The sequence below is a fragment of the Manis pentadactyla genome, chromosome 17 (genome assembly GCF_030020395.1).
Source record: "Manis pentadactyla isolate mManPen7 chromosome 17, mManPen7.hap1, whole genome shotgun sequence".
In the NCBI taxonomy this organism is placed as follows: Eukaryota; Metazoa; Chordata; class Mammalia; order Pholidota; family Manidae; genus Manis; species Manis pentadactyla.
The window spans coordinates 34,903,819-35,480,534 of record NC_080035.1 but is presented as its reverse complement, the minus strand read 5'-3'; the positions used below and the strand labels follow the sequence as shown (position 1 = coordinate 35,480,534).

Below are 576,716 nucleotides of genomic sequence, written 5' to 3'. Positions count from 1 at the left end.
CATATTCATTTGTTTTATATCCCCTCACTTTTATTCACTCATAATTCTAATATCCAAGGGATTTGAGTTGGCTCCCCGGTGTATGTTCACCCCTCACCACCACATTGCTACCACCTCAAAATTGGGCTTCCCACTGTGTGTTGTGTTGCAGCTTATAATATGCAGGATTCATGAAATGTAATGTGCTTAAGAATGATGGCGAGGGGAGCAGACTTATCCATAAAACTGATTCTCAACCCGCACACAGATTCCCGTACTTTTAGCCAGCATCTCAAAGGACTCCATGCAGGTAATGTAAGATGACACTTTTTAAATGTTACTCTAGATTACCATGATGTAGAAGAGATCTAACCACAAACTTTGATCTCTCATCATACTCTAAAAATAGATATCTCTCTAGATAGATAGATGATTGATAGATAATAGATACATAGATGATGATTGATTGATAGATAGACAGATCCCAGAGTTTTAAAAACATAAATAATGAGTAGAGATCATCTAGGCTAGTGATCTCCAACTCCATGGTGGAATGATCCGCCCGAGCAAGGAGATGACTCAGATGTCTAACTTAGTTATTTCTACGTTAGGAATGGAAAAAGGAAGGAAAGAAGAAAAGGAGGAAGGGAGGAGGGGAAAACAAGGGAAGGTGGGCAGGAGGGAGAATAGAGCTGGTAGTTGTAGTTAAATATTTCTGACTTCATTAAGATCATTTAAAAGGAAGAATTCACCTTATATAATCATGCTTAATTATAATAAATAATTTGATTTGGCACCACTAAAACCAATGGCTGTTGGAAATAATAATTAAATCTCATAGAGTCTCAGCAGCTTTGGTTTCATTATCCTAGAGTGCAACCTCTCCCTCTTCATCTTCCAAATGAGGAACATGGAATCTAGGTGCTGTGATCTGCTGAAGGTCGTAGAGGCAGTTGGTGGCAACGATATGGTCAGTCTTTTAGTGACTGCTGTGTCCCGGCTGAGTCTAAGAACAGCGGGGGAAGGAGATATGTCTGAAACAGAACCTGGGGTGTATGGTTAACAAGGTTTCTGTGGCAGGCCCTGCAGGAGTGAGCAATGGTCCCAGGTGAAGTCAGCTGACTGCTGGCAGCCCCACCTAAGGGGTCCTTTGGAGAGGAATCCTAGCAACAAGAATCACCCAGAGGTAAAGAAGGTTTCTGTTATGTCTATAAACCTCTGGAAAACAGCATTTCTAATTAGTAATTAATAATGCTGTTTTTAGATACAATTTATTAATACGTAAGAGGTAACAAAAGGGAAATAAACAGGGACAAAACATGGCACATGATGGTGTGGCTGGCACAGTCATTAGGGGAAGGGGTGCCTGCCCAAGGAAACCAGAACCACAGCTGTCAATTTCAGCCTCTCCCAGCCCCACCCTGACCTCCCCTAGTGATTACCTGCCATCTGTGTTCTCAGCTACACCCATCTGGGCACCAGTGACTGACTCAGCCTAGCAGAATTAGAAGCTTTGCCCCTGCCCACTTGCAAGTGGGTTCTGGAAACTATCCATAGCTGTCTTAAGTCATAGAGCCTGGAGGGCAACAGAATCCTCTGTGCCAGGAAGAATATTACATTTCGGCTTCCCTCACTAACCCTCACTGTCACAGCCCGCTGTCTAACTGACCCTTCAGTTCAAATCTGCTGTACTTAGTTTTTCTCGAGAGTGTCTTCCTCAAGGTGGCGAATCAGGAACCTGATTCTGAACACCAGCCAGCCAACTCAGGAGTTGGACCTTTCTCCCCTGGCAGGGGAGAGTAGGAAGATGGAGGAGGATAGGGGAATTTAATTCTTGAGGAGAAGGAGGCAGGAGAGGAGAAGCAGGGCACTGGGAGTTTAGCCAAGCAGGCTGTGGTTTCGGGCAGGGACCCAGTCACAGTGAAGAACTCTAAAGTAAAAACCCACACTACAAAAAGCAAAAATTAGATAATCAAAGATAACAATTGCAAGGAAGCCCTCAGTTTAGCAAGCACTTGGATACCTGGGTGGTTTATCCAGACATGTCAGATACCAGGCTCAGGTCTACAGTGAAGAAACTTTCATTAGACTTGCAGGGCAGGGTTGGACAGGAAGCAGGTATGGCTGTATCCAGGGAATGGAAGACCTGGGTACTCTTGAGAAGAACTAGGTAAGATTGGGACCAACTTCCACTTGTGGTATTAAAACAGCAAGACTTTTTGCTAGTCATTCTTTAAACGTTGACATGTTTTCTCTACCACTTTTGGCACATCTATCTTCTCATTGCTTTTTCAGTGTGGTGACTAATGCACATAATAGACGAAAGACCATAAAACTACACAATGCTGGGTCGGTTTTTATAGCAGCCTTGATATTCTTTGAAGTTCAATGTAATAATACCATCAGTCTCTGGCATGTTAGACATAATGTGCACTGTTAGACAAAATAGCACAAAACTGAGTTCCTGTCTCCAGGAAAGGGTTAAGCACCTTTATTGAGATGCTTTATCTGACCTGCTTTGACCCCACCCCTGCCTGTTGCATCCTTCTGTACTTCAGTTAGCAGTCTCTTGTGCTTCTAAGCTTATTATGTTTCCATACCCGTCTTCTTCAGGGTTCCTTTCTCCTAAGTCCTCCAGCTTTCCTTTTACACACCCCTCTCTTTTCACTTGCTGATTCTTATATGTACCCATCTGCTCATGACCATGCAGACATCTCTGGGCATGATTTCAAGATCTCTCTGGAATAATTTGACATTGCTGTCATCAAAATTTCTTACTACCTAAAGCACAAAGAAAACAGATCTACTCCTTTTTCCAAACACAGAACTCTCTTTAGAACTCCTTGTCCTTGTCTCTCTTATTTCCTGACGGGCTAATCCCACCCTGAAGCAGTCAACATTCTCTCTCAAAACATGACTTCCTCCATGCATCAATCCACTTATTTACTCCTTTAAATGAGATGTAATTGACATATAACATTATGTTAATTTCACATGTGTAATATAATGATTTGATATTTGTGTATCTGCAAGACAATCACCACAATAAGCATAGTTAACATTTGTCACCATACGGTTACTATTTTTTTCTCTTTTTGTGAGAACTCATCCCATCTACTCTTTTAGCAACTTTCAAATAGAAAGTACAGTATAATTAACTATAGTCACCATGCTGTGCATTACATCCCCAAGACTTATTAATTTTATAACTGGAAGTTTGGGGCATCCATTAATTTAATGGTTTCATATTCACCTGGGCCTGTCTTTTGCCTTGGCTTGTCATAATGAACTCTCACTCTTCTCCCAAACTTATCTCAGTAGCTCAGACACCATTAATGTCTAAATATGTCTCATCAGTGGACCCCATGTTGCATGTCTCCAACAAGGCCATTATAGTTACAAAGTTTGAGGATCACCGAGTGACGTGGTTACCAAAAAGTGAGCTTGAAATTACAGCACAAGGCAGAACAACTACCATTCACCTCTCCCTCAGCTTCAGAGAACCTCCCCATGACACCAGCAAGTAGAGAGAATTTCCAGAAAACGTCTACTCACTCTAGCTACCTAATCGGGGGAAAAAACAGAAGAAACTCATCCATCTAATATACATATACAAAAAGCTCTCCGAGAAACCCATTTCCCAATTAAGTCCTCCTCAAAGAACAGCAGGGAGCAATTTTTTTTTTTAAGTATTTCCTATATTAAGAAAAAAAAAACCTTCTCATCAGATTTTCAGGTTCCATATTTTTCCCTCTCTTGTTGAAGAATAATTGATATACAATATTGCATTACTTTCAGGTGTACAACATAGTGATTTAATATTTATATACATTATAAAATAATCACCACAATAAGTAGTTGCCATCTGTCACCAAAGTTGTTAGAGTATTTATTGACTCTATTCCCTATGCTGTACATTATATCCTTGTTGCTCTGAGAAGAAAGGGAAGGGTTCCCTACCCAGTGCTTGCTAAACTGAGGGCTTCCTGGTCTCATTGAATACTTATGAATTCAATGAGACCAGTTAAGGCTAAGGAAAGAAGCTGGGGTTTTAAAAGGATGTTTATCCTCACAGCAGTAGTTCTCAGTCTCTTCTTGCTCCTGGCTCTCTCCATCTGTGTGCTAATTCCTGACCCCTAGCCCCGGGAGGAACTCTGTGGGTGGATCTCTGATGACTGGCAGACCCCTGACCAGTTACATACCAGGAACTGAGGGGAGGAGAGAATGGGCTAGTATTCCACCCTTCTCCTGGGCCAGTACTCCTATGATCGACCAGCAGCCCTGTCACTGGTAAACATCCCATAAAAGTAGAAACAGGCCCCTATTACGTAAACAATGGACAACTATTAAGGCCAGGCGGGAATCCTCATCAGAAATTCCTATTTTTTCTACAATCCTCATGTCTTATTTATCTTATACCAGGATGACTGTACCTTTTAATTCCTTTCACCTGTTTTGTTCATCCCACCACCCAACTCCTTCGGCAACCATCAGTGTGTTCTCTGTATCTATGAGTCTGTTTCTGCTTTGTTTTGTTTATTCATTTATTTTGGTTTTTTTTTTTTTAAGATTTCACACATAAATAGAGTCATGTAATATTTTTCTTTCTCTAACTTATTTCACTTAGCATAATACCATCTAGGTCCACATGTGGTCACAAATGGCAAGATTTCATTCCTTTTTATGGCTGAGTAACATCCACTGTGTACATATACCACATCTTCTTTATTAATTCATCTATCAACAGACATTTAGGTTGCTTCCATATTTTGGCTATTGTAAATAATGCTATGATGAACATACAGATGCATATGTATTTTTGAACTAGTGTTTTCATTTTCTTTGGATAAATACCCAAAAGTGGAATTGATAGATCTTGTGGTAGTTCTATTTTTGCTTTATTGAAGAAATTCCATTCTGTTTCCCATAGGGACTGCACCAATTTGCAATCCCACCAGCAGTGTACAAGTGTTTCTTCTTCTCCACATCCTCACCAACACTTGATATTTTGTTTCTTTTTTATCATAACCAATCTGAAAGGTGTGAGGTGATATTTTATTGTGATTTTGATTTGCATTTCCCTGATGATTAGTGATATTGAGCAACTGTTCATGTGCCTGTTGGCCATCTGTTTGTCTTCTTTGGAAAAATGTCTTTCAAGTCCTCGGCCCATTTTTTAATCAGGTTGTTTGATTTTTTTGATATTGAGTGTTATGACTTCTTTTTATATTTTGGATGCTGCTGCTTTTGGATATATCATTTGTGAATATCTTTGCCCATTCAGCAAGTTGCCTTTTCAATTCTTGATGGTTTGCTTCACTGTGCAAAAGCTTTCAGTTTGATACAGACCCTTTGTTTATTTTAGCTTTTGATGTCCTTGGCTGAAGGGACAGATCCAAAAAAAAAAATTCACTAAGACTAATGTCAAAGAGATTACTGCATATGTTTTCTTCTTGGAGTTGTATGATTTCAGGCCTTATATTCAAGTATTAAATACATTTTGAGTTTATTTTTTAATTGGTGTAAGGTTGTAATCCAGTCTCATCTTTTGTATGTTTTCCCAGCACAATTTATTGAAGAGACTGTCTTTTACCCTTTGTATATTCTTGCCTCCTTTGTCATAGATTGATGTATATATGTGTGTGGGTTTATTTCTGGGCTCTTTTTTCTGTTCCATTGGTCAATAGGTCTCTTCTTGTTCAGTACCATACTGTTTTGATTACTATAGCTTTGTAGCATAGTTGAAATCTGGATGCAGGATACTTTGTTCTTCTTTCTCAAGATTGCTTTGGCTATTCAGGGTCTTTTGTGGATCCTTACAGATTTGAGGATTCTTTGTTCTAGCTCTGTGTAAAATTTGATTGGTATTTTGATGAGATTTGCATTGAATCTGTAGATTACTGTCAGTTTCTCCCTATACATCTAATGATATTTGCCTTACATATTTAGGTGCTCTTATGTTATGTGCATAAATATTTACAAGAGTTGTGTATTTTTATTAGATTTATCTCTTTATCATTATATAAAGTCCTTCTTTGTCTCTTGTTGCAACCTTTGTTTTGAAGTCTATTTTGTCTGATGAAAGTATTGCAACCTCAGTTTTCTTTTTGTTTCTGTTTACATGGAATTTTTTTTTTTATCTCTTTACTTTCAATCTCTGTGTATCTTTAGATCTGAAATGAGTTTTTTGTCAGCAGTATATAGATGGGTCTTGTTTTTTCGTCCACTCAGCCACCAATGTTGTTTGAACATTTCATTTACTTATATTTAAAGTAATTGTTGATAGATATGTATTTATGGCCATTTGTTAATTGTTTCCTATTCCTTTCTGCTTCTCTTGCTGTCTTCCCTTGTGATCTGATGACTTTCTTCAGTGTTATATTTGGATTCCTTTCTCTTTATTTTTTTGTGTTTATGTTATAGGTTTTTGATTTGTGGTTAATATGAGGTTTATATATAACAACTTTGTATATAGCAGTCTATTTTAACTTGGTGGTCATTTAAGTTCAAATGCATTCTAAAAGCACTACATTTTTACTTTTCCCTACCCTCACGTTTTATGTTTTGATAGGTTTTACATCTTTTATTTAGCATATCCCTTAACTAATTATTTTATATTTCATTGATTTTACAATTTTGTCTTTTAATCTTCATACTGGCTTTAAAAGTGGCTGATCCACTATGTTTTCTAGAGGTCAATCTTGTTTGGGAATCTTTGTGCTGCCTCACACTGGATGTCTGTTTCCTTCCAAAAACCAAATATAAAAAATAAGAGAGCTTGTCATTTTCTTAAATCTCACCTACTGGGTTCAAGCTCATCCCACACAGTCCTACCCAAATCCACCTATGGCCCCAAGCTGTTTGGAGAAATCCCTGAGAATCTTCATGATCCAGACTTACCCATCTACTCCCAATGCATCAGGGCCCAGCTCTATGTTCTTTTTCAACATACATGTATTCAATTGTGTGTGTGTGTGTGTGTGTGTGTGTGTGTGTGTGTGTGTGTCAGAGAGAGAGAGAGAGAAGGGGTGAAGGAAGAAATGATGGAGAGAGGGAGGTGCTTCTGATTTCAAAGCATTTACTGTATAGTAGAAATACAAGAGGTGACATTTATTTACTAAGGTATCAAATATTTGCTGTTCACTATGATGTTACCCACATCCATTACATCACTTCATCTTTGTAGCTTTTAAATAAAATAGATATTATTACTCCCACTTTAGAAATAAAAAACAAAAATAAAAAATGAGATGCAGAGGCTAAATAACATTCACCATCACATAGCAAGTGTCAAAGAGTGGTTTTGTTGTGTACCCATATATGTCTGGATTTCCTCAAACAGCACAATTTCCCACCACCATTTCCTGTCTTTCCAATTCATCCTCTAGTGCCTCTACTCCATCTATCTTTCAGCCTCCCTGAAAATGACAGTCCTTTGATCCTACCACTTTTTCATTCTCCCCTACCCCTTCATTTTTAAATGCACAGTCAATCATCATAAACATGCCTAAGTACACACCTCCAGTTCCTTTGCAATTTGCTTCCCTCACATGCTCACTTGGTAAAACCCCAACCCTGATTAAACCCAATACTCCACCATCTCTGTGTCTACTTCCACCCAGCTGCTCATGGACAGAGAGAAGTACACAACCAAGAGGATTGGTCTCCTGTGAGACACAAACTTCAGGTCAGCCCTTAATGATGGCCACTTTTATGATTGTTGCACCAAATGTTGAAATGACTAGCTAGAATATAAAACTAAATGAAACAAGTTCTCTAACTTCTCAAGTGCTTCCAAGATGAAGCCTCACTCATACATAGAAAATTAATCATTGGTTGAAATTGTATTAATTGACAAATGTTATTTCTTCTCCTTTCCTTAAGCTTTCTTTGTTCATTCTGGTAACATGTGAGCCGTACTTTTAGAACAAATGTCCAACTTCCACTGAATCAACATAAAGAGAAACTCACAGGCCATACAGGTGTGTGAACTGCCTTTATCTTGGCCAACGTGTCCCACACAAGTGTAATCAGAGGAAAACTGGCCAGCTGACTCCAAGGGTTCTCAGAGTGGCAGCCTTTTCACCTCAGCCTCTCAGGCTCCAACACCTAAAATTTTCAGGACACTAATTAAAATGTAAACTCACAGTATTCAAGGTGGTAAACAGATGTATAAAACCAACATCCAACTACCAATAGGCCTATCACAAAGTCTCCAAAATTGGAATTGGCATAACCACTATTGTCCCCTATGTAGGAAGCCATATCATAAGGAGAAGTTTGATTGGTAAGCTTATAATCAAAGGAAAAGAAGTTACCTTCATTGAGTATATAATGGCCTTAGCTGAAGGCAGTCTAGGGCATCCCGTGCCCCAACACTGATAGCCTTGCTAATGGGACCACAAGTCTGACCTCACATGGCACCCTCATTGGCACAGTACTTGGGTGAACACTTGTCAGTATTGGCCTCCATGATCCTATGATCCTCCCCCTTAATAATGAAAACCTCCCCCTTAATAATGAAAATATCTTTATTAGCACTAATTCATTCGATCTGGTTACTATTAAGTTTCACAGACCTAAAAACTATTCTAAGATAACTTGACATAACTCTGATTTTTTCCATTGGTTCCATAGATAAATTCTCAGAGTTCAATTGTATGTCACATGTCTACAAATTTTGGGTGAATCTCTAAAGTCTCTGCAAGATATCAGTGGGGAATTTCAGAATAATTAGGAGAAAAGTATCACCTGAGGTCCACTTTGGGAGATTAAAACCAAGTAGGATACATATAGTTATTTCATCTTTACCTACACACAGTGCTGGTACATCTTGATACATGTCTGAAAATTGATTACAGATAAAAATTTAATTAATAGTAACAAAGATCCCTCCAAGCTGCCCACATGTCTGGTATTTTTTCAGAGTTATCATTACAGTGAAATGCTACTATTTAATCCATGTCACCCCTGTGCACCAGAAAATCTGCAACAACAAGGAGACTATTTTATACTATATTGTATTCTCAATTCAAAGCAATCTAAACTATCTTCATCATCAAGAGCATTTGTGATATCCATTTTCCTGCAGTATAATAAGCAAGATATCAAAGATATTGTTTTCTCTGCTTTGTCTTTTCTGCACCCTCAATTTATTTTCTTTGAAATCTGGTCAAAAGAATGTAGCTTACTGTCTCCAAACTCATTATTAGTACAATAAGATAATTTTCGCAGAATACAATAACTGTGGATGGAATTCAAACCACTGATGTCTATATTAAGATCATATTTTTCAACCAAGAGTCTTTTTTTTAAATTAATTACAGAATACCAGTTAATTCCTCTGAGCCTTCAGTTTTTTTTTACCATGTGTAATTAACTCCTCTGACCCTCCCTCATCTCTTTAACCCTGTGAACTACTGTCATTAGCATAGCTTAGATGTGCTTTCTTACACTTGCACACACGGATGCAAATCTCAGCCGCAGCACCCTGGCTTCTAAATGTAGACATGCATTGCTCTGCCTCGAGCCGCTCTCATTGGAGGCGTCCTGCTCACAGACTCCGATTTCTGATGGAAATGCCACCAAGGTGATCTTCACCATCTGTCCAGCGTTTCTGGGGAGGCATCACGGGCACATGTTGGAGGGAGGGACAGCCGACGTTCCCCCACGTTGGTCTGTGCTATTTTTTCCACCTGCCAAGCCAGTGAGCTGCAGAAATCTCTGGCAAGCAGCCACTTTCCGTTTTCTCAGAAGCCAAGAGAGTGGTTCCCCTGTATTTTAAAAAGGCAAATGCTGCCTTATTCAACTGAATCATTACTTAGAGAAGGATAGCAAATAATCAAGTCCACTGTTTTTATGCCTAAAGAACAAGCCTGGGCAGCATTCTAAATGCTTCAACTTCTCTTTTCCAGAGGACAGAAAAGTAGTGTAGAAAATGGGCTCTCCTCCAGGGGAACCACCCACCTTCTGAGTACAAGAATGTGCTATTTCTACCCCACCCAGGAACTCCCAAGTGGAATATGACCAAGCCCCAGTACCAGGTGGACCTCCTTAAAAAGTACACAGTTGTCATCCATTTAAAGCAGGATGCATCCACTTACAACAGAAAATCTGAAATTGTTGACTATTTCTTCTGCCTTCTGTTGACTGAGTTCTGGGGCTGATGTTAAGTGTGGGTATTTGGAGAAGGCAGGCCTGGGTGTGGTGTTGAATCAGGTTTGGGGCACTGATGAGGAAGAGGATTTGGGAAAGAGAACTCTAAGAGCAAGGAAAAATGTTCCAAAGGGAGATGAACAAGTGCCTAAAATAACCCTTTCATGCAGAAAAGTTGTCTGGGAAAAAGTTACTGTATTCCCTTTGCAATGGATGTTACATGGTTAATTTACTTTGCCATTGATACTTTTATGTAACGTTGCTACAAATTTTTAAAATTACACTATTAGTCTTACATTTTAATCTGATCTGCCCTAAACAAAGTTGTCTACTCTTATTTCCAAGAGGTAATTTGTTAATTCATTTCTTTCTTTGAAAAATTGTATTAAGGGGCTGCTCTTTGTGAAACATTTTGCTGTGTGCCATAGCAGATGCAAGATTAATAAAACACTTCAAGTACTGATAAAACAAGATCATTACATTATGGTAGGAATGCTCAACCAGGAATGAGAAATCAAAAAATATTCTTAAGGCAATCATTTGCTATTTTTAAGCCACATCATCTTAATTTATCAAATAAGAAAATATGTTAGGAGGTCTCTAAATTTGTTTGCAATGTTAACATTCCTTCATAGGTCTTTCTTTCCTCTCCTTTATTAGCTCTGCTTTCTTTAGGGACCTATTTTCTTTTTCTTCTATGCTACACTTTCTCCTTTTTACCCTATAGTATTTCTCTGGGCAACTTCATCTATTTCCATGATTTAATTTTCACTTATACACTTCTGATTCTCAAATGTAAATGGATAGGTCAAACATACATATATACACAAACTTATCTCCTGATCTCCACACCTGATATCCAGCTTCCCATTGAATGTCCTAAACTGGTATGCCAGGAATTTATCTCAAAATTTCACATGCAAAACTGGAAATCTATTTTTGTATCTAGCTCGGGAAATAATAATCCTATCTACTCATAAACCAAAACCAAAACCTGGGAATTTTCGTCAAGTTTGTGACACCATCCATTTGGCACCCAGAATGGTCCATTCCTCCTCTTACATTGTCATGCCTCCAGTCCCGCTTCCAGGCCACCGTCACAGTGGCCTTTCCAAATTCCAATGATATTAAGTCATTCCTTTTCTAAGTTTAAAACATGTAACCATAAATTCGTTGCTTGTTTAAATCCACCAACGGCTCCCCATCCCCAAGCACGCTTCTCAGTCTGGAATACACAATCTCCAGGGGGAACGGAACACCCCTGGATAATGCCTTCTCGGAAATTCAGTCTTACTTAACGGCACCAGTTGAAAACACTATTTTAGTATTGAGACAAGTAGGAGAATACACAGAAAATGCAAAAATATGAAGGCAGACTTCAAATAAATTTTCCACTTGCAATGGCTCACTTGAGGCTATACACCCTCAACCTGTGGTGGGGGATGGAATATTCTTTCCTCTTTGGAATAGACAAAGTGTTGAGAAGTACTGTAAATGCAGAGTGGAACCAAGACTTCTTAGCACAGCCTTTGCAGTTCTGTCGTCCGGTCCACACCTGTTGTGTCGGCGGCCCCATCTTCCCTGGTTCCCCTCCCACAGGGGCTCCAGCCAGAGCCAGTTGCCTTTGCATCACATGCTGGGTTGTTTTGTGCTCAGAGACAAGTTAGACAAGCGTATAGAATATGGAGGAACAGTACGTAAGTTGTTGTGTGCTTAGGGGATATCATGGCAAGTAAAAAGAAATGAATTTGGAAAAAAAGTATCAGGGCCAGCTTGTGAAGAACACTGTCTTCTACAGTAAGACTTAATCTTGTAGGCAATGGGGAGCCCTTAAATGTTTCAAGTAGAGGAATGGCAGAAACCATCTGTCTTTTAGAAATACAAGCTCTAAGCTACATTACAATACCTCTGGTGGTAATGTGGTAGGTCAAAGACTGGAGAGGAGCCTCTGGGCGGTGGCCCAGGTGAAAGATGAAATCTTATTTATCACTGAAGAGTTGACCCGTGGGAATGTAAGTGACACTTTTCACTCTAGGGGTTTGAGGTTAAAAACAAAAATTTCAACCACAGCAGGAACTATGATAATGATTCATTTGGTAAATATCCTGTAGTAGATGTTTCAGATATCCATATTAGTAAAAGCACATTCAGTCTAACTCAAATACATATAACTTAAAAACAATGAGATCATAAGGTGCAGGTAAACCAGCTTCGGGACCTTTGGCATTGTATGTACATTTGGTTCCCATTGATTTGAATGCCCGGATCACCTCAAATGCTATTCTAACCATGGGACCTTTAGTTATATGTCCAAACCCAGGCCAAAAAGCACTTCCTTAAAGATTTCTTTGTCCTCACCACCTCACTGCAGGTGCATAAGTAGGCTCCATCTCCGGGTGCACATTAGTCTGTGTGCATGTGACCTTGATGGCTTCACCTGGCTCTGATATAGTTATATTTCTGCTCTTCTTCTGTAGACATAGAGCTCATTGAGAGTAAGGCTACACTTTCCTTCTCTATGTATGACCAGCATCCTGCCCATGGGCTAGCACATATTAGACAACTGAGAGTTTATTGGATGAGTACATTAAAGAATTAACACTCATAAAGGAATCAGCCTCATGTCTTTGTTACATTTCATAAACACACATATATGTCAAAGGAAATGCAGGGACACGTAAACTCATTTCAAAGTAAAGGTCTAGCTTACAAGACTAAACATACCTTCTATAAAATCTGCTTAACTAATACATATTTCCTTTAAGTCATAATGTCATTAACAAACATTTTATACTAGGGGGAAAGTTAAGTCATGCAAATGTGCAATTTTAAGTTTCTTAATTTAATTCTCCAAAAACATTCTGAGAAAAGTGCAGAAGAGTATTTAATAGTCCTTCTTTAGAGATTCAGTAGCTGAGAATCAAAGTGAATGTGTGGATATCGAAATTTTACTGCAGACCCTCTATTAAGATGCTTACATATGTGCTACTAATGAGTTTGAATTTAAAACAAAATGCCAGGAAAATAATATTTCAGGGGATGAAGATTAAGTGTGTCTGATTTTTTTCCTCTACTTTCATAGATGTGCCTTACCTGCTCCAAAGGAGAGAAATGCTTCTATTATTAATAGCTCAAGATCTTATCTCATTTTCCTCGACTACTTCACATATATAGAGAGAGGGAAAGAGATCCATTATAACAGATGTATGTATTTTAGTCAAAGATATTTTCTATTTTCATCTTTTACTTCTCTACCGTCTTCTGTAATTGAGGCAACTGAGATATTGCATCACTTCAAGTCATAAATCTAAGTTATAACCACTAAACTTTCAAAATAAACATAGGGAAAAGCAGAAAATGAACTATAACCATATTGAATACATGCTATGCAGAATAACTGAGATAATCTCTTACATCATTATCTCATTTAATATAAACAATATTTTCTGGTTTTCCTTACCAACACCTACTACAAACAGCCACATGTACTTTATAACATGAATGTAATGTCTCAGTGATTTATAGTGAACATCAAGGGAATGAAAGCCCAATTTTCACTTTCATCAACAGGGCTGAAATATCCTCTATGACCCTCAAAACTGAAGATGCATCTTCCTTCAGGAGTTTGTAAACACCCCCAGTAACAGTCTCATTAAATATTGGGGAATAAATGGTCATGGAATTCATTTTGATTTCTTGTATCTGGACTATACATTTTAAGATTTTTTTGAATCTTAATGTGTAAAAATATTTCTGTTCCTGTGGGTTCAGTTTTCAGAGATTAGAGACCCCAAATCTAGACAGGACACTCTTGTTGGAATGTAAAGCAAATTTCTCAAAAATATGTATTGTGCTTCTTTTAGATTCAGAGAATTATTTAGAGATGTGAGAGTTTGAATGAGTTTGAAGACATGATATGAACAAGACAGTTTCTTATCACAGTCTTGTTCAAGCAATAGTACAAACATACATGAAGGAATAAACTGTCAAGGTCAATTTTATGTGGCAGAAACTGAGACTGCCAAGAGTATGCATAACAGACACAGTTACAAAGAATCATGGAAGTCTACTTGACCACGATTATCAATTTAGAAAAAGAAAAGCTGTTCAAAAATGCATTTCAATATTATCTTAATCTTCTGAACACTTTGGAAAGGTAGTTTTGTTGTTGCTGTTTTCACTGTTGTTTTTTTGCTGTTTAATAATCCATTCTCTAGGAAGCACATAATAAAATCAACTCTGACTCCCTCCTCCTTCCCACACTGCCCCACAAGCTCTTCCAAGATTAGCACTGGACTGAGGGAAAATGGTTATTTACAAGGTAAATTAGTTTCCATTACTCCCAGACCTTGTTACACTACCAATTCTCCCAGTGATCACAGCTTCTAAACTTCTAACTTCAATACTTTGTATTATCAGTGCAAACAGAGCATTAAATTTCTTTTGAATATCTGATTTTAATAAGTTAGATTCTTCCTGCCAATTTTTCCCCAGAGTATGCAGACCTAATGTAGTAATGAAAACCATTAACAAAATCCGATTTCCTAGAGAGTAAACCATTTTCATTCACAGATTTGAAATCTGAGTTGAGACTACTTGCAAGCATATAGTTCTGTTTCTGAGGTTCTATATTGAACGATGTGTACTCTAAAGATGGTATGCACGAAAGAGGCTCCTAAGAGGATCCAAGCTTGCTGCCAAGCTTTCATGTCCACTTTACAGTTTCCTGCAATGTCAGTTTTGACCCTCACAGGAGACACTACCAGAGGTGACATATTGTAAAACTACCCATTGGGCAGACAAGCCTGGAGACCCCCAAACTTGTATGTGAAATATGGCATAAGAGGAAGACAATGTTGTTTGGAGGAATAAGGTTGAGCTCAAGCCCAGCTCCCAATCTCACTGCCATTATGATCTTGGGCATACCCCTTAACCTTTCTGGGTCTCAGTTTACACATCTGCCTTACCTCTTAGATAACGGATTTGTTTATCAAATAAAATGATGTGAAATTAAGAACAAAATAAGTCACTGTTACAGATATTAGAGAGGTTAAGAAAGGACTGGTAAGTGATTAGCATAGATCTTCTTCCTCTTTCTCTCTTAGATTTCCATTGCTCAGCAAATATTTATTGAGTGTCTGCTAAATTCCAAAATAAGCACCAGAGATTAACAGATAAAGTGAAGGGGTCGCTACCCTGAAATAGCAACCAAGTGACATGATCTGGCTTAAGTTTAAACGAATTACTGGGCTGCTATATTGAGAATGCATGATAGAGAGGAAAGGTAGAAGCAGGGGGACCTGGTTTATAGATCATTGTATCATTTCAGGCTAAAAATACTGTGTCTCAGACAAGGGTGTTAGCAGTGGTAGTGGGGAGCACTCAACCACGGAGATGAGACGAATACTGAGCCTTGCATTTAGCATGACAGAGAGAGTTGGTATCTTTGTGGCAGAGACAAACTTCAACCAAAGCAAGGGCACTAAGAGAGGGTTACTTAAGAACAAATGAAAATTCCGTAGAGCATATGGCTCTCTGATTTGGGAGGGAAGTTAACAGGAGAAGGAAGAGTAAGGGGGAATAATGTTAGATTATTTCTATTTCACCAATTTTAGAGAGGCTTGCTTTCCAGTATAATAGTGTATATCAACAACACTTCAAATTTTAAAAAATAAAAAAGAAGCTTGCTTTTGGAGAAATGAAAAGAGGCCTGATAAGCATAAATACATGGAATGTCCATGAGGTTAGATCAATGGGTGTATTATGCCTGAGAATGTAGGGGAGAAAAATCTGTCTTTACCATCACTCAGTTCCATGCAAAGGCAGCTGCTATCCACTCAGCTAGGAGACTGAGCTAAACACAAAGAACCGAAGAGTCCTGAACAAGAGTAAAAGACTCCTAGCCTGTGTATAGAGTTTTTGCCTGGTAGGTGAGAGGGAGGTGGAGTATATACACTTATTATTTATTAGTCCCTACTGTATTTCTGCCACGCTTAATCCTAACAACAAAACCTAAAAGATGCATGTTATCATCCCACCCTAAAGATGAGAAAAGTATAGCAGAGATATTAAATAATGCTCATCCTCTCATCTTCACATAGTAAATGACAAAACTAGGGTCCAACTCTCTCTCCCTTTCCAGTATGCTTTGAAGGGTCATGGAAGTACATCTCTTTTTAGAAGGTGGAAAGTTGGGATTACATGCAAACACAACACTGGGAACAATGGGGAGACAGGACTAAAATAGTCTATAATCAAAAGAACCCAACTGGGGTCAGCTGTGGTTTTCCGCTTTCTAAACCAATCCTTATAGCCCACTCAGGTTCAGCTATTGGTTGTCAGTGGCTCACAAGCTGTTCTCAGGAACTTATGAGAAAAATGGCAACGTAACAGTTACCTTTTAGGTTTGGCATCTAAAATAAGTTATTGTTGTAGATGATTTTCCAAGTGTTATAGGAGTGAGTAATTTTCTTTCATTAGGACTCTCATCATAGGCTCTTACCTCTCCCAAATTCTCCCCATTTCAAGCCTGACAGAAATAAAAAATGTTGTTACCACACGTAACCTTCAACAGTACTTCTTTACTTTTACAAGCAGCTGTACACACCATGAGGCTCAGGAAGACACAGAGCTGTTGCCAAGCACAGGTTGGACCTGTGAGCCCTGAATATTCAAAACCATGAATAATCCACACTCACAGGATTTTTTCTGGCCAGGGTTTCACTCTTCGAGATGTATTCTTCAGACTGTGTAGGGACATACTGCTTATTCTGTATTTTGCCCTTGCTTCAAAGCTGTTGTTCCTCATGGTTATCTACCTTACAATTTCACACAAGAATGACGCAACTTTGAGGATGAGCTCTAAGAATCAAGCAGCCCAGATTACAGCAAGTTATTTTGCTCAAAACATAGCAACTATCAACTCTAAAAGGACTTATTTATTCCCTTGTTCATTTTATTGTTTAAGATACTTTGCATTGTTACATGTTTTAGCATGTAATTCCCAGAACATAATGAGCCACTATATTTAACTGGAATGGTTTCAAGTACTGAGGATTCTTAATATTTGATGCTTGAGATTCAAATGGTTTTAAAATTATTCACTAAGTGTGGAGCACCAGGGTTTGGTTTCCTTGTTTTCCTATTGTTAGCCTTGGCTATGGATGGAGATAAAGGGGAAAAAATTTTAAACAGGAAGTTCCTTCATGCTTCTGTTTGGCCAAGTTAAAGGAGACCATGAAAATCGATAAAGCACAAAAATATAATATTTACATGAAAAAATAAACTAAGGGGGCACAAATAAACAAAGACACAAATAGACTTGTGTGTTAGGTATCAAGTGTCTGGATTTGGGGAGACAGTTTTGATTTCAAACACTCTATCCCACTGTTTCCATTTAAGTCAAATCAGACTGTCATAATATACATCCCAGTTTTGAATTCAGATAATACAGACACAACAGTATGAGTAAAAAGAGACAGGTCTGGAATCAGACAAGTTAAATTCTCACTTAAGCTCTGATACTGATTTCTGTGTAACTGTGGAAAGGGACTTAACATTTCTAAGCTTAATATTTCCTTATCCATGAAGTGATACAACTAAGCTAAATCACTTCCAAAGTCCTATCCTATTCTAAAATCTTATTTATATATAATACTTTTTGGGAAAATGAGACAAATACTATTTCAAGGATTAAAGAAATGTAACCCATTATTTTAGAACATAATGTGTCCAACTTTTACAAGTTTGCTTTTTGAAAATATATTGATTCCAGTGCAACTTGTGAATATTTTCCAAATTAAATCTTGAAGTGTTTCTGCTATATAACATCAGAATTTTCAACATATAGTGCACAAAGTATGACAAAATGCTGCAAGTATAAGAGAAAGGTAATATTCCTCAGACGTGGATAGTAGACAGGTAAAATAAACTTAGGCAGAAGAGAGCTGACATTTAAAATTGGTAGGGATACAAGTATTTTTGCAGAAATAACATCTTATACTTCCATAGCAATCTGTCTCCTTTTTTTTCTTCCAAACGCATGAAAAAGGCATTTCAAGTTACTGATTAACCTCAACATGTTGCTCTTTGATTCTGTCTAAGGTCCATGAAAATTAACCAGATTTCCTTCTACAAACAGGAAAGGTAAAAAGTTGAACACATTTTTTAAAAGATTAGATTCTCTATTATTCTGATACATAAGCCCAAATCTCATTTGGCTGGACTATATTTTTGTTTGTTCCTTTTCCCATACAAACTGGGAACTTCTCAATGACATTAGCAAGTCCAGCCAATTCTTGTCCTAAATAGGAAACTATATTCCATTATTAGAATAAACTATACATTTTCATGGGTTATCCTCTTTCTCCTAATATTTTCCACTCTCCAGTGAGAAAGCTAGGGCTGTGGGGAGTTAATTCCATAGCAATTGGAGTTCTTATGTATTGTTAGCCTTGGCTATGGATGGATATAAAGGGAAAAAAATTTTAAGCAGGGAGTCACGTTGACTAAATATGAAAAACCTGATCAGGGAATCAAAAGGAATATACCAAATGAAAAGAAACTATCATATATGACTTTATAATGCTAAAGAGACAGAAACATGAGTGGATATAGATAACATCTACCATTATTGTACAAACACTTTGCAAGAAGCAGCATAGCTCAATTTGGAGTGATAGGAAAATGAACAAAGCAGCCCTCAACTCAGACAGTTTGTGATATAAACCACACACACTAATTTAAGGCATAATGTGGTTTAGTGCTATAACAAAGGTGCAATACAGTGTAGGAGTTCAGATCGCTGATATACAAGCCATCCTTGAAATTAAGAGGATTGTGACAAGTATGGACAGATGGGAAGGGTGTTCCAGAAGAAAGGGACAGCAGAGCCATTACAGGCTGTGAAGAAAGCTGTGTTCCAGGCAAGGTAATTGATGCTGTGTAGGAGGCCTGGGAAAGGGAAGAGTACCATTGAAAAAGAAGGGCTTTATATCATATATAAATATTATATAATAAGGCTTAAAAGATTTTTGAGCGAAAGGATGAGACATGATTTGACTAGTGCTTAATTAGGTCAAATAGCTTGAGAGCAACTTGCAGACAGCCTTGGGGTGCAGACAACCGAAGTCAAGACCTGTTAGGAGGCTGTTTCACTGGGATGGTGAGAACACTGGGAAATATACAAATGCCTGTTGTTGCCTCCCAATCCTTAACCAGCCCAGTAGAAAGTGAGTCTTCTATGTGTCCAGGATGGTATCAGACACAGAATATCCAGAAGTGAAAGTTAGAATCCCTTTCTTAGCCCAGTTGGAGAGATATAGGTTGATCTTTTTCTTTTTGCACTGAAGTCCCTGGTTTTTAACATGATCAATTGCTAAGGATTCATAAAACTCTATACCTACTCTTTCTGCTCAGCAAAGACCCATATTTCACACTGCCTAACAGGCATGTCCACATGGATGTTCTACCAGCTTGATAAATGGCACTTTCCTCTGTGATAACCTACTTATCTCTGTCTTTTATGATTCATTCAGACTCCCAAGTCAAAACTTCCAAAGTTATCTACTATTAAATCTTTTTCACTAGGAACTGTATATCCAAACCATTAGCAAGTCCAGCCAATTCTTGTTCAGAGACTTGTCTTGAGACTGTCCCCTCATCCGCCCCCTAAGCTTCTGCCTTTCCTTGTTTCAGATCTCATCACCTCTCACCCGGATTGTTACACTGCTTTTTGGAGTTTATTGCAGTTTCATCTCAAGGCCATCGTGCACCCAATGCCCAAAGGTATCTTCCTTTTTACAAATCCATTCCTATCTTTCACCAGGTTAAATCTCAGATCTTTATATATGCTTGAAGTAAAAACTCAAGCCCCTGAGCATGACCTGGAAGGCCAATTTAAATGGGACTGCAACACAACTTTCCAATAGCTATTTCATGTACTCTAAGCCCCAGCCACACTGGACTTACCGCCTCTGATAGTTTTCCACAGTAGAAGAGTATCCTTCCTTGGCCATTGCACGTGTTATTTGCTCTGCCTCGAGTCCCGTTATTCTTCTTAATGCCTGCACATCTTTTCATCCTTCAAGAACAATATCAAAAATCATTTTTCTTCCCTAATAATACCTGACAAAATTAGCTTCCCTATATCCATAGAGTAAATCATTTCTTCCTTTATTTTTGCATTTATTCCCATTTTATTATAACTTTACCTGTTTATATGTCAGAGCCCTTCCAATAGACAACAAAATTCTCAAGGGTATGGGCTGGATTTCATTGCCTTTCTATCTCCCATGTCTCAAATTATCTTAGTAAATGTCACATGTTTATTAAATGTCTGTTAAATGAATGCCTGTTTTTCACTGTTGAATTCTGTACAAATAACTAGTTACCCATTAGGAATAATCACAGTGTAGACCAGGACTACACAGATTTTCATGGAGAAGAGTTAGGAAATAAGTCTCATGGAGATTTACAGAATCTTTTGCAAGAAATGTTTTGAAGAAAACATAACTATACCCTTGTTAGCAACATGGCTTTGATACCATAGAATCAACTAACATCCTTAAAGTGGTCAAGACTCAGGTTGTGAAGAAGAAATCAAGAACACTCATTTTAGTCCTGAGTGTCTTCTTTGTAGAGATGGTAATTGAAGCTTTGGAGAAGGAAAACAAGATCAAGAGATCAGGTGTAGGGAGAGAAGAGTACCTACATAATCCATGTTGATGTTCACATCCTTCCTGAGGATGCCTCAGTCAAAACATGTCTGTTTCAGAATATGGTTGTAGTGTTGTTTTAATTTCTGCTTAAATCTGTTATATCACTGATAGTCCCTAATTTGTATGCAATCAAGGAGAAACCCATTTAAGAGTAAGAAGGCTTTCAGCTGATTAAAAGCCCAATTTTTCTGGGTATTTTGTTCAAATAAAAGATAAAGTCAGAGGCAACATCAAAATGTTCTGCCTTTCCTATTTTATACACTTCTCTTCTTTTCCCATTCACTTGAGCATGTAATAATGCATATTCCAATTACCTGCCAATTCTTGAAATGGTTTTCCTGATGAAGTTAAACTGACATCTTGGCATGCTTGGTAAAATTACAACAATATTCATCTTAAATTCAACATGTTCCTTCTAATATTTATTCATTATACTATTTATAAAGAACTGGTTATAAGATAGTTTGAGAGAAAAAAATGCCAGAATCTTAAAAAGACAAAGTACTTACACTCCAGTAGAGCTTTTCATGCATTGTGTTCCCAATTACCTAATGGAGACTTTAAACAGTCAGTCATTTCCAAGCAGTTACATGCTACAAAGCATTGTGGGTGTTATGTATATAATGAAACTTAGGAAGAGCTCAAATGCTAGGGAAATGGAAGAAAAAATATTTCCTCTTTTTTTTTTTAATCTACATTATTCAGCATAGATTAATCACATCATGTGGTATGATAGGCTAGTTCGTTGGTTGAGGGCTAGTTGACTGGCTTAATAGTGTTGGTTTTTTTTCATTTAAAAAGTTAGAAGATTCTGAATTTTATAGATCTCACTAGCCTAATGTGTCAGAAATCAGGGAATCAGGGATTCTAAGGTGTAGGAAACATATTTGTATTGTTCTTTCATTTATTCCCAGTAGATTTCCCAGGGCCTGCAGTAGATTCTTTTTTGAATAAATAAGTGGTCAAACCTCTTTTATGTTTTTGCAGATGATGGTCGATGGAAATGTTGACTACATTGTCTTATTCACCAAGTCATTAGTGCAAGTATGTTCTGAATTATACGGAGTTGCATAAGATAGGTTGAGACTATTTATGGGAATACGATACCACACCTCCAAAGGATTCCCTATCTAGGGTGAAAGGGCAAAGTTACTGGGGAAGATTTTCTTTCTCGGAGAAAATATACAGTCAGAGAAGCAGATAGGAGAAGCAGCTATATTTCAGTTTCTCATTACATAAGGCCCTCTACTTATAAACAAAAGGGTTTGTATAAGAGACAAGACATGCTAAGTTTGATATTCCTTACTCCACAAATGGTAAACATGAGAAAGTTAAAAGAGAAATGTATGGGTGTACGAAGTACAGAACTGGTGACTGCGGGTCAAACACATGTGGATGTGGAGGTCCGCAAAACAGTCACATTCATCCGGACCCACTGCAGCAAGGTCCACAATATAGATTTCAAAGCTGACAGGAAAGCAGAGAAAATTGACTAAGACTGACCTATTTGACATTGTTGCAGATTAGCATTGATTGCCCAACACAAAAGTGATGGGAAATGTCTACTCTGGGCTTTTTGGACCATAGACAAGTCCATCTTCCATTTCTTTCCCATTCATGTCATATATCTGAGATCCCAGAGACAGTTCAATGGCAAGATCTTTAGCCTGTAGAATAGCAGAATGTCCCTCACCATCATTTGGAAACTCTTTTATGTTGGGAAAGATCTAAAGAGGAGCTCCCGGCAACTCTAGATTAGACTAATACAAAAGCCTATTAACTGGGCTGGGCACATACACATAGGAGCCTAAAGAATTAGGTAGAGGTTCTCAGTAGATTTTGATACTTCATCCCACAAACACCCAGATGTTATTTGCAGCATGTATGATATGATTCCATCAAATCCATACAAAATTGTGCTCTGCAATGGAAAAAGCCCATTGTGTATTGCTTAAACCACAATGTAAAAGAATTGAGCTATTTACAATACTTTCTTTCAACCAAAAAGTAAGTTACCCTTCTTACCTTTCCTACCCCATTTCCACCAAGAACATCCTAGTCAACTAAGTTAAGCCATTTTAATATTTACAAAGCACCACAGAAAAGACCCAGATGTTTACAGAAAGACAAAGGGTAAGGTTTTTTGTGCTTGTTTCCTTCTTTTCTTGGATTATTTGATTCAACATTTTTTTTGTTTAATCAACGAGGATCAGCATTTTCTTTTCTAATTCCTAAAGACCAAGAATGCTATTTCTAAAAAAGAAATGCATGTGTATTAAATTCAATTTTGATTCATTCAACTATTGTTGAGTTCCTAGTCTGTGTCAGGCACTGTGCTAGGCTCTGGGAATAATATTTTAAGGAACAAAACCAGCTTAATCACTATTCTCATGAAACAACATATTTTACTTTTTAGTTGGTTACAAACAAATTTTACCTCTTGTACAAAATGTACACATTATTTTACTTATCCAACCAATTTGAATGAATGTCAAATCTCTCCAAATTTATGTGAAAATTTAATGAACTTATAATCAAAATTCCAATATGTCTGTTTCAGAATTGTCAATTGATTGTAAAGCTCTTTGGAAAAATAAATGCTTGCAACTAAGTAAACTATTTTGAAAAGGTAGAATAATAGGAGTAGATTTGCCCTACAGATATCAAAATGCAACACGAAGTTCCAGTAATTAAGGAGTGTGGCAGTGGTATAGGGCCTGATGACTAGATAAATACATAGAAATAAAGATTCCAGAAACAGATCCATGTGCTTTTTGTAAAACATGGTAGGATTCAGATGTTTACTCTATTCCTTCCCATGAAACTTACCAAAACATCTGAAAATCAAAACCATGAACTATTAAAAAATGAAAATACAGAGAGATTTGCTCCAAACCCAAAAGAATGCCAAAAGTTAACTTTGCTGCCCTCCTGATCTTGGTTAAAGTATAAAGTTCACTGAGAAAACATTAGATTGCTACAAGAGCCTAACCAACTTTTCTCTTTATTTTAACTACACTGGGGTGTAGAAGGGGAAAGAAGAATGTGAAGGTCAAGTTCTATACTGCCAAGTGGTGGGATACTTAAGAATAACTGGATGCCTATGTAGACTACCATATTTATTAGCTTTCCTTCCACCCAACTAATTCCCACACTGGAGAAATATTCTTCAGGTGTGATAGGGCAAAGCGGAGAAGGGAACCAAAAGCAGAATTAATTGAGCAGAGATGAATCACCAAATAAATAACGTGTGAACTCTAAGGCTGCACAGAGGGTCTTACTGACCTCCTACCTGTGATCTGTTCATCCCACGATGTAAACTCCTAAAACCACACAGCATATTTAGACAGGAATTTGTTCCTAAGCAACAAACCCAGATTGGCAGTGCCAGTTTCCCAGGATCATGTCCCCTGAGTTAACAGTATCAGCAGATAAAAACGTCTCTTTTCACATCTGTTATTGACTCCATTTACATACAGAATCATGTCACACATACCGGACTTAATAACCTGTTACAAAATAGAATGCTGTTGTTACAACCATGAGAATGTAAAAATAATAGGAGAAACAAAAAAATATGAATATGAATTAGCATAATTGTGCTAATGTCTCCATTTTTATGTTAGAGAATTAATCATGCCCTCTAAAGCTTATATATCAAGGAAATTAGGTTCAAGTAAATTTTTGCATGTAATCAAAGTAACATAGCAGGACTAAATATAGTCTACAGAACTTCCAAGTGACCCAAAATTGGGGGAAAACTGAAAAGAAAGAAAAGAAACACATAGACCAAATAACAAAAAATAGGAAACAAAGAAAACATTAAAGACAAAAAGTAAAACCTTATTTTAAAAAAAAAGACTAAATATGTTGTATAGCCTTTCATGGATGGCAGGCTAGATAAAATCAGAACAATTGAAAACAGATAAAATATTTTAAAGAACTTTAATGGCATTCAGAAGATAACAGGATAGTAACTTATTTTCTAGACAAAATCTAGAATGTGAGAATCCAGAGCATAAAGGAAAGCACTCAAAGCCATTTTTCTATGCCATAATCAACATTAATACTTAAAGCATGAGTTTAGCAGCAGCTGAGACATAATTAAAGAAAGAATTGCTAGACTGAAAGTTTCATCAAAAGAAATCACCAGAACAATGCATCAAGGAACCAAAAGTTGAAAATACAGAAGAAAATGTCATAAAAGTTATAGTGAGAAGGTTCCAGAAGGGAAGAGAGAGAGGTAAGGCAGATTCAATATTGTAAGAGATAATGTCTAGGAAATTTCCAGAACTGATGAAACACATTAGATTTAAGGATCAAGTTTAAAAAGAAACAGTTCACACTTGGACACAATTGAGTGTAACTGGAGAAAACCAAAAACAATTATTTCCTAAAAGTAGCCAACAAAAATAGACAGATTACCTTCAGAGAATAACAGACTGAAAACTGACTTCTCAATTACAACAACGTTATTCAGAAAACTGCAATGATCCTATTAATGGACTAATTTGAATTGTATACACAGCAAAAATATCATTCAAGTATAAGTTTATAAAAAAGACATTTTCAGAAAGAAAGTTATAAGAAGACCTACATTAAAGAATTTTTTTTTATTTCACACAAAGTATACTCACCCATAGTTCCTATAACTCCAATCCTAGGAATATATCTCAAAGAAATAATAGAGCAAGCATGAAAAGATATATTTACAAAAAGTATATACTTGTTTTAGGTTTTTTAATTTATCAAAAAATATGGAGACAAGTGACAGAAACATTAGTAGGTATTTACTGAAATAAAATAGAAGGCACCCATAATTTGAATTAAGACTGTAGAGATCTTTGTGTACTCACATGGCGATACAGTCTCAATTACAAGTAGAAAAAATAAAAAGTATATTATGGGATGGCATGTTTTTAGTTGAAGTATAATTGATTGACATACAATGTCCTATTAGGTTCAGAAGTATATCATAATGTTCAGTATTTTACACATTATGAAACAATCCTCTTGATAAGTGTAGTTACCATCTGCCACCTTACACAGTTATTAAAATATTATTGCCTGTATTCCCTATGCTGTGCATTACATCTCCATGATTTGTTTATTTTAGAACTGGAAGTTCATACTTTCTTAATCCCCTTCACCTATTTTTCCCAGCCCCTGGTAACAAATATTTTATTTCCTCCATCCGAGTCTGTTTCTAATTTTCTTTTGTTTGTTCATTTGTTCTGTTTTTTTTATATTCCACATATAAATGAAATTATATGGTACTTGTATTTCTCTGACTCATTACACTTAGCATAATACCCTCTAGATCCATCCATGATGTTGCAAATGGTAAAATTTCATTCTTTTTTACGGCTGAGTAATATTCCATCATGTGTATATAGCTATATATCACATCACTTTTATCTATTCACCTACTTATGGACACTTACACTACTTCCATATCTTGGCTATTGTAAATAATGCTGTGATGAACATAGAGCACATATATCTCTTCAACTTGGTATTTTCATTCTCTTTGGGTAAATACCCAGAAGCAGAATTGCTAGATCATAGTTAATATATAATATTATATTGGTTTCATGTACACAGCATTCAACGTTTCTATACATTATTGAATCCTGACCCTAACCAGTGTAGTTATTACCTTTCAACATAGAAAGAAGATACAAAAATATTGACTATATTCTCTATGCTGCACCTTTATCACCATGACTAATTTATATTATGATTGAGATTTTGTGCTACTTCATCCCCTTCACCTGTTTCACCCACCCACCAGAACCCCTCTGCCATGGTAAAAACCAGTCACTTCTCATGTCTATGAGTCTACTACTATTTTGTTCATTTTGTTTGTTTTGTTTTTAGATTCCATATATAAGTGAAATCATATGGTATTTATCTTTCTCTACCTGGCCTATTTATTACTTAGCATAATGCCCTCTAAATCCATTCATGTTGTTGCCAATGGTAGGGTTTCTTTTTTTATGGCTGAATAATATCCCATTGTGTATATGCACCACATCTTCTTTATCTACTCATCTACTATGGATGTTCTGGTCCCTTCCATATCTTGGCTATCATAAATAATGCACCTATAAACATAGAGGTGCATATATCTTTCTGAATCAGAGATTTTGTTTTCCTTGGTAAATTCCTTGAAGTACAGTTACTGGGTTGGATGGTTTCCCTATTTTTAGTTTTGTGAGGAATCTCCATACTGCTTTCCACAGTGGCTACACCAATTAACATTCCCACCAACAGCATGGGGGGTTCCTTTTTCCCCACATCCTCACCAACACTTGTTATTTCTTATCTTTTAGATAATGGTCATTCTAACTGGTGTGAGGTGATATCTCATTGTGGTTTTAATTTGCATTCTCATGATGACTAGTGACATGGAGCATCTTTTCATGTGCCTCTCGACCATTTGTATTTCTTCTTTGAAGAAGTGTCTGTTCAGGTCCTCTGCCCATTTTCTAAACAGGTTATTTGTTTTTTTGGTTGTTGAGGCATATGAGTTCTTTATATATTACTGATGTCAGCCCTTTATCAGATATATCATTTGCAAACATATTCTCCCATACTATAGGTTGGTTTTTTGTTCTATTGATGGTATCCTTTGCTGTAAAGAAGCTTTTTAGTTTGATATAGTCCCATTGCTTCATTTTTGCTTTTGTTTTCCTTGTCCGGGGAGACATGTCCAGAAAAAATTTGCTCCTGCTTATGTTCAAGAGATTTTTGCCTAGTTTTCTTCTAAGAATTTTATTGTTTCATGTCTTGTATTGAGATATGTAATCCATTTCAAGTTTACTTTTGTATATGGAGTTAGACATAAATCCAGTTTCATTCCCTTTCATAAATCTGTCCAGTTTCCCAACACCATTTATTGAAGAGATTTTCTTTTCCCCATTGTATGTCCATGGCTCCTTTGTCATATATTCATTGACCATACATATGTGAGTTTATATCTGGACTTTCTATTCTGTTCCATTGATCTATGTGTCTGTTCTTATGCCAGTACCATATTGTTTTGATTACTGTAGCTTTGTAGTATAGCTTGACATCAGGGAGCAAAATACTCCCAGCTTTGTTCTTCTTTCTCAGGATTTCTTTGGTATGTGGGGTCTTTTGTGGTTCCATATGAATTTTAGGATTATTTTCTCTAGTTCATTAAAAAATATTGTTGATAGTTTGATAGGGATTACATTGAATCTGTAAATTGCTTTGGGAAGGATGCCCATTTGTACAATATTAATTCTTCCCATTCATTAGCATGGGATATATTTCCATTTATTTGTATCTTTAATTTCTTTCAACAGTGTCTTATAGTTTTTATAGTGTAAGACTTTCACCTACTTGGTTAGGTTTATTCCTAGGTATTTTATTCTTTTTGATGCAATTGTAAAAGGAATTATTTTCCTGATTTCTCTTTCTGCTTGTTCATTGTTAGCATACAGGAAGGCAACAGATTTCTGTGTATTAATTTTGTATCCTGCAACTTGGCTGAATCCAGTTATTAGTTCTAATAGTGTTTTGGTGGAGTCTTTAGTGTTTTCTATATACAGTATCCTGTCATGTGCAAATAGTGAGAATTTCACTTCTTCCTTAGCAATTTGGATGTCTTTTATATTTAGGTCTTTAATCCATTTCAAGTTAACTTTTGTGTATGGAGTTAGACAGTAATCCAGTATTATTTCGTCTCTTTTTCTTGTCTGATTGCCATGGCTAGGACCTCCAGTACTATGTTGAATAAAAGTTGTGAGAGTAGATATCCTTGTCTTGTTCCTGATCTAAGAGGAAAATCTTTCAGCTTTTCACCATTGAGTACACAGGTTTGTAATATATAGCCTTTATTATGGTGAGCTATGTTCCTCTATATACCTTTTGTTGAGAGTTTTTATCATGAATGGAAGTTGAATCTTGTCAAATGCCTTTTTAGCATCTATTGAGAGGATCATATGGTTTTTATCCTTCCTTTTGTTTGTGGTATTCACACTGATCGATTTATGAATGTTGAACCATCCTTGCATCCCTGGAATAAATCCCACTTGGTTGTGAAGGATAATCCTTTTAATATATTTTTGAATTGTTTGCTAATATTTTGTTAAGGATTTTTCAAATATGTTCATCAGCGATCCTGGTCTATAATTTTCTTTTTTTGTAGTGTCTTTGTCTTGTTTTGGTATTTGAGTGATGCTGTTCTCAAGGAATGAGTTTGGAAGTACTCCCTACTCATCCACTTTTTGGAATACTTAAAGAACGATGGGTTTTAGCTCTTCATTAAATGGTAGAATTCAGTTGTAAAGCCAACTTTTATTTGGTGGGAGCTTTCAGATTACCAATTCAATTTCATTACTGGTAATTGGTCCATTCAGATTTTCTACTTCTTCCTGTGTCAGTCTTGGAAGGTTGCACTTTTCTAGGAATTGCCCATTTCTTCTAGGTTGACCAATATCTTGGCATATAATTTTTCATAGAATTCTCTAATAATTCTTTGGATTTCTGTGGTTTCCATTGTGACTAGTCCTCTTTTTACTTCTGATTTTGTTTTTTTGTGTACTTTCTCTTTTTTTATTGGTAAGGCTGGCTAGGGTTTTGTCTATTCCATTTATTTTCCTAAAGAACTAGCTCTTAATTTCATTGATTTTTTTCTGTTGTTTACTTATATTCTATTTTCTTAATTTCTTCTCTGATCTTTATTATGTCCCTCCTAGTAACTCTGAGTTTCATTTGTTTTTCTTTTTCTAGTTTCTTTAGTTGTAAGTTTAAATTGTTTATTTGGGATTGTTCTTATTTCTTGAAGTAGACCTGCATTGCTATGTACTTCCCTCTCATAACTGCTTTTGCAGCATCCCATATATTTTGAACTGTTTTGTTTCTGTTTTCAATTGTCTCCATGTATTGTTTGATTTCCTCCTTGATTTGTTTATTGATCCATTGATTATTTAGAAGCATGTTGTTTAGCCTCCATGTTTTGTTGGGTTTTTTGTTTGTTTTCTCCATATAATTGAGCAAGTTTAATACCATTGTGAGATGAAAAGATGCTCAAGATAATTAATCTTGTTTAATTTATCAAGGCTCCTTTTGTGTCATAATATGTGATCTATTCTGAAGAACATTCCATGTGCACTTGAGAAAAATGTTTATCCTTTCTGCTTTTTGGTGGAACATTCTGTGTATATCTGTTAAGTCCATCTGGTTTAATGTGTCATTCAATTCCTCTACTTCCTTATTTATATTCTGTCTGGTTGATCTGTCCATTGATTGAAGTGGGGTGTTAAATCATCTAATATGGTTGTGTTGCTGTCATTTCTCCCCTTTAGGTCTTTAGTATTTGTTTTACATATTTAAGTATTCCTGTATCAGGTACATAGATATTTATAATTGTTATATCTTCTTGTTGGGCTGATCCCTTTATCATTATGTAATGTCCTTCTTTGTCTCTTCCTTCTTTGTCTCTTGTACTTTCTTTGTTTTGAAGTCTTCTTTGTCAGATATATGTACTGCCTCACTGCTGTTTCTGCTATATAGTTTGCATGAAATAGCTTCTTCCATGCCTTCACTTTCAGTCTATGTATGTCTTTCAGTCTGAAATTAATCTCTTGTAGGTCACATATAGATGGGTCTTGTTTCTTTATTCATTCTGCCACCCTATGTCTTTTGATTGGTGCATTTAGTCCATTTACATTTAAGATAATTATTGATAGGTATGTACTTATTGCCATTTTATTAATTGTTTTCTGGTTGTGTTTGCAGTTCCCCTGTGTACCTTTCTTCCTCTCTTATAGGCTTCTTTTGCTATTTGATGGTGCTGTTTACAGTTATGGTTGTATTTCTTTTTTTAATTTTTTGTATATCTATTACAGGCTTTAGGTTTATGGTTACCTTAAAGTTCATAGAGAGTTTCCTATATATAGCAGTCTATATTAAGTTGACTGTCTATTTTGAACACAATATAAAAGTACTACTTTTTAATTCTTCTTCCTCCTCCATACTTAATGAATGAGATGTAATAATCTACATCTTTTGTGTATCCTTTTACTGAATTTGTGTATATTGATTTTTTTAACTTCATACTCACTTAGTAAGTAATTGTTCTACTACCTTTACTGTGTGGGTTTATTTTCACTGATAAAAATTATTTCAGCTTAAGAACATTTCCATCTACAGAAGTCCCTTTAACATATCTTGTAAGACCAGTTTGGTCATGGTGAATTCTTTTAACCTTTGTTTATCTGGGAAACTTTTAATCTCTCCTTCAACTCTGAATGATAACCTTGCTGGGTAGAGAATTCTTGGTTGTAGGTTCTTTCTTTCAATGTATTAAATATTTCATGCCACTTGCATCTGGTTTGTAAAGTGTCTGCTGAGAAATCTGCTGATAGCCTATGGAACTTCCCTTAGAGTTAACTGTCTGCCTCTCTCTTGCTGCTTTTAAGTTTTTCTCTTTCTCTTTAATCTTTGCCATTTTAACTGCTATATATATTGGTGATACCTTCCTGGGGCTATTGTTAGGGGTTCCCTGTACTTCCAGGAGGTGGATATCTTTCTCCTTGCCCAGACTGGGGGAGTTTTTAGCTATTATTTCTTCAGAGACTTTCTATTCATTTGTGTCTCTCTTCTCCTTCTGGTACCCCTACAATGTGAATACTATTTCCTTTGGAGTTGTCATACAACTCTTTTAGCATCCTCTCATTTCTAGAGATTCTTTTTTCTCTCTATTTCTCAGCTTGATTGTTTTCCTGTCCTGTTTTTCATCTAACTGATTCTTGCCTCTACTTCCAGCAGTCATTCCTTCCATTGTATTTGTCATTTCAGTTATTACATTCTTCATCTCAGAGTGGTTCTTTTCAAATTTTCTATCTGTTGAAGTTCTCGTGGAAATCATCAATTCTTTCACCCAGGTCTAAGCATCTTAATGACTATTACTTTGAAAGCTTTATCAAGAAGATTGCTTATCTGTGTTTCATTTAGCCCTTTTTATGGTATCTTATCATATTCTTTTCTTTGGAAAATATTTCTCTGCCTCCTCATTTTGTCTGGGTTTCTGTGCTTCTTCCTTTGTTTAGATAGATGAGCTATGCCTCCTGGTCTAGAAAGTAATGGCCTTATGAGGAAGGCATCCAGTGGTGCCCAGAAGCTCAAGACTCTTTGCTCACCAGTTACTGGTTCTCCTTTGTGGTAGAGTCACAGTTGCTGTTTGTGTCTGTGGGTGGGGCCACCTTCCTGCCTGTCTGCTGGCAGTGGCTGATCTGTCAGCAGAAGCTGACCGCTCACCTCTGTGTGCTGTTTGTGCACCAGGAGGCACTTCTTCTGGGATTCATTGTTGGTTAGGGGCCGCCTCTCTGTCTGCTGTGGTAGCCACTGCTGGGCCAGGCAGACCAGGCAGGGTGGGTGCACAGAGGAGCACCATTGCTGGGCTGAGCTTCCACAGAAGGAGATAAAGATTTTAGAACTGGCTCCCACAAGTGCCCTACCAGTTGGGCTGAGGGAGGGTCAGGAAAGCTTGCAAAGCTTCCCTTTACCTGCCATGCAGCAAAATCTCCCTCTGCCTGCCAGGCAGTATAGTGTGACTGGTGCTGGGCTGTAGTTGCGTCCTTGGTATGAACATGGGAGGTTTCCACCTTACCTTCCTAGTCTGCCATCTTTTTTTCCCAAGTGTCTCAGTATATCTTTCTATTTGTGTCATCTTCAATTTCTTATATCAATGTCTCAGAGTTTTAAGGGTACAGGTCTTTCACCTCCTTTATTAAATTTATTCCTAGGTATTTTATTCTTTTTGTTGCAATTGTAAATGGGATTGTTTCCCTAATTTCTCTTTGTGATACCTACTTATTAGTGTATAGATTTCTGGATGTTAATTTTGCATCCAGCAACTTGAATGAATTCATTCATTACTTCTAACAGTTTTTTGGTGGAGTCTTTATGTTTTTCTGCATATAGCATCATGTCATCCACAGACAGTGAGAGTATTATTTCTTCCCTTCTATTTCCAGTGCCTTTTCTATCTTTTTCTTGCCAAATTTCTGTGGCTAGGGGGAGCAGCATGTTTTATATGATCCAATATAGGTTAAAATTATAAATCTTGAGGAGAACCAAGATGGCGACATGAGTAGAGCAGCAGAAATCTCCTCCCAAACCATATATATTTTTGAAAATACAACAAATACAACTATTCCTAAAAGAAAGACCAGAAGATAAAGGACAACAGCCAGACTACATCTACACCTGAGAGAACCCAGCACATAGCGAAGGGGGTAAGATACAAGCTGTGGCCCGGCAGGACCCGAGAGCCCCTCCCCCCAGCTCCTGGCTGGAAGAGAGGAGTCAGAGCGGGGAGGGAGAGGGAGCCCAGGACTGCTAAACACCCAGCCCTAGCCATCCACACCAGAGCGTAGACACACGGTGCATGCGTGGGTTGCTGGAAACTAGGGAACTAGGACAGTAAGACCTGTGAGTGGGTACCCACAGCTGGCACACCTGGGACAAAGAAAAGCAATTGCTTTTTGAGTCTTAAAGGGACAGGGACCCCACAGCTGGACGGAAGCATCCTGGGACACTTAGCCCAGCAGCTGGGAATCCCAGGGAACTCTGGGCAACCTAACCCCCTGGGTGGCAGCACAGCTCGGAGGCCCCTCACAGCGATAAACAGCCTCCCGCCCATTCCCCCTCTGATGCAGCTCTGCCATATTGGAGAAGCAGCCTGAGGCTGGCCACGCCCACAGCAACCACGGAGCTCCACAGCGGCCTGGCAAGAATTAGAAACCCTGCCTGCACACAGCTACCCAGCAAAAGCCACTAGGGGTTACTGTTGTCCCAGGAAAGGAAGGCCACAAACCAGCAAGAAGGGACTTTCTCTTAGCCAACACACATGTCAGTTCCCCACAAATACCTCTATAGCCATGAAACGGCAGAAGAATTTGATACAGACCAAGATCACATAGGCAAACCCTGAGAAGGAGATAGACCTAACCAATCTCCCTGAAAAAGAATTAAAAATAAATTTCATAACCATGCTGATGGAGCTGCAGAGAAATATGCAAGAGATAAGGGATGATGTCCAGGAGGAGATTACAGAAATGAAACAATCTCTGGAAGGATTTATAAGCAGAATGGATAAGATGCAGGAAGCCATTGATGGAATAGAAACCAGAGAACAGTAATGCATAGAAGCTGATGTAGAGAGAGATAAAAGGATCTCCAGGAATGAAACAATATTAAGAGAACTGTGTGACCAATCCAAAAGGAACAATATCCTCATTATAAGGGTACCAGAAGAAGAAGAGAGGAAAAGGGATAGAAAGTGTATTTGAAGAAACAATTGCTGAAAACTTCCCCAAACTGGGAAAGAAATAATCGATCAGACCACAGAAGTGCACAGAACCCCCAACAGAAGGGACCCAAGGAGGACAACACCAAGACACATAATAATTAAAATGACAAAGATCAAGGACAAGGACAGAGTTTTAAAGGTAGCAGAGAGAGGAAAAAGGTCACCTACAAAGGAAAACCCATCAGGCTATCATCAGACTTCTCAACAGAAACATTACAGGCCAGAAGAGAATGGCATGATATATTTAATGCAATGAAACAGAAGGGCCTTGAACCAAGAATACTGTATCTAGCACACTTATCATTTAAATATTAAGGAGTGATTAAACAATTCCCAGACAACCAAAAGTTGAGAGAATTTGCCTCCCACAAACCACCTCTACAGGGTATTTTAAAGGGACTGCTCTAGATGGGAGCACTCCTAAGGCTAAATAGATGTCATAAAAGAAAATAAAATCACAGCAAAGAAAGCAGACCAACTAAATACTAACTAAAGTCAAAAAATAAAATCAACTACACACAAAACCATTTAAAGGAAACACAAAAGAGCACAGAATAAAACAACCAACATATAAAGAATAGAGGAGGAGGAATAAGAAGGGATAAAAATAAAGAATGACCAGACAGTGTTTAAAATAGCTCAATAAGTGAGTTAAGTTAGACAGTAAGATACTAAAGAAGATAACTTTGAACCTTTGGTAACCACGAATCTAAAGCCTGCAAAGGCAATAAGTACATATCTTTCAATAATCACCCTAAATGCAAATGGACTGAATGCACCAATTAAAAGACACAGAGTAATAGAATGGATAAAAAAGCAAGACCCATCTCTATGCTGCTTACAAGAGACTCACCTCAAACCCAAAGACATGCACAGACTAAAAGCCAAGGGATGGAAAAAGATATTTCAGGCAAAAAACAGGGAGAAAAAAACAGGTGTTGCAGTAGTATCAGACAAAATAGACCTCGAAACAAAGAAAGTAAGAAAAGATAAAGAAGGACACTACATAATGATAAAGGGCTCAGTTGAAGAAGAGAATATAACCATTATAAATATATATGCACCCAACACAGGAACACCAACATATGTGAAACAAATACTAACAGAACTAAAGGAGGAAAGAGAATGCAATGCATTCATTTTAGGAAACTTCACCACGCCACTCACTCCAAAAGATAGATCCACTGGACAGAAAATAAATAAGGACATAGAGGCACTGAACAACACACTAGAACAGATGGACCTAATAGACATCTATAGAACTCTACACCCAAAAGCCACTATTTACAATAGCCAAGAAATGGAAGCAACCTAAGTGTCCATCAGTAGATGAACGGATAAAGAAGATGTGGTACATATACACAATGGAATATTATTCAGCCATAAGAAGAAAACAAATCCTACCATTTGCAACAACATGGATAGAGCTAGAGGGTATAAACAAGCCAGGCAGAGAAAGACACCCCCAAATGATTTCACTCATATGTGGAGTATAGGAACAAAGAAAGACTGAAGGAACAAAACAGCAGCAGAATCACAGAACCTAAGAATGGACTAACAGTTACCAAAGGGAAATGGACTGGGGAGAAAGGGAGGGAAGGGAGGGATAAGGGTGGGGAAAATGAAAGGGAATATTACGATTAGCATGTATAATGTGGGGGTGGTGCATGAGGAGGGCTGTACAACACAGAGAAGACAAGTAGTGATTCTACAGCATCATACTATGCTGATGGACAGTGACTGTAATGGGGTTTGTGGGGGAGGCTTGGTGAAGGGGGAACCCTAGTAAACATAATGTTCTTCATGTAATTGTAGATTAATGACAAAAAACAATTATAAATCCTTATTTGTTATAAGATTACATACTCTGAAAAGTCAAGAAGCATATACACATAGTTAATATTCCTGGGTTGTGGAACAGGAGGGAAATTTTTCACATTTTCTGTTTTTTTTTTTTTGAGAGGGTATCTCTCATATTTATTGATCAAATGGTTGTTAACAACAATAAAATTCTGTATAGGGGACTCAATGCACAATCATTAATCAACCCCAAGCCTAGTTCTCAACAGTCTCCAATCTTCTCAAGCATAACGAAAAGGTTCTTACATGGTGATCAAATTCTTACCTAGTGAGTAAGTTCTTACATGGTGAACAGTGCAAGGGCAGTCATTACAGAAACTTTTGGTTTTGATCACACATTATGAACTATAAACAATCAGGTCAAATATGAATATTCATATGATTTTTATACTTGATTTATATGTGAATCCCACATTTCTCCCTTATTATTATTGTTATTATTATTGTTGTTGTTTTTAATAAAATGCTAAAGTGGTAGGTAGATGCAAGATAAAGGTAGAAAACATAGTTTAGTGCTGTAAGAGGGCTAATGTAGATGATCAGGTGTGTGCCTATAGACTAAGTATTAATCCAAGCTACACAAGGGCAACAAAACATCCACGGATGCAGATTTCTCTCAAAACAGGGGGTGTGGGGTTCTAAGCCTCACCTCTGTTGATCCCCAATTTCTCACCTGATAGCCCCCCTGTGACTGTGCCTGTCTTAGGTTGTTCCTCCCTTGAGGAATCTTACCCGTCTCTGGCTAACCAGTCATCTTCCGGGGCCATACAGGGAAATGTTAAGTTGGTAAGTGAGAGAGAAGCAATATTGTTTGAAAAGGTTAGCTTTTTACTTCTTTGCAGATTTATGCCCTGTGGGTTTTATGCCCAGCATTTGTCTTGAGGTATCTTTACCACTTGGAAGAATTATGATACTCGATAAATTCGTTATGAGGCACGTATTCTACTAAAGGGTTGGAATTAGGAAGGAAGAAGAAAAGCTATAGAAGTAGCAGACAGAAGAAAACATGGGAAGATTGATTATTTCTTTGACATATCTTCTTGTAGAGTAACATAAGCATGTATAGGTTTTAAACTACTAATTAAATTGCACACACACATTAACATAATAGGAATACAGCTACATAACCAAAGCAGATCTACAATTACCAGCCATCTCCTGTGAAACCAAGAAAACCAGTTAGGCACCCAAGGCATTTGTGAAAACTTATCAATGATATGATGGATATTGTCTAACTGAATTTGAATAGCTCAAGAAAAATCAGACAAATTAAAACAACACATTCCTGGGAACTGTTCACATCCCATATGTTCTTTTAACAGTAGATAGTCTGTAGTGGCAAGATTTTGGAGCACTGCAACTTGCACTTCTCCTAATTCTTGGTTGAGTTCCGACAGTATAGATCCAGTCAAATTTGTTGTTTTACTGTATGCACAGGCCAGCTTAGATATCTCCTTCTTCATTCCAATGGCAAGTCCAGGAACTGGTGGGATGAATGCAGCTGCAACTGCAATAGCGCCAGGATCTTTGTTGAAGTTTTTTGATGTTCATCTTTTGGAATGACTCTTCCAGAGAATGTTGATTTTGGAAGTTCTTCTTCATATTGTATCTTAATTCGTTTTCTGGGTAGCCAAATTAGGCTTTGATCCTCTGTATAAACACAAACAAACCCTTTGCCCACACTTTGATATACCCTTTATATCATTGTGAAGAACTTATTGGAGATCACCACACAGGAACTGTTAGTTCATTCCTGGGTTCTGTGATTCTGCTGCTGTTTTGTTCCTTCAGTTTTTCTTTTGTTCTTATACAACACAGATGAGTGAAATCATTTGGTATTTCTCTTTCCCTGCTTGGCTTATTTCACTGAGTTTAATACCCTCTAGCTCCATCCATGTTGTTGCAAATGGTAGGATTTGTTTTCTTCTTATGGCTGAGTAATATTCCATTGTGTATATGTATCACATCTTCTTTATCCATTCATCTACTGATGGACACTTAGGTTGCTTCCAATTCTTGGCTATTGTAAATAGCGCTGTGATAAACATAGGGGTGCATTTGTCTTTTTCAAACTTGAGTGCTAGGTTCTTAGGGTAAATTCCTAGGAGTGGTATTCCTGGGTCAAATAAGTCTATTTTGAGCATTTTGAGGAACCTCCATATTGCTTTCCACAATGGTTGAAATAATTTACATTCCCACCAGCAGTGTAGGAGGGTTCCCCTTTCTCTGCAACCTCACCAGCATTTGTTGTTGTTTGTCTTTTGGATGGCAGCCATCCTTACTGGTGTGAGGTGATACCTCATTGTGGTTTTAATTTTCAATTCTCTGATAATTAGTGATGTGGAGCATCTTTTCATGTGTCTGTTGGCCATCTGTATTTCTTTTTTGGAGAACTGTCTGTTCAGTTCCTCTGCCCATTCTTTAATTGGATTATTTGTTTTTTGTTTGTTGAGGTCTGTGAGCTCTTTATATATTTTGGACGTCAAGCCTTTATCGGATCTGTCATTTATAAATATATTCTCCCACACTGTAGGGTACCTTTTTGTTCTACTGATGGTAGCTTTTCAGCTTAATATAGTGCCACTTGTTCATTTTTGCTGTTGTTTTCCTTGCCCGGGGAGATATGTTCAAGAAAAGGTCACTCATGTTTATGTCTAAGAGGTTTTTGCCTATGTTTTTTTCTAAGAGTTTTAAGGTTTCATGACTTACATTCAGGTCTTTGATCCATTTTGAATTTACTTTTGTATATGGGGTTACACTATGGTCCAGTTTCATTCTCCTACCTGTAGCTGTCCAGTTTTGCCAGCACCATCTGTTGAAGACACTGTCATTTCGCCATTGTATGTCCATGGCTCCTTTATCAAATATTAATTGACCATATATGTTTGGATTAATGTCTGGAGTCTTTAATCTGTTCCACTGGTCTGTGGCTCTGTTCTTGTGCCAGTACCAAATTGTCTTGATTACTATGGCTTTGTAGTAGAGCTTGAAGTTGGGAAGTGAGATCCCCCCTACTTTATTCTTCTTTCTCAGGATTGCTTTGGCTATTCGGGGTCTTTGGTGTTTCCATATGAATTTTTGAATTATTTGTTCCAGTTCATTGAAGAATGTTGCTGGTAATTTGATAGGGATTGCATCAAATCTGTATATTGCTTTGGCCAGGATGGCCATTTTGACGATATTAATTCTTCCTAGCCACGAGCATGGGATGAGTTTCCATCTGTTAGTGTCCCCTTTAATTTCTCTTAAGAGTGACTTGTAGTTTTCAGAGTATAGGTCATTCACTTCTTTGCTTAGATTTATTCCTTGGTAATTTATTCTTTTTGATGCAATTGTGAATGGAGTTGTTTTCCTGATTTCTCTTTCTGTTGGTTCATTGTTAGTATATAGGAAAGCCACAGATTTCTGTGTGTTGATTTTGTATCCTGCAACTTTGCTGTATTCCGATATCAGTTCTAGTAGTTTTAGAGTGGAGTCATTGGGGTTTTTTCTGTACAATATCATGTCATCTGCAAATAGTGACAGTTTAACTTCTTCTTTACCAATCTGGATTCCTTGTATTTCTTTGTTTTGTCTGATTGCCATGTCTAGGACCTCCAGTACTATGTTAAATAACAGTGGGGAGAGTGGGCATCCCTGTCTTGTTCCCAATCTCAGAGGAAAAGCTTTCAGCTTCTCTCTGTTCAGTATAATGTTGGCTGTGGGTTTATGATATATGGCCTTTATTATGTTGAGGTACTTGCCCTCTATTCCCATTTTGCTGAGAGTTTGTATCATGAATGGATGTTGAATTGTGTCAAATGATTTTTCAGCATCTATGCAGATGATCATGTGGTTTTTGTCTTTCTTTTTGTTGATGTGGTGGATGATGTTGATGGACTTTCGAATGTTGTACCATCCTTGCACCCCTGGGATGAATCCCACTTGGTCATGGTGTATGATCCTTTTGATATATTTTTGAATTTGGTTTGCTAATATTTTATTGAGTATTTTTGCATCTACATTCATCAGGAATATTGGTCTGTAGTTTTCTTTTTTGGTGGGGTCTTTGCCTGGTTTTGGTATTACGGTGATGTTGGCTTCATAGAATGAGTTTGGGAGTATTCCCTCCTCTTCTATTTTTTGGAAAACTTTAAGGAGAATGGGTATTATGTCTTCTCTGTGTGTCTGATAAAACTCCGAGGTAAATCCTTCCGGCCTGGGGGTTTTGTTCTTCAGTAGTTTTTGATTACCATTTCAATTTCTTTGCTCGTAATTGGTTTGTTTAACTTTTGTGTTTCTTCCTTGGTCAGTCTTGGAAGGTTGTATTTTCCTAGGAAGTTGTCCATTTCTTCTAGGTTTTCAAGTTTGTTGGCATATAGGTTTTCACAGTCGTGATTTTTTCCATTCTCATTTCTGATTCTGTTGATTTGTGTTGATTCTCTTTTTCTCTTAATAAGTTTGGCTAGAGGTTTATCTATTTTGTTTATTTTCTCAACGAACCAGCTCTTGGTTTCATTGATTTTTGCTATTGTTTCATTCTTCTCAATTTTGTTTATTTCTTCTCTGATCTTTATTATGTCCCTCCTTCTGCTGACTTTAGGCCTCATTTGTTCTTTTTCCAGTTTCGATAATTGTGATGTTAGACTATTCATTTGGGATTGTTCTTCCTTCTTCAAGTGTGCCTGGATTGCTATATACTTTCCTCTTAAGACTGCTTTCACTGCGTCCCACAGAAGTTGGGGTTTTGTGTTGTTGTTGTCATTTGTTTCCATATATTCCTTGATCTCTATTTTAATTGGTTTATTGATCCATTGATTATTTAGGAGCATGTTGTTAAGCCTCATGTGTTTGTGAGCCTTTTTGTTTTCTTTGTAGAATTTATTTCTAGTTTTATACCTTTGTGTTCTGAGAAATCGGTTGGTAGAATTTCAATATTTTTGAATTTACTGAGCCTCTTTTTGTGGGCTAGTATGTGGTCTATTCTGGAGAACGTTCCATGTGCACTTGAGAAGAATGTATATCCTGTTGCTTTTGGATGTAGAGTTCTATAGATGTCTAATAGGTCCATCTGTTCTAGTGTGTTGTTCGGTGCCTCCGTGTCCTTACTTATTTTCTGCCCAGTGCATCTAACCTTTGGGGTGAGTGGTGTGTTGAAGTCTCCTAAAATGAATGCATTGCAGTCTATTTCCCCCTTTGGTTCTGTTAGTATTTGTTTCACATAGGCTGGTGCTCCTGTGTTGGGTGCATATATATTTAGAATGGTTATATCTTCTTGTTGGACTGAGCCCTTTATCATTATGTAGTGTCCTTCTTTATGTCTTGTTACTTTCTTTGTTTTGAAGTCTATTTTGTCTGATATTAGTACTGTAACCCCTGCTTTCTTCTCGCTGTTGTTTGCCTGAAATATGTTTTTCCATCCTTTGACTTTTAGTCTGTGCATGTCTTTGGGTTTGAGGTGAGTTTCTTGTAAGCAGCATATAGATGGATCTTGCTTTTTTATCCATTCTATTACTCTGTGTCTTTTGATTGGTGCATTAATTCCATTTACATTTAGGGTGACTATTGAGAGATATGTACTTATTGCCATTGCAGGCTTTAAATTTGTGGTTACCAAAGGTTCAAGGTTAGCCTCTTTAGTGTCTTACTGCCTTACTTAGCTTGCTTATTGAGCAGTTATATACACTGTCTGGAGATTCTTTTCTTCTCTCCCTTCTTATTCCTCCTACTCCATTCTTCATATGTTGGGTGTTTTGTTCTGTGCTCTTTTTAGGAGTGCTCCCATCTAGAGCAGTCCCTGTAAGATGCCCTGTAAAGGTGTTTTGTGGGAGGCAAATTCCCTCAGCTTTTGCTTGTCTGGGAATTGTTTAATCCCTCCATCATATTTAAATGATAATCGTCCTGGATACAGTATCCTTGGTTCAAGGCCCTTCTGTTTCATTGCATTAAATATATCATGCCATTCTCTTCTGGCCTGTAAGGTTTCTTTCAAGAAATCTGATGACAGCCTGATGGATTTTCCTTTATAGGTGACCTTTTTCTCTCTAGCTGCCTTTAAAACTCTTTCCTTGTCCTTAAACCTTGCCATTTTAATCATTATGTGTCTTGGTGTTGTCATCCTTGGATCTTTTCTGTTGGGGGTTCGGTGTATTTCCGTGGTCTGTTTGATTATTTCCTCCCCCAGTTTGGGGAGGTTTTCAGCAATTACTTCTTCAAAGAGACTTTCTATCCCTTTTCTTCTCTCTTCTTCTTCTGGTACCCCTATAATATGGATATTGTTCCTTTTGGATTGGTCACACATTTCTCTTAATATTGTTTCATTCCTGGAGATCCTTTTGTCTCTCTCTATGTCAGCTTCTATGCATTCCTGTTCTCTGGTTTCTATTCCATCAATGGCCTCTTGCATCTTATCCATTCTGCTTATAAACCCTTCCAGAGTTTGTTTCATTTCTGTGATCTCCTTCCTGGCATCTATGATCTCCCTCCGGACTTCATCCCATTTCTCTTTCGTATTTCTCTGCATCTCTGTCAGCATGTTTATGATTCTTATTTTGAATTCTTTTTCAGGAAGACTGGTTAGGTCTTTCTCCTTCTCTGGTGTTGTCTCTGTGATCTTTTTCTGCCTGTAGTTTTGCCTTTTCATGGTGATAGGAATAGTTTGCAGAGCTGGGACGAGTGACAGCTGGAAGAACTTCCCTTCTTGTTGGTTTGTGGCCCTCCTCTCCTGTGAGAACAGCGACCTCTAGTGGCTTTTGCTGCGTAGCTACACGCAGACAGGGCTTCTGCTTCCTGCCCAGCTGCTATGGAGTTTATCTCCGCTGTTGCTGTGGGCGTGGCCTGGCTCAGGCTTCTGCTCCAAAATGGTGGAGCTGCATTGGAGGGGGAGCGGCTGGGAGGCTGTTTATCTCCGTGAGGGACCTCCGTGCTCCCTGCTGCCCAAGGTGTTACTACTGCCCAGAGATCCCCAGATTCCCTGACTCTGGACTAAGTGTCCCGCCCTGTCCCTTTAAGACTTCCAAAAAGCACTTGCCAAAACAAAACAACAACAAAAAAACAAACAACAACAAAAAATTAAATAAATAATTTAAAAAAAAAAGCCGCTCGCTTTTCTTTGTTCTTGGGCGCCGGCCTCCAGTGCCCGCTCACCGTTCTTGCTGCCCTGTTTCCCTAGTATCCAGGGCCCCGCACATGCACTGTGTCTGCACTCTGGCCCGGATGGCTGGGGCTGGGTGTTCAGCAGTCCTGGGCTCCGTCTCCCTCCCGCTCTGCCTGCTCTTCTCCCGCTGGGAGCTGGGGGGAGGGGCACTCGGGTCCCGCAGGGCCGGGGCTTGTATCTTACCCCCTTCGCCAGACGCTGGGTTCTTGCAGGTATGGATGTGGTCTGGATGTTGTCCTGTGTCCTCTGGTCTCTATTCTAGGAAGAGTTGTCTTTGTTATATTTTCATAAATATATGTGGTTTTTGGAGGAGATTTCTGCTGCTCTACTCATGCCCCCATCTTTCCTTCCCCATTTTCTCTTTTATTTGCATTCTTTACTATCATCATTTTCATTTAGCAAAAAAATGTTTTCAGGAGTTTCTCATATTCATTGAGATTTTTACTGTAAAAATTACATTTATGGAGCTAATGCCATGATGTTTCTAGAACTACACTTACTATCTCATTTGGATAAGCCATGGTGTTAATGAAGCCTACCCTTAAGTTTTGTTTCCTGTTTGGTTAATTAACTCTGCATAGAAGAAATACAAAAAAGACTCTAGGCTTTCAAGTCTTTAGTTAAGTCTCATGACAAGAGTCATTTTGTGGATGTTGGAGAACATAGAAAATTTGAGAAAACAACTCCAACTATATGAACCCGGAGGGTGGGGGCAGTTAGTATCACTTTCACCTACAAAGAATGACTCATATCTTGTTCTCTTTGAATTATATACCTTTGATATTCCCAGACCACTACATTTCCTGGGTTATAATTAGTCAAATTGAAACAAAACTGCATTAAACAATAAGCTTTCATTTCTTAGCCCAGCCTTTACGTTTGTCTTATGGCTTTCTCCCAATTTCCCTGCTTAAAATGACTTCCTCTTTTGACTTCAAGAAACAGAGGTTGACCTAACCACTATCCATTGCCTCAAAATGGAATTCTGACTTTTTCAATTTTGGTGAGGAGCACCGATAGTTTGTGATTCTAATCTGACAGTTTTCAGGTCTGCAGGTTTACCCCTTAACTTTGTAGGAAGTAAAGCCTGGTAACATGTTTTGGAGGCTTGTCTAATATGGAGCCTGCCATATAAGCTTACAGCCTCATTCCAGTCTGAATATATCACTGTCAATTTATAACCAGAATCATGAAAGGAATTTGAGAAGCATGTTGGATTATTTATATTGAATATATGAAAGAGTTGGGATTATACATTCCAGCACATCCTTGTAAATGATGTACTAGATAGAACTCTAAATAAGTCATTTCAGAATTCTGGGTATTGGTTTTATCACTGGAAAGAATGTATAGCAAATGGATACACTGTAAAGAGAAACAAGATCTTACAGCATTCTCCCCATTTATTTTGTAACATCCTGGCCTTTGTGTTAGCGACTAAGTTTTTCAGTTGTCTTTGTTTTGTGGAAAGCATTTTATATTTTGATAATACTTTCACTACAAGTTTGTGGGGCAATTCTTCCTTATCAAAAAATTCTATTTTCTGGCATTTAATATTCTGATAACCAAGAAGAAAAGAAATAAATTCCCAGAAATTTATGACTTTGGTTTTTCTTTAAGAAATCCACAGATATTTCCTGAATATTTTTCCTAGGGAATATGGAAGAAATATATGTGATGAGTAAAATAATTCTCAAGATTTTTTTCACCTACAGGAGTTTGAAATCAGAAGTGTATGCTCACTCCAGTTTTAATTAGGTTGATAACTCCTTGTCACACCTTTCTCTTCATTCTGTCTCTTGAGGTACACTTCTCTGAAAAAGTAAGGATAAATGAGGAAAGCAGATGACTCTCTTTAAGCACCCTGGTTGTTCACCCGGGGTACCTGCTAAGGCTCAGACAGAGCTACCATATTATGTAATACTCAGGGATGTCATTTGCATATTAATCAGCATGGACAGTGGCCTCTGCCCCTTTTCTTGTAACTGTCCTATTAGGGGAAGCATGTATTTACATGATTTCAGCTAAATTAAGTAATTCTTGACTCTGTATCACTTTCTTCTTTCTCTTACATGTTACTATGCCCAAACCTTCTAACTAAATCTCATATGAACAGTTTATTATCTTTTTCTAATCACATTTCCCAAACGAAAAAACCTTTTCAGTGTCATATTACTTATAGAATCTGATGTCGCATAAAAAGAGTCTGGTGTTTGCATTTGGCTTTTTATCCTTATTTTCAGTGCAACTAATGAAATACTATGTGAAAATGAGTTGTATGAAAACACGTGAATATTTTTAAAACTCAAGATGAAGTTGGGTTGCCAAAATATAGTACTGTTAAATTAAGTATTAGCAAGATAACTAAAATACTAATATTAACTTATAAAACTAATATAACTCTAAGAGGATCTGCACTCATTACCTTGCAATTTTCTTTAGTTTTTTCCTCTACTTTAAAAAATACAAACATTAAACCACACACCATGCATTATGCATGTGGTTTATGTTAGAAAAGTAATCCAAAGGAAAGGCCTTGACTTAAATCAAAAGATCAGTGAAGGGATGTATAATTTTTTGTTTTAAATTAAAATATTTAAAACATTAAAAGGTATTTTTAAATTCTCTCTTATAACCAAATGTTTATTTGGTTAATAAACCAACTCCTAGACCAAACTGCATAGATAAAAGAACTTCAAGTGAACATAAAAGTCATTGAATTGTGAATCTGCTTCCCCCAATGGAATATTAGCTCCTTGAGAGAAAATATCCTACCTTGATCTTGTTATTCTTTGTTCCCCAGCACCGATGAAATGCCTGGACCCTTAGTGATTGTTTGCCTCTTAAAAACTTTCAATGGCTCTCCCTTGGAAAAATAATATGCTGTCCAATTATTTATTTTTACATTCAAAATTTTCCATGAAATTTTTATTAAACTCCATAAATCCAAATGGAAGCCTCTAGGCAAAACTGTTTTGCTTGACTTCCTTAAAAAAATGCACAATTATTTATCTGCCTCGCATCATGTGGTTCTTCTATCTGGCATACCCTCTCACCAATTTCAATATCCTATCCAAGTATAACCCTAATAGAGACAATCATTCAGTGTGAAATGGTCATCCTCTGTCCTGACTCCCTCCAGCGGACCTGGTCATTGGCTGTTTACATATTTTGGTATTGAAGCACAAGACATAAGTTAGCTCCTGTGGAAAATTTTGGAACTGGCTGAAGACCCAAACACTGGCCTGAGGGAGCTGACTTGGCTCAGAGCTAAATGCAGAAGTTCAAAAATGCCATTGAGCGGCTGAGACACAGCACCTGGTAGCATTCTAAGTTAAATCACGTTTCAGACAAGAGCCAGCCAAAGATTTCCAAAAGCCCAGAGAACAGGAAAGACAATAATATAAACCTAAGGACCACAACCATGAATCTGGGGGCAGGGCTGCCAGCATCCTTGAGTTGTGTTGTGAGCTCACAGACCCCTACAAGAAGTCAAACACTGTGCAGGCTACAGGACCATGCAAGCTGTGATCTCTCTCCTCCCAACCTTGGCTAGGCAGGATTACCAAGCCAACTTTGGTGTGTAGAGAGCAATGAAAAGGCCAGCGAGCTGGCAGGCACACAGGACTGGGAAATAATGGAGGCACCTAGAGGAATCCCATAAGAACACTGGATCTCAGGTCTGCAGACCAACAGAGATAACAATTTATTATGAAAGCTCAAGAAACCTACTAGATCACCAGGCCCCATGTCTGGAGTAGTGACTTAATTTTAAACAAGGAAAAATGGGGAACTAGAAGGGAGGTACTGAAGCTCTAGACACCATCTGCAGTAGAAAATGCTCAGGAAATGGTTGAATCATAACTTCCAGGGGTGGTGTATGTCCAGCAAGATTTAATGACTTTGAAAGAGATATAGATGGGGCAGGACACTTTAACTTAGAAACTGAGCTGATATTGTTTTGTAGCATAGCTAACCTAGAGATTAATGGGCCAGTCTCCTAAAACAGATTTTAAAATACAGCAGGTTTTAGAGTCTTTAAACAGGTTTTGGTGGTGAGCAGTTGGGAGATGGGAAGCATAATTCTAGTGAGTTGAGCACCTCAAGATGCTTCTCCATTCTGCATAATAAAAAAAAATTTTTGTCAGTTAACAACTCAGCATAGTTTGGGACCATGCATCTGGGTTCCTAGAAAATGTCGTTTCCTATGACTTCTTTCCCTTCAATGATTACTAAATTGCCAACACTATTTAAAAACTCAAGTCATCCACTTCAGATTTGTCATCTATAATCGAGGACCTGAAGGCAGTCTTCCCAAACTTGTTGCATTGGTGTTTTCAGTTTTTTCATTCTTTATTTTAGAATACTGTCATGTTTCCCACATGATTTTATAAAGAATAAATGTTAACACAATTCTTACATATGCAACAAATATCAGTCTTCATCTTCTATAAAATACTACCTTGCTTGGGACATGTTTTTAAGAGCTACAAATCAATTTCTCCTATTTGATCAAAGAATTGGAAAAAATTAAACATCAACTCTACAGCCTGGCTCTTATCACTCTCTTTATTTGTTTTGCTTTTATTGTGTTTGTTTCTTAGTTGCCTCAAATCTTTTTAAACACAGGCAGGTAGCAAATGATATAGTAATTAATAATTACTGAGTGTTCATTATATGCAAGAACTTATGCTGAGCCCTTTATTTACATTATGAAATCTAATCTATACAAAATTTCATCATACATGTACTCTAATATTTGCTGTTTTGCAAATAAAGACACAAAGATCCATTTGGGTTAAGTAATTTGCCAAAGACCACATAGCTATTTAAAGGTGGAGCTGGGATTTTTAACCTGGGTCTCAAATTTTTCAGTTACATATTTAATCACTATGATGTGTGTGTGTGTAAGATTCTAAAATATTCTCTTTCCTTCATTTCTTTATGCAAAAATTTTCTTTTCTTTTAAAGAAGTTTATTGAACATTCCGTAGGAATCAGAAATGGTTAACAATCAATCCCAGTGCTCAGAAGCTTATGGTAGATATTAAATATTTTTTAAATTAAAATAACAGCTTTCTAAGAGGAAAAAAAATGAATTAGTTTTTCTGGATAGTTGGCTCTCCAAGTTAGCCTAGGAAATTCAGATGTTGCAGGAAGGAAATTAAGTGGCTCTCACTGCACTTCAGAGAGAAAATATGAGCATTGTAAAGAACAGAATCCAATATCTATTGAATACAAATGGAGTTTGTGTCATTATCCTTAGCTGTAGAACATATTTTTAATATGTTTGCCTATGTGATAAGATCGTAAGTTTCTTAAGTGTTGAGATCCTTCTCACACTTCTATACTGCCACAAAGCCTGGTGTACTGTTGTCACTCAAGATTGTGTTTAATTGAATTGAGATAGGATCTCTTATCACTATTTAGTGCTTTTTCATGAAACACTTGGAAAATTTCTCATCTTTCTTCCACAGCACTTAGACCACTGCAAACATAACCAAGCTAGAGCATGCCCACAATTCTTATTCCTGATGCAAAATAAAGCTCTGTCCCTTCTCTCATTCACAAGGAAGTGTTTCATACTTTTTTTTATATGACTCTTTTCTTGGAATCTAACAGGACCTCTCCATTACATTGAGAATGATTAATTCAAAAGACTTTCTGACAACCCGTTTTGATAGGAAAGTAGAAGATTGAAAGATTATTTTTTGAATTTAGAGATTCTGCCTTTCAACAAAATCTATACAATCTCTTAATATTATGATATTGCTACCAAAAATATGAATGTTAGCAAAATTCTCAGACAAAATATGCATGTGTTTTTTAAAATGTATGTTCAATTTGTTCTGTACTTGTCTTTCTTTGCTAATTACACACAATTGGTGATAGATTAGCCACCAAGAGTTCAAATCCTTGAAGTACCATGTTCAGCCTTCTGAATTGCCTATTTTTGCAAGATAGTGTTACAAGGTTTGAGAGACAGTAATCTATTGAGATTTCGGATATACTTTAGACAGATTTCCAAAGAAGAGACAATCTCTTTACTATGTTTGATTCTAATAACTGAACCTCATAGGATTGCATTATTAGTGAGGGTCTTGAATGGGAGACAGTCATAATGTCAAAAACAGAATGAACTTCTTTGAATTTAAACTGATAACTACTTTTTTTCTTTTTTTCATTCTGTAAATTTTTCATCCTGTGTTTTTGGTTCATTGGGATTAAGCTTTAAAAATGTCTAATTTAGAAGGGTGGGGAAATTGGTGGAGGGTCAAAAGGTACAAACTTCCATTTTTAAGGTAAACAGATCTTAGGGATGTGACGTACAATATGGTAACCTTAACTAACAGTAGTGTTTTGTATTTTTGAAAGTTGCTAAGAGAATAGATCTTAAAAGTTCCCATCACAAGAAAAAAATGATTAACAATGAGAGATTATGGATATTGACTAAATTTACTGTGGTAATCATTTTGCAATATACCAAGTCATTACGTTGTACGCCTGAAACTAATACAATGTTGTAAGTCAACTATATCTCAATAAAACTGGGGTGGAAGGATGTCTAATTCAATGATGAGTCAAGACCAGTGATATATTTCCTGCAAACATACTTGCAATTCACTTAGTCATTTGTAGGGCAAAAGAGTAGCACAGCAAGAATTATATTTTCTATTTTTTTACCGCAAGTCCAGGTAATATAGTCATTTGCCCTAAATTAAGAGATCCTTATAAGATAAGAAAGGAACAGTTAAACAAGCTTCTGCCCTAGTGTTTTGAAAAGTGAACAGGCTGTCACACCATTTGAGGATGGATACAGTCTTCTTTCTGTCACTTCTTGCATGACCTATCCTAAGAAATCAGACTATTGTACTTCCCTGTCCTATACTGTGTGCTGTGTATGACTTACATAAGGTTTGTAAAGTAGAAGAAAAGTTTTAACTAGTATATTATTATTGGCAAGGAGGCAGATGCCACATGTTTAGAAACTCTTGAAAACTGGCTTTAGATTCTTAACTGTTCCAAGTTCTGTTCCAATGCACAGGGTTAAATGAATTGTCATTGTGTTCTGCTATACTTCGTTTTGTCTTCCATAATCTTACACATAGTGAGCCTGCTGCCTCACGAGAAAAAACAGAGTAAAATTTAAACCACCACTTCTTCCACAGGCTCATTCATTCTCAGGCTAGAATCAACACCTCACATTTTCCTTGTTAGAAAATTAGCAATGCAGCTCATATCCCTGGGATCAGTGAAGAAAAGAAATAATGTGTATACATTACTCAGCTACCTGTGGGTAAATGGGAACACAAGGAGAAAGGATGAATAGAGAAGGAAAATACCAGAGTAGCCAGAGACAAATGGGCCACTCAAAAGTGGTTGCCTGGAATGTAGGGAATGAAAACCTGAGGTAATTGTTTGAAACTGGATGAGTCCATTGTTTAATACTATTTAAAAATATTTGAAAGGTCCACAACATCTAAGTAAAGTCAAACCAAGATAACCAGAGTAGTACAAAGCCATCACTCCTTCTAAAAACACGTGAATAGAATTACTATTGTTAGTGTTATGAAGTACGTTGTGGAAACCACCTATTGTAAGTTTTTTTAATGTATTCTAAAATTCAAAAGGGCTTATAATGGGTGATGAAAACAGACAGACATTCTTGACGATTAGTCTTAGATCCTATCATGATTGGGTACCATGTATAAACTTGAAGTTCTGGCTAATGAAATGGATCATAACCAAGAATAGAAAGCAAGAGAGAAAGTGATCTCTGTAGTATGACTATTTACTTGGCCAAAAATGTCATAAGAATAAACTTGCATCTCATATCATCTCAGTATCAAACATCACCTAAACTGTGCTCCCTTTTCTATATTCAGAAGCTGTTAATTACCAGTGACAGAGCTCATATTTGACAGTTTCCCCCCCCCCCCACTCCTATAATCTTACAGTCTCTACCATCTGAAGGAAAGATTCATCCTTTTACAACCAGCTCTGGCCCTTCACCTTTGGTGTAGGCTTCAAACTCCGCTAAAGCATGTCTTCACCTTCTCTGCCCAGTAATGAGTTTCAGGACCCAGATTTTTCTGTTGCAGTTGACTGTTCAGCTTTTTTATAAGTGACACATGGAGAGAGCCAAGTCCTTTCTCTCTATCTATGTGGGGGTCAGGAAAGTTTCATGAGCAAACCGAAAGAAGTTAATCCTTAATCATGCGTGGTTTATCAAAGCTTTATGTGTTCAAATGGATACAAGAACGTGTTTGCTGGGTCAGAGCCAGTCTACATCATTTTTTAGATAATCTTTTTCTTTTCTCTACGCACTTGGGTAGGAAGAAGGTCACACAGTTCAGTGCCTCCATGCTTGGCTGGACCGCTCACAAAACTCAGTCTGTACATAAGCTTCCCTGAAAGTAAATCTCAGAAGTAAAGAATCCAGTTGTCTTGGGACAAGGAAGTACTTTTCATTTCACCCTAGATTTGGTCACAAAGAACTTCATCTGACAACATTGTCTGATACAATAAAATGTGGCCAGTTGTTTTAACTATGAATCCATTAAGTTGACTTAATTTGACAAAATCTATCTAATGGTTTCTCTTCACTCCAGAGTGAACTTGCTGTCAGTCTATGCCCCTCAGGGATTTACTCTGTGGCTAGTGTAGATGACAACGGAGAAAACAACTTCTAGAATATTTCCACAGCAAAACATAACCCAGGACCAAAAGAATATAGGACAACTATGTGAGGGTCAAGGGAAGTTCACTTTCTAAATATAATAAGAAAGGGTAAATGGGAAGAGAATTCTATGGTCATTTTCTACCATCAGCATATACCTACTGATTTATTTCAGACTGGTTCTAGCTTTGTAAAAAGCCCAACAGTCAAAGGGCTAGGAGACCTTCTGAAGTTTGCAGTAGCGGTAATAAGCTTGAAAGAAGCTGCTAGCAAGATGCTACACTGCCCGAAGTAGCTCAAATATCCCAGACATGCAGTGATGGTGGTGCAATCACCCACCCACCACAAATTCCCGAAAGCTCTCCAGATGCCACGCAGAAACCTGGGTTTCTGACTCATCCAAGTAATAGCCAGATTCATACACAAAATAGAATCCTCAACATGTTTTTAAATCTGAAAATTGCTTAAGATTTAGAGGAAAATGAAAATTATTCAACTTATCCCTCAAAACTGCAGGGAATTCACCTCCCACATTAGGGTAAGATTCCTAAAACTCTAAATGATTTTAGTAGGAAAGACTCCATGGTTGGCAGACTTTCAAACTTAAAGGGAAATGAATTGAGAAGAATAGTTTTATAAGGGATGCTAGGGGAGTTCTTACAGGTATTTTTGTATTTACTCACCGAATGTTTTTGAAATAATAATAGCTAAATTGCCAATACTTTTCTATATGCCCACCACTTTGCATACATTTTCTTGGTTTTTACAATGCTGAGCAGCATCTCTATTCAACAGAGGAAATTTTAAAACTTGCCCAAAGTCATAATACAGTAAATGATAAAAGTAGGATTTAAAACCAGAGCTGTGTCATTTCAAAGCCCATTCTACAGCAGTCATGATGGCAGTACTGGTAGAAGGGGAGGAAGGTACTGCCAACTCTCCATTTACCCCTTATAATATGCTTTCCTGGAGTTTCCCCCTTAAGCTTTTAAGAAACAGCAATGTCCATGTAATAGTCTCTGTCTTCTCTTGAAGGTCTTTCTGCATCCCGTCACTCAAGCTTTGCTTCCTCTGAGGTTCCATTTATGCAGAGTTCAAATGGAGTCTTTGGGGATTGAATATTGATAAAGCCGTTTTCCAAATGGCCAGCTGCCTCCTATATTGGTCAGTGGGAACAGCTGGGTGGCACTGTAGGTCTCTGTCCCTGTAACCTGAGTGCTGGATCTGCTTTCCTCTTGGCAGATGTGTGTCCCTGCCAAAATGAATTCCCTGTGTCCTGTGGCTATGAGAAGGTCATTTAAACCTTCTTTGCCAACAGGAGTTACTTCCTGCTTGTACTCCACCAAGCTGAACACAGATTTTCACATTACCTAGAATCATAACGTCTCCAGTTTTTCACCCTTATACGTCTTAGCATCAGCTGCAATGTATTGGTGTTAACCTTTAGTTACTTCATCCTAATAGCCAAGTTATCTTAGGTCCTATCAGGATTCATAATGAACCATATAGTCTTAAAAAAACATTTTTAATTAGGGAGTAGATGCTTGGATGCTTGATTTTTATTATTGGTGCTGTTGACTTACAAACCTGATGAGGAGAAATGTCTCTAAAAATGAGTGTTCCCTTCAGAACTCAGGATGGCGCCGTTTTTTGCATTTGTTCTTATTCAATGGTGGAGAAAGCAGAGGCTTCTCAAGCAACAGATGGAAATCAATAAATAGTCTCTGTACAATGACTCCCAAGTCAATTACCTCCAGCCAGATCTCCACCCTCAGCTCTAGATTTGCATTAGTATTTGCAAAGAAATATCATCTCCAAGATACCCTTATTCATTCTCCAAACTAAATATACTTGGAAATTAATTCTGAAACCAACTATCTCTTTTGTATTGTTTGTCTCTTAGTAGAACCTTATCCAACCCATTCATGTAAACTAGAAATTTAAGCATTTCATAATCAATCACAAAGTTCTGTCATTTCCACCTCCTAAATATCTTTCATTCAAACCCCTTCTTACCCTCTCCTGCCACTTCTTTTGTTGGCAATAGCATTATTGAACATGCTAGTCAGTGCCGCCTGCCACACCCACCAGACCTTTCTCACCTTGCCTCTTTTATGAAAGAATCATTGGTCCATTTTTTGAACAGGGCCTGCCAATAAATGGACCAGAGAGGACACAGCTTTGCCAAGAGTATAGCCAGTGATTAATGAGGTCACTTAATGCAGAATATTCTATTCAAAAGAGGCAGCAGCATCCAGCAGATTAGTTCCTGCCATAATTTGGATATGGAATATGGGAGGGATTGACCCATCCACAGAGAGAGGAGAACAGAACAGATATGCTGAGTGAAGCCAAGAAATCGGTGTTAGAAAAATGGAGGGAGAAGTTGGTCCTTGGAGGTGTTGAATCATACATGGATAGACAATTGCAAGCCTGGTACACAAGTGCACATAAATGAAAACTCATTTTTATTAAGAAAATTAGTAAGGAGGTGGCTGACATAGATAGGGTCAGGAGTAGCCTTGCAGTCACAGTCCCTTAGAAGGGCTGCAAATCTGTTTATAATGTTGTGGAAAATTAAAGAACTCCTTCCAGGATTGAGGAGCAAGCTATCCATGTGCGGCCCAGATAAAGTGGGTACAGTCCTGGACAAAGAAAGGCTTTGGTGATTTTGCTTTGGAGGAATTCCAGGGAAATAGGAAATGCAAGTGAAACCCTCTCTCTCTGGGTATCTTTCTTCCTACACTGCCCCTTCCACAAAGACAGGCACCAAGTTGTTAAAAGTGGTTACTTTGGGATGGTAGAAATACAAAAGACTTCAAAGATCATTCAAATTGCTCATATTTTCTATTTATTCCCCCCCCCCAAAATGTGCATGCACCATTTGGGAGATAAAGAAATAAGAAAGCAAAAGTGAAAAATAAAATGTAAGGACACCAGAGCTGGACGGATGCCTCTCATCCGATTAAGCAGTTGCAGTGGGGAAGCACATGCTCTGGTCCCCAGGGGGCCTGGCTGGAAGCAGATAAGGAAACACAGGGCCACCGTATGACTTGGCTTCAGGAAACCCTTTCTGTTCGTAACCGGTATTCTGAGACCACTTAAAATCAGATCCAAAACTAATAGTTCCCACTGCTGAATTGCAGTGTCAAGCTGAATTGTCTGACTTGCCAGGTTTCTATGGTTAAAATTAATGCCCTGTTTGGCAGAGACCATGATACTAGCAACTGGAACCATCTGAAGGGAGGCAGAGCAGCCTGGACTTCCTGACTCCTGGGTCCTTTTGAATTATGTCTCTGCCTTCGTCTGCTTCCCCAAAGGGTGGAATGAGATGCAGGCTTGTCATCAGGATTCAAACACAGCATTAGATTCAGTGATGTGCAAAATCAGAGTATGGGAAAAAAGAATACCATCAAAAGAAATCATAGGAATTATCTCAGGAGTATGGGAAGAGCTTCATGAGAATACACAGATATGAATTTTACATTTGCTTAACCAAAGAGTACAAAACATAATGTGTGACTGCTTAGCCAAAGTCACTCCAAGCTTGGAATGAAAAAGGAAGAGGAAAGTGGGGAAGAAGAGGCAAAGGGGTTCACCTATGTGGGCACCTTCAGAGCCCTGTGGTGCCTGGCAACCAGAAGGATAGAACACAGAGAGAGGGCTGGAGTAGGCTTGCAGGCAACAGATCTTTAGAGGAAATGAGAATTTGGGTGTAGGGTTGTAGAAGACTGAGAAACCATAGACAATCAATAGATTGGCACCTGCAATCCAAATGCAATGGCTCTTGAGTCCACTGTCTTCAGCTAGTTATCTGTTCTGAGCAGCCTTCAGTGGTTCCAGAGGTTTACTGGGATCAGCTGTGACCCAGCTAGCAACAATAAAGAGCCAGACCACCAATGGCCATTCTGATAAAGGGTTTACAAATGCTGCAGGGGCTAAGAATGTTAGAGCACTTCTCCGTCCTTGTGTCCTACTGAACTGCTCCAAACTAGGTTCCCTATTTGGGCTGAAAGACACATCCTGCTCTTGATCATTACAAATGATATTAGAAGACATCTTGGGAATGAAAATTGCTTTCCTGACTAGGATTCACTGATAATGAAAAGGGGCAGCTATTAAAAAACAAATAGATCACACAAGTATTAAATAAAATGCACTTGGGTGCTATTAGGCACAGCATCTGTAGTGCTACAGAATAAAGCCTGAATCTCATTTATCTATGTTTTGGGCTCCAGAACTATGAAGGAAATTAAAAGGCAGTCCAGTAAAGATGGTGTTGGTAGGGAAAATATTAATATGCAGAACAACCTTTGGAATTGGAATATAGAATATGAAGGGGATGGACTATCCCATCAAGAGGAGAAGTGTATAACCATGGGAAAGAGCAGTAACTCTCCATGAGATTGAGTTCACGCCACAGCCAGTCTTGATGATTTCCATGTCCGGTTTGCATGGAAGAGATCCCCTTTCTCTTAAGGAGATCTGAGTGAGTCAGTGTTGCGCAGTCAGAAGATCCAGGCTGTCGTCTCTCACCAGGTCTTTTGCACACTGGTCTAATGTTCTTTAATCTTCAGTCTTTTCCCACTCCACTCTATCTGCCATGTGACTTCTACACTAATATTTTTAAAACAAAATGCAGTCAGGATACTGCCTTCAAACCCATCAACGACATGCAGTATGAACCTGTAGACTATTTGTTGGCACTTTTTACACACTCCCAAAGATGCTCTGGGCTCCAGTCACAAAACCAACTCAAGTCCTTCAAGCATTTTAACTGTGTTGCCTTGATAAACTTAGACACAGCTTTTCCTCCCCTCTTCGATTCCATCCCCTGGCCTGCCTGATTCTACCAACCACCCCTGGTGCACTCTGAATTACGTAAGACTCAGCCCAAGAGAACACTGCCTTTTTAGGGACCTCTGCACTGGTAAGACCTAGAAAAAGATGTTTCCCTTCCTCTAATCTCCTATTACTGATGCAGCTCTGCTCTGTCTTCATTTACACTTCTGGTTTTCCTAGTAGAATATGATCTCCTTAAGAGTGGGAAAAATCTCTTTAAATATACAAATAATCTTTCAATATCTTAAATCCTCAGAAGCTGGTATAGTTATTAGGATGCTGTAATGTTTACTAAAAGAATGATTAGTGATCATTAGCTACTAGATGTCACCAAAAGTCACAGTAAGTACCTAAATCAGGGCTTGGGATTGCTAAAATGAAGTCTATGTGAAGAGCAAGGAGCAAGTGACCCCCCTACCTGTTGTATCGCATTCTCTTGAGAAGCTCAGCAATTCTTTAAAGATTGATTAATTTTTCTTCCCTCCCCAAGGCATATGATTTGGAAAACTTCCTATATAACTGCTTACTCAGGGCTTTGTTGTCAATCAACATGGTCATGACTGTCTTATATAATTCATTTATTTCACATAAAATATTGGGCAATGAAACTGTAGTGCTTGAGCCAACCTATAAGTAGAGAATGCCTCCGTAAGTCCTATAACATCCTGATTCTGCGTAGGGGTCTGCTTTTTGAAATGCGATGTTCGTAAGAGTTCCCTTCACTATTTCACAAGCCTTTATTATGAGTGTATTATATGCCAGGCATGACTTTATTGTCCCAATTTATTGGGTGTATGGCAGGGCCAGTAATTTATGTACTATCAAATGCGAAAGAAATGTGGTTTCTTTATTTTCTACATCTAATTTAATTTTGCTCTTGGGCTATCCCACTGCTGGCTTATAGGAGAAAACATGGCTGTTGAATGATCGTATATGGTCTCTTCAGACAATCACGTTGGAGTAAATGCTCAGTCCTTCTATTCTTCTCCATCCCCATTCCCAAGATGGTTCCTGGATGGATGGGGGACTTTCAAAACTGTGAGTTGCTGGGATAGAAAGCATCTTGGAGCCATACCCAGAGAGCCCAGGAATGGAGGACCTGTGGATCCTCACTGACCTCCACAGTGATGTCCTGTGGGCCCACCCTGCTCAAGTCCAGGGCGGTAGACTCATGGGCCGCTCTCACCCTGGTGCCATGAGAACCCCTCGGCTTTCCCTGGCATTGTGGTCCTGTCTGGGTATCAGCCAAGTCCTTCCTCCAGCTCTGGTGGAGGGCATCTGCCCCACAGCCTGGGCAGTGGGGTCATTGTGCTCTTGTTCCCACGGCGGGCTCACAAATTCTCCATCCAGGTACTTTCTGTCTTCCACTGGTCAAATACACTGCCCTCCTTCTGGATTCTTTCCATGCCTCCTGTGACTCAGAGTGTGGAGAGGGCTGGGGGAGAAATGAAGGGTCTGACCTCCAGCCCTCTATTTGACCTTTTGCTCAGCCGTTTATATATCCTCTAGGACAATGCTTCTAAAACCTCCATCCATGCAAACCAATATTTTTAAATAAAATACAATAAAAATTAATTACTATAAAAATAAATGATACAAAGGTACACAATGCAAGCCTTAGTTCTTTAAAACTAATTGATTCAATGGGCATAAAATTTGTTTTCTTAGTTTGGGCTTCTATAATAAAAATACCATAGGCTGCATGACTTATATATAAACAACAGAAGTATATTTCTCACAGTCCTGGAGGCTGGTAGTCTGAGGTGAGGGTGCCAGCATGGTCAAGTTCTGGTGAGAGCCCTCTTACAGGGTGCAGACTGCCAGCTTCTCACGGGATCTTCACATGGGGGAAAGCAGGGAGGAAGCAAGTTCTCTCCTGACTCTTCCAAAGGCGCTAATCCCATTCATGGGCTCTCTGCCCTCGTGGTCTCGGCTGATCTTGATCACTTCCCAAACGCCTCGCCTCCAAATACTATTAACACTGTGTAGTAGTGTTTCAACATATGATTTTGGTGGGGGCAGGGGAAACACAAATATTCAATCTATAGTAATAGTCTGTCAAATTGCTACAAAAGTTTCAAAATGCCTACTCCCCATTTCATAACTTGTGTCGGTGTGGATTGCAAGACAAAACCTTCCCAGCCCCACACTTTGAGTAGCACAGGCCTGGAACGGGCCGTGTTGTCGGAGCATTTCCCTGAGATGGTCTTCAATCTTCCCAGGCTGTGCCCAGGGAAGAGAAAAAGACCCGTATGCTGGGATTCTGCATAATTTCTCTTTCTACCATTTTTTCTCACAGTCTTTACGCACCACACCCAACTAAACTCAGGGTCACCACACCCAGGGTCGTAGCCTCAGGGGAAGCCAAGATGCCCTTCTTTCCCTGCCTTGGTCTCTCTCGGGGGGCAGCTCCTCTGACCAGGCGCCCCTACGCTTCGTCCTCTCACATTCCCTCTACTTGGGGTTTATAAACAAACTCCCCATCTTTGCTTTTGATATGTGAAAAGAAGGATGTTTTCTTTTGGCTTTTCCTTCTTTTCTTTCTCTTTCTGGCATTAAAAAAAAAAAAAAAACGTTTTCACTCTCTCAAAGGCTCAACTCTTTTGCTAGAATTTTTTTTTAGTTGGCTTTGGAATTCAAAGCTGCTCAATGCCCTCTTTGTTCCAGAGGGTACCTGCCCTCCTTCTGGAAGGACAACTGCCACTGACAAAATGGGTGGGGAGCCTCAGAGGCCAAAAAAAGAAAAAAAAGAAAAGAAAAATGTACAGGCTGTGAAAATACTTCATAAAATGCCTATTGAACTCACATCTGGGTGATAAACATAGTAATTATGAAAGATTTTAAAACTCTTCATCACTATTACATTATACTTGCTTGATAATTGCATAAAATGATGCTTTGGATGGAAACATTTATAAATTTCTTTGCTATACATTCATCTCACAATGAGACAGGAAGAGTTTCCATGTTTTATATCTTTATAGGGAGAGAGCCAAAAATAATATTGCTAGATGAAATAAAGTTGAAATTGTAAGATTCATTCAGTGTGTGTGTGTGTGTGTGTGTGTGTGTGTGTGTGTATGTGTGTGTAAACAATTGAAAGCAAATTTATTTTTAACTGAGTGATCCTTATACACTCTTGGAATTTTAACTTCACATATCAATTAACCTCTTCATACTCTCATGAGAACTGAGTTGCACAAAGAAAATTGTATGGTTCCTTCTCAATATTCTTATATTTCAAAATTTAATTTTATAAAGATACCTATAAAAGTACTTTATTGAATTCAAAATAATCATCAAAAGAAACTAGAAATCTAGACAGTGTTTGTACATTTTCTCTTTCTGTTATCAATTATTTATTTAGACCACATGAATAATTCTAGTCATTATTTCTATTTCAATAGCTATTACATACTTGAAAGTTGCTGGGAACAAATTCTACTTTTCTAAGATCTTACCTCTTTAAGACTTACAGCTGAATGCAGATCACATTCATTTTACTATTTGAATTTTTTGTTCAGGGCCTGGAATAGTGAAGAAACCAAATAAATATTCACCAAATTAACTTATGTTGAAAATGACATCTCACCTTTGCCAAGCTTCTGTTGGGCAAACTGTCCCTCCATGTGTGCACATCTTAAATTAAACTAGCTTAATAAAAAAGACATAAGAAACACAATGTTTAAAAATTTCTCTGCAAATATTGCTATATATTACAGTATCTTTCTATCAGTCAGAGTCCAGGTAGGAAAGAGATCGCACAGTCATACTGTATATTTGGGGAGAATTTAATTACAGGATTGCTTTCAAGTTTGTGGTCTCAGCATAGAAGAACTAACTACAAGGAGGGCCTTGGGGCTGGTCACCAGGGGTATTGTTTAAAAGAGGCCAATGTTGCAGAACCCCAAGATACAGATAGTTTAGGTGGAGAAAGCTTAACTCACAATCCTCAGATGGCTCGGCCAAAAAATTAAGAAACCAAGCTAAAGAACAGAAACATGAACTTCTGTTACAAAATCAAGTAACATTTTAAATAACTTAGGGTTTGTTCTTCTTTCCCACTATGTAGTCACCTCTTGTTGACAGTATTGTAAACTTTATGTGATTTGGGGTCAAGGGATACAGGCAACCCAAAAATGATATTTGCACCCTGCAAGAAAAGAGGCTAGGGAATAAATATCCCATCTTTACTCTCTGTTCCCTCTGATCTTCTGCTAGAGTTCCCCTTCTCAGTCTCAATCCGAAGTCAGAGACTAAGGAAGCCAGCTGCTTTCGATCAAGAGTCCGGTCTCCGGAGGAGGGTGGGGGAGAGTGGAAAGTGAAGATAGAGGGAAAAACACAAGGCACCAAACACACTCAATGTGTCATCTTGCAATTTACACAAGGTGGTATGTGTGCTCTTTAAAATATTTTGCATCTGATGTGTGCTTAAATAGAATAAAGAGCTAATGAAAGGGTATATGCATGCATTTCAAGAGTAACACAATTTGCCTCATTTTCTTTTCATAATACCTTGTGGTACCAATAGTAAAAAGTCTTTAGAGTTCATGACTTCTCAGATTATCCTGGATATGTCATGCTTCATGTCTATGAGCCATAAAAAAACCTCCTTAAATGTATAGAGTTTCCCTCTTTGAACCTTACATCCGGGAATAGAAACCAGGGCTGAGTTTCCCAACCTCAGGCACATAGCCTAGGTCAGTCCAGCCAGACTCATCCAAACAAAGTTTGCAAGAGAGCAAAGGAGGGGAGGAGACCACACAAGGACTCTTTCTCTGGGCCCCCACAGCAAGGCCTGGCGCAGAGACTAGGGTGACAGGGCCCAGAGCAGGGGCTGTCCATTGCTCAGCCCTGCAGTGCCCATGCCCAGCAAAGCTGTGAATTCAATATTTTTCTTGGCTGTGAGACCACTGTGACTGATCTGTGGCCTTCTCAAAGATTTTGTAAGCCATCTGTAATAACTGTCTTTTCTACTAACACTAACTAAATTAAATTCTGCTGTTTACTATTTTTTTTTAATCTGGGAGATGCTTTAAACAACCTTTTTGTACAATTTATGAGAGGTTGTTGCCAGTAAAGAGACTGGAGCTTGGAAAAGTTTAGGTCACATAACTGATAAGTGGTCAAAGGGCCAAGCACAGAAATGCACTCCCGGTGGCCCTTGCCCCATCAGCCAGCTAGTTCACCTACAGGGGCCACAACAAAGTCTTCAAAAGAAGGGAGTCCTGAATGAGATGGTTTAAAGAGAGTTGAGACATGCAGATAATTATCAGTTGAGAATCTTTTATAGATCCACTGTGTCTATGAAAGGGAATAACATATATTTTCTATACACAGAAAAATAATAGTACCTGGGAGTGATAGCTACCTCAAACAGAATGTTAGAGTTTCTTCCTTTTGTTATTTCCTGTCTATGAGCATCTTCAAATGTGAAACTTAGATGTCACCCAGATCCCTTTTGGTTCTTGAAGCCCAGCATATATTTAGTGTCATGTCCATTAATCTTTTGAGTAGTGATGGGCCATATTTTCCATAGAATTCTGCTCTATTCAACTCACTCTATTCTGGTTCCTATATCCATGCATGCTCTGCTCTACACACAAAAATCACCTCCTTTGCCTGTTTTCACCACTCCCCTCCAAAAGAAGGCAACTTTATTGAATTTACAGGCACAAGAAGGTGTCTAGTGTGTCGTACACCTTGTCTTCTCTTTCCTTGTCCTCTCTTCTCTCATCCCTGACTTCCAGATTACTCCCAGTTCTCCGGATTATATTTCCAGTTTCCCCATCAGGAAAAGAGAGAAATGAAAGCTTTCCTTTACAGCAAAAAGTATCTCCAAACCCATTCACATGTTCAGGAAGACAAAAGATCACCATCCATGTAACGAAGCCCACTGTCCTCCCAAGGCAATCATGAAAAGTTGAAGAAACCAAGCTAAAGAACACAAACATACATTCCTGTTACAAATACAAATAGCCTTTTAAATTATGTATTAAGACTGCATTAGCAATTATCAGGATTTTCCTCCTTACAAAAGGGAATGGATGAAAAGGAGAGAGGAGCAATCCGGAACAGCAAGGGAGGAAGGAGCCGGAGCCCCTCCAGGGCTGTGCCGCCTAGAATCTCAGCGTCTTCCGCATCTCTACCAGCCCTTCAAGACGGAAAGTGCTGTAAAAGAAAAGGAGTGTTCAGTCTGATTCTGACCTGGAGGCCATCTATGTTGTGGCTGGGTCTGTAGTAACAAACAATTTGGGAGGTGACAGCAAGTGGAGGGAAAGAAAGACACACTCCATGTCAGCATAACTGGTTTTCTGTGAAAACCTATGTATTTTAAGAATTTTAACAACTGCATGGAGAAGAAGTCCACAGATTTCACTAGCAGCCCAAAGTGTCCACGGCGTGAAAATGATCTCAACCAGGCCTCCCTTTTCATGTAAGACATCCAAATGCAAATAACAGTTTAGCCATTGAATTGGCAATTTACACCCATTTTATGATGTCAGACTATAGAAATACAATGAAACTGATTTCAGGTCACATACAAAAACCCATTGGGTTACTTTGTAGTCACATCTCACACTATGTAAAGCCAGAGCCTAATAAACATTTGTAAATCATATTACAGAACCTCAACACCTTACAAATTCATAATATATTTTTAACAGATATAATGGGTATTTTTAGGTTTCTGGAAAGTGAGTTTTTTTACAAGTAAAACTAGGGTCTGCAGTAATATTTGAAAGGGTATCAGGTTTCCTAAACCAGTTTAAACTGTAGCTTCTACTCCTGGGAGTTTAACTACTGTAGCTTCTTAGATACATAAGGTAGTTTGCAAAAAGAATTGAATAGTTAGTTATAGGCAGTATTGAGGGATGGGGAGTATCCTCACTATCAGATTACTTGGCTTGCTTTTATTGCAGGTACAATATTGGTAATTTGCTACTAGTTTCCTTTTTTTTTAAAGATTTAAAGATTTTTTTTAAAGATTAAAATGTAGTCAATATTCAAAGTACTCTCTTGATTTGATCTTCTGCTCTTTGGAAAAGAATAAATTCCTCAAGTGCTCATCAGTTTGCAGCCTTTTGTTTACAAGGTTTAGTTTTATAGGTGTGAGGATATCTGTTGAGGTTTTAAAATGGACAATAAACTGAAAAGCCACGATGTCCAGTCACCAGAGGTGATTTGAGTTGAAAGGAGAAAATCCCAATCTTTAACAACTTCATTCACGAATTGTAATCATAAAAATGTGAAAGAGGGAATTTAAGGCATTCCTATTTTAAAATTGAACTGGTGAAGGTAAAATTAATTGTTGAGTTGGGGGGGAAAAGGTTAAAGTTTACAGCTTATATATACCAAAGTTCTCCCCTTGAATTGGCCAGTCCTGCACTCTTTTGTCTCAAGGATGTTAGGGAATGACCCATCTGTGTGAGTCAGGACCCTGTGCAGCCTTACCTGTCTTCTGAACAAGCCTGTACACTAGAGCTGTGTGGCTATCCAGTAAGAACAGCTTCAGGGCAATCCCAGGAAAAATTCAACACCATTTCTTCCCTTAAGAGACCTGAATCCTTGATGCCGAAGCACATGACTCTCTGTAACCTGGGAGGAATCTGGCTTTTCCTTGGACAGGCACTGGAGCAAGAGAAGAAAGGAGCCCCTCCCAGGACTGTATTGGAATGCATTGATGCTCATTTGTTAAGTGGAAAGAAACCAAAATTAACAAAATAAAAGATATTTCAGAGTTTTGGACTGTGGCCCCAAGAGTGGTCAAGAAGAAGGGAAATCCTATCTTGTGATAAAGCAACAATGAAGAAAATTTAGCTGTGCCTTCGCCAGATAGGAAATGATAAATCAGCTACCTGAATACCACAAGTGCCAAGCTCTTTGAATCCCCTTGCTAATTCAAAAACAGAATATACTGCTTGTCACATGCTGCCCATAAAATCCTTTGAAAAGGGAATTCATTAGAGAGAGTTCTTATAATGAAGCAGACATTTATTGCTAAAATGATTGCTGACCTGGCTTTTTAGTTATTTTGGTTCACATTAAGAAACTCCTGGCTTCTGGCTTCAAAAGCATATTGAGTGAAAAGTAATGTGTGTTAGTGCCCTGTGTTTCCAGAGGTCATGTATAGACTAACCCCAGACCCCAAGAACACATCTGGGAATCTAACATAAGTGGAGAAAGAGGACTTTAAACAGGGAAGAAAACAGTTGTCCCAGAGCTCAGACACTTCCTTCTGGAGAGAGGTGGGAGTTGATATGGCCATTGGAACATTGAATCCCAGCTTTCCCGTTTAAAAATTATCAGTAGCTTGAGATACTTTATCAGTAGAAGACAAATAATAATATATATAAGGTCTCTATGAAGATTTAATCAGATTCCACATATAACCATCTACCTGAAACATAAAAGACCTTAATAAATGGTAGCTATTATAACTATTATTTTGAAGACTAGGAACTTCTTTCATTCCCACTTTCAAGTGAGAAAATATTAAGGAAACAGATTAGAAGCTAAGAAGATATTTACATACACAAAAAGCAACAGTTGAAAGAAATGAAGTAGCCAGAAAACAAGGAGGCATAGTATTCAGAGCTTGGTCTCACTTCTGACAAAAAGCCTCTACTCATCATTACTCCTTAAGGATATGTCTGCATTAAGCACAGAATTGACATCCATAATGATGATGGCTACCCATCAAAGAAAGATTAACTTTAGTGTACACTGTATAAGAAGGCAAAGGAATAGGTGATATGTTCTTGAATGATTTCTATAAAAGTTTTATCAATTAAATATCTTTTCTCACCTATTAGATTTATAAAAATCAAAAGTACACTATTATTGTAGGTGAATGAAATAATTTTATATATTGTTGGTGGGAGCATATATTGGCACAACTCCTGTGGAAAGTAATTTGACATCTGTGAAATCATTAATGCACATGCATTTGACTTAAGAGTATGCTTCAGCAATGCATACTATAAATATGTCCTCAAGTATGAAATTGATGAATATGTTAAGGTCACTCTTTGCAATAATATTTGCATAGCAAAGTGTTGGAAATAATGATGTTTGTAGCATACTGGTTAAATAACATGGCACATCTATTCAATGGAATAGATTTTTTGCACACGTTAAGCCAAAGAATGTGGAAACTACTTAAGAACTAGCTGAAAATAATTTATGATACAACTTGTTAAGGGGGAAGAAAAGGTGTGACTAATATGTGTAATGTACATATGTGAGTGGAGAAATATGCATGCATATGTTGCTTGAATAAAATATCACCATAAGTATATACCAGAAATCAGCAATATCAGTTGTAGGGTAGTTGAAGAACTGAGGTAGAAGAGAGATTTTTTTTTCACTCTTTTGTACCTATTGAATTTTGAACCATGTGAATGTATTACCTATTACAAAACAAAAAAAGTCAGCATTTTATTCCCATAGTTTGTGGTGTGAACAAGACCTAGAAAAGAATGACTGATAGGGAAGCTGCATGGGAGTTCTACCAGAGTCAGAAACGTCACAGGGAGGTACAGATCTGGGGTGGCCGTCCCTAGAGAGCATGAGGCACCTCTGCTGCCTCACCCCTGTGAAGAGCAGGTACCAGATACAGACATCGTTTAGGAAGGAAAGTTATTGATCTGGGGTACATTTTTATTGTCCTGTTGTTCATCTTACAAAACAAGATGAAAAACTGGTGGTTCTTCAATTTTTCTTATGAGCCTACTAGTGTCTATAATTCCTTTATGCCCTGAAAATAAATTATAGAGTAGGCTTAGCAAATATTTCTTCTAAAATGTGTTCTGCAAAACAATTGTCCAACAAAAAAGATTCACTGGAAGGAGAGCTCTGGGCTCAAATGATTTGGGAAACCCTTAGTGTCCTTCTGCGTGCTTGGATGTTCGTGAGGTACAGAGCATTTCCAAATGTGTTTATGTAGGAAAGTCACTTTTTGCTTTTAACTTGAACACTTTTTAACAGGAAAATAATATCCAAAGTGCTGGTTTAGAAGAACTGGCACTGTTAACTTTCCCAGATTGCACCATGTCTTGCAAGGCATAATAATCAAGCCACAATAAATATATTTTTAAAAAGAAACAAGAACATGTTTCAATTGTATTCACACATTAGTAAAGATTATGAGACTTAGAGACATAGATATCTGATTATTGAATTTGATTATCAACTTGATGGTATTTTCAGAAAAGTATTATTACATTAAAATAATGTAATTCTAATATAAATATTCTGTTGTACAGCCTGGTTGACATAATTTTGACCTGTTTTGCTCATTGGCATAGCCTCAGTTCCTAGAACAGTGCCTGACATATAGTAGGTAGCTAATAATAAGTATTTGTTAAATGAATTAATGAAACCATGAATAGAATACACCAATTAATTTACTTAGTAATGCACTGCTTATCTAAGAATTTAGTACACAAAACACCAAAAGTATACTAACCCACTTTTTCTCTCCTTATTTTTGTTATTCCAAAGCTACTCCCAGAATTTACACTACTTCAAAAGGAAAACATTATAAACATCATTGTTACATAGACATTTTGTGAAAAGAATAGTAATCATTTAGGAAGGCCTGTTCATTAGAAAGTCACATGTGTTGCATTTTGTGAGGAAATATTAACCATATTTTCTTCCAGCTACTCCCCAGTCTGCAACAACTCTTAACACCTTGGGACTGACCTGGCTTGGGTTTGTCAGTATCTAAAACCATGAAATGTGTCAGAAGTTGGGATCCTGTCAAAGTCAAACAGTGCCCAAGCAGCTTAGCATATCACTGTCAAATGCCAGAATGAGGGTTTGCTGAGTCATCCTGGCGTCCTTCAGGGAACAGGAAAATATTATATGACCTCTCTGGTCCCCAGTCATCCCTGGGGCAAATCAAACTTGGGAAGATTAAGTCATAGGTCTACTCAGTCATTCATTAAATATTTATTCATTGTCTCCTATATTCAGAGTGGAATGCTGGGCATTAAATCACTCCCTATAGGTTCTCTAATGGCAACACAATTTCATGAGTAGTTACTGTTACTGAGAATTGTGCAATTACTTAACAATGTATGTCATTCAACTTCATAGCACCCTTCTGAGACAGTTATCTTGTTGTCACATTTTCAAATTAGCACATTAAGGCACCCTGAGGTTATAGACCTTGCCCATGGTCACACAGCTAGTAAGGGTTACAGGAATTTGAATTGAGGTTGACTAACTGCCAAGCTTACGATCCTAACCTCTGAGGAATCATGTAATCTGCCTCTTCTAGAAGTATGCATATACATCAACATTTTTGTATAAAAGGAGCTATAATTTGCTAAATATCTGTGCAGAGGTCCTGTGTTTTATATGTTTTTCATGGCATCTATCTCATTTAATAGAGTTACATAATGAAGCAGTAGAGAGTAGGCCTTAAAAACAGAAGGCCAGTTGGCTAAACTCTCGTGTTTTAATTCCATGTCTGCCACTTACTAGCTATGTCTTTAGGTAACTTATTTAACCTCTCTGTGCCTCAGTTTCCTCATCTGTGAAAAGAAAAAGTGTATAACCTATACAATCAGTATCATTAAATGAGTAAACATATGAACAAAACCCTTAGACCATGGATGGTATATTGTAAGCAATATATGTCCTGACCTTTTAAAAATTTAGGTAAAATATAGTTTAAATAAACAACCAAAGGCACTTTTAAAAAAAATCATGGGTAGAAATGGAAGGGTTGTAGGAAAGCAAAAATATAACTCCTCTGCCTGACACCCCACCGTGGATGTTGTGTAGCCAGCGTGCTCACTCTGCTATGATGCATGACCCTTGCCGCCTCTTCCCACTGTTATATCCAACACCCCAAATTTCTTTGGCCCTAAAAAAGGCCTGTCAGCTCACAATGCATAGTAACCAACCCGATGAAGTTGAAACTATAGTTCAAGTTGTTATTGATCAAGTCAGGAATAAATATTGTTGACTGACTGATATGTTCACTGGTGAACCAGATACTGTATATGCTTACTTCACTCTGTCCTTGGTCTCATTTGTTGTTTCTGAGGCTTCTGTGATTTCTAAAGCTTACTGCTGTCACCAACATCACCTTGATGAGGTATCACTGAACCTTAGGACACTTTTGGTCTCCAGTGTCACCCCCCAACATCACCCTTCCTTCTGAGAATTTCCAGCCACTTTGTCCCAGGCTGTCTCAGGATCCAGGGCTACTGCTGGTCTTCCGGGGAAGACTACCACTCAAGACCCACCTACCATTTGATCATGTCTGCAAACAGAGCTTTAATTAGGTCTTCATGGCCTTGTATAAACGTCTAGGAACAGAAAAGCAGCTAAGTAAGAACAATTGAGCTTCCAAGTTCTAAGAGAAAATATTACAACCATCAAAAATTAAAATGAACATATACCAGCAAAAGAAGCTGTTACCAATCTTAAGGCATTACAATTTGCTGTATGTATCCTAAGGAAAAAACTGTTTGAAAAGATAATCATTAGGATTGTGTTTCTGAGTTATTTGTTGTGTTCTTTCTTGGGAAGAGTCTGATGATTGCTGAATGATTGCACATTTAAAGGATATAATATCAACCGGTGTCTGTAGAAACGTCACTACTTTAAAGTGCTTCATTAATCATTAGTCATAGCGATGATCTTAGCTCATCACTGCTCTGATTACACAACTCCAGATGACCTATGGCAAACTTAAGAGGTCTTACAAGTCAAAGTCATTAGTCTGGCCAGTGTTAGCACTATTCAGAGCAGAAGTTCCAAGGCTGTTACTTGACCCTTTCTGCCTCTCCCCACTGTTGCATCCAACAGCCCAAACTTCTTTGGCCCTGAACTAGGCCTGTCAACTTACGATGCGTAATCACCTGCCAGTGAAGTTGAAACTACAGTCCAAGTTGTTGTTGATCAAGTCAGAAATAAATATTGTTGACTGACTGATATGTTTACTGGTGAACCAGCTACTGTATATGCCTGCCTCACTCTGTCCTTTGTCTCATTTGTTGTTTTTGAGGCTTCTGTGATTTCTAAAGTTTATTGCTATAAATTCTTAGATGAATTAAGAGCCTTTGGCAATGAGAAAGGACGACTCCAATAAGGAATTTCTTATTTTTATTGATGGAATAGGAACAAATTCTTATTGAAGGAAAAGGAACAAATATTTATTTTGTAATAGTTTGTAACAGTTTATAACAAAATACATATTTTTTAACAATTTAATATAATTTATAACAAAATATGTATGTGTTTCTCAGCATACCATAAAGGAAAAATTGGCACACATCAAACTACTGGAACTTTTACTCCATTTTGCTTGACCTAGACTAGAATAGAAAAGACAAACATCTTCGTGAGTAGGGTCATATTTTTCTACATCACTAGCACCTGATTAAAGAAGCATTTAATATGCACTCTTTATGATGGTGAGGTTTTTAACATCAATCACTGTAAATTAGTGCCAGCTTTTGCTTCAATAGTAAAATGTCCAGTCTGCAATACACTTAAGAATATAAAATTTACAATATACTTTTAGACAAATACTACAGTTTTTCTACATGAACACTGATTGCAAAGTTAAATATTGTTTGAAAACAGAATTAATAAGACATGTCCTCATTTCTGGTTAGGCCTGCTGGCCAATAGGATTCTATTGGTTATTGTGCTGTTGAGTACCATGTCTCTCAGCTCCAGTGAATTGTTGCATTCTTGTGTGACTGCAGTTCTTAGACTGCTGTGGATTGCACTTAGCTTGCACACATAATTCCAAAGTCTTCAGTAATTATGGTTTATCTCTGCATACTTTTGGACATTTTATATTGGAGAAAATATTTGCTAGAGGAAATTCTCATCAAACCATTATTTGCAGGAATGTTGCTTGCACAGTTCGTTCTCAGTGTATATTACTGTGTTCCATAAATAACTGTGTTAAATATTACAGTAGCCTTGGGAGGTAGTCAAGCAGAAATATTATATATTCTTTTAAAATAAAAGGGTTTAGTTTGGGAAAACTCAAACCTCTCCTGGTTTACCAGATTGAGTTAGCCACATGCATTTCTGGGCTTTCACAGAAGTTTGTCATCCCTACAAGTTCATGAGCTCTAAGATGACTGAGTCTATATTTTAATTATCTTTTGAAATGATATGTATTAAGACTTTTCTTGGCAGAAAGCTTAAGAAGTACAACAGAAAGAATAAAAATCAGTGATACTGCTAAAAATATTTCAGTGTTTCAAAGCTTTTTTATGCTTGTGTTTAGTGCTTTCCAAACATTATTGTACATATGACTCACCTGGGAATCAAGTTAAATGTAGATTTTGATTCAGGTCTAAGTCAGGGCCTGAGATTCTATAATTCTATCAAGCTCCCAGATATACTGAGCCTGATCCATGGATCACACCTTGAAAAGCGTGTCATATATTTATATCTGCTGCTGTAACTTTATTAGTCTGCAATACAAATGCGCTTAAAATCTTTGAGAGTCTTTCCAAATATATTTTTAGTGGAATTTTTTTCTTTCTTTATTTAAAATTATCCTGAAATGGAAAATTGGTGCATAGTTTGGTAATTATGATGGTGTTCTCATAACCAGAAAAAACTTGTTTGTGATTCAGGAAAGACTAGGGAAGTCTCTTCTGAGCAATGGTCAAAGAAAATTGGTGAGGAGTAACATGGTTGTCCAAGATGGAAGAATTTAAAAAAGAAATATGTTATACAATCTCAGCAAAGTGGCAGAGATGTGAAGGCAACATTAAAGACAAAGAGGCATAGAGAGTAGGCTGTAGAGAGTCACAAATCTATGACAAATCCAAAAGACTTGGGGGTGCAGAACAGATACAAGGTTTGCCAGAAGGCTGGGGTTTTTTTGCTCTTGTGCTTCTTTAATAAAATGTGATCTCCCAGGGCAAATCACTCAAGGCATTTCATATTCCGGCTCTCACACTGGGTGCCCTCAATATTTATCAAAGGGTCATGGTACTTTCAAAGGATCTTGTAATACCTGCTTCTCTTCTACTTTATTAACAGATTCTTTGTTCTACTACAATTCATTTCATCACAGTGAAGAAAGGGGCGTTAGTATAGATTCTCACCCAAATATAAAATAATTATTATTAAAGCACCAAACTTGGACATTAAAGCTTTTCTGATAAGATTATTCTTGAACTCATATGGTTTGTCTTTGAATGAATGAAAGAAATATACTGCTTAAGCCCATTTTACCATTTAGGTTGCTATATATGTCTGTCATATATTTGAACAAAATGAAGGAATTATTTTAATCAGTTGGAATTGTATAGATATTTTAGGTACCACTGCAAGAGCTAGAAATAAACTAATTCACTCTCTCTTGTATTTAACAAGATCTACTGAGAATCTACTATGTACCTGATAAGAAGATAGGGAAACACAGATGGAAAAAAATGGTCTCTGTCTTTATAACCTAGCAGACAAAGAGCTTCAGAGGTAAATAAAAGCAAGAATGTAATAGTTGTGATAATACTATGGGAGCACAAAAAGGGAAGACATCCCTTCTCCTTGGAAGGAATCAAGGGTGATGCCAAGATGGTGTGACAGCTGAGAAGTAAAACGTGGCTGACTGTTATGACTGTTGTATTGTGCTAAGAACTGCAGGAAATGGAGTATAATGTAAAAGTTTAATAAGTGATTATAGAATACCTTATTCCATGTAATGTAATAAGTTATATTCTGTATTTTCAAAAAGTTTGTAGCCTTATTTAGGAAACATGAATCTGTGCATGTGGGTGCGTGTCTATGCATGTGAAAACCAAAGCATTTAAATGCTAAATGAACACAGTGCAAATAAGTGGCAAGGGAGGGAGAGAACACCATGAACTCAGCTGATCCGGGAGGGATACAAGGAGATGGTAGAACCTGAGCAGGACCTAGGTCGGCAGCAGATATAAAATAGTCCAACTATTTTAGTTGGAGAGAATGACAGGTAAAAGCATGGGCCCAGGATTAGATCACTTAGGATGTTTCAAGTGTGAGAAACAGAAGACTTTAAGACAAATTGGCTTAAGCAGTAAAGGAAACTTGCTACTCAGAAAACTGAACAGTGTCAAGGTAGGGTAGGCTTTAATGCACTAGACCCAAAGGTCTTTGGCTCATTTCCTTGTGATTCTCTCAGCTCCACCCTCCTCTACCTCCCACTTTATTCCAGGTTGGTTTTTCTCAGAGAAGCAGAAATAGCTGTAGTACATCAAGAGGCAAAAATTCAGGGTTACAACATTCCAGGCATAATTTCTGATATTTGTCCTAACTGGACTGGCTCAGGCCATTCTCTGCTCCTGAAACTGTTCTGGTGCAGCGGGATGGAAGGTGCTGATTCAGTTAACACCGTAGAGTCTGCTTCCCAGGAGATTCAAGAACTTCCCAAGCAGAAATAAGGGACGTGTTGGGAGGTAGAGAATGGATATCAAACAAGTAGTCAATGAATGGCAGCCAGATCTTGTTCAGAGGATATTCCCCTGCCCTCAGGACAGACTGTCACTCTTCTTTGTGCATTCATTGCCAAGTGACATGTTCAAATGGCTTGTGAAGACTTTAACCTGATCATTTGTATTGTGTTTCATCCCTCAGGTAGAGTATGAACTTTTCGAGGGCAGAGACCTTACATTGTACTCATCTTTGCATCTCTAGGATAAAGCAAAGAGTAGGCACATAGTAGGACACTCAATAAATCAATGGTATTCAATAAATCAGTGTACAAGAGAACTTCAATATGGCTATGGTAGGCATAAAAGAAAGAGAGAACTCAAGTCAAGAGCCCATATACACTTGAGGCCTTAATTGAAACCAGTTTGTTCAAGGGTAACATTTTCCAATGTATGTTCCAAGAAATACTAGTCTCACATGATGTTCCTGGAAAAACAGTTAGTGGTTTAAACAGTTTAGGAATTACTGCCTTCAGTGTCCCCGACACATGTTCCTAAGTTTTATTATATGTATTAAGGTATTATACATATATTACTTCATCTGAAAAAAATACCTAATGTATTTAACCAAGCAGTTCTCAAACTTATCTGACATATACCTATTCCTCATGCTTCTCCACATTATGTCTATTAATTGGGGGAGAAACAATATCTTGGCTTCTAAGGAAATTTATCGCTTGTTGAAGTATGAGAATAGCAAGAACATTTCTCTCCCTGTGCATTCCTAACAATGAAAGTGAGACTGCTCCTCTTTCAAGCGTGCACTGTCCAAAGGAGCTGGAGCGGATTCGTAGGTTTAAGGGTGGCTGGTAAAGACAGGGAAGAGTTCCTGATCCCAGGCATCCCTCCCGCTAAAGGTAACAGAAAGACATTCCTTGCTATCCCCACAGAGGTAACGGAAAGTAAACTAAATCCTGGTACCTCCCTGGGATCTTTGTAGCCCAGGACAGACCCTCATACATGTGGTGTTGGTAAACTGCTTGAACTGATTTCAGCCTAGGGCAGCAACATTGCAATTGCTGTCCTCTACTTCTCTGCTCACAGTGGACAGAGAAAATAAAATCACCACGGACAAAAGTGATTCCAGCCTTCTGTGTATAGTTCTAAAAGCAATCTCCTGTTAAGAGTGCCTAAACTAACAACTAATTCAAGAAAAGGAAGTTTCCAATTGTGTATTGCTCATTTCTAAGGCAGTGAATTGAGATTATAGTTTTTATTGTGGAAATCTTTCAAACAGAAGCAGGAAGGATAGTATAAAAAAGTCTTCATACTCATCACTCAGCTTGAACAGTTATGACAGTTGTCAATTTATTGTCCTTTATACCCCACCACCCTTTTTGTTTGCTTCCTAAACTATTTTAAAGCAAACTGTAGACATTAAACACTTCTAGTATAAATTCTTCGCTATCCATCTCTGAGAAGGCATACATATACCTATATGATTATAAAATTTAACAGAATTAATGACTCCATAATGTCATCTGATACCTAGTACATACTCAAGATTCCCAGGTTCTCTCTAAGGTACATTCACACAGTGTGTGTAGTCAAATCAAACTAAGATCCAAACAAGGCCTTCATACATTTGCTTGTCATTTTGCATCTCATTCTCAGTTTTTAGTCCCCTTTTCCCTTTGCACTTTTATCATCATTTTCTACTTTTTCTTTTTTAATACTTGGGTGCATTTTAGAGATTTTTTTTTTCAGGAAGTATAGTCCTAATGTAAATCAAAGGACATTAAAAAAACAAATAGGCATATCATCTTTTAAATTTTGAGCAGAGGACATACAAAATTAAATGGACCTTCTATTCTATCCTTTATGTTGAGAATGTTACTTATTTACCCTCAGCTATTTCTTTGTAGGAAAAAAATAAGTGATAAGCTCACAAAGCCTAATTTCTGAGTAACAGTTATATTTTATAATTTTATATTTATAAGTTATAATTTATAACAAATCATTCGTATAGGTGAGGCAGGACAATGACCTAAATATATTGATTCCTAGACATAAAAATCCCCTTTCTTGATAACATGAGTCAAAAATTGAAGTGTTCTCAAAAGGTTTGCCTATATCCATCTAGACTTCTCATTTTGTTTTAAATTATTAGAGTTATATGACTCATGCATATTCCATCTTTCCCATGCCATGGGCAGTTACAAAACAAAATCTGATGGTGATTTGCAGAAACAGCATCCAGCCTTAAGAGTTTTGCCAGTTAACCATTCCTGTTTCAGAAAAGGTACATGCTAAATGAGTCACTTCATTGGCATAGGCAGTTATTTCTGAGCCTTTATTTAGAAGAGATGAGGAAAGAAAGATAAAATGCGAAGAGAATTAGTAACCCAATCTTTCACTTGCAGGTATTTGAATTGATTAACTGTCGGACCAAGCATTTCCCTAAATTCAGCAAACCAACTCAATCTGTCTTTTGACATATTCTTTCAATTTGTTAAGGCTTTTGCCCCAGTCAAGAGAATCAAACACCAACTATTAGTTTAGGTTTGATTTGTAGGTTGGAATTATTTTCCATAGAGAAATCTATACATGGCATGATAACTTCCATACCCAGTTAATCAAAACTCTTATAACAAGCAAGGAATGTGCCAAAAAGTCTTAAATAGACACACAAATGATTAGTAAAGATATCTTTATCATTTTCTTCCCAATTTGTTGCAACTATGATACTCCTTCATGCTCTGAACTTTATTAGAACAGCTCCCTCATAAGCCATTTCTTTTTTTATAAGGATAAGAAACATTCTCATCCTTTTAAGTATAAGTTAACTATGTAATCATTCATCAATACTAGATGCTGAAATAGGTAACTCTTTGGAAAAGAGATTGTATGCATTCAATCTCATTTCTTAGGACATAATAATTAAGAGTTAAAGACCCCATGTAGTCACTGAAACAAACAGGAGAGATGAAGCTGTGTATTTCCTAACCACACGGAGTATGCTATTCTCCAGTGTTGATATCAATAAAGCAACCTCTCTTTCATAAACCACGGAAAAACTACACTTTAACTGGCCTTCAAAAGAACCATGGCATCAACATGTCTTTGAATGGATATCAGGGAGGAATTAAATTCCTGACAGAATGGGTAGAAATCTTTCCCCTGACATATAGACTACTGTTTCAGTACATCGCCAGGCAAAAGTGTGTGGCTACATTTATTTAAATAACTTTATTTTTACATTTTGCTTCATAGTAAAAGGAGAAGAGGTAAGATGTGACATTGGTGCTCAAAAAGGGCAGTTACATGTAAGTCAGAGCACCTTCCTTGACACAATACTATTTTCAGAGAAGCAGCCATCTCTTCTTCAGGACAGTATAGCCCATCACACTGAATGTCTACCCAAGGCACCTCATGGTTTTGTTCATCTCTAATATGCTAATAGGTGTATCTCTCAACCACTGCAGCTGTTATTGCTTCCATCCAAATGAGCTCTCACTACATATGAGGCTTTCTTACCTCCCTCTTCTTCATAGCAAAGGTTTGTGGGTCATGGGATCTAAAGTGTTTGGCAGGAGAGACCTGAGTGTTAGACCTAATGGTCCAGGTTGCCTGCCAAGGTTCAGGCTATGCCCAAGGGAAGGAAGGCGCAAAGGACTAAAGAAGACTATGACACATGGGACAGAGTAGACCCTCAGTAAATGCTATTGACCAGCAACTGACTCTAGAGTATCTATAATCTCATTTTTTAAGGCTAAAACAGAGGTTATAATTTTAAAAGGTAAAAATAAACTAGATAACTAAAGAGTAACAGACTATAAAATGTTAGTAAAACTGGTGTTGGGGCAAAAGATCCAGTATTCCTACTAGTCAAACAAGGTATTGCAAGAAGTTTCTGGAACTGGAGAAGGTCAAATGGAAGAATACCCCCTGGCAAAGGAGAAGTCCTGGGCTGTTTCAGCCGATAGACTGGAGTGAGTATAGGTACTGGAAAACCACATCTTGAAGAATTAAGAAGGTGAACCAGCCTCTATTCACAAATGAAAGAACCACTTTTATACAGAGACCATCCTTCTTCTGTGACATCCTCATTCTATATTGGGGGATTTAATATCAAGGTGAACCCTCTGTTCTTATGAGTACCACCAAAAAGCATAAGGAAAACCTCTGGTCTTCGTAAGACAGAGATGGTCAATACAGTAGAGGTGTACTATCACATCCCTTTTTTATCTGCTATGGCAGATACCGCTAATAAGTTACCTACTCATATTATTCACCACTTTTTTGTTTTAAGAGAACACTGATTTTTTTCTGGCTTGCGGTACGTATAATGAAAAAAACTATTTTCCACTGCCATACCTGCACCAGGGACAGTGTGATGAAGGAGCAGCCCACTGGTGGAGCTTTTGGGAACACTGAAAAGGGGGCGGAATCAGCCACCAGGCATCCTTTGCTCTTTGATCTTCCCCTTTGTCCTTCAGGGAATGTGCATGCACCACTGGTTGATGGCCATGAGGTGAACACTCTCCTGTCTTAGTCCATTCATAGCCTGGGTGGCCTATAAACAGTAGAAACTTTTGCTCACAGTTCTGGAGGCTGGAAGTCCAAGATCAGAGCACCAGTATGGTCAGGTTCTGCTGAGGGCCCTCTTCCAGATTGTACACTGTCAAGTTGTTGCGTCCTCCCACAGTGGAATGGGTGGGGGACTCTCTAGGGCCTCTTTTATGAGCCTCTGCCCTCATGACTTAACCACCCCTCAAAAGGCCAACCTCCTAATACCATCACATGAGGCAAGAGGTTTCAACACATGACTTTTGAGGAGACACAAACATTCAGCCTATGGCCCTATACATTAAGAAAAATGACAGAGCTGAAAGCTAGAAGGAACTAACTCCCTGGCGGCATTGTAGAATACTACACCAGTCCTACCACCTGACTCTAACTTCTTATGTGAGAAAATAAAAGCCCTAATGTATTTAAACCTAGGCTTTAGAGGTTTCTGTTGCTTGCAGTCAAACACAATGTCCAAGTGTATTTCACTCATTCATATAAAGTATTGCATACACTAGCTCATTAACATTTGATGATGTGAAGTCCCCTGGGGTAGGAATTATTATTACAAGGTGAGAGTGAATTACCTCGCATCAAATCTTGTACTAATCTTAAATATTTCTCTCCCTCTTAAATCTCAAATCTGGTTTCCCCCAAGTCTTTCTGGCCTCTCTTCTCTACCTGCACCATCAAGGCCTTAGATCAGACTTTCTTCACCTCAAATATTTGCAAAGGCCTCCTAATCATTCTCTCGACCTTCAGCCTCAGTCATTCATTTACACAAGCAGCAACACTTTACTGAATGTCAAGCACAGTAGTAGATGCTGGAGAAAGAGTAGTGAAATAGACAGATGTGGCTCATGTCATTGAACATCTTGGATTCTTCCTACTTTCCACCATCAACGATCCTGTAAAAAATCATATATCATTTTATTATATATCATATATGTCATATATCATGTTATTCCTTATTTAAAATCTTTAAATGACTGCCCATAACCTATAGGTAAAACTAAACACTTTAAATTTCATGTCAGGTCTACAGAGCCCTACACCATGCTAACTTTCCAACCTTATCTTACCTCCTTCCATCACCTTTTTCTCACGGGTTCCCTATTTTCAAGTTCACTGAACTGCTTGCTAGGTAATGTATTTAAAGTGCCTTATGCAAGGCTGGAAAAAATAGGCACTTAGAAATTGTGGCTTCCTTCCCTCAGGCCTTCCTCAAACACACCATATACTTTCACACCTTCTGGGTTTGCATATAATTTTGCCTGAAATTTCTTGTTCATTTTCCCTCCCCAAAGACCTATTCAGAGTTCAAGATTCAGCTACAATTCTGTGAGCTCTAGGTGTCCCTGATGATGTGAAGAATCAATTTTTATGCTTTGTACCTTCCTTCTATATTCTAGAACAGAAAAGTTGCTAAAAATGATGAAAAGAACTCATAAATGCACTTAATTCACTTTAAGTAAATTAGTTTCTGGTAGCTGACCATTGGTATTAATGCACTGTGAGATATCAAGGAAGATTCTGTAGAACTTGCTATAGTTCTAAAGTTGGAAACCAATTAGAACAGATTCCCAGTAAGCCAAAGGCAGCTAAAATGTTCAGCTCTGCAATGGTCTGAGGCAATGGTAACATCCAATGCAGAAGTACAGCTAATTGTGTTAATTCAATATTTATTAAACACCTAATGTATGGACCTAGAAGGAGTTGCTGACAAAGTTAACAGATTGATATAAAGCAGGAGCTTTCCCAGAGAGTTGGGAGGGAGGAAAAGGTAGCAGCAAAATGGGCAAGAGAATGGAAAGTTAAGATAGAAAATAAGTCATCAGGCCACCAAATGTATATTAGATATGGAAGGAAAGGAGAACCCAAGGAGATTGAAAATATTGGGAGAAAAATCAACAGATTAAGCAACTGAACATCTCATTGCAGTCAAAGAATCAGTGTGTTGGATGTAATAGGTAAATATGCTAGGAAAAAAGCAAACTGTGACCAGAAAATGGGAGATCTGAGTTGAAGCTTTCAGCAGCAAAGCAGTCGCTAGGGATGAGGTCATACCCTGAGCAGTCATGGGCATGGAGCGGAATGAGTTTACAGTCACTGAGGTGAGGAGGACAAAGCATGAGGTCAGAATGCTGGCTTGTCCATGTGGACACCAAGTCATGCAGAGTAATGGCGGCCAGGGGTGCAGATGAAGACGCAAGTCAGATGAAAGATTCTATCTGTCGAAGGTCGTGTACGAAGACATACAGAGGATGCTTGGATATGCGAGCTGAATAGTTTAATGCTCACAGGACAAGGGATATTTACAATGGTGGGAGAACGACGCTCTTGAAGCTGTACTAGGGATCTCCTCCATGTCACACACACCAGCGGAACAAAGCCTAACTCTGAAAAGGAGGGACAATCAGTTTTAGTTGAAAAGGCTAAGGAAAATTACATTCTTGGGAGAAAACAAGGTTTAAATCAAATTAAGAAGGTGTAATGAATGAGTCTTTTGTGAAGATGATTAAGGCGATAGAGTTATTCTTCATCATGAAGACATAAAATATTGCAAGAGTGTTACAAAATAAAAAGAGGCTGGCCACGTTTGAGGAAACAAAAACTACAGTATAAAAAAAAATGAATAGATAGGAGTTTACTTTTTCACAAGGATGATGGGTTGTGAGGCACAATGAATTAGATAGCTTCAAGCTTTTAGGGCAACACTGGGCACAAGTGATTTGAAGGAGGGCTCAGACTGAGCATCAGTACATCCTAAGATAGGTAGGGTAAGCTTCCCATAGGCCTTTGTCCTGGGTTCGTATGTGAACGCTAGTGAGGGGTTATTACCGTGCCTCTAGACACAGTCCCCAGATACTTGCCTCCTGGTGGGAAGCCCCCAGTGAGAGGGATGGCTTAAGCTTTTGAGGGAACAGGATGTGGCCTGGACTGAGTCTCATCTGGGGACACCCCTGGCAACACCAGTCAGAGGTGAGATCTAGTAAAAACAGACTCCCCTTTCTAGACAATAAAAGGTCAGAAAATCAACTCATCATGTATCTAACACATAGAAAGCATAAAAAGTATGTGTTAAATAAATTCATATGAATCATCAAGTTTTAACTTTCTGTTAGAAGACTGAAGCTTTGATAGCACATATTCGAATTACTTAAAAGGACTATAGGAAATGCTTGTCATTCTTTCTGGCTGCCCTCTACGTGAGCCTCTTCTCTACTGGGGGAGTTGCCATTATGTAAGGTAGAGGTAGATACTAATGCCAGCTCCTCATTTTTCCAACCCCCCTTGCAGTCAGGGGCATGCATGAGACCTCAGCTCTGCCAATGAGATGCAACTTTCCAGGCTTTACACTGGAATCTGGTATGCAGAATGGCAAAGAAATATTCCTTGAGGCAGGGCTAAGGTGGCGAGACTAATTTCCCAGAGCAGGATTAGTAGGAGAGGCAATGACAGCACGCTGGTGGCGTCCACAGTGTGAGCTGCAGGACGCTGCTTTGAGGCAGCAGAAGCTCTGTTCTTCCCCAGCTAGTTCTGGATGTGTGTGTCCCTGTGTTCCTGACCACATCTCCTCTGTTCCCAGGTTTTCATCCCCACATGATTCCTACCCAATATCCTTTCAGCAAATTCAGTTTCTCTTTAATTTAGATAGATTTGGTTTCTTATTCTGGCAACTATAAACCCTACTGATACAGATATTTGACCCAGAAGTGGGAGGCTGAAAGTAACAGTGCCTCAAATAATGAATTCAGTAAATGGAGAAGGTGCTGAACTTGGTAGTGAAGAAATTGACAGGGAAGTCATTGATTTTTTTGTGTGGTTATGAGGCAATAGGTTAAACTCTCTGTTGCTCTTGCATAAAGACCATGGGCCTAGGCGAGGCTTTGGTACTACGGGAAATGGAACATCAAAAGATGCCTTCCAGTAAGGTTCCATGGGGAGAAACAAGTTAAGACTAAGGATAGACCATCTTAAAGAGAGAAGAAGGATATTTAGCAGCAGCAGGTAAATTTCAGCCAAAAGACAAGCTTAATCTTCCAGGCCTGTTCTTAGAAATTTTCATAAAGTTCTTTCTTCCTGACCATGAGAAAAGCCCAGGTGGCCAGGACTGGATTATGGGTATTGCCTTCCCACCCAGGGTTATTGTTTTAAATCGCCTCAGGGCAGAGGTCATTAGTCTGAGGTCTAGAAGGATCAGCATCATGTAGAAGCCCCTGGCATAGAGTCAGGAATTCTCAGGCTCACAGTCTATTTCTAGAAAAGATCATTGGCTGTGTTATTAGCCCATGGAGTTGACTGGAAGCACCTGAAGCCTACTGAGTTCTTACAGGAATTGTATTACCAAAGAAAGCCCAAGGTTAATAAACAATGGCCTGTGACGACTCAGTTGCTAAGGCAATTCCCTGAGTTCCAGCAAGACATAGAATACTAAAGCCGTGCAGTCCCCGGAAAGAGCATTTTCCCCAATGTTCATCTCCAACGTTGCCATAAAGGAGAATTATATTGGTCTGGGCAGTGCAACTGCCGTAACAAATAGACTCAATGTTTAAATATCTGTAACACAATAGAAATTGTATTTCTCATTCATGTGATAGGACTGAACAAGTGAAGAGGTAGGTGGCACAGCCTTTATCCATGCAGTAATTCAAGGATCCAGGCTGAAAGAGGTTCACCATATTAAATACAATCTTTTAAGTTAATCTTATCAGGTTTCTCCAGTGCAGTGAGCTGGAAGGAAGAAATAAAGAACATGCAAGCATACATGCTGGTGGTGTTACGAGCCCAGGCTGGAAGTGATGCATGGCACTTCCACTTATATTCTATGCGCTAGATCTCAGTTACATGGCTACCGCTAAGTGTGAGGAAAGCTGAAAAGGTCACCTAGCTGTGTCCCAGGAGGAAGAAGAAACAGGTATTAGAGAGCAGCTAGGCATCTCTGCTGCAACAAAGAAAAGAAAGGCCATTCCTGAGAGTAGAACTGGTGCCGTACGATCGGGTGACCATGGATTCCTCTCCATTGCCAGGATAGGAAGTCCTTGCTTCTCTGACCCAACAGAACATTGTTCCAAGGACCAGTGACTGTTGTCTCCTATTGTCTCCATTTCAGAATTGGAGTTGATTTTGGAGGGGAGCAGCTGAGAAGAGAATTTGTCATAGTTTGCATTAGATAAGCTAGTGATAAAAATTTGTTTTTAGCCCTGAGTCCACAGACCATGATAGAAAAAGTTAAAAATAAAAGCCCAGACATCCTGGGTATAGACTTGGTGTATTTATTGATGAGACTTTGGGCTATTGCCCCTTCAGGAAGTAGTGGGCATTTTTTATGTAGATGTGAGCACTTTTCACCAAGTGTGAGTATGACAAAGGGTATATATTTAGATGTTGGTTGGGTAAGAAGTGGACTTGAGAAGCCTTTTTGATTGCTAACCCAACAACAATCCCCCTGCTTCCTCCATTTTAAAAGAACTAAAATTTTGTTCAAATAACCCATTCTCTCCTTGACTTCCTTTAGTTAACTGTGGTCCTCTCATTCCCTTTGCCTGCAGGATAGGGAAAAGTATGTGATACGATTCTGGACAATGAAACATTAGGGGAAATCTGCTGGGTGGCTTCAGAAAAGGAGTTAAGACTCATGGAAAAAGGAATCTCTTTATCATTTTGACTTTGTTGGGCATGCGTACAGTATCTGGAACAATGCCAACACTGCATGACCGTGAGGAAGCCGGACTGAGGCTAGATCAACAGCAGCATGACAGAGCCAAGGACGGAAAAAAACCTTAGTTACAATCATAATGTCATTGAGCCACTAGTGTAACTGTCCTTGGAGCAACCCAGTAAGACCCTCCAGACTTCTTCTTACATGGGGTAATACATTTTTATTAGTGTTGAAGACGTTTTGAGTCAGGGTTTCTGTTACTTTTAGCTAAAAGCCTCTTTGCTGATAAAGATCCTTTGTGCCGTCCAATCCAAACAACTCATATCACTTATGGGGAACATAAGGTTTAGTGCCGAGATACAGAAAATTGCATTGTTTCTATCTGAGAAGGTACACTATTTTTTGCAGATAAAGATGGTACTGAGAGCACATGTCAGTAAATAGTGTGTGTGTGTGTGTGTTTCTTGAGGGTGATAAATGTAGACAGATCCATGTACATTGTCTCAACCAGTTTTCCTTATACCCGAGAGCATCTGTTTGATAGCCAGTTGGTTGGGGCCAATGGTGTAGTGTTTGGTTCTGAACTACATGGAAGTCATGTCAGAGAAGAACGCATTGCCTTGGCCTCATTAGACTTGATGGACTAACCAAAAGAAGTTATGTTCAGTCCAAGAATAAATTATATAATTACAAGCCCTCCAATGGAGTGAGTTGAGAATTCTTCTGCAGGTTCTATATTACACTGAGTCTATTGCTTTGGACAGATAAATAGCAGAAATAAAGCTTTGTAGATAGGGTGGCTTACATGATATTTTAAGATCCAGTGTTGTTTTTTGGGGTGTTTTTTTTAGCAGCTGAACATTTCCTGTGAATGTTTCTGAAGTTGGTACAGACCGTTTTCTTCCCATTCTATTATATTATCCTCCACTTCCACTTTTCAGTTATTGTGAATATGTAATGATGAAAACAACTACCATAAATAATGCAGTGACTTTTTATATCTCCTTTCCAATGAAGAGAAAAATTCATGCTGAGCTGCAGGAAGCACCGGGTGGCAGCTGCTGCAATATCTCAATAGACAAAGACGTACGGACCATTTGAAAAGAAGCAGTGTGTCCTCCTGTTGGGGATGAGATGGGCAGAAATATGCACAGTAGCCATACTGATGTTCCACAAACCCACTACCTCAATTTTTTAAAAAGGGGAATCTCCAAACTGAAGGTATGGGACCTCTAGGAATGCCAAGAGCAGTCTTCCTTGCCTTTTCTTTCTTTCTCAAGCATTTAGGTATTCTTAAGAAGACAGTGGAGGCAACAGTATAGATTTGAAAAACCTTGCTCAGAAAAATATAATACTTTTGCTCCTAAGTACAGTCTCAGCTTATCTTAGTCTCCAGGGATGGCACATTCTGGAAACAACATGGGATTTGGAATCAAGATTCCTGGGATGAAGCCCAGCTCTGCCGTTTATGAGCATTTGTCCAGGTAGCTTCACCTATCTTTAAAATGAAGAGAGTAACAGCCAAATGATTCATTCATACATTTCTCTATTTTCTCATATGCACTCGCTTTCAAGACATTTGAGGCAGGTTATGAGAAATTATATATGCAATAATCACCTGAGGCTGAGGAAACAGAAATAGAAAATTGGAACAAAGGAAAGAGAGAAAGCATGCTAACAATAAAGATTGATATTATAGCTGTAAATATTCATCACATTAGAATATGAGGTTCCTAGAAGCCAGGGCATGAAGGGAAAAATGAGGTTACATATATTTGGTTTTCATTAAAGAGAATGAATATCAGTTCCTCTGAGGACATACGGCATTTTCCTAGCAGTGCGCTCTCAAAGAAATTGAAACTTTATAGGGATAACCATGTCCGACTCCTAGAGTTGTTAAGTGCATTAAGTATATATAAAAGCCTTTATAAATTACAAACTATCCTTTAACACTAGTTAATATATAACTACTAATTAGACATATTTCCAGAGACTGAAGTTGAAAGCCAAGAGCAGAGTTTTAACAGCTTAATTTTTTTTCAGTGGAAAGCATTACTATAATATACTTCATGGTTTCCTGTCTTCTTGAGGAGATCACACAGGGTATAATGGCACTTTTAGAAGGGATTTGAGAGCTCATCACTATAAACATTAATGACAGGGGTTTGCAGTATCTATAGCTATAAATGTAGATGTGAAAAAAATAACATGGTGTAACAGGTGTGAATGGAAAGGGCCACGCCAATGGGTCTGACACTTGCTTTCCAGGGAAAAAAAATCACCGGGATTTGTTTGCTTTTAAAAAACTTGACTCTTGTAAAAGTGGAGTGAAAAAGGTGTTTTCACTGGGCAATGCAACACGGTTGCTTTTCTGTAAAACTACAATACTCGGTGAACCTAAAGTTGAAGCAAGCAGCAGCCTTCTCCCAAGTGATTTTCACACCCCCAGACAGCCTGCTCAGTCACTGCTGTCTCTTCCTCTTGCGTGCCATTCAAAGCATTATTCTTTGCTTCTGCCTCACACCTCGGTGGTCCAGGGGTGTCTTCTTGTCAGCTTACAGTTCCTCTTTTACCTCATTTACCCAGTTTGAGGATGTGGTGTGGAGAAGGCACACACCTTGTTACTTCAACAAGTCCAAGGAAAAAGGGCGTAAGTTTTCTCAAAGCCTGTCAACAATATTAACACCACCTAACAGTTGCATATCAGTTTAAAAGCTCATAGAATACTTCCTTATGTAATATTTCCTTACTTTCATTCAATCCTTACAATTAATCTGTGTATGTTATTTTCTCCATTTTGTAGATAGAATAGGACATACCTGGGTTTGAATCCTGCCTCTGCTTTTTATTAGCTATGAGAGCTCAGCCAAACTATTTAATATTTTTAGAGAATCAATGTTCTCACCTATGAAACAGGAAATACCTACATGATTGGGTTGTGGTAAAGACTGAATGAGATAATGTCTGTGTAGCACCTTCAGAGTGTCAGTCATAGTGACTGTTATTATTGTCACCGGTCAATGGTTATTATAATAATAATAATTATTATTATTTTTATGTTACCTGAACAAAACTCTTGCAGCCACAAAAAAAATTATAAATTTCACATCAAAATGTCACAATATCCTTGAAAGTTACATTCATGTTCCATTAAAAATCTTTTCTCAAGTAGTAATATTTTCTTAATAATACTTTGATATAATTTGAATTTCTGGATAACACTGGTTGAAAACAAAATATTCCCAGACACAAATCTATTTCTCCAGAATAAACCATAAAATCTTCTCGGACTCTTTCTATGAAGCTATCAAAAGGTGATTAAATCAGGGAAGAGCATTTCTGTCTCCAGCCATGGTTGGTCTGTGCTCTGTACTCAGTCGGTAAATGCAAGCCAGCTACAAAACTCCAGGACTATGAATTTCAATCCCTAATATGTTCATATTATAGGAACCTCGAGCACTAATGCACAAAACCTTTTCTTATTTGATTCATCCCAGAGCATCTGATTATCCTCTAGGTATCTCTGGGTTAGAATTGTGAAAATAGCCCAGCTTCTTCAGGTTGATAAATGGCTTAAAGGTGATTTACCTGAAAACAAGCCACAAATATTTTTTCAGCAGCCCCCTAATGTGCTGAGTCTTTGCCACCAGTCTATTTCCACTTGTAACAGCATTCCTCGTTTTAGATTGCAAGACACGGTTTTGAGAAAGCACACACTCTGGTCACTGTGTTTGCTGAGATAGCCCAGCCTTTCCAGCCAGCACTAGGTCAAGGTTTGGGAAGCTCTTTGATCTTCTCACTGAGAGGCACATGGTCTCTGTGTCAAATATCACCAGTGGCACTGTTTCACAAGTTGTTGTACCCAGGTTGGCACAGAGACTAGGCAGGAGTTAAAACTCAGAGTCAGGGGAAGGTGTACACGAGTAAACACTGAAAGCCAGGCACTCCTGTGCCAAAAGAAAGTTGTAATACAGGGAGAAAGATAAGATACGGAGCCAGAGTCCAGTCAGGGGTCATAGGAAAGGAACAGGCTGCACAGCAGCTAAAACTGCCATCCCCTTGCAAAAGTATTCATGTTTGACCATCTACAAGTAGAGAGTCTCATATAAAGCACAATGTCTTACAGATATCATTTACAGCAGAGATGACAGGCTGCAAATAATTTGAACAGCTATTATCTCAAAGCCTGGCTGGATTGTCAGGCAAATATACCTAAAAATTCACCAGCTTAAGGCCAGTTCATCTACAAATAAAATTACCTATGAAATGAAATATGCTTTTAGTTTGTGATGTAAGCATCCTAATTTTGGAGAATTTGGGGGTTCTAATAGATTTCCTGTAAAATTTTGCTGTTTTTGAACCACATGAAGATGCCTGGCCAATTTATCTAAGCATTTTTTTCAGTTTAATGTCATGTTTTTAAAACAGGCTCATGATAACTTTATAATTCATTAAATGCATCCTTTGCAAATGTCTTGCATTCTTTAATGAATACTATATACAACTATATAAGTTGATTAAGTAAAAAATACCTGTGTTTGCTCCCTTTTAATGGCATCACTGTTTTGATGATAATAGGAGAAAAGATCTGTTATGATTTTATTATGTAGATGTGAGGAATAATGAAGTGCAATGGAGGATTAAATTCAATGGAGGATTAAATTAAACATGAGATTAAGAATAAAATCATAGTACCTGGCATATGTTAGCAACTTGGTTAATACCAGCTCCTTTTAGTGAAATGAAAAATTCATTTTCATTACTGAACTGACTTGGTTGATAGCTCATATACCTCAGACTCACCAGATTTTTGCTAACTTTTCATTTCACATTGAATCCTACTGGTCTTGTTTTTATGATGTGGACAAATGGGAGGGTAGATAAAGAAATAATCTCCTGCAGAATCTGGGAGGTTTCCATTTATTTTATTTGTGTCCCTAACTTCAGTTAGAAACAGCCCCTGGGAAAAGGACCTATTTCCACCTGACCCTATACTGGTTCCAATGTCCTTAATACTAAACCTCTGGTCTTCTATTCTCTCCCTTCTGTCCTCTGTAAGCAAAGGAGGGAGGTACACGAGATGGTCCAGGGCTTGCCTCTCCCCACAGGAAATGCTGTGGGCAAGGAAGCCAGTTCACTTATGTTTTAATGCATTCTTTGCTTGGGCACCTCTGTGGGGTAGCTGGCCAGGTGAAGAAATGAAGAATAAAGAGAAAAAAATATGCAGGGTACAAGATCAGAGTGTGAGAATGTGGAAGAAAAGAGTGGCATTTATTAGAAAGTGTTCAAGATGAGCAAAGAGAAGGATCAATACATAGTTCTCGTTTGTTGGAAGAAAAAAATACGGTGTTGTTTGCCTATACTTGCTTTTGCTTAATTATTAAGGCACAATAACATCCTCAAGTATCTTCAAAGAGAAAGGCTGGCGAGACCAAATGGGTGTGTTGGGCCCAGAAGCCTGGGTGACGTAAGTCAGTGAGGTAGCCTGGCTGCAGTGGGAGGAAGGCCCGCTGTGTGAGCATGTACCTGGAGGAGGCTGGGAGGTGTGGAGGAATACGGAAGGACTGCTGAGGGTATCCCACGTGCAGTGCTGTGATTTCAATATAAGGACAAAGTAGGTGGGTAGTCTGAGAGGCTAAAAAATGAGACAAGACTGAAAGGTAATTAGTAGACAGAGAGAAGGGGGGAAATGAAGTGTAGAAGTAGGATTGAAGATAAAATAAATAATAGAAAGAATTGTAGAGAGGGGAAAATACACCAAAAGTGATCCAAAGAGGGCGACTGTTTTCTAACGGTAGTGAGCTACTGAAGTGAGAGTGACCATTCCACCTTCAGTATCTCTTTCTAGCGATTATTATTGCCACATCTGACACACGATTTTACTGGACGCTGTCTCCCTGTCATTCTCAGATGGCGCATTCTATGTGTGTCTGTTAGGGTGTCCTTCTGTTTTTAAGAGAAAAGGTTTAGACATTAGTTTAAAATCTACACAACTGCTGTATCCTGAACTATCAGCAATTAAACGCTTTCTCTAGGTTTTGCCCATATGGGTCTTGTAGATAGCACAAGTCTTTCTGTTAGTTGCTCACCTTTCCTCCCTGCTAAGAGAAACACACTTTTGCAGTGGATAGAGATCTTCTGATTTCAGGCAATGTAGTCCTGACTCAGCCCCAAGGAATGAGTTATGATTGGTCTTAGTCATTCACCATCTTATTTTCTTCTTTTAGTGATTTGGTCTAGAAGTGGCCTTTTCTGGTCAATGAGACATCAAGGGAAAGTTGGCATTTCTCTTCTAACCTCAAAAGGAACATATGGGAGTTTATTCCTTCCTGCTTGTGATGGTGTTGTAAAGACATAATGCCTGGAGATGTGGCAACTGTCTTGCAACCACATGAGACAAAAAATATGAAAGGGTGGTACAGTTGAAAGATAGAAAGTCAGGCTCCTGAATGATACCATTTTATAGCTGAGGCTGTTTCAGCAACTGCCAATTGCCTGATATGTTACATGTGTAAGCCACTATTTAACTGGATTTTCTGTTACTTGAACCTAAAACATTGAGTCTTTCAATCATATGTGAACAGGCAATCACCTTTAACTTTCACTGTGACTTTTAGGTCTTAAAAGAACACAATTTTTTGGCAGTTAAAGAAATTATTTAAATGAACTACCTCAAACTAACATTTAAAAAAATAATCTAGCACATTCTCTTGATCTCACAGGCCCAGACAGCTTAAGCATGATGATTTGTTCTGCCTGTTTTCATGTGCTATCACCTTCTCCTGTGGATATAGAAGAGGTAGACAAGCAAAGTAAAATATGTGGGAACTGCAGTAAAATCCTAAATGTATGAATCAATACAGATATTTTAAAATAACACCGCATGTTGACCCCAGTTAACTATTTTATAGAATACGTAAAGTCATGTCTTCTTAGAGAGCCAAGAGGCCGTAAGGACACTTTTACTCTAACCTTGTGAACAAGATAGGGGGGTTCAGTGACCTGTTAGTTATCATTCAATTAGACAATAACAAGCAAGACTAGAATATAATCCTTCTTCAGGCCAAAGCTATTCTACTCTGTCACAATGGCTTCTAAAAGGAGACATAGAAGTACTGTCAATGATTATTGAAATCTGTTCACTAAAAAGCAATGGCCAGATCACTTTTTCCTATATTATTTGTTGTTCTTTTTCTTATGCATTATACATTTGTTATTTTCTCACTATTTCATTGTTTTTCTCTATTCTGGTTATCTAAACTTTCCCTTCCCTCTTCTGATTACTCTTCCTTATTTTACTTACTTCCTTTTACCCTAATCTCCATTTCTCCACCAAATCCTGGCTTCAGGTCGCCTACCCATTGATCCATTTTCTCTTCTGAACATAAACTCATAGGATATGAGCAACTCATTTACTTTCACTGGTTCTTTTTATTGCTATTTTTGCCTGATTTTTTTTCTCTGATAAAATCTCTTTTCATTTTTAATCGCTTCTCTTACACATGCTTTGTAAAATACACACTCTTAACTCTGTGATTATTATTTTATTTAGTTATTCTGTTAGAACAGTCATAGAGAATCAAGACTATGCAAATGCTGAGGAGGAGGGTAAGGTAAGTAAGCAGAATCTAAGAAGAGAGCAATGAAGTAGAGAAATAAGAGATACGTGCAAATAAACAGCATCAATCCTACATTTCAGAGCCATATTTTTTCATACACACACTCACACATGCGTACACTCAAGAAATGGGCAAGCATTCAGGTGGTCAGGATTGACTGCTGGAGGAAGGCAGAGGAAACCCCAAAATTAAGCGTCTGCCTTAATTTAAGACCCACAGTGGAAGAGGTCAGTGCTAGGTCAGTGCTGAGTTAAAGGTTAAAGATAAAAGAGACAGTCAAGGTCTCTCCAGTGTTGGTCAATCTACCTGTTTGCCAAACAAAACAGCTTCTTTATAGTGTCGTTCACACTGGGCAAACAACAAGAAGAAGGAGAATGTTTTATTTTGGGGACTAACAACTGACTTGAACATGTAACTTACATCCTTTATGAGAAAGGTGCAATGGTCCCAACTTTGTGGGGATCACTGTGTTTTGGTTTGTGTTTCTGGTAGAAACCTATAACTTCTGCCATCTTTCCGATGTTCACCCCCATGGAACCTGTAAATCTTATTAAATGAACTCTGATAGTCAAAATATTTTCTTATAAAGAAAGTTGCTAAAATGATAAAATAAAAACATACTGGTTTAAAATAGAATAACTTAAATATCCCTCTCTAGATTAATCAGGAAATGAAAAGAACTGTTTTGAATCATTCTTATGACTCCCCCTGGCCCTTGAGTGCTTATCTGTGAGAGCTCTTTGGTGTGTGGTTTGCTTATGAATATAGAGTGCTTGAGGAGGGAGAGGGGAGGAGGTGAAGGGGAATGAAAATTAATCGCTATATAATATCTGAAAAATAAATATGCAGCCCCTGTTTCCCGGCATCACCTTTGACTGGATCTAAAATTGAGGAATATGGGTTATGTATTACTTTTTAGTTTTCTGGGGACACTGTAGCAAAGTGCTACAAGTTTGGTGGCTTAAAAAAAAAGAAATGTATTCTGAGGGAATACAACAGTCTGAAATCAAGGTGTTGGCAGGTTTGGTTCCTTCTGGAATCTCTGGGGGAAAACCTGTTCTGTGCCTCTCTTCCAGGTTCTGGTGGCCCATGGCAACTCTTGGCATTCCTCAGCTTGTAGCTGCATCTCTCCAGACTCATTGTCCATCTTCACATGGCCTTCCTCCCACTGTGTCTCTGTGTGTGTCCTAATCTCCCTCTCTTTTCTCTTACAAAGAAAGACACCAGTTAATTAGAGTCAGGGCCCTTCCTACATCTGGGATTATTTCATCCTAGAACCTTAACTAATTGCATCAGCAAAAACCCTATTTCCAGATAAGGTCACATTCCAAGGCTCTGGATGGATGTGCATGTTGAGAGGATGCAATGTAACCCCACCACAGGCTATATGACACTTTTTTAAAAATATGGCTCAGCAGAGACTAGCAAATTTGCAAAAACTCTAACTCCTGTTAGTCTAGTTTACTGAAGTCTGATACACCAGGATACACCCAAAACACTCCTACATGTCCCAAACTGACGCCCACCCTCTGTCGTACAGACACCTCCCCATACACAGTGTGATGCCACCTGCAGTCCCGTCACAGCTGCTCCTCGGCTCTAATGGACGCCTTGACGAAGAGGGTAGGAAGGAGCCACTCCCCCCTCATGCCTGTCAGAACTTTTCAAATTTCCACAAAACAGTGAGACTTGTGTACTTGCACTTCAGGTTAATTGAAGCAGACCAAAACCTGACTCGAATTCAAGCATTCTGGGTCACAAGTTCTCCTGAGGCACGTTCTCAAAATTATCCCTCCCCACTCTCCTTGTCCGGTGTGACCCCACTCTCAATCTTGGCCAGCCTCTGCAAGTTTCTTCCTTTTCTAGTCTATATGCTCCTAAGACTCTAAGGAGTGATCCTGTAGCCTTGTTTCTGAAAGTGGGGCTGCAGGAAGAGGTCAAAACCCTAATTGTCCCATCATTTTCATCTCCCTCAGGCTCATTTGACATTCACAGAAGCCCTTTTTATTTGTTCTGTGCTCTCTGCCCTCTGCAAATGCCTGGGTCCATGGAACAGGCTGAGACCTTCCATGAAAACATAAAAACCTCACTAGAGATATGTTTCCAAATTCCTTCTCTCTGCAACAAAAAATATACAAAAATATATTCCACTTGTTTATATTTAGGCAGCGTCCAGTTACAAGGTGGTGTGAATAAAATGGGTATGAAAGATGTACCAGACGGCTCTTCTGGACTGAATTCCATCAGGTATTAGTGTAGCAGTGAGGTCTCCACCGGTCTGGAGTTTTGCTTTCAGTATATGGAAGAGAAATGTTATACATATATAAAAGTGTGTGGGAATGCACACCATCATGCCATCGTCCTGAAGAAGACTGAAGAAGACATTATAGTCCTTACCTTTTTAAGTTCTGAAATTGGATTTTCCATTCTCTCTGGAGAGTTAATTCATATTAACCAAATTGCAAAGCAATGATAGACCAAAATGCCAATGTATTAATTTACACTGAAAAATATGACTTTCAAGTGGATGGTAATGCTCACTTTGATGGATGGATTAGTCTCTTCTCAATAGAAATGCCTCCTTGAGAAATAAAATCAAAATTAGAGGATATCTTGTGATTACTGAATGAGAGCAAAAGAAATTGAATGACTTGAGGGACACAGCAGTTTCTCTAACTTGCAGCCCCACGTGCCATACAGATGTCTCTGTTGTTCCGGTCTGGGCTAAAGTAATAAGAGAAGATGTGCATTATTCAGCTCTCAGTTCTCGATGTTCTTTATTATTGTACAAAAGTTCCTGTGTCTAAAATTGTGCTTAGTGTATAAATTTTCAGCGTTATTACATACCTCCCTCCTTGCTTTCCGATACATTTTTACAGTTGGGGTTTTTCCTTGATGGGAACTTGAGGAGGTATTTTTATGTACCTGTGAGAGACTCCCAGGACTCGTCTTAGTGTGCTGCTGCATTTTGGGGAAAAAATACCCTTTCCAATGGCCCTCCTTCATTTGTGTGATTTTAGTCAGACTGCAAACTTCTTGAAATCTGCAGTCCTGTGTATTTGCCACATAAGATCTCAAGGCCACAGGGGGACACAGTGCCCCCACAGAATCCCCAAAAGGATCGTGGTTGTGTGGGATACACAAAGGACTAAGATTCAGCATATATCTGAGTTCTGGTCTCAGCCTTGCCACAAGGTGCCTGAGGTGCAGGAAACTCAGGCCTGTTTCCTCATATTTAGGCATAGATAACTGGAGTAGCTTGTTTTTCCATCCCGTCTGACTAGCACATAGTAAGTACCATGCTTGTTAAATCAACAAATCATCTCGAACAGCTCTTTACCTCTAACAATTTTTACAAAATCTTGAATTAAAACCCAGATTGGTATATCAGACTTATTTCCACCATTGTCATTAGGAGGGGATTTTCAAGAGAAACATGATTTTAAATGTCATAACATTTTAAAATTCAATAAGAACAAACCAACAAAGTACAGCAGAAGCTTCAGCAGCCCACCCAGTGGTAAGCACAAGAATGAAAGGACAGGCACAAGAAGGGGCTGACCCTTTGCAGGGAGACGTGTTGTCCTGAGTCTGCATGAGTCCTGGATGAGCGCCATCCAGACAGCAGATGGCTATGGACTCAGTAAGTATCTGCCGTGGTCACCATTAACCAACACCCAAGAGAACCCGACCCGAGGTCACTAAATTCCCGTGCAGTGCTCTCTGGTCCAAACAATGGGCCTCTCCCAGGATCTTGACATGCTCCATCCACTGTTTGAGGAGCAGGATGAGGACTAATGACAGGTCATGGGTACAGTTCAGGATTTTGTTATGCATCCACAAGAAGCCTATGGGATTAGGCAAAATATGGACATAAATGGACAGGATGAGGACTAATGACAGGTCATGGGTACAGTTCAGGATTTTGTTATGCATCCACAAGAAGCCTATGGGATTAGGCAAAATATGGACATAAATGGACAACCTCCAGTTACCACTTTGAGCTCCCTTTCTTTTGCCCTGTACTAGTATTTGCATCTCTATTAAGAGCTGCTACTCTAGCTCAGGTGGGCGAACACAGTCAAGCCCCTTCCCTTCCCCCATAAAAGTTAAATCAGAGGTATAGGGAAATATGTTTTTGAAAATATAACAATTGTTTCTCTATGAATCAGTTCCTGATCAATAGAATGGTTGGATCTTGCAGATGCCTTCAGTCCTGCTCTGGGGCACCCAGCTATAGGATCAGGTAAACAAGTGTTTGACCATATGAGCTCTACAAATTCCATTTAAAAATTTGTCAAAGAAAGATACATATACAAGAGTATTTATTGCAGCATTTTGAATATTTTCAAAATTGATGAATAAACCAAATATCAATTGACTGATAAAATAAATTATTGTGCATATGTGTAAATAGGACACCAGGCAGTCATTAAAATCACATACCTTTATTCATTGATAAAGAAAGTTCCCTATGATTCATTGTTAAATGCAAAAAGAAAGGCAAGAAACAACATAAATGATAAGTTTATAATGACATATCCCACCCCAACACACACACACACAACTGCTAAACAAAAATTGAAAACTACCTGTCAAATCCCCCAAAGTAGAATTTCAGGTGAGTTCAAAATTTTTATTTCTATTTTTTCTGTATTCTTTGAATGTTCTAGTGTGAAATAAATAGTTCTTTATGACTGGGGGGTAAACCTTAATAAGCTACTTTTATTTTCAGGGTAGGAAAAGTCAATGAGTATGATGGGCTTTAGAAGTGATCAGAAGTGTGTTCCAATCCTGACTCTCACCAGTTATGTGACCATGAGCAAATCATCGAACTATGCTAAGCCTTATGCACTTCACCCATGCAGTTACTCCCTACCTACCACAAAGGTTCCTTCAGGTCAATATGAATTGTAGTGGCAAAATATTTTGAAATACTATCCAGTGCGGCTTTCTCTCTTTCCACTCCTTTTGTATGCTAGAGCCCTTCCATCACTAAAATTAGATGAGGAGAACTGAGGCTTATAGCCTCAGGAAAGGAGAGACATGGAAGAAAATAGTGAGAAAAGCATAATGGTATCAACAGTAACATTTTTGTCTTTGAATTCTAAAATAAATTTTTGAAATTTTTAGAAGAACCAACAGGCTTAAAGTGCCATTTAAAAATAATATTTCCTTTTCATGCTTTTTTAATGTTTGGTATCATGAATATTACTCTTGAAATACAATACATTTAATTTTAAAAGAGAATAGTTCACCATCAAGCTTCCAAATAAACAAAGTTCAATTACGTGTCACAGGGTATGACATTTCATTCATTCAATTAATAACTTTCCCAATACCTTCCAGGCACTGGGAATGTAGCAGTGTGAGAAAAACAAACAAAAATTCTTGTTTACTAGAATAACCAATGTATGTATTTTTATGCTTGCATCAACAAGAATTTATTGAAAACTTAGTACGTAATCACTAGTGTCAGATTGTACCAAGTTTTGGGAGGCTAGTCTTTTGCAATTGATGGGCTCTAAAATGTGATGAATGATTGGAAGCTCTTTTTTTTTTTAATGTATAACATTTCCTTTTTAGCTTTGTTGAGATATAATTGACATATAATATTATTAGTTTCGGGTGTCTTGTGACTACTTCAACACATCCATGGCAGATGCTATGTGACTTCTGAAGACTGGTCATAAAAGGCAAGATTTGATATACGTATAGATTGCAAAGTGATCACCACCATAAGGGTAGTTAATATCCATCCCCTCATATACTTAAAAATTTATTTTTTCTTATGTTGAGAGCTTTTAAGATCTACTCTTAATGTATGTATATATCATACATGCTTATGTTATATACGTTAGAGATATACAATGAAGAGGGTGTGAAATAACTGGAACTCATATATTGCTGGCGGCTAATCCTAAATTAATCCAACTGCTCTGTGAGATAATTTGGTATTATGCTGCAAAGCTGAGTATCTGGTACTCTATGACACAGCAATCTCACTCCTCAGTATATTCCCAAGAGACATAACTTACGCACACACACACACACGCACACACACACATCTGGAGACAAGAACACTTACAGCAAAATGTTCACAAGACCAAAAACTGAAAACAACCCAAAGTCCATGAACAGAAGAATGGATTAATAAATTCAAGTATTTTCAGACAGTGACAAAAACAATGTACAGCTGCAATACAATAATATGGACAAATCTTTGAAAGGTAATTGTGGCAGATGGTATTTTCCAAAAATGCCCACAATAATACTTCTAGTCCCAAATGTTTTTCCAGAAACTCAGCCCCCACCCTCACCACAGCCTCCGACGTCAAACAGTGAAGTCTGTGTTCCCTCCCCTTGAATTGGGGTGGGTCTTCTGACTGCCTCAGCTCATCCAGGACAGATGCTAGGTGACTTCTGAGGGCAACAGTTTCCTCCTGGCCCTTGGAGCCCTGAGCTGCCTTGTGAAAAGTCTGACACCCCTAAAGCCAGCAAGCTACAGAGACCCCACCCCAGAATGAGACAGAGAAAGATGCTCCCAGAAGCCCCGCTGGGCCCAGCTCCCAGCCACACTAGTTTGTCTAGTTCAGGACCCAGCAATGTGAATGCAGACAGCTGGGGGAGAAGGCCGGCTCTAGAAGCCATATGCTCCACCCTGGGCTGGAACCTCTCAACTGCACTTCTCTCAAATTCCTGATTCCAGAGACACCACGAGATGTCCATTTATGTCCATCAGCTAGAAATGATGGTAGTGGATTTACACTGAGTTTTGGAGTGATGTGTAATTCAGGGGTAGATATGCGAAACAATGATATTGGGCGAAAACAAATAACAAGTCCCAGAAAAACGTATTACTGTCTGATGTCATTTTCTTAATGCTTAAAAATGAGTAAAACAAAACAATAAAACTTTGTTTTAAAAATCATTGAAAAAACAAATATAATATTATCTGGATTTTGACATGAGTCTGATTTTATTGCAGAATTTTTTTTATTATTTTGACTTTTCAAAATTCATTAAGGGCTTCTTTGTAGCATAAAATGTGATCCATTTTTGTGAATACAACTCGAACACTTGATTCTGTATTTGCAATTTTCAAGATACAATATTTGGTATATATTACATGTGTATCTCTACCCTACTTATTATAGTATTTAAGTCTTAGAAACACTTAATTCTGATCTTTGAGAAAGGTGAATTAAGGACTTATGCTGCTAATATTTCTGCCTACTTCTTTTTGTATTTTTAAAAATTTCTGCTTTATTACCATTTTGCTCATCTTCTGGGGAACACAAATATTCATACATATTTAACTGTTAATTGGGAATTGTAAAAAAAACTCCTTTGCTTTACTTAACTAACATTTACAGACCTGAAATCCACTATATCTGATTCTAAGATCATGACCTTTGCTTTCATTAATTTGTATTTGTTTATTATAAGGTTGCCCATTTATTTACAATGTTTTTAAATCAGAATGTTTTAGGTATGTCTCCCTGGCATAGCTTTGGGTTTTCTTTGAGATCAGTCTGAGATCATTCTTTTATAGAGAATAAAACCTATTTATTTTTATTAATAAAAGAAGTGTCTAGACTGTAATGGGGTATGTGGGGGGGACTTGGTGATGGGGTAGCCTAGTAAACATAATGTTCCTCATGTAATTGTAGATAATGATACCAAAATTTTTTTTTAAACTTTAATAAATAAATTAATTAATTAAAGAGGTATCTTAGTGCTGCCATTCAGTTAGTCAGTTAATATTTATTGAGTCTCTTCTACTCCAGACATGATAGGAGTTGGAAATATAGAAGTGCTTGATAGATTAAATAGGTAGGTAGAGAGATGAATAGGTGATGATAGATGATAGATAGATAGATAGATAGATAGATAGATAGATAGATAGATATAGATAGATGATAGATAGATAATAGGTAGATGATTGATAGATTGATAGAGATATATAGATAGATAGATATAGATAGACAGATATAGATAGATAGATAGATAGATAGATAGATAGATAGATAGATAGATAGATAGATAGATATAGATAGAAAGATAGATGATAGATAGATGATAGATAGATAGATGATAGATAGATAGATAGATGACAGCTGGATAGAGGCACCATTCCAGGTACCAGAAATGTGAGTGAAGGAAATGGCTATCTGTATCATCCATCTATATATTTGTTACATCTTCCATCTATGTATGTATGTATGTATGTATGTATGTATATATGTATGAATGTATGTTTGTATCTATCTACTATATCTATCTATCATCTATCTATATCTATCTATCTATCTATCTATCTATCTATCTATCTATCTATCTATCATCTATCTATCATCAATCTATCTCTTCTGTATTTCCACTTCTGTGTCCTTGCAATTTAATGGAAGGAGAGAAATTAAACATAATACCATGTTCTCAGTTTTATATTATAGGTTTTCATTTAAGACTTTAAGTCTATGGTCCTATATTCTTTGTGTCTATTTTTTTGTGCAATTCTTCTATTATTTAGAAATTTTGTGCTACTGGAGCCTTCATAATTATAACAATATGAAATCCTTCATTTTCCATTCCTTTAGACAATATCTATTAACTTACTCTTATGAACAATGATGAAATTAGCATGTTTCCTGTATCCTTTTCCCCCCTTTTTCTCCATCTCTATTATCTTTTATAATGTTAGGTAGTATGGCTACATATGCTGATATTTGTATTACTTGATCTGTCAACTTGAAATGATAGCTCCTGACTCTCAATTATTACAGATGAAGCAATCAGGGGAAATGATTCCCATTTCAACTCCCCTCCAAAATTTCATGAGTTATATACTTTCCAAATGGTGAGTGCATATAACATATATACATCTGTTACCACATTCCCTCACATTTGGTTTAATCTTTGTCTATAGTTAAACAGATTGAGCACTCCCTGCCAGGGCGTCAGCTAAAGTTTCTGAAGTCATCTCTAGGAATTTCATCAAGAAGAGTTCACTGGGATGATACTCCCTGTATTCTTGATGCTCAAAACAGCCTGGGAAGACTTTGGCCTTTATAGTGGGAGGGTAGTTTGTCTGGATATTTAAGCTTTGGCTTATACTTCCTTCTAGAACTACTGCATACGTGTTTAAAATATTTACAGTTCAGTGCATGATCTTTATCTACTGGGAAATTTTTCTGTTCTTTTGCATACTTTTTTTCCTTTTTAGAATATCTTTCATTATGTTGTATCACTTGGGCTTTTTGCTGAAGGTCATGAAGTCTGGAAGGCTACCCTGGGGAATCCTTCCAGCAGGAAAATTTATTCTGCTGTACTGGCACAAAGTTACTTTCTGCAGTTATGGCTCATCTGTGTGGCTCCTTCTTTAGACCTACCTCTTCTGCTTATCTGGACCAAACTATGTAGAGGGCTTCTTCTACAGTCCTACTCATCCCACTTCCTGACCCATTTTTGTAAATAAATGATGTAGTGTTTGCACTTTAGGGAGCGCTCCTTAACTTCAGGAAGTGGCCCAGTTTGAGCTCTGACATTTTGCAGGCTTCTTCTTTCCACTTCCTCCTGTGACTTTTGCCCATTCTTACATGATTTGAAACCAACAGGTTATATATAAAATTTCATGAAAAATTAAGTTTGCAAGTCCATCTTTTCTTCCTTAGGCTTTTGCCTTTTGCCTAGGAGAAGGGGCAAAAAGCTGACTTACACAGTCCTTTTGATTCAAAGCACTTTTGGTTTGTAAGGACTGGACTTAATGAGAAGGAAAAAGGATTCATGAGTTCTAAAGATCCAGAGCTTTGTTCCCTCAGAGCATAGATTTTTATACAATATATAGAGCAGGTTGCCTCATCCAAATGAGATAAGGGAAGGACCAGATGGCTGAAATGAATTGATCTGGAGGGAACAGGGCTAGATCATACAGAGGCCTCTGAGAAATACCCAGAACTCTGTCTCAAAATTTGGAATGTAAATTATGAATAAGAATAGCAGCATAAACCCTCTATTTGAGGAAGATTCTTAGAGCAAAAGATATGCTTTGCAGCAAGTCTCTAACACAGCACCTGAAGTGTGGGAAAAGGGACTGAAAAGTTGTCTGTGCAAAAAGTTCACATGGGCACAGAACTGACAATACCAAGAGAAGCAAGAATGTGTAGACAATGAGACTAGAGGCCATGGAGGATGCATAGGCATCAGTAACAGATCACACACAGCGATCACTCAAGTGCACTGCATCTCACTGGAGGCCAGCAAGTTCAGAAGACATCACTCGGGCCAAACACCCCTTCCCAGTGTCAGGGCAATGCAAAAGCAACAGCACTGTCCCAGAAGAGAATGAAGGAGAATAAGGGAATTATCAACTGATAATATTTAATTGGATTTGGCAACATGTAAATTATAAATGACTGGGTCATCTTGAATTCTTTGGATTATCTTTCTTCCATCTTCAAAATGGAAGCTATAGGACTATATTAATTTCTCTTTTTTTTCCTTTATTTTATCAAATATACATCACAGTGGCTCAAAAGTCCCCCTCCCCCTCACTGCCACCCACTCCCCTCCCCCTTGGTAAACACGAGTCACTTCTCAGTGTCTAATGCTGTTTTGTTCTTTCTGTTTCACTTTGTTTTTATATTCCACAAATAAGTGAATATGGCAATTATCTTTCTCTGCCTGGCTTATTTCACTGAGCATAATACTCAGTGAAGCTATAGAACTGTGTTAATTTCATTTTCAGAGAAATAAATACTGTTCGAATTTTGCACATGTAGGTTAGTGACTATAAAATTTGAAATCTGCTACATGTGGGGGCTTGCCTGAAATTCCAAGGAATATATTCATGCAAGGTATACTTGATCCATGAACTAATTCAAACCCTAGACAAGAACTGGAGCAAGTCAGAACCATGAGGGTGGGAGAGAACTGTATGCAGAAAACCAAAGTTTTGAACCCCAAACTGTGATATTGCTTTCACTGAGCAGGTATTGATAGTCAACAGAGGAAAGAAAGGGAATAGCATAGAGAGATTATATTTAGGGCCATCAGGTTTGACTCTGAAATGCCAAGAAAATCTCTGACTCATAGAGAAACGAATTCTAGGGATACTAGCTGCGAATGTGGTGATGGCAGTCTCTTTGAAGAGTCTGTGGAAGAAGAAACAAGATCCCATGTTCAAGCTGGAAGGAGAACCCAGAGCTAGTGATATTGAAGGTAGATAAACTTGGGTGGGGGTGTTGAGACTCTGTAGAGTCAAGACAGCATAATGATGCAAGAGCCAGGTATTGGCAAGTAGCTCTCATCCCTTTAGCAAGACCTCCAGGACACAGTGATCGATCGCTGCTCCAGAAGGGGGCCAGATCCAATTTGAAGGAAGAAAATCACCATTTCATTTTAAGTTTGAAAGTTGAAATTTTTAAATCCAGATAGTCAAGCAGGAAGGTAAATTCACAAGAGTCTTGTCTAGAAATCCAGGATGGTGGGCAATATGTTTAGGGGGATGCTGGCGCAGGACTGCAATAGCTTGGCTTCCCCAGGTAAAGCCCACAGTGCAATAGATGTTCTAGATGTTTAAGTCCAACATCAAACCAAATGCTGTTAACTAACCATGGGTGAATAAGGTCTCTGAGCTCTTGGGCCTTTGAGGTCCCTCACCTGACTGTGGTGTGGAGAAAGCTACCAGGGACTTATGCTGAGAAAACAGGTAAAACAGGGAAGATGAAGAAAGTGTGCTGTGACAACTGGGGGTCATTGGAGGCCAGCAGATGGACCAGATATTCACGTGTAGGCAACAACCTACTGGACCAAATGAGCACAAAGGGTATCCAGGGTGACAGCTCTATTAGAGGACCCATCCCTAAACCAGGACAATATTTTTGCCACTTACTCTCTCAAACCCTTTCTGACCCAGGTCTTAATTCAACCCCTGACTTCAAATAGAAAATGAGGGAGAATCATGAATTGAGTGATTTGAAACCTTAAATTGACCTCACTGAATTCAGGAAATTGAGTAAAACCTGCACTGGCAACCCAAAATTTTCCACCACCAGAAAGACTGGGAATTCTTAAGTTTAAGTAGTTTCAGTTACAATTAAAAACAAACCATTATCATCTTTACACCCAGATTTTATGACTATGTGAAAATTAAACCTAATATATATTAAAAATAACAGGTATATAGCTAAAATTTTATTATAATAGCTACTAATATTATATTCTTATATGTTTCCACTTTTATGTGAACGTTATGCTTTGGTTCTAGGTTAGATTTTAAGAACCTTCCATAAAAGCAAACACTTTTATAATGTTCTGTTAGTTTATTGGGTGGTGCAAAAGTATTGACAAATACAATATTTGGTTCTTAGGGAAGTAAACCAATTATGGGAAATCGTAGAATAAAAGGCTAAATAAAGGTGAGGACTAATGTTTGAGAGAGGAACATTCTAGAAACATTTATCTAGTTTGTAATTTTGCCTGGAAAGAAAAAAAGGTCATGTGGCCCCCAAGTCACACATGAATTATTTGTACCAGGATGACATTTAAATAATTAATAATGAGAAACTTAATACTCCTGCCAACCAGCTTGTATTGAGAAACCTAATTTTTAAAAATGACTTGGTAAATCTGGGGTCAGGGTAAATGTGTTGGTTGGTGGTCTTGCCAGCTATTTTTATCACATTGCAGGAACCCAGTAGTCTGCTTTTCTCTCCATTAAGCAACTATACCAGAGCATCTATTTATATTCCAGAGTCAAGCTACCTCTTTCTTGGAAAACACTGCCAAAAATAAAACCCTCTTCCATTATGAATGTCTTCTTTTTATTCTCTAAGAGTACCACGACTCATCACTTTGTTTAGCTCATGTTTTTCTTTTCAGCATGCAATTGTAAAACGTTGCAAATTAATGACAGATAATTTTTTTCTTCCTAATGTTTTTGTTGGTTACTTTTATCACCATATGAAGAGCTATCCTTATTCTTCATGTATTATTGCAGTGATTGGAAATCACACTGGAGGTAGGTTACTTCTGTCAAGTCCACTTCCAGAATCATGTATTTATAAGCTTCAATCATTTCCTAGTCAGAATTTTTTACCATTTCCTTTGATTTTTCTCTTAGATTTGGGGATTCTTCTTACTTTAAAATCCAAGTTAGAGTGTAAATTGTGATATGAAAATGCCAAAAAAAGCACCATTTTTTTCATGCCTTCAAGATATTCTTCAGAATTATTCGTCTTCAGTCATCTCTCAGACCATAAAGCCAATTCTCTCTCAACATTTGTAATTTACATGAGTTTGTATTCAGATAACTAATTGTAAATAAACTCATCACCTACTATGAATCCTAAAATTAGTAATAAGGGATGGAGAACCATTATTTTATTATAACTGATTAATAATGATAATAGGAATTTTGTTCTAATTCATGGAAATAAACCTTCTTGTTTAAAACACTAATGCTCTATGTATGAGAGCTAGCCTTTTCATGTATTATATTTGAGTAGGAAGAATTCCTCCAACATATGTTAGAGAAGTATTCATGAATTCATTCAATAATGAATTCAGTAGATAATTATTAAGTGCCAACTTTGTTTCAGGCACTCTTCTAGGCAATGTGAATACATTAGTGAACAAAGTAGAGAAAAATATCTCTCCTTACTGAGATCACAACCTGATGTGGAGGAGATAGATAAGAAACAAAAAATTAAAAAATTATGTTTACCATTGATGTTGATATACAGATAAAGTAAAGTATGGAAGGGAGATGGGATGAGTTGGGGAAGAAGTTGCTACTTTTCAAGAGGTTGTCTGGAAAAATCTCACTGAGTTGGGGAAGAGACACCAGAAGGTGAGGATGTGCAATAGTCACAGATTTAAGGGCAGTGCTTATCAGGCAGAGGGAGCAGCAGGTGCATAGCTCTGGGGCAGGATGGTTCAGGAGCAACAGGGGGGCCAGGGTGGGTGAAAAATTGTGAGGGAAAAAAGTGGAGGATGGGATTTGGAAAAGTAGCAGATAGCCCTGCCCTAACTGCTTTGGAAGTCTTTGGAAGTACTTGGCTTACAAAGACTGAGAGGGGATACGATGGTGAAGGTGTTGCGACGAGGAGGCCTAAGATCAGATCTGACTTATGTTTCAAGAGGTTCTCTCTGGATAGTATCCTGAGAAGAGGAGGGGAGGACAGATGCAGGGAGTCAACATAAGAGGCTTTTGCAATAGTCCAGGTTAAAGATGGAGAGTAGAAACAATGGAGGTTGTGAAAGAATACCAGATTCTGGATATAATTTGAAAGTAGAGTCAATGGGACTTGCTGACTGACTATATGTGAATTATGAGAGAATGTGTCAAGAATGATACTAAAGTATTTACCCTAACAATGGAGGGGGGGGCAAGAAATAACTGCTATTTAAGAAGACTACAAGGGGTAGATTTAGGGTGACCTAAATCTTTTAGAGTAGGGCAGGTAAGATTTGGAGTTCAGTTTTAGACAAGTTAATTTTAGGTGTCCATAGTACATATGAGTGTAGCTACAGTAGAATATGTAAATCTGGAGCTGAGTGTACCTTACGATACACATTTGAGAGTTACCACTATATAAATGGCATTTAAAGCCATCAAGACTGGATGAGATCACTAAGGGAGTGGGCAGAGATAGGTAAGAGATACAACTATGGACATGGAAACATTGGGAAGAAAAAAGGATTGAGAGAATGTGGTGTTCTGGAAGGCAAGGGAAGAAAATGTTGCAAGGGGTAGAGAGTGTTAAACTAAAACTACCTCTTTAACTGTTAGTGTTAGTGTTAAACTTCATCTTCAACCACTGATCTATCTGTGCCAAGTGTTGCTGATAGCTTGAGATGATGAAAACTGAGCATTCACCATTAGAGTTAAGCAGTAGATTTAATTTTTGTTGGCCTTAGTAAACACAGTTTCAGGAGAGCGGTGGGCATAAATGGCTTCCTGAATTGGTTTCAAGAGAGGATGGGAGAGGAGAAAATGAGTACAGGAAAAAAAATGGTACTTCTTGGCAGACTTTTGTTACAGTAAAGAATAGAGAAATAGGGTAGAGCTGGAGGAGACTGGTCAGAAGGAGGGCTTTTTAATTTATTTTCTAAGACTTGGTAAATCACACGATGCTGTGTGCTAAAGGGAATGAGTCAGTGGAGAAGGAAAAACTGGTGGTTCAGAAGTGGGAAACAGTTATTGAAGCAATATACATGGGTGGGTGAGGAGATAAGGAATTTAATGCCAGGTGGAGAAGGTGGCTGTAGATAGAGCCATGATGCTTTATCGATGGCATCAGGAAGGAAGGTAGAGCTGTAAAAAGATGGGTAGCTGGGAAGTAGGGAACCAGGCTATCAGTGCAGAGTGAGGATGAAAGATAAGGTTCTGGAAGTTTGCGGTGAGACACCAAGTGGAAACAGTCAATGGCCAGGAAGTGTTGTAGGATTGTCAGGCAACACTGGTATCCCAAAGGAAGAATTCAGACTTGGGTTTCCTTGAGAAAATATCTGCAGAGTATTAAAAATGTGTTAGAAATCCAGGTGATTAAATATTTGGGGGAACTGCTATATACTATGTTGGCCCATCCCTCCAGAGTTACAATGTCAGTTAACAGGTTAACGGCAACTCCAGCATCCTCGTCAAAGATATTTACCATTGTAAACCAGTTTTTTTCCAAGTGGTTGAGAGCACAGAACTTTTTGTGTAGCGTTACATATTAGCACCCTCCAGAACAATGTCCCATGGACTTCAGTTTGGAAAATCACTGCCACAACTATTGCATCACCAAAGCTGTTCACCAGTTCCCCAAGAGAGGCTCTTGAAGTTGCCACCAATTCCATCTAAAAGGGCCAATATCTCAACTAGATGCAAAACTTGAGACTCTAGGTAAAAGTTAGGGAAGAGCTCACTAATCTTTTTTGGAAGTTCATCATTCATGAACCATAATGAGGACATAAACAGCCTTCAATGATAATTGAGTCTAATGAGAAGAACAATGTGCTGGGGTCCAGGAACCTGACATGCACAGGCTGAGCAAGCTTGGCAAGTCTTCAACATTTAAGTATCTAAATGTTTACTAACAAGCTCCCTCTACCAGTTGTGGGTACAGAAAACACAGTGACTAAGAGCACTTGTCTGAAGTCTGTCAGCCTAGGAGCCAATCTCAGCTCTATCTTCTTCTAGCTGTGTCACCTTGGAAACAAGTAAACATCTGTGGGTCTCAGTTTTCTTCTTTGTAAAATAGAGAAGAAGATATCACCTATCTCACTGGCAATTGTGAGGATTAAATAAGATAAAACACATCAAACACTTAGCACATTGATTTTTTACATCTGTATTGTAACCAGAGAACACATTGATTGATAGACAGCATTTTCTAAATTAAAAGTCCTGTGAAATTGTAAAGCAGCATTAGTTCTTTATTAACAGGGTGGCTAGGGAACTTAAATTAAGAATGTTTTTAAAAGAAAACATAACATAGATAGATTTGGTTCTCAAAAGTATGAAACTAACTCATTGGTCCTCACCACCAATATTCCTAATCTGCTTTCTTCCCAGTATTTTGACAACAGTCTACATTAGAGGTTTATCAAACTTGTGCTGCATTATTGCAGAAAGGAATGGATTTTCTGCAGGAGTTAATAATAGTAATAAAATTGTATTATTTTAGATTTGTGATCTAGCATTTCCTTTATAAGCAGGTATTGCTCCTGATGGGAAAATAAAGGTTACAGAAGGGTTAACGGACTTAGTGAAGGTCAACAATATGACACAATCATTCCACTCATAGAGCAGCAGGAAAGCCTCTTTCTGACATATTTATAACTCTATGGTTAAGATGTTCATTTAATGTTTCTTTTTATTCAAAGGTCTCTGACCACTTAAACCTTTGCCCCCTTTAACTTAGATGTGACTTGTTAGCTATTAATGTCCTTTGAGTACCTGCATTATGCTCACTTTAAGATCTGGACCTACCAATTTTCAAAGAATTCTACTTTGACAAAATTCCAAGATAATTACAGCAATTGCTTTTTAAAAAAAACATATGCTCAAGTTAAAAATAAAACCTTACATTAGATTTGAAATTTCAAAGAATTAAGTTTGCTTGCTTGTTGTAAGAAGATAGTTCCTAGACTTTGGGATGCTAAGAATAAGAAGTACACTACATTTTGCATATAGGTTTATTAATGTTTTTGAGTATGTCTCTTATTAACCTTGAAACCTGACCCAAGACCAAGCACAGAAGTAGGAGCTAAAAATCTGAAGTCTAGAGTTTATTGCCAAATCCATAAAGAATTGCATATCTCCTTTCTAACTGATATTTCTAGACCAACGGCAAAATATTTCTTTGCTGCTTGATTACCTGTTTCTAAATAAAGGTGATATTTATAACTATTGTTGGGATTAAATTATATAAATATTTTTATCAGCACATGATTATAAGAGATACAAATCCCCAATGTGGATGTGCATGAATGGACACAAGTCAATACACATGCAGAAAAAGAGATAGAATTACGTATGGTGTGCATATAGACTTTCACAGCAGACCCAACCATATGTTTCCTGTCTAGGTGGCTTCCCACTGGAACTCATGCATGTGCATAACAGTTCTAGCAGGCAAGAAGCCATATAAACAAAGAGCATAACTCCTAATGAGGCAACGAAGCTTGCTGATAGCAAATTGCATCATTATGGAACAGTACTCAACCAAACTCTTTTTAATGAGCAATTTTGACAAAGATAATAAATGATATGTTAACACAATCATCCAATTGAAAAAATAATCAAATATTTGATGATGAAGGACCACATAGCATTTTCCACTGTAAGATGTGACAGTCACATCCCTCTCCCTGACTGCACTTATCTCCATTGTCACCTCTCTGGAGACAGCCAGGATTGTACCAAGCACAATGCCCAATAAACAGTGGTTCAATGCTATAAAATATTTTGTTTACTTCGTCATTGCAGTAGGAAAGAGCTGCTTCCAGCTTCTGAGAAATAAAGAATAGAATTTAAGGTATTTTTCCTTTTATGTAATAAATAGCATGTATACCTCAGCTTAGTGTGTGTGAGGACAGGTAGTGTAATAAAGATGTAGGTTTTCATTCATATAGGAAAGTTTTTATGTGTTAAAAGTAAGCCTTATGTTTCACCTCATGTTTTCTCTTGAGAAAATACAGTCACCCTGCTTAATTCAATGAGAAATATATTTAATAATTGATGAGGATTTGTAGAGTTGAAAATTGTAAACAAGACAGTATTTCAATACAACTCTAAAATAACTAAATAGACTTCTTCTGTTGTATTTATTTACCCTTTTCTATAGCACCTATCATCTTAATACTTAGATGTAAAAGTACCAGGAATGTGAGGATGAAAATACTATGATTCCATCTAATTTTTCCTCTCTCAGTGAATTAAAATATAAGCAGTGTTCAGCCATACATCTATTTCCCTATGTTACATTGCTTAATTCCTGAGACTAAAGAATTCCATGTACTGCCAATGTGCAGTGACAGCTGTGAAGTGACACTGTATTTCAATTTAAAAAATCAGTCTGTAGTTTATTTAAATACAAATAATACACAAATATGCAGATAGAGTAGCAGTGACTAATGGTAATTTATTTGCTTCTCCTTGTCCTGGTTTCATTCACAGATGCCAAGAAACTCTCCTCTCACTGTATTGTGATAGCCAGTTGAGTTCCCGAGACCCATATTCATCTTCTGAGGCTGTTGAGTTTATCAAACTCTTTCATGCCAACCAGATACATGGAAATGATTTCTATCACCACAGTTTAATGACAAATTTTATAAAATCCTCAATTGTAGTTTTGAAGATAAAATATATCAAAGCATCAGATGCCTCAGAGTCCTTATCGATGCCATGGGAAATGTGTTCATTTTCAAATATGTATTGAGTACCTACTGCATGCCAGCCACTTTTCTACACAGTGGACTACAGCAGTGAACAGGATATAAAATCCTCTGCCCCTGGGAGCCTCCACTCCAGTGGAGGTGGACTGCACGGGTGGGATGGGGGTTCGGCGTGTGGATAGACACTAAGGAGCAACAATAAAGCAAAATATATAGTATATTAGATGGTGATAAGTTCTGTAGAGAAAGATGAAAGGGTAAGAGGATTAGGAGCTCTTGTGGGATTTGCAACTTGTAATAGTTTGGCAAGGCTCACCCTCAGGAGGTAAAAACAATAGTAGAGGCTTCTGGGATTCTTGTGAAGATTAAATGAATTATATGTAAAGTGCTTCAAACAGTGTGTGGCACATAGTAAAGGGTTAATAAATGTCAGCTTAAGGACTGAGTGGCATTTAAGGTTGTTTTGAGGAAGGCTTTTGTTTGTTCTGCAGTGCCTCTTCTTTATTAGCCCTGGCCACTTCTGTCTGGAACTGAGAATGGAATTGTTTCTGAATTTCACATAAAAGATTCAAAAAGCTACTGTGTAAACTGCATAAAAATAAAGAACTGGGTAACCTAAGTCTTCATGGATAAATTATCCATAATTTGTCCTTGTCTTAAAAAAAGAGAGAGTAAAAGAGAGGAGGAAGGGGAGGAGATGGAAGGAAGGAATTGGAAGGAAGGAAGGAAGGAAGGAAGGAAGGAAGGAAGGAAGGAAGGAAGGAAGGAAGGAAGGAAGGAAGGAAGGAAGGAAGGAAGGAAGAGAGGGAGGGAGGGAGGGAGGGAGGAAAAGTTCTTTATTAGGAGTCTGTTTTAAAAATAAAGTTGTTTTAACTCATAGATATAGATTAAATTAGTTCAACTTGATATACATTCTAACTTGGAAGATGAGTCAGTTGAAAGAGATGTATGCCAAATCTAGGAAAATACTAATCTTTACTAATAAAAGAAACTGGATCCAAACTTTTTTTGAACTAACATATAGAAATCTCATATGTCCCTATAGATTGTTTTTCTTGACAAGCAGCTCTATTATTCTAGTAGATGACCATATGTAGGTGTATTTTAATAGCACATAAACTGTAAGTTACTTGTATTAAAGAAGCTAACAGTTCTAGCTAGTAAAAAGGGAAAATAAATAATTATAGGGAGCCCACAGTGCTAGACAATTTGGAAGTCACTTCCGTTTTCCCATTCACAAGTTTTGAGGGCTTATGGGTTGGGTGCTGAGTGAGGCACTGGTGGAGTCTGTAACAAGTGGTCAGACATAATTCTCCCCAAGTCGCATGGAGCTTAGAGTTTTGTAGAGAAACTATATGTGACCTCATTACTTCATATCCTTGTTTAAAAAGGTGTCATCCCAGTTTTACAGGGAGGAAAACTGAAACCAAGACAAAGTAGACAAGCTCTTACATTGCTGACTCACTAATACTTGCACATGAAATACAAATGCACTTTATGTTTACCTTTCTAATTGTGACTTGCTTAGTCAACTTAAAAAAATTAATATTCATTTCTCAAAGACAGTAAATAGATGGAGTAGAAAAAAAATGAGCTATAACCAGACTATGTAATTGGGTGGAGCTATGCTGGGATTCATATTTTGTCTTAGGTAAATCACACATGGATTAATCTAAAATCTACTACATTATGGTTTGTGTACTTTAATGATTTTTTTTATCGCATTGTGTGGAAAAGTATATCTTAAGAATCTCTTTTTTGTGTGTGTGCTTAATGAATTGATGTTCTTACAGTTATGGTGTCAATAAATTGTAAGCCTATGGTATTTTTCTTTCCTTAACTGTCTGCCAGCAAGAATTTAATAGAGAACCTCAGTAATATAATGGTTTGTAATTTAAGACTAAACCATTATGCAAAATACATGGCAAAAAGGCAGGCACTGTCAGTTGACTGTCCTGATTCCATCTAAGCTGCCCTTCTCTGTGTCTGCTTTCCTGGGATTGGATTCTGGGAAACCATGTGGCCCAATTCTGGCCAAAGAAATACAGGCATACATCTTTTTTCTTTTGCACTTCAAGAATTGCATTTTTGATAAATTGGAGGTTGGTGGCAACCCTGCACTGAACAGGTCTATTGGCAGCATTCTTTCAACAGCATTTGCTCATTCCACATCTCTGTGTACCGTTTTGGTAATTCTCACAATATTGCAAAGTAATTTCATTATGATTATATTTGTTATGGTGATCCATGATCAGTTGTCTTTGATGTAACTATTGTAATTGTTTTGGAGTGCCATGAACAGCACCCATATAAGATGGGAAACTTAATAAATATTATGTGTTCAGACTGCACCACTGACTGGCCATTCCCCCTTCTCTCTCCCTCTCCTCAGGCCTCCCTATTCCCTGAGACACAACAGTATTGAAATTAGGCCAATTAATAACCCTATAGTGGCCTCTAAGTGTTTAAGCTAAAGGAAGAGTCATGTATCTATCATTTTAAACCAAAAGCTAGAAATGATTAAGCTTAGTGAGGAAGGCATGTTGAAAGCCAAGATAGGCTGAAAGCTACACTTATTGTGCCAAACAAGTTTAGCCTAGTTGTGAATGCAAAGAAAAGTTCTTGAAGGAAATGAAAAGTGCCACTCCAGTGAGTACCCAAATGATAAGAAACAGCCTTATTGATACGGAGAAAGCTTTAGTGGTCTGGATAGAAGATCAAACCAGCCACAACATTCCCTTAAGCCAAAGGCTAAAACCAAAGCAAGACTCTCTCTTTGATTCTATGAAGGCTGAGAGAGGAGAGGAAGATTCAGTAGAAAAGTTAGGGCCAGCAGAGGTTGATTAATGAGTTTTAAGGAAATAAGTCATCTCCATAACATGAAAGTGCAAGGTGAAGCAGCAAGTACTGATGGAGAAGCTGCACCAAGTGGGTCCAGAAGGTCTAGCTAAGACTAGTAAGGTAGATAGCAACACTAAACACAGATTTTCAGTGTAGATGAAACAGCCTTCTAGTGCAAAAAGATGCATCTAGGACTTTCATGGCTAGAGAGGAGAAGTCAATACCTTGGCTTTAAAGCTTCAAAGAACAGGCTGACTCTCTTATTAGGGGATAATGCAGCTGGTGACTTTAAGTTGAAGCCAATGTTCATGGACCATTCTAAAAATTCCAGGGCCCTTAAAAACTATGCTAAATCTACTCCACCTGTGCTCTGTAAATGGAACGACAAAGCATGGATGACAGCACATCTGTTTATAATATGGTTTACGGAGTATTGTAAGCCTACTACTGTTGAGAACAGAAAAAATGATCCCTTTCAAAATATGACTGCTCATTTAAAATGCACCTGGTCACCCTAGAGCTCTGATGGAGATGTACAACAAAATTAATATATTCATGCCTGCTACTCAATGTTCATCCTGCAGCCCATGGATCAAGGAATAATTCTGATTTTTTGAGTCTTATTTAAGAAATAAATGTCTTAAGAAATAAAAAGTTGCTATAGATAGTGATTCCTCTGATGAATCTTGGCAAAATAAATTGAAAGTCTTCTGGAAAGGATTTACTATTCACCATCAAGAACATTTGTGATTCATGGGAAGAGGGCAAAATTTCAACATTAACAGGAGTTTGAAAGAAGTTGATTCCAACCTTCATGGATGATTTTGAGGGATTCAAAACTTCAGTGGAGGAAGTAACTGCAGATGTGGTGGTAACAGCAAGAGAGCTAGAATTTGCAGAGGAGCCTGAAGATGTGCCTGAATTGCTGCCATCTCAGAATAAGACTTGAACATATAAAGAGTTGCTTCCCTTGAATATGCAAAGAAAGTGGTTTCTTGAGAGGGTATCCCCTCCTGGTGATGTGAAGATTGTTGAAATGGCAGTGAAGAAGTTAGAATATTACATAAACTTAGTACATAAAGCAGCAGCAGGAGTTGAGAGGATTGACTCCAACTTTGAAAGAAGTTCTCCAGTTGGTAAAATGCCATCAAATAGCACCTCATGCTACAGAGAAATGTTTTGTGAAAGGAAGGCAAACTTCAGAGTTGTCCTATTTTAAGAAATTGCCAAGAAACCCCAACCTTCAGCAACCACCACCCATTATGTCAGCAGCCATCAACTTGGAGGCAAGACCCCCCACCAGCAAAATGATTATGACTTGCTGAAATCTCAGGTGATGGTTAGTGTTTTTTAGGAATCAAGTATTTTTTATTAAGGTATGTATATTGTTGTAGACAGACTGCTATTGCACACTTAATAGACTAAAGCGTAAACATAACTTACATGCATTGGGAAAACAAAAAATTCATTTGACTCACTGTATTACAATATTCACTTTACTGTGATGGTCTGGAACCAAACCCCCAATATCTCCAAGGTATGCCTGATAAGCAGATGATAATGGTTGAGGCCTCTGGAATACTTTCTGGAAGGAAAAGTAAAGGTCTTTGCCATTGGTCCTTTTTCTTCTTCCAAATGTGGAGGGAAAAAAGAGTTAGACTTTAAGAAGGGGAGCAGGAAAAGAAAATGAGTTGGGGCCTTGGGGCACTAAACAGCAGCTGCTGTCTTGAACTGTGGCTGCCAACATTTGGACTTCTTTCACTGCAGGAGGGAAGTGGGTGAGAGTGGGAACAGGACAAAAAATAAATAAATCCGTATCTTAAGCAGGCATTAGTCAGGTTTTCTGTGGTTTTCAGATGAAAGTGAAGCAATACTAATCAACAGTGATAGTCCCTCCCTTCCTTTCTCCTTCCCTCCCTCTCTTCCTATTTTCCTTAGTGTTATTTTATTCCCAAGTTTCTGACTAAGTTCTAATTCTTTCTCTCTCTTCTTTTCTATCAGCTCTTATTTTATCTTAAAATCTTGTAAAACTAATTATCTACTTAGATGACTTCCAAATTCATCAAAACTGAGAGCAAGCTAGCATCTCTGAATTCCATACTTTAAAAGAACTTTTTCTTAATGCTAAAGCGTTTCCTTTGACAAAGAGTTTCCTATTTTCTTTTCCCTGTACACCTTCCCCAAAATAACACATTGTTCAATTTTAAGAGTCTGAAATTGCAATGTCTATGACAACTGTTTCAACATTTATTTCCTATTGTAGCCAGATGCTCATCCTCTCAGCCAGGCCACCGTGGCATGAGGTTTGACCCAGCCCAAGCATCCTACCCACCAAAGTCACATCTATATTCCTAGAGTAGGGTTCCATAGCTACTAACTAAAGAATTACAATTTAACTCATTCTTGTTTACCAAAGTAAAGCTTTTGTTTTTGTTTCAAAGCACCACCAAACATTAGCAAGAACACAAGAAAAATGGCACTCTCCTATATGATGGTGTCATGGTAAACAGGTAAAACTTTTTTGAAAAATAATCTGGCAATATATTTCTAGAACAGTAAAACCAAATTCATGATCTTTGACTTAGAGGAAATTGAAAGAAATATTTTTTAGAAAGAAAGAAGCTAAAACATTCACTATATTGTAAATACAATCACAAAAATTTGGAAAAAAATTCTAATATGGTGGTGATAGTAAATCACATAAATAATGGCAATTAACTGGTAGGAAAAGTAATTATTATGAAGGCTTTATGTAAAGATCAAAAATATTTTTTAAGAATTGCAATGAATTGATAAACCCCGAGTCAGAAAGTAGTTACTCCTGTAGGGACAGGAGAGGGATGGGACTAGGATGACCACAGTGGAAAACTTAAGAGAATATTGGAAATATCCTATTTCTTAAGGTTGGGAGAGGCCACAGGAGCATACCTTAACCTATACATGATAGAGATTCTTTACACATGATGTATTTCATTTATATGTATATATCTTTTTACATACGAAGATGTTACAGAATTATTGACTATATTCTCTATGCTGTACTTTGATCCCTGTGACTAATTTACATTATGATTGAGATTTGGTACCTCTTTATCCCCTTTACCTATTTCCATATCTTTGAATCTATTGCTATTTTGTTCCTTTTGTTTTGGTTTTAGATTTCACATATGAGTGAAATCATTAAGTATTTGTCTTTCTCTACCTGGCTTATTTCACTTAGCATAATACCCTCTAGATCCATCCATGTTGTTGCAATTGGCAAGATTTCTTTCTCTTTTTTTTATGGCTGAATAATATTCTAGTGTGTAATGTACCACATATTCTTTATTTCTTCACTTAATGATGTACACTTAGGTTGCTTCCAAAGCTTGGCTACTGTAAATAATGTGACAATAAACACTGGAGTGCATATATCTGTTTTAGTCAGAGATTTTGTTTTCTTCAGGTAAATTCCTTGAAGTGGAATTACTGGGTCAAATGGTATTTCTATTTTTAGTTTTTTGAGGAAACTTCATATTGCTTTCCACAGTGGCTACAACAATTTACATTCCCACCGGCAGTGTAGGAGGGACAACATTTACTCCACATCCTCACCAAGTCCTGTTACTTCTTGTCTTTTGGATACTGGCCATTTTGACTGGTGTGAGGTGACATCTCATTGTGGTTTTGATTTGCATTTCCCTGATGATGAGCAATGTGGAGCAGCTTTTCATGTGCCTGTTGGTCATCTGATGTCTTCTTTGGAAAAATGTGTTTTGATATTGAGTTGTATAAGTTCTTTATATATTTTGGATATTAACTCCTTATCAGGTATACCATTTGCAAATATAATCTCCCATACCATAGGTTGTCTTTCTGGTTTTTTTGATGTGTTTTTTTTTTCTGCTGTAAGAAGCTTTTCAATGTGATGTAATTCTACTTGTTTATTTTTGGTTTTGTTTACCTTACCTGTGTAGACGTATCCAGAAAAAAATTACTCATGTTTATGTTCAAGAGATTTTTGCCTGTTTTCTTCTAAAAGTTTTGTTTCATGTCTTACACTTATGTCTTTAACCCATTTAGAGTTTACATGCAGGTATGGTGTTAGAAGTGGTCTAGTTTCATTCTCTTGCATGTAGCTGTCCAGCCTTCCCAACACCATTTATTAAAGAGACTGTCTTTTCCCCATTCTTGCTTCCTTTGTCATATATTAATTGACCATATATGTGTGGGTTTATTTCTGGGCTATTTTATTCCACTGATCTATGGGTCTGTTCTGTGCCAGTACCTACTGTTCTGTTTACTGTAGCTCTGTAGTATAGCTCTAGTCAGGGAGCATGGTACCCCCTCCTTTATCCTTCTTTCTCAAGATTGCTTTGGCTATTTAGGGTTTTTTGTGGTTCCATATAAACTTTATCATTATTTGCTCTAGTTCATTGAAAATTGTCACTAGTTTTTTGATAAGGATTGCATTGAATCTGTAAATTGCTTTGGGCAGGACCCTTTGGACAATATTAATTCTTATCCATGAGCATAGGATAGATTCCCAATTATCTGTGTCTTCAATTTCTTTCATCAGTGGCTTATAGTTTTAGTTCTGCTAGTTCATTGTTAGTACATAGATGTCTATGCATTGATTTTGTATCCTGTGATTTTGCTGAATCCAAATAATTCTTAATAGATTTTTGGTGGGGTTTTTAGGGATTTCTATGTATAGTATCATGTCATCTGCAAATACTGAGTTACTTTTTTACCAGTTTGGATGCCTTTTATCTCTTCTTGTCTGATTGCCATGGCTAGGACTTTTCAGTACTATGTTGAATAAAATTGGTGAATGTGGGCATCCTTTACTTGTTCCTGAAGTTAGAGGAAAATCTTTCCGTTTTTTGCCATTGAGTATGATGCTAGCTGTGGGTTTCTTGTATATGGCCTTTATAATGTTGTGGTATAGTTCCTCTACACCCTTTTTGTTTAGTTCTTATTGTGAGTGGATGTTGAATCTTGGCAAATGCTTTTTCACATCTCCTGAGTTTTATCTTTCCTTTTGTTAATGTGGTGTATCCCATTGATTGATTAATGCATCCCTGGAATAAATCCCACTTGGTCATAATGGATGATCCTTTTGATGTACTTTTAATTTCAATTTGCTAACATTTTGTTGACATATTTAATATTATTACAAAATAAAAACATCTATCTTTTGAAGAATGTTTTAACTACAACCTTTGCAAAAGCTTGTTTAATGTTTCCAGATATAACTTCATCATTGTACTTCATGTTATAGTTAATCATTACTTTTATCTAAGCTTATCTTTATGTGTTTATAATCCTGAGGCTAGTGCCTTATATATAGCATGATATTCAGGTAGTGTTTTGTAAACTATATATACTTCAGCTGAATTAAATTATTTCCATGGGAGCATAACTTTCATTCATAAAATTAAAAAAAAGGCAAGGATAGCTATAGTTCAAATCTTGATTTGTTATATTTTAAAATGCAGATTATTTATTATAAGTCCAATATTTGCCATCTAAAAACTTGCAAAGTGCCATTTTAAAAAACAAATATCTATGAATTTTCCCTCTAGTATTGAAAAATTGAATTATTTAATGCAATTCTAATGAAAAAATTAAAAGTAGTGTAATTGATTGAATAAGTTTTAAATGATTAAATATAACAGAAACAATGAAATAAGATAAAAATGTTCCAAATCTAATATAGTCTTGTACATTAAAACTTCTGATTTAAAAGAAAGCTGTTCAAGGAGTGTTGCCAGAATTAATGTTAAACAGATATTTACCAACACATTGGAGTTTTGCTTATTTTCAGTATATGCACCCAAATGGAAATTCAGGTTTTCCACTGTTGTTTTAATTTTCATCATTTTAATTATATATTATTGTTTTACTGGGTTAGTACGCATTCATTAATCACCTGCTATGTGCAAATTAGTACGAGGGATAAAAAGAAGACAATACAGTTGACTCTTGAGTAACAGGGGTTTGGTTTGCAAGGGTCTACTTAGACATGGGTTTTTAAAATAAATATATTGGAAAAGTTTTTTGGAGATTTGTTACAACTGGTAAGACTTCCAGTGAATAAGTGTCTTAGTAGTTAAGTTTTGGGGAAGTCAAACTTATACACACATTTTCAGCTGTCCAGTGGTCAGAGCCTTTAATCCCCACAGTGTTCAAGGATCAAGTGCAAATGGTAAGATGCAGCTTTGTACTCAAATCGTTTCCTGTATGGAGGTGCCAACACTATTTGATGAAAGCAGAAAGGTGTAGGCACCTTAAGAATTAGTGAGGGAATTAGCATTTGCTAGATACCTACTTGGGTCAGTGTATGTCACATTGGTCCAAGTAAGCAGCCAATAAATGTGAGGGAAGTATTTTTTAAATACATGTAAAAATTGAGAATCAGACACTCTTTCCATTATATCAAAAGGAGCTCCAAGAAGGGAAATATGAATTTTGGGATGGGATGGGATCTGTATGCTCATGTGTGGGGTGTTACAGAATCATTTGCAAAGATTGCACAGGAGGAAATGGAAGAGGACCATAGAGCAAAGGCAGCCAGGCTGTTGTTGCAAGGTGTCTATGTGGGCAGGAAGGGGAGTAAGGAGATATGAACATCTAACTTAGGTCCTTAATCACGGAATTGTATTGAAACTAATTTGTGCTACTTTTGGTTTTTAAAATATAGGTAAGTTATACTTAAGACTTTGTTGTAGGAAAAGTGGAATGGATCTGAGGGAATGAGGCCAGAGGTTCAGAGCTGCTGGCTGGGGAGGGGATGTCATGGTGGCAGACACCTGGCAGGAGAAGACTTGAATAGAAGCAACTCTGCAGGAACTTACAAAAAAGACACATCTGAGGATCCATACTCAAGCTAGAAGCCCCCAAACCAACAAAAAGAGTTATGAAATGTTATTTTCCTCTAATTTCCAGACAGCTCCTCACTCAAATCAAAACATGTTGCTTACTATGTAATTACATATCACCAGCTGGTTGCACTTGTGGTAAGGCTTTTATATGTCTTTTTCATACTTAACCAGGAAAATTCTCCTTTGCTGCACATATTGCCAAATATGATACATGAAAAAAAAGGCATTGGAAACTGAACAGTACAGATTCACTTTTGGCCATAGGAAAAATCAGGACTATATTTTAAAATTTATTTGAAACTCTGGGAATCACTTTCTTTTTTTCACTTCTAGCCACCTCCAACCTTTCAACACAACAGTTTTTACTTCTGAAAATGAACTCCATTTTCCCCACCTGGAATTATAGTAGTGTTAAATCATCCAGGCAATCTCTGGCATCACTATCCAAAGACTTAAGAACTTTAAATGTACATAGTATCTTCCCTTAGAGAAATCAGGGGGTGGTACAGATAATACTTCTACTAAAGGTTTTCTATCGTTGGCCCTTACTTTTCAAAAAGAGTAGCAACACCAGTAAAGTGTAAGATCTGGCAAAAAGTTTGCAGGTAGGTAACATTTCTTTTTACAATAACAACTTAAAATCCCTGTTTGCTGTATCATTTACACTGAGCTAGATATATTATCTGATTTGGGTATGCTTCTCTTTTCCGGGACAATATTTTAGATAATAAAAGAAACACAATGTATGTACCGTGTATGAGAAACTCAGAATGCCAACCCTTATCTCTGTTAAGTCGTTTTTCTTTTGGTATTTCAATAATAAAAACTAAATGAGTGAAGTATAGAAATTTAGGAAATGCATCATCTTTGACCCAAATCATCTCGGTTTTAAACAGAATTGAAGTGTCATGTAGGATAGTATTGGAAACCAACTTTCAACACTGTCATTTTAAGACTAATTTCAGCACATTCTTTTATGTAGTCATAATTATATATTTTTGGTGAAATAATTTTGCCATCTTTACATTTTCGCATTCCTACACACGCATGAAATAGAGGAGAAAGGTCCAAATGTAAAGATGTGCATGTATTTTTGCCAGGTTATGTGTATTTTTTCCTACCTTCTCTTCTGTTTACAGTTTGTTTAAACCTAATTCTATACAGGGATAAAATTTGACTGAATTGGAAACGTATGCCTGTACAGGTACACACTCATCATTTTCTCCAGTATCCTACCTCCCAATAATTCCCACACTTCTTTATTCTTTCATTGTTTTTGCTCTTCCTCACCCATCTCCCAGCTCATACAATGAAGTGCTTCTTTTAAAATCTGTATCTTTTTCGTTTTACTTTTCCTCTTTGTATCTGGCAGTGGCTTTAACATCAATCTGCTTTGCAGATTATTAAAAATACTTGATATACTTCCTCCTTTTAAACACACAATCCAGATTCTAGTTATTAACCTTGATATACCCATTTCCTTATCCCTCTGGAATGGAATCTTGTACTTTGTCTATCTTTTGCCACTGTATTAACATGTTGAGACTTTGCGAAAGGGAGTGTGTTCTGCAGTGCTCATCCACATGCAGAAACACTTGGGACAGAACATATTTATGGTCAATCCACTATTCAGCTCTGAGAAAGCGCTGAAGTACAAGAACTGCCACGATGACATAAATTCCATACAGCATCCTTCCACTCCTTCAGTTAAACTCGCTTCCTTCACGTTCTGCCCCACCTAGAGGGAAACTTTCCAGTGTTTCCGGTAGAGGCAAGTTTTTCGTTTAAATACTGCGCATCTGTCTATATTCTAGTTATTAAACCTTGTCATCTCATATTTCTATCCAGATGTAGTGGAGTGTAAAGGGCTGTTTATCCTTATCAAACCAAGGGGTCGGGTCCGGAGCTGCTTTGCCCACAGCAGAGACCCCACCTCACCAACCTATCCCTCAACCTCCAGGTTCCACTTGACTGCTGCAGCATCCGCGTCCTCAGATGTGGGCTTCCTTCTATCATCTTCCTGTTCTAAGAATACTTCACTTAACAACGAATGGACCACAATTTTCAGACACTTTTACACTAATCCCATTTGTTTGTTTTCGAAACCCTAAGACCAAGACGGATCCCTCTTCTCAATCCTGTTTCATTTCTAAGACACAAGACCATTGCTTCCTCCGGTCAGTCCTAGGAATGGGCTGTGGCATCATCCTGCAGGCTGGACCACCTCTCCCGTCTTCCTCGCACAGAATGTGGCAGGACGCAGCCTTTGTTTTCATTAATAACGCCCACAAGGCCTTTGGAAGTCTGGAAAATGCCACACAAAATGTAGACCATAGCTTTTCCTGGCTAGAATTCCTTTGCTCTCATTTCCTGTTTCTCGGCCTCTCCCTTGCTTCTCTTCCCACCCCTCTTCATGCCACATTACTGCAAGTCTTGCTCTCCTAACATGAACTTCCCCTTCGCGGCCTGCCCACCGCCGGGGCGGTTTCCCACGCGGGGCGTGCGCCCCCAGGTTTGCAGGAAAGCGGCGCAGGCAGCCTCAGCGGAGGTCAGCCCACTCTCCCACTCGCGTGTCCGCTTCCGCCCCGGCTCCTCCCCGTGCCCGCCGACCCTCCGGCGCGGCGCTGACCCCGTGCCCTCGTAGCTGCGGCGGGAACGCTCGGGCCGTGCCGGCTGCCTCCTCTTCCTCCCGCCAGGAATCCGGCCGATCCTCCCCGGAGGGGCCGGAAGACGGGGCGGGAGGGGCTGCCGGGGACCGCACCTAACCCCTCCGGGATGCCTGCTCCTCGGGGTTCCCTCTCGGGCCAGCTCCTCCCCGGTCCCCGGAGCCTCGGCAGGGTCTGAGCTCTCCCTCCCTTTTCCTGCAAGTTTGTCTGCTTTCCTGAATAACTGGCACGGGCGGGCGCCCCTCCTTCCGGGCTTGCGGAGCGAGGCCCGCGTCTCCCCGCGCCCCCATTCATTCCTCCAAGGTGAAGCACCGGGAGGGAGGACGCCCCCGCTTCGCCCGCGACGTGAGGCTCTCCCCAGCCCAAACAATGATCCCCCGCCTTCCTCGCCCGGCCCGCCGCACCCCGCGCGCCCCCCAGCGCCGAGGGCCCCGCCCGCCCGGGCGGCCGCGGCCCGGACCCCATTGTTGGCCGGCGCCCGGTCGAGTCCCGCGAGCTGCCGCGCCGCGGGGCCCGCAGCCTCAGCCGGCCTCCGGGCCGGCTCCGCCCACACCTTTCCAAGTTAGCTGGCGGGCGAGCCGCGGCGCCGGCCCCCTCCTGCACGCCCCCACCGGGCGGAGCGGGGAGCGGGCGGGGGCCGAGCGCGCTGCGCGCTTTTTTGTCTCCGAATTCTCTCCCTAATGCTGCCTTGTGCGCTCTCACACAAAAGAGGGGACTTTCTCGCAGCTCAGCGCGAGTCCTCGCCTGGCGAGTTGCAACCCGGGGGGTCCTCCCACCGCGAGGCCCCGCGAGGCCCCGCGGGCCCCTGTCGCCAGCGGCTCCCAGAGATCTGTTGGCCATGTGTAGGCTATTTTGGGTGCCGCAGCAAGGTGGTGCAGGTGAAAGGGAAGCGGGGCCGGGCCCGCGGCCGGGGGGCGGGGCAGGGGTGGGGCGGGGTGGGGCGGGGTGGAGGCTCCGCGGACCCACCCCCGAGCCCGGCGGCCCGGGCGGCGAGGCGAGGGCCGGGCAGTGGGTGTTGCCTTCTACCTCTGCGAGCGGGGAGGGGTTAGTTTCCCACAGGGGATTTCAACTATCACACTCAGAGCCCGCCTCCTAATCCTCGGGCGGAGAGGCTCGGGGGCCCCATTTTATGGCAATAAAGCGACTTAGCGCCTGCTGAGCGAGCCCCTCCCCGCCGCCGCCCCCGCCCTCGGCCCCACCCCGGGGCTCGCCCGCAGCGGCGGGGCTTTGTTTCTGGGGAGGAGGACCCGGAGCTCTTTTGTTTGGGGGTCTGGTGTCTTCACCCCCCCCACCTCACCTCACCCCACCCCGCCCCGCCCTCCGCTCCTCTCCGGTTTCCTGAGCTGCGGGCTGCGAGGGAGGAGAAGCGGCGGCTTGCAACCCCCTCGGCGGGGCCCCGGGGTAATTCGATGCGGGCCTGGCGAGGCTCCCCACGCTAGAGCGGGGCTCGCGTCTCGGCAGCCTCCACCCACCGGCCCACCCTACATTTAGCGCATCATGTGATCCGGGTAAGTCATTTGCAAGTACAACAGTTCCCTGGGTTGCCCCCCATTCATTTCCTGAGAACTGCAGAGAGCAGCTGAGAGGCTTTGCCTGTGCGTGTGCGAGTGTGCGCGTGAGTGTGCGCGGGTGACGCCGTGTGTGTGCGAGAGTGAGTGTGTGCGCGCGCGAGTGTGAGAGAAAGGGAGAGAGGGGGACTCTGTGTGAGGGAAAGAAAACAATTTCTCCTGCTCTGCAGCTTCTGTTCAGGTCTGTGCCGATTCCGTTTCTTATCAAAATAAACAACCCCCTCCTCTTTTTTTTTGCCATCCCAAATCAAACCGTATTCTCTTAACATGTTTTATTTGCCTTCTGTCATCTGTTCAAGTTAAATCATTTTGGTTGGTCTGTGTTCTTAAAGGGGGAAAGTGTTGGGAAGCGGGAGGGGGCCGAGGGAGGGCGATGCTGTTGCAAAGCAAGTAGCGTCGGTCGGATTCGTGGAGAAGAAAGGAGGAGGTTTCTCCACCACCCCCCATTTTTTTTTAAAAGAACTTATCAAGTAATGTGAATTAAGCAAATGTTTTTCTACTCCTAGTGGAATTGTTGATTGCAGTGTTTGCCTGACAGTTGCCAAGGATGGGAAATATAACACCAGTGCTCAATTGGGGCGGGGTGGGGTGGGGTAGGGGGACTGGTGGAAGTAGTTTGCCCCCAGGGATGGAGCGAGTTCGGTGACCAGCTGCCGCCCCGGGGCTGTGGGCTGTGGGTGTGCACTGGAGAGAGTGGAGGGGAAGGGGTTAAGACGGAGATGACACTGCTGGCATGAATAGTGGTCCTGGTGCTACATTCATTATTGTCTCTGGTCGAAATGATGTGTAACTGTCACTTGCTACAGTGCCCGGCCCGTGGAAGTAGCCAGGGGCTGGCCCGTGGCTGTTACTTTGAATTACGGGGGACTGGCCGGAGTTGACAAGGGGCAACTTTGCACGTCTACCCGGGCCGGGAAGCCCGCGGAGCCAGCTTGGGAGCCGCTTCTTGCCTTAGAAGCTTGCTCGGAGGACTCGGACTTGACCTCCGCGACATTAGTTGGTGTTCATGTTGGATGCTCCCCTACTGGGAAAATCAATCCTGCTTTTGTTGGGAAGAGAACTGCCTATTAGAACTTTGAAAACTTTCATCTTTGGGGAAAAGGGTGGGGTGCACTCAACAGTTCTGTTTCGAAGTGCATTTGAGGCAAAAGTACCAATTCCTTTGTTATATGCCCTGCAGCTCCCAACCCCCTTCACCCTGCGCTTAGAGTTTTGCATACTTTAATAGTAATAGCCTTAATCCAGCTGATAAAAGATGACTGTGTTAAATTAAAGGGTATTAGTACAACGTAATGTGTAATCTGGATAAACAGTTCGTGTGGTTAATATTGTCAGCTCTCTAATTTAACTGTACAGATGGTTTAAGTATCATTCTGTGTGGATTGTTTTAAGAAATTCCAGGGGCTAATAGATTTCGGCCGAGCACTCGGGTATTTTATTTTAAATCAGCTTTAAAATATTCTATTTCCCTGCAAGAGCAGGGAGAAGAGCACCTCTATTTACATTTAGTGCATGTGCATCTGCATCTAGTGGCTTTAGAAGACATCTGCCAATCAAATACACGTCATTTTGCAAATCCATCTAGACGCCACCATGCCCTTTTCTTACTGGAGGATAGAGTTGTTTAGATAAGTAAGTGCTTTGAAATAAATTTGGTGGTTTTGAACTTGCAGCAGCATGGGATGGGACTGGGAGTGGTCATTTTCAGAGTGGGTGTATTGCATCTTTTAAGAAATGCTCTTTGGAATTGGCGTTTAATAAAACCAGTGAAACCTCCTGCCCCACCCCCCAAAAAAGCCTGGTTGTGCTATTTGTAGACCTCATTCACATGTTGTTTACATTTTTAAAAACCACGTAGAAATTGGTTGTGAGAAAGGGGTATACTTTTAGGCTATAAAATGTGTTAACTGTAGAAGCTTGGTAGAAATGGGATGTTGAAGGACAGACAATTCTGTTGCATAAGTTACGTCTTTATCACTGCAGCCTGGCCAATCTGGAGACTAGCTTGAGTATATTAACCTTCTTTAGTTGGGGAGAAAGTACAGAAGGATTGGCGGAAATGTGTAATGTATTTAGGAGAGAGGTTTATTATTCTACCATCTAATTCATAACTATTATGAAATATTCTTAAGCTGCTAAAGTTTGGAGTGTTTTCACATAAAATTTTAATAATTTATGAACTAAAACTGTAACTAATAAAGCTGTGTCAGTAAACAAAACATTTCTTGAAGGGTTTCAATTTATTTTTGAAGTGCTTCAGCTATTTATCTATTAGTAACATGTATTTAACAGAAACTTCTGTCAGCAACGTTATTTTGGGAAGCTTTGTACTACTATTTATTGAATGAAAATTGTTGTGCTAATGGGTCCTTAATATTTTTTCCTTCAGCAACTGAATGTCATTTGGGAGAAAACTGGTCCTGGTATAGCATTGGAGACCTTGACCTTAGCAACTCTTGGCTGGTGGTTGTTTACTACAGCTGCAGCCTATGTGTGTACAGAGAGGGAAGGGACTGCAAACACTGGCTCTCACTCTCCCCAGGCCAAGGAAAAACAAATCAGGATGCTTGACGGTCATTCCGAAGAGCATGCATCAGGCATATAATAGTGATAGTGTTCTGGCCATTTAAAAATATATATGTTCCTCAGGGACCACTTCCTGGCCTCCTGTGAAAGGTAAACAAGCACTTTAACAGATTCAGAGTGAGTTTTAGATTTAATATCATGAAGCAGGCTGTTATCACCTTAAGGAAATAATTTGGTCTTAAAATATAGGTATGTTTTTATCTCCTCAAAGATGAAATAAGTGCTTAGGACTCTAGGCCTGTGCTGAGGGCATTTTGAACTCAAGCCAGTGTTGGTTGATCTAGAATACTGAGTAACTTCCCCAGTGAGGTGGTATTATTAAGTAGTGGAACATATAAAGGCTCTGGTCTTTTTCACCGTTTTACAAAATTGCAAGTGTGGAATTTCATACTAATGTGAATTCATGTTACAGTAATCACATTAAATTGGGGGTGTCAAATGGTTTGTTGCCTTTATATAGAGAGATACTCTTCTTAGAGTGTCGACTTCTTAAATCTAGCTGTAGATGATTTGTGTATTGATACAAAATAGTTTTATTCTACAAAAGTAGAAATGGCACAGACTCATTTGAAAAGTTACTGGTTTTTTTGGGTAAATAAGTTTCTCCACTTGTGCTTCCATGTTGCTTAATGAACAAGAGCTAAAAATACCAAAACTATTTTGTTCAGCATTAACACCATGATCTTTCTTTTAGAAAACAACTTTCACTTTTGTAAATAATTCCTAAAATAGTCGCTTATCGTTATCATGTACATTTTGAAAATACGATAGTGGAGTGGAAGTATCTATATTGTTGCCCAGTGTTCATTTATTTTCTGCTTTAAAAATCATACTTATTTATATATTATGCAGAACTTTCAGTCTTCCGTATGTACAAAATGTAAGGGTAAAAATATTAAAATTCAATCACTGGCAACACCCTGTACCCACAGCCTTAACTCATCCACCATAATTGCATCTCCCTGACTCGAAATGCCAGTAAACAGATGGGCTTTGCCCTCAGCCCGGCAGGTCAGCAGCCTTAGGGTCTGTGAGAGAGCCTTCATTTCTGGATTTCAAGCCCGTCCAGAGGACTGTCTGACTTGAACCGGCCAGAATTCATTTTCAGGGCCTAGACCAGCCACACCCATCTGATGTCAGCGTTTGAGTTCCTGTGGTAGAGAACACATGCTGTGGATTAAATGGTTACTTTCTCTATATATTCTCAGTAATTATGTTACAAAAGGATTTTTCGGTTTGGGGTGTTTATTGTCATAAAAGTGGCTACTTGGGTAGTCTTGTTGCTCCATAAAAATTTGTTTGGAGCTGGCTGTTGATTACAGGGTAGTCTCCCAAAGACTTCTCTGGTCTGGTCTGTTTGCCTTTTTTCAATTTAACCTTATTTATTTATTTATTTTCAATGTAGGCTTTTATTTTGTAATTTCATGGTGTATGTTTAAAAATGTTAGCAAAACAACTGGGCTGGTCCATATAGTGTTGCTTTTAGGTACGGATGGAATAGCAAAAAGCCCCTGCTGCTGTATTGCTGCACGGAAGGTGAGAGGGAAATGGTTGGAGAGCCTTGGGGTTGTTTTCCCGGCCTCTTCAGAGGCAGTAGAAGCGGCCACTATTACAGCTTGTTGCTCAAGATAGGCAGGAACTGTGTTTCAAGTGCTACACTCACTATACTTACCAGTATATATGGCTTTTCACAGTAATTTCTGGCATGATGTCTATGTATATACTACATGTACATGTAGTCACTATTTTAGATATGTACATATGTATGTGTATGTTTGTACAGTGTGCACATATATAGTATTTATATTTGTGAATGTGAGTTTTTATAGTCTTCATGCTGGTAAACTCCCCTCACCCCCATGCATATGCTGTATGCATTGTGACCAGGTGTTATGGTAAGAAGTTCACCCCCCACCCCACCATTTAAAAAAAGGGAAAACACACAAAATTTTTTTTTTCAAAATCTTTGTTTAGTAATGCTATTCTCACATGATTTTGAGATTAGCATGCACATTTATAACAAAACATGAAAACAACTCTGCCCAAAAGAAAACAAGTCAACAAAAGTAAATGGTAACAAGACAAGTGACTATAAAAAAAAAATGATGTAGCTATAAAGGAAAAAAAAAAACCCTTCAATCATTTCATAATGAGGTGTCCACAAAGATTATACCTCCTGGAATCAGCTGTGATTTAAGTGGCAGAGATACTGTACGTGGAGTCGGGCTCTCTTGCTTACTAACTTTGGATGACCCTGGTCACCTTTCTTAACCTCTCTGAGTCTGTAAAATGGGAAAAATAATATGCAGTTTAGAGGGCTGTGGTGATTGTCAAAGGAGATACTGTGGGTGAAAATCACTTTGTAAAACTGTAAAGTACTAGTGTGGCAACTGATCTGACAGGAAAACCACTCCCTCCCCACTCCCCACATCCCTAAAAGGGATGGACTTTCTAGCTTCTCAAAGTGAGCATATGAATTACACTTATGGAGAAGGAATTTCCGAGTGTGGGTAGAAAACTTCTGGCAGTCAAAGGTCATGAATTCCATTCCTGTCTCACCAGAGATTTGCTCTATGACCTTGGGAAGAAAGTCACTGAAAAAGTTTCTGTGTATCTGGTATAAAAGTTACTGTTAACATTTATATAATGCAGGTGAAGTATCTGAGCTTTTCAAAAGAAAAGAAATACATGAAAATACAGTTCCCATGATCATTTGCAGAAAACTGAAAATAAAGATCAACAATGATCATTTAGAGATTATAAACCTCCAGGCTACTTCTTCAGTGAGTCAACTGGAACTTCTATCAACTGGTCATTAAAAATGCCCTTTTTTTAAAAATAGAATCATTGAATTTGTGCTGCTGTTCTATAATTTAGAACAGTCTATTGAACTGCAAATCCCTGGATAAGCCAAGATTCTGTTGATTAAGCTATGTCTGATTTATTGTTTAACGTCTCTTGGTTAGACTCAAACATTGCAACACATGCACAATAAAGAAAAGGTGTTTAATGGAGACCTTAAATAGGCATTTGAAAATTTATTGAACACATTTATACGCACATGTTTTTCTGCCCATCCATTTCTTTACACATGCAAATTTGAGAAAATTAAGAATCATATTAATTTGTATAATTTCTTCCTAACTACGTGTTCTTGAGTTAAGAAATGAAAACAATTTTTTTTTCACACTTTGCCTAAACACTCTATTCTTGAAAGAGCAAAGAAACGGACCCAGATTAGCTAATCAATATACCTCATTTGAGACTTTCTGTGGGACTCTTGTTTCTGTGGACTCTTGCTTTAAGAATATGCTGGGTTCCAGTCCGTATTCTTGGCCCCTTAGTATGTGATATTCCTTCTGTGATTGTTTGTTGATTTGCCTTGTCTCCTCCCCAAGATAAGCCCCTTGAGAGCAGGAAATGTATCTTCATGGTTACTTTACTGGCTTCTAACACAGTGCCCAACATAGTGACTGATTATATAGTGCTAAAATACTTGTTGAAAGAACAAATTGAGGAGTTCAGTCCCTAGGACTACTATCTCAGTAGCTAAATGCTAACAATATATTGTATATTTTCTGTTTTTTTCATATCGTGTATATTTCCTACATAAGTCTTTTAATCTCTAAATACATTCAGCTTTACTAGCCATTCTGCAATGTAGTACATTTTCTGAAATTTTTTCTTGCAAAATAAAGCCTTGTAGGTTGAGTCAAATAGTGCTGGAGTTGAATCATTGAACTACAAAGTTTTAGGTAACTGGGCGTGTAAGTTAATTCTCCAAGTCTCAGTTTACTTACTGGAAAATAAAAACAAAAAACAAATCATATCAACGTGGCAGAATGTTCTTGAGGATTAAATTGTGGGAGTGTTCATAATGCATCCAGTAGATAGAATCTTGTAGGTATTTCGTGCTTTGTAAGTGCGAGTCTGCCCCAGTGTACTGATGCTTCTCAAAAGCAGCCATTCAGAATGAATAGTAGCAACAAAATAAATAGCTGCCCTTCATTATGCAGCTACTGTAATACACAAGTTAGGCACACATGCTTTTCATGCATTAGGTTATGTAATATTTACTGTTTAGTAAATGGGTATATGTAGTTGACTTTCAAGTAATTGACACTTTGAATATACATGGAGTAGAGACCCCCTAACATACCTTCTATACATGGGATTTTTATTTATGAACATTAGTTCATGAATGTATATTTTTAACTATTGTGAGATGGTGCTCTCTGCTAAGTAACAGTACCAACCTATCTATCCCCTTCAGGACTTTGCCACTTTTGACAATAATTTAAGAAATTTGAAAAATTCACTTGTTTTTTACCTTTCATTATCAAAATGAATAAAAAGAGGGAAAATAAAAGTGCTTCCAGTTATGAGAAGCAGGGTTTATTATCTTGATACATATTGAGACTAATCATTTGGGGGTGCTGAAAAGTGATGAATCTGTATTGAAAGTGTTAAATGGAGTTAAGCTGTTGTGAAAAGCAAGATTACAAAACATACAAAATGCCATACATCTATTTTTAATGACAACTTTTAATAGATTGTGTGTAATTGCAATTCTTATAGTTTTTCTTCTGTGGGAATGGGTCTCCTTTAAAACAAGTCTGATGCCTTGATTCATATGTATTTGTGTTGTGTACAGTTTTAAGGAGTGCATTATATGTAACAAATGAGATTCCTTCTTTCATTTATTAAATATTCATTGAGTAAATACATATATTATACTTTCTATTTTATAGATGTGGAAACTGATTTTCACCAAAGTAATGTCACTTTGGTCAATAGCCAGGTAGCTCTAAAACAGATTTGAACACTGGAAAGTCTTTGGAATTGTCCCTGTGTTATTCTTACCTCCTTTCAGCATTAACTATGATATTTCATGGTTACTCTTATTAGAGAGTAGAACAAAATATGGGAGTACCATGCAAATCAGTATTGTGTTTAGAGGCTGTAGTATCTTGTTAGTAGAGTGTATTGACATACTACATTTACTAGAACACATTCAGTAGAATATTTACTTTGATACACAAGCCAATTCTGTGATTGCTGATATATGTACAAGTTATGAGGCCTAATCCAAAAATTTATTTTAGAAGGCACTTGCTACAGTAGACCAATAAATTCTGGCCAGTATGCATACTGCTATTTGATAAAGCTGTTAAAGTTGGAGGTGTACTAAAAGAAGGAAAAAACATCATCTATGCTAAAAAATATACCATATTTATCCATTTGACCTATACTTATTTAGCTCCTGTCATGTGTCTGGAATCATAAATGAGAATGGGTGGGACATCATCATTAATGGTCTGAAAATCGAGTAAGGGGGTTAAGACTTAATGGAGAAAATAGAGTATAAAGTAGTTGTTATAAATATACCAAGTGTTACAAGTTTCTTAAAATGCATAGAGAAAAAAATGCTATTTTCTGGGAAGTCAAGAGTTTCAGGGTTTTAGTGGATGTGTGGCAAAAATCCTTCATGGAAAAACTATTTTTTATAGAAAAGTAAAAACAAACCTACAAGTGGAAGAAAACAAATTAAAAACAGATATTTTGACAGCTCTGGTGATTTCACACCTCCTTTTCTGTTATCTTTTAGAGCTGATGCTTTATGGTGTTTTGGCAAGCTTTGATTATTTGCCTTATCAGCAAAAAAAAAATTTCTTTTCCAAAATACATCCTGTGATGTACTTGGCCAGCAGGGCATGCAATGTCATAATGAGTTTAGAGAAGGTTTATTTGGGCAAAACAGAAATAATGATGATTGGTTAATAAAATTTTAAAAATAGACTTTATGGGAAACTACCTAATGATATTTTTTTCATATTGCTGAAGAGATTTGATATAAGATATTTTATTTATAAATGATGGGGATTTTAGCTTTGACCAAAATCCTTAGAATATAGGAATACAATTTTTTTTTAACATAAGAACAGTGCAGGGAAAACCTTGAAAACTGATCAGTTTTACAGAAGGTCATACATAGTCTGTTGTAATTTATTGGAGGTGTCGATGAAGGGATAGTTAGAAAGAAAGTACACTGAGGTGGTTGCGTATTTCAAGAGTGACGTCCTGTTGGAATGCGCATTAGCTTTTCTGCTTTAGGTATAAATATAAGACATGTTAGCAAACAGAATATTTCAACTTGAGATTATATAACAAGAAAGAAATGAACTCTTAATGAGTCTGTAAAGAGCACTGAAGGAATTCCTGTTGTACACTCAGTGCTCCCTTGAGTATATTGGTACTATACCAAGGCTCTAGGCTGAAGCAGTTGTGTTTATGATATTATAAACATTACAATCATATGTTATATAATTATATGTAATTATGTATTATAATATATAGTATAATTCTAATATAATAATTATAATAATTATAAATAACTTGGCAATTAAGACAGTTTAGAATACTTGAGAAATACGGGCTAGCAAAAAACCTTGGTTAGTTCTTGGTGGTTTAGAGTGCTTGTAGTGTTTCAGCCTGGCAATCATCTAAGGGGGATTGGACACATGTTTACTATGTTACTGAGGGTATTAAAGTCAAGTGAAAGTAAAGTAATTAGCAGGTGGCCAAGTCAAAACTAAAACCCTGATTTCCAATTACCATAAAATAATTTTTTTCCATTTCATTCCACTACTGTCTTTCATTTAGTCTTAATAAGCCAACATTTTGCAAGTCCACATTGTACAGAAGAGATGCCAGTGTCTAGCGTCTGGCTCGTATGAGATGTTCAGTGAACATTGTTGGATGAATTACTATCATCTTCCAAAATGCATTCAAAGGGACAAAAAACTCCATATGTAACAGCCCAGAGGTCAACCTAATCAGTTGAGAAGAGACTGTGCAATTAGAGGCAGGCATACTCTTTGTAGAAAACTAAGGAGATGGTTTTTTATTTACCATGTACCAGGGAGTGTGCTAGGTACTGAGAATAGAAAGGTAAATAAAACATGGGCTTTGTCTTAAGGTAGAGCCAGGTCATGGGAGAGCAGCTTAGCTACTAAGCCCAAAGGAAAGGCCATGTGACTGTATTCTGGTTTAGTTTATTTTCTTCATTTCTTTAATGTGCTAAAAAATAATACCCTACATATTTTTAGGTTCATGTTATAGTTTTTTTAAGTACTTTTGATCTTATCAAAAATCTTTTTCATTTAAGCATATGATTTTCTAAGTTTCTTCCTCTTACAAGAAAAATGTGTATCAAATTTATTATACTTAGAATGTGAATAATATACCATAAACATTATTTAATGTGGACAGCCAGTTCAAATCAAAACTAGGCATATAAGGTATTTAAATGTGAATTTGTTATTAATTTTATAACAATTTTTCAAAATAACACATTTTAAGATCTAGAAGGAATCAGATAGGAAATAAGCTCTGTTTTGCAGAAACTCACTTGTTGGTCAGTGTTTCCAAAGACATCTTCTGACAGAAATAGGTACATGTGTGTAGAGAATTTAAACTGCATTTTTTAGTGACCTCCTTTCTCTTTTGCTTAGCTCCCCTTCTTCCTCTGGCAGCAATAGCATTCCATTCTCGCATAATCCATATAATCAGAACTACTGGTGTCCTTTTATTTACTTCTCCATATCATAAATGTTATAAACACATGAGCACAAGGTTCTACGGCCACTACTTATTACAGAAATGGGATTGGTTTTGGAAACTCTTGTCAGCTTTCTTTTTACATTCAGTACTACCTAAGGGAAATCCTTTTACCCAGCTGCTACAATTCTAATCCATTAAAACAAAACCGAACAAAAACCTGTTGCATTATATTCCAAGGTATGGTTATTTCATAATCTAAGTATTAATTTATTGATAGCAATACTTTGTTTCTAGTTTTTGCCACTAAGACCAATGTTGCAATAAATACCTTTACATCTACACGCTCAAAGACCTATGAGTATAGATTCCTGGTGAGATTATAAACTATCAAAATGCTACCACATTACTTTGGGGAAAAAAGACTGTAACAGTTCATGTTCTAACTAGCCACACAGGCAAAACCCTGTCCCTGAAACGCCATCAGCAATAGCTGACACTTTTCCAGTCTGATAGTTGTGTAGTGGCATCTCATTTTTAATTTCTGCTAGTGATCTTGAATGTCTTATATTCATAGGTAAATTGGAATTGTTCTTCTAAGAACTGTCCTTTCTTATTCTTTGTCCATTTTTCTCTTTGATTTTGTCCTTCTGTAGGGGTTCTTTCTATATCATAGCTATTTGTCCAGCATCTGCAGTACAAATAATTTTTTCAAAAACTGATCTTTTGTCTCTGTTTAAGAGGATTTTTTTGATATATAACATTAAAAATTTTAATATAATCGACTAGTTACCTTTTTTTAAAAATTTAACATTTTCTTCATTGATAAAATAATCTATTACACTTAGATTGGATTTTTCTTTCTACTTTAGTCTTTAGTCCATTTGGAATTTTTAGTTGTTGTAGGAGTAGGGGTCCACTTTTATTTACTTTCAGGTGGATAGCCAATCCATTGTATCAGCAACATTTTTAAAGTAATGTATCCTTTTCATAGTTTCATATAAATTTCACAATTGTCATATCATATGTTCTCATATGTCATATGATAGTACAAGAGTTTTGTTTTTTTTCAAGTAATTTTCTTAGGTATTCTTAGAAATGTAACAGAAGTACAGATCTAAGGGATATTTTTTCCATTGTGCCAACTTCCCTGGGCAGAAGAATACACAAAAATTCTGTTTTGATTCTAATTGGAATTGTTATAATCTGGGAACAATTAACATCTTAATGTTATTTTTTGTGCATTATATCATCCCATTCAAGATCGTGGATGTCTTTCTGCTCATATTTTTTTTTATATTTCAGAAAGATTTTAATACTTGTAAAAGTTTTCTCTATAATTGAATTTAGTTCTAAGTACTTTATAAGTTTTGACAATTTTATATATATTGAGATAATATGAATTTCTTTTTTAGTCTTGATATAGTGAATTAATTGCATTGCTTTATTTTTGAATGTTGTACTAGATTTCCATTTCTTGTGTAAGCTTTACTTGTTCTTGATGTATTATTTTGTGTATATGCTATATTGATTTCCTCATATTTTGTTAAGAATTTAAAAAAAAATCTGTATTCATGGGGATCAGTGACCAGTAGATTTTATTTTTTTCTCCTAATATCTTTATCTGATTTTGCTTTCAGGGTATTCCTAGTCCCCTAAAAAAAAATAGTCATCCTCTTCTGTTCTTTGGAATACTATGTGTAGAATTGGCATTATTTCTTCCTTAGATGTGTGGAAGAATTCGCCAGAGAATCCATCTGGGTTCATGCTTTTGAAGAAATTTGGTTTTCTCATCTACGTAATAGAATGTATTGGCCTAAAGTTGTTCATATTCTCCTGTTCTTTAATGTTTGTAGGATATGCACTAGTACCACTTTATTCCTGATGGTGACTTCTGACTTTTCTCTTTTTGTCTTGATTAGTTTGACTAGAGGTTTATCCATTTTATTGATGTTTTGAAAGAGCCAGCTTTTGGTTTCATTATTTTTTTTCTCTGATATTTTACTTTTTGCTAGTTCATTGATTCCTGATCTTTAATTCTTTCCTTCTGCTTGTCTCAGGTTTAATTTGTTCCTTTTCTGCTTCCCTAAGATGGAAACTTAGAATACGGATTTGAGGTCTGACTTCTTTTCTTATGTAAGGATGTAATGCTATAAATTTTAATTTGAGCACTGCTCTTCCAAATTTTCATTCAGATCAAAATATTTTCTAATTTCCATTGTGATTTCTTCTTTGACCTTAGATTATTTAGAATTATGTTGCTTAATATTCAATAACCTGGGGATTTTGTAGATCTTTCTGATAAAAGTTTCCAGTTTAATTCCTTGGTTTTCAGAGTATGTATGATTTTGATTCTTTAAAAATTTGCTGAGATTTGTTTTATGGTGCAGAATATGGTCTATATTAATAGATGAATGTTACGTGTACAGTTGAAAACAGTATAGCTGCCATTGTTCAGTGGAGCATTCTATAAATGTCAATTAGGTGTATATAAATGTAAATTAGCCAAGTTGGTTTATAATGTTCTTCAAGTTTTCTGTATTAGCTTTTTTTTATCTCTTCTGTCAGTTATTAGGAGAAGAGGGTTTAAGTATATACAATTGTGAATTAGTCTTAATCTGTTTTCAGTTCTGTCAGTTTTTGCTTTATGTATTTTGAAGCTTTGTTATTAGATGCATACACATTTAGGATTGTGATGTTTTCTTGGTGAATTGACCTCTTTATCAGCATGTAACATCCATCTTTTTCCCTTACAGACAACATGTAATCGAGTGTTTCATTTTTAACCCAATCTACCATCTCCATCTCCAACTTTTATTTGAAATGATTTGATCATTTACATTAAACTATTTTTATATGACTGGGTTTCTGTTGCTAACTGCTGCTTGTGTTCTATTTTTCTCACCTGTATTTTGCTCTTATTTTCCCATTTGTTGTCTTCTTTGGGCTTGATTATTTTTTAGTAGTCAATTTCATCTCCACTGTTGGCTTATTAATTACATATGTTGTATGTTTTACATTATACTCTAGGGTTTGCAAATATATCATTAACTTCTTACAGGTTTTCTTCAAATAATATAACACTTTTATGATGTCAGAATCTCACAACTATTCTGCCATTTCTTCTTTTCCATTGTTTATGCTATTTTCTTAATATATTTTAACTTATACATTTTGTAGAGCACACATTTACTAGTTATCGTTTTTGCTTAAAAGAGTCGGTTACTTTTAATAAGAATTGTAAATCAGAAAAAAGTCTCTTTTTACTTATAGTATTTCTAGTTCTAGGGCTATTTCTTTTTTCTAAATTTCTGTCTAGTATCATATTACTTTTACCTAAAGAAATTTCTTTAATATTTCTGTAGAGCAGGTCTGTTGACAATTACTTTTCTCAGCTCTTATATGTCTAAAAAAGTATATTTGCCTTTGTTTCTGAAATATTTTAGCTGAGTTTTGAATTAGTTGACAGTTTTCTCCCCATTCTTTAAAGATATTCCTTATTATCCTCTAGCTTACATAGTTTCTGAAGAATTGTCTTTTGTCATTCTGATTTTTGTTCCTTTGTATGTAATGTTTCTCCTCTTTTCCTGATTGCCTTCAGGATTTTTTCTATAACTTTGGTTTTCAGCAATTTGAATATGATGTGCATAGGTGTGTTATCATTTGTAATTATACTGCAGTTCTCTAAGCTTGATCTGTAGTTTTTTTTATCATCCTTACTAAATATTCATAAGCTTCATCCATTATCTTTTTGAATATTTTGTCTCCCTTTTCTTTCTCTTCTCCTTCTGTACTACTGTGATAAGTACATTAGTTAGCTTCAAATTGTCCCATAAGTTTTGTAACCCCTGTAGCCCCCTTACCTATTCTCTTCAATTTTAAGTCAGAATAATTTCTATTGATCTGTATTCAAGTTTACCAATACTTTCTGTTATGTCCATACTTATATAAACTCAGTGAAAGAATCTAGATCTTCGACATAAAGCTGTTTGTCTAGCATTTTCTTATCACTGTCATATACCAAGTGACTCTGCTCACCCACATTTGGCTTTTAAGAATTGTTAAAATTTTAGTGGTTTTTAAAAATGTTTAAAAAATTAAAAAATATATATTGCAATAAAAAACACCTGGGAAAAATGTATCATCTTAGCTATTTTTAAACCTCATGTTCAGTAACATGAACCGTATTCACACTGGTGTGCAACAGACCTAGAACTTTTAAATCTTGTAAAACTAAAACTCTGTACCCATTGAACAACAACACTCCATTTCTCTCTCCTCTGAGTCCCTGGCAACCATCATTCTGCTTTCTGATTCTTACTTGCTTTTAGGACTGACTGTTCATTCTTTCTCCATTATCATGGCCAGAGCAAGTGCCCTGTTTTTCTGTTAAAGGGGCTTATACCCACTGGAATCTTGTTCGTCTTGTTTCTCTGTGACTTCCATGTCTTAGGTCTCAGAAACAGGATTTTGTAGGGTATTCATCTTATGTAGGATGTTCAACTTAATTCTATACCTGTTCTTTGAGATTTTTCTTCTTTCTGGAATATCCACTGAATTTGTATAGGTAATTAAAAAAATTTTCTATTGATTAATCAACTTTTTCCCCCTCCTTTAGTTTACTGTTATAAAGCATTGTACTAGAGGATTTGTTAATACTGAACTATCCTTATATTAGGGAACAAACCCTGCTTTTTCATAATCTGTTATTTTTGTAAAAACTTACTTGATTCTTTTTGATAAATTGGAATGATATTTAGCATATATAAATCTGTATTCACAAGTGGGATTAGTTTGTAGCATTTTTCTTGGTGCTAAATCATGTTTTTTAATAAACATTTTGGTGGGTAAATGACTTGAGAAAATATTGATGTCTTTCCATGAGCTATAATTGGAACTGTTCCTTAAAGGCTAGTACTCAGGTGTGAGTATTATGGATCATGGTTTAATTTTTTTTTCTAGTGATTAGATATGTAACCTTTTTTCCAATTTCCTCTGTGTTTTTCTCCATTAAAGTATTCAGTTTCTTTTTGGGTCAAGTTTTGGCTGGAAAATCTCCCCATTTGTTTTTTGGTTGTTTTTTTAATTATTTATTTTGAGAGACCATTGACATTGTAGTTTTAGATGTACAACATAGTTATTTAATATATATATATTACTAAGTGATTATCACGATAATTTTAGTTATCATCTATCACCACATAGTTACATTTATTTCTTGTGATGAGAACTTTTATGATACACTCTTAGGAAGCTTTCAAATGTACATGATTGTTACATGAAGTCACCATGCTATACATTACATGACCAGGACTGATTTATCTTATAACTAGAAGTTTGTACCTTTTGACTACCTTTATCCATTTCCACCCCCACTCTGGCAACCACCAGTCTGTTATGTGTATTTATGATCTCTGTATGTACCCATTTGTTTTATAAGCTTTTAAATTTGTTGCCTCAGGATAACATGTAGTATTCCATAGTACGCATAATTACATTTCTAATCTTTACACACTTGTAACTTCTTTCTCATTCCTAATATTGCCAATTTTTAACTTTTTTTCCCCCTCTAAATGTTTTACATGTTGCTTTGCTGTTTCATTATCTTACAAAAAGCTTTTGGATTTTTTTGATTATTCTCTTTTTACAATTGTTTTCTTTTTCATGGTTTTTAGCTTGTATTTTATCAATTTTCTGTCTTCTTTTGGCTTGGTTCTTTTTTTTTTTAAATTGAAGTATTGTTGATATATAATTGGCTTGCTTCTTTTAAAACCCTTTAAAAACTGTGAAGGCATTGAAGTTAGAAATATTGTTCTGAATATATCCTTTGCTATATTCTATGTTTTTGTGAAGGAATTATTATCCTTTTCATTGTTTCTAATTTTTATCATTTTGGTTCATAATTTTATTATTGATTTCTTTAAGTCAAGGATTTCTTGGATGTGTTTTAATATTTCTGAGGGTTAACTGCTTTTAGATCTTCAATTGTGTGTTTACCTTTAAGTTTTAATTTATATTCAGAGGCTAACTTGCAAACCATTCTCATTCTTAAAATCACTGATTTTTCTTTTTTATGGAATCATACAGTATGTAACTTTTTTCTATTAAAGTATCATTGATATACAATCTTATGTTGGCTTAAAATATACAACATGGTGGTTCAACAGCTAGCAATATTACTAAATGCTCACCCCACTAGTGTGGTTACTATCTGTCAATAAGATACAGAATAATTGACTATATTCTCCATGCGGTACTACCATCCCCATGATCAACTTACATTGTGTTAAAACACTGATTTTTTAATCTAAGTATTACTTTATAAATGTTCTGTAGGGATTTGAATAAAGGTATCTTTTCTATTGAAGAATGTGATATCCATTTTTCATCTGTTAGGGTTTCATCTGTTGTGTTTTAAAGTAACCGTGTGTTCTGTTAAATTTGATTAGTTTAAAAAGTGTATTGGGTTCTAGATTATAATATTTTATATCTTTTAAGTTTTTACAATTTATTTTTCATTATTTTAAATTGTAGAATATAAGTAACATAAAACTTACCATTTTGGCCATTTTTAAATGCACATTTAAAGTAGTATTAAGTACATTTGCATCATTGTGCCACAGATCTACAAAAGCTTTTCATCTGGCAAAGCTGAAACTCTACCCATGAACCTATTCCCTATACTACTACTCTCAGTCCCAGCCAACCTACATGCTACTTTCTGTTTCAGTTAGTTTAACTATTTTAGATACCTCATAAGTAGAATCATATGTTGTCTCTTTGTGTCTAGTTTATTTCAGTTAGCATAATTGTCCTTGAACTTCACCCATGTTGTAGCATATGTCAAGATTTCTTTCCTTTTTTAGGCTGAATAATGTTACAATATATTTTTACCACATGAACATGCGTGGAGAATATCCTTTGAGTGTCTGCTTTAAATTCTTTGTGTATATAACCAGAAGTAGAATCACTGTATATTGTAGTAATTCTGTGTTTTATTTTTTGAGGAATTGCTCTAGTGTTTGCCACAGTACCTGCACCATTTTGCATTCCCCCCAGCAATGCACAAAGGTTCTGATTTTTTCTACATAATGGCTAATACATGTGCTGTTTTCTTGATTTTTTTGGTGTGTGTTTTTATTTTTGTTTTTGTTTTGATAATAGCCATTCTTGCAGTGGCATCTTATTGTGATTTTGATTTGCATTTCTCCAATAACTAGTAATGTTGAGCATTTTTTCATGTGCTTATTGGCCATTTGTATGTCTTTGGAGAACTGTCTGTTCAAGTCCTTTGCCCATTTTTCAGTTTGATTTTGTGGTTGGGTTGTCACAGTTCTTTGTGTATTGTGGATATTAACCCATTGTAAGGTATTTGAATTGCACTTATTTTTCTCACATGCCATGGGTTGCCTTTTCATTTGTTGATTGTACTCTTTAATGCACAAAACCTTTTAATTTTGCCTTCGTGCAATTTATCTATTTTTTCTTTTGATGCCTTTGCTTTTAGTGTCATAGTCAAGAAAGCATTGCCAAATCCATTGTCATGAAGCTTTTCTCCAATGTTTTGTTTGAAGAGTTTTATTCTTTTATGTATTAAGTTTTGATACCTTTTCTTACATATTTACCTGTGTGGTGTTGGTACATATATTACTCTTTTGAAAATTGCCCTGCTTCTTGTATTGAATGCATTTAAAATTGAATTCATTCTAGACTGATATTAATGTTGCCATTCCTATTTTTCTTTTTGAGGGAGAGTTTGGATGTATCTGATTTTACTATAGTAATCCTCTGTTATTACTTTTGACCAGTGACTTTATTGTTAACTTTTCCTTTTAAATCTATTTTAAGTTTGTTTTATAATATAGAATAGTATTTTTTCATACCTACATTTTTCTTTTAATTCATTATCTCTGCTTTTTAATAGTCATATTTAACCTGATAACTCATGTTTTTCTTATGATTTTTTAGTCATTTCACCTTCACACTTTTCCTTAGTTTTGTGAATTTAATCAGATTGATATTTATTTCCTTTTATTTCTTACATGAACCCCATCCATTTGGGAGACATGCTTGTTGCACTATACCATTTGATTAGTGGTCAGTATTCCTTCTCCAGCTTCACGTTTATAGCCACCATTAGCTTACATAGTGCTAATGTATGAGAAAGAAGAGGCACCATTTCCTTAAGACAACTCTATTTAACAAAAATGTGTTGTAATACACTGCCGCAATCAGAACATTTGGGCAACAGATGTACTGATTTCTGATGTCTACAGTGTGAAGGGTTCCCTCTTAGTGGTGATGACTGGCTCGATGTGGCTTGCTGTGATAAGAGTAGGGAAAATAGATTTTACATCTTACAGCAAGGTGACTACCATTTTTTTATATTTTTTCCTTTGTAAATTTTCATTATTTTAGTGCCCTTGTATCGTGGGGTACTAGGGATGTTTTACTCTAAAAATACAAGTCTACAGATACATTGTGATGCTAGCACTATTCATAATTTGCTAGAGGTTTCTCTTTTAATAATAGTTTATTGGTCTCTTTGGTTAATAATGCAAGCCTTGGGCAGGAAAATCATTTGAGCCCTAATTGCAGTTTAAGGAGTTTTGAAATTGTTATTCCAGTTTTCTAAGCCTAATTTGAAAATCATAGCAATCATGGTCTCCATGTAGTCAAAATATTTTCTGAGAAGCCTTGCTATGAAATCATAAACTGTGCTGGGAACAATCACAGTCATGGAAAACAAATAATTCTCATTATGCATTTATAATGTACATGGGATTGCCTTTAAATCTTGTCGTAGTTTGCTTGGGCTACCATAACGAAATACTGCAGACTGGGGAGCTTAAACAGTGTAAGTTTGTTTTGTCACAATTCTGGAGACAAGAAGTTCCCAGATCAGTGGCGTTCATGGTGAGAACATTTTTCCTGGCTTGGAGATGACTGCCTTCTCAGCATGTCATTTCTCACACGACAGAGAGTGCTCTGGTGTCTCCTTTTATAATTAGGTTCCTACTTTATGATATCCTTTAACCTTTATCACCTCTTTCTGGGCCGTATCTCCCAGTCACATTGGGGGACAGACCTTCAACTTACATATATCGGGCAGGCAGAAACATTTATTCTGTGACAGATTCCAAAGCCCACATTCTTGAAAAATAAAGTTTTAACTCCTGGTTAAGTTGCCTATAAGTGAGTTAATAATTTGACTTTCTACCACTAAATATAATTGCACCTTCATAGCCATATAAAAAATTTAAAGAGATCAAAACCTTACCCAGAGAACATCTTTGCAGAATTACCCTGTAAACAAGAGTGTTGGTTTATGAGGAGGGATATATAACTCTGGGTTTTTTTTTCCCTGAAGGTAAAGAAACTGCCTCCAAAGATACATTGTCAAGCGTCATGTAGAGTAACTCTGATGACTCAGTGAGACAGTGTTATTGAATCTTCTAGCTCCAGTGGCTGCATTTCCAACAGGATGTTAGCAAAGAAGGGAAGGAAATAAAGCTTTTCATTTTTCCACTTTTTGGGGTTTGTCTAAAGGGTAAGTTTATTTCATTTGGATTTAAGTTAAGAAAAATAAACACCATTATTGAATGCATATTGTAGTGGGTTGATTGGTAGCTCTCAAAGAGACTGTGTTCCTGTCTGAATCTTTCAAACATGAATTGTACCTTATTTGGAAAAGGGTCATTGCAGAGGCAGTTAAATTAAGCACCTTGAGATGAGATTATCATTACCTGGGTGAGCCCTAAGTCCAATAACAGCTTTCTGTAAGAGTCAGGAGAGGAGAAGGGAGTGTGAAGACAGGCAGAGATTGGAGTGATGCGGTCGGAAGCCAAGGAACACCAAGGAAGGTCAGCAGCCACCAGAAGCTGGAAGGGGTGAGAACTGTATTCTCCCGTAGAGCCTTTTGCGGGAGTGTGGCCTTGCCATCCCTTGATTTTGCACTTCTGGCCTCCAGAACCGTGACAGGGTAATTTCTGTTGTTTAGCTACCAAGTTTGTGGTAATTTGTTAGGGCAGCCACGGAAGACTAATCCCCACATTCACCATGGGGAAGGCATTCTGCTAAGTGCTAGAGGTGCAGAATTGAGCAAGACAAGATCCTTGCTACCAGGAATTTAAAGTTTTTTGGGAAGTAAACAAAAACATAAAATAAATTGTGTAGTAAGAGTCTTCTGAAAACACTGAGGGGTACAGTTCTTAACTTGGGAGAGTTTAGAGGGTTCATTGAGGAAGAAACTTTTGATCTGGATTTGAATAAAGAGTAAGAGTGTGCCTGGAAGAAAGGGGATGGAGGGAGAAATGTGCATGATAGAGCATGCCCTCTTCCTTTCACCATCACCTGTAAGTCTAAAATCTCAGTATTTTCCAGTATTGAGAGCAGAGCAGTTTCTTGAACAGACTCTAGTATCTAGTCTGTGTCTGGATGTACAAGATAACTTTAAAAATCACCCCCCATCCATGCTTCCTCACTTACAATTCTGGCTCAGTCCCTTTGGCTGCGTAGAGTGTAGTGTGAAGTCAGTGGCGTGCACACAAGGCCACAGTTACAAAGAACTCTTTATGTTCTGTGATGGGAGTCTCAGCAAATTAGGATAAAGGGCAGGAAAGTAAATATTTTAGACTTTGCTGACCACATAAGATCTCCGGGGGTGTGTGTGCATATATATGTATGTATATATGTATATATACATTTTTTTTCCCAAACATGTATTTTTACAACCTTTTAAAATACATATGTTTTACGATCCTTAAAAAATGTAAAAATTATCCTTGGAGAGCAAGCCTTGTAAAAACAGGTCATGGGCTCTATTTTGCCTGTAGGCCATAGTCTGCTGACCCTTATTTGGTGATAGGATAATACATTAAATTAGGGGCCCCTTTTTCTTTTGAAAGGAGAGTCAAGTATTTTTGCTGTAAAGAACAGATATTAAATACAAACAGCTTAAAATCTGAGCCAAGGTATTAATGATTGAAATTTCTGGCTTTCTAACCTTAAACAAATATTGAACAAGTTTAGAAATGGCCAGAAAAATGCTTAAGTTTTTCTTGATATCTTTGCCTTTTATATTAATGAAACTTGAAAAATATACATTTCAAAGAATCAAAAAGAGAAAGCATGCCATCTTGAAAATTTCTATAACAATACCACTTTAAAAGACTACATTTTTAGGTTAGTAACTAATAACGCTTTTAAAAGCTATTTCTTTTTCATCAGCACAGATGTTTCCCTATGTGAGATGTTGTATTTTTAAGGACACTTCAGCAAAATTGTGTTCTTTAGGGTAAATGATTAATTGGACATTTCATCTTGTAAAAGAGCTTTGTTATTAGATGTCTTCTCTTTTTTTTACCCCTGAAACATCCCAGACAAAATGCTTGTAGCTTTTAGAAATTGTCAACAAATTATTTTAGGATTATTTTCAGTTCTCTTAAGGTAAACTAGTACAGGTATCTCAAAGATGGCATTAGTTTCTATGGAACAGTTATAAATTAGATATAAAAACTTTACACTTAGCTTAAAATGAAAAGAATACCAAAGAATTTCATTTTTGCAATCAAAAGATGTCTTAAAACTTAATCTATCTTTCATACTATATTATATAGTTCCCATCTGTTCTTTTTTTTTCCTCAGTACATTAGAGTTCAAGTGACTCAATAAAATTTGCTAGGGCAAAAGGTAATTTTGGATACAAGTTATATTATAGAAGTCAACCTCAAACACAGAATTAGAATACTTAGTTGCTAGTGTCTTGTGCTTCGTGTGGCACTTTTATCCTATTTCTAGATTACAAGCCCCAAATCCTTAGGCCTAGGCTCATTCTTATTTTAGCCACATCTCTCATCCCAACTGGCCTCCTTTCAGAGTAAGATCCTAAGTTAGTTCAATTCAGATCAACTATTTGATATGGTTGGTGAAGTCTGGCAAAAAGAATTAGAACCCTGTTTCTTTCAGGGCCTGTTCAGTTCTTCAACTCCATTACGTCATCTGTAAAATGGGGATAATACTAATTTTGCATTTGTTGATGAGATTACAGAAACTGTGCAAAGCATCATCCCAGTGCTTGGCACAGGGTACGGCCAATAGGTAGTGGTCGGTATTATTAGATACTGTTTCTACTGTCCAATCAGAAGAGACAGAACACATTGGAGAACTTCTGAACCTACGCTGTGATAAGAACTTCAATCCTTGTAGTAGAGGGAAAATAATGGTAATTCCTAGGAGAGGTCCAAAGAATGCTCAGTGGACGGATGGCCTTTGAGCCACACCTTGGTGGGTGGGTTGCTTTTGAATGGGTGTAGGGAGAGGAAAGGGCTGTCCAGATGCAGGAAGCAGCTTGAGCTCAGGGTGAGGCAGGAAGCACTGGGTGTGTATAGGGCTGAGGTCCACGGTGGCTGTTGTAGCCCACAGAAATGCTTTCTTTGGAAATACACAGTGCTTTCATAGATATCAGCCAAGCAGAGAAACATGAGAGACTTTACTTAAAAAAAATCTTGATTTCTGATTTCTTTTAAAAAAGGGGAAGATCTTACAGCCATTGGTTGAAGTGTACCTTCTCCCACGTTATTTTAATTACTGAATTTTAGACATTTTAATACAGTTTAGTTAAAATCTTCTTCCATTATGTTTTTTTTTTAATGTCTTGGCTATTATTACTACTTTATTCTTTCATATGATTTTTATACTTATTTCCCTAGAAAATTGGTATGTATTTATGGTTTATTCAACTTTATGCTTTTTTTCAGTATAATTTAGTAGCTTTCATGGTTTGAGTTCTATAGATACTTTATATTTGTTGCTATTGTGAATGTCTTCTTTGACCCTTTGTATTTTATGACTAGCCATTGCTGGTATGTTCTTGTAGGAAGTCTCCATTGACTTGGCTTGATAACTTTTACGGTGTTAAGGAGCATCCTTCTTTTTTTTGTTAAGAATTATATACACTTAAGATTAGATTTTGAATTTTATCAAATGCTTTTGGGCATCTAATATTATGGTTTTCCTCTTTGACATGTAAGTTTCTCATATTTTTTGTGCTCTAGAATTGTTCCTTAGGCATCAGAACAGTCTGTACTTTTAAAAGTTATTATAAAACATATCTATTGTTTAAATGTTGGGAAACTTGTTTGTATCTGTCTTTTTCTTAAAATCAGTTGTTATTACCTCCTGCATCCCACCCGATTCGTTCTATAGCAGTTGGTCCAGATTTCTTACTTCTAAATCAGTAGTGATTGGCATTCATAGTTACCTCCAAGGTAAATTTGTGGCTGTTTTCAAATTCAGCAGCATAAATTTAAACATATTTTAAAAATTTCTATTTTCAAATGGAAATGGTTGAAAGCAGTTTAATTTGTATATTTTATATCTTTAAAAATAAACTAGTTTATGATTTATCATTTTAAAAAATTCAAGTTTACCACTTTTTTGTCCTCTTTCATTTTGTAATTGGTAATTTGAAAATGATTGGATTTTATATTTAGTTATTCATTAATTAGCTAGAAAGTCTGGTATGTGCCTCTGCATTTTGGCATTCATTGAAAATTTTTTGTCATGCTGTATATGAGTGATTTAGATAAAATTTCCACATATACTTAAAATCAGTAGATTTACTTAGTACAAAATTTGATTTGAATTCATTAGCTTTTGTGTTTTGCTCTTAAAACAGTTCCACTTGGCTACTTGAAGAAAGATAATATATAGATGAACATTGAGAGTTTCTCAGAGTTGTAGATCATTTGGAGTTAGTAGGTATCCAGTGGCCATCTGCCTTCCAGTAGTATTGAAAAAGTTGATCCAAAGAGAGTCTAAGCAAACCAGGATGGCTAGACACAGATAAATTATTATTATTATTATTCTTGTGATTGTAGCAAACATAGCATATATTCAAAGAGATTAAGGACATACTTTAAAATAATTTAGAAAGAGCTATTTTGTAATGTTTTTTAGTGTTAAGCATCTAGGATACATTTAGTTTTAGATGAATAATGCCATAAGTGAAGAAATAAAATATTAAAAAAATTGTGACCTAATAATGCATTAAAGATTTGCTCACATTTTTGTGAAATGGAAGTTAAAGGATGATATGTACCAGGTATAAGCCTAAACTTCATCACCAGGGCAGATTGTCTAGTATACCAGATGACCAAGTATTTTTTGTCTTAACAGTTGCTTATGTCTCCTGAAACTTTGTAAAGTGCATTTGTCTTGACCATTTATTGAGTCTAGAATCTGAAGACCTATACCTGGGCATCTCTGCTTTTGTATCTTCTCTTTGCTCCTCATCAACTCATGGTCCGGCCAGACTTCAGTGTACCACCCTTCAAGTACAGAGCAAGTCTTAATGGTTTTGCTTGGCTTTCCCTGGTTTCTCATTTCTAATAAGTAATTTATTTCTCTAGGTTGCTTTTATTCTTTAGATTGATACATATGTATACCTAGAGACCTCACACTTAAACACGTAGAACATAAAATGCTCTTAAAAGTGATGAATTAACATTCCTTTTTACTTTTATCTCTATAGGGATATTATCTCGAGATTCAACTTCTTTATTTTAGCTTAGTGGTGTTGTGATTACAAATTGTGATTGGAAAGTTTGGAGAAAAACTACACAGGGACTCCGCCTAAATTATTTTCTCTTATAAATTGAACCCTAAATACACGTGTGTCCCATAGAGGCATCTTTATCCTTTTTTCCTTTGAGCCATTTGAATTGGAACTAACTCCCTTGCCAAGATTTTACTATCATAATACAGAGGAAGAATAAGAAAGTCTTTCTTGAATTATTTGGCTTGGCTGTATTAATGGTCAGAGGAGGGATAGATTTAAGTTGCTGAACACCTTACTGTTTTTACAGATAAAAATGCCTGGCAATACTTGAGTTAGAGAAGATGTCTAATAATCATCTGTTAGCATAATGCAGTCATCTGTTTTCTAGGCAGTTGTATTTTGTTGAATATGATTTAATTTATGATCTTGATAACTCAGTGAAAAATGCAGAATTCCTCAGAGCAGTTTTGTAAGTATGCATTGATTTTTATCTCCAGAAAATGTCATAATTATTTGTCAATAAGATGAACATTTTGAAAAGTAAAAAAACAATTTGTCTTGAAACATAGTATTAAGTGAAAGAAATAGGAATTCAATTATAAAGTGCCCTGTATTAGTCTCACTTTTATTATGTTAGGAAACCATTCATTTCTTGTGAAGTGTGTTAATCATGATTTCACCAATATTTAAAATAATATACTTTTCAGATAAGTAAAGGGGAATTTTATGTTAAATATTCAAAGTTGGTTTTAATGTATAAGATGTTAAACAAAATTGATAGACGTTGAAGTATCTGTATTAACAGGATAGTCTCAAATATCAGTCTAGACAGATACTTGTTTAAGGCTCTGCAAGCATTTCCTATCTACAGGTAGAGTATAGACGAAGCCTTTAATAGCTAGTAAGCACCAAATGTGATTATGAAATGAAATATAATTGACTGTGAGTGCCTTGAGGACAGGAACAATGCTTATAAATAGCCTTGAATTCCCAGTTACTGTGGTACTAGCTATATAGCATAGGGGCTCAATCAAGTGTGTGAAATTCAATTACACCATTTCTTTTTAAGGCTGACAAGAAATTGCTATCTCATAACCACCTTAATTTTATTAATTATAAGAGGTGATGCTGAGAGCATCAGTGTCTGGGCCTGAGTTTCTCTCCCCACCAGCTCCCCGTACATTGTGTCCTTACACATGGTATGAAAAACATTTTCTTCCCTCTTACTTTACAAAAGCCACCTTCCTCTTCTTCTCTGGAGATAATTAGGCACAGTGTGTATTAGTTTTTATCCTTTTATTTTAATTCTTGAGTATTGAATTATTTGAACAAGTACTTCATCCTTTCATAGAAAAGGTCCTCGTCCAGAAGCTGTTTCTGTTACCATGTTTAGGTTGGAAGCCTGGAAGTACTGTCCCCTCCATGGGCACAGTGGGTGAGAGAAGCCAGGAATTCAGGCCGGACACTCCATTCCGTATGAAATCGTGATTGACTCCTGTGCCAAAGACCTTTTCCCCCTCTTCTCTACCTTTCCTTCTTGCTTACCTTCTCACTAATTTTGTATGTGTGTGTGTGTGTATGTGTGGGTAAACCTACAATAATGTCAAATTGTTCTATATATTGTGTGATGATTCTAATTAGATCACTTCAGATGTGATAATGACGTGATTTTATTCTTAGCTTTGTTTCTCATTTCCCTTCATAAGTAAGATTAATACTAAAAAAAAAAGCCTTTAAACAGTCTATTATGAAGTTAGTTAATCAGGGACAAAACTCAATTCTAATTTGGGGACGATAAAACTCATGTAGTTGTATTTCTAGAAAATACTTGAATTCTGAAATGACTAAATAAGTCACTATTTCCTTTGACAGTATATCTCCTGACCTTTTTTAAAGATCATCAGAACTGTGTAATTGTGTCTCCAACTTTCTTAGGAGATTTAAAAATACAGTCATGCAATAAACCTTTTATGTATTTAGTAAAAGAACAGATCTCTTTTACCACTACTGAAACAATCATTGAAGAGCTGTGCTTGGTCCTGGTGATGTACTTGAATTAATGTTGACCCAACCCACTGTGAACTGTGTAACTTATGGTCTAAAGGCAGAGGCAGACAACCAATAATTTCAGAAATTAATTAAACTAATAAAAGTAGATAAAGCGCTAAAGAGGAAAAATACACAGTGCTGTTGTGGGACCTATGCAGAGCCTGGAGGGGAGCCTCACTCAGTGATGAGTACGTTACTCATCAACTTTAGGGGAGCCTCCCTGTTCCGTATTTTATCTGAGTCACTATGGTTGGTTTTCTGTTTTATATCGCTAGTCTGTCGCTTCATAAAATATACCTAATAAATTTAGAAGTTAATACATTTAATTAGTAACACTGTGTATGTCCATGAACTTAAATAGTAAATTAAGAATGCCTTTTCTTGATAAGAACATTTCTGACTCTGGAAGCTGTATGCTACCTGTAGGTCTATTTTATTTTCAGTCTGTGAGACTGAGAAATAAGGAACTTGAGAACTGTAGGGTTGCTGGAGACAAATAGAGTAAAAACTATATCTGACTTGACCAAGAAAGTAGGGTCCTGATCATTCAAAACTTAGGGTACATAGATTCACTGATTCTCTATGATACTGAATAGCATTTAATCTTTAATGATTCAGAGGACACGTAAGTCAAATTTTGGTGCCTTATTCATCTTTATGAATCTCAATTTATGTGAATATGCAGAAATGTCAGGCTGTAAAGTTATGGTTGAATAAATGTCGGATAACATAGAGTATGAGTTTAATCATTCACTGAATATCTCTACCTGTCCACAAAGGAGTAATGATGCAGTGCTCAAATCTGTCTTGAAACAAAATGTACAAATCACTGAAATAATGTACTAAAAATATGTTCAACTGTGATGACTCAGGAGGTCCAAAAATACCTCATCTGGGAAATTTCCTTATCTGTGTATGCTGCTTTTTTGTTTTGTCTGGGGTGTATGTGTATTTTAATAACAGGATAAAATAAATGTTACAACCCCCACTTTGGAAAGGTAGTTTTAATCCCCTGGGAAAATTATTCTCACCTTTCTCAAATTTACTTTTTAGGATCTATTACGATTTCAGATTTTAGCTAACTCTACCAACAAAACTTCTGTCAGTTGTCTCTGAATCTTTATGTAAACAAACTGATGATATGATATAGTAGGCCTCATGTTGATGCTGAGTTTACTTGTGTAATCATTGTACTTTATTTGGTAATATAGTAAATCAAGCCTTTTGAAATTACACAGATTTGACTTATGGCTCATTAATACATATTCATAGTGATTTTGAAGTTGTCTCTGTCATTTTGGATCATTTCAAGGAAAATGAAACATTTCCTTAATTTTGATTATTTGTCCCTCAAAAAAGATCTGTAAATGGCATCAAATATAAATGGTATTATAATGTAGCCAATTCTAATTAAAGACATGGATTTTGTTTTCCAAAATTTTCTGGTGGGGTGTAGGCCACTTTGGAGATTGCTTGTTAGTGATGGCTAATGGCCGGCGTATTCCTGCTCCTGTTAAACTCTACTATTTTAAATCTAGAGTAGCTCTAATTCAGGATGCACCATTGATGGTATTTCTTAGCACCTAGACTGACATCTTTGAAATCACAAGTGTTTGAGATCAAATCAATGCTTTAATTTGACACAATGAAGAAACCCTTAAAAGGCCAGTGAAAAGAATATTCCTGTTTGGTAGTCTTAAATTTAACTAAATTTTTTTCAGAAGCTGGAATGAAGTTGTAGAGTCCTGGAATAAATGTTGTGACAGAAACTTAGAAATTATGCAGAAGTAATTTTAAATTTAAAGCAAGGAGCCTGAGCTGTGCAGTTAGTGTCACCATGTTTGCTGCATGGTGAACTTCTCTCTCCCTTTTAATGAAACATTTGAGAGCAAGCTCTAGACACGATGTCCATCATCCCTAAATACGTTGGTGTATGCTCAAAGGAGAGCACTCATACCTAACTCATACCTCTCATCAGACAGTAGGAAAAACGTTGATGTATATGTTTGTGTGCACACACTTTTACACATGCCCATAAATACTACATCTCTAGTAGTCTACCACATCTGTACATCTATGCCTTTATCTGTGTATGTGTGTGTGTATTTATATATATATATGTATATATATATATATAAACCTGTGAGTTTATAATTGTACACATAGTTTTGATTCCAACACTTCAGAGTTCTTGCTAGCTGCACCCTCTCTGTGTGTGTAAGTACCTGCTCCGGCAGTGAGAATCCTGGGCCTTATCAGCCTAAGCATGTTTCTATTTGCTCATTTTACCTAGATTCCCTGTCCTCTGTCTGTCTCAGTGCCTGCTGTTTCCTTACCTCCATGCCCGGTGCCCGGGGGACAGCTGCCAACATGCCCCTCGGCTGCCTGCTGTCTCCCAGCACCCCAGGGGCTTGGTGCCAGGGTGCATGCCCACCTACATGTCCCTCCCTCCTCCCCCCACCCCCACTCCATGCTTCTGGGCACAAAATGCCATAATGTTTATAGTTGAATTTGTACCATTTTATGCCTTTAGCTCTGTTGTTAAAATGTGTGTGTGTGCGCTTTTATTTTCAATATAAGTCCACACTTTTTTCTCCCGGTGAGTGCTTACTGTCTGTGAGGCATCATGCTAGGTGCACTGCAGAAACAAAGAAGAGAAACAGTCCCCACCCATATAGAACCATGACTAGCAGGAGAAACAGCTGAATTACATATGGTGATTCTACAACAAGGGAAGAAGGAATATGATGGAAGTGCGCTGGTAGTGCCTCACTAGATCACTGACCTTAGTGTCATCTTTGTCCTCCAAGATTCCCTGAGTGAAGTATTGGTGTTTGTGGTGTGGGTATCAGTATGTGGCCAGGCCACAGGAAGGGCTATGAAAGTTGCCGAATCTGAGTATGAAGGCAGCACTTTGGCTGGATGGTCTCACATAGTCATCTTCTCTTGGTTAGAGGATATTAACTCATGTCTGAGCAAGATAACTTTTGTATTTTAAGAGATTTATATGAGGTTGGTGTTAAGACAGATCCCTCTAAAACCACTTGTAGAAAAGAATTAGGAACGTGAGTCTAGCAGCAGAAAATGCATCGGAAAAATAGCCTTTCCTAACCTTCTAAATGCAAACACATGTTAATGAAACTTCACTCATTTGTGTTACAAAACCAGGCCATTAGCATCCATCACTTTAAGGAGTTGAAAATACTGTATTTCATGTGCACATACTTGTTTGCTTAAATATAAACCTTTTTTTATTTGAACATAATTGCTTAATAATAGTGTGATGCTGCATAAACTACATAGCAAAATATTTTCTAAAAAAATGTTAAGCCTATGGTGAGGCCTGCTTGCATAAAAATTTGAAAACAAAGTTGACCAAGGTCTTATTTTTTTAATGGCTCGCTCTTACGGTATTGATCAAATATCTGGGAAGCGTGCATTTCTGCCTTGGGGCAAAACCCATGTATGAGGTTTGATACAGCCATTCGTTACTCAGTGTACAAATATCTAGGGCATTAAGTCTAAAGAGTCCTCGAAGCTTGAAGGAGCTTTAGAAGGTATCTGTCTTGTGTAGGTAAAGTAACTTGCATGAGGTTATAGAATTTGAATGCAGTAGAGCCAGGGGCCCAGCTAGAAGTTTAGCGCACCCAGGGCTCCAAGTCAGAATCTCTGCCCAAGGTCTTAGTGCTTTTGGATTTGGTGGTGATAGTTGTAGTAAGAGTACTAATCATGGTGGTGGTGATAATCATCATTATTATTTATCTGACTAGCCTAGCAGTTTGCAACACCAAGCTTTGCCAGGAGGTAAGCAATACTGATGGTTAGTAATCACCTGGATCATTTTTGCTCTTAATTAAAATAGGCGTCATGTCTTCCCGTCAATGTGTAATTTGAAGATTCTGAGCAGTGAATTCAGCTTTACCCGTGTATGAGAAACTAAAAATCAGAATTGTCTTTATGTACTATGACTGAAATGGTTACATTCCTGGGACCACGATTCCTGAGAGTCTATGAGGAGGTGAATGGTACAGAAAGAAATTTAGAGCTGCAGTGTCTGTGGTTAAGTAGCAGTTGATAGGAGAGGCTAATTGGCCTGTAAAATTCAGTTGAGCTGGTTGGTTGTTTCCATTTTGTAGCTTTTTTCTTTATTGTATTTATATGTATTAGCGATGCACCTGTAAATCAAAGAGAGTAAATGAAAAAAAGTATTTGGAACAGTAATCTGTAGAGTTGGGACTTGTCATATGGAAAAATAACGAGTTACTGCTTTAGAAAAAAGCCGCTTTGCAGTCACAGACATTTAAATCATAAAGCGCATGAATATATGTATAACATTTATATTTTCAAGTATGCTGTGTGGTTCAATGTTTGTGAAAATACTTAAAACTTAAAAATGTGTTAAAAATGTTGCGATGTAGTGTCTGAATCTTGTTTAGCAGCAAATCTTAGCAGCATATGTAGTGTTTGGATCTTTGGACCAGGGTTGTGATGCCTTACCAGTTACTGTGATTTAATAATGGATTTTAGAAACTTGAAACTGTTAGCAGTCATGTTTACAACTCATACATGTTATTTGTGCTTCAGTTTTCCTCCTGTATTTTGGTTGTTGATTAAAGGAAAAAACCGGAGCAAGCTTAGGTACTGTGGAGCCCGCAAAGATGTACAGTATCTGCTAATCCTGTTCTCAGAGTTTAAAAGTTCATTTAAGTATGTTGTAGAAGTGATATTCCATTCTGCTTTCTGAAAATGCTATGTCCTCATGTAAACTCATGTAAGCTCAACAAAAAATCATTTTATGCCAGTGATAAAGTCCTCGAGAAATGACCGGGTTCTCCATCTTTGGACATGGATCTTGGAGACTCTTCAGAGCTGAAATTGGTCTGAACTTGACCTTTTATATTCTTTTTTAAAATAGAATTCATATTGCCACAGTGTTAGGACATATTTTCCCTTTTCTAAAAGTTATAAACTGTGGTTCAGAGAAGTGAAGTAAATTACCTAAGGAAAGGGATCTGGAATTTGAACTGATAAAGGTCTAACCTGATGTTTCTAATAAATCCAGGTTTTTAACTCTTTTGTCTTGCCTTTCACGTAATTAAGCAAAATGCCAAAAACTATGATGAGTACTTCATGAATTACGTCATCGACTGCTTTCCAGCCTTTTGGAGCTTTCTGGGCAGCCTTTACTGTTCGCTCTTGTATCACACACCCCAGGAGGGGGGAACAAGCTGAGAAAGTGGCATTTTAGCTCCCTTCTCATTTTGTTGTGATTTTCAATGATACTGGAAGGTAATTTTTTCTCCCAATAAGCAGTAGCCACATGTATAAGCCAAGGATAAAAGGAAAAATGACACTGGTAGGGTTTTCTTGCAGTAGGCATCACCTACCTAGTTTCCTAGGAAACAGAAGCATGATTTACAAATATTGATTTGAAAAAGCTTGAAGGAAATCCTAGGCCATTGTTCTGCCTTTAAAATAATTTCTCTGAAGAGATCAAGTTAAATAATTAAATCTTGCATGGTCGTATTTTGTTTAGAATACATCTTGCATTTAGGTAATTCTGTGAAATACGGATTGAGGTTCATTATGACTGTAATATTTGGTGCTTGTCATTTATCTGTGCTGGAGAAATGGGGGACCTTTTAATCCTGTAACTGGGTGTAGTCAAGTTGGTCACCTTTTTACATTCTGAGAACTGTGCTGAATGCCAAGGAAAAAGTACAGTGGGTGCAAAAGGTCAACAATTTAAGGTGCAGCTAAGAGTTTAGTTATGATGAACGCTTGTAGTCCATTTTATGGAAAACTTCTGTAGTTGTTTGAACTCAGCACCTTTCAGTATCACAAATTCACATGAAACATTCTGCATTTTATAGCAAAAAGGGACGAAGAGAAACTCCAGAAAGAGCCTCTTGTCAGCAAATTAATATAACGGAAGGGAACTGCTTTGTGTGAAAATGGAGCCATTTGAGACCAAAAGAGCTAGCACTTGACATGATGGAAGTTGGTGAGAATCTGGGGGAGGAAAGCCCTACCTTCATCAGAGGATTCCAGGAAGGTGTCAGAGACAGAGGGTGTGTTTGTGTGTCCGTGGAACGGTGTCCACGCTGGTGTCACCAGCCCATGCTGAAGATAACCACACACCTCATGCTGTTCTGGAATCCGATACGTGCCTGGCTGAGGTCAATATAACTGATGTTCAGAATGGTAACTTCAAGTCACTAAGAGTACTTTAAGTTGTCTTTATTATAGCACATTCTTTGTAAGAAACTGGAAATATGTAATACAATTTATAAACATTTCCTTTAAAAATTACCATAAAAAATAATGGCACTGAAGTGTTCACAAAAATTCAGCCATCTTGGAGTACTTATTCCTTGAGGATTCCAAATAATTGAGGTTTCACTGAATAGTTTTGTTTTCATAAATCCCTAGCATTTCTAATCTGAAATTTCATGTGGGATTTTCCATCATATCTCAAGAAAGATTTGGATCTGATAAAAAGGGAAATGAACTGATTTTTTGTTCTACCTGGAGAGTTGGAAAAAATATGGACTTTTCAGCCTGGAGGATAGATGATCAGAGTCCATAAAATGCAGACTTTATCGATAAAATCTTAGAAATCTGATAGTGTAAAACAAGTGAAAGGAAATAACTGCATACAGTGAGTAGAAAATTGCAGAGTGCTTTACTTACATGTGTTTGTTTAATGCTGAAAATATGTAGCTTAAAAAATAATAGCCATATCAATAGAACAGTAGATCTACAGTAGCTTTTCTGGTTGTGGAAACAGACGTTTACTGAGTCCCTTCTATGTGCCAGACATTGAACTTTGGGGACTTCTGGCCCCAGTCCTTTCCTCCTTAGAAAAGTGGAAAGTGTGGAGTGCTGTGGGAGTCCATTGTGCCTGGGTCATTTCTTCCCTTCCACAAAGCCATGTGCATAGGCTTTTTAAAGCCAGGAGCTAAAGTTTCCTAAGTACCTGCAAAATGTGCATTTTATAGTTGTTCATAATAAAATCACTGTCGTTTGCTTAGCTGCCAAGGGATTGAAGTATAGATAATTTGAATGAACAAGATTTTAAAGTTTTCCTGCTGTGTATGTGTATTTGTGTGTGTATATATGATAAATATTTATGAGTACAGTTGACCCTTGAACAATACGGAGACTAGGGGTGCTGACCCCCTGTGCAGTCGAAAATCCGTATATAGCTTTTGCCTTCCCAAAAACTTAACGGCCTGCTGTTGACTGGGAAGCCTTACAACAAACAGTTGATAACATAACAGTTGATTAACACATATTTTGTATGTTATGTGTATTATATACTGTATCTCACAACAAAGTAAGCTAGAGAAAAGAAAATGAGAAAATCAGAAGAAAGAGAAAGTACATGTACTGTGCTGTATTTAGTGAAAAACTCTATGTATAAGTGGACCAGTGCAGTTCAAACCCAAGTTGTTCAGGGGTCAACTGTGTAGTATATGTATATAAAAGAGATGAATATTTTTTGTATTTCAAGTAGATCAGAATCTATGAGATATGGATTGGATTTAATAGGGAAAAAATGAGTCAAGACTGATTAGTAAGTCAAAATTCTGGTTTAGTCTAAAATAAGGAGATTTTGGAATGCAAGAAAAGGTTAGAACTAAGAGCATTTTGTGAAGAGCATTTTGATTCCTGAGAACACAATTGCAGAGAAGAGAGAGAGAGGACTCTGAAGTTTCTGGGCTGGGTGGTTGGGAGAATGTTGATGCCATTCACATAGGGTCATGGTGGGAGAGTTGATTTGGGGTTAGATTCTGAGCTTAGTACTGGCTGTTATGTATGAGTTGATACTAGGGCATCTGAGTGGACTGTGCTCACATCATGAGAATGATCAAACTGGAGCTCAGGTTAAGATTTTGAACTGCAAAAGATTTGAGCATAAGGTTCTAGATGAAGTTTTGAGATGTTATTCAATAAATGAGGGAGAAACGTAATTTGCCTTTCTTCAGAAGTAGCTGTTGCAACACTTGTCTCCAAGATTTTATTTCTGCTGCACTTATCCACTAGCATTTCCTAACTTTGGGATTCAGTCTGTTAAGATGTGTTTGATTATGAGTGAAAAGAATGTATTTAAACTGGCCTCAACAATAAAGGCAGTGTGGCTGCCTGATAATAGAAAGTCCAGAGATAGGTAGGTCTTCAGGATTAGTGTGGTTTACTATCTCAACAGTATCATCAAGGATGGATCCAGTGTCTTTCTCTCTGTGTCAGCTTTCATTTCACTCTGTCTCCTCTGTTGTGCAGGAGTGAGAAGGAAGGTATTTGGTTTTTTCCTTGTAGAGTGAAAACTCGGCGTCTGGCGGTGCTCTCAAAAGGTGAGGAAGCTTTTTCCTCAGGTGCCACTTCTGAGAAAGATACTAATTCATGACCAATGGATGTTCTTCTATACATTTGTTTCTTTAATTTCAACAGTGTTTTATAGTTTTCAGAAATTTGTACTTTCTGTTAAATTCTTCAGTATTTTATTTTTGGTGCCTCTTTAAATAGAGTTGTTTTTTTATTGAGGTAAAGTTAATGTATTAATTTCAGATGTACAACATAATGATTCAGTATTTTTGTATATAGTGAAAAACAACTTCCTTGATAGCAAATAGTTAACATCCATCACCATTGTTACAAATACAATATTATAAACTATATGTAGAATTGTTTTCTTGATTTCATTTTTGATGATTCATGCAAATGTATAGAAACAGAAATGATTTTTGTATATTGACCTAGTGTCTTGCCACCTTGATGAACTCATTTATTCTGATTTTCAAAATTAATTCCTTAGGAATTTGTATACAAAGGTTCATGTCATCTGTGAATAGAGTTAGTGTTACTTCTTCCTTCCCAATCTCAATGGCTTTTATTTCTTTTTCTTGCCTAATTGCCCTGGCTAGAACTTTCAGTGAAGTGTTTAAGAGAAGTAGTGAGAACAGCCATTCTTGTCTTCTTGCTGATCTTGGGGAAAAGCTTTCAGTCTTTCACCAGTATTATATAATGTGTGGGTTTTTTTGTAGATGGCCTTCATTATGTTGAAGAAGTTTTCTTACATTCCCAGTTTATTGAGTGTTTTTTTTATGAAAGAATTTGTCAAAGCTTTTACTGCATCTATTAATAGGATCATGTGCTTTTGTTTTTTAGTTTATTGATATGATGTTCTGTATTAAATGATTTTCAGATGTTAAACCAACCTTGCATACGTGGGATAAATCCCACTTGGTCACAGTATGTAATTCTTTTTACATGTTGCTGGTTTTGTTTTTTCTGGTATTTGGTTGAGGATTTTTTGTATCTATTCAAGAGAGATAATGTCTATGATTTTCTTTTGATGTCTCTGTGCAGAGAATTCCTTTGTAATTAGCTAGACGTTTAACTTATCCGGAATTTATTACTGATGACTGATATTTCTATATGGGCTTATCTAAGTATGTACTTATTAAATAAAATGGCATATGAATTAACAGTCTCTACTGTCATATTTCAAATTTTTTTTTGTTTTTAGAATCGGAAAGAACACAGTAACACCTTTTTGTACAGTGGAATGACAGAATCTGTTGCATTCATGAATCTGGTGTATTTTCTGCTCTCCACCTTTTTTTTTTTTTTTTAATGGAAGTGTTTCTTGACTCTGTATATGTGTGTATAAGACACATTTATCCTATCATTTACCTAAAAGGCAATGAATATATTATAGTATGAATAAAGCAAAATGAACTTCATGGAGATTAAGCTTGGATTTGTATTTAGGGCTTTATTACTTTTTTTTGATGATTAGAACACGAGAATTTTACAAATGATTGCACAGTTCTACTAGAGGTAGTAGAATAATTGCACAGCTTTTGTATTTTTCAAGAGTTTGAAACAGTGCAGTTGTTTGTGCTTACAGTACAATCCAAAAAATTACAGCCTATTGCCTTGATTTTAACACTAAAATTTGCTTTTACATTTGATATCCTAGCTGGTCATCATGAATGGCTTGTAAAAATTGGTAGTTATGTTGTGATCTTAATTTGTCAGACAAACAAATCCTGTCATTGAAAGACCTTAAAGTCGCAGAGCTGTATAGTGGCATTGGAAAGATAGTGACCTAGATGTCCAAGCTCCCGGCCATAAGCTGTTTCTGGTAAATAAAATTTATGTCCATAAAAGTACCATCTAATGACTATATCTTATTTCCGAATGACTCGAGAGTTTTTCGTTTTGTCCTTCGGTATGCTAGAGTAGGAAGATAGCAGCAACCAGCGTTTGCTCTGGTGCAGTAGTCTCTGTGGTGGATTAAATTCTTCTGAAGGCTGATATTTATCCTTAGTGGGATTTCTGAACAGAAGGTTTGCTAAGCAGAAAGAGTTGTTTGCTCTTCAGTCCTGAGCTTACCATCTTTCATGGAGTTTTCAGCAGACCTGTACCTCTTAGGACCCTGTGATGTTGAGAGAGCAGGATAATGCTTTTGTCCCCAGTCTACAGGATACCACTCCCTCCTCCAATCACTTGTTCCTGTGAGGTTTCAAAGAATAAGATATGGCAAAACTACCCCCGATCATGCCCTCATTAGAAATGCACCTGGGTGCAGTAACTGGCAGTTCCTTCTTTTCTGCTCATTATTTGTGCATTCATTGGGGCCTCCTTGAGAGCCCAATTCTGACTTCCTTTCCACAGTGCACTGAGGAAAACCCCAGTTAAATATATATATCAGTACTTTACACTTTGCAGGGATTCTCATTTGATGCTAACAACCGAAGAACTTATTATCCTCAATTTACAAATAAAAAACCCCGAGTCTCAGGAACTTTAATGACATGACCAGCAGTTGGCACAGACTGGGGCTAGGAACCTCACTTCCAGCAGTTTATACACTCCTTGAGAACAGGGAATACAACTTTATCACTTATTTAGTCACAGCACTTAGCACATATTTTGGCCCATAGGTGGAGTCCAGACCTGTGTGGAACAAATGCCAAGCCTCTGCTCAATACCGTGTGATTGATGCCAATTCCGGTCTTGTGAGATTGCTTGTACAGAAGATTCTGGGGTCTTAACAGGGAACCCGAGGTCCAGGGGCAGCAGCTACTTTCAGAGGTGGAAAAACCTCCCAAGATTTTTTTTTTAAACTATTCTGTCTTATCTCTGATCTGTATAACTTCTGACCGAGGGCCTATGTCCACGTTCACTTCATGTGTACTTGCTGTGGCTTAGCTTCTGGCTCCATGTGCATCTGGTGGCAGAATTCATGTAGCTGCTGCTTTTGATCTCAGCTCACGTCGTGGGCCATGCTTCCTACTCCTTCTGCAACAAGTCGTGTTGTCAGAATGAACTCCAAATGAAATTCTTGCCAAATAATGCCCTAGTTCTCCAGCATCTTCAGTGGCACATAAAACGTTCTAGATAGTATATATTTTGGAGATACAAGGAGAGTGGTAAAATAAATTTATGTTTTTAAAACAGAAATGCTAGCTGGTTATCATCAGCCTTTCCCCATGCTTAAAGTATCAGTGATTTCTTTGCTAATAATATTTTTCAACAAAAATTGGCTTTTAAACTTAAACCACTTTTATATTTATGTAAAATGTTAAAAACAGTATAGCTTTCATAATTTTTAATGCATAAAAAATATAGAGCAGGCTCAAAGTAAAATTTAGCTTAAATTCTACTGCAGTTTTCTTCATTTGCTCTGTGATGGCTTTAGCAGTTAGCAGTAATCCCTATTCCTTTACAGATACTTGGCTTTTTGCTTAGATGCTTCATGTATTAAGTTATTTCTCAGTGTTTGTTCCACTGACAGTTTGCATCAGATGTACCAGAAATGTGTGTTAAAGTGGAGAGTTGTGGGCGTAAGCCCAGGTGACTGCATTGGAACGAGACTTTGAAGGGGGCGAGGGGCCACTGGCATTTAAACAAGCTCCCTGTTTGTTTTGGGGAACTCTAAAGTGAGAAGCCCATGGGCTAGTAGATAGCCACAAACCATCAGAGTTACAAAGATTTGGGATTTAGTTCCTCTACCATTAAGGTTGCTTTGATATTTATATCTGGAAATAGGGATAATGGTAACAGTAGCTACCTCAACGAAGTATGAGGATTCAGTGCATTGTACGTAAACTAGTGCGGAGTCTGTATATAGCAAGTGCTTAAGAAATGCAGTGGTAGTGGGGAGTCTGTTGTGCTTGCTTTTACTATCATTGCACCCAAGTGATGTGATTAATCCCTGCTAGGACTCATATTCCCTTCAAAACAAAGGTGCGAGAGTTACTGGAAAAATGACTGTGTAGGGAGGAGTCAGGGCCTGATATTAGCAAGGTATGGCCCGTAGCCTGTTGATAGGAATAAAGTTTTATTGGTGCACAATTACCCCGTTTGTTTAAGTATTGTCTGTGGCTACTTTGGACTCAGTGTGGCCTGCAAAGCTGAAAATATTTACTTTCTGGCCTTCAGCAGGAAAAAATGCGCTGACTCTTGTGCAATACTAAAGTGGATTTGGTGAAAGCATCACGTTAAGGCAGCAGGTGATGCTAACAAAAGGGAGAGCTGGCTATGGAGTGGAGTCGTCCTGCTCCTGGCTGCATTACTCCTACGGCACTGGCTGCATGAGGTCTGTGAGAAGGGCCAGCCCTTCATTGTGCCTGTCTACCACTGCCTTCTCATGCCAGCCAAAAATCAGTGGCGGGCCCCTGTACCGGTAGTGTGTGGGAAGCCAGAGGGGCAGATACTTTCAACACTGTCAGGGTGCAGGTGTTACAGTCCCTCTGTATAATAACATGAGAAAGGGAAATAAGAGAGAGAGAACTTGTCGACAAAACATAGTCAAATGCCCTGGTGCGCTTCCTTACCGTCAAGTCTGTAGTTACACTGAATTCTAGAAACATAGCATATCATTCATCTCCTAAATGAAAAGCCAAAACCAAAACCAGGTATCAGACCAGAAAAAAAAAATTGGCAAAATTATTGTAGGATCTTACAATCACAGTCTAATTCTCTAAACCGAAAGCTCTTAAGTAGAGATATGATTGCTGGAATTTGTGCTTACATGTCACAAATTAAGGTCACCTCCTAAAATGTCATGCAACAGGCTTTGCATCATTTTCAAGCATACAAGCAATGATTAATTTATAACATTTTGAAATTTTCTAACAAGAGTATCTCATTTCCCCTAAATACTAGTTAGATCCTCCTTGCATTAGGCTCTAACATTGCTATGGTCTTTAATTGGGAAAGATTCTCTGGACTGTTGAGTTTTATATTCAGCCCTTATCATACTTTTCATGTGGTTGTGGTGGCAAAAGAGCTGAGGTTTCCCCATTTTTTGCATATATTCGTAAAAGTACAATAGACATTTAACAGTCTGTAATAAAAACGTTTTGAGAGATCACTCTGTATTCATGTAGGTTTCAGTGTAGGTGCTTTTCTCTGTCATTTCTTTCCTTAGTGTTTTAAGTCTTCCTCTGCATCTGTCTCATTCCTCCTTTACTTTGGCCCCCTAATTTCACTCTTACCCTTATCTTGTTCCTTTAACTGGTCATGAACTACAGTGCAGCCTTTGGGTCCAATGTTTATGCAGTACAGCTATCACAACATTTAACATTTCTCTTAAAATTCCTGCCAGACAATAATGAAACATTTTTTATGTGCCCTCTGATTAATATTTTTATTAGCTCGCTGACTGTCCAATAAGAAGGGAAAAAAAGTTCATGTCCTCTGTTTTCTTGGCCCTTTTGTGTTGCTGGCACAGGACGTTTTATTGTTTGATGGAGTAGATAAAATTCCCCTGATGTTTCCTCCTCACTCTAAATTTGGAATACACCTACAGTATTCTTTTGGGCTTTATTGTTTCCTAAACCATCTATTTAAACACAGTGTAAAGCTTAGACAGAACATTGTTATTGTGGCTAAGAATAATATGTGTAATGGAGCAGTAAATTCAGCTTCATTACCGTCTTCATAACTGTGCAGAAGCCAGTGGTCCCACAAATCACTCAGAAAGTTCTAGCGATTAGTACATTTGCCAGGACCGTGGTAAATGTATGGTGGTTACTTGGAGTGATTGGTAAGTGGAGTGGTAAGAACTTGACCTACTTGACCTTTAAATCCGTAGGGATCTTCCCTGATGTTTGGAGCAGAGGCAGAGTCAGCCACAGGGACAGTAGTCAAGTGGAAATTTGTTGCCTATTCCCTAACAGAACAATATCTAATGGATAGTTTTGATGCACCTGTAGCAGAGTGAGGAACTTCTAGGGTATTATTTTATACTGAGATTTCTCTGAGTTTGAGAATGTTTGTAGCCTTTTTATAGGGAATGGTTGATTTGATGCTTCTGTTTCATTTTTCTTTTATTGTCGTTCAGACAACCTTGATGTTTGTTTCATTGTACTAGATTTTTATTGGATAATAAGACATTAAATTTACCAACTGCATTGAATTTAAATTATTTTTAATAATGAGCCTCACTTATTCTATGACATTAAAATAGATGATCTTGAATCATTTGAACCATTTGAATTATTCTGTTACACTTTATGATCCTGTACTTATGTTCTTGCTTTTCCCCAGTCTAAAATTCCCATCTGCCACTTCCTCCCCACTGTATTCCCTCTTTTAACTATTCCAACTCTCAAAACCTGATTCCTAGTTCATATGCCATCTGCTCTAAGAAGCTGTCCTGTTTTCCAAAGTGAAAATGAATGAATTTGTTTTTTGCATTTTAATTTCTGTACTTTTAGAGATATTTTGCCTAGATTTCTGTTTCATGGTTGTTAGCTTTCAATGATAGGTATTATGTATCAAGTGTTATGTATTATAAATCATATGAAATTACCATTATTCAACTAATTGTTATAAAACATGTCAAGTTAATATAGTTGAACCTGATACTTCAACATCAGCTACACAAACTTGAAAATAAACTATGGTGTGAATTAGTTAAAACACATTTTGGATTTGGATTTATGAGTCTTTCTATCCTACAGCACTTACAGAATTTTGTACCCACAAATGTATTAAAAAAAATGTTTGTTGAAATGAAATTAAGTGGATTGTCTCAGTTACCATGACTCTTTCTAAGACAGCTAACAATTGAGGATCTAGAAAGGATCCTTGTTCTGTGGGCCACACCCTTTGTGAGCCAGGGTATTTGAGTCCTCTGTGTAATTTGGTGCACTTTGCCCACCCATTTCAGGATGGTCAGATGCCTAAAGTTAAACTTGTCTCACCTCAAAATTATTTTCTCATATTTTAGTTCTATACTGTATTATCTTAGTTGAAATACTGTTCTTAATTAGCCTGAACTGGTCTTACTTGCTTTACATAACACAAAAGTAATCATTTATTTTCTGATTTTCCTCTCAAAAATCTTCTACCAACTTAACTCTTGGCTGAAGGTCTGTCAGTACCTCCTCCCTGCCCTGCCAAAGAAAATTATCCCTGGCTTTCTTTGTTTAGTCATGGGGAAAAAAAAAATCCTTCTTTTGAAGTAGTATTCTGTGCTTTCTAAAGGTCCAGTTAAATCACAGGAGATAAAAGTTGTACTGACAACCTTGGACATTCCCTGTCCTTTGCCAAAAATAGCAAACTAGATACTCATCTTGTACAAAAATATGTGCATGTTCATCCTCACTAAAAACATCTTGCATTTGGTCATTCGTAGGGTAATAGAAGTCTAAGTCAGCTCCCAGTGTAGATTCAGAGGTTTGGGGAGCTGAAGTACGGTTGGAGGAGCACAAAGTGTAGTGCTGGATAAATGGAAAAAAAAATTGGGCCTTGTTGAAACAGATATACTCTTTAGTTGAATTCTGTACAGTCTCTTTCTTAGCTACTTACAATGCAGTATAACTTTCAAGACGTGCTTTTTAACTCATACTTTTTTCCTAACTGACTGAATAGAAATTTTACATGAGTAAAGGACATTTTGGAATTGCAGAGAAAGCTTAATCTGTGAAAATATTGAAATATTTTACAGCATCACCTGTAAATATGTTTTTGTCTTTGTGATTTTTCTCTTAGAATCAATAATTTTGCACTTTTAATTAGGTAAAAATTCTGATTGGCACTTTTTCAAGCTATGAGGAATATGTAGGCATTTTGAGAGAGACCGCACTGGTTGAGTGTATTGGGACATGAGACTACAGTCTATACAGTTGAAATTGGCAGTTTTAATAATTAAATAAGGTGACTTATTTCTGCCATTTTTTGTCAGGTGTGGAGTAAGGGGACAGGTTATTGTAAAACTATGGAAGGAAGCTTTCCATGTCTGTAGGTAATGAGGTATATGTGTTTCTGCTGTTCCAATTAGTTATTCAATAAAATGGACTAGATCTTAATGAGCATGAATTGTAAATGCAAGGGTAGAGATCAGTATATTCCCTTAGAATGGTTCCTTGCATATGATAAATCTGTAATTATGTGTTGCATAAATGGCTGAGTTGATAAATAAAATAGCTACTAGTTGCTTAATACCATGTGATGAGCTCCGAGGTACATAGAAAAAAATATTAGATGTGGTACTTGAAGTTGTAAATTAGAAATAGAGACAAAGATCAATGCATATTGATAGAGAATGATTAGTATTGAAATCTGTAGTGCTTAAAGTATTTTTTTAATAAAAAAGGAGACGAAAGAGGCAACAATATTGAAATGTCATTTTTCTAATTACTGAATACCTACTTGACACCATTTATTGTGCTCAGTGTCTTACGTGTATTATCTCAGTGAATCTTTATGACAGATCTGTGAAGATTATCCCTGTTATTTCTCCTTGAGATAAATTTAAGGTTCAGTATCATTCTCAAGATCACCGAGCATTTCAGAGGTGCTGCTAGGTTTTAAGACCTATTCTGCCTGCCTCTTTTACTGCTTTACTGTTTCATTGATTTTCCAGTTTTTTAGAGCTATCCGGGCTAGGGTTGGCCCAGGTGGCAGTTGCATACCAGGGGCTCTCTGGATACCTACAGATCCAATAAAAGAGTTGGGACACTTCCTGAATCAGAAGTCTAACACAAATACTGCTGTGATTGGACTTGGGGTCTACGCATTGGCATTGGTTCTATTATGGGAAAAGGAAATACTGTAGATTTTAAGGGTCTTAAAGGGCCTTCTTGGTCTCCACTCTCATCAATATCAGTGTTAAAATCCACTCATTTTTTTTAGTGATATTTTCAAGCTGATCAGTTTCCATTGTAAGAAATTTCTTATGTACCCCTATGAAAAGTTGTTAAATGCAAAGTGTTGCACATGGCTGCCATTGTATTTGAGTTACTTCCAGTTAGGGAGTGGGTGTAGTTGATAGATCTGTGTCTCCTGGTTCTCGGACCCTCACCTAGGGAGCTTTTTCAAATACTAATTCTTTAACCCAAAGTCAGTAGGTTTGCGATAGAGTTGAGGAAATCAGTCCGTTTATTTCATATATTCCTTTTTTTTAAAACCATCTAACTATTTTTAAGTATGCAACATAGTAATGTCTATTCACATTGTTGTGCAGTGATATCCAGAAATTTTATACTGTACAAAACTAAAACTTGGTACCCATTAAACCACTGCCCTTCTCTCTCACTTCTCCCAGTGCCTGGTAATGAGCAGTCTATTCTCTATTTCTGTGAACTTGCCCATTTTAGATTCTTTCTGTAAAGTGAAATCATACAGTGCTTGTTTTTTTTTGCCATTGGTTTCTTTCACTTAGCATATTGTCTTCAAGGTTCCTCCAGGTTATAGCATGTGACAGTATTTCCTTTTTAATACTGAATAATAATCCATTGTGAGTATATTCCACATTTTGTGTATCCATCCATCATTGGACATTTGGGTTTGCTTCAAACCTATTGGCTGTGTGCTGCTGTGAACATTGGTGCAAATCTCTCTTTAGGACCCTGTTCTCAGTTCTTTTAGATATATACCCAAAAGTGGGATTGCTGGATCATGTGGTAGTCCTATTTTTAAAAATTGGAAGAAATGCCATAATGTTTTACTCTCTTTGGCACACATTTTTTTCCTGTGAAATTGTATTACTTTGAATTGTGATAAAACATATACCATAAAGTTCACCATCTCAACCATTTTAAGTATTTAGTTCAGCAGCATTAATTATATTCAGGTTTTGTACAATCATCACAACCATTATTCTCCAGAACCCTTTTTTTCACCTTACAAAACTGAAACTCTGTACCTATTAAACAATAATTTTCTATCTCTTCATCCTCCCAGCCCCTGGCAATTACCATTCTTCTTTCATTATACATCTCATAGAAGTGAAATCATACTGTGTCTTGTGTATCATACAAGTTAAATCATACAGGTCTTCTCTGTGACTGGCTTATTTCAATTAAAATTTGAAAATATTTTGTGTAACATTTAAAAAATGTTTATTAACATTTACTAAGTACTCTGGGAATAGAACACCATATAGCATCAAGTCTAAGAGACTCATTCTCTCCTATGCTCCCCCACCCCCTATTTTTTTAACACCTATTTTTTTTAACACCCCTTAGCATTGTGTAATAGTTGAATTCACAGAATTTTGTTTCTTGTATATAAAATAACAGGGCATTGTACAGTGGATGGGAATTTATTTTCAGTGGTGGTAGGTAGGTGATTCCTGTAAGGGAAAATGATTACCTAGAAAACATTCATTTAGGGATGCCCTTATGATTCCCAGACTGTAAATGTTTTAATTTAACTAAGGAACAGAAAAGCTATTTGGTATCATTAATCAGTACATTCGAATCGTTACTCTGAATGATTATGCTTCATTTATTTTATGTCAGAATGTTTTCCACACAATAATAGAGAATAAACGTGCATCATTAATTACAGTTGAGCAGCTCATACATGTGTGGGTATGTATATTTCCATATTGTCACACAAGAAGGGAAATTTAATACAAGAAATAATTAATCCTTACAAAAGAATTGAAGATTCTTTTTGTAATAGTAATAGCATAAAATTAAGTAATACCCTAAAATCCACAGTCAGTTATAATTATGCCTTATTATTTTAAGTAATGCTTGAAAAAGTCTGGAGAAACATTTTCTAATGCCTGTGTCTTCTATTCCTGAAATGGTAAGCAGTTTTATCAATGTGGTTTTTATCTTTTGGGGGTAACAGTTACATGCTTTGGAGAAAAGTATAACTTGTTTTGAAATGGGATGGATTAATTTGCAGAGCTTCACTGTGATGGATCTTCTAAAGGAGAAGACTAATTACTGTAAAAAGCTACAATTCTGTGAATAGAAAATGTTTGATTTGCTTTTTTACTGGAAGTATGGATCCCTTCTTTGATAAGAACCAGTGTGTCAATCTGCTCTTCTGGTTATCAGAACTCCCAGGTCCCTCAGTAACTATCCTTATAAACTCTTCCCTTTTCCATGGCTCTTGGACTTTAAAAAAAAAAACCCAAAACTAACCAACAAAACCCACTTGCAGTATATAATTGCAATATTGTAAAAACGCACTGTATCTTCCTAGATTCAAAAGACCAAGGAAGGAAGCTAGCCATCAGTTTGTTTCATCAGCTGCACTGTTTTTCAGCAAAGAGCACTTAATATATTGTTCAATGACTTCTTAAAAGAAAAATATGTCTCTCTTTTATAGATGAGAAAATAAGGAGACAAGAAAATTCTAGGCAGTTTAATGATGCTGTGGGGTGGAGAACAAAATTATAGAGATTCTTGGAGAAAGTCATAGTCTCTCTGAACTCTGTGATCTTTTTGCAACAAAGCCAAAATAATTGGAACACTATTTTTTCAAGTACCAAAACAGTTTTCAAATGGTCTCTTAAACGTGGTTTTTTATCTTATTCTTACAATTTCAGACTTATAATTTTTATGGAAATTTTGAGCTATTTGTCTAAGAATACCTCACAAATGATGGGGTCACATCTAGGATGCTAGACTTCTGACTCTTAGTCCCATTTCCTTTCTACCACATCACACTTAGTGATTCACTAATAACTTAATCACGTTTCATCCCCTGTTCCCCAATTATATCATTAGTTTCAGTATTTTAACGTTAATTTTTATAGTTCCAAATTTTTGCTCCAGACTTGGACTTTTAAAAGCTGTTGAAGGCAAAATTTCCTCAGTGTGGAATGCATGCTTGATTTTAGGAGAATATGAAAAAGAAAATGAGATTTAACATTGAAAATGATTTATACTAATATTTTGTGGAATACTCAGTCTATGTATTTATTAAAAAAAACATTTTAAATATAATTAAGAAAATCTACTTAAAAAAATTCTTTATATCCATAACAGCTTTGAGGTATTATTCACATACCATACAACTCACTTATGTAAAGTGTACATGCAGTAGTTTTTAGTGCACAGAGTTGTGCAACAATCACAGTTGTTTTTAGATCATGAGAAAACCTTTTAAAAGTAGAGGTATTCAGAGGCATCCAGGTTGATTTCAGTTTTTGGCTGTTATGAATAAGCTACTTTAAAAAGAAGTATAGGTAATTTTAACAAAATAATCTTGAAATTAATGTCAGAATCATGCATTTGAAAACCCTTCATTATATTGTAATTATTTCTCAGCTATTTAGAGACACTTTTTGCCCATGTGTGCTGGGCTGGAAAACTTTGTAGAGCCTTTTTGTTACTGTTCTATCAGTGTCTTGGTGCTTCTCCATTCATGTGTTTGTTTTCAGTCAGGAAGGTGAACTGGATGTTTGACTATCAAATGAGTTTCACATATTACTGTAGGAGCTAAAAACATACACGTGGTTATTAAGTGTAGGTTAGATTCTGTTTTACTTTATTGAATTCACAATGGATCCCGGCAGAAAAGTTTACATAGCATTATTTATTGAGCAGTCATTTTCATTATTTGATGCAGATAATGATCCTAAGGGTATTTAAGAATACTAGTTCCTGTATGTCTTGCCAACGGGTTTTAGCCCCCACAAGTTCACTATGGATTCAGTGAGACTGAAAAAAATGTCAGTGGAACATTCTTGGGGTGAAAGGGTTTATACCCAACTTTATGCCCACGGTGGCAGGTCAATCACTAGAATCCCATCCACTCGGAGCAAGTCTGCATGCAGCAAGCCGGTCTCTGCCTCTGGGCCTCTCTGTCCCTGTAGCCGTCTTAGTCTCTGTCCTCAGTGCTGCCACCACTCCAGCCTCTGCTCTCCTGCAGCCATGCAGCTGTGCCACCGTGTTGCCCAGAGCACTGGGTGGGAGCTCTTTATATAGAGTCAGTAACAACATATTGCCCACATGTTTGTAATGAGCTAGCTGACCAGGGCCAGGTGAGAATCTTGGCCATAGGAACCTTTACTTTCTCTGCACTATATCAACTCCTTAGAAATTGTAATTTAATTGGTAATTTAATCCTGCATGGGACCCAGGTGCCAGTAACTGGCAAGTTTGTTTCTTGCACTTCTGATTCTCAAGTGTGGTTAGGATGTAAAGCCTTCTTAGATCCTTGCTGTCAAAATTTTAGTAACAGATACCTGCAGCTTAATTTTTTAAAAACTAGTTTACCTTTTGTCTATCTGCCTGATGTCACAAGAAGGGCTGATTAAATCAAAGCTAGATGAGAAGAGGAAAGGAGCACTGATGATATCGCTGGGCGTCACCTCTGAAGCACATTTTGCCATATTGCTCATCTTTGCATCCTGGGGACTTGGGAATGCCCGCTCTGTAGAAATTCCTTTCTTTTCTTCCTTTATTTCTTTGCTTTTCTTCCTTCCTTTGACATTTACTAAGTGCCTACTGTCTGTTCTAACACTATTTTATACCATGAGGATATAAATAAAATTTGAAGTCTTTCTTACATTTGAGTTAGCAAAAGATGCATAGTAAATATTTGTTGAATTGAATAGAATCATACCTGAGCCCTCTTAGTGTACTACTGTCCTGTGGCTGTCTCAGATCCTTTGTGGAAATGATGTCTTTTTGACATCCAGGAACATTCCAGGCATTGTGGGTGTCTTGCCAATGGGTTTCAGCCCTGGGCAAGTTCACTATGGATTCAGTGAGACCGAGGACTGACAAGGGAATGTTCTTGGGGTGAAAGGGTTTATTACCCGGCTTGTTCTTCCAGCGATAGGTTGAGCACTAGAATTACATCTGCTTCCAGCAGTCTGCAGGTCTGTAATCCTCCTCCTCTGCCTCTGCCCAGTGTACTGGGCAGGGCTCTTTATATAGTGACTCAGTCAGTAGTAGCTTATTGCCTATGGGTGTGGGAGCAGTAGCTTAGCAGCAGACCATTTACATCATCATGTAGTTTAGGTTCAGGTGAGGATCCTGGCCATAGAAACTCCAACTTTCCCCACAATGGGTCACTTCCTTATTTGTCTGTCTCCTTACCCTTTATATTCAGGAACATGCCAAATCTAGCCAGGCTTAAGCCAGCAGACAAAAGTTGGTTAGTACTAGTAACTTAAGTCTCACTTCTCTATGTCATCACAAATTCACCTGGGTCCCACTGACAACTGAGTTTTGGATAAGCACAGAGTCAAGTTAGGTGTAGACACAGGACGCGCTGACGGGTGATTTTCAAGTCAGAAAAGGCTGTCTCAGGGAAACTTGTACAGCCTAACTGGCAGCCTTCCATTCAACCCCACTGCACATTTTATTTTCCAGGAGCAGGGAAGGAGGCGGCATGTTATGGTCCTGTTCCAGTTTGTAGATGCTCACTGGGTTGATCATCTTTCCTGGGCTTCCTTGTGATTGCTTGGATATTTCAGGATAGGCTTTACTTATCGGTGTGGTGGTGGAGGGGGTAAGAGTACTTAGAAGCAGCAAAATGTCCACACATTTTAAGCATGAGACACACATACACATATTTAAGAAGGAGAAAACAGTAGAGGAGGCAGTATTTTAGTTTTAGTTTTTATTCAATGATTGTTTTTACAATTTGGTTATTTCTACCTTTTGCAGCCTTTCAGCATGTAGAACGTTCCTTCTGAATAAGAGTAAACTGGTGTGTGTTGCTGGGTGGTGAATCTTGCTGTAGTCCTAATGGAAATACAAAATGAGGGAAGAAAGAGAGACGACAAGTTTTAATATCGCATTCCTCTGGCTGAGTCTTTGATGCAGCTATTGACATTTTTAAGTTACATATGCAATAGTGAATAATATTAACTACAGTCCTAGCATGCCCCACGTTCTTAGGAAAAGATCTGAGTAGTTTCTGCTTTTATTTTGTAATGAAGTAGCTAAAGTTTACTCAGTGTGGTTCTTCCTCACCCTGCATTCCTCCCGCAATTCTTGAACTTTTTCTTTGGGCTGTTTGATTTGCATCTTTCATTTTGCAAATAATTGATTCTTTGAACATGTGTGTATTAGTGTGTGCCTTTTAGAGGATTTTTGGCTTTTTTGGGCACTGTAAATATACCAAAGGAGTTTCTGTGTGGCTGCCATTAGAACAAAGCTTCTTAATTTCAGGGTCATTAAGTAAGCAGCTGGTGCCGCTGAATTCAGAGGCACAAGCATAGTTATTGACTGTTTTCTCTAAAAAGAGCCTGAAGAAAGCATTTCTGTAAGCAACTTTGAGTGGGATTTGGAACTTCCTATGCCTCAGAAAAGTCTAAGAAAGGTTTACAGAAATGCAGAGGTCAACATTACTGCATGTGATTCCTCTCCTCTTCCCTCAGTGCATGATTATTGACTCTTAAAAAATCTTGTATTTTAAAATCAAATGACCAGAATTCCTAAGAAAGAAATAAAAGAATCAGTTAAATTCTTGCCATATCAGTTACTCTTAGATAATCATTAGTAATGTCAGAGGAGTATGATAACACAAATTCTGGCTTATTTCAGAACGTTTCAAAAATTGTCACCTTTGTTGTAGTGATCGTGTGCTATTTTTGCATATTAAGCTATTTAAATTCATGTAGATAGGTAAAGAATGTAATATTTTACATAAATTTATATTTCTTCCATAAAAATCTTGGAAATGATAGAGATGAGTTGGCAAGATTTCATTTTTTGCATAATAATCACGCTGTCATTATTTATCATAATCAGGTTTTCATTAATTCAAAAATTTTCTATTGAGATATAACTGACATATAACATACTAATTTCAGTTGTACAACACAATGATTTGATATTTGTATATATTATTGTGAAATGATCATTATTGATCAAATGACCTTGTTGACCCTTGAACTACATGGATTTGAACTACCTGGGTCCATTTAGATGAAGATTTTTTTTTCAATAAATATACTGGAACCTTTTTTGGAGACTTGCAACAATTTGAAAAAATGTTTTGTTTTCTTTAACTTCCTTTATTGTAAGAATACAGTATATAACAATACATATAATGTACAAAATATGTTTAATTGACTGTCTGTGTTATCTGTAACACTCCCAGTCAACAGTAGGCTCTTAGTAGTTAGGTTTTTGGGAATCAAAAATTGTGCATTTTTGACTGCACAGAGGCATCGACACCCCAACCCCCATGTTCTTCAAGAATTAACTGTAGTTAACATCTGTCATCATAGTTAAATTTTTTTGTTGTTGTTGAGAACTTTTAAGATCTACCCTCTTGGCAACTTTCAAGTATGCAATACAGTATTATTAACTATAGTCACCGTGCTATACATTACATCTGCAGGACTTGTTTATTTTATTACTGGAAGTTGGTACCTTTTGTCCACTTTTACCTATTTTTCCCACTCCCACCCCTTGCCTAATTTTTCTTTTTAATGAGCATCTACCATATATCAGACACTGTAAGTACTAATAGGTACTAAAGTAATACATGGTGATATGCAAACAGTTAAGTGGTAATAACAGGAATATAATTTGGGAAGAAGGTATACAACTTAGGTCTGCTTTCTCACCTGTTTTATTTCTAGCTGAAACTTCTCTTTTAGGGAGAACTGGGGGTTCATAAGGAGGTTGGAACACTACCCATGCATCCTGCATTCTGTAAACTAAGTTTATGTGTTAGATTGTCTAGTTCTGAGGGGAAGGAAAATTTAAGAGATGCTATTTGAGTTGCATTGTGTTTTATACTCTTCTATTAATATATGAAGCATTGCTCATTATTTTCCACTGGTATCAATTTAAAGTAATAAAAGCACCATATAGGGTCAAACTCATGGACAGTCCAGGAGAGTCATGTCTCTGATAGTGCTATGAGATGGTTGATTCTTTAGCATAGTCCCCTAACATCTTAATTTCTTTAAACTGCTACTTATTTCCATTGAATCTGTTTTGGTTTGCCATCTATTACTTCTTAAAACTTTGTGGAACTTAAAAAAAATCTACTCTCACAGGTTAAGGAATTATTTTATGTAGGGTTATTACCTGCCAGATAAAATAGTGAATTTTCCCTTTTCTAGGTCTAATTTATTTCTCTCAGGTTTTAATGAAATATACCTGATTGTTCTGCTGCCAGGATTAGATGGGTAAGTTGTGTTTTAAAATCCATGGCAATTATGATTCTGTAGATTATTTGGTTTGTTTTTCTAGACCAAAAACATCATATTATTTTTAGAAAGCCCTGCTGCATTCTCATGATCATTAAATTGTAAGTAGGCATAGTCTTTAACATGCATTATTTAGTAAGGTCTGGTGGTTAATACTATGAAGAGCATTACAGCTCTGTAAAGGTATGTTTTATTTTCAGGTCTGCTTGGGTAATGTTTATATTGTGTTAATATTTTTGTGTGTGTTTAGAGTGTATTAGATGCCGTCTGTGAGTTGCTCACAGTGACCCTGGACCCTAAGTTTATTCATACGTTGCCACCCATGATTCTATAAACATATAAACTGGTATTTTTTCCATCATGAAATGAATGATCTTTTACTTATTCATAAGGGATACTAACTACCACCAGAGTATCAGGAGGTCCCCTGCATTGTCCACGGGAGAGTTTAAAAACTTCGTTGCCTTTCCCATTCCTCGTACCCGAATAATGCTGTTCTCACGCTCGCAGATTGAAGTCTGTATCACTGAGACAGGAGGTGCCAGTGAGTCAAGGACGTCCTCAGCGTCTCCCTTGAACAGTTTGTGGGCTCATCGCCGCCTGGATCTATCCTCCCTGTCCCCCCACCCTCCCACTTATTTTAAGTGAAATAAAAGAAAAGTGAAAAAAAAAAAAGGTTCCTTCAGACTGGGGTCGTCCTGACATTGATCCTCTTAGAATCTTGTTCTTTCCTGGTTTTTGTGAGGTTGGTCCCCTCACCACATCTCCCATTCCTCTTCATCTCTGATGACTCCTCCTCAGCTTGTGAAAATTAAGCATGAAATAAAAGGAAACTTACAATATTAAAAAAATCCTTCTTTTTGTACTTTGTTCCATTCTCTAGGAAATACCCTCACTCTGTCTTTCCCTCCCGTTGAAGGAGAGCTTCTTTTAAAAGAGCTGATTTCCACTTGACTTTGCAGTTCACACCCCAGCTCAGGGCACCTTCAGTTTATGCACCTGCTACCAAGCTCCAGCTTCTCGGTGCTAATAGTCTGAACTGCTAAATAAGTGGTTTTATAAGTGATCTTATTCAACCTTGCTTTTGCATTTGACATGGTGGATTACTTCTTTAATTTCCTTCCCTTGACTCCCATACCACTACCATGTTCCTGCTGCTGCTTTTCTGTTACTTAGTTTCCTATATGAGTTACTCATTTCCTGCCCCTAAAGTTGATATTCAGAAGAGTTGCCTCTTCTCCCTCGTTTGTGTATTTGCCCTCCTTAGTGTGCCCATTTATTTCTGCATCTTCAGATTCTATTGTATAATAATGAATCCTCAATAGACATTTTAATCTTCTCTTAACTGCTAGATCTAGGTAGGCAGCTTCCTATTAAATATCTTCTCCTGGATATATAATAGCATTTCAAGCTTGTCATGTCCACAACTATGTTCTTTATCTGTTCCTTCAAAATGCTTTCATTGCCTATGCTTATTAATGAATCTTTGTCCATCAGTTGCTAAATTCCCAAGCCTGGGAATTAGCCTTGACTCGCTGTTATCCCTCATCCTTTATATCTGTCACTAATCTGGCTGATTTTATCTCCTCAGTTTTGTTCTATGATTATATTTTTTTAGTAGGCCATTTTCACATTCTCATAACTGGTCTGTTCTTGGTTTACCTCCATTCATTTCCTAAACTTTCTGGAAAGATACTACACTGAACTACAAGTATGTTATTTGTTTAAAATATAATGATTCCCCATAATTTATGATCTAAAACTCAAAATAACTTTGTCCATCCTGATGTGGTACCACCCTACTTTTCCAAGCCCCTCCATGATTTGGGAACTTTTGGTGTCCGGACTTCTGGTGTCTCGTTCCTGTAACTCTTCTTAAGTGCATCCCTGCTTGCACACATGCCTTCCCACCTAATGCAGATCACCTAAACTTGCTCTTCAGGCTTCATCTAAAGTCTCAATGACACTATCAACCCACCACACTGCTCTCCAGGCCAAGTTAGTTATTTTCTTTCCGACACTTAACATTTCCTTCCGATGCTTAGAATAGGGCATAGCTGTTATTTGTTAGCATAGTCTCTACTCCATTAAGTTTTGACCTTTTCGGAGGGCTAAAACCTTCTTTTTCTTTGTATTCATAGCCTCTGCCATAGTGTTTGGCATATGGTAGGTATACTAATAAATACAGGGGAGCCTTCTTGACAAAAGAAATGAACCAATAGCTGGTCAGTTATTCAAAAAGGTTATTAAAGTAAAGGAGCATAAAAATGAAATGGAGGAGCATCTACACATATCTTAAATATTTCACTCAAACATAAAACTTATAAATATCTACAGTTTTGGGGAACCTTTGATAAAAGGCCAAGACTTTTTCTTCTACTATGAATTCACAAATGGGGTTCAGTGTTATATATTTCACACCAATAATGGATTGTCTGTCATTTCCTATTTGTTTCTTTTAAGTGAAATAAAAACTTAGGAACACTTTTTAAGATACTTGTGATTTGTTTTTTCCATTGTGCCATTATGGTGCCCATACCTTACGCAATGGCAGCTTTTAAAAATTACTGTTTTATTGTGGACTCATCTGAAACTTCTAGGCGTTCAACTTATTTTTGATAGAAACAAATATTGTGCTTCATTCATCCTCTATTTTATTTCTTCAAGTAATACATCATTTAATAAAATCACAGTATTATAGTAAAGTGTAACTGCATAAACAGGTTTAGGATAAAAATTACTCTTACTGCAAATGTGACTCAGCTGATGGCAGCAGAGGAACTCAGTTTGCGCAGGAAGCCTACTGGTGGGCACATGCCAGGGGCATGAGTCAGGGTGATTGACAAAGGGAGTGGAGATGATTGGTTAGTCTGGACAGTTGGGTAAGTGGAAGTTGGTTAGAAGCATTCTACTGTATTTGTCAGATTGATGCTCAAAGGATGGTTATCTCTGGTACTTGGCATTTTGGGACTAGAAAAGCTTAATTCAAACTTGCCTTTTTTCTGTGTACTCTCTCCTCCACATCATTTATAAAAATGCTAAATAAGATCATTTAGAGCACCTGTCTCCTGGAAGTCGTTATGCTCATATATCTGTTTCTCTGATATTTGCCTACTGCTTTAGCCATGGCGAAATGTAGTTTTTAAAACTGGTCTTTGGTTTGTTTGAGTCTGTTGACTGCATCCGGTAGAGTGCTCAGCCGTATTATACCATTAATTCTTGTTTGTTTTTGTCCCTCAGTATGTTGTTTTCTTCAATATTTGAAAGGCCTTCATTTCTGTGGTTGGGTACGTCATTAGCAACTGCATCCTTCTGTGTAGTGGCTGGTTGTAATTAGAATCTTAACATTTAAAAGTCAACAATTTACACATTTCCACCTTGAGTCCTTAACTCTGTGATGCCAATCCGATTTTTGTTACATCTAGTTTAATAATTAATTAGGTTTAGACTGTACCATTAATGAATCACTGTTTAATTTAGTTCCTGCAACCCGTTTCAAAAGATAAGTTGATATTTGCAATATTCTTAATACTTTTCCCAATAAAGACCAAGGAAACAGTTGTTCAGTCGCTCATCTTAAGATGGGCATGCTGTGCAAAAAAACCCTCACTTTATTTCAAGAGGTTTTGTCTTTTTAAGCAACATTTTTTTTTAATTGGCTTGGAAGCCCTTGACAAAGTTACTCTCAAATTCTTTCTTGACAGGCCTAATTACTAGGTTGTCCTTGACCTGCTAATCTTTGAGAATTTCCCTACATCCCTTGATGGGGCAGACTCCAGTTTTTTGAAAAGCAGTTGGCTATTTATGTCTTCTCTGACCCTGTCCACTAAGCCTCTACCCAGGGCTGCTCGTTTTGATCCTTGGCAGATGTTTATCTTGGACTATAGATAAGGTCTTTAAAATGGTCTTCAAAGTACTTATGGTTGAATTTTCTTAAAGCTCTATGTTTCATATTTAGGAGTAATGCCCCACTTTAAGAACTGCCTAGTGACCTGTTGCTGCCAGCTGCCAAGGCTGAGGTGATGACGCTCTCTGGTGTGGCAGGACTCTTTCCCAGCGGGCGGCTGTCTCTGAGTTTCAGTGTTAGGTGAGACTCCCCTGCCTGACCCTCAGAGGTGCGTGCTCATACTACTGTTACTCTCGGTGTTTTCTTTTTACTATCTTAATTAAATTAATTATGAAACTGTTGCTATAAATGACCAAAAAGCAGTCCTTCATAGGTTGACTCTATGGGCTCTTTCAACACTGTGTGTCTATGAGTTGGTAATGGCCATATTTCATAAAAAAATTATTTATAAATGAAGAGCATACTAGACTATTAGAGCAAGTAGCTTAAGAAAGCAAGTGTTCAGAATAGTCCTCATCTGCTTCAGTAGACTTTTTGAGAACAACATAGTACAGTGTGAAACAGTCTGACACCTGCCTCAGGCATCTGCATTTCCTCATCATAGCTTCATCTTCTCTGGATCACCTGTAGGTCCACAGCCGTACTAGACAGGTAGATGTGGACGGACCATATCATCCTCAACAACTTACATTTTCTGTTTATGCATCTGCCTGCATTCTGCAGTACTTCCAGCCTCCTTTAAAATTCCCTCTAATCCTTTTATGTCTGGTTCTCCAGGGACATCTTATATGTACTGATGAATCATTCCATCAGCTAGTTACCTGGAGGTGTCTTCTTTATTTTAGTCTCTTGCTTGCTCATATTCCCTCTTCATAAGCCCCCCTGGGAGGGCCTCATCATTGCTAATTTTAACTCCAGTAAGAATCTTAATTTTGCATATCAAGAGGGATCATTCAGAGCTCCCTGTATTGTCAGCCCTCGAGGAGAAGGGAGCATGTTCTTACAGGTCACACACTTTCCCTGGGGTCCTAAGCCATGATACTCAGGCACTGTCTTCACATCACTCCTACACTGCTTTATGGGTTCAGAAATGGAAATTTGTGCTGTTCTCCGTCCCTTGTTGCTGTGCATATCCACTCCTTTACCCCATGTTGTGGAAAACAGTATAACACTAACCTACTAAAATACTCAGCAGCCAGCCAACAAACAAAAATCTTCATGCAAATACATACCTATGGGCTCACCAAATTTCTATGTCGTCATATATACTTAGATGTGTTTCATTTCCTTTCAAGTCCTTAGGGACTCCTATGGAGGTAAATGAGAGTCCAGGCAAATTACTACATAATATAAATTATAATAACTGTAATAGTTACATGCATGTGTATTTCATATTTGAGTTTCTCCCTTTGAAAATATGTTTTGAATATGAACATGATTTACTATTATACATTTTAGTGTGTATGTATACATGCCAGTATGTAAGTATGTGCATATAAATCAGATACACAGTAATATAAAGTGTTGGTGTTGATATGTGTGTGTGTGTGTGTGTATATATATATATATATATGACACAAAATATATTACATATATGAATAAGTTGTGTTTCTGAATCAAACAGTGTGATACTTGTATATATGCCTGTGAGTCAAACACATAGTTAATGTGTGTGTGAATCAGAGTGTAATGTATATGTATGTATGAATCCAACATGGTAGAATAATGTGTCTATGAAGTAGAGGCAGGCAAGTGTGACATGTATGTGTGCCTGTGTATGTTTTTGTATCATTCAGACACATAGTAGTATATAGGTGGTATAGTGTATATGTGTGGGTGTGTATGAGAAAGAGATGGGATCACATTCAAAGTAGTATATTGGAAAAACACAGGATAAATAAAATGTATGTTGATTCTGAAATGATGACACCTGTGTGACTTTGCACAAATTATGCAACCTTTCTAGGCACCATTAGTAAAATGTGAGATTTTTACTAGATCTAAGTAAGGTCTTTGATGGTTTTGGAATTTGATGGTTAGTAGAGTCACTATCACAAACTCCCTAGCCTATTCATCACAGTGTGAATTATTTTCCCTGTAATGACATTTATAACTGACGTTGCAGTGTTCAGAATCCCCTTTGTATCTTTGTGATTAGCTTCTGTAGGAGAGAGACATGTTAACTCTACTTTCATGGCTATTTATCTGAACTATGCCCAAAATGGCCCAGATTTTTATAATTAAGGGAATCTAATACTATCAGAACCAAATTTTCTAAATCATTGGATTAACATTAAAACTTTGTGTAGCAATCTCTGTCTCCTCTTGTTAAGGATACATGGCTGTATAATACCTAACTAAAAATCACAGTGAGACAAATCCTTGAAGGCTATATTCATATATCTAGGCAGGCCAGAGATAGTACTTGCTACAGGCTACGTCCTCAATAAATATTTGTGGAATAAATACATCATTTAATGATAAAATGCATTTTTAAAATTAATTGTCATATATGTGCCCACATGTTCTCTGAAGATCCTTTCTGCAGTGTTCCGGTTGGGATGGTGGTGGGACTGGTTTCCCATCGTGAGGTCCGCAGGACGGCACTGCTCTTTCCATGCTGTTGGTAGTTGTGGCTGACAGAGGAATTGAGGGGTGGTGGGAGCAGAATGTCAGTTTTTTTCCTCTCTTTGGGGAACAGTGATTGTACCCCTCTTAGAGGAGCCTCTTCAGCCAGTGAACCAAATTATTTCATTAGCTCTGCGTCTGTGGAATCATATGGGAGCCTTTTCTCAGGGCATAAATCTTGTGTCCATAGGGCACTGAAGCAGTTAATCTAAATGCTCTCTTTTGGAATCGAAGTGCAGTGCGGACATAGCCCTGAGTTATGATATCGGAACACCAGAAGGTCCTACTTTTCTCACAGAATTTTCTCTTACTAGCATGTGGTAACTATAAAAGGAAGTGAAAACTCTACAAGGGAAAATTACATACTTTAAAAGAAAATTTGGTGATTGAATAGAGAATGCCTTCTCCATCTTATGAACACCTTCACTTTCTTTTTCACCCCCAAAAATCATGTGAGCATTCATCACTAAAGCTTGTTGAAATGGCAAAAAAAAAAAAAAAGCCTTCAAAGGTCCTGTGTCATCTTAGGCTGATTACTTGTAGTTGTGTTAATCCTTACATTGATACCTTCTGTCAGTCTTCTTAGTTGTGGAAAGGAATAAACCTGGGGACGATGACTTTGAGCAGGCTGATTATCAGTATCACAAACATTCTTCAGGAAGATATTCGGCCCTAAAGTGAATGAAATAAGAATATGTTACATGAAGTGGGTACACGTAACAGTTTTGATGTCCTTGAATTTTAGCATAAAAAATACGAACAGCTTGGTATCCGCTAGAGGTGGGCTCTTTTGGTTCAGGCCTCTAGTGTTTCGCAGGGTTTGCGTTAGGTTTGTGCTCAATCTCACCCCAGAAAGGCAGTTTCTTCCCTAGTAAAAATGAAACTAAATATTCATATTAGGGGGTGGTGGGGAAAGAAAAAAAAAACTGTCTTCCCCTCAGGAGCAGACTGCATGAGAATTCTGCCAACTGGCCTGTTTGTGAGAACTAGTGAAGTCATCAGGCTGGAGCTATTTTAATACACTGACATGGTGCTCCGAGGCAGCTGGAGGTGCTGCACAGAGGAAGCTCCAGGAGAGAGGTTTTCAGAGGCAGAAAATTTCCCTGCTGACTGACAGCATCACCATTTCTCACTGGCTGGGCCTCTGACATCCCCAGGAAGCATGAGGGCTTGTGTAACGGCCCAGGCAGAAGGAGGGTAAAGAGGGTTTTTAGCCTGTTAGGTTATCTGAAACGATGTCTCAATGTCAGGGGGCTAAGACTGTTCAACACAATAGGCTGCCATGGGTAAGGAAGATGGTGATGGTGGAAAGCTGACGATGAAATCTTTTGTTGGTAGAGCAAGAGGGATTATTTTTCTTTTTCCTTTTACTCAAAAAGGTCAGAAATGCAAAGGCTGCCCTTTTGCTGGCACTCTCCTGTAGGAGATGATGAGCAAAGTAAAGGAAGTGGGGCATACATCATATATAATTTATCAGCGTATTGAAAACATTGAATACTACGCTGGACAATAAATTACCTTAGAACAGCCCCCAAAGTGGGGCTTAAGTTGCGTTTTTTTAACCCCTTAAGAAAAAGATGTATCACTTGTAAAAAAAATTGTTTTTGTGACCTGAAATGCATGTTTATTTTCTGATTATGAACTCTGTCTTGTAGGCCCTGCCACTAAAGATTCTTTAGAAAAGCATAAATGAATATTTGATTAGAGAATCATCTACCGGATGGTGTCTTAACCACTTCCGAAATGATCTAAAAGTGTACAGAGCTTCATCTCTTTAGAGATTTAGAAAAAGTCCAGATACATTAACCAAATGGAGATAAATGTGGGGATAGTGAGATACTACATTTTGAGCATAAAAATTAACTCTTTCACCTTCACTGATGCAAGTATTTTAAATCTAGAAAAGCAAGAGGTAGTCTCTGATACATGGTTTTCTACAGTCAGAAGTGAATCAAAGCAGACACTCCTTAGCATGAGTGCACCCAGGGGTCATGACTAAGGAAGCTGCTGTGATTCACCCCTGGTTGAGCAATGGGAAGCCAGAGACGGGAAGCTGCCCTGTTTATTAGAGGCAGGGTGACCGCAGTCTCAGACAACTGAGGAAGATTCCGCTGCACTTTCATTCTCAGTATCAAGCTCTAGTGCAAGAAAAAAAAAAATAAGCCAAGTGTTGTTTGATAGAGGTATTTATATATTACTAAAGGCTACAGAGCTCTTGTTTTCTTCTTAAAAATTTTAATCAACAAAACACAATGTTTCTTACTCAGTTAACAGTGACATGTTGAACACAGCTCTCATGAAGTCACAGTACGAAACAGTCATGGCCTTGATTTCTACAATACTTTATGAATTCAAAGGGACATAACGTTGATTTGGGTTGGTGCTTCCTTCAAAATATTCCAATGGACATTTATTCAGAGATTTCTGCCATGTTTCAGCAGGAAAAAGATCAGAATCACCTTGGGATTATATGGGGGAGGGGCTGCAGAGGAATTTTTAGTATTGGATGGAAGTGGAGCATCATTTGGGACATTTCCCATCACAGATTAAGAAACTGAGACCCAAAAGTGATGTTCTTCTCTGAAATCTCACAATTTAGGTAGTATCCTGGAAATTAGATGAATGAATCTGACTGAGAATTACTGTATTTTCAATCATAGACTTGCCACTTCAGGGAGAAATAAGAAAAACTGTAATATGCTCTCAGTAAAGCTTTCTTGGACATTATTTATTCTGTCTCTGATACCTAGAAAGTACTTAAAGGTCATGAAATTTGGTGTTGGTTTTAAAGGCTGGACTTGAAATCTATCATCCCCCTTATTACTGCGAGACCTTAGGTAAGTGACTTAATGTATTTGGACCTCAGTCTCTTTATTTGTAAGATGATCTTAATAATAGAACCTGCCTCAAAGGATTATTGTGACATTTTGAAAGAATAGGTCCGAAATGCTCCGTGTGGTGCCTTGTATGAAGAAATGGCAAAATAAGCTTGGACTGCTGTTAGGACGACTGCTCATGTTACTTTGTAGTGCAGTACCCCAGGGCCCTCATTTGCAAGATTCATTTTCATTTGTGTCCAGGTATTGGACCGCATAGACACCAGGGTCTAAATTTGGCTCACTGCCCTCTCCCAGTATACCGGGACACAGTTTTCCCTCTGATGAGCTGAAACAAATGCTCTGTCGGGAATAAAGTTCAAGAAGTTAAAACTTGTGAATCGAGGTCAATGAACATTTCAAAGACAGCATATAACAGGAACACTAATCCCAAGTTCACAATAGCAGGTTTCATTTCCAATCATTTTATAAAATAAGCTCTTGTTTTTCCTTCTTCTACTCATTTTTCTTGCTGATTATGGGTAGGCAATTTTATATGTGTTGCTTGCATGTATTACTGAACTGATGATGATAAAATTACGAGATACATATCTTTGCACCTATTTTTACAGATGAGGAAACTGTGGCTCTGAGAAACTTATCAAAAATTACAATGTGAAAAAGTGGGTGAATTAACTCTATTTCACAATTTGTTTTTCTCTCTCCCTGTATCTCTGTCTCTTCATCTCATTCTTCCCATCACCATACTTTCTTGGCTTCATTCCTTTTTTACCCTTCATCTCTCTCTCTCCTCCCTTTGTATGGGATGGTAAAGATGGTAACCATCTTTCTACTCTCTCTATTTTATTAGTCCTTGTTTCCCTTTTGTATAACACGTGCAACATAAGAAGTTGATGTCTCTAGTAGTTTTTGAATTTTCATACTCATATTAAAAGCAGAGAATATATTTTCTTTCAAGAGATATTGAATTAAGTTGCAATTTGTGGCCAGGGATTTAACTCCCCTCCTCTCTGTGTCCCTGACTAGCTAATAGGAAAAGTAATTTGTCACTCCTGATTAAGAGATGGAGGCAACTCACTGATACATATCTTGAAAATTATTTTCATTGGTAGACAGTTAAACATATACCAAGTGCTCTGGCTTTAAAAGGTGTCATAATAGCCACCATTTCAGTTGCTTTAAACCTGTCTGCTCACAGTTCAAAACCATCTACAATCTGTTCTTTGACAGTCCAGTGAAATGAGACCCTTTTTAAAAATAATGGGAAGAGTTCAGTGTTCCTCTGGGTCCCTGGGGATGGGATGGCGGGTGTGCGCACCTTCCTGCACCTTGGCCGTGCTGCTGTCTCACCATGTCCAGCTGTCCCCCATTGCACCTTGTACCTACCCACCCGCACATGCAAGCTTCTTTCCCTAGCTTTTTTCTTTTTATTGCAGAGACCACCTGGAGTTAGCTTTATAAAGATAAGGAAAACTGAAAAGTTAGACGTTTAGATCAAAAAAGCTTGACATAGAATACTAGGCCGTGTTTTTAGAATTTCCTCGTTATGATTCAACAACCTGTGCTTGGCAGCCTGTCATATAGTCTGTGAACCTCTTTCTCTCTCTTTCATTAATGGCTCCCAGCAACTTAAAAATAATACTTCTGAGCTCTTAAGTTATGCAGAGCACTAGAGCCTTCTCAGGCCCTGGTGCCCTGACCCAGTTCTGGGCCTTCTTTTGCTCATGAATATTTTCTAACTTTAAGTCTTCTCCTTTCCCCTTCTGTACTAGGTCCCACAATGCAGGGGGAAGTATGCAGATTTTTTTTCCACTGAGCTGAATTTCACCCTCCTTCCCTCTCAAAGAAGGCAGACCTGGCTTCTAAATGTTTTTCCACTCCTCTTTTATGTGAGGAATTAAAGCCAAAACAAATTGTGGTAGTCTTGGCTTTTTGGTTGGTTGAGAAGATTTTGGATGAGTTGCAGTTTACTGTAACATTGAAATAACAATTTTTAGCTTAGTAATGTAGTTGGGTAACACTCTTCATTTTCACAGGTTACTTTCCTGAGCCTGTTGCAGATCAAAGCATGGCAAATACTTGTATAAGTTTCACTTCTCTATGTAGGAAACTCTTCATGTTAAATAGGACTTTTACACACTCAAAGGGGTATACTGCATAATTTTATACCTAGTGCCATATAAGTTGGATTTCTTATTCATCACACACCATATGCAGTGTTATTAATCTTTACTGTAAGTAGAATGACAAGTGAGCAATAAAAGCAGGTCTTAAAAAACTACCAACAAACATGTAGGAAAAAAATATCCCCGAACAGATGCTTCAGAAAGAAGTGACAGTCAGTGAAATTTGGGTTACATGTATGTTGCATGACTGATGCGCTGGCGTGTACGTGCAATATGGTCCTTGGTTTTCACTTCAAGGCACAGCATGGACTCTGTTCTTTTCTCCTCTCTCCGCTTCTTCCTCCCCCATACTTCCGTCACTTCTTAAATCCTATTAAAAAATCCAATTAAAAACATCTTCTCTGGGTGGGAGCTGCTTGACTCTTCCCCCTTCCTTTCCATTCTCCAGGCAGGAGAGCATTTGTATCCCTGTTCCTGAGCACGGTCTCATCCCCCTCGAAGGCAGTTGGCACCACTCATGCTCAGTGCTTCCTGTCCTGCTTTCTTGCCCATCTGTACAGTGTGCTGTTGCTCACAGGGTGGTTTGGGCTATCGTTATTGGCGCCTGTTCTGGCAGCTGCTCCTTGAACTCATTCCTGGGCCTTACCGTGCAGCCATTTTTCCCAGCCCTAGGCTTGGTGCCCAATAGCTATTGCCTACTGGCTGTCTGCTCTCTGCAACAACTGTGTTTAAGGTAAATTGATGCTGTGGTTTTTCTTGTAACTGTCACCATTGCTTAAGCCATACCCTTCTATGTTAAATGAAAAATCTGTGGACACACCTTGGCTGTTTCATGTGCTGAGCCACAGGGAGCTCTGCCTGCAAGGAAGTGAAGACCGACTGGAAGGCAGAGAAGGGCCTTGTAATACCAGGGGAAGTAGGTTATGGGGTGGGGATCATGGCTACCATTGGTTTGCATGTGTTGGAGGTGAGCACCGAATGTGCACAATGATGATAGAGACCAGACCTACTGGGGCAAGTTGCTGCTTTCTGTTGCATTTTGTAAAGAACTAAGAAAATGCAATTTGCAAGTATCCTCAGATACTTAGTTGGCAAGGTAAATGCCTTGCATTGATTGGTTTGTTATTGTGGCCCATGAGCACAACCATCTTCTTTTTTTGCTTTTGCTTCTAATAAATTGTTTTGCAGACAGGGTTTTGCTTTTTAAAGACATTTAAGTGAGTGGAATAGATTTGAAAAAAAAAAAAGTCTTAATTTCCAACTAACTATGCTATCAGTACAAGGCATTTCAGTGAGAGAGTAAAGGACAGACTTTGACTTAATAAAGTTCAAGCCAACTTTCCTTCTGGTTTTTTTTTTTTTTTTTGCCATGACTGCTCTGATGCTTTAAAAATATTTCGTAGTATTGTCAATGGCTGGTATCCTGGGACTTGAGAAGATGTGTTTACTGAGAAGTTGTTTACTGTTTACTGTTGCCTATCCTTCTAGAAGCTCTTGAGCAAGAAATTTAGCTTCTTTGTCTTAATTTCCCTGCCCTTAAGATGTTAAGTATTATAATTATGCCCTGCTTCCTTCATAGGGATGTTATGATGCTCTACTGTAATGTTTTGAAATAAATGTCACATGTAAATACAGAGTATAATATAATAATGGAACTTTTATTCTTAAATGTCACATCTTTGCTCACTAATTTTAAATTGTGATAGATGTGCACTGAAGATATTTAAGCTCATGAATCACTTAAGATCATAGGTATAATGCTTTTTTGTTTATTTGGAGAAATAAGGGTGGGCAGTTTTATCAAGAATGGAAAGTACACTGTCCAGTGCATGGACGCTCCTGCTGCTCCTCTAGGCTGTAGGACAGATGGGCACACAAGCACGGCCAGAACACAGCACAGCTACATGAAGTGGGGAGGCAGCGCAGCTGTGACAGTTACCCTGCAGGGATACCGGGCTTGCGTCTTGGAGGTCTCTGTCATTGCATGTGTGCTCCTGGGTAAGTCATGAGCTGTCTCTCATTTGTAAAATGAGTTGTGTGAGCTTGCTCATCCCTGAGTTTCTTGGTGTTCTGTCATCTTAAAGCCAAGTGTCCGCTTTCCCACCCACCCACGCCAGCTCTCCCGTCAGGGTCGGGACTCGGGCTCGGCCCGCTGCCAGGGAGCTGATGCAGATCTTGGTGGTGCCTCCCTGTGGGACATCAGTTGCTGATGAAAACTCCAGCTCCTGACAGAAAGAGTACCCTTCATGGTTGGTTTTCACTTTTGTTTTTGTTCTGTATAATGTATAAATTAATTTTGTTCCAAGTATCTAGAAGTGTAAACAATAACTCTGAGTTGCTTGGACTTCTCTTTATGAATTGTCCTAGCTGTTGTGACTAACCTAGTGGTTGCTAGCCTTGGAGTTAGGAGTGGACTTTATAATTTCTTGTTTTAACCCCCTTTGGACTAAGAATTTGATACTGTGAGTAGTCTGAAATACCTGTTGGAGGTATTCTGGAGCATTTTCAAATTTTATATACCTTATTGTATTTTATGTGATGGACACGTGGAAAAGTTTACTGGGACAGGGATTCTATGAAAATATTATCACCCACATTACTTTTCTTGTAACTACATAAGCCTTTAAATGTTCATAGCAATTTTATGTACCAACTAGTCCCACAGAGTGAATTTATTTCCAGTTTTCCAATGAATATGACTCTCTAAGTCCCATTTCAACCCCTCATTGTGACCCAAATGCAGACATGCCAGAGGTTTTCTCTTTGCTTCCACTTTGTCTTCCCTCTCATCTGGTACAATTTTAAGCAACATTTGTAGCTCATTTTCTCATCCAGAAATTCAAGCACTCATAGCCATTCATTCTGCCCTTGCTGAATATCTGCTGTGTGCAAAGTCCACTATCTGGGTATGTAAGCTCCGCCTCTTAGAAAGCATTGTTCTGGCTGTCACTGAGCCAATGGAAGCAAGATGTTGAATGGTGAACAGCTCTAGCCTCTGACTGCCAGGGTTTGCATCCCACTCCACTGCTTATTCAGTGTGTGCCTTTGGTCAGCTTTTAACTCCTCTATACTTTTGCCTCATCTGTGAAATAGGGATGTTATCCCTACCTGGTAGGTTATCAAGAGCACTGATTGAATTAATACACAGGAGGGACTTAGTACAGTGCCTAACACATGTAACCTTTATTTTTTAACAATATTAGTTGTTGTAGTAATATTGATAGTGGTAGGTAGTATTTCTCACCATCATGATTCTCACAGTTTAACAGAAAGTTGAGAGTTCTATTAAAAGGAATGTGTATTAACTATAAATAAAGTATGTTTAGAGTACAGTTTTTCACCACCAATGGCAAATGGAATTTTTCTCTGTGAATATTAAATAAAAGTAGCTAATATATTAAGTATGCTTTGATGCATAATCCAGCTTTAATTATTTTAGGTATTTAAGTTTATTATAGCAAGGATCTGAAGATGCTCATTGTAAACATATGGCTGAAAATAAAATCTACATAATAGAGCTTTCTGATGGATACACTGGCTCTCTCCCATTTAGGTGTAAGCAAATCAACAGTTTCTTTCTTAATGATTGCTGGTGTGATTGTGGTGGGTGTAGACAGAAGGCGTCCAGGGAGTACTCCAGAGGTGTGCAGAGAAAAGCAAGACTATTGATTGGTAGGGATTATGAGGAAAGGCCCAGCAATCAGGGAATGGAGTGGTTTGGAAGTTCATGAGGCAGAGATGAGCAGGTTATATGCAGACAGAAAGCCAGTTAACTTGCAACTTTTCATCTCCATCGTGATAATGGGAGAAAAGAACAGATAGAGGTGATCATGTTTGATTGTGCTTGATTCTCTACTGGCTGTGATGTCCAAGTGGCATTATTTAAAACTTAGGGACCTGGAATGGAAACTTGGTTAGAAGGAAGAACTCTTACTTTGAATGGTCTGTAGTAAGATCTGGCCAAGGTGCTGGAGTGTGATGTTGGCCAGGGTTGATAGTCTGCCTTCTTGGCTTTTAACTTGAGTCTCAGTTTGATAATTGGACGCATTGTAATTTCCTTTCCAGAGGGTGTCAAAAGCTAATTTTCAGTGGTAGTCTTCTCAAGAGTGGTACTAGCTGGAAACCTAAACAAAAACCAAAAACCTTAGAACAACTGATTTAAAAAATACAGTTCTCAGAATTGCCTTACTTTTCCATTCCCCAGTGTTTATCTCAAATGCCTTCAACTCCCATTACTACAATGTTGCCTTAAATGTTTCCAAACACGCATCCTTAAGAAGAGCAGAGCTGCCTGATCATGTAGGGTGTAAGCATACTGCCTTATTCTTATTCAGAATGGCTGTACTATTTAAGCATCCACCAGTGGTGTGCAAAATTTTCCTTTTTGCTAAGTCACTAGCAAAACTTGGTGTTATTCTCTTTCTAATTTTTATCAGTCTGATAGGTATTAAGTAATATGTTGTTATTTGGATATGTACTTCTTTGATTTCTACTGAGTTTTAATTTCCCTCTCCTCCCTCATTATAATATCTTTTGCCTTTATGGAAATTCAGACCCTCCTTCATTCCTATTGAACTGTTGAAATGTCATTTTAACTGGAACCTCCACCTCTCATTCCTTACCCCCACCTTGCTCAAAACTGCCAGATTCATTCACCTAAAGTTGTCACATGTGTCCTCTACTCATGATCTCTAATGGCTCCGCTGGTGTGAGTTACCCCCTCCCTCAGCCACCCCTCCTCTGCCATCAGCACAGTGTGGCTTGTCCCACAGTGTATTTTTTTATTTTTAGCCTTGACGCCCACAGCTCCCCATGGCCCCTGATACATATTAGGTCTCCTCACTGTGCATTACTCCCACTTCTGTCAGAACTCCTCTTCATTTTGCTTTTTACGTTTGATGTTACACAGAATTTGGTACATACATAGTTAAAACAATCAAATTGACCAACAGAGCTTGTTAAGAAAAAGCAGCAGTTCATTGCTTGTTTTCTTTCCCTTGTTTTTTCCATCCTCTGAGGAACTACTGAGTTGGATTTTCAAACTTTAAATAACTTGCATGCAGTGCTTTTTCTTTGTTTTTCTTCCTTTCGTGTTAGCCCTTACCAGTGGACTTCCCAGTGTGTCATCAGAGGGCTTGGCTCATTTCAGCTTCCTGCCTTCCACCAAACGCACACCTTTTTCTGTCTCTCCAGTGTAGCGTTCCCTTTGGTTGTGTCAATAACTGTTGAAATAATTACACCTGTGGAGATGCTCACAGCTGTGCTGTGTACAATTTTTATTCTCCTTTCATCTACATTTTATTGTCTGAATTTTTGTTTGTTTGCTAATTTTTATCACTGCTTCAGTCCCTGAGGTATCCAATTCTCCTGTCTGTGTGTTCAGATGGGTGAGGTGTTAATGTGAGCTCCTTATTTTGGGGGCCATCAGCCTGCTCTGTCTGTGTACAGCTCTTGTCTTGGAGCCCCCTAAGCATCCCGTCCTCTCCCTTCACCCTCAATCTCTATCTCAGAGTTCCTTCTTCTTTGTTTACTTGCTTCTTTGCTATGCATATCGTCTTTCCTGAGAGGGAAGGTTGTAGGAGAGGTACATTTTTGACATGTAGCATGTTGAGAATATCATTACCTTTATACTTAGTTGATGGTGTAATTGGGTGTGGAATTCAGGATTGGAAATAATTTTCCTTTGGGATTTTGAAGACATTCCCCCACTCTCCTTTCCACTGGGAGGCCATTATGATTCCCAGTACTTTTGTCGATGGTCTTTTCTCCCCCAGCTCTCCAGTTTTCTCTCTCTCTGAAATCTTAAAGAAGTGTTCTTATTCCAAAAGTTCTGAGTTTCTCAGTGACATGCCTCTGTGTGGTCTGTTTTCATCAAGTTTTGCTGGGTACCTAGTTGGCCCTATCATTCTGGACACTTAGACCTTTGTTTTAAGGATTTTCTTTTTTACAGGACAGAAATCTTTTGTTATCCGAACTGATCCATTTACTGAGTTCAGATAGCAGGTAACTAGACACAGACTTAACAGGGGATCCAGGGGTGCCTCCGAAGATTACTACCTCATATTTTATTTCCATCATCTATTCAGTTCTTCAGTTCAGGGGTTGAGAGTTTGGGGAGCAGGGGGGTCCCTGTTTGGTTGATGCTATCCTCATCTCCATTTCTCTGTTTTCCCTTTAAGTCCTATATTCTGATGTTGGATATTCTGAGCTGAAATTCCAATTTTCTTATTTTGTTCCTACTCTCTGTCTTCTGTTCTTTCTGAAAAATGGTTCCCATCCTGTTATTTATTACTTTTTTTGTTATATTTTTAATGTCTAAAAACACTTTTTGTTGCTTTTATTCTTACAATCATCCTTTTAAAATGGCATCCTCTTGTTGTTTTTCTGAATGCATTAATAATATCAATAATCTCTGGTTGGAGCAGTAAACAGCTCCCTGGTTCCTTGGAGCTCTTCAATGGGCTTCTCTGCAGAGTCCCCAAGCTGGGTTACTATTTGCAGGGCCCCTAGTGGCAGGAAGTATCTTTAGGCTTGATTAAGGCTTAGTTAGGTTCTCTCCAGAAAGATCTTCCAGACTCCTGCCCACAGGTACAGTCCAGGCAACAGTTTGTAACCTGAATGAGAAGAAAAGTGGACGTGTCAACACTCTGCCCTCCCTCACTCTGTTCCCTTTATGCCTCCCTCACCCACCTGGCATCCCTGTTCTCTCAGTAGAAGCCCAGGTTTTACTCTATACAGAGAATGAACCGCTGGTCTTCTAGGATTGGGGAGGGTAGACGCCTGTGTTCACTAAGGTATGGCATCTGGAGATCGAACTAATTCTTAGAGGGATTGTCAACTAATCTCTCTTGTTTTAGCTAAATTTTACCCCCATTTCTAGGGTTATAGAGAGCTAAATGCCTCCTGGATTTGGGGAGGTTTTGTTGGGTAAGTCATACTGCTTCTCAGGTTTCCTCACAATCGGCTTAGCCTCTTTCAGCTTTTGAGGGCCTGCTAAATCTTTTTCCTTGCCTCCATCTGCTTTTTCCTTTCCAAAAAGTTTGTTTTTTTGCTCCTGTTGACTCATCTCACATTCTATGCCTAAAGAAAATCTGTTACCTCTTATTTTATTTGAACTGGGGAGAGATTGAAATTCAATGTGCATAATCAGCCTGCTCTTTCTTTACCCAGAAGTCAGATTCCTGTTGGCCATTTGAGTTTCCCTTCTGTCAATCATTTATCCATATGTTGTACCAGGTTTTTCTATTAAGTTTTTTTATCTTTTTCTTTGTGGATTTCCTTATATATTCTAGATTTTTAATTCCTTATTGAATTTGTATCCTTATATCAATAGTTTCGGGCTGTATGGTTAAGTTCTACTCTCAAAATTTTAATTTTCTGAACTGTGAAATTAAATGCTAATATTGTTGGACTCTTAAGTGTGCATCCTTGCTGTGTGGGATCCCCAAAACATAAGTGCTACAGTGATTTAGTGCTTAAAACTTTTCTTTCTCTTTTTTATAAAATGACAGCATTGAAAAAAGACCTATTATGTTTGTAGTGTCTGTTTTGTGTGAGTTTGTCTTGGTTAGGGATATAGGCAGATTGTCCAGCTCCGGCAGAGGCTGATTGTTCTACAGTATCTGTTCTTTCTTTCTTCTATGGTGATAGGTTTTCACTTGTGTACATGGCTTCCCAGAATAAATAAGGTATTTTCCAGCCTCTAGAGGTAGCCAAGTAAGTTCCAGCCAGTAAACTGTAAATGGGTGTTCAGTAGCAGTTTCTGTTGACCCACCTTTGAAGTCACCTACTGCATTCCGTTCACCCCAAATCTTCATCCTTTTTTCATACCTGTTGGGTGGAATGTGGATACAGTGGTTGGAGGAGTAGATGGGGTCCAACTCTAGGAATGGTGGTGCTGTGAGCGGGAACGTTCGTGGGTTCTGTGAGACTCAAGAGAGCAGAACTCCACACAGCCCTTGACTGTCTGCATTCTGAGTGCTAGAGAGAGAAACTGCAGTCACGCCTAAGCCACTGCCCTTTTAAGTTTGCTGACAGCTGCAGCTAAACCCAATCCTAAGCAGACATACCACCTCAAATTTGCCTAATCAAAAATAGGTTTATGGTTTATTGGCTTACGGAACAGGTTTATCCAAGAGGTGAAGCTGTTTTTAAGTACCGCCCCATGCAGCAGCTTAAATTATGTCATCAGTACCCTGTTTCTCTGTTTACTTTTGCTTCTGCTTGCTTTATTCTCAGACTATTAGAATTTGGCAACAGTATGGCTGCTGGGTGTCTCCATTGTAAAAACATTTTATATTATTAGAGAAAGAGCGAGCACTTTGATCTGATAACCTAACAGTTAGCCTGGTCACCCATTCCCTAAACCAGTCAAGGTGATCAGGGGGAGAATACTCAGATCAGTTCAGCCAGGGTCATATGCCCACTCGGGCTGGAGGGGAAGGCAATCCTTATCCAAATATATAGACTAAGCAGAATTCCTTTGGGATGAAGCACGGCTGATTCCAAGAAGACACTGGTAAGGTAAATATATGTGCAGTTATATTGTATATAACTAAGCTTCGTATTGCTATGATTTTAAGATATATATGTTAAATTCTTGCTTTTTCTGTTTTTTTTCTTTACAGTATTTCTTCCCAGAGAAAGCCATGAATGGTAAACCAAAGAATTTATAGGATAATCAATGACAGTAAATTGATAAAAAAATAAAATTAATACTTAAAATGGTATAGTAAGGAGGTACAAAGTATTCTTTACCTATGTAGAATACAGTAATAAGATGATGAGATGAAAATACCTGATGATCAGATTTTTAAAAATCATGTTTTCTAGAGATCATTTCTCTTGGTGATAATTAAACATTCCTTACTATAGTGGTTATAGTGTATTTGAGCAAACTTGTCTCATCTATAGTCAAGAATTGAATACCCTTATATGATTAATTTTTAATTTCATCTCTTACGAGTAAGTCTTCTTTTTCTCTTAACGATCCTCTGTATAGGCTCCACCCTGTGTCATAGTTGACCCCAGATTCCTTTTTTTTTTTGGGTGGAAATAAAAATCTTTAAGAGCCCCTCAAAATAAAATGGAATGCACTGTTTCTTTTATGAAACAAAAAGTGTAGTATTTTTAATACATTTTTTTGAAGAGGTCTTATAGCCTGTGAGCAAACTATGTCCATAATCTTGTGCTTTTACACTTTATTGAGGTCTGATACTAAAAAAAAAAACTTCGTGTATTTAATGTATATAATTTGATGAGTTTGAACATACGTAAACACATGTAATATAATACCATCATCATAACCAAAGTAATAAACATATCCACCAGCTCCAAGAGTTTCTTTGTGTGCCTTTGCACTTTTTTTTTTTTTGTTTTTGGTGGCAGAACACTTTTATTAAAAGGGGATCTACTCTTAACACATTTTTAAGTGCAAAACACCATATTGTGAACTCTAGGCAGTGTGTTGTATAACAGGTCTCTAGAACTTGTTTTGTATAACTGTCACTTTATATCCATTGAATAACTCCCCTTACATAACTTTTGAAAAATTTAGCCTTGGATAGAAAGTGAGGCAGGCATTTAAAAAAATTAACTTTCTAAAAAAAATTTTAGATTTATAGAAATAATTGTGAAAACAGAGGATAGTACAGAGGGTTCTCATACACCCAACGCCCAGTTCCCCCTATTACTAACATTCTATATTAGTATGGTATATTTCTTATAATCAGTGAACCAATACTGACAAATTATTATTAAACTAAAGTCCATACTTGATTGAGATCTCTTCAGTTTTTACCCATGGTCCTTTCTCTGTTGCAGGATGCCCTCCAACATCCCACACTACATTTTGTAAGATCATGTTTCTTTGGCTTCTCTTGGCTGTGACAGTTTAAGACTTTCCTTGCACCTGGTGACCTTGGCAGTTTGAGGAGCAGAGGTCAAATATTTTTTAGGATGTTTTCCACTTAGGGTGTGTCTGATGGTCCTTCTCATGATTTGTTAAGAGTTGTGGTTTTTGAGAGAAGGATCGCAGAGGTAATGTGCCATTGTCATTATATCAGATCAACAGTTCATCCTATCCAAATGACTTATCATTCTTGATACTGACCTTGATTTGATTACCTGTTGAGATAGGGTTTGTTAGGTTTCTCCGCTGCGAAGTTATCCCCTCTCCTTCTTTCCTTACTGTTACTCTTTGAAAAGGAGTCACTATGTGTTCCTCAAACTTAAGGAATTGGGAGTTTTGTTCCACCTTCTTGAAGGTGAAGTATACACAAAAATTATTTGGAATTCTTCAGCTTATGAGATTTATGTCTTCTCCCTTATTTATCTGTCTATTTGTCTGTCTTATCAATCTATCTATACCTATCTAAACATTTATATCACTATAGACTTTTGCATGTTTACTTTATACTTTGGGTTGTAATCTAATAGTGCCTTTTTTGTTTGCTCAAATTGTCCTAGCTTTGGCCATTGGGAACTCTTTTAGTTGGCCCTTGCATCCCTTTAACAGACTTCCATTATTGTGATTGGTTGTTCAGTTTTGTTTTTTAAGTATTTCTCTACTTTATGGAACTACAAGATGCTATGTACTCATTTTGTGTATGTCAGTCCTAGAATTAGCTATTTCTCCAAGGAGACCTGGTTCTTGTTATTGGAGAACAGTATACAAGCCAAGATCTGTGTCCTAGGTGTGCTTACTGCTGCTAGGGTATCGCAAAGCAGGTGTTTTTGTTATCCCATTTTACAGATGCAGAATTGGAGATCCCAGATAACAGTGCTGGTAAAGGAAGAGGGTAGAAGTAGTTGTGGTCGGATTGTGGAGTAAGTGACCTTTTTTTCTGGCTAGTTTCCCTTACATTCCTTGGCATTTTGGGGACTGATAGGATTTTTCCCCCCTCACTGATATTTTTGTGAGGTAGTTTGTTTTCCTGGGAACTCTTATGAGTCATTTATCTAAGGGCAAAGTATAAGAGTGTTTTTATTAATGTTCATTGATTGACCATTTTGTTCTTACTTTTATTTTTGCAGTTTGCCAAAAAGTTACAGAAATGAAATACAATCTGCTAAAGAGTATTATATATTGTTGATGAAAATAAGAATAGATGCAAAATTCCTTAGAAGACCATCAGTAAACATAGAACCCTGTAGCAATGTTTGATGGATGTAGTGTCCCACTTTCTTCCTTCAGCCTAAACTGCAATTGTGGTGAGGACTTGTTTAATTTATTATAATTTGATCCATTGCCCAATTTTTACCATTTTAGTCTTTATTGAAAACATAAGTATTACCTTGAGAGACATACAAACCTTTCTCAAGGAACTCTTCTCAAGAGAAAAATTCAAAACTGCTATGTCTTTGTACAATGTATACTATTTTTGTTTCTTTCCATTAATTAGTCAGTCAGTCAATGCTCTTTAGAAATGGGAACTTAGTAGCTTTTATTGATCATCATGGTTCAGGACCAGAATACTTGTATAATTGGAATTAACTATGTGTTTGCAAAATATCAAGAAACAGTGAAACCATTTTGGAATGGTTTGACATACACGCACACACGTGCATGCACGCACACACACGCTGGTTAATTTCCATTTTTCCACTGGGGCCTGCTGTGTGTGTAGGGGAGTTGGAATGCATTTTGTAGTTGTCTCAGTTTCATTGCTCTTGTGTTACTACAGACAGAATGGCCCTTAGACAAGCTACGGTGAGGTAACTTTTCCTTGTCCTCCTCCCCCACACCCGTATTTAGTCATCACTAAACATATTCTATTCTTTTAAAGCTTTTTAAGTGCATTAATTTTTGATGTTTGAAATGGTTTAATCTGTCAAAGGACGAGGGTCTTAATTTTATTTTCCTTCTGGCCATTAGCAGGATAATTAGAAAAGCTTGAGTAGCGCTAGACCCTTATTTCAGCCAATTTTTCAAGTTTATAGGCTTAATGAAAAAATAATATTTCATGAAGGAAATCTCAGTTTAACCTTGTGGAGAGGTTTTTCAGTCAGTTAATCAGATGTTACTTATTACATAGAATCTTACTTACCTTTCTTCTTCGTCTTTCTTTTTGATTTGGAAAATCCTGAGAAAGATCCTGACTAATCTTTGCTGCTAGCTTGAATCTCTAATTTTACTTCATTTTTTTCTACTTTGCTGTGTCTCCTGGGATATGTAGGTACTAGAAAGTCTTCCTTCCCATAGAGATCATTGTGCTGTCTCAATTTTAATTTGTGCCTCAGTTAATGCTTTTCTCATACTCATTTAAATGCTTTATGAGTTCCTGTTCTCTGAAGCATAGATCTTATCTGTTTGATTGAATGACACATTGCAAATATTTAATGTTACATATTTATGAGGGCTTTTTGAATTACTTTATTATCCTTTTGGACATACTTATCAGTTCTTACTTAATTGATGTTAAGACTCAGCAATCTATTAAGTGTCTCAGTCAATTCAAACTCAGGCTGTAACTAGGATTCTGATAGCCTTAACTCCAACAATGTTCAACAGAGATGAATAAAAACCTGATTGTATTCTGGGTTTGCTTCTTTGTAGTGGTCTTTGGGACCCCCTGAGCTTTTGGTATCATCATTACAGTAAAAACATGGAAAACTGCTTGGCAGGTGAGATGCTGCCAGAGTCAGATTCATTTTCAAGACTAGGTCCTCATGCTGCTGAGACCTTATCTATTCATAATTACTCAGTAGACAGCCTCATTCTAAATATTGAAATAAGGTATGAATAAACCATATACAGTACAGAAAATAATAATGGCAAAAGCAATGTATAGCACTTACTTAGTCTATACGTATTTTATTTGAAGAAAGTACAATGTCATAATCATTTTGCAAGGCATGAATGGTATAGTTATTGTGGGGGTTCAGAGATGGTGGAGACGTAGGTCATAATTTCTTTGAGGAAGTTGCTTTCAAGCTCAGTTGTAAAGGTGGAATTTCTGTCAGACAGTTGAGGTGGAAGGAAGAATGCGAGCAAAAGTGCTAAGGAGGAATGGTGTGCACAGGTGGCTGAGTGTGGTTGGGTGAGATGTGTACATGGTGGGGAATAATTTTTGAGATGTGGTTTGGGGTTATATTATTTATCTTATTTAATGCTACTCTAGACAGCTGTGATGGCACAAATGGAAAAGGTCTCAAAGTAAGTTTTTCTCAGAACCCATAGGACTTGGCACCTGATTGAATGGGGCAGGTCTAGGTGGAAGAGGATGGGTCAAGAATGGTGTCAAGCTTTTTAAGTCAAGGAGACTTTGGAGAGAATTTCAGAAGAGCTAATGTTAATTCAGGCCTGCTTTGCTGAGACAGGATTTTTGTGATACTTGTTAACTCTGGGTTGCATGAGTTCATATTATATATAAGGTGTGTGTTTATGGAGAGGGAGCAGCTCCCTAAAGAAATTGTACAGAAAATGCCTATTGGTAGCAACAGCTTTGTTATGTAGTACATTCAATGTGCTAAGTGAGGTATTATTCTAAGAGCCTCTTGTTCAGTCTTAAGTGGTTTGAAAATAAGGCAGAGAGGTTGTGGGCATACTGATGATGGCACTGAGTTTATAGTACTGGAAATCCATTTCATTCCTGAAACTATTGACCTCATGGAGGCACTTGAGGCCTCTGGAATCCTGTGCCCTGGTCCAGGACTGCAGATGTCCGGTGTGCCCACTCAGGGCACCTGTGTTTTCCTAACACCCAGGTGGTGGTCCAGATTGCGTAGTCTTGTATGTCCTATACCAGTGGTACAGAGCACTCCTTTCTCTCCTCCTCAGGGGTGCTGCCCTTGATGGCATTAAGCTTGTGTGCTTTGAGGGACTGTGGAGTTTTTAGCACTTGGCACTATGGCTGGTACCCAGTAGACTCAATCAAACAGAAGTGAATTGATCATGAGTTATTCCCATAGTCTGTCGCAGATTGAGTTTTCAGACACATATTCAGTTGACCGTTTATTAGGGACAAATCAAGGGAGTTGTATGTCTGATTTGCTATTTATATATTTTAATATGTGATAACTGTGGTTGAATTTTGCTTTGGCCAGAATGTCTAATACCACAGTCCATTTTTGACATTCATGAGTTTGTTTTTTAAACAAGTATACTTCATACATTTGACAAACTGGAAGGCAATATTTTATACTGAATTTTTGGACATTAAGTCTTGTGAAAGTTTAGGGGTATTACGGGAGGGTACACTGTGTACATCAACAGTTTCATGTAGTCAGTATTGGCCATTTTTGCCTCTGGCTCCTTGATCCACGCTGAGACTAAAGATACATGTAGCTTTTCCATCTGCATCTTAATTGTATTATATTTTTGAAACCGAATATTCGTCCTTTATTTTTTTCCTTTCCCTGACTTCCAAAAGTAATATTTTTGTAATAACTTTTTTTAACAAAGCCAAAGTGCAATAGTGGCATTATTTCTTTGTTGTTTATTTTTAATTTTTTTACCGAATTATATTTTCTTATGTAGTATTTTCCAGACAGAATATATAGAAGTGTGAGGGAACCCAAAAGTCTGATTAGACCAACTTGGCAGGGAGACCAGTAAAATTAAAGTATTGAGGTATTATTATTTCAAAATTATTTGGAATCAAGGAGAAAGCATCTCATAAACAGAAGATCTTATTAACTTAAAATGAAGTTGTTTGCTTTCACAGAACTTTCCAGGAAAGTACATAATATGCAAAATAAACCCATAGCTGTATTTTGAAAAATAGTAACCTCTGTTTCAGGTTAATGTTCTTTCATTAGTTAAAGATGTTTAAATCCTAATAATATAAAGCATATTTACCTCCCACGAGATCACCCCTCAGTTTTACATGTTTTAAGCTAAGCTATAAATGTAGCTGGAACAATTTTAATAACATTTCACAGATGTATGTCAAAAAGCAATTTAAAAGAAACATTGAGCTTTTGAAGTCAAACACCACCCCTTTTGATATGAAAGCAGTCAACTTAACTTTAACTGAACATTTCTTTGCACTTAAGTTAGAAATACCTTCAGTAAATCTTCTCTCGAGGGTTGAGATTTTCTATGATGACCATTTTATACTGGGCATACATAATCATTTATTTTCTGAATGGAAGGGTGGTTGGCAAATAACATCTGTTTTCATGTACAGCTCAACTATTACATGGAGCAACTGAAGGCAGTTACCTGTCCCCCTTCACATAGAATATCATTGTACCGTTTCCTCATGCCGCACACTGATTTTGTAGTGGATGATGAGGTTGTGAGTTTCTCAAGATCAAAGATTGTATAATTTTAGTGTCCATAGCCGAAGTATGTAGAACAATGCCAAGAAATAGTATGTGCTTAGTAAATGCTTGTTCAATGAATACATGATGGACTAAATGTATGTATGTATGTATGTATGTGTTGCAAATTATTTGCAATTGACAGATTTTCTTTTTGAAAAATTTATTTTTAAATAATTACGGGTTCGCAGGAATCCACCCCCGCATACAGGGAGAGCTCACGTTCCTTCATCCAGTTTCCCGCACTGGTAACGTCTTGCACGATTGTAGTATAACATCAAAACCAAGACATTGGTCCAGTCTGCAGAACTTACTCAGATTCTACTAGTTAGTTTTACGTGCACTCATTTGCATGTGCTTGTGTATATAGTTCTCTGCAATTTTGTCACACACATAGATTCATGTAACTACCGCCACAGTCAAGATTCAGAATGGTTCCATCCCTACAAGGCTTCCTGGTGCTACTCCTGTATTACTGCCCCCCACTTGCACCCCCTGCCCACCCCTCCAACACAAAACAGGTTTTTAATACTGCTGACTTTGGGCTTTGCATTTGGTCATGTATTGTGGCATATAAAAGAATTATATTTTCTGTTCAAGAAAAGAGAGCAGCGATGATAGCATTCTTGACTGTTGCCCTATCTGTATGTAGGTCATCCCTCACTCATGCCCAGTTTACACATTTTCTGTTTTAAAGAAACATCATCTTAAAGTTGGCTTCCTCAAAGTTATGAATTGTCAACATTATCATAATGGGAGTCCACTCCCATTAGTTAGAACTACATGTGATGTATTCATTATCCAGACAGTGTGTGAGGTTGCAAAATGTAAATAAAATGCTAAAAATGAGAATCGGTGTAAAGAGTTAAGTATTGACAAGCATATTTTAGGAAATGATCTTAAGGGCAAATAATTGATGCAGTCTCAGGTGCAATGAGTTGTTGTGTCCAGTGGGTTTTAATGGGCGTGACTGCAGATATCTTCTGCATAACTGAGGCTGTAATGGATGCGTGCAGTAGGCCGAGCATGTCTAAGTGTGCGACTTAATGTGTCGAAAGGGAGTCCATCCCTACAAGGATGTAACCACCCCTGTTTATTTAAGTATGGGGGAAACTTTTGATACAGAAATAGAAGTTTTGAAAATAAACATCTTTTACTGTCATGCCACAAAGACAAAAATAGCATGTCAAAGTTGATGTGTAGGCTATAAATTCATCAGCGTGAGACCCATCTTGCTCTGGGAGAAGACGCATTGTTTCCCCCTCTTTCCCACCTACTACTTTGACATTTCATTATGCTGGAAGATAAAGATTGGACGTTTCTTGGGAATTTCATCTTTGGGAGTGAAGGGCCTTCCCCTGCTGACTCTGCTTCTCACTTTTCTTCCTTCCCTGCCTTCCCCTGCCCCACCCTGAAGCTCCTGCTGGGGCAGAGCTAACAAGAAAAACCTGTTTTGTAAAGAAAAGCCTCCAGGCAACACCACCCGGGCCTTGGGGTAGGAAAAGTATTGCCACCTCCTCAGGTCTAAAAACCTTCAGCCTTTCTTGGGAACACCAAGTCCCGGCTCCTGTGTTTCATTCACCCTGGGAGCCTGCAGGTGGGCGTGGGGACACTGAGTCTGGCTGGATTAGTGTCAGGAAAGGCCTTTAAAAATAGCTTTTTTTTCATTTTTTGGAACATAACCTCCCTGTTCTAGTTTATTAACAATTAAGTCTTTTTTAACTCAAATATTAGACACTGTGGGAAGTTAAAAAAGCCTTTATCTTTGAGGAACTAACAGTCTTGAGGATTTCTCTACAAGGGAAAGAAACAAAGATTTACCAGTATGAAAAATAATATGTCATGAATATTTAAATACTGAGAGAATACATTGTTAACATGATAGAAGTGGCCTGAGCACCATCTGTGAAGATGAAGAGAACATGTGTTTTGAGATGGTTCTTAAGGAGTTGAGTGCTGGGCCCTGAAGAGGGGAGCCTTCAGAGAGGCAGAGGTGGGGCTTGGGCTGAGTGCTGGGTGGCTAGTAGGGGCTGAGGGGAGTGGCAGCGATCCCGGGTTCAAGTCCTTGCACTTACTAGACTGTTAAATCATGTTGAGTACCTTCCAATCAAATCTCTGACCTACCCTAAAATTGTGAATACAAATTAAAATACAGTTTATGAAAAAGTTCTATAAACTGCAGCATCCTGTACAGATTTGTGACATTACTTGTCTACCTGTCTGAGAAATCAAATGTTTTTCTTTCCTTTGTGTACAATTGAAATTGAGCATCTGAAAGGATGCTGATATTTACCTATTTTTAAGAGTGGAATGATACTGAAGTAACACAATTCAGATCATTTTAGGATGGAATATGTATTCCCCTTTCAGCCCATCAGTAATGAATTGTTCGAATGATCATCACCTTCAGCTTTTCTAAAAATGAGGAAAAGTTTGATTACTTCCAAAGGAGGCATGTATATCACATTTTTGTTTGGCTTCAATCTGGTTTTATGTCTTAGAAAAACAAATACAAGCAAACAAGACAAAAAGCTGTATGTGGAACTTCCCTTCCTCCTGTGAGCCCCACTTTACATGTCAGCTGCTGCCGTGGGGGTCCAAAGTAGTCATTATCCATGCCAGGGTCAGGGTAGTCAAACTAATAAGAATAAATGTATCACTTCCAACTGAGATCTGCTGTAGGATAAAGGGAAACATTCTGAAACAGGTACCTTATGAGGCCCTTTTCCCTGGGGAAGTAATTGGCTTACAGACATGAAGCAAGCTGTGGGATAAACAGGCCTGGGAAGCAGAACAGAGGTGTATGGATTGGGATAAAAATTAATTGCTAAAAACTTTAAGCCAGTGTGTATGATGTGCCTTTTTACAGTTTGCTACTCTGGAAGCTTAAAGTTACTGCTTTATCATCTTTACTACAGTGGTTAGTCTAGGCATTATGCTTTGTCCAACCTGAGATATTTTCAGAAGTAATACTCTTAGGATTTCAAGTACAGCTCCCTAATACTTTGCTTCCTAAAAACGGAATCAGAGTAACATATAAAAGGTACTAAAGTAAGATTTAGGTGATTAGTTTTATAAATCTGTATGGAGAATAAATTTCTAGAGTGAAGCCAAATCCAGAAATCATATATTGGAAGTAGATTGGTATGTTTGACTAAAAATTAAACATATCTGTGTAACAAAAATTTGATAAATTTAAATAACTATGAACTGGAAATTACCTGCAGTATATATGACAGTGAAAATTTTATACTTTAAAGGAAGAAACCTTTTAAGCAGAATAAGGCAGCTGTCCCAATGTAAATATTGGAGAAGATTTGAACAGGGATTTCAGAAAGGAAGACATTCAAATGTCTAGTAAATTGATGAACTGATATTTAATTTCACAGGTAGTCTAAGAAGTACAAAGTAGAATCTCTTTTTATTTTCTGCTGTCAGATTGGGTGAGATTAAAAAGATGGCCATACAAAATGTTGGGGAGGCTGTGGCAAATACACATGTGTATGTGCATTTATATTTTTCTGTGGAAGTATGCATAAACATTTAAAATGTGCTATCCTTTGGACCAGAAGTTTAATTTCTAGAAATAGAGTCAAAAAATGTAATTAAGAATATGTGCAAAGATTTGGCTACAGTTATGTTGACCAGATTGTTATTACTAAAAATTGTGAAGCAATCAAAATGCCGATTAGAGAGATAAAGAAGTATGATACATCGATAGAAGAAACACTAGGCTGCCATTAAAAACAAAATATTTTAATATTTATTGATAGGGAAGTTTGTCTTTGAGGTATTGTCAACTGAACAAAGCAGATTTCAAGATGGTATTTATGTCTAGGATATATAGTAACATTGAAAATTTGCTATATATTAGGTACTTTTCTAAATGCTTTACCTTGATTATCTCATTTAATATTCACAACATTCCTCTGAGTGGGTATTGACACCTTTTTAGGGATTTGTAAATAGAAGTATCAGGAGGCTAACTATCTCAAGGCCACACCAACAGGAAGTGTGGAGAAAGCGCTTAATAAGCAGCTTCCGGAATTTGTCCTTGTTTGTATGTGTATGCATATATGAAAGGGAATACACCACATGTAACAATGCTTACTTTTCGTTACTAGTATTTTAAGTGATCTTAATTTCCTTATTTATACTTTTCAGCATTGTCTAATGGTTTTAGACTATGCACATTATACTTTTCTAATCAGAAAAAAAGCTAGCTACTTTTATTTATTAATGTTTATATTATACAATAAATAGTGATTTTCAGTAGGGCAGGCAGCACTAGTTTTAATTTGTATATGATGTATATTAAGTTATATTTCAAAAAGAAGAGCTGAATAAAAAAATATATGGATGATTAACATATATAGTTGGTATTTTTAGTAATATCTATGGGACATTCATTGCATATTAGGAAATTAGCAAATGATGTTTTCTGATGTAATCTTGGGTAGATACAAAAAACTTTTAAAATAAAAACAATTGAACATGAAACACATATCATATTTAACTTCTAAGAATTTAAATACTTTTTATGAAAATCACAGAGGAAAAACTCCAGATTTTATTTTCATTAGTAAGCCATTTACTGGATACCAAGAATTTCCAGAAATAAAGAAGTGTAAAAATTTTTAGTGGAAGCAAAACCTCAGAAATATGTAATCTGTGTATCAGACAGTATATAATTTCGGTGTTGTTGAAAACTTCAGATGAAAATGCAGAAATGGGTCCCAGTCGTGACAGTAAGGTTGTGCACGTAAGATGGATAAGGTTGACTCATACACATGTGTAATAGGGAAGATACACGGAGAAGTAAGCATTGAGCTGACACTGAACACTGGATAGTCAGTAAGGTAAAGGACAGGCCAGTACCTGAGCAAGTGGGGGAAGCAAGAATGAGCCGAATGGAAATAGGCAGTCAGTTGGGTAGTGGATGGCCAGGAGCTTTGGGAAGTAAAGTGAAGGCGAATTACAGAGACCTTGCGTTGTGAAGTATTTATGTAGAAACTTTGACAGATAAATTAAAAAATTTTTTCTTTTTTTCAAGGCCTTCTACAAGAGTTCATGTTCGTTATAAGAGTCTGTGTCTAACAGTTTTGGAAGTTTCTGTTACACATCACAGGTTTTTATTTCCAGTTTTCAAACTGTATGGTCATACTATGTTAATGGTATTCTGTGGATTTTATGTGAGTAGCTATCAGCCTGATTTGGGACTCTGCACACTTGTGAACAAAGCTCTTAATTAAGGAACTCTGGTTTGGATGGGGCTTTGGACACCACTTAGTTTGACTTCCCAACTCAGTAGAGAGATTTCTGTTGTAATAATTCCAAAGGGGATTTACTAGTTGCCTAAAATAATGAATGGAAAGAGGAAGATTAGGACTTGAGCTCCTTGTAGCCCAGCATTTAAAGTAGCCTGTTTTATCTGTTGAAATACATATTTATAATGGCATGGAAATTTAAAACCACATGTTTTTTAGATGGTTTGTATTTAGTGGAAGAGAATCATGTATAATACTAAATTACCAGTTAAGTAATTTAATTTTTGAAATGCTTTTTAAATCTGTGTCATTTAGAAAAAAGAACATACCATTTCTGATTTGTTGAATACAGAGATTTGTTTAATGTATGAAACCAAAGAAATTAAAAGATTGACTTTTAAATCACATATAATATCAGATATAATAGCAGTGCTATACTGATGGGGTAAATAAGGAGAATTAGTTAAGGAAGGCATTGTGGAAAAAGCACATAAAGATAGGGATTGGTAGACCAAGGAAAGTTTCCATCTAGAAGGAATCTTCATTTGTTGGGATCTATTAAACCATCAAGACTTGAACTGTTTCCCTCATCTTTGTAGTTCCAGGATCTAGCATAGTGCCTTGCACATATTAGTCCTCAATTCTTCTCCTCCTCCTCCTTTTTATTAAACATAGTGCCTTTCCTATATTAAAAAGGGTAGTATAGCACAGAGAAGACAAGTAGTAATTCTGTAGCATCTTACTACGTTGATGGACAGTGACTGTAATGGGGTTTGTGATGGGGACTTGATAATGGGAGAGTCTAGTAACCATAATGTTGCTCATGTAATTGTACATTAAAGATAAATTAAAAAAAATAAAAAAAATTGGGGTCAGAGCTCTTCTAGCACTAAAATTTGTATTACATTTTTTAAATTATTGGATTACTGACTTAAAAATAAGAAAATGGGAGATGGGATAGGTGAAGTAGTGAAGGGGGAAAAATAGTGAGAATATTTGCTACCTTGATATGGGTGATAGTTACATGAGTATATACAAACATGTCAAAATTCATCAAGCATACACTAAGATTTGTACATTTTGTTGTATGTAATTCAGTATAAAATAATATCCTTAAAAAAATTTTAAATGGGTATTTCAGATTGAAAACTTTTATGATTTATCCTTAGTATTATAATAAAAATGTCTTTAAATTTCAAAAAAAAAAGTGTAGCAAGTAGATTTTAATAAATTGTACAGTGATCCAAAATTCAGTTTGAAATTGGGGAGACCGAAGTTGAGTCCTGACTTAAGCAATGCTTCCATCTCTGTGATGTAGGCAAGAGCTTACCTTCAAGTTACAATTTCCTGATTTGTTAAGTGGAATAGCAGGAGTAACTAATTCCAAACTTGTGACTTTAATAAGATAAATCTTGCAAAAGCCTTTAGCCCTGTGTTAGCTTAAATGTATAAATAAGCCCTGTGTTAGCTTAAATAGCTTAAATAAGAGACGTGAGGATATGGCAGAATGTTACTTACGTGGTTTGCATTAACATATAATTGTACTCTGTATGGCCTGCTGTAAGTTTCTAAGATATGATGCTAAGTAGCTTGAATATTACCTGTAGAATATGATTATTTTTTCTTTAAATTATGTTGATTGGAAGTAGGCCAGTGACAGGTTAGCAAATGATGTCTAGGTTTTGTTCTAGAACAGTGGAGCTCTTCAGACCTTTTCTCTTTTCTTCATGTAGGTATTTTAAATGTTGTTAAGGTCCATCTGAAGGTAAAGGGCGCTATCCCTGTGCTAAGGAGAAAGGGATTGGAATTTTCACTCATGTCAACAATTTTGTGGTTGAGTCTGAATCAGGTGGAGGAAAAGAGGTTGTAACATAGGAGGGAAATCATACTTTGCTGGGCAGAGCACATGCTCTGCCCTCAGCTTCCTCCAGTGGCTGCTTTTCTGACTCTTAATGCTTTATTCCAGAGGTAGCCCTCCTACCTTCAGTGGACTGTACTATTGGTAATCTTCTATTTCCCAATTTCCAAAAAGCCCTCTCCCATACTGGATAAAGCAAACACACCCTGCCCTCCCCCACAGCTCAGCTCTGGTTCTGCTTCCATCCAGCCCCAGATACCCACATCTCGGAGGGCATCGTGACTTGTATGTTTGGCTCATGTCAATTTACTCATGGGATTCAAGACAAATAATAACTTAAAATATGCTATAATATAAAAAAGCTACTGTGGAGTTTTATAGAGAAAATGCACATCTGTTTATAAGAAAATACAGAATTTTGAGTAACTTAGACCCATCAGTGGGGAATCAGATTCTACCCAAAGCAACTCTCCCTCCTTTCCACACTTGTCTTCCCACTGCCTTTTACGTGGCCCTGGTCCTGCCCTTAACTGCGGTCTAGAGGAAAGAGTTGATAAGCGGTGCCCTCAGGAGATCAAGTTAGAGAACCTAACTCAAGGGGAGCCAACATATTTAGGTAGGGAAAAAACTGCTCAGAAGATGATTAGAAGAAGGTGCTACTAATATTACAATGTAAGGCTCTTCCTGGAGGCTCAGATTTAGTGGTGTATAGAATAAAACAGGTGCTTAGAAAAATACTTGAGAACACATTGTGAAAGTGATATTGGGTGCCCTAGATGCCCAGATCCACTCATAGGTCTTTCTAAATTTTAGAAATCATGAGTGATTTGGACATGGAAGTAAAAAAGTAAAAACAGACCGGATTGAGTATATTCTGATGTATTCATACACTGACAAAGTGTAGCTAAGTGTGACCCGAGAGAAATGTGATTGGGATACATGCCTGTATTAAAGATAAAATATTAAAGATAAAATTTTTATTTAGTTGGAAACATTTAATAGGAAACAAGATGAAAATGAAGTAGATGACCAAATATGTTGAAATTTTCTTGTCATATATTTCTTAGCAATTCTCTCATTTTAAGGACAGATTAAAAACAACTGAGGAAAGCATATCGATGGAGGTTAAATAAAGAAATATAAGTAAAAGTACTGGCTGTATATGGTTTATTTATGTTTTTTGTTTGTTTCTTTTAGAGTCTTTGGAGAAAGTAGGCAATAAATATCAGAACTTGGTTCAAGCCCTGGTTCCACCATTAATATTGATTGGATGTCCTCTGTGTAACATTGGACAAGTTTTATTTCCTATTTGAGCTTCAGTTTCCTCATCTATGCAGTTATGAAAACCATCTAGTTACTAAAAGCATCTAGTTGGTAGTGTTGTACCGAGTGTGAAATGATAACTGTGTAAAATATCTGGCAAGGAGTCTAGAAACCAATACTCAAAGAATATTAACTGTTAATAATATTTATAATTACAGACTCCTTTGTGTGTCATATATTATTGCAGGTTATTTCTCTAGAGTTTTGTAATTTGTCATGTAATATATGTACTTCTAAACATTTTTGAAAATGCTCTTTTTCTTTATTTGTCTCTTATAATGTAAGCTTATAGGTGATTCTCTTACACACTGTAATTCTCTGTATCACCTAGCAAATTGTTCTTTAGCATCTTGTCAACATAAAGACTAAGAGAACATCTTAAATCTTGAAGCGTTTTCCACATAAGAATCATGTTTATTATATTGTTTGTCATAGTAAGACACATTCTAAGAGTGACCTTATTATTAATCTTTAGTTTTTTAATACATATTCCTATTTTAAATCTTTTTATTAACATTAATATTTAAAATAATGTCAGAAAATTATTCACAAAAATATCTATGGTGTATTTAGTTTCTTAAAAAAACACAAAGTTATGTCAGTGATGCAAAATAAGACAGGAAAGAAAAAAGCCTTACTCAAACCACCACATGATACTTATTTAAACTAATGTTTTGTACATTTTACTAATTCATCTTCTTATGCAGGTCCTGTTTACTTAGTATTGCTCTTTTTCCCATTTTTCTTAAATGTAGTTTAGAATGGCCGCATAATAGTCCATTACATTGCCTTACCATAATTAAACCTGCCATTTCCTTGTGATGAACTGCTTCTAGTTTTTTTGTTACAAATGGTGTTTCAGTGAGCTTTTTACACTTATAATTTTTCCCCCTTTTTTGTGGTGGGGAGATTAATTCACGAATATTATCACTGAGCCAAATGCTATCAGCTATTTTGACTTTTGAAACACAGGTGCCTTTCAGAAGGGTCCTGGTAGTTAGAATTGCCAGAAGGAACATGAGTAAGGTCATTTTTTACCATTTTTTTGCAAGCGATAAAATGGGTGTTAGTTTTAAATTGGCTAATTTAATTGATGCTAAGTGATATCTTACCTTTTTTATTTCTTTACCAGGAACAGATGAATTTTAAAGTCGTAATGAAAAAAAAAATCAACCTTTAAAAATGTGTATCTGGCTTATAGAGCGAGTTACTGATTATTTGACTTAATGTCAAATTTGCTTTAAACTCTTACTTATCTGAAGCCCCCGTTACCAGATGTAGAATTGGAAACCACTGTTTTGGTTTATGGCCATTTAAAAATAGCCTAGGGGATCTTTATCTTGAGTTTTATTATTAAAACCTATTACTGAGTGGTTCTCCTTAGCTTGATGTATCTTTCACCTAAATTGTCGGAGGAGAGAGATAAAACGTAGGGATGTTGGATGAATAGACCGAAAGGGGTAAGGGAATTTCCTTGAGGTGTATACTTAGGTGGAAAAAGAAATAAAGGGAGGAAAGTGTGAAAGCTAAAGAGAAAAAATAATATGGCTGTTCAGGAGGAAGATACGGAAGTAAGGTGGTAATAGATTTACTTGGAGCTTCTACTGTCTTCAAATGTCTTTGCAAATTCTCCTGCAAGCTGTAAGATAGACTTTACTGTATGTTTATTGATATGCAGTAGAGTAGCAACTAATTCTGCCTCTCTTTCCTATTGCCCATTTATTATTATTGTTTTTCTGATTCTATAAGACAAGCACTGTCTGACTTGCTGGCTGTTTCTGCCCTGCTGTTGCCGCAGTCGTAGCCCTGCTGCTTCCCCTCCGTGTGAATTTGCACTTCAGTGGCACCGTTTCCTGTCAGAAACCAGTTCAGGCCCCTGACATTTCTAGGTGGCAGTTCACACAGGAAAGGACCTGAAAAGTTTCACAGAGCATATGACTCGATCGTGGGATGAGGTGATCAACATGGTGCACAAAAGGGTCCCACCTTTCCATACCTTTTGTCCTCCGATGGGTCTGAGATGAGAGTGGTTCAAAAATTTAAAAATTGATATAACCATATTCCAGAACACAAATGACAGAATATTAGAACTGATGCTCAGAGTCGAGTCACCTGGACAGAAATCAGGTGAATGATATTGATGTTTGATTTTTAAGTCAGGTGATTTTTTTTATTGTAGTAAAATATACATAACATAAAATTGACCCATTTTAACATTTTTTATATGTTATTTGATAAAGTTACAGCTTTTCACAAGTGTGTGAAGCACTCTTCTAAATTATGGAAATTCATAGATGAGTAGGACCTAATTCTTCTCCTCAAACAGCAAAATTAGAGTTAAAACTGTATGCGTTTCTAAAACTAACTTGGAAATATGTGCATACCTAAGGTAGGAAAATGAAAACCATTCCTCCCCTGTTTCATAATAGAAGAAGCTTTACGTCTTATTTTCTTAATTTTCGTAAAATATACATTATATAAAATTGACCTTTAAACCATTTTTAGCTATGCAATTCAAGGTGATTTTTATTCAGTATGTAATTTAAGCTTCAAGAGGAATTACATAAAGTTTTATTAAAGAAGCATGAGCTAAAAAAGAAGGTTGATTTGCAAATCTTTCACATTTTTTGGGGAGTTAAAATAACTGATTTTCTTTCCTCTTCCGCCTTTCTTCTTTTTTCACACATATATTTTGGTAGTTGAACTATTGCCAAGTTCTTTTAAACCTGTTTTTCCTCTAACATAGAATCTTTTTTTTTACTCAAGGTCTTTAAGCAAAAGTAATTTTTTCATGAGTTGTATTTGCAATCTGTGCAATCATTTATAATTTATAATAAAATATGAAATTGACAATTGTGGATATATTTTAGTTGGCATGAATTATTATTAATAAAGTCAAGTTTTGAATAAGGGTACCCATACCTTAGCTGTCTTACAGGGAAAATCTTAGCACATCTAAATTATTTTAAAAAGTAACATTTGCATTTTTCCAAATATTTTTTTCCCTACTGTGGGAGTCTAGAAGAGTGATTATATATGGCAATAATCGGATTAGATGCCCGATATATCTACTTGGTCTCTTCCAGTAGCTGTATCTGCAGTCACTTGATTATCTCATCAGATCAGCCTAATGCATTTCATTTTACTTTATTGATTGATGATATAATCTGTATTAGTTTGAATTTATGACAGTAGTTACTTGTTTATAAAAAGGCAGAGCATGAACTTCTGTTACTCTGAATTCCCCTGAGTAACTTCCATGGTCAGTTTATGTACATAAATTATTTTATGGGCTAGAGAGGCCTATGGCAATGAAGTTTGCATATACTTAAACTATGCATTAATTAAAAAAAAAACTGTGAAAAAAACCAAAATGTCCATGTGTAATTTACTAATGTTCATAGCCCATTAGCACAATTAAGAACTTTCAAAATGACTTGAAAGCTGTATATCTGTTGCACTAAATGTGTCTGGGTGCTTCATCTGAGTGGATTAGTTACAAAGATTTCTCAGAAAACAGAGGTAGTTGGGAAGGAGTGACATCTGCGTAAAGGCACTTCCTTTTGCCACCTTTAATATATATTTTTAGAAGTATGGTTTAATCTTACTTCAGTTATTAAACTGCTTTAGGCTTTCTTCCAAGTATCACAGCCACACTGAAGGATTTATTTCCTCACATGTACTTTAAAACAGGGCTGTCAAACAAAGTAAGCAAACGCAAGCAGTAGGGATATAGCCTTCTTGTATTTCAGTTTATTTGCATTTGTTCATGATTTCTAAGCTATTTTAAATTCCCAGAGGAGGTTGCTTGTTTTAAAGCTCTATTATATACAAGTTGTTACCTGAAAGGATCTGTGAGATATCAAAGTAAATGTCAACTTAGTCAGTAAAAGATTTTTTTTTCTTCCCAAACTACATTGTGAAGGGAGATATATTTTGCTTTATTTATGTTTAGAACTTAATGTAGTTAGGAAGACACTGAGTTATTAAAGTTCAAAAAGTGTCAAGGAGGAGCTGGGTGCTGTGTGCTGTAGAGTTGCAAATATTTGAAGTTTACTGCAGATGAAATAAATCAGTAAAAAATTATTTCATTACATGGAGTTTTTCCTAATCTCCTGTATTTTCAGCAGATTTTTGTTTTCTTCCTTAATATGTTTTCCTTGATAAAACTAGAATTTGGCCAAAATAAATGGTTTTGCCCATCTGCTTTAAAATACTCTTTAAATGAACAACACTAACTTGTTTATATTGCCAGCTATTTTATAAGATACTTGAGACCAAAGAAGAAGAAATGTATCAGGGGACCAAACTAATTTGTACCTGTGGGATTATGATTTTTTTGGTCAAAAAGTTTGGCACCACATGTATTGATAATGTGTTCTCTTTCTCGGGCCAGCTTGCTCTGCAGTAGGCCAGCTGATGGCTGCTTTCATCACTAGGGCTCCTAGCGCATCACCAACAAGATTTTCATTGTTAACAAAATGATACACCTATTCATTTCCTTGGCTATTGAGGAAAAAACCCCAAACGTCTGTGCTAACTATAGCTAGCAAGGACAACTAAATATATAAACTATTAGATGGACACCCAAGGTGCTAAGTCATGGAAAGTTTGGTGTTTTGCTGGGTATTTGTTAGGAGTATGAAGTTGGAATTCAGAAAAGTGTTTTTCCTGAAATGCAGCTAGTCATTGGGTATGTGTTTGTCAGAGGTAATTAATTCTATAAAGCACATTTCCTCTATACCGCCCCTCTGATTAGAATATGGTCCTGCTGATATAACCATATATGACAGTGTTTTTACTGGGAAATGTTTGAGTTTTCATAGGTAGTTTTAGGGGCATTGCTATAGCTCTGACAGCAGAAATATGAATCTGAAATTTACTAGTCATAGGCAACTTGGTATCTCAGAGGCTGGAAGTTAGAACAGAGGGGTCCATTGCATTGGTGGTAATTAACTGTTAAGGTTTGTAATCTCTTTCCAGGTTAATCTCTTAGGGGCACGCTTACCTGTTGCTCTATTTCACACACCTGTTTTATATTCTTTGAGGTCCCTAGACCTACTTGGCTAATCCATAGTTTCTGTCACCACCATCCCCACCCCCCGGCTTCCTCCCGCCCCCACCCCCCTACTTTTCTGCTGTACTGGGTTGAATAGCATCTCCTCCAAATTTATTACCTTCTTGGAACCTCAGAGTGTGACTTTATTTGGAAGTAGGGTTATTGCAGATGTAATTAGTTAAGATGAGGTCATATTGGAGTAGGGTGGCCCTTAACCCACTATGACTGGTATCTCTGGGAGGTCATATACACACAGGGAAAACACCTGGTAATCACCAAAATAAGAGAAAGGCATGGAACACATTCTCCTCTGTAGCCTTCAGAGAGAGCATGGCCCTACCAACGCCTTGATTTTGGACTTCTAGCCTCCAGAACTGTGAGAGAATCATCTGTTTTTATAAGCTATGTAGTTTGTGAGACTTTGTTACTGCAGCCCTACAACACTCATACCTCTGCCCATAAGCAGAAAGAGTCTTGAGTTTCTCTACTTGCTGCAAGTCTGTTCTTGAGGCAAGCATTTAAGTAATTTTAAAGACTGTTCCCTAAGGGTTAATAACCACTAGAAATGGTACAAAAGTGGAATATAAAATAGAGAAAGTTACTATAGTTCAAGGTGGTCCAGAGTACAAAGCTGAGGATCTATTGTTGGAAGAGCATTAGTTTCAACCACAGCTGTAGTTTAATATCTGGGGAAAGTATGTGTCCATTTTTCAGAGATTCTGAGATGGTTTAGGTTGGGATCTGGGCATCAGTAGGTTTAAAAGCTTCCCGAGGGAATCTGAGAATATGCAGCTAAGGTTGAGAATCACATGCGTAGAGCCAGGAGTAAGAACCATGGAGCCTAGTGAATTCTAATGTGCAGCCAACATTGAAAAATACTGATCTAACGGTCTTTGTATTGCAGTGAATAACAATGATACTTGCAATTTTAAACTTTTTGAGATTTATTTTTTGGTTTGCACTGGATAGATTTAGATTGATTTCAGCAAGGCAAAAACAAATTTATGATCTGATTCTTCCTTCATCACAATGTAAGGTTTTCTTGGATACCTTTCAAAAATGGGCCAGTGAGGTATGTGTGGGGTGAGTGTGCTGGGGGATTGAAGTGCTTGCTAGTGGCTGCATCTGGGCCAGGGTGGGGGATGGTGTGCTCTTTAGATTGACTTTTCTCCCTCCTTTTCTCTGCATCATTGCCTTTCCTGCTGTTGGAAAGCCTGTCTTGGGCCTACATTCAGGAGATGAGAATGAAAATGTATTGTTGAGAAAGTATTGAAGATGAGTGAATTCTACAGAGGGAGGATTGGAATAGGAAAAATGCCATCTGGCAGAAGTGGGGAAGCAAAGGGCAACTGTGGCCATGGGGTGCTTTTTAAGTATGAATGTGAAGAATGTCTGTTGAGTCTGTAGAGATGGGCCTTGATGTGTCGTGCACATGAGCATAAGTAGAGAGATTTATCTGGTTAGAGAATAGTTATCTTTTGTTTGTAGAAATATGTACATATGATAAATGACATTGTTTTTTTTTTTCTGAAATTCTGTTTGCAGTGAATGTCACCACTGTATTTTGTGATGGTTTCAGTAATGTTATTCCTTCTGGATTAGCAATCCACTTTTTTCTACGTAGGCTTGTATTTTGGATTGTGCGTGTATGTTCTTGACAGAAAGGTTGCTAATACCCCTTGTGCTTCCCAATGGCTTATTTCTAGTATTCCATAGTTTCCAGTTCTTACATAGTGATCGCATATTTACAATATTCAAGAAGGCATCAAAATAAAAACATCAGATTCAGTAAACATCAGAAGGCTTGGACAGAATGCCACTGAATTGACTTCCCATTTTGTGCTGGTGTCCTTAAGTCCGCATGCTTTGCTAGCTTCCCTGCGATCCTAACTATGTTCCTTTTTGTATGTTTAATTTTTTCTAAACTCCTGTTTAGAAAAAAACAGGATCTGGTTGCTGCTTTGAGCTATTTGTAATCTGTGGTCTAGCTGGTGTTATTAAGGAGACTTCATTACTGGTGAAATTCTTAGAGTTTGGTTCCTGTGATGGACACTTGATGGCTAGTTCTTGTAAGTAATACTAGTCATAACTGTCTGAAATTCTTGGATGTCTCCTAAGCACTCTTGCGTAATTGTATTTAATTTTCATATGAATCCTCTGAGGTAGATGATAGCACTTCTATTTTATTGGTAGGAGACTGTCACTTAGCATTGTGATTTGGATCCAATCAGTGGCATACTGGTAAATGGCTTCCTGAATAAAAAGCTCTGATTTTTGTTGCATTTGCTGATTTCCTTGATATAAATACACTGACCATGATGGATTTCAAGCTAAAAAATATGTGCACAGTCATCTCTCACATGCCTGTACAAGCTCCAAGCCTTCTCTAGATCTTACACCAAAACTAATGTTGTTTCTGTTGTATTGTCCTTCCTCCCTGGCACCCTCTCTCTCTCTCTCTCTCTCTCTCTCTCTCTCTTTCTCTCTTTCTTCCCTCCCTGCTCCTTCCAGGCAGTCATTTCACAGAATCTGCTCTATCACGATCCCAAGAACAACATCATGTCCTTTTTGTAGCCTCTTCTATTGAAAGTTTCTTAGAAACATGGTATTATCAATTGTCAACTTGGGACTCTCACTGCCTTAAACTGAAGTAGAATTAAAAGAATAGGATTTGTTATATTAAATTGTCTCTTCTTTACTCTTGATAAGAAAAGTGTGATTATGCTATCAAATCAAATGCCTGATCATTCCAGATGTGGATAGCAATTTCATGAATTTATTAGTAACAAATCAAAGCAATGTTACTAATGATACCAACTGTTTGTGTTGAGTTTAATTCAGAATGCTCTTTTCTTCCCATGCTCTTTTGCCCTGCCCAGCCTTTACCTGAAAACACTTTTTCTCCAAGATAGGGTTTGCTTGACACAGCTATTCAGTAGCAGACTTGGAAGGGTTTTGGATCTTGATGGTAATGAAAAACCATGAAAATTATCAGTCATCTTTCTTCACAATTGCCAAGAAGTGGCAGGTGTTAAAATCTCCTTCCCATTCCATATTTTGATGGAAAAATCTAAACACTTGTCTCATCTCCTTCTCCTTCTTTCTACCTGATGATAAATCTCAGAAAACATGTGTCTTAGAGAGTTTTCATCTATCCTGTTTCTGGCCATAACACTGACTTCCTTAAAAATTGGAGTGCATTCTAAATCATTGCATTTTGTCCAGTGTTCTTCTTATGCTGAGACCTCCTGTGTGATGTATGAGGCATCCCTAAAGTGGAGCTGCCATCTTTGTAGGATATGCCCTGTAGTGATTAGGCACCCGTCTTTTTTCTTCAGTAGAGCAGTGATAGGCTAAATGGAAGTAGAGTGCTTGCATCCATCACTGGCTGTGGACTTCATGCATTTTCTTACACGGCTTTGACTATATAGAAGTTGCTTCAGTCTATGAATACTATGCAATTAAAAAACATTGTTAAAATTTCTGAAATTGCTTCTCAAATTACATATATATATATATATATATGAAAAAATATTTCAGCAAATATAATCATGAGGCTTGTCAAATCTCTTTTACAATCAATTCCATGTAAGAATGATGTTGTTTTAAAGGCAGGCTGCATTTTTCTCCCGCAGCATGCCAGACCCCTTTAAGATATGGTCACGGGCCATGGGATTTCCCACTCAACAGAATGTCATTTTATGTTTGATCCCCAAAGAGTCTGGGATTGTTGAGATTTTATGACTGCCTGACACTTATATTTAATGCACAGGCTGTGACATGGAGAGATGCAGGCAGATGGGAGCAGGGATGGTAGATGGAGTTTATGTTACTATTACAGGTGAAGCTGAAAGAAAAGACCAGCGTTTGTCAATGTGGTTTGCTGTCTGGACAATTTATTTTGCTTTTACTGAGGAAATACTCTTAAGTTAGTTCTATTTAATACTGTTAGATTTTTATCTTCTGAAAATGTTAAAATGGGCAGCATTTTCCACAAGAAAAAGAAATTTCCCAGAAAAGAGGACATTTTATTTCTCAGTCTAATTATAAGAAGAGATGCAAAGTTATATTGATCTGTTTCCTTCTTTTATTTAAATATATATATCTTTGATTGCAGGAGACTTGTAGGTTAAAAAGGCCTATTGTGAGTAAGCTTCTTGACAGAGAAATCTAATTTTCAACCTGAACAATGTAAGTGGAAACGGCTTTCTCTCTGTGATAGGTCCGTAATAACTGTACTGATTTATGACAAATATATTTGCCATCCAAAGAGAGTTACAATGAAATGGAATTAAATTCAATTACTTTATAGTCAAAAAAGCACTTTTCAGTATGAAGCCTTCATATGGAGAGTTAATAATATGGGAATAGCAATATATACACTTTTCATAATTTCTCTTAGATGAATAAAGCATGCCTGACATAGGTTAGCTGTTCTCACCAGTAGAAAATAAAAATGTGATGTGGCTTTTCAAAGCAATAGATCTTGCTGAATCATCTGTGATAAGACCAGAATGATGCTAGATGTTTGAATGTTATGGAGTTTTAACATAATTTCCAGTGAAAGAAATGTCTGGGGAAAACTACATTTGTGAATGTTTGAACAGTGCCCCATTCCCAAAAGTGAGTTTGCCTGGTCAAAATTGTATGTATGGGTTTATTTTTTGTGCCTTTTCAATAGTAGTGAGCTCCCCTTAGGGTATTTCTGCATCTTAAGTCCCTTTTGCAGGAGATAATTAAGCATGTATTATGCATAAGAAAGCAGAATAACTGGAGGGAGGAGGAGGAAAGGTAGGGAGATCCTGAAGAATTTCTCTGTGCATGAGTTTAAAAATGAAGAATTCACTGTGTTAACGGCATTATTACTAACTTAAAATTGGTGAAATGCCATCAAAGCTTTGCTTATTGAAGATGTTGCCTTTATACTCTTTTTAATTAAAAAGAGTAAGAAGCAGCAATGATAAGGACTTTTAAAGGTTTTCTCGTGGTCTTGGTTATGCTAACCCTTATTTCTCGCATTCTCCTATGGCAGTGGCTTGGGGGATAGAGCAGAGCAGGCAGGCACCAGTAGTACTCCAGTGCTCTGTGTCCTCTACAAGTGGGCTGCAGAGCTGGCAGTGACCCGAGTGACTGCTCTCAAATCTACCTCCTCTGATGCCTTCTCCCTCCCTCTTGGCTTCTACCCTGCAGGTAGAGAGACTTTGATATGGCAGTGTGTTTGCTTTCCATGTCCCCTGCTCTTTGGCCAGTTGCTTCCAACTCATACTGTCTGTTTGAGATACATGCGTAAGTGTAAATAAAAATACGAGTATGTGCATGTATCATTTGATCTCTTTTGACAGTTGCCAGTCTCTCAGAAAAACCTCTTACCTTCTTTTTTCTTCCATTTGTAGGAAAAAGATAATGCCTCATTTCTGCTGTTGTATCACTTTTTATGGCAGTGTTAAACCTTTGTGTATGTAGTCTATATTTAGCAAATAGATTAAAATGGAGTTTCCTAATAAAGATAAGAGTTAGAAATAAGACCAAGATGAGATCTCATCTAAAATCAGTGACTAGTCAGGTTCAGAGGATTTCAGACTTCCTGGAGTTGTGTGAATCAGCTGTGTTGATTTAATAATTCAGGTTGAGGGCATTTATTTGTTCATTTACTTTTTAATTCACCTTTTCACCAAAATGCAGTTCACATGCAGAAAGGTGCACGTATTACAGTTGCACAAGAGGATGAACTCCTACAAAGTGAATACATGTACTCAACAACCACCCAGATCAAGTCATAAAGTATTCCCAACAGCCACTCACACAACAGTCAACTACTGGCTCGCTTGCCTTACCATAGTTGACTTTCTGTCCTTAACAGGTGCTTTTTTGCATCTAGCTTCTTTTATTCAGCATTATGTTTTTGAGATCTGTCCATACTGTCCTTTTTCCTTTACATTGCTGTATAATATTTTATTATAGGGATTTTTCAAAAAAGCTTCCACAGATTTATTTATCCATTTTGCTGGTGATGGACGTTTCGGTTGTTTCTAATTTTTAGATGTTAGGAATATACCGTTATAAATATTTTTATAAATGTTCTTTGGCTCATATATGTACATATTTCTGCATGGCATATTTCTAGAAGTAGGATTGCTGAATTTTAAGAAATACAGTTTCATTTTAGTAGATACTGCCAAGTAGTTTCCTCAAGTGACTGTACCAATTGAGATATTCATCAACAGTGTATGAAAATTTCAGATGTCCCATATTCTCACTGTTGTCCATATTTTCTAGCTCTTTTTGCCATTCTGAAGGCTGTGTATTGGTCATGGTGCCTTTAATTTTCATTTCCCTAATAACTGGTATTGATGTATACCTTTTATTAGGCCATTAGTTAGTGGCCATTTGGTCATCTTTGGGGAGGTCCAAGTTTTTTTGTCCATGAAAAAAATTTTTTTTTCTAAAATTGAACCACATCTTAAATCCAGTATGATGTTTGTTGGGGAGAGTGAGAATCATGGAAAAGTTATAAAGCTAGAAATGCATATTTGTTCATTCATTTAATGAATGTTTATTAAACATATCTTCTCTTCTATACCTTTACAGTGGTGAAAGGGTGGTGTCTGCCTTAAAGAGTTTTTGCATTCTAGTGGCGTTTTAAGGCAAGTAGAAAGACATCAAAAAGACATGGTATTAAGTATTTGGATAATTAGGAACAAGAAGAGAGCCCAGTAAAAGGCATAAGGAGAGTTGTATAATAGGCTCCAAGTTTAAGAAAAGATTTCTCGTAACAGAAAGGGAACCAAAACTTAGATAAAAGTAGGAGTTAGTCAAATGAAAACTAGGATGGGGAATAGTGTTTCAGGTAGAGGGAACAGAATCGTATCTGAGAGAAACAATACCTTAGAGGGAAAAGGTGTGGTTACATGTATTTAGGAGGGTGTTGTGTAAAAAGTCTTACTCATTAATTTATTATTTACTGAACACCTCTCCAGTGTCAAACCCTGTGTAAGTCACAAAGACAAAGTGTTGGTAAACTTACTAACAATAGTAATGATGATAACTAACATTTACTGAAGCTTCCTGTCTGTGTGCTGGGCACTGGGCTTAAGTACTTTACTTGTATTATTTCATTTAATTCTCACAACCATTGTTTGATGCTGCATTCTTTCTTGTTTTATATTTGAGAAAACTCAATCCCAGAAAGGCTAAGTAACATTAGTAAGTCCTAGATTGCTTCATGCCTATTGGAAATGTAATCTAGTAGGGACTTCAGAAATTTCACAAAGAATTACACTTACAAATTGTAATGTGTGTGTAGGAAGGTTAAAAAATTTACTGTAGCAGTGAAGAGCACAGACTCTGGATTGATGAGTTTGATTCCCGGCTCCACCCATTTACTATTTAACTAACCATGCAAACTCAACCTGTCTGTTTCACTTGGAAAAACATTGTCTTAAATCCCTACTTATATTCATTTCAAAATTTGGTGGTCCTGTGAGGAACAACATTCAAATTGGCCTTTGGTCTTTTTCCTGTAAGTTTCAATGTGCTGAACACTAACAAAAAGTCATTTGCAGACTGAGACCTTGTAAAGTACATTACTTTTGGGCCTTAAAAAATTTTTGGATTGAATTGAAGGTACTGCAAATAGAAGGCTATAATTGAAATGTCAGCACATATAAGTTTAACAGTTCCAGTCTATGCTACTGGAATATTAAATATACCTACTAAATACATTTTTTCTTTTCAATATGTAAATTTTAATATGCATCCCATATCTCTCTGGCCATATTTCCTATATCAATAGTCCCCTGTGGAAACTTTATCTTTGAATACAAACTATTCTTGTTCAATATTTGAGTAGTGATAATGGGTTTTATTCTATAAATAACAGCCTTAGTTCCCTAAACTACAGCCAGAATAACTTTACCATTTTAAAGAACTTCAGTGTTTTATATTCCAAATAACAATTATAATGTTTTATTCATTGCCAGTAAACAAATGCAGAACACACAGGAAAACAGTTTATCAGTTTAGAATGGGCAAATCTTTTGCTGTGCTGGTGGAGTGCCCTCTATCCACCCGGCTGGCAGGCCTGAACTGCTGAAGTGCAGTGTTGAAGGAGCCTTCTAGAACATTTTGACAATGTAAATTATATTTGAATTAGCAATCTAAGCAGCCCAGACCTGATGAAAAACTCCAAACTACAGAAGAATCCTTGGAAATGTTATTTTATTTAAAGACAGTGTAAGAGGTTCGTGTCTTCTCTGAGGGTTGCCCAAGAGCTTACTCCTCAAATTTCTTCTCAGAAAAGAAAAATAATTCCAGGTGTGTGGTTGAAGGTAGCCTGCTGTGAGCAGTGTTGATTCTGACGCTCTTGTTTTATTTTAAATCGTGTGATTTTTTTTGAACTGTATTATAGTACACTCAGTGTGTTTTAATATAGAGTCTCGAAAACATCTACAGGTAAAATAGATGCTTCTGTAAGAAACAGCATGTTTTATTAGGTGCATTTATGTTCTTCCCAGCACACCATTGGAGAAGCCCAGATAAATCTAAGGTCTCCATAGTCTGTAATTTCCTTGGCCTCCTAGATATTTTGAATCAGAAGGTCAGAAGAGTGTTATACATGCCACGTAGTGGCTGATGTGTGTGGATACTGTTTCTGTGTTGTTTGTTTTTTGTCAGTATAAGAGTTGGGGTGATGTAAAAATTAGGTGATTTCATAAATGAGAAGAGATTCTTCATTTCTTTTGAATGTAACTAAGGCCAACCACGGTCAGGGGTTGAGCAGCAGTGGCCCGCTCCAGAGAAGGCTTCCATGCTGCCTCCCACTTGCAACCTTATTTTGGCTGCCTGCACTCCCCTGACAGCCTCCTGGCTCCCATTAGGGTTTAGATTTGTGGCTCCCCAGTAAATTAGCCACGAGCTTCCCACCTGCTGTGCTTCGGTTGGTTACTGGTGTGCTGGGTTACTGATTTCCCCAGACAGTTGAAGATGAAGTGAAAAAGTTGGGAGAAGCTCTGAGGGTAGCCTTTTGGTAATTTCGGACATGGCTGGCACTCCCCGCCCCCCATGAGGCCCCCAGGGTCATAGGTTTAGGGTGTCCTTTTACAGGAGAGGGCCTCCTTTGTATGTTTATGCCAAGTGGTACAGAACTATCAGCTCTTAATGGTCTTCTGCAGACTGAGAAGAAGTAAATCCACATGCTCTTTCACTGATGTCACAAGCTGAAATTTGTCATTGAACCAATGTCTGTTAAGTGTAGGCCTGCTGATGTTGCCTGATGGGGCGGGTTCAGCCTGGCAGCATGCTACTCATGAAGTGCGACTGACTGGAACCAAGCAGGGCAGGGATATTTGGTAGAGATCATATGATTGATATCATTGTGCTTACATGTAATGCCATGAAAAAAGTGAGGGTCAGTAAGACCTGATAATGGGTGATTGTTTTTTAGGGGCTGCTACTTATCTATAAAAGAGCTGGAAAATGTCTTAAATATACAATGAATTCTTTCACCACTTTTATACATTATGAAAATTACATACTCTGTCAAATTTGTGAACTCGGAAGAATGCCTAAGGAGAAACACACAAGGAGCCACAGACACTGAATGGTTGAGAATGTTACTGTCAGTAGGTTTGCCAGTAAATTTAGAAATTTAGGATGATTGTTTGGCTTGGGTCAAATGGTGCTGTACCATAATGTACTTGGCTGTGGTGAGCTTAACAGTGTGTAATTTGTCCAGTGCATTCCCCATCAGCAGTGAAGTGGATGTGCTGCAGGATATGTTACATTTTGTTTTATCAATTTAAATACAGCTCTGCTTCAGGACATAATGGTGGATGAGTGTTGGGCTTGATTTCTGGTCCTCTGGGAATCTTTTGGTTTTAAAAAGCTATGAGGATTATGGAAAAGCCTTTGACACTTGAGTTCAGGCATGGCCGTGCTTTTGGAAGACCCACACAGCACTTTTGAGATCCCTTTGTAGAGTTTTCAAAGAACTGAAGATTGATAATATGGTGAGATAAAAATCAGGCACCAGCAAGCCTCAGTTACGTTCTGTACAATTACAGCTCTCCAAGGGGCTGAGGACTGTGGTCCGATAACAGTACATGTTGTGGTACATTTACAACCAGATATGTGAAACTCTATAGAGTAAATGAGAAAACATACCTTTTGGGAATTTGGTGGACAAAGTGGACATGTCATTATGGTCTTTATAAAATACAATGACAGGCCAGAAAAATTATCAGTATGTTGTACAAGGCTTTGACTTGCGGGACCTTCCTTGACTAGTACTGTCCAACAGAAATATAATGCAAGCCACTTAATTAATTTTAGACTTCCTAATTTCCATATTAGAAAGTAAAAAGAAACAGGTGAAGTTACTTTAACAATGTAGTTATCCCAGTATATCCAAAGTGTTACCATTTCAACATGTGATGAATATAAAATGATAAATGAGATATCTAAAATTATTATTTTTTGATCAGTAAAGGTCTTCAAAATCTGATGTGTATTTCACACATGCAGAACTTAATTTGGGCCAGCCACATTTGAAATGCTCAGTTAATACATGACTGGTGGCTGTTGGATCAACTGTGAACCATGAACAGAGATTTTCATACTGTTCTAATTCATACTTTCATGGCAGTTTTTTTTAACCATTGTGCTGAAATCTGCTTTTGGAAAGCTGGAGTCCTCCTTTATTTTTAAACAAACTAGGGATTTAATTGGAAAGTGGAAGATCACTACTTGTTGATTCAGTGAATAAGTGATTAAGGCGCCTAATAAAAGGGATCAAAGTGTGGGTTTCCTAATAAGTAAGGAAATGAGACCAACAATATTAAAGAGGCAATAAAAGAGAAAGTGTAGAAGTTAGTGAATATCAAAGTTTGACTAATTCTGGAATAAATACAGTATCAAGTAATTAAGTTTTAAAAAGTAGAGCCAAATAATCCTCATAAAGAGGAATTCTTGATGATAGATTTTCAGAAATGATCTTTACCTCTGGGTTTTCATTCATTTGGATCTTATTACCATGAAAAATTATAAACCCATCATGTGTTGTTGCCTTTTTCTTTGTAAAAGGAGAGTATGATATATTTGTGTATGTTTTCCAGAAATCTGGCTGTCTTTAGCAACTATTTCTCTTCTCTTAAAATTAGTGTAATTTAATAATAGAGGATATCTAGAGAAGTTCATGTGGCTTTTTATTTGGTCTCCTTTGGGCTCTGGCAGATTCTAAGGCCTAGTAGTATTGTTAAGTTCTGTGTTTTGAAAACAGTAGTAGTAGTATGTATCAATAATAATTTAATAATTACTATTTTTGTCAAGTGCCTTCTGCAAATTGTGTTTCACACAAGAAACCTACTGCAAGGGAGGTATTATATTAGTTATTTTTGTGGATGTTGAAAAACTGAATTGTAGAGAGATTGTGAGTAAGGCTATCACATATAATTTGGAAATAGGGTAAAGCTGAGTTTTGAATTCAGGGCTGTAGGATACTATATCTCATCCAGCATTGGGAGGTGAATAAAGTGATTTAAGGAAACATACTTGCCTCTCCTGAGCTCTGCAGTAATTCATGGGCTTAGAAAAGTGGAGGTGGGAAAAAGGTTAACTTGATAGTAACTTCCTGAGGATCCTGTGAGTTCTGGTGTGTAGGGTGCTCTTGTGTAAGATCACAGAAATCCTACCTTAGAAACAAGTGCACCGGCGAACAAGACCTCTGTCACACCGTGTTTAATTTAGACCCCTTCAGTCCAGAGAATGTACATGGGGACAGGCTACCCACATGGTAGCAAGAGAAAGACTCAGACCTGCAGTAGCTCCTGTGCAGAAGTGAGAACAAGGACTCCATTCTCTGGGTGGCTGCTTGGACCCCCCAAGTGAATGGTGCAATAACCCCAAGGGCCATTTCAGTGCTGGGTGGCCTGCCTGAAATCTGGCCATGTCTGTAATTAAGTGAATTTGTTCTGGCAGAGCACACACATCAAGTTCATGGCTTAGAAGCTTCAGTGAGAGGCACTATGGCATGAGAGGAGGAAGAGTATGGACTTTGGGATCAGACAGAAGTGTTTCAAATCCTGGCTGTGCAGTTCAATAGCCATCAAACTCTGTTTCTTCGCTTATAAAGTGGAGGTTAATATCCTTTCTTCACAGCGAAGATTACCTAAGATAATGTGTGTAAAGTACTTGCCACACTGCCTGGCACATACCTGATTTATGGATTATATTTTTACCTCTGAGATTCCGTTGTAAATAATACACTCCTTTAAATTATATGACAAAGTGACAGGTACATTTCTAAGCATTCCAAGTGGCTGTGGTGAAACTGTAGGGAAAGAAATTATTTACAGTCACAGATAAACTCTGTTATAATGCCATGTTTTATGGAACTGTGCTTAGAAAAGAAACCCTCCCTGCTCACCTTCAGAATTCTCCAAGGCCACCTCTAAAGAATTATTCAGCTATTGGTGTGTCTGCAGGCTCAGCTTTGGAAATTGTGAAAATATTTCACTCCATCATTCCTTTACATCTCCTAAGAATTTCTCTTCAGAGTGCCATACAGTAAAAACACATGGCATACTTAGTTACAATTGATGAACTAGTTATTATATTCCTGCACAAAGCAGGTTAGGAGCCCCTGGGAATCAGAAATTCGGTTAAGTTGCATGAATTCACCAAATGAGAGAACTCAAACTCTGTTGACCAATATTAATTTATTCCTGTTCATAGCATGCATCTTGCAGACTTGAGCATTTTAAAATAGGGGACTTGTAGGATCTACAACTTTGTAAATGGAAAGAGACTTGCAGGTCTTTCAACACCTTAATTTCAAAAATGAGGAAGCTGAGGCCCAGATGGGCATCTAATTTAACAAGCAGCACAAAGTAGTTTATGGTAGTATTGCAGTATAGTTAAGGAAGAATGACCCTGTTGTTTTCTCCATCTAATTTGGCACGAAATCACGCCAGTCGTGTAATATTGAATGGTCAGTTACATGAAGTCAGCATTGCTAAGAATAGTAGAGACTCCAGACAAAATGCATCATATTAAAAACTCCTGTTAGGTATCAAGGATTATTCAGGAGATTTGGAGTATTAGATGTGTTTCAAGCTGCTTGCCCTCCTGTGACCCAGACTGGCCTGTGCAGTCCCCTCTGGATACTCGATTGGTCCATGGGTGATAGCTAACTTTGAAGTGACTCATGCCATCACCTTATAATTTGGATAATCTGACCTAAGATTATGAATTTGTCTAATCAAATTCTTATAGGAAAAAATTTTAAGTTATGTTATGAAATAAAAGATATGCAAGAATTTCACAGATCATGAATGTGTGCCTTGATAAATTTTCACAACTGGGTTCATCCATGTAATTGCCACCCAGATACAAAAAATTAAAGCATTGCTGCCACAGAAGTCTCCCTGTGTCCCCTTCCAGTAATTACCACCCTCCGAATATAGCTGCTATTTTGACTTGTCATCAGTTTTGTCTTTTTGAATCTTAGGTAAATGCAATCATATTGTGTGCTCGGTGTAACTGGTTTTTAACTGGGTCAATTTTATTCCACATTGTGTTAGAACTTTTCATTTTTTTAAGTGTTCATTACTTATCACTGCTGTATAACATTTTGTTACTTAAATATGCCACGTTATGCATTCTGTGGATAGAAATTTGGATTGTTTGTAGTTTTGACTGTTCTAATGCTGCTCTGATCTTTTTGCATATGTACTCACTTGGGTGAATGTATGTATCCCACAGGTTTAGATAGCAGAGTTGATGGGTCATAAGATATGCATATGTTCATCTTTAGCAGACTGACGATATTCCTAATTAATTATACAGATTACCTTTATACTATCAGTAAATGAACGTTCTAATTCCTCCACATCATTATAGTCACTATGTTGTCAATTTTAGCCATTCTGGTGGATCTGTAGTGGTATCACATTGTGGTTCAGTTTACATTTCCATGATGACCCACTGAAGTTGAGAACATTTTCATGTATTTATTGGCCATTTTCACAGAGTTTCTTTTCAGATTGTTTGCTCATTTTTTTCTTTTTCTTTTTTTTTTCTTTTTTTTTTATTGATTTGTAGAAATTCTTTACTTATTCTGGATACTAATATATTGTCAGATACCTGTATTGCAAATGTATTGCCTCTATATACAAGTTCCCTTCCATTCTTTTTATGATGTATTTTGATGAAGAGAAGTTCTTTATTTTAATATTGTCCATTTTATTAGTCTACCATTTATGTTTAGTGCTTTTGGTTTCCTGTTTGGGGATCTTTGCATCATAAGATCATGAAGATAGTCTTATTTTTTTTCCCTAGAAACCTTTTTATTTTATCTTTCACGTTTATATCTATATAATGGACTGGAATGGACTTTGATGTATGATGTGAGGTAGGAGTCAAAGTTCACTTTTTTTTTTTACCTTTTTTGGTATTCAGTTGACTGAGCTCCATTGAAAAGTCTATCTTTTTCTAATTGCAAAACAGTACCATTTTTATCTTAAGTGACCAATTATGTGTGAGTTCTTTGAACATTTTATCTAGAGTTGTATCCTAATTATGAGAACTTTATAATAAGTCTTAATACATGAGAATTGTGAGTCTCCAAACTTTGTCCTTTTTCTTTAAGATCACCGTGGCTTTTCTTGGTTCTTCGCTTGTCTATTTTAAATTTGGAATCAATTTCCAGCACACACACACACACACACATACTCGCAGCACTAGGATTAAAAAAAAATTTTTTTATTAAGGTATTATTGATATATACTCTTATGAAGGTTTCACATGAAAAAACTGTGTGATTACTACATTTACCCATATTATCAAGTCCCCACCCATACCCCAATGCAGTCACTATCCATCAGTGTAGTAAGGTGCCACAGATTCACTATTTGCCTTCTCTGTGCTACACTGTTTTCCCCGTGATCCCCCACACCATGTGTACTAAACATAATACCCCCTCAATCCCCTTCTCCCTCCCTCCCCACCCACCCTCCCACATTCCTCCTCCTGTTTGGTAACCACTAGTTCCATTTTGGAGTCTGTGAGTCTGCTGCTATTTTTTTCCTTCAGTTTTGCTTCATTGTTATACTCCACAAATGAGGGAAATCATTTGACACTTGTCTTTCTCTGCCTGGCTTATTTCACTGAGCATAATGTCCTCCAGCTCCATCCATGTTGTTGCCAGTGGTAGGATTTGTTTCTTTCTTATGGCTGAATAGTATTCCTTTGTGTATATGTACCACCTCTTCTTTATCCATTCATCTACTGATGGACACCCAGGCCACTTCCATATCCTGGCTATTGTAAAAAGTGCTGCAATAAACATAGGGTTCACATGTCTTTCCGAATCTGAGAAGTTGCATTTCTTTGAGTAAATTCCAAGGAGTGGAATTCCCGGGTCAAATGGCATTTCTATTTTTAGTTTTTTGAGGAACCTCCACATTGCTCTCCACAACGGTCGAACTAGCTTACATTCTCACAAGCAGTTTAAGAGGGTTCCTCCCTCTCTGCATTCCCACCAGCATTTGCTGTTCTTGGTCTTTTCGATGCTGGCCGTCCTCACTGGTGTGAGGTGATATCTTGTGGTTTCAACTTGCATTTCCCTGACGATTAGTGATGTGGAGCATCTTTTCATGTGTCCATTGGCCATCTGAACCTCTTCTCTGGAGAAGCTCCTGTTCAGATCCTCTGCCCATTTGTCAATTGGGTCATTTGCTTTCTGGGTGCTGAGGCATGTAAGTTCTTTATATATTTTGGATGTCAACCCCCTGTCAGACATGTCATTTACAAATATATTCTCCCATACTGTAGGATGCCTGGCTGTTCTGTTGATGGTGTCCTTTGCCATACAGAAACCTTTTAGTTTGATGTAGTTCCATGAGTCACTTCCGCTTTTGTTTCCCTTGCTCCAGGAGATGCGCTCAGGAAGAAGTTGCTCATGCTTATACTCAGAAGATTTCTGCCCATGTTGTCTTCCTAGAGTTTCATGGTTTCATGACTTACATTCAGGTCTTTGATCCATTTCGAATTTACTTCTGTGCATGGAGTTAAACAATAATCCAGTTTCATTCTCCTACATGCAGCCGTCCAGTCCGGAGCACTAGGATTTTGATTGGGTTTTTATTGAACCTACAGATCAATTTAAGGAGAATTTACTTTTTAATACTGAGTTTTCCTACCATTGAACATGATATATCCTTCAATTTATTTGGAACTTCCTTCATGTCTGTCAATGATGTTTTGTTGTTTCAGAGAGATGTTTTTTATTGATTATTTTTAGGTGTTAAATTCTTTAATTTTATGAATTATACTGGCTTTCAAATTTCTTGTTATGATTGTCTTTTTGCTTACATACTGATTTTTGTGTGTTGGCCTTGCTAAATTCATGTATTAGTTCTGTTGTGACTATAGATTCTTTGGGGTTTATTTTGCTATATAATCATATTTTCTGTGAATAATCAGTTTGATTTTTCCCCTGTGTAATCTTTATTTTTTAAATTACTTATTCTTTATGACACTGAGACCTCCAGAATATGTTGAACTGAGGTAATGATAACAAATATCCTTGTCTTTTTCTGATCTCAGTGGGTAAAGCTTTAATGTTTCACCATTAAATGTGATGGGTATGGTAGATTTTAAAATACTCTATAACAAGTTAAGGCAGTTCTCTTTTATTTCTACAGCCTAAAATTCTTAAAACATTTTTTATCACTTGCTTTTTTGCATCTGTGTGAAGCGGTGATAACTCAGGGAAAATTTGGCTGGAGGGAGTGATGAAACTCCTCGTAGAGGAAGTAATAGAAACCTCAGCTTGTCCTGCAAGGCCTTGATCTTGAACAAAAATTCAGACTAGGTGGAAAGAAATGACAAATTCTTGAGACTAAGAGAAACATGATGAAATATTTTCAGTATTAACCTGTTCTGTTTGTCATGTGCATTGGAAAGAACAGAGACCAGAAAAGGCAGATTAACAATAATCTGGCTTCTGTTAAATGATAGTTTAAGGGAATTAGGGTGGTAAAGGAATATTACAGAAATGAATCAGAAGAGGTTTTTGGACGGAATAAACAAGATTGATGTTGTATTTTGATTAGAAAAGATGTTAAAATTGACTCAAAGAGAAGTTTCCAGAATCTGAATGTTGATGGTTTCACAGACTGAAATGGGAAACTGAGAGGAGGAATTTTTTTTTTTTTTTTGAGGAAAAAATAATGACTTCAGTTTTGGGTACTGGGAAGTAAGGCTGTATCCCTGGCCACTAGGTGGTCAGCCATCTGTGTATAGGGGAGCTGTCTTAGCTGCAAATCCCCAGTGTCTATTCGAGACATTGTAAGACTATCTGGATAAGAATCATTAAGAATATAAGTGTTTGTAAGCTAATTCAATATTTGTGTGGGAAAAAGTAAAGTGGGATTTAGGTGGGAAATTAGGCTTAAGAGATGTTCACTTGGGAAATAATAATTGAGTATCTTTGTAGTTGAACTTTCATACATCAGTCATAAAAGAGACCATGGTGGGTGGGTTCGAGTAAATGTAGAGTTAATCAGATGTGATCACATGTCTGAAGGACAAAAATTGTTCTGTAGTTATGTGTAATTACGTAGTATGTAACTAGTTGAAAGTTAATATTGAAATGGAGATATCTGAATATGTTTAAGGTAGGAGAGATGTCTATGCTGGAAAAGAGTACAGAATAAGAACCCAGATATGGTGAGGGAAGGTAAAGGCCCTGAGCCAAATAAAAAAAAAAACCTTAAAAAGACAGCTAATATAGGTTGATACTTCATAAAACATTTTATGAACCAGAAGGTTGAAGCATATTTAAGTTTGAAGCTTATGAGTGAAAATAAATGTCATTAGGGAAGTTAGCAACCAACAACCTTCATGATGAAGGAAATGACTAAGTTTGGGACAAAGATGGGCATCCAGAAAGATCTCCAAATAGTGTATGGCATGCTCTTGTGTGATACTGGTGTTCATTTAGATGCTGGTTGAATGTTCTTTTTAAATTAAACTTGAACAACAGATTCGTGTGTGTACTTGGTAGCCTTATTCTTGATGACTAGCATGTTGTCATCTACTTGGTTCTCATGAACTGAAATGCAATTATTTTCATACTCCATTCCATGGCTTTTTGCAGAGATGAAGTATGTGTCAAACCACAACACCTGGTATCTACTGTTCCCAGATTTACCAATGCTATTTTAGCAGGATCAATAGTTTCCCAAATAGCAACTTGCCACCTCCAGTCTTTTTTGATCTAAAATATATGATATGTGAGGTCATTTTCATCTTTGAATCCCTAGTGATGGGAAGGGGTATTTATTATATAAATGAGAGAATTTATAACACTACAAATGATTAGGGACTTTATAATTCTTTATATTTTAATGATATTTTATAAAGTAACTATTTGGAAACATGAATTATTTCTTCTTAGCTTTATTTATGAGGGTCAACTATTGGTTAACTTGTTGAGATTGTTTAGTATTATGTTCATATTAGTACCTTCAGAATCAGAAAAAATCTAATGTAATTTAGCTGCAATTAAATACGCCGAGTTGAGGGAAACATTTTGCCCAAGTTAGGATAAATTACTTTCTCAAATTATGCATTTGAATGGCTGTTTGGGGTAACAGACTCAAGCATAGGTTAGAAATACACTTTTGAACTGAAATTTCAGAACTGGCTATTTTATACTGAATATATTATCGAAGAATGCGGTTTATTTCTGATGTGAAAAGTTAAATTTCTTGTGCCTGTGCATGTATTTTAGATATTACTGATGAGGAAAGAGAAGGAAGGATTTTCATGAAATTCATTAATCTTGGGTTTTATGTAGAAGATTGTACAAAAATTCAAAAATCTTAAAAAATCTCTATAAACTTAAAAATTAGTTAATGAAAGTATTAATTTCTAATTAGAGAGGAGAAAAACCATTGTCTTTATCGTAGTATTGAGCACAATTTCAAATGTCCTCAGATTTGGACTATATATGTTTTTTTATTGGAGAAGAGTCTGAGATTATTCCTTTAATTTCCGAAATACTTATTTTAATCTCTTTTAAGAGGAGAATACTGAAATCATCTTATTTGCAGTTGGTTTGCTTATCTGTTTTCCACAGATAGAGATGCCTTTGCATTTGAGTTATACTAAGATTATTTATAATAATCATCATAGAATAGTACTTAAAATCTTGGAGACCGGAGCCCAACTGCTCAGTTTACGATCTTAGTTTTGCTGCTTATTAGGCAAGTTCTGTAACTTCTCTGTGTTTGCACATCTGTTGATCAGAATCGTAATACCACCTACCTCACAAGGTTGTGAGGAACACACAAATAGAGTAGTTAGAATAGTGCCTAGCCACATTTAAGTCTGTATTTGCTGAGGCTACAGCCATGTACTCTGCTCCTACTCCTAGTTCTCCCCCTCTTCCTCCTTTCCTATTACTACTGAGAATTAACACCCCTCTACTCAGAGAACAATTTAATTTCACTTTTTTAACCAGCAGCTGTCCCTTGCTTTATCTCCCAAGAGGTATTTAGACACCTTGAGGAATGAAGTTAGAGAATTTAAAGGACTGTCCTTTTAAAATCAGTTGTTTTTTGAATGACACTGTATTTAAATTAAAATGTCAGAATACCTTCCTCATACATTTTGAGGAAATATATATAAGCACGTAACCTGTTTACCCCCAATAATTATTTAAAAGTTAGAATAGAGATTAATTCATATATTATTTATTTATAGGACTAATTCTGATTTTTACTATTTAGTTTTACGTTTGTCTCCAAATAGGTTTTTAAGCAATTGGCCAATTTCTGTTTTGAGATTATTTTTCAAAATGCTTTTGATATTTCTTGGGTGCTTTTCAAAATCATCTTAATTTTCAGGAGGATTTAAAAGAAAAGAAAAACTTACTCATGTCATTTACATTACCCTTCAGGAATTTCTCTGTAATCAGAGGTTTTCACCAATGCTGTGTGGGTGTGCATGTGCACACACACACACACGTATGTACCATTTATGGGCGTATGTTCTTTGATTCATATTTGAATAATGAGTATTTTGAAATATTTGCTCTGTGAGGGTCAGAGGTGTCAGAAATATCTTAAGTCATGGAACATAAATATTCATGAGAAAGGTTTCTAAAGTTGTTTTTAAATAGAATTAGCCTCTTTAAATCATGTTTTAGTGTTCCTGATTTAGCATACATAATATAAATCTCTTTACATTGTAAGACTTATGTGCATCTAAGACACTGAAGGTTAAACTTTCAGGAGTTTTTCTTATTTACTTGAAATGAATCTTCTCACCACATTACAGACTTCCCATATTATAGCTCCTTTTAAATGGCTAGTGTAAACATGCCAGTTCCTAGGATGGTCTTTCATATCTGTACATGTGTGTGTACATACTTGTTCTTAGCTTAGTAAGTTATACAAGACTGTATGTATGTATATAATATATATATGTATGTGTGTGTATATATATATGTATGTATGAGTGTCTTGAGAGTCAGATTTAAATGTACTAATTCCTGATACACCTCCTTACACCTCCTTTCCCTGAAATGTCTTCTCTTCCCCACTTGTCAAACTCAGCTTTGCTTCACCTTCCTTGGGGATGCCCTCAACTGCCCACTGTACTTTGTTCTTTCACCAGAGCTCCCCTGATGTTATTAAGGATGCTAACTTGATATATATCGGAGAATATGGACTTTAATCAGTTACTTTTATTGTAAAATATGCTTGTTAACTCTGTGTCATGGAAATAGCTATGCTTTGTACATATATTGTAAAAGCAACTAGTCAGCGCTGAACATACGGTAAACATTCAATAGATGGTAGCTGTTTTTGTTATAGTAATTTTACTTATTTATATTTGTCTCACCTCTTTTGTCTGTGAGCTTCATTAAGTTAGGCACTGTGGCATATGATTTTTAACATTCTCAGTTCCTGGCATATAGGCAATTCAGGGGTGAATTAATAACCATAGACATAACCGTGATGCATATATATCACTATTATAAGTCAGTGGACTTTCATCACCTGCAAGCAATTGCTTGGGTTGTATTTGAATTAACCTCCAATTTCAGTATTTTTCAGTTTTAAAGGGGGTCTTTTTGATCCTTACATACAATAATCACCAATACGTCATTTGTCATTCTCCACAAATAGTATTTTGGTTTTCTGGTATTATTTAGTTACGAGAGAAGCATTTGGTTATGCAGTCCATTTGACATTCTACTAATTTGTTCATCATTGAGAAATACTAATTGATTATGTATGTATTATGACAGCTTGCTATTTGTTGTGGACCAGGTTCTGAGCTATATAGGGCAGTGAGTGTGATGTGTGAATGCACAAACTGAATTGATGACTTCAGCTGCTCCAAACTATTGTTCACTAAGGCACTCAGCAGTCCATAAGATATTCATTAAAAAATATCAAATTAATCCATTTGTTCTTGTATCACTATGTCAAAGTATTAGTGTAATAAATGTATTAAAAGGTTCTTTGGTCCATCTTTTAAGTTATATTTAAAAATCTGTCTATGTTGAAACTTTTTTGGTTTCCGATATGTGAAGTGAATGAATATAAAAGTATCCTAAAAATATCTCAAGTCTGGTATTTTCTAATTATTGTTAAATATTTAGAGATTGCAAATTTCATTTAAATGTCAACTGTAATTAAGTGTGTGCCATTTATTTTTCTACTCAGATTTTAGAGTTTGATTGAATGTTTTGCACACAATTTAATAAATATTTGTTTTATTTCACATGAATTAATTCAAAACTGGATAGGAGCAACATATTTTAATCAACTATTGTTGTGATGGACTAGAAAATAAATTTACTCCCTAAGCAAACTGTGCACTTGAACAGGATTTATCTTGCTTAGCATTGGCAAGCTAAACATAGAAGGCAATAATTAATAGGAAAACCAAATATGTATACTGCATACTGAATAAAACAACTTATTTTTCTTGAATATGTCATTGTCTTTAGTGTATAAAGTTTGTGCATACCCAATAATATATACATGCCTAGCTATGTTCAAACAAAGCCATTGAAGTGAAGTAGTAGAGAAATTCTTAGGCTGTGTGAATTGTGTTTTTAATTGGTACCAAATATGTTTATTATGATTTTATTTTCAGTTGTTTTAAAATGTTTTAAGTTTGCTTTTTTATCTAGAAGTTACAGAGCCACATTATACCTACATAGAGTGAAGTGAATACATAGCTAGGCACCCTATTATTCCATTTCTTCTGCAAGCCTCTTAACTCCAAATATTTTAACATGGTTAGCATAATGGTTTAAAACACAACCTGATCCGATTAAGAGAAGGATGGCAGTGTTCTTCATGTGGGATCACAAATTTGTGTGTGGCCAAGTTACTTTTGTCAGAATGTAGTGTTAAACACAGTAGTTCTAGGTGCAAGTTCAAATTGCACATGCTCATATTTGTGTTGCAATCTAAATCACATAAATTAGGCATATGAAGACAAAATCTAATCATCCTGTCAGCCCTTTGCAATACAAATCAGATTTTTGACTGTTCAGTCCTGGTAAAATCACAATTACACTTGAATATGAGCACAGCATAAATTAACTATTCAAACCATTATATTGAGTACAATATATGTAAAAGAAATGCTTAATTCATTGGCTGTGGTTACTTTCTTTTCAGTGTTTATTTGTTCTCTGCACAGAATGATGGGTGTAATGAAAGCGGAAAACAGACTAAAAGAATAATTTGTACGTTAGTGTGCCTTTGCTTTACCTCCTCCCTCTGAAAATAGGCTATTTATTCAGGGAACTCTGGTTTTAAATATTTGCTCATGCTTCAGGGCATACGTTTCTCCATAGTGGGACCTTAATTCTTAAAATTTTCTCTTCCTGTATTATTGGTTGCTTTTTTAAGTAGTGGAGAATTCCTGGGTAGAAGCATAATTTCAGAGAAAGATCAAGCTGGAAATAGGGATAGACAGTTTTATAAATGGAGAATTTTCATTGATTTATATGTAATGAACAGAATCCCATGGGGATGATTATTGCATATGGGTTATTCATGACTTTGAATTCTGTTTCTATTAGCTGTTACATCATTGAATTCTTTTAATGGATGAATTAGAAACACGATACTGTGAGATCCTAGGGTGGATAATCCTATCATCTGTGTATTCCCTGGGACTTCCTGTAAGAAACAGTTACGATTATAAAGGTAGTATTGAGGACATGTAACTTGGACTAGAGTAGGTCATTGCTTGTTCCTAGTTCTCAGGAAGGTTTAAGTGAAAATAGGTGTTTGGACACTTGATTACAAATGTAGGGAGTTGGGATGGGACTGACATTTGCTAAATAACTAATATGTGCCACATAGTTTGGTATGCACATTGTATGCATTCTCCTTTTCAATGTTCCTAGCAAATAAATATAAATGAGTTTTACAATACTAGTTTAATAAATGAGGAAAAGGGGCATGTAAAAATTAAACTACTTGCTCTAAATCACATTACCCTTAGTGTTAAAGCTGGTGTTCATTCTCTCTGTCATTCTTGCCTGGATCATTTCCATGACAACACACAGCCTTCCCCACGTGGAGTGGAGCAGAGTATGTCATTCATTCAGATCAGATCCTGTTTCTGAGTTCTTGAGATTTCCATATTGTCACCTGGATTGCCTGACAGTCAAAGGAGGGGGGTGGACTTTGTGCCTGTGTTTTTTGTCTTGAGGAAAGAAGATAGTGCTCTTTCAAAAGTAGCATGTAATTATAAAATATGTCTAGGAAATAATCTATGTTGAAGTTCTTTGCATTTTTCTTTAATTCTTTAGCTCTTTGATATGATGATTTTGTGTTAATAAATTTAAGGACAGTAGGATTACTTCTTATAAGAATAATACTTTATCTATGGACTCTACCTATCCAGTTGAAGTGATTCTATTAAGAGTTTGAAAATTCTTAAGTAAATACAAAGAATAATTATCACTCTTTAATCATGAGTCATGAAAATTGTATGCATTTTATAAGTAGATGCTAATTAAAAGATAGAACCATTACTTAGAATATAGAACCAGGATGCAGCATACATACGTATTTGGTTTTCCAATTAATTATTGCCTTCTATGACTAGCTTGCCAATGCTAATGGCAAGTGGGAAATAAACTACCTTCTCCCAATTTATTGTGAGAGGCATTTCTAAAAATCGAATGTAATATAGACATCGTTTGCTGATGACCTATGGTCTATATTAAAGAATATTTGAACACTAGCTTGCTTCTCTGGGGACAATGATGTGTGTACCATGGAAATCGGTGTGTCTTTTTTCAGCAGTAAAGACGCCTCATGCTGTACAAGTTCAGAAGAAATACGGTAGGTGTCACCTGTCACCTAGCAACAAGCTTATAGCTTTGTGTCTTTAGCCTCTCTTTTCATTTTGAATCAAAACAGCTATGAAAATGTAGCACTTAGATTTGCATTTATCTCCAGAAATATTTAGACTAACCTTCAAATATTTTTAGTTCCCAGGATAACTCACTTCAACAGATAAAACAGAAATAACTTTAAATGAAAAAAGGCACAACTTATATATCGGAATCTTAATGCAGAGTAAGGCCAACATGGATCTATTATGTAATAGCATGGGCTTAAATGCACAAAGCCTGCTTGTCCAGTTCCCTAATCGGCTTTAAAAGTTATGGTAACTGAATTGAATATGTATATAATTCTTTAGTACTTGACTTCTTTTTTCTTTTTTTTTTTTATCAGTACTTGAAAACACAGGATCACAACTAATGAAGCAGTGGTCTGTAAAGCTGAATCTGGAAGGCAGAATTTCAAATGGAATTGTTAGACCAGCCCCAGAATTCAATTTATTTGAAACAGAGCAACTAAATTACCTTTGGGCAGGGTGTGGAATACCCTGACTAGTCACATGTCTATAAACACTTTTTAAAGGTGTTTCTCCCTGTCTATTTAAAGATACATAAAGGGATTCTCAGAGGAACTAGCAACAAGTGTACTTGGGTCCTGAAGTATTTAGAATGTATTAAAGACTAACCTTTAAAGATTGAGGACATAATAGATCATTTAAGATGTGATGAAGAGCTATCAGCCTGTTACTACAGGGTAATGTAATGTCTGTATTGTGTTCCAGAGTAACTCCTTATTCATTAAGGTGGATAGCATCCACTTTCATTCTGGCCAAAGTCATCTCTGTTGTCCAGAGTACTTTCTCTGAATTCTGACAGAAACTCAGAATGCCTTTTAGGAAATTTTAGGGGAGAAACCAGGGTTAGATAGTGAAGAATTCAGAAAAATCTTTTTTTTTTTCTTGTAGCTGCTGCAGAGAGCCACAGGTGTAGCTACAGATTCTCCAGACTATTCACTAAAACATGAGTATTTACCAGTGGTTCCAGGCAGCAATAATTTTCTTTAAAAGTACGTCTAAAATTCTTTCCAAAATACCTTTTCTTTCTTCTCATGTTTTTCATACTGAAATGAGTGACCAACCCTTTCCACTTTATTCACCTGACAGTTGAGAACCATTTTTGAAGCCAGGAACATGAGGACCAAAACCCTATGTGATGGATTGTTTGTTGAGGACAGTGGCCCTTAAAGCTTCTGTGCTTTGGGGAGATTTACTGGATAATTTCACAAACTTATTTGTCAGAGTTAAGTAATCTTTTAATTAAGAAACTGATGAGATATTAACTGTTACTGGAAATGTGCCATTTTGCTATTTTATATCATGGCATGGTTATGTTGGGCATTTGGAGAACAACCCAAAGGCCCCTTAACATAATAAAATGTTTTATCTTGTCTCAATTTAGGGGGAAATCCTTTTGCTTTTCTCTTAATATCTGGGCCATTAATTAAAGAGTGATGATTCTACGTGTATGACAGCACAGATAGCTGTATAGGCATTACTTCAATTAGGGTAGGCAGAGTAGATAAAACAGGTATTAATATTATCTTTGCTTCTGTAGAGAAGGAAATTGGGCCCCAGAGAGGTTGAGTGACTTTTTTAAGGTAACATAACCAGTGGATGAAAGAGGTGAGTCTAGGGACAGGTCTTCTCGATTCTAACCTTGTCTCTGTTGTCTGTCATGTATGCTACTTAATGCGTAGGGGGTGTGGGCTGGGAGCTACAGAGATGTTCTTGAGTGCTCTTTGAGGAGTATTAAATGGAAAACGAAAGTTAGCATTGTGCCAGGCTCTATCCAGGTTTAAAACATGGAGAAGTGTACATTTAAAGTGTATGCAGTTACAAAAATTCATCATGAAGAGCTGTTCCCTGAGAATTGGATTTTATAAGGACCCTGGTATTACCTAAGTTGTTACTTTGGGTACTGACCTCTGATCATCGTCAGATGGATCTTAACATAGTTCATGTGCTCAACTTAACAGATTTGTAAATCCAAAAATTCTTTCGAATGTGTGATATTATATTATGTATAGTTCCTGTAATTTAATGTTTATATTAGACTGCAGATTAATTGTACCTAAAACTACAAATTATACAATTACAGCCCTAGTTACTCAGGTAAGAAATCCTCATAATTGATATAAAGGGGATTTTATTTTTCTTTCATTTCTTGTTACTATCTTCATTTACTCACTTGAGAAACATTTATTGATTTAAAGTTTGCTAGACACTGTGCTGTATATTTGTAAATGAAGATGGGACTGGCACCCTGTTAGCAGGTACTGCTTCTCCTGGGAATATATATTGTTATAGGAATACAAATTGGTATAGTCTTTTTAAAAAGTAATTTGGTGATATATTTTGGAAGCCTGAAAAAAGTTCCTATTACTTTGATCCAGTAATTATACTTTTGTAACTATGTATTTTTTTTCTTTTTTAATTTTTTATTAAGGTATGATTGATATACACTCTTATGAAGGTTTCACATGAAAAAACAATGTGGTTACAACATTTACCCATATTATCAAGTCCCCACCCTTACCCCAATGCAGTCACTGTGCATCAGTGTAGTAAGATGCCACAGATTCACTATTTGCCTTCTTGTGCTACACTGTTCTCCCCGTGATACCCCACACCATATGTACTAAACATAATACCCCTCAATCCCCTTCTCCGTCCCTCCCCACCCTCCCTCCCACACCCTTCCTGTTTGGTAACCACTAGTTCCATCTTCGAGTCTGTGAGTCTGCTGCTATTTTGTTCCTTCAGTTTTGCTTTGCTGTTATACTCCACAAATGGGGGAAATCATTTGGCACTTGTCTTTCTCTGCCTGGCTTATTTCACTGAGCATAATGTCCTCCGGCTCCATCCATGTTGTTGCAAATGGTAGGATTTGTTTCTTTCTTATGGCCGAATAATATTCCATTGTATAAATGTACCACATCTTCTTCTTCTTTTTTTTTTTTTTTAAATAATTATTTTTTATTGAAGGGTAGTTGACGCACAGTATTACATTACATTAGTTTCAAGTGTACAACACAGTGGTAAAACATTTATATACATAATTCTAGGTTCCAGCTATCACCCTACCAGGCTGTTACAATATCTTGACTATATTCCTTATGCTATACATTACATCCCGGTTACTTATTTATTTTACCATTGGAAGTCTGTCCTTTTTTTTTTTTTTTTTTTGTGAGGGCATCTCTCATATTTATTGATCAAATGGTTGTTAAAGACAATAAAATTCTGTATAGGGGAGTCAATGCTCAATGCACAATCATTAATCCACCCCAAGCCTAATTTTCGTCAGTCTCCAATCTTCTGAGGCATAACAAACAAGCTCTTACATGTAGAACAAATTCTTACATAATGAATAAGTTACATAGTGAACAGTACAAGGGCAGTCATCACAGAAACTTTCGGTTTTGCTCATGCATTATGAACTATAAAAAGTCAGTTCAAATATGAATACTCATTTGGTTTTTATACTTGATTTATATGTGGATACCACATTTCTCTCATTATTATTATTATTTTTAATAAAATGCTGAAGTGGTAGGTAGATACAAGATAAAGGTAGAAAACATAGTTTAGTGTTGTAAGAGAGCAAATGTAGATGATCACGTGTGTGCCTGTAGACTATGTGTTAATCCAAGCTAGACAAGGGCAATAAAACATCCACGTATGCAGAAGATTTCTCTCAGAACGGGGGGGTGAGGTTCTAAGCCTCACCTCTGTTGATCCCCAATTTCTCACCTGATGGCCCCCTGCGACTGTGCCTGTCTTAGGTTGTTCCTCCCTTGAGGAATCTTACCCGTCTCTGGCTAACCAGTCATCTTCCGGGGCCATACAGGGAAACGTGAAGTTGGTAAGTGAGAGGGAAGCCTTATTGTTTGAAAAGGTTAGCTTTTTACTTCTTTGCATATTTATGCCCTGTGGCTTCTATGCCCAGCATTTGTCTTGAGGTATCTTTACCACTTGGAAGAATTATGATACTCGGTAAATTTGATATGAGGCACGAATTCTATTTAAGGGTTGTAATTAGGAAGGAAGAAGAAAAGCTATAGAAGTAGCAGGCGGAAGAAAACTTGGGAAGATTGATTATTTCTTTGACATATCTTCTTGTAGAGTAACTTCAGCATGTATAGGTTTTAAGCTACTACTTAAATTGCGCACACACATTAACATAATAGGAGTATAGTTACATAACCAAAGCATACCTGTAATTACCAGCCATCTCCAGTGAAACCAAGAAAACCAGTTAGGTACCTTAGGCATTTGTGAAAACTTATCTATGATATGGTGGATATTGTCCAACTGAACTTGAACAGTCTGAGAGAAATAAGACAAATTAAAACAACCCATTCCTGGGGACTGTTCACATGCCATATGTTCTTTTAACAGTAAATAGTCTGTAGTTGTAAGACTTTGGAGCGCTACAATTTGCACTTCTCCAAATTCTTGGTTGAGTTCCAACAGTATAGATCCAGTCAAATTTGTTGTTTTACTGTATGCACAGGTCAGCTTAGATATCTCCTTCCTCATTCCCATGGCAAGTCCAGGAACTGGTGGGATGGGTGCATCTACAGCTGTAGCAGTGCGTGGATCTTTGTTGGGGTTTATTGATGATCATCTTCTGGCATGAGTCTTCCAGAGAGTGCTGGTGTTGGAAGTTCTTTTTCATATCGTATCTTAGTTCATTTTCGGGGTAGCCCAATTAGGCTTTGATCCTCTGTATAAACACAAACAGACCCTTTGCCTACACTTTTATATGCCCTTTATACCCTTGTGTAGAACTCGTTGGAGGTTACCACACAGGAACTGCCCTTTTTTTTTTTTTTGCTATCACTAATCTACACTTACATGACGAATATTATGTTTACTAGGCTCTCCCCTATACCAGGTCTCCCCTATAAACCCCTTTACAGTCACTGTCCATCAGCATAGCAAAATGTTGTAGAATCACTACTTGCCTTCTCTGTGTTGTACAGCCCTCCCTTTTCTCCTACCCCCCCATGCATGTTAATCTTAATACCCCCCTACTTCTCCCCCCCTTATCCCTCCCTACCCACCCATCCTCCCCAGTCCCTTTCCCTTTGGTACCTGTTAGTCCATTCTTGAGTTCTGTGATTCTGCTGCTGTTTTGTTCCTTCAGTTTTTCCTTTGTTCTTATATTCCACAGATAAGTGAAATCATTTGGTATTTCTCTTTCTCCGCTTGGCTTGTTTCACTGAGCATAATACCCTCCAGCTCCATCCATGTTGCTGCAAATGATTGGATTTGCCCTTTTCTTATGGCTGAGTAGTATTCCATTGTGTATATGTACCACATCTTCTTTATCCATTCATCTATCGATGGACATTTAGGTTGCTTCCAATTCTTGGCTATTGTAAATAGTGCTGCAATAAACATAGGGGTGCATCTGTTTTTCTCAAACTTGATTGCTGCGTTCTTAGGGTAAATTCCTAGGAGTGGAATTCCTGGGTCAAATGGTAAGTCTGTTTTGAGCATTTTGATGTACCTCCATACTGCTTTCCACAATGGTTGAACTAACTTACATTCCCACCAGCAGTGTAGGAGGGTTCCCCTTTCTCCACAGCCTCGCCAACATTTGTTGTTGTTTGTCTTTTGGATGGCAGCCATCCTTACTGGTGTGAGGTGATACCTCATTGTAGTTTTAATTTGCATTTCTCTGATAATTAGCGATGTGGAGCATCTTTTCATGTGTCTGTTGGCCATCTGTATTTCTTTTTTGGAGAACTGTCTGTTCAGTTCCTCTGCCCATTTTTTAATTGGGTTATTTGTTTTTTGTTTGTTGAGGCGTGTGAGCTCCTTATATATTCTGGACGTCAAGCCTTTATCGGATGTGTCATTTTCAAATATATTCTCCCATACTGTAGGGATCCTTCTTGTTCTATTGATGGTGTCTTTTGCTGTACAGAAGCTTTTCAGCTTAATATAGTCCCACTTACTCATTTTTGCTGTTGTTTTCCTTGCCCGGGGAGATATGTTCAAGAAGAGATCACTCATGTTTATGTCTAAGAGGTTTTTGCCTATGTTTTCTTCCAAGAGTATAATGGTTTCATGGCTTACATTCAGGTCTTTGATCCATTTTGAGTTTACTTTTGTATATGGGGTTAGACAATGGTCCAGTTTCATTCTCCTACATGTAGCTGTCCAGTTTTGCCAGCACCACCTGTTGAAGAGACTGTCATTTCGCCATTGTATGTCCATGGCTCCTTTATCAAATATTAATTGACCATATATGTCTGGGTTAATGTCTGGATTCTCTAGTCTGTTCCATTGGTCTGTGGCTCTGCTCTTGTGCCAGTACCAAATTGTCTTGATTACTATGGCTTTATAGTAGAGCTTGAAGTTGGGGAGTGAGATCCCCCCTACTTTATTCTTCTTTCTCAGGATTGCTTTCGCTATTCGGGGTCTTTGGTGTTTCCATATGAATTTTTGAATTATTTGTTCCAGTTCATTGAAGAATGTTGCTGGTAGTTTCATTGGGATTGCATCAAATCTGTATATTGCTTTGGGCAGGATGGCCATTTTGACGATATTAATTCTTCCTAGCCACGAGCATGGGATGAGTTTCCATCTGTTAGTGTCCCCTTTAATTTCTCTTAGGAGTGACTTGTAGTTTTCAGAGTATAAGTCTTTCACTTCTTTGGTTAGGTTTATTCCTAGGTATTTTGTTTTTTTGATGCAATTGTGAATGGAGTTGTTTTCCTGATTTCTCTTTCTGTTGGTTCATTGTTAGTATATAGGAAAGCCACAGATTTCTTTGTGTTGATTTTGTATCCTGCAACTTTGCTGTATTCCAATATCAGTTCTAGTAGTTTTGGGGTGGAGTCTTTAGGGTTTTTTATATACAGTAATATGTCATCTGCAAATAGTGACAGTTTAACTTCTTCTTTACCAATCTGGATTCCTTGTATTTCTTTATTTTGTCTGATTGCCGTGACTAGGACCTCCAGTACTATGTTAAATAACAGTGGAGAGAGTGGGCATCCCTGTCTAGTTCCCGATCTCAGAGGAAATGCTTTCAGCTTCTTGCTGTTCAATATAATGTTGGCTGTGGGTTTATCATAGATGGCCTTTATTATGTAGAGGTACTTGCCCTCTATTCCCATTTTGCTGAGAGTTTTTAACATGAATGGATGTTGAACTTTGTCAAACGCTTTTTCAGCATCTATGGAGATGATCATGTGGTTTTTGTCTTTCTTTTTGTTGATGTGGTGGATGATGTTGATGGACTTTCGAATGTTGTACCATCCTTGCATCCCTTGGATGAATCCGTTCGGTCATGGTGTATGATCCTTTTGATGTATTTTTGAATTCGGTTTGCTAATATTTTGTTGAGTATTTTTTGCATCTACGTTCATCAGGGATATTGGTCTGTAGTTTTCTTTTTTGGTGGGGTCTTTGCCTGGTTTTGGTATTAGGGTGATGTTAGCTTCATAGAATGAGTTTGGGAGTATCCCCTCCTCCTCTATTTTTTGGAAAACTTTAAGGAGAATGGGTATTATGTCTTCCCTGCATGTCTGATAAAATTCCGAGGTAAATCCATCTGGCCCGGGGGTTTTGTTCTTTGGTAATTTTTTGATTACCGCTTCAATTTCGTTGCTGGTAATTGGTCTGTTTAGATTTCCTGTTTCTTCCTGGGTCAATCTTGGAAGTTTATATTTTTCTAGGAAGTTGTCCATTTCTCCTAGGTTTCCCAGCTTGTTAGCATATAGGTTTTCATAGTATTCTCCAATAATTCTTTGCATTTCCGTGGGGTCCGTCGTGATTTTTCCTTTCTCGTTTCTGATACTGTTGATTTGTGTTGACTCTCTTTTCTTCTTAATAAGTCTGGCTAGAGGCTTATCTATTTTGTTTATTTTCTCGAAGAACCAGCTCTTGGTTTCATTGATTTTTGCTATTGTTTTATTCTTCTCAATTTTATTTATTTCTTCTCTCATCTTTATTATGTCCCTCCTTCTGCTGACCTTAGGCCTCATCTGTTCTTCTTTTTCCAATTTCAATAATTGTGACATTAGACCATTCATTTGGGATTGCTCTTCCTTTTTTAAATATGCTTGGATTGCTATATACTTTCCTCTTAAGACTGCTTTTGCTGTGTCCCACAGAAGTTGGGGCTTAGTGTTGTTGTTGTCATTTGTTTCCATATATTGCTGGATCTCCATTTTGATTTGGTCATTGATCCATTGATTATTTAGGAGCGTGTTGTTAAGCCTCCATGTGTTTGTGAGCCTCTTTGCTTTCTTTGTACAGTTTATTTCTAGTTTTATGCCTTTGTAGTCTGAAAAGTTGGTTGGTAGGATTTCAATCTTTTGGAATTTTCTGAGGCTCTTTTTGTGGCCTAGTATGTGGTCTATTCTGGAGAATGTTCCATGTGCACTTGAGAAGAATGTATATCCTGCTGCTTTTGGATGTAGAGTTCTATAGATGTCTATTAGGTCCATCTGCTCTACTGTGTTGTTCAGTGCTTCCGTGTCCTTACTTATTTTCTGCTCAGTGGATCTATCCTTTGGGGTGAGTGGTGTGTTGAAGTCTCCTAGAATGAATGCATTGCAGTCTATTTCCCCCTTTAGTTCTGTTAGTATTTGTTTCACATATGCTGGTGCTCCTGTGTTGGGTGCATATATATTTAGAATGGTTATATCCTCTTGTTTGACTGAGCCCTTTATCATTATGTAGTGTCCTTCTTTATCTCTTGTTACTTTCTTTGTTTTGAAGTCTATTTTGTCTGATATTAGTACTGCAACCCCTGCTTTCTTCTCACTGTTGTTTGCTTGAAATATGTTTTTCCATCCCTTGACTTTTAGTCTGTACATGTCTTTGGGTTTGAGGTGAGTTTCTTGTAAGCAGCATATAGATGGGTCTTGCTTTTTTATCCATTCTGTTACTCTGTGTCTTTTGATTGGCGCATTCAACCCATTAACATTTAGGGTGACTATTGAAAGATATGTACTTATTGCCATTGCAGGCTTTAAGTTCGTGGTTACCAAAGGTTCAAGGTTAGCCTCTTTAGTATCTTACTGCCTAACTTAGCTCGCTTATTGAGCTGTTATATACAGTATCTGGAGATTCTTTTCTTCTCTCCCTTCTTGTTCCTCCTCCTCGATTCTTCATATGTTGGGTGTTTTGTGCTGTGCTCTTTCTAGGAGTGCTCCCATCTAGAGCAGTCCCTGTAAGATGTTCTGTAGAGGTGGTTTGTGGAAAGCAAATTCCCTCAGCTTTTGTTTGTCTGGGAATTGTTTAATCCCACCGTCATATTTGAATGATAGTCGTGCTGGATAGAGTATCCTTGGTTCAAGGCCCTTCTCTTTCATTGTGTTAAATATATCATGCCATTCTCTTCTGGCCTGTAGGGTTTCTGTTGAGAAATCTGACGTTAGCCTGATGGGTTTCCCTTTATAGGTGACCTTTTTCTCTCTACCTGCCTTTAACACTCTTTCCTTGTCCTTGATCTTTGCCATTTTAATTATTATGTGTCTTGGTGTTGCCCTTCTTGGATCCTTTCTGTTGGGGGTTCTGTGTATTTCCGTTTTCTGTTCGATTACTTCCTCCCCCAGTGTGGGGAAGTTTTCAGCAATTATTTCTTCTAAGATACTTTCCATCTCTTTTCCTCTCTCTTCTTCTTCTGGAACCCCTATAATACGGATATTGTTCCTTTTGGATTGGTCACACAGTTCTCTTAATATTGTTTCATTCCTGGAGATCGTTTTGTCTCTCTCTATGTCAGCTTCTATGCGTTCCTGTTCTCTGATTTCAATTCCATCAATGGCCTCTTGCATTCTATCCATTCTGCTTATAAACCCTTCCAGAGTTTGTTTCATTTCTGCGATCTCCTTTCTGGCATCTGTGATCTCCTTCCGGACTTCATCCCATTTCTCTTGCGTATTTCTCTGCATCTCTGTCAGCATGTTTATGATTCTTATTTTGAATTCTTTTTCAGGAAGACTGGTTAGGTCTGTCTCCTTCTCTGGTGTTGTCTCTGTGATCTTTGTCTGCCTGTAGCTTTGCCTTTTCATGGTGATAGGAATAGTCTGCAGAACTGGGACGAGTGACGGCGGGAAGGACTTCCTTTCTTGTTGGTTTGTGGCCCTCCTCTCCTGGGAGAACAGCGACCTCTAGTGGCTTGTGCTGCGCAGCTGCGCGCAGATAGGGTTTCTGCTTCCTGCCCGGCTGCAATGGAGTTAATCTCCGCTGTTGCTGTGGGCGTGGCCTGGCTCGGGCAGCTACTCCAAAATGGTGGGGTCGCGTTGGAGCAGGAGCTGCTGGGAGGCTATTTATCTCCGTAAGGGGCCTCCCTACTTCCTGCAGCCCAGGGGTTAGGGTGCCCAGAGATCCCGGATTCTCTACCTCTGGATTAAGTGACCCGCTCTGCCCCTTTAAGACTTCCAAAAAGCACCCACCAAAACAAAACGACCACCAAAAAAAAAAAAAAAGAAAAAAAATTTTTAAATTAAAAAAAAAAAAAGTTTTTAATTAAAAAAAAAAAAAAAAAGGGTGGTCGTTCGTTTTTCTTTATTCTCCGGTGCTAGCCTCAGGCCTCTGCTCACCGTCTTTCTGTCCTGTTTCCCTAGTATTGGGGTCCCTATCCCTTTAAGACTTCCAAAAAGCGCTCGCCAAGACAAAACAGCAAAAAAGCAAAAAAAAAAAAAAAAATGGTCGCGCACTTTTCTTATGTCCTCTGTCGCCCAGCCTCCAGTGCCTGCTCACTGTTCTTGCTGCCCTGTTTTCCCAGTATCAAGGGCCCTGCACTCTGGCCCGAATGGCTGGGGCTGGGTGTTCGGCAGCCCTGGGCTCCGTCTCCCTCCCGCTCTGCCTGCTCTTCTCCCGCCGGGAGCTGGGGGGAGGGGCGCTCGGCTCCCGCGGGGCCGGGGCTTGTATCTCACCCCCTTCGCGAGGCGCTGGGTTCTCTCAGGTGCGGATGTGGTCTGGATATTGTCCTGTGTCCTCTGGTCTTTATTCTAGGAAGGGTTGTCTTTGTTATATTTTCATAGATATATGTTGTTTTGGGAGGAGATTTCCGCTGCTCTACTCACGCTGCCATCTTCCGCCCATCCACCACATCTTCTTTATTCATTCATCTACTGATGGACACTTAGGTTACTTCCATATCTTGGCTATTGTAAAAAGTGCTGCGATAAACATAGGGGTGCATATGTCTTTTTGAATCTGAGAAGCTGTCTTCTTTGGGTAAATTCCAAGGAGTGGGATTCCCAGGTCAAATGGCATTTCTATTTTGAGCTTTTTGAGGAACCTCCATACTGCTTTCCACAATGGTTGAACTAATTTACATTCCCACCAGCAGTGTAGGAGGGTTCCCCTTTCTCCGCTTCCTCTCCAGTATTTGTTGTTCTTAGTCTTTTCAATGCTGGCCATCCTTACTGGTGTGAGGTGATATCTCATTGTTGTTTTAATTTGCATTTCCCTGATGATTAGCGATGTGTAGCATCTTTTCATGTGTCTGTTGGCCATCTGAATTTCTTCTTTGGAGAACTGTCTCTTCATATCCTCTGCCCATTTGTTAATCAGGTAATTTGCTTTTTGGGTTTTGAGGCGTGTAAGCTCTTTATATATTTTGGATGTTAAGCCCTTGTCAGATATGTCATTTACAAATACATTCTCCTATACTGTAGGATGCCTTTTTGTTTTGTTGATGATGTCCTTTGCCTTACAAAAACTTTTTAGTTTGATGTAGTCCCATGAGTTCATTTTTGCTTTTGTTTCCCTTTCTCGAGGAGATGGGTTCAGGAAGAAGTTGCTCATGCTTATATTCAGGAGATGTTTGCCTATGTTGTCTTCTAAGAGTTTTATGGTTTCATGACTTACATTCAAGTCTTTAATCCATTTCGAGTTTACTTTTGTGTATGGGGTTAAACAGTAATCCGGTTTCATTCTCTTGCATGTAGCTGTCCAGTTTTACCAGTGCCAGCTGTTCTATAACTATATTTTGAGGTAGTAATTAAAGGTGCAGACTAGAGCAGCTAAGTACAGTAGTGTAGTAGGGAGGTACCTGGCTGATGGGGCAGTGGTGGAAGTCTGCAGGGGGCTCCCCTTGCCAGATCCCACCTCCTGATTAGAGTCTGTTTGCTCAGAGAGAGCATCATTTCTTGCACAAAGGCTTCACTAGTTTAGCAGAAGCTCAGGTGTCTACTAGATTTACATGGAAGGATATTTAAGTGTCATTGGTAATAGTAAAAAAATGATATATTATTAGATAAAAACTAAGAGTAAATGTATCCCTACAGTGGAGTATTATGAAATTTGGATTAAGCATTAATAAATTGAATATCATGCACAAATACTTATGGTACATTAAAGTTTGGGGGGGAAAAATCACAACACCAGAATGTAAGATTAAAGCCAGTTTTGAAATACCTGGTACATTCTGCTAAGAAGTTTGAACTGATTGATTTTGATATATTTGAAGGCCTGAATGACAAGATCTATTTGATAAGAACATGGTGTGTTTTAGATGACTTTTTAATTCAGGGGATACCATATTACAGTTTCATTGTGTAAAATAGGGGATTAACACCCTGTATTTCAAGAATTTGCTACTATAGTATTAAAATATTACATTTACATTATATTGCTTTTTAGTAGCATTTCTAATAGTGTAAAGGCTGTAGATATATATTTGGGGATGTGTTTTGAGAAATAAGATAGGGAGAAGAGAGGTGAATTTAGGACTGCAATAAAAATTAAGGGCTACTTCCCCTTACAGTCCAAGTCCATGGAACTTGTGAATTCTACATTTCTTTAAGGCCTTATGAGTGAGTAAACTCTTTTTCTGTTCAAATGTGTGAAAACACTTACAGAGGAATCCTAGCCCAGTACTGCCATAGGTAGGTATTGGCACAGGATGGATACGGCCGAGAACTCCAAGGCATGTCACCTCTTGAGTGTAATTCCAAATAAAAAGTCAGCTATGCTTAATAAGCTGGCTTCACTGAATGCCAAAGAAAATTTCCCTCATGAAATGGAAATTCTGAAGCAAGTTCCGTAATGCTGAGAGAGAATAACTAAGAGGGCATTCAAGATAGATTCAGTTGGAGCAAATGATCTGTTGTAATCAAAATTATCCAATCCAGCAATATTTAATTATATTTGGTGAGATCCAAATGGCCCAGGGGTTTGGAAGCTTTCACAAAACATATAACTACTTACATTATATTTGTTTAATTTTTTATAAAGTGACTTGGATCAATTTTTTAAAAAGTTACTTGGATATTGGCCAACATGGAGCCACCAAAATATTTATATTAATTATTCTGCACATTTGTATCAACTATAAATATGGGGAAAAAATATAATTTCCTCTGGAAAACAGCATTACTTAAAACTCTCTTAGTTTCTAAGTGTAATATAACCAAGTGCACTAGTTGGAGTCTTTGTGAATTCTTTTTCATGTATTAAATTTACTTTCAAACCAGTTTCTTCTGTTTTCTCCTCAGCCTTCTCTCGCTCTTAAATTCCTTTGTTTTTCTTCCCTCCATCCCTTTTCTTCACCTGTGTCTTCATTATCTTGTGTCCAGGACCTGTCACAGTGTCATAGTTGACATTCTTGCCTCTATTCCCTCCTCTTTCCATTCTGCCCTTTACATGGCTTCTAAAGAGCAGATAAACAACAAACAACTTTTTTCTTATTTATTCCACTAATCAAGAGTTTTGAATTGAGGATTTAAGATTTCCCCCACCACCAGTGAAAGAATGTTATTAACATGTGGAACTTTTTCTCAGTATTTGTTTTTGTGTGTCCCTTTCTTACAGGATCAATGTGACTCTAGAAACAAATGGATGAATGAATGTCCATATGAAGAGGAAAACAATCAAGGTTGGTCAATCAACTTGTACAATTGTAGTGAAAAATCATGTTTTGAACATTACTTTTGGGCAGTTCTTCTCACTAGAGCATGTGCTTGTATGAATATGAAGCAGAATCAATTCTTGGACACGCATGTCTATTGGTAAAGTATAATTTTTATTTTTAAACGCTGAACTCTCAATACATTTATAAGGAGGCAACCCTTTGCACAAACCTAGTTGTCATCAGTTTCCAGCACTTAAGCTGGAATGTTAAGGATCAACTTTGAGATGGGTATTAAGAAATGGAAAGCCACTTGATATAACTGATTACTGAGATGGAGAAAAGGAAAGCCAGATTTTGTTTAATCCCAATGCTCACACCGAATAGCACAGGATTGCTGTCATATGCTGTCATGTGCCTGCTGTCTTGGCTTTCCTCAGGAGAACAACAATTATGAAAGGCTTTTAACTTGGGTTCCTCACAGGCAAGTAAGGGGGAAAAAGTCCTGGGAATTTCAACAGTAATCAGATGCTGGCCATCACTTCTTCTGTGGCAGTTACTTGAGTTTTTCTTGGATACATACTAGTTATGATATATAAGTCACAGGAATATTTAAAAAAATGACAATATGTGAAACCTTCTCCCTTTCATAAAGTTTTTACATTGAATAGGTCTGGTAAAAAAGGCATGTGAACTCATAACTCTTTATATAACTTCAGAACACATACAGTTCCATATTTTCCTTCCCCCATTGCTCTGGCTACTTTCAAATAAATTACATCACACCATGACTTTCTGCCAGCCCACCTTCAGTGACTTACAAATGATTTTCCAGGTCACATCTCTCATTTAAAATTTCTGTCTTCGCTTTTCATTGCTAAAATTGCTCCTTTCTAGTATTTGTATCTGGAAAATTTTCAAAACTCTAGAGGGAGTATTGATTCAAAGATGATACAAGGGAGATTTCTGGGTGTTTGGTAATTTTCTTTTTCATGACCTCGGTAGTGCCTATATGGCCTTTACTTTGTAAGAATTAATTGTACTGTGTACTTACTCGTATGGGGATCAGTGGTGTTAGTAAACTGGCTCTGGAAGGTTGGGAGGGGATGTCTGATCTGTTGTTCTTGTCAATTTCCATGGTGTAAATATTCCCACTGTAGCTGGTTTCAGGTTTAACAACTAGCTTGCAAGATTCCTTAAAATTTAATAATTGGCTCTCATGAGGTGGAGGTGGATTACCTGAAGAACACCATTGATAATTCCATTTATAGATAAAAAATATTATGTACTCTTTAAGACAACTGGGCAGAGGTAGTAAATTAAAATTTTCCTAGCTCATCCCAATGGAAATATGGAAATTTTCTTTACTCACTATCATGTAAAATGTATTTTTTTCTTTTCCTTATCTATGATGTACAGAGTATTATTTTGTTTTCCCTCAGTTGTTACTAATTTTTTGTGTTTGAATGGATCAGCAGTCAACTTTATAAGTTTATTCGTTTTGACAATGTCATTGTTCTGTAACTAATTTTATGACAACTTCCTATGATGGCAAAGAGAATCAGTGTGTTACTACTTACCCTGAGGATAAACTCTGGAAATATTATCTTGATTGAGTATAATATATTACATGGTTCATTCTAAGTGATTGTGCCTCATAGTCTAGTTCTAAAATCTTATGGGTTCCAAAATCTTTATAAAGGAAGGAGCAGTAAGCATTTTACTTAATATGTTTGTTCCAATTAATTATTTTTTTCTTATTGCTGTTTGTCATATTTTTGACCTGTATTTTCCTTATGGATGCCTTAGAACAGAGAATGCATTGATGCTTGTTTTTAAGCCTAGTTGAATCAGGCGCTGTTAGTTTTAACAACGTCTGATTCAGGGAGAAAAAAATTGCTGAGTTTGAAAATTTATCTTGTATATTTCAAATGTATTGACAAGGTCAGTATTAAGATGAAGTTTTTAAAATGTCAGCAGTGGAAATAACATTGCCATTGTCTACATGATTGAAAAGGGATTTGAATGTGGCTCTTAAAACTGTTTTGTTCATCTCCAGTTCACTAGTGGTGGTAAAAATCTTGCCAAGAGCTATAGAATGTCATGGGGTGTCTTTCTGTTTAGGTTCTAATATATGTAAACAGCCTAAATAGCATTTGTAAAAAAATTTTTTGTGGCCATACCAAGAGTCTTCCAGGAGCACTCTTCATCTGCCTTTCCTTAAGATAATGCATACATATATGTGTGTGTGTATATATATATATGTTTGCATACATATATATATATATATGTTTGCATATAGATAGAGATATTTGCATAAAGTTCTTTCTTTCATTCAATTTTTAACTTGGTTGTTTTACTCAGTTTCATTACACTTGAATTTGTCCTTTACCATCTGACATTAGAAATGATCAAATCCAAAAAAGATCCTCGTCATCCTATATTTCCTGCTTACAAATACTAGTACAAAATCTGGTCTGTGTGCTCTGTAATGTATTTCAGCAGTTGCTCTTATTGGGAAGTGAGGTAGCTTGTTTGTGGACCTGGCTTCACAAACCTGGCTTTGCTCCATTTGTATGCCAGGCATTTCAGTATGTTTACCAAGTGCTTCTCAGCAGCTGGTTTAGAGCAGGTGTGCAAAACATACACATGCATATACATTAGTCCAGCTTACCCGATTTCATAATAAAACTTGTGCTCTGTCACTACTTCTGAACAGCTGCTTAAGCCATCCAGCATTAGCAGTGTGTGAGCTTTACTTCTTGTATTTGAAAACCAAGAGGACAACAGCAAGCCCTTCTGAGAAAACTTAAATTCCCTTCAGAAAAGAGTTTGTTTCAGAGTGATGGGCATATGTAGCATGGTTACTTTAAACTTCTTTCCATGAAGATTCTTTCTTCACACCAGGTGGAAAGATTGTAGTAGCAGCAATCCAGCCTTTCTTCCATTTTAATTAAGTAGACATGGTTGCTCAGAAAGCCCTAGTTGATATAAATGAAACATGTGGTCAGCGCCAGGCTGCTATACATTTATGGAGAGTTGCTGTCTGGGCAATAAACATAGGATCAAAAAAGACAGATCTTGACTCTGCAGTTATCTATATGATCTTTTACTAGTGACTTCTTTCAGAATTTTGATTTCCCCAGCTTGAAACTAATTGCACCTGTCCTGCCTCTTTCAAGATTTGTTGTGGGAGGAAAGGAAAAAATGACATATTTGTGAAAAAGATTGAAGGTTGTAGTGTTCTGAAGATGTGTGTGTTACTAAGAGTATTATTTTTATGGCATGAGACAGAGATTCATGACATTGTTGAGCAGCTTCGCATCACAAAGTCAATCCTTTTCAGAATCAGAAGCACCCCCAGAGATCAGTGACTGGATTCCGTGCATGGCTACATTCTGCAAGAGTTGGTGATTACTTTAGTGTCATGTTGACTGCTATGTTGGAATTTCCTACTGCGTTTGGCGGTCCATTGTATTTCCAGGCATTTGTAATTAGTAGTAAGAGTTCGTCTTTATATTGAGCCAAATCAATAGATTTGATAATGATATGCAGTAGTAGGAAAATCACATATTTATTAAAAAACCATCCTGAATTAGGTCACCCTTCTTTCAAGACACTTAACCTTTGAGGATCTTATTCCTTTTATCTGGGAAATGGGAACAAAATTGTATATAGGGATGTGGGAAAGATTGTGTAGTCGTTGAAGTAGAATAACAGCTTTATTATTTGAAAAGATGATGAATTGCTCATTTAAGACATTAACACATGCAGAGCCCCAGCACCACCCCACCTCACACCTATTAACACTTGGTGAACATTATTTATTTACAGTGTTCCTGTGTGCATGTATACAAGTAAATAGGGGTTTGCAAAAACAGGGTCATATTTATACTTTGTATTTCCAATGAAGAGTTATTTTTTTTCAGTGTGCTTTCAGTATAATGGAAGAAATAGAAACTGAATTTATACTGAAGACATTTATTAATTTCCAGTTAATGTCCTTTCACCAAAGTGATGCTATTAGTTTAGAGTTAAGGAAAGAAAAACAACTTTGACTTCTGGTAATTCTGTATTTTTTTTTAAATGGCTGAATTTAACTTTCAACAGCATCTTTGATGTGTGCTAAGAAAGGTGGGAAACATGGATGATATTTCTTTCTCTCTTTTCCCTCTTCTTGTTTTACTGTCTTTTTAACATTAAGGTTATTAGCATTTATCTCTGATCAATAACCATAATTATCAAAGCTATTTAGTCTTAATTCTTGTTTCTCTCAGAAATATGGGAAGACTGCTTTACTGGTGTCTGGTGTTTGGTGTCCCTGTGAAGGCCGAAGCAAACCCATCTTTCACTTGTTCTTTTTGTTCAAATGTCTGTGGACTATTTTTAATAAGTGACGAGTTACATAACTTCATTGATTTTTATCTTAGTTTTTATCATTCTGTATCAGTTTTCCTTGAATCCTGCCATTCAACTCTGTGACGTAGAGTTTATTATTTTGTCTTCAGATTTTAAAATTATATTGAAAGTGTATCTTTTGTTTGTTTTGTTCTCTTCTTTAGTGACCCAGGAAGTAAGTATGGTTCTTCCTAGTTTTCTTTATCTTTGATCTTTACCTTTAACTTTTTGATTTCATTCACTGTGCTTTGTCAGCGAACATGCCTGTACTGTGTCTTCAGTCAAATTCTTCATTTTTTTTTAGTTCCCAAAGTGGCTTTTCATCTGTGTGGTACTTAATAGCTCTGTCAGCTTAGTTTCATCTGTTTCAGTTATCTTGTATTTTATCATTTGGACCCTTGTACTTCTTCCTTGACATTAAATTTTTTTTAAAGAAAGACCCTTTTGTTTGTAGGGCTTTTGTTAGTTTGTTTGAGTCTATGAAATGTACTTTGTCTCAATTCTTGATCTGTTTCGGTGGGTAATTCCTCTTGTGATGTTCTTCACTGGCTTTTTGCTTACACCTCTGCTTCTCTCTTGCTTTTGATGTTGGCTGCTTTTACACACAGTTCCCTCACGGGCTTTGACTCTGCTTATTACCCATCTCTGAGTGTGCCCAGTGGTTCCAATATTGCAGATAGTGTTCGTACCCAGGCACCAACAGTTTGGGTATGAGCTAAGTGAGACCTTGACCTGAGTTTGTTATTTCAGATACTCTTTAAATCCAGGTGTCATTTCCAGAATCTTCGCCGTGTTTGTTGTACAGCAAAACCTCTTGAAACAAATGCTCTTGTCTCCCTTCCATTAGACCCCCTGGGTGATGGAGCTAGACTCTGTAAAATGATGCTTGGGTATGTTTGGTTTTTTTAGCACCTCTGTCTGCTTTCAGTGGATAGGCCTTTCATAACTGTGATTTTTTACTTTCCGGAAATTCTGTGATTTGCTTGAGGTGAGAGGAGGTATGTGTCAGCTCCCAGTGGCCTCTCACCTATCAGTCTTTGACAGCGATGCTTTGATTGCCAATCTGAGTTTCTGATGGCTTTTTCTTTCACTAAAGATGGAGTAGTTTTTCTCTGTTTTGTACTTTTGCTTTAAAAATTTCAGTGAGTTTTAAAGGAAGGGTAAAAAAAATACCTCAACATCACCATTTTTCAATAAGTAGTATTTTAAATGCATTTAAGGGACTCTTGGAAAGTATTGAACTTGCTATAGAGTTAAGAGCTTGACTCTATCCTCAGGCTTCCTGACTTACAATTCTGGCCCTGCCCAGACTTCATTTGCCTCTGTTTCACTGTTATATCTGTGATGTGTGGGTGGTGATGATGGTGATGATAATGCCTACTCCATGAAGTTGTTGTGAAGGCTAAGTGGGAAAAAAAATGTTAAAGCATTTGTATATTGCCTTGACGTTATGAAGTTCTCACTAAAATACCCATTTTTATTACTTTAAGCCATGTTAATTGTGTTTAGAATGTAGCTAGTTTGGCTTTAGTAGAATCCACTAGTCAGGCCAGCATTTGTAAATACATTTTTCCTTTGACTGAAGGTAATGCTGAGATGTACCAGCATGCTTGGGAGTACTGGGTATCTTAATTAATATGTCAGCTTTTGGTCTTAGGGTCTGACTGGGGACTTCCAAATTGTTAGTGTATGTTGGTAAGGAATAGAGAACACCTGGCTTTTTCTTGGAGATAAAATCCCTGAAGATGTTGCTATTCTGTGGTGATGGGTACACACATGATCTGGTTCACTCACAGAAATGTTAACTTCTATTGTATTAAGAGGTTTCCAGAGAAAGAGAACCAACAGGAGATACATATATCCTATATGACATAGATTATTTATTATAAGGAATTGGCTCATGTGATTATGCAGACTGGGAAATCCCATCTGCCATCTGCAAGCTGAAGACTCAGGAAAAGCTGCGATGTAATTCCAGGCCAAGTCCAAAGGCCTGAGAACCAGGGGAGTCGATGGTGTTAAATCTGAGCCCACAGACAGGAGAAGGCTCATATCCCAGCTTCAGCTGGCAGAAAGGGACGAAATTCCCCCCTTTTTCCACTTACTGTTATATTCAGGCCTTAAACAGATTGAATGATACTCTTCACTCCTGGGGAGGGTGGCTACTGAGTCCATTGATTTAAATGCAGATCTCACCCAGAAACAGCCTCACAGATACACCCAGAAATAATGTTTAAGTGGGCACCCTATGGCCAAGACAGATTGGCACATAAAATTAACCATCACACATATCCTGCAATGTGATTAAATCCAGCAGTCATGTACTTAGCATTTATTATTTCTTAGACACTGAGCTACAAAGACAGATTATATTTAGATCCTGCCCTCAAGGCTTCATCATTTCAGGGAAGGCAAATAAGTTACTGCAATTTGACGGGAATAATACTGTAATATATTTAATGAAACCCAGGGAGTTGGGGTGGGCCATGGGTGGCTCTCACAAGAAGTGACATTTGAACTCGGCCTTGAACGTTGTTGTTACATTGACTGGAAGAAATGGAAGTAAACAAGAAAAGTCACGGTATTTTGCATAAAAAAAATTTTTTTTTTAGTAAATATGAAAGTTTATTTTCTTTCCTTTGGGCTCAGAAGTGCCCTGCAAAATCTCCTCTGGGAGCTAAGGGTAAATGTGATACTCAGTGACCTCATTAAATATTTCAGGCAGAATCCACTGAGGGTCATTTATGTGTCCAAATGATTTTTCTCTCTTCCTTCCTCTCTTTTCCCTCCCTGTCTGTCTCTCTGTTGTCTTATCTCTCTGTCTGTCTCTTACTCACATGCTCTCATATTAATGAAAATTAACACATTTTTATTCTCTGGCGACTTGATTTTAGTGGTCCTTCAGCTAAGCTTTATGTCACTGTATTTAGAGTACATTATCAAAGTAGTTCATATATTTTACCAGAAAATTTCAAGAGTGCTCATAAAACTGGTATAGGCATCTTTTAACCGTAACAAATGCAGTTAAACAATTTTGATTTAATAAGAACATTACAGTATTAAAGCAACATTCTAATTGATTATTTAAAAGCATTTATTGAAATATAATGTCTTTCTGGTTGATTTTATGTTATCCAAATCTGTACTTTAAAAAAAAAAGTAACCTCCTTCCCCTCTCCCAAGCTGATGTTAGCTGAGAATTAATTTCTTACTGTTCTCTAAAGAGATTTCTGTTTAATAAAATCATGAATAATTATTGACTCAACAATGAGTGCAATTCTTTATCTTATGCATAATTTAGTCTCTTAGTATACCTTACAGCCTAATGGAAGTAACACTCACAAATATTCCAACTTGTGAGTCAATTGATTATTAATATTCAACATGCTTTGTTTGCCTGGAACTAGTTCTGATAACAAATTCTGTATCAGTCAGAATTTGATCAGAGGAATAAAACCATAGGAATTGTATAGAAATGGGATTCATTATCAGGATTGGACCTCATCCCAGTTAGTAGCTAGTTAAGCAAGTTGTGTATGACGATTGCCTTCCATGCATTTGGTGCTAGGCCTGAAGTCAGCAGGGCAGGGAGGAAGGAAGGAGGAGCAGGAAGGAGGTATGGGAGAGCAAGGGCGTGCTGCAAGCTGTGAGGCTGAGCTGGACTCCACACAGATTTCTCCCTGCTTCCAAGCCCTTGGGGTTGCTGGGCACTGCAGGAGAAGCTGGAACCCTTCACTGAGTCAAATGCATCATAGCCTGAGAATCAAATAAGCTGATGGAGAGCCTGTGGGGCCTGCAGGAGCTCTGGGCCAGCTTGTCCCTGCACCAGCAGGGTGAGCCTGCCTTGCCCTTTGGAGTGTGAAACGAACATGACACGAACATGACTGCTGTGGTTCTACCCTCTCATGTCCACCGAGTCCCACTGAGTCCCAAGTCTCCTTCCTCACCCTTCTTTCCACCTGAGCTTCGTAGATCATAGACCTTTTGCTCATTCCTGCCAGTCCTGCCTGAGGACTTGCAGCTCTGCCCCTGGGACCTGGTCTTTTAATGGAGATGACTTTCTATGTAGAAAAGCCTCATTAGCTCTGAAATAACCTGCATGGATTCATTGTTTTTGAGCTCTGCTCATCTCTTGAGAAACTACAGGATCATTTGTGGCCCCATGTGCTCCCTGACTCTTACTCAGTTATTGGTGTGGGTAGTGGCTGTGACCACTCTGCTCCCGGGATTTTGACTGCCATCTATAATGCCATAAGCCAGTTAGGCTCAGGTCAGGGCTGTGAGAGCATAGGAAAGACAAAGCATGGCAGGAGAAGATGCGAGTTCTGATTTTGTGCATGGTGGAAAATGTGAGTTGTGTTGATTCTAGTTTAACCAGGTAGTAAAGTTTGAAGCAAAATTATGAGCGAGGATGAGATCAAGAGTTTATATTCAGACTATTTCAGTGAATTACCAGGCACAGCAGTAGGTTAGAGGCAGGGTTGACAGACAGTAACTGGAAGACATGCTCTCTGGAGAACAGCTAATAAGGGAGCAAATGTTAATTCAGCCTGGGGTCCTTGAGCCAGGGGGCACTAACACAAAAGGGGGGAACAGGGGTCTCATTAGAGGGCAAAGGGGAATACCCGTAGCAGTTCCAAAGTGGAAGTGTTCAGGCACCAAGAAAGGTGGTGCCATAGGGCAGCTTCTCTACAGCATGGCTGCAACAGCAAGTGGCTTTTTATCTTACCTGTCAATTGCTATGCCTTGGTGAGATTTCCTGTAGCTTGGTACATGACTAGGAAGTCCTGTGCAATGGGAATTCTTGAAACAAAACTGAAAGGAGTATTTGGTGAGGTGAGTGAAGATAGACAGGGAGAGAGTATAGTATTACTGAATTTAGGAAGAAAAAAAGAAAAGCTTTTGAAAACAACCTGGCTAAAATTCCCAGAAAGTCATCCAGGACCCCAGAAGGGATATGGCTCTAATTTGTGATTTAGAGTAAATTCAAAAGTATAATTCCAATCAGAGAATAAGAACAATTAATGTGCTAAGAAAAGATCAGTCACTAGTAGAATATCCCAGTTTATATTGGCACATACATACTGTGTGTGGGTGTGGGTGTTCTAGTTTATGGGTAAATGCTGGTTAGATTTTTTAGTTTTAATTAAAATTTTTAACTTAACTACTCAATTATTTTATACTGAGTTGCAAATATAATTGCCATTCCTTAAACACCAGGATCATATGACTTAAGATGCTTTAACTGGTTATTCCCTTTGTAGATAGTTCTTTCAGTTGGTGACCACTTCTTGTGAGGATTAATGTTGTTAAACGAACTGCAAGACAGAAAACTTTATCTGTAGATTATATCATATTTATGTTTGTAAACTTTTCTCTTCTCCAGAACATACTCATTCTAAAAGGAGCAAATGGTGGAAATAGGTGGGAGTCTGGCAACTTCCAGATCTTTTATTTCTCTCTGTGATAGCCTTTCTCAGTCTCTGAAATCCTGAGGGACTTGTCTAAGGTTGCCCAGCAGTTAGTGGCAGAGCTACATATATCTAAACCCTGTGGAGTAACATTTATTTTTACATCATTTCTAAAAGTGCTATCTGGAGTGAAAGACCCCAGCAAAGAAATCATTGTGGAGATGGTACTTGTGAAGATACCTGTGTGGGAGGAGGAGAGAGAGTGATTACAACTAGAGGATAGTAATGACAGTTAATTTTTTTAAGCAGTTAAGTGATAGATGTACATACCTAATTTCTTCTGGTTCTCTATTAGGACTTATGTATCTTAAATGCTTGCTTGTCTAGCTGGGTAATTATTGCAGCTCTACCTTATATTTCAATTATCCCCATAGGCTTTGAAGATAATTGAGATATCATATATTCAAAGGTGGACCTGGCGTGCATTTTGACAGTTCCACAGGCCACAGCTGGCCAATTTGGTGCAAATAATCAAGGGGAGGCAAAAAGAAAAGGCTAAGAGATTTCTGTGTTGCAACTGTGAGTGAGAATTGACTCCTCTTCCCTGGATCTAATCAGTTATAAAAGAGCTGCTTATTTTTTGTTCTGCCAGAAAAAATATTTGTTGTTCTAATACAAGAATCTAATTATAGTGGAAAACCCTCTAATGCTTTATGAATGAGAAGTTAGTTGTATCTCAGTCTTTGCCATTCACTGTGAAACTGAGATACTGCTAAAGACTCAGCAGAAAAACAGTTCAGAGAAACAACAGTTGCTCTTTCCACTGAAATTTGTCGGCAGGATGAAAGGGTAGACTGAGTGGGAGCAGCGGGCCAGCTCACTGTCATTCTTCATATGCCTGCTCAGTCTTGTTAAGTAGTCCAGGATGTGTGGTCTCTGCTCAAAGAGATGATGCTATTATTCCCATTAAGAGCAGCTTTTTCTAGATTTTCTTATCTGGTAATGCTGAAAATTTAGAACATGTGTTTTAAAAATGTAGAAATTTGGAGTTAAATGCATCTAAATATAAGAATTATCTCATTCGACTGGATAATGTAAATAGGAGGAAGAAGATCAACAAAAATAAAGTTATTGCTCACGGTTGCACAGCCCATTATAGACTGGGAGGTTTGGGAGAATGGGAACATGATTACTTGCAATTCACAGATGTTAAAATCCAATTTAAGTAGGTAGGTTTAACTTCTGCCCATTTCTGACTTTAAAGCAAAAGGTGCTTTAGGTATCTTCTTGATAGATATGTCTTGAATGAATGCTTGAATAAATGGATGGATGGAATGTAAGAGCAAAAGAAAGAATGAGTGAAAGAAAATGAGATGGCATCTCTGTTATTTTTTTCTTTCTTTGAAAAAAGTGTTAAAGAGTGTGGCTCATATGTGATGGAAGAGAAATAAGATTAGATCCTGAAAAATTGGCAAAGGGGTCACACAAAACCTGGAACATTTCTTTGATTCAGGCTGACTCTTCCAGTAAGTAGTAGTCAAGGGAAAAAGGTCTGGCTTACAGGTATTAACTATGTAAAATATGTCAAAAGAAGAATTTTCTTAAATGGTTACCCTACACAGCTATGCTGATGACATGGTAAAAATGCTATTTATTTATTACTTAGGCTATGGTGAAACATGATGACAAATATGAAGAAAAGTACTTTCCTATGCTAAGTATATTTGTGCTTAAATTAATAGCCTATGTATTTATGATAGCTCAATAGTTTTATATTGAGGCATCCAGCAACATGGTTTTTTCCTTTTTAATGGATAATGTGCTTTTTTGTTTTTTTCCAAGTGAAAATTGCTTTTATTTTATCACTTTTGTTTTGTATTTTTTTTTTTTGCAACAAAAACCCCCTGTCCAAGTCTGACTGTTGCTGAACTGTTCAGACTGAGGAATGGAGCCAGGCCATGGGCACACCCCTGGTCCCTTTATGTGCTTTTTCTTTAGTTTGATAAGGTGAGTGTTCTGATTTCTCCTTAATTCTTTATTTCTTGTGTTTTGGTATTACAAATTAAGTTTTGATTTTTGTGTTACTATAATTGCTTGTGTGATGACTATATAGCCTTAATAAAGCAAATCCTAGCCAACTAACTCATTTTATTCAAAAACAGTAATTTTAAAAGTTCTTAATTAAACAAAATAATTTTTTTCTAGTTGAAAAAGTAGTGGCAGATACTTTACTGAATCTATTAAGTATTAGATGGATATAAAAGAACATATATAAGTTATAAGACTAACAAAAAGAGACACACAACTAAGGAAATAGAATGTTTCCAAAGATGGGGGGAAAAGATAGTGGTGTGAGAAGTGAGGCAGAAAACTCCTCTCAAGATCCCATAAAACTACTAAAAAAGCAACCCAAAGACTGCAGAACAGACTGCCTACATTTGGGGAAAAGAGAAGACTTCAGAGAAAAAGGTAAAGTAGCAAAGCTGTGACCTGGTGGGACCCAAGCCCTCACCCCCCCACCATAGCCCACAGGTGAGAGGAAGAGAAACAGAGCAGGAAGGGAGTAGAAGGCCAGGACTGCTGAACACCCAGCCCTGGAGATCTGGGAGCTCAAACCCACATTACATACTGCTCTGGAGATGAGTGGCATTGGAAAGCAAAGACAGTTGGAATACTGAGAGACTGAGATTCCAGCAGCTTGTGGAGAACAGGTTCACACAACCAGCCCACCAGGGACAGAATAAAGGAAGGCAGTTTGAAACTTCCCAGCAGCAAGAGGGGAACTAAAGGGGCAAAGATTACACAGAACTTGCTGCTCAGGAAAAAGGACAGGTGGACAAAATTGTCCTGGGGTACTCAACCCAGCAGGTTGGAAACTCTCAGGAGCTTCAGAGGTTCGGCTCCATCCCGCTGGCTGGCAATGCAGCCCCAAGTACCCCCCCACTGCTCCTTTGTCCAAGCAGGTACTGGTTCCATTCACCTGCTGCCCCCGCCATCGCACCAGTCCAGCCGGAGGGTAGCCCTTCATATAGCAGCTAAGGGGGCATAGCACAGAGGCTCTTCTCTGCATGCTCGGCTTACTGGGCCTGGCAGTGGAGGCAGGTGTTACAGCTGGGAAGGCAATAAACCTTTCAGCCAAACTCTTTTCCCCCAGCAGGCACCAGTGCTGCTCACCTGAGACCCTCACCATTGCTGCAGGTGCTTGGCAGCTCCAGAGAATAGAGCTTCTGGGAACTAGAGGGCACTGCCTACATAGTTATTATTCCATAAGAAACACTAAAAAAATGAAATGGCAAAGGAATTTGGTCCAAACAAAATTACAGGAAAAAACACCAGAAAGAGAGTTCAGTGAAACTGAAATCACCAATCTTCTTGATAAATATTTCAAAATTGAAATCATAAACATGCTCAGGGAGCTACAGAAAAATATTCAAGATCTTAGGGAGGACTTCAACAAAGAGATAGAAACTTTGAAAAATAAAGTATCTGAGCTGTAACATACAGTGGAGGGATTTAAAAGTAAATTAGATGAGGTAGAGGAGAAGGTAAATGAAATAGAAATTAGAGAACAGGAAAATGAAGAAGCTGAGGTACAGAGAGAAAAATGGATCTCTAGGAATGAAAGAATAATAAGAGAGCTGTGTGATAAATCCAAACAGAAAAATATTCACATTACAGGGGTACCAGAAGAAAAAGGGATAGAAATAATTGCTGAAAACTTCCCAGTCTGGGAAAGGAAATAGTCTCTCAGGTCATGGGAGTGCAGAGATCTTGAAACACACGGAACCCTAGGAAATAACACCAAGACCTGTAATAATTGAAATGGCAAAGATCCAGGACAAGGAGAGAGTACTGAAAGGAGCTAGAGAGTGGGAGAAAAGATCATTTATAAAGGAAACCCCATCAGGCTATCACAGACTTCTCAGCAGAAACTTTACAGATCAGAAGGGAGTGGCATGATCTATTTAATGGAGTGAAACAGAAGGACCTGAACCAAGAATACTCAACCTGGCAAGATTGTCTTTTAAATTTGAAACAGGGATTAAACAATTTCCAGATAAGCTAAAGTTGAGGGAATTCACCACACACACAGACCATCTCTGCAGTGTATCTTGAAGGGACTGCTCTAGATGGAATTGCTCCTAAGGCTAAAAAGCTGTAACCAGAGAAAATAAAACCACAGTAAATGTAGTAGACCAATTATTTACTAAGCAAATAAAAAATTAAATCAACTACTTACCAAGTTAGTCAAGGGATACACAAAGAGTACAGAATATGAAACCTAATATATAAAAAGTAGACGAGGAAGAAGGGGAGAAAGAAAAAAAAAGAACCTTTACATTGTGTTTGAAATAGTGTAATAAGCGAATTAAGACAGACTGTTAGATAGTAAGGAAGCTGCCTTTGACCGTTTGATAACCACATATCTAAAACCTACAATAGCAGTAAGTACATATCTATCGATAATCACCCTAAATGTAAATGGACTGAATACACCAATCAAAAGGCAGAGTTACACAATGGATAAAAAAAAGACTCATCTATATGCTGCCTATAAGAGATTCACTTCAAACCCAAAGACATATGCAGACTAAAAGTAAAGGGAAAAATATATTTCATGCAAATAATAGAAAAAATCAGGAGTAGCAGTACTTGTATCAGACAAAATAGATTTAAAAACAAGGAAAGTAGTGAGACAAAGAAGTACATTATGTAATGATAAAGGGGTCAGTCCAAAAAGAGGATAGAACTGTTACAAATATCTGCATCCTTAGAAGAGCACCCAAATATGTGAAACAAATTCTAACAGAATTAAAGGGGAGAAATAGAATGCAATGCATTCATTTAAGGAGACTTCAACACACCACTCACTCCAAAGGACAGATCAACCAGACAGAAAATAAGTAAGAAGACAGAGGCACTGAACAGTGCATTAGAACATATGGGTCTAATAGACGTCTACAGAATACTCCACCCAAAAGCAGCTGGATACACATTCTCCTCAAGTGTACATGGAACATTTTCCAGAATAGATCACATCCTGGGCCACAAAAAGAGCCTCAGTAAATTCAAAAAGATTGAAATTGTGTCTGCCAGCTTCTCAGACTACAAAGGTGTGAAAGTAGAAATAAATTATGCAAAGAAAACAAAATAGCCCACAAACACATGGAAGGCTTAACAACATGCTCCTAAATAATCAATGAAGAAATGAAAACAGAGATGAAGCAATATATGGAGACAAATGAAAACTACAACTCAACAGCTGAAAACCTGTGGAATACAGTGAAGTTGGTTCTATAGCAATACAGGCATTCCCAAATGAACAGTCTAAACTCACAGTTAATGAGACTAGAGAAAGAACAAATGAGGCCCCAAGTCAGAAGAAGGAGAGACATAATAAATACCAGAACAGAAACAAATAAAATTGAGAAGAATAAAACAATAGAGAGAATCAATGAAACCAGGAGGTGTTTCCTTGAGATAATCAAAATAGATAGACCTCTGGCCAGACTTAAGAAAAAAGAGAGTGTACACACATCAACAGAAATGAGAAAGGAAAAATCACTACGGACACCACAGAAAAACAAAGAATTATTAGAGAATGTTATGAAAAATTATGTGCCAACAAATTGGATGACCTAGAAGAAATGGACAACTTTCTAGAAAAAGAAAACATTGTAAGACTGATGCAGGAAGAAACAAAATCTGAACAAACCAATTATTAGCAGTGAAATCGAATCGGTAATCAAAAAACTACCTAAGAACAAAACCCCTGGACCAGATGGCTTCATGGTTGAATTTTATCAAATATTTAAAGAAGAGCTAATAGCTATCCTCCTTAACTTTTCCAAAAAGTAGAAGAGGGATTAGTTCCAAACTCATTCTATGAGGCCAGTGTCAGTCTAATACCAAAACCAGACAAATATACCAGAAAAAATGAAAATTATAGGCAAATATTGCTGATGAACATAGTTGTAAAAATACTCAACAAAATTTTAGCAAACTGAATTAAAAAATACATCAAATGCATCATCCATCATGACCAAGTGGGATTTATTCCAGGGATGCAAGGACAGTACAGTATTTGATAATCCATCAACAGCATACACTACATCAACAAAAAGAAGGAACAAAATCACATAATCATCTCAATAGATGCTGAAAAAGCATTTGATGAAATGCAACATCCATTCATGATAAAAACTCTCAAAAAATTGGGCATAGAGGGCAAGTACCTCAACATAATAAAGGCCATGTATGACAAAACTACAGCCAACATCATACTTAATACTGAAAAGGTGAAAGCTTTTCCTCTAAGATGGGAACAAGACAAGGATGCCCATTCTCACTTTTTTTCAGCATAGTACTGTAGGTCCTAGCCACGGCAATCAGACTACACAAAGAAACAAAAGGCATCCACATTGGTAGGAAGAAGTTAAACTGTCACTGTTTGCAAATGACATGACAATTGTACATAGAAAACCCTAAAGAATCCACAAAATACTGTTACAATTAATAGCTAAATTCAGCAAAGTCGCAGTATACAAAATTAATACACAGAAATCTGTTGCATTCCTATATACTAATAATGAACTAGCAGAAAGAAATCAGGAAAACAACTCCATTTACAATTGCATAAAAAAAAAAAAGTACCTAGGAATAAACCTTACCAAGGAGGTGAAAGACCTATACTGTGAAAACTACAAGATACTTATGAGAGAATAAAGAAGACACCAATAAATGGAAATACATCCTGTACTCATGGATAGGAATATTAATATTGTCAAAATGGCCATCCTGCCTAAAGCAATCTACAGATTCAATGCAATCCCTGTCAAAATACCAATAACATTTTTCAATGGACTAGAACAAATAGTTCTAAAATTCATATGGAACCACAAAAGACCCTGAATAGCCAAAGCAATCTTGAGAAGGAAAAACAAAGCTGGGGAGATTATGCTCCCTTAAGCTCTACTACAAAGCCACAGTAATCAGAACAACTTGGTACTGGCACAAGAACAGACCCACAGATCAATGGAATAGAATAGAGAGCCCAAATATAAAGCTGCATATGTATGGCCACTTAGTATATGATAAAGGAGCTATAGATATAAATGGGAAAAAGACAGCCTCTTCAACAACTAGTGTTTGCAAAACTGGACAACTACACCTAAGAGAATGACACTAGATTATTGTCTAACTCCATACACAAAAGTAAACTCAAAATGGATCAAAGACCGGAATGTAAGTCATAAAACCATAAAAACTGAAGAAAATATAGGCAAAAATCTCTTGAACATAAACATGAAAAACTTTTTCCTGAATGCATCTCCTCCAGCAAGGGAAACAAAAGCAAAAATGAACAAATGGGACTACATCAAACTAAAGCACATCTGTACAGCAAACGACACCATCGGCAGAAAAAAAAGGCATCCTACAGTATGGGAGAATATATTTGTAAATGACGTATCTGATAAGGTATTAACATCCAAAATATATAAAGAGCTTATATGCCTCAACACCCAAAAAGCAAATAGCCCGATAAAAAATGGGTGGAGGATTTGAACAGACACTTCTCTAAAGAAGAAATTCAAATGGCCAACAGGCACATAAAAAGATGCTCTGCATTGTTAATTTTCAGGGAAATGCAAGTTAAAACTACAGTGAAATACCACCTCATATCAGTTAGGATTGCCAACATACCAAAAACAAGAAACAAAAAATGCTGGCAAGGATGCGGAGAAAAGGGAACCATGCGGAGAAAAGGGAACCATCCTCTTATACTGTTGGTTGGAACGTAAATTAGTTCAACCATTGTGGAAAACAATATGAAGGCTCCTCAATAAACTAAAATTAGAAATACCATTTGACCCAGTAATTCCACTCCTTGGAACTTACATAAAGAAAACAAGATTCCTGATTCAAAAATGACATATGTGCCCCTGTATTTATCGCAGCACTCTTTACAATAGCCAAATATGGAAGCAACCTAAGTGTCCATCAGTAGAAGAATGGTTAAAGAAGAGGTAGTACGTGTACACAGTGGAATATTATTCAGCCACAAAGAGAAAAACAAATCCTAACTTTTGCAACATGTATGGAGCTAGAGGGTATTATGCTCAGTGAAATACACCAGGCAGAGAAAGATGAGTAGTAAGTGATTTCACTCATTTGTGGAGTATAACATCAAAACAAAACTGAAGGAACAAAAGTAGCAGCAGACTCACAGAATCAAGAAGGAACTAGTGGTTACCAAAGGGAAGTGGTTGGGAGGGGGTGGGTGGGGAGGTAGGGAGAAGGGGATTAAGGAGCACTATAATTAGCACTTACGATTTAGGTAGGTCACTGGGAAGGCAGTACAGCATGGAGAGGACAAACAATGACTCTAGCATATTACTACACTGTTAGAAGTGATTGCAATGGGGTAAGGGTGGGGGGACTTGATAATATGGGTTAATGCTGAAACCACAATGTTCATGTGAAACCTTTGTAAGATTCTGTATCAATGATTGATTAATTTAAAAAAAGGATCAAACATGCACTAAATAAAAGAGAATATTTCCAGTTTTTTTAAAGACGATTTTTAGTCCCAGATATGAACATGATCCTGTGTTTTGTATTACAATTTCCTCTTTGTAATGCTTTTCAGCATATATAAGTACATGTTCATGAGCTATATATTGTTTACTTTTGCTTGTTTTGGGATGGTAAGTTACATATTTCTATACATTTGTGCATTTATTTTAAGTATTCCAATATTTTGCTATAAAGATTGTGTTAATTTCCTAGGGCTGCTACAACAAAGTAAGAATCTGTGCTTTAAATACAAATTTATTTTCTTACTCCTCTGGAGTCTAGAAACCCAGATAAGGTATTAAGGCAGCTGATTTCTTCTGTGGCCTTTTTCCTTGGCTCATAGATTGGGGAGGACTGTGCCTTCACGTGGTCTTCCCTCTGTGTACGTCTAATATCTTCTTAGAAGAACACCAGTTTCTTTGTATTTGCACCCAACATTTTTCTCTCATTTTACCATAATTACCTCTGTAATTAAGTCGCATTCTGAGATACTAGGACTTCAGCATACGAATTTTGGGGGACACAATTGAGTCCATAACAAGAATGTTCACAGTTTTTGAATAATCATATTTTTAATTTTGCTGTTTCTGTACTTGAGTGTCCCTTTTCATTTTACTTAATTTATTTCACACTGATTAGTTTTACTTTCTTCATTTCTCCTTTTATTTCCTTTGATAAGTCCCTTCTGGAATTTGTCCATTTTGCAGTCTTTTAAAAGAGTTCCTTTTTATTTTGTTGTTTCTATTCTATATTCGTTCTGTACTTTGTTAATTTTTTGTGTTTATTTCTCCCACAATTTCTTTGAGCTTGTCTTTTTGCTTTATAGATTCAGTTCCTAAGCTAGTCAATTTTCAATTTTTATTTTTTTTACTCTTAAGTATTTCGGTAATTTCTCTCTAAACACAGCATTATCTGTATCTCCTGCATTTTGATGGGAAGTATTTCTTATATCATTTGGTCTGATTTATTGTGTGTATTCCATTATAATTTCTTCTGAGTGTCCTGAGTTACTTAGAAGTTTTAACTTCCAAATGCACTTGCAGTTGTTTTTAATGACCAAGCATTAACTTCATCCTGTTGTACTTAAAGCTTGTTGTCTGCTTGATACTAACTCTTCATGGTCTTGTTATATGGCTTAGTTCAAGGACAATTTCTGTAAGTGCTTAGTATGTGTCTGAAAAGAATGTATGTTCACTCATCAGTATGTACATTATTCTACATTTATCTAGTAGATAAAGCTTTTTAATTCTTTTGCTCAAAATTTCTATAACCTTACTGAATTTTTTGCTTGGCTACTCTGCCCATGATTAGAAGCGTTGGCTGAAATTTCTAATTACCATCATGGCTCTGTCAGTTTCTTATTTCTTTAAGTTTTGTCTTTTTATGTTTGAAACTGTGCTAAGTAGGTGCACACTCAATTTGCATTTTTAAATACTCTTAGAAAGTTAACCCTATGTCTCATTACTTAGTGATCTTCTTTTTCATTTATAATGCACTTTTCCTGTATGTCTTTTTTGTCTGAATTTAATATGCATACTCTGGCCTCTTATTTTCAGCATTGTGAGGATGTTACTGCATTTCACTTTAAGTGCAGTCAGAGTCAGTGAGAGACTACAAGCAGGAGATTCACAACATGAGCTTCTCTGTGTAAAACGGATTAGAACATGGCAATAAACTCGAGTCAGGCAGGCTGCTGTAGGCTGCATGGGGTGGTGGCTTGGCTTGGAGCATTAACACCTGAGATGGAGGTAAAGAGAAATCTTACCTTTCAGATGGAGAATTGCCAGATACTGGTGATTGGATGTGAAAGAGGAAATGTGTGAAGGACGAAGCTTCAATTTCTACCTTGAGCAGCTTGTTTCTTGAAATGATCAAGTTTGAAGCAGTAGACAAGCATGCTCCAAAGTTCATTTTTGTACATGTTAACTTACTTAGTTTTCAAAAGTATGTTGAGACTCTCTGAAGAACAATTTTCATATTTGCTGCCTTAGGATAAAAATAAGCTTGTGGCGTATCGGTATGCTATGAGCTTTCTGTCCCTCCCTATTAGTTAATATGTAACTTTTTTTTTTGATGACTCAGTATGTGTTGGACACAGTGCCCATTTTTCTGGGCTTCAGCAGTGAATGTGGTGAGTATAGTTTGCTCCTGCTCTGAGTTTAGTAGTAAGTGCAGACCTGCACAAAGACATTTATCAGTACAGTGTAGGAGCAATGTTGGTGATAAAAGTGTATGGTTCTGTGACAGCACAGATCGGGGGCACCTAACCTAGATTTGCTCTGGTAAGTATTGTGAAGATTTTCTAATGAAAATGAAGCTTAGGCTAAATGAGATCTAAAGAAGCAAGGGGCAAACCAGAGAAGGGTTAGGTAGGAACTGTGGAGAAAGAACATAGGCAAGAAAGAGATCATGGTACCCTTGAGGAACTATAGAAAAATTAATAGGACTGGAGACTAGAATGCTAATAAAAATAGTAACTTGAGAGAAGGAGGAGCCACCTTATAGAGTCTTACAATTTAGGAAGTTTGGTATTTATTGTGAAAACTGTGAAGAGCTGCTTTTGCAGAGCTTTAGGGAAGAAACGGACATGATGAATTTTGCATTTTAATGAACTCTTGACTGTATGTAAAAAGGACAGGATGGGAAGTAAGGGAATACCCGCCAGATAAGGGGATGCTGCTGTTGTGAGGACCTGGGTCTGGGAAGATGGAGAAAAGGGGATAGATTTGCAGGATATTGAGGAGATAAAGTAATGAAGATTTAGTTATCCATTGCATTTGGTGCTGAAGAAAAGAAGGAAGCCAGAAATTGCCCCAAGATGTGATTTGAGCCACTGTATGGATAGTGCTCCTGAAAGATCTGGTTTGCAAAATATGGTATCTTTTGAGATTGGCATTTCCTGGGAGAAATCCAAGGGGATTTTCCAGTAGGTATATTTGGGCCTGTTGTTCAGGAGAGAGTTCCAGACTAGAAACTTAGGGAGTCAGTGATGTATTGATGGCAGTTGAAGCTGTCAGAGTAAATGAGATCACCCAAGTAGTGTTTATGGTAAGAGAAAAGAAAAGTGGGAATGTCAAGCATGGAGAGAGTGTGTATAAAACAAGTACATAGGCTGTAATGTAAGAACACGGTGAAGTGCAGTAAGAAGGTATAAACTGTCAATGGGATTTGAAAGAACGGAGTAATTGTAACTGTTAAGAGAACAGGAAAGTCTTGTTCAAGTGAGACGATCATTGACAAATGAGGGTTAATATCAAACAATTGTAAGACAATGTTCTAAGCAGAAGGAATAATAATCACATAGAGGAAGTAAAGAAGGGCAAAACTTTGGAGACCAACGACTAAGTTGGGACAGAGAAGAAAGGCCACTTGGGGCCATTTTACAAAGTAATGCATTATAATATTAGAATGTAGTTCAAGGTATTTGAATGAATTCCATTAGCATTCCTTGTAAAAAAGTCTTCGATATATTTTATTATTGATAAAGGCCACGGTTAATAGTTTTGTAGGTATTTTTTATCATGTATTTCCCCCTTGATGTTACTGATTGAACTCCTGAGGTGCTTTCTGAAAATGTTTTGTTTTTAAAAGAAATGTTCAGGTTGTATTTAAGGAAATTTATTAGCACTGAATTTACTTACATTTTACTTATTAAATAAGTGAGTAAACATTCATTAGTTATTGAATTCTAGTGTTTAGAGGAAAAAATGGTGAAATAATGAAAGGTAATTTTAGACATTTTATTTACACTTGCCGAGTAACAAAAAATTGAGGGTGAATAAATGGGAGAAAACTTTGTCTTTCCAAACTTTCTATATACATTTTTATTAAGATAAAGGGACTTCTGGTGTTATCAGGTTACTTTTGTGTTGCATAGTAGATATGTAGTTGATTGGAATTTTAGGTATTTAGATGAAAATACTTGTTTCATGAAGGAAGGATTAATTTTTGTGTGTGTGTACAATGATAATGGTACAATTGAAAATCCAGGTCTTAAATTTCAAGATTCCCTTTTATTCAATTATTGAGCAATTGGTAAGTTTATTGGCTATATAGAACTCTCTGCCTGGCTCTCTGGAGAAGTAGGAAACCTATGCTGTGCTCTTAATGTTTGTCAACTAGTCACTCAGGAAAGATTGAAATTCGTTTAATGTTCATCAGTTAGATCTGTTCAATGTTCATTCTAGTTGTTTTCCATGGCTTTTTCACTCAGCATTATTTCTTTGAATTTATCTCTTGGTCAAGTAGATTTCATTGAAAGGTAATCTTAAGAAAATATTATATGTTCATGCATTTCCCAAGATATTTTATGTTCAATCATATTAATCAACTACTTTCCCTGGAAAACTGTCCATTACCTCAATCTGTTCTAATTTCATATTAGGGAAAATTAATACTGTAATTACTTGAAATTTTTTTTCTGGCCATTTTTGGGGTCCTCTGCAGGATCAGCATTTTTCAGTTTGTTCTTCAGGCTTCTTATCCTTTCTCCAATAAAAAAAATGTACTCGTTTTTCTCCTCTGTATTCACTAGAATTAAATTCAGCTTTTTTTCCAGATCAGTAATTCAATTCTTAGCCATATCTCCTCATTTTCAGCCATGTCTCCTCATTCCCTTGCTGTTCTTACTTTATTTGTTGGTACTGAATTGGTAAATTTTTGTTCTCCATTATGTTTTGATGGCACTGTTAACATCTTTCTGATTTCTTTCTATGGTCTTACGATTCCATCTTTGAGCTCTTATTCACTGATAATTCTATTTTGAAGTCCTGTAAAGTGAAGCTTGCCATTTTTTGGCTGTGTTTTCTTTAAGGAATGAGTGCTTTTTTCCTCCTTTACACACTGGTTCCATCCCTTCCCTCTCTTGATTTCCTTCCTTCCTTCTTTATTTCTTTGTATGCTGTGATATTTTTACATCTTTCCCCTTTTGCTCCATCTTTTCATGTGAACAGATATTTTATTTGCTAGGCTACAGTGTTGGTTAATCTTTCATCCATTCTTTCATACTGTAGTTGAGACCTATTCAGTTTCCCTTGGTGGCTACATTTTGAAAATTAGTTTTATTGTCTCTTCCATTTCACTGTAATACAAGGTGAGGAGTGGGATGGAGTTTATTCTGGGGAAGTGGAGGAGGGAAAGGGCTTGGCAGATTTTTTGCAAACTGTTGAAATGTTCTGTGTCTTCTGTCCCTATTTTGGCCATGCATAGACAGTGACATCCTTTCAAAGGAGCACTGTGGTGTAAAACTTCCTACAAAGGCATGCCAGCTGTTTCTGCACCTTCTAGCTAAGGTACTCCTTCGTGAAGGTACTCCTTAGGGAGTTTAGTGGTGTTTTGTTTCATATTGGGACTTCCTTCTTTACATATACGAGCCCTTTATTTATTAAAGAACTGAAATTTTTTTCCAAAAGGTAATTATTTTAACTATTTAAGATTTTGAGGCCAGTAGAAACATCTTCAGTGTTAAGTAACAAGGTCATTTTATACATTTTCTTGAGCAAAACATAACTAGACTTTACATTTCTTCTATTTGTATATTGCTTTTACACCATTTCCTGTTGTCAACATAGAAAGATTATATTGCATATCATCTTAAATTATTGTCTCGTTAGACATCCTGATTTTCTAAAGTTCTCAGTGTTTCATTTTAAAATGGGATAGTTATAACATAGGTACATAAACTGCATGAAATCATTATGTCCAGTACCTTGTAGAAGCATGCTCTGTACTGTATTTATCTCATGGAAGGTGAGTGATCCTTTTTTTGGTAGTAATATAAATCCAGTTCTCACATGGGCAAAACATACACAATCTACAGTGTGCTTCTGGTGATTCATTAAGTCTTTAGAGTGCAGAAGGGCAGTGGTGGATCACACTAGGGCAGGATGTTAGCCGGGAGTCTGTCACCTCATTATTGATCTACCAGTTACTTGTTTCATTTATGTTTGAAGTTGTTCCATGATAGCTGTGATTACTCTGAATCCCATCTGAGACTTACAAAATGATAAAAATAAACAGAAATTTATAAAATTTTCCAAAAAAACCCACCCAAGTAAACCTTCATATCATTTATTATGTGCATATTTAAGTCCAACTGGTGTTATACTCACTTCTATTGAGATGGCCGGTAAAGAAATTGTCATTATGTCTTAAAGATTAACTGTCTGTGGAAGCTATCATGATGTTCTAAATGATTATTATTTATCAATTGATAATTTTGATTAAATTAATTGTATGGAGTCATATTTTAAAGACTTCCCATGACTCCAGACTGCAACATTCACAATGGAAACATTAGGATAATGGGAAAAGTTTCATTTATTGTCAATGTTTTCTTAATCCTAATGAATCAAACATTACAATGTTAGAATAGTTATAAGATTGTCATGCCGTAATTGTTATCTTTAACAGTGTAACTCCTGGGGGAAAATCCCGGGGCAAAATACCTTTGAAACTGAAATCAGTCAAAGGGAGAAATAAAGTGGGAGAAACCCGTTTATTGCTTACAAGCACTCATCCCCTTCTGCTTGCCTGCCTCCTGCGACCCAGCTGCAGAAGAAGGGGACCTCACCCAACCTCTCTGGTGCAGATATGCCCTAGCTCGCACTTGTAATTACCTATTGATATGGAGATGCACTAAGGCCAGGTGAGAGATTCTGGAAATAATTGCAATCTTACTCACAAACAGGTTGCTGTGATTTTTATGTACTCATGTGTATTATTTTTTTTCTTTTTTCTCAAAGCATTCCAGAATTTTAAGACTTTCTTTGACATTGTAACTTGGCATTCTTTTCTAGAGAGTCTGTATTGTTCTAATTTAATAAACACTTAGTGATATTTTTAACAGCAAAAATATGATTGATTTGGGCAGTGTAGTTGTACAGGCAGTGAATTTGTGAGCAGAAAACAAACTAGCAAACAAACAAAACCTTTGAAAACCCCTCAGTTCATTAAAAGAAAAAAATCTATTAGCTCTTTTCGTTATAGTTCATATTGCCACCATGACTGTAATATTTTCATTGCCATCAGTGGTTACACACAAAATCTACTGAAAAATTGGTGGTGATGAAACCTATCTAGATACTGTTAATTAAGAAGGAGGTGTCCTTGTTTTGAGCCTCAGGAGAAGTATTCACCATGCATTTCTTAATTTAGTGCCTCAAAAGAATCAGCTTAGTTAACAGTAAATAACTTGTTCTGTCTTGGAGGATGTCATGGAGGTTGAACTAAATTGGGAGGGGTGATGTAGCCCAGATAAATTATATATACATTACATCGTTGCCTAAGAACAGGGGTCAATAGTTCTCTCATCTCTTTAACAGTGTATTATTGCACCTGTATTAGAGGCTGGCAGCTTATCAGAGGCTCTGTCTGGTATTTTGTCCCCGAGTTTATTCTGTTAAGGAAATTCATGCATTTTGTCTTTTCCCCTAAATTATTAATCTCAGCATAAAAACCTTAAGTGTGTTTGTGATAGATTGCTATTAAAAGATTCCAGCAAGTGAATAGTTTAATTTATAAGGCATAATTTTTTGACTCCATGCTTGATTGCATCCCCCTTTTTTTAGCATCTATTTTTATTGATATATTACTTATTTTAAAAAATAGCCCATCTTTTTCTCCCTTGCCAAGTTCTGATATCTCTCTCCTTTTGTTATTTATGTTTATAATTTTTTACTATTTGCAATTGGTATAAATTTAACTTTGAAAAACACTAACAACCCTTTTGTTTTTCAAGGATACCCTCCTACAGTTGGTACTCTTTTTTTTTTTTTTTTTTTGCAGCTTCTGTAGTTTTGTTTAAAAAGCACTATCTGCCCTTCTGGAACTTTCAGCCCTTGATTTAACCCACTAAAAATGGGTACTTTTGATAGCATCTGTACTGGGAAATGCTTTCCAAATAAAACATTTGTTAGAACACACAAACGATTTATTTGGTTACATCTAAGAACCTAAATATTCAGCTGCCAGTATGTGCTTTATTGGCTAATGTTTGCACAGTGTTTCCACATTGTTGTAGGCAAGCAGCCAAATTGTCCTACAGTCTGGTGCCTCTTGGGGAGTGGAAGTGGTGTGTGTATGTGGAGTTGGTAGCACTAGAATGTTCCTGTGTGTCACCAGTTGGCATAAGTTAGTATTGACAGAAGTTGACCCCATCAACCTGGAAGCATATAGATGTTAATGTGCTTTCTCAGCCTGTCCAGGATGGACTGAGGAATCCCATTCAGATATCCTCTGACACTGATCCATGGAAATCAGAACTCAGGGCAACTTAATCATGTTGGATCTAAAGTAATCAGGAAATTTAGTACAACTGGGTTCTAATATGTCATTATTGTACAGAGATATATTATGGTTAAAAAAAACACTGTGTAGAGTGCTCTATGGTTTATAAAGTGCACTGTCATGTGTTTGCTAATTTGATCAATCAAAAAAAATACTTGTGAGGTAAATGGTGTATATCCATATTACAGATAAGAAATCAGTTTCACAAGCGGGAAATGTTGATGCTGTGGATTTAAAGCATCCTCTTTGATTCCACCTTCTGTCTTTTCACTGTGCTACATAGGAAATTAGGCGTGGCCTGTGGAATCAGGACTGACTGAGTGTACAGAAGTGTATCAAATATATATCAAATTAAGGACCTAAGAACTCCACATATACCATTGGCACCAGGAGGTCAATCAGCAACAAGCATTTGTTGATCCTAACTAAGCACTGTGGGAATTGTAAAGTTTTGATTAGACGAGATCTGAAACTATTAGTAGGTCTCTATAGTAAGAACAAAGAATGGGTAAGTGAAGATGAACATGTACACATATCTAATAGACGTAAGTAATATAATTTTTTCTCTCTCAGGGTATACTGCATTAAAAGGAAGAAGATTTGGTGGTAGCCCTATGAGGAAGATTTTGAGAATAGTGTGTCATCAGTTAAGTGAGGTCAGGGGAAGGGCTTCTGTTCTGTGAATACACTGAGTGCTTTCTATAGACGTGCTTGGTGCCAATATGCTGGGGACTGGGGATGCAAGATCATTAATACATAAGGTTAAGCCCTGAGAAGACATCTTATAATTTAATGGAGAACCTTAACATAGTAGAGGAAATGACTCCTTCGGTTTGGCAGATGCTGTGGACTGAATTTTGTCTCCCCAGAATTCATGTGTTGAAGCCCTTACCCTCAGTGTGACAGTATTTGCAGGTGGGGGTAATTAAATAATGGGTGTGGAACCTTAGAAGAAGAGATGTGAGCGATCTCTCTCCCCATGTGAGGACACAGCAGGAAGACGGCTGTCTCCAAGTGCACTAGGAACCACAAAGATCATCACCTTAATCTTAGACTTGTCAGCCCCCAAAACCGTGAGAAATGAATTTCTGTTAACTCACTTAGTCTTTGATATTTGTTTTAGCAGCCTGAACTAATACAGTAGAGATAGGGGCATCTTCACCAACCAGATGGCCGAGGACTTGAAGGACTGCTAGTACGTGTGAATGTGTTCTGTCACCAAATAAGAAGGCAAGCATATTGTTCCGAAGATAAACTAAGTATGGACATGCCCTGATGTGCAGAAGAGAAGGTAGAGATTCTAGTGGTTTTATGGTATTGGGAGATTGGAGGTCAGGAACAGATTTGGGGCCTATTTGAATGCAGTCCTCTTGCATGTGGGATCTGTTGCAGGAAGTTGTGTAAAACATGAAGTCCCTTGGCTTTTAATACTTTCTCTACTTCTGCATCTTCATATGTTAATTTACTCCAATCACTGTAAATTTTCACTGTGTAAAGTACTTGTCTAGGATACGTATTGGAATTTCTGGGAAGATAGCTTTTGTGTTTTGATTCTCCATCAATTCAGATCCAAAATTTTTGGCCACTGTTTCCCCTCCTCTTCTCCCCTCGCACACATGATGGCTGTGCTAACCCAGCAGCAGCCCAGAACTTCCCTGGGGTTAGTGTCTTCCTTTAGCTCCAGTATGGCAGAAGAAATTGAGAATAGTTGCCATAAGCTTTAGGAAAACTAAAAAAAATATATATATGTATATTGGGGAAAAACTATCAACTTTTATGTCTTATAGAAATATAATTCAGTGTTGATGTCTTCTATATATACTGGAAGGGAAATTGTTGACAGCTGGGAAACCAGTAGGGGCTATTTAATAATCATTACAAGGTGATGACCTGAATTAAGGCTGCAGCCGTGAAGACAGCATGGTGGCATGCAGAGAGACTTCAGAGGGGGCGTCCATACAGCTTTGTAATTGATCATGAAGTGGGAAGGATCAAGGCAGACTCCTAGATTTCTCATGTGCTTATTGATGTCACATGAAGAGGGAATAATGGAGAAGAAATGAAAATAGGTTTTCAAAATTATGAAGTGGGGAGAGAAGTAAGTGAGATGAGGGGGCTTTATAAAACTTTTTGGATGCTTTTTAACTTACAGGGAAATCCAAGGACAGGTGGTAATAGGGACTAGGGACCTCGAGAGGTGAGTGCTGGAGATGGATTATCTCTGTAGAGACAGAATCGTGGCAGTGAGCATGACATGCATTTCTCAGGGAAGAGTGTATATGAGGGTGAAGAGATGCAGACTGAGGTGCGGGCTTTCAGGCTCTTGATGGTGATACTGAATGTAATTCATAGAAATCCTGTGCTAGGGACTACAAGAACACTGAAGGATGAAGAAATTTGCAGAAATATTCTTTACATTTGCATTTTGTTTTGTGTTTTATTGAGCATTTTCACAAAGCTGTCTTTTAGAAAACTTAATTTGTCATCTGAATAAATATTTATTAAGGCAAAGAAATCCTCAAATTAGAGTAGTCCTTTTACAGTCAGAGATGATGAGGTACCCAAATTCTGTTTTGGGGTGGTGTGAGATCTGTATCAAGTAATCTGTTATTTGCATTGAGAATATTAGGTAAAATAGAGGCATTTAGAAGTATGGTGTCATACTGCTAACAGGGTCTTAGTTACCCAGAAACCATAGCTGTCTGAGACCCTACCAACTACTGGGAATTATGCAGGTCAGGCCTGTGAGAAGACAACTAGATGTCACAGTGTATATTCGCTTCACTTGCATGAGACAATATTACATGCTTAAGTGTATCTATATTACTTTCCACTCAAGTTTAGCTGGCTTATTTTTAAAAAATAAGAGAAGCAGCACATTTGAATTAAACATTTTAACAAAGAAAAGTACCTAAAAATTATCTAGTTGAATTTCTTCATCTTACTTAAGCCCAGAATATGTTAAGTGGACATATTCAAGGTCTTTTAGCTTGAATAATAGCCCAAGTCAACTTTCTTCTTAATCCAATGTTCTTTCTGTTCCACCATGGGGCAGAAGGAGGATCTATAAAAAGAATGTGGCCATATTGGGCAGAAAAGCCTAACAGACTATAAAATGCAGATACAACAACTCAAGAAGCACAACAGTTTTAGGTCATTCAGTGTAGACACGCTTGAGTGGGCCCTGAAGTTATTTCTGTAAACAACATTGTATAGTCATTGAGGTTCCTAATTATTGGTCTGAGTCATCAAGAAAATGTTAACTTAGGTCCCTATGGCCTATGTAAAATATTATGTCCATCCCAAGTGGTTAATATTTTTTCTTTTAAGTGTGAAGTTAAGCAAGATAAACCCTTAGCCATCCAGAAAACTGAACTCTTCAGAACATATTCTTCCAAAACGGCTGTGTAAGTGAGACTTATTGATGAAGGGACAGACCTCTCTTGTGACCTGACTGCTCTTTCATTAAAAAACAAGACCTAGATGTTTGGTGCAGAGAACAAAATGCTTTAAAGGTTGCACAACCTTATTTAGAACCAAAGCTCTCATAAATGTTTGGAGGAAAGAGGGATCTATGTCTAATGCCTTGCTTACAAAACTGAGGGCCTAAGGCTCAACCTTGGCAGAGGGCAAGAGAGCCTCAGGAGAATATTTTTTCCCATTTGACTTTTTCTTAGAACCGGGTCCCTTAAACCCTCATTCATACATTGTCCACCTCATTCTTCTGTCTTTGAACACCACCGTGCTTGAGTTCTATAATGGTACTGTGTATTTCAGTGTTGGCTGATTCCTTCCTCTTGACAGTTCAGTGGATCTCTGCACTGATTCAAATGCAGTTTCTCAGTTTTGGTGTCTGGTACAACCGTATTTTAACTGGTCCTTCTTGGGTCAACCCATTTGGCTGTCAACCCCTCTACCTTCCTTTTGTTTCCTTCTCCATCTCTCCCCTTTCACTAGGCCAGGAAACTGGTTCCCAAGTCAGAAATGCATTTTCAGTTGACCCTTGAACAACACAGGTTTGAATTATGTGAGTGTGCTAATACATGTGTTTTTTTTCCCCCATAAATATATTGGGAAATTTCTTGGAGAAATGTGACAATTTGAAAAAACATTTTCTCTAGCTTTATATTTTGAGAATAGTATATAATACATGTAACATTCAAAATACGTGTTAATCAACTGCTTATGTTATTGGTAAGGCTTTTGGGTAACAGTAGGCTATTAACTTTTGGGAGTCAAAAGTTACATGTGGAGCTTTGAGTGCTTGGTTGCACCTCTAACCCATATGTTACTCAAGGATCAGACCGTGATTATGGACTTGGAAAATGTTACATTGGTATTCATAGGAACTTATCAGGAAACAAAAGGGCCTTTTTAAAGCAAAAGGAACTTGTCAGAACTGAGCATTTTTATTTGTTTTTAACCATATCCTTGACATTTGTTTTGGTCCCTATAACATTTTTATCTACAAAACTTTGAGGTAAACAGAAAATTTTAAATAAGGCACCATCATTTTCTTGGTCTCAGTTTGGGAAATTAAGTGACTGACATTCAAATTTTAAATTAATGTGGAAAAGTGAGTTAGACAGAAATTGTTTGTGGAATGTTAACTGACATTGCACTGTATTTCCTGAAGGAAGTGCCAGCAGATTGCTGGGCATATAAATTCAAGGTCATCAGGTTTCAGCGCTGGGGTGTAAGACCTTAAGGGTTACTTTCTCTTGAATAGGGTAAAGGATTGTGAAGGATCAGGGGCAGTGTATGGAATTGACTACTTTGTGTGTCACTGAGTAAGAATTGTATTTTGGCCCAATCTTTTTGCACGTGGAGCTGCAAGAGGCCACAGAGGTTAGGACTGCATTCAAGCTGTCCTCAGATGAGAGTTGGCTACCCTTTTCTTACAAATCCCCAAGGAAAAAAGATTCTGTGACCTCCATTGACTGCACATTTCAGAACTTCACAATCACACTTGTAAGTTCTTCCCAAAGCTCCTTCCTAATCCTTCCTCTTCAGTTAGTTTCTTTTCTCTGGCATTTTATTTTTTAACTTTCACTGGTTTTCCTCCCTTTAAAAAAGTTTCTCTTTATCAAAACAATATCTCCCCATTATGTATTCATTAGAGAAATATCAGAAAATGTAATAAAGAAGTCAGACAAGAAAAGTAAAGCTACCATCATTTTAATTACACTCAAAAATAATGAGATAATTTCCTATGTGTCATTTGTATTTTGATTTTTATACTTAAGAATATATAGTACAAACCTGTTTATGTTGGAGTACATATTTCTGCGTCTTTTGCAATGACCCTGTAGTGTTTTATTGTATGGCTCTGATAATTTCTTAACTGCTATTGTTGACATTTGGGTTGCCACCAAGATTTAGTAATTACAAACAACAGATAAATAAATATTTCGCATCTTTAATTATTACCTTAGGATAAATTCCAAGAGTTAGAATTGCTAGAGTAAAAGGCATGTGCATTTTACGGCTTTTAATATTTTTTGCCAAATTGCCCTGCAGTGTACAGCCCCACCCACTAGAGTATGAGAGTGGCCGACTTCTAATTAATTTACACTGCAGCTGCATTGCAAGAACTTGGAAAAGAGAGCTCACTGGCATGAGGTGGTCATTTCTTAGCTTAAAGAACATGTTGTAAAGAGCATCCTTTTCCTCTTCTGAGATTCGTGTCATCTCATGCCTTTTGGTTAGAGGTGGGAAATTTTATGTATTTATTCTTTTCTGAAAAGGAAACGTGAAGAGTGAAAAACGGAAGGAGTTTTGTAGCAGTGTGCAACTGTGTGCATGAATGTTCTCTGCATTTCGTACCTAGTGATATTGAATCAGCCTCCACAGGTGTTCCTTTGTGGGTTGTGTGCAGTGAGACCATAAACAGCCATGTAGATGCAAGTGCACCATCTTGAATGGGTGGCAACAGCATTTTCATCTCTCCCATCCTGGTGTGCAAACCTGGAGTCTCCCTCTGTATAGGATTGTACAGAGGTAATTAGAGACTAGAAGCCCTGTATATATTAGGTCAAAAAATGAGGCTGATACAATTTCTCAATTTTATGGAATAATGAAGAAATGGGCCATCAAAGTAAATTGTGCTATAATATAATATTTCTTATGAAGACTTGATTAAAATACTTTCCCTTGAAGAGTCTTTAATCTGAAGTAAATATGTGAGAAATTTTTTGCCTTAGGAAAATGCACTTTAATGATGGCAGCACTTACCTATTAATGCAGAAAGATATTGATGGCACTTTGATTCACAGCCCTGCTTTTTATTGTTGTTTGTTTGTAACCTAGACATGCTGAGGATATTTGAACCTAAGGCAAAGTCTTTCAACTGGTAAGGAACCAAGTCACAGTTGTGCCCCACGCATGGTTACTGGTGTGCCTGAAGTATTCATCCCTTGAGCCTTTGGGAATCTGTGCCAAGGCCTACCTTGTCTGATTACCCCACTCTTCAGTAGCCATCATACCTCTTCTGCATGCCCCATAATGTAAAAAGAGTTGGCAAGTACTGCCCAAAGACCTCTTCTGACCTTTGGCCTCCTTGGAATATCACACTCTTGGTACAGATCAACATTAATGTCCCTGAGCATCTTTATACAGCCTCCTATAGATCACTCTGCTATCATTTTGGGAGAATTGTGAGGTCCAAAAAGTTTTGGAGTGTACACTAGAATCAGAGTTATCTAAGATTCTCATAGAGCAGTTCTGAAATTCAGGGGTAATTTGGCTATCTTCAATGTCCTTGGCCCTGGAAAAAGACCTAGCTAGGGTTCTATAAGCTATCCCATAAACAATGGGACATACAGAGATAATCAGTCATGGGTAAAAGCCATTAAAGTGCTTCCTGTTTCAGGGACCTTCTTATTACTATTGCTGTTGCTTTGCAGACTCTGTGTATCTTTGCATACTTGGCTGCAATTGATGTAGGTGAGAAAAAGTACTCAAACCTTCATTTCCTCTGAGAAGTTACACCATAGCACAGGGCACTTTCTCATTGTTCAAGTTTTGGATTGAAGATTTTGAGTGGTATAAACTTAGGAATTAGATATTTGTACCAGTACTTTAGGAAGGATCTGTCAGCTCTTTCAAGTTAGATTCACTCTTTGTTGTCTTCACTGGTGGTTAAATTAATTGTAAAAATAGGTCCATGAGTTGAGCCTCAGACACTGTTGTGCTTAGATTCCCCTTCCTAATCTCAGTGCTAGGATTTCCTGCCCTCTATCATTGAGGGATGGAATCTTTTTGCCAGTTCTCCTGGATGTTTGCACTCATCAATGAGGGAACTAGATTTTAGCATCAGAATGTACGTGGCTTCTTTATAAAAATATTATTGAATGACCCGTCTATGTTAGGAAAAGTACTGATAAGCCTTACTACCTAAAATTATTTTTTTAATGTTCTTTTAATGCACTCTAAAATTGGAAGCAGATTGAAAAGTTAAGGTTAGTCAAGGCGAAGTGCTGTGAGTGAAAACTTGTGGTTTTTCCATTAGACGTTTTTTCTGGGTATACAAATCGAAGTCATACTTAAAATAGATATGTATAAACACACGTACACATACATATATTTATGTCCTTCTGATATCTTCTGGCATAAAATGACTACTTTATTGCTTTATTTAATTGTATTTGATCTTATATATAACAAATACTCTTTGAATGACGATTTTCTTGACTGCTAGGAGAAAAATGATGAAATGCAGAATGATGTGTTTGCCCACGTTGCCTAGTATTTCACATTAATAAATAATCTCTTCTGTTGGTCTTAACAAAATGTTTGTAGTTAATGTAGGATAATAGTATAATATTTGAATCACTGTGATAAGCATGTTGAAATAAAATACTGTGCTGGACTAGTCTGCTTTTTAAAACTCTTGTGATAGTACCTTGCTACTTTTTAGTTTTATTGAGTTGGCAGTAGTGGTTTTATAGTTTTCTTGAAATGCCTTTGTCTCGTTTTGGTAATATGATAAAACTGGCTTATATAATGTGGAAGTGTTACTTCTGCTTCTATCTTCTGGAAGAAATAGTAGAGAATTGGTATAATTTCTGTTAATGTTTGGTATAATTCACCAGTGAACTCACCTGGGCCTGATGCATTTTGGAAGGGTATTAATTGTTGACTCAATTTCTTTAATAGATATAAGCCATTAAAATGGTCTGTTTCTTCTAATGTGGGTTTTGGTAAATTTTATCTTTCATGGTGTTGGTCCATGTCATCTAGGTTGTCAAATTTATGTAGAGTTGTTCATAATATTCTTATCTTTTACATCCATGGGATCTACAATGATGCCCCCTCCTTCATTTCTGGTATTATTGATTTTTATCTTCTCTCTTTTTTCCTTGTTAGCCTGTCTGGAGGTTTATTGATTTATTGATCTTTTCAAAAGACCAGCTTTTAGTTTTGTTGATTTTTCTCTTTTGATTTCCTGTTTTTAATTTCCTTGATTTCTGCTCTAATTTTCTTTTCTTTTCTCTTGCTTACTTTGGATTTAATTTGCTTTTCTTTTTCTAGTTTCCAAAGATGGAATGTTAGGTTATTGATTTTGGTATTTCTTTTTTTATAGTAGTATATGCATTCAATGCTATAAATCTCCCTCTAAATACCTATTTTGCAGAATTCCATAAGCTTTGATAAGTTATATTTTTCTTTTCATTTAATTCAAAAACATTTTTAAATTTCTCTCGAGATTTCTCTTTTTACCCATTTGTTGTTTGGTAGTGTGTTTATCTCCAAGTATTTTGGAATTTTCGATCTGTCTTTTTGTTACTTATTTCTAGTTTAGTTCCAGTGTGGTCTAGAACAGACATTGTATAATTTCTATTCTTTTAAATTAATTAAGGTATGTATTATGTGGTCTGTCTTGGTAAATGTTCCCTGTTAGCTTGAAAAGAATGTGTTAACTGTTGTTGGATAAAGTAGGGTATAGATGTAAATAATATCTGGTTGATTGATGGTACTGTTGAATTTAACTGTGTCCTGATTGATACTCTGTCTGCTGGCTCTATCCATTTCTGATAGAGGGGTGTTGAAGTCTCCAGCTGTAATAGTGGATTCATTTATTTCTCCTTGAAGTTCTATCTCTGTTTTTGTCTTACATACATTCTGTTGTTAGACACGTACACATTATGGAGTGGCCTGTCTTCTTGGGGTATTGACCCTTTTATCATTATATAATGTCCCCTTTTATCCCTGATAACTTTCCTTGCTTTGAAGTCTGATCTGCTTAGAATAATATAGCTACTCTTGCTTTCTTTTCATTAGTGTTAGTATGGCATATCCTTCTCCATCCTTTTACTTTCAACCTGTATGTGTCTGTATATTTTAACTGGGTTTCCTTTAGAATCATATAGTTGGATCTCAATTTTTGATCCACTCTGAAAGTCTCAGTTTTTTAATTGGTGTATTTAGATCATTAATATATAATTATATGTAGGTTGGATTAATAGCTATCATGTTTGTTACTATTTTCTATTTGTTGCCATTGTTCATTGGTCCCATTCCTGTTTTCCACACTTTTTCTACCTTTTATGGTTTTAAGTGACCTATTTGTTGTTGAGAAGTGTGTTTATCTTAATTTTAAGGAATTAAAATCATACAGTGTCTGCTTTAGACTACACTGAAAGTAAACTAGAAATAAGTAACAGAAAGACAGATGGAGAATTCCAAAATACTTGGAGATAACACACTTCTAAACAACTGGGTCAAAAGAGAAATCTCAAGATTATTAAGAAATCTCAAGGTTATTAATTCCCTTCTCTCCTTCCTTAGCAAATCAGTTATACTTCTTTTTAAACTTTTTTTTAGTGCTTTCCCTAGAGTTTGCAATACACATTTACAACTAATCCAAGTCCACTTTTTAACAACACTGTCATGTTTCATGGGTAGTGCAATACCTTATACTAACAAAATTCCTCCCCTGTTCTTGTATTAGCCCATCAGAGGCATTCTTCATTTCTTTTGCAGTGTTTTTGATTGCTAGCATTTCTTTTTGAGTCTTTTTTAGAATTTCCACTTCTCCACTTACATTATATATCTGTTCTGGCATGTTGTCTGCTTCTTTATAATTAAGGTTCTTAGCATATTAATCATAGTTTAAAAACTCCTGGTCTGATTATTTCAAAAGTTCTGCCACATCTGACTCTGGTTCTGATGTTTGTTAAGTCTCTTCAAACTGTTTTATTTTGCCTTTGAAATATGCCTTGTAATTTTTTTGGTGAAAGGTGGACATAATATACTGGATAAAATGAGCTATAGTAAGTAGGCTTTTAACAATGGTAAAGTGTAGGTAGGGAAGTGTTCCTTAGTTCTGTGGTTAGGTCTTGGTCTTTTGGAGAGCCTATCCCTCCTGACTGTGTACTTCACCAGCACTTCTCAGTCCCCCTCCACCCCACTTACATGGGATTGGGGCAGTAGAGGAGGCTGGAGTTGTGTATTTCCCTTCCTAAAGGTAGTTTAGGTGCCGGTAAGACCCCGGCAAGTTAAGCTCTGAGGTTCTCTTGAGGGCAGGCCTTATTAAAAAATAGGGCTCTGGCATATTTCAAATGCGAAACTTCCCCCTGGTGAACTAAGGGGATTTTTTATCAAATATTCAATGAAAGTAATGGCACAGATCCTGGGGATAAAACTTACAAAAGTGTGGGGACTTCTTATAACTGCATTCCCCTGGAGTTTTTAGCTTTCTGGCTTGTTCCATCCTGAGCCTCCAGTCATTCTTCAATTACAGTTAAGGTTTCTCTGTCCCCCGTACTGGTTCCCACAGAGGTTTTGGGTTCAGGGGTTTCTGTTTTTGTTTTTGTTCTGGCAAGTTGTAGTTTCTGCATCGTCTGTCTTTCCAGTTTGGGGAGTAGTAGTTTGCCTTCTGGCCTCATTTCTCTGATGGGTCTAACAAAAGTTGGGATTTTTGTTTATTCAGCTTTCACGTGTTGCTCAGATTGGTTGGTGACGTTAATCTTGTTACTGGGTGGACCAGAAAATGAATGTCCCAGAGATATTTTTAATTTTTCCAAAAATGCATTGCTGAGAACCCAGTTCTTTTCCTCATAACTCTCTAGGAATTTTCTCAGATAACAATTCCAATATTGTAATGTAATCAGAGAATGTGGTCTTAACAATGAAAGGCCCAGGGAAATGAGAGCTCTGCATAAAGGGCAGAAGAGTATAATTGTCTGTGGTTATTATAAAGATACTTTTTGCTTAAAAATCTGATAACTGTGAGTCTTTCTGCTTCTATACTTTTCCAGACAAGAACAGAAAAGGTTGATTTTCCCTAAGACTAAAATCTTTTAAAATACCCTTACTAGATACTCTTTGTAGTGGAAAAAAAAAAAAAAAAGAATTTGACCCATAGTTTCCTTTTGCAGGATGCCAAACTCTTAGCACAAGAAAATGGTATAATGTGTCCTCTTTGTATAGGACATAAAAATAGACTACAGCATTTGTCGGTAAGATAGCAATATATCACAGATTTCTGCATAATGAAAATATTTGCATACATCAGTTGATAGCCCACTTGAAGAAATACAACAGAATTTAATGCATCAATTGCAAATATAACTTAGACAATAAGTGCCTTTCAATCTTACCTACATACTGTTTAGATTTGTAGTAGTTAAATTTTAGCCATAACATGAATATGTGCATGCACATGTGCGTGTGTATGTGCACACTTTCCTGGTTAGAGAATTCATGTGACCCTTCTACGCTAAGAGTTAATCTGAATAAAAACTCTTGACTTCTCTCCTCCTTCACTTTCTCTCATCTGTTTTTCTTTTGGCCTGGTGGCTTTTTCTTACCACAGAATTTGTGCACCTGGGTACTTATTTTGATTATACAGATAGTATATGAAATTTATGAAAAGTGAGAAAACTTGCAAATGCAAAAATGAAAAATATCACTCCACGTCTTATTAGCTCCAGTTTGAATGTGTATCTGTTTAGCTTTCTCTCCCTTTACCCTCCCTTTCCCTTTTCTTTCTCTCTCTCTGTTAAAAGCTTTGTGTTTAAAGGTATGGAACATATTCTTCTATCATTTTTTTTTTTCACTTAGTTATGATCATTCATCTGTTTTAAGACAAAAAGCTACATATCACAAATTTAATGAGTAAATATTACTCAGTGGTATTTGTATGTCCCATGTCCACTCAGCTAGTTCTTTACTGTTTGTCACTTAGATTGATGCCTTCTGTTTTTTGAATACTATAAGCAGTATGGTGTAATACATACTGAAGTATGAGCTTGTTCAGTCATTTGCTAGAATAGCACTTGCTGTTCATTGAGTTCACCGGGGTGTTAGTAGGCTTTGATGTTGCTTATCCATTTGTGTGTCTCTAGCTTTTTCCAGAGTTGAGTAGGCTTTTAAGTTAATGTTTAAAGAAAGAAGTTACTTTTTTCAGTGTTTGAAGCTATTTTATGTACCAAAAGGTGGTGATGGTTTACAATGGTTTAATATTTAGGAATAAACCATGTATTTATGAGCAAGATAAACTTTACCATGCTTTGCTCTCTTAAAAATCTGGCAGAAGTATCTTTTGTTTTAAAGATAGGTTGTATCTGATATTGTGTTGAAAAATAATGCTCCTAAAGTAAATCTCTTTATAGTAAATTTAAATAACAGTATATGCTGATTGTATAATGTTTAAATATATTACATGATACATATTAATACTTTACATATAGAACATATAACCACATACATGTGTTATGTATAGCCACATATGTATGTAACTTATATAATACTTTAATTACTTTTTAAATCACTTTTAATCCTTATGTACTAACAGACTTTATAATTTTTCCTTTATCTGACTCTTCTTGTTTAAAATGCAGTCAAATTTTCTAAGGCTTCTTTGTGACCTTCAATTTTTTATTTTTTATTTTATTTTATTTTTTATTTTTTATTTTTATTTTTTATTGAAGGGTAGTTGACAACAGTATTGCATTACATTAGTTTCAGGTGTACAACACAGTGATTCAACATTTATATACATGATAATTCTAGGTACCAGGTATCACCATACCAAGTTGTTACAATATTTTGACTATATTCCTTATGCTATACATTACATCCCGATTACTTATTTATTTTACAATTGGAAGTGTGTTTAAATATATATATATATATATATATTTTGTGAGGGCATCTCTCATATTTATTGATCAAATAGTTGTTAACCACAATAAATTTCTGTATAGGGGGGTCAATGCTCAATGCACAATCATTAATCCACCCCAAGCCTAATTTTCGTCAGTCTCCAATCTTCTGATGCATAACGAACAAATTCTTACATGGAGTACAAATTCTTACATAGTGAATAAGTTACATGGTGAACAGTGCAAGGGCAGTCATCACAGAAGCTTTCGGTTTTGTTCATGCATTATGAACTATACACAGTCAGTTCAAGTATGACTATTCATTTGATTTTTAAACTTGATTTATATGTGGATACCACATTTCTCTATTATTATTTTAATAAAATGCTGAAGTGGTAGGTAGATACGAGATAAAGGTAGAACACAGAGTTTAGTGTTGTAAGAGAGCAAATGTAGATGATCAGGTGTGTGCCTGTAGACTATGTGTTAATCCGAGCTAGACGAGGGCAATAAACATCCATGTATGCAGAAGATTTCTCTCAGAACATGAGGGGGGAGGTTCTAAGCCTCACCTCTGCTGCTCCCCATTTTCTCACCAGATGGCCCCCTGCGACTGTGCCTGTCTTAGGTTGTTCCTCCCTTGAGGAATCTTACCCGTCTCTGGCTAACCAGTCATCTTCCGGGGCCATACAGGGAAATGTTAAGTTGGTAAGTGAGAGAGAAGCCTTATTGTTTGAAAAGGTTAGCTTTTTACTTCTTTGCATATTTATGCCCTGTGGCTTCTATGCCCAGCATTTGTCTTGAGGTGTCTTTACCACTTGGAAGAATTATGATACTCGGTAAATTCGACATGTGGCACGAGTTCTATTTAAAGGTTGTGATTAGGTAGGAAGAAGAAAAGCTATAGAAGTAGCAGGCAGAAGAAAACCTGGGAAGATTGATTATTTCTTTGACATATCTTCTTGTAGAGTAACTTCAGCATGGATAGGTTTTAAACTACTAATTAAATTGTGCACACACATTAACATAATAGGAATATAGTTACCTAACCAAAGCATACTTGTAATTACCAGCCATCTCCAGTGAAACCAAGAAAACCAGTTAGGCACCTTAGGCATTTGTGAAAACTTATCTATGATATGGTGGATATTGTCCGACTGAACTTAAACAGTCTGAGAGAATTCAGATAAACTAGAACAACCCATTCCTGGGGACTGTTCATATCCCGTATGTTCTTTTAATGATAAATAGTCTGTGGTTGTAAGATTTTGGAGTGCTACAATTTGCACTTCTCCTAATTCTTGGTTGAGTTCCAACAGTATAGATCCAGTCCAATTTTTGTTTTACTGTATGCACAGGCCAGCTTAGATATCTCCTTCATCATTCCCATGGCAAGTCCAGGAACTGGTGGGATGAGTGCATCTACACCTGTGACAGTGCGTGGATCTTTGTTGGAGTTTTTTTTTTTTTTTTTACTGATCATCTTCTGTCATGAGTCTTCCTGAGAGTGCTGATGTTGGAAGTTCTTTTTCATATCGTATCTTAGTTCATTTTCGGGGTAACCAAATTAGGCTTTGATCCTCTGTATAAGCACAAACAGACCCTTTGCCTACACTTTTATATGCCCTTTATATCATTGTGTAGAACTCATTAGAGGTCACCACATAGGAACTGCTTTTTTTTTTTTTTAATCATTAATCTACACTTACATGACGAATACTTTGTTTACTAGGCTCTCCCCTATACCATGTGACCTTCAATTTTGTGTGGCATCAGTGATCAGAGGTTTTCCTTCTGATGCTGAGGTTAAGTTAGTTTAGCCTTAGACCTAGTTAGGGGGGAAAATTCCTGTCTGTCCAACATGTCTCTGGCAGCAGGGTGGAGGAAGGTAGTAGGACCATCACTTATGGGACAAAGACTAATGGGAACTGAGAGGAAAGGCTGGCTGCCACTGGCCTAGGATGCTCATAAACATTTCATGTGAATTAGGAAAGGGAATGGTTCTAGCCTGAGAAACAGGGTTGATGATGATATCGTCATTTCTTGAGGGACCATTCATGAAGCATGGCCATACTTTTTTTGTTTTCTTTCATTCTTTCTTTTCTTTTTAGGGAATGTGGAGGTCAAAGATACTGAATTTGGTTTAGATTTGTAAGTTGTCCAGTGCCCACGGAATTGTCCAATTAGAGATGTCAGCCAGTCAGTTGAAATTTGTTCTGTATCCTGAGAGAAAGAGGTAAGGGTTGGAAATACAAATTGTGTCTAGCAATTAGTTTCTGAGCCCGGTTGGCTAGTAATATCATGTGCCTGTTTTTCAGTGGAGACATACTGAGATTATGGATGTGGCAATTCTTCATTTTATGGGACTGACTCCTGCCCTGAGGACTTTTAGCATCTCTGACCCCTGGGCACTAAAGGCAGTGGCACTCCTCCAATTTTGTGATATTGAAAACTTCTCACTCCCCGCCCCATCCCCACCCCTGCCCAGTTTCCAGGAGGTTTGGGTAGAGGGTAGAGGGAAGACCATGTACCTATACAGGTTGAGGTCTCCTGAAGTGATTAAAAAACAGCTTTAATGAAATGCATATATGTCATTTTAATTTTTCTAGTAGGTGCATCAAAAATAAAAAAGCAGCTAAAGTAACTTTAATAGTATATTGTATTTAACCCAACATAACTAACATCTTATTATTGAAACATGTAATCAATTACTAGTTAATGCACCATTCGATATTCTCTTTTTCATACTAAGTCTTCAAAATCTAGTGTGTGTTTTACATATAAAGGACATCTAAAATTAGATTAGTTGCATTTCATCTGCACAATAGCTGCATGTGCCTGGTGGCAACCTCGACAGCATAGGAGATAGTGTATCTGTTAGTGGAAGCGAATTTGTGGTTTACCTTTCCAGCCAATGAGCATGTTCTTCTAAAATGAATTCCTTTTTTATTCCTCTGAATTGTCAGGAAGATCCTCTAGAGACCTACTACCCCTCACATCTTTCAATTTTTTGTAGAAGGCGCTGTTCTTCCTGCTCTTCAGCAAAGATGTTGTTGCGATTTAATTTACCTAACCTCAGTCATTTTAATTTGTTCTTTTGGCCACTGAGCAGATGGAAGAACCACAAGCGTGTATAATTGAATTTTATATTATTTAAGAGAGAACAGTCCTAGCAACCTTAATAAAATACAAACAGGTTTATATTTCAGTTCATATTGTGAAATACTTAGTTCTTAATGGAGGCATCAGTCCTGGTTTCTATGAAGAAAAGCAAAATATAAAATGTTACCCTGAAAATCAGATGTACAGCCAAGAATGAAACTCTGCCTCCTAGCTACTTGTTGAAAGTTGGGTCACCATATTCATTTGGATCATTACAGTTTCTTACACTAGGGATTTTTGAAGTTACTTTGGTGGATTCTCACTGGCCATGTCTCACAGTGGGTCAGGAGAGTGCCCATGAGTTGCTGTGTTGATACTAAATCCCCGCAGGTTACTTTCAAGTCCCGTAGTTTGAAGTAACAAGCAAATTGACAGCTCCTTTCTGGAATCTTTGCACTTGGTTAGTGTGAAAATCTGGATATGCAGAGAGGAGAGAAGGAATTCAAACAAAATAATAAAGCATTTTATAAAATGTCACTGATTTACCAGCAGGTGTCTACTAAAGTAAACTATAAATATTGTTTCTATCAGGTATAATTTTCTTTTAATACTGAGGTAGCATTTCTAATAATGGATAATAGAATTCGGCATCCAATTAGGATTCTTTCCTAATGAGGAAAGAATGTCAGCAATTATGAAACTGCTTCATAAATGGGGGTAACCTTCCTCCCCCTCTTTGCACCCCCTCCCCTTGACATTTGGCAATTTCTGAGGGCATTTTATTGTCACAGCTGCAGGATGTGGGTGTGTTCCTGGGATCTGGTGGTAGACAGCAGGCATGCTGCTGAGCATCGTGCAGCCCAGAGGACAACACGACAGCATGACAGCAAAGGATTACCTGATCTAAATGTCTGTATTGCAGATGTTCAAAGGTCCTAGACTGAGACAATATTGAGTTATGTCAGTGGATTTTCTAAACAGGACATATTTACCTATGAGTAAACATTTATTTTAGCCATATTCAGTATCAAGTAGCACAAAAGGTAATAGAAACTTCCTGGCTACAGTAAGTTACACAGGTTCAAAATTATACTGTTTCTATTTTTATGGGGCTGGTTTATTAAGAGGCTGGCAGGAAGTAACAAGGCCTGGGTAAAATGGTGTGCAGTTGTATAATTCCCTAATAAAAAAAAGTGTACTCCAGATTTCTGTTGAAAGAATTTTGTTTCTTTTCTGACTTTCTTTGTGTTACATTTTAGAATTGAGAAGTACTCATAAAATGGGGAGAAAGAGCCTTGGATTCAATTTATTTACATATGCTCATGCATGCACGCACATGCGTATCCTGTAGAAATACTAAGGAGGGCTAAGGATGGTTGATGAAATGAAATGTAAATATAGGGAAGGACACTCAGATGACAGCAGCATGGATTATGGCCTGGAAGTGTTAATATCACTGGCTTCATATTACTCTAAGTACAGGCAAATTTTAAACTTCTAGCCACTTGGATTTCTATGTAATAGTTCTTTTGTTTTCCTCAAATAATTTCTCAGATTTTTCCATAGCTCAAATTACAGCCCACTCCGTAGGTCTCTTCTCTAAGGAACATGTAAGTGAAATATGTTGTAGTAGTAAGTCTCTTTCTTTAAAACAGTGCATTCCTAGACAATCGAGTGAAAGAGAACCATAAGTAAAGGCTTTTTGGCAGTGCATCAAATAGTATTTGATTGCTGGGAAGAGCCAGCAGACACTTGATGGTTCTTTCTAGTAAGAGAATATTTAACGTCCTCACTGGGCTGTCCAAGGATGGGCAAGTTTTTTCCCTATAATTGGGTACATCCTCACAGTTTTAAAGAGACAAAACAGTTCATTGTTGCCATTCATCATGAGAAGCATATTACTTGTCTAAGTCAGTCTTCCATCAATTCCTGTTTACAGTATGTTTAGCAAATCTACCACTTCCATTCTACTTAAATAAAAGTTCATATAGAGAATCTAACACATGAAACTGAGTGGGTTCTGCAAAGAGTCAAACAAAAATAAGATTAGGACATACATTCATAAAAGCGCATTTGGGAAGAATGGTAAAATAGTGTTACTACTACTAAAATTATTATTAACGTAAAAGACTTGTAACATACTAATGTACTTCAGATAGCTCATGGAATCCTTAAAACAATTCTGTGAAGCAGAAAGTTATTTGCATTTGATAGTAAAAAGCAAACAGAAACCATGGGAAGGTGATAACAGCAAGTGGGTTCCCTGTTCAGTGGGTCCATGATCCGGGCAATATTCTGTTCTAACTTACACTTCCAGCCAATTATGAAAGTGTGCAAAGGCAAGCGTAGACATGACAGATAGAATGCTTTTAAAAAGGAGAAAGGTAAGGTAGTCAGAATTTTGAACATCTGCAATACAGACATTTTTGAACATCTGCAATACAGACATTTAGATCAGGTAATCCTTTGCTGTCGTGCTGTCGTATTGGAGAAAAAATGAAAGTAGCTTTATGTACATGGGCAGTGTACCAGCATTGCCAGTGAAACTATCAACTTAGTACAGAATTCAGATCACACATACAGTTTTAATTATTTCAACTGAAGACATAGTTTGGGGAACCTGGAAATATCACAGCTAGAGGTGGATATACTGAGATAGATTACATTTTGGGTCAAGCCTGTGCCTTTGGCTGGTTGGCAGCCAAATAGTAATGTCTTCTTGGACTGTGTTCCCAGGAGCCAGCATGCTGGGGGAGGAAAAGGGGGAAAGGCATGGCCATTCTGTGCTGTGACTTACTAATGTTGATATAATCTTTTAATAGCAATTACTTTTGTTACACTTTTTGACGACACGGCCAACTTTACATAGTGCTTTTACATGCTTTAACCTTCCTTCTTGGATGAAATAAATTGTAAAGTTCATTTTTCTACCTCTACTTTTTTTTAGCACATACATTAAAAACTAACATCATGCCCAGGGTTTTCAAAGAATAAATATTACTATATTTGTTACATAATGTTAATTAAGTAAATGTTTAAAGTATAAGATGAGAAGTGAATAAATACAGATTCTTAGAGAAAAAGACAAAAACTAGTTGACTTGTTTAGAATTAACTTAAGGCTGGCCTTTCTCTTTTTTTTTATGAAAATAGTCATGATTTTAAAAAATTAACTTAGATTTCCAGTTCTCCTCAAAATTCCTGTACTTATTTCCAACTCTTCAGTACTATTTCTTCAGGCTGTGCGGGCACAGATCCTCAACAGCCCGTGTTTTAATAAGACAATCCATTTTGGATTTGATAAGGAGCCACTTGACATCACCATAGACAAGGAAAGGTGGAAATATAGGTCAATAGTCATTTCCTTTGTTTTCTACAGAAAAATAAATGACTTAATACTTGATAGTAATCTTCATTTTCTCTAGACACAGAGGACCAATGATATTATTTCATCACATATTCTTTTCAGTGTCCTACATGGTTTTTCATTACTATCCACACGATTTTTATAAGGGGAAATGGCCATTGAATATGTTAATGTACAGTACTCTTAAACGTGTACTTTGGGAAATATCTCTTCTAGGTTAAGTCTTGATAACCATGGAAAGTCTGAAAAAGTGGTAAATCTGGGAGACAATAGTAGAAGCAGAATTAATTCTTGTCTTGAACATGTAGCTAATAAGATGACTCACTTATATAGCATTGTTTTTTGTTTTTGTGTTTGTTTTTGTTTTGCTTTATTTCAACCAAACCTGTGTTTCCAAGTTTGGATAAATTTGACTTTGTTAGTACCTATTAGAAGATTTGAACTTATTCAACATAAGAGAAATCTTCCTCTGGATATAAGAGATCCTGAGTAAGCAAAAAATTATTGAAATGTAACGCACTGGGTAACTGATCAGAGGGACATTGGATAAACGGTCAGATGTACCTGCTGTCGGGCAGGGTAAGGACTTCAGAATGTCCATAATACCGACTCCCTTCATTGTATCTGCCATCAGCCTGCCTTTGCCTCACTGTTCCCATGTGACCTCTGGTTCACATACGAGCCTTTTGTTACAACAGAAACCCAAAGCACACTAACTAGGGTGCCTTGGACAGCCCTGGGTTGGTACACCTTTGCAGCCAAGGTCAGAGTACCTGGCCAGTAAGGATCTGTATTCCTGTGGCCATAGAAAATAGATACTAGCCCCAGAGTTAGACAGCCTGCCATCTTCATAATCTGGGACAGATGACTTAATCTCTCTGAACCTGAATTTTCTTATCTAAAATGGACATAGTAGCAAAAGGATTTGGGGGGACTGAATGACTAGAATGAAACTCTATAAAGCTTTCTCTCTTTTGTTCACTGATGTATCCTAAATAACTGGAAAGCTTCTGATACTCAGTATTTTTTAAAGGAATGATATAACACGTGTAAAGCACATGAAACAATACCTGGGACATAAGTGCTCAGTAAATGGTAGTTATTGTTGTTATAGTTGTTAATACTATTTATTTTTTAAAATTATGGGGCCCTGTCATCATACTGTGACTGTATTGCAAGTGTACTTTGTCTGTATGTGAGGCCCCTCTGCTGGTCTGGACCTTCTGTGCAGGTACCCAGTGCTTGATTTCTGTGTCCACGTGTGTGCCCAGGAAGGGGGTCCCTGGAGGCATGGGCCGGGGTGCATGGATTGCGTTCTGATTCCTGTCTGCTTCTGTTCCCTCACCCTGGCCTCTGCTGGGCTAGGCCCTCAGAATTATTTTCTGCTAGTCTTGTTTCCTGGGGGAGAATCTTGTTTCTGGCTTCATTTTCCAGGACTGAACTCACTTTTCTCTCTTTTCTGTTCTTGTTCTTAGATATAATTGACTATTAGCTTCAAATATTTAACACAGCGGTTCAATATTTGTATATTTTGTGAAATGATCACCACAGTAGGTCTGGTTAGCATCCATCACTATACATAAACTTTTTTTTTCTTATGGTAAGGAATTTTAAGATCCATTCTCTCAGCAGCCTTCACATATACACACAGTATTAGTTGTCACTGCCATGCTCTGTATTACATCCTGATGATTCACTCATCTTATAACTGCACATTCATACCTTTTGCCACCTTAACCAGCTACCTTCCCATCCCACACCCCCTGGCTGCCACCAGTCTGTTCTCTGTAACTATAAGCTCATTTTCCTGTTCTTTTGTTTTTGTTTTTTTAAAGACTCCATATATAAGTGAGGTAATATGGTATTTATTTTTATTTGACTGACTTTATGTAGCATAGTGTATAGTGTTCGCAGGGGCCATCCATGTTGTTTCAGAAGCAAGCTTTCCTTCTTTTTAATGGCTGTAGAATTCTCTTGTCTTTACATGACATTAAGACCATTTATTTGTCAGCCTATTCTGAGGCCCCAGCGCCTGTTCCCATGTGTCAGCTCTCCCCCTGGAAGGCCTGCACCTGCCCAGGTGGGCTGAAGTATTGCCCTCCCTCTCTAGGGTCTCCAGTCTCCAGCTTCCCCTCTTACCTCCCATAGTACCTTATGGTTCAAGAACATGGTGCCAGTAGAATGAGATGTCTGGCACAGCAGAGGCCCCCACTGAATGTGGGGAGATGCGCAACCCCCAGGTGTGTGTGGCTCTTCAGAATATGCATGAGAAAAATAATATATTCTATTACAATTTTTATTAGTGGAAAGTGTTGTTCAGAAGCTCACTTTCTAAAATGTTAGTGTAAACCATACATAGTTGTAGTAAGTTCACACTTTACCAACATGGGAAACAGAATAATCCTTGCTATCAGGAAAATATAATTTGCTGCACTGCACAGAGAGGTTTATGGTTCTTATGAAAACATTCCATGTTTCCATGTGAGGTACTTCGGGAAGGATTTTGTTTTTAATACTGAAGACATTTAAGAAATGTTTCAGAATAATATATGGATGGATCATTGTGACCCACTGAAAGGAGTTTAACTTGAGAGTCCCAATAGGTCTACAATTTGACTTTTAGTTTTGCCAATAAAATATGATCATCAGCGTGATATCTCCTCTCCTGTGCTGCAAAGTAATGAAAGATGAAAGGCTGGGCTAGACTGGCGAAGTTATATTTGAACTGATGTTTATTTTGTACCATTGGGATACTGTGATTATGCATACACCTTCTACAAAATTGACTTACCAGTGTGACGATATGTGAACTTAGAAAAATATGCTTTTACACTTAATCTAAGTAATTATAAATTAAATGTGATTACAAATGTATCTCTTGAGTAGAAGATGAAACTCCTGTATCATCCAAGTACAAGAAACCATTGTGAAATAATGAACCACCAAGGATATGAATATTTTCAAAACATTGGGTAGCAGATAAGATTACCATAGATTTTAATGGATGTTGAAATCAGGATGGGACTGACTTGCTAAATTATTTATGAGATGTTTCTAGGGTAGGAATGTATAATTTCATCAAGCCAAGACCATATGTTGAAAGTTTGATTTAAAGGAAAAAAAAAAAGTGAAATAGCTTTGAAACCGGGGACTTATTTGACCTCTTACTGTTATTCCCAAAACTGGTGGTACTCACCAGTGACCAGAAGTTGCACATTCGGTTCAGTGACTAAATCAGCTCAGCCCTGAGAGGAGCCATTAACTGAGATCCAGAGCTCCTCTGTCGGGGCCATCAACAAGGCACTCCTGTTTTTTCCCATTTGAGTGTAGGGAGAGAGGGAGATAGTATAGCGGGTAGGAGCTCAGACTCATTTGTTAGGAACAAGCCATACCACTTACCTGTGACCTTGGGCAGTCTCACCTCCTTGTGTCTCAGCTGCCTCATCTTCAGGTTAATGTAGCATCATCCTCTTGGGTCGCTATAGTAAGGACTGAGTATCTCTTAGCACAGGGTCTAGTTCACAGTCACTGTACAAATATTAGGTGTTATTATTATGTTCGTTACCAAGGTAATACTGAAATGAGCGCTGGTTTCTGTGACTGTATGAATCATTGCAAAGCAGTAGCTAATTGGAACTGTTGGCCAAACATAATCCTCACCTGGTAGGTTTGTTGATCCTTGCCTGTAAAGAGCAGGGGACTTCACTGATTCTCTTGCATTTCAGCGCAAGTTTTAGGGCTGGGATAAAACATGTATTTAAAAATAGATTTTTTTCCAAAGAAATGACCTATTGGTTGGACTGGCATATCTGCGGTAAGTGCTTAAAAAATTGTTATAAAGTTAGACGTGAGTCAAGAAAGGGAAGAGGCTGACTTCTCTAAGAAGCGTTTTTTAGGCAGAAGCCCAATTTCCTTATACTCTGATTCTTTTGCTCTTTGTGTAGGAAAAAGTACTGAAAGGGCAATAGTTTTAAAGTATAAATCTTTTAAGAATCTTCTATGAAAGTGCCTTAATCAGCTAGGTGCAGTGAATCATCAGTCGCTACTCATCTGTCCCTTACATCACTGTTAATATAGCCCAGCCATGGGTGGGGCCGATTCATCTTTCTCATCACCTGTAGCCAAACGTGAAGCTTTAAGATGAATACATGTTTAGGTGAATATGTCTTGAACCTCAAGAAATCAAAACAAATAACATTAGATATTTTTGGCTTATAGAAGGAAACCTTGTGTAAAATTAGTTCTGTTGAATAATGACTGGCTGGCTCTTTATTGACTCCAGTTGTGCAAACTGGCTGACCCACAGTCAGGGAGAGGAGAGAAAAAGATGTGCTTGGTGGGAGTAGGAGGACAGATTGTAGTGGTTGATCTGGAAAGTTACCCCCATTTTATTTTTCTCTGAGATATGATTATTGAGCATCAGTCCCTTTCCTTCCTGCACATTCCATTCAAATTATTTTTAGATGTTAGGATCAGTGATGGTTGTGATTATACGGCTTTGACTAGGAGAGCTACTATCAGCTGGACTACTGTGTTGCCCTATCTTATTTGGCAAATGGGAATATCCAGCATACCATTCTCATTCAGTACCTGTAGAATTGGTCAATAGCCAGCTGATAAATGTGATGGTAACTTTTGTTTCAGTGAATAAAGCTTAACTCATAGGAAACAAGCAGTGTAGGTGTGTGTGTGAGACTAAGTGTGTATGCATATATACATATATACATAAGTGATGATTTAGGGTTGCATATCAAAATGGCTGTTACAACATACATAAAGAGTTCCATGTTACTAAAATTGATGATTGTGTCATTTTATTTACCTCTTGGGAATCAGTTGAGCTATTGATGCACAGCAAATGTGTTTTGATTAAGATCATGGCAAGATTTGTTGGACAGCAATTTCAAATTATTGGAGTTTATTACATATTTAAAGTCAACTGAGATTGTATGTATCTGATTTTTAGCTTGGAGATTAATCTATTGGTATTTTGTTCCAAGGACTATATCCTCAATGAGTACAATTACCATGTGCTCTATACAAACCATGCACCTTCCTGGATAATCTGGAATACGGTGTAATGTTCAGTACTTATGTTTATGCTAAAACAGGGTTAGAATCATGAATGCAAAGATTAACATGCTGCATATATATTCACAATATAACTTTCAGGCATATGTACAGATTGAATCTATACTATTTTTAAGAGTTTAATAGTTGAGGATTGGTTCTTTAGCTGTGAACATTGTTATTTGTGATGTTTATTTTGGTTGTGGCTGCAGATGATGCTAGAAAATCATGAAAAGAGAAGTATTTCCAGGGAAAACTTAGTTTCTTAAAAAATTTTTGAAAACATGTTTTATTTTTTCACTTTCACATGAAACTAAAATGTACATTGTCTTTACACATGTAGAATTATTCAAGAATAACAGTTTAAAAATTATGAAAACACAGTGATATTTAAATGTGCTAAGTGGAACATGGACCCAGTCAGGTTTTTATGATTTATCAATTTTTAACTTCAGAGACTCTGGTTAGCTTGCATTTTTTAAACTAATGAGTTTATCACCACCAGTGAGGAGAATGGTTAAACTATATCAGCTGTAAATTGGTACAAAGCAGTAAAAGGGACATTAGCCTCTAATCAGATTCTAACAGTTCATTAAACCTGCCTTTCCAGAATCTCGCTCTGTCTTCTCCCCTCTTTTGCAAGGCATCTTCTTCCCTTTTTGTCTGGGCAAGACCTCCTCCGGGGTGGGAAGCAATATCAACTCATCGTTCATTGTCTACCAACCGCACAGCCTACGGGTGCTTTGTTAGGCTAGATTCCTGGCTGCTTGGAAAGGCAGGGCAGTTGAAGGCTGGCTGGCTGCAGGAAGGCTTTCCTGAGACTGGGTGGTGCCAGCCAAGCTAGCTACTTCCAGCCACGGAAGCTAGTGACACATGAGGGTTTGAGATCCATGCCTGATGTGTAAACAACCCATCAGCCTCCATGAAAGGATTTTAAGCTTGGAACAAATTAACTGAGCTTGTCAGGAATACCACGGTTCCTTCTGCTGTAGACTATTAGGAAGCAAAGTCCCTAAAAAAATGGACAAGTCAGAAGCAAAATTTTTTTTCAAATGTATCTTGCCAGTTTTAACAACGTTGTACATTTCTAAGAAAAGAACATGACAGCTTTGCTCCTTCTTTTTATTACCTAGTAGACGAGGTAGCATGGAATTTTTAAGTGCTCATTAGTTAACTCTAGAGTAAATTTGCTTTTTCTTGTTGTTCATTTCTCAGAGTAAATATTTCTGATAAAAGGCCCTACAGATTTTATTTCTTAAAGGATTTTTCTTAAACAAAAAGGAGAGTCAAGAAATGGGGGAAATAATTCGAGCTTCACTATGCTGCACTCTGTTGGTATTATTCAGTAATAAAATCATTTAATTTATGATTTGTTGAAGTGGGTTACCTATTTGTAGAAAAGCAACTATATGAAAGAAGATAATCTGAAGGTTTAAAAATGGTATTAACCTTTGTCACCATGTAGGCAAAATATTTAGAAACAGATCTCTTTTTATGTTAATAAGACCAGTGTCACGTGGTTACATTCTATAACTGAGCAAAAAGAACCATTCTAAAAACTCAGTCAAATTTAGCAATTTCCTTTTCTTAGTTTATTCAGTATATGAGGGTAAAGTTGGCATTCTAAACATGTTTTAAAACATGAGCCTGGTTTGGGCCTTAAGCACTGATATGTGGCTTTCTGATTCCTGCCATAGGTTGTTAATGTCAGAAAATCCCCAAAGCAGTGAAATTAGTAAAAAAAAATAACCTTGATTTAATGTTTCACTGAATTTTTGAAATTCTACTGATCCTCAATGGAAGTAAAATTTTCCTTTCAAGAAGTGGTAAATTGAGCCAAACATAATACCAGAACAGAAAAGAAATTGTTATTTATTTTTTGGTTATGACTTCAGCTGAAGAATTCACTCTTAATCCAGGACTTGTGTTATTTTTAAAGGAAATGTTTGAGGGTTGATATGTAGAAATTTTCATTTGATCAGAATTGCCATGCTGCCAAAATTCAGTGTGTCTAGGATGATATTATCTTATTTTTAAAATTACTTAGACTTTGTCAGAGACATGAGAGTATATAAATTATTTTATCTCTTTTCTCCTTTATGAATTTCTGTACACAGTACAACCTCCAGAACTAAGGAAGAAAGAAGCTTGACTTCTATTTCCTTCTACTGTTGCAAAAGTGTGATGATGAATTGTTCCAGCCCCATATAAATTAATGTAAGGTTTCCTTTCTCCGGTTTATTACAGTCTGACCTCTAACCCAGAGGTCAGAGAATCAGACTGATTAATTCAAGTTCTTGGTCATTATTTCAAATGAAAGTGCAGAATGGGGGGAATAACTGGTTGTGCTGCTATTAGACTTCATTGTTAAAAGATGAGGTTAGCAGGACTAAATGTATTACAATGAAGGAAGACTCCATGTCCTTTTTTTTGAGAGCTTTATAGCTGAATTTCTCTCTCTTTTATTCTCAGAATATCAACACCTTTGAGAACAGAATGTTAATGCTTGATGGGATGCCGGCAGTCAGAGTCAAAACAGAGCTTTTGGAATCTGAGCAAGGGGTAAGCGCAAGTTTCCAGTGACATCCTGGCCCCTTCTCTTTATGACAGTGGCAGTTATTTCCAAAATGTCCTGAGTTTGCATACACTTCTGATTTTTCACTTGCCTATGCTTTTCTCATGTGAGCAAAAAATCATCTGAGACCATGGTTGCGTCTCACCCATTTGCGAGATTTCTCAGTTATTCCCAACTTGGAAAAGATAACTTCCTGAAATTAGGAAGACACAGTGACTCATAAGAACCATATGGCTTTATTTAAATGGGTGAATGTTTTGAAAAGCTAATCAAAATCCAAAGCAAAGAAGTGTTAAAAAATAGGACGAAAATATGACCTCAGTGTCAAAATAACTTGGTTCTTTCTAAGTAAATTACAGAATACAGGCATGGTAATATTTCTGTTGTGCACTGAATGGATTTCTCTCTTGACATTTATGGTTAAGTCCCTTTTTAGTCCATGAAGACCAGAGGACAGCTGATGAAATTTAGGTCAGTGAGTTTGCAAAGTGCATAGTGGCAAAAGAACCTTTATTTAACAAAACGTACCTAAATTGATGCATTAATTTATGGCTACTGAAAATATAAGGATGTAAGAGCCACCAGGTAGATTTTTTTTAAAAAGGACATAGGTGATTGTATAATTGTGAACATTTATGGCTTCACTAGTTAAAATCATAATAAGCACAATGGGATTGCTTGCAGCATTGACCATGTTCTGTATTTAAGGGAAAAATCCCTGCTCGTGTGCCTGCATGTATCTTGCCCACCTACCTTACTGAACCACCACTACAGAGGCAGTACAGATGACCCCCCAAAAAATCCCCTGCACATTAAATATATCTTTAATCTTCATCTTATTAGTGAATCTCTTATTCAGAAAATCCAAACAAACCTTAGCAATCTTTGTAATTGAACAGTCAAAAGAAACTTAAATTTGAACAGAATCTCACTCTTATAAACCCTTGTGTGCATGAGTTCATCTGGGACCACCCCATTCAAGGAGTTGGACTTCTGATGTACCAAAAGGATTTCACAATGAGGGCCTCTGAGGCACAAATCTAGGTGCTTGCATTTAGAGGGTCTCTCCCGTAACTTCCCCTTTTCTTGAACAGTATGTGGCAGGGTGTGTGGCATCTCAGTGTACATTTCTCTTCTTCATTGTAAGTCCATGTCTGAAACAGAGCCCCATCATGATTGATGTTATCATTTCACCTTTATGTATAGTGTCAATTGTCAAAGCTCTGAAATGAACTTCATGGATTATGGCAACCGGTAACACAATTCCAGTTCTGTAATGATGTAATGACTGACTCACATAGATTCAACCCCAACCTCAGACACTAGAGCACCATAAAAGGAAAGACTACGTGGTGGTCATTCATAGTATTTGTTCATGGAAGACAAACCTTCAGAAAAAGTCATGTGTTCACCTGGATTTCCTAGCCTGACTCATCGAACTAACCTATATCCTCCAGACTGAGTAGTTTTTACCTTTTCATTTAACCTAATCACTGGAAAGATATGTTTTCATTCTTTCAGGTTCTATTTTCTTAACCTAAATGCCTTAGCATCAGTTTAATAAAATAAATTTCTGCACAGCCATTTCTTAGCAAATCATACAGACCATGACACCTCATTCAGAGGATAACCTTTTTACACTGCTGATGGAAAAGTGAAAAAAGTGGTGTATTTCATAGTGTTGCTATTATTTCACAGTATGTTCTTCCTCTTGAATAGCAGTAAGTCTACTCAAGTCATGCATGTGTTGGAGGAAGGTATAGGAAACCAGTCAGGAAATACTACCTGGGCCACCTGATGAAGGCAGGATGGTTGGTGTATTGTTGCCTCCAGTCCTGGCAATCTTTAATGACATCTAGATATTTTTTTCCCCTTTGTTGTCATTTTTCAGTTTTAAGGTCATGTTTGCATGAAAGATCTAGGTGCACAAAAATAAAAGCCAATATTCCAAGCAGGTTTATGGTGTGAATGAAAACCTCGTGTCACATTATTTATAGAAGATATTTTTCTGTCTTCACATAGGGACAGGAAAAGTTAATGCTTGTTCATTAAAATCAATTTTCCTCCTTGTGAATGGAGCTGATGTTGGTATTTTAATCCTAATTTAGATTGTGTATGTTGGAGAGCAATAGAAACTTGATTTTATCATCTCCCTTAGTTTTGTGTATACTTCTTAAATACGGGGGAGAGACAGTTTCATTCTCTTTTCTAGTAAAGCTTCAACAGAAGCAGCCCACAGGGTTTAATGAAACGTATTATGACTTTATTTATAGAACGCAGTGTTTTGTATTTAGTCATTTGCAGTAATTTCAGTCAGCTCTTCTTTAAAATTAAAGATAAAATCTAGACTTTTAGTGAACTTCGTTTTTTTACTTTGTTGGAGTTTTCCACTAGAGATAATGTGATGGGTGCTATGCTGTATACTCAAGAGTCTCACAACTATTTTTAGATAAGGATTGCTAGAATTCTGAAGATTTCTTCATTTCAGTCTTAGAGGACTCACTCCTCATTTCCTATTAGAGGCTAGTTGAAGTTTGATTCTTCCTAAGAAATTGTAAACATTGGTGAAATTAAAATAATCACATGTGTGATTATGGGCTTTTGACAGAGATGAGATGTTAGTTACAATGAAAAGAAAGTTATAAATGCATCTATACATCATGACAATGAATGAGAAAGCCTGAAGTTGATGCTTTGATTGGATTCTCTAATCACCCTGGAAAATGTAGTTGTGTGACTCTGTTTTTAAGACATAGATGTTAACATCCTGTCTTTCAAGGAAAAAAATTGAGTCTGCCTTTCAGGCTGCAGGCAGCACTGTGAAACAACAGTAGGGTACATGGACCTCCTGCAGTGCACCATGAAGGCGTATGTTCCTTCTCTCCTTCTTGCTATAAATAGCCAATTTAGGTCCCCTGCTGTCAGCTGGTTTCTACATATGCCCCCAAACCCTCCAAGGAATTCAGGACCTGATGAGCCCATCTCAGAGCTTAAAGAAAGACTGTGGAGCAGGCCTAGGTTAGGCACTCTGCTTTCTCTCTGGAAAGTTTTGGCTGCCTTGTCTCATTCTCTTAATAGTTTTCCAGTGTGTGTTTGTGGTCATGTCTTTTCAAATAGATTGTTTAAGTTCTTAAAGGATGAGAACTATTTCTTGTATATTCCTCGGAGTTCCTGGCACATGGTAAGTGCTCAGTAAATACATCCTTTATCCATCTTGTCCAGGCATTATAACTGGTGTGGTGAAACATATGAAACCGATCAACAGCTACTTAGAAATGTGCTCTATCTACCTCATACAGTTGTTCTGAACATACAAATAAAAGCCAGAAATTCTGTAAGTACACATTGTCCCTGATGGCAGCCCTCATTGTACCCATATGAACTGGGTAGATGGCATTTTGATACCAGCTCTGTGTACCTTCCCTCTGTTCAGAATTCTGTGGATCTGCACCCTTAGTTTCTGATACCGGAGCAGATGATTACTGCATTCTCCTGAAACGTGACTTCAGCCTTCTTCAGGCTTGTCGGTCACACAGCACATGCTGCTACTCAGTCCATGGGAAGGGCATGTGCTCTCTGATACACTTCAGGGGCACAGCAAGGAGTGCTGGAATGACTTTGACTGTGACCTTTGGTGCTTGGTGTCCTGCTGTTACAAGAGCTTCCCAAATGCTGTCAGCCTTTGGATGTTCTGACACGTTGTAAAGCAAAGGACTAAAGCAGGAAGAAGAGTAGCGGAACTGTCACACCTGGAGATGAGTGGCAGTGTGCAGGGAAAGGGGACTGCCTCAAAGACATAAAGCTCAGTTTTTTCCTGGCCCTGCAGCTCACCCGCTTGAATGGTACTGGGAAGTTACTTCATATCTTCAGGCCTCTATGTGCTCATCCAGATAGTGGGGGGATTGGAGACGAGGCCTCCCACCTGCAGTCTAAGAGTCTTTGATTCTGGTAATAGGCAAGGAGTTAAGAGAAAGCATTTCCAGCTAGTTGAACAGTTTGACAACAGTGAAGCTTATCTGTGTGTGGAAGGAGAGATGCGTAGACTTTAAAGTGAGACAACCCTGAGTGCACATGCTCCTTCAGGTGCCAGTCGTGTGTGTCCAGTTTGATCTCTGTTTCTCCTCAGCTGGAAAGTAAAGTGAACCACCAAGCCTCACAAGAGCCTGCCTGCATGCAGCGGGAGCTGAATGAATGTTCCCCTTTGGGGGAAAAAAGGAGTAAGAATTTCCACATTGCTTCAATTTCTATTGCTGCCGTTCTCATGAGATACTGAGTAGAGATGTCAACATCTGTGTTACTTTAGAATTCTAAAAGAAGTTGTAAGGTAAATCTCAAATTGGAACCCTTATTTTTTTTATTTGAATTTTAAGCATATCTGGAGAAATGTTTCAAAATCTGCTTAGATTTTGTCATGTAAAAAATAGAATGAAGCCAGAAATCAATTATTACATTAATTACATTAATCTTATCATTAAAAATGGTAAAACATTTTGGTGTGATAATGGTCTTAGGCCACAATTTTTAAAAAATGAGCTCTGAGTTCATATACTTTGAAGATTCTTATTGCTATATTTATAGGTGAAATGATGAAATGCCTGGGATTTGCTGCAAAATAAAATGGGAGGGCAGGATGTGGGGGATAGAGGTGAAGGAAGTTTGGTCATAATTCCATCAGTATTGAAGTTGGGTGATGGGTATGGGGGGCTTGTTTAACTATTCTGCCAAATTGTGTATGTGTTTGAAATTGTTTAAAGTAAAACGTTTGAAAAAGACAAGGTGAACTCTCTGAATAAAAATACAAAAAATATTTAGGTGCAGACATGTCAGAGGGAGACCTGCAGGCAGTGTTCCCCACTCCCTCTGCCCACCTGTTTTCTAAGGCCTGAGAATCTGTCACTGAGAAGGAGCTGACCAGTCCCTCCACCAGCGATAGCAACTGAAAGCCCTTGGTCAGTGCTCTGAGTCACCCCTTCTAAAGGGTGGTGCAGCTCTGACCTGTGCGCCTGTAGGTAAAGAGCAATGGCAATAACATGGCAGAGAGAAAGAGATGGGGTGTTTTATCATTTTAAGTGCTCCAAGCAGTCAGGAATTGGGTGGGGAAAAGGCCGCTCTGCGCTACCCTGGGGGCGAAAACCCAGGACTCCTCCCCACAGCTGTGGAGCTGGGAAGGGTGCAGGTATGGCATCAGGTGTTGGGTCAGATGTATTCTCCTAGTCTTGCTAGCAGAAAATACCATCCAAGGTCAGAGCAGAGGTCCCCGAACTCCCGAATTTCAGAGGCAGGACAAAAGAGAATACTGGTCTTTTCCCTAGGCAGCTGGCAGTAACTTTGCAGACCATTCTGCAGGACATCCGTAGCAAGGTGTTGAACACTTTTCTGTATCACAGAGAACTCACTAGCACCATTATTAAGTCAACTGTATTGTAGCTTCCTTATGAGCAGAGCTCAGGCTTTGTCCTCATCCTCCCAGAACAAGGAGCGTATTGTTAGGCGAGCTTAATAAATAGTGATTAATTCAGGTGCTATTTATTATGAAAGCCAGTGCCACACTGTGGAATTGAGAGGATTTTGAGACAGGTGCTATTTTGGAAAGGACTCCAAGCCTTAGGCTTAATAAAGAAATAGAGACAGGTGCAAGTAATGTAGCTGAACCTACACATGGGCCGTTGAATTCTTATTTTAGACAGGCAGTTAGATTCAAACTCAGTAGCTTTAGAGACAAAAAGCCAATGACAAACCTAACTTTTTCTTTTCCTCAGTAATCCACTATGTTTAATTTAACATAAAAGATTTACGATACATCTGTGTGTAAAAGCTTAGTAAGACAGTGTTACTTTAATGATTGTATCAAAAGAGAAGACACCAAAGAATACCACTTGCTTTACTCTTAACTGAGCCTCGTTATTACCTCCCCTTCTGTGGCACAGGAGCTAGCATAACCACTAAATTGGTAGGAATTATCCTAGACATGTGAATTTGCTTATCATTTAATATTCTCTGATGACTCACGGCTTGAGATCTTTTGATCTGTAGTGAAATCTTTACATGTCAGTGCCTAGCTTCAAAGAAAAACACACAGAAGCTGTTATTGCTAATATGAGAAGACATTTTTTTTTTAAAGCATGAGAAAAACATCTGCACTTGCAAAACTCTTAATTTAGGGAAGAGATATCCTCCACTAAAGAGATATCCTAAAGAGGCAGAGTTGGACTGATTTTAATAGTGTCAGACGGGCCAATAAATGTATTAATAGAAAGAATTGAAAATCAATGAGCTGTGATAGTAATTACAGATGGGCCCCAAGGGAAATACAGCAGGCAGACAAATCCTTTCCCTCGGGGCCTGCCCTGGGCAAAGCTATGAAGTTGATAATTCTGCCCTCCTTCTTTCCTGTTAGCAATATACTTTCTCCTTCATCTTCATTTTGCTCCACACACCCCAGTCCTCCGTGCTGTGATGGCTTCTGGGACAGCAGATGACCAGTTCTAACTGCAGTGTTATTAACTGAGGAGAATGTAAAATGCTGTTCTTTCCAAGAGTTACTTGCATTTTTACAGGTTGCTACTTTGTAGAAAGGAACACTTCTTAAAGAAATGTCATGCTCTGAGGAATAATGGGAATTTCGATTTTGGGGAAATAAGTCTTCCCAGAATATTTCAGTTTATATATGATCATGTTCTACTTCATGTACTAGTGTTTGTGGTAGAATTGTAAGAAAAGAAAATGTGGACCTTGAAGCATGTATTTCTTCTCTGTCTAGATGGGCTTTCTTGTGCTAATCTTTGTATAGTGATTCAGTTTATAAAGTGCCTTACACAAATATTTTATTTAACTCTTGGAGGATTTTTGGTTCTGATCATAAGGGATTAACTGCTGTAGGAACTGATCTCCCACCATAAACAACTAGAAAGCCAGATAGAATATATGAAGTATTTCTCACATATCGGACAACAAGCAGTTAAAGTCTATGATCCTTGGAAGCAGGGCAAAAAGGAGGTGAAATTATTACTGCCTCAGTCTGGATCCAAAACAGGGAGGAGGAACCCAAAGGGGCCCAACAGTCACACTGACTTAAGCAGGCAAGGATTAGAATTTGGAGACATGAAGGCAACTAATTTTAGGGGTGCAATAGCAGAGATGAAGGTGTTACACGAAGAGAGAGCTCTGGAGATCTTCAGAATGGTCTGCCTAAGGGTTTGGCTAAGAGATGACTTGCCTGTGTGGCATAAGGCAAGCAAAGAACAAGGAAGTCAATAGGCTGAGCAGTTTTTTAAGCTTGCATAAAGGTCACACAATGCAGAATGGAGAGATCGCTTTATATATGGGATGTCTAGTAGATATCTCAGATGGGGTACAGCTTAGTAATGGGGCTGAATTAGTCCCTAAAGAGGCCTGGTCTGGAGCCTGCCACAGCAGACTTGAGAAGCAAGCCTTGGAAGGATCAAACTGACGTGCAAGTTACTTAGTTTTGCCAGAACAAATTCCAGCACTCTAAAGGAAGCCAACAGGATCTATAGCTCTCAATCATGTAAAAATCACAATGTCTGGCATTTGATCAATATTGAGGAGAGAGAAGACAAGACTGAAAAAATGAACAGTCTCAGTGACCTAGAATCTCAAGTTGTCTAATATGTGTGTAGTTGGACTCTCAGGAGGTGGGGAGGATCAGAAAAAATATTTGAAGAAATAATGGCCTGACATTATCCAAATGTGATGAAGACTATAAACCCACATATCCAAGGAGTTCATTGAGCCCCAATCAGAAGAAACCACACCAAAGCATATAATAATCAAATTGCTGAACAAAAGTGACGAAGAGTAGTCTTAGAAAGCAGCCTGGGAAAATGCAGGGAAATATACACCTGACATATGGAAGAACAAAATCAGACTTCTTACCAGACATCACAAAGGGCAAAAGAAAGAACTTCCTTACATAGAAGAAAAGGGACGTTAGATAGAAATTTGAATCTATACACGGAAATGAAGAGCACCCAAAATGGTAAATATCTAGGCAAATATTAAAGATTTTAAAAATCTTTATAAAAGAAAATGCTCAAAGCAAACATAATAGCAATACCTAATGGAGTTTATAATATATTGAATGAAAATGAGTGATATTACAGAGAGAGCATAATGGAAGGAAGTCACCCATACTATTGTACATGTGAAGTGGAATGGTGTTATTTGAAAGTAGACTGTGTTAACAATGTGTTATTTGAAGGTACATATTGCTTGTATAAATACTATAGCAATCACACACAAAATGAATCAGCCAGATATAGTTAATAACCAAAGGTGGAGATGAACTGGAAACATATAAAAAAATACTCAGTTTTATCAAAAAGAGGACAGGAAGCATGGAAAACTGAACAAAGAGAACAGAGAGGAGAAATAGAAATACCATAGCAAGATGGTACATATAAACACAGTATATTGATAATTATGTGAAATACGAAATTATGTGAAATACGATAATTATGTGAAATGGTTTAAATACCCCATTTAAAAGACAGATTATCAGATTGGAAATAAAAGCAAGACCCAGTTATATGCTATCTATAAAAAACTCCTTTTATGGATGGTATAAAAGTTAAAAGGACAGAATTAAGAGTAGTCAAAATCAGAAACAAAATAGAATGGTGGTTGGTAGGGACTGGGTGGAGGGAGAAATGGGTAGTTGTTTGATGGGTATAGAGTTTCAGTTTTGCAAGATGAAAAAGTTCTAGAGATCTGTTACACAACAATGTGAATATGGTTAACACTAGTAAACCACATGTATAAAAATAGTTAAGAGGGTAAGTTTTATACTATGTGCTCCTTACCACAATTGGAAAAAAAAAAACTTCTTAAAAACTAGGGAGCTGATGATTTATAACTGTACAAGAGAGCTCACATGGGTTACTAAACTGAACGGCTAAAGGAGGGCTCTAAGCAGAAATTGCTTCCGATAGTTCAAATGGGAAGTGACTTTTTAAAAAGCCTGCTTATTTTAAGAGAAACTTTGTGGGAGTGGATGGCCCTATTTTTACTTACTGTGGACACTTCTTGAATGAATGTTGACTCTGACAATATATTTCATTGACTCTAGAGAAAGAAATTTTATATGAAAGGTGAGGTTATTTGTATTTTGTCATCCCAATCCTCTTGATTGCTTATGGACAAGGCCTATCCTTACCCAGATCAGAAACTGGAATTCTTGAGTCTGATACTTTAATTATCAAAAATTTTAAATATATTAAACTATCAAGAAAAATCACATTTCCTTGAAACAAAAGCTGTTAATAGTTTAGAATGTTTTCTTCCAGGAACATAATGAATCTATAATAAACATTCTTTTAAACAAACAAACTAAAAGGATAGAAAAAGATGTGTCATGTATACACTAAATAACAACAAAAACAAAACTAGTGTCTGTATTAATATTAGTCAAAATAAACTTCAGAACAGGAATATAATCACAAATAAAACGGAACATTTCATAATGATAAGGAGTTCAATTCATTAAGAGGACTTAACAATCCTAAATGCTTTTTGTACCTTAGTAAAACCTTGGAGTGGGTATAATATTATCCCCTTTAGTAAATAAAATTACAGAGATTCTGTGTTCAAAAGTCACACCACCAGTAAGTAACAGACAAAACTAGAGTCCATGTCTTAGAAATCAGTCTTTTTACTATTGCAAGCTGTCTTGTTCAGTTTTGACAGTCAAAACTTGTCATCATATTAGAAATGATATATCAGTTAATTCCCACAGAAACAGTAATGTTTAAGGATTTAAGCAGGTCTTCTGAAAAGTTTTAGTTTAGTACTCCAATAAATGTAGATTTACCTACAGAACATCAGTAGCCATTATACACAGTAGGTCTACAGTAAGTATGAACTCCCAGCATCTCTGTTTTGTCTTAATTGCATAAGATTTAAAAAAATATTTACAACATGAGATATGTTTATTTTAATGTAAAACAATGTTTTCAATTATTTACCAATAGGTAAAAATGTGCAAAAATATTCCCTGGTTGTCACATGGGAAAAATTATTTCACTGTGTATCTATCAGTTTCAAAAATCAAATTGAGCAGAGCTGACACCACATATTACTTTCACCTAGAAAACTTCTGTCTCACTCTGACGTAGTATTTTGAGAACCCAGAATTAGATAAATATATAGCAACATTAAGATGTCAACAGTTGCTTTTCTTTTTTAATTGCTTTACAAATGATGTCAGAGTCATCACTGAGGACAACGTGTACTTTGCTACCAAGGCAGATATTCAATCTGGTGGTATGTTTGATCAATTTACCATCTTGCTGAGTGGTCATGTCTGTAGCCTGTAGAGAAATGAATCTGTCTCTGGTGCACTGGTCAGTCCTTTTTCTTGTGTTAAGAGAATATTCTCAGAAGATTATCTTAGTAAAGAAATGTGTACTTCTTGTCAATTATAAACAAACTCTGATGTTCAGATGACTCATAGTCCCCATGACCAATTCTATTTCCAGTTCTCCAACTTCAATTTTATTGCTAAGTTCTAGTCATCACTATATCTTCTTCAATAAATCTATGAAGGGGATGATTGAGATTATTCAATCTTAAAGTATGTATCTGCAAAATGAGACAATCTTTTTGTTCTTTAAAATTAAGATAAAGAATGTACTTTCCTTAGGTTCTTTTTTAAAATATTGGTTATATACTTTTTCATTTTCAAGTTGAAAGACATTAATGCAGTTATGAGTTTAAAACTTTCATCCTCCCTTGGCTATAAAAGGTAGGAGAGTAAGTCCCCTGGGTCATTTCAAGTTTTCACATAACAGGGAGTATTCAGACCATTTAAAAGTAGATCATCAATATTTTATTGTATTTACTATAAAAGAGGCAGAGTATTTGAGGTGAAGTATTTTCTATGAGCAATGCAGTGGCTACTGCACATTTTAGGGACCCAGAGGTCTGGACATTATTTTCAGGCCCATACCTGTGACCTTGGGGATAAAATCATGATTTCCATCCCCCACACCCCGAGTGTATATTATACTCATTAAAAACTTACATATCTTGCTGAAAATGTCTTCATTCTTGTACCGTCAACTATTTTCTAAAGGAACATTATTTTCATACATACCATCATTATTAATATGGTCAATAGATACCAATGACATGGTAAAACCTTTATTGTCTATTTATAAGTCATAATATAGAGACAGTTATCTCTTTTGTTCACATCGCATGACTGTTTGCTATCATTTGCTTTCATGCCACCCACCAAATTTTGTGTGCCGCAGTGGCTTCTGATTTCCATGTTGATATTCCGTAAGTACATGTAGGTGGAGATTTTGCCTTTATCCCCTTTGGGTCATCATTCATGGGGTATATTCACATTTCTGTGCAGTATTTTTGAACTACAGAAATGTTTCTGAGAAGAATGTGAAATGTTTTCCTGTATTTAAATTCAAGCATAATAAGGTTTAGAATTCAACTAGAACAAATGAAATTATATGCAAATGCTTAGCATACTATTTATGTATTAAGTAATCAATAAAAAGCATATAATGATGTAATATGCTTATATAAATAAATATGTAGGCAATACAAATATAAAATGATACTTTGTCTATGTAACTTAAAGTACATGTCCAGTTATTCACATAGATCTTGAAAAAAGATTTAACATTAATGATGCTCCAAAATTATTCTGGTTCATGACTCCATTACCAGTTAAAAAATGGTACTGTCAATCTATATGTTTACATAATAAAAAATATATATATATTGATACTGTATTGTTATATACCTGCCTTTGACCACAATTCACATTTAAAAATAAATGTCTTTAGTTCTATATTCTTGGACTTTACTTGGAAATACTATCTCATCATTTGTAGCTAACTTTACATAAACTTAACTGAAGATAATTTACTGTAGAAAGCATTTGAAATACTATTCAGATACATAGATGGCCTTAGTTTAAGGGAGTAGTGGCTTAAAAATAACTTTATATTTTATAAAACAAAACTAAAACTAAACTAACTCTTTTCTAGTTAATATGGATAAATTGTTTCAAATTTCTATTTCACAAAGATATATTGCCACCAATCAAAGTCTCCATGTCTTGGAAAATGATCCTTCAAAAATATGAAACCTATTAGCAAAAATAATATATGATGTACAGTGAGGCTAGTTTCCTAAATTAATATCTTTTGCCTTTTCTTATAAGAAGAAATGCTGCATATTGTTATAACATTTTGAAATAGTTGGAAAAAATCCATCTAGTAATTGATATTTCTAGTTTTTGATTACATGAATTATTATCTTAGACCTTGAAAAATGTCTATTATAAGAGACTAATGGCCTTTGGTAGAAAGAGTACATTGTTTCTAAATGAAGTGAAATTGTACCTACATGATGTAACTCTATTTTATGTAGCTGACAGTTCACCTAAACTTCTCAGCCTGTTACCAGAGTGTGTTGGGGCCCTTTGTGATTGCCTGACATCTTTTGTTTATCATCTGGACTTTCTGTTAGCTTCCCATACTTTGATTCCAGTCATCCTTAGATAGATAGAATCTTTAGAAGTAACAATTACAGTAAAAAGAGCCACAAAAACTCTCTTGGGGTTCCTAAACTCTCTTGCAGCCAGGATGCAGACTTCCTGGCTGTGAGTTGCGACCTCATGGTTGGGGGGCAGTGAAAGGTAAAAATGTAAGGCTCATGGAAACAGTGTGACTCTTCGTAGTTAAGTGTGTGGCCTCTGGAGCTGGACTGGCTGTATTTATGTCCTGACTCCAACATTTTTTTCTATGACCAGAGCAAGTTACTTAATTTCTCTCTGTCTCAGTTTCTTCATCTGTAAAATGAGGAATTATAATAGTAGCTACGTCACAGAGTTTCTAGGAAGATATATTTATCAGCTGCTAACTGTTGCTTCAGCCTAATACCTTCTCTGTTCCTGCGGTATTTTTAGGTCATGGTTATCCTCCAAGTCCCAGGACAAAATCTCCTTTCCTTAAAGCATTCCCATTGATGCCTCTCTTCTCTGCGCTCTTATTGAATGTATCTAGAGTCACTGCCTACCCAATTTAGCACTTAATTGAACTCAAATTGCATCACGTGTATTAACTCTCAGTTTGATTTCAAGCATATTCATTTGCTAATTCAGTTCCAAAACAATCAATTATAGAATAGGTTGTTAGGGATCAGGGTAGGCCATAGCCTACCTTAAAGGATCCCCACGGTGTATCTGGAAGATGATTTTAATGTTAAATTTCCCAGTAAGTGATGGAGGATACTGTTCATGGACACAACTTTGTGTCTGGTCATTTATGTCATCTAACATTCCTGGTAATCCTGCCATGATCATCACCACTTTTCCAATGAGAACAGTTGTAATTAACAGTGGGTAAGTGACTTCTCCAAGATCACATGGCGTCTCAGTGTCAGAACCAGATGTATTGGAACTAAAAAAAACCCAATGATTTTCTGTGACACTGAGCTGCCATTTAACAAATGCTAGAAATACCCTTGGTGAAACAATCATGGAGAATTATTTATTTTTGCAGGTTTTGAATAATTATTCTCAATATTTTATGATGATTCATGAAAAACACTTATTGAAATCATGTCTGTTGATGAGTTGACTGAATGCCATTTGGTCCGTATTGCCTTTGCATTGCCTTGGTGTTGGAAATGTATTTCCTCTGGCTTTTTCAGAGTTTGTGGTCTGAAGAAAAATAATGGTAGCAGTTACTGCTTTGCACCTGTATGTATCCCTTGCATAATTCAGAGTACTTTTTGTGTGTTATCATTTGCTGTTTGCATAAATTCACTGAGAAGATGGAATAGAGTATTGCGATCACCATTTTTTTTGCATGAAAATTTGGGAACAGAATAATACAATCACTTGGCCTGAATCTCAGAGATGCTCATTGGCAGTTGTAAGATTATAACTCAGGGCAAGTACTTAGCCTTTAGGTAAAAGGCTTAACTACCTGAATATTTCAAGTGCCAATATGTATACAGTTTAGGATTTGAGTATAGCTGTGGACAGATAAAATCTCCAGAGGTTATCACTAACCAACACTCCACAGGTTAGTGTTGGTACTGGAAAGTGCTGGCCTGCTGATCTAGATGGAAATGGAACTGAGTTAATGTAAGAGTTTACAGAGGAGGTTCAGAGAAGATGAAAGGGCATTCTTGGGTAGATGGAGATAGTATGGAAAACATTGGTGCGCATGGGCTTATCCTTGTATAGTACTGTATAGAGAGCAGATTTTTTAGAGTAAAAGTGGGTGTAATTCATCCTTTTGTTTGGACAACAGAACTCTGTCACTTGAACTATAAAGGAAAATGCTGGCCTAGTACTGTTTTGGAGGTTGGGGCTCTCCTCACTCTTAGCTGACACACTGGTTTCTCACCATCTCATTTGTGCTGTTCCTAACTTCTTGGTGTGGTGTTGAATTTTCAAGCTTATTCAGCTGTTCCAGAATTCATTTAGATAGATTTGGAATTATTGATATTTGTTCACATAAAAGCTGTGTTATAGTTAAGTGGTTAACATTTGAGTTTCATGCTTCATACTCTTTCAAATTCTTTATGCCTTTTTTATTTATCTGATATGATTTCATTATAGGTCTGTGTAACACTTTGGGAATAATCCATGAGATTACATAGGGCCCATTATTTTTATGGACCTAGAGAGTCCTTTGAGTGTGCTGTTCTGTCATGTTCTTGGGTTAGAGTCTTAAAATGTAAGTGCAATTCTAGAGACTCTCCATTTTACTGAAATCATACAGTGCTATAGATGCGCCATGAATTTAGCCTGATTGTGCATGGCCGCAATAGCTTGGGTGATTCAAGCAGAGAAACCACATGAGATGAAAACCAAACCATTTATTCTGTCTTTCATGAGTTACAGTGATTTGGTCTGCTTAGTTTTGGAAAATAAGTCCTCCTTCTACAACATTTTTGATTTCTAGTTATTTATTTATTCATTCATTTAAAACAATTCTAACGGGGTTGGGGGGGCATTGAACAGATAGGTATCCATGGGAGAACCCTGAAAATATGAAGTTACATGCATACCTCAAGTTTTAGGATCTTAAACTTCATTGTACGTGAATGTGCTTTCTTATTTAAGGAGTTGGCAGTGCTTTACCTGAGCACCACTTTGTATCTGTGAATACCTTTTGTATGCACTTTCTTGTGCATAGGTTGATGTTTGTATCAATGTAATGAGAAGATAGAGTAGAATAAGTATTTATCATCATTTTTCACATTGGAAAACTGAGAAACCAAGTTTTTACTTGGGTGTTGTATAGTTTGATAATTATTTCTAAAGGCTGGCTAGAGAATGTTGGTGTTCCTACTTGACACTGATGATCAGATTGCGAGCCGAGTTGAATTGGTGGGAGGATCTGTCCATCTCAGGACTTGGAAACCTGGGACGCAGAAAGCAGCATTTTTCAGAGTGTGGCCTGCTGACCATGGCTGCTCAAGCTCCTGAATTCCTATCCCAGGATACCAAGTCAGACTCCCTGGTAAGGGGGGGATGGGGAACCAGCTGAGTGTCCAGCAAATTCCCCAGGTGGTTCTCATGCTTAGAGCATGTGGGAAACTGCTGACACGGAGTGAGGTAATACAGGCTCTGGCTCATCAGGCTTCCCGTGACTGTGACCTGTAAGGGACTACCATCTAAATCACAGAACCTCCCGTCTGCCATGGAGCGATGGTGGGCCTCAGGTGGCTGCCGGGACAGTCTGGGAAAATCCGCCCTGGCTGATGTGCTGGGCTTGTTAGAGGAGCCAGTGGGCACAGTCTGAAGACATCTTAGCAGCTTTTAGTACCTGAAATGGATTAGTAGATGCACATTGTGGATAAAGTGAAGATTTCTATGGCCAGGATTCTCTCCTGGCCCTGGCCAGCTAGCTCACTACACACATGTGGGCAATACATTGTTATTGACTCTGTAAAAGAGCTCCGCCCAGTGCTCTGGGCAACACGATGGCATGGCTGCAAGAGAGCAGAGACTAGACTGGTGTAGTTGTGGCACTGAGATGGCTGCAGGGGCAGAGAGGCCCAGAGGCAGAGACAGGCTTGCTGCATGCAGACTCGCTCTGAGTGGATGGGATTCTATTGATTGACCTGCCACCATGGGAATAAAGTTGGGTATAATCCTTTCACCCCAAGAACATTCTACTATCATTTCTTTGGTCACATTGAATCCCTGGTGAACTTGTCCGGGGCTGAAACCCATTGGCAAGACACATGTAAATCCCAAATGGCAGCAGTCATTACTCTGAAACTCAGAGCTGTGAGGGCACTGCGTGAAAAAAGTGTTGTGCATGTGATATGGACAGTACTGGGCCCACTTTTCCCAGCAGTCTTTGAATTCCCCCAGAGCCCAGCGAATCCCCGTTGTCAGGTGCCCCACTGTATTTTCAAGTTCTAAGCCAATTGCCATTGACTCATGAGAAATGTACTTAACTCTGTCTTTGAAGAAGTAGTTCACATTTTAGTCACTGACATTTTATTTTACCTCTTCTCTACTAAGAGAGTGAATGACTCATTTAGATGTTAAAAAATACTTGAACTGTTTAAAATATTGATGTTATAAGTGCCATAACTTAGAAGAGGAAGCATGAAAATTGGCATTTAAATGATGTCTCTAAAGATTCCACATCTTTTGTACAGAATGAGATTCACTATTGGAGTGAAATTGCAATGTTGGATTCTGAATTCACTTCCAAAAGCCTGGCAGCCGGACTACAGAGGCTGGTGAGAGCCACATAAAGCCACCCTGCAGAAGGGGCCTGGAGGCTGATACTCTGCTCTCCTGGTCAATCAGGAGCCGTAGCACATCATTTTTCTAGAGTATCTTTTTCTAATTACTCTTCTGAAAAGGTGTCTTTTCCAGTTAAAAAAAAAAATTTGAACAGAGGGCTTTTGAGTTAGCTGAAGTCTTGCGCAATGCATAAAGTAGGTACTCAAAAAATGTTTATTTTGACTTAATTTATTCAGCCCGACCGAAAATCAGAGATTCTGTGTTCATGTTCCTGTGACACAGTGTCAAGATATTGCTACACAGAATCCTAATTCTGTCACCGCTGATACAGAGGGTCCAAAGAGTCTGCTTTCCTCCTGGCGGTAAGAAAAAATGAATCTTATCCCTTGAACCTGAATTAAAAAAAAATAAATGAGGAAGTTTTATGAAATCTTAATACTAAGATGCATGTCACACTATTCCCTTTATTCATTTTCCCTCTTGTTTTCCAAAACCCAATCTCTAATTTCTCTTTGGCACTGCATGTAAGCTTTTTTTCATTCTTTAGCAATCAGACATGAGTATGTGTGGAAGTTGAATGTTACTGTAACAATCAACACACATACTCCAGTGTCTTTTTTTTTTTTTACTGGACATTTTACTTTTTTAAGGTAGAAAAATAATTGTCTCATAAATATGGCATGTGTGAGAGAGAGAGAGAGAGAGAAAGTCTAGGACACCTTTGCTAAAGGAAAGGAAAATAATGACATTTATTTAGATAACCGTGGTTTTTAAAAAATGCTTGTGCTTGAATTACTGAAAAAAAGGTAGTTTTAACTTAAATTTTCTGAATAATACAAGTAATATTAATAATGGCTTAATGTTCTTTTTTAATTTTTCTTTTAATACCTGGGTGAGGGCTTTTTTATTGAGCTACAATAAAACAACCCTAACTTGTAAATACTCTTTGGAGATAATGGGGTAACAAGTGAACTATTTTCCTTGTTGGCAAAATGGAAACAATAACATACAATTCCTATCACTGATGTTGTTAAGCCTGGCTGAAATCGTCTTGAGGTGAGAACTGCTGCTGTCTGGATTTTTTTAAGGAAAATTAGAATCATTGAAGAACAACCTGGCAAAGCCTTCATTAATCAAATATCTCAAAACTATTAACACAATAGGCTAACTTCATGATTTTGCTGGTCTCTTCTATGGGTACAGAGATGTTAAGCTCCTCTTCCTCCTGTGGTGTACTTGAAATACGCAAATGATCTACTTAAGCGAGAAGAATATCTGAATTATTCTAACATAGACAATTAAGGAAAGAAAAAAAAAGCAGACACAACTTTGACCATCAATTCATATGTCAAATCTGTAAGGCAAAGATGGGCAAGAATCAAGCAATTTTCAGTGTACATAGATTATGAAGGGTTTACTTCTTAAAGGTTATATCAGTATAAGTGGAAAACAATTCAGTTGAAACTAGACAATAAGTTCAATCAGTTATGAAAACTAGGTACCAAAAACAAATCCATACTATAGTAAAAATCCTTCCATTTCTTTGCACAGCTGAAAGATTTTGTGCATTTAAAAACATAATGCTTTTTACTGGTCTTGGAAGCACATAATAGGAGGTCCACAGATTCTGAAGCTTTTTTTCTTTATAACCTTTAGGTGTGATAATAAAGGCTGAGCATTTCTTTTGATCTTCAACAAATCAATAGGATACTTCCTTCCTCCTGAGAGAGGATATGGAGGACAAATGAAATCGCTTTGAAAGACATAGTAACCAGAAAGCTTACTGCGTGGGTTTTCAATATGTGTGTTTTTTTTGTCCTTGGGGGAGGTACTTTTAAAATACTTGAGTTACTTTAAAACTTACCAAGCTGAAACTTGAGTTTATATTAGAAGATACTATTGAATTGACAGGGCAGGTGAGATCAGTGTTTATTACCTGATATTTTGTTGTAGGCTTTTAATATACATGATTGCATTTGATTCTCACAACATTTTCATTTGAGAAAATTAAGTCTCAGAATATATAAGCATCCACCTGATGTCAAAACTTAGGAGTATTCTTTCCCCTTTACACAGGTAATGAAAATAAGCATATTCTCTGATAGACATGTGAGACAGGAAAACATATTAGTGTGTAAGTATTCATAGCCTCTCCCTTTGCCAGCTTCTTTTTTGTTATAGGCCATTGTTTTGTTTTTTTATATTAAGATATTATTGATATACACTCTTATGAAGGTTTCACATGAAAAAACAATGTGGTTACTACATTCCCTGTTATCGTGTGCCTCCTCCCATGTAGCCCATTGCAGTCACTGCCCATCAGTGTAGTAAGAGCAGGCCATTGTCATACAGAATCTACGGAACAGGAGGAAGAGGATTCTGATAGTGGTAGAGGTAGCAGCTAAGAACAGGAAGACCAGCATGTGATTTGTTCTGGAAAGGGCAGAAACCGCTGCCAGTGAGATAATAGTTGATGTTGAAAGTGTGTGTGGGGATAAGGGTAGGGAGGTGGATCATAACACCAACAAAAGCTCTGGCAAATTTGAACAGTGATTTGAAAAGTTTGATGGGTGGCAGGGGGTAGATCTGCCAAGCATTTCAGATTTTGAAAATGGGGGAAAGGGCATTTTAGAAGTTTATGCATTACAATCACATTTCAATTTTTAATTTTTTGTTGAGAGACTTGACTAAACATCTAAAGTTTTTATGAATACTGGACTAGAATTTCCTTGAATGATACATTGTGATAACTGGGCCCATAAAGCAGCTCACCTCCCCTTAGGTTACGAAGTATTTTTAAAAATAAATGTTCATGTGCATGCACACACACACAATATGTATATAGTTACACATGCATAAATGTGTTATAGTTTATACATAGAAAACACTGATGTGTGTGTATTTGTATATATGTAGATTCATAAAATTAATACAAACATATCAGTATTTTATGCATAAACAAATTTATACAGCACAAACACCAGATAGTTCTCACAGCATTGGTAGTGTCTTATTGTATAGAACAGGCTTTTCAGACTCCTTTACGTTTTTCTGAATTTGAAGGGAAAAAATGCTGGTAGTAGAGCCCTTGAAATGAGATGGGTGTGTCCTGGCAGAAGTCCCTCAGTGGGATCTGGGGTGAGCCCTGCTGCAACTGGACTTGATCTCTTGTATATATGTGGAGGTTAGAGGAGCACGATTTGTAAGGATAAAGAATTGATGGTAGTGGTCAGCTTGGGTGTCTCCCATGGAAGGCTTTAGAATCTAAGGATATTTTAAAGTCTGTTGGAGGGCAGCCCTGAGGTGCTAGAACATGCCTCATGTGAGGACTGAAAGTGTTTGTGTTTCAACATTGTGAATCCTTGGGGAATTATTTTGTTTTTCATGGCATACTGATCACAAATACCCAGAATTTAGATATATTCAAATAAAATGTTAAGGATTAATTCATGACAGTAGGGTATGTTAATGATGTGGTTAGACGTTGAAGATGAGTAAATGCAGTAATAAAATAAGCAGGATCATTTGACCCATTGGGGCAAACTCCAAAATGATGTACCAATTTTAATTTGTTGAGGGAATTTAGGCTTTTTTTAAAAAAATTAAGTTCATTTAGTTTTGTAGCTACTTTGTTCTAGATTTAGGATTTAAAGAAGGCTGTCTTCCTATATCAATTATTGATAAGCAGGGTCAATGGAGAAAATCCAGGTCGCCTCTGCGCAGGGTGGAGCCCATGAGCCATCACGGTGTAGTGAGTGTTAGGTCTTTGCTACGGTGCTCAGAACTCCGTCATGGGATCGGCAGATTTCCGGGGGGATTGATTCCGTGTGTGGATGTCCATTCTAGAAGTTTTCATGGTAATTCTTGGGCAGCTCTTTAGTTAGGAGCTTTCTGCATTAGAATTCTTGAAGGAACACTGGAACTTATAAGTCCTCTACCAAGTTACAGTTTCCAAAAGCGATCTTTCAGCATCCGAGGCCTCTTTCACCCTGGGCTGCACTCCTGGATCACAAGGCCTTCCATTGGCTCTCAGAAGCTCAGGGGAAGACTTGCTCTCTGAGTTACTACCAACAGCTTGATTACAGGGTGCTGGCTTAGCTTGTGGCATTCTGCAGGTGCTCCAGAAGTTGACTGGTCTTCAGAACAGGCACATTGCCCATCTGTTCCGAGGTGACGCTGTGTTTCAGATCCTCAAGACTTTGGCAGCCGACTCGAAACAGGAATTAAGAGTAAATGAAGGAGCATTACTGAGTCTAATAGGAAGGAGGAGGGTTTAGAGCACATCCGTGGAAAACCTCAATAGCAATTAGGGTTCTCTTAACAATTCTGAGGTTCTGGCAATAGAAACCCAGTGTCTAGCCACACTAAGGATCAGGTGGCAGGAAATAAGTCCTTGCTGAGTAATTCTTTCACTGGCAGTCTTTCTTGTTCTCTTGTTTTGATTGTTAAGTAGATCTCTAAATGTTCTCTTTGTGTTTGGTAAAGAGCTTGAATCTGAACAAGCTTGAATCATATGTGGTTCCCATTTACAGGGTCTGTGTTTATTTCTTTTGTTACCAAGTATTAAAATATACCTAAAAGAGTGCCAGGTAAAAACTCTTTACAATACAGGGGGATGAGGAGATAACTGTGCCTTAAGTTGGTAAGTATTTGTGTAGTTCATCTACATCACAGAGGGGAGAATTGAGTTTTTCTACTGGCCATTTAGAGTAGAGAACAGTAGAAATGGTTGTAGACTGAATGTCAACATTACAGTAATGGAATTTCAAGGTGGAAACATTGCCATGGAAACAAAGATTTGAGTAGGAGTGAGAAGAAGTAAAAATTGCAGAGGGTGGTATATTTGGAAAAATGAAGGAAGGTAAAATAAGTTTCAAGTTTAATTCACTTATAATTGTGTTTGCCAAGTCAGCATTCACTTTAGGTCCATTTCCTTCACAGTCCTGTGAGCGAAGTATTTATACATATATATTTCTAACTAGACTAAGCACTTAAAGATTAATTGCCAACTAGACTAAGCTTTTTTAACTAGACTAAGCCCTTAAAGGCTTAAATAAAGTCAGGAATGATGTCTTTTTCATCCCTTGCTGTACTTCATCATGAAAAAGCTGAACAAATGTTTTTAGATTAGTATTTTTCATTGAACTTCATTGTTTAAAAATGCCTTCCCAATACCTATGATGTGCAAGCCATCGTGCCAGGTGACACCAGCTATGTAATACATCATCTCTGGTAGGAAGAGAGTTTACCCTCATAAAGCAGAATGAGATTGCAGCAGGGAGAATAATATTAGCTAATGTGCATTTGTTACTCATTTCATTTGCTAGATTTAGCACTCCACGTACATCATTATTTCATTTCATTCTCTGGCAAACCTAGAGCTTAGATAGAATCCTCCTCTCCTTCCTGAAAAAAAAAAAACGGTGGGTCGAGAGGTACGCCATTCATTGGGATAACTACATGTACATGGCAGAGTCCACCTTTGTGCCTGGTATATACCAAAAGCCAGCCTCTTAAATATACCTCTATGTTGCTATCATATGTGATAAGCAGTATGGGTAAGTGCAAAAATAGGAGGATTTAACAATAATGAGATTTCTCAGTTTGGAATGTTTGTATCTGGTTTAGAAGATCTGGAAAAGCTCCAAAGTGATGACAACTGACATAGACCTCGAAAGGGTTAGTGTAGGCATGAGAGGAATCACTCTAGTGGAGGGAATAGCAGCAGGTAAGGTGTCGAGATTTATTAGCATAATAAGTATCTGTCTCTGTGCAATACTGCTTATATAATGACTTTTAATAGCTCTTACAAAATAATCATTTTTCCAGCATGTAAGTGGACACTATGAAAACAGTGTTTTCCTAAGGAAGGCAGGGACAATCAAACACTTGGTACGCAACCTGTGTATACCTTGGATGGTGTATTTTTGGTGATAACTTAATCAAATTTGTAAAGTGGTTGATTATACTGCTTCATTTAAAGATGCAACCATTGTTAGACTTAGTTGGGTGCAATCGTGGCCCAGGGAATTCCAGTGTACATATTCCTTGAAAATAATTGCTGACATTTTATGACTTTGAAAATGTGTTTTATACCTGTTAATTAGAGACAAGTGAAGTTAACAAATAAAAACAATTACATCATCGCAAGAGCTCAAAGGCAGGCCTTGTACTTACTGCCTAGAATACTAATAGCAAGATGCTGACATTCTGATTCGTATCTTCCGTTATTTTATTAAATATTAATATATTAATTTATATGATGACAGAATGTCACTAAAGCTTCTGCTTCATCACCCCAAACATCAAAGTTAAATGACAGTACTTAAGCCTTCATTTACAAAGTAACTTGCACATTCTGGCTAATTCATCAAAACACTTCCTAGATGGTTCTTATTTAAATATTATGATTGTTCTATTATAGGCAAAGAATAGGAGGCAAAGACATTGACAGTATTTATTTATTTATACGGACTGTGTAATGCATTATGCATTATGCATTATAACTAGAGTGGTATGTTCAACATAATGACATTATTTTCATTCTTGATTGTTTTACTGTTTTGGGTTGTGGATGTTGAAGGGTAGATGCTTACAGAGGAGACAGTCTGCTGAGACTTCTCTCCTTTCGCCAGATAGAGCTATTTACTGGTTGGTAGATGGCTCTCGTCCTTGTGGTCTGTGCCAGTTCTGGAATTCAGCAAACCTATAGTTTAATTAGTTGTTGCTTCTGTGCCAGACTATACAGAATTTAAGCCATTGTGTTAAATTATTAACTTTTTAAAGCCTTTTTTCATGTAAGTAACAGATGTTCCCCAAATTGGAAAACTGTTTATTTGCCTGTTTGATGCAGGATTTATGCTTTTTAGTTAGGGCAGCCACATCGCTGTAAACATCATCTAAAAATCTGTGCAGATCACCAAGAACAGGTACAACTGTAAAACTTTGTGCTTTAGGCATAACAGGAGGACAGAACACTACAGATTTCAAATGACCTGTAAGTAGAAAACTAAATACTAATTTCTCAAAAAGGTATGTCTTAAGTTCCCTCTTCAAGCCTTTGTGGAAAACTGGGTTTTTGGAAAAAATGATACAGAAAAGAGACATTATAATTCAGCTAAAATTACAACTTGAGAGAAAATTAATCCTAAATTCAAAAATACTGAAAAGGCCAAAAAAGAGCCCAAGTAGCCAAAGCAATCCTGAGAAGGAAGAATAAAGCCAGGGGGATTACACTCCCCAACTTTAAGCTTTACTGCAAAGCCACAGTAATCAAGACAATTTGGTACTGGCACAAGAACAGACCCATAGATCAGTGGAATAGAATAGAGAGTCCAGATATACACCCACACACATATATGGCCAATTGATATATGATAAAGGAGCCATGGATATACAATGGGGAAATGACAGCCTCTTCAGGAACTGGTGTTGGCAAAACTGGACAGCTGCATGTAAGAATGAAACTGTATTATTGTCTAACTCCATACACAAAAGTAAACTTGAAATAGGTCAAAGAACTAAATGTAAGTAATGAAACCATAAAACTAAGAAAACACAGGCAAAAATCTCTTGAGTGTAAACATGAGCAACTTTTTCCTGAACATGTCTCCTCAGGCAAGGGAAACAAAAACAAAAATGAACAAGTGGGACTGTATCAAACTAAAAAGCTTCTATACAGTAAAGGACACCATCAACAGAACAAGAAGGCATCCTACAGTATGGGAGAATATATTTGTAAACAGCATATCCGATAAGGAGTTAACATCCAAAATATATAAAGAGCTCACACGCTTCAACACCCAAAGAGCAAATAACCCGACTAAATGGGCAGAGGATCTGAACAGACAGTTCTCCAAAGAAGAAATTCAGATGACCAACAGGCACATGAAAAGATGCTCCACATCACTTTTGACCAGGGAAATGCAAATCAAAACCACAATGACATATCACCCCATATCAGTTAGGATGGCCAACATCCAAAAGACAAGGATCAACAAATGTTGGTGAAGATGCAGAGAAAGGGGAACCCTCCTTCATACACTGTTGGTGGGAATGTAAAATAGTTCAACCATTGTGGAAAGCAGTATGGAGGTTCTTCAAAAAACTTAAAATAGAAATACCATTTGACCCAGGAATTCCACTCCTAGGAATTTACCCAAATAAAACAGGATCCCAGATTCAAAAAGACATATGCCCCCCCATGTTTATCGCTGCACTATTTACAATAGCCAAGAAATGGAAGCAACCTAAGCGTCCATCAGTAGATGAATGAATAAAGAAGATGTTGTACTTATACACAATGGAATATTGTTCAGCCGTAAGAAGAACACAAATCCTACCATTTTCAAGAACATGGATGGAGCTAGATTGTATTATGCTCAGTGAAATAAGCCAGGTGGAGAAAGACAAGTACCAAATTATTGCATTCATTTGTGGAGTATGACAGTAAAGCAAAACTGAAGGAACAAAACAGCAGCCGACTCACAGACCTCAAGAAGGGACCAGCGGTTACCAAAGGGGAAGGGGGTGGGGATGGAGGGTGGGAAGGGAGGGAGAAGGGGATTAAGGAGTATTATGATTAGCACACATAATGTAGGGGTTTCATGGGGAAGGCAATATAGCACAGAGAAGAAGACAGGTACTCTATAGCATCTTACTATGCTGATGGACAGTGACTGTAATGGGGTGTGTGGGGAGGACTTCATAATAGGGGGGAATGTATTAACCACAATGTTGCTCATGTGAAACCTTCATAAGATTGTATATCGATAATACCTTAATTAAAAAAATGTAAAAAAAAAATACTGAAAACGTGGCATGGGTAGATGGAGGACTGACTGCAGGGAATGGATTTAAAATGTGCAGGACTTATGGAAGCAGTCTTGGAAAAGAAGCACATCTGAGGACAAGGAATGGGAGGCTGAGTAATGGCCACTGAAGCTGTCTGTACAGATCCATTGAACCTGTGAATATTACTTTTTAAGTGCAAACGGGACTTTGTAGATATGATTATGTTAAGGATGTTGAGATACAGAGATTAACCCAGATTATCTTGGTGGTGCCTAAGTGAAATCACACATGCCTTTATAAGAGGGAGGCAGGGTAGGACTTGACTAGAAGGCAATGTGAACACATGGAACCGAGATTGGAAGTGGCGGGCCCACAAGCTGAGGAGTACCAGAAGCTGGAAGAGACGAAGAATAGATTCCAACCAGAAATCAGCTCTAATGACACCTTGATTTTAGTGATGTGACTTATTTTGAACTTCTAGTAGCTTCCAGAACTATAAAAGAATATAAATTTCTGTTGGGTCAATCCATTAAATTGCTGATAATTTATTACAGCATCAAAAGGGTACTAATACAGAGGGTACAATGGAAATTTACCTTTGGAAGCTCTCCAAAGAAATCATAAAGGAGGCGGAGCCAAGATGGCGGCATGAGTAGGACAGTGGGAATCTCCTCCCAAAAACATACATATTTTTGAAAATACAACAAATACAACTAATCCTAAAAGAGAGACCAGAAGACACAGGACAACAGCCAGACTACATCCACACCTGCGAGAACCCAGCGCCTGGTGAAAGGGGTAAGATACAAGCCGCAGCCCGGTGGGACCTGAGGCCCCTCACCCCAGCTCCCGGTGGGAGGAGAGGAGTCGGAGCGGGGAGGGAGAGGGAGCCCAGGACTGCTAAATAGCCAGCCCTAGCCATCTGCACCAGAGCACAGACACAGTGCATGCGTGGGGTGCTGGAAACTAGGGAAGCAGGACAGTAAGACCTTTGAGCGGGTCCCAAAGCTGGTGCCCCTGTGACAAAGAAAAGCGAGTGCTTTTTGAAAGTCTTAAAGGGACAGGGACCCCACGGCTGGACAGAAGCATCCTGGGTCACAGTCCAGCAGCTGGAAATTCCAGGGAACTCTGGGCGAACTAACCCCCTGGGCAACAGCTCTGAGACCCCTCATGGAGGTAAACAGCCAAACAGACCCCCGTCCATTACCCCAACGGGGCCCCGCCATAGTAGAGCAGCAGCCTGAGGCTGGCCACGTCCTCAGCAAGGGAGCTTCCTCCATACCAGCTGGACAAGATACAAAGTCCCAATCTATATGCAATTGCCCAACACAAGCCACTAGGAGTCACAGTTGTCCCAGTAAAGAAAGGCCAGGAGCCAAGTGGAAAGAGGCTTGACTCTCCCAGCTGATAGACACGTCAATAGCTCACCATTGCACCTATCAACATGAAAAGGCAAAAAAATTTGATCCAGACAAGACTAACCCAGACAGCTTCGACATCTTCTACATCTTCCCCTGAGAAGGAACCTGGGGAGATAGATTTAACCAGTCTTCCTGAAAAAGAATTCAAAACAAAAGTCATAACCATGCTGATGGACTTGCAGAGAAATATGCAAGAACTAAGGAGGGAGAATACAGAAATAAAACAAGCTCTGGAAGGACTTCAAAACAGAATGGACAAGATGCAAGAGACCATTAATGGACTAGAAAACAGAGAACAGGAACGCAGAGAAGCTCATGCAGAGAGAGATAAAAGGATCTCCAGGAATGAAAGAATTTTAAGAGAACTGTGTGACAAATCGAAACGGAACAATGTCCGCATTATAGGGGTACCAGAAGAAGAAGAGAGAGAAAAAAAGGGATAGAAAGTGTCTTTGAAGAAATAATTGCTGAAAACTTCCCCAAACTAGGGGAGGAAATGGCCTCTCAGATCACAGAGGTACACAGAACTCCCATGACAAGGGATCCAAGGAGGGCAACACCAAGACACATAATAATTAAAATGGCAAAGATCAAAGACAAGGACAAAGTATTAAAGGCAGCCAGAGAGAAAAAAAAATGTCACCTACAAAGGAAAACCCATCAGGCTATCATCAGACTTCTCAACAGAAACCCTACAGGCCAGAAGAGAATGGCATAATATACTTAATGCAATGAAACAGAAGGGCCTTGAACCAAGGATACTGTATCCAGCACGAATATCATTTAAATATGAAGGAGGGATTAAACAATTCCCAGACAAGCAAAAGTTGAGGGAATTTGCCTCCCACAAACCACCTCTTCAGGGCATCCTACAGGGACTGCTCTAGATGGGAGCACTCCTAAAAAGACCACAGAACAAAACACCCAACATATGAAGAAGGGAGGAGGAGGAATAAGAAGGGAGAGAAATAAAGAATCATTAGACCATGTTTATAATAGCTCAACAAGTGAGTTAAGTTAGACAGAAAGATAGTAAAGAAGCTAACCCTGAACCTTTGGTAACCACAAACTTAAAGCCTGCAATGGCAATAAGTTCATACCTTTCAATAATCACCCTAAATGTAAATGGACTGAATGCACCAATCAAAAGACACAGAGTAATAGAATGGATAAAAAAGCAAGATCCATCCATATGCTGCTTACAAGAGACTCACCTCAAACCCAAAGACATGCACAGACTTAAAGTCAAGGGATGGAAAAAGATATTTCATGAAAACAACACAGAGAAAAAAGCAGGTGTTGCAATACTAGTATCAGACAAAATAGACTTCAAAATAAAGAAAGTAACAAAACAAAAGGAAGGACATTACATAATGATAAAGGGCTCAGTCCAACAAGGGGATATAACCATTATAAATATATATGCACCCAATACAGGCGTACCAACATATGTGAAACAAATACTAACAGAATTAAAGGAGGAAATAGAATGCAATGCATTCATTCTGGGGGACTTTAACACACCACTCACTCCAAAGGACAGATCCACCAGACAGAAAATAAGTACAGACACAGAGGCACTGAACAACACACTGGAACAGATGGACCTAATAGACATCTACAGAACTCTACATCCAAAAGCAACAGGATACACATTCTTCTCAAGTGCACATGGAACATTCTGCAGAATAGACCACATACTAGGCCACAAAAAGAGCCTCAGTAAATTCCAAAAGATTGAAATCCTACCAACCAACTTTTCAGACCACAAAGGCATGAAGCTAGAAATAAATTGTACAAAGAAAACAAAAAGGCTCACAAACACATGGAGGCTTAACAACACGCTCCTAAATAATCAATGGATCAATGACCAAATCAAAATGGAGATCCAGCAATATATGGAAACAAACAACAACAACAACAACACAAAGCGCCAACTACGTTTGGATACAGCAAAAGCAGTCTTAAGAGGAAAGTATATAGCAATCCAGGCATATTTAAAGAAGGAAGAACAATCCCAAATGAATGGTCTAATGTCACAATTATCGAAATTGGAAAAAGAAGAACAAATGAGGCCTAAGGTCAGCAGAAGGAGGGACATAATAAAGATGAGAAAAGAAATAAATAAAATTGAGAAGAATAAAACAATAGCAAAAATCAATGAAACCAAGAGCTGGTTCTTCGAGAAAATAAACAAAATAGATAAGCCTCTAGCCAGACTTATTAAGAAGAAAAGAGAGTCAACACAAATCAACAGTATCAGAAACGAGAAAGGAAAAATCACGACGGACCCCACAGAAATACTAAGAATTATTAGAGAATACTATGAAAACCTATATGCTAACAAGCTGGGAAACCTAGGAGAAATGGACAACTTCCTAGAAAAATACAACCTTCCACGATTGACCCAGAAAGAAACAGAAAATCTAAACAGACCAATTACCAGCAACGAAATTGAAACGGTAATCAAAAAACTACCAAAGAACAAAACCCCCGGGCCAGATGGATTTACCTTGGAATTTTATCAGACATACAGGGAAGACATAATACCCATTCTCCTTAGAGTTTTCCAAAAAATAGAGGAGGAAGGAATACTCCCAAACTCATTCTATGAAGCTAACATCACCCTAATACCAAAACCAGGCAAAGACCCCACCAAAAAAGAAAACTACAGACCAATATCCCTGATGAACGTAGATGCAAAAATACTCAACAAAATATTAGTAAACCGAATTCAAAAATACATCAAAAGGATCATATACCATGACCAAGTGGGATTCATCCCAGGGATGCAAGGATGGTACAACATTCGAAAGTCCATCAACATCATCCACCACATCAACATAAAGAAAGACAAAAACCACATGATCATCTCCATAGATGCTGAAAAAGCATTTGATAAAGTTCAACATCCATCCATGATAAAAACTCTCAGCAAAATGGGAATAGAGGGCAAGTACCTCAACATAATAAAGGCCATCTAGGATAAACCCACAGCCAACATTATATTGAACAGCGAGGAGCTGAAAGCATTTCCTCTGAGATCGGGAACTAGACAGGGATGCCCACTCTCCCCACTGTTATTCAACATATTACTGGAGGTCTTAGCCACAGCAATCAGACAAAACAAAGAAATACAAGGAATCCAGATTGGTAAAGAAGAAGTCAAACTGTCACTATTTGCAGATGACATGATATTGTACATAAAAAACCCTAAAGACTCCACTCCGAAACTACTAGAATTAATATCTGAATTCAGCAAAGTTGCAGGATACAAAATTAACACACAGAAATCTGTGGCTTTCCTATACACCAACAATGAACTAATAGAAAGAGAAATCAGGAAAACAATTCCATTCACAATAGCATCAAAAAAGAATAAAATACCTAGGAATAAACCTAACCAAGGAAATGAAAGACCTATACCCTGAAAACTACAAGACACTCTTAAGAGAAATTAAAGAGAACACTAACAAATGGAAACTCATCCCATGCTCCTGGCTAGGAAGAATTAATATCGTCAAAATGGCCATCCTTCCCAAAGCAATATACAGATTCGATGCAATCCCTATCAAACTACCAACAGCATTCTTCAATGAACTGGAACAAATAGTTCAAAAATTCATATGGAAACACCAAAAACCCCGAATAGCCAAAGCAATCCTGAGAAGGAAGAATAAAGTAGGGGGGATCTCACTCCCCAACTTCAAGCTCTACTACAAAGCCACAGTAATCAAGACAATTTGGTACTGGCACAAGAACAGAGCCACAGACCAATGGAACAGAATAGAGACTCCAAACATTAACCCAACATATATCGCCAACTAATATTCAATAAAGGGGCCATGGACATACAATGGGGAAATGACAGTCTCTTAAACAAATATTGCTGGCAAAACTGGACAGCTACATGTAAGAGAATGAAACTGGATCACTGTCTAACCCCATACACAAAAGTAAATTCAAAATGGTTCAAAGACTTGAATGTAAGTACGTCATGAAACCATAAAACTCTTAGAAAAAACCATAGGCAAAAATCTCTTAGACATAAACATGAGTGACCTCTTCTTGAACATATCTCCCCGGGCAATGGAAACAAATGCAAAAATGAACAAATGGGACTATATCAAGCTGAAAAGCTTCTGTACAGCAAAGGACACCATCAATAGAACAAAAAGATACTCTACAGTATGGGAGAATATTTTCGTAAATGACAGATCCGATAAAGGGTTGACATCCAAAATATATAAAGAGCTCACACACCTCAACAAACAAAAAGCAAATAACCCAATTTAAAAAAGTGCAGAGGAGCTGAATAGACAGTTCTCTAAGGAAGATAGACAGTTCTCTAAAGAAGAAATTCAGGTGGCCAACAGACACATGAAAAGATGCTCCACATCGTTGTCATCAGAGAAATGCAAATTAAAACCACAATGAGATATCATCTCACACCAGTAAGGATGGCTACCATCCAAAAGACAAACAACAAATGTTGGTGAGGTTGTGGAGAAAGGGGAACCCTCCTACACTGCTGGTGGGAATGTAAATTAGTTCAACCATTGTGGAAATCAGTATGGAGATTCCTCAAAATGCTCAAAATAGAAATACCATTTGACCCAGGAATTCCACTTCTAGGAATTTACCCCAAGAATGCAGCACTCCCGTTTGAAAAAGACAGATGCACCCCTATGTTTATCACTGCACTATTTACAATAGCCAAGGTATGGAAGCAAACTAAATGTCCATCAGTAGATGAATGGATAAAGAAGATGTGGTACATATACACAATGGAATATTACTCAGCCATACGAAAAAACAAATCCTACCATTCGTGACAGCATGGATGGAGCTAGAGGGTATTATGCTCAGTGAAATAAGCCAGGCAGAGAAAGACAAGTACCAAATGATTTCACTCATCTGTGGAGTATAAGAACAAAAGAAAACTGAAGGAACAAAACAGCAGCAGAAGCACAGAACCCAAGAATGGACTAATAGTTACCAAAGGGAAAGGGACTGGGGAGGATGAGTGGGAAGGGAGGAATAAGGGCGGGAAAAAAGAAAGGGGGCTTTACGATTAGCATGAATAGTGTTTGGGGTGCATGGGGAGGGCTGTGCAACACCAAGAAGACAAGTAGTGATTTTACAGCATCTTACTATGTTGATGGACAGTGACTGTGAACGGGGATGTGGGGTGGACTTGGTGAAGGGGGGAGCCTAGTAAACATAATAATGTCCTTCATGTAACTGTAGATTAATGATACCAAAAGAAAAAAAAAGAAAAAAAGAAAGCATAAAGGAGCAAAAGGGGAATTTAGGATCCTTAAAGACATGAAAAGACCAGAAAGTAAGTGGGAAATGCACAGTCTTCCTGCTCATCAACCGCCCCCCCCCGCCCCCACCCCCAACCACAGTGCCTAAAACACTTGCTCCTTGGCCCTTCCCAGAAAATGTTTGCTGACTCCTGGCGTGCAGGCAAAAAAACCCCAAGTACTTTATAAGGACAAGGAATTAAGCTAGTAGTATCAGACTTCTCCAAAGGAACATACTACAGGAGCTACAATTCAAAGAATTCAAGTATGAATTTGAACCCTAGTATTTTGAAAGTAAGAACAAAGAATATTCTCTCTAGCCAGGCTCTTCATGAAGTATTAAAGCTGTAGGAAAAAAGTTCCAAACATGCTGGAACTCAACGACTTTCCACCCGATAAATTCTTCTTGAGGAAATCAAGACAATGAGTTTTGGTAACCAAGAGTGACTAGGAAAAAATTGGCAAAATGTTGTAATGTGAACGTTTAGTATATTTACTTGTAGAGCTCACATAAAAAAAAAAGTGGGTACCTGAGGAGGAAAATAATACATAGATGTTCTGACAGAGTGGAAAGAAAGTGTTAATTATATTTGGACCTGTAATGTAGAATAATACAATAATTGCATCAGTGTTAATTTACTGATTTTAACAATTAGATTGTGGTTACATAATAGAGTGTACTTATTCTTAGTATATACATTCTGAAGTATTAAGAATAAAGGCTAGTGTATCTGAAACTTACTATGAAGTGTTCTGGAAAAAATGGATTTGTTTGTATATAATATAAAATTATGTGTATGTATAGATCTCTATATGCATTCATGTGTGTGTATGTGTGCAAATGCCTTTGAATAGACATAAATATATAAAGAGATGGATAATCAAGGAGATGGGCATAATCATAATACAAATGCATATTAAAAGGGTAACAACTTGAAAATCCAGGTATAAGTGTATGTGGGAGTTTTTTGTATCTTGTTGTATTTTCTATATAAGTTTAAACTTATTTCAATGTATAAACTATCCCAAAAGTGACACAGAAGAGGTCATGAGATAATGTGCCATGATAGCCCTGCAATGGCTTCTCCCTTTTGCCTTTGAAGGACAAGCATGAAGACAGAAGCCCTTCACAGAGGTGCCTTCCAACTTGGTTCAGTTTTCCAGACCATGGTTATTGTCAAAAGCCAGCCAGAGAATTTCACTTTTTGATGCTTGAAACTTTGTGGATACTCATTTCTTATTGAAGGAAGAAATTCATTTGCTCATTCAATGTAGACCTATGAAATGTCCACTGTGTGCACTATTCTAAGTGCAGTGAAGGTAGGAGTTAGTGAAAATGTCTCATTTTAGTGAAACTCGTGGACCACGAACATAGGCCACAAGCCTCTGGCAATGAGGGTCTGCCCAGGTGTAAGGTCCTGGAGGACAAGTGGATCAGTCTTCTCCTGGCTGCAGGACTTAGAGCAGAATACTCCCCAGGGGGAGAGTGGGTCTGTGCGAGGTGGCAAGCCAGGGCTTTGTGCTGGTGGACCTTTTTAATCAGGACCAGGGTGCAAGAAAAGGACTTCAATGGGGAACTCAAGGGATCGGGAGTGGGTATTGGAAATGAGTCAGAAATGGGGTGTAAAGTAGGTCAGAGTAAAGTGGTTTGGGTTCTAGGCTGGAAAAATGAAGGTGCCCTGGACCATTTATTGATATTGGCAGAAACAGATCATCAGCTTGAAGACTCAGGGCTGGTCTGGCCAGGGACCAGCAAACATTAAAAATAAATTCATTTGAATCATCAATATGCAGTGTAATAGTTTTTTACAAAACACTTGATTAGGCTCTTCCTTTTTATTCTTCTAACAAGAAAATGTTTATAAAACTTTTAAGTGAACATGTGTTACCATGTTTAGCAGTTTGGCACATGTTGCTTATATTGTACAGTATTTAAAGTGCTGTGGTTAAAGAAGTAACACAAAAATATACTGAGGGTAACATTAATTGCTACATGAAAGTGTTTTCTAAATATAAGTAGATAAAAATTTAACTCTGTTTTCTTTTAAAAGTATGAGAGCTTATGTTCTTTTTGCTAAGTTCAAATCTGCTATTTTGGTTACCACCAACATCAGTGCTTGCTTTTATTTGCTGACCTGTCCAGTCCATTTCCCCTTTTGTGCTCTGTGGGAGGAGCAAACATACGGTGTGGGAGTCACAGCGGTAAGAGAATTTCCTGTGACCTCTTACATCGATGAGAGGGTTTACACATTGACGCTTAGACTCTGGGAGCGGTGCTTACACTGACCTGCTCCTCCGGTCAGCAGGACAAGTCAAGCTGAATGTAATGCACACCGTGATTTGCAGGTGGCGATTGAAACTACTGCAAACCTGAAGAACAGCCCAGCTTCTTGTAGCTGGACTGTGGTTTTCAAATGTATGAAGCGGTTTTCCCTAGAAGTACACCTAAGGATTTTCTCCTAAGAAGGAAGCCCTGAGATTACTAAATTATAAGTTGATGATTAAGTGATACACAGGAGGAGAAAAGTGGCTACAGTATGAAGAAAGGAAAGCACATGAAAATGCAGGATAGGAGTGGTTCAGCCATGCCTCAAAGCCTGTGACCTACTATTCCTTGGTCTGGGGCGCAGTGATGAAAAAAACAGCCCCTGTGATTTAAGAGCTTACAATCTAGAGGAGAAGACAGACATGTGTCAGGAGTGTGTGTCATGTGTGGGGAACACAAGCTCAGAAAACTATACTTGGGAGATGAGGGAAGGTTACATGGAGAAGGAACCACAGGGTGAATTTTGAAAGAAACATTAACGAAGTGAAGATGTGGGAGAAGGATACTCCAGAGAGAGAATCTTGCCCTCCAAGAGGAGGAAGCACAGGGCTACCTGCCGGGAGCAAGGGCAACAGGAGTGGCTCAGCCTTGAGAGTGGAGGTGAAACCCTGAGGAAGGGATAACATATTAAGAGTTAAGGAGAAGTGCATTGTGTGAGTTAGTGTGTGTACTGGTTTCCTGGGGCCGCCTGAACAGATTACCACAAACTTTATGCCTTAAAACAAAACAATGTGTTCTCCCACAGAAATTAATTTTTTCAGCTCTAGGGGCTAGTAATACAAAATCAGAAGTGCTGGCAGGGCCATGCTCCATCTGAAACCTTACAGGAGAATCCTTTTTTATTCATTAATTTTTTTGTTATATATATTTTACCATTATTATTATTATTGTCTTATTAAAGTATCATTGATACACAATCTTACGATGGCTTCATATACATAATGCAGTGGTTCAACATTCACCATATTATCAAGTCCTCACCCCCCATTGTGGTCACTGTCTATTAATGTAGTAAGAAGTTACAGAGTCACATGTGCTCTACTACTATCCTTGTGACCTTCCTATATTGTGATTGTGAATTATAGTGCCCCTTAATCCCCTTCTCCCTCATTGATCCCCCTCCCCAATCCTTTCCCTTTGGTAACCACTAGTACGTTCTCAGTGTCTACGAGTCTACTGCTATTTTATTCCTTCTGTTTTGCTTTATTTTTATAAACTATAATAAGTGAAATCATTTGGCATTTGTCTCTCTCCACCTGGCTTATTTCACTGAGCATAATATCCTCTGTCTCTATCCATATTGTTGCAAATGGCAGGATTTCTTTTCTTGTTATGGCTGAATAATATTCCTTTATATATATGTATCACAACTTCTTTATCCATTCATCTATTGATGGACACTTAGGTTGCTTCCTTATCTTGGCTACTGTAAATAGTGCTGGAAAAAAAATAGGGGTACATATGTCTTTTTCAATCAGGGATCTTGTTTTCTCCAGGTAAATTCCTAGGAGTGGAATTCCTGGGTCAAATCATATTTCTATTTTTAGTTTTTTGAGGAACCTCCATACTGCTTTCCACAATGGTTGAACTAATTTACATTCCCACCAGCAGTGTAGGAGGGTTCTCCTTTCTCTGCCTCCTTGCCAGCATTTGTTGTTTCTTGTCTGTTGGATGTTGGCCATCCTAAGTGGTGTGAGGTGATGTTTCACTGTGGTTTTGATTTGCATTTCCCTGATGATTAGTGATGTGGAGCATCTTTTCATGTGCCTGTTGGCCATCTGAATTTCTTCTTTGGAGAAGAGAACTCTTTCTTGCTTCTCTTAGCTTCTGGTTGCCAACTATCCTTGGTGTCCTTGGTTGTTGGATGCGCTATTCCAATTCTGTCTCTGTCTTTTCCTTTTGTATTTCTGTTTCTGTGTCTCCTCTTCTTTTAAGAATGCCAGTCAGAGTGAAGGAAGGGCCTATGTTTTTTTTCCAAATAAGGTCCTGGAGGTTAGGACTTTGACATATCGTTTTGGAGGGTCATAATTCAACTCAAAATAGTATCCACAAAGGCAGGTTTAAGTTCTGTTTTCTTTTCTCCTGGGAATTGTTTAAAGGAAGGCTCACTTGATGGGAATGTACACTTGTGGGCTGATGAAATGAGGTGATTTTTTTTTTAAGGACATACAGAAGAAAAATGAGCAAACTGATATATTGATCTCAGAAAAAGAAAATTACAACATTAAAAATTAATAGCTCTAGTAGCCCTTGTTAAGTAAACACTTAGCGGCATTTTTCTGAGAAGCTCTTTTAGAAGCTGCCTTTTAGGAGTTACTGTGAGGGGCAGTAAGTAGTTAGGCCTTCAGCAGATCCTTAAAATACAGCCTGGATACGTCCTACCTAACTCATCACACCTTACAGAAGCATAAAAGAAACAGAAACACTGGAGCAGACAATAGGGCTTCTGACCTAGAAAACACAGTTTTCTTTAAAAAGTTGCATTTGTGTTGAAATACGATTGAAATAAGAGAGTCATAGTGAAAGCATGAAGACACAGGGTACATTTTTATGGTTGAAAACATAGGGGATGCAGATTTGGTATAATGCTTGTACTGTTTCTCATCTGAATATCTTGTTTCTGTACTTCCTGATGTATTATATTCTCTGTACATTAAAAAAACAAAAACAAAATTCCTCAAGTAGAATAAATGAGTGAATATCCTCCACTTTATAGAAATCCACTACATATACACTTTTTCAGGAACATTTCTTTTCGATAACCTTAAAAAGCACTCTTCAAGTGTTTCTCTGTTGCTGACTGTAGGGATGTGTTTGGCTGTTAATCTGCTGGGTGCATGGGCAGCCTGTAGGCCTTGAATTGCATCTTCAAAGATTATCCTGCAATTCTACCAAATTCATATTATTAGACAGGGGCCATTACTTTCTTTTTATCATCTTATATTGACATTATGAACAAAAACTGAAGTAAGTTTCTAATGTAACTTATTTTAATAAGCCAAGAGATTTTTTAAAAATTATCATTCTATCTTGTACCACCACGCCTTATCCTTTGTCTCTTATTGACTATTACAGTTTTCTTCCAAGAGTCAAGAGTTCGAATCCATTGCTGTATAGTTCAGTATTCCCCTCAGCTCAAACTTTTATGGCTGAGATTAAACTTGCCTTAATACATGTAACGAAACAACTTGTAGCTTTAATTCATTGAATAATGTATTCATGTTTCGATTACACAATGTTGCCTAATATATTGAGGCATTTTTCCTTAGAACACGTGAAAACAAGCAGGATTCAGTAAATGTTCTAGCTTTCAATATAACGCACATGCATGGATTCCAAAATTCTCAATTTTTTTGAGAATAGTATTAAATAGGTTGTGTCAATGAGGAGTGAATGTCAGTGTACATAGTTGAGAAGGCAGTATTAGTACAAACCTTGGAAGTTTTAGGAAGGTAAGATTGGTGTATGATGAAGCAAGAACTCAGAAGTAGAATTGTTTGAAAGGTGAGATTCTCTTTCCAAAAGGTACTCTGTGCACTGTCACTGGTAGTGTGGGAACAGTCTAGCTGAGCACCTTACACAAATTTTACTTGGGATTCCCTGGTCTGGGGTGCTTGAAAGTGATTTTCCAAACATTTATAATTCCGTGAAAGGTGTCATATTTGAGTCCTGGGTCTGCTGATTGGTGCTTATTGGTTCATTTTCCCTTGCACTGTGAGCTCTTCTGGAAAAGGGTAAGTAAGCCCTTTATGATCTTACAGTGGGGCCATGGCCACAGTGCTAAATCCAACTTAACTGTACCTTCTACTGCTTTTTCATTCATTCATTTGTTCATTCAGTAAATATTCTACTTTGCTTCTACTATGTTCCAGGCATGGTTTTAGGCAGTGGAGATAAAGCAGTGGACTAAACAAGCAGTCCTGAACTTAACTTCTCAGAGCATAAAGCAGACAGTATAGAGAACAACTACTAAATAGACATCAGGTGCATGCTATAAAGAAAAATGAAAGCGTTTAAGGGGAATAGAGATTGATCAGGTGGAGTGATTTCAAAAAGGGTGCTCAGGCCTTTCTGATAGGGAAACGGTGCACCAACCTGAAGAGTACAGTGCAGTAAGCCAAGCAGATATCTAGACTTCAGATTATGCTATGCACGTGGACAGCCAGTACGAAGGCTGAAGAAGGAGTGTTCTTCTGTGGTGAGGAACAGTAAAGAGGCCGTTGTGTCTAAGCCAGAAAAGCCAGAGAGAGATGCAGGAGATGATGTGATTAGGGAGCGTTGGTGATCCCGAGGAGGAAGGGAGGGGGCCGGTAATGAGGGCCATTGTCCGCACTTGGGCTTTCTCCCTTAGGGGAGTCTTAGCGGCAGAGCTCCCATTCAGAGGGAAGAGCAGAGGTATTGAATGACCAGCAAAGCATAGATGAAAAATGGCCTCAGACTGGTGATAAGGAAACATGTGCAAGTGTGGTCTTTGCCGTTCGGTACCAACATGTCCTTCAGCATTTTACTCTGGGTCTTGATTGATTTCAGTTTTAGGATTGAAATAGGTGACCTATAAGGGTCTTTATATTTTTAAAAGTTCCTTGATTAAGTATCATTCTGTGTTAAGTTATGAAATACAAAAAAAACTGGAAACTGAGGAAAGTGGAGAAATAAATGTTGGATTAAGGAAAATTTCATGAAGAGAAGTGGGTCTGAGCTGGGCTTTAAAATAGCAGATTATAGACTGGTAATGTAAACAGGATAGGATAGTTCAGACAAGGAGAATGATGGATGACTGGAGACAGAATATGTACTGAGCACGAGGGACTTGAGGAAGCATGAAGAGACTGTTTTGATTAGGATGGAAGGAAGCTCCTAGAGGAATTGTAGGTAGATGTAAGATGTGAACATATTATTGAACAACAAGCAGGGAAGACTGATATGGTCCAGTGAGTAAAGAGCCATCAGATATTTCAGAGCAAGAAGTAACTGGTTGATGTACTATTTAAGAAAATAATATGGATTTTACTTCCAGTGATAAATCATTTCAAAGCAACAACATCCTTGACAAATAGGATTTTTGGTGCATCAGTAGGGATTAAGTAGCAGAAGATCTTTATAAAGCGTGTGCCTTCTCCATCCCGCTTACCTAAAGGCACAAACGAGCCATAATCAGAGCTGAGAACTGCAATGGTGATTGTTCTGAGGACAAACGTATGTCAGCACTGCTTTCTGCATATCAAGACTTGTATCGCCCTGACTCTTTGCAGAAGCAGGCAGAAGTCTTCTCTCAAGCATTCCCCATTAGGTTTCAGGATTTTAACTGATTACAATCAAGCAGGTCAAAATCATTTATCACCAACTTTATGAGGCGCCAAGTCATTTTGCATGAGTTAGCTGAATCAGTAACACTGGACACTTATAGATAGTTAGGAAATCAGCTATTGGAGTTATCAAATATATATAAAATAGAATGGCTATGTTTGCATATTTAAAGAAATAAAAAATGAACCATAAAAGTGAATAACTGACAAAAAAACTATTGGGAATGACCCAGAAGATCTGGCGAAGAACCAAATGGAACCTCTAAAAATAGAAAACAGAAAAAAGTGGAATAGAGAAGTAAAGCAGACAAGACACAGCTGGAGAGGAAATTGATAAACTGAACTGGAAAAGTACATAAAAGAATTACACAGAAGACAATACAAAGAGGGATTTTAAATACACAAAAATTAAGAGGTTGAGTGTACATGTTCTCAGACTCACCCAAATTGAGAGAATAAAATAGAAGAGTAAATACTTGAAAATCATGTTGGCTGAGAATTTTTAGAGCTGGTAAGCAGAAGAATTTAAAGATTCAGATTGTAGAAAGTATCCCAAGTAGGGGAAACAACAATATGAATATGGTAGTATTTGTCAGGAAAAATCTATTTTTTTTTCTTTTTGGAACATCTGTGGACTTAAAACCTAGAGTTAATTACAGCAGCCGAGAGTTTGATTACCATAATTACAGTATAAAAATATGACTTGAATTAATGATATAATATGATGAAGAGGCAACCAATATACACCTTGAATCAAGGTCCAATATAATAAATGAATGTGAAAGAAAGGTGAAAGAAGGTGAAAGAAAAGATCAGTTCAAACAGTGACTTTCATTCTGGAGTTTATGACTAGAACACAGGAATTAAGAAAAGCTAGAAAGTTGAAAGGAAGTAATTGTGGGGAAAATAGATGCTTGGTTTTGGATGAATTAAGTAAGTTTGGGGAATGGTAGCATATCAAAATGAAAATTGATATAGAGAACTCATCCTAATGAACATTTAAATTTTTCTGATGTTTAATCTGAAGAAAAATGTATTACACAACCAAAAAATTTGTTTTATTATATATCCACGTTTAAAAAATATCAGGATCACTTTTAGTACAGTCTTTCAGTATGTTGCATGTTTTTATGTTTGTATTGCAACAACATAATGAAGAGGTGACAATGCAGTGTAAGTTCAGCTGCTAAATTAATTTGGGCATTAAATCTCTGGAATTAGAGTTTTCTTGTTAACGTAAACTAACAATGGGAAGAATACAGGAACTAATGCTTGTAAATGTTCTCCGACTCGGGCACAAATATGTTGGTTTTACTCCAAACTGTATTTCTAAAGCTATTGTACTGTTATCTACCCAAGTTACTAACTTAGCAATGGAATGATTAACCATGGTGGAAACGTATTTCAGCAGCACCTCATGAAAATTAAAAAAGGTTAGTGCTGCCTCAGACTTCAGCTAAGTAGAAAGCCTAAAAAGTCATTTACTTGCACAAGTAAAACAGTAATTTGAAAGTCAGCAGTGACTAACAGAAAAGTAATGGTAAGCTGCAGGTTAGCTGTGAGTATGAATGGATTCCTTCTAGAGGGGAAGAAAACTTCAGTACTTCTAATTCTGTGTATGGTTTTTTAGTTTATAAGTATATCTTATAGGTGTGTGTGTGTGTATATATATATATATATATATATATTTATTTATTTATAAGTATATATTAAAAACAGGCTTAAAACCCTCGTGTATTAGGTCTCATATATCCATGCAAACAAAACATATACAAATGAAATAGAATCAACAGAAATTTCAGAAGCCTGTAAAATTCAAATCTGTGATAAAATAAGACTGTGCTAGATGGTAAATTTTTGCTTAGTGTAAATTGCTGTCAACATGAATGGCTTCTGACTGCAAGAACACAGGTTTTTTGAGTCTGGCAATCCCAGTCCACTCAGTTCTGTGTATTCCTGCTACATTTCTCAATTTGAACTCCCGGGAACCGCCATGATGGCTCCCAGCTCCGTCATTTGGCCTGTGGTTGGCTTACAGGCATCACTAAGTCCGCCTCCATTCCTTTCCCACTGAATTATCCCTGAAAGTTACAGTTGTATCTTAATGTGCTGCTAATACAATAGTAAATACAGGTACAAACTCAGACACTGAAATCACATGAAAGTCCTATAATAAAATGATCCAGAATGTAGTAATAGTAATTTTTAATATCATCACTGAAATGACATTTTCTTAGAGATAGCTAGGATTTCTGACATTATGTCCTTTGGCCTCTTTGGATCCAGATTTTATGGTGAGCTAATGGAATCAAATAAACTGAGTTAGTCATAAAAACAAAAATACAAATGAGAATGCCTTTTCCATCTCTTAGTGAAATTGATAAAGTTAAGTCTATTATTCTGTCTTCTCTAATGAAAATTGCATTTGCTGTATATTGAATGATCCGAGGAAATGAAGAACTACAGAGATCTGGAGGAAATGACTGTTACATAATCAATCTCTATATCCCAGAAAACAAATGTGTTGCATTTATGCTGGGAGGAACTGTAGGGTAGTGGGTTTTATTGATGACCCTTAATAACTATAATTACCATGTAGAACCTTTAAACATGACTGGCGTTTTGTTTTCTAAAGTCTGTGCTTGAGATTATTTTCATTGCTTATTTCTGATTATTGAGTCTATATTTCTAACCTTGTGTTTGCATATAACTACTGTCCAGAGGTTTTCTTGACGGTTCTTGATTGCCTATGTTATCATTGTCATTAAAATTTTATCATATCTGGGTATGGACTCCCTTGATGTAGACCACTTCTTTATATTCACTAGTACATCTTTAGCTTCACCCTCTTATGGACTGAGCCCAAGAGCAGTATATGATTTTGAAACTTCTGGGGCATTAACTTTCCCACATAGCCAATTGTTAAAATTCAGTAAATCTATGTATTTGAGAATTGTGTGACTTCAAATATGGACGGTGAAACATTTACAAATAATTATGCATTCTTATTCTTGGATTTGGCTTTAAATTCAAATCCTGTTATTCTTCAGAGTGGCATTAAGATCCTAGAAAGATAGCCAGATATTTTTTTTTTTACCGTATTTTCACGTATCTTGTCAAATCTATCATTCCTTTTTTTCCCCTTGCATTTCTCTACTTAGAGGCTTATCACGTATGTGTGGAATGCCATAATTAATAAGACTTTGGACTCTGTGGTTAATTTCAGTGTTTATTTCCTATCTCTTGATGTGAAGATCACTTCATCACTGTCTCAGCATGCTCTGGCACACACAAATGCCACACACTGCACCTCTGTTAAAGAAATGGCATTGCTTTAAAAATTAATGTATCAATTAGACATTGGCCAAGTGAGAAGCTATCTTCTTTAGATCATGTTACAAAAAAACTCTTGTTAACGCAGATGAAAAAGTATAGTGTCTTGATTTTGGGGCCAACTTTTTGTTAAAAAATTAGAAAGTAATTTTTCAGTGGCACATGCAGGGGAAATCTGATCTGAATAAAGCAGCTGTATCCTATTAGGATAAACTCATGATAAGTGTCCAAATGGATGCCTTCACAGTTCTCCAAAAGAAATGGCATTTACGAAAAAACAAACCCTAAACTGAATTCGGGGTCATATTGCTGCATAGCACTTATTTTAAGGTTTCCGCAATCCTAGTTACATCATTATCTCATTGAAAGTAACAGAAAGAGCTATTGATGGATTGGATCTTTAGTACTTTAACTGTTATCTTCGAGAATAATGTTAACAGGATGGAAAGAAGGAATCTTTAATATTGTTGATTTAGCAGTGAATCATTACTGCGTGCCGAGAAAGTTTCTTCATTCTTCTGTAAAGACCCTTTTAGAATGTAATGCATGGCTGTGATGCTAAATAAAGTAACACCTGAAGTAAGACCATAGTAAAGTCCTGGAAAGAGCTACGGCTGTGGAGTTAGTGTTCTTTTCCTGGTAGCCTTGTGGGCACGTCTGTGAACTTGGGCAAGTCATTTAATCTTCCTGAGCTTTGGTATCCACTTCTGTAAAATTGGAAAGGTCCTCTGCTCCTTCTACCTCCTGTGGTCATATATATATTTTAGAAGGAACATATGTCAAAGGGCCTATTATACTTCCTGGAAATCTTGAATTAAACAAATTCAACATAAACAATGATTAAGAAACAAAATGCTTACCTCACAGTAGCTGAGCATTAAAGATGCTCCTCTTTCCCCCCCATCCCCACTACTGTCTCTGAATCTCTTGACCTCCACCACTCTTCTCCATTCCGTCTCTCCTACCTGTTCCCTGGCACTCCGTGAACATTCTGGGATAATGAAAGCCCAAGTAATTCATTTTGCTTATTTTACTTTTAAAATTATCCCTTATATTTACTTAGGATTTTGTGTTTATATGGCCTTAAAATAAACACATTAAGATATAAGCAATAAAGATGACTAAGTTACATTTAGTACTGTGGTCCCAAACAGTATGAATTTCTATTAGAAGTATTTACAGATTTGTAAAATAAATTTGTATTTTTTAACCATTAGTAAGCCTCAGAGGATTTAATTTGATTCTTTTAAAAACAATCTTTAAAATAATTATAAAACAACATTCCAGTCCCCCTCAACCCCAACTAATGATTCTTAAAATGTTCTCCATGTTTAGGTTGACATGAGATTGATTCCCCTGTTCCACAGCTGCAGCAGATGCCTTTACTTTAGGAAGCCACTGACCGCAGAGCTTACAGTGAAGAACAGGAATATGGAGAATTCTTGGCTGATCTTTATTGCTTTGCTGCATTATGGAAGTTTTCAATTGAGCCAAGGGAACATGAACCCATTAGTCAGGGTCTGCTGTCACTGAGAAGATTTGTGTTCTGTATTTTGGGGAATGTTTTAGAAGTTAGAACCACACATCATTTATAACCATCAGGACACGGTGAGTTATCCTATAATTTGGGCTGATATATACCTCCAAACCAGTCCAACCCGCATGCGCGTGTGCACACACACACACACACACCCCTCCCCCCCTTAATAGCAGGTTAATGTGAGGGTAATGTTTCATGCTGAGGACAAGGTGGCCTGAAGATATTTCTATGGCAACAGAAAGGCCCCTACAGCTATCTGTCTTCTGAAGTTGATGCTGTTTAATAGAGGCTGCCTGTTGTACAGACTGTAATTATCATTAGGTAGAGAAAGGTTGTTGAACGTGGGTGGACTGCTTGGCTCAAGGTTCTGACTGATTTGTTTAGCACAGCTTTGAAATAAATTTCAAAGGAATATTAAGAACCTGAAATCACTGTGCTACTCGTCTCCATAGGTGAAGCCATAGCTAATTATGGGATGTTTGCTGAATGCCAATGAGGTTTCTGAACATGCAACATAAACAGCAACACAAAAATACAATTATGAGTCCAGTCTATGTTAAATGATTTTAGTGTGTATGCAGTTCCACTGTGTAGAGAACTCTATTATTTCTTTTAGGGGGAAAGGACACTTCAATCAAAACAGCCTTTGAATTAATCAAGTTGTCATTGGAGTGTTTTTTCAGGGCTAATAGTCTATGATTCAGAATTTATCTTCTGTTTTTACAACTAGGACTCAGAACTTCCAAGATTTTTCTTGGTTCTTGGCATCAAATTTAAAGCAGATGGGCCAACAAAAATCTCACTCTGATTGGGATTTGTGTGGAGTGCTTTGTGTGTGTCTGCAAGTATAGTCATGAGCAGTACATCTTGTTAAGCCGTTATAGTGTCCTTGGTAAAGGGAAAGCGTGTAGAAATTTATCTAATTTTGGTAGCACAATTTAATTTTCTTTACTTTTTTCAGGTATGAGATATTAATTGTAGTGTTGCAAAATCAATTTCTTACTTTGTATGATTAGTTTTTCTTAGAAACTATAGTCATTTCAGAGTCATTAGTCTGTACTTAGTGAGATTTTATGAGTAATAACATAGGTGCATTAAGAACTTGTTTGCAAACCATGTAATCATCTCATAAAAATGTAGAACTTTGAATGGATGAATTTCGCTGAAGTTTAAAATTATTCTATAATATGTTATGTTGGCAAAAATATATTAAAAGGTTTAGGATATGTTCTCATGTTTTGTAAACACCTGTTTTGATAGTTATTGTGACTAGCAATTCATAAAACTTACTGAAAAGAGGTGGTTGGGAACAAAATGATTTGTCTATTGAGTATTATGGAGTATCTTAAATACATTTTGTCTTTAATATGTGGAGGTCTAGTTGGTGCAAACTGTACCCTAATAAATCGTTGTCCCACTTGGATAGTTTTACTTTCATATATGTGCTTAAACCCATTATGATGACTTGATCCATAATAAATTTATTGAACAATCTGAATTTGATAAAGTATAAACATGAAATTATTTTATATTTTTCCTGAGTCTGCTAGTTTCATATTTCCTTCCCTTAGTTGACATCTCCTCTCAAATGTTGTCTGTAACAACTTAGTGACTTTTGGTCATTTAAAGAGAACAGCTTTTGGTCTAATTTCATATTTTAACCTCATATCCAACTTTAAGCTCTTCTCTTTTACAAGTGCTTGTAATTTCTGTTTTGCTTGTAAATGCTTGTCTTTCTGTTTCACCTTCTTATTCCTCACCTTGGAATGCATCTCGGAGGGAATGGGGGGCATTTTTGACCTGTGGGCCATTTTCTTCCCCTCCTTTTAGTAGGTAGGAATGAAGGGTAGGAGGCGAGTGAAGGCAGTAATGAGAGAGACTGTGCGGTGTTATCTGGCTTGGCCACATTTTTACTGCTGGTGGCCGCAGTGACACAGTGTTCTCCATATAGGTGATGTTCACTGTTATTTCCCCTTCTCAGACGACCTTCCAAAATACAGCAGCCATGTTTCCTTGTAGTCTGCTGGCAGTCCATGCCTCTCTGTGCAGGATGCCCCTGGCTCGTGGCCTCCTAGGCCGCTCCATTGTGTAATTCCCTAATGGGGACATCTGATGCTAGGTGATCTTTTTCACCCCACCTTCTTCAACTGTTGCCATGGAAGCCCATTTCATGGCTCCTTTCTGCTACACTTGCCTTACCTGGCTAGATAACTGTTTTGAGGTGCAAGCCCACCTTCTGCAACCTCCCTTCATTCATGGTGCTCTCACATATTGTAATGCCAGGAGGCAGGACTATAGTCTGTGCTCACATGCCTCTACTCTTTGTTACCTATTGGTCTCTAATTTCTTCTTTCCTATTTTTTGATAGGTAGAAGAATAAGTGTGTTGCAAAGTGTATGTGCAGCCAAGGTCTGAGATGTAAAATTTCTCCTTGGAAGTATTTTCGTTTTTATGATAGATTCTGTTGCCAGCCTTCCCATTTACCTTTGGTTAGGGTGGCCGCCTACCTAATCTCCCTTCCCTCCCTACCCTGACAACCCAGGCAGAGGACACATGATGCCGTGATGCTTTTGTTTTCCTCCCTAGTCTTTTTCTTAAGGACTTAAGTGGGTTTGACCTGGATTATGGTTATGAGTAGCAGAGCTTTTTAGCCACATTTTAAAAAGGCCTGAGGGAATTGTCTGGCACTAGATATTTCTGAGTCTTTTTAAAGAGGAAGTGGTTTATTTCTATTTGTCGTCAGCTTTGGGTTGGTGGACAAATCAAGTACAATAGAAAATATCCTACAAATATCCTGTAATGAGGTTTTCCTCTAAGAAAGAGAGGAAGAGGGGAAAGAAAATAGGTATTGCTGTTCTTTGTATCTGTAAACTATTATTCTAATGATCTCTTTTTAACATGGGTTAATTTACTCCTTGAATGTTTTTTAGGAATTTAGTGTGTGCCAGGCACAGGTCATACAAAAGGGGAGAGAAAGGTTTTTAGTAAGAGGAAGAAAAATGCCTTAATGGGAAGTTTACATTAAGAAAAGGTGTTTAACTTAAGCTTTTGGAAGTCAAGTTACCTCTCCTGGAGGAGGTGAAATTTAAGTAGATGACTTAAAGAGAAGTAGGGGTTAGGCAAGTGACAGGAGCAAGGGAGAAGAGTGTCCCCTGGCAGGGAGAGCCATCTTCAGAAGGGCCCAGAACAGAGAGAGAACATGGAACCTTGATTAAATGAAGGTCTGTACTATCCAGAGCTGATAGGATAAGTCAAGGCTGAGAAGAGTGGTCCTATATGATTGTAGAGAAATAAAGAGACACCCTATCATTGGAAGAGTTTGGAAATTATCCCAGGAGAATAGGAGAACTAATGAGAACTTTAAGGAGGGGCATGATATCATGAGAATGGTATTTGGGAACGATCGCTGGTGTGTTGGGAGATAATAGATTGAAGAGGCCAAAAGGAGAGCTGGGAGGTCCGTTATGCAGCTATTGCAGTAATCCACGTGGGATGCAGTGGTGGCCCAGGCCAGGGTAGCCTAGCTGGTGTGAATTGAAATAGAAGAATTAGCAGTTTGAGGTGTGAAGTCGTCAGCATTTGAGGACCAGTGGCATGTGGTGGTTGAAGGAGGAGGAGGAGTCAGAAGTGAGGCACACGCTGCTGTGTTGGGCTGCCCGGGAGTTTGATATGGGTCTCAGCCAGGATAGAGAATCCTGGAGGGAGGAAGGCCTGATGAGGATGAAAAAGGTGATGGATTTAGTTTTATGCATGAGTGGGTTCTGAAGGGCCCAAGGGCCATAAATGTGGAAATGTTGAATAGGCATTCGAGGTATCAGAAGATATCTGGCCTTCAAAGGTAAATGGTGCTTAGCAAGCTGAATTCATTACCAAAGCCATTAGCTCCTTCAAAACAAGAATCGGGATCCTGCTCTTATGGCATGTTGTGGTTTGGGGTTAGCCAAGTCGACTTTCATTTGAGGCAATTACCCTTCCCCCATAAAAAGGATTTATACATGTTTTCAATATGCTATAAATTTGATATTCCCTCCTGTCTACCTAACTCAGAAAATTTAAGGTGGTTTTGCTGCAGGAAACAAATTTAGAGCTACAGTATGAGTGTACATCAGTGAGACTATCATGTCAGAGATAGACATGCTAGATCTAAAATTAATTGTTAGTTTTTCAGGCCTGTTACCATTTGAGACTGGATTTGAAATATGACAAAAGCCTTTGCCTGGGAAAAGAACTTTGTATATTATGACTACAGTTTTGACATGATAAAACAGAGAAATAATACAGCGAAAGTGTGCAACATTACAAATACTCCTCCATTCTATCATTCTTTTGGAGGGAACCAGTCGTTAGCCATTGTATTACAGCAGGAGAACCATGACATCATGAGTCCATCATTTAGAGTGCACACATATGGATTTAATGAGTCTCCATGAACAAAAGAATTTTTAAGTTTTAGGGTAAAGAACGAAATATGAAGTGAATTGCTAATTCTGAAGAAGAGAGCCTAGATTTAGAGAAATTTTTATTAGACATTAAAATGCTTCAAGGAGAAAGTGAATAAGATGGGGATGAAAACTCTTATCAGACCTAGTTTATGCAGCTTTAAGGATTTTTATATTAATTACTTCTTCATAGGTTAAGTGGAATATTCCATACTTTCACTGTCAACTGTTGTCTTGGTCAAAGACTTGGAGGAGCCTTGATGTTAGCAGGGTTCAGCAGTTATCCTCACCATATTGCTTGGCAGATAGGGGACATTCAGAAAGTATTAATTCCCTTCACTCACATTTGTTTTGCTTCTGAAAAAATACAGTTCTCAGTGTGACTGTTTGATTTTATTGGAAACTGTTTCTCATCCAAAGATTTAAAATCAGTTGATTGAGAACTACTTGTTCACTGTAACCTACTGTCTGAGTCATAATGAACATAAAAGAGGAGGCAGGCCTTGCCTTATAGCAAATAATTTTGATGTTAACTTCTTTTGAATGTGAAGTATACTTGGTACATGATTCCTTAAAAACTTATTTTCTTTTTTTAGCCACTTTGTATTCTTCCCCATTATAGAATCCCATGGTGACTTTTTTGTTCACCTATTCATTATGATCAAATTTCTGGTCTAGGGCTGTAAAACTTGCTAAGCCAGTACCAGGATTACCTTGTTGCCCATTCCCTCCATTTTAGTCAGGTCAGTCTTCTTATTGTTCCCCATTATTCCTTCCCTCCTGGTGTATCCTTGATACTCCTTCTGTGCCCAAGATACTGCCATTCCACTCTTTGACACGTGGCTCATAATTTACTCTGTAACCTTTCTCTCCAATGTCAGTTTCACCAGCCAACTCCGATGAAGATTAGGATGGCTGGCATACATCAAAGCACCTAATTTCCTTTTCTGATGTTTCAGGAAAGGGGGGTAACTCCATTATCCAAACCAAATAGACAAGAGAAAAATTATGGTATATGAAAAATATTACCTGATTGGTAGGCTGAGATCTTGGCCTAGGATTAGTAGACACTTTATATCATTGTGAAAAGAATTACTTAACTCTCTGGATTTTAGGTAATTAGATTTTTCTTTCACTGTAAAATGAGAGGAGAAGTGTTCTAAGTTATTTAGCAGTTCTAAGATATATAAAAATAAACTCCTTTCTGACATAGAAGTTTGGCTTTAAGTAACTTCAACAATCTGGAACAGCCCCGAATCCGGAACCTGAATAAAAACGAAGATTTGGTGGCAGAGATGAGACTAGTAAAGAAATGTTGAAGAATCACATATACAGCTCCAACTGTGAGTGTGTCGTTCATAAAGAGAGGAATAACCACAAAGAACGAAAGACAGACTTGTTGGCTGGTTTTATTGTAATGCCAAGACATTTTGGATATAAGTCAAGAAACATAGGAGGATTAAGAGGAAAAGGAGATAGAAGAATGAATAAAAAGGAAGTCCATTGTTAAATAAGAACTATTACTCTAAAATCTTCTCAGTAAAATTTGACATTTAATAGAATTCTATAGCACTTTCTTATGAAAATACTAAAAAAAACCAACTTAATGTTAGGATAAGTATTTCTTCTAACCAATAGTCATCACAATCATTATTATTTTGTGTTAGAAAATCTGTTCAGTCTATACATGAAACACAAATAAAAAGAGTTAGCATTAGGTAAACTTAAATAAAAGTTTTATTATTTTGAAAGAATGTGATTGAATACCTCAAAATTAGAAAAAAGGGTTGTAATTAAATGACAAGTTCAGTAAAGTAAGTATGCTAAAGTAAATAGCATAGTCTGCATTAATAACTAGATCAAAATACAATAGCATTCATGGTTGTAACTGTTATGAAAAGACTAAAAAAGGCAATGAGATTTGGGGGTCAAGAGAGTCTTTGATCCTTGTAGGCTCTAAAGACTGTACTGTGAATACTCCTTATCATTTCATTGCCAGTGTGGCTTGACAAGTATTGTGCATGTATGCACCATTTGTGCTGGTACGTGCAGGCATGTATGTTTGTGTGGGTGTGTGGTTTGTAGACATCTGAAAAGTGAAAATGGTTTATAGATTTTGAGAAGTTTAAGTGCACGTTAGTCATCACTGAAGTCGCAGTGTCTCTTTGCATTATCCATTCTCTTGCAAACTATGTTTTCCAAGTTGCCTTGCCCTCTGGCATCACAAGAAATTATGCCAAAGGGAAGCATTGGCAGACAACTACAAAGGCTAAAGGATGGGGAAACCAGGGTTCTCTATTTTACCTGGGCAGCGTTTTTGAGCAGTGGCTACACATCTGTCACTCAGCTCCCGGGCATCCCCTACTGAGGAGCTGCTGCCTTCAGATGTACCCAGCCTGGGTTTTACAAAGTCCCCGTGTCCTTTGTCTTCCCAGTCCTAGGGATGAGAGTAGCTCTCTGTGTTTTGCTGCAGCTGATCTATTACTCTTTTGGCTTCCTAGCTTTGTCGTTATTGTATTAAATTTCTTCTGTTTTAAGTACCTAGCGTGGCACCTATTTCTTGACTGGACTTGATTTAGGGAAGCACACCATTGTGTTTCTTTCATTTAAAAAATCTACATAGAACAGTATCTGTCATATAATAAACACTCAGAATTGTTGATTGAATGTGTTCTCAACCAGGCCAAGGAAAATTTTGGAAGGGGTCCCTCCCTCAGACGCAGTGCTAATTGGAAGTGTAATGTAGGGGGGTGGGGTAATGGATTTTTTGAAGACTGCCTTTTCAGAGTAAGATGTTAGGAAGTCAGCTTTGGGGCTGTTAAAGCACTCAGCAAAATAGGAAACAGCTAGTTTTTGGTTTTTTGTTTTTACTTTCAAAGTTACAACTTCTGAACACAATATATTATCTGAATACATTTACGTTGACAGCAAAAGTGGCTGATTTCAGTTATCTCTTTAGTTTTTATATTAGCAAAAGGAATATATTCTTGTGATAAAAAAAATTTAAAGATGGTTATGGCTAAAATAGTAGTAGCTTCACCCTTTGCACCTTCATCCCTGAAATGTAACCGGTATAGATGGTACACTGTAACTGCACAGTGGTCTGTCCATGTAATAAGAGTGTTCAAATTACAGCTTACAATGTATACTTACTTGCAACTTTTTTTTTTACTAAAGAGAATGACTTAAATACCTCTTTCTAGCAATCCACAATTCTATGCCATTCATTTCAATAGCTGCATAGTACTCTGGTGTATGGATACAGCCTAGTTTATTTGTCAGATTCCTTATTGGTGGACATTGGATTTTTGGCAATTGTTTCTGCCCTAACAGATGGCAACTTAAAAAAAAATAAGACTTTGACTTTTTTTTTTTGCCATAGTTTCATAATGTTCCTATTTTATATAAAAATCTTATTTGCTAGAAAAGATAAAAACCTTACTAGCTGTAAATATCTACAGCCTTCAGATACACCTGAATATATACATGGAATTTGATTCTGGCATCTTGAAAAATCTTCACTAGAAGTTCTTTACAAAATCAGTTTTATTACTTGACAACAGGAGTACTATTCTATTGCTAGAAAGAGTTAGAGTTCATACTTAAGAACTGACATCACTGTTTCTTAATAGTTTTCTTCTTTGCCTTCCGTTTTTGTCCCATTATTTTCATGGTTTTTTGCAGAGTGATGTTAGATTATGAAATAGTTCAGAGATTTCTGATGATGAAGAATTTGCAGATTTTAAAGTAAGGCCTTCATAAATTATACAGATCCAAAGTCCTTGAATTCATAAGTTAATGCCTTTAAAACAGTGTATCAGACAGTCAGACAAATTCTTGCCATGGAACTGCTTCTTATAGGAACACAAATAATATATTGTGAATGAATGCTATTGACAAATTGGCCATTTATGTGACACTGATGAGGAAGCTGTTTAAAAGGTTGGTGACTACTTGGAAAAATACTCCTTTGGCTTTTGATTCACTATTTTAATCCCAGAATTCAATATTTTAACTTTTTTTTGGAAGACAATCACATTACATTGTATAGGCATTTGTACACAATAACTCTGCCTTACTCATAAGAAAGAGATAAATAGTCCAAAAAATGCAAGTTTTCAATATAAACACCATTTTACCCCCATTTTTCTTTCTATTGAATTACCATTGATATACAAGATATTGTTGGGGTGTATGTATAAATATATATATACACACCTAGAAGGTATTATGCTAAGTGAAATAAGCCAGGCAGAGGAAGACAGATGCCATATGATTTCACTTATTTGTGGAAAATATAAACAAAACAGAATGAACAAAAGAGCAATAGAAATTTCATTAGAAATAAAAGTTAAAAGAAAATGATAGGATTTAACAATTTCTGTTTTCCTTGTCATCTATATGTGTAATAGCAGCTACATCTTTAGAAGAAGAGAGTAATTAATGTACGTAAGTGGGCCCTACCCAGCAAAGGATTATAATATCTCCATTATGGTTAAGAAGGCAAAAAAAAAAAAAAAAGCCTAATTATCTTAGAATGTTTTCTTTGAAAACTAACTTCGATTATTAACTATTTTGAAAGTGTACTTGTCCAGAACTTGTCACCCCTCATGATTCTTGAAAACTATATTTCTGGACCTTCATTTTATTTTTAAGTTCCATTTTAAGGCAGAAGTAATTCAGTTACTGCATGTATTAATACAAAAACTTATTTTAGACATGACCTTTATTTGTCCCAACTTTAATGTATTCAGCTGTTAAGAGGAGAGGAGATGGTTCTTACTTTAGGTCATTCTAGACAAGTGGGATTTTTATCCTTATATAGCAACAGAGTGAGAGGCAATCTACATTTTCTGAAATTTATGAAAATAGATTTATAAATAACATTTGATTTTTAATATAAAAATGTAAATCTTTTGACCAAAGTTTATTGTGATCTTTCCTAACTTAACTCATGCTCATGAAAATGTATTTGTATATGTGTGTCTATCTCCTGGAGAAGTAGAGCCCTAGCAGTATTTTCTGCTTTCACCTTTCTATTGGAAATATTTCTCATTTTTGCCCCTACTTTTTTACCTTATTCATGTGAAAAGAGGTGTTGGAGTAGCCTGGAAAGATGCATTCCATATTTGGATATGTCAGCCAAAAAGTTGGAATTCATAATCTTTAAGATGTTCACAAGGGTTTGTAGTACTTTAAAAAAATGTCTATTTTTGTTTGTTTCCATCTTAAACAATTTTGTTTTATCTTCAACATTTTCATTGTCTTTGGAAGTGTAAAATTACTAGTTTCTTTTGAGTCCTTTATGATATCGGCCATTGGATTGTACATAGTTGAAGTCTATTAAAGTAAATATCTATTAGCTTTTTTAAAGCTTTCACTAGAAAATTAAAATCTGTTCTCCTTCAGTCATCACTGTTTAAAATTATACAAGAACAATTCCACTTAAAGTATGTAAAGTGACTTTTTTTAAAATAACACTTTAATGTGATTCAAAGGGTTATTTCCTTTATGGGAAAAATCCTGATAGCACATCACTTTTTTTTCCTATTTATTTGGAAAGAGTATTTGGGGTTACTAGTCAGAAAGTTTAAACAAACACATAGAAATTTTATAAGGTTAACTTCTCATTGTTTGGTAGAAACAGGCATTTTTGGTGATAATTTTTTGAATTATATCCCAATGTGAGGCTTATAAAATCCATGACCCCTTGACACATACATGAGGCAGAAGATAAGGAATATATTTTAGTGGGTGGGAGTGAGTCAAAGAAATGTAATTTTAGTGGGTGGGAATGAGTCAAAGAAATGTAACATTATTTATCTGATAATAAACTACAAGTAAGACTAGATACTATCCTGTGGCATATTTAAAGACAATGTCCTTGCATGGTCCCTGGTTCAGTTATATTTAAGGTTCAGTATATTAAGGTATGTCTGTTAAACCAACTTACCGTATCTTAGTGCTATTCTTAATTTAGTCCCATATATCATTACTTAGAGGAAATTTTATAAAACATAGGCCTAGAAATTCACTGTTTTAATTAATGCTTCACTATTTTTATTTGAAAAAAAAATGGAAAACCTATTTTGTGTTAGGGAAATTCCCTCAGTCCTACTGTTTGAAAAGGTGTGGCTCTAGTTAGTTCTTTTTAATCTTGCAATATGCTAAACAAAAGTAGAAACAGAGTGACATTTTGCTTAAATATTTTTAAAATTAACTTGTTCTTGACCCATTTTTTTAGATTTTCTTTTTAACGTTATCAACCCTTTATTCTACATTATATCCTCACTGATTTCTTTTTAAATACATATCATGACTCAGAAACATAATGGTACTCTTGGATGAAAGATAGTCTTTCAAAACTTGAGTTTTAAATGTAGGCATTTATTTTTATGACAAGAGAACAACAAGCAAGTTTATTAACATTTATACCTTATATATACATGAGTGATACCTAGGAAAAATGAGTGAACTTCTTGATTTTTAAATTGAGGCCACACATGTGCCATTGGATTTCCTATAGTTATGCTTTAGCAATCAGACATTAAAACCATAGTAGTTTGTCATGAGACAAAACAAAGAATAGTTGCTTGGATTCTAAATTCATATGGTGGGGGAAAGCCTCTTAGATTTCCAGTTTCTTGATATGTGTAGTGAACATAATAATTCCCACATTGTAGACATTGGGAGGTATTGTCTACATCATCTATTATGAGTATGCAATCCCTGTGCGCCTACCCAGGTGCTGAAGGACCTTAACTGTCACTGCTTCTTAGTGTGATTTGAACTTTTAGACTCCTAATACCGTTAGTCCTGTAAGGAAATAGAGAGATGAAATGGAAATTTACCTCTATATATGTAGGCACATACATACATCTGTACATACATTTATATGCATACATATTTTATATATATAAGTGTAGCATCTGTTTAACTTGTAGCCTTCTGTGCTCCAATCCAATCCTCCAACTCCCTCCTAAAAGCAGAGGAGAGGTTCATTCTTTCATTTAGATACCATTAGAAACCAGAAAGAAAAGAAGACTCATGATATGGAAAGATTCTGGCAAGTTAAATAAATCAGTCTGGATCTAAAATAATCTGTAAAAGCCCATTGGTTTACATGATCAATGTGGTTACTATCCTGTAAGAGATTTATAGGAAAATAATTCTAGAATTTTTAGTGTTTTCTGTGACCATATTTTCTCAGTGACTTTTCCAAATGCAGTGGAGCCTCCTTAGTTAAGCTTTTTGAAGATAAAAGAGCAGCACAAAGCATGACGGACAAGAGCAGTTATTAGGTTTTGAGTCCTTGCAAGTCCCCTAAAATCTTAGGAGGTTTCTTACTTTTCAGATGGCATTTTATTGTAAGAAAGGTTCATAAAACATAAAAACATTTACTTGCTATAGGATGATTGTTTTTTTCTTGACAGTAAGATATGTGCTTATCTCTTTTCCATTCTCCTTTTTTGGGGGGGACACTTACCATATTGTTTTTAAGAAATTGAAGCACAATAACCTTCTCTTTGTAACTAACACAGATGAAAGACAAAGCAAATCTGTTCTTTTACTAATAAAAGTTTTCATAAAACAATGAATGATAGATTTATGCATGCTGAGAGTTGTCTTTGGTGTTGTGAATAACATCACAATCTAATTTCCCCACCTAAAGCCGTCATAATTTAAAGGCAGTTAGTGATTTAATAGTACTGTCATAATAAAAAACATACAAAGAGGTAACCTAAAATCATTTTAGTCTAAATTGTTTATTTAAAAATTATACTTGTTTTATCAGATATATAAACATGATCAGTAATCAGTGTTTTATTATAAATAAAACAACTTTACAAAAGGCCCTCAAATTATTATGTATTCCATCACTTTTATCGTACTCCTGTATTTTGGCATGCCTGAGAAAGCCCTTTCAGAATTCTTTTTTTTTATTCATGGGAATAAAACATGGCTGCCCTCAGATAAATATTTATTTGGAGCTTACAAAGATTTTAAAGGTCATTTAGATACTAGATCAAAAGGAATTGTATTTTTTAAAAATTGGAACAAAATGAACTTCAGAAAAATGAAGATACCTTTTATTAGCTTGCTATCTTTTTAAACATAATTTATAGTGTTGGGTGGATGGCTTTTAGGCAATATATCCTATTAGACTATGTAGATTAAAATTGGGCAGTTATACTTGCCCGGGAGCACGTACATCACCAGTTTCTATTTTTGAAGATATTTGGTTTTCTGATAATGATTAACTGTGTGAATGTGTGTGATCAGAGCTAGTGAATGAGTGGTTTTGATCTGACTACGTACACTAACAGAAATTATTCTTTGATTTTTTAAAAACATTTTGGCACTTTGAAGTACCCAGTAGATTTCTTTCTCTGTCTTGTGATATGGATGTTGCTCTTATGTAAAAAGAGCCCGGCTATATGCCATATTGTTGTTTTATTACTGAATGCAGATTTTCCAGCACTGCTGTAGATTTCACGTGGAATTAAAGGGTGTCCTGGAAGGTAATTGGAGAGAGCCAGAGAGATTCTGTGTGCTCCACGCTCACGCGTAAAATTGTTTGACCTCTCTCCTTAACTATACAGGATATAGTAGGCATGGCAAACTTCTCATATATTCAGAGTATCAGTGGCATATTGTGGGTAGGGCATTTGGAGACTAGAACTTGAAAGACTTCACCTTTATAATAGTTCTATAGATTGGTGTTAGGCTGACCTTTTTCCCTTTTTGGAACCCACCTGTGTGATGTCCCTGCAGAACCTCTACCACTACCTTCCAAATGGTTGGTTCTTGAGCGTGCCTTCCTTATCTCAGTAGGCAACAACTTTCTTAAGTGAAAATCATAGAAATTATCCTTGATACCCCTCATTCTTTCACCCTCCACACCCAATTCCTGACTTCTAAATATGTGCTTTATTTAATTCATCTCCTCCTCTAATTGCTCACCCAGACTACACTAATAGCCTCCTAACAGGTTTCTCTAATTAGCAAACTCACCCACTTCAACCCCTTCCCCAAAAAGGTTTTTATTGCATATTGAAAACCTGTCAGGCTCTTTCCATTTCTCTTAGAATAAAAGCTACTTTTTGTTCATAGCTACAGGCCCTTGCTTGTCCCCTCCCTAGACTTCTCCTTTCCTAGGTATTTGCATAGCTTGCTCCTCCCTCTCTTATTACAAGTCTTGATTCAAATGATCACTAGCGCTTTCCATTACCACCCATTTAAAAGTACCGCTCCTCCACTGGGTGAGGGGTTGTAGGGATGGCTGATGAGAGCAAGGGGGGGGGGCAGGAAGGCGGAGTTTGTAGACACAGTTCTGTAATAGTTGAGACTAGAGAGGATGTTGACTTAGAGTAGGTTTGTGATATTGAGATAAAGTAAAGCAAATGAATTTATGATGTGTTTGAAGTTCAGTTAAAAGTTCTCACTGTGGAATAGATCTTGGGGGCTGATAAAAGAGTGAGGAACCAAGGATAATCCCTTAATTTTATCTTGAGCTAACTAGATATTGATGCTATAATGATGTGAAGGCTATAAGAGGAGATGACTTTTTGCAGAGGAGAGGAATTGGAATGTTTTTCTGGATTTGTTATATTTAGACACTAAATGAATATTTCATATACACCATTGGCTATGAGAATCTATTTTTGGAAATAGAGATTGCATAGTGATTGGACACATTAACATATGAGATTACCTAACATATGAGGTTCAAGAAACAGCATCTTTAGAAGTTAGGAATGTGATGTGGAAGGTGAAAGAATGAGGGGTAACAAGGATAACTCCTGTGATTTTTTCCCTTAAGATGGTATAAACAGAGTATGGGCATACCTCAAAGTTCCTATGGGTTTGTTTCTAACCACTGCAATACAGTGAATATTGCAATAAAGTGAGTCAAGCAAATTTTTGGTTTCCCAGTACATATAAAAGTTAGGTTTATACTATGTGCAATTTATTAGGTGTACAGTAGCATTATGTCTAAAAAACCAATGTACACACCTTAATTTAAAATATTTTATTGCTTGCTAAAAAATAACCATCACTGAGCTTTTGGTGAATTGAAATCACTGATCACAGGTCACCATAACAAATAAAATAGTAATGAAAAAGTTTGAAATGCGATGAGAACTGTCAAAATGTGATACAGAGACAAAAAATGAGCAAATGCTATTGCAAAAATGGCACAAATGGACTTACTCAACAGAGGGTTACCACAAACATTCAATTTGTAAAAAAAAACACACATTATCAAATGCATTATCTGCCAAGCACAATGAAGAAAAGTGCAGTAAAATGAGGTATTGAGGTATACCTAGAGAAGGGAGAGGACTAGGCCCTGAGGAACTTTAATACTGAAAGTTTGAACACAATAAGTAGAGCCAGCAAGGAACACTAAGAAGACTGCCAGGGATATAGGCAGAAAACCAGGGAAGTGTGGTGCCCCAGAGGTCAAAAGAAGCAGGCACTTAATGAAGAAGTGATTGCTCAGCAGTGTTGAATGTTACCGCAGTATCAAAATGATGAACTTAAGGAGTAAAAATGGATTGGCAGCAAGGAGCTCAGTGGTGGTCTGGGCATGAGAATTCTCAGAAGCCAGTATTTTGGCCACTGGTTCCATGTGGCTATTTAGGTTTAAATGGACAATAATTTAAATTACATAAAATTAAAAATTACCCAGTCACACTAGTCATATTCCATATGTATATTGGGCTAGCACCCACCATATTGGAAAATATGGATATCTAGCATTTTCTCCATCACAGAAAGTTCCTCTGGGCAGTGCTGCCACAGAAGGCAAGTGCTGCTCTGAGTGGTCTGACAGACTCCCCTCCCTGTGTGGAGAGGTGTGACCAGAGGAAGACCAGAGCAGAGCCATTGTGAGCATTGGGTCCTATATACCTGACCTGCAGGGTGCATTGCCCAGTGGAGTAGTGAAGATGAAAGCATGATGGAGTGGGCTGGAAGAGTTGGGGAAGGGGAAACAGGCTATAGACCCCTCTGGCTAGAAGACAATGAAAGGGATTATTGCAGGTCTTGTCTTTTATGGACTGTAAGTGTTAAGTTGTTTTGAGCAGTGACACATGTGGGAGGTCAAGGATCCTGGGAGAAGTGATTGTGAGGGCTGACATTGTCTGGGAGATTCCATTCACTCAGTAGTACTTAATGCCAACCTGAAGATGAGTACAAGTCAGATCCTTCAGCTGAGGGTAGAAAAACAGCTGCAGTTGGATTTAAGACAGTTCAATCCTCAGAACAACATTAAGAGGTAGTACTGTTCATATCCTTATTATCCATATGGGGAAAGAGTTCTATCTTCTGAGAAAGGAGAATGATAGGTAAACTGGGACTCTGTGCTATAGACTTTTGAAGACCAAGTAAGGGTGTTAACATTCTAACATAGTGTCCAAAAAAGACTTTTTTTTTCCAACTCTATTAAATTTGGGGACAATGCTCCAGAAGGACCAATGCTTCCTCCAGTAACTTATATCTATAATTAAGTTGTCTGGCACTCCATCTTACCATTTTGTCACTGTAGAACAGGAGCGTGGTTTATCTCACACATTGTGGTATATACAGTATATGCCCAAATTTTAACTCTGTGAACAAACATTGAAACTGTGTTAAAATATAAGAGTTAATTGTTCTATCAACTGTCTATTAGAGGCTAATGTCCTACCTTTTTAAAATTTTCACTGTGCCTTACAATTGAATTTCCTATGCATATGTTTACCTTTCACACTGAGTTATAAGCAACTTGAGGCAAAGATGAATGTATGTTTGTTTTACCCTGGAGTGCCCTGCCCAAGCTTTGCACATAATTAGATGTTGAATAGATAGGGGTCAGATTGAATTAACTACTGTGTTAGTGCTGCTAACTGTGTGATCCGTTGGGGGCCAGTAGTCTCCCCTATCCTCCTTCATTTTGTGCTTAACCTTACGGTGTCCTTCCCTGTCACATCTCTCCAACTTAAAAAAGAAAAATCCATAACTATACGACCTTGTAGTCTTCTAACTGAATGTCATCCCATTTATATGAGGCAAGTTACCAGTTTGGCAAGGACATTGTCTTCTAGAATACTATGCCACACATTCCTAAGGCTTATGAAAATTGGTGCTTTGTCTTTTTCAACAAAGAAAAGCTTCTGAGACTTTGATAGAATCATTTTTTCATATGCAAATAACTTAGTTTGTAATGAATTTACTGCTCTTCTCATTAACATTGCTTATTAATAAAAACGGTGTATAATAAGGCATACTACTTTATGTAAGAGTTAACAAACTTAGAAGTGTGTAAAAAAGAGGAGGCAATCTAATGTTGAAGTTGGCCATGGTAATTATTTGGAAAAGGTATTCTTCTTTTAGCAGTCATCCTCACAATTACTGGATTAATAAACTTTATATTCAGGGATGATTGTTTTCATCTCATAGAAGTCAGTTTATAAACTCTAATGTAATAATAGAATGGAAAGAAAAATGAACAATGAGTATGACTTCTGCCATATAGACTGTTAACTTGAGGATGAGGTGGTTCCCTGAATCAGCCCGTATGTGACCATGATATTTGTCTCCTTCCATAATTTGATTTATAATATGTAGATGATGAACTCCTTAATGTATAGTGTACTGCTTCTGGTTTGAAAAATTTCAGTTCTTCTTAAATATTTATAAGACAAAAAAGTCAGAACATTAGGAGCATTGATTTCAGGCTTTAACATTGATTCTCATTTTATTATTGTTTCTTTTAGGTCAAATACTATATATTTTATTTAAATCGCCTCTTAGCAGTAAAATGTGGACTGATGAAATATGATTACTTAAATATCCTTTTGTCAGTAAAACAAAAATCCAAAGTCTATAAAACTGAGTTTTGCACTTGACATTTTTCAGACTCTTTTCAAAGCAAGTCTTATTTATTAGTGATTTTAAGGTATTTTCAAGTTCATTCATTACTTGAAATGCAGAATTATCTTAATTCCTTAAATTTAGTGAGTATTATTTAGGGAGCAAACTGAAAAAATGTGGTGTGTACACACATACATACACAGTGGAATAGGAATAATATTTGGTCATAAAAAAGGAGGAAATACTGCCATTTGCAACAACATGGGTGGACCATGAGGGAACTGTGCTAAAGTAAGTCAGACAGAGAAAGACAAGTACTGTATAACCTCACCTATATTTGGAATCTTAAAAAAAAACCTGAACCCATAGAAATAGGACAGTTTGGTTGTTGCCAGGGAAATGAGGGTGGGGAAACATAGGTGAATGTGGTCACAAGGTACAACTTCCAGTTATAAGATAATAAGTCCAGAGAATGTAATGTACAGCATGGTGCTTATAGCTAACAGTATAAAACACTGTATTGTATATTTGAAATTTGCTGAGAAAGTAGATCTTGGTGGGATTGAAAATTGGTACAGCCACTATAGAAAACAGAATGGCATTTCCACAAAAAAAGAAAAAATAGAAATACCGCATGTCCCAGAAATTGCACGTGTAGGAATTTCCTAAAGAAAACAAAATTACTGATTCAAAAAACTATATACACTTTTATGTTTATTACCTCATTTTTACAGTAGCCAAGATAGGAAAGCAATCAAAGTATCCATCAGTAGGTGAATGGATAAAGAAGATGTGGTACATATACACAATGGAATATTATTCAGTTGTCAAAAACAAAATCTTGCCATGTGCAACAACATGGATTGACTTAGAGGACATTATGCTAAGGGAAAAACAAACCAGATGGGGAAAGACAAATGCCTATGATTGCACTTATATGTGGAATTTAAAAACAAAACTAATCAGAAATAGACTCATAGACACCAAGAAGGGACTGGTGATTACCATGGGGGAAGGAGAAGGGTGGATGGTGAAATAAGTGAAGGGGATAAAAAGTCATAAAATCTCAATCATAATATCAGTTAGTCATGGGAATGAAAGTAGAGCATAGAGAATATAGTCAATAATTCTGTAGCATCAGTCTGTGTTGACAGTAACTATACTAGTTGGGTGTGCATTTAGTAATGAAGATAATTGTTGAATCACTATGTTGTATACTTGAAACCAATACAAATTCTATATTAACTGTACTTTTAAAAAATGAGTAATTCAGTGGAAAGTAAAAAAATAATAATAATGTAAATATGTTAGAGCCTTGCTGGGAGGAGAAAAAGATGGTGGGATGAGAAGTGAGGCAGAAATCTCCTCCCAAAACCACGTAAAACATGAAAATACAGCAAATACAACTAATCCTGAAAGAGCAACCCAAAGACTGCTATCGACTGCCTATATCTGGAGAAAAGAGAAGACCTCACAGAAAAGGGTAAAGTAACAAAGCAGCAATCCAGTAGGACCCAAGCCTTCCTGCTGTCCCAGCTCATAGGTGGAAGGAGAAAAATAGAGCAGGGAGGAAGCAGAAGCCCAGGACTCCGAACACCCAGCCCTAGAGATCTGCTCTGGGAGCACAAACCCACATTACACAGTGCTCAGGAGATTAGTGGTGTTGGAAAGCAAAGACAGGCAGAATACTCAGAGACTGAGATTCCAGCCACTTGGTAAGAACAGTTACCTACAACTGGCCATTCTGGGATGAAAGAAAAGTGAGCACTTTGAAAGACTTCACAACAGTGAGAGGGCGGCTAAAGGGGAAAGGATTACACAGAACAGAACTTGTGGCTCAGGAGAAAGACTAGGTGGACAAAATCGTCCTGGCACACTCAGCCCAGAAGGTTGGAAATGTTAAGGAACTTCAGATGCTCCATCCCGCTGGCTGGCAGTGCTGCCCCAGAGCCCCCCATGGCGGTAGACAGACTGCCTCTTCCTTCCTACCAGCCGGCACTGGTCTGCAAAACTGCAGGCGCTGCCATCACGTCAGGCCTGCCAGAGGGTGGACCCGCTATGGCAGCTACAGGGGCATAATACAGAGGCTCCTCCCTGTGCTCTCAGCCCAGTCAACTTAGTAGTGGACACAGGCACTGCAGCTGGGAAGCGGAAAAGAGCTCTTTCCTTCTGGCAGGTGTCAATACTGGACACCTATGACCCCCGCCATCACTCCACATGTTGTGTAGCTCCAGAGATAAGAGCTTCTGGGCACTAGAGGATGCCACCTACACAAAGTTATTATCCCATAGTAATCATTGGAAATATGAAACAGCAAAGGAATTTAGTCCAAACAAAATTATTAGAAAAATAAACCAGAAAGAGGGCTCAGTGAAACTGAAATCACCAAACTTCTTGATAAAGATTTCAAAATAAAAATCATAAACATTCTCATGGAGATACAGAAAATATTCAAGATCTCAGGGAGGACTTCAACAAAGAGATGGAAACTTTGAAAAATACAGTATCTGAAATTAAACATACAATGGAGGGATTTAAAAACAGATTAGATGAGGGGGGTGGCAGAAGATGGCGGCGTGAGTAGAGCAGCGGAAATCTCCTCCCAAAACCACATATATCTATGAAAATATAACAAAGACAACCCTTCCTAGAATAAAGACCAGAGGACACAGGACAATATCCAGACCACATCCGCACCTGAGAGAACCCAGCACGTCGCGAAGGGGGTAAGAAACAAGCCCCGGCCCGGCGGGAGCCGAGCGCCCATCCCCCCAACTCGTGGCGGGAGAAGAGCAGGCAGAGCAGGAGGGAGACGGAGCCCAGGACTGCCGAGCACCCAGCCCCAGCCATCCGGGCCAGAGTGCAGGGCCCTGGATACTAGGAAAACAGGGCAGCAAGAACAGTGAGCGGGAACCGGAGGCCGGGCGCCGGAGAACATAAGAAAAGCGAGCAACCAATTTTTTTTTTTTTTTTTTTTTTTGCTGTTTTGTTTTGGCGAGCGCTTTTTGGAAGTCTTAAAGGGATAGGGACCCCAACACTAGGGAAACAGGGCAGCAAGACCAGTGAGCAGATGCCTGAGGCTGGCGCCGGAGAATAAAGAAAAACGAGCGGCCACCTTTTTTTTTTAATTAAAATTTTTTTTTTTTTTTTTGTGGTCGTTTTGTTTTGGTGGGTGCTTTTTGGAAGTCTTAAAGGGGCAGGGCGGGAAACTTAATCCAGAGGTAGGGAATCCGGGGATCTCTGGGCACCCTAACCCCTGGGCTGCAGGGAGCAGGGAGGCCCCTTACGGAGATAAATAGCCTCCCAGCCGCTCCCCCTCCAACGCCACTCCACCACTTTGGAGCAGAGGCCCGAACCAGGCCATGCCCACAGCAACAGCGGAGATAAATTCCATAGCAGCCGGGCAGGAAGCAGAAACCCTGTCTGCATGCAGCTGCCCATCACAAGCCACTAGAGGTCGCTGTTCTTCCAGGAGAGGAAGGCCACAAACCAACAAGAAGGGAGGTTCTTCCAGCCGTCACTCGTCCCAGCTCTGCAAACTATTCCTATCACCATGAAAAGGCAAAGCTACAGGCAGACAAAGATCATAGAGACAACACCAGAGAAGGAGACAGACCTAACCAGTCTTCCTGAAAAAGAATTCAAAATAAGAATCATAAACATGCAGACAGAGATGCAGAGAAATACGCAAGAGAAATGGGATGAAGTCCAGAGAGAGATCACAGATGCCAGAAAGGAGATCGCAGAAATGAAACAAACTCTGGAAGGGTTTATAAGCAGAAAGGATAGGATGCAAGAGGCCATTGATAGAACTGAAACCAGAGAACAGGAACGCATAGAAGCTGACGTAGAGAGAGATAAAAGGATCTCCAGGAATGAAACAATATTAAGAGAACTGTGTGACCAATCCAAAAGGAACAATATCCGTATTATAGGGGTTCCAGAAGAAGAAGAGAGAGGAAAAGAGATGGAAAGTATCTTAGAAGAAATAATTGCTGAAAACTTCCCCAAACTGGGGGAGGAAATAATCGAACAGACCACGGAAATACACAGAACCCCCAACAGAAAGGATCCAAGGAGGACAACACCAAGACACATAATAATTAAAATGGCAAAGATCAAGGACAAAGAAAGAGTTTTAAAGGCAGCTAGAGAGAAAAAGGTCACCTATAAAGGAAAACCCATCAGGCTAACATCAGACTTCTCGACAGAAACCCTACAGGCCAGAAGAGAATGGCATGATATATTTAATACAATGAAACAGAAGGGCCTTGAACCAAGGACACTGTATCCAGCACAACTATCATTCAGATATGACCATGGGATTAAACAATTCCCAGACAAACAAAAGCTGAGGGAATTTGCTTCCCACAAACCACCTCTACAGAACATCTTACAGGGACTGCTCTAGATGGGAGCACTCCTAGAAAGAGCACAGCACAAAACACCCAACATATGAAGAATCGAGGAGGAGGAATAAGAAGGGATGGGAGAAAAGAATCTCCAGACAGTGTATATGACAGCTCAATAAGCGAGCTAAGTTAGGTAGTAAGATACTAAAGAGGCTAACCTTGAACCTTTGGTAACCACAAATTTAAAGCCTGCAATGGCAATAAGTACATATCTTTCCATAGTCACCCTAAATGTTAATGGGCTGAATGCACCAATCAAAAGACATAGAGTAATAGAAAGGATAAAAAAGCAAGACCCATCCATATGCTGCTTACAAGAAACTCACCTCAAATCCAAAGACATGTACAGACTAAAAGTCAAGGGATGGAAAAACATATTTCAAGCAAACAACAGTGAGAAGAAAGCAGGGGTTGCAGTACTAATATCAGACAAAATAGACTTCAAAACAAAGAAAGTAACAAGAGATAAAGAAGAACACTACATAATGATAAAGGGCTCAGTCCAACAAGAGGATATAACCATTCTAAATATATATGCACCCAACACAGGAGCACCAGCATATGTGAAACAAATACTAACAGAACTAAAGGGGGAAGTAGACTACAATGCATTCATTCTAGGAGACTTCAACACACCACTCACCGCAAAGGATAGATCCACTGGGCAGAAAATAAGTAAGGACACGGAAGCACTGAACAACACAGTAGAGCAGATGGACCTAATAGACATCTATAGAACTCTACATCCAAAAGCAACAGGATATACATTCTTCTCAAGTACACATGGAACATTCTCCAGAATAGACAACATATTAGGCCACAAAAAGAGCCTCAGAAATTCCAAAAGATTGAAATCCTACCAACCAACTTTTCAGACCACAAAGGCATAAAACTAGAAATAAACTGTACAAAGAAAGCAAAGAGGCTCACAAACACATGGAGGCTTAACTACACGCTCCTAAATAATCAATGGATCAATGACCAAATCAAAATGGATATCCAGCAATATATGGAAACAAATGACAACAACAACACTAAGCCCCAACTTCTGTGGGACACAGCAAAAGCAGTCTTAAGAGGAAAGTATATAGCAATCCAAGCATATTTAAAAAAGGAAGAACAATCCCAAATGAATGGTCTAATGTCACAGGTATCGAAATTGGAAAAAGAAGAACAAATGAGGCCTAAGGTCAGCAGAAGGAGGGACATAATAAAGATGAGAGAAGAAATAAATAAAATTGAGAAGAATAAAACAATAGCAAAAATCAATGAAACCAAGAGCTGGTTCTTCGAGAAAATAAACAAAATAGATAAGCCTCTAGCCAGACTTACTAAGAAGAAAAGAGAGTCAACACAAATCAACAGTATCAGAAACGAGAAAGGAAAAATCACGATGGACCCCACAGAAATACGAAGAATTCTTAGAGAATACTATGAAAACCTATATGCTAACAAGCTGGGAAACCTTGGAGAAATGGACAACTTCCTAGAAAAATACAACCTTCCACGACTGACCCAGAAAGAAACAGAAAATCTAAACAGACCAATTACCAGCAATGAAATTGAAACGGTAATCAAAAAACTACCAAAGAACAAAACCCCCGGGCCAGATGGATTTATCTCAGAATTTTATCAGACATACAGGGAAGACATAATACCCATTCTCCTTAGGGTTTTCCAAAAAATAGAGGAGGGGATACTCCCAAACTCATTCTATGAAGCTAACATCACCCTAATACCAAAACCAGGCAAAGACCCCACCAAAAAAGAAAACTACAGACCAATATCCCTGATGAACGTAGATGCAAAAATACTCAACAAAATATTAGCAAACCGAATTCAAAAATACATCAAAAGGATCATACACCATGACCGAACGGATTCATCCAAGGGATGCAAGGATGGGACAACATTCGAAAGTCCATCAACATCATCCACCACATCAACAAAAAGAAAGACAGAAACCACATGATCATTTCCATAGATGCTGAAATAGCATTTGACAAAGTTCAACGTCCATTCATGATAAAAACTCTCAGCAAAATGGGAATAGAGGGCAAGTACCTCTACATAATAAAGGCCATCTATGATAAACCCACACCCAACATTATATTGAACAGCAAGAAGCTGAAAGCATTTCCTCTGAGATCGGGAACTAGACAGGGATGCCCACTCTCTCCACTGTTATTTAACATAGAACTGGAGGTCCTAGCCACGGCAATCAGACAAAACAAAGAAATACAAGGAATCCAGATTGGTAAAGATGAAGTTAAACTGTCACTATTTGCAGATGACATGATACTGTACATAAAAAACCCTAAAGACTCCACCCCAAAACTACTAGAACTGATATCGAAATACAGCAAAGTTGCAGGATACAAAATCAACACACAGAAATCTGTGGCTTTCATATACACTAACAATGAACCAACAGAAAGAGAAATCAGGAAAACAACTCCATTCGCAATTGCATCAAAGAAGTAAAATACCTAGGAATAAACCTAACCAAGGAAGTGAAAGACTTATACTCTGAAAACTACAAGTCACTCTTAAGAGAAATTAAAGGGGACACTAACAGATGGAAACTCATCCCATGCTCGTGGCTAGGAAGAATTAATATCGTCAAAATGGCCATCCTGCCCAAAGCAATATACAGATTTGATGCAATCCCTATGAAACTACCAGCAACATTCTTCAATGAACTGGAACAAATAATTCAAAAATTCATATGGAAACACCAAAGACCCCGAATAGCCAAAGCAATCCTGAGAAAGAAGAATAAAGTAGGGGGGATCTCACTCCCCAACTTCAAGCTCTACTATAAAGCCATAGTAATCAAGACAATTTGGTACTGGCACAAGAGCAGAGCCACAGACCAATGGAACAGACTAGAGAATCCAGACATTAACCCAGACATATATGGTCAATTAATATTTGATAAAGGAGCCATGGACATACAATGGTGAAATGACAGTCTCTTCAACAGATGATGCTGGCAAAACTGGACAGCTACAGGTAGGAGAATGAAACTGGACCATTGTCTAACCCCATATACAAAAGTAAATTCAAAATGGATCAAAGACCTGAATGTAAGTCATGAAACCTTAAAACTCTTAGAAAAAAACATAGGCAAAAACCTCTTAGACATAAACATGAGTGACCTCTTCTTGAACATATCTCCCCGGGCAAGGAAAACAACAGCAAAAATGAACAAGTGGGACTATATTAAGCTGAAAAGCTTCTGTACAGCAAAAAACACCATCAATAGAACAAAAAAGAACCCTACAGTATGGGAGGAATATATTTGAAAATGACACATCCGATAAAGGCTTGACGTCCAGAATATATAAAGAACTCACACACCTCAACAAACAAAAAACAAATAACCCAATTAAAAAATGGGCAGAGGAACTGAACAGACAGGTCTCCAAAAATGAAATACAGATGGCCAACAGACACATGAAAAGATGCTCCAAGTCACTAATTATCAGAGAAATGCAAATTAAAACTACAATGAGGTATCACCTCTCACCAGTAAGGATGGCTGCCATCCAAAAGACAAACAACAACAAATGTTGGCGAGGATGTGGAGAAAGGGGAACCCTCCTACACTGCTGGTGGGAATGTAAGTTAGTTCAACCATTGTGGAAAGCAGTATGGAGGTACATCAAAATGCTCAAAACAGACCTGCCATTTGACCCAGGAATTGCACTCCTAGGAATTTACCCTAAGAATGCAGCAATCAAGTATGAGAAAGATCAGTGCACCCCTATGTTTATCGCAGCACTATTTACAATAGCCAAGAATTGGAAGCAACCTAAATGTCCATCGATAGATGAATGGATAAAGAAGATGTGGTACATATACACAATGGAATACTACTCAGCCATAAGAAAAGGGAAAATCCAACCATTTGCAGCAATATGGATGGAGCTGGAGGGTATTATGCTCAGTGAAACAAGCCAAGTGGAGAAAGAGAAATACCAAATGACTTCACTTATCTGTGGAATATAAGAACAAAGGAAAAACTGAAGGAACAAAACAGCAGCAGAATCACAGAACTCAAGAATGGACTAACAGGTACCAAAGGGAAAGGGACTGGGGAGGATGGGTGGGTAGGGAGGGATAAGGGGGGTCGAATTAGGGGGGTATTAAGATTAGCATGCATGGGGGGGTAGGAGAAAAGGGAGGGCTGTACAACACAGAGAAGGCAAGTAGTGATTCTACAACATTTTGCTATTCTGATGGACAGTGACTGTAAAGGGGTTTATAGGGGAGACCTGGTATAGGGGAGAGCCTAGTAAACATAATATTCATCATGTAAGTGTAGATTAGTGATACCAAAAAAAAAAAAAAAAGAAAAAAAGGGCAGTTCCTGTGTGGTAACCTCCAATTAGTTCTACATAAGAGTATAAAGGGCATATAAAAGTGTAGGCAAAGGTTTTTTTTGTGTTTATACAGAGGACCAAAGCCTAATTGGGCTACGCCGAAAATGAACTAAGATACGATATGAAAAAGAACTTCCAGCATCAGCACTCTCTGGAAGACTCATGCCAGAAAATGATCATCAAAATACCCCAACAAAGATCCACGCACTACTACAGCTGTAGATGCACTCATCCCACCAGTTCCTGGACTTCCCATGGTAATGAGGAAGGAGGTATCTAAGCTGGCCTGTGCATACAATAAAACAACAAATTTGACTGGATCTATACTGTTGGAACTCAATCAAGAATTAGGAGAAGTGCAAATTGTAGCGCTCCAAACTCTTACAACTACAGACTATTTACTGTTAAAAGAACATATGGCATGTGAACAGTCCCCAGGAATGGGTTGTTTTCATTTGTCTGATTTCTCTCAGACTGTTCAAGTTCATTTGGACAATATCCACCATATCATAGATAAGTTTTCACAAATGCCTAAGGTGCCTAACTGGTTTTCTTGGTTTCACTGGAGATGGCTGGTAATTACAGGTATGCTTTGGTTATGTAACTATACTCCTATTATGTTAATGTGTGTGCGCAATTTAAGTAGTAGCTTAAAACCTATACATGCTGAAGTACTCTACAAGAAGATATGTCAAAGAAATAATCAATCTTCCCATGTTTTCTGCCACCTGCTACTTCTATAGCTTTTCTTCTTCCTTCCTAATTACAACCCTTAAATAGAATTCGTGCCTCATATCAAATTTACCGAGTATCATAATTCTTCCAAGTGGTAAAGATACCTCAAGACAAATGCTGGGCATAGAAGCCACAGGGCATAAATATGCAAAGAAGTAAAAAGCTAACCTTTTCAAACAATAAGGCTTCCCTCTCACTTACCAACTTCACATTTCCCTGTATGGCCCCAGAAGATGACTGGTTAGCCAGAGACGGTAAGATTCCTCAAAGGAGGAACAACCTAAGACAGGCACAGTCGCAGGGAGGTCATCAGGTGAGAAATTGGGGATCAACAGAGGTGAGGCTTAGAACCTCACCCCCCCGTTCTGAGAGAAATCTTCTGCATACGTGGATGTTTTATTGCCCTTGTCTAGCTTGGATTAACACATAGTCTACAGGCACACACCTGGTCATCTACATTTGCTCTCTTACAACACTAAACTATGTTTTCTACCTTTATCTTGTATCTAACTACCACTTCAGCATTTTATTAAAAATAATAATAAAGGGAGAAATGTGGTATCCACATATAAATCAAGTATAAAAATCAAATGAGTATTCATATTTGAACTGACTGTTTATAGTTCATAATGCATGAGCAAAGCCGAAGGTTTCTGTGATGGCTGCCCTTGTACATTTCACCATGTAAGAACTTATTCACTATGTAAGAATTTGTTCTCCATGTAAGAACTTGTTTGTTATGCTTCAGAAGATTGGAGACTGATGAAAATTAGGCTTGGGGTGGATTAATGATTGTGCATTGAGCACTGACTCCCCTATATAGAATTTTATTGTTGTTAACAACCATTTGATCAATAAATATGAGAGATGCCCTCACAAAAAAAAAAAAAAAAAAAGTACACACTTCCAATGGTAAAATAATAAGTAACCGGGATGTAATGAATATAGTCAAGATATTGTAACAGCTTGGTATGGTGATAGCTGGTACCTAGAATTGTCATGTATATAAATGTTGAATCACTATATTGTACACCTGAAACTAATGTAATGTAATACTGTGTGTCAACTACCCTTCAATAAAAAATAATTATCTACCAAAAAAAAGCAGATTAGATGAGGTAGAGGACACAGGAAATGAAATAGAAATTAGAGAACAGGAAAACAAGCTGAGGCACAGAGAGAAAAAAGGATCTCTAGGAATGAAGAATAAGAGAACTGTGTGACCAACCCAAAAGGACAATATTCACTTTATAGGGGTACCAGAAGAAGAAGAGAGAGAAAAAGGGAAAATGTGTTTGAGGAGGTAATTGCTGAAAACTTTCCCAATTTGTGGAAGGAAGTAGTCCCTCAGGTCAGGGAAGTACAGAGATCACCAAACATAGGGGACCCTATGAGGACAACAACAAGACATATAATATTTAAAATGGCAAAGATCAAGGACAAGAACAGAGTATTAAAAGCAGCCAGAGAGATAAAAAAAAATCACATACAAGGGAAAACCCATCAGGCTACCAGCAGACTTCTCAGCAGAAACCTTACTGGCCAGAGGGAGTGGAATGATCTATTTCATGCAATGAAACAGAAGGTCTGCCAACCAAGAATACTCTACCTGGAAAGATTATCATTTAGATTTGAAGCAGGGATTAAGCAATTTCAAGTTAAGCACAAATTGAGGGAATTTACCTCCCACAAACTGTATCTACAGTATATTTTGAAGGGACTGCCCTAGATGGAAGTGCTCCGAAGGCTAAATACCTGTCACCAGAGAAAATAAAACCACAGTAAGGGAAGTAAATTAATTAATTACTAAGAAAATGCAAAATTAAATCAACTACCCACAAACTCAAACTCAGTCAAGGGATGCAGAAAGAATACAGAATATGACACCTAATATATAAAGAGTGGAGGAGGACGAAAAATGAGGAAAAAAGCCTTTTGATTGTGTTTAAAATAGCATACTAAGTGAGTTGGCATGGACTGTTAGTAAAGAAGCTGCCCTTGAACCTTTGGTAACCACAAGTCTAAAGCCTGCAATGGCAATAAGTACATACCTATTGATAATCACTCTAAATGTAAATGAAGTGAATGCACCGATCAAAAGACACAGAGTTACAGAATGGATAAAAAAAAATACCCATCTATATGCTGCTTACAAGAGACTCATGTCAAACCCAGAGACATAAACAGACTTAAAGTGAAGGATGGAAAAATATATTTCATGCAGATTATGGGGAGAAAAAAAGCAGGAGTTGAAGTAACAATATTAGACAAAATAGACTGCAAAACAAAGAAAATAACCAGAAGCAGAACATTACATAATGATAAAGGAGTCAGTCCAAAAGAGGATATAAATATCTGTACATCCATATATGAGCACCCAAACAAGTACTAACAGAATTAAAGGAGGAAGTAGAATGCAAAGCATTCATGTTTAGGTAACTGCAACACTTCACTCACTCCAAAGAACAGGCAACCATACAGAAAATAAGTAAGGAGACAGAGGGTCTGAACAATACATTAGAACAGATGGGCCTAATAGACATCTATGGAACACTCCACCCAAAAGCAGCAGAATACACATTCTTCTCAAGTGCACATCGAACATTTTCCAGAATATATCACATAGTAGGCCACAAAAAAAAACTTCAATAAATTCAGAAGAATTGAAATTGTACCAGTTAGCTTCTCAGACCACAAAGGTGTGAAACTAGAAATAAATAATGCAAAGAATACAAAAAAGCCCACCAACACATGGGGCTTTCACAACATGCTCCCATATAATCAATTCATCAGTGACCAAATAACAGAAATCAAGCAATAGATGGGAGAAATGAAACAACAACTGAACACCCAAAACCTGTGGGATGCAGTGAAGGTTGTTCTAAAAGGAAAGTATATAGCAGTACAGGGTTACCTCAAAAAAAGAAGAACAGTCTCAAATGAATGGTCTAAACTCACAATTAATGAAACTAGAAAAAGAAGAGCAAATGAGGCTCAAAGTGAGTAGAAGGAGGGACATAACAAAGATCAGAGCAGAAATAAATATAATTGAGGAGAATAAAACAACAGAAGGAATCAATGAAACCAGGAGCTGATTCTTCTAGAAAGTAAACATAATAGATAAACCCCTAGCCAGACTTATCAAGAATAAAAGAGTGTGTACTCATATAAACATAATCAGAAATGAAAAAGGAAAAATCACTATGGACACCAAGGAAAAACAAAATATCATGAGAGAATATTATGAAAAATTATATGCTAACAAATTGGGTAACCTAGAAGAATTGGACAACCTTCTAGAAAAATACAACCTTCCAAGACTGACCCAGGAAGAAACAAAATCTGCACAGACCAATTACCAGCAATGAAATTGAATTCATAATAAAAAAACTACCTAAGAACAAAATTCCTGGACCAGATGACTTCACCGCTGAATTTTATCAAACATTTAGAGAAGACCTAATACCCATCCTCCTTAAAGTTTTCCAAAAAATAGAGGAGGAGGGCATACTTCCAAACTCATTTTATGGGCCAGTATCACTCTAATAGAAAAATCCGACAAAGACACTATCAAAAAAACAATAGTTCTAAAATTCATATGGAACCAAATAAGACCCTGCATAGCCAAAGCAATCCTGAGAGGGAAGAATAAAGCTAGGGGGTTACACTCCCCAACTTCAAGCTTTACTACACATCACAGTAATCAGGATAATTTGGTACTGGCACAAGAGCAGAGCCATAGATAATCTGGAACAGAATTGAGAGCCCAGTTAGAAACCCACACATGTATGGCCAATTAATATATGATAAAGGAACCATGGATTTATAATGGGGAAATGACAGCCTCTTCAACAATTGATGCTGGCAAAACTGAACAGCTACACATAAGATAATCAAACTGGATTACACAAAAGTAAACTCAGAATGGATCAAAGACCTGAATGTAAGTCATGAAATTCTTAGAAGAAAACATAGGCAAAAATATCTTGAATATAAACATCAGCAACTTTTTCCTGAATGCGACTCCTTGAGGAAGGGAAGCAAAAGCAAAATTGAACAAATGGGACTACATCAAACTAAAAAGCTTTTGTACAGCAAAGGACACCATCAGGAGAACAAAAAGGCATACTACAGTACAGGAGAATATGTTTGTAAATGACAGATCTGATAAGGGGTTAACACTCATAATATATAAAGAGCCCACTCACCTTAACACCGAAAAAGCAAATAACTGATTAAATAATGGGCAGAGGATCTGAAAAAACACTTTTCCAAATAAGAAATTCAGTAGCCAACAGGCACATGAAAAGATGTAAAATGCAAATTAAAAGCACAATCAGATATCACCTCACACCGGTTAGGATGGCCAACATCCAAAAGACAAGGAACAACAAATGCTGGTGAGGATGTGGGGAAAGACGAACCCTGCTACACTGTTGGTGGGAGTGTAAACTAGTTAAACCATTGTGGAAAGTAATATGGAGGTTCTTCAAATATCTAAAAATATAAATACCATTTGACCCAGTAATTTCACTCCTAGTAATTTACCTGAAGAAAACAAGATCACTGATTCAAAAAGACATATGCACCCCTATGTTTATTGCAGCACTATTCACAATAGTCAAGAAATGGAAGCAATTTAAGTGTCCATCAGTTGATGAATGGATAAAGAAGATGTGGTGCATATACACAATGGAATATTATTCAGCCTTTAGAAGAAAACAAATCCTACCAACAGCATGGATGGAGCTAGAGGGTATTGTGCCCAGTGAAATAAACCTGGCGGAGAAAGAGAAGTACTAAATGATTTCCCTCATTTGTGCAGAGTAATAACAAAGCAAAACTGAAGGAACAGAACAGCAGCAGACTCACAGATTTCAAGAAGGGTCTAGCAGTTACCAAAGGAAGGGGTTGGGCAGGGTGGGTGGGGAGGGAGGGAGAAGGGTATTAAGTAGCATTATAATTAGCACACATAATGTAGGTGGGTCATGGAGATGGCAGTATAGTTCGGAGAAGAGAAGTAGTGACTCTGTACCTTATTTGCTGTTAGACAGTGACTGCAGTGGTGGGTGTGTGGGTGGGGGGAACTTGATAATCCCGGTAAATGTTGAAACCCAGGGTTGCTCATGTGACACATTCATAAAATTTTATGTGAATAATACCTTAATTAAAATAAAATCAAAAAATCAAAAAATGTTCCCAATTTTAAAAAAGTATGTGGAGCCTTATTTGAACTTTTTACTGGTAGACAAGAAGCCTGGATAAAAAGAGAAGTCATTATTTCTGTTAATTCATAAATTATGAATAGTAAAATAATTTAACACAAATGATAAGCATTTCCTGTAAAATCAGTTCTGTTGACATTCCCATATCATAAGTAAAATTATAATTATTAATAAATGCATCTGTATTATTTTTGAAAACTAAGATACCACCAGAAAAAAATTTGTTACTATGTGAGTTGATGGATGATGACTAACCTTATTGTGATTGTTTTGCAATATGTATCTGTATCAAATCATTATTTAATACACACAAAAGTAGTGCAGTGTTGTATCTCAATTGTATCTCAATAAAAGTGGAAAAAATACAGTTCTGCAAATTCCAAAATGGGTATACCTTTCAAATGTTAAAGAGCAGAATCTTTAAACTTCAGGGTTTGTCTGCAGCTGTCAGTATTTCTAATGCCCGTGATGGTTGTGTAGGTGGCAGAAATCTGAAAGACATGGACAGCTAAGCTGCTTCTGTCATATTCAGACATGACACATAACTTTGTCATTTAAAATGTAGTGAAGGCAAGATTAAGTGAGCCAACAAAACATTCCACAAGCCTTTAGATTTTAATTTCTATTCACTTTAGACAAAGCCATAAATCAAGCTGTTTACTTTGAGTCGTCCTGATGAAAAAGACCTGGTTACCTGACTTCATTTTATAATGAATTTTATTGTCATGTGGATAATGTAATGTTGCATTACTAGAGTTAAGAATAATTCCATCCCTCTGTCAGCACCATAAATAAAAAATGCAAGAAGAGAATTCATAACTTAGTGCCAGGACCAGGACCAGGACCAGATTTCCAAGGTTTTTAGTAAATTGAAATGGGAAAGTCAACAAGAATTGTTTTAAGTTTTGTCATTATAAATTGGGCCTTGGATACAGTGAGTCCTTTTTAGCACTATCTATGAGAAGCATAGATAAACAAAATAGTTTGCTTTAAAAAAAAAAATCATAAGGAAAAGCCCAATGGTATGCAAATATAAATGCATCAAATATCTACAAAGTTTATATGACAGCAAAACTCTGAAAATGTTTATGTGACTAATTCTATACAAAAGATTAGAAGATCAAATTCTGTTGACCTTGCTGAATTGTAATTATATTATCCCATTTTTATATTAAATAATTTATTTCTCCAATTTGTGAATTATGAGAGCTTTGAACATATTTTGATTTTTTGTGTAAATAGTTTTGTTGAAATTCTTTTACCTCTGTCATATCAAATGTAAAAAAAAATGTACCTTACTAAAGAGATGAAAGCATTCACTTTACTTTTTGGAAATTTTAAAGAAAAAATGTTCCTTTCTATGTTTTTTATCATTTATGGAAAATAACATTTAATGGCTGTATGTGGGTGCCAAAATACAAATGTACAAATAAAATGTATGGCTTTGTTAATGATTTGTAAATCTCAGTTGTAAAAAGGAATAGTTTCCCCTAGTATAACTCATTTCCAAAACTGTTCACTTAATTTCTGTTTAATTTTTGTTTGGCAGTGACCCCTAAAGTTTGACTTTTGTTATCTCTAAAGAGCATGTTGAGGAATTAATGATTGTAAATAGGTATCTGAAAGAGTTGTAATCTATTTTAGACATTACCATTTTTTAGGTACCAGGCTTGCTTAAAACTAGGTTCTTTTTTAAAAGAAATAATGTAACATCTGTTCACTAATAATGTCAAGCTTATTATTTTTAAAGGCAAAAGGTCTTGATAGATTTTTCTTCTTTAAGCAGGTCAAGGTGCAGTTTTCCATTCCATAATAGTTCAGTTAATTATATGAGGTTTATGATTCAAGAAAAACACCATTTAGAACACAGCCAGGAATCTGGAATTTAGAAAAAGTTTCTTTGGAAGAGCAGCCCTGTTTATGCACCTGTGAAAGTAAATCCCATAGGTCCTTAAAAGCCTATTTATTCTAATTTTAGATACTAGTTTTACCACATGTTTATTTTCTTTTCCAGCTCTAAAAGTAGTTTTGAAGCAGCAAATTAGGAAGGGAATGGGTGAGTCATGGCTAGAGGCAGCTGCAAGCAGCTGGAAGTGACAGAGGAGCCTCCTTTATAGGTTGGAGGCAGTTCCTCATAAGGAGCAAGACCCTGTATTTATGGGTTATAGGAATAATTCTTCATACATTATTTTCCTAAACTCTATGGCATATGATGAATTTCCCAAGCCAACTTGTCCTGTGAGGCTGTGAACTAAATTTGAATTTCCTTCTGACTCATTTAACCCTCTCTTAGTCTGGGTCTAATGCCAACTACATAAGTTGAAAGTTTATATTAGTTCATTTGGAGAAGAAATGCAAAGTCCATGAAACATCTCCTATTCTCAACAATCTGATATTTAATAGGGTTGGCATGTCTATAAATAATTAAAATGAAGAAAGCTGTGTTTGAAGCTCCAGGTCATTAGGGGTGGATGTGGACCTGCGAGGAGTCCCTTTGTGCACCCGGGACGGTGAGAACATTTTGTGAGAGAGATGGCCTGAGCCGTCTTAAAGGAGGAGTGGGCTTAGCTGGGCAGAGGAGGTGGAGAGCCCTGCTCCAGGTAGAAAGGTTAGTGGGAACAGTCACTGAGAGCAGAAGGAACAGGATTTATTTGAGAAGCCCAAGTAGTTACGGAGCTTCTGGTGAAGTGGAATAGAGTAGGGGTCAGCAAACTTTTTCTGTATAGGGCCAAATAGTAAATATTTTAGGCTGTGCAAACCTTACAGATGAAATGGTCTGATGCAATGGCTCCACTCTGCTGTTGTCCTGCAAATAAGGCCACAGATAATATGTAAATGAGTGGGTGTGACTGTTTTGTGCGTATTTGCAGTTCACAAAAATTGGCATGTTGGATTTGTCCCCAAGGCCCCAGCTTGCCAGACCTCCAGGTAGAGATTGTGGTAGTACCATGACCCTCTACTGCTTTGAATACTGTCCTTGCTGCTTTTGTTAATATCTTCATAGGATTGATCTGAATGGTACAGTATAGATAGGGAAAACTTTTATGTACTTCCTCTTCAAAAAGTATATTCTGTGTTTTAAGTATTGTAGTTTTACTGTGTGTTCTAATATCCAATTCTTGCTTTCTTTAGGTAGATTTTAGCATTTATTAGCATAGAGTTATATATAGTAATTGCCTATAATGTGACATTATCTTCCTATCTTTTCTGTTTTCTTTTTGTTTCCCAAGTTTGTGTCACAAAGTGTCACAAAGAAGAGTAGCAGAAAAAAACATTCAATATCACAAGGTCCTAAGAGGCAGGCTTTACGAAGTGGTAACATTTGAGTTTGCTCTTGAGGGAGAAGTAGGGTTTTTCCAAGCAGTGAAAAAGAAATGGTATTTTGGGCATAAGAAATAGAATCAGCAGAAATAAAAAGATGTGAAAGTAATGCAATATTCACTGAACATCAAGTAGTCCAGAATATTAGAAAAACGGGAAGGTAGAGGTCTGTCCTCTGTTTCAAAATGTCTCAATTGACATTCCCAGGTGTTTGGATTTTTCTTGCAGACTATGGAAAGTTCTTGCTCTTCCAGAGTCTGTTATCCCCGTTACAGCCAAAGCGATCCTTTTCAACATAAATTAGATCATTTCACACTTATTTTCAAAGGCTTTCTTTCTCAAAAAATAAAATACAAAATCCTCGCCATCGCCTAAAAGATCCTACATGACCTGGCTCCCTACTCCCCTGTCTGAACGTTTCTCCCACCTTTCCTGCTCCACTTGCCAGGGGCCTGCTTAAATTTCTCAAGTATGCCCAGCACACTGCCTGCTCATGGTGCTCAGTTTCCCTGGAGCACTCTTCCCCTGTTTATCTCCCTTTATCCAGGTTTCAGACCCAATCTCACTTTATCAGACAAGCCTTCTGTGATATACCATCTAAACCGAAGCGGGTTCCATGCTTCTGGCCCCTTATTCTGCCTTACTTTTTCTTGCTAGAAAAATCTCTCCTTTAGAAAGTTAAATCTGACACCCCTGTAAAAGTTGTACTGCAAAATAGTTGAGGACCATAGGTCAAGAAAAAAGATAACAAGAACCTTGGCTGAGGAATTATGGAAAGTATACAGCATGGAACAAATTCTGGATCTTTCAGGCCAGAAATATTTTTAAATTATTAATAGGTTTGCACCTTCTTTACATTTTTCTTGTTCTTCATTCCTCCTTTAATTTTGCTTACTCAGAACAGCATCCATAGTATGTCCAAATGAGAAAGTCTATTTTTATGTAAGAAAGATCACATTTCTAAGGTTAAAGTTTATGTCTATTTGGGCCTATTGGTAAATGAAAAAAAGATTTATCCCTTTTTATTAGCCTCTGTGTAATTTTATGTGATTATCTATATAGAATGTAATTCTCTATTGTGAATAGAGGTTGTGGAGAAGGTAATTTAATTAAATTAACTTTGAGTTTATGCTTTTCTAAAACGAAGTATAAAGTCAGTATAACTCTTATGATCCATGAAGAGTCTAAGATTCATGAGAGATAGCCATTAACACCTTTTTAGATTTGAAGGTCAAGAGAAAATGCCAGTGGAGTTAGTAATTTACTGTTCTGTCATGAAGTCCTTTCTCTGACAGCTAAAATACGAACGAAAGTAGTAATTAGGTCATATGTAACAAGGACTTACTAACTAGGTAAATATCTGTTTGAGGGGAAAATATCCAGGAAAGGATATACAAAATGACTGTCAAGTAAGCAGTTCTGTGTACCGTCTGAGGCTCCCTGACTCTGGGCACAGGATAAGGAGTGAGAGTACACAGCTGAGGTTCAGGAAGAAGTGAATAAGCACAGGAATGTTCATAGTCATTCCTGGTTGAGAACTTAGCAGATTTAAACAAGAACAAAAATTTGATGTCTATCTGCTTATCAATAAGCCATAATCTGGAGATATTTGGAGGAGAACTCTTCAACATACCACTGCATACGAAGCAGTATTTTTTTTCGATATTATTGTTGCCTGAATTGCATAATTATGCCTAAAGAAAACCACTCCAATCATTTTAGTGTTGTGTGCAAGGGCTGTTTTGATGGTCTATAAGCTCCATCAGGCAGGTGAGACTGGTGTGCTGGGCCAACTGGATTTTGTAATTGGCATGCAGTTTATTCGCAGTATGAGAAGTAACTTGGCATTGTTCCCACAATGGTGCAAGTCATGTTAATAAAAACATCTTCAAGAGCAATGAAGGAAATGACTTTTTTAGAAGTAGTTAATGAAACTTCTCATTTGGCAATATTCACTATGTTCCCTCTCTCTCTTTTTTTTTTTACTTCACTATGTTCTCTTTAAATAAGAATTCTTTTGCAGATGATAAATAAAAAATTAAAATGACAGATGTTGAAACAGAATAGTAAAAAATACTCAAATTGTAATCACGTTTAGATTTTATATCTCATCCTTGAAATTCCTAAATAAAACCTTGTATTAATGTCTTTAGATATTTGCATCTTAATAAGGATGAAGAGCTATGATTCATAAATTTCTCTTTTAAGATTCAAAAGACATTTTTTGGTGAGATCATAATTTTAAAAAAGCTATCATTGAAAACTATAGAACTAACAGTTGATGCTAAAGGAAATGATGTAATTATTAAGTTGTGATGGTTGCCCCATGTTTAGTTCCAGTGACTTGAATTAATCACAGCTAATGGTTTCGCACAAGGTAGGCTGTTTGTGAAGTTGGGGGCAATAATAGGACATGCCTGTGTGCTTCCCAAGCCTGTACAAGTATTTAATTAGCTTGATATAAAGTCAGTGCTCTGAAAGAAAGAAAATTTGCTAAAGAAAATAGAAGTCCATTATTGGCCAGATTATAATTCAGAATAGACTGACAGAGTGGCAGTTATATTTTCCTAAATAACTGAATTTTTCAGCACTGAATTTTATCATAAAAAGGGCATCATGTCATTTATTTTCTATGACTTTATAGATTCTAGTAAGGTTGATTAATTGATTTATAATCTATTCTCATTTACTGTAGTGCATAATTACTTAAACTTCTTGAACAGGCATGAAATGTTTCACAGGGGATGTCTTCCTCCTCTCTTGATAATCTGAATGATTTACATTTATAGAACTACCTGTTTTCCCCATAAAAAGCAATATATCTAGTGTCTATAAAATAGTCCCAAGGTCAGATATTCACACAATTCATAAATGCCTTATCTGGAATCTTCCCAGGGTGAGCAACAGTAATAAAAATTCAGAGCTGCTACTTTCTTAATAAGTAGTTCTCAGCTCTGGAGGCTGCACTTGACCTCATCAGAATCCTTCCCTGTGAATAGTCCTCAACCTTGCTGTTTCCACAGCCTTGCCTTTTCCATTGCTCTAGTAGCCTTTGGTTCCCTGACCTGCTTTTCCTAACCAAGTTCACTTGTATTCATTTGCATTTTTAATGAATTATTTGCTTCACTGCTCTTTTTGAGTGATACCACATGTGTACTCTTCACATTATAAATTCTGCATGCCTTCTTAATTTAAGCACTCTGGTAGGGCTTTTTGAGTATATCAGCAACATGAGTTACTTAGATATTTGGAAACATTAATGCATATTACTGATATTTTACAACCTTACATTTTCTTCCCTCTGAGAATAGTGTATTATATCTTATATTCCACATATATTGGAGCAGAAGTAGAACAGACTAAAGTTCGTGTGTTATTATTTTTTAATAAAATCGTTTCACTGAAGAGTTCAGGCCGAGCAAAGGTTTATATGATTTTCAGAAAAATACACAAAAACAAATATGGATGTGGAGAAAAACGTAATAAATAGAGTTTTAATAATTCATTTCCCAGTGTTTTGATTATATAATACAATTTTGGTCAGAGCCATAGTATATAATTTATTGTAAGCTGTGTAATATGATGCATGCTGTTTCTAAACAGTAAAAGCACAACAGCCACACTAAAACTAAAGCAAAAGAAAATTTGACGAACAGTATTTAGAGAATTGCCATTCTATTCAGGGCTAATGATAAAATGATAGAACTCTCAGACCATATTTATTTAAACTTTATTAGGAAGCTTCTCTTCTCAGTATCTGACAGATGATTCTCTTGGCTCATTCCATGTTTAGGCTTATTAATCCCTTTCTTTTTAGAGGTTGAATCTACTAAAATGATTACTCTGATTATCTATTGAAGTTTGCACTTAACAGGGAAACAGAGATGAGAGCAAAAGAGGTCAAATTGATCATTGATTAGGTTGTTTTAACAGGCTATTATCAAATGGCCAAGGCTAATAAAGTCACTCATTTAGATCAGTTGCTGAATCTATTGTAATGTTCTATGGTAAAATTATGTGATTAGTTTTTCATCTTTGGTTTTAATGTGGTTCAATGCACATTTTTTGTAATACACATATGCACACATAAGCACAAAAATTTGACATAATGAAAATTCTTGCTTTAGGCTTAAAACCATGACAATATTCGAGGTGCAGTTGGTCAATTCAGTGACCAAAGGAAATAACCAAGAGAGAAATAAGCAAACAGAATGGAGAGAATGTATAACAGCCAGCAGCCTCCTTTCACTAGTTTATTCAGCAACCATTCCAAGTATTGGGGACATAGCAGTAAAGGAAATAGGAACCTTTTCTTTTCATGAAATTTCATTCATTTATTCTGCCTCTGACTCTCTTGGCCCCCACAACTAAACTAAGTCTTAAGATCTCCACTCCTAAAAAAAAAAAAAAAAAAAAAAGATCTCCACTCCTAAAAGCTGTTTATCAGACAATACTTACTTCCCTCTTTTTCTCACTTTACTTATCTCTCCCATACCTACTAATGAGAATATCTTAGCCAAGATATATAGCTTTAATATAATAGCAGGCAGAACAGTGACTGATTAGTCAAAAAGGATTCTGGCCATAAAGAACCAAATTCTGCTTATCAAGAGCTTGTGATCCAGTAATGACCAGTGGCTTCCTAGGTGCTCCCAGATTTAGTCCCCTTTCTGGTCGGTGGAGTCTGACCCTCGTTCCTTGTTCTCTCGTGGACAGTGTCCCAGGCTCCTGGCAGGGCCCAATCTCATTATCTCCCCACTCCCAGTCTAGTGGGAACGATCACCTGCCTTATACCTCATCCTCAGGTAAGGCTCTGAGGAGCCTTGGTACTCTGTAAACTGACTAACCATGTGCAAACACTTGGGAGTTCCAAATACTGTGCAAAACTCGTAGTTGGTTTTTCTTCATTCCTATTTTTGCACTTCTTTAGTCATTCATATGAAAGGGATTTGAAAACCTAGATGAGAAACTTTGGCCACTAAATGGGTTGTGGCTTTCACACAGGGTAAAGGTGCTGACATATAGGTATGTAGATTAAATTTTGAAATACATTTGCAATGGGAATGGCCAGACTTAGATGAAAATACAGACCAAAAAATATCTCATCATTCACCACGAATAGGATGTGTCAGACTCACTTCCCTTTCTGTTCGGTGCAGGACCTAAGCACCTAGTCTCCCACGCCTAGGGAAATAGCTTAAAGGAGAATCAAAAGTTTCTCTAGGAAATCTTGTGTTGACTCACTGTCACATGATCATTTCCATGAATTTTTCCTCATTCTCTAAAAACTACAAAAATGTAACCTTCTCTTGTATCAAATGAATCTATTTTTTAAAACTGATATAGGGAGTCTCTTTAGGCAGAGGGAGCAATGAAAAATAGAGTCATTCTCTCAAGTATTCATTTGGCAAATATTTGTTGAATGTAGTCCCATAGGGAGCTCCCAGTCTTCTCAGAGACACACATACATGGGCAGATAATTTCAACACAGCGTGGTAAGTAGAAAACTTAGATGGACACAGTATATTATAGGATGCCAGAAGGTAGTTCCTAAAAGATCTAGAGTGAGTATGAAGAAAGCTTCTTGACAGAGGTGATGGATGAACCGCATCTTAAAGATGTCTAGGAGTTTGGAAAGAGTTGAGAGTAAGGAAAAAGTGGCTGAGAGAAAATTGTGTACCTCTGTTCAGAGGTAACAGAATGTGTGAAGGGCCCAGACGTGTTGAGAATGTAAGGAAGCTACACTCAATTCGAGACAGAGAGTGGAGGGAGGTGCCAGGTGAGTGTGGGAGTGGAGCTCCATGGACACTGAGTTAAAGAACCTAGAATGTGTGTGCCTGCTGAGGGTAACTGCATTGTACTCCCACCACCTTTACATTTTTTCTATATTGTATTACTTTTTATCTAACTTCCTGACAATTATATCAGTTAGCATGTAATACAGGAAACCATACTCACTCTAGGAACTGAGTAGAATTTCAAGCAGACAGGAATTTGGTATAGAGAATCAGATATTTGCATAATCCTTTGACTAGAGGGAGAGCTGGAAATTGGGTTTCTTCTCTACCATTGGTTTCAGGACACACCACCACAGCCTTGAAGCAGAGAACTGGAAGCTTCTGCTCTTACTGGGACTGCTATTGACACAACAGCCTCACACAGATGAGCAGCTCGACCCTACAATATTGACTGTTGTTGCTAACAGCCATGCAGCAAGATGACCTCTACCTCACTTCTAACTTCTAATACTTGCAGGAAGACATCTCACTGCCAGAATCTAGAATCTTAATATAAGAGTGTTTGATATTCCAGCCCCCGTGTTTCAGGGAGATGTAAGTAAACAGCAGCAAATGGGTGATAAGCAACAACTAATCATATCTTGAACAATATTTTGTTGTGTATTTGGCTATATATTGTGTAAAATGCTAAATATGCTGCTTTCCCCAACCCCCTAAAGAACTACGTTTAGAAGGTTACTAGAAAGAAAAAAAGAGATAGCAATAAGGGAGTAAAATGAAGTCTGGAGAATAGGTGTCTGGCTCAGAAAGGGGGAAAAAAGTACTTTTTGAAGAACAAGAGATGAAAGTTTAGAAGGAAATCTACACTGTAGCTAATTTTAGATTGTTCTCAATGATTATCCCTTTATCCTAATTTTCACTTTAGTCTTCTGTTTTTCTCTACATAAGCCTCATCAGATCTCTGAAGGTAAATGTTCTGGCATTGTGGATATCATAGCTGAGTGACCATACAGACATGAGGATAATGTATCGCTTTACAAATATATTTAAGACCACCAGTCTTCACACACACATATACACACGTCTTGGCAGTTAAAGTGCTTTCAAGAATCTTTCTGCTATATCAGAATAAATAGCAAGCCATAGACTTCAAAATGGGAAACTTTTGAAAAAGTGATCATTATAAGATGGAACGAAATTTGTGTTGGCATGTATTTTACAGTGTTTAAAAATAAATGAGATAATGTGTAAGTCATTTAAAATGGTATAAACAAAATATTGGAGTATAGTGTTAGGAAATCTTTCTACTAAATGTCTGATTTACTATTTATTTATTGGTTTTTGAAAGATGGAAAAGGAATTAATGATAAAAAACTGATGATGCTCCGATTAGGCTCCAAATAAGAAGGAAGAACTGCTTGGTGATGTCAAAATAATGGCAAGTTGCAAAATGGGGGCAGCTAGGAAATAAAGACATTTGAAATTTATAAATAAGAAATGCATAGTAGTGGAGGGTGAACTTACAGAAGGTGACTTTTTAGTGTGATAGGAACAGGAAAATAGTTAACTCTGGTTCAGAATAAATGAGATGTTCTGTAAGTGATGTAACTGGGTGAGTGTGCATCAAATAAATGAACCAGAAATGAGAAAGATACCCAAAAGGAATTCGTGTGATTCTAGTAGGAGCTTTACAGTTTTGAATTAAAATAGATAATTTAGCCAGGGACAGAGAAAAAAAATAGAACTGTTTGGTACTTGTTCCATTGAAGATCAATCTTCTAACTTTTAGAAAGGGAGGGACCAGTTTTCTTCAGAGGGAGCTGAAGTTTTTGATGGAAAAGAAGTTAACAGACCATCTGGTTTGTCACTGAGTTCATGCCTTCATTTAATGACTGAATGAGTACATATAAGGACAAATGTCAGGAACTATACAGTTAAATACTGAATATATTACCTATATGTATATTGATATATCTTACCTATGTAAATGCAGAATGATTGTAGAAAATTCATGGCTATGAAAGATAAATTGGACAGTTATTTTTCATATAGTTTTCAAATGTAAAATTAAACCCTTGGAAAAATGTGTTGCTATAGTTGTTGGAATTTACAATGTACTGTTAAATGCATGGTTTAGGTTGGTGTTTAGAAAGAATATTAATATCCATATAAACTTAAATGGATTTCCTAAGAAGAAATCATATTAAATGTACTTTTCACATTTTTGAAACTGGAAAAATGCTGTCAGTATAGTTTGGCTTGATTTTGGTAAGGCGTTTCCCTTTTTCTTACAATTGTTTTTGATGGACAAGAGCTGAAAAATTAGTCTGAATTATAGTACATCTAGATAACAATTTTATTCTTCAGACAGTTCACACATAATATTTAATTGGATTAATTTTTTTGACTTCTTAAAAGTAAACTATGAGCTTGGCTTTTTTTATTTTATTTTATTTTTTAGTTAAGTTTCTTTTTAAAAAATATGATTTATAACATACAGAAAAGTGCACAGATGATGTGTGCTGTTTGTGTTGTGAAATTTCACAAAGTGAATTATGTAACTACCACCCAGATGCAAAACAGGAATTTGTCCCATTCATGTCCCCTTACTACCCAGTTTCAAGAATAATGACTATCCTGACTTCCAAAACTATAGTCTCATTTTGCCTGTTCTTGATTTCCTCAGGCTCTGATAACAACTATGCCAGCCTCAAAAAGTAATTTAGAATGCATTCCTTTTTTTTATTCTCTGGCAGATTTTGTGTAAAATTTAGGTTATTTCTTAACTTTTCATGATAATGTGTTCAAGATAATTTTGAAACAAATTTGGGCCTAGAGGTTTTTAAGTTAGATGGTTGAATCAGTTTCTGAGATAGATATAGGTACTTTAAGATTTAATGTTTTTCCTTGGGTCAGTTTTGGTGAATAGTACTTATTAAATAATTTGTTTATCAGATTTTTTAAATTTGTTAATATAAATCTGTTCATAACATTTTCTTACAAGGTTGTTAGTGTCCATAGGCTTAAATCCTTGTTTCTCAGTCCTGATTTTGGTAATGACTGCCTTCTCACTCTCTCTTTTTTTAGTTTTGCTATGAGGTTATTAATTTAGTCTATTCAAATAATAAGTTTGGGGTTTTGTTGGGGTTCTCTGTTGTGTATTTGTTTTCTATTTAATTCATTCTGCTATTACCTTTATTTTTTCTCATCCTTTATTTAGTATTAATTTGGTCTTTCTTTTTCTAACTTCTTTAGATATTTAGGTCATTGATTATCAACCTTCTTTACTAAAACATGTTTTGAAGGCAAAAATTTTCATCTCATCACATCTTTAGCTATATCCCACACATTTCATGTATCATAGTTTTATTCTTACTTGATTCAAAGTATTTTCTAATGTTCATTGTAATTAATTTTTCAACCCATGGATTGCCTTCAAGGAATAGTGCTTAATTTCTAAGTGCTTAGTAGGAATTTTTTGCTTCTCATTTTGTAACTGATAGCCTAACTCCACTGAGGTCAGAGAATATATGCTGAACAATTTTAAGTCATTGGATTTGTTAAGGCTTTATAGCTCACCCTGTGGTCAAATTCTGATAAATAGTTCATGAGTACTTGAAAAACAGCTTATTGGGCAGAGATCAGTTGCATTGCTCTAAATAGGTCAACTAAGGAAAGTTTGCTAATATTTTTTTCCATCTTCTAGATTTCTACTCATTTTTAGTCTCCTTATCTTGTCAGCTATTGAGAGAGGTGTGCTAAAATCCCACATATACTTACGGATTTCCCTATTTCTCATTTTAGTCCTTCATATTTTTGCATTTTAGGGTATTTATTTGGTGAATACAAATTGAAAATTACATTTATATATTATGTTATAATTTACATAATTATAACTATTTAATATATATAATTATTATATTTGTAATATTATATTATATATATATATTCCTGTTAGGTCATTTTGTCATAATGGAGTGGCCTTCATAGTTCATAGTAATTATTCTAGCTTACAGTCTACTTTTTCCAGTATTGCTACAGCTATGTCAACCTTTTTTTTATTTATTAGTTGCCTAATTCTTTTCATTCTTTTAGTTTCAACATTTATATTCTTATATTCAAGATTCTCCACTTGTAAGTTCTTAAAAAAAACTAAACTATAAAATTAAAAACCATAAAAAATTAAGAGTACTTAATTTCAGAATGTAGTCTATTTTACTTTTAAATATACCATTTTACTGTGTATTTTTTTGTTCCTGTTGTTCTGTAGTTTTTTTTTTATACCCTCACCTACTTTCTTTGTATTAATTAAAAATTTTTCTTTTGTCTGTTTTCTCTGTTTATTATTAAACTTTCTAGCTTTTTGGTACAAATATTATTCTACTATTTTTAATGGCTTTTCCTAGAGATTGCATTATTAATATCCACTGTATATTAGTATTTTTACTTGTTTACAGACAATGCAGTGTCTTGGGGCATTTTAACTCTATTCTTCCCCTTTTTTGTCCTACCTTTAAACCCAAAATTGATACAGAGCCATTCAGGTAGATTTACCTACACATTTACCTTTTTCTTATTCTCGGTGCTCTTTACTCTTTCTTTACACTCATATTTTTATATCTGAGATTATTTTCCTTGGGCCTCAAGGATTCTCTTTACTTTTTTGTTTTGTATAGGACTGCTGACTATGAATTCTCTTGGTTTTTAATCTAAACTGTCTTTATTTTGCCTTGATTTTTGATAGAAAATTATCAAAGTTGACAGGTTTTTTTTCTTTTAGTAACTTAAGAATGCCTTTTCATTATCTTCTGGCTTTCATAATTTTTGTTGAAAAGCATTCAAATAGTAACTCCTTTGAAGATGATGTTTTTCACTGACTACTTTGAGTAGTTTCCTTTGAATTTACACTGCTTGAGATCCATAGAGATTCTTGAATTTATAACTTAATATCTTCCAAGTTAGAAAATTCTTGGCCATTATGTTTTCCAGTGTCCCTTCTACCCTATTCCCTCTTTTTACTCCTTCTGGGTCTTCGATTACATGACATAAGACCTACCCCAAATTTCTTAATGCTTTCTAAAGTATCTTTCTATCCTACCCACCCCTCCATCCAAAGTTCATTCTGGCAAATTTCCACTCATCTTTCAGGTCAATAATCCTTTCTTCTGCTGTGTCTGTTCTGCTGTTAAAAATGGGTGTCAACTTTTCAATGTCAGGTATTGTATTTTTCTCTTCCATAACTTATATTTGGTTTGTGTGTGTGTGTGTGTGTGTGTGTTTAGATTCCAATAATGGAGTAAGCTTTTCTCTCTTACCAGTTTTCTTACATACGTTAATACAGTTATTTGAAAGCCCATGTTTGATAACTCTAGAAATTCTGAATCACTAGGAGTTTGTTTTACTCTCTATTTCTCTCCTTTTGGTTTGAAAATTATTTTGTAATATTTAAGTGGATATTGGGTAATATGATTATGCCTCAAAAGGTAAAGCGTGGTATAGACTGATAGCTCCTCTCATTTTGTTTCTTCCTTGGAAAGTCTTCAAGACTTTGGTTACTTTAGTTGCTCTCTAGTGTCTTAAAATTGCACTTTTGAAGTTTAATACATTTTTTATTGTTCCTAGCAGGGAGTTGGTATGATACAAACTACTCTTCCTTAGCTGAAATGAAATTTAGCCCTTTCTTTTCCCACATTTTATCTGCTTTAAATTGTCTAGATTATTTTAGGTTGTTTTCCACCTCATCGCTGTTGGGTCATACCGATGAAATCCTTCATGAAAAAGATTTGCAATTTAACGCATGTTCTGAAACATTGGTGAAAAATGTGTGCAATCCCTTTTTGAGATAATGTGATCTGTAGAGCTGTTCATACATTACTTTTTTATCCTAGCAAGAAGCATAAAGTCCTGTTTAAAATTCACCCATCAGGCTGACCTTAACATTTGCTTTATTTGTAGGTCCAACACCGCCTTTATTTGCCTACATTCTCTATTTTTATTATGATTATGTAGTGGTACACATGTCTTTCATCATATATTTTCTATCAGAGTTCTCCCTATACATGTACTTGGACAATTGAAGCTTTAAACCTGCTAATTCTTAATTATTCTTTAATTTTAGATTGAATTGAAAACTGCTCCTAACAAGCCTTACACCGAGTTGCCAACATTGTCTTCAAAATCCTTATTCTTTTGGTCTTTCTTTATATATCACTTATATTAGACATATATTCCACCATTCCTCTGTGAACTTCTCACGCCAGATGTTCAAGGAAGTTTAGTGCAGCATGAATGATGAACTTAGTATCAACTGATGTTCCTGTTGAACAGTTTTTAGTAAGTCCTATCTTGGCAGTCAGACTAACTTCTGAACTCCTTTGTTATTTAAAACCTTCTGATTGGAAATATTGGATTTATTGTTAATAATGTTTTCCCCTACTCATAATGACAATATTCATGTCAGTTAATGGTATGATGCTTTCCTTCAGTCATTTACAAATATACATCAAAATGTTATCCTTTTACTTAATCTTGGGGAATATTTACAATCTGGTTTTCTTTGTGTGTTCTTATGGGAAGATATGATGTAAATCAGTGTTTTTCCTTAAGAGCCTAGTCCCTTTTCTTATCATGTTCCTTATGTTCTATCTCATTTACTAACCAGTGAGAGCATGAAAAAATTAAATAGCTATTATAAAGCTCAAATCTGATAATTTTATCCAGTTCACCAATAAAGTACATCTATGAAATAAACTAATTCATAATTAAAATACAAGGGGAAAGGCATAATGCTATCTGTATGTCACCTTCTACAAATCAGGATATTGCCCATATCTTTTCTAATATTAAGGAGTAGTGATTTAAGCATGAATTACTGTTTAGAGTTGCATTGACAGGGAGTTATCCAGGACCATTTAATGCAAACCAAGAGAAGAGTGTTTATTCCTCAATTACCTTACACCTCCCACCATAATTTTGTGATTTATAACATAGTATTAGTGAAAAACTGTAGAGTTGATATTAACAGTATCATTTTATTTAATCCAGTTTCAAACAATCTCTTATCTGCAATTCCATAAAAGTTCTGGAAAATGAACATTAAAAAAACATTTAGAATTAAAACCTGGACCAAACTTATTTGCAGATATTTCCAGTGTTTATTTGTAACACTCAGTATAAATGTTCGTTTGTTTTACTGCAGAAATATTGATGTGCCTAAGAATGTAGTTCCATCCCAAACCCTCTTGGCAGTGTGCCTAAAATACTAAATAAAAGTTTTGATTTTGAAATATACATTGGCCTCAGGGATTTAAAACAAGAAATTGTGGCTTCCTAGTGTTTTCTAGTATGAGTTTCGATAGTTATAAACATGTACAACTGTCTTTTGCTGCAGCAGATTAATGAACAAATTTCAACATTTGACTCTAGAGTGTACTCTGTGATTTACTGAACAATTAAGGCCCTGCCATTTTATGGAAGTTAAACTGACACTAACTATCAGATGTGATTACCTGTAGTTTAGCACTAGAGTAAAATAGAATAATAGCTAGAACAAAAAATAGAACCACAACTACCTTCAATTGAGAACTTTCTGTCAGGTGGTACACATTTAATAATTTAATTTCCAGAACTCCCGTCAAATGTAGTTACAAATATTAGCACCATTTTGTAAGTGAGAAACTGAAGTTTAGAAATATAAGCAAGGTGCTTGTGGTCACAGAGGTAGGGTAGAGCTGGAACAACAAGCCCCAGTTGGTTAGTGTCCATAGCCCATGCCCTCCACAGCTCTGCTGTAGTACTGTAACAGGTCCTTTTTAATTAATCAGATAAGACATTTAATAAATACGAAATGCAGTTTCACAATCAGCTCTTGATTATCTCCATGTTGATTTATCTACAGGAAAAAATGCTAATAGCAAATCAACTTCCTTTTGTCATCCAACATGTATCTGGGATCCTCCCTTTTTCTGTCAGTTGGTTTGTGCTCAAGAAATACAAATGAATTTTAATATAAGCCTGGTAAAAAGTACAATTATGGTGGTAAATCTGCTGGAATCATAATGAATTTAAAACCCAACATAAATGCTTTGGGGATTATCTGTCATTTGGGATTACTTATACTGTGATATCTTGTGAGACTGTAGATAATTGAATGTTGGCTATTTTACTGCAACTGGAAGTACTGATGCTAAGAAGAAAATGAACCCTGTAAATGTGAGTTTGCTTATTTATTTAATAATTAACTTGAGATTTCATCATCAAAATCACTTAAAGCCAAAAAAACAAAGTAACTTTATCTCATGGGAATTCAACCTCTATTATTTGGTTCAAAGAAGTAATTGCCTGATTCTTTTCTTTCTTTCTTACGTATTCAATAATAAATAGTTGAATAATGCACAGTTGTTTTCTTAAAAATATTATAAGTAAAACTAATAAAGGTAAAATGACTGCTAATACATGATTGTGAAGTCCATGACAGCTTTTACTTAACCTTTTTGACCCTTCTTTATGAACTATCTGGTCTTTAAGTTGCACAAAATAGAAGGAAAATGTTTTATGGGAGTGATTACAGTGATTTCAGTCATTCTCGATCTCCTGTAAGGTGTACATTAGAGAATCAGTTTTGAGAGTCAGTATTGTATCACAGTTGAGGCTATGGATTTTGTTGACAGAGAAACTAAAAAATTGCGTCTTGACATTGTTACATTGGCACATTTCTTAAGTGCTCTGTTTCCTGTCTGTCAAATGTGATTAATAACGGTTTCCTATTTTGGGATGTTGTGAGGAGTAAGTGGATATATTGTAATGCATGTACATGTCTGTAAGAGTTAGATATACATGCCTTTATACTTTTTTATGTGGTAGGTGATTCAGGTTTGAGGCCTAGATTTAGCTGGCAGTAGCTATCCTTCAGCTAACAGCCAAGAGCCTACCTGGAAAGGCAGATGCTTAATGAAGTTGGTATCATCAGCTTCATTCACTTGTGACTTAAGCTGTCAGATTCAACCCCAGCCCCCTTGTCTGCATTCTTCTGTTCATTTACATAAGCACAAATATGAAAACTAAACAATAAATCCTTATGAAGTGAAGGCATATGAACACACACACATGTGTGTAGTTAGAATATTCACATAATTTTTAAATATATGTTAAGAAGTCACAAGTGCATATACATGTTAAGTAGCATCCATATCAATATATAAACCATATCCACAGAGGTACACATACTAGTGTTGGGACTGTACAGATCTATTTACATGACTAACACATATAGAAGAAGTTGAGGAAAAAAATGAAAAGAATTCAAAAAAAATTTGTAAAAAGGGAAAACCGGGATGGTAGAAGAAAAGGGATGGCAGGAAAGGGTTGAGAGTTTGGCACGTGGCTTCTCGACCTCGGCACTGTTGACTCTCTGTCTTTGTCGTGGAGTCTGTCCCGTCACCCCTGCCCTCTGCTATGATAATCAAAAATGTCTTCAGACATTCATTACTCAGTGTCCCTGGGTGGACAAAATTACCCTGGCTGAATGCCGCTCCTGTAGTATAAGAAAGAATGTCAGATATGTAGATGAAGTTGGAGACCATGGAATGGAGGTGGGCAAAAGTTCTTGTCGAGTAAGATGAACGTAAAGGATCTGAACACAATTACAAATAGGGGAGGAGAAAGGGAAGTGGAATAAGATATAAGGAAAGCACATAGTGGAGTTTGGAAGGAGGAAGGAGCAAAGTGCAGCTTGCGGGTACAGGGCACCCCCACACAGAAGAGATAGAGTAGTATTTTTTATTCATTACCCTAGAATGGAAAATTAATAGGGACTAGACATAAACATTTATCATTTTATCTAGTTATAAAGTTTACAGTCTCCCATGTGTTACTTCCCAGTTGATGAAAAAATACACACAGAATCATAACTAATGGGGGAATTTGATAGACTTTAAAACTAAATTTTGAAACCAGACAGAACATTATCTTGTAACTTGCTGTTACTCTGATAAACTTAGCAACTCCATCTATGCCTTTTCTACTTATTAACAAAGCCAAAGTAGTGTACTTCAAACTAATGAAAATAGAAAACATGACTCAGACATTAGGTTTCAGGCCCCTGTAAGTGTGCATCTTTCATCCCTCCTATTAAAAATTACTTTGCAATATATTGAAAATTGTTTCTTAAAGCTCTGTAGTGAGAGGAATTAATAAAATGGCAACTAATAATGCTTTTTAAATGAAAGGATGGGCCAGTAGAATCTTTCAACTCTAATTTTTATATGTGTTATAATTAAGTTAATAAACGTATGTACTATTTGTAAAGTTTCAGACATGTGATCATTTCAGAGATTTACTTAATTTTAGAGTTAAGAAGGGCTTTAGAGAGCACCTGGAGCTTTTCTAATGGCTTTAAGTAAGTGCTTACATTGAACCAAGGACTGTGATAGGTGCCGGGCTACCAAAGAACTGGATGAAAATGGTGTCTTCGGTGGGCTCACAGGCTAGTTAAAGACACAAATCAGAGTGCTTTGGAAGCACAGAAAAGTACCTAATTCAGAACAGGTGGAACCTGGTGAGGCTGAAGGAGATAACAGACACATGAAGTATGCAAAACCACAGTCAAAATCATTTTGTTAGAAATTAAGGAAGAGAGACGATAAGTAAATTGGCCATAAAAAACAGAACTTGAACTAGAACTCAAGCAAGTACCCTTTCTATAAAACTGCATAGCCTCTCACATTATTGTTCCACTTGCAGCAGTTACACTTTATTAGACTGCTCTTACCAAGGCACATGCATCCTTGGTCAAAAATAAAACTTTGTTTTTTTTTCATTTCAGAGTGTTTGGCTTTAAAGAAAAGAAACAAAAGTTTCTTTTAAGAAAAAACATTCTTAAAAATGTTTAAAATAGATGATGAGCCAATTCTTTCCAACTTAAATTTCTATCTGTACTGCTTCAAATCTAATTAGGCTTTCGGTTTTTTCCATTTTATTCTCCCATCTTATTTCTTTCAAACTTATATCACATAAAGCATGACCAGCGCACAACGTGTGGGATGCTGTTCCTAAATTGAGAATGATTTTTCTACTTGGTGTTATTCTAAAGCTTAATGGGAGAACAAACAAGAACTAAACAAGAAATAGACATTATGATGTGGTTCACCGACACCTGCCTCATGCCACTAACTTTGCTATATGTCAGGAATACTGCAAAAGTGAGTTAGTGCTTACTAAGACAGCAATCCAAACACTGTTCATTCTATACTTCCTTCAGTTGCATTTTGCTATATACTAATTTACCTGAGCAGCATGAAAAAGTTTCTCAAAGACACAAACTTTTTCTTCCCCTGTTCCAGGGCTGGATAGGGGCAGGATGGGGGAATAAGTTTGCTCTTAGGAATCATTTCTTAGGATTAGATCACAGATCCCTATGACCTTGTAGCCTCAGTTTCTTTCAACATCTATAAGACCATATTTCTTCATTTATAAAACTGGAAGAGAAATTTCTAGCAATGGTGTAGGAAATATTAAGTATAAATGTTTATTTTTCCTGCATTTGTAATAATCATTATTGAATTAATCAATTAAGTATTTACTTTTTGACTAGGATCTCTGTAATACTTACTGGAAAGTTCATTTCAAGAGCACAGTTTTGTTTCCTCAAATTCATATTTTAATGCCCTCCACTTTTTACAGCACGAGGTTGAAACATTCTCCATTGCTTATACATTTCATGTTTTCTAAATGCAGTTCACTAAAGAAGTGATGAAACTCATTAAATCTCTGGGGTGGGCATGGAGAAGAGTTGTTTTTATCAGGTAATGATTAAAATCCTTTTGTAGCATCCTTAGATTTATCACTGCTGTGCTGGTTATGTTCACTAAATACTTGCTGATTGAATGGAAACTTTTCACCAAAAACATAAAAAGCTTTGGAGTTCCTATACATTGATATGTAATAGTTTATACTGGTTTCTCAAGCATGAAAATGTTGTCCTGGTAAACTGTAATGCAACAATTTAGCATTTCCAGAGGAATCAGTTTTAACCTACTGGGGTTACTGCAGCTGCATACCCTTAGTTATTAATTATATTTAGCTTTTTAGTTTAATACCAAGGTATTTAGGTAAATCAATTAATTTGTGGAATAAACATGCTACCAGTCTGAAACTGATAGTAGTAACACCCTTGGCAAATTGTGCTTTTAAAAGAACATGTTATTTTCTTTAATAACATTATATTCACTAGAATCTAGGAAAAGCCAGATTAAAAATTTTAAATACATGTTCCTTTTTTAGATTTTTTTTCCTTAAAATACATTTTGTACACTACTCATGATTTTATCTTTCTGAAAGTAATATTTAATTTTATGTTAAAAATAATATAGATTCACTATAAAAAATGTGGAAAACTTAGAAAAAGAGAAAAAAGGAAATACAGATCACCTAGAAATTCACCAAAAGGAGCAACCATTATTAACATTGTGGAGTACTTTTTCTAACCATTTTTGTTTTTATTATTAAATAAATAAAAGTGTTTGGGTGAGGGAACAAAATTTAGTTTATTCTTTATATATAATTATATACCCTAACATTTATATGTGTGTGTGTATATATATATATATATTTTTTATTATTAAGTTACCATTGATATACAATCATATCATAAAGGTTTCACATGAACAACAACACTGTGTTCACTACATTCACCCATATTATTGAGTCCCCCACACACACCCCACCACAGTTGCTGTCCATCAGCATAGCAGGATGCCACAGAGTCACTACTGGTCTTCCCTGTGCTATACTGACTTCCCCGTGACCCCCGTACATTATGTGTGCTAATCATAATACCCCTTAATCCCCTTCCCCTCCCCTCCCCACCCAACCTTCCCACTCCCTTCCGTTTGGAACCATTAGTCCCTTTTTGGAGTCTGTGACTCTGCTGCTGTTTTTTTCCTTCAGTTTTGCTTTGCTTTGTTGTTATACTCGACAAATGAAGAAAAACCATTTGGTACTTGTCTTTTCCACTTATTACACTAGGGTTCACACTTTGTGTTGTACATCCCAAAGATAAATGCATCATGACATGTATCCAGCATTGCAGGTAACATACAAGAGTTCTGCTGCCCTAAAAATCCCCAGTGCTTCACTTATGCATTCCTCCCCTTCTTCCCCGCAAGCCCTGGTAGCTACTGATCTTCTTAATGCCTCTTTAGTTCTCCCTTTTCAAAATTTCATATAATTGTAGTCATAAAATTTACTTTTAATACATCTTTGCATGCTTTGTGAGGTTCAGTTTGACAGCGATAAGAATATAGAAACAAAACTAACTTCCTAGACTTCCTTTTTTGACATTTGTTTTAGTGTCACTACTTCTTCAAAGCATTCTACCAGTAAATAGGATTTAAGTGGCTTAATATCTTGAGCATAATATTCTCATCTAGCAAATATGATGGTTTTCACTTGTTATGTTATTGGTAAAACAAAATATTATTTGTCAAATATGTTTATATTTACATATAACATGTAACATTTTGTTTATGTCCAAGCATGTTTGACAGGCTTTTCATTCCTTAGGAATGTCTGCTATTAATTTTAAAAAATGCAGATACACATGCCTCAACATAATAAAGGCCATATATGACAAACGCACAGCTAACATCATACTCAGTGGTAAAAAGCTGAAAACTTTCCCTCTAAAATCAGGAACAAGACAAGGATATCTAGTCTTACCACATTTATTCAATGTAGTACTGGAAGCCATGGCAATCAGACAATAAAAAGAATAAAAGACATCCAAATTGATAATAAATAAAATTGTCACTATTTACAGATGACATAATACTATATGTTGGAAACCCTAAGGACTCCACCAAAAAGCTATTAGAACTAACAAATGAATTCAGTAAAGTTGAAGGACACAAAATCAATACACAGGCATCTGTTGGCATTCCTTTATACTAATAACAAACTAGCAGAAAGATAAATCAAGAAAATAATTCCATTTATAGTTGCCTCCAAAAGAACAAAATATCTAGGAGTAAACCTTACCAAGAGGTTGAAAACCTGTATTCTGAAAACTCTAAGACACTGATGAAAGAAATCAAAGATATAAATGAATAGAAAGCTATGTCATGTTCTTGGAAAGGAAGAATTAATATAATCAAAATGGACATCCTGCCCAAAGCAATTTATAGACACAATGACCCTATCAAAGCACCAATGGCACTTTTCAATGGACTAGAGCAAAAAATCCTAAAAATCACATGGAACCACAAAAGACCCCAAATAGCCAAAGCCGTCGGAGAAAGAACAAAGCTGGAGGTATCATGCTTTCTGACTTCAAGCTATACTACAAAGCTATAGTAATTAAAACAGTATGGGACTGACACAAGAACAGACCCATAAATCAGTGGAACAGAATAGAGAACCCAGATATAAGCCCACATCTTTATGGTCAATTAATACATGACAAAGGAGCCATGAATATACAGTGAGGAAAAGACAGTCTCTTCAATAAATTGTGTTGGGAGAACTGGACAACTATATATGCACAAGAATGAAACTGGATCGGCCAACAGGCACACAGGACTGTCTAATATCATACACAAAAGTAAACTCCAAATGGATTAAAGACCTACAGATAAGGCATGAAACCATAGAACTTCATAGAAGAAAACAGGCAGGAATCTCCTGAACATCAGCGCAAGTAATTTTTTTCTGGACACATCTACTGAGGCAAGGAAAACAAAAGCAAAAATGTTTAAGTGGGATTACACGAAACTAAAAACTTCTGTACAGTGAAGGAAACCATCAACAAAACAAAAAGGCAACTTATTTATGGGAGAATATAGGCACAAATTACATATCTGATAAGGGGTTAATACCCAACCTATGTAAAGAACTCTTATGATCCAACACCAAAAAAACAACCTGATTAAAATTGGGCAGAGGACCTGGACAGACATCTTTCCAAAGAAAAATACAGACGGCCAACAGGCACACAAAAAATGCTCCATATCACTAATTAGGGAAGTACAAATCAAAACCACAATGAGATAACAATTCACACCAGTTAGAATGGCCACTCTCCAAAAAAGACAAGAAATAACAAGTGTCGGTGAGGATGTGAAGTAAATGGAGCCGTCCTACCCTGCTGGTGGAAATGTATATTGGTGCAGCTGCCATGGAAAGCAGTATGGAGGTTCCTCAAAAAAACTAAGAACATCTGACCTAATAATTCCACTTTCTGGTATATACCTGAAGAAAACAAAATCACTGATTTGAAAAGATATATGCACCCCTTTGTTATTTGCCACATTATTTATAACAGCCAAGACACGGAAGTAAAGTCTCCATCAGTAGATGAATGGATAAAAAATGATATGGTACATATGCACAATGGAATACTATTCAGCCATAAAAAGAAAGAAATCTTGCCTTTTGCAACAACATGAATGGACCTAAAGGGTTTTATGCTAAGTGAAATAAGCCAGGCAGAGAAGGACAAATACCATATGATTTTACTTAGATGTGGAATAAAACAAAACAAATGAACAAAACAAAAATAGACTCATAGACAGTGAAAGGGGACTCTCAGTGAGTGGAATATGATAAATAAGTAAAAAAATGAATAAACAGAATTTCCTCTATCCTCTACCACCCTGAGAAGAGTCTTCCTCATCTCATACTACCCCAGTTTTGCAACACACATGTGCCAAAGCAGAATTTCAGATTTGTAGTCAGCTGTTAGCACAGATTCTGATTGCTTTGGGCAAATAATATGATTCATGAAAGTCCTGGGAAATAAATAGGTCATGGAAAAACATAAAAACTAGGAAATAAGGACATTTTGGGATAAGCTTAAATATTTGTATTAAACCGTTTTTAAAGGCTAGCATTTTCAATTCAAATGTGAAAGCATAAAAATATAAATGTAAAAGCATGAGGAGTCCATTATTTTAGGCATATGTTCTGAATTTTCTAAAAGACTCAGTTATTTCTCAAATAACACTTGAGATAACTGAGATAAAGCAGTTGAATTAAATTTTCATTCATATGTCTTACCCTGACATACAGTAGATAACTCATCCAATACTTTTGATCTCAAGTTTCCGATTGTCACTGTAGGATATTTCTACTTGCTTCCTTTTAGTCTCTTATCTGTACTTTTAGGGAAACTCTTATTTATCTCCTTTCTTAAGCATATTTTGCCTTAATTTTGTCTTGGTGAGTTTTTATAAATTCACACTTTTACAGCATTTGTGTTTGAGAGTTTGCCTTTGAAGATGTAAAAAATGGAAATCAATAGAAAAAAACTAAACCGAAAGCAAGGTGAGTGATGACCATGGGATGGGCGCGTGCAAGTCGAATCTTGAGGAATGTATGGGCTTTCCTTTTTAGTAAAATAAAACAACAGAGAGGAAGGTGACATGCATGCTTTATCAGAGGGAAGTTTGCTGACTTTTACACTTGAAGCAAAAACAGCCAGATCGCAGGTTACTTGCTTTAAGCATGGAGCTCATAAAGCTTTAAAATTTCATTTACTAATGGGAGAAACCAAGGCATGAAAACTAAGATGTGTGTCTACTGTTACTTCATGGAAAGAAGGAACTTAGCTTTATAATTAAAATTTACTTGCATTTAAAATATTGCAATATGACTTAAAATGTCAAATGACCGCAAGATGTAGAATCATAGATTTCATTTATTCTCTTTTTTTAAATGAGGTTTACAGTAAATTTCTTTAACTGCCTTCCATAAAAAGTACATGTTCAGTTATCGATCTAATTACATGTTCAATCTAACCAAGTCAGAGTGAAAATCAAGTCAACTAATCTCCTGAGACATAAGAAACAAACAATGCTCTTCTGTTTCACCTTATAATAAGACTGCTAAAGAGTGGCCAATATCCCATAACAATTATTTTAATATATTTATATATTATTGTCATAATAGATACAAATTAAACCATGATTTGATATAAGTTATTTATACTGTGGAGTTAAGAAACAGACCAATTAAAATGTATTAGTTATATAATCATCCCATGGGCCAATTTAATCAAAGAAAAACATACAGAAAAAGGATCCCTAACAAATGACTGTCTTTAAGAGAAAATGTGTTTGTGTAAAAATCATATGTTGACCCTAAAGGTGCTCATAATACTCTGATTTGTTCCTAGTTACTTTATAATATATGTCTGTTTGGTTGTTTAGCAAACACTGTACCTCTACAGTAGCTTTATTTATGCAGTCCTGAGTCAGTATAAATCTTAATGTTGAGTTCACTGAGTCAAGTCACTTCTGATAGTTACTGTAATAGATTAGGTTGTGTTTGGAGTTTTCAGTTTTAAAAGGGAGAGTTCATTTGTTTCCCTCTCACACTTCTCATTATTACTTAAAGGCACTTAATGCTCTTTTTGCAACAACTGTATGAGTATGGAATTATTTAACTCTTTAATAGGTGTATAAATTCAGACCTAGAGAATTTTAACGATGATACCAAGATCTCACAGCTAACAAGTGACAGGATAGGTCATGAATTCAGATCTTTTGTATGCAAATCAAATTGTCTTTCTGTAATAACCACACAAAGGCTATCAAGCAAAGAGTCTTATAACAGATAAGCCACGAGCTATCTAATGTGAGGTCACTTTACAATCTTTTCTACAAACTGTCATAAGATTATTTCTCAAAGACTTTATGAAGATAAAATTAATTGACTTATTTAAATGCTGGCTTGCTGGATGGATAGATGAAAGGATAGACATTTGTGTGTGCCAGATGAGGACATCCTGTTGGTGTGTGTGTGTGTGCATTGTGGTGTGCACTCCAGTTCTCTAAAAATCCCTGGTGCTGTTTAATATGAAATGAACAGCATATAAATCTTGGATAACATTTAGCAGAATATTATCCAAGTGGTCCTCAACCATGACTACATATGAGAATCTCTGGAGGCTTTCCAAAGATAGGGTGGTATCCATACTTTTTCTTCTTTTTAAGGTTACCAGGTAATTAAAATATATGACTAGTATTAAAAATGCTTTCCTGACCATAGGCTAAGTTGAATCAAGTCACTCCTGATACTAACAGTAATAGATCCTAATAAGATGCAGCTGATGGTAATGGCTGACTGTAGGAATACATCTGATACCCTGGATATCAGTGCACAGAAAGTTAGATTCATTTTTACACTCATTCGACAAATACCTAAAGTTGAAGCTACCTTCAAAATATTTATTCAGAAAATTGTTTATCTGATTAGAAAAACTCACATATAATCCCTAGATCAGTGAAAGAATATGTTCCTAGAATATTATGTGTAATATTTTATTGAGTGGACTGTTATGATTAAAACTGGCTTTTAGACTTTTGAAGGAAGTGATAATATGTAACAATAATCATTTTTACTATCACATTTTATTATCACATTTTCCCATCACATTTTTAAATTAAGAATATTATTGCACTTACCTTACTACACTTTGTGTGTATTTTGAAATTATTTCCTAAGACATGTTATTTTAAAAAATAACTCTATCATGGACTCTTTTAATGGATATTACATAATCTTTCAGAAAGATTATTTATAATCATTTACATATGAAATGTTTCTTCATTGAATTATACCTCAGCCCTTCTGTAAACCTGTGTAGGAACCTTGTGTCTAAGTAGATAGTTACAAAAAAATTTGTAGTGGAAATAGTCATTATTTCCAAACTTAGAATTTGAGGTATGTCTAGTACAGTAAAAAGAGAGGAATTAATCAAGACTTACATTTGAAGTCAGTGTTTCATGATGTATTTTATAATTTTAATGACAGATCAGCTAGGATAGTTTATGAAATTAATTACTCTCATTCTCTTGACAAAAATCCAGTGTTCCTTTAAAATCTGCCTGCCTTTAGGAGTTGTTTCTTCAAGTGTTTGATCATCTTTTCCACACTAGGCACATCAGTAGCAAATATTCAACTGAAGTCACCACTCTCAGGCAAAACTCTTAATGGGCTTTTATTTAAAACAAACAAAAACCATGTTTAAGTGAAACCACTCTGAGTAGTCCATCAGTGTTGTGTCAAGAACTGAGTAGTTAATGACCAAGGTAAAATTTTAGTACGGAATCCTTCCTTTGTTCTTCAAAGGTTCTGTTCCTCATCATGCTTAAAACTTACACATTTTCTTTATTATTTTGGGTCTTTCCAGTGTCCCTACTTCTTGTGTTTCCAGGTAACACACCCATATCTTCTCTAACTTTTTCAAATACATGTACTGGCATACCTTGTTTTATTTCACTTTATTGCACTTCTTAGATGTTGTGGAGTTTTTTTGTTTTATACAAATTGAAGGTTTGTGGCAACCCTGCATCTAACAAGTCTATTGAAGTCTATCAGCATAATTTTTCCAACAGCATTTGCTCACTTCCTGTCTCTGTGTCATATTTGAGTAATTCTCAAAATATTGTGAACTTACTCATTATTATGTTTGCTTTGGTGGTCTGTGATCAGTGATTTTTGATGTTATTATCATAATTGTTTTGGGGTGCCAAGGACCATACCCATATAAGACAGAGAACTTAATTGATAAATGTTGTATGAGCTCTGGGTGGCTATCTCTCTCCCTCTCCTGGCTTCCCTATTCCCTGAGACACAACAATATTTAAAATAGGCCAAGTAATAATCCTATAACGGCCTTTAAGTATTTAAGTGAAAGGCAGAGTCACACATCTCTCACTTTAAGTCAAAAGTTAGAGATTAAGTTTAGTGAGGAAGGCGTGTTGAAAGCTGAGACAGGCCAACTGCTAGGCTTCTTGTGCCAAACCACAGGCCAAGTTATGAATGTAAAGGAATGTTCTTGAAGGAAATGAAAAGTGCTATTCCAGTGAACACATGAATGATAAGAAAGCAGAGCAGTCTTCTTGCTGATATGGAGAAAGCCTTGGTCTGGATAGAAGGTCAAACCAGCCACAACATTGCCCTCAGCCAAAGCCTAAACCCAAGCAGGGCCCTAACTGTCCTCAGTTCTCTGAGGGCTGAGAGGGGGGAGGAAGCTGCAGAATGAAAGTCTGAGACTCGCAGAGGTTGGTTCCTGAGGTCAGAGGAGAGAGGCCGTCTCCAAAGCACCAGAATCCCCGGTGAACAAATGCTGATGTAGAAGCTGCTGCGAGTTATCCGGAAGCTCCGGGTCAGACCAGTAATGAAGGGGGCTACACTCAACTGGTTTCCAATGTAGCAAAACAACCTTATTGGAAGAAGATGCCATCTAGGTCTTCCATAGCTAGAGAGGAGAATCAGTGCCATGGCATCAAAGATTGAAAGGACAGGCTGACTCTTATTAGGGCCTAATGCAGCTGGTGACTTTAAGTTGAAGCCAATACTCATTGACCATTCTTAAAATCCTAGGGCCTGTAAGAATTATGCTATATCTAGTCTGCCTGTGCTCTGTCAATGGAACAACAAAGCCCAGATGGCAACACATCTGTTTATAACATGGTTTATTGAAGTCCACCATTGAGAACAGAAAAATTGATTCCTTTCCAAATGTGACTGCTCATTGAAAATGTACCTGGTCACCCAAGAGCTCTGATGGAGATGTACAAGATTCATGTTATTTTCATGCCTGCTAACACAGCGTCCACCCTGCAGCCCATGAGTCAAGGAGTAATTATGACTTTTGAGTCTTATTTAAGAAATAAATGTTGCCATAGATAGTGATTCTGCTGGTGAATCTTGGCAAAGCAAATTGAAAACCTTCTGGAAAGGATTTAGTATTCTACATTAAGAGCATCTGTGATTCATGGCAAGAGGGCAAAATGTCAACATTAACAGGAGTTTGGAAGAAGTTGATCTAGCCCTCATGGATAACATTGAGGGATTCAAACTTGAGTAGAAGAAAAACTGTAGATGTGGTGGAAATAACAAGAGACCTGGAATTAGAAGTAGAGCCTCAAGATGTGGCTGGATTGCTATAGTCTCAGAGTAAAACTTGAACAGATGAGGAGTTACTTCTTCCTAATGAGCCAAGACAGTATTTTCTTGAGATGGAATCTACTCCTGGTGAAAATGCTGTGGAAATTGTTGAAATAACAACAAAATAGAATATTACATAAACGTTGTCTCTGGTAAACCAAAGATGGGGTTTGAAAGGATTGCCTCCAATTTTGAAAGAAGTTCCACTGTGGGTAAAATGCTACCAAAGATCATTGCATGCTACAGAGAAATTGTTCGTGAAAGGAAGAATTGATTGATATGGGAAACTTTATTGCTCACTTAGTAAAGAAATTGCCACAGCCATCCAATCTTCAGTGACTGCTGCACCCTGATCAGTCAGCAGCCATCACCATGGAGGCAAGACCCACCACCAGCTAAAAAGATTATGATGTGCTGAAATCTCAGGTGATGGTTATCATGTTTTAGCAATAAAATATTATTTAATTAAGGTATGTATGTTGCTTTCTCAGACATAATGCTATTGTGCACTTAACAGACTGCAGTATAGCACAAACGTAACTTTTATATGCACTAGAAAATAAAAAATGTCATCAACTGCTTAATCACCATTCTCACTTTATTGTGGTGGTCTGTAGCCAAACCTGCAGTATCTCTGAGGTATGGCTGTATTCCTTGTATTTAAATTCTAGCTGCTGTACTTCTCATTTGCCCTTTCCCGTGGTTTCTCCCGGTTTTCTCTGTCTCAGCTGTTTCCTGTGCTCTCATCACATCATGACAGATACTCATTTATGGGTTCATCCCTCAGCCCCAGGGCACTTCAGTTTTCCCCTTTCTAAAAGTGAAGAAATGAATTCATAGTGATGATTTCAGGATCAAGTCTTTCAGGATTTTCTCCTTCCAAAAGGATAAGCAAGAGTATGCCATAGCTGTTTTGAAACCATCTTTATGCCATATTGCTAGTTTTACATAGAATATGTATGTCCTGAAGGTGGAATCATGCACAGCTTTCCCTGTCATATTATCACAGTAGGAGAGAGAAATATGGGCTGTGACAATATATTATGTCCACACCGTAAACAGGTGAATGGTGTAATAGGGATTTTGTTGTCTTTATCCTGATGAGGCATTATTTTTGAACATGCTCTCTGCACTTCAACTCTTACATATGAAAAAGGAACCAGCATGTGCCTCTGCAATGTTCATGCTTAGGCTAAATTTGTGCTTAATCGATCCAAGGTTCCAAATAAGATATATGTGTTGTCCAAAGGTTTCTTTTATCCTTCCTAATTTTAATGAACATTTTCTGTATTTTGGTTTAAGCTCATGCAAAATCTGTGTAGTTCTTATGCATTTGAAAGCACCCAGAGACTCTTAATATTTGGTTTTTATAGCTTTCTGGTATATACAACAGAGTAAGGGGAACACGTTTCTGTTTTAAAACAGATTGAAGAGTAAATATTTTCCTTAGTGAGGGAATAAGCAGATAACTACAAAAGGTGGGTCGGGTTTACAGTCTAGAGAAGTCTAAGCAGTTTGCCATAGTGAAGCTTGATGCTTCAGAAACCATCTCTTTACAAATAAGCTCTATATTTACCACCTCCTGTATTGTCATAATCTGCTAAAGTTGTCATTTGTTGATATGAAGTGTTTCCACAAAGATGAATTTCACCTCAGTGCTTGTTTTGTAAACCCATAGAGAAAACTTGTGTATAAGTAGAGAGAAGGAGAAAATTTTGTGGTGGAAATAGTCACTGTTTCCAAAATGAGGACTTTGGATATGTCTAATACAGTACAAGAAAAACTAATCAATTTGAAGTAATATTTGAAGTCAAACAGTGTTTGAGAAGATGTGCTTAATGGTGTATTTTATAGTTTTAAAGAAAAAACAGTTGGGATATTGTATGAAAGGAGCCTCAACAAAGAATTTCTATATGGCATAATATATTAATAATAAACATCCTACATTGTTCTGCAGAGAAATTAAATGATAATGCTGGGAACCAATTGAAATAGTGTTGTACTTAAAAGAGTAGATAATGCTAATAGCTTTTTATAAAAGTAGCTCTGTTTTATGGTATTTGTTTTTTATCATTTGTGTCTTATTGTCTGAGAGTGTTACTCATCAATTTCAGCACTTAAAGCTTGTCACTTAGAATTTCATGCAGTAGATATTTGTGGTGGTTCATTTTTATATTTTCTAATTCTCATTATCTCTTTGTGGGTAAGTAACCATGTTAGTTTAAAAAAATAAATAAATAAATAAACCATCAACCCATTTCCCTTTTCAGTTGATCTGATACCATTGTTGACTTTCTTTTTTCATTGCTGCTGAATAAAATTTGCTTGCACTATGGCCTATTGTGTGTCTTGAATGGAGCCATAATTTATATTCTATAAAGAAAGGTTTTAAGAAGCATGTTTTATTCCTGTAAGTATGCTCAAGTTTGGGGGGAGAATAGTAAACCCAAATCTTTTTATTAAGCAAAGAATGAAATGAACCAATTTAAAATGATTTTAGGCAATGTTGTTCTGATGCTATAATGAAGCTGAAAAGGTTTTGGTCTTATATAATAGAATGATAATGTCTATGTTAGCCTGGTCAGATTAGACATAACCAAAATGATCTATTAAGGTCTAATTCTCTTTCTTAAAGCTAGCCTGACACATGCTAGTCACATTCTTGGGCCATTTTGGGCCTTGAACTAAACATTCAGTAAACAGTTGTTGAATTATGAGTAACTAAGTATAAGATAAATAAATTATATTCATGCCCACCAGTATTAAAATGCTGAGCCCATTAGTCTGGGTAGAATTTAAGAGTCTTAATCATTATTGTTGTTGTTAAATGTTGCTCTTTAGAACTTAGAAGAATATGAAAATGAACTGGGAGAAAATTATCTTAAGTTAAACAAAACAGTCATAGAAAACTTAGAATTTCCAGAATACTTTTTTTTATAAAATCACTATTTCTTAAAATATCTGTTGTAGTAGTTCTGTACATGATTTTGAGAAAAAATGTCATCACTAAAAGTTAAGTTATAATCCAGTTGTTCAAAATGATATGCATTGAATAATTTAGTGACCGAGATGGGAGAACTTGGTGACCTTTTTTATACCTCGTAACAAGAACGATATGGCAGCTCATGCACCACGTATAATATAAAGTTTAAATGTCACAGTGAGTTTAACCAGTACTGTTTCCAGGTAACATTATGCCTACAGATTATGATAGTGTTGAGGAAGGGTTAGAATCATGACATTGTAGAATGTTAGATCTGAAAAGGATGTTTAAGATTATCTAATCAAAATTTCCATTAGTTTATAACTGAGAAAACTGAAAACCCAAATGTAGGATGAATCAAACCAACAAAAGGAATGTTTTTAATGAAATAAGTTGTATTTATAGATAAATACATATAGTATATACATACTGGATCTGTCTTTTAGATTTCATGTAAAATTGCTGCTCATTTTTAAGTTCCTCCTTTTTGGTTCTCTTCTTTATAGAGCCCTTATTTCATTGGATTTCATTGTCTTTCCCAGTGGGATGAAAATGTGTTCATAGCAGAGGCCTTGGCTTACTATGTTTTGTACTTTTATCTTCTCAACTTTAATCACAAAGACTGCCACAGAGCAATCCTTCAAATATTTGGGGAAGGAATTAATGTCCCATAGAAGGAAGAGAAAAATTAATAAGCATTCCAGTGATAAATCTTGCACCTCTTAAAATGTGTGATTAACAAAAATAAATATGTGTTCCATTTTTGTCTCCTCAGTCTCCAAACGTCCACAACTACCCCGATATGGAAGCTGTTCCCCTGTTGCTAAATAATGTGAAAGGGGAGCCCCTGGAGGACTCGTTACCTGTAGATCACTTCCAAACGCAAACTGAGCCAGTGGACTTGTCAATCAACAAAGCCAGGACATCCCCCACAGCTGTTTCATCCTCCCCCGTTTCCATGACAGCATCTGCCTCCTCACCCTCCTCAACTTCAACCTCGTCCTCGTCTTCTAGTCGTCCAGCCTCATCCCCAACTGTTATAACATCAGTATCTTCTGCATCATCTTCGTCAACAGTATTAACTCCAGGGCCCCTTGTAGCCTCTGCGTCTGGTGTGGGAGGCCAGCAGTTTTTGCACATTATCCATCCTGTACCGCCTTCAAGTCCCATGAATTTACAGTCTAACAAACTGAGTCACGTTCACCGCATCCCCGTGGTGGTACAGTCGGTGCCTGTTGTCTACACAGCTGTGCGGTCACCTGGAAATGTGAACAACACTATTGTAGTGCCGCTTTTGGAGGACGGGAGAAGCCATGGCAAAGGTAAGGGACACAAGCAAAGCCTTAGTTTATTTCAGCGCTTAAGGTAACTTGGTTTATTCAATGGGCGGCCCCTAAGTTGTGTGCAGACACATTACGTCCGAAGTCCTATGCTCAGCAGCGTAGAGACACCAGCTGATTGGCCATTTAGTGAAAGCACAGTTGAATCGGAGCTAACCTCCTATTTATAGAGGTGTTTACTTCAGTACTAGTCTATATTTTTATGTATCAAGTCATTTAATATCAGAATTCAAATACCTGAATTTGCAGAATAATGTTTATCTTCAAATGATCAGATGGGAAGGACAATCTATAGTTAACTGCTTATTAATTAAGTTACCATTAAAATAATTCATCTCAAGTTAGGTGTTTGACTATAGAAGTATTGCATAGCTTGAGTTACTGTCTGCACCTAAGTCTAAGTCATTTTAAATAACAAGATGACTCAGTGTGATGGAAATATTTCAAATGCAACAGTAGTATTCCCTTCTAGGAGTTAGAAGGCAGGAAGGTACTGGGCTACATTATTGTGTTTAATAATGCCTAGGCACTTAATTGTGTGTGATAACTATGCAGCAGATTATGAAGTTATTTTTCTACTTCTAGGTTCTAACTTTTCCCCAATTTTTGCTAGAAGAAATCGTAAGAGCATTATGTTGTCATTTTTTCTTCCTTTCCCGTGAATCTAAGAAATAAGCTACCCTTCTATAGAAATGTGAAGTGTATATAAGCATTGACTCACTCCATTTTAAACTAAATATATGTGTGTGTATATTGTCTTCAGAACCTAGAAATGATGATGTATTAAGACCTGTGTTGTATTACTTTTTGATTTGATACCATATTGCTTCTGAGGCCCACGATTAAAATATGATCAATGAATGCGTAAATACTGCCTTCTCATAAAGTGCTAGTAAACCTTAAACCTGGTTGTTTGGATTTTCATGTAAGGTAGAATTCGGTGCATAGTAACTAACAGTTGATGGTGAACTTAGAGAAAGTTTTGCAAACATACTCTACAAACGGTGTATTCACCTTGAAAGTTATTGTATCTGCAGTGAGTTTCTTCACAACACATGGAATAAATTTCACCTTCCTCATTTGCCAAGTGAACAGTCTGGTGATTCACAGCATTCAGAGATTTTTGACTATAAACTTGAGAGACACATGCTCTGTGCTTGCCTGACGGCCTTTCTCTTTTGCGCTGTTGTGGGCAAAGGCCAGGAACTAGTCCCACACACTCTTAGTGATTAGGTAGGGCCGATGGAGGCTTCTCTTGTTTAACTTGAGCTGAGCCTTCTTTGATGTTACTAATACTTCCCATCAAAAGGAACTAATTGATTTGACTACTAATAACATAACTGAAGTCCACATCTGGGGTTTAATTTCTTTTATAATTTAAAGTTGTGTTTGTAATTTTTTAAAGAATTAGGAATTAACAAATAGCAAAAATACAACCTTGCAGATTACGTCATTTGTGTGTGTATATTGCATATTACATATGTATGTGTGTATGTATACCAAAGAATCCAATCCTTGTGTGATACCACTTAAGGGAAATCTTGCTTTTATTTATGAAGTTGATTGATAAGGATTTTAATGTTTTTCATGACCTTTTTACAATTTTGATGGCACTAATGAAGGAAACAAAAGAGATAGCTATTTTATTTGCCATTATTTTATGGGGGAGGTTATTTTTGTTGAAAGTGAATAATATATAAAGTACGTTGCCAAAATTTTATTTTCTGGAAGCTGTATCTTTGCAGAAGAGCTTTATTTTAATACTCATGCTGTAATTTGTTTCTGAGTGTATTTGTTAGTTTGATTCAATGTTTTCTTTAGTCGTTTTTCTCATATCGAACAAAAGTTCACCTAAGTATAAATCCACTGGACTGTGAAGTGGACATTAATAGCATGAGATTTTAGGTCAAGAATCTATGAGATCCCTCAGTTATATTTTTGGACTGAGAAAGTTATTTAATCTCACTAATCTTCACTTATGCATTGGGATAACAATGTGATCTAACCTTGAACAATATTGTAAGATTAAGTAAGAGCTTACGTATATATGTCTGGCATTAGCTCTCAATAAGTGCTTGCAGTTATTTATAATTATTATCTCCTTCCCCAAAATACCTGAAACAACAAAGTTAAATTTTTGGTCTTATAAAAGCAGAAAGTTGGAGAGGATAAACTTCCTGAACTTATAAATGAAAAATTGCAGGAAATCATAGAGGGTCATAACAAATCACAAGTAATTACAACTAAGTACCAAGAAGTTGGTACAGAAATGCTTCTCAAGGTTGTTACCACAACAGATTATAAGAGATGAGAGTTTAGTATGAGAAATTATCTGAAAACATCCCATAATTTCTTTTTTTATTAGTTTATATTGTTTTTATAATCACCATCTGCTACAAATGTTGCTATAGCATTTTAGAAAGTTTTTTTTATTATTGTTTAACTGATTAATTAGATGATGGTAAAACTGTCTGATGGAGGAGGATTGCCTACCTCACAGAATGAGTAAAGGAAAGGGCATTTCAGTAATTCCTCACATCTTTTTTTTTGCACATACGCAGATGGGCACTGGGCCAGCAATGGAATGACTAAGTGATAAAGGGAGTCCCTTTATCCATTCCCATTTAGGACTTGTGTGTCTGGTATGGATGAGCAAAAGAAAATATGATATGAGGGCTGGATTTTCAAAGTGCTAATAATAAAACTACAAAATGAACTCATGTAAATGTAGATGATTGTACTGGCTAATTACTTTTAAAGTTGCTATAAAATATCTTGTCTCTGATAGAGAAATAGATTACCTTACATGTTACATTACACAGAGAAACTGTGTACACATTCTTGTCTCAGATAATGCATCATGTGGAATCACTAGTCCGTTCAGGTATTGATTGAGTACCTATCATGTAACAGACATTTTACTGGCACTATGGATACAGTGTTGAACAAACAGATGCTCTTGTCAGAATTCTTTTAATCTACTGAGGGATATCTACATTAAACAAACAAACAAAAAAACATACAATTAACTGATAATTGTGGACAGAGTTTGATTAAAAAATAGACCAGTCATGGATTTGCCCATGGGAGAGAATTTAATTACAATTGCCTATAGAGAAAGTTGAATATGATAAAAGTATTTTCATGGAGGATGTTATATATGGTTAGAAGGAATGTTTTTACTGTGATAATCAAAAGTGGGTGGTTAAGGCTTGGGGAAATGTAGGATGAAAATTCGGTATGGTTATGCTTGACTAACAACAGAGGGAAGTGAGAAAGTTTCCTAATAAGGCTAGAACCTCAGCCCATTGGTCTAAAGAAACGACAAGTTGTTAGCTAGCCCAGGGCACCTAGATATCTCAGTTGGGTCTTGAATGTAATATGAAGAAAAATGGCATGATATTCTTGAAGGTACAGTAAACCAACACAGTTTAGACTGGAGCTATGAGAGGGAGGAATGTTATAAAAGGTCTCCCAAGGAAGACATTTTTCCTCTTGATACCTAGTGGACTAAGTAGCAAATAGCCCCCAAACTAAACTCCCTGTAGAGGGAGAAGTCAGTGGACTGATCTGGCCTGAGTTTTGTTACTATATAACCTGAGGACATTATTTATAAGCAGGACCTTAAGGGATTATTTGTCCTTGTTAAAGGATTTCAGTCCAGCTAGCCCAGGGAAGGCTCTGGTAGATTTCCCATGAGATTTTAATTAGTGGTTACAGATACTTAGTAGCAGAAAATCATACAGGGTCATAACAAATCACAAGCAAAGTTGTTACTAGTTTGTTGTTGGGTTATGAAAGAGTAGGCATGTTGAGGATTCCACTTCCTTATCTCCTTCCTTCCATCTCTCCTTCCTTCCATGTGCTTCTACTATATGTCAAGCACAATTTTGAGCATTAGTGTGCCAATATGAGCAAGTGCCTACTGTCATGGACCTTACATTCTAGTATGGAGACAATTTATGTCAGATGGAATAACGGCTATGAAGAATAAAAAGCCACAATGGGGTGCAATTTTAAGGACAGTCAAGGAAGGTCTCTGAGGAATAAGCTATGATAATGATACCTGGGGAAGACATTTCTAGAAAGAAAGAACTGCAAGTTGGAAGACCCTGAGGCATGAGCCAGCATGGCCTGGGTGAGGAGAGCGACAAGGACACCAGGGGGACAGTAGGAGAATGAGCACTGGGAGAGCAGCAGAGATAGAGAGGGGTGAGCAGGACCACGTCGTGTATTACCTCCAGCCATGAAATGTTCTTTGTTTTTTTTCCTGTGATGGGAAGCCATTGGAACTGGACCTTTGGGCAGCAAGTGACATGATCAGTTCTGTCTTTTGAATCATTGAGGCACTGCATCATGAAAACTGAAATCAAGCATTTGGCTAGGGTAGAGTTCCGTGGTGATACAGGCAGTGTGTCAGTGGGCTAGTGGGACAGGACCAGCTGAAGGGAGACTGCATTTGGATGGGGTGTGAGGTAAGGCAGACAAAGTCTGACCACTCTTTGGAGGAGTTTTGCTGGGGAGAGTCATAGAGAAATGAAATGGTATAACTGGAGACCCATTTAGGCTTACGAGGGAGGGGTTTAAAAAGAAGAAAATAGTATAGCATGTTTGTATGCTATCAAGAATAATCAAATATAGAGTTAAAAATGGATAATTAATTATAGAGAAAGAACTGAAGAAGCAAAGTCCTTAACTGCACACCAGTTGGCTATGTTACACTGGAAGTAACCTGCATCCAGCAGCAGTTCATCTGGATTCTCAAGTCTATTGATTGGATTGACAAAATTTTTAGGAAAAATGATGCATACTGGAAAATGAAAGGAAATGAAAAAAATAGGAGATAATGATCTAGGATTGACAATGAAAAGCAAACAAAAGTTCCATAAAATTTGGGTTCCATTGAGAATTATAAAAATGATACCAGAATTAATGTTAAGATCAAATATTTCTCATTCAGCACCTAATGGACTGTACAGAATAATTCAAAACAAAAATATAAACCTAGAATAATTTGTGTTTGTCATTTAAAGACTTTTTATATTTGAGTACAGTATTAACAGAAGTTACATATTAGAAATTCTAAAAATACTTAAAAGGTAATACCGGGATCTAATTTGAAAGTCCAACTAAGAGCTAAAAACAAAATCGACTTACCTCCTCCGTTCCTTACCTGAGATAATTCTTTGTCCAGGTAGCTGCAGGAACAAGTATTAGCGTCTTGATGCCAAGGAATGCAGCTCTAGGGAGGGTGTCTGTCTGGTCGGTGGCTTGGGAATAATCAGAACAGAAAAAGCCTGGTGCGGACATGTAGGTATTTCGCTGTCCCATCCCGTCGTCCCCCCACCCCCGCCCCCATATTCTTCCTTTTCCCTGACCACTAGCCCATTCTTTATTAGCTTATGTAGATGGTCTGTTATTTCTCACCCTGCCTGCATTACTGTCTTCTCTTCAGCTATGCAAACCCAGCAAGCGTTGACGTGACTGTATAAAAAAAAAAAAAAAAAAAAGATTGCCTGGAGGGGCAGAGTTCAGCTCCCGTTTCCTCTGTAGCTACATCTACATTATCTTCCATGAAAATGCAACCCCAGCAGGTCCGGTCTACCAGAATTTTACAAAACATTCATTGAATTAAAGCTTTTTATTTTCATGATGTCATATTTGAAAAGTAACTTATTATGTGTTGTAAGTCCATTAATCGTGCCGTAAAACAATTATGCTATTAGATCCTTTATAAAGTGTTTTTCCCAAAATATCTGACTTCAGAGCATGTTGATACTGCTGTTAAGAAATCAGCCCCATTTGGGTATATAATTTCTTGGTTCGTTCCTTTAAAAGAGTGTTGTTTTCTTATTATATTTAGATGAGGTGAAAAATCCTCCAAAAATAATGCCTTGTTTTCATAGTACTCATTCCAGAGTTCCAAAGGGGATGTGACCGTGGGCAAATTTGAAATACTCACACCCCGTTTTCTTCCTGCAGGCTGTTGCTTTTCTCGGCAGCCTACAGGAAGAAGCCACAAGTGTATTTTTAGTCCTATGCCACTTATATTTGTGGAAGGAAATATGGTCGTCGCAGTGATTGACACAAAACTGGTTGGAGAGCCTGACCATTGAATGCAGCTGTAGTTGCATTCCCATGAAATTCCCCATTTCAGGTCTCTGCGCTTCATCAGTTTTCTTCTGCTGTCAGCTCTCTCCTGTGTCAATGTTAACGATGTCTTATTTCAGGTCATGGTTCATTTTGTCACAGACGCTCTTCTACTTTAGACATGACTATCTTCTGTTAGGTCACCATTCAGTGGAATCCTGGTATCATCTGTCCATATGACCAGAATAGTCCAGGGCAGCTGACCTATGCTTATCTCTACCGTTGTCCTGCTTCTTGAGTGATTGAACTACCACGCTCCTTTGGTAAATTTATTCTTCTACTTATGCTTAAGTATGATAACTACTGGATTGGGATTCGTATTTTAATTCTGAATTTGTCGACAAACCATCTAGTTACTTAATGTTCTTCCCTTAGTGTTTTTAATGTTGCTTATTGGGAAGGAGGACTGGAATGTTGATGACTTTTAGTTTACTGTTCTTAAATGTAGACTTCATTCGGTTTTGAGTGTTCTACTATCGTCACTGTAAAACAAAGGTAGGAACTTGTTAGTGAAAAGGCAGTCAGCCAATATTTACGAAAAATTGAGTTTTAAATATGACTTCAGAAAATTGTATACAGATACATTGGTCACTTGTTTGATTTTACCTGATGTTCAACATGAAGTAGAAATTTGTATCTTTTCACTTCTGGACATGCCTGAGAAGTTGAATAGATTCCACAGAAAAAATTGGCTTCTTAGGCTCTTGTTTATCTGAAATACCTACAATCTGTCAATTCCTCTGCTTCCTCTGGCATGAACTGGGTTAGTTCTAAGATGGGATGATAATTATTGGCCCAGAGAAGAGACAGAAATTGTATTCTAAGAGAATTAGCAGAAAAGAGAGAATTCTAGGTAAGCTCCTTGTAAATTGTAAAATGTCAAGGAGTGAGTTTGGTTGACTTTTCCCCCTGAAGCAGTTAAATAGTAACCAAAAGTAAAAGGGGAAAAGATAAGAAAAAAAGAGAAAAAATGGACACCAGAGGGAATTCACATTAAGAGAGAGGACACTTCATTCAGAGGAAGATATTACTTACGGAAGTGAAGATACAAGAGAGAAATCCATTTATTGGATAAAATAGCTAAAGTAACAAAATGACTTTGTGTTTATTCTGTCATAAAGGGAATAGCTACCTCCACACCATTTTAATTTGTTAGGACAAGTCTCTTCTGTAATAAAAGATCTAATTTGTGTTTAAATAAATATGTACTTAAAATGTTATATTTAGTAGTATTCAGTTATCTCTCTACATTCATTCTTCACCATGCCTGAGAAGTTTTCTCTGATACTTAATACACTGAACATTACATATTGAATTTTGAAATGCAGTCTTTCATTTCCTTTGTCATTTCATTTTTTAAAAACAGATTTTTTTTCTCCTGATAAATAGGAAGTTATATAATAAATATAAAAGTGTATTTCCTGATTTTAAACATAAAATTTCAAATTTCAAATAGTACAGGTACCATTACACTACAAGGAAATTCTTCTTTTACATATTGGATTATAGGTACTTATAGAATTATTTTGGTGATAATTGGATGTATATTGCAAGAAACCTTTGGAACATTGTACCCAATGAGCATTTTACCCAGTGAGTCATAAGACATAGAGGAACAAATAAAAAAGGAGGAATATAAGATCCAAGAAGGAAACTGGGTCTTAGAATCATTGCCAGCACTGTTTGAAATTGGCTTTTTAATTATTTACAACTTTGGTTTCTGTTCCCTATTTTTTCTTATTCCCTTAATAATACTTTTTCTGTTCCAAACTATGTTACTACCTTTTCAGCTTTTTCTCTCCCTATTTTTGACCATTAATAGAGAATTAGATTAACTGGTATTCTGCTTTTTGTCCTTTGGGAAAAGAGCAAGTTGATATTTGTCTTTCTAGCTAATAAATAAAAGAAGAGCTATCAATTTACTGAGTAATAATCACATCCTTGATTTTTCTCTAGCCACCATTATGTGGGCAGCATGCTAACTTTAATCACTGGCCAATTATATTTGTTTTTCATGACCAGGTAGCTCCACCATCGTTTTTCTTCTCATTAGTTCATTTATTCAACAAATATTTCATGGATTGATTACATGGCTTGGAATGTCGCTGTTTCTGGCCGTGATTCTTTCTAAAACAGCTCCTCTTAAAAACAAGCTCTCTTTTATGCATGGAAGCAGTGTGTTCACACTGGAGGTCATTTTCCTGTTGGTGGATCTTAAAATCAATTGAGTGGTTCATAATCAGCAATTTTAAAGAATTTAAACAGAATGGAGCTGATTAAAAGAAATCTGAGTATGTCACCCAAATATTATTATCATGAAACTTTTCTTTGGGAGCCTGTTTATTTACAGACATGCAAATGTGGTCCTGTGAGTGTGTATGTGTGTGAGACAGAGTCATGGTGAAATATATATTTCTTACTGTGGTTCCTGACTAAAAAGATTGAAAGATACTACACCAGAGTTCTCTCACCTTTACCTGAGCCCCTTCCCTCTTCTGTTCTCCTTTCTGCACCTCCCTCTCAAAGTGTCCTCCGCTCTACCTTTTTCTGAATCTGGATTCATCTTTTTCTTCCATATCTCACCAAATCACCTATCCTGGAAATGATGTATTACGGAATTTAGGGACCTATATTGAAAATGGCAGTCTTTGTACTGCCATCTAGTGGTAGAATTTTAAAACAATGAAAGAGTCGAGGAAACTCTACAGACTAGTTATTTAGTCTACAATTGCTCTCAGATTTTCCCGGCTAGCCTTGGGTTGTAAGGGAGTGCAGTGAATATGCCCTTTTTAAGTAAAACTTTATCTTAAATTTGAAACCCCCCCTTATGTACTTTGTTTTTAGAGCTCTAGCATATAAAATATTACCCAAAAAAAAGCTGTATTTAACTTGGGCCAAAAAGAGAAAGCATAGCTTCTACCCAGTTGCCTCACTTCCCACCTTGTACATTTGTCCATGACTTCTGTTTAGTAGAAGTAAAATGCTTTCTTCTGTGTGTCTGTGCTTAGTTTTTTTCTAAACTGTGGATTCTGTTTGTTGGATAAATGGAAGAATATACACATGCTTACTTGTGTGCTAACAAGTTTTGTAGACTGTTACAGAGGAAAAATAAAAGATAAATGGAGAATTATGTCTTGGGATAGTGAGAACTCAAAAAGACAGAATACGAGGAGAATTTGGTAGAAGTGGGATAATTGAGAGCAACCCTTGGAGAATTGACAAAAGGAACTGCCAGCCTCCTCAGTAGCTCACGGCTTAGGACAAGTTCAGGAAGAATTAGAACAATAGTCTGATGGCATATGTAGTTACTTAGTTTCCTGGGGGACAGAAAGACTTAATGGGACTTGGGTGACATACAGTAAAATAAGTTTCTCTTTGACAAAAATAATAGTTGTTTATATGTTCATAGGCATTATATATTTACATGTGGCCTATACTGTTAAAAATTTTCACTCCTAGGATAAAAAGTAAGGTGGGCGTCTCCCAAAGTCCATCTGTGCCTCATTAGCTACTATTTCCCCAACACATGGCATTCTACTTGAGGCTAATAAATGCCCAACTAATATCTATTGATTGGACAGATAATGAACAAATGAATGAATGAATGTAGCTTGCTCTTTTCTATGAGATGCTCAGGAATGCAATGGCCAGGGTTGCTTTGTAATCCTAAACTCTGACCATAAAGGATCTTTCTTTTGTATGGAAAAGTAGACAAAATGTCAACAAAAAATGATGACCAGTAGGGCTCCTCACATCCTCATCATCTGTCACCTACCAGCCCTCCATCCCGTCTGTCGCCATTCCACCAAGTATGTATGGCTCATGTCCCAGCTACCATTTCCGTAGCTTTCCACAATGACACCTCTACCTTTACGCATGTAGTTTCCTTTTCTAGAAGTCCCTTTCTTTCTCTGGCAAAAGACCTGGTTCAAATGACTGCTATTCTAGAAAGGTACATACTAAACTGTGAGGCAGTTTATCTGTATCATGACCTTACTGCCTTATCCAGTGACTGGCACACAAAAGTAATACGTGCTTGCAGAATGAAGGAATACCATTCCTAAAGCTGTTACTGTTTTACGTCATCAGGTCATCTGGTGTCCTTGAGTATATTGTTACTGTTGTTTCCAAAATTAATTTTATTTCATAGTACTAAATATTAGGGAATGCTATTTGGTGATACCTTACATAAATGCTTGATATGATTTAGGTTTTAATAGTTTCTGGAGTTGAACCCCTGTGAGTGAGACCTATTCTTATGCCTTCCAAATGGTCCCAGTGAAAAGATACTGCTGTAAGAAAGCTATAGTCTGTTCTTATTTATTCTTTTACTCTCAGGTGAAATACTTAACCTGTGAAACTAGGATAAATAATGGCTTTGATTGGATCCAGGCAATGAATAGAGCCAGCTGGGTTTCTTATGTAATAGTAATGCCAATTTCATTTCCCAGTCAAGGTAAAACGATTATTCCTCCTATCCCACTGTAGTTAACTGCATCAGCATCATAGTACCATAAAATCTCAATAAAATCGGAAAACTGTGGAGTATGGATAATCCCACTATAAATTGTAATAAAAATTACCCCTCCAGACTCTATATTCTCTCCATTAAGTTCATAGACACTGTCTCTTTGTACATAAAGCTTTATGAAATAAATCGACCGGTTCTCCTGTCCTTACCAGATAGCAAGCTGTTTTGATTTAAAAGCTGATAACAGTACAATCAGTTTTTGGTGTTTGCAGTGCATTTTTAAAACATAAATTTCATCTAACGAACCTTAAGTAGAAGGAAAATGCTACTTTTATTTGCACTATGCAGTGAATGCCTCTTTGTGAGAAAGAATAAATGGCATATTTACTGTGGTTGGCCCATTTGTTGCAGCCATAAAACAAGGATTTGGTTTCCTTCCACAGATCTCTAATCTTAAAGGTATATTAAGTAAACCCAAGCACAAATCTAAAGCAGCTTTCTCTGAATTGTTTCAAATCTTCTATGTTTAGAAGGAATTGTCAATTTCGTGATTGCATTTTTGTCCCTTCTGTGCTAAATCCAAGGGCTCCCTAATCATCTCTGGTGCGGCCTTTGTCAGGAGTGGATGTTTTAAATCAGTCCCCTATAAACACAAAGCCCTTTAAAACAGAAGAAACCTTCTGGAGACCTGGGTTGTAAATCCCCAAAGAACACGAATTAGACTCTGGAGGAAGTCATATGTTACAGTGAAGGTAGAGTAGGTGGCATTTGAGGTGGAAAGTTAAAGAAGCATAAGGTTTTGCTACTTGGAGTAGGTAGAAATATTCCAGACTAGGAAAAGTGTGAACAATGAGGGCAGATAATGAAGGGTACATAAAGAATGAAGAATAGTGCAGTTCTACTGAATTGTGGGCTATATTGCACTGGCACACGCACATTGCATAAGATATAAAACATATTGCATGCATGATGTATACTATGAATTACTTATAGGAGAGGATTTGAGATCCTTTTCTCTGAAAGAGAAAGCTTTTTAGCTCTTAGTTTAGATATACTTGTTTCATTCTTTGTGAATATGATTTGTGAATATGATTTTCCAGCTCTGCATAGAGCGAAAATAGTGAGTAAAAATGGCAAAGGAAAAATAGCTGAGAGGAATATTTCTCGTTTTATTTTTATAACTCAGGTCCCCTAAAATGTCATCTCAGTAGATTTCTTATATCTTCCCAATGACCTCAAAAATTTTGTAGCATTTCACTCTGTAGATTTTTGTTTGTTTGTTTGTTTTCATGAAAGGGAAGACATCTGATTTTGCATTACCAATGTATATAGGTGCTCACTATCCCCTGAGGTACGCTAAAAGCAAAAAGTGGCAGCTAGCACAGGTGTCAAAATTATTATTAAAATAAGAACTTGAAAAATCAATCACAGCAAGGTCTTTTGGGATTGGAGTAAACAGGCTTACACAGCTCTTATGGCCAGTCTATTTGAAGTAGGCAACAAAGAAAGTATGTAATAAATCTTAAAGAGGTAGTTATTAGACATCATTTAAATAATTAACCTTTATTGAATGCCTGTATGTTCTTTGTGCTTTACATATATCATCTTTAAGTCAAAATAACCAACATATGGGTATTATTGCCTGTCTTTTACAGATAAGAGAACTGAGACTGTACCTTCTCCCCTATTACTTATAAAGTCACAGTTTATTAGTGGTAGAGCCTTGAATAAAATCAGAACTTTTTCATACACTGAAGCCATTTTTCTATACTTGTGGTGATGCTTTTAAAGGTATATCTTAGTTATCTAGAGAATTTGTCAATATTAAATAGTTCAATTCCATATTTCCTCAAATTAGATACACCATATTTTTAAAACATTTTACTTTTTGCCAATGTTAAAAATTTGTCTTGTATGAAATCCCCTATGTACATATAAAATCAAGTATACATGTACATGGATTACAGGAAGTAATTCCACATTGCTAACTTACTGGCATTATGGAACCATATTACGTGTTTCCATTTCTCTAATGCTAATCTTGCAGCATTAAAAACAACAGCCTCAAGCTGTAGGTTAGCATTTCTAGGTGTAGGGAAATTTTGTCAAAGTGTGGTTCACTGAGTTTCAGAGATCGACATCTGTGTCATTTTTAGACATATCTGGTCCCTGCCTGGAGCATTCTGGAACAGGGAATTGGTTCGACAGACAGACACAACACAGACATGCCTGCTCTATCTTGCCTCATTCTAGTAGTGATTATTTTCTGAAAAACACACGGGGAAAATCACAAAATAAAAATAGAACCAGCATTTATTAGTACTGTTATAACTATATTTATTTTTCTTAGATTAATGAGTTCAATAAAATTCTGAGCACTAGCCAATAGCTAATAATCATAACATTACAGTGTTAGAATTATCCTGGCTTATATAGCAGATGTTCAGAAATGCCTTCTTCAAAATTGGGAAATAAATTCCATAGAAGGCGTGGTTGGTTACAGAAAATAGCTTCATAGAAACATCGGACATTTTCCAGTGTTTGTGTCCCTTCAGAGGCTCAGTATCTTTCCTGTGTTTTTGTAGTTCTCTTAATATTTCATTAGATTTATCGAAGAGTAAAATACCTTGTATGATGCCCAGAAATGATTGGTTATCATGATAGGTGGTACCAGGTATTTTGCCTCCACATTCTCAAAGTCATGGTTATAAGGGCACATAATCTATTTATCATCTAACAAAAGAGCACTACCCAGTGACACGCTGCTGAGTGGCATTGTTGTGCCCATTGGTGTCATCTGCAGGAATCAAGGTAGTTTAAGCTCCAATTACATGTTTTATTATCTCATTATCCACCTTGCAAGTAAGACAACTATTAACAGGCCTGTTTGTTTCCTTTCTGGGCCAAGTGTGATCATTTTTTATGGTAATCACTATAATAAGCCTCTCATCCTTAAAAGTAAACCCCCTTTCAACTATAACTTAAACTCGTTTTAACTATGTAATTTCATATGATCTGATATAAATGGATTGTAACTTTTTCAGTTTACAAGTCTAAATAACCCACTGAGGAGTGGATTATAGTTGTTTTTCAGTGTGGTGCTCTGTATCTTTAATCACGATAAACATTGAGAAGAGATTCATCCTTAGTACCAGCAAGATTAAGCCATCGCAGTCTAATAATATGGGTAACTGGTGAACTACTGTGTCGGATACTTGTAACCAATATAAGATTGTGTATCAGTCTTACCTTGATCTTTATCAATACTTCAATAAAAAAAAAAGAATAAGCCATCATAGACCCAGACTTAACATTTTTTATTCCATACCTTATTCTAGAGAAGATAAGTTATTACTCTCCAGCCAGTGGGTAGTTTGTGTAGAGGCCTTGCTCATTTGTACAGTGCAGGATGCAGTGCCCATCTCATATCTGGCATGTTAAAATACGCTCCTAGAAGAGCCTGGAACAGTACCTTATTTATGCACGTATATGTAAAGGCACACACATGAACATACACAAAGACTATATATAAGTATATATTCATAGTTTTAAAAAGATACCACCAGAAACTATTGTTCTTTATAAACTAAATGAAATTAGTTGACTTGTTATGAGCTTACTGAATTTTATTCCCTGTGTGGTATCATTTGAATGGGGAAAAAAAATCTTCATGTTTATTATTTAAATAAATGTGATGATTATAGTACCCATTTCTCTCTTAAGCTTTCTTATTCTTTAGACAAAACTAAATAAAATTTGAAATGACAGATTAAAGTACTAAGATTTTTAAAAATAGAAACCTTTTAATCCCCATTTCTTATTAACCTTTTGCCTTGCCCAGGAATTGTCTGTTATATCCTTTTCTACCCACTTACTCATTTGACTAATACACATTTATGATTCAGCTACATGTACAGCACACGGATGATGCCCACTAGAAGCACATAGTCAAGTGAATAAAGGAAACAAAACAGCCACAGTGAGAACTCTGTAATGCAGATAAGCACAGACCCAACGAGGCAGATCACAGAGGAAAGAGCACTGCTCAGTGGTTGGGAGGGGGGTTGTGACTTTAGGAGAAGGATGTTCCTCGGAAGAAAGTGTTATTTGCATTATCCATGTAGATGTGAGGACAGAAAGGGAAGAAAAAAGAAAAAAGATACGAAGTCCTGGAAATGTGAAAGAATATAGTGCATTCTGCTTAGAACACAGTGAATGTAGTGCAGAGCGCATACCTGGCAGATGGGTGGATCATACGGTTTATATAGGTTACTGTGCTTCAAATGAAGGGTGTTGATAAGACATGGAAATGAGGCTCCGGGGGTGTTCATGGATCTGGCCATTGCAGGCCTTGTGTGCCAAGCTGAGTTCATGTTTACTGAACTACACAGGGAGACACAGGCAGCTTGGAAGTGGGTGGGAGCCACCTGGTAACATTCACATCTGTGGATGAAGGACTGAATGTTGTGAAAATAGAAGAAGAACAACAAGTTTGGAGGCTGTTGTAGGAAGTCACGTGAGAGTTCCTAATGGCCTGTGCAGAGACGGTATGAATGGAAGTCTGATGGACAGAATTTATTGCCCAAATGGATGCCAAGGATGAAGGAAAAATCATCTAGGGTGACCCCCAGGTTCTTGTTTTGGCAAATGGAATACGTTGAGAAAGTTCCATGGAAGAATGTGTGAATTGAAAGATGGCGTTGAGATTTTTATCCAGAAAACAATACAGAGTGGAAAAGTTGAAAGAAAACATGAAAGAGAAGTTAAGGGATGTAAATTAAGTGTGTCCCAAAGTTTATCTAAGAGGACTTCTTTAAAATCAGAAGAGACAGAATGTAATATTCAGTGAAGCAATAGTCAGAGAAAGAGCTGGAATTTTGGAAAATGAAGGGAAGTAATGAATCTTAGAATATAGATGAATCAGTAAAAATAAATCGACATCTACACTTGTAGTAGTGAAACTGCCAAGCATGAGTCATAAAGAAAATTTCAAAAGCTTCGCTACAAAGGAATTAAGGAGTCACAAAGACTGTCTTCCACGAATGCCAGGAAGCAAGGCTGTATAGTCTCTTCAAGGACTGAGAGAGAGAGAGAGATCCTAGAATTCTGTGCTCAGCTAAAGTAAATTCATTTGACAGTAGAATTAAAAAAAAAAATTCAGATATATTGAGTAAATCTGCCACCCACACATATTTGCTGAAAGAACTAAAGGATTTGCTTTTTTGGAGGAAGAAAACCTGAAAGAGAAGGTGAGCTTAGACCTCGGTTTACAAATATAGAGAAATATCTACATAAAGAGAGAAATTCTAATTCACGTTGATAGTAAAACATGAACCAGAAGGCTGAAGTATAATGAAAAAGAACACGAGGAAGATGGGATTACTCATTGGGTAGGTAATGGCATGCTGAATCCATCTTGAGTTTGGGAGAATAGGTAATGCCAAATGACTTAAGAGTTTAGAAAAATTTTTAATGGAAAAATATAAACATATCTTTAATGTTAAGTGAAAATAAACTGCAGAATATGGTATCTACAGTTTTTAAATAGAGCAAAACTGTAATGGTTGTTTTCCATTGACACGTATGGAAAGCATAAAAATTTACATACACCAGGATACTACGGAAGAGGGAAATAAAATAGGAAAAAAATAGAGTCAACTCTATTTGTGATTTTATTTTTTTAAATGATCTCAAAGAAATACTGCAAATAACTAACATTATTTAAAATCTTTGGGGGAATAGGCGGTCACTATGTATATGTGTGGAATTTCTTAAAAATAATAGAAGAAAAGCTGTAAATAATTTAAGTGTTTTTATTAAGCAAGTTTTTGAAAACAATTACTGGATCATACGTTAATGGATGTTCATATTTTCTTTTACAACAAAGGTGGTTGATGTTAGAGACAATGAGAAGAAACAATTTTCAGGATTTGGGATGGTTGAAGGAGAAAAAATTTCACTGAAGAGTTGATTTGGTCCCTAAATCTTATTTAATTGTTAGTGAAAGTGAGGTGAACACATAGGAAGATCTCTTTTATTAGCGTATGAGCTTGAATGAATCACAGTGAGCCATCCAGGCCTCTCAGATCTCTGCTTGGCCTCAGGGGCAGCTAAGGCTTAGTGCTGAGGAGGTGACTGACAGCTCTGGGTAGGTGATGTTCAGAATGCATATTATTAGAGCATTATTAATTTTAGTGGTAATCCAAACATAAATATCACTGTTTTTTACCAATAAAAAAATCAATTTTTCTTTATTACTGTGTTCAAAGAAAACAGTATCAAATATCTGTTTGATATTTGGGACCTCAAGGACCTCATAATCTTCCAGACATTTACCTAGGAAAGCCCAAGTCCTCACCCTCCATAATAGCTCTTATCTTCTTCAGAAACTGTCTCTTCTCACAGAACCAAGATAGGCTTTCATAAAGAAGCTAGTGTAAACTCAGTTTAATGATAAGAAAACAAAAAAGACTAGAATGTGCTTTCTATGCCCTCTCCCAGTATAGCATATATTGTATTAGTGTTCTCAAAATATTTGTTTCACCTGGCCTGTCTCTAGGCAGAATTACAGCTTTGACCTTGTTCTTAGTGAGTTCTTTCCAGAGACAGTGCCACCTGCCTGCCTGAGCTCCTGCCCTAACCACGTCCTAGGCTTGAGCCCTGGGCTCAGGAAGGTGAGCAAATGAGGTCCAATGCAGTGATTGTACATGAAGCCAAAGGTAGGGTAGGGATGCTAGGGATCTGCCCACCGTTCTCTTTCTCAGAGGCTACGTAGAATCAAAGTAATGTGCTTTTAAAAACAAAAGCAGAGATTCATGCTTCTTATGGGTTGATGGAAACTAATTGCCCTTTCTTATAAAAGCCCACCAAACATAGAAATGATATGGAAAATACCTTTAATCCAGTTTGACAGAGCAAGTTTTTCTCTTTGGAGTTTGCATAAAATAAGGCCCTGTGCATATACACCCTTCAACCTATATTGCACCAGAGGAAAAAATGTAGCGATACTTGCTCTGGGGCCCAAAGATATTTACAGGTCATTTTTGAAGAGTCATTCACCCTAGGTGAGGACAATGCAAAGCAGTGCACTGGCAAGAGAGGTGCACCTGCTTTGCCTTAGGAAGGAGCAATGGCATTGCATGGTGTCTTGCCAGTGGGTTTCAGCCCTGAGCAAGTTCACTATGGATTCACTGTGACCAAAGATATGACAGTAAAATGTTCTTGGGGTGAAGTTATACCCAACTTTATTCCCACGGTGGCAGGTCAATCACTAGAATCCCATCCACTCAGAGCAAGTCTGCATGCAGCAAGCCAGTCTCTGCCTCTGGGCCTCTCTGCCCCTGCAGCCGTCTCAGTCTCTGTCCTTGGCGCTGCCACCACTCCAGCCTCTGCTCTGCTCTCCTGCAGCCTTGCAGCCGTGCCACCATGTCGCCCAGAGCACTGGACTGAGCTCTTTATATAGAGTCAATAGCAACATATTGCTCACACATGTGTAGTGAGCTAGCCGACCAGGTGAGAATCCTGGTCACAGGAACCTTCACTTTATCCCCACATGGTTTCACACAGCACACCCACGAATTCACCGATACATCTAAGATGTCTGCTTTTCACAAGTGTCCCCAGAAGCCTGTTATGTAGTACATATATTTTGCTAAGTTGAAAGGTGGCATCACAGGAAAATGGGAATCAATTGATAAGTGAGCCTCCAAACCACAGGCCTCAGGGTGTTTTGCGCTCTTTGCTGGTGACCCACATAGTAAATCTTGGACATTGTTGAGGGAAAGGCATGTGTGGGGGTGAGTGTGTAAATTACCAATCAAATAAGAAAGAAAACTTTCATAAATGTTTTAAAATGTGCTGTGACAATGTGCACATGAAATCCATAACTCTGGATGGAAATGTGTTATAGGTGTGCCCATTCCTGAAGCCAAGGGAGGAGTTAAGAAGAGGCTGGAAGTGAGAATGAAGAGGAATAAACAGTCTTGAGAGCTGCAGAGAGGTCCAACAGCATGTGTAAATAACTCACAAACTTGAGGATTTTGGGTCTTAGAATGTATCTTGAATTTCAAGGGGCTACTGAAAATCCAATCACATAACATAATACTTACTTTTTTAATATAGCAGGTTTAAATCTACTCTAGAATGAGGCACAGAAAGCAAATGATTTGAAGACCAGTGGAGGGCAACAGTATTGATTCTAAATGTGCCACAGAGGTTCTGCATGCCAGATATACAAACAGAACTGTTTTTTAACCTTTTACTTTTAAAATAGCAAAGAACCTTTCCTTGGCAAGCTCTTTACTTGCCGACTTAAATGTACATGGCATAGCTGATGTAGAAACAGAACTGTTATGTCCAAGGTATATTTTCTGCCCTTTCGTAAGTACTTCTTACATTGAAAGAACTAAGGTAAGGACCATGATTGAGGGGTACTTAAAATTGTTATAGCAGATCTCAGTTTGTTTCTTGAGAGATTCGAATCCACCCAGTCTACGAACCAGGAAGTGCAGATAGAGTGAAAAGACCGATTAAGTAAACTAACAAAATGAATTAAAAGGCCATGGATTAGTGCCTAAAATCATCTTTGTGTGTTACAAATGAAAATGAGTTTGGTGATATCATTATTCACCGTTATGTACTCAACACAGACTCATTTTATTATTAAGTATTTTAAATCACCTCTGCCTAAAGTGGATTCAGTTTTCAATAAATCACTTGGAACTGGTGAGCTTGGGTTTTGAGCAGTTGTGATGAATTAACAAAATGGAAAGGTAACAGGAAATCGTGGAACAGTGGTATCTCAGAGGGCTCTTAGAATTTGGGGCCCTTGGCTGACCCTGGACAGTTATATAAGGTTACCAAGCATAGTGTAAAAGCCCACTTATTAATGGAAAATTTTACTGATTCCTCTTAATCACAAAACTCTTTTGTGCTCTAAGACATACTTCTCAAAGAACACAAAACAGTTGTAAATCTGTATCTATTTTCTTTGTACAAGTAAGAAAAGTAGTTTTAGGTAAGATTCTTCAGAAAAATGAAACCCTAGTGTCTGATGAGATAATCACAATAAACATTAATTTTTAAGCTATATTTTAAGTGACTGAATTCTTGCATTGCAGTTTCCAAACAGTACCTCATATTATAGAAATGATAGGTATATTGGAGTATTTAAAATATTTTCCTGGGAGGAAAGAAAAGCCTATTAAATGTAGATTACCTAAAAAGTGAACACAAATTATAAATATTTTCATTCCCATGTCATCACCTGGCCTATTCAAACCAAAAATCTAATTCTCTAAGACTTTACAGAGTAATAGAAATTAGTGATTATGACTTCTCTCCCCAACAAATGTTAATAATTAGAGTACAAGCCAGAATGTAATTTTTAAAATAAAATGTGAAATAAACACGTTTATCATACATTGCAGAATCTTTTGCCAACTGGGAACCACTGTAGAGACCCACATTTATTACCATCATCTTCATCAGTTAATATTACTTCTTTCTTATTAAGGTATCATTGATGTACAATCTTATGTTGGTTTCAGATATACAACACAGTGGTTCAACAGTTACCCATATTATTAAATCCTCACCCCCTCTAGTGTGGTTACTGTCTCGCATCATAGAAAGATGCTACAGAATCATTGACTATGTTCTCCATGCTGTACTACTGTCCCTGTGACCAACTTAACGTTGGTTGTGATTGTGAAGTTAATATTACTTGTATTGTGTACAAGAGAGTATAATCAATATACTCTCTCTCAAAAAGTAGATAGAATAATAAGGGATGCAAAATAAGAATGTTCAAGTATAATTCAAATGGAAAGTGCAAAGAGTGTCATAAAAATACATAACTATAAAATGCGGTATTTTTTTATAGGAGAGATTGCAATTCATTAGAAAATGAAAGGAAGGTCATAAAGAAGGCACCATTCTGTAGGAAGGGTAGGTTTTTGCTGACTGAACTGTGGGTGGAAGGGAATAGTCAGACACAGCTGTATTGAGGGGCTTTGAGGAGGTAAGACTCATAAGAGTTCTAAATGAAAAATGAATTGTGGGATGGTTAGGAAGGCTGTGGAACCTTATTTGTTAGGTGGTGGGAAAAACTCAACACTTTGTTTTGAGGAAAGGCCTGCGTTCAGCACAGTGAAATGCTCTATGTGATGAACGTAGGGAGGAGTACTTTGAGAAAGTTCATTGAGAAGCACTATGAAACGAAAGGAAGGGGCTTCAGAAAAATTGTGGAGTAAAAGTAACAGCGGATTTAATAAGGGGGCAAATGAAAATGTAGATTTGGTATTTGGGAATGTAGATTTGATATTCATGTCCTCTGATCCAGTAACTGAAATTGTGGAATTTATGGAATCCTGTGGAATCACTGAGAAACTTGCCAATATAAAGAGGCAGAAAGAGGGTAGGTAGTGGAACCTTAGGGAGAAAATGGACATTTAAATGTTTGCAGAACGAGGAGAGACAGACACAGAGAGGGGTGTGGGGGGAGGATACCGACTCAAGAGAGCTAAATAGTGTACAACAGATTCGGCAGAGGCTTTCTCCAGAGGGTCTTTAGGTAATTTATGGCAAGCCATAGGATTCTGTGACAACGATTAATCCTGCCATTGTAGCACTAAAGCCGCCAGAGACACAATAAATGAACATGGTTGAAGAAGACTTTATTTACAAAAGCAGATGTCCAGGCCATAGTTCTTAGTTTGTTCATCCCTGAAACCAGGGTAGAAGAGAATTACAGGAAAAGGCCAGAAGTGAAAAATAAAAGATAGCCAACAGTCTTGAAAGCTGTAGAGGCCCAGTGGCATTATAGGTGAGACGTTACCATGCACTAGGGAATTATAAGAACATTATGAGGTTATTTTTTAATATAATGGAAGTAGCAGCCATTACACTGTCAAGTATGCAGCTAGGAATTGGGGAAAAAAATGAATAAATTGCATATTATATCTACAGAGTACCAACATCCCAGGATTTACATAATTAATGAATTTTTAAATCTTATTTAGGCTTAGATAGCCAATCACAGTTGCTACTGTGTAGAGGCATACAGTTTCATTAGCAGTAGCAAAAGTAAAGAAAGTAAGAAGCAGAGCATAGTTGAAACATCAGTTTGTAGAGTGGGGACCCTGGAGAGCTGGTTGTAATCTTGGAGTTCACCACACATTGAGTCAAACTTTATTAACTAATTGTTGATTAAATGAGAGTTCCTGTGGCCAGGATTCTCACCTGGCCCTGGTGACTAGCTCACTGCACACCTGTGGGCAATACATTGCTGTTGACTCTATATAAAGAGCTCTGCCCAGTGCTCTGGGTGCGACACGGTGGCACGGCTGCAAGGCTGCAGGAGAGCAGAGGCTGGAGTGGTGGCAGCTCCGAGGACAGAGGCCCAGAGGACGGCTGTGCAGGACGACTGTGCAGAGAGGCCCAGAGGACAGCTGTGCAGGATGACTGTGCAGAGAGGCGCAGAGGACAGCTGTGCGGGACGACTGTGCAGAGGCCCAGAGAACGGCTGTGTGGACATAGAGGCCCAGAGACAAAGACTGGCTTGCTGCATGCAGACTCACTCTGAGTGAACGCCATTTTAGTAACTGACCTGCCACCTGGAAATAAAGTTGGGTATAATCCTCTCACCCCAAGAACATTTTGCTGCCAATTTATTTGGTCACATTGAATCCATATCAAACTTGCCCGGGGCTGAAACCCATTGGCAAGACACTAATGAATTTTTCTTTCATCATGTATCTTGATATGTGCTAGAAAAATAAGGCATATATTTGAACAACTGATATTCTGAAACCATATGAGGTCACAGTATCAGTTGTACAAATGTATCATGGAGAGCATGTGCATAGGCCTTCAGGTGATAAAGGTTTGATTTTAATTGATGACTGTATGTGCCAGCAACATGAGGTGGCCAAAGGGGGAAAAAAAAACTAGTGTGTGTTTTAGGGAATAGTAATATTAATATCACTGGAGATCCTCATGCATGTGTTTCTAGCTGGATCTCCATATAGCCAGGATGGCCCTTACTGAATGACATAAGAGGGATCGTGTCTGTCTTCTGCCTCAGGGCCCTCTAATGGCTTCCCTTGCCTCTCTATCCCCGTCCTCTTTGCTCTTGCTTTCTCAGCCCCTGCAAGAGACTCTTTATAGGTCCTTTGGCACATAACCTGCTCCCACCTCATGGCCTATGCACCTATGGTTTGCATTACCTTGAATGCCCTCGCCCAGAAATAACCCTGTCTCTGCAGGCCTCCCTCAACCCCTCAGGCCCTTGCTCAGATGTCGTCTCTCCACAAGGCCTTCCTGGACACCTCTCTAAAACTGTCCACCTGCCTCTTAGCAGCGCTGCTCACTTCCTGCTTCTCTGCTCTATTTTTCTCTATGGCACTTTTATTATCTGACAGAGTATGTGTTTTTCTTAATTATTTTTTGTTATCTGTCTCGCCGCCCAGTGTGAAAGCACAAATGGTCTGCCTCACCCACTACTCTTTCCACAGCACCCAGAGGAGCACTTGGCTCTTCATAGGCACCCAATAAATATCTGTTGACTGGGTCTATAAGTGAATGTGGATCAGGTGTGTAGTGTAGAAAAGGAAGTAGTGGTTATCTATATTATCCAGCTTATATTTGCCTTTCTAGTGGTATTTTCAGGTTGGGTACATTTAAAAAGAAAGCTGCCTGATTTGAATAATCCAGGAGATGGTGAGGGATTTAGAAATAGTGTTATACAAAGGATGGTACGAAAAGGTCAGGGTAAGACAAAACACTGCCAAGTGCCAGGCCAGGCAGGGTGCTAAAGACTTTGCATGTATTATTTCATTTACCTCAAAACAGCAATGGCAGGAGAAGAAACTGAGGATTAGAGGTTGGAAATCAATTGCCCAAGGTCAGAGAGCTGCAGGTGACTGGGCCAAAAGCCACACCCATGTTCTCTGAAGCAAGAGCTAGGTTTTCCTTCTGAAGAAACACTTCAGCTGTCCTTCTGGGAGCGGTTCCTGCATGGAAGGTGTTGGAAGAGGAGTCCTCTACCCTGTAACGCTATATACGCTGTGATGCATACTGTCCTGCCTGTCTCCCCGCCAGCCCCTCCCCCTGCTCCCACTGCCCTCTTTCTAGTGGGAAGCAGCAGCTCCTGCAGCCAAGGTCTCTCTGACTGAGACGTGCCTCAGCCTTGGCAGGGGGAACACTGAGGGCATCCGCAGGTGGCTGGCAGCCTGTCAGTGGTTGAAAGAGGGGAAAGAGGCGGCAGCCCTGCACCCGCTGCCTCTCACCCCTTCCATCTGCATGCACACCTGAGTAATTCCTTATGTAGATTCATCCTGGTTAGGAAATGTTAGTCTCTAAGCTTCAGTGTATGCTCGTAGATTGTTGGATACATTTAATATGATGACTTAAACAATGGGCCAATTTATTTCTAAGGAAATTCGAAGAGCATTTAATCTTGATGGCATGTAGGCTGAGGTGGGGGAAGTGAGAATGAACATTGATCCCTCTGTGTCTCTTGTCAGTCCACTATTATGTGGAGGGAAGTGTAAAGTTTAAATTAGTTGAGGAGAGGCAAATATATGAGATACAGCTTTGGGTAACCACATGCCTGGGAGGATATGAGCCTCCCATCAACTGTGAGCTTGGGAAAAGGGGTAGAAGGGCTCTGTTCACCTAAGCAGTAATACCAACCTCTGCCACCTTCAACAGAAGCCTTCCTGAGGCAGGCCAGGAATCAAAGGAAATGCTGCTGAACCCAAAACACCTGTGAATACATCTTCAGTATTTTGGATTGGGAAATAAATAATGTAGAATGTAATATGTGCATTTCCTTTCCTTTTTTATATTAATAGCCCACTTAAGCTTAGGCATCTAAAGGCCAGCTTGCCTCTTGGAGAACAGAGAGGAAGAGGTAGGCTGACTGTAACTATGGCAGTTTTCCATATCATTGCCAGGAAATCTCTGGAAGGAAATGGGAGGGTGACACGGTACACTGGTTTATATATTCTTGCATGTAGTATATTGAAATAGCAATTATTTTATTTGCTCCACAGTTCTGTAAGTCAAAAATTGAGGCCGGCTTTGGCCTGGCAGTTCTAACTGCTAGTCTCACCTGGGGTCACTTTTTTATGGCTCCAGTCATCTGGTGGCTAGAATGTGGCCGGTCTTCCTAAAATGGCTCACTTTGCATCCGTTGGCGTCAGCCGCCAGCAGAGCAGCATGTTGCTTCTAGGCTTTCCTGGGCTTCTTCACATGGGTGGCTAGGTTCCAAAAAACAACACCAGATTGAGCAGAAAGTCAGTGTGTAAGTGCTTTTCAAGCCTCTGCTTGTATCATATTTGCAAATGTCCTGTTGGCCGCATCAAGTCAGCCAAGTCCAGAGTCATTATGAGGGACAGCCGCACAAGGGTATTGAGACATGATTTATTGGGGGCATCTTTACAGCAACACTTTACTGTGGGTGGAAGAGTCAGAATACATAGGTTCAGTTCAGGTGCTGGGATTCTGCAGTTATCTTCCCAGAGATTCTATCTACATGTTTTACAATACCTCCAACTTGACGGAATGACACAAGCAGCAAGGAGCCGGGATACCCAAAACTCTCTGATCGCTTTTTCATTTAAGAGGAACAAATCTCTCAGCAAAGTTGCAGGATACAAAATTAATACACAGAAATCTGTTGCATCCTTATGTACTAACAATGAACTAGCAGAAAGAGAAATCAGGAAAACAATTCCATTTACAATTGCATCAAAAAGAATAAAATGCCCAAGAATAAACCTAACCAAGGAAGTGAAAGACCTATACCTTGAAAACTACAAGACACTCATGAGAGAAATTAAAGAAGACACCAATAAATGGAAATACATCCTGTGCTCATGGATAGGAAGAATTACTATTATCAAAATGGCCATCCTATCTAAAGCAATCTACAGATTCAATGAAATTCCTATCAAAATACCAACAGCATTCTTCAATGAACTAGAACAAATAATTCCAAAATTCATATGGAACCAAATAAGACCTTAAATTGCCAAAGCAACCCTGAGAAGGAAGAATAAACCTGGGGAGATTACGCTTCCCAACTTCAAGCTCTACCAGAAAGCCACAGTAATCAAGACAATTTGGTACTGGCACAAGAACAGATATCTAGATCAATGGAACAGAATAGAGAGCCCAGAAAAACCCAAGCATATATGATAAATTGATATACAATAAAGGAGCCTGGATATACAGTGGGGAAATGACAGCCTTCTCAACAACTCTTGTTGCCAAAACTGGACAGCTACATGTAAGAGAATGAAACTGGATTGCTAACTCCATACACAAAAGTAAACTCAATATGGATCAAAGACCTGAATGTAAGTTATGAAACCATAAAACTCTTAGAAGAAAACATAGGCAAAAATCTCCTGAATACAAACATGAGCAACTTTTTCATGAATGCAACTCCTCAGGCAAGGGAAACAAAAGCAAAAATGAACAAATGGGACTACATCAAACTAAAAAGTTTCTGTACAGCAAAGGACACCATCAGTAGAACAAAAAAGCATCCTAAAGTATGGACGAATATATTTGTAAATGACATATCTGACAAGGGTTTAGCATCCAGAATATATAAAGAACTCACATGTCTCAACACCCAAAAAGCAAATAACCCAATTAAAAAATAGGTGGAGGATCTGAACAGATACTTCTCCAAAGAAGAAATTCAGATGGCCAACAGGCACATGAAAAAATGTTCCACATCGCTAATTACCGGGAATATGCAAATTAAAGCCACAGTGAGATATCACCTTATACCAGTTAGGATGGCCAACAGCCAATAGACAAGGAACAACAAATGCTGGTGAGGATGTGGAGAAAGGGGAACCCTCCTACACTGCTGGTGGGAATGTAAATTAGTGCAGCCATTGTGGAAAGCAATATGGAGGTTCTTCAAAACACTAAAAATAGAAATACCACTTGACCCAGGAATTGCACTCCTAGGAATTTACCCTAAGAATGCAGGAGTCCATTTTGAAAACAACACATGCACCTCTGTGTTCATTACAGCACTATTTACAATAGCCAAGAGATGGAAGCAACCTAAGTGTCCATCAGCAGATGAATGGATAAAGAAGATGTGGTACATATACACAATGGAATATTATTCAGCCATAAGAAGAAAACAAATCCTACCATTTGCAGCAACATGGTTGGGGCTAGAGGGTATTATGCTTAGTGAAATAAGCCAGGCGGAGAAAGACAAGTACCAAATGATTTCACTCATCTGTGGAGTATAAGAACAATGCAAAAACTGAAGGAACAAAACAGCAGCAGACTGACAGACTCCAAGGGATTAGCAGTTACCAAAGAGGAGGGCTGGGGAAGGGAGGGAGGGAGAAAGGGATCAAAGGGCATTCTGATTAGTGCACAAACTATAGGGGGGTCATGGGGAAGGCAGTATGGGAGAGAGAAAACAAGTAGTGACTCTGTAGCATCTTACTGCGCTGATGGACAGTGACTGCAATGGGATGCAGTGGGGGGTGGGGGGGACTTGATAATATGGGTGAATGTAGTAACCACAATGTTGCTCCTGTTAAACCTTCAGAAGATTGTCTATCAATGACACCTTAATTAAGAAAAAGGGGAACAAAATCTCAAATGTAAATTATTTTCTAATGCTTCCAGTTTATCTTCTGCTTTCTTCTTCGGGGAAGTAGATACAGTTTTGGTTCTGGCGGTCAGGTAACTTCCCCATTTCTCTGAGTGGGTGTCCTGGAGAATCAGCACTTCCTAAATGAGCTGAGAAACTCAAAGACTAATAGAGGTTAACCAGGGTAGATGTTCCTCTCCCACATTTAATAAAAATAGAGTGGAATTATGCAAGTATGTAGATAAGCTAATCATCTGACCTACTCAGCAATGCAGATTTTTTAAAAGCCTTTCTAATTACTTTCTCGGCTTGGCTGAAGGTATGGGTAAAAAGTTTCCCAGCATGATGGTAGCAGATGTATTTCATAATATTTATTGAAAATATTGGAAAGAAATCCTCAATTATGATGTTACTGAAAAGTACATCAAGAAAAGATATCATATTTAACATATTTTAAACTTTCATTAAGATACAAACATAACATAGATGATCAGCTCGGAACACCAGTTATCTGGCATCTTTCGTATAGTTAGACTTTACTCTGAGAGCCAGATTGCTTATTAGTTAACTGCTGATACCTTCCTTGTGTTGTATTTCTTTACCTATGACAGGTCTAGTGGTCTTCAATAACATGAGACTGTTGGAATATTATCGGTTCTTTAGCTATTTGTTAACTGGATATCTTGGCAATGGAGTCTTAATACATGATATTTCCACAACCTTAAATGTTAAATTGTTGATGTTTATAGGCATGTGTAACACCACACAGTATGTGATTTGGAAGCTCAGATAGGTCTGATACTCATTTTCTTGGCTGAATTTGAGTAGTTGTGAATGACTATTAAATTAATCATTCTAATACAAGATTGTCTCAAAAAAGAAACTATCTATGGATTTCTGGTCGAAATGCCTATATTATGTCTGGGTCCTGTGTTACTTCAGTGCTGTTTGCTCATCTTTATCTTCCATTCTGTGAGCTGCTCTATATCTTCCCAGTACATTCCATTTAATATAAGTTATCCTGAGCCGGTTTCTGTTCCCTGCAGCCAAAATAAATCTTAAATGATATGGTGGTTCCTTCAGGGAATGAATACTTAGGTAGCTCTCTGTTATTAAATGGTTGTGTAATTGGTTCCTTTCCTGGACAAAGAGTTTCTCCAACATCCCTCTTCTATAGAGTCTTTTCTAGAGAACAGGTGGAAATTTTGTGTCACTGTATAATTCCTAGCACTTCAGAAAGTATTTGTTGTGTTCAAGGATGTTGTGAGTGCTGAGTCACATGACAGTGACCAGTTTTATTTGGGACAGGGCCAAAAAATATGCATGATCCAATATATAATTTCTGTGCTAGTGACTCTAAAACTAGAACATAGTTATGCAGTTGAAAGTTAAGAGATACAACACCTTAGTATGTCCAAACTCTTAAATCTCTACATCAAAGTTTCTCAACCTAGGTCCTATCGACATATTAGACTGGTTAGTTCTTGTTGTTGGGGACTGACTATCCTGTGCATTGTGGGATGTCTAGAACCATCCTTAGCTTCTGCCCACCAGATGCCAGTAGCGTCCTCCTCCCTTAAGTTGTGACAGACCAGAATGTCTCTAGACATTGCCAAATGCCTCATGGGGGAAACTTGCCCTTGTTTGAGGACCACTGCTTTAGGCTATTTGCATTATTTTCCCTTTAATTCAACCAAGCAATTCCACTGTACAAAATGCATTTTGGTATGTTTATACTTGCAAACAGAATGAATGTCAAATACACTAGGGCACTAGGTTTAACAGATACAAGTTTCTTCCTAGCCAAGTTTAGTTAGAAATAGGTTGCAACTTGCTAGGCATAGTTTTTCCGGTCATATTGTAAATATTGGGTAGAATCATGAGAAAGTATCTTTTTGTGAGTAAAAAATGGTGAAGTATCAATATTTCCTTGTGGTCCTACCTAACATACAATGCATAGTAACACACACAAAAAAAAGAGTTGGGAAAAAAATGCAATTTTAAGTACCCAGATGTCAGGTAATCATGATTTTAAGCACACTGTGCTTTTGCTAGCAGTGGTGGTTTTAGGAATCTTACGTAGGCAGGTTTGAGAAGCAGCAGTCTGGTTGGAACTGGCTGGGGTTGAAGTCATATATTTTAACAATGCAATTTTGTAGCTAGTGCAGTGGTTTTAATTTAGAAGGTGTGCTTATTTCATGCTGGAGGTGAGGGCTGGTGGAAATCCTAGGTGGTGGTTGCCGAAGCTGTTCATTTTAACAAGTGGAAATCAAATTTAATTTTTTTAAGTATGTGTTAACATATTAAATATTGATGATAATTCTCTCATTTGAAAGGATATGATGGTCCCAGTCAACAGGGGTCAGAACAGCGGGTTATTTCTTGGCTTTGGCAAGTTCGCAATGGGAGGAGAATCAAATCTCGAAATGCATTTTTGAAAAATGAAATCAGGATGGAGACGAAGAGCACTTTCTAGCACGTACAGACATATTTAAAATGCTACCACTTGGGTTATTTTTCTGCACTCTACTTAGAGCAGTAATGAACTGTGAGACAATGATTCATTGAAGTATGAAAAATGCCTAAAACTTTATGTTAGGCTTGTAAACGTTGTTCTTCTTTAAGCTTATTATGAGAGCTATAAGCAAATAAAATCTCCCTGCCCTCATGCGCTCTACCTTCCAGGGAAAGTGCTAATGAGCAGTGAAATGGCCAGAGCTCTGTGGCAGAAACAAGGAGAAGCCAGAGGGCTGAACAGTAACTCGTGAGCTACCTAATCAGCTTCTGACTACCCAGCAGTTAGTACTATTGTGGATTTTATAGTTTTATTCTACCATCATACCCTGAAACTATTGAGAGCTGATGAGGGTTTTGAAAATTAAGTGAACAAGAGGAAAGAGTCAGTAAGTGCTCAGTCCATTAACTATGTTGCTTTCACTAATTCCTGGGACTTCTAGATAATTCCACATGTGTGATATACACAGAAGAGACATTCTGTGCATGATGTCGGTCCAGGACGAGGTTAACTTTCTGCACACTGATTTTAATTCATTATATATGCCTTTTTTTCCCAGCACAAATGGACCCTCGAGGCCTATCTCCCAGACAAAGTAAAAGTGACAGTGATGATGATGACCTGCCAAATGTGACCTTAGATAGCGTTAATGAAACTGGATCCACGGCCCTTTCCATAGCCAGAGCAGTACAAGAGTAAGTATCACATTCTCAGGATGAAATAAGAATTTCCAAGGTGTTCAGGGGATAATGGAAACAGCAGTGTCTCCTGTTCCCAAGACATGTCATGTTAGCTTTGAACTGGCCCTCGTGTCAATGTCTTTCCATTCGGCCTTATATTCTTTGGGAGGTGATTAAGGGATTGCACGGAGTGTTTTTACATAGTTGGAAATTTGTGTCTTGATTAGAAAAGACTTCTGTGCATCTTTTCTAATACCTCCTGCCCTTTCTCATATACTATGAAAAAAATATAGTGTTCTTTTTGCATGTCACTATCTAATTATCATCATCATTGTTAATATTTATATACAACAATCAAGAGAAAATATGGCAAGTATTACCTTGTTTTGATACGAAAGTACAAGATAGCTTTTTTGAAATTTTAAATTTGGGAGATAGTATGTTAACCACTTGGAAAAATAAGAATCATATGTAATTTTTAAAGATTTTTTTCTCTCTCTTTTCATTAAACCGTAAGGTTATTTTTCAGCTCTTGTTTATTGAAAATAGTTGCTTTTCCATCATTGTCAATTCTGTATCTAGACTTGAAACTTTGCCTAGTCCATAATATTTTTTCTCTGGAATAATTTGAACAAGATCATCTTAAGTAAGAGTAGGATTTACATAGCCTCTGTTATTGTTGATGCACAAGCAAATTAGCAGATTACTCAAAATGATCTTAGTTATCTCTGACATATTAATTGCTTTTTCCCAAACACTGACTAAGCACCTACTCTATTCCATGCATTAGGCCTTGAAATTAAAGAAAAAAACTTCAACATGAGTATGACATTTTAGAATTTAAGCATAAGTATATGTATGTGTGTGTGTATAAAATGAATACTATGTCGTATGGATAATATGTTGTGTAGTTAATATATATTACATATTTACATTATACATTTATATATATATGTAAACATATGCTATATTAGAGGAAACAGGATATAGTGGGTCTGAAATGAAATTTGGAGTCAGAAAGATCCGATTCAGATTTTCACTCAAGCTCTGAATAGCTATGTGACTTTTGGCCAGTTGCTTAGCCACACTGAGGTATTTTCTTCATCTGTATAAGAAAATTAGAATACTTATCTTACAGGACTGCTGTGGGGGTATGATAGAGTTATAAAGTATAAAAAACAAGTCACAGGGTTTTGGCACATAGAAGCCTTCATTAACTGGCACAATTAGTATTATAAGTAGTGGCAATAGTAATAGTGATAGTGTGCAGTGTAACTATGAAAGCTAGGAAATAGAAATATTGCAAGTATCACTATTCTTATTGTACAAGTGAAGACACTGAGGATCAGAGAAGTTAAATGATCTGTCCAAACTCTTAAAATAAATGGTAATAAGACAAAGTTTTGGACTTCTAACTCCAAAATCAGATACTTTTCTAAGCATGACTATAATATCTGGTTACAATACTCTTCACTTGATCACCTATAAAACATTTTTCCTTCATTTGTTCAAATACCTATTTGTAGTAACTCCATTTCTCCAAATCAAATGTTACCTTGAGCCATGATAAGCACTGAATGAAAGGGGTTACTGAAACTGTATTTGAAATTGTGGTATGCCAATGAAAATAATAAGTTGCATAGATACGTTAATCATATCGTTTTCCTGCATCATTATAATAAATATAAAATTGTGTGTATATGTGTGTTTATAGTCATGTATGTGTTTCTTTTCATTCAAACTGTAGAGTTTAGATATGTGATTACTAAAATCTAAAATATGTTTACTACATTTGGGACTTAGCGAATAATGATACTAACTTCTTAAACATAACCATTTTTGTGTGTTTAATAGTATGTGCTTAAAGTACTTTTTTTTTAATTTTTTAATTTTCATGTCATTAATCTACAATTACATGAAGAACATTATGTTTACTAGGCTCCCCCCTTCACCAAGTCCCCCACACATACCCCTTCACAGTCACTGTCCATCAGCGTAGTAAGATGCTGTAAAATCACTTCTTGTCTGCTCTGTGTTGCACAGCCCTCCCCGTACCCCCAGACACACTATACATGCTAATCGTAATGCCCCCTTTCTTTTTCCCCACCTTTGTCCCTCCCTTCCCCCCCATCCTCTCCAGTCCCTTTCCCTTTGGTAACTATTAGTCTATTCATGGGTTCTGTGATTCTGCTGCTGTTTTGTTCCTTCAGTTTTCCTTTGTTCTTATACTCCACATATGAGTGAAATCATTTGGTATTTGTCTTTCTCCACCTGGCTTATTTCACTGAGCATAATACCCTCTAGCTCCATCCATGTTGTTGCAAATGGTAGGATCTGTTCTTTTCTTATGGCTGAGTAATATTCCATTGTGTATATGTACCACATCTTCTTTATCCATTCATCTACTGATGGACACTTAGGTTGCTTCCATCTCTTGGCTATTGTAAATAGTGCTGTAATGAACACAGAGGTGCATGTGTTGTTTTCAAAATGGACTCCTGCATTCTTAGGGTAAATTCCTAGGAGTGCAATTCCTGGGTCAAATGGTATTTCTATTTTTAGTGTTTTGAAGAACCTCCATATTGCTTTCCACAATGGCTGCACTAATTTACATTCCCACCAGCAGTGTAGGAGGGTTCCCCTTTCTCCACAACCTCACCAACATTTGTTGTTGTTTGTCCTTTCGAAGATGGCAGTCCTTACTGGTGTGAGATGATATCTCATTGTGGTTTTAATTTGCATTTCTCTGATGACAAACGATGTGGAGCATCTTTTCATGTGTCTGTTGGCCATCTGAATTTCTTCTTTAGAGAACTGTCTATTCAGGTCCTCTGCCCATTTTTTAATTGGATTATTTGCTTTTTGTTTGTTGAGGTGTGTGAGCCCTTTATTTATTTTGGATGTCAGCCCTTTATTGGATCTGTCATTTGTGAATATGTTCTCCCATACTGTAGGATACCTTTTTGTTCTATTGATGGTATCCTTTGCTGTACAGAAGCTTTTTAGCTTGATATAGTCCCACTTGTTCATTTTTGCTTTTGTTTCCCTTGCCTGAGGAGATATGTTCATGAAGAAGTCGCTCATGTTTATGTCCATGAGATTTTTGCCTATGTTTTTTTCAAAGAGTTTTATGGTTTCATGACTTACATTCAGGTCTTTAATCCATTTTGAATTTACTTTTGTGTATGGGGTTAGACAGTGATCCAGTTTCATTCTCTTACATGTAGCTGTCCAGTTTTGTGAGCACCATCTGATGAAGAGACTGTCATTTCCCCATTATATGTCCATGGCTCCTTTATCGTATATTAATTGACCATATATGTTTGGGTTAATGTCTGGAGTCTCTATTCTGTTCCACTGGTCTGTGGCTCTGTTCTTGTGCCAATACCAAATTGTCTTGATTACTGTGGCTTTGTAGTAGAGCTTGAAGTTGGGGAGTGAGATCCCCCCCACTTTATTCTTCCTTCTCAGGATTGCTTTGGCTGTTCTGGGTCTTTGGTGTTTTCATATGAATTTTTGAACTATTTGTTCCAGTTCGTTGAAGAATGTTGTTGGTAATTTGATAGGGATTGCATTGAATCTGTATATTGCTTTGGCCAGGATGGCCATTTTTGACGATATTAATTCTTCCTAGCCAGGAGCATGGGATGAGTTTCCATTTGTTAGTGTTCTCTTCAATTTCTCTTAAGAGTGTCTTGTAGTTTTCAGGGTATAGGTCTTTCACTTCCTTGGTTAGGTTTATTCCTAGGTATTTTATTCTTTTTTGATGCTATTGTGAATGGAATTGTTTTCCTGATTTCTCTTTCTATTAGTTCATTGTTGGTGTATAGGAAAGCCACAGATTTCTGTGTGTTAATTTTGTATCCTGCAACTTCGCTGAATTCCGATATTAGTTCTAGTAGTTTTGGAGTGGAGTCTTTAGGGTTTTTTATGTACAATATCATGTCATCTGCAAATAGTGACAGTTTGACTTCTTTACCAATCTGGATTCCTTGTATTTCTTTGTTTTGTCTAATTGCCATGGCTAGGACCTCCAGTACTATGTTGAATAACAGTAGGGAGAGTGGGCATTCCTGTCTTGTTCCCGATCTCAGAGGAAAAGCTTTCAGCCTCTCCCTGTTCAGTATGATGTTAGCTGTGGGTTTATCATATATGGCCTTTATTATGTTGAGGTACTTGCCCTCTATGCCCATTTTGTTGAGAGTTTTTATCATGAATGAATGTTGAATTTTGTCGAATGTTTTTTCAGCATCTATGGAGATGATCATGTGGTTTTTGTCCTTTTTTTGCTGATGTGGTGGATGATGTTGATGGATTTTCGAATGTTGTACCATCCTTGCATCCCTGGGATGAATCCCACTTGTTCATGGTGTATGATCCTTTTGATGTATTTTTGAATTCGGTTTGCTAATATTTTGTTGGGTATTTTTGCATCTATGATCATCAGGTATATTGGTCTGTAGTTTTCTTTTTTGGTGGGGTCTTTCCTGGTTTTGGTATTAGGGTGATGTTAGCTTCATAGAATGAGTTTGGGAGTATTCCTTCCTCTTCTATTCTTTGGAAAACTTTAATTAGAATAGGTATGATGTCTTCTCTGTATGTCTGATAAAATTCCGAGGTAAATCCATCTGGCCTGGGGGTTTTGTTCTTTGGTAGTTTTTTGATTACTCCTTCAATTTCGTTGCTGGTGATTGGTCTGTTTAGATTTTCTGTTTCTTTCTGAGTCAGTCTTGGAAGGTTGTATTTTTCTAGGAAGTTGTCCATTTCTCCTAGGTTTTCCAGCTTCTTAGCATATAGGTTTTCATAGTACTCTCTAATAATTTTGTATTTCTGTGGGGTCTGTCATGATTTTTCCTTTCTCGTTTCTGAATCTGTTGATGTGTGTTAATTCTCTTTTTCTCTTAATAAGTCTGGCTAGAGGCTTATCTATTTTGTTTATTTTCTCGAAGAACCAGCTCTTGGTTTCATTGATTTTTTCTATTGTTTTATTCTTGTCAATTTTATTTATTTCTTCTTTGATCTTTATTATGTCCCTCCGTCTGCTGACCTCAGGCCTCATTTGTTCTTCTTTTTCCAATTCTTTTTCCAATTACGATAATTGTGACATTAGACCATTCATTTGAGATTGTTCTTCCTTCTTTAAATATGCCTGGATTGCTATATACTTTCCTCTTAAGACTGCTTTTGCTGCATCCCACAGAAGTTGGGGCTTTGTATTGTTGGTGTCATTTGTTTCCATATATTGCTGGATCTCCATTTTAATTTGGTCATTGATCCATTGATTATTCAGGAGCATGTTGTTAAGCCTCCATGTGTTTGTGAGCCTCTTTGCTTTATTTGTACAGTTTATTTCTAGTTTTATGCCTTTGTGGTCTGAAAAGTTGGTTGGTAGGATTTCCATCTTTTGGAATTTACTGAGGCTCTTTTTGTGGCCTACTATGTGGTCTATTCTGCAGAATGTTCCATGTGCACTTGAGAAGAATGTGTATCCTCTTGCTTTCGGATGTAGAGTTCTATAGATGTCTGTTAAGTCCATCTGTTCTAGTGTGATGTTCAGTGCCTCTGTGTCCTTATTTATTTTCTGTCTGGTGGATCTGTCCTTTGGAGTGAGCGGTGTGTTAAATTCTCCCAAAATGAATGCATTGCATTCTGTTTCCTCCTTTAATTCTGTTAGTATTTGTTTCACATATATCGGTGCTCTTGTATTGGGTGCATATATGTTTATAATGGTTATATCCTTTGTTGGACTGAGCCCTTTATCATTATGTAGTGTCCTTCTTTATCTCTTGTTACTTTCTTTGTTTTGAAGTCTATTTTGTCTGATACTAGTATTGCAACAACTGCTTTTTTCTCTCTGTTGTTTGCATGAAATATCTTTTTCCATCCCTTGACTTTTAATCTGTGCATGTCTTTGGGTTTGAGGTGAGTCTCTTGTAAGCAGCATATGGATGGGTCTTGCTTTTTTATCCATTCTATTACTCTGTGTCTTTTGATTGGTGCATTCAGTCCATTTACATTTAGGGTGATTATTGAAAGATATGTACTTAGTGCCATTGCAGGCTTTAGATTCGTGGTTACCAGAGGTTCAAGGTTAGCTTCTTTACTTCCTTACTGTCTAACTTAACTCATTTATTGATCTATTATAAACACAGTCTGATGTTTATTTCTCTCCCTTCTTATTCCTCCTCCTCCATTCTATATATGTTGTGTGTTTTGTTCTGTGCTCTTTTTAGGAGTGCTCCCATCTAGAGCAGTCCCTCTAAAATACCCTGTAGAGGTGGTTTGTGGGATACAAATTCCCTCAACTTTTGCTTGTCTGGGAATTGTTTAATCCCTCCTTCATATTTAAATGATAATCGTGCTGGCTACAGTATCCTTGGTTCAAGGCCCTTCTGTTTCATTGCATTGAATATATCGTGCCATTCTCTTCTGGCCTGTAAGGTTTCTGTTGAGAAGTCTGATGATAGGCTGATGGGTTTTCCTTAAAGTAGTTTTTTAATGTGAAACTAATCAAACCTCAGAAAGTACAGCTTCATTTTCAACATAACCTCTCTGAATTGCTGTGTAAAAACATTCTCAAGCCACAGTATTTTGTATTACTTTGTATCTACCTGCCTTTATTACTGTTAGGAAAGTTGTCTGTATATCTAGCGAAATGCCACATTCATTATTCACGTATGTGTTTTCATTAAATGATTAGTAAAGAATACTGAGCTGCCACCTGGGATGCCCTAGAGTGCCAGGGCCCATCAATAGTTAATTAACCATCATGGAAGATGGGGTACGTATGTATAAACACTGGGAAGTGCTAAAGTTCTGCTAGTTGAAGCAAGAAGAATGGTTTGCAGAAACCTCTTAAATATAGGTATATTTCAAAACTTAATATACTGAGGAAAAATTTATTCTTGGAGAAATACATATATAATCCTTGTTAGAGAATTTTTAAAAATCTGTACTTAGGTTTCCCCAAAGTTAGCTTTCAGTGTATAGAATTGTGAACATTCTGTTTTTCTCTTAATTTCTGCTTGTTTCTTTATCACTGCTTCACTATTAATTTTTCTCTTTTTCTTTTTGCCTTTGCATCTTGACACCTTTTAACTAGAAAACTCTCTCATAAACAAAATCCCGGTATTCTGTAATCAATAAAATAATGCAGTAAACAGTAAAAGGATAAAACACCACTTTGGCATGTACAAGATGAGAAGATTTCGAAAGACACCTGTTGATTTATTTCCTGAACTTGCAGAACTTTCCTAAGAGAGTTTGGTTGAGAAGAATGCTTGCAGGTAGAGAGGTGATGAAATCAAAGGTTTACGTACAGTGTAGAGGGAGCACATTTTAAAAGCCCTGGGCAATCAGTACATGCTTGACTTTGCAGTTAAAGGCAAAAGGAGTCATGGCTTAGGAAGGGTTCAAAGGCCGGCTTACTTCATTCGCCTTGTCAAGGAAGAGGAGGACGAAGATTAGAAAGAAGAGCATTAGGGAAGATTGACCTAGAAAAGGAGAACAGTGCATTGTGCTAGGTCAGCCTTAGATCAAGATGCCTCAGATCAAGACACCACAGGGTCAGTGTTTCTGGCTGAAGCTCTTCCTTGACTCTCATTCACACTCAAAGCCTTGCTTCATGCACTAATCATTAGAGTTTGAATTTTTAATTTGTGACGTACTTTACTGAGAATAGTAAATTTACATAGCAAAACCTTAATATGCTAATAAATTTTTTTTCTAAATGGTATTGTGCATTTTACTGGTTTTTAAAATGCATTTTATTAAGTCTTCCTTTAAAAAATGTTTCCTTTGATTTGAAATGCAGAGAAGTTGTTTAGCCAGAGTTGCATTCTATCTTCCCCCCCACCTCCAACACCCATAATATTCACAAATTCCTGTTTTTAAATAAAAAAGAACATTGTTTGTTGGCTAGAACAGCAGCTTGCAGTCATCTTGATTTATGTAGGTTTTATAGCAAGGCACCTGAACTACATTTGAACCATCATGTCACCTATTTTCATTGATTCATTGGTTCCCTATTTATCAGGTCAGCATCAGTGAAGTCAGACAAATTGGGAGAACTGGCCACGAGACCCACTGACAGGCTCTACCCTTCTCTTATTTCAATTGTAGAGATACTATACTGTCCAGGTTAGAAACCGTGCATTCAGTGATTCTGACAAAGCCAGCTTCCAGCAATTCATAGAACATCTGTTGTGTTTTGGTCTGTTGTTTTTTTTCCCCCCAATGGTAAAAGGGTCATTACCCTTAACTACTTGACAAACATAATTATGAAATAAGTGTTTGGAAGAAGAGAGGCTCAGGCACATGATTAGAGCAAATTATTATAATTAACTATAACCCTACACAAAAACAATGATTTTTTTTTAAATAGGTACAGTTTGGCGTTGTTGCTCAGAGTCTTTCATTTCTTTCACTTCTGTTCTCCCTTTTCTTTTTTTTTCTCTAATTTCAAATATTCATACACCTCATTTGTTAGTGCAAGTAGAATAATCAGTTTCCTCCAAACTGAAGTGTAAATGAATATCTGACAGAGGACCCTCCTCAGAGAAATTTCTATTTAACCAGGAATGAGCCTTAAACTAAAAAAGTAAGGTTGTAGATACAGGTAGGCCCCACTTTTCAAAAGTTCATGTTACTCCACTTTGTGTTTATGAAAGACCTACATTAGTACCTGTTTTCTTTAACTAAAAGAAATCTGGAGAGGTTTTCACTTCCATGAAAAAAAGGTGAAAAGCGAAAGCAGCTTTCAAGGTTTGGCAGAGAGCTGGTGTAGGGGCGGCGTCCACCCAGAGCAGCGAGAGGGGCCCAGCCAAGCTCCTTCCCTGGGAACCACACTCAGCACCTCAGCCTCCAGCTGCCAGAGTTTTGAATGGTGTCCGTGAGCATCTGTCCTTTATCTTGATTTATTTTGTGCATCTATTAGCAAGTTTGTCCTAAGCCATCAGAAAAGCTGAAGAAAGGTAATTTTTGAGATCTGGGAACACTAAAAAATTTTCCGTCTAAACTAATGGGAATTGCTTCTTTGCCTTACACCATTTCAGCTGATGAAAGGTTTCATAGAACGCTCTGCTTGCAGATATCAGGGGCATCCTGTATGCCAGGGCATCCTTCAGGAAGAGTGAGGTTGGGAAAGAGCAGAGTGGAGGGCGGGGGAAGCAGACATGTTAAGGAGCTGTGCCCTTGTCTCTCAGAATTGGTGAACGTACGAGACTCTCTAACTCACACCTTATCCAAGTAGTCTCTCCCCTCTGATCTTTATTACAACTCTCCAAGAGAACAAAGCAACATAAAATAGCAGTATTAGTAACTTTTTGTTCTGGCTAGCATCCCTAATACTTGCACCTATTAAAAGGATATCCTTTTAAATGGGTCCCTGTCAGCTACACTGAAGCTAATTCAAACACTTCACTGTCTTCCTCCGCCTATTTTTATTCTATTGCTCATGTGAAGCACCCCTCTTCTTCATGAAAAACAGTCTCCAAATTTCTGGAAAGAAAGATTGGTATCGTGAGTCCATTTTCCCTTAAATATTCTTTGAAAGAACAGGTTTGGCAGCAAGTTACCCATTGCAACCTAATAACCTATGGCTTCCTTTTGTTGCTATTATTTAGGAAATTGTATTTAATGACCAAAGAAGGGTTAGAAATCTTGGCTGTTTTGTTTTTTTGTTTTTGATTTTTCTTGTTTTGTACTTCTTGAATGCCCCTCCTGTGTCTCCTCTTTTATCTCCTATATGATTGTAGTAATGTCTTTTAAATTACAGTAGAGAATAGTACTAAAGATGAGGAAGAAAAACAAAATACCTGTTAACAGGGAGCCTACTTTATAGCAGATTCTATGAAAACTCATAATGTTTTCATATAATTTGCCCTATGATCCTGTTTTGACCCTACAAGTAAAGAAACAGAATTCCAGAGAGTTTTTCTCTATCCCCAGAGGTCCCACAGCTGGTAATTTGTAGAGCTCATATTCAAATCCAGGTTGACTGCAAACCAATATTCTTATATGAAGACAGTTCCTGTTTTTACATGGTGGCTTTAAAATTTCTAAACCATAGCTATCTAAAATTAGCAGACTATTTTGAGTCTTGAATTCCAATAAGAATACAACTTTTATGTAATAAAAAACATATTGTTACTTTAAATGTAATCTGATTTAAGGGGAAATAATTCTGTCAAGTACTTTTCAGAATTTTTTTAAAGGTATTCCACTTCTGTAAATCACACACAATACTATTTTGAATGTGAGGAAGTAAAACACAAATATATGTATGAATATATATGTCTTCATATAAACTCCACAGTTACTATTATTTTGCTTAAAGAAAGCATTGCTGGGAAAAATGTGGTCTCAATTGTGTTTCACTATAAACGTACGTGCTGATATCCCCCAAACACAAAAGAACATCCCTTTTAGAGTTACCTTCTGTCAATCTTTAAAAGGAAAAATTTGTCCAAAGGTTGAAATGGTACTGTGTCATTTTATTTTGCAAACCTTGACCGGAAGATATGACGCAGTTGGATCCTGTCTCTTCCCTCATGCTGATTACAGTGAACCCAACTGAGCTGACTGTGGCCAGAAGAAAAGCCAGAGAACTCAGTGTGTCAGATGTTTTCCATTTTTGCTGTTAGATTTTTTCCAGATTTTAGTCTTGGTAAAAGAAGTTACATTTTTGTTTAAAACTTAACATGTTTGGGATACCTTCAAATCTCCACTTGATATCTTACCAAAGAAATAGCTTTGATTCAGATCTTCAGAGGGGAGCCTAGTTCTCTAGCAGTGCCTGTCGTGGCTCATGTGGGTGCTGTTGGTGGTGAATCTGAGAGGTGTTCAGTCTCTTGTCAGAGGAGGTTAAGTACTTTCAGGTTATTCTTCTTTTGAAAAGGATCAGACAAAGCTACTGATTTTCTGTGAAAGGACACAGATAAAGCCTGAAGTGTATGCTTAGCCCTCATTAGCCCCACAGTCTTTCAAGCCTGAAAAACAGAACTGAAAGTAGTGATCCTGGAGTAAGTCCATTCCTGGGTATTTAATAACCAGATGGACACTGTACACCCGTACACAGTCCCTTTTATCTGCTTTAGTGGAATAGTGGTGGTCCCTCTTTAGATTAAGAAAAGTGTGATCAAGTTTGAGCAATAACTAGATATTTGAATTGTTTTGTGAATTATCAAACTAAGTATGAATTCATTTGGTGAATAATTGATTCATTTATTCAACCCTGTGTTACATACTGGAGATACAGGCCGAATGGTTATAGTACCTTATCACAAGGAGCTCAGAGTAAAAATAGATGAGACGAGTTAAATGGGGTAAGAGTGTGGAGGGCTGTGGAGAGAGAATAGAATGGGATGTGTAACCTAGTCTGGAATAGGTAGGAGCATGGACATGTGGCAGGGGTGGGTAAGGAGTGTTGTGATGAAGCTGTTTGTGGAGGTAGGCAGTAGACAGTGGGGAAACAGGGATAGGTTTTAAGTGGGAATGGCATGATCAACATTGTGTTTCATAGGTACCAGTCTCATGGACGCCTGGGTATGGTTGTGCAGGCTGAGCACTGTTCATCCCAAAGGATGTCATTTACATCACTGTGGATATGTGACTAGGAATAGTGCTGCCTAGATGTCCACAGCTTCCACAGGTAGAACAGAAGCTTGTGGTTTAAAGAAGAGAGAGATAGATGATTTATTGATAGCTCTTTATACTTATGTATAAATGCTCCTCTGTATGTGTGTGTGTGTGTGTGTGTGTGTGTGTGTGTATGTGTGTGTGTGTGTGTATACATATATGACTTAGCAATATGCTGAGCTACTCAGAGGGCAAATGACATTCCTAACCCTCCATGTACTGGCCAGGCACTTTTTTAAACACTAGAATAGCATTGACTAAAATAGACAAAATCACTGATCTCATGGTACTTACATTCTAGTGGTGGGGGTGGGAGGAGACAGACAATTAAGCATAAAGTCTCTCTGAAGAGGGTAACTGCTGTGGAGGTAAGGGAAGCTGGTTTCTGGTGCAAGGTGGTGTGGAGGTGGTAGACAGGGTTTGAACGCTTAGGGAGGTAGGTAGGAACATCATCAGGAAGCATGAATTTATTCTGTAGACTATGGGGAGATAGGTTTCGTGTAAGGTTTTTAGGGAAGAACTATGATAAGATTATGTTTTAAGATATGCATAAGATATTGAGGTCTCAATAGCTGTGAAGTCAAGTCAAAGATAGCTAAGGGAAGAGCATTCCAGGTAGAGGGAGTAAGCACAGGACCCTAAGGCAGGAATATTCTGGAACAAATAGTGAACAAGTTCACTGACCAACTAGAGAACATTAATTAGAATTAGTTAATTTACAGAAGAAGTTGAGAACCATAGATGCCAACTAATTATTCTAATATTACATCCCTAGAGAGATGGAATCCAGACTGAATCTCTTCACCCATTCATACTTGTCCCTCTATGCCAGGATAAAAAGTCTCTTTTTCTAAGGGACTCTGCAGTTACTTAACCAAAACAAACAAACCAAAAAACATGTAAAACAATTTTTTTTTTTCAAAACATTTGTTTACTTTGTACTTCTTTCTTTTAGGCCTGGCTTTTAAAAATCTAATTTGTGTCCCCTCATGAGTCAAAAATATCTCTTGTATCAGAAAGCTTTTTATATATTATACTCTATCTTCTAGCAGACATTATGTATTTTTTTCCCTAAAAAGGATGCAACTAACTGTTCCAAGTGAGAGTTTATCCTCAGAATTTTTTGCACATAAATCTTTTTGATCGCAGAAAAGTAAAATAAAAGCTATCTCTTTCTGTGGTAGGCATTTTATACTCTGTGTATCATAGTAAATGATCAGCTTAAACCTTTCCCTGCAACTGAATTGATTATCTTATGATATACTATAGATATAAACAGATCATTTTCTTAGCCTTCCAAACTGCTTGGAAATCATAGGGTTAATTGATTGTTGATCTGTTTTTAAACTGTCATGTCTCCTTCTAATGTGAATTTATTACTTCTTGGTGGTCAGTTTAAAAATAGAAATCAAACTTTTTAAAACCAAACTTTTTGTTTCTTTTTATTTTTTAAGTAGGGAATTCCAAAGTGACCTCATGGATAGAATTAATGAGCCACTTTTGTTCGAGAGTGGCTACTTATTATTGCTATTTTATGTTTATAAGCCTTTTCTAGTATTAGTAATTTCTAAGATAACTAATAATTTAAAATATAATGGTATTTCTTATGTTCATACAGTATTTTCCAAATAGATTGCGAGTATTAATTTTTGCTTCCATTTGCTTGACAAACTTCTCCATGTAAGACCTCACGCAGCTTTTTTCTTGTAGTACCTTCTGCCTATAATCACATTGCAAATTTATTTACACAATTTATATGTCTCATGTGTATTCTTAATGGGTGTAACTAGTGAGTATAGGTAGTCATTTCTCATGCATTTTTGATGTGTGTTGACATAGATACTCAGTGATAATGTTGAAATATTAATAAGTTTGACTATAAGTTCCCAGAACTATTCATCACTATTTCATTTATTAATGCAGTCAGAAAGAGTACACATGATAGAAACCATACTATAATATATTTGAAATTGACTCAGTTCACCAGGATATAATCTCTCCTATTTTCAGTCAAATGCTCTAGACACTCTCTTTTCTTATTACTCTTCATGAGTTATAGCCGTTGTCCTTTACTTTATAGCACTTTCCCACACACTTGAATCTCATTGAATAAATTTACTTATATGCATCAAATAAAATATTGAAGGATACATTTTCATGGAGAACCTGCTGCTTCATAGAAAAATATGACATAGTTAGAAAAAGATAGGTTGGATAAGAGTGAATCTTAACAGGCTGACGTTTTACTATGATACTGTGCATCTGCTTTCACAGTCACATAGCTGAGGGTCGCCACCCAGTTCAAACCTGATGCATCATGTATCACACCTTATCCTAAAAACTAAATCCCAAATCACATTCAGTTAGTATACTAAAAATGCCAACAAATTTTGAGAATATTTCTGTTTAATTTTCTGAAAAATGATTAATGTGTGCCGGGGGAAAAGAATTCTGAACTTTATAAAATAAAATGAATTCTGTCAAAATGTAGTTTTTAAATTATTTTAAATTATCTGATACATCACTAATGCTATTTTTATCTCTGCTTACAGAAAAGCAAATGAAATATGTAAAAACTGAAGCCTTAACTTTTCAAAGTAATTATATGCTCTTAGCTAAAACATCCATTTTATCACCCTAATTTTTAATATTAGACAAAATTAAATAATATTTATAGATAGAATTCTGGATCTTTTAAAATAATTTGAATAAAATTATTTATATTTACCTATATACCTACCCTTCCAAATATTGGTCAGTGTTACTTTTGGCTGCAAAAAGCAGTAAACCTTACTAGACAGCTTAATCATGGAATTATCCTTCCAGGATAAGGAGTCGAAGATAAGCAGGGTAGGCTGGTGGAGGTGCTCAGAATGTTCTTAAGGTTTCTTCTTTCTGCCTGTCTTGTTGTCCTTCAGCTGTGGTTTTTCTTCCAGTGGTTACATGAGGCAGGGCTGCATCTCCAGTTACTGTACCTTTAGTTGAGTCAGAAGGGATAGAGAAAAAGCAAAACAAACTAACCAGAGGAATATACCAGCCCACAGTGTCACTGTTAAAAGCTTCCCAGGGTCCCCATCCTGTGACTTCTACTTATATCTCCTAGGTCAAAACTGGCTCATGTGTTCCCAATTATTGGAATGACTAAGGAAAAGAAAAACATGGACAGGATGAGTAAGTTAACCAGTAATATCTGCCACCAAACTTAAAGATAAATTTAATACTTAAGAAAAACAGGGCACCACCCCAAATCCAATATCAAGGTTTCTTTTTTTTAAACCAGTCATCTATTGCCATTATAAGGCTGTGTAGACAGCCATTCCAGTACTCAGTAACATGCCACCATAAAACATGTACTTTTTCTTCTATGCATCAGCCGGTCAGTTGGGACAGGCTCATAGGTTGTTGGGGCAGCACTGTTCATGTCTCTTATTTTTCTAAAACTAGCAGACAACCCCGGGCCTGTATTTGTCATGAGAGTGGCTAAAGCAGGAGAGGGCAAGCCCAATTGTAGTAACACATTTTAAGCCTTTGCTCATGTCACTCATCTGCCAACATCCCATTGGCCAAAGCAAGTCACATTACTAAGCTCAGCATCAGTGGGATGGGGAAATGTCTCCCTCTCTGAAATTGGGGAGCTTTAAGAGAATGATGACCAATATACTAATATTTTGGAAGAGAAAGGCTGTTATTTATAGAAGCAATTGAAGTGAATTAGTTTACCTGTTACCTATTCTTAAAATCTTATTTCCCAAGTTTTACAAATTTTAGTTGCATTCTCTTATAAAATTTACAAATGGTTCTGCTGGATCTCATAAATTCATCTTTCCAGATCCACTTAATGACTTTTTTTAAAAACCAGTAATGACAAGTACATTGTGTCTTGATTTCTGTATTTCATAGTATAAATCTGTATGTCCAGGATTTACACACTCAGAGATGTTTTATTTTGCCAAGTGTAATAGAATGGTATGACTCCAGCACAGTGTTTAACAAGAGGCTGATTCTACCTGAGTGAGCCAATTCTGAAATGAGTTTATGTTCAGTCTGACTTCAAATTAACATTGATTAATCTCTTGTGGTACACAGGACAACAAAATACAACATCAGCTATTGTGCCTTTTCCCCCTCATTTGGGCATTATATAGCCATGGCTACAGTAGTGACAAAACACAAAACATAAAATTGAAGCTATTATACAGATAATTGAAAATAAAATCTTGGAGCTAAAATTTCATAGGCTTTCAGCACAAAGTGTTTTGGTCTTCAATTCTGCATCCATTTTCCATTTTGTTCTCTATGCGTAATCATGGTTACAAGTAAGAGAAAACGTTGAATTGATTCTTGTACTTTCCATTTTCTAATGCAAATATGAAATTAATTTTAAATTGCACATTTAAAGAAGCCTTCTTAATATATGATAGGAAAATGCAAACAGGAAAATCAATTAGAAAAATAAATGGCTTTTTTAAATCAAGGGATTAAAATATCTTCTTGTCAGCATATATTGAGAAAGTTACATTGTAGAATTAAAATATTAATTTTTTCAATACAGCTTTTTTATTAGGTTTATTATCTAAGTAAAGTCAGCAGACTAGTAAGGATTTTACAATGTGAAACTATCTAGCAAAATTAAATATTGCTTGAGAAAAACAAACCAAATATTGAGTAAAGAGCATGTGATCTTCTCAAAATCAACCTATTTTTCTTAATATATTTATTGCTTAGGCTTTTTACTGCCACATTTTTACCCAAGCTTCCAGATTGACAGCTACTTTGAAATAAATGTGGCATTTCATAAATCTTGCCACATATATCTTTAAAAGATCAAGATTACACTCCTGTTTTAAAAGGGATTGCATGGTTAATTATTAGTCACGAAAATGAATAACAGATTGGTTCACATGCACCCAAGTCAGAAAGAATATATTGGGAGTTACTGAAGTAGCTCAGACATGAGCAGCTCTGGCCTTGGACCAGAGTGGTGGCTTTTGAACAAGTATCAGTAACAATAACCCTAAGTGTTGTATTAAAACTGTAGTGCTTTACCAGGTGGAGAAAGACAAGTAACATATGATTTCACTTATTTGTGGAATATTTAAAAAAAGCAAAACAGAAGGAACAAAACAGCAGCAGACTCATAGACACTGAGAAGTGCCTAGTGCTTACCAAGGGGGAGGAGTTGGGGTGGGCTGGGGGGATGGTGAGGGGGATAAAGGGGCATAGTAATTCACAATCACAATATAAGTTGGTCACAGGGATAGTAGTACAGCATGGAGAATACAGTCAACAATTTGGTAACATCCTTCCATGTTGACAGGTAATAACCGCCACTAGAGGGGTGAGGATTTAATAATATGGGTAACTGTTGAACCCCACTGTATTGTACATTTGAAACCAATATAAGATTGTCTATCAATTATACTTCAATTTAAAAAAATCTGTACTGCTTTATAATTATCAACTTATTTTAATTTATATTGTCTCACAGTGTTCCTTAATGCAGCAGTGAATGCATTCTCTTGTTTTACCAGTGAAGGAAGCAAGACTCAGGAAGCTGGAACTGTGAGGAGGGATACTAACGGTGCCCAATCAGATATAATTTTCCACTACATGTTAAAAGTGCTCTTTCTTGCATTCTGTCTTAAGCGGAAAGTATTTATGATTTATACTTTAAAGGAATAATTGATAGTTTTAGTGATAGCTAGACTCTAAAGGATAAGATGAAGGCAAAAGGAATGGTTATGCCTTTGAACTGAATTGTGTAATTGAGAGGAGTGGTTAGAGGAGTTTGAGCTAACAAGCACCCAAAAGGAGCTGTCCTGTTGGTATTTATTTGGAGATCTGCAACTGAAACTGATTAGAGAGGACTGGAAATATAGAAAGAGAGTTGTTGGCATAAGAACAATTATTAAGGTCTATTTTTATTTTTTGAGGAATTATTTAGATACAGTAAAACACATGTATTTTAAAGATACAGTTTAAAGGGCTTAACAATTGAATATACTCATGTAACTGCTACCCAGATGAAGATGCAGAACATTTCCATCACCTAGAACATTGCCTTGCATCCATCCCCCCATTCTGAGTAAATTCACGCCTCCTCCCAACCACCAACCAACCACTTTCTGGTGCCTGTCTCCATCAGTTAGAACTTCATTTTTGGAGTCATACACTCCATATTCTTTTGTTTCAGTCTTCTTTCACTCAGCATGCTCTTGAGATTCTTGCATGTAGATGACTGCTAAGTAGTATTCCATTGTGTGGGTATAACGTGATTTGTTTATCCATTCACTTAATGATGGAGGTTTGGGCTGTTCCCAGTTTGGGGCTATTACATTAAGGCTGTATGAACATTTCATGTGCAATGCTTCTGTGGACATAGGTTTACATTTCCCTTAGGTGAATACCTAGGAGAGGAATTACTAGGTCAAAAGAAGATGTGTGCTTATCTTTAGAAGAAGTCACCCAGCAATTTTCCAAAATAATTGTACCCTTTCCCATTCCTACCAGGAGTGTGCAGGAGTTAGAGTCACACATCACATCTTCAACTACCTTTGGTATTGATGGCCTTTTTTTGTATTTAAGGCATTCTACTGATTGTTTAATCTTTAAACAGGATCTCTTCAATTCTTCACAGTGAAGAGTTGGATATCGTGGTCCCAGTTTTGGAGGAAGAACTGCAGTGAGGAGGCAGATGAAGGAAGAAAAATTAATCAAAGGGACAGAGGGTCTAAAAGAAACAGCAAGGAAGTTGGGAGAAGTGACTTTCAGCCAGGTTCTGTCCTTCTGAGGTTCCAGGAGAGTGAAAAGTGAGAGTATAATCAGTTTAGCAAAAAATGAACTAGAGACAATACAGATCTAGCCGAGTTCTGAAAAGGATGTATAAGCCAGGATGCAGCTGGTTAACAGGAAGGAATCATGAATACTGAAGGAGTTGGAGCCTAAGGTTTTGAAGAAGCAAATGTAGAAATGTAGCTGAAGGAGAAGAAAAAAATAACATGGCAGCCAAAACAGCCAGAGGGAAAAGAAAGTTTGCAACAAATAACATTTGCCATGTGCAAGACATCTCGCTGAGCTTTACGGGGGAAACGAGTAGAGAATGTCATTTTTAACATGCCAAGACTGAATTCATTTTCTGTCCACTACAATATCTGGGATAATACAAAGAAGATTTGCAGTGAATTAGGTTTTTCCATGCATCGCTGCAATTTCTGTTACTCTTCATGGAAGCTCACATTTATTGAGCATCGAATATACGCCAAGAAATCATGAGTCATTGTGGAAGGTCTGTATGGGTCAGGCAAAACCATCTTTATCAGGTTTGTCTCATGTCTTCCCAACCAAAGGGGGTGAGAGGGGAAAGAAGCATCATGACTTTCTTTTTAGAAAATCTGATGTTTGTAAAACCCAGACTTTGTTGATTGTGAAATCAGTTTTAAAGAAATAGAGCAGGGCAATAATAATCTGCCTCTCGCTGGAAGGCAGAAAATATAAAGATGCATATGGTGCAGAGCACAGAGTAAGCAGTGTAATAAATTTGGGGATCTAATGGTTTAATTTTGTGGGCTAGTTAAAGAGAAGGAAAACTCTGCATAGGACAGGTTAAACATTCCTTCATGATCTTTGTTCTCTACTTACAATACCCTTTAAAGAGGAATGTGGGGATTTGAAGATGGTGCTGAGGTCAGAATGATAGACCACTGGCAGCTTGGAAGAGTTAAAGCTTTTGAAACTGCTTCATCAAGAAAAGGAGAATAAGGATGTTTTCAAAGTTATGCTTAAATAAATTGAACACCAGACAACAAGTAGGGCTGAACTGTATTTCAGCTGGATATTATATATAGAGAAAGGATTCCAAGTTGCATATCTTCTTTACTAATATGTATCACCTTTTTTAAAGGTGGCTTGAGGAGCTCCTTCTGCTCCACCACTGTCAAGCAATGGACGCTAGAACATGATGCCTAACCTGTGGGATTCCTTTTTTTCCAACCAGAAAATAAAGATTTTGGAATAACTTACCTCTCAGATCCTGTCAGATCTATTATGTACCTAGTCAGTAATTTATTAACATACTTGAAAGACCTAACCCCTCCTCGGTAAATATAACTTCTGGTCACTAGCCAGTATCTTTTGACATGTAGTCATGTGGTTCCAAGTTTGTGTTCCTTCTCTGCTATAATAATGCATGACAACTATGCATAGAATAGAAGCATCACCTTAAGTAGGAGAGCATGTCTATTGTGGTTTAGCAGTTTGATTCACATTTATGAATTTATTCTTTAATAATCAGTTACCTGAATTTAACCAAGTAGGAGTTTGAAATTTAGAGTTTTAGAAATAAAGCTGTTGGATACATTTTAACTTAATGGTAATAGTCAATTTACAAGAGATACAATAAAACATATCAGGAACTTTACATGTGAAAAATATTTAGCAACAGTAGTTGTTAAGGAAAGGAGTCCAGGAAAATCGTTTACATCACAGCTCCAAGCTTATTCACTATTTTTTTTTAACAAAGTGTTGTTGATACAATCTTGCATTGGTTTCAAGTATACAACACATACATATATTATTAAATATTTCCCCCCTCTAGTGCAGTTACTATCTGTCAACATAGGAAGAGGTTATAGAATCATTGGCTATATTCTCCAGGCTGTACTACCATCCCTGTGACCACTTATATTATGAAAGAGAATTTTTGTGCCCCTTTATCCCCCTCATACTCCCTCCTCACCCAAAGCCCTCCTCCATGGTAATCACCAGTCACTTTTTAGTGTCTCCACTTGGCTTATTTCATTTAACATAGTATCTACTAGGTCCATCCATGTTGTTGCAAGTGGCAGTCTTCCTTTTTATGGCTGAATCATATTCCATTGTGTATATGTGCCGTATCTTTATCCTTTCATCTATTTTGGGGGCACTTTGGTTGCTTCCATATCTTGGCTATTGTAAATAGTGCAGCAATAAGCATAGGAATGTATATATCTTTTTGAATCAGTGATTTTGTTTTCTTCAGGTAAATTCCTGGAAGTGGAATTATTGAGATGTATGGTATTTCTATTTTTAGTTTTTTGAGGAACTTCCATACTGCTTTCCACACTGACTGCACCAGTTTACATTCCCACCAACAGTATAAAATGGGAAAATTTCTCTTTTCTCCACATCTTCACCAACAAACAGTTGATATTTCTTCTCTTTGGGATAATGGCCATTGTAACAGATGTAAGGTGGGATCTCATTGTGTTTTTGATTTGCATTTCCCTGATGATTAGGGATATGGAACATCTTTTCATGCACCTGTTGTCCATCTCTATTTCTTCTCTGGAAGAATGTTCAGGTCTTCCACCAATTTTTTAATCAGGTTTTTTGTTTGTTATTTTGGGTTTTTGTGTGTGCGTTTGTTGAGGCATATGAGTTCTTTATATATTTTGGATATTAAACCCTTATCAGATAAATCATTTATGACTATATTCTGTCTTATGATAGGTTGCCTTTTTCTTCTGCTGATGGTGTCCTTTGCTGTACAGAAGCTTTTTAGTTTGATGTAGTCCAACTTACTCTTTTTTTATTTTGTTACCCTTGCCTGAGGAGATGTGTCCAGAAAAAAATTGCTCATGCTTAAGTTCAAGAGATTTTTGCTTATGTTTTCTTTTAAGAGTTTTATGGTTTCACATCTTAAATTTAGGTCTTTGATCCATTTAGAGTTTACATTTGTGTATGAAGTAAGACAGTAATCCAGTTTCATTCACTTGCATGTAGCTGTCCACTTTTCCCAACACCAATTATTGAAGAGACTGTCTTTTCCCTATTGTTTATTCATGGCTCCTGTATTGTATACTAATTGATCATATATGTATGGGTTTATATCTGGGCTCTCTATTCTGTTCCATTGATGTATGAGTCTGTTCTTATGTCAGTACCATACTGTTTTGATTACTGTAGCTTTGTAGTAGAGCTTGAAATCAGGGAGCAGAATACCTCCAGCTTTGTTCTTCTGTCTCAGAATTGCTTTGGCTATTCTGGGTCTTTTGTAGCACAATATGAATTTTAGGATTATTTGCTCTAATTCATTGAAAAGTGCCATTGGTATTTTGATGGGAATTGCATTGAGTCTGTAAATTGCTTTGGGCAGGATAGCCATTTTGAGGATAATAATTCTTCCTATCCCTGAGCGTAGGATAGATTTCCTTTTGTGTCTTCTTTAATTACTTCCATGCATGTCTTATAGTTTTCAGAGCTCAGGTCTTTCACCTCCTTGGTTAGGTTTATTCCTAGATACTTTATTCTTTTTGATGTAATTGTAAATGGAATTGTTTTCCTGATTTCTCTTTCTGCTAGTTCATTGTTAGTATATAGGAACACAACAGATTTCTGCATATTAATTTTGTATTCTGCAATTTAGCTTAATCCAGTTATTAGTTCCAGTAGTTTTTTGGTGGAGTCTTTAGGAGTTTCTATGCATAATATCATGTCATCTGCAAATAGTGACAGTTTAACTTTTTCCTTACCAAGGGTGAAATTGAATGTCTTTCATCTCTTTATCTTATCTGATTGTTGTGGCTAGGACCTCCAGTACTATGTTGAATAAAGAGTGGTGAGAGGGGGCATCCTTGTCTGGTTCCTGATCTTAGAGGAAATGCTTTCAGCTTTTTGCCATTGAGTATGGTGTCAGCTGTGGGTTTGTCATATATGGCCTTTTTATGCTGAAGTATGTGTCCTCTACACCCATTTTGTTGAGAGTTTTTATCATGAATGGATGTTGAATCTTGCCAAATACTTTTTCAGCACTGCTGGGATGATCATGTGGTTTTTACCCATACTTTTGTTAATGTTTTATATGGCATTGATTGATTTATGCATATTTTACTATCCTTGCTCCCTGGAATAAATCCAACTTGGTTGTGATAGGTGACCCTTCTGATGTATTTTTTTATTTGATTTGTTAGTATTTTGTTGAAGATTTTTGCATCTATATTCATCAGGGATATTGGTCCATAGTTTTCTTTTTTTGTATTGTATTTGTCTGGTTTTGATATTAGAGTGATGTTGACCTCATAAAATGAGTTTGGAAGTAGTCCCTCCTCTTCAACTTTTTGCAATACTTTAAGAAAGTGGTTATTAGCTCTTTTAATGTTTGGTAGAATTCAGCTGTGAAGGCATCCTGACCTGGACTTTGTTGGGATTTTTTTGACTACAAATTCAATTTTGTTACTGGTAATTGCTCTATTCAGATTTTCTGTTTAGAAGGTTGTATTTTCCTAGGAATTTGTCCACTTTTTCTAGGTTGTCCAACTTATTGGCTATAATTTTTCATAGAATTCTCTAATAATTCTTTGTATTTCTGGGGTATCTATTGTGACTATTCCTTCTTCATTTCTGATTTTGTTTATCTGTGTACCCTCTTTTTCTTGGTAAGTCTGGATAGGGGTTTGTCTATTTTGTTTATTTTCTCAAAGAACTGCCTCTGATTTCATTGACTTTCTTATGTTGTTTTATTTTTCTCTATTTTATTTATTTCTGCTCTCATCTTTATTATGTCCCTCTGTCTGCTAACTTTGGGCTTCATTTGTACCTCTTTTTCAAGTTCCTCAAATTGTGAGTTTCGACTGTTCATTTGGGATTGTTCTTATTTCTTAAGGTAGGCCTATATTGCTGTGTACTTCCCCCTTAAAACCACTTTTGTGGCATCCCACAAATTTTGGACTGTTGCATTTTTGTTTTCATTTGTCTCCTTGTATTACTTGATTTCTTCTTTGATTTGTTCATTGACCCAGTGATTATTTAAAAGCATGTTGTTTAGCCTCCATGTGTTGGTGGTCTTTTTTGTTTTCTTTTTTAAATTTACTTCTAGTTTTATACCATTGTGGTCTGAGAAGTTGCTTGATACATTTTCAGTCTTTTTAAATTTATTGAGGCTCTTTTGTGGCCTAGTATGTGATCTGTTTTGGAGAAGGTTCCATGTACACATGAAAAATGTGTATCCTGCTGCTGTGGGGTAGAATGTTCTGTAGATGTCTGTTAAGTCCATCTAATCTAATGTGTTATTTAATGCCTATGTTTATTTGTTTTCTGTCTGGTTGATCTGTCTATTGGTATAGTAGTGTGTTAAAGTATTCTAATGTGAATGATTTGTAGTCTCTTTTGCCCTTTGATTCTGTCATAATTTCTTTCATATATTTTAGGTGCTCCTATGTTGGGAGCACAGATATTTATAATGGTTATATCCTCTTGTTAGACTGACCCCTTTTTCATTATGTAATATCCTTCTTTGTCTCTTTTTCTTTGTTTTGAAGTCTATTTTGTCTAACACAAGTGCTGCTCCTCTCTATTATTTGCATCTTTTTCCATCCCTTTACTTTTAGTCTGTGTATGAGTCTGAAATGAGTCTCTTGTAAGCAGCATATAGATGAATCTTGTTTCTTTATCAATTCTGCCACTTTATGTCTTTTGTTTGGTGCCTTCATCCATTTACATTTAAGGTGGTTATTGATAGGTATGCACTTATTGCCATTTCATTGTTTTCTGGCAGTTTTTGTAGTTCCTCTCTTACAGGCTTCTCTTGTTATCTGATGGTTTTCTTGGTGTTGTGATTGGATTTCCCTTTTTTAATTTTTTGTGTATCTATTATAGACTGTAGGCTTGTTGTTAGTATAAGGTTTGTGGACTACTTCCTAACCATATAACAGTCTTTATTAAGTTGATGATTGCTCTCTTTCAAACACAATCTGAAAGCACATTTTTTTCTTTTTCCTCCTCCACACTTTATATATTAGGTGTCATAATCTGCACTTTTTGTGTATCTGTTGACTGTTTCTTGTGTGTAGTGGGTTTTACTACTTTTGTTTTCTTTTAATTTTGTACTTGGTTGATTATTGGTCTACTACCTTTATTGTGGCTTTATTTTCACTGGTTAAAACTATTTAGGCTTAAGGACATTTCCATCTACAGCAGTTCCTTTAACATATCCTATAATGCCAGTTTAGTGGTTATAAATTCCTTCAGCCTTTGTTTATCTGGGAAATGTTTAATCTCTCATTCAAGTTGGAATGATAATCTGCCTCTGTAGAGGATTCTTGGTTGAAGGCCCTTACATTAAATATTTCATGCCTATCCCTCTGGCCTGTAAAGTTTCTGCTGAGAAGTCTACTGATAGCCTGATGGGTTTTCCCTTATAAGTAAATGTTTTCTCTCTCTGGCAGTTTTCAGTACTCTCTCCATGTGTCTTGGCATTGTCTTCCTGGGGTTCCTTTAATTAGAGACTCTCTTCACTTCCGTGACCTACATCTCTATTTCCTTCCCCAGATTAGGGAAGTTTTCAACAATTATGTCCTCAAGGAGACTCTTTATCCATTTGTCTCTCTCTTCTCCTTCTCATACCCCTATTATGCAAATATTGTTAAATTTGGAGTCGTCACACAGCTCTCTTAGCATTCTTTCTTTTCTAGAGATTCTTTTTTCTTTGCGTTCCTCAGCTTCATTGTTTTCCTAATTGTTCTCTAATTTCCATCTCATTGATTGTCTCCACTATTTGCTGCAATCTATTATTCATTTCCTCCATTGTATGTTTTATTTCAGTTACTGTATTCTTCAGCTCTGAGTGGCTGTTGAAGTCTTCCCTGCGATCTTCAATTCTCTTCTGCAGATCAATGAGCATATTTATGATTGTTACTTTGATATCTTTATCAAGAAGATTGATGATCTCTGTTTCATTTAGCCCTCTTCTTAGTGTTTTATCCCATAGTTTTGTCTGGAACATATTCCTCTGCCTCCTCATTTTGTCAGGGTTTCTGTGTTTCTTCCATTGTATTGGATGGATCTGCAATGCTTCCTGGTCTGGAGAGTAATGGCTTTATGAAGAAAGTGTTCTGTGGTACCCAGAGGCTCAAGCGTCTTACTCTTCGGTGCCTTGGTCTCTTTTGCAGTATAGCCCCAGTTGCTTTTGGTGGGTGCTGCCTTTCTGGTGTCCACTGGCAGTGGTCTATCTCAGTCCACCACAGCTCACCCTTTGTGAGCCAAGTAGTAGGGTTTCTTCTGGGATTGTTGTGGATGGGACTGCCCTCTGCCTGCCCTGCTGCAATGGTGGCACTGCTGAGCTAATGGGGTGGGTGGGGTGGTCCTACGCCTCTGGACTGGGTGGGCCATGAGGAGGAAGGAGTGCTTAGAGCTGGCTTCTGGAGGTGCCTCTCTAGTTGGGCTGAGACAGGAAGCTTCCCTCTGCCTGCCAGGCAGCAAAATCTGACACGGGTGAGAGGGTGGGTGTGCAGAGAAGTACCTTGTGACTGAACTGCCAGTGAGGGAGATGGAGCATTTGGGGATCCTGTGAGTGCCCAACCTATTGGGCTGAGGGAGGGCTGGCGAAGTGCCATCATCTGCTTTTCATCCCTACAGAGTGCACTTCATCCAACCCTCCCCACTCTGGCACCCCTTCTGCTGCTGGCAAATCTTTCAAGCTGCCACCTGTGTTTTGTCAATGGGTCCACCAGACAGTGTGCTCCACAAACAGCTGTAGTCGCAGCCTCCTGGAGTGGTCCAGCTCTCCCTAGTGTCCAGCCACACTAATCACCAGAACCCAATGCAGTATGGACTCGTGTTCCCAGAGCAGATCTCCAGGACCATGTGTTGGAGTTCCTGAGTGCCTGTCTCCTCCCTCCTGGGCCCTGAGATAGGGAAAGGGCTTGTGTCCTGAAGGAACAAAGCTCTGCCACTTTACCCTTCTCTGTGTGGTCTTTTCTTCACTAGGTGTAGGTAATCTATTCTGCAGTCTTCAGGTCTTTTTCAGGGTTAGTTGTATTTGATGTAGTTGCTTCCTTGATGTGTGTGTGGGAGGAGGTTTCCACCTTGCCTTCTTATTCTGCCACCTTTTCTCCCCCCTCCACTTACTCTCTATTATTGTGAGCTGACAAAAGGAGATAGTCAAGTATAAACTCTTAGAATGAGAAGATAAGCATCCAGTGCCAGACAAATTGATTGGATGATGCTTTCCAAGATGATACCTATGAAATCCTAGGTTTTTAAGTGCTTGGGGTTCATTTTAGTAAGTTGTATTTTTTAAATGGCAATTATGACACAATCACATATAAGTGAATTGTCTACTAACATTTTTACAAATTATAAGTGTGTTAATTTGTGCTACCAAATTATCTTATCTGGTGGAAGATCACAAAACAGATGTACCATCTCTGCTCATATGTTTACAATTCCTACAAATGTAGTTAGTTCTTGAGGTGGTGAATGGAAGAACTTGGCACAGTATAATGTAGTAAAACTTCAATAAATGTTAGTTCTTGCTGCTTCCTGCTACCTTTTTATTATATATCATTGGTTATACAGGTTGTCACTTTGCACTAGTTCTTCTCAAATTCATGTCTACAGATGTCCACTCACATAAAATGCACAGATAATCACATTATCACAGCACACATGTGCCAGACCCAATTAAACAGCAGCAAAGTCAGGCTCGTGTGTTCCCCCTGTGCCCTTATCATGGCCTAGTAGTCCCTTGTATAATAACAAGTGAATGTTTAGCATGTGTGGTCAAGATAACATATGAGAAATCATTTTGGTGCTTAGTTCCTAACTTTAATAATCATGATAAAAAATACACACTTTGTTAGACATTTTTATTAACTAACTTTGAAAGGTTAATTTCCATTACTGTTTCTCAGGCTTTCTTGGTCATTGTTTTATTATTAAGGTGTGACATGTACATTGTTACATATATAGATCTTAAGTGTATAGCAGAATTCACTCATGTTACCTTCATACAGATCCAGATATAGAATATTTTGGATACCACAGAATGTTCTTTATTACTTTCCACCCGGTAATAATTTAGATTATTTTAGTACTTCTCCACCCAGGGATAATCTAAATTATACTAAAGGAAAAGGATTCTGAGATTGCAAGATGGCCTGTCAAACTCTGAGCATCTATAACTATGATTTTCATTAGATGCAAATTCTGTTATACTCTAATTGAAACAAATGCATGATAATTTGGATTCTGGCAACAATATTACAAAAAATATCAGATACTAGTATTTATCACAATACATCATTGTTCTTTTCATATTCACTTTATAATAATTAGGGATTTTCATTCATAAAATAAATTTATCATAACTATTGCTTTTATCTATTCTATACTTCGGGATTTTGTGTGTAATTTTGTTATTAAAAAGGCTTTTTCTAGAGCTACCAGTTTTCATCTAAGATGTGGGTACATTTTGGTGAGTTAGGACAGACTGGTATATTGGAATTGGTTGAGAGGGGAGTGGAGTTGCAGCTAACCAGCTGGAAATGTCATTTAACCTGCTCTCTGTCTCATAGCCATAGTGAATGTCCTTCAAAGTCTGAGTTTATTCATATCTATTTTTGCCTGTGTCTGTATGACTGTGTATATGAATATGGGAATTATATGTCTATGAACATGGGGAGAAGAGCAATTGAAAACAGCTAATTTAGGGTCAGTAGCTTGCCATGCTTAGTGTATTTAACCAGTCAAGATTTTTAAAAATTGTGAGAAATGATTTTTGAGACTCTTCAGTATGATGCTAGTGAACTTGATTCCTGTTTTGATGCTTGTGTTCTCTGATCCATAGGATCATAATTCCAGAACTATAGCCATGACATCTGATCTGACAACAGGATTGAATATAGTATATCTTTGCTTATCCTCTTTCCCATTTCAAAAGAAATTTGGGAATAGATTACATACGGTATCTAGTGTAATACAATTGAAAAATTAACAATGAGGCAAACAAGTCAGGGTACTGGAAAGGTAATGTGAGAATGGTTAGCTAAAGCTAGCAAACTGTTAGTATCTAGATATATAGAGCATGAGATTCTGCGTAATAGAGGCAGGATGCTAGAGTCACGTCATATATGCTGACGTCACTTGTGTAAAGCTTTACTGTAGGAGAATAGCCACAAAATACTACCCTAAAGAAGACAATGATTTTTTTTTTTTGATCTGACAGCTTTTTTGGCATGACACACAGTTAATTGTAGCAGAAAAAAATAGCAATTCTATGAAGAAATAGGAAAAAGTACACTGAAATTCTGCTATAATATCATTTACATAAAAACTGTCATTTCAACTGCATCATTAGATGATAGTGTAATAATTCTAGCTTTCACCACATATGATTAAACACATGAAAATAAACTCACATTAATTAAGTGTAGTAAAATTTCTACTGTTCTGGCTTTTAAAAAGTATAAATTACACTCACTCATCACATTTTGTTTGTGTCCATTTAATTTTCAGATAACTTTAAGAATTCAAAGTGAAATCGGGACTGTTTTAAGAGATCTTGAGAGGCATGACAATGAATTATTTTAAAATTCATTTCTGGTGAATATGAAATACAAAACATTTTCCAGGAGCATTCCTCTCTTTTTATAACAAAAACCAAGACCAGAGTAGAAAAATTTTCTATCCACACAATGTGTTATTTTTTTTATTTCCTGAAAGAACTGCAGGCCTTTCACAGAAGAGAAGATATGATGTAGTGGAAACCAGGGGCCGGGTGCCCTTATTCCTGAATTTCAGATCCACCTCTGCTGCGCTGGCTGTTGGCCAGGTATCCACCCTCGGCACTTACATCTGTAAAATGGAAATAAGGATTCCTTCCCTTCCTAAGACTATGAGGAGAGAAACATGAGAATTAGCTGGAGAGTTCCTCTGCTTCCTTGTAAAATTAGTCCTAAAGGCACTGTAGCAATTCCTTGAAAATTCTCTAAAGATGCTTTCTATGCAGTATTTGACCCCAGGACTATGCCTAACACTACATACAGTAAATAAAATGCAATATACAGTTATATGCATCTACATTACTTGGTTTTGAGTACCACCATCCTAGAGAGCATTGACTCTTTTATAGCTGCAAAATAGTGTCAGCATGAGTCACTTCACAAAACACTGGACAATTAGAGGGATTAATTTCCATTCTAATCACAGAACAGTACAGTTGAAAAAAGAAATTGCAGAAATAAGGTTTTAACAAATATATTGGCCAGAGCAGACTGATGTAGGTTTTGACTACATTTTAAAACCTGAAACATATAATAAAAATAGTAAGTTTTACTATTTGGTCTAGTGTTTTAATGAAAAGGACTATATTAATAAAAAATCCAGCAATTAATTTAAAGAAATAAAAGGCTTTCTGACCTGTCAAAGTCAGAAACAAAGATTGTTAAAACCTGGTTTTGTAAGCAACTATCAATTGCTGTAGTGTTTTTAGTTTGTGAAATGAAATTTAAAAGGTAGGGACCATTATGTGAACAGTGAGTTGGAAAGAGGGAAAGAAAGTAATGTGTCCTGAGCAGTGATGAGGAGTCAGGCACCACATCCCTTCACCCCTTTTCATCCCACAACTGCATAAGGTGGGTGTTAATATTACTGCTTCGAAGATGAGGAACCTAAAGTTGAAGGAGTTTAGGTAACTTGCACAGGGTCACGTACAGTGTAGCCCTGCCTGGCTTTAAAACCTTTCCATTGCATTATGGGAGAACACAGGGGTTCTGAGTCCCTGAGTGGCCAGAATCTTACTCTGTGATCCTGGGCAAATCATGCACTGTTCTCCTCAGCCAAGTTAGGGCGGAGGTGGGCATGGGCCAGATGGTCCCCAAAATGCTTTTGCTCCAAATTCTGCCTGGGTAGTAGAAAAAGTAACATCTTCAGGGTTGGTGCTCATTTCTGTCTCACTGGCAATGTTGGGACCCCTGAGTCCCAGAGCCCCTTGGGTGCTGATTTACAGAATATAAATGTGGTAATGCCTCTGTTCCTGCTGCAGCCTTCTGTGGGGAATCGGATGTGGTCACGTGTATGAAGGTGTTCTGTGCACTCTATGTACTGCCCAGGGGAGGAGTATCACGTGATACAGCAGTCAGTCATAGCTTCACTTAAAGATTGATGATTGAAAACACCTGTAGAAAAGCAGAGGCGTACAAACCTTCCTTTATAGGATATAGTTTATGAAGTCATTGTTATCAAGAGCATTTATGCTGGTAACTCATCACAGTAAATAAAAAGTCACCCTCAGGAGTTTTGAGGTTCATTAATGACTCAAACTGTTACAATTCAAAGAAAATGGAGTCTTAATAGCTTTCAGAAATAGCAACAAACTATTTTGAAATGTACACAGAATGTGAAATTTTCTTTAGAAGGAACTCAGCCATTTGCTGCGATACAGATACAGGATCGGCTGTCAAGGCATGAAAACTAGTCCATTTTCAGTAGACTGTGACTTTTATTAGTATCATAATTAGCAAAACATGAGGTGTAAGTTTCACACTTTATAAGAAAATTAATTGCAGAGAAGTTCCATTTGTCTAGCTGGTTACTTGTTTGAAATTTAATATATAAAATTGAAATGTTCTGAAACAAAAATGAAAAAAGAAATAAAAGCAATTTCATGGAAGGAACAAAATCATTTTGAAAAGAACTAGGAAGGAGACACGTAGACAAAGGGAACATGGTGTGTATTTGGTATAAAAGCACAAAGGTGGCTTCTGCATACCCAGTGTAGATCTCTCCTTTATATAGCATTGCTCTATTGCAGTACAAACCGCCTTGTATTAGTGCACCCAAACTTTGCTTCCAAAACCATCTGCCTTCACATGCATTTGAATACTTGTTGTTTTCTAGAGGCCATCATTTGATCTCTTCATTGATGTCTTCAATGACAAAAAAGAATATGGAGGTAAAACAAAGGGATCCTCATAAAGAAATTACAAGTTTGGGCTCTACTAGAGCTAACTGCTTAAATTCCCTGTCAGAACTTCTAGATCAGTTGCTTTGAAACCCAAGATTTGAAATAACTTTAGTTATGTATGAGTCCCCAAAAGAAATATAATCATCTTTTGCTGATTTAATATATAGTGATAATTTTATGAGGGCTAAAGCATTATAAAGATAAACAAGTAAATACAAATAGATAAACAAGTAAATACAAATTTGAATCTTAAGAATAAGTTAAATAGGGAAAGAATAAGTAAAAAAGTATCTTATTTAGCAAGATGACTTAACAAGAGCTCTGAGAGATTGAGTCAGTAATTATTTTTATTAAACTGGGCTAGTAGGGAGGGCTGACAGGTCAGCTGACTTCCTCTCATCCTTTGGGATTATTTTTTCCCAGGTTCCTCTTGCTCTTTCTGGCTCTTTCCTTTTCCTGACTTCCTTTTAAATTTTCAGTTGTTTGCCTGTTTCTATCTCATACAAACTAGAAGCTTTAAATTGTCACAGTAACCATGATGGCTCTTGTAATAAAGAAAATGTGCTATGATGTACTTTATTATTTTTCACTTAAAAATAAAACATTTTCCATGAACCATTTCATTGAATGGTTTCCCATTCAAATCCTTATATCTTTAGGAAGTTTACTGCACAACACATGCATTTGAAGCCAAATGCTTAGGTTCCAATCTCAGAAGGACCATGTATCTTCTCTAGGATCTTAACAAGTAACTTTACTTCTCTAGGTAGCTGTGTTTTTATTTTTTCATCTTGAAAACATGTAAACTATCTAAATCATATGGTGGTTCAGTGGATTTAATAAAACATTGCTTGTAATGTGCTTAGCAGGAAGTGCTCAAGAACTGTTCCTCTGAAAAAATAATTTACTGGTTATTCAGTCAGTAGTTGGTTAAATTATCTGTTGAGCACTATCTTTGTGAAAGGACTACATTTTACTCTGGGGAGAACATAGCTTGGGCACCCACCTTAGATTAGAGTACAAATCACTAACTGCGTAACCCCGGACAAGCTATATCTCAGGGCTTGTTTCATCATCATAAAATGACTCAAGGTCATCACTTGGTTGTCCCAGGAATGAGTCAAGAAAAGTGCCTACAGCAGTGCTTGGCAAATAGTAGATACTCAATAAAGCAGCTCAATGGTTGTAATTAAGGATAATTTGCGTTCCTCAATAATAGAGATTAGAGAGATAAGTCTTACAAATATGCACAAGAAGAAATTATCAAGAACACAAAACCCAAAGTGAAAAATGTATACTCTGACAATGTGTCCTGGCTTTTTAGGGAAGGCAAGACAGAAAAATCATTCCTGCCTGAGATGGTCAAGGAGGATTCATGGCAGAGGTGGGGCTTGTTCTGTGCTTCAAAAGATAGCTAGGATATCATATAAATATTAGAGGTGAGAGAAAGGCATTTCCAGTAAGTGAAATGGAGTAAGCCAAAGCCCTATAGCAGAAAAAAAAAAAAAAAACAAGCCTCAAAGGAAAGTTCCTTTAGAAAGCAGTGTGAAATAGTCCTAGTGGGTTAGGGCCAGAACATCATGGCCTTCAGTGTGATGTTAAGGAGTTAGGGCTTTATCCTGTTGACATAGGACCTCCCTTGATGGTTACTGAACTGAGGGTTGATGCAATGAGGACAGCGGTTTGGGAAAGTGTTTTAGGGTTCTTAACTGCTCATCCACTCTTAACTATGATGATATTAAGTGATTACTTTGTCAACAGGGTAACCAGAGGGGGCACTTCTAGCAAAACACCTCTGCCACTCCCAACCCACCAGTCTGCCCTCTTAATTGTAACTAGATGCCAGATCTCCTCCCAGCTGCCCCAGGAGAAGTAGTTCCTCTGCTATCCTGGTTGCCCAGAGACCCCACCTCCCCACACAGGGCTGCCTCCTCACGTTGCTCACACGTGCCTTGTGTTCGGTTGGTGGAAGCTAACTCACACAGGGAATCTAGTTATAAGGGTCTCTGAGAAACATGGCTTTTAGCTTTCCAGACTCTTCCTTAGGAAGTCAAAAATCAAAGGGCTAGAATGGATGCTGAGTGAGCCAACCTCCATGTCTGTCCATGTCATCTCTTAGAAGCGTGTCATCTGCACTGGTATAGTCAGAGACTGATGCATGGTGTCACACACATGGCGAGTGTACTAATGTAAGGTTGTGACCACCCCATGTAGAGGGACCGCAAGAGCAGTAGAAAATAAAGGTGTGTTGAGACATTTCAGTCAATCCACAAGAGTCATCGGCTGTAAGGGATAAGAGAGAAAATACTATTTCCATGGCTCTGAACTCTGTTAACTTGAAAAGTACTCATTTGAGTAACAAAAACAGGTGGAAAATTGGTAAAGGAGAGAAGATAAACTTGGTTTTAGATATGTTCAGTTTGTATTAATAATGAGACACCTCAGCATCTCTAACAAGGAGTTGGAAATACAAAATTCGGATTGGGGCAGGATTAGAGGCAAAGGTGGACCTTTGGGAGGCAGCAGCATGAGGGACGTTAGTGAAGCCTGGAGACAGAGAGGAGAGGTGCGGCGGAGGGAGGACGTGGCCCATGTGTGTGAGAGATGGAGGGGTGGCTCCGAGAACCGGACCCCGAGGGAGGCAGGTTTCGGGTCTGGTGTGAGGGACCGAGGCAAGTCACGGAAACAAATTTATACTGAATTAAAACCAATACCCAAGTAGTAGAGGTAGAAACCAGATCACAACAGGTAAAACCAGAAAGATGCATAAGAATGAGTCAGATGCAGACTACCCATTGCAGAGATTAAGCTGTGAGAGAAATAATAGAAATTGTGACTTTTCCTTTTTATTTAATAGAAAGTTTGTATAGTTTTGAGAGCTAAGGAAAGAAAGTCGACCAACAGCAGTGATTTAAATCAAACATTTCTTATCAGAAATAAAAATGTTGATGTCAGTTTTAAAGATGCTCTTTGGATTCCAAGTAACCTCATCAGTGCTCTGTGAGCCCATTCCAGTGAAGATGGTTTGGAATTAGCGCACGTATGCATGGAGAAATTGAACATATGATAGCCAACATTAAGGATGTGTCTGTGTTGGACTTATGTATGGTGTACAAAGCAGAATACATTAAAGTTCATGAAGATGTTAAGATTTTATGAGAAATAATAGGAAGACCAGGATGGCATAATTTGAATTTAATTTTGTACAAATGTATTTCCAAACTGCATTCTTGTGGATTAATTCACAGTCCGGGTACAAAGGTAGGGTATGTGCAGACCCACGTGAGAGTACAGTGGCATTCTGCAGTAATTCACATTGACACAATAGAAATACTCTGTTTCTGAAGTCCTTGAACCTTTATCTTGGTCATGTTGTTAGCTAAAAAAGCCATAATTTAATCCATCCATGATGTGCTTCGCATGGTGTGAATGATTCAAACGGGAGCAGGCATGTGATTCGCATAATGATACATAGGTGAGAGGAAGTGAATTTCAAGGTCCGTGCTTGCTCTTCAGCACTGCTCGGCATACAGAAGATCGTACATCCGTCCAGCTGACTGTCCCCTTTTGCCCTGCCCAGACCGATGGTGCTCCTGTGAACACAGCCACAGTCAGGAGATGGCTTTGTACTTTAGAGCCCCTGACACCGGTACAGTAAACTTTCGTGACTCCCTTGCCAGACCTCGTGTGTTAGTCAATCAATACCAAATTTGAAAGTGTATAGACCCAAAACTAAAAGAAACTAAGGTCACCTCACAACCACGGGGTCTTATTAAGCAACAGATAATTTGTGTAAGTGGCTTAATGCCTAATTTCCAAAATACTGGTTACCCCAGGGCACATGTAGAATGCAGTCCTACAGCTACAGTCATTTGAATTTGTCTTGCTACTGAACAGGATGTTACAATACTCTGGTTACATTTTATTAAAAAATTAAGCTCTTAACATTTCGTCATGATGAATTTCCCTGGAGGTGTGTGGTTTGGGAGCTGGCTGCTTGAGGTAGTCTTTGTTATAATCACTTAGTATTTAGACTGTACGTCCTCTTACTAGTTACTGCCCTCGCTGAAGAGGAAAATGAGACACAGAGCCGTGGGGCAGGCCTAAGCAGATAGCATCACTGCAACATGGGACTTCGTAAGCAGATGAGACCATGGTGGTAGCTAAGACTTATCTAGCACATGCTGTGCTCCAAGGCATTGTTCCAAATGAGAGGGTGTAAACACCCCCACTATAAAGATGGGAATACTGAGGCATAAAAATCAGATATCTTACCCATGGACTGTACAACCGGATAGCCTGGGCCAGTGTCTACTCTTAACCATGTACTATGTAGCTCTTTCCTGCAATTTCTGTAATATTTGAATGCTCTAGCCTAGGAAGCCCTTCAAGGTGGGAGCAGTTATTTTGTGCTTTTTTGCATCATCAGTACCTAGCACTGGACCCGGAAAACAATAGACAATAAAAATTTTTTTAATTCATTGACTATTATTTTCAAATGTTGAATTGTAGTTTTTTTCCCTTGTACAGCTAATTGAATCATATTGCTTGCTTTCTCAAATCTCCAGGGTAGGGATGCAAGAGTGAAAATAATCATTTTATCTCAATTTTGTCATTTCTTTAAAAATAATCATGTTATTTCTGTTCTGCAGTTAGGTAATGTGTGCTTTTTTAGGCCTATATTTTACGTGTTGTTTAGTACATATATGGAGTTTTTATTCTATTTTTTAGGTTCATTCTTCAGAGACTAAGTGAAAGACTTTTGCTTTTTTTTTCCTAAGCAAAAATAATGCTAAGTAATAAGATACAATTGGTGGGTAATTTCCAGACTCAGCCTATTTTGTATAACATCTGTATTTAATCAGGGACTACAAATTTAAGCAAACTTCTCTAATCATATTTTGTAAATTCAGTTTGTCTTGATTATTTATAGAAGAGAGTATCAGGATTGGTAGATTTACATATGGGTAAATTCTGTTCTATGGCCATTCATTGTTTTACTTTTTCTAATAACAATGATTGAGGGAAAATAGTCCCAACAAAAATTTTGCAGAAATTTTAAAAGATGGTTTAATTGACAGGCTTCAAAAATCTTAATCTCCCTTGTCAACAGTGGTGTTATATGCATTATTCTTATGTTTGGCCAGACCACATGGGAAATATGACTATGATAAAGGTTCATTATAAAATCATTTGAATAATATATTACATGGTTGTTTTTCCAATCCCCTGACACCAGTGAGGTGTCCAACAATTTAGTTCAATTCTGTCACTCCCCAGAGTTAGTGCAGACTCCGTGGTCAAGGGCTCAGTCGTATAAGACTGCCTTACTTTAGATGCCAGCCACTCCCCACCAGCACATATGCCTGGCCAACTACAAATTGGAGTGTTCCCACACTCCCCTCTCAAGTTCATTAATTCACTAGAATAACTCACAGAACTTAGGAAATTGCTTTACTTTTGCACTGGCTTATTATAAAGGATGCAACTCAGGAATAGCCAGAGGAAAGAGATGCACAGAGCAGGGTATGGGTGGGGCAGGGTGGGGCAGTGCTTCCATGCCCTCTCCCTGGGCACCATCCCACCCTCCCAATGTGTAGGTGTGCTTACCGACTAGGTAGCTCTGCAGTCCATCATTTAGGGATTTTTATGGAGGTTTCATTACGTAGGTGTGATTGATGAAATCATTGGCCATTGGTGATTTAACTCAGTTTGTTGACCTTTTATCCTACCCCAAGGTAGAGCTGAAATTTAATTTTCTAATGACATGCTTGGCCTTTCTAGTGACCAGCCCTTGTGCTGATGCTATTGAGGAGCCCCACTGTGAGTCGCCTCATTAGCATAAATTCCGATATATTCTAAAAGGGCCTGTTATGAATAACAAAAGATACTCCTGTCACTTAGGAAATTCAAGAGTTTTAGGAGCTTGGGGCCAGGAACCTGGGGCAAAGACAAAGTATACATTTTGTGTTATACCATATGTATGTGGACTAATATATCTATCATGAGTAATATTTTGACGCACAAATTCACGCTTAAAGGGCTCAGACTGCTTCAGGACCACTTAAAATTCTCAGTTGAAGTGACTTTGTACTCTAGCTGATCTCTAGTTAACATTTTTAAAAACAGAGTTACTTGCTTGTAAGAGTATAGCTGAAAGGGCAAGCTCCCGGATCCTATTTCACCCAATTGGAGCTTGGTCTCTCTCCTCTCCAGTCAGCAAGGAGCTCACCCACCACCCTTAGACCCTGCCAATTGACCAGAGCCACGACCTGTCACCCCACCAACTACCCCTAGATCCAGCCAATCAGCCAGAGCCATGACCATCACCCCACCAACTGCCCTAGAACCCCATAAAACCTTTGTGGTATTGAAACTCGCTCTCTTTCTCTGGCATCTTGCCACTGCGTTGCTGTAGATGAGAGATTGAGCTCGAGCTAGCTCGAATAAAGGCTCTTTGCTTTTGCATCGGTGTTGGCTCCTTGGTGGTCTTCTGGGATTCGCGACTTTGGGCACAACATAGCGTGGGGGTCTGTCAGGCCTGGTCTTGAGTTTCAGTTCTCGTGTGTTTCCTTGGACTTCATTTGGCAACTCCCTAAGCTTACTCTTCTTGTTTACAAAGCGGGCACGATGCCTGTGCCTCAGAGGGCGTGTGCAGCTGAGTGGGACTGGTGAGTAAGCGCCGAGCACAACCCGAGGTCGCGGAAAGCTCTCGCCTTAGAGAAAAATATTTGTGTGCAGGTAGCTACCGAGTGGTCACTTCACTCCTCCAGGATTTGTTGCTCAGTTTCTCCTGCTCAAGCATTCTGGGCTCTCCTTTTTAGCTTCACCTTCCACCTAACATAAAGAATTATAGCTTGCATTTTCTTACGAAAAAAGGGAAAAGAAAAGCCAGGTGACTTTTTTGTCCTGTTGGCTACTCCAGCTGTTTCTCTTCTTTTGTGGAAAAGCTTCTCAGATACGTTCCAACATTCTCTCTTTTCTCCCCAGTGTGACGCAGTAACGTTCTAGAGCCTCGCACCCATTACTTCTGTAGCTCTACCAAAACCCTGTTGTTGTGGGGGGGTCACTAATAGGCCCACATCCTAGTCCTGCCTTGCTTCATACCGTTGGTCCCTTTAGAAAATTTGACAAAGTGGCTGTTGACTTCTGATGCAGTATTTTTCCTGCTGGTTTCCTGCTATCTCCCTGGCCTTTTCTTCTGATCCTTTGGCCCCCTACCATAAGGTATATCAGAGCCAGTACCCCACACTCCCTTGACTTTCTGGTTGTTTCTTCTGAAATCTCACCCACATTTTCAGCTGCAGCCTTCCCCTCTGTGTTTATGAAAATCATATCCATTCCTGAAGTCTGCCCTCCCTCCTAAACTGCAGTCAGTCATATCCAGTTGCCTAAAATTAAACCACATTTCCCTCCATTCCTGTAGTCTCCCAGTTGTAGCGTCCCTTTACCTTCCTCTCTTCAGTGTCAGCAGGTTCTGTTGATCCTTGTTATCTCAGCTCTTCTTTCCATTCCCTCAGGACCTCTTTGGACTTGCGTCCCTTTCCATGTAAACTGTTACAGTATCATCAAGACTATGTTCATGTTAGACATCCTCATTGCCAGTCATTCTGCATACCACTTGCAGATAAATTCAGTGGTAACATTACTCCTCTGCAAGGACGTCTTCCAGCAGCTTTGCACTTTCCCCAGAACACCCATCGCCAGTCATCAGAGACATTCCACCGTCTGACTGCGCTTCCTGGCACGAACTCCTTCCATCGAAGGTGGGCACATGCTCTGTTCCTCTCGCCTGCTCTTTCTGTCAGTTCATGATTTTGTCCTCACCTGCACACCTACCTGGCTGCTTGTCCATGACTGAAGCTGTATCCTAAGACCCGACCTACACTTCATACCGTTAGCTTAAAGTGATTTTTCTCTCCTTTAACCTCTTGAAGTAATCAATGTTTCCATTATTTCATTATTTACTGTCTTACAACAACTCTTCTATTTGGAGAGCTTATGTTCTTAGTCTCATTATTTGTTAGTATTTAACCTATCTGATGCTATTATATACTCACCCAATTTAACTGTAGTTGTTTTTTCTTTTAATATCAGAGGCCATATCTTATATTAACATTATCTGAATTGGCTCATAGGTCCTTTGAACATATTGGTGCTTAATATATTTTAATTGCTTCTTTCCTGTTTATCTTTTTTCCAATCACAATAATGGTAAGGTGCTTCACAAGCAACCAGGACAGTGATGTTGTGACCTGTATCAAATTTGGAAATAACCAAAATAACTCAACCAGCTGTACTTTGATTTCCTTATTTTGTTAATATAATAATAACCAATATAAGTTTCTTCAAGATAAACTATAGCTTTTTGGGCCAGTACTACATGAAGCAAAAGAATGAGGATCCGGATGGGCTGGCTAAGTGGGCAGGGCGTATGTGGTGAGTTTGAAGGCAACAGGTATAAGTGATGTTGATCACTTGTAGAGGGCCTGGTGATCTTGGGGTACGTGTACAATGGGTGCATTGCTATTTGTTCAGTCCTGTGGTAAGCTGTGAGTGATGGATCCTTCCTGTACTCCTTGCCCGTCCCCACAAGCACTGTTAGCCCTGTGTTCACCAATTGATGCAGTTGGCAGCTCCTGGCCTCAGAACGAAAGTTCTGAAAAGTGTCTCTGCGTAAGCTAGTAGGTCAGTTCCTGTCTCCTTTCCCCAAAAGTCCTCTGAGCTTCCTGGCCATCAGTTTTAGCAATGAGAGGACTGCCTCTACAGCTGTCTACAGGTCAGACTGCTCTGTGATTCGGAACTGAATCCATCTCTTAAATACCATTCCCTTTGATTTATTTGGTGTTCGCTTAAAGAAAACTAAATCAGGACTTATACATAAACTCATTTCTTTTAAATACATCAGTTAAAAGAATGAAAGAAAATGGTTACACACAATTACAAGATTGAGGTTTTGCTGGCATTTGAAATTTTATTGTAAGTGAAATGTAAGCTACATTTTCTCCTTAGAGATGGCTTACCATCTTGAGAGACCAGTTTATGCCATTTTCATTACTGCCTATCAACCAAATGAGGTAAAATTGTGTCCTACTCAAAGGAAAAATGGTACAGTCTAGTGAACTATGAAACCTTCTAAAGAGAAGGCTAAATTGTAAAGATCCAATTTGGGGTGACAAAAAGCCCATATTACATACTTTAACCTTGCTTCTTCTTTTTTTTTTTTTTAGCCTAAATGAGGCATCTCAAAATTAATGCAGCCAGAAGCAGTAAAAGCATTTCAAGTAATTCTTCAACTATTACTATTCTTTGTCGACAGAGCGTACCAAATATAAGGCATTGCCAGTGTGACTAATAGAATAACTACCAATCAGATTGCCTGTCAATTCATGAAATTCCTCCAACTCAGTCCACACTGAAGACTGAATCAAAGTATTTCAGTTCACGTATTAAAAGACAGGAACCTTAGTGCACCGTACCTGAACTCTTAAGAAATAATATATGACTTATATACATGCAAAATCATGTGGAAAATTGAAGCAATTATCAGGTTATCTCATGTCAAAACAGGAATTTGAGATCTGTATTACTTGAATAAATGTCAGTTCCATAGCATAGCTTGTTGCTCTGTAGACATAATTAAATTTCCCCCAAAAAAACCTCACCAAGCATTATGTTTATTAAACTTGTCAAATGTCTTCACCTTTTTTTATTTTCTTCCTTTTTTCCTCTCACCTGTTAATATACCTGTTATTAGTAATTGTGTACCCAGTGCATGTAAAACTGTGATGGTGAAGGTGGTAGAATTGATTGGTAAGTTTATTTACCAAAAAAAAGAGAAAAGAATGAATGCACAAGAATGTACACACAGAGAGGAATATACTCTATGTTTATAAACATATGTAGGATGAATATTATCGGTAAGTTGAAAAGAATGAAAAATTACATTGCTAAATAAAAGGAAAAAGTAGTTCCTCGGAGATCTATATTGTTTATATTCTTACACCAGCAAAGGAATGGTGTATTTGAAATATTTTATTTTGAAATAATTTTAGGAGTTGAAATTTACAAAAATACTACAGAGAGTTCACAGATACGCTTCACTCATGTACATCTTCCCTAATGTATATCTCTGACATAAGTATAGTATAATAATCCAAACCAAGAAAGTATCATTGATTTAACACTATTAAATAAACTATGGACCTCACTTGAGTTTCACCAGTCTCTTCACAAGGTCCACTGCATTTCCACAAATTTCTCCAGAGATGAGAAAGTGATGGATGTGTCTGCCTTGGCTTCCTGGACCACGGTGGGCGCTGTGTGCAGACAGTGCTAGACGTAGGCTGATCCCCCAATTCAGACCCTGCGTATTAGCAAAAAAATTGCTCCTTTAATTCTGCCTTGCCTCCCTGACTTTTTATATATTTATACCAGAGATAACACCTAATTTATTATGTATCCATCTTCCCCTCCTCCCCCCTCCCACACCATTTCTACTGCTGCCATTTTGGACTCTATTTTGCAACATATTTACAGTAGCCTTCCAATGGTTCTTCCTGTGTAATTAGGCATCCTCTTCAGGCCACCCTCTGCATGTCTGCTAAAGTGATTTTTCTAGTACAGGAATCTGAATGTGTCTGTTGCAACATTACAAGCCCTTAGTGGTTGTCCTTTAACTCTGTTTAACCACTTAGCACAACACATAAGATCTTCCCTGAACTGACCACTGTTACTACGTAATCTCCTTCCCCTCCAGGCCTGCCAAACCCTTTACTGTAGCCACCCAGAACAGTTTGTAGTTCTGCTGGTGGCCATTTCCAGCCTTCAGTGCCTCTCCATATTGTCCTAGGGAAACACGAAGCTTAGTTCACAGGCCCCTTTTCTCTCATGCACTGTGATAGCAAATTATTATCAATATTCATGTCATACTATAGCCTTCCTGAAGTCAGGAGCCATATTTTAACAGCTGTAATATTCCATCCACTAACAGAGTTCACAGTTCTTTGAGCACCTAGAACGGAGTCTGGCACAATAGATGTTCAGTTAACATTTAAATTAATGAATAAACTAGGAATGAGATAAATGTTGGTTAAATTTGAAGTAATAAATGATGTATACATGGCTCTGAGCAATACAGGAAATACTGATATCATTCTATAGCTGACTGCCCCAATTTCTAACTCCTTAGTCAGACATAGCATTCATTGATCTTATATTTTAACCTTGCCTTAACATCCCAGCTCCTTTCCCACTAATGTTTCTACGAAACTCCCTCTGCATACATTCCTCTTTTTATTCACCTCATGCCTTCAATTCAAGTGCATAGTTTACTAATTTAGCCCCTTTCTTGGTATATCTTCCTACCCTCATTCATTTCTGATTCTGAAAATACTATTTAATCCTTCATGTGTCAGCCCAAGGGTCCCTTCAAAACCTTCTCTGTTATTTCACAGTTTGAATGAATTCTAACCCTTTCTTTACTCCAATAAAACTTGAAATCCCTTTTAATTTTCCTACCCTATTTCATGATAGTTGCTCCATGTTTATTTCAACTAGACTATGAGCTCTTGAGGGCAGAGATCCCATCTTATTCCATAGTTCAAGACTTACGGGTAGTAGCTGATAAGTAAAGTTCGTTGGATTTAATTAATATCGATCAATTATCGAGGCTCTAGGTGCTCTGAAGGTGTTCAGTCAGTCAGTCAGTGAAATAGCTCAAATTCCTAAGTCTAAAACTCTTTATCCTTTTTCCCATGTCATTGCTTAACAAAGGTTCATTATATGCCTGCCGTGTCCTGGGCCCTGTGCTAAGCTCTTGAGGATACAGTGGGGACCTAGATGTGGCCCTTGCCATCTATCCTTGAAGTTACAGTCTAGTAGGGAAACAGGACTACTCATGCAATCACTACATATGGCGTGCCCACTTTATAGCAGGTCGTGAAGACTTGATAGTAAACAAGAGGAGAGAAGCCTCCTTGTGCCCTTGGAGCTTATTATCTTAGTGTCTGTGCCAAGTACCCACACTGTGAGAACTGTCAGTAAGGTGCCCTAGACCTCGTGGTTGGGGATGGCTTCTTGGAGCTGAGTATCAGCTAGCCAGGTGACAGATGAGAGAGGAGACTCTTCAGAGTCCCTGCCACAGGACGAGCAAGTGGTGATGCTGGCAGATGAGGCTGGGATTAACTAAAGTGATACTATTGTGCTAACCAAGTGGTCTCTTTTTAGAATTTCTCGTTCTGTTGATGTGTAGCAGAAATACGTTCTCTTCCAAACTCTTTATTTTTAACAAAATTTACAGTTGAGTAAACAGTGAAAACAATAATCACATGAATTCTATATGATGTTTCACCCTACTCTTCCAAAAAATAACTTCAGTGGCTTTGTATGAGGGAGAGAGAGACTTGAGTATGATGGGGGAATGTGAACTTAAAAAAAAAGTACATGGCATTCTTAGTGGTCATCTAATCACTGGCTTGATAAGAACAGAATAAAAAGGTCTCACTTAAACACTGGAGTCTTATCCATATTTTTATTTGGTCAAGTGTAGTGTATACATACTAGAATAAAAACATCCAAGCTAACTTGAATAATCATGAGAATATGTTTTCACTACAAGTATGTGTAGGAAGGAATCAGTACCAAGAATTACTTTAAAATTATCTTTCATGTGATTCTGCATAGGAAAGTTCTAAGATTTAAGAATAATCTTGGGATTATTTCAGGTTTAATCTTTTTTCCACAAATGTAGCAAACTGAATTGGTAAAGTCTGTATTATATTGAATGATTGGAACAGTTTATTGATGAAAGTATGGGCTAACAATTTTATTATATAACAGAAAAAAAATTGGACTTCTGAAAGAATATATTTGTGTATAATCCTCATAATCTTGCTAATGAAAATCTCTAATCTGACTAGATGAGTAATTTCCTATAATAAATATTTTATTGGTCTGTGAAATAATATTCTGATTTTTTCTCAGTATTCAGCAGCCTTTCTAACATATGGGGCATGAGAGAGTGAAGGGGTGTAAGTGTTATTCCAAGATTGTAACTGACTGAATAATGCTGTTGTTTTGAGACTGGGAAGATACAAGAAGGAACACCTTTAAAAAAAATTTTTTTTTTAAGAAAAATATTAAGATTGAAAAACCTGAGTATGGCATTCAGAGAAAGGGATAGGGCTGCATGTAGAAAATCGGGAGTCATGATGGTATTGGACAGGATGATGTCTTCAAGGGTGTGGGGTAGCTACACTGCACACTCAGCCAGAGAGTGAGTTGAATAGGGAAGAGAAGGGGCACAGTAAGGTGGTCCCCAGCCCATGCCAACATGTAGAGTCCAAAAGAACGAGAAGAGGAGGTTCATGCAAAGGAGTAAAAAGAAGGGGAGGAAAACCGAAAGAATGTCACTGATACTGAGAAAAATAGCTTTTCCAGATAGAGTGATCAGTTACGGCAGTTGATGATCAGAATTTGAGAAAATGAGGACTGAGAATTAGCCATTAGATCTGAAAACGTAGAGGCCTTTGATGACCATTGAGGACAAGGATGGTTTCATCAAAGGCAATGGACACAAACTGGATTGAATTGGGTTCTAGAAAGAATGGGAAACAAGGAAGTGGATGTAGCTCGAATTTATTTTACCGTCTAAAATTTGTATGTGTTGCATAGTATGTGTTTAAAAAGCAAGACTAATGAGGAATTTTCATAAACAGTTAAATGGAGATCAAAGTATATTACTATGTATTTCTTTTGAGTGCCCACATGCTTAATGCTTAGGCCAGTGTCCATTGTAGGCCATACTTTCACTTTGCATCCACTTATATTATAGAATGTTCAGCTGGGTTTAAATAAATGCTGAATCTCTCATTAATGCCCCTGCTGCCAAATCACTCTGTTGCATCCACAAGGGTCCGTGGAGGGAATATATATGAATTATAAGGATTGGATGATCATCTGGAGTAGGATGGTTCAGACATACCTGTGTTCAAGCTCTGATTTTGCTGGTCACTAGCTGTGTGACCTGGCAAGTTACCTAACTCTTCTAAGCCTATTTTCTCAAAGATAAAATGTGGATAATAAGGATATGAAGGTCAAATAAGGTAATGTGTCTTAAGTACTCAGCATGACATCTGGCACATAGTAAGGGCTTAGTGCATGGGAGTGACTTTGTGTTGTTATGATTACTGACTTGTTCTTGAATGGGACATAACTGAAGTGCTGTTTAGTAAACAGAAGATAGGTCTTCTAATAAAGAACAGAAAAATGTGTCCAGAGAGTAAGCCATACCTTAGAAACCAACTATGGTGTTTGGTTCATGTTGTTCTATATGTGTTCATTTCTCTTTCCTATTTCCTCACCTTTGGTGAAGTCATACAAGCATGGTAGTTAAGACTCTACAGAGCACATTTGTCATTGCAATCCCCTGGAATTAGAGGTATATTCCAGCTCCATCTTCCCATCTTTTCCAATCCATTCAGCATTGCTAGTGACAATACCTTAGGTATTGTCTGCTTCCTGGGCACTAAGCACTGTCCTAAGCCCTTTACAACTATTGCTCATTTAAATCTCACAGCCCTGGGAGGCGGCTGCCATTATTGGCTCCATTTGTACGTATAAGAAAAGTGAATCACAAAGAGAAGTAACTTGTCGTATCGTAAGATCCTAAGATAACACTGTTGGTAAATAGTGGAGGCAGGCTAGTTACACAATTTGTACTCTTAACCATTTCATCCTAATTCCATTTAGGGCTAGAAAACTGTCAGTTGTCATAGCTTTTCTCTGGGGGGTGTGGGGTTAGTAAAAAAGGGCAATTCAGTATCCTTCCTCAGCAGTTCATTAGTAATCATCAATTTGTGTTGGGTATCCAGGTTTCACATCCCACCTCCAGCCACCAGCCATTCAGGTAAGTTCATAAAAACATTGAAAAACAGAACAATATATTCTGTTGTTTTACTGTAAAGGTTAATCATTAAAGTGTAAGATCTGAGGGTCAGGTTCTTTACTGCTTATACCCAAAGAAGGAAGAGTCATTTTTGTATTAAGATATCTAAAAAGTCTTTACATGCTTAGCAAGAAAGCTAAATTAAGCCCTGGGTTGGGTGAAATTATAAACATGCTGTCTGTCTCAGATGAGTAAGTGGCTTTAAATGGAATGGTTAGTATACATGGCCTTAATGATACAGCTTTCTTTTTTCTGTGTAATGTAAATCACCAAATATGAGCATTTCCATCTGACATTAACCGTCAGTCTCAGAAAAGCACATTGTAGGATTCAATACATGTTATACAACAACAAGATTGTCCTTTTCTTCAGCACAGTGATTTTTTTTTTCTTCCATATCTAGCAGTTAGAACTAAGGCCTAAAACCCTTAGTTACAGAACAAAGTGGCTTAGCAGTAATGGAGCCTGTGTGAGGCTAAGAGAAGAATAATGAACATTCCCTGCAAGCTTCCTGCCTAGATGCAGGTGCAGGAATCAGGAGGTCATGAATAATGCATGATATGCAGATTAAGTGGTGGTTTCTCCTACTGGGGGTTTGACTTTGCTACCTGCATGGCTGCTATATGTGGAAAGAAGTTAGGCGATGGCAGAAAGTGTCACAATTTAAAGACTGAGCCCACAAAAACTCTGCAGATCCCTTGAAGAAAGAAAATTTTGGGAATAACTGAAATGCAGACTTTTATGGTCTACTTTATTGGATGATGTGAGCTCCAGGTTATCAATTTATTCACTTTGGAAAGGAAAACAAGCTTTGTTGGCTTACTACTTTTAATTAAAGAAACCTTATAATTATTTGACATACATGAACAATCAGGAATTCTTTGTAGACTGTTAAACCATTATAGAAATGATCTACTTACTGAGTTTGATCTATAGATTGCTGAAATTTTGCTAAAAGATACAAATACCTCGAGAATATAGTAATTCGAGGTTAAAGAGGTCCATTTTTCTCTACTGATATATGCAATGAGAAGCATCAATTAGAGTTACTTCTAACATCAAACTTCACCTGGTGGAATTATGATGAATAGAAATACTGTTGTTAAAGAGGAAGCAGTAGAAGAGAAACATTTAAAGGATGTAGAATGGATTAAAGAACTGTGAGTTTGGGAGCTATTACTCCTTAAAACTTTATTTAGGTAGTAGGACTCTGACATCTCAGTGTGGATATAGGGAAGGTTCAAGAGGATTTCCTGCATTTTCCCTTAGGTCAGGTGGCTTTAACTGGGGTGATGATTTTTTGGCCCATAATTCCATATGATGATTGTGTTTTGAGCAGGCAGAGTGAAAAAAAGAATAAGAAAATGAGGCTTGCTACCATTTTTATAATTCTTACGCCTTTTAATTGCATGTTTTTTCTCTCTCCTCCAATTTGGGGTACTGGACTAGGAGCTGGCTTTCATTTCTAGCTGAGTCTGTCATTTCCGCTAGGCCCCAGCTTGGCCAGATGCCAGGACCAACAGGTGATCCTTGTAGCTGCAAAACAGCAGGAAGTGGGCCGTGCTTGAATGAGACAGTTCACCAGAGGGGCTGTCTGGCCTCTCTCCATCTTTCTGCATAATTAACATCCCCTCCCCCATGCGGAGCAGAAAATCGGTGCTGAGCGGCTCAGCTGCAGCAGCCATTGAGAAACGCTGTGAGGAAAAGAATCTTAATAAGGGATATTGGAAGGAAGAAGCCTTCCGAGGGCAAAGTGCGGTCTGGCTCCGGATTTATGGAAAGATGGCAGTTGGCCCTTCTGAGGGGCTAGAACTGTATTATCTGTTTTGAAATGATTTCCACTTGCTTAACAACTATGGAGAACTGGGACTTTAATGAACCTTGGAGCTGTTGCCTCTAACTGGACTTAAAGACCGGTTTAAAACTCCTGTTTTCTTCTTGTCTTGTAAATCAGAGTAATGTCTGAGACATAACAAGTAAAGATAACACAAGCTAAAAATCCTAGTAAATCCTAGGTTCTCACAAATCCTAGTAGAGGTAGAACAAAGCAGGGAGTTGAGGGCAAGGAAGCAGGAGGTAGGGCGTATTGTGTTGCCCATCAGTGACCCACAAAGACGTGGGGTTCAGTAGCTAGCTCCTGATTAGAAAATACCAACAGTTCCTGGAAATATAAACTATTTCCCGTGGATGATGCCAACCCTGAAAGCTTGTAAAATAATAGTTTTTACTTCTCCATTATTAAAGTAAAGTTTTGAGTTGACTTAGCTTTTCTCAAGCCCAGCAGTTAGAGCATCACATCTAAAAGGATTTTTTTCCTAAAAATGACTGTTCATCCTTCCTTCCTCCCTCATTCCCACAGATTCTGTTCCTGGACATTTGAATGAAGTTATTAAGGGGAGGAAAAATAAACTTTCCCTCTACCTTCTCAGGTCCAATCTCTAGAGGAATGCAAATTAAACTGAGGAAAAATTAGCAAGAGTAAAAAGACCAGTTTATGATGCAACATGCATGCATGCAGGACTACTCAGTGATGAGTAATTCAAAGGAGTGGTTATAATTCGGAGCTCATATACCGTTTTAACAGAGGGTGATAAATTGTGTAGAAATGACTAGTCAGAGGAAAAGAAGGTCTGGGCTTCTAGCAGGGGAAAATTGTAGGAAGGGGACTAGGAAATGTATGGGAGAAATTAATGGTAAATAAGGGTTGTTTATGCAGACCCGTCTCAGTACCATCTCCAGTGATGAGAGTTGTATGTGTTACTGCTCTTCCAGGTATGGGAGAGGAGGCACCTTTACAGATGAAAATTTCCTTTACAAAGGGGAAATTTATGCCCTGCTTTTAGCCTTATGAAAGGAAGGTGGCTCCTCCTATATCTGCTGTTTAAGAAACATTTGAGTTGCCTTCAGCTCAAAATAATCCTGTCAAGGTGACATACTTTGGGGATGCATATCCTGATCCCCTCCATTGTCTTGCTTTTTAGGATGTTAAATCCAGAAGTTGGTTGAGGGAGCTGTGCACTTTTTCTTTTCAATCCCCCCCTCCTTGTGGAAACATGAAGCAGAAAGGGCTCATTGAAGGCAAATACCATACTTCACATTACATTTAGACACTTCTAAATCTGGCAAGGGTTGTGTAGTCAGTCGCTTTTTGTTGGACTGAATGAATCAATCAGTTCATTAAAACCAGTGGTCCTGCTTTTGTGGGTGTCTTCACAGTGAACATTGTGACAAGCCCGTTATATAGTACAAATGGTGCAGAAGGAAAGACTCGCAGGTTTGCAGGTATAAGAACCTCACTGCATTCATTTACTACGAGGTGATCAGGTTCTGGGGGATTTATATTAAGCAAATCTAAAAGAGATCATTTATAAAGCAGATCTCTTTGTATTTGTTCATTTGTCATTAGGAATATGCTTTCTCAACAACTGGATTACTCTTATCTACCTACAGGGTTCATCCATCCCCAGTATCAAGAGTCCGGGGAAACCGAATGAATAGCCAGAAGTTTGCTTGGTGAGTATGCCCTCTAAGTTATGAAAATGTGTCTAAGTTGATTTTAATAGGCTGTGTTTCAATGAAAGAGAATTACTCCTGATTCTCTGTAACTGAACTACATTGTGTCCCTTCCTCTGGAAAGTTCTAAATCAACACAATAGAGTTTCTCTCCAGCCAAAACTCTTCACTCACTAAAAACCCAGTGCGACTTTGTTTTCCTAACAGCTACGGTATATCTTCCAAGATTATCAGCTGGTACACCTTAAAAGAATGTTTCCCTTTTGTTGGAAGATATTGTAAGGTTTTCGTGGGGTTTAAGCAACAACTCAGATTTTGCTCAAGTACCAACCTCTCCTCATGGAGATTTTCATGGTAAATTAATCTATTATTTTAATATTGATGATTACTATTTAGAAGACTTTTTTCCTGTCCTTAGCATTAAATATCCAGGGATTTTTTTTTTTTCCTTTGACAAATACAAAGATCTTTAATAGACTAGCTCTCTGGACAAAAATATAGATGGAACTTACCAGAAGTGACCTGAAAAGTTATCTCAGCCACAGAACACTGATTACTGATCCTTTAAAGAGGCAATTCAAGGTGATTCACAAACACTTTTTATGAAACAAAAATATATATTAATGTAGGCTTAAAATCCAGATTTTTTATATCACTCCATTTCACAAAATCAGCCTTTCTACACATAATTTATCTTCAAAAAAATATAGACAAGGATTGAACTGTTTACTCTATTACTTTAAAGGTGAATAGAAATTCAGATCTGTTTTTACTTCATTGAATTGTGCTTAGAATGGGATTTTGATTAAAAACTGTGGCTTTTTTTTAAGTATGGGAAGATGATTACCAAATATTGAATTTCCAAATTAATTTTATTCCTAAATCATGATTATTTTTAGACACAAAATAATGATTCTTTGAATTTGAATAGTGCCTAATCAGCTTGCCTCCCTTCCCCCATTAAATCTAATTAACCCTCACAATAGCTTGGTGATGTTGTTAAATATTATGCTTTTCTTTGTCACAGAGGGGGAAATAGAGCACAGAGGACACTGCCATTTGGTTGCACACTGTCTAAAAGCGGGAGCAACCTTCATGGTTTCTCACAATCGCTAAGGCATATTGTCCCCTGTCAAACCTGGAAAGCTGGGAGAATAATAATGTTGACGGCCATTACATAAAAGGAAAGGGAGAAATAGGTCTTTTCTTGCCTGCATGGAATTGATATTCCTTCTCAGTACAAGCATATTGTACTAAAGAAACTTTGTTACGTGTAGAGAATATGAGATGTTCAAGTGAGCAGCAAAAGCTAATGGACAGAGTGCAACATTGTCAGTTCCGAGATCTGGTTTGTACAACTTACTTCTCAGTGGCTAACCGTGGACCACTGAGTAAATAACAAATGTTCTTTCCCTCACTTTTCCTTTCTGGAGTATTGGGGTAACAGTAAATTGTTCCTACATAATTCATAGTATATTACTTGGTTAGTAAGTTTAAACCACTTTCATCTCCAGAGAAATAATACATGAAAAACGAAAAGGATTTTTGCTACTAGCCTTGAGAAAATCAACTTTTTATCTCTTCAGCAACATATATTTAGAGCCCCTGGCATTGTGAAAAGCACTAGATCAGAAAGATAAATAAATAAATATGGTTTCTGTCCTCAGGAGTCTCATCTTGTGGGGGAGGGGTGTGAGCGAGAGAGAGTGGGCGTGTGTTTGTGTGTGTGTGTGATGTCACATATACATATTACATGGTACCATACAAGCAACATCTGATATATAATAAAATACGGGTAATGCTCTAAGGAGATATATCAATAGTACATATAATGTTCAGAGGAAAATGTTACCACCTTTGTTTAAGACCAATTTGAGAGTCAGTAGTAGAGAATAGGGAAGTACAACAGGAAGGAAGAGGAGGGTCAGAAAACCCATCCCAGAGAAAAAGGGTTTTGAATGAAGACCCAGATTAGGAAAAGCAGAGTAGTGAGACAGGGGTGAGATAGTGGTTTCCCATATAGATAAAATGGAGGCAGTTCTGAATTCACTATAGTAGGAGCATACATGGATTTAATACATGTACTTTATTTGGTCAGAAATTAGTTAAAATTTCCATTATATATACTACCTGGAATCTTCCTTAAGCAAATACTGTACAGCTGGTACGGAAGTAAATCACCTGGCTGTGATGAAGCCCAGTGAATCACCCAGCATCTACATCTAGTTAAGTGATAAAGGCTTGCTATTTGTGAAATATTGGCTCAGAAAATCCCGGAAGTTTAAATACTCATGTTAGCAATGGAGATGAAGGGAAAATGGCAGTTGCTGTCCCCAAAAGAGAAGTTTGAGATAATTTATAGAATTACATGGCTTGGCTCTGAGTTAGATCAGCAAACTATATGTGAATGATGTTGGGTGATTTTGTGAAGCTGGGTTAACAAATGCTCCAAGCAGTTAAGAAATATTATCCATTAATTAAGCAATTAAACATCACTAAAAGGCAAAAAGGCTTAAATTTACAAGTTATGCATAGGAAATGCATGGAAATTGGTCGGTTGTAAATGTCAGTGGCTGTGGTTGAGCTATCAAACCAGTGTTTATTATTGAGCAAAGAAGGTTTAAACCCTTAGTAGTATTTTTCTTTGCATAATGGTAATATGAGAGGCAACATCCACTGGCCTCATTCCTGGAGCAGCATTTATTTCCTCTGACCCTGAAGAAATGTGTTGGAAAGAATGTCTGTTCGTGGCAAACAAACCTGCTGGAATGGAAAGAAGATGTGGTAACAAATGTACATAACCAGGGAGCAGAGAAACGCACATCCAGTGCCAGATGTTGGGATGGAGCCAGGTTCGCTGTAACTATCTGTTAACTCCCAGGGATGAAAGAGTGGCAGTAAGAATGTCTTGCAGGATACATTAGCACCCCAATAAAGAACATGAGATTGTTGCACAACTTGTTAATACTCAATTAATCAAAGGTACCAAATTCAGGCAGACATAAACTCTGTGCATCAGAATGGCTCTCCCCTCCCTGCCACCCCACAATAGAAATATTTATTGATCTGAGGATTGATGAAGCCTTTGAGGTACAGTGTGTGAATTTCCTTCTCTATTCCAGGTGTCATATCTCACATCTTTCCTTCACCAGTGGCCTTATGTGTAGGTCATCACACCTTCCTTTGTCCAAAAGCTATATATAAACCTTTTTTTGAGCATTTGCCAGTCTTTCTTGCCAGAAATGACAATGCCAGGAAAACATACTTTGCTCCATTTGGGGCAAATGGGGAGAAATGAGGCAAATCTTACTAGAGCCTCAAATGTGCAGTTCAGTAGACTTCTGTTCTTTACAGATCTTTTTGCTTGACGCTGTTACATTTTGAGATCAAACCCACAGGAAGTAGCTGTTTCCAAGTTGTCTTTCAGCTGTTTTATTCCCAAAGGTATAATAGAATTCTGGACACTGTTCGGTGTGTAGGTTGGAGCAGGACAGCGAGAACCTTGGTGGGAAATATCTCTGAACTGAACATGGAAGTTCATTTCAGGCTCCAGGCATCTCCAGGATCAATGTGACAGTTCTGAAGACATACACATTAGCATATGTTCATTTTTAAAGCTTTCCACCCTTCTCTCGTTTCCACTTGCTCCATTCCTAAGGTTTGGAAGGACTTGGGCATGTATTGTTCTTTGATAGTGGTGGTAGTAGTGGCTGTGCTGTGCACCCCAAACATCTGCCTAGGGTTGTTACATAACCATGGCAATGGTGTTAGGTGATAGAGAGTTTCTGGGCTTTTTGTATAATGACATCAAAAAAGAAAGTATCTTTACTAGGAATTGTCATCAGGAAAGTAGAAATAATTTTCTCTAACCAACTGGAAGCTGCCACCACCAGTCTCAATTATTATTTATTTCTTACCAACACGCCTGAGACATTGTGTAGCTGTGTACACAAAAATGCTCCAGTTTTAATAGAGTATCTGTACAAATTATGACCCCATTCTGGGTTGAATCACGTTTCACCTTTGGATGTGGAGAAGTTCTGTGTCACAAATTTGGGTGGAGGGCAGGAAGAGCTTTTTCATGCTTCGATGTTTGTTGATAGGTATTAGTGCTATGATGAACTTAAATACTTATTTGCGTACCGTTGCAAATGTTACGCACGACTCTGAGACTCCTGAAGGTTATAACTAGTAAGGATTTTTGTCATAAAAGTAAGAATATGCCTTCTCGTTTAAGCCTCTTGCTGTGATAGAAGAAGGCACTGAGGTTGATACCAGGGACCTTTCAGAAAGCTGCTGCAGAACGAGCCCTGTAAGGAGGGACAGAGCATTTCCAATTGCAGCAGCTGCCAGTTTCAGAGCTGTACAGGAGATGTAGGCACCATCATGTCCAGTGCAACTCCTCACTGTCCACATGTAGAAGTGGGGGCCCAAAGATAAAATTGTAACACTTCAGATATGGCAGAAATCCAGGTCTCTGAACACCTGTCCAGTCATCTTTCCATGATGTAGCAGTCAGCAGCCTGTGGGTAGAGCAAGAGAAATGCCAGAAATTAAATAAGATGGATATTTAATTTATTACAAGCTAAGCAGAAGGCTTTTGTCTGGGAGATTCCCATGGTACTGATGGGATGGGGGGAGAGAGAGAAGAAACAAAAGAGGCCTGAGGAAGACGTTGCTGCCCACTCCGATGCATGGCGGTTAGTCCCTGCCAAAGTGTTTACTCATCTTTCAGATCCTTGCATGCTCATTCTTTGTAGATAATATTGGTCATGTCATTTTAATTACCAGAGCATTCCACTGCCTTTCTTCTTGCTTTCCAGGGTAAAAATGATGATAATATATATGGATTTTAATATGTGAAAATTTGAGTTCCCAGAATGCCTACCTGGCCTTTGTGGGTTTTTTAAATCCGTGCGTGTTGGCAAATAAGTAACAGCAGGTTGCCTTTAGATTTAGTCAGGAAGCTTGCTCTCTGCAGTGCTTCATAACAGATTTGGAAAAAGGCCATAGTTCACCTAATCAAGAATGCTGTTGCAAATTCTCTGTCCACATACTAAATTACAATGAAAAAATATGCATTCCCTGGCCACCCCCACATCCCCTGGTGTGTTGCTACATTTTACATCCCTTCAAATTCACATCTTTCTGTATGTTATGAATTCAGTATCAGCTGTTAAATTCTTTAATTCTACCACCTTCTCAAATTTACCTTGTGACAGTTATGTGTACTTGAAACTTTTTTTCCTTCTTGCAAATTGTCCTTGGGTCTAATTTTCCTAAATTTTCAATTACCCAGAATTTCAGCAAGAAACTTCATGATGAAAGTGTTTCAAATTCCTGTTAGTATCAGCTGATTTTTTTTATCTAGTACTGCTTCAGTCACAAGAAAGACGATTAGGAGAAAAAGTAAAGTAGGTTATTTCCTGCAATTATTTCCCTAATTAAAAGAGAATTAGGGGTATAAGATCATGTGGAGTCTTAAAGGTCACCACTTCTGAGATGTTTTTCTTTAAAAACTTTGGGAGTATTTTGTTTGTACCAACCTGCTGCTTAGAGCCATATTATTAGAATCTTACCGAAAACCTAATCTGAAGCTATAGATCATGTCTGTATACACTGTGTTGATTCCTGCCTTCTCAGTACTGTAGTTAGGAGGCATACTGTCATGTAGTAAAACATCTCTGTTGTTTTAACTAATTTTAGTACAAAATAGATTAGTTCAGTGTTCAAAAGAACTTGTTTGGGAAACCTAAAAATAGTTGGAAACTGAACAACACACTTTTAAATAACACGTGGTCAAAGAAAAAAATCTCAGGAGAAATTTTTTAAATTTTAACTAAATGAAAATGTGAACACAGTTTATCAAAATTGAAAACACGCATCAAAAGCAGTGCTTAGAAGGCGATATATAGCATCAACTGCATACAATAGAAAAGAAGAAAGATCTCAAATCAATAATCTAAGTTTCTACCTTAGGAAACCAAAAAAGAGCAAGTTAAATCCAAAGTAATCAGAAGAAAAGAAATAACAAAACAGTAGTGGTTTGCAATTCTGGAATTTGTGGCATATTTTTCATATAATTGTTATATTTTTAGGTCGGTTTTATGCACTTTAAGGATATTTAAAATTATACCATCAGGAATCATGAGTTACTCTGGGAAAGCTACTGAAACTACTGCTTGTTACAGAGTTTTAAGTTGTTCAGTGTGTGTTGTTCTCCAGTACAATCTCTTGCCTGCTAAACTTGTTCAGATAGGTGTGGAACTTTAAAATAATGATCATGTTGTAATACAACATGAAGAACAAGGGGATACAGGGAGTCATTAGTGAATAATGCAGAAAAAAACTGTGTCCCAATATGAAAAAATATGTATCTATAGTAGCACTAGTTCAAGTCATGTTATAATTAACATATCAAAATAAAATGAAGATCTTATTTTATATATATGGATATATATGTATGGAGATATATGTATATATATACACACACACACAGAGCATGCCACATTCTTGGTCTGTCATAGTATTTCTCAGTGGGTATATTTGGGCTAAAAATTTCAGCTAATCATAGCTGTCTTCTAAATACATGCATTTGAAAGAATAATAACTAATTTGGGGACCCAATCAAAAGTCCTGGTGTATTCTTGAATACAGATAACAGATGTTAAAGGGATTCCTCTATGAGAATGCTGGGTGTATCAGCATTTTTTTTTTTTTACATCAGTCATTTTAGCCATGGAGATTTCTCTGTGTACACATGGACACTAAACTAGCAATTTTAAAATTAAATATATTCCTACCTTACTATAATTCTCAGCTGACCACTAAACTTTCATAAAGTTTCTTAGTAATTTCCTTAAAATTGACTATTTATTACATTTTTTAGTATAGCACTAGATTAGTTAAGGTAGCTCAATATCCTCATAATATAATTCTTTTAATTACTTTAGATAACAATAAATAGGGTGTGACATATTTATCCAAAAATTAAAACCAGCCCAATATCACACAGTTTTTATTCACAGCTGCTCCACAGAAGCCTACAGCTAACACGTGCCTGGAGCGCTGAGGACCCTGCTGGAATCCTCTGTCTGCTTGTAGCCATTACCTCTGTCTTCATTTTCATTCATTGCAGTCTCCTTTATTGGATGAAGGTCTTTCATCGGGAGTATTGGAAACTGACTGAGTCTGGCCAACTTAAGCTAAAGATAATTTTGTAGAAGGACAGGAGAGGGTGTCAGAGTCAAAGGAAAACAGGAGGTGGGCCACAGGAAATGCAGGAAGCAGAGCAGGCCCAGGGTCCCACGAGCAGGACTTGATGAGCAGGTGCAGGCCCAGAGGGTGAGCACCTGCCCCCATGCCACCTCCTCAGAATTGCCAGAGCAAGCCAGAGTCTGACGGGCCAGCCCAGCGCAGGTGCCCAGCCCTCGGCCGAGGAAGGGAGGGAGCCTGGGTGAGCAGTGCCACTAAGACCGCAGGTAATGAGGAGTTTCCCAAAGGAAGACAAGGTGCTGGGACCAAACAGTGATGGGAAAGGCTACACTTCAAAAACGACTGTTCCTACGTCACTGAACTGGAAGCTGTCATTAAAGATAGTGAACTTGAATCTTACTCCTTGGAGGCCATCTTTTCCTATATTTTGGATGATAAAAACACTTTACAATTACTAACTAAAATAATGGCCTCTGTCAGGTCCTACTCTTGATTACTGAATGCCCAAAGCAAAAATTTAATCAAAATAGACTCCATTCTCCTGGAACCTTACAGCTTTTCATCCTAATCTCCTCAAACCATCCATTTTCCCAGAAATCCTGCTTTGAATCACATATTTAAAAATGCAGCCCTTAAAACCAGACATACATAGTTTCTGTGATAAAATACACGAAATAGTCAAAATAGAGAAACTTCCTATGAAACAAATAAAGCTTGAGTCTACAAGCTTATGTTCTGTGTGAATTTCTCACTTATACTAAAAAAGTCTGTATGCTTCCTGCACTGCCTTGTTTCTCTTGAATGAATGAATGCATGGTGTCTGACCCTAACTATTCAAATTAGCTCTTGGAAAGAGTGCAAAAAAATACTCTTCATAGTATCACCTTGAAAGAAAGTCCTTTAAACCCTAGATAGTAACCAACAGTCAAATGTCAACTTTACATAAATGGCATCTTTTTACTACCACTGGGTGATTCGTTGACACACCCAGCATTTATTATAGCCTCAAATGAGGCTGTAATTTCCTTCAATTCTCTTGGGTCCTTCTTAACTCTAACAATTTATAGAGTCCTTGGTCAGGCAGATAGCCGTTAGGTAGGCCTGGGGTTCCAGTGCTTTAGGTTAAATACATGCTCTGAAAAGGGCACATGTTACATCCAAGCTGAAATGAGAGCTTTTTTAGGATATAGTTGGAGCCAGTTTACTTCAGTTTCTGTGAAAACCAAATAGAAAGGTAACTCAGTGTATGTCAACAATTTTGTATGATCGTTCAGTCTCTCTAACAACCTGTATTCAGAATGTCTTAATAAGTGGACATACAGGTTACATCCCTTAGAAAGCAATGATGTAAATCACCCATAGGATTAAATTAATGTTACTGTAAAATAGAAATCTCTCCAATTCCATCAATTTTCCCTTCCCTCTACTCATTGCCTTTTTTTCTTATGAGGACTGTAATGAAAAGGAAACATTGCTTTCCTCAGAGTTGGCAGTTGGTAGGCATGGAGAAAGAAAATAGCCTTCTATTATTTTTCACTTTAGACCTGAATTATTTTGTACTCTCGAAGAACCCCGTAGCTTAACTGCGCTCATGGGCTGATTTCTTACAGGGAAAGTGGCTTACAGTAATCTTCCCTAAACTTTGCAGGCTGAAGTATTTATTTGGGAAAGAGAAGCAAGTATGGAGTGAGAGTGGTGATAGGAAACAAAGGCCACAGGCAACAACGTTGAGAACAGAAGAAAGTTGCTGCCATCTAGAGGTAGAAATTGATAAATTTTGAGAGTGTACCTTGAGCACTCACGAAATGATCTTGAGTAGACGTTGATGTCACATCATCATAAAACTGAAATGCAGCCAGTTGACTCCATCTGTACCTCTAAGTGAGACTAGACTCTCTCTATTCCCTTCGCCATTGGTAGCCTGCCAATATTTCCTATGAGATTTTGTTGACCCTAGTGGGTTTTTCTATTTTTGTGGATAGTTGCTTTGTTATTGATCATAAAAACTTAGGTTAAATCATTGGAAACCTTCTTCCTGGACAATATGATCTCAGTCATTTGAAAGCATCATTATTACCCTGGCTAATAGACAATGTCTTTTCCGTAATCCACACTATCTCTTTTAAATATTACATCAGGAGCTCCTTGAAGGCTACATTTTCATTGTGTGGCTAATGCTTTCCTGTCTGTCAGGGAAGTTCAAGTAGGAGGGAATCCCTGGAAATGAGAACTGAGAGTCCCGGGAATACCATCAAAAGGAAGGAAGCCTGAGGCTCACCTAAGTTTCATTAAAACCTGAGCCCAAGCACAGCACCAACCTCAAGAATAACAGGCAGTTTGGCCCCTGTTCATGTTGGGTATTAGGAACTGACTGGACACGGCCAGACACATTTTTTTTAATTTAACTTTTTTTAATCAGGACATTTTCAATGGAAAAGCCTCCCTCATAAAGAAGCCTAGACTGCTAGACATGTTGTGCAACCACATTTGGCTTATGATTCTCTCTTTTCAGGACTGCCACATTACACAACCCCAGGGGGCACTATTCACACCATACTGCATGGGGAGGGTACTTCCTGGAGCACTAGAGCAGAACACACTGGCATAGAAAGGCGAGAAAATACGAAGAGGACATGTGTGTGAGCTTTCTTGTCCACACTTCTCTCCTCTCCTGAATGGAAGACTTCATCAAATATGCTGACAATTGTGATGATGGTTTTCAGTAAGAAAAGGACTTTAAAAATACCGGGTTGTATCAACAATACTTTTTAGGAAATGAGGATAGTGTTCCAAGTGTTCCGTGCTTATTTTAAACCCTACTGCTTCCTTCCTTAGAACACATGACCTAAGTCCCTTATCTGCCTAGCTGCCATGTGGGCCTTACGTACTGGCCACGTTTGCTTTTTCTCTTAGCCTGTATTCAATTTTCAGTCACTATTTAACTATTTACATTCTGCATCACTTACAAACCTGAACACTTTTGAAACTGCCAGGAATTGTTATTTTTACTTGGTAGCATCATCACTTTTCTAGAATATTTGTGTTCATTTGTTCCCTCCTTCAGTAAAATTATGGTGCCCACAGTAATCTGGTCCATTTCCTGCACTGTGAGGACACTGTATTTGATGCGGCAAACGGGGCCTCTGCTCTCAGAGCATACCAGAGTAGAGTCAAGTAGACAACTCTCAAATATCTGGCAGGGATAAGTGTCCTGGTGAAATATACCAGGGATCTGACTGGAGATGACTGGAAAGCCATCCAAAGTCAGAAAAATCCTCTTGAAAGGAGGTGATGTTGAAGCTGGGAGCTGAATGAGGAGACGGCTATGTGAGGATCTGGAGGAAATTATTCCAGGTGCTAGAAACAACCCCCAGAGGCCCAGGATGGGAGCAAGTGGGGAAGATTCAAGGCACGTAAGATAACCGAAGTGTGGGCAAGGAGGTTGGCTGAGACAGGAGCATCATGTCTGTGTCTGGGTGTAACAGGAGCCACTGGAAGAAAATGAAATGATCAGATATATTTTTAAGGCTCAGTGTGGCTGCTCCAGGGAGAAAGGATTTAGAAGAGTGGAAACGGGAATGAGTGAAGAGGCTGGGCTGTGGTTAAGGAGAAAAGAGCACGGTGGCTTAGCCTGCAGTGCTATCCATGGAGAGGAGTGGATGGATTTAAGATATGTTTTGAGGACAGTGTCAATGGCAGTCACTTATGGAAGAAAATAAAGAATCCAGGATGACACCTCACTGGTGTCTGGACAGCTTGTGGCTGTGGTTGACACTTGGAGGAGAGGGAAGATCTACAGATACAAATGTGGGGGTCATTGACATATAAATGACATTTGCCAAGGATGTGTGTACATGTCTGTATTTGATGATGAGGGATAGAAAAATTGGGGGGGAGGGTGAGGAAATTCTGAAGATAAAAATTTTGTAAAATATCAACTGGTAGCTAAAGTACAGTGGTCGACCCACAAATACCCACAGGCAAATCAGACGGAAGCTATAATGGTGCACTTTAAGCAGCCTGCATCACTGTGTGGTCATCACTTGTTTGCCTGTGTGTAATAGCCCATCATAAAATGATGCCACCGGCCCCAGTGTATGTCCAGCCCTGGGCTTCTTGGTGAGACACCCATCCTCAACTAGATAAATAGGTCTCAATACATGAAGGCATTTTCCCCCAAAACACCAAACACCTTGACCTCTTCCTTCCACAAAAAGACATTAGCACTAGAAAAGAGCCTATTTGCACATTCTCCTAACCCAATTTTCTCCTTATTCCGCATCCAGTCACCCATGCCAGAAGCATTGTACTAACTGCAATTCTGTCAAAACCAACATCCATTTGATCATCCAGTCTAACATTTCTCCTCCTAAATTCCTTGGCAATGTTGGTACTTCTTCATCATCACACATGCCCTCATCATATCTTGCCTGAAATATTAACTTGATCACCTAACTGGTCTCTTCAAATCCATATTCTTTCCACTCCCCCTATATCCAATCTTGGCCATGCCTACGGTGATGTTTGTGAAATGTAGATGGGATTGCTCCTCTCTTTACAGCTCTGCCATGCCTTGCCATCATTTTGAAGTCCTAAGCCCTTGGCACAATGAGATCCTAAACACCTTGATCGCCAAGGACACCAGTTCTGAAAGACTCTGCTTAACAGTTCTGTGCAAAGTCTTTTCTCTACAATCCCCCATGCCCCAGCCTCCTCTTCCTCTCATTTGATGCCACTGTATGAACCCAGTTATCGCCCTCATCACTGTGTGGTCATCACTTGTTTGCCTGTGTGTAATGGTTCTCCCGCCTTCTCATCTCTGGGTGGAGACCTTCCATTGTGAGGACCCTCATCTCCCAGCTTCCAGCACAGCACCTGTTACAGCAGGCTCAGGGTGTATTGATCAGTGAGATGAGTAATCTCTTTCAACCTCCTCGTCTTGTTGGGGGGAAAACAGGACCAGGGAGATTAAAGAGCTTTGTCCAAGTTTGCACAGTGGATTTGAGCTAGGATCAGAACTTTGATCTCCTGATTTGGGTGATTCTCCTGCGTTTTCTCAAGGCTGTTCCCCATTCCTTACTCAGTATTTTAAGAAAAAGAGAAATACTCAGATTCAGAGGGCAACAAGATTATTTTCTTCTCTACCGTTTCTCTGCTTATTATTGTTAATACTTGACCAAACGCTTGAAGGATCATGGTAGAATAGTGACCTGAATTTCAGAGATTTGGGATTTTCACTCTCTATTGTAATGTGGGGCAAGATTGAGTTCTTCATGCCTGCTCTTACCTATGTGTTTCACAGGGATGATATGAAAATAAATGGAGGTGATTATGTAGAAAAGTACTTTATACTCTGGAAGACAAGATGCTACAAGATACCTCACTGGTATTATTTTCACTGTTCACCTTTCTTTTAAATGTGACTTAGTTCATTGATGTTTTAAAAGTATATATTTAATAGCTTTCCTTTCCTTGTTTCCACTAACTATATAGTATTATAAAGGATTAGAATTCCAATTCTTACCTCCATCTGACTTTTCCATTTATGTCCTTCCCCCAATCCACTTGATTCTGAATTTAATTATAAGGCTACATTAACACCCTGTCTCTTTGCTTTCTTCCTGCCTAACAGTTCTTCATGGCTGAGTGAAAAGAGCTTGATTAATAAAGGCTTGCCCTTTTATATTTCCTTGTAATTAGTCCAATAGAAGAGGGTCACCTCTGGGATGGGCTTTGTGTGGGTAATTTTTTTTTTAATTCTGTGTCCTTCAGGTATGCTAAGTCAATGGCTATTTTGTGTCTTGTGTGTCTTGATGGATTTGAAAACCAACCTTCTAGTTTTTATTGCCAGCCTTCTCAGACATAACACCCACAAACATCACAACTCTGGAAATGTAGGATTTGGAACAAAATTTAAATGCTGGGTCTGCAGTTTAACAGGATTAAGGCACATGGCATTCTCAGGTGGAACAAAGAGTAAATCTCTTTTTCTTTGTAATCTATTAGCTGACTCAACAGGTACTGAATTTTAAGTGGCACTGTGCAAAGTATCAACCCATGTTGGGGTGAAGAGTTAAATCATTTATCCTTTATAGAGCTAAGAAGCTGCACCACCCCAGGACCATAGCAGCTATAGGCGTAGTCTCAGAGCACACTGAGACTATCGAAAAGGCCCTCCTGATGATAATAAGGGAAGATCATTTATAGGAAATGTCCATCAAAGCAAATCCAGTGGTATAATTGGCCACAGAGGGAGATGTGGCCTCCAAAGAACTCAATGTAGATTTCTGTATGCCAGTAATTTTTGTAAGGCCTTTAAAGCTGACCTGGAGTGAATAACTATGAGAAATAAAAGTCCAAGCAGCTCAGTGGGGAAAGCAGAGGCTTTGGAATGGGGCAATGCTGGTTCAAACCATTGTCCACCACATTTATTGGCTCATTGGCCTTAAGCGAGTCATCAGACTCCTCACCACTGTTTTCCTCTTGGGTAAAATACATTTACCCAGAGGTAATGTAGATTAGAGCTCTGTAGATTAGAATTTAAATGTACTAATGCAGGTTAAAGGTCTGGACAGAGTAGGATCCTATGTTAGTTACTATTTGTATTAAAATGCCAGCTCCTGATTACCAACTCCATCAAGGACAATCTTCTAACATCATTTGTGTCTGTCTTTGCCTTCCATGTGGGTTGTGTGCTACTGATGACAGAGGGAACTGGATACAGAATTAGAAATGGGCCATGAAATCGATAATTTGCTCCCAGGCCTGCCTGGTTATATTGCTGGTAAATCATTTATCCTCTGGTGGTAGAGGTCTCCAAAGTGATTCTCCGCAAACTCCTCATTTTAACACTTCTCTCCAAAGGGAAACTGAAGTCTGATTTCTTCAGGAAATAATGTACTTTGTTAGAACCACCTTTCAATGACATTTTACATTCTTAAGCTTTTTATAGTTTCACCCACTGTTATACATATGATTTCATTTATTTCTCATAACCATTCTTTGTGATGTCTTCAAAGGTGTTATCATCTTAATCTTGAAAATGAGGAGAGGCAGAATAGAGTGCGGATTAAAGAATCAGTCTGCTTATTTTCATATTTCAGTTACCTTGTATTCACTCTGTAACCTTAGACAAATTGTTTAATCTCTCTGTGCCTCAGTTTCCTAATTCATAAAATGGGACTTGCTATTAATACCTGTCCCATAGTTATTGTGAATATTAAATATGCTAATACATATAAGGCTCTAAGGCCAGTGTTTAGCAGACTCAAGAAATGTTGATTATTATTATTTTAGGAGGATGCAAAGCTAGTTTATGTAGGCCCATTGCTAATATATAGCTAACGTTACTTACCTCATAAATGTCTAGAAAGTATTTTGTCCCTTTTACAAAGAACAAAATTGAGACCTAGGTTAACTGATTTCCCCAGTATGATATGCTAATCTAACTTTGATATTTCTGCTACATCCTTCCTGTTCACTCCTCTTCCTTTACCTACCTTTTAAATGTTCATGTTTTCCAAAGTTTCTCTCATTTTGCAAAGTCTCACTTAATGATCACAGCCTTCGCTACAGCTTAAGCCCCCAGTCTTTGCTGATGACATCTTCAATTGGTCACATCCTCCTCTGGGTCTCCACCAAGTATTTCTGTAAAAACCCTGGAATGTGTGCATGTGTGTGTGTTTGAGTGTATCCCTCTCTGTTTTAGACTCTTAAGTCCCCAGTGTCTTACAGAAGGTCTGACCCAAATACAATAGGCACTCAAGAAATATTTCAAGAAGGAAGAAAGGGATGGGACATGGCTTTAAGCTGAAGTGTTCTAATTCTTCTAGAATATTTGCTGAACATTCTGAGATATTGTAAGAGTTTTTTCAAGATCTTAATTAAAACAATTTGCTAATTGGAAATCTTGACATATTTTGAGTACCCAGTGTGTGCTAAGCACTATGCTAATACTGGGAATTTAGTACCTTCAAAGAGCTTCTGTCTTTGGGGAAGAATTCAAACTCACATGAATGAGTTAGCAAAGTTATATTGCTGCTGTGTGTTGATAGTCTTTTATAAAGATAATGTTGCCTCTTTGTCATAGGTAGAGCTTTCTCTGCCTCATCAGTGTACCACACTTAGATTGTCTCATGTGTTGGCCTTGGGCATTAACATTGTTCAACATTATGGTAACCAAGAGTAGAAATTATTTATATTGTTTTCATTTCGTGTATAAATTTTTTAATTTATAAGTTTTTAAAAAATGTGTTTACTCCCATTTCCTTTGCCCCCACAGTGTACCTCATAGTGTGGTTTATTGACTAGGTATGTAAACTGAAAAATGATTGAACTAATAACAACTCCACCGTTGTCTGTCTACATGTAGACACATTCTCTTACGGTAGTGCAGTATTTTCTTTCATTGGTTTCATCTGTGGATCTTTACCAGCCTGATGCTACTCCACTGTGAGATGTCATTAGAATGCTGATGGTTCTCTGGGCTTAAAGACCCATTTTGAAGGTGTCAGACACACAGTAACAGCCTTTTACCCGGTGTAGACAGCATGTATTACCTCCTTAGTGGGACATTACTATCCTTGAAATGGAGAAATGATACATGATTTAGCGCATGACCACTCCCATTATTGATTCAGCTGTAGAGCGGCGTGCCCTTGACTTACGTGTTCTCAGACTGTTGGGTACCTTGAGAATAGCATTAAGTGAAATCAGAATCACAGTGCTATTTAGCTCGGCACTGTCTGAAACAGTGCCTTGCTTTTGCAAGTTGGTGCTTACCTATAGGTGTGGAGGCCTGTGATTCTGGAAATTACAGATGTGCAGCACTCTGACAGGTGTGGACAATGGCATGCTTCCTTTTTCTTTTGTACTCGGCACTTTGACTTAGTATGTGAAATACAGTCATTCTTGAATGTGATACTTTGACAAAATATGAAACCAGTAAGTGTTACACACAATCTGGGTATAGCAAGACCTTTGTTAGATACAAGTTGGGGATAATAGTTACATTTAATATTAATAAATATGCATGATTATAATTATATTGGTTGGACTCTGTCCTTTAGCCCTCATCCCAGTTGGCCTGAATGTCACATGGTTTAGTGCCCTGGAGGAGGAAAGATAGCCTGAGGCCTGGCTCTGTTCACACAGCCCCGTTCATGGTGATCCTTTTCACAACTTCATGGTTTTTAGTCACAACTGGCTATGAGTAGAGTCACCTCTTTCCTATAAGAAGCATATCCTTTAAGTCAGTGTGCATTTACAATCTTCATTCCCTTATGGCCCCAGAGGTCAAGGAGCACACACACAAAAATAACCCCATATTGGTGGTGGCTTATGGTAATGAGTCCTGTTTTTAAAATGAACACAGACGCATTATCCACACTTCTGAGTATTCATGAGTTATAGGTGAATACATTGCTTATTCTAATCAGTCAGTAATAGCTATAATTTTAGGTGCTCATAAATGTGACTGATTGTATCAGCGGACCTTGGTCCAAAGGATGTAACTGAAGCTAGAAGGTTCTGTCCTTCTAGGTGCACAGCCTTGGGGTTCAGCACTAGGATGCATAAATGGTGGCGTTCTTCGTTTCTGAAACACCCTCATTGAGGTAAAGCCAAGTGGCTACACTCAGAAAATAATGACCTCTAATAAGGCAAAGGAGCACACACACTCACCTATGTGTACCTGTCTCACCCTGCAGTTTTATTTGTTAACATCCTAATCTAAATTTTGCAGGTGATGAGTCGTACTAGCCTCAGGCGGCACATGCTGTTTTCCTTGCCTTTCCTGCATTAGTTTCTGTGCCTGCCTCCCTGCTCCCCGGCCCTGGAGCTCCAGAGCAGTGCCTTCTGCATACCCCACCCCGCTGTGGGGCCCCACCCCTCCCAGTCCTAAACCAGCTCCCCCATCGCTGCCCCAGGATGTGCACCACCCAGACCCCTGTCACCTGCTCTCCACTCCTACCACTTAACTGACCAAGAGGGTTCAATAAAGACCTATCTTTAAAAGATCCCTACTAGAATGGACCTGTACTTATGCTTTTAAAATCCTGTTTCAGCCATTCTCAAATGAGAAATTCACAACCAACCTTTAAAACATTAACCTTTGGTATTATTGACCCATTTTGTCAGTGATGAAATTAAGGGTCCGAAACAGAGATTTAGTGATTTGTTCTACACAGCCACTGTGCAGGAATGCCATCACATTTAGATCTTCTCGTTCCAAATTTAGCTCTGGATCTCCTAACCCAGGCTGCCCCGAGTCAGACTTGAATTCGTATTTGTGGCAGGAGAATTTAAAAGCAGACATACCAGCTCTATATTTCATTTCAGTCAAAGATGCCCTGGGTATTGGCACTTGGTTTTGTCTGAAGTATGGAATAATATTTGTGGGTGAGGGCAAGAGGAGTTTCCAGGCAAACCTGGAAGGTTACTGAGGTTCCTGGAACTGCTTTTCAAAACCTCTTTAAAGGTACAGTTTTCTCTCTGGAATACTTGAAATACAATCCTGCTTTAAGGAACTAGTGAATTATAAGAACTCTCAATATACATTCTAGTCATGATTTGTCTCCTTTGCTTGGATGTCACAACTTTCCTAGAAACCACAACCTTTTTAAATTTATTTTATTAACAGAGCAGGCCTCTTTTAAAAAATGGTGATTATTCTGAATTAATTGGTGATTCTGAAGCAGGCTGTCAGAAAAACCATTTTTAAAATGTGCTTCTTGGATTAGCTTTTTCCAGTTACACATAAATGCATAGAAACCTATGCATACAACATAATATGCATGTTCTTATCTTTTGTTAGGTTTTTTAGAAGGCATTTCAAAAGAAGTTTCCATGTGACTTTAATTGAATGAGAAAACATTCCTTCTAATACTACCCCCCCCAATTTCTAAACATATTCAACTTGTTAAATAATCATTTAGCAAGTCTTTAGGCAAAGCTAAATTCTCTGAGGCTTTCAGAATCTTAAAACAGTAGTCTGTTTCTTAGAAGATAGTACTGCTCAATGATAGCACTAAGACTCTCTACCTAAGAAGAGAGACTTCCAGAGGAAGTCATGTTAAACCCTTTCTACCAATATTCTATAAAAGAGAGTAATAGTGACATAGCACATGCAGTACTTACATATTTCATAGACTATGTCTCATCCAAATTTGCCCACATTCTGAGCTCAGATTTTGGAAATAGAGTGCAGCCAGAGCTGAAGAGAAAGGACTCTACTATCAAATACGGCGATATCCTCAGTCCGTCTGAAGTGTAATGTGCTATACTTCCTGCCTCCTTTCTAGCAACTTTTCTCATAAGTGGAGAAATGTAATGAAAGATACAGGATATTCTAATGTCAGACAACAAAAGACCAGAGAAGGGATGGGACTAAAGGCTAACTTTTCTTTAGGCTCGGGAGAGTGCTACTTAACTGCAGCTCTCCTTGACTTCATGAGAGGGCGATGTGAAAGAATTCGTGAACAATGCCTCCTTTGAGCAGTGAGAGGCTGAGCCCTATCAAGTCCCTCATAGGGATACTAGACCATTGTCTCTTCCAGCTGAAATGTTTTCTTAATGGAAATACCAAATTATAACACTGGGCTCTCACTTGAAAGTAATGCTCTGCTATTTCATGATCTCAGTGCCAGGAGGGTTCATGCTGCCAGTGTTCTGCTGCTTGACCTCATTCTTTTTAAGGTTACTTAATCTGCCTAGGCTTTATTTTACTCATCTGTAAAATGGGAAGGATAATGCAATGCCATCATCTCACAATGTTGAAAGAGCTAAGTAAAATGATATATGTAAAAGATTTAAAAATGTATCTGGCAGACATCAAGTTGCTCTATAAATGTTATTGTTAGCTATTATGATTTGAATATCAAAAAATTCAGTGAATGGAAAATTATCATTTGTAGTGCTCTCTAAGTAGAGACCAAAATCCATATATGTGTGTGTGTGTGTGTGTGTGTGTGTGTGTATTCTATCTTTTAACTCAGGTTTGACTGGAGGAAAGCTAGCAAGTAATTTCAGAGATTTGGTTCAATTCTTCAAATTTTCTGCCTTTCCAAGTAAGAAATTGTGTATATTCCACAGAACTCCTTAAATATTCAGGGATCTTCCTCAAGTCTAATGTCTATAGCAAGAATCTTATATAATAAATACTACTATTTGCTTCTATCATATTTTTCTTCTTTGCTTACATCTCTAAATACCTAGCCTTTTATCACATTGACTCTGTTGGCTCTGCTCAACAACCACAAAACAGGAGAGTCCTCAGTGGGTTGGGCTTGAAAACTGGTCACGTCAGGAGACTTCCCAGGCTCTTTTGATAGGCTGAAGGAATGTGAAGTTGCTCGTCACTTGGGTGCCTGTGTTAGATGAGGACAGGAATTGTCACACACTGCTGAATCCCCAGAGCTTAGTGCACACAGTAGGTGCTCAGGCAGTGTTTGTGAAATATTAAATAAGGCTCACATCTTGAGATTTTTTTTAAAAGCAATACCTGTGTTTTTTAAACAAAAACTTAAGTGGAATACTTAGAGATGAGAGTGGTATTCTGTTAGATTAGTATGAGTTTCCTAGAAATTTAGATTTCTAAATTCATTGTTTTAAAGTCAGTCACTGAGAGCAGTGACGCTATTGATAAATGACAACTGAAATTTATACCTGGAGGTCAAAGACGAGAGTTGCATTCTTATTACATTAGCCTTAATAGTCAAAATTGAAAAAATTCAGAATGGTGACCCTGCAGCTGCAGGTTCCGTGACAGCTGTCATGGAGGCGAGAGAATGTGTGGTTACCCTGAGGGCCACAGGGATAACTGCCATCCAGGGGACTGCACTGCAGGTCTTCACTGTTACCCTTTGTAAATCTGAAAGCGAAGTTCTTGTCCCACAAGGACACCGGAGTGTTGGGCTTGGGAACCACACCCCTCTGTGACCAACCGGAAGCGTCTGTGGCGGTGGGAGCGTTGTTAGAGCCACGCACTCCAGGGGCGAGACCAACCCTGGCAGGGCCCCCTGCGCGTGGGAGGCGGGTGGGTCGCCACAGTGCAGCACGGGTAGCTTGCCTGTCCCGCTCCTTCGGCTCCCCTCCCGGTGTGACCTCTTGTGTCTGATTGCGCTTTGGTTTTCCTCACCTGTAATAGATGTAGGAAAGTTTCTTCTGCTCCAAGAAAACATTGTCAGTCTGAATTAGAACTTTAAAAATGAATAACACATCTTTAGGGGGAGTTTAACTTCTCAGAGGAAAGATTCAACAGGAATGAAAGGCCTTATGATAAGCTTTTAAAAAGTGGGATATGTAAAAATGCTGTTAGCACTTTGAGACTGTGTCCCATTTTATGCCTTAAATGTTGCCTTTGCTCCTAGAATTTTTAGGCCTGTCTGATGTATGTGTGAATCGCATTAGCCCCAGGAAGGCTTTTCCTGCATAAGTTGTACTGTCTGTCAGAGCAGACCCTGCTGCCATTCTGCAGTTTCCTAAGAGTCTGCCCACGTGCTAATAGGCTGCGGAGGCTCTCACACTTAGACATAAGCTAGAGCACAAAATGCTTCCCCTCAGGACTCGTAGAGGGGTGTCAAGATGCTTTCTCTGACTCCTGCTTCTCGAGCTCAAAGAACATTTGGCAAAGAAAGTCTAACTAGTTGCTCTGAAACAATGTATCACAAAAAATGAACTCACTTAATAAAACTAAAGGATGCATGACATGGTGAGTTCTAAATCATCTTCTGTGATGAGGCTTAAGCAGGTTTACCCTGCAACTCTCCACAGTGATTCAGTCCCTTCTTGTGTGACTGTTTCTAGGAAGCTTATCGTTACCTTGAGAGCCTGCACACAGGTGCCATGTTCTGGGTCACAATAGTCCGCAAACGGAATAATGCTATGAGGTGTGCCCTTGTTGCCCACCAGATCATCTCTAGACAAATAGTTGACTGTGTATTCCTGGGCATCCTATCAGTTTTTAGTTATCACATCTCAAAAGGTAGTATGTTTTTGCTAAAAGGAAAAAGTATTATTTGCATTTAAAAATGAGACAGCTTGTTTAAAAAATAAAATTATCCAGGAATGTGCTAACCCAAATAAATTTACAAATGTTTTTATCATTGGCAGAGATAAGTTAAAATGTTTTCTGATTATTTGTCATCATCTCTGTGCAAATGTAAGAATGATTCAGAAATCATTAATAGTCCACAGTGGTGCAAAACAGACTCTAGAGAATATCAGATAACAATAATTCAGAAAGAGGCATTAATGGTGTGTTCGTTCCCCCAACCTTTGCCCCTAAACACTTTTAACGTTTAGAGATATAAATCTCCTTAAGTGACTATGCCTTCATTTCTACATCTGATATGGGCTAATGACATACATTTTATTATTTTTTATTGAGATATAATTGACATATACAATATGTTGGTTTGATATATTTATATATTGCAGTATGATTACCATCTTAGTACTATAGAACACCTCTATCATATCACATGATTATCATTTTTTTGTGGTGAGAGCTATTAAGATCTAGTCTCTTAGCAACTTTGAAGTTAATAATACAGTATAATTGACTCTACTGACAAACATTTTTTAAGTGAATTTTATTGGAGTACAGTGTCTTTTACTGCCTTCCTGTTTTCCACAAAAAGGACATGGAAAAACAAGTATAGAGTGAGCACTTACAAGTGTATGCTGAGTAAGGTGGATTTAAGAAATTTAAATAATCTTGATTTTAATGATCAAGTGATTTCTCACATCTGCCAGGATGTAATCATTTATATTTTGATGACACTGATTTATAGTCACATATTAATGCCAAAGTGCATTTGACCAATATGGTCATCTTCTGAGAGACTCACACAGAAAATTTTCCAAAGGAAATGTGTAATTAGTTCCCATTAATGGTGTACATGTTCTTTAACTGATTTCCTTGCCAGTAAAAAAAAAATGGGTTACAGATAAAGGCAAATGAGATAGTTTCGTATGTTTTTACAAATGCATAATATTCATGCACATAATTAGAAAAAGTCAAAGACTTGCTATTCTACATTAAAGTATATTTTAATCACCCAATAAATAAGGAAAATTGAAGTGGTAAATTAGTATGAGCTTTGTATCTGATTCACAGATGTTTCCTGGTAATTCATACTTCATCCAGCAGTGTCATTGCTCATAATAAATACACTGACTACATTAAGCTCCATAGTGACTTGACCCATCAGCTTTTTGAAGGGCCTCAGAAGTTGCCCTCAGGTAGTCTAGATAGAAGAAAAAGAGAAATTCTTTGCACTGATTGGAAAATAGGAGAAGAAAATCTCAGAAACCAGTGGCATATAATCTTTTTTATTAGAGCAACAATTAATTTTCAGAAGTTAGTATATAATAAAGACAACTACAAACAAAATGTTACTTTTATTCCCTATAAAAATTTTTAAATGAAAGCTAGAAGCTGGTGTGATATGTACTAGCACATATTTAATAGCATGTAACTTTCCACTAGGAAGCTTTCTGTTTTGGTCACTCTCTTTCCTAACCAACATCAGTACTTCATTTTTCTGCCTTAACCTGCTCTGTGCATGAACCTGAATTTGCACCAATCATGTCAAACATGTTTGAACAAGTGATCACAACATTTGATCCCATTATATTCAGCAACCTGCCTGACAACCACCTCATTTGTTCTTCAGAAGCCATGATATACATACACCATGTAGAGTTTTGCATAGACTCTAAAACAACACAAATGCTTGGTAATATATAAAGTTCATGCATGACAATATGATCTTCAACATACAGATGCTTACATCACCTGATCCTATGTAAACTGGTAGAAATTATAATATAGTGAGGGAAGATCATAAAATACTGAATTTTCTCTTAAGTCAGAGATACTCGTAAAGAACTGCAGTGTATATTGGCAGCTAGAAGAATCAAATATTTATCGTATTGATAATTAACTTTCTGAGTTGGAAGAGATAGATTGTAATTCATAGAAACTTTGCATTCTAGACACAATTTAATTAATGTCACTAGTCTGTGAAACAATTCTCAAACTGCACATCCATTTTCCCTGTAAATAAGTTACATTGTTTAGGTTTGTTTTTTTTTTTGTAGATAATTATTTTTTATTGAAGGGTAGTTGACACACAGTATTACATTAGTTTCAGGTGTACAACACAGTGATTCAACATTTATATACATGATAATTCTAGCTACCAGCTATCACCATACAAAGTTGTTACAATATTTTGACTATATTCCTTATGCTATACATTACATCCCGGTTACTTATTCATTTTACAATTGGAAGTGTGTACCTTTTTTTTTTTTTTTGAGAGGGCATCTCTCATATTTATTGATCAAATGGTTGTTAACAACAATAAAATTCTGTATAGGAGAGTCAATGCTCAATGCACAATCATTAATCCACCCCAAGCCTAATTTTCGTCAGTCTCCAATCTTCTGAGGCATAACAAACAAGTTCTTACATGGAGAACAAATTCTTACATAGTGAATAAGTTACATGGTGAACAGTGCAAGGGCAGTCATCACAGAAACTTTCGGTCTTGCTCATGCATTATGAACTATAAACAATCAGTTCAAATGTGAATATTCATTTGATTTTTATACTTGATTTATATGTGGATACCATATTTCTCTCTTTATTATTATTATTTTTAATAAAATGCTGAAGTGGTAGGTAGATACAAGATAAAGGTAGTAAACATAGTTTATTGTTGTAAGAGAGCAAATGTAGATGATCAGGTGTGTGCCTGTAGACTATGTGTTAATCCAAGCTAGACATGGGCAATAAAACATCCACGGATGCAGAAGATTTCTCTCAGAACAGGGGGGGTGAGGTTCTAAGCCTCACCTCTGTTGATCCCCAATTTCTCACCTGATGACCCCCCTGCGACTGTGCCTGTCTTAGGTTGTTCCTCCCTTGAGGAATCTTACCCGTCTCTGGCTAACCAGTCATCTTCCGGGGCCATACAGGGAAATGTAAAGTTGGTAAGTGAGAGAGAAACCTTACTGTTTGAAATGGTTAGCTTTTTATTTCTTTGCATATTTATGCCCTGTAGCTTCTATGCCCACCATTTGTCTTGCGGTATCTTTACCACTTGGAAGAATTATGATACTCGGTAAATTCGATATGAGGCATGAATTCTATTTAAGGGTTGTGATTAGGAAGGAAGAAGAAAAGCTATAGAAGTAGCAGGCAGAAGAAAACCTGGGAAGATTGATTATTTCTTTGACATATCTTCTTGTAGAGTAACATAAGCATGTATAGGTTTTAGACTACTAATTAAATTGCGCACACACATTAACATAATAGGAGTATAGTTACATAACCAAAGCATACCTGTAATTACCAGCCATCTCCAGTGAAACCAAGAAAACCAGTTAGGCACCTTAGGCATTTGTGAAAACTTATCTATGATATGGTGGATATTGTCCAACTGAACTTGAACAGTCTGAGAGAAATCAGACAAATTAAAACAACCCATTCCTGGGGACTGTTCACATCCCATATGTTCTTTTAACAGTAGATAGTCTGTAGTTGTAAGATTTTGGAGCGCTACAATTTGCACTTCTTCTAATTCTTGGTTGAGTTCCAACAGTATAGATCCAGTCAAATTTGTTGTTTTACTGTATGCACAGGCCAACTTAGATATCTCCTTCATTCCCATGGCAAGTCCAGGAACCGGTGGGATGAGTGCATCTACAGCTGTAGCAGCACGTGGATCTTTGTTGGGGTTTTTTGATGATCATCTTCTGGCATGAGTCTTCCAGAGAGTGCTGATGTTGGAAGTTCTTTTTCATATCGTATCTTAGTTCATTTTCGGGGTAGCCCAATTAGGCTTTGATCCTCTGTATAAACACAAACAGACCCTTTGCCTGCACTTTTATATGCCCTTTATACCATTGTGTAGAACTCATTGGAGGTCACCACACAGGAACTGCTTTTTTTGTTGTTGTTGTTATCATTAATCTACACTTACATGACAAATATTATGTTTACTAGGCTCTCCCCTATACCAGGTCCCCCCTATAAACCCCTTTACAGTCACTGTCCATCAGCATAGCAAAATGTTGTAGAATCACTACTGGTCTTCTCTGTGTTGTACAGCCCTCCCCTTTCTCCCACCACCCCCATGCTTGCTAATCTTAATACCCCCCTTCTTCTCCCCCCACCTTATCCCTCCCTACCCACCCATCCTCCCCAGTCCCTTTCCCTTTGGTACCTGTTAGTCCATTCTTGAGTTCTGTGATTCTGCTGCTGTTTTGTTCCTTCAGTTTTTCCTTTGTTCTTATACTCCACAGATGAATCAAATCATTTGGTATTTCTCTTTCTCCGCTTGGCTTATTTCACTGAGCATAATACCCTCCAGCCATTGTGTAGGTTTTGATGGCTGTAAGACAGGTCCTTGAATGAACGAACTAAGAGTTCGTTAGGAACAACTAAGGAATTTCTATTAGTAGGGTTTAAGGGTGGCAATCTAGAAAGCATGGAAGCTCAAAGATATCCTGATGCATACATGCATGTTTAGTGTGATGTTTGCAATAGCTTTGGGAAAGAGGAAGTTTATAGAGTTGTAAGGCCACACCCAGGTAGCACCACTGGTCATATTAAGATGGGAATAAAACTTCAAGTCAGGGAAAAAAGAAGAAAAAGTTTGGTAAATAAGAACAAAAACAAGTAAATGGTGACAGCATTCAAAATATTTACCCAGACTACATATGCATCTTTTCTTAGTATGCATCCCTGTTTCACCCTTCATCTCAGTTTTTCCATCTTTTAAATGGGGTAGTAATGTCAACTTTATAAGGCTATTCTGAAAATGGAATAGGTAAGCCTTACATAGCACAGTGCTTGGCACCACTGAAGTGCTTGATAAACATCAGCTCATAGTCTTCCTCCTCCTCTGGTCTGCCAGAGGTAAACTGGATTTCCAGGAGACTGCTTTAGCCATTTTTGACTAAATGCTCCTTGTTCCCTTTGTCCTTGAGCCAGTGCTCAGGTGGTTCACTGAGTTTGGAATGTGACCCTCTCCACCTTGCCCTTTATCAAATTCCCACTCAGCAGCCAGATCCCTGCTCAAATCCCACTTCCCCCCAGATGACTTCCAGCCACCATTGGCTCCCAGGGGTGGCTCCCTCCTTAAAATTCTTCTAAGGGCCACAAGCAGTCCTTGGCACCAGTCGTTGGTTCTTCTCCTGACAGGTGTCTTTTAAATTGTGTGTAGATACATGGCTTGTGTGACCCGAAGTAAACAACGTGTTCCTTAAGGTAGAGATCGTGGGATAGAATTCTCTGTGGCTTCCAAATTGCTGGTATGATGTCTCTCGGCACAGCGTGGTGGAATCAGCAATAAGCTTTGGAGCCAGACAGTGCGTGGCTAGAATTCCTGGCTCGCCGCTTACTTGCTGCATGATCTTGGTCAGTTTACCTTTCTGAGCCCTGTTTTCTCATCTGTAAAGTACAATTAGTCAGTAGAGTTTTTTTGGAAAATTAGTAGTGTGTATCAACCACCTAGCACAATGCTGGGCACAAGTAAATGCTTGACAATCTTATTGTTATTATTCAGAATATGTATCAGTAGATCAGTAGATATTTCTTTTCTTAACTGAACAGTAGAGTAGCATCCACCTGCCTTGCCCCCCAGACAGAGGAGAAGATACATGTTTTAAATTTCAGGCATCAAAGAATATTTGGCTGTCTGAAAATGACAAAATAATGTAGAATAAGAGCTTGGATATCCCAAATTATTAACCCTCTGTAAATATAAAAGCACACATTCCTTCAATAACTAGTGCCTATAATTTGCATGGCCCTTTTAGACACTTCAGATACAAAAGTAAGTAAGAAAAGGTCCTTACCCACATGGAGTTTACATTCTGTTGAAAGACAGGGAGGGTGAGCAAACCAATATGCTGTATGGTGTTTGGACTGATAAGGCAAGTGGAGAAAAATAACAGCAGTAGAGAGCGAGAGGCTGTGGGCACAGGGATGGGAAAGGCTGTGTAGATTGGGTGCTGGGGATAGCCTCTCTGAAGAAGTGATGTTTGATTAGAGATGTGAATTAAGTGAGACGAGAAGGCATATGATAGGAGTGAGAAAGAGTTCTAGGTGCAAGAATGGCAAGATTGAACGCCCTGAGCCTGATTTATACCAGGGACAGGCCTCTGTGGCTGGAGCAGAGTAACCTAGAGGTAGAATGATGAGGTCTGAGGGATCTCACAGCTCCTTGTAGGTGATAATAAAGACCAGCATCTTTAATAAGTGAAATGAGAAACCACTGGAGTTCCCCCCCCCAGGCATTTATTAATTTTATTAGTGTTTTCAATTTGCAATATTTTTTCTGTTTAACATTTGTAAGCTTTTTTCTACTTTGCTTTTTACTGATAATATCTTTCTTATACTGTTTATACTCTTGTTTTTTGGTATCATTATTATACAATCACATGAGCAACATTGTGGTTACTAGATTCCTCCCATTATCAAGTCGCCACCACATACCCCATTACAGTCACTGTGCATCAATGTAGTAAGATGCTATAGAGTCACTACACTCCGTGCTATACTGCCTTCCCCGTGCCGCCCCCCACCTAACATTATGTGTGCTAATTGTAATGCCCCTTATTCCCCTTCTCCCTCCCTTCCCACCCATCCTCCCCAGTCCCTTTCCCTTTGGTAACTGTTAGTCCATTCTTGTGTCTGTGAGTCTGCTGCTCTTTTGTTCCTTCAGTTTTTGCTTTGTTCTTATACTTCGCAAATGAGTGAAATCATTTGGTACTTATCTTTCTACGCCTGGCTAATTTCACTGAGCATGATACCCCTCTAACTCCATCCATGTTGTTGCAAATGGTAGGATTTGTTTTCTTCTTATGGCTGAATAATATTCCATTGTGTATATGTACCACATCTTCTTTATCCATTCATCTACTGATGGGCACTTAGATTGTTTCCATTTCTTGACTATTGTAAACAATGCTGCGATAAATGTAGGGGTGCTTCTGTCTTTTTCAAACTGGGCTACTGTATTATTAGGGTAAATTCCTAGGAGTGAAATTCCTGGGTCAAATGGTATTTATATTTTTAGTTTTATGAGGAACCTCCATACTGCTTTCCACAATGGTTGAACTAGTTTACATTCCCACCAGCAGTGTAGGAGGGTTCCCCTTTCTCCACATCCTTGCCAGCATTTGTTGTTGCTTGTCTTTTGGATGTTGGCCATCCTAACTGGTGTGAGGTGATATCTCATTGTGGTTTTAATTTGCATTTCTCTGATGATTAGCGATGTGAGCATCTTTTCATGTGCCTGTTGGCCATCTGAATTTCTTCTTTGGCGAAATGTCTGTTCAGAGCCTCTGCTCATTTTTTAATTGGATTATTTGCTTTTTGTTTATTGAGGCGTGTGAGCTCTTTATATAATTTGGATGTCAACTCCTTATCAGATATTCTCCCATACTGTAGGATGCCTTTTTGTTCTACTGATTGTGTCCTTTGCTGTACAGAAGATTTTCAGCTTGATATAGTCCCACTTGTTCATTTTTGCTTTTGTTTCCCTTACCCAGGGAGATATGTTCATGAAAAAGTTGCTCATGTTTATATTCAAGAGAGTTTTTCCTATGTTTTCTTCTAAGAGTTTTATGGTTTCATGACTTACATTCAGGTCTTTGATCCATTTTGAGTTTACTTTTGTGTATGGAGTTAGACAGTGATCCAGTTTCATTCTCTTGCATGTAGCTGTCCGGTTTTGCCAACACCAGCTGTTGAAGAGGCTGTCATTTCCCCGTTGTATATCCATGGCTTCTTTATTGCATATTAATTGACCATATATGGTTGGGTTTGTATCTGGGCTCTCTGTTCTGTACCACTGGTCTGTGGGGCTGTTCTTGTGCCAGTACCAAATTTGTCTTGATTACTGTGGCTTTGTAGTAGAGCTTGAACCTGGGAAGCATAATTCCCCCAGCTTTACCACTGGAGTTTTGATAGGACATTATTTCTTTTATTGAGAAGACCCTGGGAGACCACAGCCATTAGGATGGCTATTGTTTAAAAAAAAAAAGGGAAATAGCGAGTGTTAGTGATGACTCTGAGACCCAGCAGCCCTTCTTCCAGAACCCATGCACAATGATGCGACCACTGTGGAAACCCATTTGGCAGTTCCTCAGAAGTTAGACTTAGAATCACCTTATGATCCAGCAAGGCCACTCTGGCTGTACACCTCTAGAAAAGAAGACAGAGACACTTCTCAGCAATGTCCATGGCAGCTTTATTCACAATAACAAAAAGGCACAAACAGCCCAAATGTGCATCCGTGAGTGAATGCATAACATGTGGTACCTGCATACAACAGGATATTGTTTGGCTTTCAAAAGGGATGAAATTCTGATACATGCTACAAAATGGAGGAATCTTTAAAACGCTATGGTAAATGAAATAAGCCAGACACAAAAGGAGAAACAGTTATGATTCTCTTTGTATGAGGAACCTAGCATAGTCAAATTCATGGAGCCAGCAAGTCCAGGAGAATTCCCAGGGCCTGAGAGAAGGGCAGGATGAGGATTTATTACATAATGGGAGCAGGGTGCTGTTGAGGATGATGAAGAAGGTCTGGAAGTGGATAGTGGTGACTGTCATGCAACAGTGAAAATGTACTTAATGACACTGAGTTCACTTAAAAATGGTTTAAGGGGTCAATTTTATGCTATGTGTATTTGCCATAAAAAGAAAGAAAAATACAGTGGGAGAAGGGAAAAGGTATGGAAGCAGGGACTCCAGTTAGATGCTGTCGCGGAATGCCCGGTAAGAGACGAGGATGGCTGTGAGGATAGGGAGAAATATACAAATTTGGGATACATTTTGGAAGTTGGGCCAGAAGATCCTGTTGACAGATTGTAGGTGGAAAAAAATAATCCAAAAGAGTCCTATTGTTCTGTGCCACCAGGATAGTAGTGGTCATTTCCAGAGATAGAGAGAAGTGGGGAAGGAGGGAATTTGGGGGAAAATGATCATGTTAAATTAGGTATGTCTAATTGGCACACAAGTGCAAGGTCTAGAAGATGTATGAGTCTGGAGTCAGGGAAGAGGGGCTGTAGAAATAACAATGGGGGATATGCAGAAAGATGGTATGGGATGCACACTGTACAAAGCATGAGAGTAAACGTGATCACCCAGGGAAAGTGTTGAGACAGAAAAGAAAAGTGGGCAGAGAACTGAGCTCAGGGACCCTCCAGCACTCAGAGATCAAGAGAAGGGGAGGAACAGAGATGTCAGATGCTTTTCATTAACACTCAGCAAATTTCAGTTGAGCACCTCCTCTGCCAGGCCTAGTTTTGGGTGATTGGGATAACAATTACAAAAAAAAAAAGGCAGCCCTCACCTCTTACTATCTTGTGCTCTTGGGAAAGTTATTTAACTTGACTGCATCCCAGATTCCTCATCTGTAAAACGGGGTTAATAATTTAGATGAGCACAAAGTGAAACAACCATAACTTCAATCATTTCCTAAACATCCACCTGTTTCTACAGGGAGTTTCTTTTCATAACCCTAATCCTTCTTATAACTCTGCAAGGTCAGTCTTATTGTTTTATGGAAAAAGAATCCAAAGTTCAGGGAAGCTAATACCTTTTTGTGAGACACAGCTGAAGTTCATTGGCAGGATTCTAACCCTGGTAGTTCTGAACTCTTGTCTTTCAGCCCATCCATTATTTCAAGCTATTCTAATATGTAAAACACTCAGCAAGCTGCCTAAGGCAAATAGTAAGTGCTTCAGAACACGTTTCCTTCATCCCTTCATCCTCCCTTCCAGTTAAGTAGATCTCTTGGAGGTCCTGAGAAACAGACTCTTATAATTAAAACCAATCAAAAAAGCAGTCACCTAGGTCACCCAGTATGTAAACTGCCAACTCTAAACTTGGGAATATCCCTAAACAAATGTAATGAATGTTAATTGACTGAATAAACAAAAACTATGCATTTTTAGTCTAATTTTCTCTACAAAGTACCTGGCCTTTAGAATTACAGATTGGATGGCACTTAATGAAATTCCATTACCATTAAATTAAATTTATGAGCATGCTTTTATAAAATCCATTCATGTTATCCCGGAAAATACTTCTTTATTACCTAATTTCTATTACCCTTTTAAATTATCGCTTGCCTAGCAAATGAAAAGAAAGCACCACTCTGTTGTCTTTCAAACATAAATCTATTGTGTGTATGTAGATTAATTTTAGTCATTAGCTTCTCCTATATTGGCACTCTTTCTGTGGACTCTAGGTTGGTTAATGACTTTGCTATTATCCTGGTCACCCAGGCTAAACCTCTGGAGCCACCTTTCATTCCTGCCTCTCCCTTATCCCCCATTATCCAATCAATCTCCATGAACTGACAGATCTACTTTTAAAATGCCTTGGAATTGGTCCCCTCTGATTCAGATTAAAACCCACTGCTCTGCTTCAGATAGAATCCACTGCTTGGGTGGTGGCAATAAATAGCTCTCTAATAGCTCTCCAACTGATAAAGGCCTTTAATCACTTCTTCACCAATCCTGCTTTCATAAGTGAGAATTTTCTACCCAAAACTAAAAAAAAAAAAACAAACCCAGATACTTTCAGGACCTTGGAGATACAGTCCTGCGTAGGGGAACACTCAGTGCTTGGCACCTGGCTCCGGCCGTCTTGTTCTCGTCACCATTCAGGTGTCTGCTTTCAGTGCTCGTCAAGACCCACTTGCTAGTGCCCTACATTAAGTTTGCCGTGATCTCCTGAAACAGAATTGGATACTCTCCCTATACTTCCATAGCCCTTTATTATTCCTCTCTATCACGTATCATTTTTATAGCTTGTACAGTTATGATTTGCATACATAATAAGCTGGAGAAATTTTTAGTATCTGAACAGCTGGCACAAAGTTCCTCAGAGTAAAACTCTTGGTATGGAAACAGGTCTCTAGAAATGCTTGGAGGAAGGCCGTAAGCCGAACCCACTCCCACACCCAGCCGCGGACTTGCGTATTACCTTAGCCCTGAGGCTTTTGGTAGGTGACAGCTGCTCCCCATGCACCACAGAGGAGAAGTTGTTGTTTGTCTCTTGAACAGAGATGAGATGAGAGTGGGAGAAGCAGCCAGAGAAGAGGTGAAGGAACAGCGGATGCCAGCAAGTCAAAGAGGTGCCGGAGGCTGGCTGGGACCCGTGAGCAACAACAGGTGGCCCAAGCGTTTAACAAATACAGGGAACACTAGGAGGAGAGGCAAGCCTCAGGAGCCCCTCAGCATCTGTGGTGAAAAGGACTAGTAAACACTCAGATGCGTTTAGGTGGTTGTTCTGGATGTGAAAATTGAAGAAATGGCTGATTTTAGCATGAGGTTAATGCTAGAGGCCAGGGAGCTCTGAGAATATAAACCTCCCAGAAATTTACATATGTCTTTTGTAGTTGGGGTTATATTTCCATATGTCACACAGTTGGCAAAGTTGAGTCTTTTTTCACCTATTTGAGGTAAATAAATATCCACATGAAGTCACAGGAAATATTTGTTGTATCTTATTGAACCCCAGTGTTAAGATGAGAAATACCTGTACAGCTAATGCTACTAATTTAAACGCTGTCATCTTACTGATTTTCTGAGTAGAAAAAAGCCAAGTAAAAATATACCAACAGTGGAGATGATACTTGGTCATCAATAAATATTGTGCAGAAAAAAATAATGCTGTCATCTCGATATATTAAAGATTTTCCATGTTCCTGTAGGAAAGTTGTGATGTAGGACAAAATGTAAACAAGAGCTCTCGAGTCTATCATTTCCCAGGCACTTACCATTCTAAGCTGCTCTTTTCTCAACTGTTTCTCAGCTGTAAGCTTGCCAGTCACAATGTATGTTATACCTATCTTTCCATAATCTTTGTGATGATCATCTAAGTTTATGTAATGTGATAAATAAGCCATTATTGTGCCACCTGCAGTATTTTGAGGTACACAGTAAGTCTACTATAAACAATACATTGCACATTGAGAGACTGCCAGTAATATCTAACAGTTCTCTGATACTGGGAGCCATGGACAGTGTTTTACCAATAATGGAGAAAAGTTCATTAGGGAAGTAATATTTACATGATGCTTTAGAGCTTGCAACGGTTTTCTCCAAACCGTCTGCTTAGATGAATAGAGACAGGCCAGGACTGTGCATCTGGTGGGCAGTGTAGCCTCAAGACTTCAGTGGTATGGGAGAAGTTCTGGGTGCGAGTAGGACAGAAAGCATAGAAATGTCAGAAACATCAGCTCTGTAGAAACAGCTGAGAGCATTACTGAAGTTGGGGGAAAAAAAAGGGAGTCACTATCAACCAGTAGGAACAGTCAACATAGTTAGGAATGGTTCTCGCTGTAAAAAGGGTCTCATGAAACCAAGGTCAGGCGGGAGCCCAGAACACTTCCCAGCTTCTTCCGTAAGGCCACCATTACCCTGATGCCAAACCCAGATAAAGACTTCGCAAGAAAACTATGCAATAATATCTCTTAAGAATATAGACTCAAGAGCCCTCAACAAAATACCAGCAAATGATCTAGTAACATATAAAAATGGTTAAGGGCATGCACCTCTGAAGTTTGCCTCATTGATTGACTCCTCCTTTCACAAAACATTTCTCTGTAACATGAGATGCTGTTTGATAGCATTTTACCTACAGGAGAACTTCTCTCGAAATTGGAGTCAGTCTTCTGAAACCCTGTCACTGCTGAGCCACCTAAATTCACTTTGTTGCCATCTCAACAATGTTCACAGCATCTTTACCTGGAATGAGGTTTTTATTTTGGGAAACCACTTTCTGTGCTCATCCATAAGAAGGGACTCCTCATCCATTCAAGTTTATCCTGACATGGCAGCAATTCAGTCATATTGTCAGGGTCCGCTTCTAATTCTGGTTCTCTTGTGGTTTCCCCCACATCTGCAACTGCTTCCTCCCACTGAATCCTGAGCCCCCCAAAGTCATTCAGCTTTGATGGGGAATCAACTTCTTCCAAACTGCTGTAAATGTTGACATTTGACCTCCTCCCATGAATCACAAATGTTCCTGATGGCATCTGGAATAGTAAATCCTTTGCCGAAAGGTCTCAATTTACTTTGCCTGGATACATCAGAGGAATCATTATCTATGGCAGCTATAACCTCAAGAAGTGTATTTTGTTGATAAGTGGGAAGTCCTAGGTCAAGGGGTCAGGAAACTGGGTGTCTGGTTCCAATTCTGACACTATTTAGTTATATGGCCTTAGCAGAGTAATTAGTTTAATTATCATTCTGAGCTTCAGTTTCCTCATCCTAAATGTTTTCAAATATGAATTTAGGTCACAATATGCCACACACATTAACTTGGCAGAGTATTCAAAGATTCAATAAAGTTTTCAGGAAGGGCAATAAAAAACAGATAAAATATTCCCTCCATTAGATGGGAAGATTTTTCTTTTTCTCCAAAATTCAATTACATGCACTTTCTATGGCAGAAAAAAATGCCTGTTTGTGGCACCAGATAGCCCTTTTGGCCAACAGAAACTCAAGTGGAACATTACCAGTGAGTTCTACTTGATCTTGTTATTTATATATTCCCATACGAGCAGTAAAAGCTATTTTAATAATTTATGTAAGCTTAAGTACCAGATAGTTAACTGATATAATTTCAGTGCTCTTTAATAAAACAAATCTCTAGTGTAAAATAGACCTGGCTAATAATAAGCATAAAATAGATGGAGGCCTATTTTGATGGTTTTACCTCAAAAGTTTATGTTGCTTTACAGTATCTCATTAGAATTGTGTATTTGGAACATTTAATATATGTTTTAATATTTAAAACACCAAGTCTTATTATATACTGTCCTTTCCTGGGTGTAAGACTACCTTTTTAATGAATCTGCCTTGCAATAAGATGCTTCTGATATGGAAAAATTAACATCTTTATACCCAATTCTGCCCTAGAGCAGTGTTAGGGTGAGACTCCAGTGTAGGCACCCGAAGTCTTCATAGGTGGACCATATTCCCAGGCTCCCTCCTGCCTCCCTTTCCCTTGGCTCCCCCACCCCCATTCTCATCAATCATCTGTTAATATCCCAGTTGTAGAGAAACACGTCAAAGTACATCTTCATTCTTAAGGAGTTTAAAGTTTCTTTAATGAAATAAGAACTAGACTTAGCATGATTCCAGAGGGTCTCAAAATCAGGTGGGTTCAAGGGCTATAGCCATAAGTGTAAAGTATCACCCTTATGAGGCAGTTAGGAGTGGTGGAGTCTGTGCCAAACTCAGGAGGTCAGGGCCCTCCTTAAATGCATTCACATTTAGGTATTTAATTCTGTTTGGACTCAAAGTTCTTTTAAAGTTCAAATGACCCATCAAGCTACAACTCCTGGCATAAAACGTAATTTAAACCTTAGTGTTTTGTGTTTTCTCAAGAAATTCTGTGGAAAAGTTCATCTGAATATTTCAGTAAGTTATGTGCCTTCCATTCAGTGTCCAGTGTATTCAGAAGTCCACACTTGTTTCAGAACCCTAGTTTCATCCTACGTTATGAACTGATTTTATGGGGTATAGTCTTTGCAATGCATACACAGTTCCCCCAAAAGTAACTATTTTGAATAAATGCTACATATCTGAAATGGATCTTTTTGTTAGCAAGCAATCCTCTTCCAATTTGTAATCTAAATTTCTCGTAAAAGTTCGATAACAAAACCAATCACAGCTAATGCCATCAAAGATTCTTTTTTTCTATTCTATCCTCTACCATTTCATTAATATAGCTTATGATCTTAATTGCTAAAATATGATGAATCAAAAAATGACCAGAAAGGTAAGCCTGTGACAGTTTTGAGTACTTTATTGGTCTAGAAAGAGATGAAAAATACTAGGTAGCAGCTGCTACATTTAAGTAAAATCATGATATACTGTGAAACTATTACAGACCCACCCAAAAAAACTCATTTGTAAACCCATTATCTTCTATTAGCAGGAGATTTCGTTAATTAAAATGAAACAGTAATTAGAAGTACACTTTGGACATATGCTGTTCATATGAAAAAAGTACCAAATTCTAGTTGAAAAATGCTAAGAGTGAGCTTTTTGATGTATTTTTAGCAAAACTCCTTATTTATAATTTTGTGGAAATGGATCCATTTGTATTGAACATGAATCCAAATTTGAATATGAAGTGATATAATGCCTTAGCTTCTGGAAAGGTTGGCAACTACTAATGTTACAATCTCAATCTGTTCCAAAGGAGTCTTCCATAGGAAACTGCAGACGGGAATCAAAGAGGAACTTCAGTGCCTCTGTGCTGCCTCGGAACTTGGCTTCTGGGGTTAGATAGTAGGAATATCTGAACAGCCCCTTTTCCCCAACTAATGTCATAGAAAAGACACTGATATGGTTTCATGGGAGCTAGGTAGAATCTGTTGATAGTATGGAAGGTAAATATGAGCAGCCCTGTTTCTGAGAGCCCTCTGCTGGCTAAGAGAGGAACAAAAACACAAATGTCTGGCATGTCCATGTGAATAGAAGCTCTATTACTAAGATTTATGTAACTCTTGGTTAACTGCAAGTCTCATCAACTCTCAGGCTTTTGGTCTTGGTGTTTCCTTCCCATCGCGGTGTTTAGTTCACTAACAAGGCAGTGGTTCTTACTTGTATTCTGTGGCTGAAGCTAATTCAGAATCCCAGTAGGTGGTATTTAATGTCCTATTCAAAATAACTTCAAAATAAACTTTCAAACACAGTACAAAATATACTTGTAAAACTGAATGTCCCCCTTTCCCTTAAGGTAACTGTCACACGGCCAACTCAAAATCCTTTTTTGGTACGGTTGTAACTCAACTAAAATGTCAGGGAAAGAACTAGTTTTATGGCCTCGATGGTCAAGGAAGACATAACTGCATACCACTGCCAACCTCGACCTTCTAAAACCCCTTCCCTGGAAATAAATGTATATTTCACAACAATCTTAAGAAAGTATTTTCTTAGGTAGATTAATAGTAAGTAATTATACTGAGTACCTCAACTGGCAGTATTTATTAAACAGTTTAACTTAAATTCCCAAGAGAAAAGTGTATGCCTTATTATAGCAGGCTCCATTTACGAGTGCTTTTATGTGCCATTTTCTGTAATTGGACTAGAGGGAAAAATTGAACAGTACAGATTATTTTCTTGCTCTTTCATATTTTGTCGTGTGCTGATTTATATCACTTGTATGTATCTGAGTCAGTAGAAAGTAGTAACCAAGACTGGGTTCTATCTAGAGTCATGCACTTGGGTTCAAGGCCACCTGCTTCATTTGACCTTGGCCTTAACTTTTCTGTGCCTCAGTTTCCTCATTTGTAAACTAGGATACTAATAATACCAACCTCGGATTATTGCTTTGAACTTAAAGCATTTAGAAACAGTGCCTGGCACGTGGTAAGCATTCAGTAAATGTCAGGTGTCACTGGTATCCTCAACCGTGCTTCTCGAGATTCTGGCCAGACAGTATGTGTAAATTTGCTGCTATACCTTCTATTCCACTGCTTTCTGCCCTTGTTTTAAAATTTGGGATGTTTGTGTCCTCTTTCTATCCTTAAAAGAATGTCCTGGCTTTTTTTTTTCCCTAACAAGTATAGAAACTCCAGTTTCAGTGAAGGGCATCTTATGGCTTTAAGGTCACACATGACAAATGGTCTTTTATTACCTGCCGATTACAGTTAACCTTAATTTCTTTCATGACAGCCATGCAGTACCTTCTATTTAAATAGAGCTGTTCCTGGATGTGACTTTTTGAGCCTCTCTGGGTTTAATTCTAATTTAACTTACTATTCCAAGTGGGACTATTGTGCAACTGAAATCATGATTCACTCATTTGTTCTCTCTGGGTCTAATTATCACAACCCGGTGCCTGTGCGGCCCCCTCAGGCATTCATTCACTTCTAGAAATGATCTAACCTTCTGGGGAAGGGAGTGGGCCTTTAGTTATTGTTCTTTTGAACTGTACCGATGTATTTCGTACAGTGTCTGGGAACACACCGCAGCTGTTTTACCTCTGTCGTTTTCATCATACCAAGCTTATTACTAAGGATTATTGGAAGAATCCTGTGCTGGCGTAGGCAGTAGTTCGCTACTTGCGCATTTCCATTCTTAAGAACAAGGCCAACTTTTGAAGCAAAGAAGTCAGTTTGCATGCATTTGATACCTTGAGTGCCTTCTAAACAAAGGGCACATTGCTCAGAAAGCATAGAAAGGGCAGAATACAAACACCCAAAGTGTAATTATTCTGCTCTGTTCTGTTACCAAACGCCCAAGCCCATGAGCCCCAGAGTGAGACAGGACAGGACAGTGCTGCCAAGAGTTAAGATCATCCCTTCACCCTTTCCCACTTACCTGGATCCTTACTACAGTCAAAGGGAAAATTTTATTTCATTCACCAGCATCCTATACATGTTCAGAGGAATCCCAGTGGCCTCCCACTGCAAATTTCAATTGTAAGCAATGCTTTAAAATGCCCTTCTTTGGAACTTAGAGCACAGAATTGAAACACTTATGTACAAAAGGTTTTAATGGTTATCCGGACTTCCTGATATTCAGTGACCACTTTCTATAGCATTTAAAATACAAAACTCATGGAAATGAGAGTAAGGCTGAGAAATTGAGTGAGCATTTCTGAAGACTTACAATCAAAGGATCCTAGTAAGGATTAATTAACCAATTAAGGATTAATTAATTAACTGTATTAAGTTAAAGAGTAGAAATACTTTACTCATCCATCCATCCATTCATTCTATTTAGGAAACATTTCTTGAACTCCTACAATGTCCTAGGCTCTAGAGACATAAATATACTTGTTACCAGCACCTTAATTGTCACATTTCCTGCCAGGGACTTGGCTTGGCCAAACCCCCAGCCCACAGCTGCTGCCCAGCTGCAGTGCCTGCCCTCTGTGGGATCCCTGTGGGCCACAGGGCAGTGGCAGGCCTCCGTGGGCTTGGGGTGTGTCTCATCTTCCTGTGTTCACCTTCTTCTGCACTTCTGGTCCTCTCTTACTTCAGCCCCCTGACCTTCCTGCCTTTCCGTAAAGAGATCCAATCAGTAGTTCTGAAAGGTACTGCCTAGCCCACGATGCGTTGACATCTTCTGAGGATATCTCTGCCATTTAAAAAGGCAAAACAAGGAGAGATCTTACCCATTGGAGGTTATTTCAAAGCCAACTTTGCTGGATACAACTATTCATTTGCACATACCTCTTAAAAAAATTTTTTTTTTTCAATATTCATTGCATGGACCCCTTCAGAATGCCCTAAAACATTGCACTTTAAAAATGAGAAAAACTAGGGTGTAGTTTTACAGCATTAAGCTATCCACCTATGCGTCTTCATTTTGATGTAAATTCATAACTCTTAGTGAAGTAATTTTGTGCCATTGTATAGTGTTTGCTTTTCTTTCTCTGCTTGTCATATAGTTCTGTGGTTGATGGGCTGCATAGCCACATTACTTCACTGGCCCCTTAACCTGCTTAATAGTTACTTGGTTTTGATTTCAGATTTATTTTTCACTTTTCTCTGATTACACAAAGATAAATAGTTAAAATCAACTATGGGAAAAATGATATGTGTGTGTGATTATGCAGTTACATTAAGACTTCCATAGAAAGTATATAAAACAACATGTTCTTATAGACTTTAAGTTATAATTTACAGGAAACAAATACCATATCACTTTCTCAATTTAAAAGATGTCAAACATATCACAACACAAATTTTGTATTTTTGAGGTCTCCAGTGCCAGGATCCATAATTATTTTCATGGTTAGAAATTCAAGAAATGAATTACTGTTGCCCTGTTCTCACATATACAGTCTTACTTGGTCCCAAGAATCACACCCTGTGCCAGAGTACACCTTGCCAGAAGTGACTAAAGCTATTCTTTCCCAGGGCAGGCCAGTCACACTATTCTGACTCTTTTCACAGTAGGCTCCAATTCCTGCAACTGAGTTATGTGGAAAACCACAAATCCACATTGATTGATGAGAAGGCTGGGAAAAGTGGCCTAGCTGTCCCATGTTCTTTCATTCTACTAAGAAAGATCTTGGATAAAACTGTTCAAGACACAAGGATGTAAACATCATTTATATTTGCTCTTACCTAATAATATGTAAAGCATTAGCTACAGAGTATGTTACTTGTACTAGTGAAAAGATACATTGAAACCTTAAAAGGCACGTATGTATAAAGAGACAATTTTAAAAAGTCACTGGAACAATGTTACAATGAAATATTAGAAATAATCCATATGTCCATCACTTAGGAAATGTATTTGAAAACTCTGGGATGAATATTCATTGGACTACTACCATATTTCATCTAAGTCAGGCTTCAACCAGCAATAATAGTCCATCAACCAAATAGAGCCCACTGTTTTGTAAGTAAAGTTTTATTGGAACATAGTCGTATTCATTTGTTTATATCTTGTCTATAGCTACTTTTATGCTACAGTTTTCAGAGTTGACTTGTTATAGCATGGACTGTATAACTCTCAAAGTTGAAATAAAATACTTTCTAGCCCTTTACAGAAAATATTTACCAACCCCTGATCTAAGTTAAAATACCATCTATTGTAAAATGCACCATTACTTTATGTACTAACAAAGAAAATCTTTCCAATTAAACTCTGACAAGCCATCTTTAGCAGCATCCTGATTTTAGAGACATTAAAATATGAAAAAATTCATCTTAGGATCAATGAATTATGGTAAATAGCACTTAAAGTAAATACAACTACAATGTTTATATCAACATGGTTAGATATCAGATGCTTAATGTTGAGTGAACAAAAAAGGCAGGTATAGAGCAATTTGCAAAATGATGTGAACAGCATGATATATAAGTCTCTTAAAAACATAAAACTGTTGTGAGTTTCTATGAATGCAGATATGTATAGGTAAGCACAATTTAAAAGAATTGAAAGGATTTAAAGAAAACTGATGATAGGCATTTTCCCAGGAGGAGTGGGGATCAAGATGTTGACAGAAGACAAGGGGGGCATTTATAGTAATGCTCAGTTTTTTAAAAGGAGGTGATTTATTAATCAAATGTAATCTTTAAAAGGATCAAAACACAGAAAAGCTGGAAGAAGTACTTGAAAATACTAACAGTTAACAGTGGTCAATTTTTTATAGCAGAAATATGGTATTGCTTTTTATTATATTTTACTATAATTTTAAAGAACTTCATGAATAACTGAAAAAGATGAGTTGTGATCTTCATTTCTGTCTCAATCAAAAGAGATTAAGATTTGAAGAAGTACAGGTTAATCCATTACCTGACATCACAAACTAATCCTGTTTTTCTACTGTGGCATTAACATGAAACAATGTGCAAGTCAGGGCCCAATTTTATAGTTAAAACTTCTTCATAATGGTGGTGCAGGTAATCTTAAAGTACAATGTTCTTTATTTCTCACCATGAAAAACCACCAACTGGAAAAGTTAAATGTCAGGTGCATTTTACCGAACAGAAATAGCTTGTCATGAGTCATATTATTGATGTACTGATGTCATCTCTTCCAGCCTGACTTCACTTGTTTTGAAATGTACTTTGATTTTACACGATTTTATATGTAATTTTATACACAGTTCAGACCCTCGTGTTACTTATTAAATGCATTCATTGTGTCGTTTGTCTATACCAGGGCTTCCTAAAATATTCTCTGTTCATGTATTCAGGAGTTCAAGACTTTGAGGTACAACTTTAACACCAGATTGTTCCTTTTGATATGGGGATCTACTCACCTCACCGCTGCTTTCACTTAGTTTTTGTTTTCATCTTGTTTTAAGTATGTCTTTCTTTCCCTAGGAGTGTTTCACCAGAAATGGGATAAGCCTCCTGCCTTCAAGATTAAGAAGTGAAACGTGTCTGAGAAAGTGACGGCAGGAAGTGTGGACATGGGGCCTTGAGTCTGTGTGAAGCTACAGACTGTGAGACTAAGGTCACATGCCACTAAAACCAGAACAGCATGCTGTACTTCTCACCACTTAACTCCACTTTTTCTTTTTCCAGTTCAATTTCACCATTTAGTATTGAGAGCACAAGACGCCAGAGACGGTCTGAATCCCCAGACTCCAGGAAACGGCGTATCCACAGATGTGATTTTGAGGGATGCAACAAAGTGTACACAAAAAGCTCTCACCTGAAGGCTCACCGCAGGACACATACAGGTACAGGGCTTCCCACCCGAGGGCGCGAGCGTCCCAAGGGGCTGGCTGCTGGCCCGCAGGCCATGAGTGGGCCTCAGCGGTGGTTCGTGCTAGTCCATTGCTTGTGGCGCTGAAGCTGAGTTCCTCTCTGAGCAGAATGCATTCAGTCCTTCTCAGCTGGAAAAGGCTTACGTCTTAGTGAACTTCAGCACCCAGTGAAGTATTTCTTTAGTGTCTTAAAGACTTCTGCCATGGTGTGAACACAGTGATCTAGTCTTCTTCATAATCATCGTCGCCAATTAATCATTGTCTAGTTGTATCAGGTTTTAAAATGTCCACATGGCACATCAAACAACAAGCTGAAGAAAATGAGTCTCTCCTTAAGTTTGTTTGCATCTTAACTACCCCTTAGATTATGTTCGTGTCCCCCTCCATCTTGTCCCCTGAATAACAAAACAAACCAACACAATGAAATGAAAAGGACATATGCATAGCAGTATGTACACAATTCCATTTGATTCTCACTGGCTTTTGTTTTTTTTGTATATGGAGGAGATTTTTAGTATTCACAGTTTAGAGAAGGAAATTGAGACCACATGTGATTCACGGACTTTGTCACCATCCACCCACTGCCTCCTCACCTGCCCACCCTCCCAGGAATTCAGCTGGGGACTCTTCACTTAGCCCTCTGCCCACCTCATCCATGCCCTTTGTGTCCCTCAGCCAGCATCCCCTGGCATCCCTTCTTTTTCCTGTTGAGAGACCCCGGGAGGAGACTGAAGATGGAAAGAGGGCCCCACAATTACATTGCCTTTTCCAAGAAAAGTGGCTGGTAACTGGAATATGTGAAGCTCAGAGAAGCAGATAGAAGAGGGAAATTCATTCACACATTCCTGATAGCAGCATGCCACAGATGAAGCCAGCTCAGCCCAGTGCCTGTCCTCGACAGGAGTCAGGCTCCCGCACCTGCCTCTCACTGTTAATGTCAAGGGTCACAGTCTCAAGTGGGACTGCGAAACGGTCCTCCCCACACAAGTGTGTTAAAAGAGCCACACTTTATAAACCATTTCCCAACTGAGGCGGCAAGGTCACTTAAATCGGCATGCTTTGCCACTTAGTCACGTTATTGTATCGGACTATTGCCAAAGCTGCTTTACAGGGACTGCTTTGTGACCCCAAACACTGATGTGGGGCATCAATATTATTTTTTCTTTTGAGATGAAGTGATGGCATAGGAGGCTTGCCTAAAGTCAGAAGAGCATTATGGGATCTGGAGTTTAATCGTGCTCCTCTAATGCATTCATGCTTTTAATATTGCTGATAATTCAGCACATTTTGCAAATTGCTTCTTCCACCTTTCTTCCCTGCTCCCAATCCTTTTCCTGTTTCCATTAATTCCAGGTTCTTCCCACTCCACTGATTCTGAGCTTCCCCAGGAGAGGTTGTCATTTCTTTCTCAGGTGCTATTTTTTAATCAATCTCTTTATCATAAAGGTGGAGAATGAGAATAAAGACGTGAAAGTTTGGGTAAGCATTCTCCATCCCATAGCAGGTGGTGGGGAACACAAATCATAGTAGTAAGTATGGTTAGGTCACATTACGAACTCTTTATGGGAGAATTTCTGTTAAAAAAAAGAAAAGTGACCTTTCTTCAGTGAATCATCACATACTCCGTGTTATTCCTATTTTCCTTGAACATTCTGAAATACATAGTAGCCTCATTTTTTGCAGGCTGCCTCTGTTCTCTGTATCTGGGTGATGAACAGTGAAAGAGAAAGATTTAATTAGATACTATGAAAGGATTGAACTCCATGGCATTACCGGATTGCATCTTACAGGTTTTAGGAGATACTGTGACAGTCGAAGAGCCATGGCGTGTGCATTACGATTCAAAATAATGTAAACCTTGAATGCTGAGGCTGAATTAATTAGCTTGGGTTATTAATAGGATGAGTCATAGACTCCTAGGGTCCGAATGGACTTTACACATCACAGTCTAATTTGTTGCCTAATTAGGGGACTCCCTTGGCTGTCACCTCTCATGGAGAGCGAGGCCCTACTATGTGGTTCCCTGCACACTTCCACATCTTTTCCTTCCTTTGATCCTCACGACTCCTATAGCTACAGCTGTCATTATCTCCTCCGTACAAGTGTGGATCCTGGTCGAGCATTGTTACCACAACAGTGATTTTCCCACTTCTCCTTAAATGCTTCAAGGGACAGAGACCGTCTTCTCCTGCAAGTCAAGTTGGGTGACATTTCTGAGGGCAGAGTCCTCACCTCTTAGTGTTGAATTTTCTTCTTCGGCATTTTTGGCTCTCAGTGCCTTCTGGTTGAATGGGATAGCTCCAGTTATCACACTGTCATTTTCATTTCCTGGCTCTAGTTCCTCTTAAAAACAGTCACAAAACCCTGGCATCTTCATTTTTGCAAATCAGACACCCTCAGTTCTCTCGGCCACATTTTTCTAGATACCCTCCAGCATAGCACTATTGTCTATAAAATTTTCACATCACTGGTTGAGCGAAGAGGTCTTGTTAATGAGCATCTCTAAATAGACGTAAAGGTGATGTTAAGCCTTTTAGCAGTTGCCTCTCTTTGCTAAATCTTCTAGATCAAAAACTGCTGAAAACTGCATCTTGTCCATCCCTTGTACCTACAATTGATATGTCCCTCACATAAAGGCTCCCTCTGGGATTGTGGGTTTCCTCTCACTGAAGTGATTGGCCATAGGCTGAGTGAACTCTTGTGGGAGATAGGAGACTGAGTCATCATTATGTGGGCTGCACGTGCCCTTTCAAGTCTGGAAAATAGTTATTCTATATGCATTATATTGATATGGGCCCATTACGCTAATAGATTGAAATGGCCTTGGAACCTCTCCCTGCTCACCTTGCTTTTGGTGTCTTAGCTCTCTCCTTCAGCTTCTCGGTTTTTGTCAAGTATTGAGTGGGGCAGATTGAGGGGAAAAGCTCTGAGATGTGATCCAAGAGACTTCCATCCATGTGAGTTTTAGTTTATTAATCAATAGTTGAGAATCTACCTAATTGTCCTGCTTCTAGTCCACATTTCTCAGTATCACAGCTACATCAAAAAAGTCCTTGTGAAATTGTGCTCCAAACCAAGATATGCCAACACCATTCATCCACTTAGCAGGGAGATACTGTCTCTGTGCAAGGCGTAGTTTCCTAAACAGTCAGTCAAATAACAGTGTTTTTTTAAAAAAAAAAAATGAAATTTGGCTGATTTGCTGCCAGTGGTCGAAAGTGAGCCCATACTAGTTTCTGATTTATAGTTATATCTAAGATTCCTTAACTTTGTGTTCAAAAAGAAATCACACTAGTTCTGTAGGGATTCAGGTTAGCCTGCTTTGCTTTTAATAAATATCTTCTTGGCCTTACCTTTGCTTCAGGCATATTGAGTAAGTTTGTTTTTGTGTGACCAATAATATTAATGTGCAGCTTGGGATTATAACAGATGACTTATGAGAACTACACACGCTATGGGAGGTGAGCAAGTCACAATGAGAAATTTTCTTTGAGGAAGTCACATTAATTTTACCTTTAATGCTTGATCTTTTGTGCTTAATTAGTACATGATCAGTCACCTATTTTGGACTTAGTAAAATATTTGTAGGAGTGCGAAAGGAACATTTTCTAGATAGTAGCAAGGAATTTAAAGGAAAAAAAACAAATGCTGAAGAGTGCCTTCTTACATTTAAAAATAATTAAACATATTTTCATGAATGTGCAATTTACATAATAACATAAATATTTGACCAAATACTTTTTAATGCTTTTACAAATACCTGCCTGTGATAAAGCAGTTTTAAGGCACAGTGAAAAGGAAAAAAGAAATATATCTCCACAATCACATGCACATGATCGTCTGCAGGTACATTTTTACCATCCACTGGTCTAAATTGTGTATCTCCTCTGCGTAAATCAGTGCACAGTGTATTTCAAATACGATGTAGTGTATTTAAATTAATGATCATTTATCTGTGCTATATTCATATACTGTGTACTGTGAATATCCCTCATTTCAGAAGTTATATTGCTTATTAAATGACTTAAATGTGAATTTTAGGAGAAAATAGTTTTATGAATTTGGTATCGCTGTCTAGAATTGTCATTATTCTCTACAAATACATGCCATCGTATTTTCTAAAATGCTGTAGAAGCAAGCAACTCAGGCATCAATGATTCATACAGCCACTAGATGGTGCACCACAACCAGATGTTGGGCCTAGTCTAAGAGGGTCTGAAATAGTCAACTAGAACCTTCTAGTAGTTTGTGTCACCTGACGTGATTATTAGTGTTTTGCAAATATTATAGTTTAATAATGAATAAGGAAAAGGAAAGGTAAAGATAAATTTAAAACCAGATTTTTTAAAAAAGCAGTTTCAACATATGAAAATATTGTTTTAAAATAATCTGGAAATATTTTCTATTCTAACTTGTTTCCTCTTTCTAATAAATCTGTAAGGCTCTATTAACCGATCTTGTGTAATATTCATTTTAACTCACGTGAAAACTGTACATGTAAATGTTAAAAATTGTGAACATAACTGGCTTTATCAAAAGTGATTCAATTTTACACATCAAGAAAGTTTAACCCATATGGATGCTTTAAAAATATTAACTGATATGATTTAAAACACTCCGAAGTATGCCCTTCTGTATTTACAAATGAAGGAAATGCATTATTCAGCTCTTCCCTTGAGGAATGAAGCCTTTGTCATTAATACCATGTGCTGTCATTAACGTCGGGTAATGATTGATGTATTGGGGATGCACGTGCACACACGCACACATGTTGACCCTAAATGCTTGCAGGTTCCATGCTTTCTTACTTTTTGACTTGCTTTATCACTTCTCACTGCTATTCCTAGAATTCTTGCTTCTGACTCGACATCTCATTCTATTAGATGAGATTCGCACACGGTTTGGTGGAATTCCTACAAAGACAATCACGGGCTTGGGTCAGCCGTGCATCTTGGGCACCTTTTGTTCACCTGTCTTGCAGTCACTAGATCTTACCTCCAGGTAGTGGGGTGCTGCTTATAATTTCACATCTATCTTCATTAATTGAATAATTCATTCCATAGAGAGCTCCATGTCAGACCCTCTGTCTAGATTCATTGTTAGATAAAACACAGGGCTTAGTAATGCCAAGATAATTAACCATTTAGAAGCAAACTGACATTTTTCAGGTAAAAAAATCTTCCCAGTAAGTTGCTTATAAGTCCTGGCCAAATGGCTCACATGTATGAGCCATTCTTGTAACTGCTGAGGAGTAGGAGACTATAATAGAAATGGCACTAAGTTTGAAGTCAGACAGAAGTTTGAATCTATGTTTGGCCCCTAACCACTGAACTTGGACAAGCTGCTTAACTCTGTGAATCTCAGGTTTTCTGTTTTGTTTGTTTTTTAACTTTGAACATAAACATAGCAAGTTGTTGCATAATTACTGCAGGGGGCATTTTTATATAACCAGTAAATACACTGCCTAACACATTGTAGGGACTGAATAATTACTTGTTGAATTGAAATTGTGTATGTATGGATATTGATATAGATATGTTATTATTGTGAGCAGTAGGTTCAAGGCAAAAAGTTTGGGTAATTAGCATATACTCACCACAGTCAGCTATAATTATATCATCTCTTCAGATTACTATTTAAAATTTATATAACTCAGAAAAAGTTGGGGTAAAGCTGTTATTTAGTGAGCCGTTTCTGTCACCATTTTGATAAAATGATAGTAAAATTATCTCCTAAGGAATGTATTTAAACTAGTTAGTAAAACACTCTTCCATTTGAAGGGGCCTATTCATAGACAAATACAAGGTGGATATTATTGAGCATTTCCTATGTGTAAGGGACTATAGGTAATTTTCTTGAATAAGACCGAGAGAAGCATAGCCCCTGTCTTCAATGAACTTGTCCATAAGTCTACTAGGTAAGACTCACATAAATAGTCATGAGGCCAAGTGTGCAAAGCCCTATGATAAAGCTGCAGGCAGAATGGCAAAAGAACACTGTGGGAGCTGTCCATTGGGCCGGGGAATTTGGGGGCACCTTCCTACATACTAATGAATGAATCTCCAGATGTGCCCGGCTATGTGGAGCTCATTCACATATCCTTTCCCCTACCTGGTCGTCTGCCTAGGTGCTTCCTTTCTTCCTGCTTCTTTACTTGGTAAACTTCTATGTATTTTTCAATACTGCCTCAGTGTCACCTTGTCTGTTAAGCTCTCTGACCGCCCTCCTTCCATAGACAGGTAGAATTCCATCCTCTACAACCTAGAGCGCTTGGATGTTCCCCTGTTGCAGTAGTTCGATGGTCAGAAAGGAAAGTACGTGGGGAACATTGGAGCGGTAGAAACAGCAGGACGAAACTGACTGGACGTGAAGGCAGGGGAGAGGGCGCCTTGAAGACATCTGGTGTGTGTGGTCAAGAGTAAGGATTGTGAGGTACAGACAGGGAGAATGTAAGCGAGAGCGCGCTATTTCCTGAGGACCCACCAGGTCCCAGGCACAGTGCTCAGCTCCACTAATGTTTTACATATTTTAGTTGCATCTGTAACCCCCTTTCAAGGTTAGAACACAGATCCTCTGTCATGTGCTGGACAGGCAGTGGAGCTGGGATTCAAACTCTGGTCTCTGTTCTAGAGCCTCTACTGTTGTCATTGCACCCAGTCAGGCCCGTGTGCTGACAGCCTGCCTGCCTCCTCTCCGTGAGAGCCATGTTCCTGTGACTGTCTAGGCAGCAGTACCAACCTGTTTCTCGTGTTGGTCGTTCAGGTACTTTGAAGTACTAAGATAGCAAGCAACTTTAAATGGTCTGTTCTTAAGGCTTTTTATTTACGTGAACTGGTGTTTCTTCCCAGTCTATTAAAATTTTACTTTGTTAGTAAGCCAGTTAGAAGACAAAGACCAGAAGCATTAATGATGAAATTAAGTGGGTAGCTCTTGAGTGCTTGCTCGGCACACAGCTCTCTGAATAGTAATGGGTGTGCTAGAAGGGTGACAACAGCAAGGAGTTCTAAATCTGGTGAGAAGACAGCTGGGTCCACAAATATCCACCCTGGAAAGCGTGGTAGGAGGGCCACGGGTGTACTCCGTACAAGTTGCTACAGCAGCTCTGAAGGGACGGTTGGTCCCAACTGCAGGGATGTGAACTTCACCTACGCATGTGAACAAGCATGCCACTTGTGAAAAAGCCACTTGTGAAAGGAAACTGACTAATGTGGATCCATAACAAAATGCTGTGAAAGGGTAGCACTTGTTTTCGTTTTATGGAGAAGGAATTACTTGACTTATCCCAGAGAGTTACAACTTAGAAACACGGTTAACCTGAGAGTTTCAGTTACCCCAAGTAGGTACCAGTGCTGTACATACTTGATTCAGGTTGGCTTTAAAAGTGTTATTATTTTCTGTATTTAAAAAATAAGTTTGTCTGTTTCCTATCTTCAGAAAAGTAACGGTTTCTAAAACAGCCTACTGATTGTTACCTCAATTAAGTAAATACATCACTAAATGAGCTTTGTTTCTTAATTCTGATTGCATTAGCAGAGAAATCATTGAAGACAGTGGAAGGTTAAAACATGTTGGGATCTTATGACCATGCTTCCCACTTTCCTTCTTTTACTTTGGGGTTCATTTTATTCACACAGCCATCAAACCTGTGGTAAGAAGGAAAGCGGTAATAATATCCCCAGCCTTACATCATGTCTGCCAAAGAAAACTAGATTATAAGTGTTGGTTATCTTATCCCAAATGGCAAAATTAACTACTACTAATATACAACTTGTGGTTTCATAGAATTATTAAAGATAATGAGATAATGAGTATATTTTTGTAGGAAATGTATTCACCATTAGAGACTATATAAAACTAATGTTTATTTATCATGCTTAAGAAAATCCAATAAAAAAACTTCATAGCTAAAAATAAAAGACTTACAAAGTAAATGTGTTGCTTTTAAAGGCAAAAATAATTAATGCTTATTTGAGCAGCAAAACAGAAGGCTCAGTCACATGCCATCTTACTGATTTTAAAGGTTTAAAATGAGATATGTATTGGCAGACTAGATCTTTAAATGGCGCTGATTTTAAATAAAACCCCCCAAATTTATTTAACTGTTCAAAAATGTATATTCGAATTCATCATAATAGAAAAGATTGTAAAGTAGATAGAATGTAAGTGATAGACTGTTTCACAGAATAGATTGCTCTTATGTTGACTCTTGTATGTTATATTTTTAAAAGAAGGCAAGGGTTTTTTTTGTTTTTGTTTTGTATTTTTTATTGAAGGGTAGTTGACACACAGTATTACATTACATTAGTTTCAGGTGTACAACACAGTGATTCAACATTTATATACATGATAATTCTAGGTACCAGCTATCACCATACCAAGTTGTTGCAATATTTTGACTATATTCCTTATGCTATACATTACATCCCGGTTACTTATTTATTTTACAATTGGAAGTGTGTTTATATATATATATATATATATATATATATATATATATATATATATATATATATATAATATTTTTTTGTGAGGGCATCTCTCATATTTATTGATCAAATAGTTGTTAACAACAATAAAATTCTGTATAGGGGGGTCAATACTCAATGCACAATCATTAATCCACCCCAAGAAAGAAGGCAAGGTTTTTTAATTAAAGTAGTTTCATTCATTTAACCCACAAGCATTTATCAGCACAGAGCACTCTGGCAGGCCCTGGGGAGGTAGTGATGAAGAAAACTCAAAGCCACCCTCAGTACCACACTGCTGAGGGGGCAGGCGGAGAGGAAACCCAGCAGTCACGATGGGGTGGGGTGAGACTTGCACTGCAGGGTGCCAAGGAGTGACGTGATCAGACTGTCTTTCAGAAAGTTTCCCCCACTGCAGTGCAGTCAGTGTTGGAGGGGGTAGAACATAAGACAGGAAATGGAGCCAGTGGAAGTTGGTATTGGTGAGACGTGGTGAGAACCTAAAGAAAGGCAGACCACCACTGCGGGGATAAAGCGGAGAGGACCACTGACTGCTGTTTGGAAGACATAATTGGCAGGTATAATAACTGGGGTACGTCAGGGAGAGAATGATAAGGAGGAATCCAGGAAATCTCTACAACTGGCGACATTTTTTACTTGCTTCTTCAATCGATGGGATTGCGCTTTTTTCCAGATCGCGCAGCAGAGGGAGGGACTTGTTTAGGTGGTAGGTGCTGAGTGAAGTTTTGATCATGTTCAGATTGCTTCCGCCCTGCCAGGTGGAAATGCCGTATACCTACCTCTCTATGGTGCTTAAGGGAGAGACTAGGGTATAGATACTTAGGAATGTGTCCCTTACAAGTTGTTTTGAAAGCCGTGGGACCCAAGGAGGACATCTGCAGGTGGGAAGAAGTCAAAGACAAAATCTCAGTGAGCATTTGTGTGATGGGTAAAGGAAAAAGTCTCTGCAAAAGAAACGAAGGGAAAAGTAACCAAAAACATGGGAAAATAAATATGGTTACGTGGAAAGATAAACTCAAAACAGCCAAGTAAAGTACTACCCTGAGACCGTGACCTTTTTACTTTCAGTAAAGCACAGTTTTATTATAGGGTACTTCAGTGCATTTATATTTGATTTCCAGATGAGAAGGGCTTGCTTCCGTGTTAACACATTGTCTGTCCTGTAACTACTAATCTGTATTCTCAGTCTGCTTGTCCAGTTCTGACCAGACATGCTGGTTTATTAAAGCAACATTTTAAAGTATTGAGAGGCAATATAAAAGTTAAGACCATGAACGTTGGTGTCAGAAGCCCAGGGTTCAAATCTTATCTCTATCACATACTAACTCTGGGTGAAGGGGAATGGGTTACTGTACCCACTTCATTTGGAAGCTGTCAAAGTTCAATGAGTTCAAATTCACAAAGCTCTTAAAGTGTGGCACCTGCAAAGTGCTGTGTACTTTAGCAAATACCATTTTTAACAAAGATATCTATTGTAGAATTGTGTGGGGAAGAAGGAACAGACCCATTTGGCCTTGTTTATGCATAATGAAAAAGATAGTCCATTAATTCAGTCCAGACAATTCAGTGGGGTAGAAGCTATCGTATTGATTACTTGTTTGATTGAATTGACAAGACCAAATGGATCAAACAAATTAAAGAATAGATTGTTCTACTTGGGCTATAAAGTAGTATTTTGCTTAAAATGTAAGGAAAGTGAAGATCAAGCTAGGCACCCGACTACTAGAAACCTAAATTTATTTTTTTTTAAATGGCAAGCAGGATCTATTTTTAACTGTGTATTATTTATATAACTTAGCAAAAAAAGAAAAGTCTTGAATTTCATAACTGTAAAATTCAGTATCCTTTTGGGCACCCATCACTTCTCAGGCACATGGCATATGTATTTCTAAGTTTTACAGTAATAGGGGAATAGTGATGCCATTTTACAGATGGGGAAAAAAACATTTCAAAGGCTTAGCTTTCTAACCTGAGATCTGATTGCAAATAGGTGACTGAGTCTGCCTTTGACCATGTGCATTCTGCCTGATTGCAAAGCCTTTTCTATTTTATGCTACCTTAACCACCACCAGGAGAGAATGCAGCCTGTTTTCCCTGGACAGGTCCAGGGCCTTGACCTCTCAGAACTAGGATTCTGTTTCCTCATTTTAAAAGTACCTCATTTCCTTCCAATCTAAAATTCTGTGAACTTTTACGAGTTAACGTAACAGAAACCAGAAGAGACAAGATAGGAATCTTGATTCTGTTTTTCCTTCCCCCCTCATATGCAAATACCATTCCTCAAGTGAAGCAGATTGTCACAGCAAGTATGTTGAGCCTTGAGTGTAATGAAGCTCATTTGTCAGTGTCTGGGGCCCTGTAACTTTATAAAAGTTAAACAGGGACACGTTTCAGAAATGCACTTCTGAACTGAAGGAAATGCCTATGTGTCCTGTTGTAAAAGGCGTTCCTTTTCAGTTGCTTGAGAAAATAATAGAGAGAAGCTGATGTGAGAACGTTGGTGTTGTGTTTGACCCAGAGTTTTTCAAACTGCACATTCCTCTTGCGTGTATTGCTCACACATCATTTTAATATGAAAGGGCACCTGTCTTTTGTCTCAGTACACATTTACCTTTCAGCATTTCAGATGGTGAAATGGGAGGTACCTGAAAAAGTTATTTTTGTTTTGTGGGTTTTGGGAATCCATTCAATACCTGGTGTTTTCTTTAGACTTTATTATGCCTTCTGCTGGGTAAATGTCATGGAAATGCATTTAGTGACTCTTAATCCTTTTCTTTAACCAAAATTGAAAGAGACAGGACTTCTCATAATAAATCAGTTTGTTGACTGTTTCAAGAAAAAAAAATGATGTGTTTTCATTTTCTTAGGACACGTAATTAGAACTCTATTTAAATAATGCCTGTGAATAATGCCTCTATTTAAATAATGCTATATAAATTTGTGTTTAACATGAACCCCAAATGTGGAGTTAAAAAGAGTGTTTTAGGATGGATGAATAAACCCACCTTGTTTTGGTATGCTATCTTTTTAATCTTTAGAGCACTATTTCACTTTTAAAAATAGAAGCTCTTGCTATGAGTTTTAGTAATATTTTCCTTTCTCAGAATCTTTTTTTACTTTAGTCCAGGTTTTTTAAAGAAGTAGATGGGGACAGATGAGCTAAAAATGGTGAGATTTTTTTTTTTTTTAATACAAAAGGCAGAACTGGCTGATGACTTTGTCATGGGACATAGAGACAGACATTTGCTTCAGAACTGAAGACCTAGAGGTTAATAAACTGCTCCCCAACCTGTGATGTGGTGTTAAACTACTAGTTACCCAGCTCAGGTCCTTCAACTTTTCTTGTACCTTAGCAACTTAATGTCTTCAAAAGAGAAAAAGTTCCTACAAAGATTTTCAATAAAGACCTATACTATACCATTTTCTGTAATTTCATTATTTCGTGGAATTAGTGTAAGAAACAAAAATCAAAGATGATCTGATGATGGAGTCAAAACTTCCGATTATTTTGAAAAATATTACATTTTGAGAGATTTTGTCACTAGGGATCCTCAGTGTACTAGTAGGTTAGACAAAAGGAAGGAGGAAGATAGGCATGCTCTTTTTATTTTTAGCTTATTTCTAGGGGAACAGTTTTGAATAACACATTTGCAGAATTCTAACTCAAATGCATTTAAGAACAATTCACCATTCCTGAAAAACTTAGTGGAAATCATGTTTACTACCACCATTGGCCGGCCTGGTCCAGAACAGCTGCGTGTAGTAGGAGCACAGCCCCTGAGAGATGCTTGACTCCTTTTAAATTCTCCTGGAAAATTTACCTACCATTCTGTCCTTCCCACTGCCTATTAAACACCAAGTTTAGCTTCCTATGTCCTAGCAAGATTTTAAAGGAAAGGGGGCAGGATGCAAGGAGGACTCTGGCTGTTTTTCATTATATTCTTTCAGGGCTCATTTATCTGGCTGTTTTTCATTATATTCTTTCAGGGCTCATTTATGTGTACTACAATGGATCTTGGAAACTTATTTATCATTTTAACTAGTTTATATTCACTTCACAAAGTTAGTTCATCTTATCTTACTTTGTTTATAAGATAGTACTCTGAATTGCTTCTAGGCACAAACATAAAATGTGTAGTTTAGTACAGTGCAGTAGCCACTAAAATTGTTCTTGTCTCCATTTCTTAAACTTGACTAGTCTCAAAAGAGCATTTATTGATTTTTTTTTTTTTTCTGCAAAATTCTGGGTACTGGGCTGGTATAATCGAAACCTAGGTCTCTCTTGAGCGAAGGACAGAAGCCAGCTGTCCCCCCGGTCAGAGTGACCATCTCCTCCACCCTACAATTCAACTCTAATTTTGAAGAGAGATTTGAAGATCTTGTTTTCTTTTTTCTTCTTTCTGTCTTTGTTTTTTAAAAGATGGAGAGAGAATACCCAAACTCCAGTGTTAGGAAATGGGAGCAAGGAATATTATGCATAAGACATTTTTTGGATTTTTTTTTACAGTATGTATTTTGGCAAGAAAATTTTGAAGGAAAGTTCATCTATCACTCAATTAAGTTTACTATTTTCTGATGTATTTCCTCTCCTCCTCCCAGAGGAGAAGGTTTGCATTCTTTATTATGTGCGTTCATTAATCACTTAGCCCCTAATAACTTATAAGCTTAATATATCATTTTCATTGGTTTTATTCATGAGTAGAGAAGTGTCTGTCTATTGCATTTTTGAGGCCTATTCCTTTGTCTTTTTTTTTTTGAGATATGATTGACAGACAACATTATATTAGTTTCAGGTGTACAGCATAATGACTAGATATTTGTATATGTTTTAAAATGATCACTACAATAAGTGTAGTTAATATCCATGAGCACATGTAAGTTTTTTCCCTTAGAATAAGAACTTTAAAGGTCCTCTGTCTTAGCAACTTTCAGATATATAATGCAGTATTGTTAACCACTGTCACCAAGCTGTACATTTCATCCCCATGAATCACTTATTTTATAACTGGAAGTTTGTACCTTTGACCACCCTCACCCTTTTCACCCACCCTCATCTTTCATGATCGCTTATTGAACTAGATTCCACATCACAGGATACTTTTCAGACCTTGCACTGTTTCTCTGCTCCGCATTCGTGGAGCATCAGTTGCTTTTTTGCCATCAGGTGTTGCTTTCTCTGTCACCTCCCTTAAAATACCCATCTTAGAAACGATTCCAGACATCTGAGCACCTACTTTCCAATCCTTCCCTCTGTGTGTCCTCCTTCCCAGACTGGGTAGAATAGAAACTCCTCCTGGTTTGCAGTGGCCATTATAACACAACTGTATTGAAAGGGGCTTGGGGGAAGGGTCCCATCACTGTGTAGAATTGCTTCTTTGTTACCAGGTAAAGTCTGTAGAGAGACATTTCTGACCCTACTCCGCACTGACGCCCACCCTCATTTCTTAATGAGCAGAAAAGAGCCTGAAAATATTTTAAAAACTCGGGGCTGAATTGGGTGAGCCTTTTCAGAGAACCACTCATTTCCTGTTACCCAGAAACACCAATTTAAAGTATGAAATGAAATATCATGTGTGTTTATTACTGAGAGGACTGTTAGAATTTTCACTGAGGTCCTAGGTCGAAAATAAATGATTAACCTCTAGCCAAAACAGTCCCTTAACCATCCTTTCCAACCAGTATGTATTATGTACCCTAATTCAGTGAGGTAACATAATCAGGAAGCCTACAAGAGGTAGAGCATGCCCATTCCTTACAACAAGGGTCAGCAAACTTTCTGTAAAGAACCAGATAGTAAGTATTTTAGGCAGGCCCCGCATTCTCTCTTGCAATGCTCAAATCTGCCGTCTCTGGAAAACAGCCATAAACAATACCTAAACAAATGAATATGATTGTGTTCCAATTTTTAAAACTTGCAGACACGAAAATTTGAATTTCATGCAATTTTCCCATGCCACGACATAGTCCTCTTATGACTTTTTTTCAACCATTTAAAATCGTAAAAACCACTTTAAGCTCACAGGTTGTACAAGAGAAAAAAAAAAAACAGGCCACAGACTGGATTTGGCCTCCTATGGGTCACGGTTTCCCACCCCTGATACAGATTTTAAGAGGAAAGGACAAAAATACCATGATTAAACAGTCAAAATGAAAGTGAAGGTATGACTCTTACAATTGGGAGGAAGAAATCAGACTATTGACATTACTTTGGGTATACAAAGAAACCCAGGGAGCACCGGAGGCAGTCAGCTGTCCCCAGGGTGAGGTGTTCTAACCTCTGACAGCCTTCTTGAGAAGAGAGTGGAAACTTTTGACCCCTTCTCCTGGCCTCTCCTGACCTCCCAAGCCCAGCCCAGTTACGGCTCCCCTTCCTCTCACTCTGTCTGAAGTGGCAGGCTGCAGGTACCCCAGCTTTTCTAATCCCAGTCATTCTCAGGTGACACTTCCACATATCCTCCTCCCATACAACTGAAAAATGCTTTTCCGCAACTGAGAAAATCCTGTTTTCTTTCCTTCTTAGGCCTTGTGGTCTCTGTAGCTGCTTCCACGGTAGGAGACAGCTAGGAGTTGCCTGTTGGTGACAAAAAGTCAGCTAGCTGAGGTCAGTGTCCCAAAGATGGACGTGTTTTTGAAGAAATGATTTATATCAAGCTCAGCTTCTTGGAACCCATGCTCCCAGAACATTTCAAAAACACACAGAGATGGCATGTAAATAAAAACATGTGGAAAGTTGCCGCTCATGTACTATATAGTAAACCCGTAATCTTTTTAAGTTAAGGGTCTTGCTAATTTTTTTTTTTAACTCCTGCTAAACAGACACCTGCAAACTCATTCAGGACATCCAGAATGAGTCAGAAGTTGAGTTTGGGTTAACCCACTCAGGAATTGAAATTTAAAAGCATCCTGGAGCTTTCTGTGGGCCACAATTAGTGCATTGGTATTTCTAGATTTAACTGCTCTGTACTATTCACTCACTCCCAAATGGGCCACTTCCTCCTAAAAGGATATCCTATAGATAGCATTTATTTAATGGTTGAATGAGAAATGTCGGGTCCAATTTGGTCTAGTTTCCCCAGGTAGGCGTCACCTGTGCTCTCATTCACAAGGCTTAGTAGTTTCCTGTGCGTGTGTTGATGTTTTATTAAGCACTTGCTTGATCCTGTTCTAGGCTCTGAGGATACTGAAATCGTCCTTGACTTTTACATATTCAGAAATGAGTAGAGGAGAAAGGCATCTAAGTAAAATCTTTATAATATAGTGTGATAGGTGATTTAATAGGAATAGGAAGTGAGTAATTTGGGAGCATCTAAGAAAGTAGAGCTAACTCTGAGGACATGACAAAAGCTGAGATGTGAAAAGAATTAGCCATTTCACTCAGCCTAGTAAAAAGCACTGGATTTGGGGTAAAGCATATCTTTTTACTGACTCTGGGCATATCACTTTGCTACATTGAACCTCAGTTTTTCTCATCTGTCAACTGGGGTTAATAATACCCCCTTTGCAGCTCTATACAAAGGCATTATCAGCAAAAGCTCCCTTGGCTATCTTAGGCCCTTTTCACCAGTGACTGTGTGTGGCCAAGATGCCATGCTGTTAACTGCTAGATGGAAGGGACAGAAGGCGAGATCAGTTTTTGAGGGGTTGCGCGGGGACAGAGCTTCCATTCTGACCGAGAGCCAGGAAAAAATGCACCTGGGTCAACTATTGTCCTGCTCCTCCTGGGAGCATGTCTGGACAATGGATAGTGTGTCTTTTCCCAGCAAAGCCTTTGCATATTTTACTGTCCTTAACAAGTTGACTGAGGGACCTGGTCAAATTACATACTTCCTCAGACTGCTTTTTACTGTGAGTTTCAACACTAGAACCAACTTGATGATTCCTCAAGGCTCACCTGAATTCTTAAGTCACTGGAAAAGGTAATGAAACTCTATGTTATTAAGATATCTATGATTCTTTTCCAATATACAAGCAAAAAGTAGATTTTTGGATAATAGGTACTTGGTAAATAATGCGGTGGATGGTTTTACCTTTCAGTGAATTTTGTACATATTCTCAGTGAATGATAAATGGACATTGTATCCTAAAATAGCCTTAAACAGTGGAAAGGATGTATATTTGGGGGGCATTTTGAAACAAAACAAAACCAATTACCCTTAAAGCCAAATCAACCTATGTCAGAGCTCTAACAACGCCTTATGAGTCTACTATTTAGATATTTTGACTGCAAAGCAACCTGCCCGCAATTGAGGGTGCAAGTGTTAGCTAACTTTGCACATGTCACAACTGGAGAGATGAGATTGAAGCCCCCCACCTGTCTGACCCCAAACCCACTGGGGGATGGGTAAGGTATCCTGACCAAGGGCTACCAAATGGAAAATCCACTGAGAGCAACCATTTCCCCAAATACAGCACCAGCTTGGTTATTATGGAAAAGTGATGGAGCACCAAAGCGTGTGTCCCTTTGTTTCTTCCAGGGGAGAAGCCCTACAAGTGTACCTGGGAAGGCTGCACCTGGAAGTTCGCGCGTTCGGATGAACTGACGAGGCATTACCGCAAACACACGGGAGTGAAGCCATTCAAGTGCGCAGACTGTGACCGCAGCTTTTCCCGGTCAGATCATTTGGCACTGCACCGTCGGAGGCACATGCTGGTGTGAGGAATGCTCCCTGGCCAGCTGGGCCGAAGAGCTGGGTCTCTTGGCAGCACCCAATTCAGCAGGGCTGAATCCCCTTCACAGTGTTAACACGAAAGGGCATCACCACCCCACGATGCCTGAAAACCAGAGCAGGAGAAAGAAGTAGCCCTTCTCCTTTTGGTCGGAAGGTAACCCCCATCACGACTACCCGAGAAACGTCTTCACGCTGGCCTGGGAGATCGGGGACACAGATGCTGAAGAGACAGGCATTGTTTTGCGTGCTGTGTACTCTGCCGTTTAAAGATGTTTGTAGCTTGTACATTTTCTGAGCTGTCAGACATTTTGTTATTGATACTTTAAAGGTCATCTACCACAAATTGATGGCTAGAGCAAGACCTTTTACATTGGGATTATTCTCCCGTCATCCCACCCCTTAACCCCTTTTTACAGAAAGTTTAGTTACTATCTGAGTAAGGCAGAACACACATCCAATCTGTTACCAGCAAGCAGCATGAAAGTAGAAAAGAAGAGGCTGTTGGAGGGGTTCCATTACCTGCAAATAAAGGGGCACTCAGACAGCCCTTTGCAATAGCGATGGCGGCAACCAGATATCACCCGCGACCCGTCATTATGCCATGCCCTGGAGACAACCAACATTGAATCTCTCATTTGTTTGTCGTTGATTGTATTTGTTTGTTTTGATTCTGTTTTGTCCGTCTGTTCAAGCAGAGGGGCAGTGACATTTCGGTTGGAGTCTAGTCCTGGTGTCCGCCCTGGCGTGCGCCAGCACAGAGGTGTTCTGTGGTTGAATAGGAAGAGCCTGTCTAAAAAACTACTGCCCCACTTCAAATCGCAGTGTTCTGTCACCTAGGTATCATCTCCTCCTGCCCCTAGTATTTGATTACAAGGAATCGGGGGGAAAAAAACTTCCTTAGACACACTGGCACCAAGGGGAGAGGTGGGGCTGCCCAGGCAAAGTCAGCGAACATGGAAAATCAGACAAAGCAGAGATGGAAATAATGCACCTCTTGAGGAGAAAAGCAATAACGAATAAAAGGACTTTCCTACAATAACTTCACTGAGGACTCACGTTACCAATTTTCATACTTACTAAAGGGACTGTAAAAAAACACCCCTGCATTTTAGATGGCTTGGTCACATTCACAGCACTGAGGTAATCTCTCTGCTGTTAGTTGCCCTGCTTGGGTGAGCACCACAATTGAAGACTGTGCTCCCCTTTCCTGGTTCGGAAACAGTTATTTGGTGACTAGAAGTGCCGGCGAGGCAGAGTAGAGAATGAACTCTTGGGCTCATGGGTCAGTTCTCCTTGGAATTGAGTCGGGGGAAAGGCAGTGTGCCCCGCCACTTGAGGAAAGCCTGACCTGGTGCTAGTTTCCTCACTTGGAGAGCCAAGGATAAGTGACTCTCTCATAGGTTCTTCTGTACAGATTTCCTTTTCTAAACTGTCCTAGCACCCAGTGGTTCTGCACAGGCAACTGCAGGGATGTTGAACCCCCACTCCTCCTGTGCTGGGGATGCAAGGAAATTCTAGTCCCCGTCTACCCGCTAAAATTCAGAGCCCTTTTTGCAATTAGCAAAGTATACTGTAAACCAAGCAATACATCACCAACAAGCACTCTTTCAGAAAAATCACCACATTTTCTCCCCACTAAAAGCTGCTTTTTTTCAGCTTAATGTGGCTAAGGGGCTTGGTGAGGTTTTTCGTTACTGTTAAGATTTTTTATAGCCAGGATATCAAAGGTTGCCATCATAGACCTTTGCAGTGTATTTTAATTACAAACACTTGATTTGGGGAGTTGCACAGATTAACCTCACAATATCACTAGGTCATTTTTAGATGTATGAACATTCTGAAATAATCACCAGTTGCACAAGTATCCTTTTTAGGATCATCTTCAAATTCATATGATGTTATTCAGAACTATGAACATTGAAAACAGGAACAATTTGTGTTGGATGGTACTAAAAGGAACTTTTTTTTTTTAATATTCAGGCAACAGCATAATGATTTTCAGGTCAAATTCTATCTTCAAAATATGCGCTCTATATTTTCTGCCAGATCTGAAAAAGTCATCAGGCAGTTTCCCTTCAACAAGGGCTGCAAGTCTATTGATAAATAGCTTCTTTAGCTACACAATCTACTACCCACAGAGCATTGGTTTTTGTTTGGTTTTTTTTTTTTTTCTTAACCAACTGGAAAGTTTTTTATCTGTACTGTATGCAACTCTTACTTCTCATTGCCTGTGGCCATTTTGAATAGAAAAAAGCCTCTGGGTGCCTTGATGCATGCTAGCTCTGGGTACTGGTCAGTGGCAAAGAACACAGAGAGTGGCAAACACAGCCCTGAAGCCCCCTCTGCACGTCCTGGCACCTGCTTAGCAGGCATGGAGAATCACTCAGGTGAAGTGTCGACTTGGTTTAATTCTGCCTGCTCTCCTGAGACGGGCCGGTCCTCGTCTCCACTGAGAGATGTCTTCAGAGTGTTCCAGGTAGACGTGGTTTTTAGAATTCATAGAACTGACAGCCAGTGGGAGCTTCCTGAGTGACAGCTTGATTTAAATTTAGCACGAAACCCAGTGAGCTGCTTCTCTCTAATAACATGGAAAAGGTTCGGGGAAGTAAGCTTTTTCTCCTCATCCTCTGAAGGTGGAAACCAGACTCAGATGGGAAGTTATCTCATGAAGTCTGTCAACATTACACCATTTCTCCCTTTAGACTCTCAGTACTTCTAAGGAGGGATCCAAGCCCAAGTGCTGAGCGGGTTGCTGACCCAGATCCCAGGACTGAAGCTTCCCTGGGGCTTGTCTGAGGACATAGCAAGTTCTCCTTGGCGGGTGTCTCACTAATGTTTCCCCATGGAAGGGAAAGTGGTTTGGGAGAAATGGCATTGGGCTAGAGAGGACAAATATCTTCAGGCGTGGAAAAACCTGCTCCCATCTTCTGTCTGTTCTAGCCTCTTTGGAAAAGCACAGTAAGTAGATGAGGTGCAACAGAAAAAGAGGAAGAGAATCCAAAGGATTCGTCAGTTGTTCCGTAACTAAAAGCATCCTTGGGTTTTAAATTTGAGTTTGCAGCTGGGCATTTGTGTGTGTTTGGGAACGTCTACACAGGTGGCTGTCATGACTTGCTGGCTGCAGTAGGCCTGATGACCTCTTTGCTGAGTAGAGATTAGAGTTCAAGGGAGTTCACATCATTTAAAAAGTGACAAGGTTCACACTTTGAGGCTTTAGGAGGCTCCCTCCTCTTAAGTTTGATTCCCTGGTAGGAAAAAGATTCACACTTCCCCAGCACCTCCAGCTCCATCCTGTCAATTGTGTGTGGACTCTGGGAAGCCGGCTTGATAACTTGTCTTAAGTTCTATTAAGACATTTTAGGCTGAAATTCCTAATTGCTTTACCATAAAGATTGTACTACTTCCTGGCATTACTTTTATAAAACACTATAGGACATTTATTTTCAAAAGCAGTTGAATAGCAGTAACATAAACCACATTTTTTTTAAGAGTACTTTTTATTCACTTGAGAGTTTAAGTGGAAAATAGGAAAAGGGTTGTCAGGGGGGAAAAGCTTACAAAATGCTACCGTGTTTACAGATGCCAGTTCTAGATGATTAGAAAGGCCATTCTCATTGTGGTTGAAATTTGGAATCACTTATAGAAAGACTGCGTTCTTTTTTTTATGGCTTTTTTTAACTTCAAATTGCCATTTGTGTTTTAAACATAAATATAATTCTGTACTTTGAAATCAGTTCATTAGAGTGATAACATGTATATGGATAAAGATGCAGTATTCCTTATTCTGTTCTTTATTTATTATACTTACCAAAGCTGCAATTGAATAAATCTGTTGAGGTGAGGCCTTCAAATGTATCAATACACCTTTGTTATGTTGTTATGACTGCTTAGAAATGTAGCCATGGTGTTGTTATAAAGGTGTCTTAATATTTATAGTAAGGATTGACAGAATTTAAGCAGTATTAAGAATACCACCATCCACGATACATTGAGTTACAGTCATCATATAAGGGACTGATCATAAGATGACTCTTGTGAATCATCATAGGCCCAGGAAGCCTTAATACTCATAGTCCATAATCCATGCTCAGATTCTGCTCTTAACTAATGCCTCTAAAATTGGGAGGAAAATGTATTCTGCAATTTAATTGATCAAATCTCTTCCTTCAGTTTTCTAAGGTAGTACATCTCATTAAAAAATCTTTCCATTTGCTTTGGTTTTGTTTAGAAAAGAGGTTTGGAAAGTCAGTGTCTTCTGTATTACATTTCTACTTGTCCCCATGCTGCCTTCAGGTTACCTGTACAGGCATGCCCACCTTATGCATACCTGTATACACCCCTGTTTATGTGTGGGCTAATAAATAGCAACAAAGAACTTTTTTAAAAGAATAATTTGTAATAATTCATGCTGTCTAGAAATGTAAATTATTTACCTTATTAGGGAATCAGCTTATAATGCTATGTATGACTCTGCCTGCATTTTGTAGTTAAGAAGTGTACATACAAATTTAAAATGCTATATTTTCACAGTTTCATTATAGAGTAATGTCTGTTTTAGTAACCCATGTCCATTGGTACTTTAAATATGCTAAATACTGTGCAATTGCAATAGAAATTCAGATTTTCATAAGTAAATGAAATAGGATACTGCATCTTTAAAAAAAATAGAGTGAAAATATTTTACTGTATTCATAACATATGTGATAGTGCAAAAAGTATTTTCAGACTCACAAATTTTACAGAGGTTGTAAATAGTTTGATGAAGTATGTCGGGGAAAAGAGCTTCTAGTTTTCATCACAATAAAAAAAAGAGACTTGTTCAGATATGCCTTGTATATCTTATACACAATTATCAGTGTTGTCATGGAAACTCTGTTCCACTTTGTCAGAGCATATACCTTGTGCTCTGAGAAAATGGAGTGGCCACTTGTCTCAGTTTAGCCCAGATGGTTTAAAACACAGTGAAGTCATTTTAAGTTGCAAACAACTGATTCCAAATTCAAAAAGTCTTTTCCTGAAAAGGGGAGCACAGCTGCCCAGGACATGACTTATGCTCAAGAGAAGCATCTAGCAATTGTTCTCTTTTCTCAGTTACCTTCCTATTCAAGGAAGTAATGCTTGATCAAAAAAACTATATAGGTGTTTATTCTTGTTTAAGTCCAGAGGGGGAATACTTTTGGAGTAGCTACATGTTGACAAGATTAAGTGCTATGGATATGGCCACATGTTAAGTGAGTCTGTACTGGCAATAAGAATAAGCTAATGCCCATTTTCGTAAATGAATTAAAAGCTGAAAGTGCCTGTCAATAAACGTTATGACCAATGAGATATTCCTGTACTCTCACACAGCAATAATTCTTCATCAGACTAGGTTTTTCCTCCACATTTGGGAAACACACACAGAATAGAGTAAATATATGCACATAGTAAATTGAATCTGTTCACATAACCACAGAAATTCTTTTGTGTCTTTTTAAATATACCTAATCTTGTTTATGTTAGCTTTTCTTGGTTTCATCTTTCTTGCTTACAGAATATAAGAATTCAAGTCTGAATATTAAGGCTATCTTCAGTGTATACTCTGGCATATGGTAATTACAATTTTGAGATAAATATTCACTGGGATTAGCCCCAAATTTACAAAGCACCATGTATGGCTCAAAAAGTTTTGCTCAGTTAACAAAAGCCAATTTGTTTAGAACAAAACACTAGAGATATTTGTTTGTTTGCTTGTTTAACTTTGTTATATCCATTAATATCAAATGCTCTAATCCATCTTTATTTCTCTATTTCCTTTTTCTCTAATTATTTTCTGTTGCCATCTAACAGCTGTTTTGGAATGAGTATCAACACAATCATTTCACCCTAAAAAGTCTACTGAAATATGGCTGAAACTTAAAAAAGCCTAACTTTTAACCAAGCTTTGCAGTTAGTCCTGGAAAACCAGATTTACATTCACAATGGCACAACATTTTCCTGTAATTATTTTACTGCTAAAAGTAAAGTTATTAAAAATATATACAAAAAATATATACAATGAGATTATATGAATAGACAAGAGCCCTGGAAATTCTCCAGACTTACCAACTCAGAATGCAGATCTATCCAAACAAGTTATTGAGGGCTATCAGTAAAATTAGACAATTTAAAAGCCAAACATTTGGTCAGAGCAATTTAAAAAGTCTGTGATTAAACACTCAGGCTTTAGACAGTGAAGACTCCCACGATAGACGGTGTTCTCCAGAACCAGACCACAGGCCTAAACCCATCCACTATTTCCTCCTCTACACTTCAGAAAGAAAAGAAGGAAATATGCCTGGATAGGGTGTAAAACAACCAATTCAACATCAAAGGGAAGCTGTTGGGTTCCTTAATCTCATGGAAGTCATGGCTTTTGACTGGGCTGTTTACTGCCAAGTTGTCTGAAGGTACTGAAAGAACATTAGTTCGTGGAAAAGTAAAAAATTCAGCAAACCAGGAAATAAGAGCTATGGTTTATTAAACCCTGACTATATGATGAGCACGATACCAGGTAATTATTAGACTCAATCCTCTCATCTGTACAATGGTTCTACATTTTATGGATGGGAAACTGAGGCACAGAGAGATTAGCTGAGTTTTCCACCAACAGAAATGGTGGACGATAGAGTGGGAATGTGAAGCTACCTATCACTGGCTCTGAAGCCTGCCTTATTTCTACCACATCGCTCTGCACGTGTGTTCCCAGCAGCCAGATTTCCAGATTTCTAACTCTTCCGTAGTTTTATTATGGATGCATAGTCCTCATATTTTCTATGTAAGACATAGGAACATGATACAGCACATGATTTGACAGTAGTGCATAATATATGAAGTCAGTCCTCTGGGAAGCCATGCATGAAGGATCATTTTAAGCAAACGGCAACAACCAGATGTCTCCATGAACTTACACTTACCTCCTAAATGTTTGTCTTAGAGATCCAAAAGTTGTCAAAACTCTTACATACTTATTAGCATTTTCACAAGAGTGGAGTATTCTCAATTCTGCTTATTTCTTTGTAGCTATATAAAAGCCTTCCCACCTATACAGACCTTCTAGACTCTGCATAATTTGCGTTTGAAATGTTCACCTCTGCGGAGCTAGTTGCTCATCCCGAGCCCACTCTTGGCCGTTGCTGGGGCAGCCATGAAGCATTCAGTGGATGAGCAAGGAGAGAAAACAGTTAAGTCCTTTTCAGATTTCTCACCTAACAGCACCGCCTTGGAATGTTTTAAATAGTCTTATAAATAATTTGTTTATTGTGTTTGTTATTAGTTTCATTGAACTTTATGTAAGAAACTGTCCTACATCAAAGAAATGAACCCCCTCCTTTTCTGTGTGGAACAAGGTCTCTGACAGAATTGATCCATGGGAAGTACTAATGGACTTGGAAAACATTAAGTGAATGTCATTTCTCATGGTGTTTCTTTTTCTGAAAATGAATCCCCTGAATTATGATATTTCTCCCTGTTATTTGCTGAGGGAAGAGAGAAAACCTGTATAAACAAATCCCGTCCGTGCTGAAAGCAAGTGCTGGGTGCGCACAGCTGCCGCGGAGAGGGGCTCTCTCCTCAGTTAATTGGGTTTCGCTAGCCATAATTTCTCAACGACAAAACCACAACTTTGAGTTGAAAAGAGGTGAATAGTGGAAATAGTAACATCAGTATGTTTTGCTTTCTGCATTTCATTTCTAGAAATTAAAAATGTTTGAAACAACAGAGTTTGGCCTTTGTGCGAAGCAAGACCAACGGCTCTTTGTGGGATTATTATATCTTGCTTTTTCCAAAGCAGGCTTAGCAAGACTTTCAGTGAGATTCGTTTTTGTTGAAAAATGAGGGTGAAGAGGAGGATAAAATTTGGGTCAAAGTCTTGTAGAAGTGCTCAAGTACTCAAAAAGCAAGATATTTTAGGGACATACCAGCATCTTCCCTTTCTGCTCATTTCATGCTCTGAAGATAACAACAGAAAACTTAGAACATGCTTGTGCCCTACTTGTGTTTCTAGTTTTCCCATAGCAGACTTCTGTGATTACATCCAGAGTACAGTATATATTTTGTGGCTCAAAACTTTCTCTTGCACTGGATGGGTGTTATTGAACTGGGGCACTGGTGCCTATATTCAAGGCTCTTTCCTATCAACTTGTCTGTCCACAATTTGTTGTGTTTAAAACTTCATTTTTCAAAATCACCATCTCCCTGCCAGAATGGTGGTTCTTTTGTTTTTTTCATGTCTATGTGGGACTCATTGCATCACATGGCCGACCAACTGTCCATGGATATGAGAGAACTACTTACAAAACCAGCTTGAAAACATCGTCTTGTGTATTATGTCATCCTGCCTCACAATGCAATTATGTGTATCATAACATACTCATTTTAAAAAAGAGAAACCAGCAAATTCATGTTTGTCCATAGAAGAATGTACTCAGAACTTTTTGTATTGTGAAACGATGAGAACCGACCACCTTTAAGATACCCACCTGCCACTTAAAATGACTTAGTTATACTTAGTAGTAGTCTAGACATTGCTCTCAGTGTGTGGGGGTCAATTCCAATGTCATATTCTTTTGAATAATATCTCTAAGTCGTATTTTTTAAATTACATGGGAATAAAGAAAAATGTCATCTTTGGCCAAATCAAGCAGGCATCTTTTTCCTTTTCCTTGACACTTATCTCATTATACATGGTGATTTAGATCACAAAATCTATCAGTGTAAAAATAGAAAAACGTCTTTTTGTTTACACAACAGTTATTCTAGACTTGAAGCCTCTGAACAGCAAATTGAATAGAAGTGCTGTGTCTGATTCACTTTACAGATACAATTCTACAAAAGACTCTTGGGTCTCTGACCCCGGAGAGTTGGAGTGCCCAGAGGAAATCCTACCATTAAAGGATAAAACCCCCCAATGATGCTGGCAAGCAAATGTGTTAATTTCTTAAATCTCCATTTAGTTTTCTGTTCAGAGTTTTAATTGCAAATGAATTTCTTTCTCCAGCTTATCTAAAGATCTAATTTCCCAATAGTTTCCTCTGCATTTATATACTCTGTAGGGTTTAGGCAACCCCTGTTATGAGTTCATTAATATTATGTAAGTGTTGTTCTTGTATTTATGTATAGTGTATGTATTGTAAATATACTCAGAGCTTTTTTCCTTTTACTGTAAAATGGTGATTTTTTTTTTTTTTGCCCTATGATAATGTAAAGGGAGACCCTCCTAATGAGATTTTCTCAGAGGATGATTATTCCAGTCTATTCTCAGAGATTTAAATGAACAAGTGTTATTGTTTTTAATGGTGTCTCAGACATATTCTGTTGGTGCATTGCTTTTCTGTATTCAACTTTCCTATGAATTGAGCTGTGAACCGAAATAGAGTTTAAACCTTTAACTGTATGCATTTGTATAATTATCTGAATGAAGGCATGAAGGTTAAATAAAGCATTTTGTATGGAACAAAACTCCCTAATTATTCCTAAGCCTGACTCAGACACTTTGGAAATCATAGTTATTAAACATTCTAATTAAACCTTTGTTATGAAACATTTTACCATTTGTGTATAGTTAACTTAAAACACAGAACAAGATAGACTACAGTAAAAAATGAACAGGGTTTTTATTTAATGAGCCAGCACTGAAAGAGGGATTCCTAACTTAATATTTTAATGTATGGAAAATGAAAAAATGGTTCAGAAATATGAAGTGATAAAAAATATGTCTTACAGAGTCTAAAACTTAATCTCTATAATTGAATGAATTATATCTTTTTCAGACTTTTTGTTATCATTTAACTGTAGAATGATCCACCTAGCAAGGCTAGTTTATTTCTGTAAATTTTTAAGAAAAACTAAGCTTTTGAAAAGAAGACCATTAATGGACAAAATATCTTTTAAATAATTGCTAAAATAGGCATTTGAAAAATCTATTCAAGTATCATCCTATATGCTATCCTTCAATTGAAGATCTAGAGAAATCTGTTCTATAATGAGAATAGTAGTAAATACTACTAACAATTATACAGAATGCTGATATGTGATAATTTAAATATATGAGTACTTCCTAGATTCAGGCAATGTTGTAAGCATCTGTTCAGTTTACTTATTACAAAAATCCTGATTTAGGTACTTCCATTATCCTAATTTTACAGATGAAGAAGTGAGACATAGAGTTTAGATAACCTTCCGAGTCAATCTTTCCAGAATTGGTGGACTTGGCCACTAAAGGGCTATGGATCAAAAATGGAGAGATGATAGGAGGTAAGGAGCAGGGGCTGATGTCGGGGAGAGAGTTCATAGCAATGAGTATCATGGAAACAGCAAGTATCTTTGATTATGTACATACATATAAACCCAACAAAATTCTACGTTCATACTTGACAAATTATAGTGTAGCTTAACAACATAAAAATCAGACAAATTAATTTGGGCTCACTTTCTTAGTGACTAAAATCCATTGCGAGATGAATGCTGAGTTCTGTGGCATCGTCCTTGTACTGTTGGGCACCACCTGGAGCGAGCACGGGGCCGCACATCTCACTCCATTCCTGTTCAAACACACGTCTTCCGTTGGGAGGCTCCGAGCCCTGCAGCGGTGACTTTTCCAAACCTGCCTGCCTTGAGCGCAAAGAAGGCGTCCTAAGGAAGTGACTTCCTCCCCCAGCGAGAGCTTCCTTGGTACTTTCGTGGTGATTACAACGCCAACTTTACAGAAGAACTTACTCACGAAAAGATTCCAAGGTCCTTGAAAATTGAAGCAATAAACTGTGAGTACATTTTTACTGAATTATTTGTGAAGATTCCAGTTGTGCCATTTTAGAAGTATCCTGTTAAGGCAGAGGCCAACACGTTAGGAGAGTCTGTCTTGTTTTACACTCCGATGAAACATGGAAGTAAGTTGTAAGGCTAAACCTAATTCATTGAATTCTTTCTTAGAAATGAGTTTGTAACAAAATGGTAAGTTGGACGTTTGATTTACGTGTCTTGGGCCTGAGTTTCTGCGAGTTCTTTAGGCCACACAGGCAGCCAACCGAGCTCTCCAACTTGGTTTTTGGTTTGTTTTCCAGTTCCCCTCAGGAGGCTTTGTCCTAAGGATGAACCAAGGAGAAGCTCGTGGCCTGGATCACGTGATGGCGTTTTACGCTCCAGGTAATTTACTTGTCATTGCTGCTTCTACCTCGTGATTCCTGGATAGCCCAACTAGGTGGGAGTATAGAAAGATGCTCGATAGCTCCATGACGTCCTCAGTCTGGATGGTTCACCAGAGCTAAGATTTCGAATCTAAACATTGCTGGCTTTTCACTGTTTCTTACTCTAATTTAATGACTCCAAAACAGCGTGAGAGAATTAAAAGTACAAAGACAATGTGCTTGAGATTAGAATACCATGGGACTTCATCAAAAAAGAAAAAATATTTCAAGATTAGAATAAAATTATACTCCCTAAAAAATTATTTTAGTCCCAAATGGCCACTGATAGTTTTCATACCATATAAGGCATTGTCTTCCCACCACAGTGACATGGTTTCCTACAACATAATGAGTTCCTTGTGCCTTGTCCTAGTACTGTCTGGATTTAATATATTTCTCTACCAGCAGTGTAGTAAGTGTAATTTACATCACTTCCTATTTAGTATAAATTCACCAATATACTCCTACACAGCCCATATACTTGGGTACTTGGGTAATTGTCTCTTTCTGAAATAAATTAGTTTCCTTGTACAGGAACAATTGTACATGATCATTTTCTTTTATAATTTCACTGTTAAATTCATGTATGTGTGTGTGTGTGTGTGTGTGTGAGAGAGAGAGAGAGAGAGAGAGAGAGAGAGAAACTTAGTTCTATGAGGACATGATGCCATCAGCAACATCACACTTAAGCAGGTTCACTAAAAACAGGTTCAGTCAGAAATGCCCTGAAATTGCTTAAATACATGTAGAGCCATCACGATGCCCCCCTTTAGTATAGCTACAGTTTTTTACATCCATATAGTGTAATCCATTCCCTTGGAGAAGATTGCAAGGCACCGTAAATTGTGCCCTGAGCTACTGTGAAGTCCATGTCTCTTAGAATTTTCAGACTGTACCAAAGATTCAGGTCTGTTTCAGCATCTCACAGGTGGCCTTGCTGCTGACCTAGATCCCTCTGAACTCAAGCTTGACCATAGACCAGGTCATGAGGTAGATGTGGTCATGAAAAGTTAACACTGGTGCTCATCTTCAGGGCTCTCCAAGCTTCCATTAAGGTGGCCAGCACACTCTGAGTCTGAGCTAGGGGCTGTGGGCCCTATTGTACCTTCCATTGCTTATTTGAAGCCATTGCTTTATAATATGTCCAACTTGAATCCCCACAGTCACTTGGTCACTGATGTTGATTCTTCTGTAATATATTTAACAATATTATGTATGTTAAGTGAATGTTGGAAGTATATTTGATATGTCTAAAACATCAGGGAATGGTTAGGAAATTTCTCAAAATTTATTTAGCCACTTATGAGTCAGTATTATTGTGGTTACTAATAACAATTTTGACATGCATAAAATAAGGAAGGTATCCAAAATACCCAATTATGACTCACGTATGTATTTTACTACTTGTTCTGGGACATAAAAATTGTAGCTAACAATCACTGACCAGAAGCAGGTTACATCCTAGTAGGGTAGATAAATACACAGTTTCTATAATGTGAAATATAAATGGATAAGCACCACAAGAACTAGCTATGGTGTTATGGAATTTTGAAGGTAGGCAAGTTAGCTTCTGTAACACAGGTTATCAGCTGGGCCCTCCATGTGCCCTGAGATCAATACTCAGATCCCTAATTCCAGTGAAAGACCAAAGCCCTCCCCAAGATTCCCTCACATGCTGAGGGCGTGTGCAGCACTAGGGAGAGGCGGGGTGAGGCAGGGCTCTTTGCACCACAGTCACCTCATTCTCTTGGTTTGTGCATCATCTCAAGGTCTGAAAAGTGCTCTCTCTGTTTCCTGTCCAGTCAGCCTCTTCCTTGATTAACTACACAGGTGTACACATACACACATACAAGCGTGCATAACTTGTATAGGCATTGTTTGCACACTGAAGTTTTGTGACCCATTAGTGGCAATGAAATCCATCTAGTGGGTCAAATCAAGATGAACATTTTCAAAAAGGAAATAAAGGAGTAGGGTGGTATAGGATAGGCTGGAAGACCAAAGCTACCATTCTTTTCAGGGATGGATTCATCCAGTGGTTCCTCTTCCACCTACCTGACACTTTCAACATCCCTTTTCCTTGGCAGTTTCTATCTCAGGCTAGAGGTGAGAAGGTTGCAGAATTTCTATGCCTCACACCCATGTACAAGCATGAAAGAGGAAGAAAGAGACTTTCTCCCAGAAACTCTCCTAAAAGCAGAAATGGGAAGGAACACGTGTGGCTACCTTTCTCTCCCTCCTATAGCCAACCTCTCTTCCAGTTTCATCACTCCAAGTTCCCAACCAAGCACATCCCCCAGACAGTCTTTGGCAAGGAGCACATTAGACTGAAGGCCAGTTCCCTTGGGCAGCAGGGTGGGGTCCTGAGACTTATGAGCTCCAGAAGAGAGAAAAACTGGGGTTCAGTGTGAGTCGAGGTATTTTTTTTCTCAAATGTTTATTTTGAAACTTTAAAAATCTCAAAAATAAAACAGTGAACATTCATAGAGACCCCAGCAAGATTGAACAGCACTCTATATATACATATTTTAAAACTAAGTGCAAATTGTGGACTTCTTTAGACTTCTGCTCTGAATATTTCAGCATCTGAGAACAAGGACATTTTCCCATCAAAGTAGTGAAAGTGTCTCAATAATGTCCTTTTATAGATGTGTAGCTTTTGGATCCAGATCCAGTCAAGGGTCACACCATCACTAGCCTCCCTGCAACCCACTGCCCTTTTTCCTATTCTCTTAGATTTGGAGGTTTTCTTTTGTTTTGTTTTTTGTTTGTTTTGATAGTGCTCTGCCATGCTTTTGACAGTTTTAAAGAATCCAGGCCAGTTTTTTGGAAGGTGTCCCTCCATTTAGATTTGTCTGTTTCCTTATGATTAGATTCAAATTAAACCTTTTCGAATAGGGATGCTGCGTAGATGATGGAATCTCCCCAGCACTTGCATCAGGAGGGACATGATACAAGTCTTCTCCCGCTGTTGGTGGTAAGCACCCTCATAAAGGTGCCTTATCCTTCTATGTGGATTTTGTTATGTCCTTGAGGTTTTTTTTTGGTCCTTGTGGTTAAGTTTATGTCTTTAGTCAGAAAAGATTTGTGAACGTTATTTCATTTTAAAAATAAATGTGAATTACTAAAATAAAAATTCCAAAGCTTAGTTCTTCCTTCACCTTTTACTTCATCCAAATAGGATTGTTATTTTTGTAGATCTAGTAAATGTAGTATTATTATATTTATAGATTGTAGGGGGCTCAAAAATAATTAAATTCCCTGAAACATTAAAAACTGAATTTTTAAATTGAATATATTTGCTTCTCTCTTAAGAATTGTAATAGATAACAAGCAGTCCCATGAATTAAATATTTTTTATAAATCTATTCAACTTTAGATATGGTGATTCTTAAATTCTCTGCATGTTCCAATTTTGCATATAAATGTTAAAAGACTTCAACTTTAAATTTTAAAATTAAAATCATTGCTTAAATTACATATTTCAAATTAGAGTCACAAGGTTAGCTTCTAAGAGAACATTCTTTTATTCTCTTAATTATTATAAGTGTATGAAGTACCAAATATGTGTAAATTCCTCAGACAGAAATATTAATACTATGAGTTTTTATTCTCATGTATTTCTGTACTTAATGATAGATTGTCTTGGGATTAAAAGGAAACCATTACAAAATGTGAAATAGTTTGGGGGTTACCTTTTCAGATGGTTGAAGTGCTGAAGACTGATGATCTCATTTGAGACGCTAATACATTGTTCTCAACACTGCAGGGAAATCTTATATAGGTTATAACCACAGAGCTCTATTTATAATGAAGAATAGGAAATCTGTAATTTAACAAGGGTGGTTTATGTACCCACGTCCCTGGACTTAGGTAATACAAATTGTTTTATAACCAAATTCTTCCATATCCTCAAGGAAGTCTGTATGCACCCGCATATACACGTATACTCCCAGTGCAATTCTGTTTGATTGGATTTACATTTATTTGGTCCTTGGTACATTTAATTGTATCTGGATAGTCATAAAAATTTTTTAACGTGATAGAATTTTTTTCTTATAATCATTCCTATCTAGTAGGGTTATAAGCCTTACCAATATTAAAGTGACATACAGATCTAAGATAGTAGATCCCAACGGGGGGCCTTCTCCCCCCTATGTGACATTTGACAATGACTGAAGACATTTCTGATTGTTACAACTGGGAGAGAGGGAGGGAGCTATTGCCAACTAGTGGGTAGAATCCCCGAATGTTACCAACATTCTACAATGGTCAGGATAGACCCCCATAACAAAGAATTCTTCTGTACAAACTGTCTGTCAAGATCACCAAGGTTGAGACGCTCTGGCCCAAGGTCATGTCAAAGTGATTGGGTTCCCATAAGCAAGCAACATTATGCACTCTATCGCAGAGATGGCGGAATGAGCCATGAGCTTATTCCGGACTTAATGGATGGATCACATGGAAGAGGGTGGACCCCAACAGTCTGTGTTTCAGCAATAATCAAACATCTGTACTTGAGCAGATCTACTTTCTTATCTCAGACTTTTGTGCCTGGGTAAATGCTGTCCTAGCTTAGAACATTGTTTTCCATGTGTCAAGGTGGTGAATTCTAATTTATTCATGACTTCCCCTATATAATCTCTGAATCTATTACCAGTCTGGCCAGGAAGTAACTAGCATTTCCTCTTGTGCCTTACATACACATCAAATATTGCACTTATAGTACTGTAATATATAATGGTTGCATATCTTCTCTTTGCTAGATTGTGAGCTGCTTGAGAGAAGAAACTGCCATGTTCATCTTTGAGTCCGGAGCCTGGCATGTGGTAAGCACTAGATATATATTTGATATAAATGATCCAACTTATAGATAGGTCATTAATGAGGAGAAAAGAAACAATAAAATTGAAAGGGTACTTTTGTACTAGACCACAGCAGGCCATAAAGGCTAAATTCTGGAATTTGACCTTTATTATTTAGGTAATAGGGATTGAATGATATTTTTATTCCTAAAAATGAATTTTCTGGTAAACTTTTTGAAAATGAGATCATATTTTAAATGTGCTCACATGTACACACACTCATGCATGCACTAGTATATTAGGTTTTCTTAAAAAAGCATAATAAAATAACTGATAATTAAAAATTTATTCACGTCAAAATTAACACCAGGAGAACATTTATCAAATTGTATTCCATAATTGTTCACTGAAATTTCCCTACATATATTCTTATGGTAAATCATGAAATTCCTTTTTTCAAAAATGAGAAAATAGACTTTTATCAGCATATCAAAGTGCCTTGTACGGAGAGAATATTGTAAAACTTTTTTTAATTACTAAAATTACAAAGTGCCAATTTACCTGAAAGTATCTGCTCAGACCCTCTGCCAGTGTGCGTGCCCATTAGCATCTATTACCTTTTCATGATTTCAATCCACAAAGACTTATGACAATAAAAAGAAAAGTCTTTTTATTTCTGTGACTTTAATACTTCTACATCTTGTCTAAGAAAATCTTTAAGACAATTCACTTTGAAAAGCCCTAAGTTGATACCATATATGAGTCTCTATTTAGAAACAGCTTTCATTTGATTAGGGTTGGGTTTTAAAAACATGGGAAAGAAGTTTGAAGTTCAGGGTGACAGCTGGTATACAAAATTCACTGCAATCAGAAAATAAATTGTTTTCTTCAAGTAGAAAAAAAAAAGTGTTCACTGTAGCCTTTGCCTAGTAAGTAGAATAGTAGATGAGAAGCTTAATTTTCCAGGCAGAAACGTTGTTTTCCGTGAAGCTAAAGCACTCACACAGCACGGTGCTACAATGGCAAGCTTGCCCCTACAACTGCAGGCACCTCGGGAGCAAGAAGGGGTGAGCTTACGTATTCCTTCCTCATCGCCAGGGCAAGTGGGAACAGGCCATCTCCTCACACCATTAAATGACATTTTCTCTCTTCTTCTAACATCAGCATATTTTATTCTAACATTGTCATTTCCTGTCTTTTATGACGGATCCTGTAATAGCAGAATCATTCCTTCTAAACATTTTTCCATTTCCTTTTTAAAAAAATTCCTCTTCTATACCAATGTGACTGTCTTTAGTCA

At 37.5% G+C, this 576,716-nt stretch overlaps 1 protein-coding gene across 5 annotated transcripts; it reads left to right on the top strand.

Moving 5' to 3' along the window:
- The first annotated feature begins 123,286 nt into the window (after positions 1-123,286).
- Positions 123,287-568,643, top strand: KLF12 (KLF transcription factor 12). 5 transcript variants are annotated; one of them, XM_057494511.1, is made up of 9 exons: positions 123,287-123,744; positions 254,415-254,478; positions 308,243-308,332; positions 325,350-325,475; positions 418,968-419,514; positions 449,870-450,005; positions 499,742-499,804; positions 542,071-542,228; positions 559,216-568,643. In XM_057494511.1, exons 5-9 carry the CDS (start codon positions 418,995-418,997, stop codon positions 559,395-559,397), a joined length of 1,059 nt encoding a protein of 352 aa, XP_057350494.1. In that variant the 5' UTR covers positions 123,287-123,744; positions 254,415-254,478; positions 308,243-308,332; positions 325,350-325,475; positions 418,968-418,994; the 3' UTR covers positions 559,398-568,643. The 5 variants fall into 5 exon arrangements, with proteins under 5 accessions (XP_057350494.1, XP_036749579.1, XP_057350493.1 ...); XM_036893684.2 differs by lacking the exon at positions 325,350-325,475; XM_036893683.2 differs by lacking the exons at positions 123,287-123,744; positions 325,350-325,475 and adding an exon at positions 123,769-123,985.
- The last annotated feature ends 8,073 nt before the right edge of the window (positions 568,644-576,716 follow it).

Coding starts and splice junctions, on each gene's coding strand:
- KLF12 (XM_036893684.2), top strand. CDS start 254,446: ATGAATGTCCATATGAAGAGGAAAACAATCAAG. Junction 254,479..308,242: donor TGAAGAGGAAAACAATCAAG/GTTGGTCAATCA, acceptor TTTTATTCTCAG/AATATCAACACCTTTGAGAA. Junction 499,805..542,070: donor AATAGCCAGAAGTTTGCTTG/GTGAGTATGCCC, acceptor TTCTTTTTCCAG/TTCAATTTCACCATTTAGTA.